Here is a 576,716-nt window from a genome sequence, read left to right as displayed (position 1 = left end):
TTAGTTATTATTTGCTGCTTAGTATTTTTCTTTGTGATAGCTATATATTAAAAATTATGCAGGATCATATAAAGTAAGCCTAGCTAACTCTGATGGACAAAAAGAGTGCCCTTGCAAGCACATCCCAGAATGATCAGTTGCCTCTGGAACTCCTCTTGTTTTAATGATAGTGTTTTTCTCCCTCACAAGAACTCTGTGTGTTGATGGTGTCAACAATAAAGTCTTCATAAAAGAATTACTGCAGCTTCAAAGTGCAACTCCTTGGCCCCTGCCTTGCAGGAAAATTGTTCCCTTCCTTTCTTCATTTTAACACTGACCTTGAGTTTAGATTCTTGGTTACAAAGGTCCACAGAAAAGCACTGCCCCTTCATGCCTGATTGGCAGTGCCTTATTAGTGAGTGAGTGTTCTTGATGCCTGCTGATCTCCATGGGAGTTACTGAAAATGCTCAGCTGCTTAGGAGCTAAACAAGCAGAAGTCAGGCCCCAGATCTCTATCCAGTTCTGTCATGAGATAACATTTCTCTCATTCCAGAGAAATCCCGTCCTGTTTCACAGAGCTAGAGTTATGGCACAACAGCAGAGAAGTGTTTTTCTGGGCACAAGTGGAAGAGAGTACAATTTTACTGTTTCCTGATTTTTGTATATTCACTTGCAGACACCAAGACTCCTCTTCAGGGTGGTCATTTAAATCTCTCTTCATCTTTAAGGAGAGCTGTAAACTTAGTGAGCAAAACTCAAAGATTTCTGCTGAATGGGACTGAGTGGTTTATATCACAGCCCTTGTTGTCCAAACTAACTCTCACACCTAGAGGCAGTACTCCTGTAGAGAAATTAGTCACAAAAGTAAATATTTTTTAGGATTACCAGCTACATAAATAGTCCTCTCAATGGGATGGTTCACCCACTGGAAAAAAAGAAAAAGTAGAAAAAACATGTCACAGAAGATAATAATTAGAGGGAAAACAGTGTTTCTCTATTCATTTAGCTGGTTTGCTAATGAAAGGCTTTATTTAAAGACAGCAGCAAGTCATGAGCATCATTGAAACTTTTTTTTCTGTGTTTGTGTTGTACACATCTACAGCACAGCTTAGATATATAACAGGTGACAGTGTGATTTGGGCCTCCTAACTACTCACAGTCATTTAATGCATATATAAAAGTAAAACTTAAGGAAGAGAAATGTCTGTGTTTTGAAGTAAGGATTTCTGCTGACACTACAGATTTTGAAAGCACAATGTGCTCAATGAAAATACTTGAACCTTGAAATAGAAATACAGACCTCTTAATTAATCTCTCTGTTATTCTATAAAGTGCAAAGAAAATTAATACAGAGAATTTTCCTGTTAATTACAAATGGAATTTGTGTGTGAGTGTGTGACGGGGAGGAGACTGTTGGACCAGGGCAGCACAGTATTACGCTTCCTACATAATTATGTAGGAGGGGTAGCTTTATTAGGCTGCAGAATGACATTATTTATGTGGATGGAATCTTTATTAGAAAACTACCTTTTAACATTGCTCTTGTTCAAGTTGCAGCTCAATATTTCATCTAAATCTGCTCTTTCATGAATGTATACATAGGCTTGAGTTATCTTCCTTAAGGAGAAATTGACCATACAAAAAAGGTGATATGTGCTTTATTTAATCTTTGCTGCTACGGATTTAGTTGTTCTGGGTCATTTTTCAATTGCTCTAAGCATTAAAATTGCTTCCTTTTAAGGTGCTATTGTTAAGGCTGGAAAATACATTTAAGGGCATCTCCTTTGTTTTGTTGGTCAACCTATGAAGGCATTGTTCACTTTCTTTATTTTCATGTTGCCTACTGAGCCTTGAAGCATAAAAGGAAGATTTTCTTACTGGCCTCAAACAACCTCTCATGTCCAAGGTAAAAGTGACAGGTCAGTGAAAGAAGTCTGCTGGCTATCTCAAGTTTTTGGGTCATCATTTAGTGCTAATGGTTTTGCTGACACTGGAAGGGGGTCTCCACCAGTGATATTGCCTGAGCTACACATTGCAAATTCAGACTTTTAGGACAACTACTTACAGAAATGAATCACATCTCCATATCACATGGTTAGACAAACCTTCAAACTGTTCAGAGGTTGTTCTTTAAGCTCCCTGAGCAAGGCCCTTCTGGTATTTGCCTTCACCTCACTGATCTGCCCAATACTCTGTGCCATCTAGAAGTCCTTGGCCACTTCTAGGCTTCATTTTCTGCACTGTTTTAGCCTCCTGAAAGGGGCACTCAAATAGATGTTTTTCAGGAACATCTGGGTGCCCTGTGATACTGTCACAATCTATTCTCTCCCTGAATGATAACTTTCATGACCCCGCTGCAGCCAACCCAGACCTTGGCAGTGTCCGAAAAGATGTGATTAAAATAAAAGATGTGACAATATAGTAATCAATTACCATGACAAAGGCTTCATCGAGTGAAAATATTTTGCCCTGTGCCAAGAGTCTGGATAATGGATGATCCTGAGGTTTGGACCCAAATACGGAGGTCTCTCACCCTACTTGCATTCCTGTAACAAAGATTTCATTCAATACATAACCCCACTTCCAGTCTTTCCCTTTTTGTGAGCAGAATAACCCAGAAAATTCACTGACATCCTGCATTACTCCTTATTTGTCACTAAGGTTTATCCAAGAAGATGGAAGGAGCTTTCCACTAGGGAAATATTACTCAGAGAAGATACACCAAAAAAGTCTTAATCAAGACTTCCAGCTTAGAGCAGCCAGCTGTCACTCAGACTCAAGACAGGTTGGCATCTTCTGAGATGACCTATTTCCATCACTGAAGTCATGATCATTAGATGGAGCAGAGAATCGCTGATGAAGGGACCCATTGGCCAAGTACACAGCCCTAAATAACAGCTCTTACTGGAGTGAGGTTTGTGATCAGCCTCAGCAGACACAGATGTACAACACAGACTGCCTAAACTGTGCATGGGCCAGGCCATCAAAAACTTGCTTTGGGCTGGTGGCCATTCTTTGGCTGGAGAAGGCCCACAGGCACATCTGTAAGCCAGATTTTTCTTCCCTGCAACTATTAGGGTGAAAATATTGGATCCCTGCCTTCCTCTTTTGGGATAATGTATAAACTCTACGGCAACTTCACTGACAAGTATCTACAGTGGTTGCTCATTCTTGAGGCAGGAATGCATCTAAATATAAGTAGGAGAGACTGTCACAGTCTTATTTTCAGTTTTACTCTGTTTATAACTCTGATACAAAATTTCTTTTCATCTAAGACACTAAAGCAAGTTGATCTGTGAATGAAAGTGCTTCTTCAGAAAAGCCTTTCAAAGTATCTTAGGAGTGATGCACAATGTTGAAGAGGAGTACCTAAACCACCTCCCACTTCCAAACTGTCTCTTATCTATTGGACAAGAAGCTGACAGTGGATTTAGATGCTGATGTGAGGATCACGTGTGTGGAAAGGATAAATGTTTTGGATGTGCTATAGAGCCATTGGGGAGACACAGCGCGCTTTGGAGTGACAGGACTTTTTGTGAGGCCTGGTGTGAAGAGTTATGCCACGATGCCCTGTGGGACACAAACTGGTAGATTCAGGCAATCTTCACCAGGGACGCTTTGGGATAATGGTTCATCCAAGCCCTGGAACATTGTTCAAAGGCCCTAAGTTACACTTCCTGAACTTCCAGCAAGGAAATACAAGAGCCCTGAAGAGCTAGGTGTGGTTAGGGCAGACTAGGTAAGGTTAGAACATTTGGCTTTGAAGATACCCTCACAAGTGCCCTAAGGGGTTGACTGGGGCACAGCCAGAGTCCAGGTTCTCAGCTCACTTTAGTGAGCAGTGTCAGAACTCCCAAGTGGCCAGCTAAAGGTCACAGAGCTGTAAGGGCTGTGTAACTGCTTCAACACATCCTGGGCAAGCCAGCCCCTTTTTATCTTCTAGAAATACATGTCTGTCCCTCCTCCCCATCCTCTCAGCAATGCTTTGTTCCAAATTACATTGCACAGTTTTGCATTGCATCTGATTTCTTGTCTTATCAGAATGTCTCACAGTCGCAAATTCTATGATCTGTGTCTATTCCTCAGGATAACAATATAAAACAATCAAGGAGGGAAAAAATGGGTAAATGTAATGTGCCTTGTGAATGAAGTATAGGCGGAATGGGATGTGTGAGTATTGCTTTTCTTCTGCCCCACAGGGGAGAAACTGGATTAATTCATCATTTTGGTTAAGCAGAGGACGAGGGCACCATTAAATAAAGCTTAGAGGAAAGAGAATTAAAATGATAGGATACAATCATTTTAATCACTTGGTCTCAGCTTCATAAAAAGAGGTGAAATTCCTTTTCATGGGTCTTCAGAGTGCCTGGATCTCATGCATGATTCTTCATCCACTTGTCTGTAGTACATAATTAAAAAATGTGATTTTTTTAATATGCCCTATATAACTCAGTGAATGCTGTATTAAGAAAGATCTGCAGTGTTTGAGTCTTTTTCTTCTATCATTTGTTCACTGTTACCCTCCAAGAAAGCAACAATTATTGAAGTAAGCACATAGATGCCAGAGTAAGACAACCTCCTGTGCAACAATACCAGCTGTTCCTGACCTGACAAACAGATCTGCTAGAATCAAGAAACACATTATTAAATAGAAGGGAGTGAGATGTGAAAAGCACACAGAGTTCCAACGGAAAAAAAAAAAAGGGGGGGGGGGAAGTGGGTTGTTTGTAGCAAATGAACAGTAATGGAAGGAGCAGAGACTGATTTCTTCAAACAGGCAATTCCTGTGCCCTGTCAGAAGAGGTGCAGTAGAACTCAGCCATTTCTAGTCCTCTGTCCTTCTCTTGAAACAAAGTGACAGCTACTGCTTTGTGACATTGCTTTACCAGGCACTAAACTGGGACATGGAAATAAAGGGATTAGTTATGCAGATGACATAGTTACACAGAAGCTGGCACGGCGGATGCTCCTTATGTGGGATATAATGTCAGAATGAATATGTGAGCATCAGACCCTGAGTCTGGGTTCTGCTGGCCTTTGTCTTTTGTTATTTGCCATCATGAATCTTCCTTTGGTCCTAAGGAAGTCCCTGAAAAGGAATTCTCGGTCAGAGGGTTGAACTGTACACAGTGACCACAACTGGGAAAAGACAGACAGTCTTGGTGCCCTTCCAGAAAAGGGGTGGGGAGCAGTAGGCTCTCAAAATCATTACCAGCCTCACTTGCCTTCACACAAGTGAAAACTGAGCCAGAAGTTGCTTCATACATAAAGCATACCTGTATGAAGGCATTAAGTATTGCTAGCAAGTAGGTGCTTATGTGAAATCTAGGCATTATTATGTTGTAAACAAAATAACGAGCAAACAAAAAACAAAACCAAAAACAAACAAACAAAAAAAAACCAAAAACAAAATAAAGCCTCTCTGGTATTTGAAAGCACAATGAGAAGAGGGCCTGGTTAATCGTGAAGGACCAAAAATCTGTCTAGGGCTTAGTGAGGCACCCAGCGATCGTTAAGTGACTCCTTTTGCTACTTTGGCAAGAATTAATGTATAAACTCATATAAACATAACATATTAACATATACACATGAACCAGGCAGAGAAAACCACTGGGAGGAGGATTAAAATGCCTTCCACCTGAGTTAAGGTGGGTCAGTGAGGTAAAGGAAGCCTGGGGGCCCCCAAGCAGACTTTGATCAAGCCCTGGACAGTTAGACAAGGTCTTTCTTGTCATTGCACCCCCAAGGACAGAGAGCCAGTACTGAAAACTTGGGTGAGGAGATAGTTGGATATAACATTTGATACGAAAGTCTCAAGGATTTCATCTCAGGGTAGAGTTTTCCTGTGGGTTTTTATCTTTCCTATAATGTGTGTCAAACAAGCAAATGTTTCCATTATTTTAAGGTAAATAAAGGCTTATCTTTCCTTTAACCTTAATCTGATTCATCTCACTGCAAACTCAGGGTGAGGTGAGAAACCAAGGCACTAAGGTCTTGATCCCAAAATCCATCATTGTCAATAGGAGTCTTCTCATTCATGTAGAATGATTTGTAATCAGGCCCTGAGCTGTTGTGTCTCTGTATACAAACACATTTCTGTATCTGTGTGAATATGTGCTAATGTGTGGCTGTGTATAATGCTTTGTGTATGGGTGCATATATGTGTGTATTTACATACACATTCTCACTAACACAAATATATATTTAAGATTTACAGTTCTGGAAAACCTAGTGAATAATGTAAATGATTAAAGCAGATGCCTCACAGAAAATATTGTTCAGACCCCCTCATTTAAATTCAGCCTCTTATTCACACTTGGTAATACATTCTGCCATATGAATTATGGATTCCTGTTTTTATCTCTCACACTACACATGAATGTTTGATAAAGATTGTTTCCAATATTATATTTTATCAAAATGCTCATCTAAAATTCAGTCAGAAATTCTTTCCAGTAATTATGCACTGACTTAGCACTACGAAAATAAAAAAAGGAAAAAAAAAAAAAAGGCAAGCCAAATTATATTATCATTGTTTTTCCTGAATATTTGTCCTAAATAAGACTAAGAGACTGACAGGATTTGCAGCCAAAATCTTTGTTTATACTCCATCCAAATGGAGCCAAGGCAGTTACAGTATGTTTTTCACACTGCTCTGCAAATGCTTCGGTCTCTGTGCTTTGTCTTGGGAGGAAAAAGGCTGCTTTTATGCTAAATTATTCGTAATGACTTTGTGAAGTGGATTAATATCCAGAAGGGGTCTGGATTCTCACTGGAGAAATATCAAATTTACCTCCTTGGGGAATTAGGATAGTCTTATTATAAGGTTCCCAAGAAAGCACAAAAAAAATGTTACTGTCCACAGCAATTCAGTAATTTTTGCATTTATTTTCTTTTCTGTGTGCAAAATTGCAGTTCCTGAAGAAAGGTCAAATTACAGAAAAACAAAATGTACTTTCCCATTTTGGCTAGTAATCTGTGTCATGACTTAATATGCTGCCCAATCTTCCCCTTTGTTTGTGCAGGGTTCTCTTCAATTTTGTCAGGCTGTGCATGTGTCAGTTGTCCAGAAAGGAATTTCTTCAGCTATATCTTTACTCTCAAGGAGGACAGCACAAGAGAAGCGCATCTGAAGCTTGAAAGAGTGGCTGCTAAGGCACCTACAGGGTGTGTGTTTGGGAATGGAGGGTTACTTGAGTTCTTGTCTAGTTTCATGGACTGACCTACCATGAGCTGGCATGCATAGGGATGATCCTGGAGTGCATTTCCCATTTAGTTTCATTTAAACAGAATCCAGTGCTCTCCAAAAGCAAACCAAAGCCCAGTAAATGGGGAAAAGTGGAGGACTTTTTTCTAGGACAAGCCTTGTCTCATCCAAAACATGAACATGAATACAGACATAGAATGCAGCAGATTTGGGATCAGTCCTCAGATAAGGCTGTCAGTTGTCCTTTTCTTTTTGAGAGAATTGAGTTAGGAGAGTGAGGTACCCAGCAGGTGAAGTTACTAGTGTGTATTTTCTGAGGAAGAAGTATAATTATCAAGTGTACAGTCTTGTTGCAAGTTACTCTTGGTTGGGAGAAAACGTCTGGGAAATTGTTCATACTGGCAGCACAGGCATTTTGATTCTCTCTCTCTTTGTGCAGTGCAACAAGTCCAAAACTACTCTGTATCTTCTGAAGAACTAGGGGAGCCCTGTACAAGGAAGGCTGTCTTTCCTCTCTTAAAATTAGCAGTAATAATGTATTAATTTTTATCTTTCTATCTGCTTTTCCTTCCTGCACGTTTATCTGGGGAATAGCTTGCCCTCCTCAGCATATGGCCTGTGAGGAGATAAAAGACAGTCTTCTTTACAGAAAGACCCACTTCCTTTTCTAAGTGCAATTCCCATTCTTTCATTTCTCTTGGCATGCAGATTCTCTGTGTTATGTCTTTCATGATTGTGTTGAAAGCTTAAAATGCAATGATAAGGAAAAGATTGATCCGTAATGGACCAGTGCCGTGTTGACAAATTTCAAACACATTTTATATAATATATCACATAAAGCATGCCAATATTAATCTGTCTTAGATACATATGTTCTCCATATTACCAAAGATTTTGCCATCTCACAATCTTTCTTCACAATCAGTTCATCATGCTACTGCTGTAAGTGCTTTTGCCCTACACAGTTGGTGGGAAAATACCACACAAGGACTGGCTTGTCCAAGTTCCCAAATGTAGACCACCCTCAAAATATTGCCTGATATGGTGGAATGAAGAAATTAGTAACTGAAAATGTTTACAGCCTAATATTACACATTACTTTTTCTGAAGAAGACAGAGAAGAGGACAAGTGCTCTATCTCTTGGCCACTTACTGCTGAGTAGTGGTATTATGTATAGCGGTCAAACAAACAAACAAACAAACAAACATTTGTATCAAGTTGATGGGGATTTTTTGTTTCTGTTTCTTGTTTTTCTTTTGAATTACTCTGTGGAGTCAGTAAATCCATATACATCTGCCACAGTAGAAAGGGAGTAGTCTTTTACACTGTGATGAAGTGTGAAAAATTATTCTAAATCCAAGAGGATCATCTTTTGTTCCTGATAAGGACTGCTTCCTTAAGAAGGGACAACTTCTAGTTGTAGATTTCTCTACTTGGGTATCTCTATCCTATTCACCAATCCTTCCACCACTTCTTTCCAAGGCACAAATCTCAGTGGAAGCCAGCTGCTTAGTCAGACTTTCCCTCTCGTTTCCCTTGAATTTACACCTGAGAAACTCCCTGCTACAAGGCTCCTTTGGGATAAGCAGGGCTGCAAAGACAGCCCAATCACTCTTCCTTCAGTAGCTGCAGCAGTGGGAAGTTCAGAAATGATGTCTAAGACAGGAACATGTGGTTAAGCAGTGCGAGAGTCCTACTGACTCTCTGGATGCCACTGCTCCATGCTGAACTCTTTTCCTGTAGCATTTCATTCAAAGCTCAGTTATGGAAGCCATTAGCACCTTTCTATATAACAATATGATGACAGGATTTCTGCCTGTGGTTACTAGAGGCACGTCCTTCAGGGAGTGCCACAGCTATCATAATGTTAGCAGATCTGTGTGAGTATACACGTATCTATCCATCTATTTAATAAACGCTACACATGAGTTGCTCCAGCTAAGGGATTTATTCTGCCCCATACAGACATCACTATGACATATTTCAAGGCAAAATATTGCATTTTTGCAGGGCCAAGTCCTTTAGAAAAGACATAGTTTGTATTAGTTTTTTATATCCATGGGTGCGAGCCCAGATGCCCTCAGCATCTCTTGGGAAATAATTAAAGTATGAAATACTTACAGAAGTTGGTACTTTCACCTTGCAACCAGGAGAAATCATCACCTCTGCTTCTTAGGCCTGATCTACCCTTGTGTTCTTATGGGAAAGCTTCACATTTAATGACTCCTATGTTTGCTGAAGGCATTATTGGCATTGATCAGATGTATGCCAACAAATGCATATCATGGCAAGGATGACAACATCTTAAAGTCAGTAAATACTTCAGTGACAACATAGTTGTATGTGAGTTTATGTATCTGAGAGGATGATTTGAATATACTCCAAATCAGAGTTCACTGACAGGATAAAAAGGTCAGAACATTCAGTCTCTTGCATCCACTCTTTGTTGCATCACTGTATGTTTTCCTCTATTGTTTTGAAAATGAGTAAAATATTTTTGGTGTCAGACCAGATCCACAGTGGAACTCTTCCATACCATTCCAAATAGCAGTAAAATAGAATTATGGAATATTACACCAAAAAAATCTTGCCCTACACATCAGTAATTTATCTGCTATATTTTTTGCATCAGTAACCATAAGAAATTGTTATTGGTTCCTCTTCTACTGCATATTTGTTCTGTGGTTAAAGATGAGTTACTGCACAGTTTGGGTTAATGAAGGCATTCTCCCCTGAGACAGAAGTACACACTGGCTTTAAGATGGGGATGGGTACTTTATTATGGTCTATGACTGATTTCAATGCTGCTTTATCATCTGCCAGCATGCACACACAAACTAATAAGCTATTCACTGCTTTTTGCCCCTGAGGGCACCTTTCAATAAGGCGAGTCATTGATTTTTACCATCAGACATACAGGCCATAAGCCATTCCCTGTATCATTCTCTCCCCAGTGGTGCATTCTGCAGGGGAAACTGGTCATTTTAGGCACACACATTCACACATGCACACACAGTAGCCAGCCATAATCTAGCTCTGATGCCCAGATATTCACTTTGTTTCCATTAGAAGAGCTATTTATATTAACCTCTTCTGCAATTCTGTCAGCATAATTTTTTTTAAATACTTCTACATAATGCTGAGGCCTCCTACAATAGGTAATAAACATATAATATTTTAATATATATTAAAAATACTTTTTTAAAAATCCTTGACAGCATATTTCTGGAATATAAATCAGTAACTGATCATCATTGCCACTCCTTTAAGTCCAAAGATTCAATTGCAGTAATAGATATAATCATGACCAGTGCCTTTTAGATTACTTGTATTTCTCCCAAGTCTGAGAGGGCTGTTCCTGTGGAATTCTGTAGTGCTGCCTTAAAAATTTTTTTCTGTTTTATAGACCAAAGTTTCCTAAACTTTATGATTTTGCTCACCCTATCTAAAACATGAGGCATAATGTGGATCATTGTGGTTTTAATCACTGCCACTGTCTTCTACTCTTGCTCTGATAATGTCTTTTAGATCCATCAATCAAGCTTTCTACAGCTACCCAGACCAAAGGAATATGGGTACTCAGCTGGCATCCTCAGAGTATTTCAGATTTCACTAGGAGCAGTCTCATGTCCTGAAGCTGAGTGTCTGGCCATCGTGTAGGTATTTCCCACTTCATTTACCCCCCTCTTTAGCAAACTGTCCTTAGGGAAATAACTGGCACTCCAGCCAGAGTCTCCTCCCCAGCTGCCAAGACGTAAGGAAGGGAGCCAGGGCAGCGCCTCATTTGCCCTCTCATCCCTTCTCCAGCCAGAGCAGCCAAGGCAAGGCAGGGCTGCTGCAGTACCTGGAAAACTCCACATGATGCTCCAGACATTGAAAGCATCCCGGCCTAGCCAGGAAAGTGACCTGTAATGGCCTTAAGCTATCTTAACTCCATCTGAAATCCTAGTGACAATTCCCTCCGGGCCACTTAGGCACAGAATACTGAGCTATCCCAGAGACTCCACTTCCAGTGAAATAAAGCAGTTTTTAACAGCTTTAGTAGTACATGGAAAAAAGGCCTTAAAGCTATACATTTTTATCTGCTTTATATATGATATTTCACAGCATCTGTAGCCCATGTGAACTTTAAATAACCAGAAATATCATAGTTTAAAATATTTTAGTCAGTTTTCACAGCAGAATATAATGCAAGATACAGTTTTCTATGAGAAAAAATCAATTATATTTCTGCTGAAAACATAGAAACTAAATGTTGCAATGAGGTAATTCAAAACATCTCATTAACATCTTTCTAGAATTGTCTTAAAACATTTCTTAACACCCTTTCATATTATACCTTTGTGCTAAAAAGCCCAGTACAAAAAATAATTCTGAATGTCAAAATTACTGCAGGAAATAAGCTAGCCCTTATTTTTCAGCTATCTCTAAGCATTAATTAGGTAGCTTGATGAATTACAATTTCATAGTACACACAGTCTTGTTTAAAATTCAAAATGTAGCCTGTATTAAAATCTACAGTATTCAGCTGAGATCTATGCTGCCAGCTCTCCCTCGATAACACCAAATGCATTAAAATAAAGCAACTGCATCCAGTATGGATATACTGTGAATTCTGATGCCCATTCTTCCACAGGGGGAGGGCTTTATGTGTTGAAATTAAGGATTTGAAATGGAAAAATCATTACATAATGAAAACTGGTTTTTCTAACTGAAGAAAAGGTGCTTTAAAGTGTATCAGGTTCATAATCTATTTGGAAATTGAGGCAGAAAATGCCTGTGCAGTTAATTGGCACATGCAGGTGATCTCAAGCATCTAAACAACTGATTGATGCTGTAGGGCTACACAAAGTATCTCTGCTCACTGCCATGTCAGTTTGCAACATATTTTTTATACAGACCTGACCGTGAATGTCTCATCCAGCATTGTATTATCAGACCAAATGGTCATCCTTTATCTCAAGAATTTAATAATTTTGCTGTTTAAGTTATGAAAATTTCAAGTTCTGCTTATCCAAGGTTAGAGAAGGAATACCTGCCTGGATTACAACTAGAAAATGGACATATTTATGATAGTGGTATTGAGAATAGAGAGAGGAAAAATAATCTGAACTATCCCAGTTCATCAAACATCAGCAGAAATCTAGTTCTCCAAATTTAATATCAAAGGATCACTATTACTTCTGACAGTGTCTCTGAGCAAAGCAGACAAGCCTCTGATTGCTAATTAAACCATTGCAAAAAGCCCTTAAATGAAGCACCCCCATGCCTGACTAACAACTCAAATCTCAAAGGCTTTCATAATTGAAAGTGGAAGAGATTAAATTAAGAAAATATTAGAGAGTTAATGAATGACAAAAAATGTTATTTGTTCTGTTTACAATGAAACAAAAATCAAGGAGTTGTCTCCCCTAGCTGTGGGAGGGTGTACATTGAAGTACCTATCAGAACATACATTGTAAAGGAACAATTGCACAGTCTTGCACCCATTGTCCAGCCAAACAAGTGTCCTGGATCCTGCAAGGAGCAGCCTGGCATTATTTTCTTCTTATTTTCTCTGAATTTCTAGAAGAGCTGTTTAAATCTATACCAAGCTGTCCTTTGAGATCTGTCTGCAGGAATCTAGGAAAGGAAGCAGCTGAAATTCATACATTTGGTCCTTCAGTTAGGGTATGTGCTCCAGCTCCCCATCCTGCACACGGGAGACAGGCTGAAAATGTGCAGCAGGCTGAAAATGCCTCCTGTGTCTCTGGCTGAGGTGTTCCATCCTTCCATGCAGGTGTGCCACCTGCAGCTCCTGACTGAGAGCTGCTCCAGAGAGCTCAGTGCTGGGGAAAAGTCCAGGTTCACACATCTCTTCTGAGGGAAATCTTTAATTCAATCCTGCAATATGAGTACCATTCATCAGTAGTACCAATTCTAGTTGAGGTGATAAATGAGTGGCCAATAAACAGATTTTATTCCACAAGCCCTGCTGTTAGAAAAGTACAATGTAAAGACTGGCAGATGCCGGTCTCCTTTCTTCCATAGTCAAAAGGAAACAAAGTGATGCAAATACAATTTACCCAAATACATAAATATATTTTAATAGTCTAACCATTGTCTCATTTTTTTCCTTTGTCTTTCATAAATGGCAATTTTGCCTCCTGTGAGCAAGTATCATCAGATCTTGCTAATGGGAACCATTTGTGTGGATTTAGGAAGGCCTTTGCTGCTATGACAGCACCCTTCACAATGAACATTTGTCAGCACACTGCTGTTATTTCCTAAATATTTCCACCTCTCTGGATGGTTGTGCGTGTGTGTGTTTGGAGTTGTGGGGAATGTGGGAGCTTTGACGAAATGCCATAGCTGAAACATTTGACTGAGCTGTCAGGCTCATGCCTAGGCAGGGAAGTGGTGACTGTTCCAGTCTCAGGTCTCACTTCTCACAGTCCAGACAAAGCAAGAGTTTAAGATCATGGGTCCTGCCCTTGCTGATAACATACTACTCCCTCCCATGCTGGAGCAAACTAAGTGACAGAGAGAAATGAGCCTCCCACTCAGATTTAATCCTCCTGGGCTGCATTTTGTACACAATTCCTTGGCCAGGGGGCTTTGTGAGAAAATGGTAGCCCCCACTAGATAAGCTCCTTTGACTGAAATTGCAATCAGTTTCTGAGGTCTACAGAAAAGGCATTTGGATTGAGCTGGAGAAAGACTAGGCTTCATTCCTTTTCTTTCTTCCTTTCCTCTTCAAACAGCAACTGAGTACTCAGTGCAGTGGGTTTAACTTCAGTGGGGATAAAACTGCTGGAGAAAATGGTCTCACCTGAACCATTTACCATCAGTGAGCTTTCGGATCTCAGAGAAAACCTTTCCCTGCAGGTTGCAAAAGATGAAGGCAAACTCTTTAAGGATTACTCACTTATGAGGTTTCTGATGTCTGAGCCTGGAAAATGTGATCTATGACCAGTGGAAAAGGGGCAGAAGAATTTTATGGAAGTTCCAGGACTGCTTTTGCTGTAGACTATAATTGCCCTCTAATGAGTATCCTAATATCAACTCCTTTTGCAGAGCTGTCTATTCTCTTAAAAAGAAAAAAAATGCAACTTACAGATTAAATACTTGAAATGGGAAGCAGCAGATTTTTTTCTGATAACTGCTTTGCATTTAAAACAAGGGATGTTTAAACATATTTTTAAATGTGCCTCCTCATCCATGAAGTAACAGATTGTGTTCTTCCTTCCACTGCTGGCATGGAATTGTCATAGGCATCAGGTCTCTTGCACTGTCATAGGGATGTTTTAGCAAGAAATAACCACTTATTGCTATGATATATTTGAGTTTTCTATTATCAATTTGGAAATTTCCATGTCACATTATTGCAGAGTCAAAATCCCTATGAGACTTCTGTGGAGGTGTTTTGTAGGGAGACATTAAGCCTCACAGAAATTCAATGTCAGGTTGTCAGATGTAAGGCAGGATTGCTCTCCTAATTTCAGAGAAGAGATACTGATAAGAAGTTGGCCCCAGACCTAGAAAAAAGCTGGTTTCTCCTATCTAGCTGCTGGTACAGAACTCCTTCAGAAAGTATACATCTGAATGATGCGTCAAATTATTTATTTTTTTTTATTCCATTTTTCTTGTGACAAAACTTCATCTGTTTTCCTGAATAATTATTACACAGTTGAACAAGTCTCACCAGTCCTGGTGACACTGATGAGACCGTCAAAATATTACACTGAAATTTCCCCTTTTTCAATTCCATCAAATTATTTCTAGCGATATCTCTCTCAGCTGCTTGAAGAATTCTACATTTGTCTTGCTGAACATCACCCTCCAGGCCCCACAGCCTTTCCCTGGCATTTTGGCTCAGTTGTGAGGCTTGGCCAGTTCAGAAGAGCTCCCAGCCTGGCCTGTGAGCAGGAGGTGCCCCCGCACAGCCCTGGTGACAGCCCTGTCCCTGTGCCCTGGCATGGCATTGTGCTGGCTTTGGCTGGGGTGGCTCATTCTCTTCTAGTAGCTGGCATGGGCTGTGTTTTGGGTATGTGTTTTGGGTATGAAGCAGTGCTGATAATTTAGAGTGTTTTCCTTACTGCTGAGCAGCATTAAACAGAGCCAAGGCCTTTTTCTGCTCCTCACCCACTGGGGAAGAGGCTGGGAGTGCACAAGGAGTGGGGTGGGGACAAGGTCAGGACAGCTGGCCCCAGGTGACCTAAGGGATAGTCCAGACCATATGACATTGTGCTCAGCATATAAAGCTGTGCAAAGAAGGGGGAAGGCTCAGAGTGCTGGCATTTGTCTCCCCAAGTCACTGTTACGTGTGATGGAGCCTGCTCTCCGGGGGATGGCTGAACACCTGCCTGCCCATGGGAAGTGGAGAATAAAGTCCTTGCTCTGCTTTCCCTATTAAACTGTCTTTATTTCAACACACAGATTTCCTCACTTTTGCCCTTCTGATTTCCTCTGTCCCACCAGGGGGAAGTGATTGAACAGCTGCCTGGAGCTGAGTTGCTGGCTAGGGTTAAACCACAACACTGTGTTTGTTGCACTTTCTCTCTTTATAATAATGTTTGCTGTGTGGAAAATGTACCTGCAGGTAATCTCTGGAAGTAGCCCCACTTAATTAAACAATAGAAAATGATAAAGGCAAATCAGTTTAAAGGCACTTCTAACCTTTGCTTCAAACACATGACTTCATCTAAATACTGTAAGCTTTCTGCTTGGAGAAATTGAGTTAAGAGATCAAAAATGCTTGAAAAGTAAATTAATCCAGGCTTTTCTGGGCAGGTGATAGAAGTGTGTGTTCCTGACTGAAAACTCAACATCTGCTTTGAGCAAACCAACTTTTGTGTTTCAGATTTAACAACAGCACATAAAAAAATTGAGCCTGTGAAATGGTGCATTTGGAGAAGGCTGCCTGACACATCCAAGCTGTGGTTTTTAGAGCAGTGGGATACATTTTTGCTAGAAACTTCATGTCAGTGCAGTAGTAAAGCTTAGAACAGCTTGGGTACCTGTGGCACAGAGTGCATACCTACTCTTACTAATGGATCCCAAATATAATATATAAGAGAGAGATCCATGCATCAGCAACAGGACTTTGTGATATAGGGATGCTGAGGTAGGCACTGTCTCAAATTATCTATAGTTTTGTATAATTTTACTGCACCTCCCCTATAGTTCATGAGGAAAACTTTTTATCTCCTCTAGACAATAATTTAAAACTAGTTTTCAAGTGTAACAGTGAGCAGACACCTAGGGGCAAGAACAGATCCCAGGTACGTCCCTTAACTGGGACACTGGAAAGAAATTTGAAGCATTTCCAAGAAACGGAAAAAGTGCATTACCTAACAACTAATTGTTCTGGTTTTTGGGGTTTTTTCCCTGCTTATAATATCTCCAGTAGCTTTGATTTTTTTACGTGGTCCAATCACTGGGCTCTACATTTCTTTTTAAAAATGGGACTTTTCATGGGACAGATTTTCCAAAATTGTGCAGCTCTGTTTAGTAATCAGTCATCCTCAGATGAATATTTTTAATTAGATCATCTGGCTAAATCAACAACTTATGCAAAAGGCAAATTAGGTCATCTTGTGCAACTTACTGGCAAATGTTATATTGTTCACTACAGGATATTTTCCAGCACTTTGTCCTATCCTTCCTAAATTAGGAAATCATAGTATATTCCTTTACTTCTCTTAAGAGATTGTCTTATAGGCTAGGAAATCCTGCTGTTGGGGTTTTTTTCCCCTAATATTCATGAACCCAAACAATATCTTAAGTAATTTGAAAACTTTGAAAATTGTTTTCCTTTTGCAAGATGTGATGCTGTAGAGATGCAGTGCTTCCTTCTGGGACAGTGATTCTTATTGCAATATCACAATATTAAGGTACTTCTTCCAACCCACCTGTACTAACTTTTGTCACTTTTCATGGTGTTAGATCAAATTAATGGAGATTTTGAAATCCAATTCGTAATCCTAGAGCCCTCTATACTGTGGTTCTCCAAAAGCCCTCCCTCAGTCTTGATTTCTTTTTGGTTCTTTTTCCCCTCACAGATTTTGCAGAATATTCTGAGTATTACAAGTTTCCATTTTAGAATGCTAAAAAATTTAATCCTGCTGGAAGTTTTGATTGGTGTTAGTGAGAAAGGACTTAATGCACATAGTGGGTACTTTTGGAAATACCCCCTATCCCTTTCCTGACTGTGGAAAAAGAGTGCTTTTTTTTCTCTGATGCGTGGTACCACTGTTCTCAACAGAATAATCCCTCTGGGCAGGGTTGTCCTTGTCATTTAGTTCAAGAGATTCTCCGACTGGTAACATAAGCACTTTTTATCTTTGAGTGATCTATTGGTATTTTTTTAATTCTCAAAAAGGAATTTGCTTGTGATGTCATACTTCCTTTGTTTGTCAACACAAAGAATAGGAGAGTTCAAAAAAATAGTGATAGTTTTGATCAAAACCAAAAGATCAAGCTTTTTGTGAAAGATGCATTTCAGAGCAGCTTTTTAAAGTTAGTGACTCTAGCTGCCATTAATTCCAGCTGTTTATGTCACAGACATTAAATTTTCAGTGTAAAAAAAAAAAGAAAAGGAGAAAGGAAGTATGCATTTACTATGGACTCTGTCTCCTGAGAAGGCGAAGCCGGGCCCAGAAGGAAGGTATGCTCTTTCTCCTATCCTAATGCCTCAGTCTATTTTTTTACATAATTACTGGGTTGGTTTTACTTTTCCCCGATGCTTTCTTTGTTTTTAGAGTCCTACTTTTTTTATTTTTTCATCTTTGCAAAATCAGTGCCCACATTTTAGTTCATCTCCTGAACTGCAAAACCCAAGTGAGTTTGGAATGACACAAAAAAATAGTTTTTAATCAAGAGAAGGGAATAAATGATAGGTGCATGTAAATCTGTGTAGCTTCATGAAAGGAGATGAGGCTGTTGCGCATTCTCTTTTGAAAAATCTTTATTCTAATTTGAGGCTAGGTAGCAATGTTCACCCTGAATTCATTCTTGAATTAAATCCTATGGATTTATACAAGGAACAGATTTCAGTCTTTGTGTTTTTAGAGTATATTGGTTTACCACTTTAGTCATGAGGAACATTCCTTCCTTTTCCCCTTTACTTTCCTAGCTCTAAATTCTAGGAGAACAATTCACTTGCCATCACAAGGAGTGTTTGACAGAACAAGATATAGTTGTGCCAAACTGTTGATGACACAGCACTGTGCCAGATCATAGACACGGTTTCTACCTGTGGCCACATCTGGTACTTTCTCTTCCTGGTTCTGTCAGGAGATTTGTCAGCTCTGGTTCATCTTCTGTGACTATCATTAGGGTAGGACACACCATTCCTTTCTCCCTCTTGAAAACTTTATGCCAAAAATATTTGGATAAGTTTTTAAATTAGAGATTGGTAAAAAGAAGTTAATTTTCCAATTGTTTGAAATATGATTGATTTAATTTTGAGCTTATCAGAAAACCAGATCAACAATTTTTCAGTCCTCATTTTTTAATTAATAGCTGTACCACAGTTTGGATCAGGTCTTCCTGGAAAAAATGTGACTTACACCAATGAGCACTGTACCAAAACCTGATCGTTTTCCCATTATACAAACCTTTGTGTATAAATGTCAGTCTTTCCAAACAAGTGCCCATGCTAATTCTTCTGAAACTCAGTAACTTCACTCCTACAGGTCTTACTGGTGAGAGCACAAAAAATATATTCAATGCATTCATGAAATATATTTTCTGTATTTTTAAAATTTTTTTTTAATTGGAGGAGTTGAGCTTCTAAAATGTAATAAGAATGGGGTCACAGGTAAGCTGACAAGCATTTGATTTTATCTTCAAATTTATTCTCTTTTTTTGTTTGTTTCTTTCTTTTTGGAGCTGAATGATTGCCTCTACATTTTGGCTTACAGAACCTCTATGGCTTCTTAACCTGTCTATATCCTGAAAAGATTTATCCATTTGTTTCATACTGAACTCAGAAATTAAAGAGTCAATGCATCTCCACGAAATTAAGGAAGTAATTGCACAGAAAGACCAAGTAGAATTTTTTAAATGCAAGTGATTTTTTCTGTATTAATAAGGGTAAGAGGCACTATTATTAAAAAGGAGTAGCTTTCACATAATTTAAAAGGATATGAATATTGTGTAGATCAAAACCTTAAATTAGTCTTTCATGGATGAATAACAGGGTATAAATTGTAGTCCATTTCTTTGTGCATTATCTGTAAAAATGGGGTCTGATGTCTTTGGGTTTCCTGGGAATACAATCATGTATGTGTGTGCCATTTACAGACATTGCTACAAATGTATTGATATAAATGACTACAAAAGGTGCAAGACAATGGGGAATGACATGCTACATGTCACAAACCATTTCAATCTTCTTGTGCTATTCAAGTAATTTTAGTCTGGTTGTGTCCCATGTGACTTTTTCCTCCTGGATTAACTCTGCAGGGACAGATAGTGAATGCAGAATTTGATATGTGGTGTTTGAAGTGTTTCCATAAAATTGAAAATATTAATAGGTTAATAATTTCCATTGATTTATAATCTGATTACTTTTGAAGGTCTTCTGAAATATGTTGGTCCTTGAATAATTAAAATACCACACAAAAGGGTGAATACAATAAGTGCCAATAAACTTAAGTAACCACCTTGCTGCTCCTCTCAAATGGAAGAAGTATGAAAACAATCTTAATTGCATGACTACTTGATAAATGTCTTAGAGAATTTGGACCACTCAAGACTAACCCTGAATACTGCAAAAGCTCCTTTACAGTCTGTGACAGCACTGGACAGCCTTATTCTAGAAATCATGAGAAAGAGTTAATTTACCATAAATCTAAGCTTTCAAAATAATTTAAGTATAATCAGGAGTCCATAATGTAGAAATCATTGAGGATCATTTGTCATTATGTTAAAAGGAGACTAGGCAGAGATCAGAAGCACTGGTTGTCCCAGTGCCCTCCCTTTCACCCCAGCATCAAGCTCTTTTGCACATTAAGCTTCTTACAAGTCTTCTGATTTTTCAGCTGTTGGTCCTGTTATAAATATATCTCTGCTTTAGAACGTCACTGTTTGCTCTGTGCACTGAGCCTACAGGCTCAGGAAAGAGGAAGGAAAAGCTCCAGTTACTGGCTGGAGGTGAAACATTGACTGAAAGCACATTAGTTGTAATTATTAGTGCTCTCATTAGTTTTATATATCAATATAGATTATATATTTTTATGTAGATTTAGGAAATCCCCTGTAAATTGAGTATCTCAAACACCTTCCTTACCGGTTAAAAAAAATTATTCAGTATTGTTACTGTATGAAATAGCTAACAGAATTAAGATCTGAAAATAGTTAAAGATTAAATAGGCCCTTTAATAGTTCAATCATTCCTGCCACTATAAAAATCCATGAAATATCCTTATAGAAGGTAACGAGGGAAGTGGAGCAGTGGTCATGAGCAATCCAGATTAATGTTTCTCTTTGGCTAGGTGTTGAAATCTAAACAATATGAAACTTTAGACTCCTGTTTTTACAAGCATGTTAAGTGTAGACATTTTTGAAAAATTCACTATTAAATGAAGTGCCAGCAGATGGCATTGAAGAATATATGTCATCATTCCAGTTTCTTGTGGAATAAGGCTTCCTGTACCACAGATTTCTTCCTCCAAGCATCTCCTAAACACTGTATGGAATTCACTAAAGCACACATTTTACAGAAGCTGGAGACCTGCTCTTAAGTGTAAGGAAACTTAAAAGGCTCTAAGCTCTGAGCTCTTTATATGCTGAAGTTTTTATTTATCCTCTCCTGTGGAGGCAGGCTGAGAGAATTGGAGCTGTTCAACCCAGAGAACAGAAGGTTCCAGCAGAGCTTCCAACACCTTTGAGTGCCTAAAGGGATCCTACAGGGAACCTGGACAGGTACTTTTGACAAAGTGAGAGCTCAAAGGGTAATGGCTCCTAACTGAAAGAGTATAGATTTAGATTGGGTACTAGGAAGAAAATCTTTACTGTGAGGGTAGTGAGGCATTGTCCAGGTGAAAAGGTTTGTACAGCTCGACTTTGAAAACAATAGTAAGAGCTTTGAATATTCATCTCTCAGTAGGTGGTGAAGGTCTTACCAAACACTGCAGATGAATCAAAGGCTATTTGGTTATGTTTACTGCTGTAATAAAATGAAAATATCTGCTGGGTATTCATATGGTTTAATACTGTTGGGTGATTTCTTCCTCCTTGTCTTGAATCTGACTGGTTTTGAAATGCCAAATCAAACACCCATCCAGAGAATACACAAAGACGTGTCTGTCGCAGGAGCAGCTGCTTGCACATTGCTTTACTTAAAATGCTTTGAGAGGCGTGGTTGCCCAATGGGGAAACAGGCCACAGACTAATTAAGAAATGTCATCTTTCTTCTTCCTTGCCTTAAAATTCTCCATAGAATTTTTTCATTATTAAGCACTTCATAAGATCCCAAGCCTACTGAACTTTGAAAACTTGCAAAAAAGCTTTCTACTATAAGTTTTAATTATAATATTTCCCATTCCAGCTCATGACAAAACAAATATTTGACCTCTGATTGGTCCTCATAATCATCTACCTATCTCAAATAAAGTTGTGGGGTTCATTTTAAATTGGTACAAAGAAGCTCTGATCTTTTTTTCTAGTTTCCCTTATAGTATTTTATAATAAAGTGAAGGAAATCCATGTAGTTATACAACATTCATCGAGCAAAGGTGTGAAGTGTTGGATTTATCGTGGCTTTTCATATTCACGGAAAACCAAGCTGGCATCTTTAATGCATTCACAGATGTCTGACATCTTGTGAAGAGAACCAACATACTGTAGTAGGATTTAGCTGGCAACAGAGTACAGCAAAAAAAGGGAAAATTGTTTGGCTGTAGGATAGACAGTGGCTCTGGATGTACGTCCTAGCCAAACAGTCACAATGCAATGATTGTGTTATCACAAATTAATCTTTCTCCCATTTGTCCCCCATTCCATCTCACACTGACTCCTTGTGTTCAGCACAATAACCCAGTGACTTTTCTGACCAATCCTGCAGTGTCAGCAAGGGTGAATTATTATGTTTTTACTGATTAAGCAAAAGGTTAATTAGAACACCCACTTCTTTTTTTGACCATATGTTGGAAGGGTGAGAAGAATTAAAGAAAAAAAAAACATGAAATCTTGAATAACATTAGCTACATTTTGACTTATGGAAATATTAAGAAACAGGAGAGTTTACTCACTTTGAAGTCCCTCAGTAAGAAGAGGAATAGAGCATAATAATCCATAATATTCATCTTTAATTCATATTAAAAAATGTTTTCTATACAGACATTTGGTTCTGCGGCTTAATTGCTCATCCTTCTAGCCCAAAGCACACTTCTGTACACAGATATCATTTCTGTTGAATCTCAGAAACTCCGTTTGTGTTTCATGTGAGACTGGAGCAGCTCAGCACCCTGGCTGCAGACCAGTGGGACCGAGCCCACAGGAAGCATGGGCCACAGCACTGGGCTGAGCTGAAGGCAGGACTGCACCAGGGCCAAAGGATTCCTCTCCAGTCAGCAAACCAGAACAAATAGAACCCATCACTGCTGACTCTGGGGAAGCAAATGAATTCCTAAGCTGAAACCTCGGACCTGAGAGGAGCCATGCTGAGAAACCATATGAGCCAGAACTAGGTGGGATTTACAGGTGTCTCCCACAACACCATTAGCACCCACAGAAGTTCCTAAGAACAGAACAGGAAAATATTGTCCACACACTTCCACAGCCTTCAGCAATTTGCAGTTCCGTCTTTCCGAAATTAAATGTATTGCTTTCCCATTCAATAGCCCTTTGTAGATTTTTCTGCTATGAGTTTATCAGTTGTTGAACAAATGCAAATTGTAGCTCCTTTAATCCCCTGTTATGACTTCCACAACTATGCTGCAAAGCACAGTAATAGCTTCTCTTCTAAAATTTCTACCTGCTAGTTTCATTTGACACACTGTAGCCCTTGTTTTGGGAAAAAACAATGAATACTGATTCTGTATTTACTGTCTTCATTCCACTCATGTTCTAAACATCTCTATCATACACCCACTCGGCTGTCTTCCTTCCAGTTTGAAGAGCTGTAGTCATTACATATATGAAAACCATTCCACCCCTTAAATGATCTTTCTCTCTTTTTCAGTTCTGCTCTGTGTCTGGTGTTGAGATGAGGAACTGAGAATTTGAAAGGTTAGAAAGAGTGACTAGGTGACTTATTTTACCTGCATGGTAATACATTACATACAAATAATAACTGTAATACAAAATCAGGCATGAGGGTTGCAGTAGGCATTGGTAAACTGGTGTTAGGACTCCTGGAATAAACCCACAGAGTGTTACATCTTGGACTTGTTAATGCGTTTTTTCATGCTGTGCTATTTATGTAATTTTATGCTGTTTAAACTAAGCCTTTTTCTAATATCTCATATATTATTCTAATTACTTTAGTGGGGGTTTTTTTACTATTTCCATGTATATTTTCCACTCATTTTATCCTACAGGCAGAGCTCCGGAGTGCCTCCAGCACTGAGAGCTTTGTCTCCTTTTTTTCCTTTCAAAAGTAGTAAATATCTCATCAGTCCTTAAAGATCCCACCACCCCAGAGCATCTCACTGTTTGTCCCTACTCTTACCACCTTCTCTACAAAGAAACTTGTATGATTCAATTTGCTGGAACAAGGCAGTTGCCAATGACAGATTTTCCTTTAGGAAATACTGTGAAATGATTCTGATCTCACAAAAAAAAATGTACTAGAAGCAACCCTTCTTCCTCATACTCTAAAAGGAGTCAAAAATATAAAGCAAAGGGGTTTTTAACAGTATCTAGGGAATTCAGGAGCAGAAATCTGACTAAGACATCTAAGAGGTTTGTCCTTAACTCCCTTGGATGTTTCTGAAACTCCCATCCTCAAAGCTTGTCCTAGAAGGATTATAAGCACACCCCAGCAGTAGGAATGTGTTGTTCTGCTTAGCAATTGTGCAGAAGAGAACTGTGTTTGAACAATCCCCCTTAAATCACTGCCTGCATCAAAAGATTGGCTCAAGCCTCTTCTTCCTCCTCCCTGCTCCTTCCCAAACTGGCCATCTCACAAGGGAATATTTCTGGATACTTTGAAGGAGGACAGACCTAAAGAAGGTTTTCACCAGCTGCTTCACATGCATAGATGCAACTGGAATTATTTTACATTATGCAACTAAGCATTGTGACTGCACCTTCCCCACCCACAAAAGGAGCTAACCTGGTGACACATAGTCTGCAGTCTCACGTGGCTTTTTGGAGATGGGAAATTCAGACACTGTGTGATTTTAGTCGTTCTCCCAAGGACAGAGAAAAGGAACAATGGGCTTTAGCCTGAGCCTTGCCAATTTAGCTCAGGGCCTTGTCAGATGTTTCTGAAAGTCCCTGTGTGCCTTAAATAGATAATTATATTTTTTCACAGTAGCATGACGTAACAGCATAAAATGTTTAGAAGTGCTCTAAACTGTTGTTCTGGCACACAGCTAGGAGGAGAACAAGAGGAGTCAGACCAGGAAGTTCCTGACTTTGGATGATTACCATAACAACTTAGTTATCCCTCTTCTCTCTCTGACTAATTACTGATTGTGACCTATTGCATATGATGGAATTACTGTGTTATTGACATAGAGCTTAAGAACAGGCCCTTTCTTGGGGTGAACTTGATGTTTGAAAAGGCTTTCCTCCATCTCCCCCTTCTTGATAGGAAAATGAGAGTGTAGGGAATGGAAATGCTGAGCTCTCATGCAGTGGGACTTATGCTGTTTCAAAAAATGCTGTCTTTATACGCTGATAAAAAGACTTCAATAAAGAAAACCATACAAAAGATCTAATAGTTCTTGGCTGTATAGAGGAAAGGAAAGCAGGGGAATGTGAAGGAAAAATAATAATAATGCAATCTTCCATTTTCTGACATAGACAGTTGGCAATACTGTGCTTTTCCAATTAAGATGATAGCATCTGGACTACTGTAATCCTTAAGGTTGTAAACTGTGTCATGTTGCCCAGAGTGGATTCATCAGTCAGCTGGCAATAATTTATATGATTAAAAAGAAAGACATTGCCCATAATTTTACTGTAGGGTTGTTATGTTTTCTTTTGGGTTTGTTTTTTGTATTTTTTTTCCTGTGGAAAATAATTTGTCAAAAGCATTGTACTGGAAGAAAAAAAAAGCCTGCAACAAAATTAGCAAAACATCTTCCTTTGTCTTCTCTTCCCTGTTCAAAAATACCTAATATAAATAACTAAGGTAAGGGTTTAATGATTTTAAGATTAAGTTTTTTACTAGATGAGATTATTTATTATGCTGGACATTATTCCTACAGTGCGCTCAGGCTAGCTGCAGAGTGGGGAATGAAGCATGCAGCTTTAGAAGGAAAGGCCAGGATGGCAGGTGGGGCTGTGGGACTGCTGCCACCAAGACAGGTAGGGCAGGGGATAGCAGAGGGTAAAAATAATCAACAGACCCAGGGGCTGGGAAATCCTCAGCAATGAGAAGGAGTTCAGAAGGTGCAACTTAAACAAAGACAAACTGACACAATTTTCACTGAGTCCCTTTCCTTAGTCCTTTCTCTGGCATCCAACTCAATGTTTGGATTAGTAATGCTGTTATCCTGCAAGTGCATAATAGTGGCTGCAAAGAAATAACTGCTCTTTTATGAGGAGATATTTTGTTGCTTTTTCTTTGAAAAAATTAGAACAAACCTGTCAGTAATTTCAACAGTTCTGTGAGATTATGAAGTTTCTTTTCATTTCCTCCACATCATTTGTATTATGAGTTCAGAACTCAGGTTGTAGTCTGAGCAACTTGCCTGCTGAGTTAGGCTCTTTGAGTTATATTGGGACTGCTTAAATGCAAAGACTTGCTAGAAAGAAATTGAGGGCTCTCCTGGAGCCAAGAAACCTTCCCTCACACAAGTGCCTTGTTTGAGCCTTGTGTAAGGATTCACACCTGTGCTGAAATGGGAATGCTGAACACCTGTGCTGAAATGGGAATGCTCAACACCTGTGCTGAGCAGGTTGAAATGGGAATGCTCAACACCTGTGCTGAGCAGTTAGAAGAGGTTACAAAAGCTGGCAAAAGGGTGAGCCAGCTGCTCATAACTTCAGAATTCAGGTAAGCAGCAGCCTCTGAGAAGTTTTTCCAAGCTCTTTGGTTTGTTTCTTTTTGTTTTGGGTTTTTTGGGTTTTTTTGGTTTTTTTTGTTTTTTTTGTTAGTTAGTTGGCTTATTTGTAACATGGATTCAAGTTCTAAATGTTTTTAATATAATTTCTCACTCTGTTGGCTTGTATTGATTCCAGATTGTTCCTTGCTTTCCTTAGTGAGACCTGGTACTTGGTTTGTGTAGCTCCCTTCTTTCATGACTGGAAGTAGGAGTAATCACAAAGGAGGAAAAAATGATGATTTTCATGACATCCTGGAGGTGTCAGCTGGTGTATTGGCCAGAGCTGCTCTGGCAATTTCTGTCTTGCCCATTCCTACATATCCAAGAAAGGCCACTTTGCACCCAGCATATTTTCTCCAATACATTCAGTACTGATGGCAAGCTGACTGTGTGTTAAGCTTTAAAGATTTCTATATGTAAGGTTATATATGCCTGTAAAGAAAGAGTGATTGAATGCACAAGCTAAGTTATCATCACAACCACTGTTCAAATGCCTGCATTTCTGAGTAGCTTCTCTGTAACAGTAGCATGAGAGGGACCTGGAATTTGCCAGGAATGTGGTGAGGCTGGGAGAAGTGAGGGGTTTTTTCTTTAATTGTGAGAAACACAATCACATCTGAACTTTGGCTTAGTTCACAGAGGTGTCTTGAGATCCTGTGACCTTATGTGAGCCCAAAACAACAAATAGCACATCTTCCTTTCAAGACTACTTCCTTGAAGCTACTAAGGGTTGCAGTATTCACTTAAATGACTGAAAAATGCAGTAAACTCTTAGCTTCATCCTCATAAGCAGCCTAAAAAAGTTAGTTAAAATCATGATTTAATATCCTTTGATGCAACAAACATATTTAATGGAAGGGCACAGTCAGCCTTCTCTCCAGTAAGGCAACACCAGATTCTGTCAATCACCTCCAGCCTTTAGAAGAAGGGTTTTCTGATGGAAGAGGTTGATATTCTCCTCATTGTGTCATAGAGGCACAGTAGACTTGCCATGAACTTTATAGATGTGGATGGTGTTTCACTAGAATAGAGGTGAAGCTTCTTTTTCAGTTTGAAAAAGTCATCACCTCCAAAAGTCATCACCAGGGGACCTGTGCAGCATCCATGAGGTTTTGAGCTGGTTTTGCACGAGTGAACAGCAAGTAGCTCTATGCCCTTGGTTTCATCACAGTTCTTTAAAAGATGTGAGTTGACAGCATCAAAGTGACTTGCATTGATCTTTGCTACTCACCAGCTACTCCAGCTTCATCTCTAATCTCAGTATACTCACTATTTGAGTTAGTTTATTATTAGAAGATGAGCAAAGACCACTACCAAACCCCTCCCTAATGTTCCCCCTCCCTCATCTCCCTGCCACTGAAAGCAATCCATTTACTTTTTTACATGATTTTTAGCTAACAGCACGCGAAGTTTCCTTTTGGTGTAGCTGGGAACGTGTAAATAGTTGGGGATTACCTGAAAATGCTGCTAATGAATTAGTATATGTAATGCTCAAAGAAGCTTAGGCACACAATCACAGAGGTCTGTAAAAAACATCCCTAGGTTGTTGAAGAGCAGGAGCAGTGTGTGCTTACCAAATTACACCATGCAGACTTGCTGGCAGGAGTGTTTACCCTGCCAGCAGTAACTGCAAATTGCAGGCAAGCTTCTCTAGCAGGGCAGGTGTGGGGCACAGTCTGCTGTGGGAAGCATGTCCTGGGCACAAATAGCACTGAGTCACTTTGCTGAAGGACTGCATTGCTCTGGAGAGCTGAGCCAGTCTTACATAGTGGCAGAGCCTTGCAATTGCCCCCTTGACCTTGGAGAAGAGGAACTAATGCTTGAGTAGAGAAAACCCCAGACTCACACCAAATATTGTGAATTGGAAGGAACCCACAAGGCTCATTGACTCTGACTCTTAAGTGAATGGCCTGCACATGGGTCACACTCTCAACCTTGGCACTCTTAGCACCAGGCTCTGACCACTGGGCTAATGCAGAGTTGTCTCTCTGCTGCGTGATGGGGAAAAGGAGGCAAGGAGCTCCTTGTGGTATTTTATTGGTGTGGGAGCATCGAAGTACCTTTTATCCCAGGGAAATAAATGGCTCCAGCTACAATGCCTTGTGTTGTGTGGAGAGTCTGCTGCTTCTGAACATGGAAGAGAAGTAGAAGCTCTAGGAAATGGCTGGATAACCTCTGCTTTGAAGGCAGAGCTAAAACCTGCAGGGGCATATTAGACAGGACTATAAAATCTTATTGCTGAGACATGATTCTTGTTATTAATCAATGATTAAATAACAATTTAGCCATACAAATTCCTCCCACTTTTGAGGCACAAAAGAGCTGTGCTCATTTATTCCAGCCAAGAATTTGATATAATAATTTTGGGAAGACTTCCTGTTTCTTCCATGTTCATGAGAGTTCTGTGTTATGCAAAGAGTCTGTGGCATCAATGTTACCTGGCCCAATTTCTGTGTGTAGTTAATTGACTTAGCTTTTTTCTCTGCACGCAATTCCACGCACAAAAGGATGTTTTAAATCACAGCCAATTGCTGAGAACACTTTCAAGGAATCTTTTATTTAAAAAAAAAAAAAAAGTCCTAAATAATCTGTGTCCTTTTATTCTCCCATTATAAAATTGTAAAGTTTTCAAGCAAGCAAGATGGTATTTCTCTACTGAGCCTTCTAGTCCCAAGCTTTCTGTTTGTTCCAGAAATACCAGACATTCTACACAATTTGTTCTATAAGAATCTAACCCTGTATACTTTACTAAAACTTCTTGGGATACTTTGGTCCAACAAACACAGCCCAGAGATATCTACATAGGGGTAGTTCATAAAAAAATTAAAAGAACACTTAGGGATGACAGGAACTTTGTAGAGTGCATAAATATTGTGTGTATGTGTCTAAATGGTGCTTGGCTCAGCCTTCAATAGAATGTCTAGGATACCTTTCTTAGAATGACAGTGTCATGAAGTCATTTGAGTAGTAATTTGTTTGGAGCAGTACCTATGACTTCTGGCGTGTGCTGGAAATTTTAATTCGGCCTCACATATGTTGAGAATAAACACTTGAAATCACTAGGCTGGTAAAATATATAAGCTACTTTTTATGACCTTGAGTTGAGTGAAGTTGTAGTATCAGCAGAAGTGCGTTTTGAGTTGTGATAAAAATGGTCTCTTTAGAGAAAGTCTCAGTTTGTACAGAGAGGAAATTTGCTGGGAATTCTTTTCGAAATGATGATTGGAAGACAAGAGGGGCCTTCATCAAAGGGGAAAACTTGAAGAGAAAAGAAAAATAAGAAGGGCAAGTGTTTGAGTTTTGAAGGCTAGATACTGGATTGAGGAAAGAGAAAGATAGAGGAAGGATATAAAAACAATGTGCATTGGGGAAAGAAAAATGAGGCAGAAAACAGCATATCAAAAAATGGAGAGTAAGATTAAGAAAAGGAGCAGAGTCAGGAGGAGAAAGAGTATTGAAGCAGTGCTGGAATTAGGCCAGTGCTGGACTGTGGCAGTTCACAATAGGACCCTGACAGCTCTTGTAATGAGGGACAGGCTAATTGAAATTTGTCCCTCTCCAATTCTGTTGGGTAAATGGCAGACTCGGTGGGAGAAGCACACAGAAAAATGCAGAATGAGGAAGAGCTCTCCAGCATGACTAGGAACACACTTGTAATCCCAAATATAAAAGGAAAAGAATATAATTTTTCAAACTGTTGTTTTTTTTTTCTTTGCAGCACACAGTGAATTATCACTGACATGGAACACAAATGGAATTCAGTCAAGTTCCAACTTTAAGCACTGGGTCTGAGGACACTACTTAAATGTAAGTAATTTGGATATTCATATATAAATTATTACATTTTTTCTGCATACAAAAATGAAATGTTATGATTTGGGGGCAAATGAACTGAATTTCTTGTGTTACTAAATAGCTGAAGGTACATTTTAAATAGGAAGCTTAGCGCAGGCTATACCACAGGATCATGGCTGATTCTTCTTTACAGGGTCTCCTGTAATTAACATTATCAATTGTACAAAAGAGGAAGGTATTTATTATGTAAGGTCTGCAGCTAACTATTTATACTGGGAGATGTGATCCTTCTGGTCTATTTTATCCATCCTTAAATCATGGAAGGAAATAGGTGAGGCAAAGGATCCTTGACTTTTTCCAAAGAAGAGTCTTCTTTTGTGTGAATTACCTTAATACTTTTTTAAGAGCCAAGTACAGTTTTAAATAGAAGGCTGGAAGAAATTTTTTAAAAAATCTTTTTTTTATGTAAACCTAGTGTTTTGGGAAAGTAATCACATAGAGTAAAATATATGTGAAGTATTTTTTTATATAAGGTGGGAAATACTTCTCAACACCCCAAATTATGGGAAATATTTCACTTGTACCAATTTAAGGGAGAGGCAACTGCTGAGGCAATGCTGATGCAAAATCCACTGAAGGTCTGCCCGAGTGGTGAGGGGTGTGGTTCAGCCAAGTGTGCAAACACATGTTAAAATTCATTCCCACTCCTAGCTTATGCTTACATGGGCTATTGCTCCACCCTCACACAGTTTATGTCAGCTATAGCATAGTCCCAAAGCTGTAATATCCATAATTTCAGAAGGAATTCAGAGCTGTAGGCTGTGGGAGTAAATGTGTTCTCATCAGCTACTGGGCCCTGCACATGGGGTGCAGCGCTGCTCGTGTCCTCACTCAGCCAAAGGCACAGCCTCAGAGCCTTTCCCAGCACCAAGAAGGGCTTTCTGTAGCTGGATAAGGTGTTTTCATCTTGAATTCTTGTCGAGTCTCTTTTTGTATTTAGTAAAATCCAGCCATTCTGTTAAGGTGTTGAGATAAAGTAGTGATTGGCACCTTAGAAATACTTTAGACAGACAGATAAAAGGATTCCAAATGCATCCTTTGTGAATTTTTAATAAAAGATTTTGCATTGTCCAGTGATGAAAACAAATCATCTGTGGAAAGACAAAACTGTTTTCCATTAGTATCATTCACTGAGGATGTTTGTATATGTTTGGTGTCTGATAATCATCTTAAACTTAATCATTTAACCATTTCCAGTGACAAGATATGTCACTTGACAAGCACTTGTGCTTTGTATCTGCCTCTTTTTCTTTCTGTTTCCTGAGTTTCAAAGTCTGTGCTGTATTTTTCACACAATGATGCAATTGATGAGCAGGTGAAGTTTTCTGACAGTACATTGTTTCTTTAAAAATACAAACATATTGGATTTATTTCAAATTCCAGAGAAACCAGAAAAACTGGTAAAAAATTTTTCCTTAGTTTTTTTCAACCAGGGTTAGACCAAAGAACCCTCTGTATCACAGATCTCTTGGGGGTCCAGTACCAACAGTCACTCCAACTGGACTTGGCCTTGCTTTGATTTTCTTTTTGCTGCACTGACATGCCTCCTCTTTCCAAAATTACAAATTACTGAACTATTCACAGAACCATATCACAGAATAGTTTAGGTTGGATGTGATCTTCAATATCATCCTGTTATCCTAATACTAGGATGAGGAGGAATTTTTTCAAGTGTTCAGCGTATGGTGACAAATAGTATATTTTATAAATTAATTTCAAGTTAATGCTAAATTATAGACTCACATACTACATACACTTTACTACTAAAAGAGTTCATCATGTTTAATGTTATTACAGTGAACACCAAAGGATTTAATAATGATTTGCACTTCTTATAGAGTGGTACCAGTGTAGTAAAAAGAAGGTTAGTCTAATTAAATTCCACAAACCACTTTAGGGCTCTGCCGTATTGTGGAGACTGTTTTTTATGTTAATTAATTCTGAATGAAAGGTTTCTGAAGTGTTTTAATATTGTTCAAAGAGGCACCTGGAAGTATTTCAGTTTTTTTTTTTAAGTCCAGGATACTTTGACCAAGTAAGCATCACCCTTTCCATGATGAGTTCCTGCATGCTGTATAAATTAGTAAATAATAATGCACTGAATTTTCTAGAATTTTATTGAGAGATAGAGCTGAAGTTGGGTGAGGCTATTTCTGTGTTCTGACAAGAGACAACTTGGGGGGCAAAACCTCAGGCCTAGAGGTTCCACATCCAGTTCACTTTCTTGCAGTACATGGAGTTGCTGGACAATGCATTATGGATTTACCTCCCCTTTGGAATTGTTCCAGTCCTAATTCCTAGTGTTCCACAAAAATAAATGCTACACCATATTTGGCTTAGATTCTAGTTTGCGCAAATCTGACTTTTTGGTGATCTAGGGCAGTAGCTCCAGGGGTGAAAGGGCACATTTTTGCATGTTATTTGCTTTCTGGTTCTTTTTAATTGTCATAAAGCAGAGAGGTAGAAGACATCTCTTGGTAGCATTTTGGTGACCTGCCTAGTTCCTTTTCAGCTTCCCTTAACTGTTGTAGAGTAATAGAAATATTTCAGACTGGGATTTGCAACAAAAAAAATAACTGGGAAAAAACAAATGTGAAAATTTGCATTGCCTCTCCTTCTACTGAAATTCTTGGGAATGTTTTTGCTTTTAGCCTTCTAATAGACCTGTTTGGAAATCCTATTCAAGCTGGATGTTTTAAACCCCAATTCCCTTAAGCACATGCTTCACGTGTTAGGCATGTGTTTAAATTCTCTTGATTTAGTGTCATATACTTAAGGGCATTGCGAAATAGAGAAGGGCATGAGCATGTACTTAAATGCTTTGCTGATCAAAGGAGCAAACCTTTTGATTTGATCTACATTTAATGCAAGTTAGATCACCTATCCAGTAGTCAAGAATTTACTGAAAGTCTCTACTAGAGACAGCTTGTGATTAAGCTGTGTTCTTCTGGCTATGGAAATGGGAAGGGCTGCATAATACAGCACATTTCTTAATATATTTTCATGACATTGGTTGTAAATTACATTTTCAAGTGCTATAGTCTCACTGCAAATAAAAGAAGGGATCAAGACAGTAAAAATGAAAAGAGGGGTTTGGTTGTTAAAGGCATATATTCAGTCAAAAACCAGAATGATTCAACATGGTTTATGTTCTTAATATTTTTTCTTCCTATGTAAAGTACAGTATGTAACACATCTCTTTCTCCTTACACTAAAAATTTATATTCAGGATACTCTAATGAAGTACATCTTGAGTCTCCTTTTCATGGCTAATGAGGAGACAACAAGAATTTGACTAATACTAGTACAATTACTGGAGCAGTGAAGCGTGCATCTCTGATTAGATGTGATAATTTGCAAGGCTGGGCTCTTCACATTAAGTTTGCAAACAGTTTAAAAATCACTTCCTCTATTTATCCAGCTAATCTCTGTTTAATGACTCCAGACCTGACAAAAGAAAGAGAAAATGTCTCTTAAAACCCCATACTTCATTTATGAAGCTTGTATGTAGAGGAGAGGCGTAATTGATAGCAAATTTTCTCCAGAACACTTTTAAATGAAGCCATGCAGCTGATTTTTACTATGCAACGGTATTTTTATTATTCTTGTAGTACTCAGTCTCCTTTCCATAGAGCTTTGTTGTCTTTGTCCGGGCTTAGACATGTATTTCTACTGATTTTGGCTCTTCTGATTTGCCCTTTGAATAAATACTCAGTAATCTGTAGAATATGAATGTTTTTGTTGGACTTGCTTTTTTGTTTTTGGTAGAGTGACTGGTGATGGTGCTGTTAGAGAATTCTTTATCAGTCATCACTGTCTTGGACAGGCAGGTTTTAAATGGAATCAGGCACATACCATTCCAGATTTTTGAAATATTCCTTCATCTTGGAGGCCTCTGTTCACCATTTGGACTTGAAGCAAAGCTGGCTAAAACAACAGGAGCTATGGTTAGAATTCTTGATGAATTTAGTTAAGCAAGCAGAAGCAGCTCTGGCTGTCAGTAGGTGGCACTTGTCCTGAGGCAGGAATGAGATGATATTTTAAAAGGACAGCCAGCTGTTTCAGTCAGGCATAAAAATGGATGCCTTCATGCAAAACTCTGTCCCAGAACACTTCACTTACAGAAATAAAATATTCTAGGTGTGACTGCAGAAAAAGAGCTTCCATTAGAAGATTTAAATAAGTTTTCCAAGTCACTTGATGCGCTCATAGCTGGATCAAGTGCCGCTGTATTGTCTCCTCATTCCATAGTGGCATCATTTGATTGCAATTTCTTTTAGGATCCTCTAAAACTGAGTAAAGACAGGCTCAAAACCAATATACTGTCACAGGAACGTAGAAAGGATTCAAGACTGTGACTCCCACAGATACTTTCTGGAGTTTTGCCTAAAATGTGTAAAAGCAGAAGTATGCAAAGAGGATCGAATGCTCAGCCTGTTGTTTTGTACATATTTATTTGCTTATATAGCTTCCAGAGAGCACAGTCAGCTTTGTGTCAAGTGTCTTGTTGAAGATGGGCTCTGGGATTTCCCTGTCTATTTTAGTGAGTGATACCTACTGCCCTTTTGTTTCCACTGAAAAGCAGCAGTTGTTACAAGGATTGTGTGGAACAGACAGAAAATGTGCATCAACTTCTTTCTGGACCTATAGAAGTTATTTGTGTCAGAGAGGGGGGAATCCTTAGAGGAGTTTTGGCAGACTGCATGGAAAGGCATCTTTAAATACTGAAGGCATCTGAATCTTTCTCCTCTTCCAGACAAAAAATAGATAAACACAGAATGTTGTGGGGTTTAGTTCTTGGGGATGGCAGCTTCTAAAACTGGTCTGAATTCTCAGTGGCAGAGCATCCTCCCTGAGAAATAGGATAGGGTGGAGGCAGTGCAAAATGACATCACCTCTTGCTCTTACTAATGTGATGGAAAATAGCTAATGTGACTTCAGAAATGGGAAAAGCAGGTAAAAGGGGTTTTTTTCATTTTTGCTCTGCAGTCTCCCATGGTGGTCCTTATAGGGCCAACTGCCTGATTTCACTCTTTCCCATTACAGAGCAATGCATTTAAGGACCTGGAAGTAGTATTTGAATGTGCTATCTCTTCATAAAAATAATATTTTTTACAAAAAATATTGTTCATTCTGCCTAGAACTGGAACTAAGAAAGCCCTTTTTCAATGAGGAAACATTGAGTAGAAATTGCAATATGATCAGGGCTGCACTAAGTGTTCCTTGCTCTCTATGCTATTTAGAGCTCTTGTTCTTGAACCTGTGCAAGTGCTCCATGTAATTGATATTACATTGTAATAATAAGTTTCTTGCTTTTAATCACAACAGCAGCACTGGGAAACAAAGGACTGCCTTTGCTCTTGCTCAGTGCCCTGGAAAGCAGCTTACCCCCCATGAGTGAAGGTGAGGGACTGAAGTGTTCCATGCAGTTGGGTTGTGCTTGTGATTAGTGAAATGTTCCCTCACTATCACCCAGGCAGTAGTTCCAAGCAGACATCCAGTATTGTCTCTAATCTCCAAAGCTGCCTGTTAAGCTTTCAGGAGAGCTACCAAATTACTTTTTCTTCTTCCCTATTCCTTAAGGCAGGATGCACAGCATTTGAAGGGTAGAGGTAGTCAGTGTCCAGCTGCCTGTTGTCTTTGAGGCGCTCTGTGCTGGGATAGAGCATTTGGGAGCCATTTTTAGGACGTGTTTGCTTGCAAACAGGTTAATGTTAATGCAGTTAAGTGATGAAAAGAGAGAAGCAACAAAATCAGTCCTTAACTTTAAATTCAGACGTTCTTGGTTCCAGCTTATTGTTGGTTCCAGCCTATGAGATTGGCAAATGAACTACTGCTTTTTCTAGAGCTCATACCTTGGAAAGTTCCTAGGGCTATATAATTCCCACTCCTTTTGAAGCAGATAATTAGTGGAGCACCCTGAGTTAATTCTGCCTTTTTTCCATTCTGAATAGGGTAACACCTTCCTTTTTCTTTTCTGTTTACACATTCTCTGACTGTGTTCAAGGCAGGACAGGAAACTTTTTTCTAGTGGTTAGTTCATTTTTATTTGTATTCTCTAGTGTAAATAGTAAAGTACATTTTGCCTGGTAGCCAAGTTGGGTCTAATTTGGTTCCCTGTTAAATAAATGCATGCCTTTCAGTAGGCTTTGTAGTTTCATAGTAGATTTATCACTTGTACTCATTTTAAAAGAAACAAAATCACTTGTAAGTTGGACAAAAAAACCAAACCCAAGTATAGTGGAAATGCTATGTGGCCAGGAGTTGGTGCTAAGAGGGGCTTTTACTTGAAGAGAAGGGCAGCAGTTAGAAACATGCCCTCAGTTGATCTCCAAACCAACTCTTTCTCTGAAATAGATCCCAGTAGTTGCCACATATTAAAAAAAAAAAAAAAGAAAAACACATTACTACTCTTCTGAATATGCCCATAGTAAAGCCTTAAGTTAATTTTGTTGACAGTTCCATAAATTAAAATGTGAATACAGCAAATTTTTCCTTCCATGGTTTTTCCCTGTCGTTATCAATGTAGTGGAGCACTGTTTCAAGCATGCAAGGAGTGTTTGAGCCTTTTATCTGTCTCCCAATATTCCTGATCTTCTGTAGCAATGTCTTTGCTTAATCTCTCTATTTTGTTGCACTCCATAATGAGAAAAATCTGGAACCTAATGAGGCAGCCTAAGTTCCCTTTTATAAATTACATCCAGAATCAGCAGTGCTGGTTTTGCTGGCAGCCTGCCTGACACCATGTTCTACTGCATAGACCTCTCCTTTCCCACTGAGATTACTCATATGGAAGAGTTTGTGTATCCCTGAGTGTGTCCAGGAGCATAAGCAGGTCTGTGCTCAAGGCCTTGGAATGGCAGTGTGGAAATCCAAACTCTGAGATTCAGCTACATGTCCCTGAACATGCAGAGAAATTAATATCAAAAATTGCAACAGCATTAGGTTTTCCTGTTTGTAAAACAGCAAAACTGTTCCCTCCTTTCTTTGCATGGATCAGACTCCTTCAGGAGTAGATGGAGGTCTGGTAATCACAGAAGTGCTAGGGTTTTCCCAGGACATTTGTTCTTCCACTGTGAGGAATGTTGAATAAGATTTACTAATCAACAGGGAAACCACTATGAATTCCTACTTCACTCAGTCCCCCAGGTTGTTTCCCCTTCTCTGCATGTCTGATTTATTTGAATCCTCATTTCCTAAGGAAATAAAATTTATGAGAACATCTTTACCTATCTTGCATTTTCAATCAGACATATTTGTGAATAAAGTTCTTAATCGCATTTAATTCCTAGTAACTAAACAAATATCTCTCCTGGAAAGCAAATATCTTTTTAATATGTCCATTGCAAAGGGTGAAAAATAATAATCACTAAAATCCTTACTGAAGCGAAAAAACCTACACAGAATAGTATGTAATTGATGCTTAGCTGCTTGAAAAAAAGCAGCTTTTGGAGTGTTTTCTGTTCCAGACATTAGAGAGTCCCCTCCTCAATGAAAGCTACTTTCCTGTGTGAATTACCAGTTTTCAAGCACAAAGCAACAGAAAAAGATTTATTTTTTCTATCTAATACCTGCTGGATCTTTAGTTAGGGTGACCTCACACATTCAGTTAAAAGTTAATCAACAAGAAGTCACTTGTCCAGTGGAAACCAGATGTAGTTAGCTCCACTGCTCATGGAACAATTTCTCTGCAGATCCTTGTAATTTCTTCCCCAGATGTGAGCTGTCCCCTCTAATCATTGTGCTGTTTCCAACAACTTGTTCACACACTCCCCACACTTCAGGGCAACTCTTGTACAAAGCAAATCATCCTCAAGTTTGGAATAAATAGGGATTGAGCTATTTCTTAAATTGCTATGTAAAATAGGGCCTTAAATTGTAGCATTGCTTTCCAGTTGTTGTTGCTAGTCTAAGGCTGGTGTGGTGCTGTTTTTTAGAAGATTCTCATGTTACAGACAGAACCTGATGTGCGGGAAGTTCCATCTGAAGATGAGGAAGAACTTCTTTACTTTGGGGGTGGCCAAGCACTGGAACAGGTTGTCCAGAGATGTTGTGGAGTCTCCCTCCCTGGAGATATACCAAAATTGTCTGGACACAATCCTGTGCTGTGTGATTGAGATGGACCTGCTTGAGCAGGCACATTGGTCTCTTGCAACCTTATCCATTTTGGGATATCTTTCAGCACTCCTTGGTTTTGCTACCTGTAGGGGAAACTTGTGCTATTTCAACACAAATGGAACTCTGCCTCCAGGATGTTTTGCAATAGATTTTATTGTGCTTTTGTTTGTTGCCTCAGAGACTTTTATCTGTGTAGATACTTAGCCAATGTAGTTAACTTTTCAGGTTTCTAAGCTCCCTGCTTAATTAAGTTTGGAATTCCAAGAGCTGTGGAAATGCCATTCCACCTATAAATTCCTTGAGAGCTGAAACTTCAGCTCATTTTCACAGAAATTTCTGGTATAGTCTTTAAAATAGATAATACAGTTGTTGCAAGACCATAATGCTTCTATAATTATCAGGCTTTTTCCTTTTCATAAGCTCTTTACATGTGGCTGTAGCTTAAGCAAACAGACGTGAATTCCACTGTGCTACTGCTGCCTTGAGAGGCTACCTGCAACAGAGGCTAGACAGTGTTAAATGAATAAAGCAGGGATTTATTAAAAGGCCTTCAAAGGAGACACCTTGGGCAGTACAAGAGGCCAGCCATGGCTCCACCCAAAATGGATGAGGCGTCCTGAGTTTTCACACTTTTGTAAGTTTTTTCCATTTACATATTGCGGTTAATTGTCCAATTGCAGCTTCAGGTTATGAAGTCCCATCCTCTAGATTGCTCTCCTCAATTCACTGTTGTTCCAATTTTTGGGGCCTGAAGCTGCAATGGTGTCCTTGGTTCCCAGGCTGGAGAAGGATTGTTTTGACTAAGAAAACTGTGAGAAGAACTTGCTAACACTCTATATGAAGTTCAGAGTTACACACTAATGCAGTGCAGAATCTGGAAAATAGGAAAGCTAAAACTTAAGGCATCACTATCAGCAAGCTTTTAGCTAAGGTGGTTCACTACCCTAAAACTAGATTTTGTGCTTAAGGATTGCTTTTGAGCTGCAAAGTTCCAGATCCCAGCTGTTGGAATTTGGATGTTCATCTCTGTTGAAAATGTGCAAAACGTTTGGCATTGTCAGAACAGGAAGCCCAGCTGCCACAAAAACACTGGTTTCCTGTGGCAGCACCTATATGCAACAGCACACCAAGGATTCCTAGAAGGAATCTGCTGCCCTCCTGATGTGTGAGAGTACTTGTTTTTGTATGTATTTTCCATTAACCCTGAAATAAGTGTTCCTTGCCTTAGAAATCTTAAGGTGAAGATTTGGTATTTTGGTCATGAAAGTTAAAACAATTACCTCATTCATAAGGCAGGAATTTTAATTGAGATCACCAAGGTTGAAAAACAAGTGACTTATTCACAAGTAGAATTACATGTTTTTCCTAGCCTTTTCCTCTAAATATTTGATCATAGAAGGCCTTGTTTTAGACCAACTGCAGCAGAAGAAACCATTACTCTTAGATTTTATATTCTGTGAGTCACTGGAAGTTGGTAACACACAGCTATATTTATCTTGTCCTGTCATTTCAGATGTACCTTACCCCACTCTATGGAATCATCTCTTATAGATGCTGGCAGCAGTCCTTGCCATCTCATACCTGATTTTTTTTTTTTAAGCTATACTTGTTTATTTTAGTCAGGTTGCTTCATACCCTGTTCAGAAATGAAATGTTTTCTCTGTGTATGGAATTTGACAGAAATGAAGAAAAATCTCATCCATTTTCCTCAGTTGTCCTTACCTCATATGAAGGAAAACATTCACAGCTGTCTCCCGTGTCCTGCAATGCAATAATTTTTCTCAGAGGTAGACTAATACCTGAAAACCTGCTGACAAGGCCACTTACCTTCTGCACTCGGCACTGTAATGTCTGGACACTGGGAGTACAAGGATGATCACTTTAAGTTTCTATTAAGCCCATTACCCCTTTAAACAAAGTTTACTATTTAGGCTAACAGAAAAGGTACAAGGTTTTTTACTGACACTGAAATGAATAATTTGCAAAACACTCCAGGGAGCCATGCACAAAGATCTTAGTGAAAATCAACAACATTTGTACTCAGTAGAAAATTTTCTCCTTGGAAAATTACTGCAGACACATATTAGGAATTACAGTCAAAGAAATCTTCAACATCAGATGAGTTGATTTCTTTCTTGCTCATCACAGGGCTCATCTTTCTTTCATATGAGTGTGGTGGACAGTGCTGCGCTGTTAAGGCACGTGTCCAGTGTAAAGCTGCCTTGAGCTGGGTTGAATGCCAGTTGCTGCTCTAATAACCATTTTTAAGAAGGCAGCATGAAATTAATATGCTACAATCTGCACAAAAGGAATATAAAGCAAATGTAAACTTAGATCAGATAATTAACATGCCTTTGTGCATAGTGCTTGTAACAAATCCCAAGGAAGGATTCCACGTTACTTTAAAGCAAGGAGGTTAAACATATAAACGTGATGAGGTTCCTCTTTCACTCTTTGAAATGACCTAGATGAAATGGGGATTTTTTTTGTTTAAGGTCAAGAAAATGCAAATGATAGAGGATATAAAACATTTCAACCTCAAAGCAATCATTCTAACTTTACAAATTGAAAAAAAATATGGATCTTTCCCGTGGTTATCTAAACAGAAAGGTTTAGACACTTCTTTTAGAGATGGTAAACAGTACAATGAATTGTAATAGTGCTGGAGCAGAATAAAACCTTCATGAACAGAGAAGAGCAGAAAATGTATTTTTGGAGGGATACCTAGGGGTGTGTTCCTTTTTTTTTTTTAAACTTTCTTGGTTTTTGTTTTGTTTTGGAAAAAGACTTTACTAAATTATACCACTGAGTCAGGTAATTTACCTGAACATCTGAATGTCAATCACTGCATGAATAGCAGCAAACACCTGGAATATGCATGAGAAAAAGTTATTTTCTGAGTAACCTGCCACAGAGAAAACAGTGATCCCAGTGCAGTTCCACAGTCCATGGCTCATGCTGTAGTAGCATCTGCAGTATGTCACTGCAGTCTCACACCACAGCAACAGCAGGTGTGTGTGAAGGAAGAAGGCCTTTACAAGCCAAATTTTGTGAGATGAAGTCAGTAGTGGCTACACCCTATGAAGGCTGGAATTAAACTTTAAGCACTCATTCAATTTTGCTAAATTGTAGTACATAACTGTTATCCTGATGGTAAAAAATTTTATTCTTTCCTGTGTATCTAGGGTTTTATCCTATTACATGCTGACCTTGCTTATATAATTGACAAAAGGGTATTCCATTAAAAGTAAAAGCTTTTTTATTTCATTTTGTCCATATGGTTCAATTTTTAATGTCCATCCTCTTAGTGACCAAACATTTACCAGGTTCACTAACTTTCTGTAGATGACTGCATATTATGGCTCAGTTGCACTGAGGTCAATCCACTGTTTTCCTATTTATTTACTTAAAGAAATAAACTTTCTTGTCCAGACTGGCCACTTTCTAAGATAACACACAGTATAAGCTACAACTTTCAGGCACTGGGACTAATGGTGCGTTCTGCATATAGGTATGCATTTTGGATATATGTCTACATTCTCAAACCAAGCCACATCAGGCTTTTCTCTGACCATTTTATTCTTATTTAGATATAAACTGAGGAGTGCATGATAGTCTATATTGCTAAACTGAATTTAAATCCATTTTTAACTACTGTCTACACTGGAAATGTGTCAAACTCCTAAGCTGCAGCACTAGCGGATGGTTTAGCTAGTTTGATAGTTAAAGAGAGGCAGATCTGGAACTACTGTTTCTGTGCTAGAGGTTTCAAACTAGGGAAAACTAAAATATCTAGTCAAAATTATAAATTGAAGTGCAAAACTGTGAGGGTTTAGGTATGGCAAAAGAGCTACCAATTAAAATTGATTTTTGCAGTGGCAAGACAATGGATTAGATTCTCTAGATGCTTTACACACAAAAAAAGGGGATAGATTGAATCTTCTGAGATATTCAGTGCTGTTCACTACTTCCCAGCTCTATGCTGTTAGGAGGCAGGCAAATCCTTCCAGCAGTGCAGTTAAAGCAGTTTTGAAACTACTTGTAAGTGGGGTGTGCCATCAGCCTCAGCTCTGGGGTATTTCACATTTCCACTCTGTGCTCTCCACTCTGTTGCGGAGACTGAGAAGTATCTGTGGCTATATTATGGGTTCTGTGTTATGCAATCCTGAAAAAAAAGAACATTTATTAACAAAAATTAATTGAAAATCAATGGAGAGGAATAATTTTATTTCTTTTGTTTTTTCTTTTTTTTTTTTTTTTTTTTTTGTGGTATTTTATATTTTAAAGAAACTAAACTAATTTATTTTTAAAATAAACTAAGAACAAACTCAGGCTTTTTGTGACAAGGGGAGCTTCTAGTCACACAGTACCTATCAGAATCATTGCAAGTTTTTTGCAGTGTACTATGGAAAACAGTTGCGCAGTTGTGGGGTGTCCTGGTCACTTCAGTAAAGCAGAGCTGCTTTGAAGGCTTCCAGTATTTTTCATCCATGTTTCGTCTTTGTTTAGTTAGAGAATATCTCTGTGTTGTCTGTGAAAAAGCATGATGGCACTGCAGTAGCTTCATTAAAGCCTTTATAGCCTATAGAAGTTTTGTGCTTGGATTTATTAAAGGAATGGAATATCACAGTGAGACAGAAGTTAAGGTTTCCCCTTTGGAAAATTCATCATGGGTTTTGGTGTGAACTAAATAAGTAAAAAGCATCAGAGATGAAATTTTGAGAAACAACAGGTTTCTGTACTTTGAAATTACCAGTTACAATACATACTACATTTTGCACAGGACCAAATATTTTTTTGGAAAAAATAATTCAACATTTCACATTACTTTTTCTTCCTTCAAGTATTTTGTTTATACTGAAAACTTTCCTTCTGATTCCATTTCCCCATCTGTTCCTGGCAAAGCATTTCATATATGTATAAACTTTCCAATGCTTTGCTTTTTATGGCTTTGCTACTAACACACAAGAGTACTGTCACAAACTTGTATGTGTAAAGTGGAGATAGCATCTCATGGCATATTTATTAACTGGCTTTGAGAGACCTGCTAGATAGGACATATTTTGGTAGAAAGAGGCATTTATATTCATAAATTAGTTTGCTGGTCTGTAGTTATATTTGTGTGGAAGGTACAACCTGCTTATCTGATCAGGTCTTAATTAAATCTTGGGAGCAGTAGATGTCTCATGAATTCATTTCATGAAATGAAAGAAATTTAATATAAATGCAGTACAATACATAAGTAAAAGACTAAACAATTGTACTAGAACTAATGGAACAGATCTTAAATTAGTTGCATGTAGTTTTTGTTTGGGATCCATCAGTTGACAAGGACTGTAGGTAAAGCTTTAGCTTGTGAATACCTGGCCCATGAAGGAAGCTACGAGCTAAAGCTGAAGGTCTTTCAGGCAAATGAATTTTCTTATATGTAAAAATGCCAAAGGGCAGTTTGTGGAAACTCAAACACTCCTCATGCTCACAAAGGTTGCACAGTTGTTTCTGCATCTAACAAAACCTTTCCAAAGTAAGGACCACAGAAGCTGAGGTGCCCTATCTGGTTTATTCAGGACCAGCAACCTTGAAAGGATTTGATACTTAGCTTGGGGAAACTGGCTGTCCTGAGATTTGCCCCAGGAGTGAAGGCAACTGTGGAGCCTAAGCAAGTCACCCCCGAGCCGGGCACAGTCCTGCAAAATTTGTCTCTGCGGTTGTGGCAGAAACTGCGAGCTGTGTCCTGAGGAGGGAGCCCCCACAGCAGCCCCAGCAGGGTGGCCCTGTAGCCGCATCTGGTGGCACATCCAGCTGGAGCCCTGGCTCTGCCCTTCTGCCACTTCCTGCTGTGAAGCACGGCTGAAGAATTGGGTGAAAACATGGGAATAGTTGTCCTGTGACTCCAGGGCTGCACTCCCAGCAGGTCTGTGCAGAATCCATCAGTTTTGAGAATTGTAAGGCTCACAGAAAATGAGTCAGTCAGTGCAGATGCAGGGTCCTGAGAACTTATTTTCTGTGGAAAAAATGTGGGTTTGACAATGTCTTGCTGTCAACTCAAATTTGTCCAAACCTGAGCTCTAGAGCAGGCATAGTTCCTGGGAATGGTAAAGTACTTTTTGACTAGTTTCCCTTACAGCTATAAGCATGATTTTTTAAATTATTTTTTTTCTGCGTAATTTTTGCTGTCCTCCTTTGCTTTTCCACCTCAGAATGCTGTTTTTTTCCCCAGAGCTGAAGTCTCTTTAGAACAGAGTCCCCTTTGACCAAGTATAGAGAGAAATATTTCCAGGAGACAAAAAACAAGTACGAGAATAAAATACCCTCAAGAGCTTCTTAACACACAGAAAATAAAACCCACATTTCTTTATAGAGATTTTTTTTTCTGGAGTTGTGGGTGAGAAGATGGGCAAAGTCATTCATCTACCCTGTTATAGACTTGCCTTCCATGGGACCTCTCTGTTTCAGCCAGCTGAAGGTTTTGCACACATTCCTTTAATGTACACAGCTGGGGTGTGTCTAAATCCTGTGATGCACAGAAGGGGTTTAGTCTAATGCCAGTTGATGGAATCCTTGCCACTGATTCCTAAGAAATCTAGGACAGTCCTAAGGTAGGCACAAATACCAGCTGTAATATTTTTAAGAGTGCCTTAGGTTGGTTATGGAGAGAAAGGGTAACATGACTTGTCACATGGAATGCTTTCCAATTCGTTGAGTTACTGGCCAGCTTCTGAAATTTCTCATGCTTAATCTAACAGGGAGTGTGCCTGAGCAAAGGAAGCTGTAAGCACCAAGAAAGGAGTGAAGGCAAGGTTTAAACACAGACAAGCTGCTTTGCAGTAACTAATGTGTTTTCCCTAATAAAATTACGTAGCTGCCAGCATTTCATATTTTTCTCACACAAGTACTACCCACATGAGGAGATGCAGAGATGCCCCATGTCCCTTCAGATAAACCGTGCACATTTGGTAGCAATTGAACTGGAGAGAGGGAGGGGTTTCTGTTGGCTTTTGCTGACATTGTCTGGTTTATATTAGGTTGGAATTTCTGAGATTGGGAATGTATTACTCTAACAAACAGTGGTTGCTATAGAATATGTAGGATCCTCTGAGCTATCCTACATATACAAAATAGGCCTGAATTCTGACAGCTTCCTGGAACTGGAGTGTTGGGTCACTTGTATTGTTATACTTGTGATTTCATGTCTTGCATTTGTCACATTTACTCTTGCCATTGTAATAATTATGTGTTGTCTTCAGGAATCTGTGTGGGCTGTCACCGGCATGCCATTTTGTATTTTCCATCTTCAGTTCCATCTAGGACAAGATGATGCTTGGGAGCAGCCAGAATAGATTGACAAGAACAAACTGTGCCTGAACAATCTGCAGGCTTGCTTGGGATGAAATAAGTGGTTCTGTGGACTAGTAGAGAAGTGGATGTCTCCTATCCTGACTTTAATAGAAGTCCCCTTGATAGAAGGGGAAAAAAAAATCTACACAGATGTGAAATCAGCATAACTGAATATTTGAAATCTAGTTTGTTCAGAAAATAATATGGAGAACCTCTGTAGTGTTAATCTGCAGTCTCTGTTATTGTCTGCAGTTCAGTTTTCCCCAACCTTTACTTGGATGTCAGATGGCAAAAAAGTCTTGCTGGGGGAAGGCAATGTGGCCACCCTCCTTCCAGTTCTTCATGTGCCATTGAGATTGCCCATAACTGTGTGGTAGTTTCAGCTTCCTGATATCAGACAACAATTGCCATCCTGTTCCCCAAAGATCAGCAGATTTGAGGGATTTGGCTTCAGCATCTTTCAAGTTCCATATCTCAACAGCTTGTACTGCATGCCAAGTGCATTCACAAATAAATTTGATAATATTGTCTTTTGAAGGAATCTGTGTCACTGAGCCAGCACATACTGACTGCACACACAGCAATGATCTGTATTTTCCTAGCTCTGTGATATAATGACAGAAGGGGTGGAGGGGAAAAACAGACATAGAAGTATAAAGAAACCAGAGAGCCTAGACTCAGGGCACTTGCTAATGATACTGTGCAGAAAAACTGAAAATATGTTAGTACAGATAGAGCCTGGGAGTATACAGCATTTGAATTTTGATCAGCTTTTCATACATGCAGCTCTCAAAGTAGCAAGCATATTTATGAGGCTCAGACTAGATTTACTGTCACAGACATTGTTTCATGGTGGTGTGGTTTAACCCTAGCCGGCAACTGAGGACCATGCAGCCACTTGCTCATGCACCAGGGAGGCGGGGAAGAGAATAGGAAAAAAATGTAAAACCTGTGGGTTGAGATAGAAACAATTTAATAATTTAAATAAAATAATCATAATGGAAATGGAGGGAACAAAACCAGAAATAAATAAAAGGAAAGAAAGACAGGCAATGCACAATGAAAGTGCTCATGACTCTCTGAGCAGTGTTCAACCCAACCCTGGGCAATGACTGGCACCTCTCAAACAACTGTCGCAGTTTATACACTGGGCACGATGCTCTGTAGTATGGAATATCCCTTTGGCCAGTTCAGCTCATCTGTCCTGGCTCTACTGCCTCCCAGCTTCTGGAGTACCTCCTCACTGGCAAGGCAGGGGAAACTGGCAAGTCCTTGACTGAGGGTCAGTGCCAAGTAGTGCCAACTAAAAAAAAAAAAAAAAAGGTAAGTTATCAGCATTCTCCTGCTGAATCCAAAACACGACACTGTACCAGCTACTAGGAAGAAATTTAACTCTGTCCCAGCCAAACCCAGGACAGACTAGCACACACCATCCCTTCCCTACTGCTATGCACAATCAGCTTACTCTTATCCTCCAAGCAGGGCTCAGAGGCTCTAAGCCCAGCTTTTCCATGCTCTCTGCACCCAAAGGCAACTGAAACTGTGACTGAAAGGAGTAGGATGTTTGAAGTGGAGGTGGTGGTGCTGTGCTTCCACTAACATCTGGTCATTAATTTCAGCTTTGGGGACTTCCAAAATGTTGGCAAACACAGCTCCAGCTGGCCTGGGGCCTGTGGCTTCTCCATCAGCAGGTAAATAGGCCAGATGGTCTCTAATTTTACCACTGTTTCTAGTATGGATGATGAGCTTTGGTCCCTACAGGGCAATGTGCCTTCTAAATGCTGAATGTTTTTATCCACCTTTTGACCACATAGAAACAATGTAATTATTAGAAGAGTAGTAAAATTTTTAGAGCTGTGGCTACAAAGAAAATCTGAATGTGAAAGGCTGAGAAAAAGCAGCAATGATCACCTAGCTTTCCTCTTTCCATTTCAGAATGGCAAAGTCTAGAAATACATTTTGAACAGCTGCACTTCCATTTGTGTTTGCTATAAAACAAAACTGTTTCACTTGTAGGAAGAAACTGGGGAAAACTGTTTTGTCTTTGCCATTTCTGTTCCTTTCAGCAAACAACAACGGACAAAAAATATCAGACACAGAATCAAATGAAAAAATCCTCCAAATCTCATCAAGTCTTCTCCAGAGCTGTAGAGTTAAGATGCACATTAGAAAGCTGAAGGAATCCAAATTTAAGTGCTTTATCTTCATACTTGCTGGAGGGAGTTTTTGTCATAGCTGCATGCAGCATAAAAACTTGTAACAGGGTGGGAGGATGAGATTTTGGAGAATCTGGAGCTGGAACCTAAGGCAATATTCAGGCAGCGATTATGCAATTGTTGCGTAATATATAGAGAGTTCTTGCATGAATAATCCTGTTAACATCAGAGTTTTGCAATCAAGCAATTGAACAATGCACTGTTTAAAATCATCTGCATTTATGATGGAAAAGTCAACAAAATCGCCAATTTAAGAATAGTGGTCTCATAAATATAGACTTTCTCAGTGGGGGTGGAGTGTACCAATGTCAGAGGAAAGAATAGAGGAAAGCATTTTCTCAGTTTACGTATAGCAGGAAGGATTGGGTTCAAGGGTTTCCCTTGAGAAATGGAAAAGGCATAGACGATTATTATGGATTGTCATTAATTTATTTGTTATGCCGGAGAAGCACTTTGAACAGTAGGATTGACAAAATTGAAAGGAAAAGGGGGGGGGGGGAAATGCAGCGGTCACGTGAACAATGAGCAGTTTTTTATTTGTATCTAGCCAGTGGCAGAGCCAGCACAGGCGGCAGGCTCCGTTCCCCAGCACGGAGGATTCCTTGCGCTAGCGAGCAGGAGCTGCTGCCGCAGGTGCCTCCGCTGCCCGCCCCGCGGCGGGGCCCGGCTCCTCTGCAGGGCTCTCCGGGCACCGCGGGCTGCCGGCAGCAGCAGCCCGTGTACCCAATGTCAGCTCCGCGGCCGCAAGAGCCGCAGCGGCCCTGCAGGCTGTCTGTGCCTTCCCGGCGGGGAACACACACGCTGAGCCTGCGCTCACGCCAAGGGCGGGCCCGGCCGCGCTGCCCTGCAGAGCCGAGTGCCACCTCCCGCAGCCCTGCCAGCGCAGAGCAGCCCCTGCGCTAACACAGGCGGCACAGCGGCTGCCAGCAACGCCGGGGAAAACAAGCCATTCAATAGCTGATAGATGAAGCTTAAGATACATGCCAAAGCAGAAGTAAACCTCTGTTAGACTGCCTTTTTTGTTTGGTTGTTTTGAGTATGTTCTTTTTCTCCAGAAGGTTTAAGGCTATGGAAGATGAGTGGGTCTATAGAGATGTGTCTCTAGGTATCGGGGACAAGGCAGGATGACAGCTGAAATTTACCCAGAGTTCACGTTGCCAGGAAGAATTTGAATGCTTAGGTGCTGATAGCTGAAGAGTGTGTACAGTCATCTGTGCAAAAAAACCTGAGAAAATGTGTAGCTGATGGAGGAAAGTAATCTGCTTTTATCTCATGCCACACCGTTTGAAAAAGCAAATCCAGTGCCCTAAATGCCAATAGCTGCAGAACACTGTAGCCTTTCAAAGCTAGTGTGCTCCTAGGTGGATTTATTCATTAGCTTTGACATGCCAGAAAGTACAACCATTTTCAGACCAAATAGAACAGTGTAAGATAAATAATATTTTTATGGTTGTCCATATGTGACAATCCATATCAGGAGGAAAACTGTGAGGCCATCTTCCCTATTCTGGTTTGTCCTGTACTCTGTATAAAAATAGCCATCTAGTAGACTTCCATGCTTGTTGATTTCTTGGAGATATGTAATACATTTGGGTGTTGTAATAATCTTAAAGTTTTATTTCGATGGGAAAATACATCAGGAGAATGTATTGAAGGCATAGTTCATTTCTCTTTGTTAGCCAGCATGCTATTCTGGTGCTTTCCAGAGTGCAAATAGTGTTCCCAAAGTGTTCTAGGAAATAAATTGCAAAGACCTACTAAAGGTATGCCCCTTTGCTTTAAAAACTGTGTTTTAGAGTATGGCAGTTTGCATTTCATTTTTGGGGAGATAATGAATAATTGGTATGAACAGGAAAATCTCCACTAACATCAGTGCAGCTGCATTCATTTAGATCAGTTGAGGATCTGAGGATCTGATTCACTGTATGACAAAATGTCTCAACTAATATAATTAGCTAAAGCTGCAATCAAAGCCCAGCAGGGATGTGGGTTGTTGCAGCAATGTGAAATAGAAATAAAAAAAAAAAAAGAAGCAAAGCTGAAAGTTTCCAATATACCAATATATATGAACATGTTCGGCTACAACTGCTGTTCCTTTTTTTTGTGTTTATGGGTGTGATAAGTTGGGGTACCAAGCCAGGATGAGAGGAGGCAACTAGCTGAATTGGGAGAGTTTGCCTCATAATTATGAAAACTGCTTTTTCCTTTGCCTTCATTCAAGTATTGAGCAATGTAGATCTGTGGCTGCTGGATGAGCAGCAGAGAGAGAGAGAGCCCTGAGCACCAGGGCTTATATTGTCCATTTTCTTATTTACTCCTTGCAAGGCTCTGTGTTTGGCTCACCAGAGGCATGTGGCTGTCTTCCTCTGTGCTTCAGTGTTCTCATTCCCACACCTGCCTGCTCAGATCTCTGAGGCTGAGCTTGTGCCTCCTGCAGGGAATTAGTGCTCAAGTGGCTGATGGTTTCTGTCCTCTCCAGCAGCACCAAGTACAGTCACTTCAGTAATCACCAGAAATAAACACTTACTGGAATAAACAAAATGTACAAACTATTAAGAAGTGCAAGCTTGACAAGGGCAAAAGTGTCCAACATAGCCTTTGACTCAGTTTAATTAAGTGGATCTCTGCCTCCTATGGTCATTTTTTTCCAGGTTAGTGAAATATCCAGGAGTCTCAGCCTTTTTTTTGGCTTCTGGTCTAAGCAGGAAGACAGGAGAGAAGCATGAAATTCTTTATCACTGCCATTGTAAACAGTTTGGGTATTTGCTGTGGAAATGCATTTCTGTGGGGGGTCAGACTGTAATTCCTTGTACCTTGTCAGCAGAAACACTTCAGTGCCACAGGCTCCCACTAACAGGACATTATATTTTTATACATCCAGTCCTTAAGAGAGAGTACAGTCCTTTTTGTTTTCAGTGGTGTGGTGGGCACAAAGACAAAGCCACTTCTGGTAATATGTGTACATAAAATAAAAACCACCATTCCAAACAATGTGTTGCATCTTTGTGTCAGTGGGCCCTCACCAAAACCTCATAGTATCATATCATGTTAATGCCAAAAGGGACAGGTGAAGAGTGTACATTGCTCAGAACTAGCTCTAATATGTTCACTAGGTTATTAAGAAAGAGAATCTGACACATTGGGAATTACAGGGTTACTGTTAGTTCTGTTTTCACACTGCAGTGCTTTAGAAATGTGTGGCTGTTTTCTATTCATCACTTACTTGCAGCCTGGGTGGAACCGGAGTTTCTGCTTCTTACATGCTCAAAAGAATGTGAATTTGGTCAGATTTTTGTAAAATTAAGCAGTAGTTGTTGCAATTACTGCTGTCTGCTAACATCAGCTGATGGGAAGTTTTTCAGATCAGGTTTTTCGTTTCATAATTGTAGTAGCAACTTAGTGACAGTAAAAAAATCATCAGAATAAACTGCACTGAATTGCAGTTGATAATTTAGTAAAAATTAATTTCTTATGGCTAAGTTGTATAAAGTATGGATTGTTTATAATATTTTTTTTAAAAAATCAAATAGTTTTAGTTCTTTACAGTGTCTCACTCCATAAAAGATGTTTCTATTTTCCTCAAACTGTAGATAGTGACACTTAAATACCTATGTAATGATAGTTTTATTTTTTAAGAGCCTGAACAATGTGCTTGTAGAACAAACTTTTGTACATGTGTGTCAGATTTTCTGGTTTGTTTTAAAGCATTTTGGTAAGCAAATACCTCACTTCCTGTCTGCAAGCTCATCAGAGCACACTCTTGTGCATGTACAGAAAAACAGGACTGCTTGTGTTAGAGACAAATTGAGCATATGCATTTTTCTACCAAATATCTGAAGATTAGACCACTTAAAAATATTTTTTTTTAATTTCCAAATTAAAGGGGAAAAAGGATTGCAAATTATTGAAATACCTTATATGGATTGTTCATCAACTATCTGTTGGTCTGCCTAGGATTTTATCTTTGCAGCTATTAACTTGGATTTGAGAAAAGACTAAATCTTATGTTTGGATGTTGAAACATTTTGAGGTGTTAGCCAACAAAGAGCAGCAAAGAAAAATGCTAATAAAAATAAAAGCTGGCAAACCAAGGGAAAGTTTCCCAATCTAAGTTGTATTGTTGAAGTAACCAAGCTTTCTGCTTCAAAGAAAAGCAAACAGTCTCCAGTTGTATCCCTTTGAGATGCAATCCGCTATTGAGAAATTTTTACATTCCAGACATACTTCTGGGTCTAAGTCTGAAAACATCTGCAAAGAACAGATGTCTTTAGGTGACTATACCTGTATTATAGGTCAGGGAATTTAGAAACTTTTTGAAAGAAAATAGTTGTCTTGAGACACTCATATGGTCTTCAGTGCAAGCATCTGCCTTGGAAGTCCCAGTGGATTTTGAGTTCTCTACCAACACATTAAGAATAGGATTGAGAAGTGCTATAGTATGATTCGCATCACTATTGACTACAGAAAATTGAAGGGATAAAGCCTCACTGAGGTTTGATGACTCCTTTCCTGGTTTACCTTTGCACAGTATTTGCCCCAGAAACAGAGATCACTGAATATTTGAGATTGGCAGGGACTTTCTGAGATCCAGTTTTGGTCCAGCCCCCCAGTTCAAGCAGGGTCACCTAATCACAGTAGGGACTGTGACCAGTCAGGTTTTGAGTTTCTCCAGGGATGAAGACTCTGCAACCTCTCTAGACAACCTGTTCTATACTCAAGTTGTGATTTTGGGTTTTTCATTGAGATGGAAATTCATGTCTCAAGTTGTGCCCATTGCCTCTTCTTGTGTCTGTGAGCACCACTGAGAGCTGACTATCAGTCATTGACTATCAGCTCACATTATGCAAAAATAACAGTTTGCCTCATTGGAAATGTATTTCCCATTGCAACTCCAATAGCTATGAACTGGCTCAAGAAAGACAGGCAACAAGATCAGTTTTCCTGGTGATCAGTTTTCCCTGCTGACATTTGGTGAACCAGACATTGCAGAAAAATATATAAATCTAAAGCAGGAAATCTGTCATTTTAAGACTAACTGTATTTGTGTAGAACCCAAAGTGTTTTCCAGATAAAATGAGGTAATGCAAAACTGTGGTCATGCCCAAAGCCAAGGAGCAGCTGACTAGAGCTGAGAACAGATTTTGCATTAGACCTCCAACCCAAACAAGCCCAGGATCAAGGGCTGGTGTGTTTAGTGTAGTTTCAGCAATCCTAGTGGAAACATTGCAGACGTGAGCCTGCACTTAGGTACTTCAGTTGGTGTTTTTTGCCCTTTCCCTTTGGCCAGGTTAGGATTTTCTTCAAGCAATGTAAATCTGCCTGAGCCTACAAGGTCTCTGCATGAGTTTTAAACAAATTCCACACTTCACCATGAATCTTGAGCTCTTCATACTCTGGTCAGAATTCTGTGATGGAATACTGAAAGCCAGAGACAGAAAACTCATAGTGCTGAATTGATGACTAACACTGAAATCAAGTTAAAGACAAGCTCTTACCTTGAAAAAGAGATTTTTATGGGAAGACATTTCTTCTCAACAAGATTGAGCTTTTGGGTCAGGTCTGTGCTTGCTTTGCGGTGCTGAGCAGGCCCATGTGATGGCAGAATGACAAAAGGGCAAGAGCTTCCCAGCTCTGGAAACCACTTTTACTATTTCATGATGGAGATATTCCCTCATAAAGAGGGTGTATCCGTGTCTTAAACACAGTCAAACTTTCTGCATTTCTGAGGGAAAGATGAGTGAGAGAACTATTGCATTTCAACGACTTTTCTAGGAGTCACTATTTTGGGCTGTCTTCTCTCTTCTTAAAACCCAAGCTGTGTGATCAGAATGCTGTGCAGAAACTTGCGTGCCAGATGAGCTGTGTCTGTAGTGTGCTGGCAGCTGTGTGAAGCCGGCAGTGCTGATCCAGGAGTGTGGAAAGGGCAGTGCAGCACACGCAGGTGAGGCACTGCTTGGAGCCAGCTCACCTGCACGAGCAGCCCGAGGCTGGGCCACAGCAGGGCAGGCAGGTCCCTGCAGGACACAGGACGGGCTTCCTCAGGCAGCTGCCTGCAAAGTCTCTAGGATGTGTGTACTGGAAAGCTCACTTGGAAGAGAGCAGCAGGGTATATTTGTATTAGAAAGTTCAGATTTGATATGATCAAGCTACCAAACAAAAATTGAATTGTGGGTAAATAATAGTGTATAGAACATTGAGAAACAGAGCAAGAAGAAAATAGCCAAATGCCTACGTGAACTCTTAGATTAATTTCCACTAGAATAATAATTTTAAAGGCATCTATTCTCCTTACAATTATAAGTTAATCGCATAATATATTTATGAAAGACATTATGAACATGGAAAATAGCTTTAGTTTTGCAGACTGTCAAACAAAGGCTGATAAACCATGCCACTAAGTTCATGAAGCCTGTCTTACTTAAAATGCTGTTTCATTGACATATGGCTACTCACTGTTACCTTCTCCTAAAAACTCCAATTCTGCATGTATAGTCACCTGTTATTTATTAAGCAGTGCAACTGCTTGCAGATTCTGGTAGGCACGATGAGAGACTGTTTACTGTACTATGTCATTGTGAACAGTAGTTGAAGAACTGCTAGTGCAGCTATTTATCAAACACCATTAAATGTAAAAATTTTGAGACCAGAGGAAAGATAATATTTATGTTTGTTTAGGTTTGTTACCATAGTGCTTAGATTAGTTACCATGGGAATGGAAACAGATTGGTAAATTACCATTACCCACTAGTATGAGTACTATAGGGGTTTTGTTTTTAAAGCCACTAACCTCAGCCTCATTGATTTGCTGATTTGCTCTGAACCTTTTTTCCTTGTTTTACTTCCTCCTCAATGTTGAAAAGGAGAAAGGAAAAATCCCTGGTGGAATCTATTATTTGAAGTTGTATCTGGATGAAAAGACAGAAGGTGACTATAAAATAAAAAGGAAAAAGGCTCACAGTGATTGATCCAGGCAAAAGAAAATAGAAATTTACACCAAGTAACTTTGACCATCTAGGTTGTTCCAGGTGAGGGGTGTGGCTGACATATTCCTTAAGGACAGGACCTTCCTGCTCCTTTGTCATCTCACATGTGCCCACAGACATGTTCAATAGGGTAAGTTCTGTTCTAAGCCAGTTTTCCATATGCAGACTGCCTGTCCTGCACTTAGTGCAGAATTGCAGTGGGATTGTGACAATTCAGGTTTCAGAGAGGGATGACCACAAATGCTACAGATGCACTATAAAATGTAAACATGTCAAGCACAATGAAATTCAGGACATTAACAAAATTAAAAATATGAGGCCTGATAAATGTGCATTGTACTGTCTCGGCGCTTCTTCATTGTTACAAGGTACAAAAGAAAATATTATTTATTATTTATTTTGCTTCCCAGTGGTTCCAAATAAATCAGTTACTTAACTGATTTCAAGCCTACTTAGAGGTGACCAGGGTGAGAGATATTCTTCTAAATTTGTAGCTTTTGAAAGCCTGTGACTGTCTGAAAATCTCAACAAGTTTTATTCGACAGTATGCACCCAAACTACCCAAGTAATTCTGGGAGGGAATGTCTTCTAACAGGCTCAAAGGAGGGAGAAAAAAGAGGTTTTCGTAATTACCTTATAGACTATTTATATAATTACTCATGAAGGTATGGGATATTTCTCTTATGAGTTTTACTACAGTCCAGAGTCATGAATGTCCAGCTGGGAACAGTCATAACCAGATTAAATTGTGTTCAACTGTGTTTGGCAATTGGTTGTGGGGTTTTTCGTTTGTTTTTTTTTTGTTTGTTTGTTTTCTCTGGATGTTTTCTAACTCTTTGGTACAAACTTCAAACCTTTTTGTTAGTGCTCCACATAGGTTTGCAGAGCTGCCAGCTTTGGAGACCTTTATCAACAGCCAGTGGTACTCAAAGTAAAACAATGCCCTCCAGAAAGGCTCCTCCAGCACTGCCAGCACCCCCAGGCCTTGCTTTACAGTAGGAGCTCACTTCTCATGCAGGACTGGCTGCTAATTGCACACATGCTGTGCCTAATCCTGGGGACAGGAAACAAATCTAGTGCTGAGAATCAGGCCCACGTTCTTTACTGCCTCAACCAGAGAGAGAAAAACTCAAACACATGTTGTTATCTAAGCCTAAATTCTCTAATATCACATAAACGTCAAGTTTGAAAATTCATTATTTGAGAGTGAATGATTTTTCTTACTTTTTATTTTTTAAGCATCTAGGTCTAATTTGGGGTTTTTGACTGCATCGGTTTAACCATGTATTGAAATTTTGTTAATAAGCTATCACGGTTTTCCCAAGACACATTCAGTAATAAAACTGTTAATTTTATTCTGCTTAAAATGTGCTTATTGAAGAAAGTTAATTGCTGCTTCACAGTTTTTATCTTTTCAAAGTAGAATTATGGGTCTGCATGATATCAAACAAAACTGAGCAAACATCAGAGCTTGTGTTGCAATGAAAACAATCCTGGGGAGAGCACCATTCCAATCCTTGTGCTTGATTCCAGTGGTCTCCAGCAGTGTTTGGGAGGGTTACCTGGTGACCAGCTGCACAAACACTGTACCTGGCCCTTCCCAGAAAACTTGGCCTTTGCAAAGCCTTCTGTGTAAATAAACATCACAAATAAATACCAGAGCAGGACTATCCCAATTAAACAGCTGTAAAAATAAAAAATAAAAATTAAAAAGGTTTGCCTTACGACCAAGCTGTGAAACCACAAAGAAAGCATCTGCAAGCAGCAGTTAGAACAAATAATACTTTCCATTTAGCTGTACAGGCAGAGTCACTTGCAGGCCAGTCTCTAGGATGCCAGTTTATACATTTAATAGCTACTGGCAAAAAAAGTAAAGTCAAGCTGTCTTTTGGGCCCACTTATAAACAGACTATCTAAAACATCATTGAGAATATTTATCTTTGTGGTACGAAGCCTAATTAATTAGTTTAGAACCATAACAGATTGCAAGGTGAAGCCATGATATATATTCCTGTTTTAATTCCAAGCATTACATCCTACTAGAGGTGGGGTTGTCTTTTTAATTAAGGCAGTGAGTGTACAAATAACATGCTAGAGGTGAATTTTATGTAGCTCCATGTCTTGTTGTTGTCTGACTAGCCTTAGGTCTGGCAGTACACTTTGAGAGATCTTGCCAATGAACTTTAAGGTCTATTGACCTCTGTTTTATAGTCTGCCTCTCTACCCGATACTTCCCCTTCCTTTCAGCAGAAGGAATTTAGTGCTTGTACTTTAACTCTTTAATAGGAAGTTCAGGGCCTTAGCTGAAAGTGTTGGCTTGAGGCAGGCTAATGCTGAGGAGCTGCTGAATTTTGCAGTGGCACATGTGCAGGCACATGTTCTGCTTTCTTTTCTCCTGCCGCAGCCCTGCCTGGAAAATGTCGTGAAAATGCACTGAGCATTTTCAACAATTCCAAACAACTGGAGCCAGCTGCAAGGTTCCTCTGCCCCTCCCTCTGCCATCACCCAGAGCCAGCCCAGTTGACTGGCATCTCAGGAGAAACTTCTGCACAGTGGGAAGAATTAATTAAAACTTTGTCCACTCAACTCTGATTCTTCGGTTTTTTCAGAAGTATAAAGCAGCAAAAAGCCTCCTTCAGTTAGTCATTCTGCTGGAAGTGGGTGTAGACAGTGGGAGGCAGAACCTAAAAGCCAGCACCAAAACTGCCCTATGCTAGGGCATTCATTGGGGTTATGTTCCTCTCTACCCTGTCAGCCCTTACCCTTCCTTTCTGCTGCAGTAAAACCCTTGGTGGTATGAAAGCAAGCTGTTGCCTACAGTTTTAAGTGATCTTATCTCAGTGGTTCTGTGTCAAGTGTATGGCACAGTTCACAGTCATATTATTATTCATATTATTTCTCATTAGTTCTATATTCTACTACCTTTTTTCCAGTGAATGACACATTTCTTAATTCTTCAGGCTGGACAGAGTCATCTACTTAAAATAGAGTGGCTGATTTCTTGAGATCTAAACTTGAAAATCATTCTCACTGGCACCTGGTGTCCTGAGGCCCTTCCTCGCTGCGTCCATGCAATGGCAGCATTTTTCTGCCCCAGGCTTTGCATGAGCTCTATTGCCCATGGAGGTGGTGATCTGAGGATGGCTTTTTTTCACTTACACTGCAGAAGTACAAATTGATTTCAGCCTGCTGGATGTTTTAGCATACCATGTATTTTCTCATTTAGAAACCAGTAAGTGACTGTAAGTTTCCTTTGCTAACTGCAAAGGGGTACTTGAGATGAGGCTGTGAGGTAATTTTGAATTGCTACCATGTTCAAGATTATTTGGGCATTCCTGCAATAAAATCATCATGAGATGAAGGGTTTTGGAGGGGGTCGGACACAGACTCTGCAGAGCTCTCTCTGAGGGCACTGTTCCTCCCAAGAGAAATGGGGTCAATGCATTGAAGGAGGTGCACCTCTCCTTCCATGTACTGAATCTGGAGGGAATTTGTCTGGAAGGCTAACCTTCCACCCAGCAATGGATTTGAGGAACAGCCCAGGTCTCCTGAGCAAGAGCAAGTGAAACAACATAGACTCAGCTTCTGAGCAGCTGCTATCTTGTTGTCTCTAGTGTGTCCCATGTGTGTACACACACCCACACACAAACACACATCTCTGGCACCTAAAATATTTGAAAAAATGTGCCACACCTACCACTGAACTTTGGTGGTTCTTCTTCAACACCTTGGGCCAGCTGGCCCCCACAATGCCTGGACCAGCTCCTGCAGTCCAGAGCAGTGACAGGGCTGTGGGGTTCAGACCCTGGGTCCCTCCCTTGCTTTGCTTAGTCATACATTAGGACACTGCAAAAGATAAACACAGAGGTTTGTCCTGTGCAGGAACAATAAGAAATAAAGGTCACATCAATCTATCTCAACCTCATAAAAACTTTTTTTTTAAGAGGTCAGAATACAAAATGCAAGTGTCTTCAAAACAGTACAAGATTTGTTGTAATTGAATTGCAAAAGAAGGAAACTTGAAAACTCATTCTTTTTGAACTTTCATTTAAAATTGCCTATATTTTGAGGTGTTATCTTCTCTGATCCTTTTGACACATTATTGCATCATTTTCCTGCTTTTAAAGTCTTGTAGAAATATGAGGACAGGCTACAAGGTCATCCCATGAAAACTGGGGATTTGCTTATTCCAGCCTTGCTCACTTCCAGGAACAGATCTCAAAGTCATGGAATATATTTGCTAAATGTCTCTAAAGTAATTCCTCAAGGATCTACCTGGGAATCGTGTTGGTGAATAATTCAACAACAACTGGACTTATCTGGCAGCAACACCCTAAAAACATGGAGATCCTCCTATTAGTGGCATAAACATCGTAAAAATGCAGAGGTCCTCCAGTTAGTTCCATAAATGACCGCTGTTCAGAAGTTTGGATAAAATTCTTTCTTTTCTTAAGAAAACAGTTTCTTAAAAAATATTCAACAGACCATTCCAAAGATTTTCTTTTGAGATTACTAAGGAAATGATTATGATTTGTCCAGAAAAAGACAAATCTGCATGCTTCTGAAGGTTCAGTTTTATGAAGAAAACTGGATATCTTCCCTGCCCAGATGTGGAGCTAGTGTAGAGAATAAGGTATCAAAAAAGGGCTGGATACTCCTTTTAATGCAGGGAAGAAAAATCAGATTAAGAACTGTAACACATATGAGCAACCACTTATTTGGGGCAGCATCACGATCACATCAGCCAAGTGCTATTGGGAACTTTGCATAACAATATAGACTGAGGCTGGCATGGCCAAATACTTGAATGGAGTAGCTTCAAAAGTGCTTTTCTAAAGGCTGGCAACAGAAAATTGGAGATCACCGTGTTTGATTTAGCTTTTCATTGTGACAGTTGGTAGCTTTTTAACAGATTTTAAAATAAACTGCATTCCATCATTTTGCAATATACATTTTATATCTATTCTAGCTCCTGAAGATAACATAAAACGTCTTCTTTAAGGAGCAATTGGGTCTATGAAGAGTCCTGTGAAAAGATAGCATTTTCCACAGAAATTGCCTCATGCTATTCACAATGTATTAAACATGTAAAGTATAAAGACCCATAAAAACAGTCTGAAGAAGAAAGCCACATTACTCCTGATTTAGGCTAGGATTATATATTAAATTCTTGGACCTCTTAGAACTATTCTGAGACACATTTTGGTTAATCTGGTGTGAAGTATAAGATTATCTTAATACAGGAAATAGTATTCCAAGATAGATGCCACTTTATATGTAAGAATGTGCTACACAGGCTTTTGGATTCCCTCAAGATCTCTTTATTAGCAGGTACATAAAAATTGCATATGTAGTGGCATTATAAATATTGTGCACAGCCTTGCTTAACAAAAATAAGTTTTCTTATTTGCTAGTGAAATTTGATGTGCTGTCTAATAAATAAGCAATTGGGAATAACTTGCTGGGTTTTTTCCTTATATAATTATATCTAATTCCTGGTAGTGCAGTGACACATCTCAAGGAAATCAGGTTATGTTGATAGAGCAATAAAAAAATAACAGTAAAAGATTATGACTACACTTGAAGTTTTACTTGTGATAATAGCCAATTGTAGAAGAATAAACATTCCAACTTCTGTTCAATAATTAACTGTGAAGAACAACAAATATATTTTTCTGTAGTATTAAACCTGGACTGCTCAAGAATTTACATTATAAACTAATTGCATGGATCAGACTTTTTATTTTACTCATATATATGGGTAACATGTCATGAAAACTTGTTAGCACTTGGAAACTTTTGTCTCAATCCATTACAAAACCATATCTGCTACTAATCAGAAGCAGGAAGGTATTTCTGTGTGTCCTGAGTGTTGGCTGGTAGAGTAACGTAATTGGCTTATGCACTCTGAGCTGAAAGATACTGTGCTAGAGTATCAGCCTTCAGGAAAAAGTTATTAGATGTTGGTCTGACATTAGCACCGTGGGAATGTCTGGAAAACAGTTTTAAGAAATCTGGGAAGGGAGTATAAACCAAGACTAACTCTAATCCAAGAAAAAAAGTAATGGAAATCTGTCTCTTTTTTTCGTAAGGATTCCAGCCAGTCAGCTATTTCCTAAAGAAATATTTCTTTACACAGAACTTGCTCTTAGACATCATTAGAAGAGCAGGGGGAAATCTCTCATTTCCTGTGCTCAGGCCTATTAATATACTTGGTGTTCATTAAGCACTATCAGTTGTTGCTGAGCACGTGTGCCTTTGTCCTATCAGCTATTCTGTGTGGGAATCCTGTGTGGGTCTGAGCCCAAAAACAGAGCTGTGGTTGCTTTACTCCTCTGAGCAGGTCCATTGCATTCACTGGGATTGCTCTCTTGAGTACAGTTTCCAATGAGTTCATCCTGACATGACTGAGTGCTTTATCTACATTAGCCTAGTAGACCTTACACCTTATGCCTTTCTCCTTCTTTCCCAGCATCAGTAAATACCCAGGCTACAGACCCAGAGTATCAGGCTCTGTTAATAACTTTATGTGGAGTGGGGGTTTTCCCCCTCCTCCTTCTCCTACTGAGCACAATGTCCCTGCCCACTCCCCAAAAGTCCATAAATACAGTATGAAATAAAGACCTTTTCAGAGTTGGAAGCAATTTTAGTCTACAAATCAATCCAAAACCTATGTTTTTGTTACATTCCTGAAATGCTCAGTAAGAGACTCTGATTTGGAAGAGATGCAGAGTGAAATAAAGAACAGCTTTGGCTCAAGCTGCAGGCAGGGAGATTATTACTGATCCCTATGGACATGGACTACTTGCAACAACTCTGAATGATTTCCCAACTCTTTCTCTTGCTACTGTTGTATGAAAAATATACATAAGCAAATGTTCTACCACAGAGTGTTTTGGGATATGTGAGGTTTTTTAATTGAAAATTGATTAAGTTTTAAGGGATAGTCACAAGGTCTGAGGACACAACATATTGATAAGAACAGGGTGAAAAGTTGCTTTTTTTCCCCATCTCCTTTTTTCAGCTTGCCTAATTTATCTATAACGTTGGCTATAATTTATATTTTAAGTGTAGTATAGCCAGGGAAGAAATTAAATAGACGTCAAATTGGAAGGATTTTCCTTCTCAACTGTTTTTATTATGGAAACACCTTGATGGAAATGAAAGGATTACTTTTTTTTCCTCCATTCTAATTATGACCTGAGAAGAGGATTCGTTGTTTTGCACCAAAGCTAATAAAAACAATAGTGCAGACAAATCATCACTGGAAAGGTAGTGAGTGGTGTAATAAAAGAGTAAAAGCAGGGCAACCTTTCATCACCACTGCAGTTCTGCTGCCAGAGCTTGATAGTGTTTTTCATTCCATTCTACTGACAAATCAATGGCTGCAGAGACTAGAAGATATAAAATTAAAATATTTGCTATTTTCCAGAGAAATTAAATACAGTTGCTGAAAAAATGAGAATCACACAGCCTCTGATTGATTTCAGTCCACTGTATAGACAGCTATGGCCTCAGGCCATGCACAGAAGGAAACCTTTTAGGCTCATACATAGAAATATATACATATATGTGTGTGTGTGTGTGTGTACAATGTGGGACAGAAAAATTTGAACCTCCTGTGGAGTGAAAAGATTGGTGGTTATAAATATGAAATTTTAATAGTAAGTGTAACAAAACTATAAATTATTTCAACATATTGGACGTTTTCTAAAGTTAAGACAAGACTGCTCTTTTTCTAAAAAGCAGCCCTTGCTCGCATTGGAAAGAAGACTGGTTAGCAGGGGACAAGTTTTGTAGGCTAGACACAATCTCCACTGAACTCAGTAGGAACTTAATTGGTTTTGCATTGAAAGCTACAGAGCACACCTCACTGATTTTTTCAAATTCATCTGGTTTTAGCATTAACCAGTTTAAGCAGCAAAGTAGGGTTTTTTCCCCAAAAGAATGCAATATAAAAATACAAAGTTTTTAATTGAAAAAGTCTTGAAGCCCATTTAAAAATTATTTTAAGTACAGATCTCACTGGTTTTACTGGCTATGTCAGGAGCAAAAGGGAATGAATGAGGAGCCATGGAAAGCCCTGGCCCTGCAAGAGACTGGGGACACAGGGAACCTCTGCCTGGCTGCTCCCTGTGCAGCCCAGAGACCCCACTGTGCCCAGCCAGGGTGTGCAGGGAAGGTGGGAGCTGCTGCACTGGGGTGTTCCAGCCCCATCAAAGGCATTCCAAAATGTGTGGCAAGGCTCTGCAGGCCTGGCTATCCTCTGGGGTACAAGATCCTGCTGGGTTACTCTTGATTAAGATTATTTTAGCATGTGCTCTAATGGAACTTCAGGTTTTAAAAGAATACTTTGGGCTGTGTAATAGCATGGGAACAGCATAATGCTCTTTATTTGAATTAAAGGATAAAGGAATTGATTTGAGGTAGCAGGAACATGTAGGCTGGAAATAGTAAGTGGAAATATTGGAAATAGCATTTTTTTATTTTCTTTAACTTCCATTATTTTAGATATTTAATCAATTTTGTTGCTCTGGCAATGAGGAAGCTACAGTGACTACTCATATGAAATCTATTTGCTTTTTACTTGCATATTTAAAAAGTGGTTGCTAGCTCTCTCTCAAATTATCAAATGAATTATCTGTTTGGATTTTTTGACTGGCTCCATTCAACACATAAAATGGGAAACAGTTCCTATAAAAGAGGACACTCCATACCCAAAAAAGGAGCTAGTTTATTTTGTTTAAGGTTTTTTTGGCTCTACTGTGATAAGAAAGCAGCATTTCTCAGATGTTTCTCGTTAGTCTTAGTGCCAGCTATATTCCAGATAAATGTGAACTTTCCAGAAAATGACAAAAGCCGTATCATGAATCTGAGGCTTCAGAAATAGATCCCCTATTGGGAATTAAAAAAAAAAAAAACAACCAAAATCTAAAAAGCAGGGCTTGCACTTGCCAAAAAAGGCAAGTACTCAGAAAATTCTTTCAGAATCTATTAAACTTTTAGTATACTTTGTGGTGAAAAAAGTATACTAAAAAGTATTTCCTTGTGTCTTTACTCAAGAAAAGGCAAAACTGACACTGACTTCAAGATGAGAGACATTCCACCTTAATTTCACCTTCACCTTACTCCTGTGCTTAATTGCTGTGATGAACATAGGGCTGAAGTAGCTGAGGTGAGGACTAATAGTCTGTCTCAGGTCTCACTTGGATGCTTTTCAGTACTGAATTCCCATTCTCTGGCCAGTTGTTCCCAGCCAGAAGAGCACTTTGTGCAGCACATGTAGCATCCTGTGGCATCCTGGAAGGACCTGGCTTGGGGCACATTTTATTGGAGAGATCTCAAGGTCACTTGTTTAGGTGAGAAGCTGCTTGTCCAGGCAGAACCAAAAAGAAGAGAATATATTCAAACAAAGAGCCTTATTTCTAAATTATGTTGACTGATTAATAACATGCTGGTGTAAGAATACCAACTACTCACAGTGCCTTGGATGCAGGGTAATTGTTCATGCCCTGGCTCAAGGCAATCAATGTATAGACAAAGTAATATCCAAATGTATATCCATAATTTACCATACATATCCAAAATGTACCAAGAAGCATCACTCCATTGAATTTTTCTACTTTTGATTGTCTTATTTTTCTGCATAAAGATGTTTACTAACTTAACGGAGGTTAGATTGCACTATCTTTTCCCCTCAAAACTGACACAGGCTAACAACCATCTGTTATAAAATTTACTATTCACAAGGGATGCTATAAAAACAATAATTACAACTGAGTAAAAAATAATCTTTAAAAATAGGTTTCATTTTCTATTTTCTTTAGGAGGAGGGAAGAACTTTTTAATTTTATTTCTTTTCAGATATTTCTGGAGGACATCAAATCTTTCCATAAGACAGGTTGGATCTTTATAGTATTAGACTGAATGTGCAGGAAGGGAGTCAGCACTGAAATAAATCTACCTAAATGAGGCCACAAAGTGGTTTTACATCTAAACTCTAAAATCATTATGTGTGCTTTTTTCTCAAGTTGTGATATCTTCACTGCACATAAAATATTTTCCTGTCCATATCAAAACACATCCAGAAACACCCGGATTTCAGTGACACTCAGCTGGGGAATGCCCTGCACAGTTTTGATCTAGATCCTGATGTGGAGTAAATTAGCTGGGCTTCATCAGCTTCAGTAAAGGTTCAGTAAATCAATAGCTATTTAAACCAGCTCAAGATCTGATGTGTATTCCTTTCTCTCTCCTTTTTTCTATAATCTCTCACTTGGAATCAGTAGAAATTACAACATGGATAAACAATACAGAAGCACTTTTAATAAAAACAATTGCATGTTTAGGATTGTGGATATTGGGAGCAAAGTTGAGTGGAACAATGCATACAAATCACTGAAGGATTTCTGGCATCTTCCAAGTCTCAGTCTCAAAGAATTTCAGTATTAGCCCTTGCACTTACCATGAGGAATAAGTACTTACCACAAGCTAAGCTACAGCTAAACTTTGAAGTCTTGATGTCTGACCTCCAAGAGGCTGTGGGAAGGGACAGATAACCAGATGAGGGCAGCAGAAAAAGAATGCATAGATTTGTTTTATTTGGAGTTTAGCTTTGAGTCAAAAACACATGGAATTAGAGGAGATTTGATATGCTGGAAAATGCAGGGATAGGGAGTTGTGTGATATGCGGAGGATTTTGAGAATTAGTAATTATATACCTTGCCACATTTGTTTTTCCTCTCTTAGAAAATAGCATGAGAAGAGTCCGTGTTTGTAGAACTGAAGGTGTTCTTTACTGAAGAAATCAACTGCATCCATCTTTCTGGGGCTTTCCACATACTCTGAATTCTTGGCAGAGACACTCCAGACTTCTTTTCCTTGAAAGATGAATTCCTCATTTATATTCCACATGGGGTGTTTCTACATGTCCCTTGTTTTTTACCTTCTATCCCACCAACTTCGTAAGGGACAGAGATCTCGTTTCTTCACAAAATGAGTGAGTGAATTAAACTGCTTCTGCAGATCTAGTCCCATCATAGTTCAACTTTGCAGAAGTTGAGTCAAGGAAGAGGAAAGAAAAATAAGTTTTCAAACAGCAAAAATGCAAGCAAGCAGGATTTCTGCAAGCTAGAGGAAGGAGAAAGGAAAGATGAATAGGATCAGCCAGTCCATGTGGGGTTTAAGTGATACAAGACTGGGAAGAATATGGAGAGATACTTCAAGATGAGTTTTGAAATCCAGGGACAATAAGTACTCTGTGGATAAACTGGCAATACACTGAAGTACATTTACTCTATTCAGGAGTAAAACTCTGTGTGAAAGTTCTCATGACACCCATCCCCTTAAGAGGGAGAGCTCAGGGCAGCTCAGTGGGCCTTTGGGCTGCAATTGAGTGGGAGCAGCTCGGGTTCCCTGCAGGCCTCTGTGTGTGTGGTTAGTTTGCACATTCCTTGTCTGCTCTGTGCCTTGCCCAACTCATTATTATGAGTTTATCTCTTTCAGGAGCAAGGCCTTCTTACAGAGCACAGACCATGTAAGAAAAAAGCCAAGGCTTATCTGTGATCGAAAGCACACACATTTTTGCTAAGGCCCCTCTCTCCAGGCCCCTCAGACACTATAATTCTGTCAGCAGCCTAAGTCCCTGCCTATTGCAGATTGCACTTTAAATGAGTTTCAACAGTACCTGATGTTCCTTTCATTTAGACTTTTTTGCCTCCCCCATCTGAAGGGATACATTCAAACAAAGAAGGCAAAAGTGCAAAGATTTAACTGAACTTAAACCAGACACCTTCTGCACTCAGATAGCTGTGTCCTTTGTTCAGAAGTCACTTACAGCCCTCCCCCTACACTGAGCTGTATTTTTCATTCTCAGCAAATCACAGGACCAGATGCTCCTTTTGACATGTGGAGACAAGTCACAGATTTGGAGGCTTTCTCAATTTGTGTTAGCTAATGTAACAGTTATTATAGCTACATTCTCAATATTGGAGAAACATGCTTCCCTGACTTGATTTGATTTCTTGTCAAAGTAGCTTACAGAAAACACAAGTAGCTATTACCTGGCTTACTCTCTGTTCTGTTAAGTTTATTTTAAAAGTGGCATGAAATTAATTTTTCCACTTTGGGTTATTTCTTTTTTATTAGTTTTCAGTGTGAAATGGTTGAATCTGACTTCTTTCTCTAAAACTGAGAATCTGGCAGTAGTGAATGTACAGCTGAGATGGAAAGTTGATGCACTGACAGTTCCAGAGGCCAGTGTTTGTGATCAGTACTGTAGTGCAGGTACAGTTTCTGCAGCACATTGTACTCTCAGCCATGGGGGAGGGCCCCACTGTGTGCTGAACAAACAAGAAGTAAGAACAGACAGTGGCGAGGTAACCTTTGGTAGTAAGGGTCTGGTTTCAGCTCCATGTTTGGCCAGTGTGCAGCTCAGCTGTCATAGAGTCAGTGCAGAGCGGATGAAGAGATGCTGTTTGGGTGTTTTCAGTCAAGATATTCTCCTGAACAGGATAGTTCATGAACACCCAAATATCTGGATCTAGATAAAATTTAAATAAAACACCCTGTGAGCATGTTCACTTCTGCTGAATCTCTATGATTGTCGTTGTGGCAGGGAGCTTGTCCTAAAATAATTTTTTTTGTATTTGACTTCAGCATTATACTGATACTTTAAGTAAAGTAAGAAAAGAGAATAATTTTATGTGTGTACCATAGCAGGGGTGGATTGTCAGTCATCTAAAAATCTGTTCACACAGAATGATGCTTAGCACTGGTATTAATAGTGTTCTTTCATTTTTCAGTGCAAAATGTATGCTCATTCATATTGTAATCTTCATTAGAGGTATTTTTGTAATATATATGTATATATTTTATCTATCTGTAATATACTTTATCAGCTGGATGTAGGTAAACACACAAATCTCTGTTATACAGGTTGCTACATAGCACTAGGGGGTGTGAAAATGTGAGCAGGTTCCTCAGATTCTTTCAAATCTGTGTAGAACAAATAGGCTTTCATTTTTAAAGGCCAGGGCCAGATGTGGTAACTGTGTGGCACTTAATTTTTCTTCCTTGGAACGATGAAGGGCTGAGATGACCTTGTAACTTCAAGGAGTCTACAGCAGTGATTTCAAACCTGACACTTAGATCAATCACTAAATCATTCCCCTTAGCTGAACTGACTCATTGCTTATTTGCCCACCATGAAAAAAGCAAAAAGCACAGTCCTTTTAATGTCCCTCTTGTGTTTGAAAGCCACTCCTGTGTAAGGCCTGTCCTAAACAATATGCTATCCAGGCGTAGAGCAGCAACCTTTCTAGTGAAGAAGCTGCAGGTAATTTCATAAATGATTCCAGAAGCAGCAGGTTTAATTAACCTACATCTCTTCCACTCGGTGAGCCAGCCCTGCTTACAGTATCTGCAGGTCTCCCCCACAAACCCAGTGCCCCATTTCCTCCCCCTCTCCCAAAGATGGTTACAATCTGCCCCCCATTTCCTAAATCCCTATCCGTACCCCTCCTCCATCCCTTGTTCCTAAAAGCACTCCCTATTGCAATGTCACACGTTTTCTGCTTGGCTCCCTGCAGTTCTGTGCCACTCCCACCCTCTCCCTGCCCTCCCTCTATTTACATTGTGGCTCTCTGCTCTGCAGACCCGGAGCGCGGATATTTGTGCTGACTGGCGAGCTGTGCTGATCAGGCAGTCCACACAACATGCGGCTGCCCAGCTAGCTGCTGCCAAGTGAATAAAGAAAGCCTCCTTTCTCCGTGTCTTTTCCTCAGAGAAAGGAATAATACAGCCATTTTCTCTCCTCTACCAACGCCCCATTTTCATTAAGCTCCTAGGAGAGGAAGATTTTTGAGACCTGTGTCCTGAAGGCATTGTCAGATGTGGCTGAAATTGGCTGGCATGTTCAAGATCATTAGGGTCAGGGCTGACAGGCTGGTAGCATGATTTCATTATTCTTTTCCTTAGAAACCGGGCTGAAAAGAAGGGGTTTGACAGTATACTTGGTACTGGGTGGTGTAAGCAAATAAGTTATACCAACAAAAGTGCCTTTAATTTGATATTTGTTTTTCTGCAGTTAGACTTTTGCTAGTATTTCTTACATCTCTTTAAGGATCATGTCCTTGATACCAGTAAAAATGGACTCCGGGCCAAATTTTAATTAGCAGATAAAATGCCTCCCCAGCAGTAACAGACCACGCTGTAAGGAACAAATAAGAGCAATGACTTCATTAGAAATTCTCTGACAGTAAACTTAGTTGTGTTAGTTGTTTCCAGTGCAGCCCAGCACACAAAGCACCCAGTGTTCTTTGAAATTTCCTGTTTCCATAACACTGGTCAGGAAATGCTGAGTATATGATATTTAGACTTCTGTACCAAGCACACTTGGTGACATTCCTCTGCTCATCAGGGGTAATGCACGTACCCTCAGCTGGGCGTGGGTGACAGAGGGGCATAGGAAAGAGCAGTGAAGAGCTGGCATTCATTGCAGAGGGGAAAAAAGGAGAATTGTGTGTGGTTAAAACTTTTACCTGCAGAAATGCAGTGCTGTGTGAGAAACTGCATAGACAGACTGAGTGACTTCCTGAGCAACTTTAATCCCTGATCCAGCAACAATTTACTGTTTTCCCTTGGAAGTACTGTTCAACTCATCATACCTCAGTTATCCTTTCATGAAGCATTCACAGTCTTTACCTGCTTCACATGTGTGTTGTGAAGTTTCCTAATTAATATGTGAAGGTTCTTAAGTCAGAAAGTACCATGTAACTGCAATGTATTCCTTTTCTTATTTCCACATAAGCTATTTTGATCAGACTCTTCATCTGCACAGCCATCAAGAGATCTCATAGCAGACAACTGTGGAGGTAATTTTTTCTTTACTGAATTGAGCCCCTAGGAATTAATGATTGACTGCTAATAGGTTTATTCCATTAAATATGGAGAGAAGGGAGGTTTTGCCTGAAGTGAAACAGACAAAGAAGGAAAATATCCAAAGAAAAGTGAGCTCTGTAGAATATAAGTGACCATCTTATGGTATGTGTTGGAAGTAGATCTCAGGAATGGGAGAAGGTTTATAATATTTTATACGGTCTGAAGGTTTGCAGTGAACTTTGGGCTGCACATTGCCTGCTTACACTTCATGATTTAAGAAAGGAACCTCTGTAAGAACAAGCAATGAAATCTATCCTATTGCTAGTAGAGAAGTTTTGCAAAGTAAATGTTTATAAACCTTTCAAATGAAGTTAATGATGCTTATTAAAACGTTAAAAGCAGTCATTCATGACGACTCCCATTTTTAAGAGCAATTTTATTATCACACTCTGCTCTCTGAATTAATGGGCAGCTTAGTTACTTATTTGGTTTACAGTAAATGTTGGCCAGATTATACAATTTAACTCATGAAATATTTGGAGGTTTTTGAAATTATAACAATTTATGAAGTCTGTAGTGTCTAAAATATCTGTGATATTGTGATGTTAGGCCTTGAAATAATTTCTAATGCTGATATCCCTTTCTGTACTCCTAGGATTCCATCTTTTCTTAGAGAATTATATTTGTATAGCTTTTTTCTTCATCTGAAATATATCCACTTCTAGGTTTATCAAACTTGCTATTTTATGGCAAATCACAGAGGAGTACATAACTGAAAGCAGGAACATGCCATTCAAAGCTTCATGAGTATGTGACCAAACACTTTATGCTTACATTTTCTGGTTACTTTGAAAAAACATCCCTAATTTTATTGTCTATGTAGTATAACTGTAATTCCACAGGAAGCACAGCTTTATTGATATCATTAGGCCCCACATATGGACCTAGATTTCAGAATATACTGTGTACAGTATAAGAAGAGATTTTTGAATCAGATATATAAAAAGTGAACAGATAATTTTTGGGAAACAAGTATTTAAAAATGCTGGTCAACACTTCTGGCAGTGTTTCTTTGTCATGAATTTTGGTTTTACTTTGGGTTGGTTTTGAAAGGAAGAAGAGGGTATTTTTCTTTTCAATTTGCACAATGCAGTGTCAGTCCATCTTCCTTAATTTGCACAATGCAGCGTCAGTCCTTCCTGCCTTTCCTCCCCCTTCCACTCTACTATCTAGAAATCTTTTTTGCACAAAACTGTCCACTTCTTACCTGTGCACATTTGTACTCTACTCATTGGGCAAAGAAATTCTGGCACTTTAACTGTCCTTTAATAAGGAACATTGTAACACTTAGAAACATTTTAACATTCAGACTAAACTTTCAGTTATCAAGGGTATATCTCCAGGACAAAAAGTATGAGGAGTTAAAATAATTTTCCTTTAAGCAGAAGTCCAGAAATTTCCATGGGGATTTTTTGCAAGTGGGAATGGGAATAGAAACTGTGTTCTTCCATCTTTAATGAAGTTTCTAGCTTGCTGGTAAAAAAGAGATTCCATACAATTGCTGCATGACAAATTTTCCACCTTTTCTACCTTCCGTGTTCAGTCAGTGAGTGTACTCCCTCTGGTTCAAGGTGGGGACAGGAGGACCACAGAGGAAAAAATTGGTTTCAAAGAGAGAAAAAAATGTGGTTGCAGTACAAAAACATGTCAAGGAATTCTAGGGCAAATGCATCAGCTGAAACTATTTTATTAGTAGCAGATAAGTGGACTTGAAACTAGTAATGTTTTAAATTTTCTATTGTGCTCTTACTGCAGTGCAAAGCAACAACAATCTACAATTTTCTGTTCCACACCATCTACATCTGACTTCTAGTTTACCTTTCTTGTAACTGTCTCTCAGCCACAGACAAGTGGCGTTGTATCACTAAAATAGGAATTGAAGAGTAATTTTGCTTCATGAGTTGCTGCACCATGTCACACAAGTCATTAGTGTAAATATATATCATTATATAGGTATTAAACAATTTGCCATTTCATATTTATTTACACTGTGAATTTCTACAGGACCAGAGAGAACCAGACAAGAAAATGGAAAGACACTCTTGTAATCACTAGTTTGTGAGGGACCAGTGTGTTCATTTTAGACTACCTAAGAAAGCAAACCAAAATAACCTCTGAGTAATCTGGCAAGTTTATGAGAGACTAGGAAAGAGTAAATATGGAATCTTCCTTTCAAAAATAAAAAAATGGAAAAGTGAAGATATGAGTGATATAGACCAATCAATCTCCACAAATATTCCAGAATTACCTACTTATAAGGAGCTATTTTCTTCTTGGAAGACAATAGTATTATTAAAATATAGGTGGATATATCTGTGGGAAATAAATCATATCAAAGCAATACAATTCCCTTCTTTATCAGATTGTGATAAGTGATTCAGAGAAAAATGGTAGATAGGATATATCGTTCATAAGGAATCTGGTGTTGTCTAACATTGCTTTCTCAAGGGGTATTGGAAAAGGGCAGTCCTGATGTGATGACTGTAATGGGAATGCACAGCTTGTTAAAAGATTCTCTCAAATACTAGGAAATTTCAAGTGGATATCTAGAGGGACCAGTTCTACACTCAGCTCTTATATTATTTTCACTGATATCTTGTACAATGAAATATAGAATACAGTTACATGACTTGGGGGTGACACCAAAAGGGTTTGACCATGAGCACTTTGAGAGACAAAACAGTAATTCAAAGACATCTTGATAAATGGTTTGGTGTCAACAAGAGTAAAATCAATAGGTGCAGTCAGAAACAGAGCAGGTACAAAGTTCAAGTTATAAGCAGGGAATGGGATGGTGTTGCAAAAAAAAAAGAACTTTTTTGGGGGTATACTAACAGAAATGTCACATTAGAAATAAGAGGTATCTGTATCGCTGTGGTAAGCATGGCTGAGGCTTCAGCCGGTAAATAATTTTGGACACCACACCCTACAGAAGATGTCTACATATAGAAAAATTATAAGATGTCTATAAGGCATAGCATATGAGCAAGTTTGAATAAACACTGCTTAATTATCCCAGAAAGCAAAATATTTACCAAAAAAATTGAACTTTCAAGTACAAGCCAGATATTTTTAATTTGTGAATATTTACGCTCAGTGGCCTACAATGATATCAAAAATAAATGTGCTTAACTTCTGAATTCTCTGTGTTCAGAAATTGCAGTGGTTTACATGGAGACATTCTAGTAAACTCCTTAACCAGCAATTTTAAGAACAGTTTAACTATGGTAAGGATGTTTAAGTGTTCTTGATTCTTCCTTCGTGCAGAGAGTTTGACTAAGTGCTCTCTTGAGATCCTTTTTGTGTCCTGTGTTTCTGTGATTTTAATTTATATGGAATTCTAAAAAAATCTGGGTCATTATATTAATTTTTACACATCAAACAAAAATGTTAGGTGAATAATTCTATGAGCTAGGATACAAATATTTTTAAAAGCTTGCCATAATCATGTAGTCTAAGAAATACCACCTCAAGACACATTATCTAGTTCAACTAAAATTAAAAAATAATCAAGGAGAATATTGGAAACCTACTCTCACTTCTTAAAGTCCAGGTTCTAAGAATTATATTTCAGTTGGATACTGAGAAATAAGTTATTTCTTTCTCTTAATCAAAATCCCTAGCAGTTGTCAGTTCTCTGAGTTGTGTGCTGTAGGTTCACTAGATGATATCTAATCTAAATAAGATGGTAGGACAATGGTGAATCCAGCTTCACATCTCTCAGGGAAAGAAAATTCTACTTTCTTGTTATACCTTTTGCACTCCAGTGTGAAAGTCTGTTGAGTTCTTGCAGGAGACTGACTTGACCTGGGTTTCCTTTAGTTTAGTTTTTGAGGGTTTCCTTTAGTCAGAAACACTTTTCTTGTTTCTTCTTGTCATCCACATGAGTAAGACTCGGGTCAGCTGCTTTCTACACAAGTACTGACACTGGAGTTGTTCCTGTTTGTACAAAACAATGGTGGTTTTGAATTTATTCTTTAGATTGTGAATGCAGATGGGCAATCACATGCCCAGGCTGCATGTATCTAGTTTGGGAGAGCACCTGGAAACTGCACACAAGAATGAACCTGCCCATTTGCCATCTTTTTAAAGTTACAGACAAGACTGTAGTGTTTGGTTCTTGCACCCAAACTTTCTGCTGGTAGAAATCAGCATGAATTTCACACGAGGAAAGGTAATTTATACTTAATTAGGCCCAGGATCATTAGGAAAATGTTATTTGCCCTTACAGATGTATAAATCACAGGAAGAAAAACTGAATTTGAATCTTTAAAACCACTCAGTGAAACAGTTAAATCTGTATGTAGTCATAGACTTCTGTTTAGGAATGACTGGGATGATTAAAACATGCTAAAAAGCAGCCACTATTGGGCTTTTTCAAGTCTGTATACTTATTAAAACCAGAAAGCATGTGAAACAATGATATAGTCCCTTAACTAACAGTTTATCTAGCATGAAGGAAAATACCATTATATCAGTCTTGATGAAACCTAATTGCAATTTGACTGTGATCACATTAACTGCTTTGTGCTCCTAGAGTTGCACATTAAAGGTGAATTCCTGAGTGCATTAATAAACGTAATATCAGAGTCTTGTTGAGAAGAAATATTTTGTGAGTTGTGTTGATCAAACATAATTTTGATCACTTATACTTGGTATTAGACCTGATTAAATTCTACAGAAGACATCCTTCTCACAACAACCTTTTTTCTGCTCTCACTCACAAAAAAAGAAATCCCTGGATCCCAACTGTGCCTGTAATGAAGGTGAATTGTGTTTAATGACTTAAAGAGTGCCATTTTGTGCTTAACAGTTTACATATTGCAAATTACCCTGTAAATACTCTGTTCCTAGATCAAATTAATTGTATAACAAGTTGTAGTGTGAGGCAGAGAATTTTCTTAGCTCTCAGAGTCTGGAAGCTTAAAATGGTTTTCTTTAAATCCTATGCAAAAGCTCTATCTCAGCCCCCTATGAGTACTTGAACACAGACATGGAATTCATGATGGATGCAAATGTTGTAACTCAATATTTAAAACATAAAGTTGTTATGACCTTTATTGGACTTTGACTTGCTTGTCTCAGTTAGTAAACAAGTGTACTCAAAATTGTTCAACTTCACATTTTATGCACATAGCTCATTAATTTAAGCTGGACAAAATGAGATCAGCTGTAATTACTATGGGCTTATATGGAGGTGGAGAACCTCATAGCTCTCTAGAACTACCTGAAAAGAGGTTGTAGCCAGGTTAGGGTCAGCCTCTTCCCTCAGGTAAGAAGTCGCAAGGAAAGAGGAAATGGCCTTGAGTTGCACCAGGGGAGGTTTGGATTGGATATTAGGGAAAGTTTCTGTATGGAAAGGTTTATCAAACATTGAAACAGGCTGCTTGGCAAACTCACTGAGGCACTGTCCCTGGAAGTATTTTTTAAATACTTAAAAATGTAGATGTGGCACTTAGAGACATGGGTTAGTGGTGGACTTGGCAATGTTGGGTTAATGGTTGGACTCAGTCATCTTAAAGGTCTCTTTCAATCTAAAAGCTTTTATGACTTGATGATTTTTGTCCTTGATAGCAGAGCTTATTTCCTCCTTTCCCCGTTACCCAGAAGACATTTTACTGAAAGCCTTTACTGTCTGTCTGAGATGAACAAAGACTAAAGGCAGAGATGAAAACATAGTTGTGGTTCTTAAATGATCTTTCAGGAAAAGCTCCAGGCCACTGATTTTGGATCAATTTAAAACCACATAAGTCACTGATGACTAAAGCCAGTCTTCATGTTCAGCGATAGGGAGGTGAGCCAGGTTCATAGAGGACATGAAAATATTTCATTTGGAAAATATCCCCAGAAACCTCTGCAATCTCCCGCCTTACCAGCAATTTTTGTGTTCAGCTGGTGCTCTGATTTTCACTGTGCTGCTTATGGGAGAGACCCACTTATCGAGGGCTCTGTCAAACACAAACATCAGACTTGTAACTTAGATTTGTCTATTTAGGGAGCAGAGCTCTCAGTGCTGCCTGGACACTTGTCAGCAGTCTTAGCACCTACTGCTGTGTTTATAGGCTCTGTCCTGTGGCTTCAGGCCCCTGTGCCTTTCTCCAAATGTGTTCTGCTCTCCTCAGAGGATCTGGAGTGGGACCCATTGTTTAAAGGGGTAAGGACAGTGTCAGCCATGCATTGAGGCCTGGGAGTTTATTACTGCTGGCTGATGCAAATGTTCTTTATAAAAGAACTTGGCTGCTTCTTTAAAGGAAAACAAAATCATTCATGCTGCATCCTGGGCTCACTGTGTGTGGCTTCCCAGTTGCATAAAATGGGTCTCCTTTCCTGCTCTGTAGCTGAGCCTCAGCCTCTGCTCCTCACCCTGGGTGATAATGATGCATTGTTTCATTTTTGCCCTTGTCACACAAGCAGGGAAGTGGAGATGCAGGGCTAGGGGAGGCCACAAGGCTATTGGTCTTCTTCAAAACTTGAAAATCCACGTGCTCAAGCTGGTGTTAACTCACCTGAGATGTGGCAGACCGGAAAGCTTTTATTTGCTTATGACCCTTCCTCTGCCCAGTAATAGCAGGTAATGGAAAATCAGATGCATCCTCACTGCCAGTAATAAATTTCTGCTCCTAAACAATCCAGACTATCTCCAGGAGCAAACAAAAAGTTCACCTCTAAACTCTTCTGTGTCTGAACTGCAAGATCTTTGGACTACATCCAGAGCTCTCTGAAACACCAATAGCTGATTTGTTCTTTTTCTCTCCTTCCCAAGACTTTAAGTGTCTTCTATGGACTTTATGAAAGAGAACTTATAATCAAAAGTAAGGGCTGCATTTCTAATCATAAAACTTAACTGTTTTATGGGATCATGCTAAAACACGAAAGGGTTAGATGGCCTTTGGGGTTTTTTGTTTTGGTTGTTGAGATTTGCTTGTTTGAGTTTTTTGGTCTGGTTTTTTTTCTTCTGGGGAAGATGGGAGAGCTGTTTGTTTGTTTTTTTAAAGCAGCAATTGCTACTGCTAATCAAGTTACACACAAAACTAAAGTGGCAATTGGAGAAATTCAACTTTCATTTACACTGATATGAAAATTAGTTTTACTGCACATTAATGATTTAGTAATCCATGTTCTTCCACTCTTTGTCCTATTTACAGTTTTAATATTTTCTATCTTCACTGGTTGCATAGGAATTTATCTTATGTTTTCATTGGTTTGTGTTATTATGTTCTGCAACTGTGGATTGCTGCCTCATTGCACCTTACATTTATGATTTTTAAAATGTATCCATCTCCACCATTATCTTCTATGATTATCCCTGAAAAAGAGAAAGCAAATGGAAATAATCAGTGAGTTTCCCTTTTCTCCATATTTTCATCTTGCTTCTGTGTAACTGTGGTCTTAGCAAGGCTCCTGTCCCATCTTCCTTGGTGTGCTGTGCCCTCTAAGTTTGACTTTTGGATTAGTTGTGCCTCAGAAGGAAATATGAATTTCTCCTATATGGAACCTGCTTTTAAAAATGACAACAACAAAACCAAAACCAACAGTTCCCATACATTTAACATAATAAAAATGGCCTGCTCTTGCAGATGTTAGTTTTAAATTCTGTAGAGTTTCTTGTGGTTATTACAACTTTGTTCAGAGGCAAGATGCATTGTGCCTCTGCCTCTGAAGTGATTCAGTAGCATCTAAAAATCTGCAGTTTCTCAGGTTTCATATTTCAGTGTTGAGAGGAGGAGGGAACATTTCTAAGCTTGCAAGGCAAAAGACTTTCTGAACATACTATTGAACAGCTACTAGAATTTTCTCAGATTAATAGAAATTAATACTTTTTTTAAGCATACATGAAACAAATGCTGAATAGAAAAACTGGTCAGATTCTGTACTAAGAAGATAGCCTTAACTATTCACCCCACTGGCCTTTTCATTCCTCCCCTGGTTTTAAATGCACACGGTGGTTCCTTCTGTCTTGCTCCTTTATGGCTTGTCTGTACAGATAGTGACTCTGTACAGACAACAGTACTGAGCCCTGTCTCAGAGGGCACAAATGAAGATTTTCTTGCACTGCTTGTTTGGTAAGGGCAGAGTGAAGTGATAAAACTTGCTATGAAAACCAAAAACCATGGAATTTTCAGGTTGTGTGTTGGCACAAGACCACAGAAGAAAGGCAGATTTACAAGGAGGGGGTGGGAGTTAAGTGAAATATTATGTAGGTTGGAAGCTTCTGAGGGGACAGAACAAATTGTAGAGAGCAGTTACAAGAACAAAAACTAGGGATGTCTCCAGGTTAAAAGTGAAGAAGTGTAATTGATACCTAGGTCATGAGAAAAGTAAGGCTAGTAGGTGTGGACAACAGCTTAAGGGTCTATATTTATATGAAGGAAAAGCTGTTGATCTTCATAATAACAAAACATTAGTAAATTATAGCACAAAACTGGCATAGGGTGCTTGAACAGCCTTCAAGTGTAAGAACTGCTAAGAGCTTGTGGTTGTGATAGCATTGGGGCTCTGGTAGAGTTTCTGATATGCCCCTATTTGTGATGGCTGTGATTTGCTCTGAAACATCTTTGCTGGCCCCTACCATGCTGCAATTCCACTGAATCCATGATGGAGAAAAACTGTCATTATTCCCAGTCACAAATTACTTCTCAGTCACTGGGAGGTACTGACTGACCAGTGAAACAAGGTTCCTGACCACACCAGCTTTCAGCTAAAACCAATGAACAAAAATATTCTATAAAGAGGTGCAGAGGATAGTGTGTCACCTTCACATTTTGGTTGGAATGCTACTATCAATAGGCAAAGGTGTAAGTTATCATTTAGAAATCTGGTGGCAACAACACATATTTAAATTAAAAAAGGCTTGTAAGTATCCTATTCTGACACGAGAAGGGAATTTTAAAAAGCAGCAGCCCTGCATATACAATATATCTGTGGGAACAGACTTTTGTCTGTGCTGCAGCCATCCATCCCTAGCTGTGTTTCTTGAAGCCTTTCGCATTTATGCAAAAGCACAGCATGCGGGGGAAATCTTTCATTTCCAAGACTTTAGATTTGCACTTGATTAAGCACTGATCAAAATCATGTTGATCGTGACTTAATGATCCCAGGCACTGATTGAGGGCATCATTGGATCTGGAGCTCACAGTGAGACACAAGTGGCAGAGATCTCCCCCAGCAGGAGTCTGGATCCTGGAGAAAACTAAATGGAGGTGTTCTGTGCACTGGGACAGTGTAGACTGCTGTGCCCAAAGCAGGGAGTAAGTCTGAGAACTCATTCTGCTTTCTTGCTACCCCTCCCTGGACTCACTGCCCAAAAGGGGCAGAAATAAGAAAATCATCAGAAATCTCAGAGGAAAGAGTGCACCTATGTGCAGTGCTGTGAAAAAAGGAATTTGTTGCTTACTCCTCCAACCCTTACAGCCCATGCTACCCTGGCAGGAGGCTGACACATGTACCCACTGGGCTGTATGCTTGTAGATTTACTGGCTGTGCTTTACTCTCATCTTGAGAACACCACTCACACTTGCTGAGTAAGCCTGAGTGATTTTGTTTCAGGGCTTAATTAAAGTAAATGTAAGAATTACAAGAGAGAAGGAAAAAGAAGTGTTCACAAAAAAAAAAAAAAAAAAAAAAAAAAAAAAAAAAAAGAAACATTGAAGATGCATTATGTCCCTAGCCTCCTTCCACTAATGGATTTGAATCCTTAATGAAAACAATATCACTCAAGAGAAGATGGATCAGAAGTGTGGAGAGCATGCAGCCCAGCACAAAAGGATCAGCTGGCCCATGCAACACTCTCTTGTTGCCACAGAAAGGCCAGCTGTGGAAAGGGCAATTGTGAGAGCAAAGTAAGGGTAAATAGTGAACATCACTGTCAAATGGTACCAGAGACCTGTCATCAGGGTGAGGGGCAGCATGTAAGGGGCAATGCAGAGTAAAATAGGTTAGGGCTGCGTAGCCAGATGTACTGTGAGTTTATGTGAGGGAACTAGATATCTGGAGGTGAAATGAGCTATTGGTGATTGACTTTTTAAAGTGGTCTGAATCCAAAATGAAGGAATCAACAAAACCCTGTATAGTGTGAAATTTGAAATCCAGACCAAATCCTTTTGATGTGTCATCTCATTTTTCAGCTCCAGTTGTAATAAAGAGCAGCAGATAAAAAGTGGGAAGACCTTTGTTGGCTGCTCACACAGCTATAGAGGATCGGCTGCCAGTTAAATAGTGAGTGCTGAGCTGAGGCTGAAACTAGAAGGATAAGATTATAAAAAGTGCTTCTAATAGGAATGACAACTTTAAAAAGGAGCTTCCTATGCAAACAGAGTGAAGGAAGTGCTGAGGATATACTAGAATAGGTCTGATTTTGTGGGGTGTGCAGGTCCTTTAAGGACTCCTCACCTCATGAGCTGACCTGAATAAATACTGTAAACATAACCAGTTCCTGGGATTCTGTGCCCTTCCTTCGCTTTCCATGACTTTCCATCCAGTTTACTGTTTTTCCCTTACACAGACGATGGTGGCTCAGCTCCCTGGAGAAAGAGCTGATACTAGTTATCATTTTATCATTGAACACAGCTGCTCTGAATTTCAATAGGTAAAGTCTTCTGCATCTGCAAGTAACATATGGCTAGCACAGAGCTGCAGCTTCAAGAGTTTCCTCCTACTCACATCTCTCTCAGGTAACTGTGGAATGGAAACTAGCCACTTCAGCAAAGGCATTTAAAGCATATAAGCTGTGGGAAGATATACCATGTAAACATGCTGTAGTTAATGTCAGGTATCCTAATGTGTGCTTAATATAATCTTTCTGACTTTGCATTTGTGTGCAGTAAGATCCTCTAGCACTCTGCTGTTAACACATTAGGTGCTTCCAGGGTGGCACAATTGATAACACATATATAGATCTGTAGTTAGCAGGAAAGGTCTTCCCTCAAGCAAGAAAGCTCCTCTAAACCTGCAGCTTCCTCAGAAGGGAAGCATCATATCTACAGGGTGCATTTTGGCTGCAGCAACCAGAGGTGTAACAACTTGACAATCATGGAGGCAGCTGAGAGTAATGCACCTGAAAATGTTATTTACATGTTCCTGCCACTCAGACACCCACCCCCAGGGCTGCTGCCCACACACTTGTGCCCCCTGCCCTCCTTGGATGGGGCTGCTCTTTTTCAAGGTTATTGCCATTTCAATCACATCTCTGCCATTGCATAAAAACAGGCATTGAATTTTCTTGCTGTCATGGAACAGGAGACCACAACACCTTATGCAGCTGAAAGCAGTACCTCAGATATTTGAAAACAGCTACCCATTGCCTTTAGCTGCATCATGTATGCAGCTCTGCTTCCAAGAACTGCAGTCACAAGAGACAGAGGGGAAAATGATTGTTGCTGTTTGGGGCAGGGAGAGAGGAGTTATTTCTCTAAACTCTGAGCAGTTGCAGTATATGTTCCTTACCCCATTTATTAGAAATTGCAAATGGGAGACTTGTCTAGGTAAGCAAAATCTGCATTCATGCACCCCATGTAAGGTGCATAAGATAATAGGCTGACACACTGCATTGCCCCAGCATAATGACACATGGTTATAGCTAGTGTGTATCTCTCTCAGCTGTATCTGCTCTGAGGCATAAAGAGGATAAGTGACTTGTACAAGGCCATTCAGCAGATCATTCATAAAGCAAAAAGTGCGGAGGTCTTAAAAACAGATTATCAGTCAGAAGGCAAAATTGTTACTCTGAGAACTCTCATGTTTTTAATTGTTGTGGTTTTTTTCTAATTTGAAATGATAAATAGTGTATTTCAAAGACACTGTTATATCTTCTTTTCCCACCTTACCTCTGAAGATAGTTTATACTATGGAATAACATTAATTTTCATAATGTCAGACTTGAATCATTACTAATTAACTGTCAAATAAAAAAATCAAAATATTCCTAGAATGTGGGGGAAAATGCCAAATTCTTAGCTTTTTTTTTTTTTTTTTTTAGTGGAAAACTACTTGCTGAAGAAACTAACTTTTCAAAAAGAAACTAACTTTTCAAAGACATACATTTATCATGACTGCCTAACAGTATGTCGTGGTATTTCCCTGCAAGCATGGCAAGGAAATATTGATTTGTGGTGTAGGTTCACAGAGTCCTTGCACACTGTAGCAATGTTCATACCTGTTCACAGGTATGAACATCATCTTTTCTGAATCAGAATTAAGTGATGTGGCTTTTCAGTGGCTTTTTTTCTTTTAAACTGAATTGACACCCTCTAATACTCCCCCCTTTTTTTTTTTTTTTTTTTTTTTTTTTGTAGTGTGCTTTGTTGCTTAACAGCTGAGCAGTAGGAGTGGCATGTAGTAGAAATTGTGAAAGGCAAACTGTAATTTTTAGAGGACTGGAAAAGAAACCTACACAGCTGTCAACTGTGAGCCATAGCACATTTAAACCTATGACTGCATCCATAAGTAAGAGGGGGATGAAATAAAAGCAAAAAAGTTTTTGCTGTCCTGAAACAGTTAGAAATACCAATATAACTGTATTGAGTAAAACAATGGGAACTAGCTGTGGCCTCCTGGAAAAAGTTGCACCAACCAATCCAAGATGAAATTCAAATGCAGGAAGGAATGAGAGAGTCTATTGTAGTTCTATTGATATTTGCAGTAATGGCATCACTAATCCAAGAAAGGATTCTTAGAGTGCAGTGAGCACAGAGAGTGAACATCAGGTGAACAACAGGAATGTATTGTTTCCTGTTTCCCCCAAGGTCTTACTCCATGAACCACATGGCATCTGTACAAACTGCAGCATCTGCATTTTGGGTAGGGGGGAGATGGAGCTGATAACAAGGTGTGACTTCCAAAGGGGAGGGGTAGCAGACAGCTGATAAGAGAAGAGTTTACCTCCACCTGTTCCTTTCCCCCTGTGGGGCAAAAAGCACTGCACCCCTTCAGTAAATGTAGAAATCTGCAGTCACTCCACCCTGAACTGCTCACTCCACCAGTACCAGGGCACTCCAGGAGGCATTTTGCTGTCCGAGGAGCTGTGCCTTTGCTGCTTCTTCTGGACATGTGTTTTTGCACTTGCAACATGAAGTAATCAAATGTGCCCTGGCCTGTGTGAGCCTCCTCCTGAAAAATCTACAGGACTAGTGTACTGGTATAATCAGTGATTTCTTTACTACACATCTTTCAAGTCCAGTGGTGGGGCTTTTATTTCACTGTATATGTGGAAATATCTGTGGTTCCCCACATGCTCTTTGACCCGGTTAAGTGCTGCTTCATCCCTCCCCTGTAACCCTGAGTGAGGTTCCTTACATGAACAAGCTGTGTCTTTAAGCAGGATGAATCTTGACTCTTAGCTGACATAAATCACTGTTGTTCACTTTTCTTCAGTGAAGCAACTGATTTGCTGTTGCTGAGTTTCTGCCCTAATGTCTCTTCAGGATGCAAACAGCAGTGAGCTCATCTGTTAGGAGTGGCCAATTTTCAACACAAAAAGCTACTATAGCTCACACACAAATATTATCAGGGTAGAAACGAGAAACCTTAGAGGTGGGGGATTTTGACCCACACTGATTCTTTTTCCTTCTTTCTTTTATAAAGAGACAGAGCAGCTTTGTTTTTTAGTATTGCTGCCATGCAGGAATTCATATATTAATACAGTGTTTTGACATCAGGTGCCTTTGTGTCCACATTTGCAGACACTAGCATGTGATAACATGATACCAGTTAGAAACAGGACAACACAAGTTGCTAACCTGTTCTACTCACCACATTTTCCACTTGAAATAATGACAGCTGGTTAGCAGAAGCAGCTTGCATGAAGAATAATTGAAACAAGAGCCTTAGCTTTCCTTGGATGACAAGCAGAGGAGGCAGTGGCATTGGTTGCCCGGCACTGCAGCATGACATGCCCTTCCTGAAAGGTCTGATCCTGCCTGTGGAGTCTGTGCTGGGGCAGCCTGGGGAACAGACAGGCTTATAATAAATAGAAACAGTTTCCCAGACACCAGCAGTGCCATTTCAGGCTCAGGCAATTAGCCCAGAGAGAGCTCCTGACCTAAGCATGCCTTTTAAATGGAGAGAGGAAGCATTCTGTGTGCACAATGTATGTGTCTCTCCTGTGTGGGTCTGTTCATCGACCAAAACTAAAGAACAGTGTCTTGTGCCCCAAATGGGTACTCTTGTGCTCTCAGCTTCCATGTTCACTTCCTCAGCTACTTTCATGCTACAGAGCCCTCCCTCCCTGCCCTTCCTTGGGGTTGCACTTCTGACTATTGTTTTCTTTGCATCTGTGTTTTTTTCTTGTTTCTCTCAAGCATCCTTGGGGCACAAATACAACTGTAAAAATTCAACATTTGAAAGCTTCTTTAAAATTGCCTTGCCATAGCATCTGTTGTCATGTATGAGCACCCCCTCTATTTGTAGCCTTCTGATTTATTCAAAAGAACTTCGGTTTTCCCCTGCTTAGAAAGGAAGTGTAGAACTTATCTACCAGATTGAATGTCCTCTATATGTTTAAATCTTGTCAGGGCAGCTTTTTCAAGGCTATGTTTGTCCATCCCCTTGTTAAGGCCTATAGCAGGCTAAGAACGCCTGTGTCACCTCAGGATGTGATTAGACACGTTAGCCAAAATGATGCTGATGGCTGCTATCAGAATGGGACTCAGCTAATGGTACATTGCATTCCTTGCCCCTTGGCTGGCTGCTGCAGCGCCAGCACTTGGCTGAATTGGTGGAGGGAGGAAATCTGGCAGAAACGTTGTCAAGTTTTTGTTTGTTCATTTGGTAGAGTGTTTTCTGCCAGTGTAGTGCTCTGAGCAGGTTCACTGTGGGATTAGAGAGCGCAAGGTTTGGCTCAGAGGTATGTGCCAGGGGCGGGGAGCAGGGCGAGGCTCCTTGTTAGTCTGGATTAATCTCACCCTGGCACAGTCCTGCTGCCACACCGCTCCCCCGGGCCCTGGCAGCAGCTGGGATGGTCCTGGGCCGAGGCTGTGCAGCATCAGCCTGTCCTGGCACTGATGAGGCAGGAGCTCCACAGCTCCATCAGCCTGTCCTGGCACTGATGAGGCAGGACTGGGGACAGGAGCCCCATGCTCCATGCCTGCCTGCCCCGGCCGTGCTGCCCCACCACCTGAGACGGGCTCAGAGCACAGACAACAGCCCAGAGTCTGGCCCAGGTCTCGTGTGCTAAGAAAAATTCACTATTGAGGAATCTGTTATGCCAATATGAAAGTGCTTTCTTCCGAATATGCAGGGAGTGAGGGAGTCCCACCCAGCAAGGAATTCCTGTTTCACCCAGGTGATGGAAGGCTGCTATGGAAGTGCAGGCATGTCTGTCTGGTGTAGGGCCACAGAGCTCACTACAACCATTATGCAAATACATCCAACATAAACATGCTGGAAATCCAGTCTCTGACTCCCAATGTGTGGTGCCTTTGAACTCAACAGCTTTGTAATTTCTGGCAAATGGAGGAAAGATGACCGGACAAAAGAAGTCAAGGGTAGAATATGTCCTTGCTTTCCACTAACCCATTCCTCCCTCATCATCTGCCAAAAGTAAACTTTAATTTTCAATAGAAAAATAAATCTACCTTGACTTTTAGACAGAAAATTGTTTTTAAAATTAATTTTAGTTTAAGGAAAACACTGTAGACATGTTTTCAAGCTATGTTAGCAGGAGAAATTAGATCTTTGAGAGTTGAGGCTTAGGATGAGAAACAGGCAAAAAACAGAAAGGGCTTATTCCTGTTGAAGGCCCCCTGCATGCTGTCTTCCAAATATTAGGATGAATACATAGCCAAGTGTAGCAGATTGTTTTCACTAGTGCTCTGCTGGTGGGTTAGCAGTGCTAGCTTTGGAATTAGGCATTTTGTCATGTTTCACTGCTTAGCTGGCTCTTCTTCTACTTGAGAAATCTCATGCAGATAAAAGTTAGAACCAACCCAGGATAAACTTTCCCTTCCCTTATACAGGCTTGGATCCAGAGCTGGTACAAATTGAGATGTCCCATCACATTCTGTGTGGCATGGCACCTAGTTCCACTGAGGCTCTGCTCTTCTCCTCCACAGAGTGGGCTCTGCTCCCCTTGTAACTGGTGTGACAATCATTACCCCTTCAGATGGCTTTGTACTGGGCAAAATTTCTGTGTGCCTGTTAAAGGTAGTAGTGCTTCAGGACTCAGTCCTGCAGGCTGGCTATTACTTTGAATATGGAATATTTCCTTCAGGATAATACTAGAAAAGCTTTTCTTTCCCTTTGCAGTCATGAAGAATTTAGGTATTCAGAAGCATTTTCCTTCTTTGCATATTCATAGTGAAAAAGTTCAGGAAACTGGTTCATGAAAAAAAACACATTTTCTCTTGCTAACTATAAGCCAGATTGCACAGTAAAGTGAACTGAGAAAATCAGCTGCAGAAATGATCATGCTGGCATGAGAGAGGGGTAACACAGGGGCAGCAAGGAGCAGCTAAGGGCAGCAGTTATATAAACCAGCACAACTATCAACACATTACTGAGTAAATAAAATCCCATAGTACAAACAGAGCAGGATGCAAAACTGACCAAAAAAAAGATATCCTAAAAGTAAGGTTCACTCCATTTCATTTTATGCTCTTGGCATAGTTAATGTGGATTAAGGCATCACAAATGAACTCACATCATTTTCTCTCTGGATTGCTGCATCAGCCCCCCACCTCCCCGACTTCCCTCAAAACAAACAATTCTCTGTTTCAGAGAGTTGGTGTGACCACCCCAAGGGAGAGTTCCTGGCATCAGCTGTGGGTTGCCACTTGCTTGCTGGCTCTAACAGCACCACTGTCCTCATCAGAGCATGAGATGTGACTTTGTGTCCATGAGCAGATGTGTTCCTTTGAAAACCATCTGAAACATTTGGCTGGTAGAGAGGCTGATCAAACAGGTACAGATATGGACTAAATACACTGTAAAGGAGACTGTGCTGGCAGTTATCTAGACAGCCAAAGTTGTACTGTGGATAAAAGAGTTCTTTTTTATTCATATTCAGTCCAATAGATTATGCATTTTTATTTCTTTATTCTGAAGATTTAACTGTGATGATACTGTCTCTGCTTCTTTATGCAAAGCTGAATTTCTCTGCTCATATCCAGTACTGCTACTCAAGAAGCTCATCAAGCTTTTTTTTCAGGATAGTATTTTCCTCACTTCAGCCAGATGAACAGCCTTTATTGTTTTACATCTAATTACTTGCTAAAGAGTAACATAGTTCTGAATCAAACACATATGAATCATAAGCAGTTTTTATTTTGTTTTTTTTAAATCTGAAAGACAGAAACCTATGAGAAGACAAATATAGTCTTTCAAGTTCTTTAATCAGCAGAAATTTCAAAGTAAAAACCAAAGTAGTACCATGATGATGTTTCACTGTGATAGGTAAATATACATGTAACTAAATTTAGTTCCAAATTACTTGAAGACAGTCACTGTGCTGCTCTGCAAGTAGAATGTGTTATCTCTTCTTTTTATGTGATGGGAAATTAACCACCTGTGTAAAATAATGTGACCAACATTTTCAGACAGTGGTGTATCGCTTTTCTCTTGAAGGCTTTGTTCCTGTTTTTCTTGCTAAATTTTTCAAGCTTGCATTGAGAACTCAGTTTTGGGGGAGAGGCTCAACCATTCTTGTTCAAGAATATCTTGTAGAATATAACTGCATTGTGCATAACAATACTATGCTGTAATGCTCTGTAACTTTTAGCAATTGAACAGTATTTTCTAATATTTTACAGACATTTCTAGCCCAGCAATTCTACAAAGAAATAAAACTGTTACAAATTCTGTTGTAACAATGGAGGCCTCTTATTACAAGAGTTCCAGGCTCAGTTTTTTTTAACATATAAAAAAACAGATAAGGGACTTAATTTGGTGGTGAGAGTTTTTTTTCTTTGCTTGTTTTAATGCTGCTTCAAGAGGACTCAGTGTTAGAAGTCTTTTGAAATACTATGCATCATAATTGTCTCTGCCTTTTCTGATTCTTATATATTAATCTTACTTTGTGTATCAGCTACAAGATGCCAAACATTGTTTTGTCCCTTTCTTGCCTTCAGAAATCTGCTTTTGATTGCAACACTTTGCACCAGAAGTAACAATTTTATATACCCATCCTACAAATGCTGGGATCTTGCCAACACTGGGAATTTCTACACTCCCCACGTCATTTCCTATTCCATTTAAACCACCTAGTCTCATTTTCAGAGCTGTTCAGGGTAAGTGTAAGAGAAGATTGCCACTTCTATTGCCATAAACTATAGCAAAGAGCTGTGAGAAAGAAGAGTTGGCCTTCAAGATTACCTTGTAGGTTCAGAGGCTTGACCCTGAATCTTCTAACAGTTTCATTAAGACATTTGTATTAGGAATGTTATTTCTGAGTCAAGGTCTGATAAAGATGATTAGAAAAAGTCTAAGTCTGTTCAGACTAAAGGCTTTCCTTATGCACTAAAACAGGTTTTCATTTTTGAAATATATAGTAACATTTACAAATTATAGAATACTACAATGGCAAGATTTCTTCAGGTATGTCATACAGATGGTTGAATGCATGCAGAATAGGAGAGGCTGATTCTTCTGCTTCAGCAAATGAGTTTAGTTATATTCTCTATATTGCCTGTATCATTGAGGCCTGAAAAGCACTGCAGCTGTTCATGTTGGTTTATAGATGAAATTTTTTTTGGAAATTCATATGTGTAAAGGAAATGTGAGATCTGTGTTACAAAACTTTTTTAACCATACTAATTTAATTGAATAATGTGTTGCATCTTACTAGTTTATACATACATGCATGTAATAAAAATATATTTGCTTTAACTTTCCTAAAGAAGAAGAAATACATGTATTTCTGTAATACTGCATAGTATTCTTTTGAAATAACCTTACATTATTAACTGATTTTCTGTTCAAAGTCTTCCCTAAACCACATGCACCCTTCCAAAGAACTCCCTTTAACAAACTATTCTGCAGCATATTTGGGTGAGAGAAAGCAGATGAAGGAGCACTAAGAAATCTTTAGGCAGGCTGTCTAGGAGTTGTCAGCTGAAGGGTTTTACTAGCCTAAAGGAAATCTCTGTTCCTTAACAAACCTTTTCCTGGATAAGCAAAACTTTAGTGATCCTTTCTCATCAGATTTTTTCAGATCTTGAAATTCTTGAATCCTCTGTTCTAGGTCTAGACCAGTGCATGTTTTTTATTAGACACTATTGATTCTGGAAGAGACAAATTATCTCTAGTCCTGACCTTCAGCACTCTGTTATCAGTGCTTTGCCTCTCTTTTGCAAAGAACTTGTAAATTTAATTAAAACAAGTCACACTTGTGTAACATGCTTACCCAGTTAGTTACTAATTTTAAGGCTGCTAATCTTAGTTTATTTTGTGAAGCCATTTCTGAACTTTTCCTTTTAAGAGGAAATATTGATTGATAGTTTTTAATTTTATATAACAAATATAACTACTAGGGCAAGGCTAATGAGCAGCTTGGCTTGTCATGACTATGAAGGGAAAAGCAAAAGTGTTACAGTTGCAACACTGATAACAAGTACAGCAGCATATCAGGAAAGAGGTCAGGTTGGAAAGGACCACAGTGGGTGAGCCTGGTCCCACCTCTCTGCTCAGGCAAGGCTATCCCAGTGCACAGGGCACAGGATTGTGTTCAGACAGCTCTTGAATATCTCCAGTGAGGGAAATTCCACAGCCTCTTCAGATACCCTCTTCCTGTGCATGGTCACTGTACAGTAAAGAATTTCTTCCTCGTGCTCAGGTGGAATTTCCTGTACATCAGTTTCTGCCCATTTCCTCTTCTCTTATTGCTTGTCACCACCGAGCTGGGCTCGGCTCTATCTCTGACACCTCCCTCAGATATTTAGAGCCATCTGGAATAATGGGGAACTACTAATACTAACCTAGCTCACGGTTAGTCTTCCCAACCTCTAAATCTGTGAGTGTCTAGAACTATATTCCTCTTACAGAGCAGTAGCACTAACCAGTATAAGATCAGGAGGCCAGTAGTAATGGGTTAAAATTGGTTTCACCTTAGCAAAGCTGAATTCAGTCACTTGACCTTGCTTTAACTTATTTGTGCTTCAGTACGTCCACTTCCCCTTTAGTAACATGAAGGAAATAATTCCTTTTCCTGTAGTTTTGCCTGACTGCCCTACTTAGACTGTAAAGTCTTTGGAACAACTGCTGTCTGATCTAATGTGCGTGTACGGAGCAGAGCACAATGAAGTCCTGATCTCAGCAGGAGCCCCATCTGCTACTGCTGAGATAAATGATCTTTTCAGTACTGGTTGTTTTTTAATCTCTTTAAATTACCATAAATACATTTTTAAAGCCATATGCTTTCATTCTATACCCCACTCCACCGAAGAAATCTGGGTTTCTGTGGAAATATAATTATGTAACCATATAATTGAAGACTGCATCATACCCTGTACATGCAAGAGGGCTGAGTTGAGGTCAAGTGCCAGACTGATCTGCTACTCTGTGTATTTCAAGTACCTAAACTTACTTTAGAAAGGTTATTTTAAATATACATTTGTGTATGCAGTTCTGTACTTTTCCAAAAAGAGAATATTCCATTGAGTTGAAATTAGTTCAATTAAACTGAAATTGGTTTGCAGAAGAAATTGTGATTCTGAAGAGACCCATTCGTTTCTGGTATTGGGGTCTGGTGTTGGATGCTCCCTGAGGGAATCCAAAGGAAATTTCTCATTTTGTTGGAGGGGTGGAGAGAGAGAACTCCATCATAGCAGTAGCAGAGCCCACAGGTTCAGCTGTGTCAGAGAGTAGAGACGTGATCAGAAGTTCTGGGGGGGAGGAGACATTCTCTATTTCTCACTCTATTTCTCTCTGCTGCATCAGTGTCCATGTGGCACTGCTGATGCTTTGGCAGAGGTATGAGCCTAACATTGTCATGTTTGTTAGGGTTTTGGCTGAGCACACAACATTTCAGGAATATTGCAAATGCTGTAAAGGAAGTGGCGAAGTTCAGAAGTTAATAACTTATCCAAACTGAAAGAGGAATATCTAGGCAAAAACATGCCTCTAATCATAGGTATTTGTCACTGTCAACTTTCAGCATTTTACCTTAAGTAGTGGAAGTTACAACCTTTCAAAAATGCCACACGTTTCTTTAACAACAGAAATTATTATTCAGCCTGGGTGCTGGGACTGCTGCTGTTTCTGTGCAACAGCATCTGGGGAATAAGGGTCTCTACCTCTTGACAGATCTTCCTCTTTCATGCTCTGAAGAACAAGGGTAATTCCTGTGTTACCTGAGCACTCAGATTTGACTTTATATGAAGTGCTGCAGGAGGCACATGTGCAGAAGATTGGGTGGAAAAGGATTTCTTGCAGTACATGTTTGCATAATCCAGAGACTTAGACTACTGCTAATTATTTCAGTATTCCTTTTTTGTTTCTTTCTGAACAGAGAAGCTGTTTATACCTAGAGCTTTTTTACTTTTGTGTAGTTTAAACCATCATCATCACATAGTGGTGTTTTAAGAGTTGTTTGTAATATTTTGTAGTTCTTCTGGGGTTGTTCTGGGGTTTTTGGTGGTCGTGGTGGTTGGTTTGGGGGTTATTTAACTTCAGGAGACATTAGAGATTTACATAAAAATCTTTCCTTTTTCAAGAAATCCAGCTAACAAAGAATGCTTGTAAGCACCAGGTGCAAAAAAAGAAGGTAATTGTCTGTAATTGTGAGATTCTTGCTAACACAATATGTCACTCAGTTGGATATGTACACAGCATCCATTGCTGCCAATGGAGTTACATAAACAAATTGAGGCTACAATAGGGACACTTATGTTTAGCTTCATTTACATGAAATGTATTGATTTTTTCCTTTGGTAAGGGACTGTTTTTTAAACAAAATCAAACATTTACATGTATAAAATACAACATCCATAATTTTTCACAAGTTGTTAAAGTCCAATTAGGTTTCTGCAATCTGTACTTACTTGATAGGAAGATAATTTGCCGTTACCAAAGAAAATACATTTGGGGTATTTCATATGTAAATTAATTTACTTCATAGAAGAATTTAAAAAGCCTTTGGAAGTTGATGCTTTTGCTAACATCAACATTTGCTTATCTTTGAATGGCTTTTCATCATAACAGACTCTTTGGCACTCCCTTTGGCCTTCCACCCAGTCTCAAGGTACCTTGCAAACACAAAGTTGCACAGTTCGATCTCATCCCCACATTACAGATGGAGCTCAGATAAATCTCTGCCTGTGGTCTGATTTAAATTGCATGTTGGCTTCAGCTTCCAGTGATGGTGGCCAGCTGGCTCTTTTTGAAGTAACCAGTGTAAACTTCCCAAGAAGCTTTGCCTTACACTTGCTGAGCTGCTCTCACTTTGCAACACAGGCAGATTCTGCTGGCACATAAAGGGTGCTCCCCTGCTTGTGCTGAGGCTTCACACCTGCTGGGTGCCTGGGCTGCTGACTGTTCAATGCTCACATGGCACTTAACCACCCATGCAAACATAGCCAGTGATGTGATGAGTGGAGGCTCCAGCATCCTTTAGCTGAGGGGATGTCTCATGCCTTGAGCAGTCAGATAGGCCAAATCAAACTATCTGCTCCTCTGTGAAAACTGCTTATTCTGTCATCCTCACTGTTAGCTTCTCTTTGGATGACAAATACCCTGATTTTTTTTTCCAAGCATGCATATTAAGGACAGAAAAATGAGATTTTCATGATTGGGTGAATGAACCCATTAGCTCTGGTCTCATTACTTAGAATAGTGTCTCAGATGTGTTTAAAATTAGCCTACTAAAGCAGGTATGACCTTTAAGGAAGAAAGAATTCACAAGTGCTTTTTATTCTAAAACAGATTCCTCTCCAAATATTTCTTCCAAATTATAAATATTGAACTGTTTTGTTGATTTGTTTTGTCTTGCAAGAGGGAAAGTTACTTTATTTAATGTGATGAAAATCTCTCTCACACTATTTTATAGTAATACCTATGGAAATTAATGTCCACTTATTTTTATGCTCATCTCTAGATAATACACAGAGCAGGAACATGAGCTGGGATTACTGAGCTGACAAACTATATCAAAACACTAAAACTTAAACAAAATATTCTTTTTCTATTCTTGTTTCAGAGACAAGTCAACAAAGCATTTGTCTGAATTAGTACACAATTATAACATCATCTAATTGAAATTCAGTTACGTGCTTTCAAATGGCTTTAATAACATTCCTGCTCACACCTCCTGGTTATTGAGAATTAATGAATCAAGGACAGGACAATAACTTGTATCTCAAAATTATCTATTTATTCCAGAAATCATTTTACTGACCATAAAGTATTAGTATTGGAAAGCAATTCTTTTAAATTTTTGAAGACTAACTAGATCTTGGCCTGTTTGTTTGAACTAGTGACCATCTTGCAATATCCTTCACTAGCAACTGCTTCCTCTCTCTAGTTTCTTTGCTAGTTGTTTAATTCTTTTATTTGCTGTTGTCAGTTCTTTTCAACATATTCTGGAACAAAGAGGAAAGCCTATTCTGATATATGGGACAGTTGCTGGAAGTTACCCAGGGAGGTTTTCCAGATTTGAAGGGGTAGGAGGGGGGAGCAATGAGCTATACCCCATAAGGGATTTCTTGTCCTCCCTGAGAAAAGTCAGAGCAGAAATTGCAACAGGTGATTTCTGGGGTCTGCCAGTCTTTGTTAGTGACTCAAATGAAAGTATTCTCAGCATGAAGTGAAGGTGGAAGTGAGGAACAAAACAATCACAGAAAATCTGCCTGTGGCTGTATTAGCTCAGGCTGAGATCTTGTGTGGCCTGGTGTGCTGCATCAGGACATCAGCAGCTGGACTGGGACCCCAGGGGCTGGTGGCCAGGCTGGAGCACGGAGCTGCTGTCCTGCCCTGCATCTGTGTTAGATCAATGTCATAATGCATCACTCTGTGTGGGGGCAGCTTTCCTGCTGGGGTAGCATGGTGTCCTCTGAGCACCACAAAGGGTACACAAGAGAGACATTGAGGCAAAGGAGGGGAAACCACAGGGAACTTGTGCATTATCTCATAGTAACCTCATAAGGTATCACAGTAAGTGCAATGGGAAATACTAGTCCAGGCTCTGGCTTCTTTTCTGATTGCTAACCACTGGTTTGAATTGTAAAATGCTAGAGGCAGTGGGTACACACTACCAGGGATTGAATACAGGGCTTCATTGAAATTGGGCAGTCAGTTTCAGTTATGTTATTGTTTTAAGAAGGGACTAAAACATCTGGAAATTGACAGAATACTAATTTTTATTGTTCTTGCAAAAGAAGAAAGTACCAAATTATTTAAATCATCATGGTAAAATTGAATTCCAGATTGTAAACTGGCTAAGCAAGTTCAAATCTGAGGCATTTGTTATTTCACCTTTCATGTACAGCTGAAGAAAATGTGATACTTCCACAGATATCCCAGGTAACATCCTTACCATGCTGCACCAGTGAATACCCACCCCACAGCCCCCCTTCTCTTCTTCCAATATATTGAAGTTGTCATCTTTGCAGATGTCCACATTAAGCTTTCCTGATAAACTGGACAGGATACTGGAAAGGAGTAGAGAGAAATGAAGGAAAAAATACAGTTCCCCTCAGAGAGATTGCACAGGTTTCTTGATTAGGCTGATTGCTGTGTCCATGCAGACTTCCACGAATTCAGAATTCAGTGTGAATTGACAGATCATTCATCTGGCTCAGGTTGTATGTTCCAGAGACAGGACAGATGCAATGGGGACAAACTGACATGTGTGAAACTCCACCAGAACACAAAAGAGCGGTAACTGTGGAGGTGGTTGAACAGTAAAGTTGGACAGAGGGGTTGTGAAGTCTCCAGCTGTGGAGATACTCAAAACCTGATAACAGCAACCAGTCCTAGCTGGTGCTGCTGGAGCAGGGGCATTGAACTAGATCATCTCCCAAGGTCCCTGCCAACCCCAAGCATTCTGTGTTCCTGTGTCATGTCAAAGATTTATTTCTGAAACCTGAGTCTTCTTTCATTTTGCACACACATTCACACATCTGTACAACATCAAAACCACTGCTCCAACTCCCACCACTGACCATTTCCTGAGCGCTGCTTACTCCAGCATCAGCAGCAATGTCTCATTTTGCCATTTTTCACTGGCCTCACCAGTCATGCCAAGGCAGACTAAAGATGCAGAAGGGCATTGTTGCACAATGGTCTGTCAAGAGCAGCACTAAGAATTCTGAGCTGAGCTGTTGGTAAGAACTGTCCCCAAGCCTCTGGTGGGGCTGCCCTGTAGAGCTCTCTGGCCCAGTGAATAATGTGGCCCTTCAGGAAGGGATAATTTGGGTGCTTGGGGGGAGGCCATCTGGCATGGGAGCTCTTTCTGCTGAAGGCTCATCCTGTGTTCTGTAAGCAGTGAGGACAGAGAGGGTTCCTGTCTTAAAGGGGATCATTCCAGCACTCTGGCTCGTATCATTTATTGTGCTGGTGTAGTCAATGTATGGCAAATTGTAGCATGTGGCAGACACGACTGTCCAGAGCTGGGAGAGGTGGCCCTGTGGTATTAAACAAAATTTGTCCTTGCACAATATCTGCCATGTCACAGTCACCATTTCTTCATTTGAGGGCAGAAATGCTGTGTCCTTGTTTGTTAAAGCCTCTTCCCAAACAGACAAAGCCTGGCATGCTTTCCCTTCTCCCTCTGGCACAGTGCTCCACCCCATCAGCATTCTCAGTGCACAGCTGCTTAAGGGTTATTTTCTCTGGGAGGTGGTTGTGTGGGGGGATGTTCATGTACACACACACATGCACAGAAGGATGTGTTCTCCTAAAGAAGAAACAACTTTGTCAGCAAATTATCTCATCTTATTTCAGCTATTATAATCCTCTTCAAGCCTCAACAAAGCACCCACACATGTTTGATCAAGTCACTATTAAAGAGAAATATTGTGCTATTCTTGCCAACTGGACCACCTACACCTTGGTATCACTATAATTATTGCCAAATATTATTGTTACAAGAGGGCACAAACTGTATAGATCTTTCTTTAATATGACAGTGGCCAATTTAATGGAACATTACTGATTAGCAGAGCCAGTGCAGAATATGCTAGCATACCTTTTACAAAACTTTATGTTACAGTTGAATGGATTACAGAACACCTCTTGAATGCCTAGTGGCTGGCATTGTGCCAGAGCCTTTAAAAAAATTGAAAATGCAGCTTGCTTTCTCCTTTTTCATAAAGAAATCTGAAAGCAGAAGCATTGACCTTGGCAAGCTTCTTGCATTAAGTTTTCCAGTAGGCAAAAGCACTATAAATCAAACCAGAATAATCCTGTGTATGTTTTTGTTTTCATGCAGGCTGCTAGGATTGCACTTAAGGACTTGATTTTTATTGCTAAAGGAATGTTTTTAAATCATCAGGACCTAGAGCGTGTTGTGAGCTTAGTCCAAATTTCATCATCATCTTTTGCAATTTGCCTAACGCCCTGGCTCCCATGGAAATACAATTTATTTCTCTTGCAAAAGTCATTACCATCTATGAGCACAAAGAAAGAAACCTGCAGAACAGAAAATGAGCAATAAAATCATGACAAAATCTGCTACCTAGATTCTTTCCCCTAAAGCAGAAAAATAAGATAAACAGTGCTTCTCTTTCTCTCTGAGTTATTATTAGTTCAGTATTATTTATCATACAGCTCGGAAATCTTAAAAGGTTACAGTTTATTTTTCATGCATGGCTTTGGGGAGCCTTTTGACTCTGCTGAGAATTGTAACATGACATTGTTTTCAAAATGAAAGCTCTGAACAGATTATTTTCCACATTATCTATATAATAGAGGTGATAGATGGGTCCAAGTCTAGCTGGTGTAAGCAGTTGTAACTCATTTAAATTATGGAAATTTGCACGAGCAAAGAACCTGCCTCAAAGAGAAGTCTGGAGGAAATGTTCTAATTCAAATTCATGTTACCTTTTGGGGGGGTTTTGTTTTGGGGTTTTTGTTTGTTTGTTTTTGTTTTGTTTTATTTTGTGTATATGGACATAACTTGCATTTAGGTTTATGGTAAAGATCACCAAAAACCAAATTAAACTGAACACAAATTTAATTCCATTTCTATGTGTTCTTTTATACTAAACCACTAAAAGTTATGTTCCCTAAGCCTGTTTACAAGCTTTATCTTCCTATGCATTCAGGTCAGCTAAACACACACTTAGATCAGAAACTTACAAAGTCTGTGTCAACACTACTGGGACACCTGGTGTGTTGCAGTAAGCTTTGCTAAATATTGATCATTAGAACACATATTTAAACTTAAAAGCTATAGTGCTTTCCTGACTGTGGGCTTCCCTCCTAAAACTTAGACTAAATATATCTCTCTCCACAAACAAATGAATGTATTTATATGTATTTTCTTAATTTGCAGCATTTAATATTATTACCATGCTGCAAGTATGAGCAAGAAGTATAGGATATTAGTAGGATTTTCTTTGCTCTTACTCCTTTTTCTCCAGTTTTTCAACCCATACTTTTGATGTGTTATTTCTGAGTTCCAGCACCAGTTGGCAAGGGCAAGTCCTCAAACTCACCCACGGCTGTTTCAGTCAAGGTGTCAGATTGGTGGGGCTCAGCAGCTCACAGCTGAGCCATGAGACACAGCTCTGGAGGGAATGATCCTTCTCCATGCATTTTCTCAATGTGCTGCTGGCACTTATAAAGTTAATCATCACAAGTGTAATGAATGGGCCTACTTTACAATGGACATCGTCCACAATTAATGTTTCTATTTCATGCTCTAAGTGAAACTTCCTTTTTCTCAAATTCCCACATGGCAGACAAATGTTTAAACATAATGGGGGCAACCACACAATCCTTAGCCTAATTTTTTTCCTGAAATTATTTTCTTTCCTTGTGAATCTTCTTTAGCTGGCTTCTTTCCTTTGGTTTCCCATCACCACAATAAAAGCTTCTACATCGTTTTGTACTCTGGAACAAGAGTTACAGTGTGAGAAACCACCTGAACCAACATTGGCAGTCATGAAAATAACTGCACTAAGGACTCATCTATTGCTTCATCATCTGCATTTTACATTTTTCTGTGGAATTGTTTCAACAGATGTATATCCCCTAGATCATGCTGTAAGAGTAGCATATATTTTACCTTAGCTGAAACAGTTCCTAAAGTATTTGGCTTAAAACAAAAGTATCCTTATGGGGTTTTGCTGATTTAACTCTTCTGGTTTCAAAAAGTAGTTTTACTTACATCTCTAGAGAAACAAATTTTACTAATTTAAGACCTAGCATCTACTTTAAGAGTCTGTCTAATGAAGGGGAAGGAAAGGAGGGAGAACTATTTGTACCCTGAAGTTGTCATCTATTCAAATGAAATAACATTTGAAACCAAGACCATTGCCTGAACTAGTTATACTTTATACTTTATAGTGTTATAATGTTATAAGATTATGAGGGGAACCTGTTTTGGGCAGATAAGGGTGGAGAGAGAGCAAGTCTTCTGATGACAGCAATTTCAGATGAAGTTTAGATAACTTGGGCCAGTTTAAGGCTGGCAGGCACCCTGTGTAACTTCCAAAGATGGATGGTTGTGTAGCTGGGGGAAGGGATATTCCTCTCTGGTTATATGGCTTCCCACATCTCTTGGGGTGCAGCAGAGGAGAGGGAGCTCTGCCAGTTCATCTCACTGGATACAAATGTGCATTTTCCTCTAAGTGTTCTCGCATGATTAGGAAAATTATCTCCTATATAGAATATCCATGAAGTGCCTTGCCCAAATGCACGCATTCAGCAAAAATTCTCCTGTAGCTTCTGTAAATAATGCTGGTCCACAAAAGCTTTGCTGGCTCACAAATGGCTAAGCACGCCTTGCTCACTGAGCTGGTAGATGCCTTACAACTGCTTAAGCTGGAGATAGATGGCTCTGGCTAGATTGCTGCCTTACATATGCAGATTTGATAAGCATTTTTGCACCTCTTTCACAATGCTAACTAGTGGATACTGTCTGTATGTGTGTGTGTTTCAGTGAATTGGAGCATCAGAACACAGAGTCTTTACTGGTAAGATGCAACTTAAGAGTTTTATTTATTTTAGCACTTCTTGAAGATTGGAACAGCACCATCAAATCTCTGTCTATGAATACCTGCATGTGGTTGTGACCTAGCAGGAAATAGGTGGTTGGTCCAGTGCACAACCTCATGTGGGAGTCTCAGCTCACAGCACTATGACATCCTAATTAAAGGATTCAAGTTAGACTCTTCCTCCCAGCACTCCTGTAGGAACATCATTGATGGTGTTACAGTGGTGGCCATGTAACATTGTGTAGGGGTGCTGTACTCTGTTTAATTTTTTTTTACTGTGTTTATATTCATCCAGGGCAATTAATGAAATGAAAGGTATTGATCATGAAGGTGTGGGTGGCTTGGGGTTCTGGTTGCTTGGGATGAGTTTTTGTAATAAATACACGAATTCTGCAGCAGAGCTCTTACCAGAGGTCATCTTTAATAAACTACACTCGATGCATAATATACTGGCATGTCATGTCTCAGCAGTATACCATTAATATCTTCTGCCTTACTTTGTAGATATTTTGGAATGTGGTGTATGGAAGGTCTTGAAACTAAAGCTGAATGTTTTCTACAGTGTGCTCACTGTCAGTCTTGTTCAAACATTCATTTTAGTCATCTTCCACAAGCCAGGACCCCCAGATTTGCTACATCCCCATGGTGTAATTTCCTCATTCAAAAGACTGCATTGGTAATCATTTAAAGAGACTATAAACAGTATCAATAATTTGACAGGCTGCTAACCAAAAGACATTGTGCAATTTATAATTTTATTGAGGGGCAGGTATAAGTGAAGGTCTTGGAGGATCACCTCAATCCAGCTGAGACAAATTTTAACACTACCGTGGCGCCATTGGATATAAAACTTTAAATGAGTAATATGCTTTATTTACATTTTGAACCCATGCTTACAAATTTTCCTTGCAGAGTTTGTATTTACTGAAATTGTTTAGCTTTTGTTTCAGACCTTCAGTCGTTATGGTCTAGTACAAACAGGTAGTGACTGCACTTCTAAACACTCATTTAGATCAGAATCATCTGATTTCTGTAATCTGCCCAGGTTATAATTTTATGGTAATATCCTAGAAGCTTTCTGGTTTTGTCTTACTTCATCTGAAATTCACTTCCTTAATATTTATAGCCCTTAGTTAAATTAAGAGGTAAATATGTTCTTCTAAGCCTTGTTTAACCACACTGGAAGCATCCCTCTGGAAACACCTCTTTGGAAAGGAAGAAAAGAGCTCCTTATATTGAGTCAGGATTATGAAAATGGAACAAAAACACAGGCAAAATACAGCAGTAGCATCCAGGTCAGAGGGGCAGAGACTGGAGCTATATCTGCATGGCATTGACATGCTTAATATAATGAAATGGTGACGAAGAACAGTTTTGCAAAATTGTTACTGGATGAGCTTCATTTCCAACAGAGGGTTTCTGCATGGGTCTTTTTAAATCTTCAGAGATACCATCTTTAAATCTGTGGAGATAGCTAAAAGGTATTTTAAATTATTTGACTGATTGTCAATTATATTTTTAATAAACATTATAAAAAAGGAAAATATGAAAAAGAGCATCCTCTATAACTACATGCAGACAAACATGAAAATAAGTGAGCTAGGATCTATGCAGAAAACCCCGCACACTTCAACTGGTTCCCTAAAACATATGTGAAGTTCTTAACGTTGTTAATGCTTTAAAATCAAGCTGAGATTCTCATGAAAAAATGCAAGAAAGATTTGGCTACAGACTGCTTCTAAAATTGGCTAAGGCTTCACAGTAATATTCATTTCTTTCTACATCGTGTCTAAAACACTCATTACTTCATGAGCTGATCATGCATGCCAGAGTGCACAAAAGTAGAAATTAATAGTATCTGCTAAGCATCCTGTACTCTGATGTTGCACAACATGGAAGAGGAGGGTGACTTTAAAACTTTCAAAATAAATTAAGAACAGGTCACTTGTTTAATCCTGATTCTCACTGAATTGTAAACAATTCTTTTCTGGCTATCTCACCTTTCACTTCAAGTCACAACAAATTCCATAAAAGTTCTTACTTACACATCTGCTTAAAGCTGAATGGAAGCAGAATTCAATTAACTTTATGGCAAATCTGTTGAAAACCCACAAAACAAGGGAACCAAAAATTCAGTCTGAGGACTGCATCTGATTCTCCATCTTTAACATGCTGCAATGTGTCTAGAGATTACAGCACATATGGTCTGTAAACCACCCACTGTTTCAATATGTCTGAAATACCAGTAGAATGTGTAGCATCACAAGCTAGAAATTAGGTAGAACAATGGATGTTAGTGTAAAACCTACAGAAACACAGAGTTCTAGAGTTCAGACTAAATATGTGTTCCTTTGTTCCAGCATTGCACCCTTTCTTTCTGTCAGGCTGAGCTGGAGATGTTCTCCAGGCAGTGGGTGCTTCATGTGCCAGATGTGCTGCACCACCAGGGCAGAGTCAAGGACAATGTAAAAGGAAAAGTTCAGCAAGGAGGTTCTGAAATGAGTCACACCAGTGGCACCAAATCTTGCTGTTTCTTGCTACTCTTGAAAGCCTCTGCAGTCTTTACCTTGAATATCACTTTAGGCAGTTTTGTAGATGAGCAGTTTTGCAATACTTTCATGAAATATGATATGCTATTATACCAGCTTAAAACAGTCATCAATATTTCAAGTGAACAAATGTAAAGAGCTTCTCAAAACAGGTACTATTTACTGTACCTCAAAGATATGCCCTTCAATGGGAATTACAGGAGCGCAGCGATATAAAAACACTGTCCTGATAATAATACAGATCACAATCACACTGATGTAAATCTGAGGACACCTCCACAATCTTGTTTCCTGCACTGCATATCTGACAAAATATAAGATATTTAATTCCTGGTCAAAGGAAGGTAAAAGAACCAAGCTTTGTGTCTCAGCAGTTCAGTGATACTGCTGAAATTGTCTTTACCAACCTGTCTTTAACTCCTCTTCAATCATTCTTGAATATAAGTGGGAAAGGGATCCTGCTATTGATTGAACTCTTTGTTTTTATCCAACCTGCCTTAAGCTTGAAATAGATCTCTCTTGTCATAGAAATAATAATAAAGCTTTCTCACAGTGGAGAAGGAGGTCCTAGGTACTGTGGGAGTTTTTGTTGCTCAAAAAATAAGTAAAATCTCTTTGGATAAACAATGGCACCAATGCCAGCATCCACACAGTGACAACTAGTGCTGCACAAATTGATGTGCCACCTTAATGCTCCAGGATTGATTGAACATTTCTCTGCTGTTACCTTTTTTTTTTATTGTGCTGTTGTCTTTCCTCAAGAGAACAGTGTTCCTAGCATGACCCCTTTTTCTTTGCACATCAAGTGAAGGAAAATCACCCTTTGCTGTACTTGTGGGGACAGATATTGATCTTGGGCACAGTGATGCAAACTAAAACTATCTCCTTGGGAGCAGAAGGCATTGCCCCGGACATTGGCCTGTGAAGCTGGGGTCAGACTCCAGCCACTGGCCTTCAAGTTTGGTTTTTTTCTCTAATGAGCAGCAGCATTTCTAATATACCCATGCTGCAGAGAGCCCTGAGTGATTTGGCAAAAGTGAAAATTTATTATTGTCTATTATTGATGCTTATAACATAAAACATTGATGTATGTCACAGTCTCAACACGTTTTCTTAACAGTCACATCTATGCCAAATGTATTTCTATTTCTGCAAGAGTTTATGAGCAGTAATACCAACATTTAATTTTCATAAAAGGCTTTTTTTTCAAGAAAATCCCATAAAGCCTCATCACACACCACAGCTATCACTTACTGTGTAACAGATATTTTATGCTCAGTTTATGTCACTCCAATTTTTTTTAGAAAGGGCTGGATACGGACATAGCTAAACTCAGGACAAATCCCTTTTGCTGTGCTGGTAAATATTTGTTTGCCTTTTATAATATACCCAAGGTGAAAAGGTGAATGAAGCTTGAGCTGAGATAAGCATCAAAAAGTTTGTGCATTTAAAAAAAGAAAATAGGAATATATGGGTTTGTGTCCAAGTGAGAGCATTCAGAGAGCTAACAGTGATTCCAGACAGGAGTTGTACAAACACAATGCTCTTTGTGAATATAAATTTAGAGAGGGATAGAAGACTGTACAAAGTGAACAACCATTCACAGTTCAAGCTTTTTTTTCTCTAACACTGTCAGTACAACATTTAACCAGCTTTGCACTTACAAAGTAATTCAGTGCTGATGCTTTGCCTCTCAGAGGATGGAAGATATTTTTGCTGTCATTTGCCTGAGATGGTACTATTTCCTGGTGCTTTAAAGTAAATAATTTATTGTAGCCTGGGGCTTTCACTCTAAGACTTTTCATATATGATACACTACTTACCTTAGCATTCCTGTTTATGTATTTACATTGCTCTCATCTCAGTGGTTCTCAGGCTCCTGTGTACCAACATGTCTTCCACTCCCTGCAGAGGAGTATAAGTCATTAATGCTTCTGTATCCCTGATGATTTTATTAAATGAAGTTTAATTACTTCCATTGCTTTTGTATAACATAATCTAGTGCTCATTTGCTCCATTATTAACAGTCAGAGAAATTAAAATAGGGTGCATTTGCATCAGTACACATTGAGCATGATGTAAGGCCAGGTGTAATTAATTTCTCTCGCTTACAGCTATGGAGATTGTTAATTTAAAAAAAAATAAGGCAATATGGAGGATTTTATTTTTATTTGCATTAGCTTAGTTATCACTCTGGAACTGTAAATCAGCATTCTGGTTAAAAGTCTTCCTATTTTTACTTTTGAGCGCTGTTTACCAGAGTGCTGTCAATGGTGAAAGGTAATAATAGAGCTAATTCTTTTTGCTGTGGGGGAAAGAAGTGGTACTATACATTCAAAGTTAGGTAACTGAACTACAGATCTAGCTCCTCTTATGAAAGGTAACATTTTCAAGGAGAGAAGGAGTGAGCCCCTCAGTTAATGGTTCTTAACTTTCTGGAGAAGACAAGTGGTTCTACACAGGTCTGGTCAGGTTCGGTGCTCCCCCGCCCCGGTGCCATGGCTTTGACCCAATCCATAGCTCCTGTCCTTGGCAGCCCCAAGTCTGTCATGTCACAGCTCTGTATGTGAGGTCTGGGAGCTCCACACATCTCCTGTAATATACCCAAAGATCTGCAATGTGATCATACCTTGCTCCTTGGGAACCACTGCTTCCAATGACACCATTTGCAGAACTGCCTGGTGTAGGGAGTTCCAAGCCCTGTTTTGGTGCTCCCAGGCTGACAGAGAGACAATGACCCATTTTTTTACAGGAAGTGCTGAAAAAATATTTTTTCTAAAAAATTTTAGTTTGCTTAAAAGCTCACTAAAATGGGAGCCATGAAACTGAGGAATACCTAAATCCTCAAGCACTTTTTAAAAATGCATTGCTTATGTAAGAGGATTTGCTAACAGAAATGAGACTGAATCTCTTAAATGAACCATCCACTTTGGAAATATATCATTGCAGTAGCCTTCCCTGACCTTTTGCAAGGGATCCTGTCCATGTGTTTGCTCAAGAATTTTTGGTAGAGAAATGTGGGTGCCTTTGTTGTTTAATTCTTTACTATTTCCATGTGGTAGAATGTTAAGAGATTGCTTTTTCTGTCCCCTATCATTAAGTGACCTGCCTTAACCAGGCCCTCCAAATGAATCATAACACTTGTCAGCACGTACACCAGTGATCGCTAAGGAGCTAAGGCCATCTGTAGCACCACTTGTTGTTCATTTCCCAGTACAAGACTTAGTGTGGTTGTGTCTTTGGCAGTGAATATTGCTCATGAAAAGTCCTCATGAGATGGGGAAGTGAAAGAGAAATACTCTGTCAGCTGTATCCATTTTGTTATTGCCTGCTGGCCATGAAATCAGAGTGGGTGCAGTGCAGAGCAGGGATACAGCAACTGAGGAAGGTGATGCTGTGGGAGCAGGAGGAAAAAGTTGGGCAATTGTTTGAAAAGAGGCTTTAGAAAGTGCTTTGGGAGTCTTCTGTTAGCCCCAGAGAAAATCAAAAGTAAAGACTGAGCGAAGGTAGTCAAGGGAATCCAGGTAATTCACCACTGATGTAAACCATTGCTGCAGACTTAAATCCTAGGGAATTCAGATCCCAGAGCTGAAGATATTGTACACCTGTCTCAAAGAAAAATTCTTCTCAAGTTAACCTAGTTTCCAAACCCAAAGTCACGAGTATCAGGGGAGTAAGAGGTCTTTTCTCTTTCTTGCTGAGGATTTCCACGGAGAAGAAGGGCAAGAGAAAGGATACAGAGATAACCCGCTCTGGACTAGCAAAATACTTCTCAAATTCCTGTGAGGGTCTAGTAAGAAAGGTACAAAGCAGACACTAAGATCTCTACTGAGTAGCTATAAATTTACTGTGTTTGAGTACCATGTTTAAATTCTTAATGCTCAATGTCAATTAACTCTGGAATTACAGTGGAATTCCCAGGTTATGCAGTGGCCAGTTTATGCATTGAATTCAGATATTGGAAGAAGTAATTATCATCCTTTCAACATTCTTCTTGCTGTGCTAGATAAACAGTATTCAGCCTACCTTCTCATTGAGTTTAGAACATTCTGACATAATCCTAAGGTATTTGATGTAAAAAAAGAAAAAAACATTCAGGAAACCTTCCTGAAATATGGTCAAATAAGATTTCTTTTGGTAACAAAAAAAATTCCTTCAAACTGGTTTAGACCAGTGAAATAATAAAACTCTACTGTGAGACTTGAAATGTGAGGACATTGGTAATGGACTGGTTTTGAAGCTATGGATAACTGCACAGAGTGAGAAGCTCCACTTGAGACAAGCAGCAGTCTTGTTGTTTCAGTCAGTTTCAGTTCCGAAACATATTTCAAATTCCACAGGCAGACTTACCCTCAAAAATAACTGTGGAGCCAAAATAAATGGTCTAAGAAATTGTTTCTGAGAAAAGTTGGTAATAAATTTTGTTCATAAAACACCTTTTCTTCCTGTTCCCAAACCTTGCTAAATGCCTTCCTTGGGCCAATAAAGAGTAAGCATAGGCTTAAAATTAGATCCATGTTGGAGTAATGAAACACTAATAGGACAATAGATTTAAATTATTGATGATAAATTTTAATTTGAGGAAATTCAAAAGACTGAAACAGAAATTAATTGGACCTCACTGTTTGTTCAGAGATTTAGTAGTACCCTCATACCATAAAACATAGAGAATGCTCAAAGGAAACCTATTGAAAACTAGTTTTTCTTTCTTTAAATTATTTTTTTAATGTGTCCATAGCCTTAGAACAATAAGGATGTTAAAAAGTCACAAACACATCCAGAAAAGTTATCTTTATAAATTATAATGTTTGGATGTGTCCAGTTAAAAAAACAAAACAACAAAACACAAAATATTTTATTAATTAATAATCATTTTCCAATAATAAAAGCTTCATTTTCAAATTTCAGGATACAGTGTAAACTGGGGGAAAAAATATTTCTGTAACTTCTGCTGTGTAAAAAGCATCCCTGATAGAATATGAGCTACCCTGTCTGCATTTTTTTTCTTACTGAAAATCATCATCAGCTTTCATCATACCAGAACATTTTTTTGTGGGCAATACAATCATGTCTTTCTGTCCAACTTTGATAGGCCACGGAATTTTCAATTTCTTCATTCAAACAAGCAGCACAATTGCAATCTTAACTCTAATTTTATAATTAATTTAATGTTCCTAAAAAGAAGAAAGCCGCAGCTTTGGTTTCTATTTATTAAATCATACCACCATGCAGACAGAGTAGCAGAATAATCTAGATAATCATCTTTTATGCTAAAAATTCCATCCACACTTAAGAAATTAATCTGGTTTTTAAATGGAACATTCCACAACAAAAAAAGTGAGTTTTGAGCTGTACCTAAATGAGATGGACGGGCAGTTACAGTCCTTAAACTCCACAGGATTTCCACCATCAGTGATTGATTAGAGCACAGTTTCTATGTTCTGTATGCAAAGCAATTACATTGTCCCCTGAATATCCTGGGCCTGAAGAGGTAGCTGGGAATGGACCATATTTCTCATGGTGTGGTGACTCTCTCCTGTACTAACAGGACAAAACAGAAGGAGCAAACTGCAGCAGATGCCTCTCCAGGATCTAACTCAGGACCACTGAGGGAGCTGAGCACTTGGCAAATACAAGGAATTTGATCCCATACTCTTCTCTGTCTTACATGTTAGTCACCTGTGTTTTCCCTGCCTCTCTTTAAAGCTTGGAGCTACCAAAAAGAATGCTTTTTCTTGGAGTGCAAGAGCCTGAGCAATATCACTCCCTATTTTAATTATGTAAAATTGTTGCTATTCACACTGATACAGAAATTATAGGGCAATAGTAGATGTATTGTTTACAGCGTGGGAGTAATACTAGGGATTTGCACTATGAAACACATGCAAAAAAAAAACCCCATCTTGTTTCTGAAATAACTTGAGGTCATACTCTTTCATTTTTCTCTCAAAGGAAGGCACATTATAATTTTTGATTATATAGTTGGGCAACAGAGAAGTGAAGTTCAGTGCTTCAAAATGAGACAAGAGGAAGTTGTTGTGGAGACTACTTTTAGTCATGTCTAACTGCAAGTAATTATTAGTTCATTCCTTCTTTCTTGTAAGTCAGGAAGGGGATGCATTAGTTCATGACTTCAGAGTGCTGCAACAGGATCCATCCCTATAGGGGCAGGAATTATCCCCATTAGTGACAAGCAGTGGTCACAGAAGTGCTACAGAAAGGAGGAAGTACATGCACGTCTGCCTGGGCAGTTTTAAAGGAATATGAGATATTGTACAGATAATGTGTGCATGAAGATTTTACTCAGGCCTTGTCTAAAGGGAAAGAGCCTGCACTGTATGAATGCCTATGTTCTTTAGCTGAACATCTTCACCTTGACCTTCCTGCTTTGCAATACCTTCAAAATTCTGGTATTTTCTATGTCTCTCAGAAGAATAAGCAGAATAATAAGTTCATGTACTGCCCTTGCATGGCACAGGCACCTCTTGCAGGAGGCATAGTGTGGGTGCTCAGGGTTCTCTGTCACAACTTGATACAGTCTGAAAGGTCTGGACCCTTTTCTTTCAATAGCCATGAAGGACAATAAAGGAGCTCTTGCTTCTCTGCTTTTTGGCCTCCTGCTACTGACTGCTGTCGAGGCAAGGGCTCTATATACACCATATATGCCATCTATATTACTGTGGTATATATATTTTATATATATGTATATATACATTATTACTGTGGTACATGTGTTTTATAAAATCTAAAAAATTATTAGAACACATGATCAGAGCAGTCAAGACAAAAGCCTTTGACTCAGTATAATCCTTTTTTCATGGTCTGAGAAGGGATTTTCTCTTTCTAGTTACTTTGAAGAAAGATATTATACTTAGCAGTCATATACTTAAAGATTTCTAAAGAAGTGTTGAAAGAAAGGGTTTGGTGGTCTTGGATTCAGTTTGAAAGTGCTACCAGGTCTACATTGCTGATGTGACAAATGAACCCAGATCTGGTCTCTAGTTTGCAGTTATGGTGATGGTATACTGAGTCTAAGAAGAATACATGGGACTTCTCAGAAAAACCTCTATGTATTTTAATTCTACCTTTATTTACCTGGACTGTCTTTTTCAGTCTCTACAACTCAACAAGTTTTGTGCTTGTTCATCTTTTAAAATGCATGAGTATTTTTCAGTGAAGGGAGTATAGAAAACATTGAGTCTCCCATGTTTGACCTCCTGGTACAACATGGTGAGATTATTCTGGGACACAGATTGTTCTCTTTGTAACATTAATGTAGTCATCAGCTCATAGTTCATAGCTCATGGTGTCATTCTTAGACTGAATCATCAGTATTTATACCAAAGAGAGGGGAGCCATTCTTAGATCCTCTTTCTTTGAATTTCCATCAAGAAAGATGCTGCTAAATAGAGCTCCCTACCTAGCAAGTGGCTTTGTGTCTTACCTAGTGTATCAGTGCCAAAACCAGCAATCTCTGATCTGAGTCTGAATATCAGATGCTTCTTGAAAATCAAAATCTAAAGTGTCTTGGGTCTCTGTTTACTCTAGCAGTTTTCACTGGAAAGAAACCCTCCCTCTATGATAATTAAGCATGTCTTCCACAGACAATAAATCAGTTGTGTCTGGAAGGTCGGTGATGGCTTTCAAGGCATTCTGGTATTGTCTTGTAAAATTCCTCCTGGTAATTTTCCTGTTCTGCTCTGCTTGCTTGCCTGTAATGGAATTGATGCGCTCCTTATTTTTCTTTCTTTTTTGAGTAGGTGTTGTGTGTTTGCCACTTGAGAGTTCTCTAGGGTGTATTCCAAAATTGTCAAAGTTTATAGCACACATTTTCAAATTAACATTCTTAAATATGCCCACAAAATCTGCTGCTGCTCCCCAAATGCATCTTTCTACATTAAGCTGCACATTAACATGAGTACCATTTGCATTCACAGAGAATGTACAAATAGATGCTCAGCAAATTCTGAAAAGATGTTCTGTGAAAATTTTGACAATTATTTAAGGCAAATGTTGTCTAACCTAATAGCTTATGTGTGAGGCTAAATCCAGCAGGATCTTAGTGTACTCTCTGGCTTATAATGTAGATGACTCTCAAAGTTGCCTGCTCAGGGAGGATCCTCTAAATTTAAAGTCCTGTTATAACTTCAAATCTGGGTGTGTATTTCAGCACTCCTCTGGCCTTTTCCTTTTAATCCTTTCCCTCCAACTTTTTTTAGATTCCCAAGATCTGTATATATACAGGGACTAAACCACAGTAAGAGCAAGCAGGAAGATTTTTCAAACAACCCTTAAATTAAAGATTAATAACCTTGAAATTTTTAATGCATGCTAATATTCAAATGGCTTTTCAGATCCCACACATTATCCCAAAATCCAATTATTATGGTTTTTTTCCATAGATCCTGGCTGTGCAGGCTCTCCTAAGTTTCTGAACACCAATCCATTTTCTTTCCATGGTGGATATTTTTACCAAAAATATTTGTCACTTCCGATCACTATTGATAACTCCTTTGATGTGAAAAGCAGAACAAATTCCAGTTTGCAAGTCTATACTTGGGATTTTTTCATGGGACTACCTAAGATTGTAGTCTGTCTTAGTCTGTCATCCTAAGACTTCACTGTCAGGCTGTTTGATTGAAAAAAACACATAGAAAGAGGCTTTACGTGTAACAAATGTATAATTTTTGCATCTTTGCTTTTCAACTATTTTTTTTTAATTTCATGTTTGTTGACATTAATTTCTTTAACTAAAAATGCTCTTTAAGACAACAGTGCATAACATCTCACAGTATAATTAAAGTAGTTTTTTAATACTAAGTCTAATTGGGGATAGTATGCAAAGGAAAAAAGTTATCAGTCAATACATTCTTCAGACATTCTCAATATTTTCATCTTCTGATCATTTCAGAGTCCTTGCTGGCAACATCAATTTTCCTCTGGAGTAAAAATGCTGTATTTCAAAGCTTAGGCTGTTGATCACTTGGATAGCAACTTTTTCAAACATTCAAATAAAAAAGTCCTGTCCAGGAAATGCCACCTTCCTGTATCGCTATTTCACACTATAAAAAATAATGACATACACAGAGTCAGAAGGAATATTATACAACAGATCTGGGCTTCTTTCTGAATTCCTCTATTTTTCCCGTATTGCACCTGTATTGTAATAAGTTTATTTGCAAAATCCCGAAGGTTGCCAGGAATATCTGTTAAAGAAACATTTAGACTTACATAGAATTTAGAAACTGTCATAAACTTTATTTTTTTCTCTCCTCTTTCTTTAGTTCTGTCAGCTTCCTTATCTTTTAGCTTCTGGCTCCCTTAGGACAAAAGAGTCAGATGAACACAGTCTATCTTTGTCAGATAGACAAAATCTACACCTTTTTGAATGTCTGGAAGGTGCCACATATTTCAAAGTGTGCCCATGGAGGAGCAATAAAAAGCACATAGCTGAATTTCTGACTGCAATTTGGAACCAGAAATAGGCCTGAATTCCACAATCAAATGTGCTTCTCTAGTGCTGAGTTTAACTGTTTCATTGCAGCCCATCACAGACAGATCGAGCTGTGCAGTTCAAATCCCACACTCCGATCCAGGTCTCAGCATGTGGAAAGTTCAAAGAGTTTGGAGCAGCCACTTCTGCTGTGTTCACACACTGCATGAGCCCAAACCTTGAAGCAGGACTCAATCAAGCAGACCAAACTGACTGAGCTTACCTTGTGATGGCACAAAAGTTATTGCTTCCCCACCTGCTTTTTTTTTTTTTATTTCCTTTTTTTTGCCTTCTTTTTGGTTGTTGGGGTTTTTTGTTTATTTGGTTTTGGGGTTTTTGGTTTCATTTCATCCCCCCCATCCCCCCCCCCCCCCCAACCTCTCTCCCCAGGTTCTCAAAACTTAGTAGGAACCTTCATAAAGGCAGAGTCTGGGTTTTTGGTTTGTCACAAAGCGTTGGAACCAGGCAAATTTCCCAGGGTTTGTGCTTTCATTCCAAACATTTCATGGAGCTTTAAATCACATCCAGGAGCTCTCTCCAGTGTTTTACAGAGAAGAAAAATTACATATCTGGCTACTCATTGAAATTATAACTATTTCATTCACCTATTGAGTACAGTATACTCATCATTTGCAGGCAGCAAACGAAAACCTTAACAGATGGGAATTTATATTGTTTCCATGGTTACAATAATAAATACAATGCTGATCTGCCCAGAGTAGCTCTTGTTTTTCAAAAGAGTCTTTAAATTACTTGCATTTTCCAATGGATTTTAAACTTCTTTTTTTTATTATGATAATCTAGAAGCTATTTTTTATTAATCTAGAAGCTATGTTTTATTATTACAGCATTTATCTTAGTGCTGTTGTTACAAGAAAAGGCATTTTCTAATTTCTTTGAAGAATATAACTAGTGGGTTGAGTAAACATAATGCTGCACTGTGTGCTTATTCTAACCATCACTGTTCTGAAACATAGAGAGATGTTAAAAGCAGCAATGGAGATATGGCAGCAATCTTGAATTTCACCTTTTTTCTTCTTGTTTATTAGAATTGCCAAAGAATCAAACCAAGAACTGGATAAATACCGAGAATAGAACTTATGAAAAAACTGTGGGCTCATTTGGGAAGAAGGAAAAAGGGCAAAAATGTTATTTGTAGGCTTTTTGAGACTGTGCATGCATTTGAGCAGTGTCTCAAATTATAGGCCACATAGTAGGTACTTTAATCCACAAAGAAATATTGTCTGAAGCAGTAAAGTCCTGTTTATGCACAAACCCATTATTTCAAAGTTAATAGGATAAGATTGCTTGATAAATTGTACAGCAACATTGCCCATTTTTCAGTCCATTTTCCATGGCATCACTTAAAACTTTGCAACCTATTTTCCCACTTAGTTGACCTAAAGGTAAACTTCTCTTGCATCTGCCTTTGTTGTGATCAAACACTTTGCAATGGGCATTTTAATGGAAATTATTTATTTCAGCATTTCTCTTTCTAAAGAATTTAAAGACTCACTCTTTCTGCAACTAACAGAATTTCTTTGTATGTATTTCTTCCCCTTGGAATCAAATGGAAATGCTGTTGACATGCAATGCAACAGTCAATTTGAGCAGGAATTTTCCTTCCAGAAGTAAATAAATACTGCATCCTGCTGAAATGAGAAAAGACAGATTTGGAAGGGAGAATCTCAGGAGCTGCACTGAAATATGTCAGAGTGGGAAAGGCACCAATACTCCTGGGATCTGGTGTTTTTAATGACCAGAAGCAGTCAGTGAGGACACTGAGCAAAGCTCATACATCCTAGTCAGTGTCTATTGTATCAAACCAGGTCTGGTTTGTAAATTCTGCTTTCTAATCCTCTGTTTGGCTGTCTGTGAAAATCTATGTGGGCCTCTTTTTATTGAAAAACTAGCTTGATTTGGAGGCTGGGGAAAGGAGGGGTGGAGACTGGGAGCTGATGCTAAACATTGATTTTACTGTAACAGCCTGGCCCGACACATTGCTTAGGAAAGACTGTGTAATTATTCTATTGGGTTGCTTCCCCAGGCTCAAGGTCCAAATTATGTAGGCTGTCTGTGTGGCAGAACAGGATTAAAAATGTATTTAAGGCAAGATGCTGTCTGGGCTGAATGCAGACCCGCTGCAACTTGCCAGAAAAACAGCAAGCCAGTGCAGAGAATTCAAGAGGGAGTCTGTCTGGATTTAAGTGTTGACCAGGCTTTGGGCTCATATATCAGCTAAAGGGCTGCAAAGGAAAGCAGCATGTCTCAGGGATCCTTTTTATTTTGTAAAGATTAGTAACTCCCTGGTGCTTTCTTCAGTGTAAAGATAACCATGCTTAAGAAATTACTTGGCTACATTTGTTTTCCTAGCCTGTCTTCCTCATTGATTTTGAGTAATCTTTTCAAACAAGACATGAAATTCAGAGGGAATATATCTTAAGCAGGCGGGTGCTTGCAGGAATGAAATGCTTGCTGGTGATGTGAGGCAGTAACAAGGCCCAGGAGTGCTCCAGGACAGAGCAGCAAACCCCTGGCATGTGCTGCTCCAGGACTGGCCCCAGCCCTGCCTGGGTTTGGCTGGTGTTGGAGCACTGGGATCCAGAGCTGTTGGTGTCTCACTGGAATAGGCTTGCACCCAGTTTTGTCACCTGCTGTGTATGAAGAATGCCCAAAAATGCAATGGAAAACACTTAGGTAGCAGACTGTGAGCATGTGAATCAACCACAAGTTGCAATTACAAATTACAGAATCAAAAATTGCAGTAAAGGATTTTTGTGTGAAGTAAGGTAAAATTCTTATTTCTTTACACATATGAATGCTGAGTATCAATGATATTAACACCAGGTACTAGTTTTGTTTTGAAGCAGATATCAGAGAAGAATAGGATTCTTGGATGGTCAGGGCTCAAATGCTATAATGGCAAAGACAAATGTAGTTGTTCTCCCAGAAATGTTTTTTTCAAGCCTTTGTGACTTAATAAAGGCCAGAGCAAAGATTCTTATTCATCTTTCCAGTCTATTTCACAGTGCTATGATGGGTGCATTTCTAAATCTTATTCCTTGAAGTGCACCATTCATCCTTGAGAGCCATAAACTTCAGGATAGCTGGCAGAGTTCAACCTGCCTAAGAGTCTGCTCTTGTCGGGCAGGCAGAGGTAGCCAAGTCTGAGGGACTGCTTCTGTGTACTTGCTCTGTTTGGTTTGGTTTTAATGCAAAGATGTAATCAAAAAGAAGCCCCATGAACTTCAGGAATTACTGAAGAAACCAGAAAAGTTGCTTATTAGATGAAAAATCAACCATGTATAACAAGTTTCTTTTAGGTAGTATATAACAAGATATTACTTGTGAATGAATGTGTTCTTGATTAGTAAAATACCCCATAATCACAGGACACTTAGTGGGACACATGGTTTAGCCTTTCTCCTCAAGTCCCTTTTTAAGCACCTGGTACTATTCTCTGAAAGCAAGATATAATCCAAAAAATTACATGGTAACCATTAAAAATCTTTCATAGGAACACTGCTAACTTTTTATATGGATTTCAGAAAGTTGATTATAATTTGGGGGTGGGGAAAGGGAGGAGCAGAGAGTAGATTGAAAATTTTACTAGAAAGCCAGGTATGTCATGCTGTTTACCATGTCCAAAACATGCTGATGTCTTGATCATGGGACAATTTCAAAGGTAACAAGTACTAGTTAGCACTGATCATCTTGGTAAAGGTATTCTGAAATGCAAGTGAAAACAGACATTATGAAGATTTGGTAAATTTCAAAGTCTTTTTATTTGGAATGTAATTTTATGTCCCAGACTACTAGAATTAATAAGGTCAGGGTTTCACACTTGATCTCTAATTACACTGAGGAGCATGTAGTTTGGAAGACGTAATTGTAAGACTTCCACTTCTGCACATTTATATCTTATTTTCATGCTATTGAAAAAGGGAATTGCTTCTTTCTTTCCGTTAATTTCTTATCAGTTTTACTATATATGTCCTATTTAAACTGTTTTTGAATGGTGAATTTGCAGTTTAGAAGAAAAGGAGTCAAGAGAACCAGAAAATTCTGCTAAAACAGGATTTGATGTAGCTCAATAAAAAACAATTTTCAGTAAGTCTCAAGGTTTGTGGGGGACTCAGAGCCCAACCATCACAAGGGCTCCACAGTCAACATTTTGAACTGCTAGAGGCTTCTGTTTAGAGGCTTTGAGGGACAAAAATCAAATCTTATGTTAGTAATCTTTATACTGCCTACATATGGAGGGGAAACCACTGAAAATGCATAAACATTAACCTGGCTTTTCCATATGATGGGCTCATGTCCTTCTTTCCACTGAACATGGTCCAAGCATAAGTTATATGGCTCTTGACTTCATTCTTTCTCCAACTTCTGTAACGTTCCTCTGGCTGACTAAAACACTCCAAAGTCCTAAATCTTCTTGCCCTCAGTAACATGCTGGTGAAGGGAGATGGAGCAGACAGTAGACTTCTGTGCTAGGGAATGTGAAGGATACTGTTCCCTCACTCAGAGATCTTTCCTGAGCTATTCCTGTCTTCAGCATGTAGTGTCACCAGTAAAATATTGCAAGCTGATAACTGATGGGTGGGACAACGGCTGATGAGCCAGTTCCAAGATGCAAATTGCAAGCCTGTCTCCTACAGCAAGAATCATATATGGTAAAACAGTACTTCATTCAGCTTTGACATTAATACTTTCATTTTCAGTACCATCCAAAGTGCGTCCTTATTTGGTACACTTTGGCTAACACAAAGTAGTTGCAATTTTTTCACTAAAGAATAATGCATGCTTTGATGATCTTGAAGAAATCAAAGAAATTCTAAAATTAGAATCCTTCTCTAATGGATATTTTCACCCAGTGGTAGGTTTTCCTTATTTGGCATTGCTTGTTTCTTTTTTATATAGAGTTTAGATCAGGCACACATAGGGACAGCTTAGATGTTCATAAGATGGGACATATTTAGACTCAGAATGTTCAATCTGCATTAAAAAAAATCAACAAAAAAATCAAGAAGCAAAACCCACTGGAACTCAGGAAGTCATGCTTCATTGACAGGTTCTTCTCCTTTCCCTTCTCCTGTGGATGCAGGTGTGTTATTCTTAGGAGAACTCAGGATTGTGTGATTTAACCAGTTATTTGCATTTCATGCTGGGCAGTAGGCTGCAGTTTCAAAGTAGAAGATGTTTGATGCATCAGGCCAATACCCAACACAAGAGTGATTACTCTCCATGCTGCTATTCCATCACAGCTCAGCTCAGTGGGACAAGAAACCCTGAGAGACAGAGGCTGCTGGGCCTCTGGGTAACTCTGCTTTTATCTTTCTTCCAGTCTGCAGACTTGCTTTGCAGAAATATTTTGCTTTACAGAAATATTTTGCTTTACTTAATATTTTCTCCTCAGTAAATGCAAAAGACTTCTCTCAAATGAAAAAATTCAATAGCGATGCAGAGGTGTTATGCACTGTGCACAGAGATGACATGCTACCCACCACAAAGATGGAGGCAACACTTCCTGGGCAGTCTTGTGCATTTTGCACTTCCAAAGGGAGAGCAACTTATTCTCTTGAAAATGGAGGAAGCTTTTTGGTTTTATTTTCTTAATAAAGCAGGACTTCAAGTATAATCCTTTCTATCTTTTTGCAAGCACAATGGGAAGGCCTATGGAAAGAGCCACATCCACTTACCATTCCTTAACATGAAATTTCTTCTGGTTATCTAAATCACCATTATTTGATCTCATTGATGGAATAAAGTGACAAAAATCCAATGCCATGACTTCTAGATGGAATTTTTTTTCTCGGTGACAAAGTAGTCTGCTGTAAGGTTTTACCTTCTCTGCTGCCACCACTGAGGAGTTACTTCCTTGACTAATAGACCAACACAGCAAACTTTGATAAGTTGTCACACAACTGTTCCTTTAAGGTACTACAATATATCTACTATTAGGGGAAAAAAAGTATATAATATCTCAGCATATCAGTGTTTTAATTTTGCTAATCAAATAAATGGCTTCTGGAGCAGCACACAGAAGTAATTCTCATTTAACTTCGATGGGCAGGGTGGGGTGTACTCCCCTAAGCAATCTGAGGTTTATATTTCCATGTGGAAATAGATCTTTTTGTTCAAACCTCTGATGTTTAACCGTACACCTGTCAACTTTCCTTTAAAACACTCCATTTGTACCATTTTGGTTGCAGTCCTGGAAGCGGGTGGTTGTGACTCTCCTTGTTCTGAGCAGAACCCAGAGCAGTCATATCATCATCAGGTAATGACACCCTAGAGTTGACAGGCTTCCAAAATCTTTTTGGTCTCACAACTGATACAAATCTTCATAATTGATTTGGATTGTGGGGCTGGTAATACAGCACTGAGTAGCAATTAATGCTAACATTTTAGTTTCATTTCATTCTGTCAAATACACTTGACATTCTTTTTATGTGTGAGATTGCCAGGTATAAAGCCATGTGTCTCATTATATGCCTATTTGTCACCTCCCTTCAGATCACTGACACAAGTGATGCAGGTAAAACCTCCCTACTCTAAATTATTTTAACTCACTGGTTTTGCAAGAAGAATTTATAAAAGGTGTGCCTATAGTTTCCACTAAATCAGATCAATTGCCACTACTGTCTCAATAGGAGTAAACACATGGGAAAAAAACTATTTCCATTTAAAATAACAACAATTTTTAATGCCTAAATAAAGATATTTTCATTGTTGTAGTGCCACTTGGAAACAGAATCATATTTCATTGTGAATTATATGTGCTTCTGCTGTTTCAAAATTCAAGAGAGTTGTATCTGTGCAAATCAGGCTGGCAGTGGTGCCTGGAATCCCAGCAAGTCAAGCCTCCCGTACCAGCAGCACCAACAGATGTGCCACAGGGCAGTTCACATTTTCCTCTACTGCTTTTAAGCTAGGCTGAGATTCTTTTGGCAACTCATTAAACATATTCACAGAGCATCAGTTTAATAAGAAATTATTGTAGAAATTCTTCATCTTTCAGCTGTTCCATTATTTAGTGAACATATATTGTGTTTGATTAAGATTTGGTCTGGGTGACCCATGATGTACTAAAAGGCTTTTTTTAGGACTGCTGGGAAGATGCTGTAATCATTTGATCACTGTGAAACTACAGGTTGTTTACTTAGTGTGAAACTGCTAATGCTCTAGCAAAAGGTTCCAGTTTGGGGGAAAAAATTACCAGCCTATTCAGGATGTTAATACATGTGTTCTCTTTTCTCTGTTTGCCAGTGCTGGGAATTTTTATGCATATGGTAAAAAATAGAGCTCTTGCTATCTACTCATATTATGCACATTGACTTGGGGATGTATCAGTGTCAAATAGGACATGACAGTTTCAAAGGGCTCTTAAAAGGTAAACCTGTGACATGACAGGTAATGTGAGAATGCCAGATCCAGGAGGGAACATGAAAAGCCTCTAACAAGTGTAGGAATCTCCACCATCCTGATTTCTGTCTCTGCACTATAGGGGGTTGCACACAAGCTGGAAGGCAACTAACAGGACAAATCCCACCCTGTTTAAAGGTTCAGAGGTGCTGGTCCAACAGACCCTGCTGTGGTTTTATTGAGGAGCTCCTCCAGCCTCAGAGGTGACTCAGGTGCTGCATGCAGAGCCTCCCTCCTCCTCTGAATACACTGAGCACCCTGTGCTGAGGGCTCCAAGGGAAGGGGGCAGGAGAGCTGCCTGAGGCTGCTCCTTCCCTCACCCTGCACTTCTTCCTTGGAGTCAGCACCGGAGCTGGGCCAGCAGAGCTCACACTGCTGAGCCTGGGGCTCAGGGGCTGCCTACACAAACCATCTGGACAGGGCTACCTGAGCAATACAATAGCTGTGAAGATTTCTCAGGAAATCTTGGGAAATTTCTATCTAAATTTGCATTTTTATTTCAATTTTTGGAAGCTGAGTAAGTTTCAGTAGGTTTTGTCATTTATTCAACTGTGAAGTGCAGCCAGGATTGAGTGTGCTTTGTGATTCCTCAGTCCCCTCTTCATCCGTCCATTCATGCACTCCTTTGTGAAAAAAAGAAGTGGTAAGCTGAAACCCCACCACAGAGTATTGGAACATTTGAAAATCCAAAATCTGAAATTTAAGAACTAAAAGCCTTTTTCTTTCTGGTTTTTTTTTTTCTTTTTGTTTTTTGTTTTGGTTGGATGGTTGTTTGTTGTTGTTTAAAGCACACTAGCTGTTTGCAATATTAGTTAGCACTATTGCCTTGTGCACTTTGAAAGCCTTCAAACTGCAAAAAAACATTAACATGTATTAAATAATTAATTAAAAGTTAATCTTGACTCATTGGCTAGGCAGTTTTGGTCTTCCAGTAATTGATAATTCAGTTTCCTTAGGATATGTCAATTCCCTAAAATTTTCAGGCCAGCCTGAATTGTGCCATGTTGCTTGTCAGTGTCTTAAAGAAGGAAAATGTTTCTTTCAGTGTTATCAAATAAATGACTGTTAGTGGTGGGATCACTAAAGAGAGACCATAAATTTGAATGGTACTGCTGCAGAGCTTTTTGTACTCTGTATTTGCCAGGGTCATCTGTGCAGTATCTTTGACAAGGTGGTTGATGTCACAGCTTTATTACAACCTCTTGAAGTGTATTGTGCAACATGAATGAGTCATTTGCAAATATACACAGTCTGTGGTGGAAGGGGGGGTGAATAAATACATTATTACATAATTTTTAAGTCTCTCTAAGCTCCTTCTTTTTATGCAAGTTTAGCAATTTTACAAAATCCCATTTGAGTTAAATCATGTTAGAAAGAGCCTAATAACAGCTTTATTTCTTGTTATTAAATCGTATTTCATTTAAAAATGAAAGGCACCACAGAAGCATTATTAAATAACCTTGTGATGCAACTGTTTGGGACTCACTGGGCTCCTTCTGTGTAGTGTGCAATTGGTACCTGCCAGCAGAACTAATCAAATGCAAAAGAGATAAAAGAGGTCACAGCATCAGTATCTGTGCATAGCTCTGTGGGCACATATCTATAGATGATGTGCTAAGCATGTATTCATACCATGGTGTATCAGTGTTACAGCATAACCCTCTTGAAAGCAAGATTCTTTTCCCAAATGATCTCTCATGCTAGCATTTATCAGTTTTATTATTTTAATGATTGGTGCTTTTTCTGTGGTATGCTATTTGGTACATAGGACTTTATGGATTGAACAGTTTTATTAATTTGAGAGGTTTCATCTGCATAATAAAATACCTCAGTATGACAAAGGAAGTATCATAACTGAATTGATTTGTCAGCTATCAGAATGTAATCCAGCAGTGGTTTCATTATTATGTTTATTTCACCTCAATTATCAGCAAACTTAAAATAATGACATAACATCCCTGAATCAATTGACAGGGGAATAAATGCAAATGTGACTGGGTTTCACAAATAACCTCCAGATAACTGGTGCTTCATATTAATTTTTATTCCTTAAGGAATCATATTTTGTTGAGATAAACCTTTGTTGGATAATTGTGAGCTTTGTCTCCCTGGAAAACAGATAAGTTGTGATAAAATTTCAGTATTTGAACACATAACACTGATGTTATGGAGGGCTGCATGCATCCAACATGATGTGGTTTCTCTTTAAGACACTTCCTCATGCCTTTCATTAAGTGGGTGCAGTATGTACCCATATATTGTACAAATACAAAATCTTCTTGTCACTGTGAGTGTCTAAAAAGATGTAGGATGAGTTTTTCAGCACACACAACTGAAGTTTTAAGGCCTGTAGGATTGACATAAAATCAAGATGCTGAATTGTCTCAGGTGTCTTTGAAAGCCCCAAAGTCTGTAGTTTTATTCACATTTTTAACCTGAAACAGCTGCAGCTGTTAAAAAAGTGATTCCATTTTGACCCATTGGGAAGGGACAATTTAAGCAGTCCTGTGCTGAGGTGGACCTGGAACACTCACGTGATTTGTTGCCACAGCCCAGGGTAGTGACTTCTTGAATGGTGAATTTTCAAAAGTTGAAATCAAGTGAACAATGTGAAATGTACTGAATTCTCTGGGATTTTTATTGCCTGGTAGTCTGGTAAAAAAATTATAGGATCATAAGATCATGTCTCAGCAGAGGCCATGATTAAACAAACACAATTATATGTTTTAAAATTGAATAGACATAACTGGACAAGCTTCCTACTGCCACAGTCCCAAGCCAAAGTCCTCGGTGAAGGAAGGTTATTCCTAATGATATAAAGAGTTTGAAATGCTGCACAGGACCAGGGGGAATGGAGATTTGCATTTCTTCCTTTTCCAGGAATGTAACTTTTCTGCCTTTTGTCTTAAACCTCAGAGCAAAGGAGTGTCACAGAAGATAGTAAAAAACCGAATTGTCCTAAATTATGGTACCAGTTTATTGATATCCCACATTTTAATATTTAAAAGCATTAAAAATAACTAAAAGTAAATTAAATATCTCAAGTAAAGTATGAGAAAGAAAGCATCAGATCTATTCCTTGAGGTTGAGAGACTCAATGGAATTATATAGGAGCACATGCTACTGGAACACTGCACTGCAAATGAACAACTTTAAGATTTTATCAAGCCAGAAAAACTGTTAGAAAAGCGGCAGAATTCATGTCAAGTAATTCCTTCTTCTTGAGCTTTGCTTTCATATACTGTGTGTGGTTACACCAAATTATTCATGTGCACTAATTCTAGGTTTCATTTGTGTTTGCCAGATGAATGAGAGACAAGCTCAAACATGGGAAAAAATAATAAACCTGAAATAAATTCAGGGTGAACAAGTATTCCTCCTCTTTACCCTGTTTCATTTCCACTCTGACCCATGATCACTCATAAAAGTTTACAATATATTTGGTATTAAAATAAACAAATATGTGCAAAGCATATATTTCAAAGTAAATCTGTGGCAAGAGAGTTTCCATTAGGCTGTGTTTGAATGAGGAGGTTAGAAGTGTACCTGCGGCAGGCCAACATATCTGAAATCTTACAATTAGTGGAAAAATCCAGAAAATATGAAAGTGCCTGGAATTTTCCTAGTATTCTCACAATATGTTCATAATTACACATTCGCAAATTTTCTAAAGATTGATGATTATTTTCTGGTCCAATACTTCAGTCTTTGCTATAGAAAAGACATCTCTGGTCACTCATGTTTCTATTTTTGTAATACTGTAGTACAGATACCTGATGGCACAAAAGATTAAGATATCCACTGTATCCAAGTGATCATAACAGACTAGGTCATAATCACTTAAGAACATACACTTCCTTTTCATCTTTCTCTCTTTCATGTGTGGTTTGCATGTTTTTCTTTTATGTCATGTAGCAAATAGTTAAGTGGTTTACAGAAACAGGGAAAAGGAATCATTTATTTGTGGTGGTGATGTGGTATCACTGGATTTGCTTCATTTTTAAAATAAGATCAAGCAATATAAATTTCATTAAGGCAAAACTGAGAAAAAAAGAAATTGCATGAGTTTGTCAGCAGCTCAGCTAGAACAGTATCTTATTGCTCCCCTTCAACATAACATTAGTATCCATATCTGTACAGAGAAACGATCTGAAAATATCAAAAGGAAGTTCTGAAATGTAAAGTCCAAGTCAAGGTAAGTTTTCATTATGAAGGATAATAGTAGCACACTGGTGTCTCATTGTTACAGGCCATCAAAAATCCACAAACGTGGAAAGAACAAACTTAATATTGATTCATCCTTTATTCACTCACAGCAGCATCAAGATACAGTTCTGACCTCAGTTATATCTCAATAAAGCCAAATTAACTCAGCAAAATTACACCAATTTTAAGCCACAGTGGGATCAAAATCCCACCTTCAGTGTTTGTAACACTGAGTTCTAAGCAAAATAATTTCAAAGTACTTCATCCTTATCCATGTACTCACCTTTTCACTTGTTTGAACAGTCATCTAACATGATGAATAGCATCTAGCGCCTTTTATTTGTTTGTTCGTTTATTATTTTATGAATTATCATTTATAACTATTTGTTATTTTTTTCCTTTGACATCTAACATCTTATTTGAGTTTTTAAAACCAGTAAGAATTGGTTTATTTTTCTACTTATGGAATACATTACAGATAATGCAAAGAAATAAAAGCAATAGAGAAGGAAATAATGAAAAATATAATTCAGTCTGAGATTACAAAATCAGTTGTGATGCTCTCTGGTACTCAAAAATATCCAGTTTCTGACTTTTGAATGCAAAATCTGCTCTAAAGAAACTAAAGAAAACACTGACCAGCCCTTTGATATGAGCTGCAAATATCAAGAGGGCCGTTTGCTTATAATCATGTCTTTTTTTATTAGCACTTTTCCAGCTCCTATGGAAATCCTGGTTCATGTTAAGGGAGATGTCCAGGCTAAATTATCAGTTACCTACAGAAAAGTAGGACCTGCAAAAAAAAAAGTCTTTTTCAGCTGACTAAAAAAAAAAGCTTTGAGGGGTGATAATTAACCTCCCATGGGAAAATTGTCCCTACAAACTCAAATCTAGTTGTTTTAAATTTGTTTGTCTTGTGTAGAAGTAGAAAGATTTAGTTATCTCGAGTAATAGAGTACACTGCCATCTACCTTCCCTTCAATAAGTCATAACTGTGGGTAATTTTCTTTCTTCTTGACTCTATTGTATTTGCTGTCCCAGTTCCAGCTAATAGTAAATAACCAGGCTATTATACAGTGTGTGTTCGCATCTTTTCTTGGTATCTTGGTAGAATGGGATTCAGATGTTTGCTCTGATTTTTATGCACAGCTTTCAAATCTCAAACTTGACTTGACTTAAATCTCAGACTTGACTCTTCATCAGGAGCTTAGATTATCTACAGTGTTAGACACTGCAGTGTCCCCTATCTCCCTACTGTGTTGGACAGCTTGAAGAGAAATTCTAACATCACTTAGAATATTTTATAATCCATTAGTTACAATAGTCTTTTTAAATGGACCTGTTAACTCAAGTCCTATTTAGGACTTCAGCTAATCTGGGTTTCCAGAGTATTTCAACTAATTTTTTACTTTTACACACACTTCTGCCTTTTGACTGCAGCATGAAATTAACCTTTCCTTTTCATTTGAAAAATGAAAATTAATTACATCAGAAATGTCTTCAAGAAAATAATGTGAATATTTTTTTTCCCCAATAAAATTCTTCTATGTGAAATGGAAGTAAGAGAGGTTTTTGGGTTTAATGCAAAAGAAAAAAAATTCCTTTCTGTTCAGACAAAACCTTGTTGTTTTGACTGGTCCATGAGCTCAGACTGCACATGGAGGTGCTGGCACAGGGGCAGTCAAGGACCAGGCTTCCCTGCAGCCGCTGCCTAGCGGGCAGCAGCCATGCCTAGGGGCTGAGCGGCCATGTGGGGTCTGCAGGTGGAAGCAGGGACGTGTGGGTAAGGCCAGAGGTCAGCTGGAGTCCTCATCACTGGGTGATAAATGCGCTCCTGAGCTGCCTGTATGGGTCTGTGGTCCTTGTCACAATCCCATGGTAAATTTACCACTGGTAGATTATAGTTTTTGGTGTTCTCCACTGTACAGTGAGCAAGTGTCACTATGGCTCTCCTGTGAGGCAGAGGAGATAAGTGTCCATGATTAATGATGTGGACACTATCTAGCAGCAGGAGCCCATCAACCTGTGACAGCTTTCTATTCCATGGGCATTAAACTCCTAAATGCTGTCACAGTCCTGCAATAGATTGTAACAGACAGCTGGGAACAAGGAACAGGAGGAGTTTCATAACCCTTAAGTAAATGAATTTTATTAATAGTTATTTTTGCCTCTATTTTTTATACCCAAAAAAGAATTAGGAAAATGTTAATTTCAGCTGCCTCCTAATCTATTTGGGAAAAACCAATTCCCTTCTGTCTGTTCCTGCAAAAATATGATCATCATTGTGCTGTCTTTTTGCTGCTTTATTTGTTCACTAACATGATCATAAAGGCCAATGCTTCTCTGGGGTCAGGGCATTTATTTACATAATTGCTGCAGGAACATAGAGCTTAGGTCCTATCTAGGTTTGAGAAAAATAGCAGGTAGTTCTTTACCTTCTAAAGTCTCAGAATTGGCAAATATTTTAAAAGACAGACTTTTTTTTTTTCTTTCTACAGATGATCTTTTTTTAAAGTCAAACACTGCTGGCAAAAAAAAATGCAAAGAGTGGAAACCATTCTAAAAAATCTTGACACATTTATGTACTTTGAACAAAATACTTAGAATTTGCTGTGTAGCACTCGCCCCCACAAACACACAGCATGAGGAAGCCGAAGCAGAATAACCAGGTGATGATATTAAGGGGAGACCATCTGAGCACAGTGGAAGATCTGGAGCTGGGAGGGGGCTGGGTTCTGGCACCACTGTGCCCTCTGTGCCCACCTGCTCACAGCAGAGCTGCTGCTACCCCAGGGCTGCTGGGGCACCTGGCTGTGCCTGCCACAGGCAGGGCCAGCATGAGTGCTGTCAGGAGAGAAAAGGTTCCTTAGTCTGAGCTTTTCCTGATGAGGAGGCAATGCTGAGGAAGAGCAGCGATGGCAAGAAAGTAGAGGTTTTGGCATTTGTCAGAAGTGGCTGTTGGTTTGCTTTGCTCTGAGAAGAGAGACTGTGGAGGGAGGTGGGTCTTGGCTCTTTAAGTTCATCTAGAGAGCTGCAGCTGGGTCTTAAAGACACAAATGAGTTTTAGTTAAGTGCAAATCTATGCAGCAAAATCTTTAACCCCTTCCTCCTGGTCTAAAATGCTCTGAAGTAATGGGATGTGCTGCAGCTCCCAGGGGTGCTCCCTGCCCAGGCCATGGCTGTTCCTTCTCCTGGTGCTTCACACGTTTCATTTCCAATCACAGCTCACAGTCAGCAGTGCAGTGTTCCCTGAGAAAGAGTTAATCTCAAAGGAACAACTTCTCCCAGCCAGGCTTAATAGATTCCCAGCTTTCCAAAGAGTGCAGCAATGTGCAGTTAGGCAGCTGAGTTTTCTTTTAAGTCACTGTTTCTTTTTTCCACACGATCTAGGTTTTTTATTTATGTGGTACAGCTGTGGATGAGCACTGATATGGAGCATTATATTCCTTCTCAGGTGTGAAAAAACAGCTGTATGAGTTATGAATGTGTCATCTTCACTTGAGCGTATTGATACATCCCATATGTTATTGACTTGTGAAATGAATACTGATTGTAAAGAAGACACATAATGAATAAAATAATTCAAGAAGATCCTAGCAGTAAAGTCTGCAAATGAAACAGTACAATTTTTTTCCAAAACTCAGGGAACACAGCCCTACTTGCAATTTTGATATTTTAAGTGCAGAGGCCTATATTCAGGGGCTTTCTACTGATCTGCCCCCGAATGTTCATTATAATACATCATAGCAAAGAGAAAGGAGAGAAGGGGAGAGGTCACATTCCTGTAGCTTGTCGTGATGATTTGCACCTTCAGTAAAGAGCCTGAAAGCAGATTCAGAGATGCCAGCACTGGGAAGGCTCCCTGGGCAGGAGCAGGGTGAGACAGGCTGGGAGGCAGCGCAGCAGTGCCATGTGCCACCTGACACATCACTGCCACCAACACAAGTGGCATAGGGCCCCTCTGGGAGTTGCACCTGCCAGAAGCTGCCACAGCCTCTAATCATTTTCTTGATGCACGAAAAGAAGAGTGAAAAAGAAAACTTTCTTTAGTTTTTGCAGCTTCTCTGACGGAAGGAAACTATTAGAGATATATTCTCTGAGGCACTGAATTGTTTTGTACCCTTAGGCGCTAAAAACCCAAAAACCCTGAAATTGTTCAAATACAATAAGAAGAGAAAAGCACCTGCTTTTTGCCACCAGAACAGTCCTGTGTTTGTGCAAGTTAAAACTGAAGCAGCAGCCTTAGATGCTGAGAATTCCAGGAGCTTTGTTTGTATATTCCCCATTATTCAAGAAGTCTTTGTCAAAACCACTTTCTCTTGGAGGTCTGAAGAGGAGGTTGATCTGGAGTCATTCTCTCAGTGCCTCTGGAAGCAGATATTTTTTATTATTGCTGTTGGGACATATTAGCACAATAACAATATCATGAAAAATTTAGAGACTATGAATTTTGAGTGTGCAACACAGTGGCTCCTTAACCCTGCTTGGACTTTCTGGGGATAGAGCCAGCAATAATATTGCAGTAGTTTAGTAAGGAGCATCCAGACTGGACTGCTATTGATAATAAGAGCCCAGAGGTCTGAGAACTATGGCCTGCCCACAACAGCTGCCTTTATCAATAAGTGCTTTTAGGAACTTATTGTGGCTGTAATGTGTTAGTTGCAGCAGCCCCAGCCCCTGGGTGATGGGTTTCTTTTGTTGCAGAGAGCACAGAGAGCTGGGACATGGACTCTCACAGCAAAGGCAGCCAGTGTGAGAGAAGAGATAGAAATTTAGAGGAAGAGACGGTGTGAGGGTGTTAAGCCAGGAATTCCTTTGATTCTGTCAATCAATTTCCAAAACTATGTATTCACATTTCTAAAAATGCAGAAGTGACTTGGGTGATTTTGGGGGAGGGGAGGAAGTCAAGGTGAATTATATTCCTTCTGCCGCAGTGTAATTCCAGAGTCCTTTCACAGTTGTAAATCTCCCTCAGAAAGCTTTGAAAGTCTTTTTGAGTGTTAAAAGCTTGGGTGGTCAAGGTCAGGTGAGTTCCTTCCTCCCTCTTTCCCCAGACAATGAATACTTTTAAGAGGCCTACCCTTCTAGTTAGGTTTCGTTATCGGCACTTTTTATATCCCTCTCCCTACAGGAAACAAAGCAGCACATACAGCCAGCTAGGGGCTCCACTGGAGGACTGCATAATTCTTAACAAGGATTTAAAAGGGAAAAAACCTCCTTTTCTTTCCTTGCCTATCCCCAGAGGACATGATCAATATCTCGTGCAGCCACGCAGGCTGAATCCCCTCGCTCTGAATGTGAGAACGGTGTCTTCTGAGCCAGACTGGAATATCATGTTGCACAGAAAACAAGCACCAACAAACACCTTCCAAAAGAATAAAATGCTCTGATCTTAAAATACTGAAAATCTTTCCTGGGCCATATGCAGGCCCTGCTCCCCTCAATTTTTTGTTCGTGTGTGTCCAGTTTTGAAAACCAGCTTTGATTTGTGGAAGAATAGCACACATACTGTTGTAGATAATAGGACACACTGGGCATTTTGGCAGACAGCAGCTTGAAAACACTGGCTTGCTCCAATGGTGATTTTAAATGTACAGGATGATGTTCTGAAAGGAAGTTACAGCTTTACCATTGGTTCCCTTAAAAATTTCCTATATACCTCTGTAAAAATGCTGCAGATTGTTGTGTTTCTCAAAGTTTAAACTACAGCCTTCAGCACATACATCATGTTAATTTCTCTAATTTTTAACATTCTTGTATCCCTTTTGTTATATTGACAAAATTTCTGTACCTTTGAAAATGGAACTCTGCTTATTAGAACCCTTTCCAGTCAGGTCTTGAGATCCTTGTTCATATTATGAAATAGGGCCAAGGTTTAATCACAATTACCTGCCATGCTGACTATGATTTGTTGTGATCTACACTGACAGGTCAGTTATGGTCATCATTATGTCAAGTTCCAAATACAATAACATTTCATAATGAGAGCAAGTGCATAGAGAGTGAGTTTTAAGCAACAGAGTGCACCATTTGTTGTATGAGTGGGAAGAGTTTTATAATGGCATTGTGTGTACTGGGTATGTAGAAGGAGACAGTAAAAGCTGTGAATATTCAAACCCTTTCAGTACTTTTTAACGAAATCCCCATTTAAGGTGAGGTTTTATTATCACCAGACTGTTTTTTAAGAGGTGCTGTTCTTCCAGTGGGGTTTGAGAAGCAGGAGCATTTGTGGCCACAGTAGGTATCTTCAAAAAGACAAACTCAGAAATTGTCTAGGTTGCTGGACCTCTTAAAAAGACATCACAGCTTTTATAAGAGCTGGAACAGTGCCAGAACTACCTGTCTGCAGGATTTATTCTCAGCTCTTCAGAGAGCCCTACCTTGTAAATCTAAACTGAATTAAGGATTGGATCCTGAATTCCTTTGGTTTTAGCAAGACTTTGGATCTTAATAACTCTATATATCAGGATTTTAGTGGTGGATAATCTAACTTATTGAAGAATCTTGTCAGTTATGGCATCATGCCAGTAACAGATCAAATAGAAGCCTTCAAGTTCTTACATATATCTACAGAAGAGCCTTCTTCCCCCTCTTTTTTTCTCTTCCAGGAAAGAATCCAGAATATTTACAATATAGATAGCATTGGTTTTTTCAGTTCTTCCTTTCACTTTTTTTGAGGCTTGATTTTTTTTCTTTTATTGTACCTCTGAAGTCTTCCCTCTTTTACTAAAATCTCAGTTTCTATACAGGCTGCTATAGTCAAGGCAAACATCTGTTTCTTAAAGAACATTATAAGCCAGGTTTATAATTATGGGAAATGTGGATTTCTGAATGTGTGGTGCTGGCTTGCACGTGCACCTCTGGATCACAGAACTCCTCACTTACAGTAGGAGTTTGAACTGTCAGTGCAATGAAGTTATAGGACTGGAGCCACCATTTCCATGGCTGTCATCCCCTATTGTATGGATGCCCAGCACAGGATAAGTTTGAACAGATCTCTTTCAGCACCTCCTGAAAATGAAGTGCTTCCTATGGAGAAAAAAAAGCCAGCAGTACCCAAATTGACATTTTGGGACCTAAAGTAAACAATTCTATGATTTTCTGGGGCCAGGATGCTCAGACAAAATTATGGCATACATAAATGAGCAGGCATAAACACTCACTACACAATGTTTATGTTTGTGGTTGTGCTTGTCTAAATTTAGATCTTATAACCTGGTTGCACAAACACATCTGGCTGAGCCCAATTCTTGCTGTTCTGAGGGATCCCATTACCTGCATTTATTAAAAATTGTGAATATTTTTGCTCTAAGTTCACTCTGGATTTAAGACTGTTCACAGTAACCATTCTGTGTCCTAAACAATGTTTCAGTGGGACTTGATCCCAGGCTTAAATCCAAGGACAAAATTCAGTGTTAGAATGACTCAGACAAAACCCATTATCCTTCCCAGATCAAGGTCAATAGCACAATATGATCTGTTGGCACAATGACCATTCTGACTTGCCCAAAGCTTAGCCAGCCTCCTGGATTAGCTTGGCTTGGGGCTGGTGGTACATGAGAAATAAATTCTATGGCCAACATCCACCTCACATCCAGCACAGCATCATGATCTGAGAGCAGTGTCTGTCACCCCAGAACACAGGACCCAAGCTCCCACCTCTGACCTGGCTGAGAGCCACCCATGCAGATATTTCTGCTCTGGGTATGCAAAAATTATAGAAGCTTAAATTGTAGAATGGAAAGGGAAATCCAGGCGTTCTCCTGATGGCAGGAGGAAATCCAAATGCCGGTCATGCTATTTGGATGGGAGAAAATAATTATGAGGGGTTACTTCAGCTTTCCCTTTTTTCATGTAGTTGTTTTCTACTTGCTCCTTTGAGCTATTGAGATGTTGAAGGCAAAATCTGAGTAATTTCTTTTTCTGTCATACCCAGCAAGACAGTAGAAAATATATCACAATTTTAGGATAAATAATAAGTACAGCAACTCTTAAAGGCTGGTGTCAGGCTAATGAGTGAACTGCATGTTAAAAGCTTTGCTCTACTGCCAAAGATAAAATGCATCCCCTTTCTGGTATGTCTCATAGACAAGTCAGAGTGCTTCTCCACTTATATGTATTGACAATTGAAAAACAGGCTGGCATTTGCATAGAGGGAAGCAAGTATGGAAATTCTCAGTGTGACACTTAGAATCTGCTGAAACAAAATGCCCAGTTGAAGTAAAAATGTAGATGGCCTAGGTGACCCTAGCCCTAGTTTCGTTAAAACCATGTTTAAACAGGTCATGGAATACTTCTACCATTCCTTTTGCACCCCACATTTCTGTCCTAAGCTTCAAGTGGGAAATGTCACCAGCACCTCCAAGTATATAAAAAAACCTTGCCTGTTTCTACTGCTGGCAGCTTCTTTAGTCTGCACAGATGGGGCACTTCTCTCTGAAAAATCATGCCATAAATTGCACAGACAGTCAGCTGTTGTGATTCTGTCCTTGCTGCCCATTTCCCACTCCCTCTCTGCCAGAAAAGATTCCCCTTTTCTGAAGCAGAGTGAAGAAATTCCTCTATTTCTGCTGAAAATGAGAAACAGTAAATTCTTTAACTCTCTTTTTTTAATGGCTATTTAACAAACTCCTTTAGCCAAAGATGCCAGTAAATGGCAAGTCTGTCTTTGCCACCCAGTCATTCAAATCTTTGGAAAGAGGCTATTTCAGGAAGCCTGTTCTGCTACAGGGGACCCAGGTATTCAGTGTCTTTTGGAGGAATTACACACCCAAAAGATGCTGCTTCATCCCCAGACTTGGCTGTCAGTCAAGCATTTCCTCATGATTGATATGTGCACTTGGAGACCCGTGTTCTGGGACTGTTCATGAGCTTTGGTTCCTTCACTGCAGCTGAAAACCTCCTCCCCAAGGTTTCTCTTTGTTTTTCTGTGTGTTAGGTAGTGTCTAATTGGACACTGGTAACAAGGGGAAAACAAGTAGGTCTTTGCACAGCTGCTCATAACCCACTAAGGTTTGCAGCAGGGCAGGAGTGGATCTGTGGCTCCTGGGAGAGACCACGGGCCAGAGACACTGCCAGAGCCCACAGCGGGGGAGGCAGGAGTTCCCCTCTCTGTGCCCAGCCATGCCTGCTCTGTGTGTGCCCAAAGGAGCTCAGAGGCACCAGGACACGAGTCTGGCCCTTATGGACGCAAGCTTAGGAGTGATGGAATTGTGTGTTTCACTCCAGTCTGGGTCTGGAGGCTTCGCTTTTTACTTTGCTCTCTCATTTGAGTCTGTAGATTTAATACAACTGAAAACTTCAGGATTATCTTTCTCCTAACCATGAATATTATGTAATTGTGACTGCACTTCTGTGACATTTCTATAGCTTGTTACAATTATGTGTATATTTTAATACCTCTTTCTTTGCTAGATTCCCAGGCTGACAAATTATTTGCCTTTTTTAGAGTTGTGTTTAAATTATATATGCACCACTTGTGTGAATAAGTGTCTTCTGCAGTTTTGAAGGAAGGGCCAGAAATAAGTGAGCACTACAGTTTCCTCATCCTTCAAAAGGCCATTGGAAAATAGTATGAAACTTCTTTACAGCTCACACTTGGAAGTTCACAAGGAGGTGGTTTCTTTATCATGTTGAAGAGCTTTAGGAAGGTGTCCTGACCAAATGTTAAGAAACAGAGAGTCTCTGCGTTAGTCAGTTGTGAAAATACTTCTTCCTTTCCATGTCACACGACAGAAGCTTCTACTGCACTCACAATTTTAGATAGTTAAGTTATAGTCATGTTAAAAAAAAAGCACAAGAGCTCCAGGTAGAATATTCAGACAAAATAGTTGCATCTAATAAAGTGATTAAGACTTTGTCATTTTTTGAAGTTGGTTATAATCCAAGATTCACAGTTCATACATTTTTTTTAATTACTTGTCTGTGTGATAGTTGTATTTTCTACTTCTGCTCTTTCTTCTGGATTGATGTCTTGATAAAAGAGATTTGTGAAATTGGTTATGTTTCTTCATCCCAAAACTAGACGTACTCTTCAATTCTTTTTAAAACTGTGACAACAAACATGTTAATATATAAAGGTCTATGAGTCCTGCAAATTCCTATATTAAATTTTAAAGAATAAAATTTTTAAGAATATTTCATCCATGTTTCATATCTGTACTGAAACCAAAAGTCAGATGTGCTTAATATGCTTACAGATCTCATAGTAATTGGCTCTTTTCTCAGACTTGGAGGGTTTAGAGCATATGTTTTTCAGCTTGAGACAGATTTTTTTTAATCTGTTGCTAAGGTGAACTATCATGCAATAGCATTAATGTTATGATTTACTGGAGACCATTAAATCCAATTCATCATCTTATATATTTCCATTGCAAATTGGATGTCTAGCTTCCTTTATAGCTGAGTTTTCAAACATCTTGAAGTGCTGAGAAAGCTAAACTACTCACATGTTGTACCTGCAGGAACTTAGCAAACTTTAAATATATTTTTAATTTCTTTTCATTATTATTTGCCTTGATTGAGGAATGAACTTTAAAAATGAGACTGGAGAATGCCTGCCCTTAGGCCTGCTAATAAATTCTTTATGTCCATTCTTTACCTGGCATGAATAAATTTTCACTGGCTATTTGGTAGTCTATCATTTTCAGTTGTACTCATTCAGGTTTCTCAGTGAGAAAATTCCAGCAAACTAAATTAAATAATCTCTCTCAAACTACAAAGCTGGTGAGAAATGTTTTATCCAGTTTCACTTGCCAGGTTTAAATCTGAGTTCAAACAAGACACAAGATGTGAAATCAATATGTGATATTAGAGACATTTTTAATACACTTTTTTGTGCATTTATTTATAATAAAAGCATTTATTAGCATTGCAAACCCTTTAATACAAAGACTGCCAAGGGAATGGTTTAAGTCTCATCAGCACTTGTCCTTATCTCAAAATATGTAGTCAGAGGCAGCTCAGTACCCCAGAAATTCATAAATGTGCATTCATAAATGAAAGAATGATACCTCTTGGCAGTCTGGGCATTAACATTCGTGGTTTAGAACAAGTCAGAGAACCTCGTCACTGGGGCAAATTCTGCAGTTGAACTTTTCCATATGTTAAGAGCAGGAGTGATGGGAAGGCTTAGATTGTTATGAGTGAAAAGTAAAATGAAAACAAATGGAAAATAACACTGAATTTATGCTCTTTCTTCCACAGAATGATAATACTTCTTTCCATGGTTCTAAGGTTAAAATATTTTTTATTGAAGGGTTGTTTTCTCTTGTGAATCACAAAGAGAAGGTATGAGGCCTGTTAAGGAAAAACTGCAGGTCTGTTAAATTTACATTCATACCAACGTCAGCATTAAGACTTTGGGACTCGTTTCTCATTTGCTACAATGCAAATGTATTCCATATTTTACAAACACTTCAAGGCTGGTTTTTTCTGCCAGAACTGTGAAAAGTGCCCAGAGGGTAAACAAGAATCAACAATTAGCCTGTAGCCAAAGCCTCTAGCCTCCAGTCTGGATTAGGACTGTTGAGAAAATGTCTGTAACAAGTCCTCAAGATCACAGTCTTTCCAATGTATTATTCAAAACTTGAATTACTATCAAATCAATAGGGGGAGAATGGCTGTTTGAGGGTTAGACATGAAAGTGCCCGAGCTTGCACCTCCTTTTCCATATTTGTAGGTAACTTTCTAACTTTTGAAAGAGTTCTAGCAGACTTTCTCATAATCTGTGTTCCACTGTACTTTGGCTGATAGCTTGTGCAAGTGACCAATAAAAACTGAAGTCAGCACAGGTGGTTTCTCTCAGCAGGGTCTGACATTCCCTGTAAGTGCCGTGACTGAATGTAGTATGCTCTCCTAATAAAAAACTGGGGAATTATAAGGTTAATTATTGAGTCTAGGCCCATCAGAAATATATTTTCCATACAAAATATATCCTCCATTGTTCTTGGATACTGCTTTTACCACTTAAGCTCTCCTGGAGCAGTAGAATTGAGTCCTGTTTTTCCATATGTCACTTGCCTGCATCCATCCATGATTCTGTGAAGCCAGGATGAGCATAAATAGCTAACAGCACATGCTATGCTCCCCTCCTTGGAAGAATTGTAAAGAAAATAGGCAGACACTGCCTTGCCCAACAATTTGCTCTTGGTTCTGTACCCAACCCAAACAGCCTTTCTCTGGGATTATTTGATCCTTCAGAAACCACAGAGATTCAAAATCTCTTGTCCCAGAGAAGAGTTGGGTTGGAGAAGAGATCTCTGCTATCTCCACATGCGACCACTGAAGATGGCATTTCAGAACTTGGGGATAGTAATGTTTGGTCAGAGCAAGGTTTAAAACATTTAGAAATCCACAATACAAAGAAAACCAAAAGGTTTGGGGGGGATTGGTTATTTATTTATTTGTTGGTTTTTGCTTCTTTGTTTTGTGTAGAATGTTGGCGGGGGGGCATTTTAGATTTTTATTGAGAAAGTAGAAGAATTAAAACACAAAGTTGGATTAAAACATGCAGGTCTTGTTTCAACAAGTGCCTTAAGAAAATAAAATTATACCCCAGCACAAAAAAGTACATGTGCATTTTGTGGTCAAATTTCCTGAATAATAAAAGCAATAGACCTTGACCAAATAATTGCAGTGACAAGATGTGTAAATTCTCTAGCTCCTGAAAAGTCCTCAATATTTTGGAAGAAAGTAGCAGAGAATAGAGGACAACTCTGAGCCCTTCATATTTCTAAACAAACTCAAGTTTCCTCATACTCATTTCACATTTCCCACAAGAGAGACAGAAGCCCTATCTAGTAAGCATCAAACAACAATTTAGAGATTGAGGTAGCAAATAAGTAAAAGGGGCTACATTCCTGTCATTTTCTGTTGCTATGATCCTTCTCCTCAAGACTGCATGAGATGTGATGCAGAATATACCAGATAGGGCCCTTGTGAGAATAAAGGAATTGAATATTGCAAAGTGGTGCAATGGGAGCCATATATAAATGCTAAGATAAATACAGATTTGATAAATTACCAGCAAAGGCACTGGAGGGAACAATACAAGACGATGCAGTCAGGCTTTTTCATGTCATTCTCACGACCCTGAGAGAAGACATGGCTTTCCAGAACTCTGCACCTGAGGCAAGATGTTTTAGTCATTTTATACATAATTACCCCTTGAGACCTCTCACATTCTAGGATAATAAAACGTAGCTCTGGGTCTTCAAGTGTGGTGATATACGGATGTCCATTTTCAGGATGGGAAAAGATGCAGTAGGTCCGCAATTCTTAGCTCTGATTGCCACAGCCAGTGCGAGCGAATGCACTGAGAAAGCATGGTTTCTGTAAAAAAGCATGGTTTCTGTAAAAAAGCATGGTTTCTATACAAAAGCATGGTTTCTGTACAAAATTCAGCTTAGCTGCACCTCGAGCTCAGCCCTGCGAGGGTTTGCTTGCAAGGCTTCCCACCCGACGGAGGGGCAGACAGGCAGGTGCTGGGATTTGCACTGAAGACAGCTCCTATGGAGCTGAGGATTTCTCCCAGCTATCTGTGCTGAGCAGACATTTACCTCAGCTTTATGTGTACTAGCACCTAAAAGCTAATTTAAAATCAAAGATTTCAGGCATCTAGTGAAAGGAGAATAGTCATCTTCGCTCCTGACATCCCTGTTTCTCAGAGCTGCTAAGCAAAGTGATAATTTGCTACAGAGGAAACTATACTAGATAGAATACATTTTTACAGGAATATCTGTATTAAGGAATACATCTATAAAAGCTATTTTGTCTTGCATCATTTTGCCTGACAGAAATATTACTTACACTAAAATCCTTAATGTGAGATGCCCTATAAAAAGTTGTTTAATTTAATAACATTCATTGTATTAGTTCCCCCTAAAGTAATCACTTTGTTGAGAACACACTCTGTGTTCCTTTATTTGATCTGGGAATAAAATTATCCTGTCTTTACTTTAGTATCTCCTTCTTATTCTTTCTAGAATAAATAAACATGAAGCTGTCACTGCAGAGCAGGCACTGCCTCTCCCTGTCATAAACCTTTTGATTTCTGTGATGAGAGAATTTTTCTGCACCATGATCTGTTTAGAATATGCTTGAAGCACTACATTTTCTTGCTTTCCTGTTTCCTATGTAGATACATGAGTAACACAGAGAGTTCCTGCTGTCCCAGTAGATTATATGTCCTGTCAAGTTTTCTGTCATTCTCATAGAACTAATCAAACTATTTATCACAAAAAATTATTTAATACATCAGTCACTAATTTTATTATAATTTTTATTATGGTAACCAAAGCCACCAGTGGGGAGATGTGAGCCCTTTTATATCAGTGAAATATATGGCAGCCCTCTGCTTCATAAAGTCTTGGTTAAAGGGCTTGATTTGTGCACTGCTCACCTGCTGGGTAAATACTGGAGATCCTGGCCTAGAATGTGGTGGCTTCTTAGCTATGCCAGCCAAAAGACCTCAAGTCAAAAAGCAAAAATCCCCACAAAAAAATCCAAAACCTTATGGAGTAACTGCGTCTTTCCCAGCCAGGTGGGATCATGGTGAATCCCAGCCCAGTGTTATATCCACTCACCTCTATGTCTCTTTAACTTTCAACAAAGCTGTATACAAGGCTTTCGTAGACTGTTTGTGTATTATACACATGTACTAAACATCATCAAAATTCTTGTTAAAGAAAAAATAGAAATTCCTGGCTTTATTTACTAGAAAAGAGTGTATGAAATTGTGAGATGTAAATGTTGTATGCTTTTCATTCTTAAGAAACATGGAATTGCATGGTTTCTGAAAGTCCAAACTGGCAATCTGTTTGAGACACCACCAGCTTTCAGGGGGTTATTTAATCAAAATGTTATTATTTGCAGGTTTCCTTCTACCTTATAAGACACAAAAGTCCTTGTTGCAATGTTTTCTGTTGGTTACTGGATACCTCCAGGGGCTGACGAGGAGATGTAAAACTACAGTGAACCCAGTGACCATTTCAAATCTAGGCCTAGTAAGTATTGTTCATTTGATGTTTAATCTTGTATCTGATCAAAGTAGATATTGTTCATTTAGTCTTTAGTCTGGTATCTGTCTGATAAAAGCATGCGAGGAATGAGTTGACAGCATCATTGCAATTTGTCAGGCAGTTGTAAGAAATCATCTTCCAAACTGATGTATTTATTTGGTAGCACTCGTGAAGAAGCTAGCAGCACACCAGGAACAGAAATCCTGTCAGCATTAGTCAAAGGACTGAAGCACTCAAAGGAAAAGAATAAATACCCTGGGCTTATTCCTGGTATTCTTCATAAAGAACAGCACTTCTTTGTTCAAATAACATCTGAGAGTTGAGTTAAGCAGCAGAAAGGAGGTGGCTTTATGAAGCAAAGAGAAATGCACATCTAGACATCTTCAGAGCAGATGGAAATTCATGTATCACCCATGTACAGCACATGAGGCTGATTTCAAGCCCTGGGAAAAGCAAAATACCAGAGCTTCCAACACCTCTGTGCCTCATCCCCAGCCCCTGAGGAATATGGTGCAACTGCAAGGTTAAAAATAAGTGGGCCCTAAGATTATGTTTCACACTTGTCATAAAGACAAAAATTAATTTTATTTACCTCTGGCTGATTTTCAATATTTTTGAGAGGATCTGCATCATGAAACAGTCAGACCCTCTTCTCATCCCTTGCAAGACTCATGTTTATCTCAGTTTGAATCCTTTTTGCCATAATTCAGAGACCTAATGTCCTTTCCTTTCTTAACACCAGAAAAGGAGGGCTCTCAGCTCAGTGTTTCTTTGGTGCTTTGAGAAGCTTCCAGTTCTCTGCACTGCCAGGAGGGGTAGAGCTCTGCTCTGAGCCTGAGCCCCACGCTCTGTCACCAGAGCCCAGCAAAAGCAGCCCCCACTGCCCCACAGGGCAGCTTTGCCCAGCTGCAAACTTCCCAGGGACTGAAAATGCCCAAAGCGTCCACATTTGGTGTGGCAAAGACTTTAATTTTCTTCCTTTTTTCCTAATTCTCTTTAAGTTAGACAAACTGTAAGGGGATGAATATAAACAAGGAGCGAGTAGTCAGTGTAGTATAAGAGCAAACATTATAGATTATGAGCTGAGGGACAGGGCTCAAAAGGCAGCAATTCAGAAGCCAGTCAGAATCATCAACTAAATTTTTCTTTACTTACTTTAGGGTTTTTAGTGCCCTCTGGAAGGACATCAACAAGATTTAGACAGAAGCATATCACAACTGTAATGAACACTGACAAAAAAATTGAGAAACTGGAACTGGAAATGCATTTGCAATACTTCTCTGGGAATTACCACTATAATTACACCAGTTTAGAAAGTAATACCTTTGTAAGTGCTTTTACCCCATCATGTCTCACACGAGGGATTATAGCATTTTAATGACCTTGGTGGCTAAATTGTACAATATCTATAATAGTATGAGATCTAGGAGAATTTTTGGCCCCATTGAGGCCATAGAAAATCTCCTACTGACTTTGTTGGAGCCAACAAAATCCATCCTAATTTTTCAGGTGGCCAGCTCCAGCCACAAAAGAGGCTTGTATTTTCTCCAGACTCTTAAAATTAGAGCAAACTGATACTTTTCAAATACCTATGCTACAAATGCCCTGAATTATATTTCATGAAAGATGTTATGACATGGAACACACTGTTTCTTCATGAAACACACACCTTTTAATACCAGTTATTGAGAGGGTGATACATACATTGCTATTTCTCCTGTCACCAAATGAAATGAAATTCATAGATCTGCTCTTAGCTAATGGGATACACATTTTATGGCTAAATAAGGCCTTGAAAATGAAAATCTTCTGCCCTTCTCAGGAGGATATAGATCCAAATTAAATGAGCAAGTTACATTAAGGCACCTGTAAACCTTGAAAAGAGTGTATTGGCTTGTTCATTGTTCCTACAGATAATAAACTCACCCATCAAACATCCAGAGAGCAAGCTAAGGAAAGCGAATGTCACCCTGCCTTAGCTCCCTTTATATGTTTTCTGTTTTCTGAAATTGAACATATCTTCTGTAGATAGGACTATAAGAGATTGATAGATGCCTTAAGATCAGTTTGCACATGAAAAGGTAATAATTGATCCCTGGCCACTTCATGAACCAGCATTTAGTGTGTTGTGCAATTTCAGAAATAAATCAGAATAACTACCTGAAGAATAAAAGGAGGCAAAAAAGCTCACTTTCCTTCAGCTTTAGAAAATATATGTTGTGTTAGGGAAGGTGTTAACTGACAACATGTTTTAACTGACATGGCAATAAATATGACCAAGCACCAGCATTTTCTCCAGTGTGCAAACTGCCTTTGCAAGAGCCTGGAGAGATTCCCACTGGTCTCTGCAGGATTTGGCTTGAGCTCCTCTGCAGGAATTAGTTCATGCCAGTGGAAGTAAATAGGCCCTTGGGGATGCTGCTGCTGCCATTGAGGTATTTATTTTTATAATAACTTGCTGGCTGGTACAGAAATAGGAAGTCACAACCACAGCTCTTGCATGCACAACTCCACACCATTCATCCTTATCAGTTAGAGCCCTTTCTGAAGATAGAAATACTCAGGGCCATAAACTTGGGGGCATGGCTACCAACCCTTGCTGCACCCTGATGGCTACTGGCCCCGTCTCTGGGAGCAGCTTCTTTGCCAGGGCTCTGCAGTGCCTGTCGGTGCCTCCCAGCACCAGCAGCCAAAGCCGCCCCCTTGGACCACAGGGTAATGTGCACCGAGGGCAACAGATCACAGGGTTTTCTGACTCATACAGAGCCAGTAAAATGCATTTCTTAGGAAGGAGCCTCCCTTACTATTTACTGTTTCCAGCGTCTGCTCACACCGTGCTTTATTCAACAATTTTTTCTCTAGCTTGGACCCTTCCTGGCTAACAAAGCCCAGCCCTGTCTGGGAAGCTCTTCTTCTATCTTCCAAAATTATCCCAAACAAATTGCTCTGTTCTTACTTTCAAATCAGGTAGGAAACACTACCAGATTTCACTAGCATGCTCTCCCCTTGCCAGACATGAATTCATAACTCAGAGAAAACTGAAAGGATAATAAGACTGAAAGGGCCACTGATAATGACACAGCACTTTCACGTCACGTGTGCTCTTTTATCAGTAGTTACAGACTTTTGAACACAGAGTGGAGCCCTGTAGATTTGGCTGGTTTTCACATTTTAAGAGTTGTTTTCTCACTTATTTCCCGGTTTTTTTACTGGCAGGCCCAACCATATCCAGAACCTAGATAATAGTTGAGTCAGTGTCTCTGCCAGCTTTGTTTAAACTCCCTTTTCTACACTTTAAACAAGGTTGGAGCTCCACTTATTCCCTTTCTGATACATAACTTAAGCAAAACTTGACTTGAGGCCAACAATATCTAAGAAAGGAGACAGAAAGCTTGGGCAGAATAGGAAGTAGGTAATTTTGCTGCTGTTGCAAGTGCTGGAATATAGACGAAGCATTTTCTAATAACTTTCTCCAGCTGCCAGTTACTTGTTCAAAATGAAACACATATACTGCAGGGGGAAGAAGGCTGATGTGTTTTTAGGTTAAAAGAAATGTTGTCCAACATCTGTTTGCCACATGGTAGCCTTAACCAAAAATTTTCCCTCCTCCCAGCCGTTGCTTGCCTTGCTATGCACCCATTAGTTTCCTTCTCCCCTCCAGCAGTGGCTTTGAACCTACTGCATGATTCCAGAATCTGTAGGCTTCACTTTGTTCTCACCCAGCCCAAACTCCCATTGGAGTTCACCTGCTGAAGCAGTCAATAAAAGGGACTGAGAGCCTCAAAACACAGTCCAGAGCACCAGAGTCCTCTGAGTGCTGGCAGGAACCAAACACCTCTTCAGTAGGTGGCTTCCACAGAAAATCCTGAGCCACCTGAACACGCACTCAGCCACACAGCTAAGCCTACGACAGCGTTGGACAGCCGTAACACCTTCATGGTTTGTGAGCAGCGAGCATCAAAGGGCCCTGAATGCCAGGGTCCTAGCTCCCTCTCCTGGCAGAGCACGGCACGGGAAGGGGACGGGGTGCTGCTCCCCGGCACAGGCAGCCCCAGCCCCGGCCGCAGCTCTGCCGGGAACCGTGCCCTTACCGGCCAGGGGCTCCTCCCTGCCAGGAGCCCGGTGGCAATCACACAGCTCCAGCTCTACCAGCAGATTAATACAGGATTAGCTAAGGCAAAATCTATTCTAGTGAAGAACATCTGCGACAGAGCTTTAGCTGCATAAAAAATATGTACTTGAGCACAGATAAAACTTCATTGCTGCGCATTATCTGCAGTCCTTAAGGTTGGGGGTAGTGCAATTTATTCTCTAATACTCTGATACCAGACTGACTCATGCAACTGTGTCATGCTCCTCTCCAGCACCACAGCCTTCTGTTTGCTGTTTCCTGTACACACTGAGCCCACAGAGTGCCTCCCCAGACTGTAATTTTCTCCTTGAGAAGCACACATCTACAGGCTAGATGAGAACCTGTCACTGAGGCAGGTCATTTTAAACACCAGGGATCTCAGCAGCAGTCTCCAATCCTTCAGGAGCATGTGGCATTTCTGTTTGGGAAAGGACAGCTATTGCCTGTCAATCCAGAGTCACCTCAGCAACATCCCTGCTTAGTGAAACACATCGTGGCACCACATCCTGGGTCATGGTGGCAGTGGCAGAGGTGGCAGTATGACACCTGCCTTCATGGCCCAAGGCTGAAGCAAGGTCCTTCTCAGCATCTGCCTCCACATCTTCAGGGAATGAATAATATGCAAAAGACTCACCCCAAGCACACAGGCCACTGAGAGTGACCCAGGCTGAAAGCCATGTGCAGGTACATGAAGTTGGGTCATCTCAGCCATTGACCATTAGCACCCTGAGTTGTGCACACCAAGAGTTTATTTCTGCAATTTTTTTGATTCACTGACTCAGCCACCATAGATGGCTGAAGTCCACTGTATGCCTCCCTAGCAAGTGGGTAGGCTGGGATGCTGGGGGCAGGGCTGGTTAGCATCAGACCTTCTCCACTCCTGCTATTTCTATGGAGAAAGTGGGAATAAGGTTTCCTGCACAAGTAGAACAAAAGGTCTCTCTTAGGGCTCTTTCAGTCTTTGGCAATGAGGTTACAGCTCTTGTTTATGAGGAGCTGGATGCAGCTCACAGATGTGCAAACTGGTTTTTGCTGTTGTTATGTTTTCTTCTAGGTTTCACACTGGTGCAGTTTGACCCAAAACAATGATCAGTGTCTTACTTCAGGAGGCCCCTTCAATCTCCAGCACCAACTATGGGTCCTGCTTAAATGATGAGGCCTTATATTCTTAGAGGTCCATAAAGCAAAGCTAAAGCTGCACAGAAGCCATTCAGTTAAGCCAAAGCTGTGGCTCATAAATTATTTGATTGTAAGTTAACCATTAATTGTAGGAGATTTTCTGCATATTATTCAGAATTAAATTATTGTTTCTTCCTCAGGGATAAAAAATGCGGTAATGAAGAAGAAAGAGGAAGACAAAGGGAAAAGGATACTTCTGGATATTGCAAAAATGTCTAAACTTCACTAGCATGCTCATCATGTTTCATGCTAGGTATCATAGGCAACTTATCTCTTTATTACTATAATGTCAAATTTTCTTCAAGAAACAAAGGTCCCTCACCTGCAGATGCTCACACATTCCCTTAGCCACATTCCCTCAATCCTGCATCCATCATCAGGTTCTGGTTCCATGCTGCTCTGAAAAGTGTTAACTTACTATAAGAAAACTTAAGATTCTTTATGACCTGAAAAGCAGTGGTTTCATTTTTGTGCTTTGCCCTTCCTTAGAATTTTTTCCCTAGCAGTTACTATGTTCCTGTGATAAAACCAAAGCTCACTACTAGTGTACTCTATTCTGGAATATGTCTCACAACCAATCATTACATGATGGTGATTACTTCTTACTTAAACTGCATTACTAATGTTAATGGATTGTATCAAGTTTTGTTTGTTCAGTCTGGTATTTGGACTGAACTATTTGGTATTTTGAGACATCTGAATATACTCATGAACTTTCTCACAACATTTTCTTCTAATGCTATATCTACTTTTCTCAGTTTGTACATGTTTGAAATGGTGGTGCCAATCCTGACCAGCAGAGATCCCAGACTGAGTCCTGCCTTGGAACCTGACAGCCTGCATTTCCTGAGTTAACAGGCCCAGCACAAGGTTGCTCACACCACCCTTCCTCAGGCAAGAAGCCCTTTTCACACTGCTGACTACACATGAGGTTTGTGCCAATACACAGGGCTGATAAGTGTTTTGTAGCCATAAGAACAAGCAAGCAGTCAATTACCTAAACTTTGTAATCGATCACAAATATGGGAAAGTTCTCCATCAGAGTCTTTGAATCAGAGCTGCTTGTCTCTCAGAAAGGGACAGACTGTTTAGAAGTGGTTGGTGCTGATACAGAAATTATGGGGCAAAATAGTTGTAAGGCTGCTTTTATATAGCAGACCAGACAAGTGCTGGATTCTCTACCTGGGACAGAGCAGCCCTGGATGTGTGTAAAGAGTGGGGAATGAGAGGCTGGAGAGAAGCCCGGAGAAAAAGACCTGGGGCTCCTGGTCAATGGCCAGCTGAGTGTGAGTCAGCAGTGCCCTGGCAGCCAGGAGGGCCAGCCCTGTCCTGGAGGCCACCAGGGACAGCATGGCCAGCCAGGCAAGGGGATTGTTCCGCTCTGCTCTGCTCTGGGGTGGTCTCACCTCAAGCTCTGGGGACAGTTTTGGGGACCAAAACATAAAAAAAAGAGATTGAGCTGTTAGAGAGAGTCCAAAGGAGGACATGAGGATGGTGAAGGGCTTGGAGGAAGCCAAATGAGAAAAGGCTCAGGTCCCTTGGTCAGTTCAGCCTGGACAAGAGGAGACTGAGGACAGACCTCACTGCAGGCACAACTTCCTTGTGGAGGGAAGAGAAGGGACAGGCACTGATCTCTGCTCTGTGGTGACAGTGACAGGGCCCAAGGGAATGGCCTGAAGCTGAGTGGGGAGGTTTAGGTTGGATATCAGGAAAGGGTTCTTCACCACAGGGTGGCTGGAGCAGCTCCCCAGGGCAGAGGTCACAGCACCAGCCTGACAGAGCTCAGGCAGTGCTTGGACAAAGCTCTCAGGCACAGGGTGTGACCCTTGGGGGTAATTCTATCCAAGGCCTGGAAATAGACTTGAAGGATCCTCGTGGATCTCTTCCAACCATGATATGATACTATGAATCTTTATCTGGGGAGGGCATTGTGTATGCCCAGAGGTACTTTTCAAAAAATTATTTTGCAGAGCTGTGCATCTGTGAGTGGAGCTGCCATTCTGCCTCCCAAGTCTTCTGTTACAGAAGAGATCCTGAAAGGGACTGTGTTATGTAGAAAACATACACTCACTTCCAGCAGCAGCTGATGTATTGGGAGAGAGCTGCTCACCTTTAGTTTACAGTTTGGCCCCCCAGCTTGCTAGGTAGACAGGCCAGCACACTCATACTGGTGCCAGGAATGTTGCTACTGATTGTGCTCACCCAAGCATGCTGTATCAGCATGCCCAAGACTAGTTACAGCTAATAAGGCTCTATCTGAAAGGAAAAATGAGACCAGAGTGAGATTTATGACAATTCCAAGCACAGAATAAGCAATTTGAACAGATGAGCCTCAAAGAATGGTAAGGTGCTCTTTACATACAAATATTTCAGAGGGAAAAATAAGAAAATAACAGAATGAACTATAACAAACACTTTTTCTAAATAGAGGTTTTCTGCATTTCCCATGACAGTCAGTTGAATGAGGGAAGAAAAAAAAAGGAAGAGCAGAAACTGCTTGCAACACAGAAAAAGCCTTGAGTGCCAAGAACACGCTCCAGATTTTTTTAGAGATGCATGACTCTTATCTCAGTCCTGATTCATCACAGCTTAGTCCCAGAATTATTCAGAATTCAAGGACCTTGCTCCTGCAGGGTTAATGGGTTACATTCAGCATTGAAACCCATGACACAAATAGCTGCTTAATTATTCAATCCAGACAGGATTTAGTGGTAATGGAAATTTTAAAAAACAATGGTAAAATTGCAATGTTTTACATTTTGCAGGGGAAATTATTTTTTCTTTTGACTGTATAATTCGGGACTGTGCAGAGGCAGGAGGAGACCCATACAAAGGAGGGGTTGTGCTGCTTGTGACACAAAAGATTAGCATGCCCATGACTGAAGAGGAGGAAAAGGAAAACACTGCCATAAAAGTGACAGTAGAGGTGAAGAATTGTGGTGAATGTGTAATGCACCACTGAAACAATGCAGAAGAAAATATAGCAAACTAAAAGTCTCATCCTATCCACCCTGCTATTCCAAAACACAGACTAATTTGAAGGGAAGAAGCTGCTGTTCTCATTGGCTCACACCATTTGTTCATAAACACAGGCAAGAAATGCTAAAGTGATACAATTACCATAATTATTATCTTTGTGCAGGAAATGCAGTGGTGGTTTTCCACCCAGAATTTCATTCAGCAGCCCTTGTGGCTGTATCAGTCAGGAGCTAAAGGCACCAAGCACAACTCTGGGAGCAAACACAGGAAACCTGCACCTCAAATGCAGCAGCCACTTGGGATGTCACAGCAAGTCACAGACACAGGAGCACCTAGAGGTGTGGGTCAGTCCTGGTACCTTTGGTACTGCACACATTGTGTGCAGTAACCACAGCTGCAGTGCCAAACCAAGCCTGGCAGACGTGTAGCACTCCAAGAGCAAGCAAACCCCATGGGAATCAGTGGGTCTAAACCAGGGGTCCTGTAAAAGGACACACTTAGCATTTATTTAATTGAGCCCTGTTCTGTTAGCATGCTGTGCAGCAGGGTGGAAATAGGAATCCTAAAGAAATAAAGAGGATCACTTTAAATCCAAATCATCACTAATGCAATGCTGCTGTGTGCAGGGGATATCAAATTAGGGGGCTGATTCCTAGCCCCCATCAGATTCCTGTCTTTCTGCAGCTTCCCAGGGGATCAGCCACAGGCAGGGCTTTCCTGTTAAGCCCTGGTTAAGCAGGTATCTGTTTGAGTCTGGATAGGGCTCAGGGTAAAGCAGGCTACATTTCTTGTTCAGTTGATGACACTGGCAGTCCTGGTCACTGCTCTCTTATCTTCTCATCTGATTTGCTTTGGTAACTGGTCTGATGCAAGTGGGGTGGGAGCGTGTGTGTTGAGCCAAAACATTTTTTAGTTTAAAAAAAATAAAAATCTTTCACATGTAAAGTACCCAAGCCAGAGTAATTTAAAAGGCTGAGTTTGGGTTCAAGTTCTATCTTCCTCCTGTATATACTTGTTTTCATCTCTCTCTTTAAGCATTTGAAAATGTGGAAGTTTTTAAAACAGATTGAAAAAAAATTGGGCTGTATACCTTGCATTTTTCACTACTGCATTTCATACTGTGCAGCAGTCAGATGGAAGTTGTGTTTGGATAAATTTGGAATAAAGGGACTGTGGTGTGTTCTTCATAGAATTAACATAAGGGCTGCATTGTCAAATATATTGGAGGCAAGCTAGAGATTATAATTTTGTGTTTGCCAAGATGAAGAATTTCTGCCTGCATGCTGCTAGAAGTAAGGGATTGTTCTACAAGTGTCAGTGGAGGAAAGGGAGTTATGTTGTTTTATCACAGGGGGAAAAGGATTTCTGTGCAAATGATACTCAAGGAAAAGGATTAGACCATGTATGACATGGAAAAGGGAGGTACATACATCATGGAAGGGGCAGGGCAGTGCGTGTGGTATTTCTCAAGAAATAAGAATATTGTGCTCAGGTACCCCACAGCTGAGACTGGGGGTGCCACATGCCAGCACTGCTGGCCTGTTGGGTGTCCAGGGTTTTCCTTCTGACTGAGGAATCCCAGCCTTCTAGCTCTAAGATAGATGGTTCCTTTCCAAACATAGAATAGAGGAGCAGTGTAAGCCTGCTGTGTAAGATTGTTGTCGTTGTTTCCTTAGGAAAAAAGAATTAAATATCAGGCAGCATAAGAAAAATATGAATGAAAAGGTTTGCTTTCTTCATGGCACTGAGAAGTGCTTCAGTCATTCCCTCTGTGAAAGTAGATATTTACATTTCCACGATGCAGCAGCCATCAAACCCCAACTTTTGGCTGTGATAAGACCTGATAGGTAGTGGAATATGTTTGGGGTGAGGGCTGTGGTACATTGCACTGGTATTTTATTATGAGAACAGAGAAGTAACAAGGAGAAGATAGCAATTATTTCTACCTTTATTATGCCAGTATCTGGTTCAGGACTTTCCAGTTATTTGGGGATTTGTTTGTTTTCCCACAATGATCCTGACATCCAGTTACTCATAACATGTCACTCTCAAGAGCCCTGCAACACTTTGTACCAGGAACTGCATTTCGGAAAAGGTGAAGCCGGGGTCAAACGCATTCCTGCTAATTGTGCCGACTGCAGGAAAGTTATTCTGTGATTGAATTTGCCCTCTGAAGTTAAAGGGGGAAGCTGCTAATTGCTTTTAAGGAGGACCCAGAAAAATGACTGTGGGCTGGCCAAGAACTCCCTTGGCCAGGCAGCGCATGCTCACCAGGCACACACGAGATAAGCACGGCTAATCTTTTGGGGGAGTGTGGTATGTGAGGAGGATGTGCAGCTCAAACTATGCAAGGGCTTAGAGGGAGATGCACAAAAAACCAGTGATAGAAAATGGGTTCGTAAAAAATGTACATCCATGCATTTTGTACTGCTGGCACTCACTGCATAGAAGAAATCTGCTACAACAACCTGATCTCTTCAAAGCTGCCACCAGTGCAGTGGCATGGCCACTGGCTCTTTTCTGCAGTGTTTCTGCAATGTTCTGAATGGCCTCAGGCTTCTACATCTACTCTTACCATCATCTGACCAGGCAGCATATATATTTCGTCTTGATCTAGCTTTTTCTTGTAGTTTTCCTGCTTATCAAATCTGCATTCTCTCTTTCAGTTGAAAAATTCAGGGCAAGGAGAGATAAATAAGGTCTAGTTTGTACAGAACATTACAAAGCAGTCCTGGCTTATTGATGTGCAATACCACAAGGACAACCAGACTCTGGTTCTCTGCTGAAATTTTTGATTGGGTATATCAAAGTAAGTCTCTACTCATCATCCTGTTTTAATTATTTCATTTTTTCCACTTGCCTCAGAAACCCTACCTCCCCAAACCTTTCCTACTCAGAAGGCCAGGTTCTGAGAAGTTCTGCAAGGCTATCTTGTTTTGTGAATATTTCTGTTTCCAGAGTCATCCTGCCCCTTATGGCTGAGAAGTGTAGCTCTGCAAAGGAAGGGTGCCTGCCTGGGGCTTGACAAGGTTTGCAGCTTCCTACATGAGGAAGTGTATGGGGAAGATCTAAGGTGAACTTCGTCAAGCCTGGGCTGAAATTCATGAATGAGGGAACTAGATAGAAATTTGCAACCTCCTGAGACTGCTTAAGTACAGAGCTATTAGTGGCTGCCTTAGGAAACGGAGACAGCTGTAGCCTATCTCACTTTAAAAATTACTCTGTCCTTGCAGAAAGGGGTTGTAAATAAGATTTCAGCTGAGAAAAGTTTCTCTCTGAGTTCTTTGGGAGGGTATAGCAAAGTTTTCAGACTGACTTTTTGCATTGAGCTCCCTTTGCTTGCTGGTGTAACTGCTGGGTGCAGGCTCCCATTTGAAGTTCTTGGCTTTGAGAGGGAACATCTCCTAGAGCTCAGTTAGACTGCTGCAAGCACACATCTTCCAATATGCCTTTGGTCTTTGAGAACATGAAGGAGGGGAGAAAATTGCCCTGACGATTGAAATTTAGCAGGTCTGATTCACTGCTCAGTGAAGTTGATGGGAGATTTTCCTTTGACCTCAAAGAGAAAGAACCAGCAGATTAATTCTATTTTATGCAAAGAAGAAGGTAAAGTAACACCAGCTAAGAATGAAAAGAGTGATACATGTCCAATTTGAAACATGTAACAGGTAAATGTTACCCAAAAGTGACTTAAATAAGGCTGGGTTCTGAAACTATTTCATATAAGGGGTCTGCAAAAATATGCACAAAGCCATTTTTAGCCATTCCCTTCTGCCAGTGTGTGGTATGGGCTCAAACTTCAGCATGCATCTCCCAGGAGGCAGGTGGTGGCTGTGGAGAAAGTTTTATGGTGGAATCAGGAGAAACTCGGAGTTTTCACCTCAAGTTTCTCTAGTTTGGTAGCAGTCAATGGTGACTTGAACCTGTAGCCATAAGGAGGATGAACATAAAGCTGTCAAATGAAAAATGTGATCAGCAGCAGCATGGAAACAGCATCAGTGCTGCCATGCAAGCAGGGTAACAAATTAGCTGGTGCTGCTAGGGAGGAGTGGTTGGCACTGGCCCCAAGGGAGCTGTGGTTTGGGGATGGAAATCACTTAGCTCATGAGTAGGCCCACCATTTACCAGCACTCCTTCCCAGAGTAGAAACAGTGAAGATGAGCAGCAGTATGGCTGCTTTTCTGTCATGTAAATGCCTGATGAGGATGTTTGCTGGCAAGGAAATGGAGCATGGCCCACATAAAGGTTATCTGGTGGCACTGAGTTCTTCCGTGATTTTCCATTGGCTGGTATTTTGCAACTCAAGGTTTCAGCTCAGGCTGACTGTTCAGAAAGACATTTGAAAGCAAGGCAGAGGGAAATCCTTTTCTTGTTAACCCACCTGTATTGCAAAGCTTTCTGTTTTCTCTGTTAAAGATGATGAAATTGCTAACCCAAACAGCTCCCTGCCCTTCATTTAGAGATTAGTGACTTCATCAGCACAAGAAGAACAAACAAGAGTGCTGAACTTAGAGTTGGCAAGTCCAGAGCCTCCCAGTCTGAGATGAGCAAGCAAGGGAACACTCACTAGCAGTGACAGTATTTTTGTCTCTTTAACAAATGAAGGGACTGACAAGCTAGTGATACAGGCTTGGGAAGCAATCAGCCAAGCCCATCCCTGGTGTAAACCTGGTATTCCTCCAATTCAAACAATGGAAAAGGGGCAAACAAGAAACATCCTTGGTAGCAAATGTGATTAGATGAAGCAAACAGTGAAGACTCTCCTGTAGCTGCAGTCCATCATGCAATTAGTTTCCTAACAGCTTCACCATTGAGAGGCCTCTTCCCTGGCGCAGAGCCACAGCAGCCAAATAAATCAGCTTTACATACACGGCTGTCAGACAGAGCTGCAGCCCCAGCCCTCCAAAGCAAAGCTGGAAGGCTCAGCTGAAAGGAAGAGAGGCTTAAATACACAGGGGAAAAGAGTTCAATGAGGAAAGGGGGATGTAGCCAAACAGCACCAGACAAATACCTGGAGGCATCCAAGGGCCCCTGCAGAACAGCAGGGCTGGCAAAAGCAGTTTGTAAGCAAAGGCCCTCGTACCTCTGGCCCTGTCGTTGAGATTAAATGTGATCATTGGGAATAATGGTGAAGTGGAATGCATATTTAATTAGAGAAATCAATGAACCCAAATGATTGGGAGGGGGCAAATCATTAAGATCCAGCTCCTGCTGGCCCTACTCAGCAATATTTCCGACTGCCAGCACTGCAAGTGCATCTGATGGTAGCATGTCACTAGCAAAGAGATTGGACTTGTGTGGCTGCTGTTTTGCAGGTGGAAGTGCTGAGAAGGGAATAGGGAGCAGCATGCTCTGTTCATGTGAAAGCTGCCATCTTCAGAAATGAAAGCAATGGTAGGAAAGAAAGCAATCACTCAGCACTGGGGCAAACCTGAAACTCTTGGGCTCGAGGGTTAGTCATAAATGGGCACAGTCACACCACACAGACGCATTGGGAAGGATTTTTTTTTTTTTTCACAGCAGTGTTCCTTTGGAAAGCTGGCTGAAAATTATTTGACAGAATCCTTTTTGGCTGTAAACATTATTTTGTCAAAAACATTTACCAGTGTATATGTCAATTACAAAGGAAAAATAATCATAGCAGAGATTTTTCTGAAATGTTTTAGGGCTTATTTCAGTATTGTCATCTTAGTGTTTATTTTCTCTCATTTTAGAAAGGATAGAGCAGAAGAGTGAAAGTAAAACTCAGCACCTAACTTCTGACTGAATGCCGATGTGTCCTTACACTGGCCATTTTCACTTCATTTTCTTTTGGTTTTATTATATACTGAAATTTTAAAAAATAATTTCTGGGCAACTGTGTTACTTAGTGCTCATGTAACTCTAGGAGAATGTTTCCTGACTTCATACAAGCAGAATTAAAAAGGGGCCCAGATTATTTTAGAGGCTTAGAGACAAGGAAGCAGAATTGGCATTTTCTGTAATATATGCAAGAGCTGACTGAAAAACTGTCAAGTTTTGCAGTAAGTAACCTCATAAATCTATTTGGTATGTGGCTGGGAGGGGGAAAGAGATGAAAATTGACCAATAAAATGCTTCACAAAAATATTAGGCTGATCTGAATCAAGAAAATAAATTATTTAAAGTCCTTGGAAAGCTTGGCTATGTAACATGCCTTATAGCTCCCTTAGAAAACTGTGGAAAGGAAGGGATTTTCTTGCAACAACATTTTGGGATTAACTGAACTATTTTGCCCAAGGCATGATTTAAGGTACTTTCTTATTAGACACAATTCATGTCAGTTTTTGCATAAGAAACTCCAATCTGCAAGTATTTCTAGTGTAATACCACTGAAGTCAGTGAGTTTACACTAGGGATTAATTTGCTCTCATCCTGTTTCCTTCACTTTATATATTTGCCTTGGAGAACAGAATTGCCCCAACTTAGTTGTTTATCAGATGCAGAAAACTGGCACTCCTTTGGAAAAGCATTAAAAGCCAATTACAGGAGATCTTGCTCAAGGTGATACCTGTCACACTAAAGCTGTGCAGCACTCGTGATCATTTTAATTGATACTTTTAGATGAAGTCATCTGGCCTCCTGCAAACCCGCTGAATTAAAAATAAAAAGTAGCATTTGCATGTTAATAACTAACTTCTCCACTTGAATCCATGCAGGGAACTACCACTAACTCATAATCCAGATCCTAAATTACTTCCAGTAATACAAAGACTTTGTGCCCAGTGTTTGGCTTCTGTGGGAATGGTCTGAGGTTTTCTGAGGACAAGACACACCCTATCTCATGGTAATTTTTGTTTCTTTATCTAAAGCAAATGATTAATTTTTTTAGCAAGTGAAAAAGAAAATATATTGGTCTACTAATAAAACTAAAGACTTAGAAAGATGTTTCAATATTGCTAAAATGCTGTTAAACTACTCAGTCATCAGATCTAAAGATATTTTAGAGTATGTTTAATTTAGTGGAAGATGTACCTAACCTTTAAAATTGAGCCAGTGTTCTGTGTAACACTGATCATTTTCAAATTATAGCTGATAAAGATATAGTTGTGAATTATTTTAAGTACTTGGTTGTATGTTTTTACTTTTAATTATAAATTTACACATTCTGGCATGTTCTAACCACTGGTACTGAAACCAAATCCTCTGGGAGTTGGAATTCTTTAAAACAGTCTTGATGCAGAATCCATTAAGCCTCTAGGTTTGAATTGCACTGGGGTTTTTTTTACATTTTTTCTCAGTATGTATAAACCTAGAAGGTAAAGATATTAATCACAAGAACCAGACTGAGATTTCAAACTTATTTGCAACAGGATAAGTCAAAGTAACTTGAATGAGGCCAAGGAAGTTACTCTGGATTTACACTCCACAGTGTAGCCAATAAAAAATGTGAATAAGTGCCACTTAGGACAATGTTTGATTATTTGTCCGTGTACCTTCAGTCAAGTGAGTATTAAATTTTGACCAGACTACCATTTTCTATGGAAAAATGGAATTTTATATAGTTGCAAAGCATTCCATCTACCTGAAAGCTGTTTTCTTTAGGAAAACTGTCCTGATAGAAATTTTCTGACCTTTTCTATGCCAAACTCACATTTCATACAGATAGGATATTCCTCAGCAGATGTTTGTGAAAGACCAAGCCAGTGAGCACACACATACACATTCCTACCTTGTTACACTTGATGTTCTTAGTGTAGAAAACAGGAAGGATGGGACAGTATCTGAGGTGCTATGAGGGCAGCTGGGGTTTAATTCAGAAAAGCACCTAGATTTTTGTTTCCAGAAATAATAAAACCACACCAAATTTCATTTCAGGCTGAATAAAACCATACTATTTTTATTTTTAAGGAACCCTTCCTGGACATACCTTACCCTCACTGTTGTGAAGTCTGGTTTCTTTTTAAACAGAAAATGAAAATTTTGAACTGCATGATGTAACTATGCTTGCAGTTTGAACTTAATTTTATAGGTCTGAAACCACACTTCACAGAGAATAAGCTGATTGCACGAGAAAAATCTGAGTCTGGGGAAGACTCAGAAGTCTTGGCTGAGCATCAGGTTCACTCTGTGACTGAGGATGTGTCACCTAGGGCACACCTTCACAGGCCTTCCAGAAAAGCAGCATCTTGAAGATCTCAGCCATGGTGTCTCTGAATTCTATAATTACATCTTTGGATAAATAGATGAAGGACCAGCTAAATTAAGGTGTCAGTGCAAATCTAAAGAGCAAAGGCCCTCCTGACACAGTGCTTGCTTCACTGGAAGCAGTGCAGGCAACACCTGTTGTGTTTCCATGTAGGAACCCCCATCCTCTCCATGCAGAGACCCCCATTCCCCAACATAAGATTTCCTACAGAATACTAAACCCCTTGATTTCCCCATGCCATGTGCACCTCCCATTTTCTGGCTGCAAGGACCAGCAGTGCCCAGTCCTGGATCCCTCTCTCCTCTGAGCCCTGCGTTGTGCACTGCTGGGGACGGGCAGAGCTCCTGTCTGTCTGTCTGTCTGTCGGGGAGATGGATGGGCTCGGAACCCACTCTGCCTCCAAACGCTGCCAGCTCTCTGGAAATGGCCAGAGCTGCTGAATTTCAGCCATTGATCCGCTGCCCTCCCCCATCCCTCTCTTTCTCCTCTTCCATTCTGGCTCTGTTGCCTGGCTGGGGCACGCTTTGATGGCAGCTGGGGAAGAGGTGACACAGTGAGGGGTGCAGGCTGCTTTGGGTTTACAGTGCCAGCTTTCTGTGAATGAAACTCATTAAAAAAAAAAAAAAAAGCAACTGTAGCTGCTGTCAGAGCCATTCCATAGTAGCTAAGTGCATCTGCTTTTTCTCACTTCCAAAACGAATCAATATGGCTTTAGATGATTTCCCTGATGCCTGGGTTTCTTGCCTTATGCTGCTGTTAGCCCAGACATGCAATTGCTTGGTCATTCCTGCCTTGTCTTTTCCGTCTCTCTCTCCTCGTTTCTTCTTGCTGCTTTCTCTTAAAAATACATATAAAATACTCAGCAGAGCAGGTTGGTTTTGCTCATATGTCATTTTCTCACACACAGTTTGCCATCCTTTGCAGCCACACACACACTCACCACAGTGCCTTAATACCTGTCTGCCTGGCTCTCTCTCCATCCCTCTCCCCCTCCACACACGCACACGCACACACACACACACACTGCCTGGCTGATTGCTGCCTAAGCAACATCTGCTTATCAGGAGTTTTTCTCCTGATGCAATGGTTACTGGGGAGGTGCTCAGGTTTTGACTCTGTCTGTCAAAGATATTCAAGCTTTAAAAAAAATATTTTTAGTAAATAATCTCTTGGGTTCTGGGTTTTTCTTTTCTCTCCCATACAGCTTCACACACACACACCCCCCCACTTTGGGCAGGCAAATTTGATTGTAAACCTATCATTACCACTAAAAATAAAAGACCTCCACACAGATTAAACCCATGCTTTGGGGCTGCCCCATTTTCCTAGATCCTGCCTAATCTTGGATTTGGATTGTTCAGAACATGAGGTATCCCTGACAATATAAAAAGCCTTCAGAAATGCTTATGCCTCATCTGGGTATATTGACATCCCAGTGATCTGCTCAGAGAAACCTGCAGTCCATCAGTACAGCTGGCTGAGGCAGGAGCCCCCCCAATCCCCTTATCACTCCAGTGGTGCACATAAACACATTAGCTGCTTATTTTAGGCACAGCCCTCAGCTCACAAATCCAAACTGCTGTTGCCAGCATCGTCCCTTTTTTGTATTTATTTATCTTTACTGCGTATTGCTCTGTCACAAATTTTGCATTTGAGGTGCTTTTCTATGCCCAGCCACCCGCTTGAAGCACGCAGGAGATCATTACTGGCTTCTGATTAGCACGGCGCATTTGAGTGGCGTGCTGCAGGCAAAAATTTGAAGTGTATCAAAATGCAAATATGTCCCCATTGACCTCTGGAAAAACGTGCTACATTACAAAGTACTTTCAAAGAAAGCCAGAAAGGAAGAGGAGAAAGAGTATAAACTTGCAAATATTTGTGATTCTGGAAAAAAGTTAATCAGGCATTGTTACTTAGGGGCTTGCATTCTGTGTAGCACAAACAGCTTTCGTTTCTTTAAAAAGAGGGAGGGTGGGACCAGATGATGATACTTCTGCCCACTTTGTGTCTCACTCCACTTCCTTTGCTAAAGAACCACCAAAGTGAAAGGGGTTGATTGTGGTGCATGTTTTTTCAATCTGCCATGACTCAAATATGTAGGCTAATATGTGGCAGTGGCCCAAAAGAAGAGACACAGAAATTATTCATGATCCTTCTTTCAGTGTGAAAGACTCCTTCTATAACCTCAGATTAATAACTCTGCATTTAAGAAGTAAATTCTTTTCACCAAGAAAGGTCAAAAGCAGCGAAATTTTCCTGGAGAAAGTAAAGGTGGTATTAAAGCAAGTGACATCTCTGCAGTGAGGTATGCCAGAGAGCTGTACTGGGGAAAAAGATGCAACATGACCCAAGTTATTTGAGCTGGTTTCTCTTTTACCCTCACTAGTACTAGTGAATCTACCCTTTCACCATGGAAGACTGCAGAAAGACATTTTGTTACACCAGGAAAAAAATAGTCCAGTGCCCCAAAAGGAAAGCTTATCGCCTGCCCTGATCCTCAGTCTCCTCAATGCTTTACTGCAAATCCTTGTTTGCCTGGAGGCATCAACTTCTCTCTTATTCCCTGACACAGAACCAAAAATGTGTCATCCCAAAGCAAGTATAAAGGGTTCTCAGGTAACCCACCCCATCCAAGCAGGAGTTTGTACTAGAGTTCAATTTGCTCAGTGTTGAAATTAGCACTGCTGGTGTAATGAGGGCAGGGGTTAGAGCACCCTCTGCGCCCCTCACTGCCTTCTTCACCTTCTGCTGCTATTTGGTGTTTGGGGATGCAAGGAAAGCCATGCAGAGATGCACAGCTGCTTCTGGCTGCACTCATAGCACTTTTTATTCTTCGAGCCTTCTGAGTGTCTAATGTGACAAACACAACAGAGAAGCAAAGGGAAGGGAAACAGCCTTATCTGTGATGATCACTTGCTTCTAAAGAGCACGTGAAAGAAGCAGCAGGAACTCCCCAGGACTCCCAAAGGTTGTTTGCCACTGCTTGGCTGGTTTCTGTCTGGATATTGCTTCATCATACTTGATCATAAACGAAAGCTATCTAATGCTAATGACCATGGTGCCCACCCTAATCATGCATTTGGAATATTAATAAAAATAATTATGTCATGTGACTGCTTTTTAACCAGCTGCTTTCAGGACTTTAGACCAGAATTATAAAAGATGTGCATTTATAAATTATTAGTCTCGAGCATATAAGCACTGCATACTATGGGGAGCACTTTTGTAGCACTTTAAATTAATTTATTGTTATTCATTCCAGCTGTCTGTGATGTAAACCTTTGGCTATAAATTTGTACCATCATCCAACATACCATTAAACTAAAGTGGTGCCCGTGCTGGAACATATAATAAAACACATGAACAAGATTTCTGTGGGGACACTTTTTTAAAACTCTCTTCTCAGTTAATGACACAAGAAAACTATGAGATAACATAGTCATCCTGTAACTATGTATTCATTAAAACATGTCTGGTGGGGGGGAGACTTTTAGACTTGCTCTTCTATTGAATACTGACTGAATGTTTTCCTTTACCAGATTGTTTCAATTCATATCCTATCTGGAGCAAAAGGCTTTGCCTGAAGCTGTCATGACGTCGCTAGCTGAAACTGCCAGAGGATTTTTGTTGGACCTGAACTTCTCTATGGTGGAAATAGCTCCTGACCACTGAATCACAGCAGTACAAGAGCAGAGCACTTTTACTGTCTTATCTCCTCTGCAGGCAAACATTCTTTCTCCTACAGATCACCATAAGGGTAACAAAACTTTATCAGTGTGACTAACACCATAATGCCTTGATCCACTTAACAGTATAGATATATTTTGTACCAGCCCATTGGAAGATAGAATTTCCTAAAATTTAAAGCAATTTTTGATCATGCTCTACCAAGCAGAGTTAGAATTACCCATGGCTTTGCTCTTGCCTTATAGGTCTCATCTTGCCCATGTGCATGTTAATACTTTTTGTCACTTTTGTGACAGATGACTTCTACTGAGCCTGTTTGGAGGAAGTCTTGTCCATCTCAGTCTTCCACTTACACCAGTAAAAGTTTTGCTGCTATTTGCACTGATTTAGGCTCCTGATATCAAATGCAGCTGTATGAAAAGCAGAGACAAAAATTTGAACTTCAGATTCTCGGCTGAAATAACAGAGCACAACTTCCTTAATTTGTACCATCTGCTCATACAGGCCGTGCTTGTCAGGTCTGAAGCTTTCTGAGTCATTCATCCAGTAGCAGGACTTCTGGAAAATTGACTGAGGGTGGAAAATGGTACTCATGAAGAATAAATTTTGTATTATAACTAATCTCATAAACTGCTACTTTGATGGAATAAAGTTTTATGTTGCTTTATTTCTAAATCTATCTGAAATATCAAGGTTTGGAAGTCTGAGACTTTGATTTGGAACCATCTGTAACCAACAAGCAGGATGTCTGAAGTACTTGGGAATATGTGTACACCAATAACTGCCCTTTACAGGCAAAAATCAATTTGACAAAAGGAAGAGTAGATAGCAAGATGCTACCTTGAGAGAGAATTTTACTTTTATACAATATCTCGTTCCATTGTCCAAAATCATTGAAATGTGCTTCATAGAAGCTTCACAAAGGAGCCTCTAATGCAGCCTGGATCTGAATTCTGCTCCAGATAGCTGGACCACACTGGTGCTCTCACAAGAAGATTGGTTCCTCTTGGATGACATGTACCAACTAAGACAGGCAGACACTCTTTTTGAGTCTGATTTGCATGCCACAGCAAGACACTCATGTGAAGGTCTGCACTAGAGGAAGAGATAGCAGTGGGATGGAGTATCCAGAAGTAACCTGAGCTTTAGTTACGTTTTGGAGAAAGGTGAGAGATCAAATTTACCTACCCATGTCCCTCTGAACTAAACATAAAGCACTACCAATTTGCACTTTTATATCACTTCCAACAAAAAAAGAAAACAGTCACAGAAATCTTCTGCCTGTTTGCTCAATGTCTTTCTGATTGCGCCTAGATGTAGGATCTTCACCAGAGAACTAGCAACCAGGGAGCTGATAATAGTGTAAGCTTCCCTGAAACTGGAGATTAGGACAAGAGATATACACCGGGTCCCTGAGAGGCCAAAGGATGCTGATTCCTGAGCTGGAGGCTGGGCTTTAGCTGTTCTCTCAGCTAAATCTGAAGCAGTGGTTGCAGTAGTCAGGGTGGTTACAGACTCTTCCTTCCTGCAGACATCCTCTATTCATTTTGAGTTTCCTTTAAATATTCCTATAAATATTCCGTGTCCTGCTACTTCCAGCTTTAGCGTTAGTCTTCACCAGCACTTTTCACATTCTGTCTGAGAGTACACACAGACCACCTTCTGGGTGATGTGGAGCCACTTTACTGAGATAAAATGTTATTTACTTCATCACAAATTTTTTTAACTTAGTATAAAAGAAGAAGACTTGGTTGTGTGAGAAAAGCTAAAGAGAGCTTTCTTTTTTATTAATGGATTTATCACTGTCTCTGGCTGTGTTTTAACTTATTTAAGAGGAGCTTCCTGTCTTTTAGCACGTAGCTTATAATTAGTCTGTAATGTAGATGGTCTCAAAAGAAGGGATTGAGTTGGTTTAAGTTACAGTAGCTAACACAATAGTATTCATCTCCCAGCTGCTAATTAATCTGTTCAGCTATCTGTATCTTCCTTTCCTTACTCATTACTTAGAGAGAAGGTCCTTTTTTTTCCTTCTTAGTTGAACTGTAATCTTTCAGGAATTAGCTGTATTGACTTCATTCTACTGAAGTTTGTTCAAGTCCTCTAAAGGTGCCTCATGGAGGAGGAGAAGAGATGTTTCTTTTCAGTTTGCTCATTCCAGCTGATGCTGTAATAGCTGCTGGATGTGGTGTTCCATTTTCCCTTGTTTGGTGGGACCAAGCTCCTTAGTCCATTACAGTACCCATCAGCTCCAGCCAGGCCTGAGGGTCTCTCTGTGCGCTGAGCTGCCCAGAAGCCCCCTAGTCCTACACATGGCATCCTGAGTATGACAGAGATAATGTGTGGATGCCAAGAACTGAAAGCACCAGAAAGGTTCATGGCTGCACCTCTGCAGTTTGGTGAGCTGCCTCAAAACAGCTGCTACACGAGGAGTACACCCCACCTTCCATTCCAGCCACCCTCAGAGCACTGTGTGAAGAGCACAGGAGGGCTGGGAGCCTGTGCCTGCCCCAGCTGAGCTCAGGGGCACAGGACCTTGTGCAGCTGCCAGGCTCCTGCTCGGAGTCCTCGCAGCGATTGCCATCCCTGCCATCCCCCCTGGCAGGCATATGCTCTCCTTTGTGCCATGTCAAAATATGCTTTAAAGCCCATTTCAGCAGCAAGCTCACTTAGTCTCCTTGCCAGGAGATGTTAATTACTGTGGTGCAGTCTTCTGTTTTCCATGGCACAATAACAATTAATTTACACCATTGGAGAAACACTTACACTTTTTTTATTAAAAATCAATAAAACCAAATCAATATAGCGTAAAATATACAATATCAAAATTAAAAGCTCTTGTTTTTATACTTGAGCATCCCTAATAAAATTCCACTGTTGATTCAAGCTTCTTGTCTATTCTAATCTAATGAGAAGCTGTCAAAATTCTTTTTAGTATTTTGGAAATGACTAAAAATGGCTGTCCCGGTACTTGGCAAAAGAATGCAATAATTAACCCCGAGTTGTAAGTCAATATGATGATGCAAATACTGCTGCATTCATCTCTCTGCATTGCATCACCTATGCACCTGGCAGTCCATGGAATCCATTTTGAATCAGGATGGAGGTTAGCTTTTATTTATAGCTGTAATTAGAAAAACACTAGCACTAATGGAGACTGCTCTGTTGCTTGAACGTGTCACACAGAGTAAATTCCACAGCAATTTTTGCATTTTTGCAGGTCAAAGAGTAAAAAAAATTAATTGCTTTATCCCAGGACAACCTGTTTATTCTTCAGCATCTGATGATTTACTGGAATATTGATTTCAAAGCTTTTCAGGAAAAAATCCCTCTGATGTTTTTCTACTACTGCTCCAACTACACAGGGTGCTGCAGAGCCTGGGAAGGCAGCTCGTGCCACTCATCTCACGCTTCCTGGGCTCCCCTGCAGCAAGGGCCAGGCAACACCAACATTCCCAGGTGGCAGGAGTCCCACCACGGAGGGGACAGGAGCTCTGGGATCTGCTCAGCAGTGGCCCAGCCCAGAGCAGCACCAGGTAAGTGCTCCCCTAGCCCACAGGGGGACATACCAGGCACAGCACTGAGCAACACTTTGCCCTTTGCAGCACAAGCTCCTGCTGTGTTTGGCACGTTTCTGAGTGCATCCACAACAGTCACAGCTGATTTTTAGGAGTTAGCCAGAACAGAAAGGAACAAGGTACCTTTAATCCTTGTTGGATGGGCAGATCACCATTTCCTTTCCACAGACAGAACCACCATGGGTTTGAGTTTGATGTGTTTCTTTTAACAGCAAATTGATAGATGGTCCTTTTAAATGTGTGAAATGATCCAGAGAAGACAGCAGGTTTTTCAAAGCCATTAGACAACTTGCATAGCCATGGCAGTGGGCTGGGAGGACAAGTGTCACTGAGATAAAAATGCATTAACTAGACTAATTTAAAAGGGATTGCGAACTCACACAAAACCACCAGAAACTCCTACTTTGTTACAGTGGTACTGGGAATCTAGACATGATAACTAACACCAAAAATAAAGAGACTTAAAATGAAAGTTTTACAGATTGGGATATTTGACTTGAATTGCCTTTAGAAATTCCAAAGTGTGGCAATATGCTACTGAGATACTGAAAAATATTGTAACCTGATGTCTGTACATGGCACATGTGCATGCACTAGTGTTCCCTGCTGCAGCAGGAGCTGTGATGTAACCACCATTTTGTTACCATGATGAATGAGATTAAGGTTTCTCACTACTGCAAGAACATACATTAGTCCATCCTGGGTTTTGTGTGTGGTGTTAAATTTTTTTTAAGTTCTGTTCTCTGTGTGGTAAAACATGCTCCTGAATGACTTTCTCATGGCTGTTCCAATCTAAGACAAGCTCTGCAAAGGTAGGATGATTATTTGCATTATATAAGTCTTTCAGGCTCTTGAAATATGGGTCTTAAACATATTATTAACTTCAGACACATTAGTAAGTCCCACCAAAGTAAAAAGGATGTGCTTGAGGGCATTGATGACTATCAGCTAAGAAAAAAGCTGTGAGATCTTGTTTCCTTCACAGGGATAATTGATTACTTGTGGAATAACTTCTCTGAGAAACTATCACTTGATCTGTATTTGAAATGTATAGGGAGTGTGCTGTATGTTAGTAATCTCCTCCTACTGCAGAATTGATGAGTTTCAATAACACTCTAGTATTTTCCCATAGAAACAGATGTTCTGTTGGACATCCCACAACAGAAAATCAATACTAGGTGAGCCATAAGTAGTCCTTCCATCTGAGAGGGCTCCATGGTGACAGCTGTGCAGGAATGAACCCGCCACTGGGCTGGACTAGCACACTGACATTAGCACTAGAATGTTTTTGGGGCAGGTTTTTCATATTCCCACTCTTTGGAAATCAAGTAAATGAGATGGTTTGTGTGCCCTGCTCTTCCCCCAAGCTGAAGCAGGCTGCCTTTCAGCCACGAGCATGGACCTGGACTGCAGCTCTGCATGGATCAACCAGGCAGAAATGCAGTAGGAGAGGCTCTGCAGGCACACATCATAAGATAGCAACTACCCCAAAGATCTGACTATTTACCTCAGCCTGACAAAGGATGGCTAGGGTAAGAGGCAGGGACAAAGCAGCGATTTTGCTTTTATTCAGAAGTTTATGTAGAATAAGTAAAAATAATGGTTTTTCAAATGTTATAAACACTAAGCACCTTCAGAGATCTTCTGGAATAGAAGATGTCTTTGAGGCTTTAAGTATTTCACTGGTCCTCTCATTCAGGTAACATAGCAGGGCACCATGTGAATGTGTAAAACCATTTCCAGTGATACTCCTTACTTTTTTTAATGGATGTCATGACACAGAGAGAAATATTAGATGCAAGCAAGCCCTATGGTTTTGATTGTGGTTAGTCTGACGGTTCTGGTTTGCCTTAAGTGGAAGCTGATGAACAATGGTTTAAAAGGAGAAAGGAAAACAGCCTCAGCACTGAGGTCAGCCAGCCACTTCCTACACCCAGCTGTTTCAGTTTATTTTTTTAATTAAGTTTGGCTTAAATTAATGATGACAGTTTAAAGAGAACTCTTTCACCTATTTAGCTTACTTTACATCTGAAACCAAGTCCCTTCTGTCCAATTGCATTTTGTTACAAGATTTGCAGTTAGGTTCCTAAGAGTCCCTGGTTTCTCCCCAGTTTATTTTGTCATCTCTCTGCTCAGCCGTTGCCCTCTGCCCTTTTGTGCCCTTTCAAAGGAGGGCTAAAGCTATTGCTGCAGCAGTATGGAAACAAAGTGCCTCCTAATTGATCGTTAATACTGCTGGAGTGTGAGGATGTTGGGAATTGCTAGATCAAGCCCATTTACTCCAGCTTCTGGGTCAGCCCTTCAGATGCCATAAATCAGAATCCCTTCCTGCCTCCTGCACAGCTCAGTGTAGGTTTGTACCACTGAGGAGCTGGGTCAGGAGCTCTGCTCTTCATGAGCACTAGATCTCTGCTTCAGAACAGCGGTAGTTGATTTCCAGAAGCCTGAGAATTAGCTACTCTAGTACTGCTATAATTATCAGCAATTTAGGTGATGGGGGGAGAAACAGAAGGCTTAATTTTTCAGAAAGAATACAGTGTAAAACAAGTTTTCTAATCCTGTGAGATGCCACAGAGTTACATGAGTGGGTGCAGTCCCAATGGGTTTTCTAAACCAGTAGAGGCCCTGCTTTTTCAACAAAATATCCTGTCCTATGGGGGTTTTGGCTTAATTCATGTGGGGGTTACTTAAGCTTGTCACAACTATCAGTTTAAACCTTCTCTCCAGGCTTGGCTACTTTTCTTTCATTATTAGAGCAACTTTTTTTTTGACTGGGAGACCTCGCCCTAGTATTTAAGGTGAGAGCTGATGACTCATAACCCAAATAAGAAATGGAGTGCCACTCCTTATACCTCTCTCCATTTGCTAGGAAAGCAGTAGGAATTGCATCATCACTCATTGCAGAGAGAAGCATGATCACTATGGGGGGCAGCCATCTGCAAATAGTGAAAACCTTGAGGACTTATTGAATTAAAAATAATCCCATGGCCTGAGTGGTACCAGGTTTGGCAATTAATACAAGACTACCCAGGGAACTGCAGCCTTGAGGAGGCTGGCAGAACCAGACAGACTTGTGGTGGTTTGGTCATTCCTTGGTTGGAACCAGATTGTGCCTCATCCACCTCGCCCTTCCCAGTGAAAGTGAGCAGAGGGAGGGCTGCACGTAGTGATGAGATAATGACAGCCAAGAATCCCTGACAGAGATCAGCCTGTGCTGGGAAGAATGACTGAGGATGCTCTTTTGGGTGAGTCTTTCACTTTATTGCAATATAGTTCCTAAGTTACAACTCAGTAATGGTGACAAATGTTTTGTGATGCCTAATTATAAGAATGCTGTACATTTTTGCCATCACATATATTCTTGCTGAAATGACTATATGGCAGGTCTGAGATCAAATGCAGTCTGTAGATATTAGGTGAAATCTATAGAAGTTTCCAGGCCAAATTGATGTAAGATAAATAGCTATGTATTGACATACAAAATTTTCAGAAATTGAGATTAATATCAAAGAAATTTGCTACTTTATATGAATATAAGTCATGGATTTAAAAACAAAAGCAGTTGAGAAAATGTCCCTACCTCTGCTCTACTCCAAAAGTACCTAAACCATCTGGTTTACTTGGGATGTCTTTTTCCTCCTTCATTATTCAAATATTTAACTCAAGTTTTAGACAAAAATAGAAGCATTTGAGGAATGTAATCACATGTTGTTTTCTTCCAAGAAAATCTGCAGAACCTACTTCACTGAACTTTGCACAAATTCACAACCAACTTTGACTGACATTGAACTATGTTTTTTTTAATGTTCCTCTGTGATGAAAGTCTCTTCTCTTGAAAAAATTACCCAGCTGTATTTCTGGTCTTTGTCTCAGGTGTTAACAGCCAGACACTAGCACCTTGTTTTCAATTTTTCCTGTCTTGGAGACACTACCTACATTTAGGCTTTTCTTTTACTGGCGGTAGCTACAACAGTCTGGGCTTTAATCACCAGCAGCTGTAGAAATGAGAATAGGATTGGAAAAGCAAACGTTGTCCCCTTGAAGATCAGTTCAATTCACATCTGCATGTGCACTTTTTTCCTAGTACTACACTCCAATTTAGTAAGGTTTTGTATACCTTGGGAACTCATTCTTGGCGCTCTTCCCACCTTTGAGTTAAAATCATGTGTAAAATACTTATTGTGCAGGGAACGGTGATGTGAACTGGGAAGAATATCTTTTGTCTGGCTCATTTCAAATTAAAATTATACAGAATTTAGCTTATTGTTTTGCAGAGCCATAAACCTCCACAAAACTCCTTCTGAAATTAACCAGACTAGTTGTGCTAGCCAAGCCAAACGGATACAGGAGTCTAACAAAAATCCAGCTTGATGTGATATTTAATATCCAGCTTTTCATGCTGTAGCTCGATGGTACAACACAGAGGGGATTTCCAGGCTCTGCACCATGGAAAAATCTATCACTTCCTGATGTCCATCCCACCCTTCTGGCAGAAGATACTGGAGCAGGGTGGCAGAAGGAACCACCCCAGTTCACAGCACACAGTGTACTCATTCCAACATCTATTGATTTCAATTTATGTTAACATGCTGGGCTGTGAGCTGCAGCAGAAGGCATCTCTGGTTCATGACTCCTGTTGGGTTCAGAAGAGCTGAGGTTATCACCTCAGAAGTAACCTCTTTAGCCACCAAAGCTGAAGCTGATTCAATCATGAATCAGTGCCCTTAATTAATTCTCCTTCATAAAAGCCCAAAGCAATCATACAGATGTCAATGCAAAATGTCCCAGATGAGAGTTTGATTGTTTCCTCGATATAAATAAAAAAAGTAGTTAAAAAGCTAGAAACCAAATGGCTCTTTGGGGGAATGGATTGGGTCATTAATATATCACACACATAAATCAAAAATCTTGTGTTAACAATTTAACCTCACAGCTTCTTAGGACAAAAACAATTGCTAGTCTGAAAGAATGACTTACCTTCTCAGTATTCCTTTAAACCACATTGCATTGGTTGAAATGTAAGAATGCATTTTAAGTAAGAAAAATTGTGTCTACAATAAGTTCAACCACATTCCCGTACTTTTATGCATCAAGGTTTCCCTTCTCTAAAATAAAACAACAATGACTCACCTCACAAGTTGGCCATAAATAGCTCATAAACATCACTGCTACCTACAAACTCTCCCCAGTTTACATCTAAACAAATAAATCTGCCTTTTCTGTAGGTCTATATATAGAGTAATCTTTCTTACTATCTGGGTAGATCTCTCTACTTGACATAGTCTTATTTATTCTCAATTCTGCATATTTGAGACCTGTGAAGAGATATGCAAACTATAAAGGACTGTGAAAATTTTGGTAGAGACCAAATGCTGAAGACTGCTGTGGTTAGGTCAATATTGTTTTACTGTTCAGTGCAGCCATATTAAAAGAGGTTGTAAAGGAGAAGTGCTATTCCAGGAAAAATTTTTCTTATTTTGGTCCTTGGATGTCCTTACATCCCCCATGGCCTCATTAAAATATGTCTGCAACTATTTCAGTGTGCAAGGGCTCAGTGCAGGACAGGCCTGATGGAGGCATGAGCTGGTAGAAGTGATGACAATGAACAGGAAAATGCTCTTACCCCAACCCATCCCAAGGGCCCACACCAGAGAGGGAAGCCAGGAGCACATGTCAGTGGGGTTGCACTGAATTGTGTCTACAGTGCTCTGGGCTTCAGTCCTTTGCAGGAGATTGGCTGTGTCAAAATACATAATTGTGAGCCTCTCCAGTCTGTCCAGTGCCCTCACCACATAAAAGAGACACTTCCATTCAAGGTGCCCAAAGGGCTAAGGTGCACAGCATGGCACAAAAGCAGCCTGCTTCCTCAGGAATGTTGTGGGGCATGAGGAGCTGCAGAGGCACTGGAGAGCACAAACCCCAGTGAGCTACTCTGTGCCCAGCCTCAGGTTAGGGAACAGATGTAATCCAAGTTCTTTTGTCTCTGGTGCGGTGCCTGGAAGTGAAGCTGTCCACTCTGTATAGGCTTGATCTCCATGAATGAGTGCAGTAGCAAATGTGTCTGAGGGTGGGGGCAACTGGAGAAACAGTCTAGGACCAGAACTGAGGCAAGCAGGTGCATGGCCCCGATGCACACACAGCCAGAGAGAGCAGCTTCACTGCTGTGGCTTGATTCCTACAAATATCTACAGGTTCCCTGGCACATAGCAAGCAAGTGATGGTAAAGTAAACTAAGTGCTGTTTGAAATCTGATTTGTAGCTTATTTTCTTTCTCTCTTTCTTTTTGTTTAATAACTGTGCTTCACTATGACACCTGGGAATATTTGTCTTGGTAATGATTAGGGCATAAAACCTCTGGCAGCAGGATTCTGCAAAAGGGGGTGGGGGCAACCCAGTTCTCATGCAGCAGCCTCAAAAGCCTGGGTTTCATATAGCATAGCTGGATGTTTGAGTGAAAGCAAAATAATTCTTCAAGTTCAAACTAGGCCATATTTAATCGTCTTTGGAAGTAACAACAAAAAAATAAGCCAGAGTGCTTTCAAAGAGAAACCTAATAGAAGTAGATGAGCACATGCCAGCCAGTTCTGCTGAACCTGGCCACTGCTGTGCTCCACAAACAGATTTTGTCCTGGGAGAGAGGCCGGGAGCACGGCTGTGCCTGTTAGTTGTGAGCAGAGCCCCTGCTGAGACACAGCCAACAGGTTGCAGCCAGCAGAGCTAGCAGGGAAAAGGTTTCACAGTGCTCAGACTGAGAGGGGGAAATCTCCTGTGAAACAGCCTCAGCCTGGTCCACCTGTAATAAATGAGTGGGTTCATCAGCAGGCCTCTCCCACAGAGACAGGGCACTGGGTGCTGTCAGTGCCACTCTGCTTCTGTGCTGGATTTTCACCATCTATAGTACCCAAACTGAAACATTTTTGGCTGTCAGCCTGGCAAAAGGCTGGGGCCTGCCAGGGGCAGAGTAACCCAGAGTGTGGGGCAGACCCTGCCCAGTGTACAGCTGTGGGGCAGTGATGCTCTGGGGACACCTACCAGAACACACAGGGAGAGCTGGCAGGGATGGCATTAGCAATTGGAAAAGCAATGTTTGGGGTTTTTCCACTATTTAAATACAGGCTGTTCGAATCTGGCAGGTTTTTTACAGAATGTAGTTACATGCACTTAGGTGACAACTGCATTTTAAGCCTCTGCTTTCCTTGCAGTAAAGCCACAACTGAAAACCTGAGGCCAGAGCCAGTAGAGAGGGAGCCACCAGTGCTGAGCAGTTTCTGCCTGAGAAGAGGAGGTGGGGCTGGCAGGGAGCAGCTGTGAAAATCCCTCTGCAGAACCATTGCCGTGTCCCCTTGTGAGAGCTGGGAGACTGGGGAGCAGCCACAGCTTTGGCACAGCTCAGCTGAGCTGCTGAGGTTGGATCCAGGTCTGGGGACAGGGAATGAAGTGAGAAACTTGGGAGCAGGACAGGGTCCCAGCTACCCAAGGGACATCCATGGACTTTAACAGGGTTCCACCACTTTGGGGGTGGGGAGCCCAGGCCATGGGCTGCTTTCCAGGAGATAACAGCCCCTGGCACCAGCTGCTCCCCAGGGCTGTGTGTGTCCTGGTGGGTGGGTTTGGGCACCTTGGCCTCCAAGGGCCACTGCTCACATAAGCACAATCAACAGCAGAGACCTTTCATAAACTATTTACATAAGGGCAGGTGCAGGCTGTGTGAGGCATGGGTGAAATTCTTCCCCATACAAACTTCTTTCTCAAGGGAAGAGTAGGGGGAGCCATTTGCAAAGAGAGGTCTGCTAAGCTCCATCTAAGAGAAAAACAATAATTCGAGCTGGGCAATGCAGACAGGATGCCAATTTTCTTTTTTTTTTTCATGGGTTAAAATGGAGCCAGTTGCAGCAAACAACGCTGTAGATTTATTCAGCTGCAGAACTGGCACACAGCAGGTGCCTTGGAGGGACAGAGGGAAGGAGCAGAGGAAAAATGAAAAAGGCTGATGAGAGTGAGCAGCCTGGGAGAAACCTCTGGAAGGTTTGGGCATGCAGGAGGCAGCACTCATGCTTTATGTCACTGCAGAACATTAAATGAGCACTTAAAAAGATAATTAGCACCTTTTCATTGGACCAGAAATCAAAGGTGTAATTTACCAGAAGTCAGTGAACAATGTAAGAGATCTAATTTAGTCACATTGTGTAGCATAGCCAGGGTGAGAAATCAGAAGCCCATCCTGGCTGTAGAGCTGCACATACAGCAAATGTGCCCCCAACAGGACAGTGCCACCAGCAGCAGAACCACAACTGCTGCAGGTGGTGGGGCCACACAGGGTGTTTGTGCTATTTGAATTCTATTGCAGCATTTTAATTATTTCACAGTAAAAGCAGAGGGTATGCTCTATGCAGAAGAAAATGCTCTTGTCTAGAAGAGGCGGCAATTTGTAGCCAAGGTTGGTGTGACAGTTCAGGTGCTCTCTTCCACAGCCTCTACACAGGCTGACAAGATCAGCCACTCCAAAGTTCAGGAAGATGAGGAGGAAATGGAGGTTTTGTTTTAGCAGCATAGATGAAAGGTGATCTTTCAATATTCAGATTTCAGTTTAGATCTGGGCTGCCCAGACTTGCCTTAAGGCTTTGGAAGGGGTGATTCAGCTTCCTTCTACTTTCGGTATCAAATGAAGTGTTCAAAAGATCAATAAAAGAAAAAAAACACTATTAAATTTTAAGTACCATATAAAGAAACTCAGCTTTAACTCAGTTATTTTTCAAGCCATAGCTACAGGAGAAGGCATATTACCTTTATTGGGATTTCTTAAATAAAAATGTTAACTGTATGTGCTCACAGTTGTAAAATCAAGCTGTTAGCTGACTAACAAAGCTGCAGTACAGCAAATCATATTCAACATTACACCAGTTAATGAGGATTAAACTTCATCCCCTGAACACTACTGCCTTTCCCAGATTTCTGTCTTTTTTTTCTTCCTTTCTTCCTTTTTTTTTCTTCCCTTGGTAAATCTTTGTATGTGTTTCCATGGCAGCATAGAAATCCTGGAAGTCCTAAGCATGGTGGCCAGGAGACTCTAGATTAAAATGGCTAATCATACTGGCCACCTTTTGATAAACACAGGCAGATCCTTGCCTCCATCCTTCCCAGGGGTTCCCAGAGGGATCTGAAGAGGAGCTGAAAGGCAAGGCAGGGCTGTTTGTGTCCACGTGCAGTTCCTCTGTCAGTGATCACAGGGAGGCCAGCAGAAGGTAACAAGCCTGAAAGGGATGTGGCCTCCACTGAACATGTCAAGAGAACAGTGTCTGATGATTTAAATGATAGCCCTGACAGGAAGACCTGACCTCACTTTCTTAGAGATGTAACCTCAAAAGAACCCACATGTGTAACAACCATAATGTAATGGGACTACACAAAATAAAATTTCAAATTCTCAGCTTCTATTTTATCTATGATTTAGCTCCTGTGTAAGTGTAGGTGACTGAGAATAGTCCAGACAAACAGTAATCATTGCAATTCAAGAAAACTGACAAAGCAGTAATCAAAGTAGTAAGCTGGCAATCCCTAGGAAATACAGGTTTCTTAAGGAAAATTCAAGTGTTTGTCTTTACTGCAAACATTCATTCAACTCAAATAATATATTACCTGGATCCTAATTATTATGTCTAATTATAGATTGGCCTAAGCACATTGGCAAGGGAAATATGTTGTAAAATGTATGTTGAAATATTACTGTGCTATTGTTGAGTCAGCTCCTGGGACATGAGGCATTAAATATCAGAATCTGGTTGATTTCAGTGTTTTTATGTTGCTTAACCACACTGTTATGATGTATTCTTGCAAACTTCTCCTTGCTGGTTAAATTTAGTCTCTCTGTTCTCCAGGTGCAATCTGATAACTCCTAGAGAACTGTCTTCCCCATTCTTGCACTTCTCCTCTACCAGACATTTGTTTCCCCAACTAGCCTTATTATTTTATAGATTTTTTTAAATCTACACTATAAACATTGTTAGTTTCAAGTTCCACTATAAAGGTGCCTGTGTTATTTCTTGCTCTGTACTGCAGCCTGGTATTGCAACCCCTACTATTCCTGTGTATGTTTCGTACTCTTTATCAGTCTCCTATATTGTAGATTATCACTGAACAATATCCTACAAACCACTTGAGAGACTTGGACCTTGAAACTGAGTACACATTAAGTAAATTAGGATATTATGCCACAGGGAAAAGATATTTGGACATAAAGTACAGTAAAGAAAGCCATGGAGTGAAAGAATTATTTTTCACTATATTAGTCTCTGTGCTGGTAACAGCAGAAAGTCTGACTGAGGCACTGTGTTTCAGCACCCACATGAAACACACGATGGCCTTCTTTCAAAAAAAATTTAAAAGCAGTGATTAAATGTTAAAATAAATTGTTCTGGGATTTTGTTAATAAAATGGGGCAAAGGCCCCTAAATCATTGCATTTATTAATTTGTGACCACTATTTTTTAGAGGAATGCCCTTAAAACTCTAAAATTATTAATCTCCAAAAGAGTTTAAAGCAATTGCACAAAAAATTACTTAAAATAACAATTTTACAGTCATATGGTGACTTGCAATACAATTCTTGTTTCTTTTTCTGAATTATGATCACATATTACACTTGATGACCAGAATACTCCCAGAAAAGCCTTATACTGTGAAGGGTTGGGTAAGGATGAGCTAGTAGGCCAAAGATGTGATTGACATGACAAGTTCTTTAATATATATGTTTAATATAAACCTTTCTGAGTAATTAACAGGCTGATTTTTTATCAAAAAACATAAGCATACTTGCATATGGGAAAATAATATAAATGGAACAAGCAGATTACAATACTATTGATGGCCCAGTCTTGGGGCATACACAAAATAGAGGTTAAAACTATTATTAGAAATGTAAGAAAACACCTTGATTTTGCTGTTTACACAAACCACACAGATCTGCACAGTATGGCTGCTGGTTTATGTGTAAAGAGAAAGGAAAATTTCGATTAAATTCAGGTTGTTTAGTCTGAATCCTGTGCAAAAGTCTGAGGGAGTGTGTTCTGTCCTTGGAAATTCTGCTTTTATCTCTTTATGAAAACACTGGATCTCTCCATTATAAAGGACCCTGATGGTGTTCTCTCCTGCCTCAGCTTCATACTAAAATGTCTTGAAGTTCAAACACTCTGTGATGGACTTTAATTGATTTCCAGTCAAGACTTCTTAAATCATGTTTCTGAAACATCCACTTATTATTGGCAGGCTCTTTTCCCTATTTTAACTAGTCTGTGGTTCTTCAGTTCTACAGGACAGGAAGCAAAATATATTTACATGCAAGAGTTACCTGAGGCAGAGGAAAGCAGAGGACAAAGCCAGTGTCAGTGGAGCCAGCACACTCTGGCTGTGATGTCTGTGGTGCTGCAGCCCAAGAGGCTGGCAGGTGCCTCTAAATATAGACATGGATATTAAAATGTTAAAAGTACAATGCACAGAAAGCAAAGAGAGGAAAATTACAAGTTTCAAAGAGTGCCTTTCTCTTTTTCCCTTGTACATGCTGCAGCCACAGCAGTCTGGCCACAGGTCTGTTTGATATTTGTAAAGTTCAGCTCGGTCACACACCACAGAAACTGAAGACAAAAAGCCCCACACAAAACCTGTTCCAATGGTCTGCTAGCTGGTACTTAAGGCTGATGAGCATTGCATGTAATGATGGCTTTGGGTCTTCTCCTGGGGACCTGGGTCAGACCTCTCCTTACATTAAAGAAGAATATTGTCCCCAAGTCCATGGACTGTGAATTGAACCCTTGGATGTCAGTGCAGTTAAAATTTTCAAAGGGAAAGGACTCTGGGGGGAAGAGCATTTATTAAACCTCTTCTGTTCTTCATTCTGATAAAGAACAAATCTTCAGTGTAATAAAAAAAACAGTTCAATCTTTTAAAAATACATACCAGCACAATCTTACTTACTTAGAAGTTCAGCATATTAGCTGCTAAATTGAATTCCAGCAGCCCTCCATACGTTTGTCCAAAATTTCCAAAACTTGCCTGCCCAAGCAGCAAGTTAGGCTGCATACTGAGGAAATGTTATTGTGCTGTTGCACTTTTCTAAGCTGCCAGCAAAAGTTTGTAAACTTAGTTTCCGGAGCAAACCTCTGGACAGAGAATGCTGTGTCCTGTTCAAAAAAACCCACACATTACCTTCTCTTTAACAGAGAAAATTTGGAAATGGACATGACTTACAGCAAACTTCTTAATCTGTTTAACTATATTTTTCAGGAGGACTTTAAGGTCACAGCACACCTCCACCCATGCCTGAGAGTCAGGACATGAGCAGTGAGGAAAGCTCCCATGCCAGCTGTCCCAGGCAGCGTGGCTGGGCAGTGCTGCTGCCCTGGGTGGCCCCTCTGTGTCCTGCAGCAATGCTGAGATGCAGGCTGTGAACGTGTCTGTGTGCACGGCTCCTGGGGAGCTGCAGAGTGAGCAGGGATGGGGAAACTTCCACACTGCAGCTGTGCAGGCAGGAGGAGAAAGGGAAATGCTAGGAATGATCATAACGTGGCATAAGAATTAGACTGTGGATGCTGGTGAGAGAGAGCATGTAGTCCTGAGCAACTTTGGTTTGTGTGGGGCAGTTAATTTCTGTGAGGTTCTCCCTTGCAAGCAGGTAAGGCTTTGTGCATTTGGGTACTTTGGAAGTGCTCTACATTAGCTTAAATCCAGCAGTGACTCTGCAAGGAGTATAAAACTGACATTGATTTCCAATTGATCTCATTAATATTTTATCAGAACGTGGCCAAGCATCTCCTCACAGCTTACTTGCTCATGGCACTCCTGCCCGCAGGGAGACAGATTTTTGAAAAGCAGGAACCTGCAGAGCAGAGCCCAAAGCTGCTCTATGGACAGAGATGGCAGCACATACCTGGGCAGTGCTCCAGAACACCTTTAGTAAATCTCAGGGGAGCTCTGCTTCATGGCAAAGGCACTCAGGAGACCTCATTCATGACTGGAGAATACATGGAGGAACACAAACTATCACAATATAAACCAAGATTTTTTTTTCTGCAATAGTGTCTTAAAGGGAGTTGTGAGATCATATTGCCCTCACCTTGCCTAGAGAAAACCTTTTGATCCCAGGAGAGAGACTGATGAAACTGAGGGGCACTGCCTGCAGCAGGTAATGCATGTACTGTAGTCTCATGATTGTAACACACTTGGGAAGTCCTAGAAATGCTGGTCCAAAATAAACAGAAAATAAAGAAAATGAGAACAGGACCATCTCTGTTAAAGAGAAAGTAGAGCCTTTTCCCAAGCAGGAAATGATGTTCTTACATGAGCCCCAGCCAGAATGAAACTGCAGAATGAAAGTCTTATTTTGCAGATTTTACTTTTTTTTTCTTTTCTTTTTTTACACCATTCCAATGACACCAGATCTTTAGAAAGGCAACCTAAAATTTTCAAGATGTTTTTCCTCACTATCATTTCTCAACATTTCAACTAACCTAAAAAATAACAGTACTTCAGTGAAAGCTGGATCATGTGATTTTTTCTTTTCTGATTGAATATTTTTCAGTGAAATAGAGTGAAACCTGATGAAATGCAATAGTAAAATGCACATATTAGAATATTAAGTATATTTCATTTAGGAATCCTAATTTCATTTAATAATCAGTATTGGCAGTTTTATTATATTTTAAAAAGTCAAGTAAACTGTTTCCTAAACTATGTTTCCTAAAAGTATAGACAAATGCTGTGCAAGAACTCCTTAACACTGAAATGAAAGCTGTCAGAGGAGACAAACTATCTTGAAATCACAAAATAACTTTTCTTATCTTATCAGACACCACCACACAGAGACTGTTTGAATTTTATACCACTGTACTGCTGACAGTTTCCACAACTGTAGATCTTATGAGTGACAAGTGCAGTCAGGCCAAAATTACAAAGGTAGCTGGAGACAGACCTTGATGCCTGGTAGCATTTACAGAAATAAATGGTTTTGGTGTCTGACTCCCAGTGAGTTGATTTGTCATTTAAAGCAGGGAAGGAGGAAGGGGCATGTGAGAAGTTAGCAATCATTAATCCTTCTGCGGTGACAGAATGGAGTTGAACCAATCATCATAAAATGTTAAAGGTGAAATACAGGATTTTGCATGGCAGAATGTCCTGGACAACAAGGAGAGAGAGAATGAGATTTCTTTGTTGAGTTGAGAAAGTACCAGGTCCCAGTGAAAGTGAAGTTTTTGCCAGTTTTTCTGCTTTTATTTCAGAGACCTTTCTTATGCAGTCTCCATCTCACAGAGCTACTAACCTTGGTGTGAAGACAATGTAAAGATGCACCTTAAAAGAATTTTATAGTTTCATCCCAGCACCACAGCTATTTATGATATGATCAACTTCTGTATGCACAAATGGTCATGTATAGTGACATGCTAAAAGAAGGTGACCCTACCCAAAGTAATTTAAAATAAATCATGGGTAGAATGGACCTAGAGAACACAGCAGAATAATTCCCTGGTTTCCTAGTTCATATATATGCAGCTCATTCCTGTATTATTTGAGGTTAAATTGAAGTAATTAAGTCAGATCCATACCTATTTGTTTCTATTATGAATTTGCCCCAAATATATGTAAATTCTAAAGCTCAATTTTGTGATAGCAGATGTTTTCAGGAAATGTAACCTTGTAAGTGCAGGTAAAAGACCAGAAGAAGAAAAAATCACTCTGAACAGTGCCAGACCCTTGATTCACTCAACAGCTGAAATGAAAAGTAATGGCAATGAAAACATCTGGGACAATAACTAGAAAAGGAAAAAATTATTCATATTTCCTTTGCTTCATTTGGTCAAGATTGGAATAAACTTGGGAAATGAAAGTGTTGTAGTGCCTGGGGACAGGATATACCAGGACGGCTTTGCACATAGCATGCACATAGCTTAATATGCAGAGAACTAACCAAAAGGGCTATTTATTTAAAATGAAATAGAGAAAATTAACCTATCCATTAATCATTGCAAGCACCGACTGTACAGGCTAAGTACTATGCTAAATGACTGTTTGCCTGCCTAAAAGTGCAACCACCATAATTTTAGCCCTGGTAGGATGCTGGAAGAGTGCATACTTCTTGCTTTCTTCTTGAAAAAGAGCTCTTATAATCTGCATTGGTTGCACTTTCCTACTTGGTAAATAACAGTGGCTCCAAAGGCTTTACAGCAGATGTACTTGAAAGGTATTCAGAGAGAGCTTGAAATTGCAGTTTGCTTTAGAACAGAAAAAAATGCCTTCCTTCCTGCCCTTAAACAAGCAGTAGCTTTTTCTACATTTCTGTTCCTCCATCCTCAAAGGTGGGAGACTGACCCTTGTCGCCACAGACCCTGCTCAGTCACTGTCATGGGGAGTGCTGACTGCTGCTCCCCAAAAGACACAGGATTTGCACAACAGTGCAAAGGAAAAAACCACTGAGCTCTTGATGTTATTGTTCTGCTTATGTATTCTAATGGTTTAAAAAGCAGAACTAGAAGCACATGTTTATTTTTATCTATCTGTTGTGAAAGGCAGAAGCAGCCATAAGGAGTGATAGGAACTGTGATACACTGGATGAAAGGGTGTATCAGAAAGGGGGACTCTAACTTCTCTTTTGGATAAGTAAACTGTGTAACTCTCCAAGTAAAGGCATTTTTGGGGTGTGGGAGGATTGGGAAGTGAAGATTGAGAACTTTTACCTTTCTCAAAATACTCTACAGAACTCATTCTTTCTCCTTTATAAAGAGAGAATCAGAACTGATTACAGCAGAATAATTTTTGAGGGGAAAAAAATCCCTACAAATTTTTAGATTAACTTTCTACGGTAACTTTATTCTTCTACTCCTAAAATCACTACAAGTTTCACAGGGCATTGAAATCCCTCTATATTTTTAATACCCATATTAATCAAATATTTTAAATTAGTGTTTTCTGGTGAAAGAAAGACAGGATTAGCTAAAAATTACCTACTAGGTTTCAACTGCCTCATTCCTCCCTTCAGCTGCTCAAGTCTGCTCTGCATCTTCCTTGGCAAAAGGCTGATTCCCGTTTTCCTCCCAGCCTGCCTGTGACACAGCAAATATTCCGCCAAGAGCAAATAACCGTGCACAGTGGTGGCTGCACAGGGCCAGTGTGGTACAAAAACATTTCTGTTACAGCCCAAGATTTGTCATGCCAGTGCAAACCTTTGTGTGGAGAACTTTATCTGTGCTTAGTGTGAGCGTGTAAAGCAGACATAAGTAAATTAACCAGCACAAGGCAAATGTCAGTGAAGTTAGTTTAAGAAATTTAAGCTGATCCAAAATGAAACATGCTCCCTTTGGACTTACTTGCCTGCTATAGGATATTTGTGTAGCAGATTTGCATCTTAATTTTAAAACCAAACTTAAATGTTACTTCCTATTTGGTTTTTCCTTTTGCCACAGACTTCGGCAGGAGGCAGAGAAACCCCCAGCAGCCGTGGCAGTGCCGTGCCCAGGCAGCTGAAGGGTTTGCCTGTGCCAGGGGGCTTTGCCAGTGCCCTGACACTGAACTGCCTCCTGCTATCTCTTGTACTCTGGGTGTTTTATCTGCCAGCAAACGGGGAACCTGGTCACTCTCAGTGTGGTCCACAATGACAATAACAAAAGATATAAATCAGATGAGATTCATTTGAGTTGCAGGGAAAGAGTTATGTTTTGCTATAAAAGGTTATTCATGTTGGGGCATTCTTGAAGATTACTCTGCCATAAGGGGGTTTATTTATGGATTTATACCAGGAGGCTAGAAATAAAGACTGGAACTGTGGCTTTGCTCCAAGGCCTCAGTATGGGTACTTGACTGCAATAGAGTAGAAGGGAAACAGAACACCTTTGGAAACTCATAAGACAAGTATGTGGAAGAAGAAATTTTCTATAAGCTTAAACCTGTTAAAAAAGTCAGATGCCTCTTTCTCTCTGCTCAATCATCTTTAGCTGCTCTGAGCAACAAATTTGGGAACTGCAATTACATTTAAAACTCCTCCCTCTAGCCAACCCACCCACCCAAGCCTTACATCCTCATTTGCTTCTCACAAACTCCTATTCTGACCAGTACTAGGGGACATGCCTGCATGTCAGCTGCCCATGCACAGCATCTGACACCACACAACATCAGACATGCTCCATGGAGCTGTCAACTTACCCTGTGGGTACACAGGAGGTTCTTTTCTGCACAAGGCAGCACGTTCCAGCACCCATGTTTGCTCACTATATCCTGGATGTTTCTGCTAGAATAAAGTTCCTCTTCATTCCAGGCAGTGGTATGAAAGGCCTCATGGTTAATAAAATCCTTCACAACCTGTGGCATGGCCACCACTGTTACAAGGTGCCTGAGGGACTGACCTGTCATAATTTCAGTTAAAAAGGAAAAAAAATATACCCTTCATGTAATGATATTGTAAAAGATCCCCCTTTGATGTACATGGCTGATGAATTAAGGGTTCTTCTTCTCAGAGTTGTGCAGTTTAATGAATGTTTTCCTATGTAGCAACAGCAGCAGTTGGGTTAAGTGCTGTTAGCTGCCTTTACAGGCTCAGAAGTAAGAAAATGGAATAAAACTTGATGCACTAGACCACAGACTTTCTCCTCTCCCAGCATGCTAACTATTGAATTATTAAAGACATGATGGGATTTATTGTTCACATTCCATTATGAAATGCAATGTGCTGAAATAGGGCTGACCTTGAGGTCCCTTTGCCAGTTCCAGATCCGGTTTCTTCTGGTTGTCCTCTGCCAGATAAGTTATTAACGTTGTCAGTGGCGCCTCAGAAGGCAGGTCTGGTCCTTTCTTTCAGAAAAGGTGTGTGTTTATGACAGGACTCTTCTGACTCTGTAGAAAAGCAGTAGGTGAGAGGGGCTCACAGCCTGCAGAAGCCTTGGCCAGGCACAGGGAACTCTGGGCAATGGGAACAGGAGCACTCTCTGTGCTGGCTGGAATTTCCTTTCACAGGAGTTGCAGCTGGCACTCTGGGCCGCCCAAAGATGACTGCAATGTAGTCCTTTTTCCAGACTAAATAATCATGCTAATGTAAGCAGCTCTCTCAGAGGCTTGAATATTTTTAACAAGATTCTCTTGATTTAAATCAAACAGATCTCTTACCTCTGGCTCTTCCAGAAGTACGAGAAGGCTTGTGGGACCTTCAGGAAAGCAGTAAGAGGAGAAGCTGCCATTTCTCTCTCTCCCCTGTCTTCATTCACAAATGTCTTTACCATTTTCTCTGGGTTTGGATGAACCTTTCTGCAAGTTCATCAGTTAACAAAAAATCCTCACCTGCTATGTGAAGGAGACAATCCCATGGAATTGGGATAGTCTCCTTTCAAGTTTTGGATCAAGTCTCATGCATTTTTAAGAGGCCAGTTCTTTACCATCAAGCTTCACAAGCTGTATTTAACATTTTTTCACAGTCTATCAAGATTTCCTTGCAAAAAAATTAGCAAGCACAGGAGCCTCTTGAGTAAATTCAGCTCTACTAATAAACTATGCAATAAACTATGTTAGTGGATATTAGTTTTGTATCCAAATTACTTAATTTCAGGATCTTCCTCAAGCTGATGAAGACTCAGAGATGCCTCTTCTAAGCTCTTTCTTGTAGGAGCATCTGTGGATACAGCTCACCTGTTTCAGCAGAGGGATCTTTCTGACTGAACCTGTGCACTATGTGAAGAGAGACACAGAGCAGCTACATATTCCACATTCTTCGGGTGAGCTGTGAAGCCCTGGCCACTGTGGGCATTAATTAAGCAAACCACCTCTCATTAGCAGAGGATTTTAGAAGTTTGCAAAGTCTGGCAACTGCTGGAGTGCTCAGCATCCTAAGGGGTATTGATATGAACTACTAGGTTGGGTATAAAAGATGTATGTGACCATCTCGGTAGCTGATGTCCAAAGTATTGCACAGAAATAGTCACAGGACTATAGCTTTTATTCTCAAATGTTAAAAGTATAAAATTGGTTCTTACCATCTCAAATTCTTCAAACATTGTCAAGCACTGATTTTTTTTTCACACCTCTACTGATAATGTGGTTATGTGTCTGCTGCACTGCAGTAAAAAGTAAAGCAATTATCATATAGTGTTTATCCTTCTGTTTTGGAGTGCTATGAAACTCAATTGAAGGGTAATCTAAATGCATGAAAGACTACTGACATACAAAATCTTGTTATTACTTTCAGGACAGAAGAAGGACAAAAGGCAAAGTAGCACATAATTTGCTAAACACTCTGGCTTCTATGAAATCTCAAAATCTTATTTTTATATCTAGTATTTCTGATAAGCCATTCCTTAAATCCATTCTGTTTAGCAGTTTTGCTTTCATCCCTGTATCTTTGCTTCTGTAGTTTCCAAAAGAGGCCAGTCTGCACTAACTATGGAAATTTCATCTTATCCCTTATCATCAGAACCAAAAAAAAAATTATAGAGAGCCCTTTGGATTCTCTACCCCCAACAGATGTTAAACAGCATTTCCATGTATTTTGAGTGATGCTAGTACTGATACTTGGTTTCACAAGATGAATGCTCACCCAAACACAAGATTCAATTAACATTCTTTTATGACTGCATCCATATTATTCTTAACGAGCAGACTCCTTGGTGAGACTGAATATTTACCTCATGGCATTAAATCCACAGTTTTCTACCACAGTCATTAATGGTCATATAGCAAATGATCATCCCAACACCCTGGCTACATTCCAGTTCAAGTAATTATATTCTGCCTCTCTTAATTTCCTTTAGAGAGTAATTGGACCTGATAACAGTCTTCACTTGTTATCCTTAACTGCTCTGCAGCCTGACCACATCTCAAAGCTTCAAGGACTTAATCATAGCTCCCAGTAGGTGAAATACTGATAGATGATCGCTCTGCTCACCCCATCTTTTTATCACTTACAAATCCATTAATTATTGTAACACCTTCTAACAAATTCAGCTCTGCAGGTACTGTAGACTAGACGATTTGTATATTGCTGGCTGCCTGAAGACATAAGTCAGGAGCTTAAATGATCTCAGAAACTTATGAACTCATTGATTTTAGGAAGCTGATGATATAAAACTGCTGTACCTTTTATGTGCCTCTGACTTTGCCCACATTAGAGAGCCATTAGGCACAGTGAGAGCAGAGCAGCAGGACAGTGCAGCTGGCTGTGAGGGCTCACAGTCACGTTTAGAGTGCATGTGATTTGGCATTTCACTTCAGACTGCATTTAGTTTGATTTACTGGACTGGACGTCCATGTGGTTTAAGTGTAGGCCATGGATCTCTTTTCTCTCTAAAGGGATTGAAGCACTATTAGCATGAACCTCGAGTAGAACTTCTGGCTTAGTTTCCTTCACAAGGATATGATTCATATGCACCAAAACAGCAAATGAAACCAGCACAGGATAAATGGGAATGATGGAGAGATTTGCTGCAGAGCTGCTCTGCTCTCCTAAATGCCAGCATGGCTGGGAATCCACTGGAACTGATTGTCATCCATTCAAGCACTGCTAAAGGACAACAAACAGACTTTGACAGGGGACATTCCTCTGACCAACCATGAGACCAGACAATAATAAGGAAACGTGTAACTGACTCATAATGTTCAAAAGGAAGTTTTTGGAGAGGAGAGAGGAAGAGACAAGTATACTTCAGTAGCCTGGTGGGGGGTGGTCTTCAGGAAAAAACTCTTGAGCCCTAAGGAAACTGTTCCAGATGGTGAAGAATCTGAGAGACAAAACATGTAGGGTTCATCTGACATGTGCTGGTTTATTTTTGAGTGATTCCAAAGAGATCAAGCAAAGAAGCAGTGCCTTTGCCCATTTATACTGCAAAGCTAGTTAGAACATGGGAGAAATCTCAGTATGGTATGAACTGCCACAGCTGTGACAGCGGATGGGGGCTCCAGAGTCACTCTGTGCGGTGACACAGCATCCCAAAATACTGGATCATGGTTATATGAAGAATCTTTAACATTGGGAGAAAGCAATGAGAAAAGGCTTTGCATTTCTGATGTAGTTAAATTTCAGATCCAGATCTATTTTAAAGTTATTTAAGCTTAAAATATTTCTGAAAATGTTTAATTTTAGCAAACTTCTACCAGAAAGGAAATGAAAAGCAAAGAGAGAGTGTTGCCACTTTTTTTTTCTCTTTGTGGGGAAAAAATCCAGAAAGATCATCTATAGCTTCTTTTCCTACTCACAAAATGAAATATGTCTGTGCAGAGAGATTGATCCAGTCTGGTTTTTTTAGTTGAAATGTACCCAGCAGCTCTCTGCAAGCCCCATATATCCCAGCAATTTATTACATGATGTGAAAGTCAGACTCTCAGAAAATAAATACCTTAGAGCCAGCAGTAGCCAGAAGCTGAGGTGTCCAAAAATGAGTACTAATCTGGAAGGAAAAGGGTGACTAGCTGGAGACTTAAGAGCTGTGTTGCAGAGACGTGTGTGGTTCCTGGAGAAGCTCATGCTCAAATTCTTGTGAAACACACCATTTAGCACTTGCTGCTCTCCAGTCACATTCTTTCACTTCACTGTTTATATTTACTCACCTTTTTCTGCCTTTTGATCTTTGCCATAGCTTTATAATATTTTCAGTTTGCTTCACCAACATTAAGAGCAAACAGTGTGCAACCAAGTTAGACATTGCTGGGGAAATGACAAGGAACATGGCGTCCGAGTCAAGCCTTATCCTGAGGAGCCAGGCAAGATTTTAATTTTTTCAATTGCCTTCTCTATATCCCTGTGGTGCCCCCCACTGAAGATCACCAGAGTGAGGTGAGGCCTTTCTCTGTTACCATGTTACCAGATAGGAAACATGTCCCCTGCCTGGGGATGTGGGACTGGAAGAGGACACCCAAGTCACCCAAAGTGACTCCCACAATGGTGGGGGGATATTTAATGACAGGAGGCTCCTAAGCATGATGACTCTACATCCTCCACTATGGAAATGCTTCCTAATGCTCCCCAGGATAAATAAGAGCTACAGTTAAAAAAACCCAAACCAAACAAAAAAAAAGGCCAAGGACTTATGATTTATCACAGACAGACAAGAAAGGCATCAGAGTACTGTGAATACCCTGTGCCACTGCAGTAACAGAGAACTTACTGAATGAAACTTCCCAGCCATTACAGACAGCAACTGTTTTCTGTTCCATGTTGCAGAAAAAAAGCGAAGGAAAATCCAGCTTTAAATGGAACAGAAATTTCTTAGTAACACTGAGGATGTGAGTAGGACACATTGACTAGATAACTTAAGGAATGTAATGTCAGCCACATCTTGGAGCAAGCAACTTCTCCTCTGATCCAAAAGCATCTGCTACCAGAGAAGAGCAAGGGCAAGCTGTCCCATGTGGTATGAAACAACCTGTCCCTTGCCTCAAGAAAGGGAAGGGGAAATAGGGTACCTATATAATGCAGTGGTGCTCCATCTGCCTGTCTTCTGTCCTGCAGTGCAAAGTCTGTTGCCATTACTCCATCAAAATTAGAAAAAAAAAGTCTATGTGCCAGCAGCATTAAAAATATGCTTCTCTCACAAATTAAAGGTTGCAGATAACCAAAGAAGTGGCTGCAGTACTTAATCAGAGTCTTTAGTTCTGTCAAAGACACCTATGATGAAGCCACTGTAGTTGCCCATTATCCTCTAAGAGCTGTTGAATCCTGTCTGTATTTACAGGCCTTTAGTGACAAAACTGTGCCCTGCGGATGGGGACCAGCTGCTCATTCAGGGCACGTAACTCTCTACAAGCTGCTGGGGGTTGTGACAGGTCCTCTCTGTCACCCTTCTGAGCAGGGGCCAAGCTGTTGCCAAGTTGCCACATCTCTCCCAAAAAGACAGGGATGAACAGACAAGGGTAAACACGCTGTTTTGTAAGTCCCATGGTGATTATTTTAATGACCATGAGCCCTTCTGGAAACCTTGCGGGGGGTAGAGAACATCACAGATGTGACAGGAGCCCAGCAGCTGACTAAAAGCAGTCCTGGGGGACCCACTTACTCATGGACAGATGCATGTGCTAACAACAGACATCCCATCACGCTTACTGCCATCACCAGTTGTAGTTAGGAGGACCCAAGGTAAACCCCAGCAGTATTCAGCTGTGATTCCCAGTCAATGGGAATTGTCCTGATTAAACTAAGAGTGCAGCTCATCAAGTATTTGAAACTCCACTTCAAAGTAAATATTGACACGGTTTAAAGGGATTAACTAAGATGAGTGGATTCTTGTTAAAAACTTTTTGCGAGTAAAAAGAGCCTTTTACAAAGTCCTGACAATATTTTGAGATGTCATTTCCCGTGATAAAATGGAAAAAGGGGAAAACTTGCTTTAAAAGTATATGAAAATCTCATGTTCCTAAACACTTACCTTTAAATGACCAACTCTTAAAATAATGGCTCTCATAAAACTACACATCAAGTAGCTCTGTGTGTGACTTATTAAAGGACGGTGGATGATGCCACACTGGCAGCAAAGAGCTAAATAGATTAAATTTCCCAGACCCATATTCTTTACTATATGTAAGGAACATCAAGTGGTCAGTCCTGAATTTTGTCTACTTTTATTTCTCTGAAGTGCAGAACATTTTGCTTCTCTTCTTCAGTCACCCTGTGTATACAATGAGAATAATACCTGTAACATCAGTTACAGAAGAGATTTATAGGGATGGATGGAATAAGGAGGAAGGAAGCAAGGAACAGGACTTTGCCAGCCGTGCCTGCTCTCCAGCAGGAAGATTGAGCGGTCACCCACCTCCTGCTCTGTGGTGGAAAACCCCCATGGCAGCTCTGTGCCTGAGCCCGTGCTTATCTCCCGATGGAGCTGGAGCCTGCAGTTTCCCCAGGGCCGCTATCAGCGTCTCCCAGGCAATGTGAGCCACAGCAGGGGAGAAGGAGCAGCAGCCCGGCCCAGCCAGCTCCCCACGCACCCACAATAATCCACAGCATGGGCTGGGCAAGGAGCCTGGGCTGTGAAAGAGAGCAAGCAGAGATAGTAGATAGACACCAATATGACAAAAGTGTTTGAAATCAAAACAAACCTCAAAAAGAGCTTCCGGTTTTCTTTCAGCAAAAATCATAGAATTAAATCTTTGACTTAGTAAATTCTTTCTTTTAGAAAAGCAAATTTAAAAATGCCACAGTGATGAACAATGTAATAAAAAAAGTCATCATATTATTCTTGAATGAGGTTTAATAAAAATCAAATAAAAGCAATTATCTGAATTTTCAAGAGGATCACTTCTTCCTTCCCTGAGGTACAAAAGAGAATGAATTCAAGAAATCATTAGAATCAGAAACTGGCGCTGCACAACAGAGCCAGTGTTTGCTGTACAAAGACAAACAGAAATCTCCTCCCAGGCTGACAGGCTCCTTGCTAAAGCTGTTGGAGTGGAAATTCCACCTATAGGTGAAGAAGGGTAATTAGAGGCACAAGAATTTCTTTGTAGTAGGGCTGGCTTTTCTACTCCAGCACAGACTTCGGCTTTTCAAGTATTCATATTCTTCTTTACTCATACAGAAAGAAATTGGACACATCACAATGTTGAGAGCTGCCCACGGATTCCTCTAAGCAGGTATGTGTGAATGAACACCCACTAGCACACCCCACAGAGCACTTGCCTGCTCTCTCTTACTCCTGTGTAAATCTGCACTGCCCAGCTTACCCTTTCCTTCTGCCTCTCTGCCATCTCACCTGATGGAGAGCATACAGCATACACTTCTCAGGTGGAAAGGAACATCCAAATCTTTTGTGAGAATGTGGTGATTTCAATGACATTTTCAAAGGCAGAGAGCAGAAATGCATTATTTCAATACTCTAATTTATTCTGATAAGAGGATAAAATTTCATGCTGACTCATTTCAATTTCTTTGGATTCCAATGTTATGGTATACTAAGTATTGCAATATTGATATTACTGTTGAATATTTTGATGACAAGCATGATTTTTTAAATATGCATGAGAAATCTTCAATGTGCCAACTGTTTTCTATTCACACTTTGAATGAAAACAAATCCTGAAGTAGAAATCTTACCATCAAACTAAGATGTACAGAACTAGATTAGACATATATCACTTGGCAGCCAGACTCAAAGGAGCTTCACTGACTTCAGAGGAGCAGCTTGATCTTGCAGCATTGTTCCAGGACAGCAGAAGTCTGTCCTCTGTGTTACCAAGTACCCCTTGTGAATCGTTAAAGACCATTTAAAAGGGGCAGATCTTTCCCTGCTTGACTGATATTCATAAATGCTCTGACTTCTGCCAAAGGAAGACAGCTAAAGTTGGATGCTACATTTTCACTGGGAATGTCCCATGGTTTTGCTGTACTCTTAGATCATTTAGGACTTGACTCAGTCTTGCAGAAATGGGTGCTTACATATCTCATAAACTATTATCACTTTTCCTATGAGCCTGCATCTTGCTCCGAAGTCAAACTCTTCATTGCTGATTTTTGGCAGCCAAACAATTAAAGAAGTGGACACCCATTTAAAATGTACCAAGAAAAACATAACAACAGGAATATAAAATTTAAGGAGAGACAGGGAGCAGAGTCCCTGATTCTAATCTTGCAACAAATTGTATGTAAATGGGCCTCAGAGAAGGCACTGGGCTGTGTAAGTTTCCCTGCTGAGCGTTTTGTACAACTTGGGTCTTAACTTCATGTCACAAAAGCAGAATAAAAATGAAATGGAGGGAAGTTTGGACTCTGCTCCCATCAATGCCCGGTGGGATTCATTGTTCATCTTCCTTGAAAAGAAAGCAACAGCCTTCTTGCTACATATGTTTTAAAATACTTGAAATTTAAGTACTGTTGGCCCAGACTGCCAGGTTTTTTCACATACATTTTCCCCAGAGAAATTCCTACCTTCTTCAGTAGTCTCAACACCAAAAAAGACTGAGAAGCACAGGGTTTTCAAATTAAAACATGAAAAATAATCTCACTACAGATGTCTAAATATTTCATGTATTACATGAATTCAGCTCTGGCGAGATGTGTCATCCACATTGCTATAAAACAGCAAAAAGATTGTTCATATATTTTAAAAGATCAGTCACTTCTCTCTACACTTTCCTCCAGTTCAATTTAAAACAAGAGAGGATGGATGTTTCATATCAGGCTAAGGGATTGTTTTTATCACTTTTTTACTTTTTCCCATCTCCATCATTTGTGACAGAGATGGATGGTTGCTCTGCTTGTCTCTTCCCTGCTCTGTAGGGCCAGACAAAGTCTCCCTCTAGTCCCCAAGGACTGATTTTAAAATATCACAAAAAGAAACAACACTGAAAAGAGGATGGGCTGCATTAGCAAGGATTGCCCATAACTGGGATTTCTCTCACCTGTGGAAATGATGAAGCAGTACAGGCAGCATGAGAATTCATGCTGCTTTCTTCTCACTAAGACTTCCTTTAGTAATGTGCCTTGTGATATCAGGACTTTGATGAGGGTACCTTGTATTCCACTGATCTTATCTTCAAGTCCTACTAAGCCATTGTAGAATATAAGGTTGGAGGAGTCACTGGTAACCTCCACTCTTCCCATCCCATGAAATTATGGAGCGTGAATTGAAATAACTTTGGTTCTTTGTTTCCATCCACAACTTTGATTCAGTATTTAAACAAAACCCTAGCAGCAGCCATACAAAGTATGCTATAGGTGCTTCCAAGTTTTGGGACTATTTCAGCTGTTTAAAGGTGTAGTAAGAAGTGGTCTTAAAGCTTGGGACTTTACAGCTTGGGACTATTTTGATAGGGTACAACTGCTGCATGCCAGTTGCCAAAAGAAAATAAAAAATACAGAAAAGTCACATTCACAAAAAGAATTTCATCAAAAGTCAGGAAGCCATTAATTTAGGTCAAACTTGCTGCATGAGCCACTGTTTCAAACAAAACACTCACAGAAAATGTAGAATCACTAACAGGAAATCAAATGGCTGCTGTTTCAGTGTGTATACTGGAAAAATGTCTATGTATAGAGATTAAATGAAATAAAACCCCCCAGCTAAAGAAATGATTACTTAAATGATTACTTTTCTGTTTTCAAATTTTCAAGGGGAAGGGAAAATGGAACAAGTGTAATTTTGCTTTGAACAATAGTGCTATTATTCTTCTTTAAAAGAACAAGCACAGCAAACAAACTACTGCTAGTACACTTCCCTTTCCCCCCATATATTGTGATACAACAACTAGAAAATAACTGCCCAGCCTTGGCTCACACCAGGGATGAATTTGTGGGGCTGTGCCTGCCCTGCAAGGGGAAAGCTCCACAGCTGTCTGCAGGAGGTTAGCAAGGATGACATACTTAGGTGGTTTAAGTTGCACTGAAATGACGATGACTCAACACAGCCATTTAAAATATGCAAACACTGTTGCCGACTTGTTGGAACAAGGCACTTGACAATGCAGTTTCCCTTTCAGAAACAGGTTCAGGTGCAGGATCTGGTCAAGCATCTACCACTGATTTTTGACTAAATCCTGATGCCTGGATTCATGAGAGTATCTTCTGTTGCTGGGCGCTTGGGTTGCAAATATCCGTAAGGGGCAGCTTCACTGTGGACTATTTGAAACAGACATGGTTTGTATATTCCAAGAGTCCCTGCTAATAACCTGCTGTGTCAGCATTTCTCAGGTGAGGATCTCAGAGCAACCAGTTCATTTCACAACCACCACCTGTGAGGCTCATTGATATGCATATATTTGTATTTACTAGATCTACTTGTATTTAACAATGTTTATTCATATTTTTCAGGCAGGCCAAAAGAATCACACAGATGTCTAATTTCCAAATAAACTGTTTGCTAACTGCAGATATTTTCATGTCCAAACTATCAATTTGAGACACTGTGAACATGATTTTGAGACAAGTGGGGTGCAAGTTTTCTTGCTAAGAAATGTGAATTTCAGTTGCACCATCAAACTGCTTTTGCTAATCTGATTAACCAAAACTGTTTTCATAAATTAGGCACTGACCAGAGAGGTGCTTCACAAAGAAAATGGGCTTGCACTGGAGCAGTAAAGAGTGAGTAGGACTAGCACTAAAACATTGCCTCCTTGTATTGGTTTTCTAAGTGATTGTACTCATTTCACTTTTTGAATCATTTCACCTTTTGATGATACAGTTTTCCCACCTGTGAAATGGAGATGCTGGTACTGACCTTGCTGGTAAAAAGGTCTTTGAAACGTATTGGAAAAGCAACACTGACATTTAGACAATACCAAGAGAAGAGCTCTGTGTGCGCACCAGGCCTGGCATCACCAGTGCTGCAGCTCACAGCTGGAGTATGAGATATCCAAAGGACATATATGGATAATATTAGCAGATATCATAAATGCCTTAAATTCACTAGGTCTTAAAAAAATCCCTCGAGCCCAGGCAAATTAATTTTTCTCCTTGTGAAATGTAAATCTTCCCCACACAGAAGCATGAGGTTTTTCCTGTCTATGCAAATATATTTGGGCAGCACTAGGTCCAGGGGACTTTACTGGATGGCAGGCTTACTGAGCTGGGGAAGTCCTTTGCTGGAAGCGAGTGTTTATCATACAAGTTACCACCAGACATAAACATCCGAAAGACCTTTGGTCCTGCATTCACACAAGTTAAAGCTCTAACCTAACCTGGCAATGCTGCTCTACAACAAAGACAAGCTAAATAAATTCCCTACAGACACACAGAAAATGGGTTCCAGCTGTAACCCACCTTGTCTGCTTTCCACTCATGCCCTCAAACCCCATATTCCATGGCTTTAGACATCCATCATTGATTATCTGAAGAACAGATAAATTTACTGAAAAATTAAAGCAAATTAATACAGCAGATCACTGTTTTAGCAATGCTTCTCTTTTTTTCAGAAAGACTGCATTTGTGGGAAATACTCAGCTCCTGAAAGATTCTCACTTAATTATAAAACATTACTGCAAATTGAAAATTTTAAAATGACACCTTACTATCTTTAATCCCCATCAAGCACAAGTATAGGAATTTTTATTAACATAGAGGAAAAAACCCTCAAAGATACAACTGTTTTTAGAAACAAAGCTGAAATTACTCAGTACCCAACAGCTTTTCTTATTGAATTGAACCCCAACAATTAAAGCTGTGTTTCAAATATTTTTGTTAGATTTGACCCACTGTTATCACATAGCTACATTTTTTCTTTAAAAGTGAAAGAGTACATTTTAGCTTTAAAAGTGAAAGAGTATCAGTGAAAGAGTGATATGAAATGTAGTTCTGGTAATTTTTTTTTCTTCGGTTAAATGCAGAAACATTTATTAGTCCACTTCTCAGAAATAGGACTGGAGCATTTGCAGGGAGAAGGGGTTGTTTGAATTAGGTTGCTTTTTGTGTTTTTTGTTTGGTGTTTTTTTGGGGGTTTTTTTTAAAGCAGAAAACAATTGGCAGACTGGATGTTCAAAAATAAGCTTTTAAAAAAGTAACAGCATTCCTGACAACTCCTCCAGCCCAGGAAGTATTAAAGAGAGAGCTCATTATTGCCCCAGCTGTGGCTGAGGAGCCAATTTGAAACAGCTGTACTAAAAGCCCTCCTGAAATTAGCAGCTGGGTACACCCCAGGGAATCTTGGAGGAAGGTCTGGAGTGCAGCTTTACAAGCGTCTCAAGGCTGTAGGCTGTGGTTTGGGATCTTCTGTTACCCCCGGGGCCTGTCCTCAGTCCTCCAGGTGAGGAGTGCAGCTTGCATTGTGCTGGGCACAGCAATGGGAGGAGAGATGGACAGAGAGCTTTCTCAAATCCACACATCACTACTTATTTAACTCTAACCCAAATGGGGTTAGAGTTAAATAAGTAGTGATGTGTGGATTTGAGTCTGATAAATCTTCTCATAGTTTTGTTGTAAATCTTGAGGAAGGTCTCTTTTGTGCCTTGGCTTAAGCTCTTAAGTTTTAGTGGCTTAAAACCCTTGTGCTGACTGTTCAGGTGTCCATGAGCGAAGGTGGGCAGCTGTGAAACTGCTGCTGTGCTGTGGAACCAACATGCACACCCACAATCAAATGGGGGGTGATGGTATACAGGTTATTTCTGCATTAAGTGCAATCAGGTTGATGCTTTATAAGTGCTTGAAGTCTCAAGAATGCAGACAATTTTCAATGGCCAAAAAACCCAGTACTTGACTTAAGTGATTAAGATCTCAGCCGCTGTGATTTGAAAGGGAAGGCTTTTTAGCGTGAAGTGCTTAGTGGTGCTCTGACTTCATAGTACCTTATGTTACCTTGCTGTGCTTCTTGAACAGCCCCTTGTGGTCCTGGCATAAGGATAATGGGATTAATCTAGGGAGCTGCTCAGGTTGGCTGCAGAGGTGATTGAAACCAGCTGAACAGCTGGAACGTGCATGTCCCGCTTTGCTGGTTTCGGAGGAGATGTACCCTTTGTGTTTCCACAGCTGCATTTCCTTCATGTGCCTGGAGTCATTAAAGTGTAGTTAGCTCTCCCAGAGCCTACAGCTCCTCGGGGCCCGGCAGCAAAGGCTCAGCCGGGGCTGCAGCATGGGCTGGTGGGGACAGACAGGCAGCTCCTGCCTGTTGCACCAGGAAAGTGCTTGCAGGAGGGCCTGGGTGCTCCCCAGAGGAAACCTGCAAGTGTGTATCTGAAAATTTGAGGGCAAGGAGAATGCCTGGAGTCTTAAGGAAAGGCATAAAAGGGGGAAAACCCCAAACCAAAATTCATACACTTGAATTTCCACTGTATGATTGTAGCTCTAACAACGCACACCGTGCTGGGAGATCGATCCAAAATCAAGCAGTACCAAGATATTTCCACTGACATGTTGAGTGGAGTGTGAGAAGGCCTGTGGGAGAGGGGAAAAACCTGGTAATATTAGGAAGTGATCACAATAACAGCAAAAAGAGCACAAATTCACTTCTGCCTTTCACTGGTTAAATGAAAAGGATGAGATGTTGGGTGGATAAAGTGGGGATGTACTTGATCTTTAGGTTTAACCTCCATGTGTTTTGGGGTTTTTCCTAGGTTTTATTTTTCAAGTCTTTTATGAGACTCTGAAAAAAAAGTGTGCCTGGGCATGACAGCTGTGTTTGATAATACAGTGTCCTCTATCTACTTATTTATATATAAATATCTGCATTTTATTTAAGAGTTATATTCTCCTGAACTTCCTCCTCCCTTTTCCCACTAGGTTACATGACTGACACTTTTGCCATGACAAATCCATGAGTGTCTTAAAAATTTACCATGAAAACCCTGGAGCTTTAATTATTGTGCATTTACATAATTAGTGCAAATACATGCAATTACCATGTGTACCTACACAATTACCAGCTACAATGATGTACTAACAATCCTTATTAAACTTTAGTGGGGGAGGGATGCATTGCTTGTATGCACAAGCAACATCTGCACTACAGTCTTTCCTTTTCTTGCACTTATTTGAAATAGCCCCAAGTGTTCGAGGAGGGGGGGTTAATATGCTGAGAGCAGTGGCATACAGAAAGTAGGTCAATAAGCTGTCCAAATTAGAGTTCTAGTGAGATGAAAATACAAGACATACTTGCAGCAATGTTTTCAGGATGCTACAGCTTCTGCAGTTAGTCAAGTACTCACAATTCTTGATTACCTATAGGTGAGTTGTAGCTATATCCTCTATCACATCTGTAGTTCACCTGAACAGAATTTCCAAATTTGTCCTGCATTTGCACTCTTCCTCCAGTTACAAGTGTCAGCATGACTGGAGTCCTCATGACATGCCCCTTGGCTGTTATGTCAAGCTGAATGTCTACTACTGGGGAAAAAAAGTGTTTCCTAATTACTTAATTATATTATTTATCTTAATTAATCTTTGAATTATGATGAGGGGAATTTCAGCTCATGAATGCTTTTTCTTGCAAAACACATGCTTCCTTTATTATAGAAAGTATTTAACATAAATATCCCAAGCATTAGAAAGCCTGCTAATTCTCTGGGCTCTTGTGTTCTCTAGGAATTTCAGTGGCCTTCTACTTTTCTTGGCTCACATACAATAAAATACAGCAAATGATGCATTAGGGACCACACCTCTTCCTGTTGTGTTCAGTTTTGCACTTATTCTCCTATTCAGCTGTAAGGAATTTGTTGCCTGTGGTACTTCAGCGAGAGAGCCTTATTACGAAATTCTGCACTGCTCCTTCTGCCCTCAGTAGTCCACCAGAATAGAAAAAAAACTAATCTGCAGGTTTTTTTGTTTTGTTTCCTTCACTTCATGGACCACAGATGAAGCCTTTGTGGCCTTTTGTGCCACTTGCATATACATATGCCTCTGCAGAGTACAGCTGACAGAAGAGAGTGGGGTTTGTTTTGGTTTGGTTTTTCATCTCTTCTTAGACAGTAGAAAACCATACTCTTTGTTAGGGCAGTGAATAATGGAGAGGCTAATTGTTGCTGCTAAATGCAATAAAGTAACACTTTGGGCTCTCAAGCATGTTTTATGACCAATATGGCAGTTAGTGAATAAAATCCCATGCTGCAGAACATTTTTGTATGTAAATAACCTATGGTTATTTATTCATATTTTATGACTTTATTTTTTCTTCTTTGGAAATTGTATTAACTATCCCTTGTGATACTAAATACAGTTGGTTAGGGAAAAAATAGATTATGTTGCTTGCTAAGTTGGAGGACCCATTGAGAATCCAGTCCTAAGTGTGTTTAAGGCTACATTTTATTTAGCATGACTGGCTGTGTTACAAAGCGTTATAATGCCCTGGCAAGCTCTGGCTGATAGGAAGCAGTTCTCACTGTCTTGAGAGTAACATCTTATTTTACACTTGTTTGCCCTCCTTTCACATTGTCAGCCTAGCCAGTTTAGACTAAAATCTCTCACAGATGCTCAGAAGAGCTGAACCCAAGTTCTCTGCTTGGTGGTTTTTGTAGTCTCTGTCTCCCCTGACTGCAAGACACAAAAACTGAAAGCAAGGGGAAAAACAGAAGTCCAACTTTGACTGCAACAGTCATGTTTTACACATGGTTTAATTTGTTTTTCTTTAAATCTCATTAACATTCTCCATTAAAATGTAGTGAGGCTGAAAGAAGACCTGCTTCCTGACAAAATCTGGCAGTAGGTAGTCAGATGATAGAAAGATGGAGTAGTGTTTCCTCTGTCGTTTATGAAATGGGAATCCATACCATGGACATCTCAGTTGACACAGCAAGTGAAGGTAGCTACAGTATATCTGGGGTTATGTAAGGTTATCTGATTGCTTTAGAAGGAGCAGATTAAAAATAAGGTCCTGATGCTTGTGGTCATTTAAAATCTTTGGGTTTGGTTTTTTTTTTGTTATGATGTTCCACATTTCATGCTGGCCATCCTCCAGTTTGCTAATTATATTCTGCTTGAATACAGTCCCCTGAGTTTCAGCTTGGATAAGGTTTTGTTTCCTTTTTCACTTTTCCTCCTGAAACTGTAATAGTGTAGTTTGAAAAGCATTTAATAACAACAGAAGTGATTACAGACCCTGCTCACCAATGGGATGGCTAGAAATTATGTGCTTCGAGGACAAGGTTTGGATGAGTCAAGTGACTTCAGCCCAGGACAAATTTGGGTTTGAGAGTTCTCAAAGTGGAGATGTGCTTGGTTCTTGAATTTGGGCTTCAGCTTGACTCTAACGGGGCAGAGTCTTTCTCTTCTTAAGAAGGTTACCTTGCATGCTCAGGGGTACCTAATGTTTATATCCCCATAAAAGCATCATTTTGGCACTATATAAACAGCAGGTTTACGATGCTCCATTTCCTCAGCTCACATATGTTAAGCTCCTTTTCAGTATGTTATACATGGCATACCTTCTCTTCCTATCCTTTCCTTCCCTTGTTTTTGTATTTAAGCTGTAATTTTGCCTCTTGAAGGCATACATCTTGGTGTTCAATGTTATCTTCCCATGTAGTTTTTAATGGCTTTATTCTCTTTGTCAAACTGATCAAACCCCCTGTATAATCCAGCATGGTGTACAGGTGAGAGCTGAGCACAATGCTATAAACTGTAGCTCTGATCCTCCTCAGAGAATACCCCTGCATACCTGAGGCGTGGGTGCAAAGTTGCTCAGCAGTCAGAGTTACTTGGGGCTTGTGTTTGTAAGACTGGAGGCTTGCTGAGTGTCTATGTTGCCTTACTGTGGCAACCCATAAAGCTCCTAGTGAGTTTTGAGCTTGGAGTCCAGAGAACAGTTTGCAGAAGACTGGTGTGAGTAGCAGTCTGGTTTAGAAAGAATGATTGTAAAAAGGATGTGTCAATGTAAAATCTCATAAAAGACAAAATGTGTATCCTTAGTGACCAAAAAATGTCTCATTGATGCTCCTTGTCTGGCCCGCCATGGGAAAGCTACTTTGGAGGAATCCAGTCCCTCAAATGAGTCAGAAATGACTCTGTGACTTAGGAAGCATAAGTTGAGAATGACCTAGGCATGAAATTTAAGACAATATGCAGATATTTTCAGGCCTCAAAAGGAAAAGTGAAAAGAAAAAAGTCCAAACCACCAGCAACTTTCCTCTTCATGTCTTGTAATCGTTTTCAATTTGTTTTTCTCAGTCAAGTTGTTTAGTTTTTTCTCTAGGACTCCAGTTGCATAACTGCAAATTTCCTTAATGTCTTTGCATAGTAATTTCATCTCTAATTTATGAATCCAAATAAACCCTGTTTTCCTTCCCGTACTATTAACAAAAAGACAAAAATGGGCATAATATCAGTTTCTCATGTGTGTGGAGTAATGTGTATAGCCTGACTGCAGCCTCACTGAAAGTTAATCTCACTTTCACATAGGTGTAATTTTACTCCATCCAGTAGTATTCCTGGCATCCTTTGCTGTTGCTATATCAGAAAAAGACTTGCTAAACTTCAACCCAACTATTGATCAGAGTAAGAATTTGCTCAAGCTAAACCCATGGGTTATGACAGAGGAGCAGATCAGAGACTTGTGCTGATGGATTAATAGTTCCATGGGTTCAGAAGACTTCTAAATGTGTGTACCTGGGGAGCATGAGCTGGTGTGGTGCCAGGGATGTGAGCGTAGCAAACAGCCACCACAAAAGCAATGCTGATGTCAGCCTGTTTTGAGATCAGCACTGATCCCAGGCAGTTTTGGTGTATATTGTACACCTGCAGTCCTTGTGGGGCTGGCTTGTGTGAGCTGTTAACCTCGGGAGCCCAGTTACCAGTGGCTGTAGCACTCAATAGCTCAGTGTGGACTTGGGATCTAAGCATGCACTCTCCACTTTTGGCCTCTGTGGTCTGTGCTAAACCCTATGCTCCAAAAAGAGCTGCATTGATAGCAGTTACCTGACAAAATTTGTATACACAAGTAACCTGGGTAAGTCTAGACACAATGTCTACATGCCACCTCAATCAATTCCATTTTCATTATGGTACAGGATGAATTATGACAGCAGCAAAACCTAATTTGAACTGCAGCTGAAGAGGGCTAGGGGGAGGTGATATTCTGGTTTACCATACAATCCTCTGGAGAAAAGAGTTCAGATCTGTCTTAGGTTATATAACAGAAATGAGGTTAGCAGATTTGGTCTAATCCCTTGTGGACAGGCCCACCACAGAGCACGGAATAATGTGGATAACTGTCTGTCTGCATGCTTGCTGATGGCTTTGCTACTGCAGCAGCAGAATGCTGTTTAGCCAGGATCCCAGATCGGGCACTGAGGCTTGTGCAGCCTCTGTTTCAAAAGCTGTTCCAAGGTCTCTTGGTCTCAGAATTGCCGAGAACATGAAGAGCAGCCTGGTCTCTTAGAACAAACAAAAAGGGCCCAATCCTTTGTCATTTTGTGAATACTGTTTTTGCTTTGCTCTGACATTGCAACTGAGTTGGATAATTAGCCTGATTGGCCTAATTGAGGACTTTGTTTAGAGGGGTGTTCTTGGGGCAACACTGAATACCCTAAGCGACCCTGCCACACATGTAACCTCCTAATTTTTTTTTTCAGTCCAACTGACCAGTCCACCCTTTATGCCACAGCAGGCAATTGGCAGTGAATTGGAGCAGCTATAAAAGTTCTTTGTAGTGGATTAGCCTGGTCCCTGGCTGAAAAAAAGCACATCAACATGCATTAGTGGCACTTTTCTCAATTCATGAATGCTATCAGCACAGGTCAGAGAAAACTACGGTTGTCCTAATCCTCACGGAATTAATTTAATTTACAAACAAACTGACAAAAATACAGTAGATAAACTGACTGCTGCAACCACTTTTGGCAAAACTTCATGGGCGACCATCACATCCTATGGAGGGAACAGGAAATGTCTCCTGCCACAGTAGAAGTGAAGAGCCCTGTGTGGGCAGGTGTAGCAGTTGGGATCTGGCTGTGACACCACTTAACGTGTGCTGTCACTGCAAGGGCGGCTGAGCTCCAATGACTGCAAGTGGCAAAGGCTGCTAGGGTTGCACCTCCTCTGTGAACAGGTAGCACTTCCAACCCCTTTGGTGCCTCTGAACAGTGTGGCAAAGCCCAGTTTAGCAGAGGCAGGTTCAGAGGGCACAAAGGCACCTGCTAAATCACTACAATGATTTCCTGCAAGACCTTTATTTTCCTGGCCGCATACTGTATTGATCAGGCCACTTGGTTACTGAAAGAAGGCAGGGTGATGCAGCTGGTCAATTGTGCATGATGTGCTCATGTGGAACATAGTCTGCAGGAAAACTACAAAAAGCTTGAACAAGTAAATGTGTGTTTACCAATTTGTTTTCAGCCTGGATGGTATCAGTGGCATGTGCTTAAATATAATGGACAGGCCCTGTAATCTTGTAACGGTGCTGCTGCACAAAGATTTAATTTTCTAATATTCTATTTCTGTATGATGGTTTCAAGCAATAAAGCACCAAAACCTACTACTTTGACTTTGCCCATGCCCAAGACAGAAGTTTTGACACCTTAAAAAGATATTAAATTTGATGCCTTAAAAAGGTATTAATTGCAAATGAATTCTTAAGGTATGATGCCCTGATGTGCATGATGATCAGGAGATTACCGTATTGCTACAGTGCCCTTTTTGGTTACCTAAAAGGCTGGGCTTTTTCTGTGCCTGTTTTGATGAGACATGTAATGCTGCGCAGGAATGAAATGGGCTGCACTGACTGCTTAAGCCTGGGGACAACAGGTTACAGTCACGGGGCCGGTGTGGCTCGGGGAGGAGGGCAGCGCACCGTGACAGGGGCAGCGAGGGTCACTGCGGGAGCAGAAGCCGAAGTGTCTGGCAGCGCTCAGGTTCTGGCCCCCGAGGTGCCGGACTTTGGCGAAAACCCGGGGCTCGTACGTGCGGGCAGGGCAGAGGGCCCTTAGGCCGCGCTCAGCCCCGCAGCGCCGCGGGGAGCTCGGCCCGGCCCGCCCCGGCGGCCGCCGGTTCTTCCGGGCAGCTGAAGGCAGCGATTAGGGCGGCGGAGGCCGCGCGGGGCACGGCGAGGGAGGGAGGGAGGGAGGGAAGGAGCCGTGAGACGGACAATCTGCTCCGCTCCCAGTCCGGGCGGGCAATGCCGGAGGGACCCGGCGGCGGCCGGGGGCTGCAGGGCGGGGGGCCCAGCACAGGCACCCCGTCCCTTCCATCCCCCGGGCCGGCGGCGGGGCCCCCGGCAGAGCCCCGTGCGCCTTTAAGGGGCGGCGGGCGGGCGGGCTGGCAGCGGCATTGTTCCCTGACGTCACCGCAGCCTGTGCGGCGGCGGCGGCGGCGGCTGCTCTCAAACTTGTCTTTGTTATTCGGCGCTCCCCGGCTGACACCGCGGCCGCTCGCAAAACGCGGAGCCGGAGCGCGCCGGAGCGGCGGGACGCGCCGCCCGCCACCGGCTGCCCGTCCCCGCCGGGGCTCTGCCCGCCCGGGGCTCCCCCCGCGGCGCTGCCGGGCCGGGCGGCCGCCGCTCTGGCTCCGCGCTGGGGGCGGGCGCAGCGTCCGCAGGGACCCCCGCGCCCCGAGGCGCTCGGGGGGCGGCCGGAGGCACAGGGAGAAGGGCAGGAAGAGGGGTCTTTTTTCTGGGCAAGCCACGAAGGCGTAAATGAGCCAGGCGGGGGCCGCGCCGGGGGCACTGCCCTGGGGGTTGGCGTAGCCCCGACCAGATTGGCGCGGCCAGCGGCGGGGACCGGGGCAGCCCCGCGGGGGGAGCGGCGCGGACAGCGGCAGGAGCGCTCCGTTCCGCCTGCACGCAGCTGAAAAAAAAATGAAAAAATTAGACAATCTTCCCCCTTCCCCGAGCGATCCGACATCCCTTTACAGTCCCGATCGTTCTCCTCCTCCAACAACAAGACGAATGTGACCAGCGAGAAGCTACACAGTGCTGTTTAAATTGCTTATCTTAATTGCATAATCTAACAAGCCCCGTTGGAGCAGGGATGAATATATTAGGCTTATTAACAACTCATCATAAAATATTGATTGTCCTGGAAGTGTTTTATCAAGGGGAAGAGAAGTCGAGGGAGATGTTTTTTAGCAGATTGGGGCTCGTCAGACAAGGACGGTTTCTTCTTATTTTCTCCCTGGAAATCGGGCTGGATTTCCTAAGGAGCGCAGGGGAAGAAAAACAGCACAAAACACGCCCTATTGTTAGCGCCGGGGGCCGCGCTCCGGGCGGCGGGGGGGCCCCGGCCCCTGACCGCCCCCCCCGCGGCGGGGCCGCCTCCCGGGCCCGCCCCGCCGGGCACCGCCGCCCGCCCGGCTTCCCCGGCTGAGCGGGGACCCCCGGGAGAACCCCGCTCCTACCTGGGTGGCGGGAGCTCCGGGCTCTGAAAATAACAGCGGCCCCGAGGGTGGGGGTGGTGGCGATAAATGGAAGGGGGTGGGGGGCTAAAGTGCAATAACGGAGCAGCAGGATGTCTCGGCGTTCCCGTGTAATCCCCCTGCCCGCCCGGTAGTTCCTTCCATGCCCGTAAAAATTCTCTCGTGAAGACGACAGAGACGGAGACACCTCATGTTTGAGAGTGTGTTGGGTCCAGGGTGGTTTTCCCCTATTTAATAATACAAAAACACCGAAGGGAGTATACATATTCTCCAGCTTTCAGTTTCCAGAGTGGAAGGGTTTCCGAGTGCTTGGTATTCAGGACGACTAAAACGAGAGTCCCCGCCTTAAAAGACACTGTAAGACAATATTTGTATTTTAACTCGTATCTAAGATTTTTAACTTGGTGTGATTTGGGGTGTGTGTGTGTGTGTGTGTGTGTGTTGCGGGGGGAGAGGGGAAGGGAGAGGGCGAAGGGAAGAACATCCCTGTAGGAGGCAGCTCCCTTTCAGATAGGAATCTGGGACAGATTTTGCCAGCAGCCACAAAGCATGGCCCTTTGGTAATAGAATAGCCAATGTAATTTGACACTTCAACTTGCTGTGCTCTCTGCTAGTTGATTCACTTACTCACCCACTAACATTGAGCTCCTTTTCACTGTCTGTGGGCAAGGGGAAAAAAAGGGGGGGGAAGGAAGAAAAAAGAAAGCAGGGGGAGAAGGAAGAAAGGAGGGGAATAAACAAAATTATATATTTAAAAATACCCGAGTAGAGCTGCAAATCAGTTGGGAAAGAGGATTTTGCCTGCCTTCTTCCTTATTATTTTGCTGCTGCAAGGCTGCTTTGCAATCCGTAGGTAAGTTTCGCGTCTATTTGCGCTCCCTGCTCGCACCTCCCCGTTCGCGGCCGGGCAGGGGTTGCGTCTCGGCGGAGCAGAAACAATGGAGCGGCCACGCTGGGGAAAAAGGTGTACAGGGAGGAAAAAAAAAAAGAAAACAACAACATATTTATTCTGCAAGGGGAGAAAATGTGTGGAGACTTCTTAAAGGGGCAGACTGTCCCCGCCGAGGGCGCGGGGCGAGCGAGCAGCGGCGGAGCCGGGCCCGGCGGCGGGGAAGCGGCTCTCCCGGGCAATGCCCTTCCCGGGCCGGCCGCGGGGTCGCGGGGGGACCCGGCCCGGGGCGAACTTGGAGCAGCCGCGGCGGGAGGCGGGCGGGCGCCGGAGCCGCCGCAAGCACAAAGGGGGCTGCGGGGACCGGGGCGGCGGCTGCCCCCGGCCGGGGCGAGCGCCGTCGGGGCGGGCAGGAGCCCCGCAGCGGGGCCGGGGCTGCGGCTCGGGGCGTGCGTGCCCGGCCGCCCGTGCGTGCGTGCCCGGCCGCCCGTGCGGGGCTCGGGAGAGGCGGGGGGGAGCTTGCGCCCGTTCTCAGGGCTCCGGGAAGCTTGCCTGGGTGTAAATTCCTTGCGTCTGGGTTTTGAGAGCCAGTTGGGACCTGGGCCTCTCTCGCCAGGCAGGAGGAAGGAGCAGCCCCCCTCCCTCCCCCCGTGCATCTGTCCAGGAAGCCGCCGGGCGGAGGGGAGGGGGCGCGGGGGCACCGGGCCGGGGGTGCCCTGCCCGGCCCGACCCGGCCGGAGCTCGCCCGCCTTTGTGCGAGGGGAGCGGGGGAAGCGCTTCCAGGGGCGGCCGGCGGAGCTGCTCGCGGGGAGAGGGAGAATGGCAGCCAGTTAAAAGACACTTCAGGAATGTAAACATAAAAATAGGAGCCATCCAGCCACGCTCTTGTCCCCCCCCAACCCCCCCGCGGGGCTCGGGATAGCATTCTGGGCTGGCGCGGTAGCGGGGAAGGAGCACGGCAGCCTGAGACAGGGGGAGGAAGTTGTTACTATAATCGGGGTTTTAGACTGTAAACTTTGTTTTGCACGTGCAAAGTTTAATTTCGGTGCCGCCTCGGAGGCTGCGATGAGAGACGCGGGGCGGCGCCTCGGGGGTGCCCCTTGGAGCGCAGCCCCCGCCGCCGTCCCTGCTGAAGGTGGAACCTGCCCGGCCGTGGCAGCGGGACCCCGCATCGCCGCTTTTGTCTGGGGTTGCCGGGGTCCCGCTCGCCAGCCCGGCAGCTGCACGACTCGGTGCAAATTGCGGCTGTATCGTCAGTTTATCGAGAGCCAAGCAAACTCAAGGCATAGCTCTGCTCTGTCGTCCGATTGTGCGCCGTGTGTATTTTTGTGCTTCAGTTAATAATCTGCAAACGGCTTAATGGCTCTGTAGTGCCAGAGGAATTGGTTTTCTCCATTTACTTCAGCAGGCCTGAGTGAAGCTGGTGTTCTGACTGCTTTTTTCAATGCATTGACACGAGAGAAGAGGATTTAACTTGGCAGCCTGAACAAATGCTCTATCAAAGGTTTCCTAAGAGACAGTAGGAGTGCTGGGGTGATGAATGACCTGGGGTAGTTTTAGGGTGCTACCTATGCAAGCTTTCTTTTAAATATGAAATGGCCATTTAGGGCTCTGAATAAAACTGCGCGCATCAGAAAGGCAACAGGCTTATAAAATTTAAAAGGGCAAAAGCCCATTAATGCTGTGGCAAAGCTTTGGCTCCCAGCTCTGGTTGAGTAGTTCCAACTGCCGTGAAGTGCCAAAGCTTTTAAGGAATCTTTAGCAACAGCTTCTCTCTGGCTGTGAAACGGACCTTGGCCTTGCACACTGGAAGTTTAATGCAGCCTCTCCTCCCCACACAAGGGAAAGAAGGTGAGGGCAGCAGGTGGGAGGGCAATGTAGGGGTGAAGCAAAATCTGGAGGGGAATTAAAAAAAAAAGGCTGTATGCTGGAATGTATGGCTAAAACGATTTACTGGTGGGAACGTGTTCAGGTTACGATATGGGGCTGTAACATGGTACAGTGGATAACTCAAAAATATTACTAGCACCAGCAGAAAAGTTTCACAAAGGAATGTAGCAAAGCTAAACACCTTTGGGAAACAAATCCCTCTGACGAACATGGTTGGTCGTGGATTCAGAGCTCCACTTCCTTCTCTTGACTGGGGAAAATGTACTATGGCATCAATCTTCTCTTGGCGGGGCCTGGTGCAGGTTTGTGAATGCCAGAAGACTTGCTCTGACCTTTCTCTGTTCCAAGCTGAGGATGTTGAAACACCAGCCATCAAACAAAAGAGACATTGAAAGCAAGATCTGCAGTGGAGCACGTGTGACTTCGAGGCTAGCTGAGTGCATTTGGTGGCCGGTTTCCTCAGAGTTTGGGTGGGGAAGAGGAGAAGGAAAAGGTCGCTTATTTTTACAGTGAGGCTATGGAAAAGCTGACTTGAAATCCCCTAAATGTCCCATACTGAAGTATTTTTTTTTATCTTTTTAAGTGTTGTTTCAAAGTGCCTTGATTTTTGCTCTTCTTACATATGTATCTATAATTGCTACATTACCAGAGGAAGATTATTTTTCCCCGTAGTTGCAAGGAGGACGAGGAATTTTGCATAATCCACTGTTTTAAAAAAAGAAAGAAGCTTTAAAAAGTCTTTAGGATTATATTTTAAAACAATGAAGAATTTCCTGGGATTGAATTGACAGATTGTGAGTTTTATCTACACAAGATAACACTACCTTGAAACGTGGCTGATTTCAAGATTATTCTGTAAATTGTAATTTAAATTTACTTTGGGCTTTCTGAATTTAAGAAGAACACCTTTGGGACCAGTTGATATAGGTATCTAACCTGCCAGTTACATTCATGTCAACGTGGACAGATGCTTTTATTGTTTTCATTATTTACAGTTCACAATACCTTAAATAAACGTTGATCATGATTAGAAACAATAATTGAGTCTGTGGCAAAGGATCAATGAAAACTTTGTTTCAGGAAAGAAGTCAGTTGCTGTGTATATGTACAGAGAATGTTTTGTACTCTCTGGGATGAAATAAATCTGCAATCTTAGTATGGCGTACAATTCTGTTTTTAGATTATTTTAAGAAACCCACAAAAGATAATGGATCAGTTTTTGCAACATCTGAATGATTTCTCCTGTACAAGGAGTGGAAAGGCAAGGCTCTCTGTAGCATAGTTCCATTCATAACTTTTCTTGGGAGTTGCTTGCCCTTTGCCCCAGATCTCTTCCACTTTTATGGGCTCCAAAGGTTTTCTGTTGGGGGGGAAAAAAAGGCAAAAGCAGAACCAAACCAGCGCCCCAAACCCTCATGGATGGCAGTTATATCACTGATACTATAGTTGGAGACAATGTTGGCAGGTTTTTAGCAACTTACTGTTTCTACTAGCAGCTTGGGGTTTCTCTTCTGAAAAGGAAGAAAAAGAGATCTGGGAAAGGAGAAAGAGTTGGAATTCCTTTTGCCTTCCCCAATGTTGTTGATAGGTTTCAGAACAACAGGGATCCAGCCTTTTTGCAGTCCCACAGAAGATAATGTGACTATGAGAAATGGAGGTAGTGGCTGGCCAGGAACTCGTGGTGCCTGCTGTGCTGCTCTAACAACGTGGGTGATCAAATGCTGCAGGAGGCGTGAGCTTGGCTTGTTATGGCTTTACCTGGGAAGCCTGTTTCTCATAAATAAGTAGGACTGCAGTTAATGCTTGTGGTAGCAAATTTGACCACTATGCAATTGGCTAATTTGTTCACTCCTAGTTAGGCCAATTTTTGTGAAATTCTATCCTGTATTACAGCAAAGCAGCGAGAATATTGCTGAAGAGTTTATGTTGGTTCGTGTTTGTTCCTGTCAAGTGTCTGTTGTAGGACAAGCAGCACAAGCCCTCTTGATACATTTAGGTGTGTTTTATGGGAAAACACAGTAAGCAAAACACCAATATAGAACCACCACGGATAGACCTCCTGCTCAGATATTGTATGTTTTCCTTACACTCAATTCACATCTTCACTCCAAGTGTATGTAAGCCTGCTGATGACAAGTTGAGGCTGTCAGTGGTATTAGAAATAATTTCAGCTTTAAAATGGTGTCTTCGGCTTAAAAGGTTGTTTTGCCGTATTGATTTCATCCTCCCTCCTTCTTAGTATAAAGCAGAAAATTCTTATGTAGCAATTTTCAGTTTTTCACTTCCATTGGGTTTCATGTGATCATTAATATTCAGCTTGGCTAAAGTTAGAATATTTTAAAGAGAATATAAGCTGCTAGGGAAATGTCCAGGTAATGAGTTGTAATGGATCTCCACAGCTAGACTGTTGGAGGCAGTAGTGTATTATGAGAGTAGGAGATGGCCTTACACTTGTTACATGTTATTTTTGGTTCTAATAATTTAAGATACACTGAAGTCTACATTGCCTGCAAAGATGAAGTTTCCTGGCTTCAGTACAGTGCTCTGCCCTTCCCTTATGGAGCAGGGCAGATTTTTATGAGTATTAGGTATCCAGTAAAAAAAACAAAGTTGTTCTTAGACAGACAAAATCACTTTCAACCTAATTTCTCCTGTGTCAATAGAAATTAAGTTACTCCACAGGGAATGACTCATTCTTTAAAAGAACTTGCCCTTCTGAAGGCTCACATAGGTGATCACTCATTCTGGAGCACCTGTAGTTTCATTCAGTTGTTTATACATTTTAGTTCTGTAGCAGAGGACAGGGAAGTAATTTTTACTCCTGTAGTGAATGGTGTAACATCCAAGAAATCTTGTGGTTTGTAGCGGGATAGAATATAAAAATGTAAAGATAGTGTAGAAAGTAATCTTACCCCTAAGGAGTTGCAGCTGGGCCAATTAGCAAAGATTAGGAGCAGGCCTGACTTTAACAGGCCACAGCTGTAACCAGTGAGAAGAATATGCTATAAAAGAGTGGGGTGGCTGGGTGAGAGGGGACCTGGAGTCAGTGCCTGCTTTGTGAAGAAGAAAGAGTCAGTGCTCTGAGGAGCTGACCACGAGAAACACCAAGACGGTATGGAACTTTTGTGATAGGGAGACAACAGTATGGAACCCTGCAGTAAGATGATGATAGTGGTTGATGCATTTTAAAATAAGTTTTAGTATTTAGTGAAGTATCTGAGCTTGTGAAGGGATTTCTGTTCTTTGCGTGGAGAATTCTATAGATCAAGCTGGTTTGTATTTTGTTTAGTGTACTAATATTGGGGTAGTGACATACAAACTATCACAGTAACATTCCATTAACATAAATGTGGGAAGCATAGCCCTGGTTAGTAATCCAGGGTTTGTTTTGACTCTGCAGACCAGCTTTGACTTGATTCCCAAAGTGAAGCTGGAAAGCTCCTGGCTCCATACCAGGCAGCAGGAGGGAGGGAAAGAAATTGCTCAAAACCCCATTTATATGCACAGTGCTACAAACCTGTGCAAATTTCATAAAAGTGTGAGTTTGTATTACCTCTACTGCTCATTGCTAGTCTATATGAGAGGTTTCTTATTAATTTTATGTTTGCTTGTTTGTCCTGGCTTATGTCAGTGGATGGTGAAGACCTGATTTATAACTCATGTCCTCATGCTAAGACACCCTCCTTCAGACCTGTGAAACCTACCCAGGCGATGGTCCAGCTGCTTGGTCCAAAGCCAATTGTGTTACCCTCTTCCTGTAGGGCTGTATGCCAGTTTTTGGTAGTCAGTATTGGCTGTGGGCACAGAGGGACTGTGGTTGCTGTAAGCCTTTTGTATTTCCAGGGAAAAGCAGCACTGCTGTGGGCCTGACTAGAAAGGGGAACAACTCTAACATGTAGATAATACATATGTGTTGTCAGCGATAGCACAAGAATGAAAGCCACAAAAGTGAAGCATCTAATAATGTCACGCAAAACTAGTATGGAGATGGTTGTCTTTATTTGGGTGTTCTTCAAATCTTATTTATTCTCGTGTTGTCAACTCTTTGCCTGGTAACTGGTCAGTTCTTCTGATGATTTAGTTCAGTAGTCAGCTTGGTCCAGATAACATTAACTAGAGAATACAAATGTGGGGAAACTGCCTCATTTGTATGACAGCTGTTTGTGTTGTGAAATACTATTTGTCATCTTTGCTGATTAGGTAAAAACATATTTGAGGAGTAAGAGAGAAAGCAATACCTTTACAACAAGTTTGTGTTGTCTTTTGGATTCATGTAGTAGTTTTTCATTCCTTTGAGACTTGAGGGCTCCGATGACTGACTGGCTGGCACAGTGAACAGTATCTGTCTTAGAGATTTCTAGATAGTCTCATAACTAATCAGAAAGCATTATTTATTGGGACTGCAGTGACATAGATATATGACAGAATAGTAGGGGCTTCAATTGGCCATTTAGTAGCAAAAACAGTTCCCTTGATGTGTATCTGTTTGTTTCTTGGCTGCATTCCTGATTCCCTCTGAGAACAGTGCAGTCTTTTGGTCTGCTCTGAAATACACACCTCTGTATCTCCATCAGTGAATTCTGCAGTGCAGGTTTCTCTTCTTGTATTTTTGAACACCCATTCTGGAAACAGATGAACTGATTTAATACTGGTTTATTGTGTAAATAAGGGCACTGTGGGGTGAGGGAAAAGTGCAGGACAGTGCTGAGGCTGGCACTGTGGGGCAGGTGGTGCTTCAAAAGGTTTGAGATGGGGCTTCCCTGGAAATTGTCTGGTCTCATACTGACAAAGAGGGAGTCTGCCTCACCAAAGGCAGAAATCATAGTAAGCTTGTAAGGTGTTTTTATGACTTTGATTTTGTGTGAAACTCAGACCCTTCCCCTGTGCTCTTCTCTGGGACATGACTGTTGTCCAGCAGCCTGCTAGATGGGCATTCTCCAGCTCAAAGGTTGCCATCTGCTCTTGGTTATTTTGGAGCTGTGAGAGTGTGATGTGTGAGGGGAAAAAATCCACCACAAGAGAGTTGAATGACAGGGAAGAGAGGCTTGAGCCCTGAGTTGCAAGACCTCCCCCACTCCAACTACAGCCACTTCCTTGAGGAAATGAGAGAAACTAATCAACTGCTGTCCTGCTGTGTCTGTGCCCAGTTGGAACAGCACTTCTGTTTGTGCAGCCTGAAGGTGGGATGCCTCCAGAGATAGCGTGAAAATAAGGAACATCTTACGTATGATTGCTTTCACATAAGCCTTAGTTTTACTCAGTGTTGCACATCTCTAAGATCTTGGCTGTTGTAAATGACAAAAAGAAGCCTTATAAACATGAAAATTTTCTTAGAGAATGCATTTTCTTAAAATACATTGCAAGATTCAAGTTCCTGCAGCTAAACTATTTTGACAATAAGCACTGTTACACTTTAGTTTTAAAACTATTTTATCTTTTTAGTTGAATGGAAGAGCCTTGATTATCTCCCCTGTCCTGCCAAGCTGTGCCAACCCTACCTCCTGCTAAAAAAAAGGGGGTAAGAAAATGCTTTAGAAAGCACTTTTAGAGACTGAGTTGACATTGAATTCTTGGAAAAGCAGTTTGTTTATGCATCTACCCATAGATGAGAGAGAGAAGTGGTTATTATCCTGCAGGTTTGCAGGGGAAAAGAAGAATGATATGGTTGTCAGGCAGTCTACCCCGTCTCTTAGTGTCCTTCTTGTAAATTCTGTTTGTTTAATGCTTATAACTCTTTTCCAAGCAGTGAGATCACAGAAGTTAACTTCTTTACAGCTGTTATACAGCTTATGCTTAGGTCTCCCTTAAAGCAACCCAAGTCTTTCCCCAAGCCTTTTCAAGTAAAGCTTCTCTTCTCCACCTAGCACAGGTTGATTCACTTTACATTTAATTAAACTTCTTTTTTTTTAAACTGGAGTTATTGTTCTAAGGGATGTCAGGCCAGTGAACTGTCATCTTGTACATGCTTTTGTGATCGTACTTTCTGTACACTCAGTTCACTGTCCTTTAGGTGCTTTACAAAACCACAAAACCTTACCTTTCTGTTTCACAGAAAACAAGGATGCTGAGTTGCAGTGGGCATTTATGTGCAGATGTGGATGGTAGTTCTGTTACTGAAAAGGTGACTTCAATGTGTGCTGTGCTGTCAAAGCTGTTTCTCTACAAACTAGTGTTCAAATTGATCCCTTTCACGAATCACTTTTTGATTCTGAGGTATCCACTCTGATATGTCTCACCTGGTGAGACTTAGAGCAGCTGTCAGTCCTGCTTTTAGATGCTTGTTACAGGAACTGTACTTGAGTCTTTGCTTGTTCTCTCAAGTGTGAAATTTCTCCAGAAATGTACATCACTGTTTTAAAAAGCAGTCCAGCTGGAATTAGATACCATTAGAGATGGGCGCCTAGTAGCTTTCCAAATGAATGCGTAGCTTTGGCTTTTGGCACTGTAATACTCTGACATCTCTCACATTAAAATCATAACAGTATTATGTAAGGAGAAGTTATTTTGGGTCACTAGCAGAGCCCTCTCAGGCTTCGTTAAATCAGCCTTGCAAGTTAAAACACTTGGGCTCCCATCTTCTTCCTGCAGCTTTTTGGCAATATGAGCGTGTGGGAGCTGTGTCCTTTCTCAGTCATTGGCCCTCTGCTTTGCTCAGGTGCGTGGCTGGCTCTGAACCTGCCTCTGCCACAGCAATTGGTGTGGCTGTGGGAAGCCCTTGCAGAGGAAGGGCACGCTCAGTACTGCTCAGCTCTGGCTTTCATCCCCCCAGTCCCAGATGCTCGGAGGTGCCACTGGAAGGAAGGAGAAACTGGGGGGGCTCTGTGGTCCTGCTGCTCCAAGCTCTGTGGCAGCAGGCAGACAGGAGTTGTGCGGGAAGCTGGATCTCCAGGAGGGCTTCAAACTGCACTAAACAAAGTCCCACCTCTGCAGCGGGCACTTGCTTGTTTATGTGTAACTCAGGAGTCAGTTTCATTTGGCCTTGCGTTATTTGTTAGCAGAAGACAAGTAAAACACCAGCTGTTGGTGACCAGCAAGAGACGGGGTACAGAAAGAATCCCGGGGAACCTTTGCAATGTTTGTCAATAACAAATACTTAGACCTGGTGTTTAGCAAAGGTACAGTTTAGATATGAAAGATGCCATACTTGGACTTGTGTGAGCATTATAAATGCTTGCTTTGGAGACCAGTCCTTGCATTCTGAGTGATCCTTGTGTATGCCCAAGGGATGGCCATTTGGAGATGGCTTATACTTCAGAAGCGATCAGCAACAAGACAGGAGATAAATATTTTAAAACATCCACATGCAATTGCTGTGTCCTCAAAGTCTGTGCGGCAGGGAGAGCAGAGCTGCTGGATTCCAGTTCCAGTGGCTGGAGCTGTGCAGGTCGGGAGAGTGGAAAGGCCCCCTGGGGCACAGAGCAGATGGTGCTTGGTGCTGCTCAGGCCTGGGTGAGGCCAGTGGCTCTTTGTGGCAAAGGGCAGTGCTGTGCATGGTTAGCACTTCAGAGCTTTTTTGAGTAAAAAGGGCTCTGAAAATATTTGCAATCATTTTTATTCTACCTGTGTTCGTGGCAGATTGCTCTTTTGTAAAGGAACCAGTTGAGAAGCATCTGAGAGGTGTAGGATCTGCAGGGGAGAGAAGGACAAGGCAGAGGTGGCAGCAGTGGCTGCTGCTGGAGGGTTCAGAGTGGAGCTCTGAGGAACCGGCTGGGGGGAAACAAATGAGTGCCTTAAATTCAGGGTCGTGCTGCTTTCTCTTATCCTTAAGTAAGGTTGTTTTATCCCCAAATAAATACAAAAAAATGCTGAAAATTTAGGATTCATCTGTTGATGTTTCTTTTGTTAAGTAATTGGTACTTGGAACATCTATTTTTAAGACTTTGGTATGTTTCCTCTTAAGCTACTCTAGAGCACAGCTTCTCCCTCAGAGTGGTGGTTGGCATGCTGCATTAAAGGCAGCGTTTTGTAACCTTTGGATACCTGCCTTTAGCTCTCTGATAGGCTGTGATGGGTCCTTGTAAGCCCCATGCCTGGGGTGGTTCACCCAGGACAGCTCCGGCTGGGTGTCTGTGTGCCCAGAGCTGGGAGCACCGGGCACATGCAGGTAAACACATTAACGAGCTGAGAGGAGGATAAAGTCGGTGACAGGCAGGCTGCTATTGTGTGGTGCCCGGGCTGTGCCATGGTGACTAAGACGCTGTGATGGTTTCCTTATTGGCCACCATCTGTCTGCTCCTGGCTGGAGCCGCCTGGCTGGCGCTCTGCCTTGGGGAGAGGGAGAGGGCCCGGGACCGGCGCTGCCTCGGCGCAGCACCCGGGCTGGGCTGGGCAGGGAGGGGAGCATGGACACCCAGCAGGTTCCTGGTCATAGCTGGGTGATACGCTTGTGTAATCACTTTGGGGAAAAACCCCCAGACTTCTGAGGCAGCGTTTTCAGTGTATTCTTAAAGGTTTTCCATCCTAAATGCTTGTATAAATCATTCAATGCATAAACTTTTTTGCAACACTTTTTGTGAAAGAAAATCTGGTACCAGTGCCTAGTTTTGGAATAATAGTGTTTTGAAAATTTAAAGGAAACTTCATGTGTTTCTAGCAATTATATGGTGACACGCAATTTGAAATTCAGATTTAAAAATTTCAATTTGGTCATCCAAGAAGAAACAGCATGTCTTATTCCTTTTTCTGAAATTGCAGCTATGGCCCTCAGTATCTTTTTCTCAATAAAGGAAAATGTAAATCAAAAATACTTGTAATGTTGCCAACATCTTGTCCTAGCAATATCCCAGCATGTTAAATAATAAAATAAAGAAATAGTACGTATCTCCTGATGTATGAAAAATAAAAAATATTTTAAGATATGTGTTTTGCTCTAGTTATGTTCATCTTCAGTGTTCATGAATTTATACCTTATTTTGCTGAAGAAACTGGCAGCCAGCATTATCTGAGAAACTGTTAATACAAGAAAAAATATTTGTGAGTCAAGCTCCCATTTTACCAGTTGCACCCAATTTAGGAATATTTTGTAGTAAATGAAAGGTGAATACATATACACCAACCTCTTTGCTTTCCTTCATTGTTTAATAAGGCTAAACCCCCAAAGGAACACTGAAGAGGCAGGGGTTCTTTGGCAGTTGATCTATTTGTGTTTTTAACATAGGATATTTTTAGCCTGAGATGCAAAAATATGTACTTTTGTATTGAAAGAGACTGTTGTTTCCTTTTATTTTAAACCCTGGATGAGAAACAAGATGTCAGACCTATTATAATGCAGCCCAGTAATTAACATATGTTGGTCTGCCTCTGCCAAGGATTTCTTATGAGTAATGCAAGTTGCACAAGTAGAGGAGTCAGGTGGTTTGTCAGTGAAGAATCATACACATGCTTGAGTGATCAGATCCTAGAGACACCATCTGAAGATAGAATGTGTATCTGTGTTTGAATCTAAGAAAATTATAGCTTAAATGGCCTCTCAGCTGCCTTAAGTTTAAAAATACAGGTGAAGTCAGTTTTTTCATGGTGGAATTTTTTTCCTAATGAGGCATATATAACCAACTCTGATCTATTTTCCTAATAAATGTTATGGGAAACAAATGGTATATTGTGGACTTAAATAACTAAAAGATTCATGAGCTCTGAAATGTGCTACAATTAGTGTTCTTTATACACATAGATTTTATTCCTTAACCTGAAAGGAGACTGTTGCACACCCACTCATGGTCTAATGTGGGCTCACAATTAATGAGTGCATCTTCTGCACAACTCTGTCAATGTGACCCCATCATCTTGGCTGAAGAGACTGGAGCATGGGGATGTAATAGAATCACTCAGTATCTCCATTGCAAGTATTAACAACTTACAAACACCAGAGCTTCTTTGGTAGTTTATCACCATGATGTAAAACCATCACTTTTTTCTACTTCAGAGTTGTGTTTAATTTGTAGTTTATATTTTGACACTATCTGTTCAGCTATAAGTCAAGCTTGACTGTGACACTGATGGCCTTCAGGCTACCTTTGGTTGTAAATTCACAATTGTTTTTGCCTTGAGTGCCATTTTCAAGCTATGCAGTGTGGTTAGTCTTGAATAAAACAACTTTCAATACAGGAAGTGGATTTTGGTGCTTAGACTAATGATCAGACTAATTTCAGATTGCCAGCCTTAAAATATTCAGCCATTAGTATCCAGGCATATAAAATAATTTTTAGTAATAATAAGCTTGAATTCTTTTGCAAAGTCTGCCTTTGGTTTAGGGTCCATATTTTCAGGTTTCATCTTGGCTCACAAGCACTAGAAACTCAATTAAATGGACAGAGATGCTGTTATAATTGGTTCACTTAAGGAGTTGGAGCTTTAGAGTACACATGGCAGTACTATTAGGCTTAGCTCCAGGACTTTGTTTCTCACGTTCTGCTGCATTTCCATGCCATGTTAGGTCGTGGTAGGTCCAATTCACCCATGGAGGGTGTTTGCCACCCTTTCTCAAAACAGGGTAGTGCTATTGGTACTCACACTTAGTAACACTGCTTGCATGTTTTTCAAATCATGGAGCAACTTGTGGCTTCAAAAAAGGTTAAGTAAGGACTGCAGTGGGTCAGAACTCCTGATTTGCAAATTTTCATGTCTAGAAAATGCTGAGATCTCTAAAAGTGAAATTTTTGGATGTAAAATTTTTTCCCCTTCCACTGTCATTATTCTAAACTGGGCAGATTCAGCAGCTTTTGAGAAGATGCTGGAAAACCTGACTAGTTTAAGGGGGAGATAGCTAGCTGAGGAAAATAAGTGGTGAGAAAGATGTAGCTGCATTTACTGTCATAGCAACATTTTGGCCATGGAAAGTGAAATTGCTGAACTTGTGTTAATATTTATTGTGTATTCAAATACCCGTCGGAAGGCTTTGTGATCTATGGGTACTATTTTTATCTTCATTTACAAATCAGCAGGTGTTCACAGGCCTGTTGGACATCCATCCTTTTGAGGCATTTATGAGTAAACGTTTCTGGCTATCATAATTTTGGTTGGTCAAGTTCACATTAATTGCTGCACTCTGTGCAGTTGTTCTAACATTTAAATACTGCCTGTGAGTAGGTTTGATTAAAATTACGTCTCTAGGTGCACACTAAATACCTTTGATACCTCACCTACAAACAACTGTAGAATTGTTGGTGAGAATGACAGCTGCAGGCAATAAACGAGGACAGTAATAGAAGTCTCAGTGCTGGAGAGAGCATCATAAATCATGAGGTGAGAGCAGCGTGTGTGCTGACAAATCGGTGAGCAGCTGCAAACAGCATTTTCCAGGTAAGAATTATTGCACTTGCTCCTGATAACTGCTCAGAAACCACCTCTTCCTTGTATGTGGGCAACTTTGCCCCTGCACAGGTACTCACAGCAGTGTAAGTTGAGCTCTAGTATTTTGCCTGGGAATGGTGTTTTGTGTGGTGTAAGGTACAAATTGTACATTGGACCTTGGTTTTCATCCAAGGTGTATTCAAGTGTGAGCTTTACCTTTCAGGGAGGAAAATCCCCATGCTTATTGCAGCAGATGAGTTATTTGATTTAGCTTCCTCAGAGACTTTGGAGAAGTGTTTTTGACAGGTGGAGAGAAGGAGATGTATTTGGCTGGTTTTAACAAGCTTGCTTTGTTAGTCCTTGCTGGGTGGAGTTTGAAGGAGGTACATATGCCTCTTCAAAAAATAAATGGAAAAAAATTACTGGAATGGTTCTGGTTAAGTAAGGGAGATGGTAATCCAGTCACATAGAAAGCAGTCTTGCTCTTCTACTATAAGGGAGATGAAAACTATTTTAATGAAATAATGATGGGAAACAGATGGCAAAGAGCTAGCAACTGAAATATTTTTGAACACTAGAAAATAAGTGTCAAACACATGTCTTATAATGTAATTATTGCTAAAAGCATAACATGTTAGAATATGTTTTAAAATGTTCAAATCTTTTTTATGCATAATTCAAACTTAATTTTTTGGGTTCTGGTTAATAGACTTTAATCTTGATAAATTAATGGCTTAGAAGGTTTGATGACCAGAAGTTACTGCCACTTTGCTTGGACAAGTGAATGTGACACCAGTGCCCTACTCCAGAAAGGAGCTGCAGCTGGCAGACATTCATTCACAGCTTTAATATGCAGTCCTGCAGGAGCACCCTTTGGAGTTCCTGTGCCATCAGTTTGTTGTCCACGATGGGAGAAGTTGCTAACACACACAGAGGCGTGTTGGGACTGCAGTGTGGGCAGGGCAGCCCCGCTGGGGGTGCTGGGTGTCTGGCTCTGGTGTTGGGGAGCACAGCTCTGGAATGCAGCACACATCCTGGTGAACACCAGGAGCCCCAACAAGCACTGCCCCAGTGCTGCTGCAGGTGTGACCTGTCCTGTCCCCTCTGTGACAGGGGAACTTGAGTATCTGCAAGGATTTCTCAACAGTTGTGCTGTGCTTATGGTTAGAATGTAGTTGTCTTTCTGTTGTACTTGAAACTGTTTACATAAATCATACAAATAAAGTGTTTATTAGAAATGGTCCTTTGAATAGAGTCATATAAATATGAGATAGTTGTGTCCCAGTTTACAACCCACCCCTCTCCCCCACTGGGCAGGAGGATTTGATCACTGGATTGAGAGAAGACTTTTGTGGTTTTGGAATGTTTTCGTTGTGGCTGGTTTTGTTGTTTCTTTGTTTGTTTTCTTGTCAAGTTTCATTTTCAGCTGACTTAGCAACGATTGATACCACTGTCCGTGACTGCCTGCTTTCTGCATCAATGAAAGGAACATTAGGAACACCTCAGATAAGCAGATGGGGGGCCAAGACCTCCCTTTCAGCTCAACAGGCTTCAGGCTGTGGCATTTTTCTTTCTCAGTGTCCAGGCACTTTGCAGTTTGCCCAAAAAATGAAAATTATTTTCATACCCTTCAGAACAGTGCAACAGCATGGTTTTCTAGAAACTCTTTTTTTTCTCTTATAAAATATTCTTCTGACATTGACAAGTATACAAGAGAAGCTATTTTTCTGCGTTTTTATATTAATGTAACATAGCCAATGTGCACCTTCATGTGTGTTTTTTTTTCCTCTAAGTCCCATTGAACTGAATACCTCTTACCAGCCTCACCTGATTTAATACTGAGCTAGCTCAAGGGTACCATTCATTGGCTGGTGGCATGGTGACTTTTGGAAGATAAGCTGGAGAATGTGCAAGCTTTGGTGCTAGCAACACAGGGCTCTGACTGTGGTGTCCCTGGCATGGCTGCAATCCTCCCCTTTCCTCCATCCTCTGTGCTAGCAGGAAGGACAGAGGGAAAGGTGTGCTGGGTCCCATCTGTGCCTCTCAAAGGAATAGATAAATTATGTCCTGGAGGTGGTGCTGACTGTGTGCCACTGACAGAGGCTGATGGAATCAGGAAAGGTAGGGTGGAATGGAAGCAAGGGCCCATCACTGCACCATGCTGGATGGCTTGTGGATGGGTCAGAATCTTTTATGACTTTCTGCATTCACTTCTCCTGGACAGGAGTAAATGATACCATTGATACTGAGGGGAACTGTACCATGATGCCCAGTGTGAACATGCTGCTCTGTGAGAAAGGTGGACAGTCCCTCTTTCCATCCTGTGGTTTTGTGCTGTCAGGACTACTTAAGCCTCTTGGTTCCCTGCTGCATGTTATTCCCATCCTTATGCTGTGTTAGCATAAATATTTGTGCAGGTGACAATGAACCAGACTGCTGAACTGATGAGGATGGAAACAAAAAACCTTTTGTGTTTCTTACATGTTTTTTCCCTAGTCTGTTTCCTTCTGTGCCTGCACCAATCACCCATGAGCAGCACATGGGCAGCAGCAGAGGATTCAGAAGCAGAGCTGTGTGGCAGACGTGGAGGCAGGAAAGATTGCTTTAACAAGCTCTCCTGCCTAGGAAAATAAGACAGATCCACAGCCTCACAATTAGCAGAAAATAATAAACCCAGCTTGTAAATAGATTGGATCAAGTGATTAAAACCACAATATTTTGATTTGCATAAACTTGTTTTCCTATTAGTACAAGAGCATCTGTTGCTGGGGGCAGGTAGATTCTCACTAAATGGAAACCTGAATTGCACGTAACCTTCCCTGCATTGGGCACCGCTTGTCCTCTGTTAGAACAGCCTCTGGAACTGCTCAGGAGTCCTGAAAGCAAGACCCAAACAAAGAGAGCTTGGTTCTGCAGGGCCATGCCCATGCAAGATTATCCTTCGTCCACTGGATGATCGTGGGAGGCTGGAGGCCTCTGCCATCTCCAGCCACCTGTCCTGGAGAAGTGAAGAGATGCTGGAAGAGCTGCATCTCCGGCTGGGCCATGGTTGAGGGCACTGGGGAAGCGTGACAGGGCCAGGGCTGCCCATCACACAGAGCAGTCTCCCTCAAGCCTTGTTCCTCCCCATGCTGCCTGGCGCTGTCCTGGGGATGGGATGGGTAGTTTGGGATTGCTGGAGACCCTGAGCCTTTTAAAACGCCCTTGTATGTTCTGTGACACAGGGTGTGACCTGGCGCTGAAACCAGCTGTGCTACATCATGCTGGTTAGTTCTTCCAATTTGGATTAAGTACCCCCAGCTCTGAGGCTTCTGTTTTGCAGAAGGTGACTCTGCTTTCCACAGACTAAAAGCCCCTGTGCAGATCTTAGGAGACACTTTTTGTTTTCCTTTGAGCAACCTGTGTTTCAGCTGAAATGGATTATTTCCTTTTCTGTCATACCAGGTCGTGGGAACTTAGCACTGTACAGTCAGGGAGGAGGTATCATGAGCTCGAAGCCCATCCTCCCCTGTGGTTGGTGTGGCCACAGGATCCTTCTGTCACACTTACCCCTGGCAGAAAAGGCAGCTGTGTACTGTCACAAATTGTGCAGTAAGATCGAAAGCTAAAACCTGGAAGGGAGAGCCAAGTTGCAGCTTGCAGCCCCCAAGTGTTCCTGCTGGCATCTGCTGTTCCCACCCTCGGTGGAGGGAGCCGGTGGCTGTGGGTGACTCCCGTGGGTGCCCGGGCGGGGCGGGCGGTCCGGCGCAGGCGGCTCTTTCCGGGAGCCGTGGCCTCCCCGCGGCCAGCTGGCAGCAGCCCCTGGCTCTGTGCCTCCCCGGCTCCGTTTCTGCAGCTTTGGAGCCTCGTTCGGGGGCTGAAGTGCCGCAGCAGAAGCTGTGCTAAAAGGGTGCCTTGTGCATGGTGTGCAGTCCTGCTGCGGTGGGAGCCCTGATTGGTGGCTGGAGCTCCTGGGCACCATGATAACAAAAATAACCCTTATTATTAAACAGAGCGTGTTGCCTAAATGCTAGTTGTGATTTTAAATTATTTTTGTTATGTTTCCTAAAGCCCATGGCACACTGTGTTTCGTTGATCTGTATTTTCAGAGGTGTTCTGTTACTGCGGGGGCTGGAGCTCAGGGATCGGACCACGAGTGGCCCTGTCCCCTTGGGAGTGAGCAATAAGTCACTCCGGCTGCCTTGGGGTGTAGATGTCTTACATCTGTGGGGTGCCCATGCTCCCATGGAATTAAATGTTCTCGCTGTTTACTGTGCATGGGTTTGTTACTAAAGGATGCTATCGCTCTTCATGCCTTACACAAATGAAGTGACAGAGCCTCTGTTGAACAGAAATGCATAAACCAGTCATCTTCAGGTATTGGAGAAAATTTCCCTGAATAAAGAAGCGAGCCAGAACCTTAAACTGGCCACTATTTGTGTGCATTTCACTGTGGGCTCTCTAAGACATCTCAGTGAAGTAGACCTGTGACCTTGGTCTAGACTTTGTCCTGATGTTGTGAACAGATTTTGAGTAGATTGCTGTTGGGGTGCCATATAGCATAAAGATTTTGATAAAGAAATTCATGTTCAAATTGGAAGAGAGCTGATAGCATCATACACAGATGTTTTGTGCATCAGCCTTTATTGTAAATTAACTTTTAATAGCTCCGGATAATTAATTTTTTCTTAATTTAGGAAAAAAATAACATGACTTATGGTTGAAAACAGAAATTTGCAATCCCTTCATGTCTCATGGTAATTTTTCTTTCCAAATTTTGTTTTTATTAAAAATAGAATTTTTCTTGGAAAAATGCTGTTTTTTCTTAAGGCAACTGATAAAGTAAAATGCCTGAAAGAGATCCCTATTCCAGTGCATGCTCTTTCTGAAAATTTGATACCTTCAAATAGCATGAAGTAAGACTTCCAGACATCTCCAAATTCATTGAAGTTTTTCAAGTTTATAGACTATTTCTAGAAATGAAGGGCACAGATTTTTTTGCAGGTGTTTTGGGTTTTTTTTGTGATTGGTTCTTTTAATTATATTCCAAGCAAATTACCATAGTGAAATCTTTGTGTGTCAGGATATCAAGAATAACAGTGTAAGCCTCTTCCATTAATATTCATTGTGATATTTCATAACTGTATCTGTTGAGCAGCACTGATTGAATTTAGAGAAATTGTATTGTTTAAAATCCTTTTCATTAATATATTAAACTCTGATAGCATATTATTGAAATCAGTTTGTACACAGAGATTTGATTTTGCATCTCTAGCCTTACCCAAGTTAAGAGACTGGTTGCATCCTCCGTTAATGTCATGTTAGGGAAATTGGCACTCCAGTTTGATGGGGTTGCTGTGTTCTGGTAGCTGTAAGAACTGTACAGGTTTCAGAAATTACTGATGATAGTTAAGTGCATTACAAATTAATAAAAAGTTATAAAAGATATTATTTATACTGAAGTGCAAAATAAATACAGGATTTTCTTCTGAAGAGAAAATGGTTTGGGGGTTTTTGACTGTTAATGAATCACTCTGCCAGGCTTAATGGTTTTAAAGAAAAAAATGCATGCACTTAAAGCATTTAATTTTTTTTCTGTCCTACTTCACTATCAAAGACTACACAAACAGAGGAAACAGGCCGATGAACTGGTCTTTGGGAGGAAATAGTTAAAAGTTGTTAAGCCTAAGTGCTATCAAACACCTAAACAAACCTCTGAAAGTAACATTGGTACTAACAACTCACTGGTTTTAAATGTTTCTTGTGACTGATCCCAAAGAAATAAGAGGTGAGTATGCTGTTTAAACTGATTGAGCCTTGTTGCAATAGTGGAAATTAAGCTGCATGCAGCAACTTTTTTATTTTTTTCCCCTAACTGTGTGCTAGGAGTTTATGAGGAAGGTGAAGAGCAGGCAGAGCCCTGCTTCCTGGGAACCAAGAAGGAAGTGCTGCTGCTCATACTCATACAACTTCTTTTGTATCTTTCCAAATTTGAATCATTGTGAATAAAACCTGGATTAAACTAGTAAAAGTTTTAGGGTCTTGTTTTGATTTTTGTGGTTTTTTTTTGTTGTTGTTTTTTTTTTTTTTGTTTGGTTGGTTTTTATTTTTTTTTTTTGTTTGTTTTTTTTGTTTTTTTGTGTTTTTTTTTTTTTTTTTTGTTTTTTTTTTTTTTTGTTTTGTTTTTCATCCTGAAGCTTTTTAAATGGCCCTGCCTTTAGAGGTCACTGACTTATCTGTGTGCACACCACTGAGGCCACATGAGGTGCCTCATTGCTAACTCCCATGTGAGTAACTCCAGTGTAAGTTTTTGCAGGAAGAGAACAAAATGGGTTTACAGCATCCCTTTAATACCCACTCAAATTAATCTGCATGAGGTTTCAGAATACGTACAGTTGAATATTCAAGTTTCAGTCTAGCTGTTTGACAGTGTTTTTGCAGAATGCTAACCACTTAAAAGCAGCTTGGGGTTTTAGGTTTTGGATTTCCCAGTTGTTCCTCCTCTGTTAGCAAGCCGGGCAATGCAGGATAGGGATAATGCATGACAGTGAGAAAGCAGCTCGCTTCTTGACCCCTGCCACTCAAGAGCCAGGTGATGTACTAAGCACAGGCGAGGGAAATCAAAGTCACAATCTTGTAAATATTTATATACATTGTTAAGGTTAGACATAAAAATGGTTTTTTAAACTTTGTCACACTCCTTGCACATAAAGTTAAGAATGTATGTAAATACTTGTAGTCTGGAACCTATTTCAGGTTAAAATACTTAATGTTAAAATAGTTAATGTCCTTTCAAAAATACTTTTAAAAATTTTTTTTATTAAATACTGCAAGGTCTTATGCTGCAGTATTAAAGATGAAACCCAGCCACATGGGTAACTCCTTCTGGCAGCAGCAGGCAAGGGAACAGCTCACCGACCTGTGAGCTGCTTTTGTCTACATGTTCAGGCTCTCCCCGCCAAGAGTTAAGTGTTCAGTTAGAGGGTAGGAGGCTTGTCTTTGGGTCACTGAACTCCAGGCTGTGGTTGTCTGATTTCAGCTAATTTTTCCCCTCCAAACTTCTAAAGTAACTTGGAAAAGATTGCTTCGAGTGTCTGGGTGTCCCCCGTAATAAAACAGGGTGCACTGGTTTTGCATTAATTGATTTGTGGTGATGAGGAAAAAGTCAGCACATGAGGTTAATTATGCAGTCTTCCATCTCTTGCTTGGACTTCCCTAGTTAGTGTGCAGAAGCTACTTTTACAGTGCTACTGTAAGATAAATAATTTGCAAGGTTCCTGGTAGTACAGAAGTGCAGCTACCTGGAACTGGGAAGGACTGCATTTTCATAGGCTCTCAAAATCTTAGCATGCATCAGTCTTTGTCTTGAGAGCTGTGTTTTTTTACTTATTTTATTAGCTCCTGGTGTGAAGGAAGTGATGTTATCCTAGCAACCTCCTTGTCTTCATTTGGCCTTCAGCGTTTTTGTGTGTGTGCGTGTGTGTGTGTATGTATTTTCTTAGTAGTGAGTGACTGAAAACATGTGCAAGCCAGCCATGTGCTGATGTTGCACTGACTCCAACTCTCACCCACCCGCCCACTTTCCTTCCTTCCTTCCTTGGAGAGCTGGCAAACAAATTACAGCCTCAACGTGTGTGCTGCTCAGGCAACGGCCCGCTGGGGAAATGCAGGGGGAGAACATTTGGATGCCAGATCAGTGTCTCATTAGGCATTTCTTAGTGTATTTTACAAGTCTGCAGACAAACAGTAGTTAAGGCTCAGATGGAGAGAAATTTATATGCTCCCTGCAGAAAAGGGGGGAGGCTGGGGAGTCTGCTGGGGATTGCAGGGCAGTTGCTGCTGCACCCAGGCAAGTCCCACATGGCCATGCAAAGATTCAATAATGTGCCCTAAAAGCTGATGGGTGGGAGGGGATTGGTGGCCCTCCTGATGACTTTGAAACATCAGATTGATTCATTGCGTTCTGCTTTGAGATAAGGTTTACAGATCCTGCACAAAATGTTGGGGTTCATGTGTGGTACAAGTGTGAAACTGGGCTGAATCCAGCCCAGACCTGCTCAATGAAAGGTAATTTGCAAAGTCATGTGGCCGAATCAGATGACTTCAGATGTGTTTTTAAGTGAGGGTTAAAGGAAACATTAAGCTTATGTTTCCTTGTTGCCGTCATTGCTGTTTTACCGTATTAGAGTCTTAATGGTAATGTTTTCCTTTCTTTTTCACAAACAAGATGACCTTGGCAGTTAATGACCTGCTTACAGTCTTTGGCATGGCTCTGCTGGGGAGGGAGCATTCATCATATTTATTCAGTAATTTCACATTACAGAAGATGCTCGACACTGGCTGTGAGGAGGCAGTGAGTGCAGCAGTATAAAGGGACGCAGCATCGAGGAGGAGGAGGAGGGTGGCCCCTTTTCAGGAGAGGGATTCCCCCCTCAGTATGGATGCAGAAAGATCCAGGCCGCAGGAAAGCAAATGCAGGAGCTGGGGGTGTGGGCTGCTGTGGGGTGGCCCTGCCTGTGGACAGCAACAGCCCAGCTGCCTGGTGCTGTGGAGGCAGGGAAGAGCAGCTGCTCCCTCCCTGCACACTTGGGTGCGTTTGCTGGACAGCTGGGAGCTGAATGGCTTTGCTTCAGCAGAGCAAAACTGGTCCCTCAGCACCTGCATAATTGGGCTGTGCAGACCCCAGCACAGCAGTGGGGCCTGATGGTGGGGAGGGCACATGAGCCATCAGCCCTGCTGCTGCCTCATCTGCCTTTCAGCTGAGAAATGTTTAAATGGAGCTGTATGCCATCAATATATATTTAAAAAGCCATAAATAAATGGTAGCAGGCCTTCCTGACCCACATTGCACTTACTGGCTGGAGAAATGCTGGGTGTGTTTGGTCTCCACATATTTGGTGCTGTGCTCTGGCCCTGTGTATTGCAGCCACACTGCTGTAGTTGGAAACTCAATGAATAAAAATAAAGCTCAAAACTCGTGGGTCTAAGTTTTGTGGAGTTGTTTTGTTTGTTTTTGTGAGGAGAGAGGGATAAAAAGTTGTCTTTTTTTTTGCTTGTTTTGTTTTTAAATCTAGATGAACCATACAAAGAAGTGTTACCTATGAACTGCTGCACTGGCAAGAGTAAGCTGGTGCTTTGGAAACAATTTCTGACTTGGGAGCAAGTAATTTGCTTTTTAAGTTGCTCTGTTTTTTCCTTGGCTTTGCCTCTGAGAGAGGCCTGGGTGGTGAAGAGCTCTGGTTATGGGTGCAGCAGCCACTGAGGGGACAGTGGGGAGGCTGCCATCATGTGAGCAGTAATTTTATTTATGTTGTTATCCTTTCAAACTGTTACAGTAAATCTATATTTCTTGTCATTTTGTAAATGATTATATAGGATTAGGCCTTTTACCAGCATTTAAAAATTCTGCAGTCATTTTAAAGGCTCTCTCCCTTCCTGGCTCAGCCAAGCGATTCCTATTCTTGCTGGTATTCCTCGCTATTTAAATAATGCTGGGCCTGATTAGGAGGAAATGGTCTCTGGAAGGCAACCGACATTTTCAAAAGCGCTGTTCCACAAAGGAGACTTTGAACTGTGCTAAGGCTTTAAAAGTTAAATAATATTTTGAATGTTAGAGTTCTAATGTTTTCCTATTGTCATGGGAGACTTGGATCGAGTCCCAGGATTGTGGTTAACTTTGCCTCCAAGCTTAGGCCTTATTTATTACCACTGAGGAGATGAACTTAAGCTACTTCACCTCTTTTTTTTTTTTTCTCTTTTTTTTTTTTTTCTGTATTAACTCTTAAAATTGAGACATCTTTTAAATTTTATTTATGTTTATTTCCAAAAAGGCTCTAAGTTTGATTATTTTTTTAATGGAGGCCTGAGGAGGATGAGTGGTGTCTTGGGCATGCCAAGGACTGTGGCAGAGCTGCTGGTGCCCTGAGCACCCCATGTCTGGAGGGGGTGGGACATGGGGCACAGCTCTGTGGAGGGGCTCTGAGGCTCCCTGCAGCTGCTCTGGAGTGAGGGCAGTTAAAAGAGGAGGCAATTAAAAGAGGAAGATCCTGAGGGGAGAGAGCCATGAGGGGCGCGGCAGCAGGGGCTGGGCGCAGTCTGGCTGAGGCCGGGCACGGTGCCCATAGGGAGCAGGCCCCATGGCCGTGCCCGTGGGGAGCGGGCCCCATGGCTGTGCTGAGGGGCAGGGGGGCTTGAGCCCCTGGCTGCAAGAGGCCCTGCACTCCCATCTTGCAGGGAAAGGTGGAAAGGCCCCTTCCCACCCAAACCATCCCGTTCTGGTGTGGAGCTCGGCGCGCGCGGCCCAGGGGCCTCCGATGGGATGCAGCTCAGGTTTGTGGCTTTCACAAATGAGTTTATTTTCACACAGCAACCTACTGGAGCCACAGTTTAAGGTGTGGTTGTGATGGAACAAGGTTGTTTTAGGAAATAAAGTTAATACTTTAAGGACATTTATGCATTTACTAAGCCCTCAGAAAGCTGCATGAACTGTGATAATAAAATTTGCTGTGCGGGTCAAATCGTGGCCTTCATTGTTAGGCATGGTTTTTTCCTGTCGTCATTCTCCCCTGGGGATTTATTTGGCATGAGGTATAATTTATTTGGCATCACGTAATCTGTGCACAGTAGTCATGAACCCTTGCTTTGAGGATGTGGGGTTCAGGGCTGCTGTTGGTCGGTGCAGTCTCCCAGGGCCCATCTTCCATTGCTGTGTACTTCCTGCCCGTTCCCAGGAGCCTAATTATTAATATAATAATATGTAATAATGGCTTATCAGAACAGATTACGTTAGTGTGACTTGCTTTTGCCATAAGTCAGTGTACGTTAAAGTAAGTTGAAAGCTGGGTATGTTTTCTGCCGAGTAAATGTTCCTTTCCAGCTTCCAAAAGGAAAGAAATCCCTTTCTATTTAGCAACATTGAGTGTCTGCTAAAAGCAAAAGAATGGTGGTTTTGTAGTTGCATTTTTTGGCCCAGGTGAAAAATGTAATAAGTGAAGCACAAGGCAGAGAAGAGGGAAGAACCTAACCAGATACTAGAAGATACTAGAGATTTTATGAATATTAAGCGTTTTCCACTTAAGCAGTCTTTTTAATAATCTGAAACTTTAATAGTAGTATGACTGCCTGCATCTGCACCAGCTGTATAAGAGAGATAAAAGTCTCAGTTTAACATGATTTTTATCAGCTTACTCATGCTGATGTTCAACCTACAGAAGTTTCACTTTGCATGGTGAAAAGCAGCTTTCTAACAACAGGAGTGGTTGTATGCAGGAATAAACAGTGTAAGTTTGGTTCTTTATCTAGGAAATCATGGGTAACTGATGGTAGTTTAAATACTTCAGGGTTTTTGTTCCCTTCCCCCCTCCAAGGTATTCAACCTTAGTGCCTAGAGTTGTACTTCATGATTCAAGAATAAACCTGTAAATGCATGCTGAATATTTTCTGGTAGCTAATTATAAGAACTGTTTGTTCCCAAGTTAATGAACTCCGTATTAGTTTCCTGCATTCAGTTTGTTACATGTGTTATAAAATAATTGCAATGTTTTGGAGTTTTCTTAATGTGTGTGTTTAAATGTAAGTTGTCCCAGTAAAGTAAAAAGACTTGGTTGGGACTGTTCTCTAAACTGTCTGTGGATATTTAAACCTATGCTCGTTGCACTCAGGAAGATACTTTAGAAGTTCTGCATTCTCAAACTGATTCTGTCTTCCTGAATGGTTTGCTTCTTTTTTTTGATACCTCAAAAGGTAATTCTAAGAAAGTGTCTGCTGCACTTGATGCCAGATACAAGTATTGGTGTAAGTTTTATACATATGTAAGTGAGTAATTAGGTAGAACTTAAAAAAAACCAAAACAACCAACCCCCCCCCCCCCAAAAAAAAAAAAAAAAAAGGCAAACCAAAAGCTAAACAATAAAACAACCAATGCACACTAAATCTGCTGCTTTGGACTTGTCTGTTCGATTTCCTGCTCAGAAGGGCTGGCCTAAACTGCCCCTTCCTCCGACATTTCAGCTTCTGTCTGGGAGCTGCTGAGCTGTTTGTACTGAAGTGAACGAGGGCCCATTTCATTTGCCCTTGGCTTTGCAGGCTCTGATCAGTAAGGTGTTAATCACAGCCCAACTGTCCCTCTGGCAGGTGCCAGGTGGGCAGTGTGGAGCATGGCTCTGCACCTGAATTTGTCAATCTGAGCTCAGTTAAGACTGGGATCCATTTTAGGTGATCCCATCATTAATATATGTAATGCCTGTGTCCAGATATGTTTGCTCTTTGCCTGGGCAGCAGAGCCTGGGGGAAGGATGCAGGCTGACTTTGTTCCTCTCAGATGAATATGTTGCATATCCCTTAAAGAGTGGACCGCAAGAAAACAAGAAAGAAAAATAGAACAAGCATTTTGTACCACTTATTTGTGTAAGGTCTAGGTTGTGTTGCACATCTGGAAGCAGCTTGCTACTCTCTGTGCATTTGCTAGTGATTAGCTTTTTTTTTCCTCTAGTGCTTCTAATTTGAGATCCTGCTATGGAGTTAGGGAGGAGTTTCTATAGAAGCAGATATAGTACTTTCTTTTGTAGCAGGTTTTTTAAAGCACTAGTATTGATTTGTTTGAAGGTCTATCTCCTCTAATAACTCAAATTCATTTCTTACAAAACTCACCATCACTGAATTGTCAAGTTAAAAAAGGTAAATGTGAAAGGATCTCATTCTACTTCGGCAGCAGTTCTTGTTTGTTCCATCTGATGTATTTCTCTTGTCACTGTGCTGCAGACCTTGTCTATCCAAGGAAGTGAGTAAGCCACTGTTAATACAAATGCTTAAAAATATTTTGTTCGTGACCTTTGGAAAAGTTGAACTTAGGAGATCAAAAATAGAGAAGGAAAACTGTATTTCTGTCTTGCTAACTCCCCCCTTCCCCAAAGATACAGAACCTTGAAACTGTGACAGCATTTATGTGTTCTCTTTCAAACTTAACAAGTGACAGGAAACATTCTCTGCTAGGTTGTAGCCAGGCTTGTAAAAAAACCAAACAAAAAGACCCAGTAACTTTGGGAACTGCTGGAAACAAATGCTGTACAGAGATCCTTTCGTAACTGATTCTGGAAATTTCAAGTTATGTATATATTAAAAATATTTGGTCATGATTGAAAAAAGCCTTTATAAGCTTGATTTCTTGTATTGCATCTTTTTATTACCTGTGATTGTTATTTAAGTGAAGAGACCTTTCTAGGATGAAAAGGACAGACTAAAGTGGACTATTTGCTGCAAATAAAATGTGTTCTCTTTATGGCACCTGTGGAAACAATTTCAGTCTGTATGGAAATACCTTGAAAGTTCTCTCTGCCTGCCTGCCACAGCCCCGGGGAAATTTTTTTGAATGGGATTTAGAAGACTTTGAGAGAACTGCCTTTTTTGGGAGCTGATGACATCATGTGTCTGTTTGTAGCTTTCTTGGGCAAATCAGTGAATATTAGTGCTGCACTGTTTATTGCCCTGTAATGTGTAAGCCCTTTTAGCTATGGACCAATAACTCACGGGTTACACAGTGGTGTCTGAGTGATTTGGAGCTCTCCTGGAGGGAGAATGGAGTGGCATGAAGCTGTGGTAACCATCTTTCGCCCCAGCATTTTGTGCATCAGCTGTGTAGCATTTTTAGTTATTGCTAAAATTTGTGGTAGGAAGCTGCCTGAAATGAAATGTGAGGAACTCTGTATAATAATAAAATCAATTGGACTGTTTCCCCAGTAATTCTGGAGACTGATGCATCATTAATGTTGGTAATACAGTAGCTGTCAGATCACAAACTTCTCAATAAATGTGCAGCTGGCAGGCTTTGATGGAAATTGGAGGCAAGCAGAGAATGAGATTTAGGGCTTTGATATATGGGGTGTCAGCCATGTGATGAAGTTTTTATCAATTTCTGTCACTTCTGTCTCTTATGTTCACTACATATGTGGTCTTCCTTGCAGTTTCTGGTGGTGACTGAAATGATAGCTGCACCTTTTTAATGTTTAGTAATAGAAATAGAGGTTAAAAGAAGAGGCAAGTTTGCTTTTAAATATGTTGTTTTGTATATGGTGGCATCACATTAGAAATGTAAGGCAGTGATTGCCTGATATACACTTGGTGATTTATTAGTCATTATAATAACTTCAGATGGAAGCTGGAAGCAGAACTAATCATCAAGGAACTTGTCTGAATGCAATAGGAAGGCAGTTGTTCAGTATCTTGATTAACTACCTGTACCAGGGAGGTATCAGGGGAACTGGATGAGTGGCTTTTCCAGTCCTTCTGACTCTTTTTTGTCATGTTTTTGTTTTAAACTGCTTAGTAAATCAGAAACTCTCTACATCTTCAGAATAACTAATTTGAAAGACTTCCTAGAACAGTTACTTGAAAAAATCAAATGGGGATGTTGGAAATTGCCATCAGCCCTGATTTAGATCAGAATTACATAAACAGCTGGAAAGTGACACAAATATCTGCAACATAAAGGAAAAATAAACCAACGAGTTTGCTAAGAGTAAATACTGATAAGCACATTTGCATCTGAACACTTTGCACTTATGAGCTGTGAGGAACAAGTTTTCATTATGGGCTACTCTGATTTATATGTTCACAAAGTTGGGATGTGAGTTTTTCTCTACACTCCTAAAACAAAATGAGATTCTAGGAGCACAAAACAAATCCTTGCTCATCATAAGAATAAGTTTCTGACTGCATCACATTAGCAATAGCTTTGGGTGGCTCTGGGCCAAAGTTGGCTGAGAGAGCTGAAGCAGGTTGCAAGCAGTGTAGGACCAGGGTGTGCACTTTGAGCTGCTCTTGCAGGGGAGGCCATCGCTCCTTGTACAGAGTTGTTGTTAACTTGTGATCTCAGCAAACTTTGGGGGAAACTGCTTTTCTTGTTTGGATTTTTGACATGAAAAATGTGAGTGTGCAGATGCTTTATACATAAAACTTGAAAGCATAATGATTTGTCCCTTGTTCTGCCTCCACAGATTCTTACAGGGAGGATGTAATTGGCATTTCTATGTGAAATCCCATGGAAATTATTAGTAATGTAACTCTGCATAAAATATATTACAGGAGTTTAGTTAAAGGAAATGCCCTTTAAAAATTTGATAGGCTGATTCTCTATGGGCAGATATCAGAGGAATTTTTTTCAGCATAACCCAATGCTTTTTCAGTAGTTTGCATTTTGCTAATGCCTTATCCACACTCCTATATTTGCTGCCATTTTAGCTACAATTCTGTGAGTTATGGTCAACTAACAAAAGTTTGAGCAAAATATTTTGGCCCATTTTGCCCCCTTGGGATTTTTTGTGTCGGTACAAAACCGTTTTTCATATTGAATACCTGCAGAGAAGTGTCAAGTGCTAAAGAATTGGAGCAAAATATTTTAGTTCTTGTTTCTTCTGTATTTTGAAATGAGTAATATGCAGAGTAAATAATTCTGAGAAAGTATTTCAAGGGAAAATTGTAATTCCCATTGTAAGTAGTTTACTCAATGTGTCTATAATTCCTCCTAAGGTCTGCAACTTACATGTTGTCTGTTCCCACTTTCTTTGGAGCCTTAGAACTGGAAGCTGTTCACAAGGCAAGCTGCAATGCTTGCAAGTACATGCTTGTGGCTGATGTGCTGCTACTCTTTTAAACACTATGGCTGGTTCACATGTAGGTGCCTCTCCTTGTTCTCCTCATTGATAACAACCTATTTCCTTAGGTCCTGATAACTGTATGCATGTATAGAGATGTCTGTGTGTATGGGATTTCTATATATGTGTATTCGATATACTATGTATTGTTCTATATATTAGGTACTTGATTTTCTTAAAATGATGCTGGCAGAGGCTTTTTGCTATGGCATGATTTTTTTTTTCCATGTGTGAATTTTCAGGAATTAAAGTTGACGGGGCTTTTTGGTGTTGAATGCCAAGCTTGCCTTTTGTGGGTTAGACAATGTTGTTTGTATATGGATAGACAGTATTCATTTTAGCAAAAAGACTCTGCATCTGGCTTGTAGTCTCATAGGCAGATGAAATCATGAGGAATAGCTGGTAATGTCAAGTGGAATACATGATAAAATTATTAAATTATGTAGCATTGTCTAATCTGCTCACACAGCTTTGCCTGTTACAAGTGACAAACTAATATGCCATCAGACTTGACAGCCCTCTTAGTTTATTGCAGACACTCGACACAAACTGTCGTTCATGTGCTCTAGAAGTGATGTGTTTCAGATAACAGGAAATACATTCCTCTGGCACCTTATAAAACCCTACACTTGGCTGAGTGTTAGGTGAAAGAAAGCACTGGGTCCAGTTCATAATAACAAATTCAGCTTAGAGTGAGTACATGTGCAAGTCCACTTGTTTTCCTTTTGTAGGAGTTTGTGAAACCATTCTTTTAAAGTTAGTGATTTTGTTAGCAGATAAACAGAAAGACGTTGCACGCAGTCTGCTGCAGAGGTGTGGAGCCAGAGTATGTGAAGTTATACCTCAGCATGGCATGAAAATTTCAGTGGAGTTAAAATCTGTCAGTCAAATTTCTGGCCTGAACAATACTTTTAAGTGGATGTTTTCATGGAGTTCAGGGCATGCCAGAGCAGCAAACAGGAGCTCAGTTTTCAGCCCCCTGTTGTAATGGTTATAGGTTTCAGTTTCTCACTGCATGATATGGAGGAAAATGTGCAGATGACTCCAAGCTAGTGGGGGTGTGTTGATCTTCAGGAGGGCTCTGCAGAGTGGCCTGAACAGACTGGAAAGATGGGCTGAATACAATGATGTGAGGTTTAACAAGACCAGGTGCTGGGTCTTGCACTTTGACTACAGCCCCCTGCAGTGCTACAGGCTGGGGCAGAGCAGCTGGACCATGGCCAGGAAGAAAGCACCTGGGGTTCTGATTAATGGCTGGCTGACTGTGAGCCAGCAGGGTCCCTGCTTGACCACTGGCCAATGCCATCCTGGCCTGGATCAGCAAAGTGTGGCCAGCAGGACCAGGGATCATCCTCCTGTACTTTGCACCAGTGAGGTCACACCTCGAGTGCTGTGTCCAGTTCGGGGCCCCTCAATTGGGAAGGATTCTGAGCTGCTGGAATGTGTCCAGAGAAGGGCAGAAAGGCTGCTGAGGGGTCTAGAACACAAGCACTGTGAGGAGCAGCTGAGGGAGCTGGGGTTGTTTAGCCTGAGAGCGAGGAGATTGAGGGGAGACCTTATCAATCTCTACACCCACCTGAAAGGAGGTTGCATCCAGCTGGGAATTGGTCTCTTCTCCCAGGCTGGAAAAGAGGACACAGTTTTAAGCTGCACCAGGGGAGGTTTAGGTTGGACATGAGGAAGAATTTCTTCACAGAAAGGGTGGTTAGACATTAGAATGGGCTGTCTAGGGAGGTGGTGGAGTTACCATCCCTGGTGGTGTTCAAGAAAAGACTGGATGTTGTAGGCACACAGTTTGTGGTGTTTGGTGTGGGGCTGGGCCAAGCCTCATCCCCAGTTGGCTGCAGCTGTGAGCAGCAGGTGAGCAGCACTGACAGCAATGAGCCATGGAGTGCCCAGGGGCACTGAGCAACCACCAAAGGGAACAGAGGGCACACAGGTGCAGTGCATCAGCAGGAGGGGATAAAAGGCTGGGCTAAATAACGAGAGGAGCAGATGCTTGCAGTCTTCTGGAGTGGAATGATGTTACTCTGTGGGCAGGTACCTGAAGCCTTCTAATGAGGTGTGGTGTTACTCTGAGCAAATACTTAAAGCTTTCTGAAATTGGGTGGTGATACTCTCTGTATTGTGGCTGTCTTGACTGTGGCATATGTTGTGACGGGATGTGGCACTCAGTGCCACAGTCTGGTTCACAAGGTGGTATTCAGTCACAGGTTGGATTTGATGATCTCAGAGGTCTTTTCCAATCTGACTCTGTGATTCTTTGAGCTAAGCATCATCCCTTTGAGGCAGGTCTAATGAGGGGTGATGTCGAACATATATCTCTACTGCCTTGACCTGTGTTCATTTGTCTGGATTCTTCCATCCTTATTAACATACATCTGGCTTCCGTTCTGGAAATACTGAATGTGGTGCCAAGCCTTGTGGTGTTTTTGGACTGATTACCATGTGCCAGATCAGCTGGCTTGCACCAGTCACATTTTGGAAAGAACCTTCTCTTGAGAGGCAAAGGGGTGTGTGACCGTGCTCACCCACTGCTACACTGAGGTAGTATCAATCAGTTGAGAACATCTTCACATCATATAATGTGCCCAAGTCTAATGGCTCTGACTAGAGTGAATTTGAAGCTGCTTTTAAAGTAGGTGCTGTTGGTGGAAGATAAGAGTATATAATGGGAGTATGAAATTCTGCTTCTCCTTGGGTTCAGTGCATTTGCTATCACTGAGACAGCCCCAACAAACAGACCCATCGTGTCAAAAAAACCAAACTTGCTCCAGTAGGACATGTATTTCATCCTCTTTTCATCTGACTGTGCTGTTCTGTAGACTGCAATTGATTCAAAACCAGGTTTAAGAATAAAGAGCATCTCTGTTCTATTTTACTTGTAGTGGTCAAGTGCAGCGCCTAAGAAAAGTGGCTAGAGTGAACAGTTTTGAATTTATATATATTTCTTACCCTTTCTTAAGGTCAAAGGACAACTTGATGTAGAACTGTGGAAGGGGATTGTCTTCTCTAATTCTCTTTTGGGAAGAAGACTTCTCTCCCTTGAATCGACTGAGCTGCTTTATTTTCATGTTTGCTTCCTGGTGCACTTTCACAAGATCTGATATTTGAAATTTCTCCATAGTATTCTACTCATAACAAAGTTTTGCCAAAAGTGCTGATCCAGATTAGCAAGAACATGACACATCCGTGAAGTATCAGACATGATAAAAATTAGTTTTAACACATAGGATCAGAGACTTTAAGATTCTGAACTAATTAGAGACTGAATTAGCCTTGAATTACAACTGGTTTTCATATCTTTTTGAGATGGAAAGACAAAGTAATAACAAGCAAAGAGATAGAGCTTTTAAAAGATCATATTTCTCCTAGAAAGAGAATGGTTAGAATAAAATGAAGTTGCCTTTGTCTTGTTTCTCTTTGAAAATATGTCATGTAATTTTTGGTCTTGAAACATAGCTTTAGTTTTCCCTATGTGTTACAGGAATGAAAAATACTGTTAAATTATCATTGTTGATGAGCAGAAGATAACACTTATTGGTCTAAATTGTTTCACTGAGCTTGCTGACACTGCACAACAATGCTGTTGTCCTCAAGCTGCTGTGTGCCACTGTACACTATATTTACAAAAAAAAAAGTGTGTAGATACTGTATTTTTAGATGTCTTGAGGCATGCATTCAAGGTGTTTCAGTTACAGGCTTCAGAATTGGGCAAAAGTTTATTAGTTATACCTTTAATAAGATTGCTGTGATAGGAAATGAGTAAAGCTTATCCTAAAACTGCTTAGAATAATTTAGTTGTTTTATTGGATTTGTTTCTTCTGGAAGAAACTTCTCACAGATTGCAGTCTTTGTGCTGGGCAGGAAGAGTAAATTGAGTATTGTCTTAGAGCCATTTGCTTTGAGGTAAATCCTCAAAATCACATCATCAGGGGGAGTGTGTTCTCTTCCAAAGTATTTATGTGTTAAATCAGTAGGGGCAATTGGTGACTATGGATGGTAACCTCTAAAAAGAGAGGACAGAGTGTTTCATACTCTAAAAACTAAGTATGTAGAAAGAGCCAGAGTGTATTGATGTCTGTTTTGTGTGACTGTTAATTCAGCCAGTTTTGAGTTAAATTTTAAATCTGTTTGAGCTCAAGTTCAGTCAAGCACGTGTTAAGTTTGTCTTTACTCAGGGAAGTGCTTACATTGACGATATGCTTAAATATCATCACTGCTGAATTAAACTCTGAAAACCCTCAGGTGCTCTGCTGGCTTGCTTTTATTGTAGCCTCTGTGCCTCCTGGCAGGAGGTGGGTATAGGAATATCTTTGATGCCATAAGAATTTTAGGAGTAGAGCAGGAATTTGAAAATACATTGTGCTGTTTCATTTTGGGTTTGAGGAAACCAGTGAACTTGGTCTGTGGCTCTACATTCTTCATGTAGTGACATAACTGCTGGTGAAACTATCAGAGCACTGGACAATTTAATATTGAAGTTTTGAGAAGGCCTATAAAAATCTGTCCTTTCTTTCTAAAGGTATAGTTTTTCTTGCTATAGTTTTTCCCAAATATTTGCCCAGCTGTATTTTTGGAAGATCCAAAGGTGTACATTGCAATTGGAAGTTCTTTCTGAATTTGGTACATTTTTAAAAGGATCCAGTGCATTTTACACTGCAATTGCTTTGTTTTCCTCCGATCTGTGCAAGTTCTATATGTGACTAATAATTTATTATTCATATTTTTAACTTGACACAGTTTTACCTTGAAGCTTAAGAGAAAAGAAGCTAGAACATTAATTTTGTTAACTTAGCCAAATATAAGATTAAGGTAGAGATAGCTAAGTGCAAACAGCTGCTCTCTATTTCAAGGGGTACTTGGTGTGTGTTTTTGTATTGATATTAAAGTTAAAAAATATGTTGATGAATATCTTGACTAAGATTAATTTATATAACTTGTAACTTGGAAGAGGGCTTGAGATTTATGTCAAATAAATATTGACGGTTTGTAACTGAATTTGTTGTGCAGATAAATGGCATGTGACTATTATTGTCAAGCTTGTTTTAACCTTCAGAGTTACGGGGTTTTTTGAGAGAAACATACTGCAAAAGCTCTCTGGCAAAAAGTCAAGAATTGAAATCTGGTAGTCTATTTACAAATGGTACTTGCAGTGAAAAAGATGGACAGTATAGGGTGGGAGGTTTTTATTTGAGTTGGGGTTTTTTGTTTTTTATTTAATATACATAATTATTTAGCTGTTGTTCCACCCAGCAAAGCTTATCAGAACGAAATGAATGCTTTATTCTTCAGCTGTCCCTTAATTTGGGCGTATACCATTGTAACAAAACACTTTCTTGGGTTCTTTATCTAGAGTCCTCCTCATACACAGTCATTCTGTTTGAATAAGCTGACTTTGCTTTGGGACTCACAACCTGCTCACTGGCGCTTGGAATGCTGTACCATGAAATTCATAGATGTTTCTGTGAGAGCTTAAAAATCTTCTGAAAAGTATGCTTTAATATTTTACAATGCTCACATAAATTTAGGCCAGGGACACAGGCCTGCATTAAACAGAGTGCAGGGATCACACTCAGGCCTGTATTAAACAGAGTGCAGGGACAAACAAGGGAGTTTATTCTGAAGCACCCTCTTTGTCCTGCAAGATCTGCTGCTCCTGTTTCCTGCCCTCCTTTGCCCTGATGCAGTTGGAGCATTTTGAGGATCTGCTTTCAGGAAAATCTAAAAAGCAGTGGAGGTTACCTGTGCCATGGGTTAGTGCATCAAAATGCATGATTTACATCCAGGGGGCTCTTGCACTGTGTCTGGGAGGGTACACAAGGGGGCAGGGGTTCTGTGCTGTGTTGTGCCGGTAGCAGCACGAGCAAAGCTGTGAGCGGGACAAGGCGGCCTCTTGCAAGTTGCCATGCTTTAGTCTCTGCTCCTCTTCTGTGTCTCTCTTTCAAAAGGTTGAAATCTCTTCAAGAAAAGTGTAGTTGCTTGATAGGTTATGGAATACTGTGAATCAAGGCCTTTATAAAATGAACATGTAAACTGTTTTCATTCAGTGGTAACTCACCTTTTTCAGAAAGTGTTTTTAGCTTTGACCATTAGATTAACATTTAAGTGTCTGTGTAGTCAACTATGTCACCAGAGTTTCCTTATGTGGAAGAGAAAGCTCATTTGCACCACGAGGTACTAAACTGCTTTTAATAAAAACATTTCTCAAGAACCTGAAGGTTTTTGTCATTTGAATGCAAAATGCTTTAGACTAACAGTGAGGAGATACTAGGATTGGGGAAGCATGATAAAGGTTCCAAGTACTTATTTATTATTAGGTTTAGATTTTCAAAATTAGAAATTTTAAAATCAGCGTTTCAAGTTGCTAGTCCAGTTACCTTTTGACTTTGCTCATTTTTTTGGGTGTGTCCTGTGGAGAAGCTGAGCTTTGTCTTTTTAGCATTCTTGAAGTTAAGATGCTGATAGTGTTATGAGCTTGGCTTTTCTATGTGAGGATCTTAGATTAAAAGGAGTAAACAACTGATCTACATGTCAATTTTTTAATGTTTTCTTTTAGTGGAAGGGAAGGACTAGGAGTTGCAAGAAATAATCAATTTCCTTTATTCTAACTGACCTAATGTTTGCAGAACCTGGTTAGGAACTCTTGATTACTATAATTACATACAATAACAAAACTGAAGTCCTTTGGAGAAACCCAGGGCAATTTCCAGTGGTGTTTGTGGATGGATTAATTATTTTAATACCTTTGGAGTAATGCCTCATTGCTCCTTTTTTTTTTCCCCTCCTTCAGCATTACAGTAAACAGCAAACTTTCTTTGCAAAGGACTTAATTGGTAGTAATTTGTTGGCTAGATAGAAGCTGTCAGGAAATGGACAACACAGCTCTGTTGGATACACGTTCTATGTGGTTTTGATTTATTTAGGCATTCTGGGCTTTCTCCCAGGGTGTTGCTGAAGTTTCAACTTCTGAAAATTGGATCAAGGACCATCTTGTGTCCGACTTCAGAATAATATTAGTAATAAAAAGGGTGGAGCAAGACCACTGTTCCTAGGGGATTGAAAACAGTTTTAGCGATGTGATCCTTCAGAGAGCTCCTGTGCTTCCTCTCTGCACAGCTGGAGTTGCAGGGAGGAGAGGTAGTGTATGGGGCCTCAAAACTGATGTTAATGAACAGCTGTTAGCATCTGGGGGGCTGGGAGTTGGCATGAATTAAAAATGCTGTTGACTTTCTATTACTAGGTTATTACTTACAGGCATTTCTCCTGCAAGTTCCTCTTTTTCTTGTTTCTCCATTCCAGAACAAAAACTTAGAATGCTGATAACTAATTTACTGAAAACTGTGATTTTTACAGGCTGACGTTGGTGTTGTTAGAATAACTGAAAAGACCTCTTTCCTCCCCCCCCGCGCCGCCTTTTTATTTCAACCATTGCAGCCAACATACTGGAATATGCATACACCCAGGATCACTGTATTCATAAAATGATGACACCTGTTACCTCTTATTAAATCAATATATTTCAGTGCTTTTCACCACTGTTTGGGTTTTTGTTGTCCTATAGTCTTTGAACCTTGGCTTTTGTGCTTGAAGTCCTCAAGAAATGTCCAAAACCAAAGCTAAAATACAAAAAAATAACAGCTGTGTGATAATAAAAATGCACTGATGGCAATAGGAGGGAGGATGCCAGCTTGAAGCAGTGTGTCTTGTCAGCAATTTGAATACTCTCCTAAATAAGGTCATTTTAAGGTACAAGTAACATGTTCTGCTAGAACTGCAGGCTGAGGACCTGTGGGAGATTTAAAAGAAAAGTTAAAGCCTAGGTATCAGCAAAATTTGTCTTGTGTGTGTTAACATAGAAACAAAATTGTTGACTTTATTAACCGTAGTATTAGTGTATCGCCATAAAGCAGATTGGCAATGTCATGTCAGTCTTTGGAAGAAGAAGCTGTCTGAGTTTAGTAGTCTCCAGTTTAACCTCCCATCCATTTTAGTCATCTGCAAGTGTACTTGTTTGAACCCCCCCAAGCAAAACTATATCCACATTTGCCAGAATGTTCTTGTGCCATTCAGGCAAGTCCCTACAAGTCCCTGCAACTCTGTATTTTTAAAGAGTTTTGGTAGTAGTACAGGTAATTGCACAGTAAACTCAAAAAGAAACTTGAATGTGTGAACCCCTTTGTACCTTCAAAAAAAAAAAAAAAAAAAAAAGAAGCTGGTGTTACCCAAATTTGGCACAACTCCAGTTTAACCTGTGTGGAGCAGCTCCTTTCTTTCCTTCCCATGAGGTTAAACTTGTATCATCAGGGGAATGTGTTGGCATTGGCGATCAGAAAGCCTGTGTCTAGAGGACAGCCAGTTTAAATGTGGGTACCGGGATTGAAACTGCTTTGTTTGCATTCTTTTTCCATCATGCTGATCTAGAAGTTATTTGGTGATCTGGGAAGATAAAAGCTGATGGGGGAATGGGCTCTGTGCAGATGAGGGTCATGAAAACGCTGAGGACGTGCGAGGATGGCATTGACAAAAGGACCAAAGTGTAGACAAGTGCTGTTGTGAGACAGCAGCAGTTGCACTTGTGGAAGCAGACACAGTCTTCCCAGCACCGGTGAGTGGTGAATAAAGCTGAAGAGCTGGAGATTGGGGCTGCCTTCTGAGAAATGATTGGCAGGGCTGGAAGATAACTCATTACAGAATCAGCAGAAGACTGGGAAACATTCATTTATGCCAATTCAAATTGCTCTGTCTCTGGAGACTTGGCAGTGTGATTCACTACTATGAAATATTCAGGTTTTAATCATCATTGCCTAGTGCAAAAACTGTAACTTGGTCACTTCTAAAATGTTGAGCTTTTATTTTGCATAAACAAGTGTGAATTTATATAGCAAATGCATGTAAATAGGTACAAAGTATAGCCATATATTAAGCTTCTAAAAACATGAATGTATCTATAATGTATATACATTCAAATTTACTTGTCTGCAATCTTAAAAGGGCTGTGGAAGAAATTAGTTATCTACTGGGAACAATTTGTGTATGTTTTGGTGAATGAACAGTAGGGCACAGAACTGAGCATTGGGTGCTGGCAGATTAGCAGAGGCTCAGCACAGAGCATTTAACATCTGGTCATATTTTTTTCACAGTAACTTAAATACATGTCTGAGTTGTTCTTAAAGATTTACTTCAAGTACAAAAATCCAGGTTTTGCTGGTGGGTCAGACTCTGCTGAGTCTAAAGGTGAATTTCTGGGAAAGCTGGTATTTTTGTTTCAGATTTGCCCAGCTGTTCCTCAGTGCCAGGCTTATTGCTGCAAAGCAGTCCCTAGCTACAAGACTGTAGCTCCTTTTCTTCAGCTGTTTTCTAGGAATCCCAAACCCAACTACTTTGCCTTCTGATTCTGGCAGCTCTTGCAGCTTGAAGTCATCATGCTTCCTGTTATTATCCAAGCAAGCTGTCCCCTGATAAACCCAGACAAGTCATTCTGTTCTACCAGATCATTGCATTGTCCGATTTCTGCCCTAGTGTCCAAGTGTGTGGCACTCCTGGAAACAATGTGTTCCCAACTCCTCCCCTCCACCTATTCCCCAAGGCCTGCCTGCCAAGAGAGTAACTTACTCTCTTTGAATGTAGCTTTGGTCATTTTCTTACAGCTATGCCAAGGATTACTGAGTAATTGCAGTGGGATTTGGAGCGACCGTATAATGGAAGGGAAAACAGATTTGTGTACATTCTGCTTTTTAAAGACAGACGAGCAAGGGCTCACAGGTTTGTTTGTTAAAACACAGCTCAAATACTGGGCCTTAACAGCTGCCAAAGGCCCTCTGGTTTGCTTGATGATATTTAGGCTTCTGTTTTAATATGCTATCAATGGAAATAGAAGTGCATGAAACATGGGCTTTAACTGAACTGAAGGGGCATGTGAAAACCTAGCTGAAATCCCTTTTGTGAGGGTTTTTTTGTTTGTTTTGTTTTCCTAAGGATCCAAAGCTGCTGGGGTTTTGTTAAAGCTCTTATTAAAGTTTTGACACTAAGTTTTCCCCATGCATACTGTCATAGCTATGTAATTCATATCTCTTAATAATTCCTTCTGAAATATATGAATAATAGGAAAAAGCAAAATTTCTGATGTTCTTAATGGAGAAATTGTGCGTGTGAAAATGGCCTGTGTTTTGCTCTAAAATGTATTGCTTTCATTCCCTGGTCCCCTGTGCTCATTTTAATAAGTGTTTCCTGCACTGCCGAAGTGCAATGTAATAAATATACAATATTAGACCCTAGTTGTATGTATGTATTTTTCTTCTCAGAATTTCATTGAAAAGGTGAGCTTTTGTGCTTTGGCATTTGGAAGTAAGCATGGAGTGTATTTGGAACCCCAGGTAAAATTAATTTTTCAGAATTGCAGTGGCTGAGGTGTCTGTGTTGGACCATAAGGCTTTAGAGCCCTGTGTGCTGCAGCAGGAAGGATTCTGAGTTTTCTTACAAGGCTTTAGCTTGCTGATTAGTATTGATTGCTGAAGGAATTGGCTACTTGAACTAGATGCTGAATCAAATAATCCCCTCAGTTGTTGCTTTGCAAATCCATTGTCGTGGAACAAGTTGCTGAGAAGCTTTGCATATGTACCACAGTGTGATGGGAAATTCTCTCACAGTCCAAGTGGTAAAAATTGCACCTATTCTCTACTTCTTAACATTGTATTGACAAGTGATATTTGTGCATAAATTTTAGAATGATAGTTTGTAGTTATATCTAACAGAATAACAAGAAAAGGCCAGAAGTAGCTTTTCAATTCATCCAAGTGATCCACAGTGAAATTGAGCCTTGTAAATCAGTTAGGTAGTGTTGAAAAATTCCCCATCTCTTTCTATCTAAACATTCTCTTCTGACTCAGCTCTTGACACAGAGCATAAACAGAGGACCTGTAGCTAATGAAGCTTTTAAATGTTGTGTTCTGAACTGATGTTTGTTGGTAACAAACCCATCAGCTGTCCCTGTCCCACCTGCTCAAGGCGTTTGCAGTAGTGTGGGATGCTGCATGACCAGTACATGGGGCCACTGGCTGGGGAAGCAGGGAGCAGGTGGTACCATTGAAAATAGCCAGGGATTTGGTGTGCAAGTTTCAGGGCAGTGCAGTGGTTCTGGTCCGTTACCCGAAATTGTTGGAATATAAACTGCAGCTGATATTTCTAAGACACCACTGCTGACATGTGAAAGAGATCGAACAAATGTGAGCTGCAGGATCAGCCACGTACACCTTGGTTTTGCTAACTGGCTTGGACAAAGCCCAGGGAAGTCAAGTGGTTCCTACTGTGGTGCTCTTTGCAGACTTGGAAGCCTCTGGCTGAGAGACAGTTGGTTGCCTGTTGGTTGTTTTGGCTGCTCTGTCAGTTACCTCTTTCCCCAATCCTGAATATCCTCTCTAGTCTACTGCATTTTTGTATTGTTCACAGAAGACATTCAGCTGAAGCCTTCTTACAGGAATTCTAGTTCCACATTTCCCATTAGCTATAATTGCAATTATTATGAAAATTCTTGCTTTACTTGAAAACTTCAGATAACCAGCTAACTTCTTGCTCAACTTACTTCTATTCTGTTTGAAAGTATTTCAGATTATTTAATGAGAGGAGGAAATAATTCACATGAGAAGTATGAGCTATGGAAAAGCCTCTGATCTTGGAGCATGAGTAATATATAGTATTAAGTCATGAATTGTATCATATTGTATCAGGCATTCATATACTGCAGCTATAGTTTTGTTTTAGGAGCATCAGAATTGTCAGTAATAAGAGTTTCATTCAGGAGATTATCCATGTAAAGAGTCCCTTGGAGACAGTTGTTTTGCCCCTCTGCTTTGGTTGCTGATTAAATTCCTGAGGTTGAATTTCTTGTAATGAGAAATTAGCTCTTGGATGAATTTCCAGAGGAAAAGTATTGACTAAGGGCTATCTGAGTTTCAGGACAAGGAAATGTGCTAGAGGTGGAAAATACAGCCTGCTATATATGCACAGCCAGATCATGGTTCACTGATTTATTTTTTTTCCTCCTCTGGCAGACTAATACTAGATCTTGTCCATTGACCACTGATAGCAGAAGTCTGTGACAAAGGAGAGAAACATCAGAACTTGGGAACAGAATAAGGGAATTAATTTATTAAGAGGTAAAGAAAGTAGGAGAAGTAGTTTAAATGTAAGTTATTGTTACAAAATGATAGGATGTATTAATGTAATAAATACCTGAAAATGTGTGTAGTGTACATTATAATAATAATGATGTTCTTAGCATGGTCTTGAACAGGAAACATGGAAAAAGTTTCAACTAGCAGAGAAATGTCTTCCATATTTGAGATCTCTAAACTTTTGGGTTCATTATCTGAACCCTTGGGGTCATTAGCAAATCTCTTGAAAATTATTCACATTACTTTCCTGGCAAGGGTGGCAAGTTAGTACCCTCCACTAATGCTCTGTTACCTTCCTCATGCCCACCATGTGCTGGTTCAGGGAGGAGTGGATGACCAAGCACCTGAAGCAGAACTGGTTGTCTTGATGATTTTGCAAGCCTGGAGCTAATGCATTTGTTTTAAGGAGCTTTTCTGTCCTGCATGTGCAATGCATGGAAAGCATGGTGCCACTGCACAGGTCTTTACTAGCAGTGATATGGTTGCCAAATGATCTCTGCATATTGATAGTGAATTTTCTCTGTTATGTGTGTAACTTTCCCTGGGGTGGTGTGAAACTAGATCACCAAAATGATTCATGAAATGGAAACCTGTTTGAAGGCTCATATTAGTGGTAGTTTGACAGTTGTTTGGCTTTGTTATTTTAAATGGCTTTTATCATGGAATCAGTTTATTAAAACAAAGAGGGGCAGGTGGTGAGTATGCACAGAGACTGCTGTACCGAACCCAAGTGTCCAACAGAAAGGCCCTGCCTCTGAAACTATTGCAACTCAAGTAGTTCAGCCTGGAGTGTGAATCTGTGATGGTTCAGTTAAACATGCAGTTCTGTACTAAAGGTGCATCTCTCTCTGCTGATAACATATTCCTTACAAATAGTAAGGAGATTTTGAAAGGCTTTAACTACTGGTTCAGAGTTGCTCTTCATTAGACTTAGCTGCAGTTGTCATGAGACTTCTGTTTGGGGATTTGAGTTTGTTTTGTAGCCTTTGCTTATGCTGTCATATACAAGTCTCACATTTGTTAGGAAGGGGAAATGCTAGGGAATTAATTCTGTGCTTCCACCACTTCTCTTAGCTAGAGATCCAGATTGTGGCTTCAAAATAAAAATTCCAGATACTTCATTGGAAGACTAATGTGCTTTACAGGCCAGACAAAATTAAATAGCACTGGTAGCTGCTTGAGATGAACATTCTCAGTGGGGTGTAGGGAGGAGATAGGAACTTGAGTGACCTAAAAAATTATTTATTTAAAAAAAATAGAAAAGATTTGGCAAGAAGCATGCATTACAAGCAGTGAATACTTTTGCATGCACACAAACATCCACCTAAACCAGACCTTTTCCTTGCCTCACCTCAGAGGCCGTGGCAGTGGGCAGGGGCAGCAGCCCTGGCAAAGCTGGGTGCTCAGGCTGTGCTCCCTCAACTGCAGCAGCAGCTTCAGGCAGGCAGCTGTGGAGCTGCCCAGGCACCTCCTGCCAGTGATGTCCATTGTCCTTATCTTGGCAGGTAGCACAGTGCTCATGGCCTGAAGGATACGTGGGCATCTCTCTGAGTTTGGTACTGGTTCCTGGACCAGTGTGAAGGCTGCTTGTGGTTGTGTGCTGCATTAATAATACTAATGGGCTATTACTCTTACAGTTTTCTGTATAGATAAGGATTAATATTATATTGAAATCTATTGTGAATTACTTAGTTTGTTGATATATGATGAAATCAATTCAGTGGTGTAATAGCTTTCATAGTATTGCTTTAAATACTGTACTGCCTTTCCTGGGACACAGTGTAATGGGATGTGTGTCTTAATTGACTGGTTTTTTTTAACATGTTGTAGATTTGCACTAATGATGGTTGGAAGTGAATATTTTTGTATTTTATAACATAGTTGCCTGTAAACAATCAGGCTAGAAAATGTTTTCCAGTGACTGCAGCTTTTCCTGGCTGCTTTTGTATCAACATTTGGCATTATCTAGTTGCTCGACTCAGTGCATTCTTGAATCGTTTTCAGGAAAAAATACTAACCTCTGTAGGACTTAGATTTTGGTAACAGACAATGATTTTTTTTTTGTACTTTTTCCTAATCTCTAACATCCTTTTTTTTTTTCTCTATGGACAGAAATGGTTTTTTGAAGGGACTGAAGCCATTGTTGGGAGTGGAACACTTGGATTATGACAAGTTTGTCCTGCTAGTAGTTTCTAAGTGGGATCTGGGTGTGGGCTCGCATTTCTTGAGCAGTCCTCAGCATTGTGTTTAGCTTTTGGATGTGTCTGCACTTTGCTTCAGAGCTATTATTAAAGCTCATTTAAGCAGACACAAGGTAGTTTAAAACAAATTAATTTGGGTTGCAGTAGCAGGCCTGCTGCAGGGCTAAGGTTTCACTGTCTAAATATCCAGCCAGAGCTGGGGATTGTGTATTTTGCATTGATGTTTTTATGGCTATGGCTCACCTACAGTTGCTGCTGTAGAGGTACGTCAGGTGGGTCCTTGCATGCTGCAGTCATACCTGACTTGTTGGCTGTGGATTATGTTCTCTCTTTGTTACATTGTAAAGTAGTGAATTTCAATAAATTGCCAGGGATGAAAGGTAAGAGAGCAGCTCTTGTAAGACAGGTTTTCATTCCATGCATAAAATGGACAAAAAATGGGATGTTGATGAAGATGATCTCTTCACTGATAGTCAGCCTATTGCAGCCAGGCAAGGTGCCTCCAACTGGCATCTATCTCCAGATTCCCCATGTAGACATGAGTCATTCAGACCTGCTGAAAGCATTAGGTCTAGTTATAACTTGCCCCAGTAAAGGTTCATATTAGCTTCAAGAGACTATCCGAGTCTCTGCCATTTTTCTGAGCTCAGGCTGTCAGTGTGACAAGTTGGGATTTTCTGTACATCATCAGTCTTAGTGGCTCACGAGCTGGTGAGCAGCTTGGGGTGAAATCTTCATTGCGCTCAAGTTTCTGGATGCTTTGCTATTCACCTCAATGCTCCTTGTTTTCCCCATACACCCTTGAATTAACGTGTATTTCAAATAGGGATCAAATTTGTAAACACAGTCGGGCTGGCTGTAACTGCTGCCAGGTGTTGGAGGTGATTGATGACGTTGTTACTGGCCCTTACAGCAGAAGTGGATGGGCTTTGGTGCCTCAAATTGCTGCTCCCTGGTATTGCTACCTGTTTACTGCAAAAGACAGAAGCCTCCTTTCAACCATTCTGCTTCATGTTTTAGCCTCTCTCCTGCTGCCAAGAATATTTTTACTCTGCATCAAGAGAAAATGAATTCATGCCTTCAGGATTTGTACTCTTTGCTCTGTGCTATATGATAGCAACCCAGTGAGATGTGCAAGTGGAAACTGCATAAATGATTGATAAAAGCTGAGAGCTGTTTAAATTCTTTTCCTGTTTAATGACTATCAATAATTTAATGCATTTACTGTATGTTTTTAAGAAATAACACCCATATTACAGGCTTGGGTTTAACAGGCTAAATGATTGAAACTTCAAAAAATACCTATTTCCAGCATGAAGTGTAGCTTCTTTTTAATTAAGAATAAAATGGGAAAACACAAAATCAGGCTTGTAAGACAGAGGTAGTTGCTGCAAAATAATGTTTCTGCATGCCCCCTTCTTACCCCCCTTATCTTTGGGGCTGTTGCTAAGTCAGCACCAGCCCACTGACAGCAGCACACAGGTTACCACCTGGCAGCAGGGAGCGGCAGTGGGAGCCCCAGCAGGATGCTGCTTTCCAGATGTGCCCAAGCACCTGTCTCTTCTGTCCCTTACGTCCTGGCTCCTGGGCCCCACTCCACCAGTTAGTTTAGCTGGTTTGTCAGCATCCTGTCACCCAGGGGAAGGTTGAGGGGCAAGGCTTTTAGACAAAGATATTGCTTAAAAGGGAGAAATAAATGCTTGGCAAAATTATTCCCACACTGTTTCTTGGGAAGAGACTAAATTTTTCAAGTGACTAGTATCTCTCGTTATGCTTCAGTGCATTGAATTTGGTCCTCGAGACTTTGCATACAAAATGTGAGGTATAAATCTTACTTGTGCTTGGTAGGTACCTTTTCAGGTGATTAAGAGAAAATAAAATATTTTTTTTCCTTCTTGGTGGGGTCATTGCAGTTAGACTGGAAGGTAAATGTCATACAGAGGTTGGTATGCTTTAATAGGCATGTTACCTAAATGCATCCATGTGAATAGTGCTTCAGAAAGCACAGATTTTTTGCATGGACAAATGTCATTTTGGGAAGAGCTTTTCAGGATCCAAGGAAAGCAGGTGGGAAAATACAGATAGCTGTAACATTAAAGCCATAGGGAACCATTGTGTGAACACCTCTATTCAAAGATGTAGAAATGAAGTTAGGCATTTGAATTAAAGTTTGTTCAAATTAATAAAAATTTCACTGCTTGTTTAAGAAATATATTTCATGTAAGTAAAGTCTAATCTTTTACTTAGACATCTGGTGGTGTGGATCCCATGAGCTCACTAAGGCAGATGAAAAGACAATTTATTTAGGAGACCTGTGTTTTCATTGTCTCTTACCATGTTTTTGTGCTTTGTCTGTGCTTCTGCAACAATGTTTTGGTTACTTTTTCTTGGCTTTTTGTAATAGATGCAATGATAATAGATTGAGAAGAGCTTTGAGTAGAGCTTCCTGTCTTTGTGCAGATACAGTTCTGGGAAAATAGTATTTATGTTTGAAGAAGCTTCTTTTTTTCACAAATGTCTCCAGTACAGGTGTTTGTGGTGGAAGGCTTACCCTGGTGTATGTGTGAGACATGTGCACACACACGTATGCATGAATAATAGGGATATGCTTTTAATTCATACTAAAATAAATGAGAACTTGCTCATTTCCAGCTTGTTCTCATGTTGCTGTAGGTAAACATTATATTGTCTTTTCATGAAATGAAACATGTGAGTTCTATTTAATCTGATTCAGTGCCAGCTGTAGATAGTAGAAAATAGCTTGGAGAAAGAAGCTGATTGAGAAGCAGGAGAGGTTCCTGGCTTCATAACCCAAGGCTGAGAGGTTTTGTTCAGTTTCATCATGCTATTTTAGAGTAGGTATTTTAATGTTTTTTTCTTAGCTTGCATGTTTGTTTTTTTCAGTAAGAAATGGAGACTGCTACTTCCCTCAATAGATGTTAAGGAAATAGTTGTTGTATTACCTCTCCTGGATCAAAAGGTTGAAAATCAACAGAAAAAGAAAGAAAATAACTTTTTGCTGTGATACAAACTTGACGATATTAGTATGCTCTGAGTGTACTTAAAATTCACCTGAAGAATAGCTGTTAAATGTAGATTGGAGAACCTTGAGAACACTTCTTGATTTTCTCTGTAAATTTTAAGAGGTGTTGGTGATGCCCACTTAGATTTAAACCTTGAGTTGCCTCATGTTATGTACAAGGTTTGGGGAGGGTTCTGTTGCATACAGCAGTTCTCTGATCTAATTCCTCAGTGTAATGCAATTAGTAGCCATCATGGAGCTAGAAAATGCAATAAACCAGAAAATCATCCAGGTTGGTTGTGTACCATGGGAGCTTCTGTTGACACAGGAATTGCTCTAAGGGCTGATGGGGGCTCCTTGTAGGGGTCAGACAGGATAAGGTCAACAAGCTCTTCACCAGTCATGTTGTGCAGATTGGAAGTGAGGGGCATTACTTTCCCAAAATTTTATTTTCTGAATGTATAAATTGTCTGGATCACTTAAGATCTAGAACCTGCAAATGTCCTATAGGATTTTTGCGTTTTCCATAGGAAGTGGGCTACATTTGGGTAATGCCTGGAAAAAACACCACCTTTGTTGTGCAGCACTAAGAATAAATCTGGTATCATCATTTAGAAAAGATTAGTCAAAATTGCCTTGTGGTCTCCCTGCTCCAGCTCAGGTACTGTCCAGAATGGGCACGCATCATGTGAGATTTAATGAGAACCCAGACCTAGCTGGAATCATTGAGGATTATTTTTATTAAGCTTGATGTAGGAAAGCAGCTCTGCTCAATTCATTGCAGGAGTTGACTCACACACCATCTTGAGGGTGTTTGACTCAACATATGCCTAGTCATTTATCTAATGTTGATGTCAACGATTTGTTGGGTTTTGATACAGTGTTTCCCAGTTTTCTGTTTGTTTCCTTCCTGCAGTGGCTGTATATCCAAAACATTTTGACATTTTTTTCATACGAATTATCTCTGGCCCTGCCAGAAATTTAGTCAAGTCTTTTGGTTTTGTAAATCATTTTATGAGGTTTCTCCACTTAGGATTTGACTTTCGGCTAATGCATTATTTCACTTTACATTTTTTTCTTGCCTGAGGATTTGAGAACAGACCAATCTCACTTTCTTAGGAGCAAGTCAAACCTATGTCTTTAAATGGTACTTGAGACAGATTTCTTTCTGCCTGAGAATGTTGTTTAAAAACTTTGGTTTTTTGCACTAAGACTGCCTTTTTGCCACCTCTTGTTTTTAGGTTCAATTTGAAAATATGCTTTCTTCAAATCTTCTATGTGTACTCTAAATTATTCCTCTTACTGGTAATAGAATGCAAGTGCAAAATTTTTAAGCACTTTAAGTAAAACCAGTACTTGAATTCTTAACAGACTTTACTGGAGATCTGTGGGGGGGGGGGAGGTTCATTGCAAAAATACTGTCAAAAGCATTCTTTTGATTTGATAATGAAAAAGAAAAGCAAATGATTCATTTGATTTAGGGATACAAAAATAATGTATGTTTGAGGGGGTGATACAATTTCTTTTTTTTTCTTGCATTTTGCAACCTGATCTGTGCTGAGCTGCTCAGTAAGTATTGATTTGCACATAGCCTCGGGATGTACACGTGTCAGGAGCAATTCACTAAGGGTCATTTCTTCTCCCATCCCCACAGTTAGGGCTGTAGCACTGTTTCCTTTTAAAAAAAAAAAAAAAAAAAAAAAAAAAACAAAAAACCAAGCAACAACAAAAAAACTGATTTAACTGATTTGAGTTCTCCAGGTTTCGGCTTAAGTTGCTTTGCATCAATTAGTACAAGTTGGTGAAAGCTGACAGAAAGCAGAAATGCAACTGATGAGGGGTAAGACATTGAGAAAGTGAAATTAAACACTGTGGGAAGGTTTGCCTTTAGGCAGAGGGTTGAGGAGGCAGGTTTTTGAGTAGCTACATTTTTGTGTCAGGATCCATTCTTTCACATTGTCAAATTATTGCTGCGCCTATTTATGGGTGCCCATAACAAGGCAGAAGAGGTTTTGAGTCACTGAGCTTGTTCTTTCTCTCCTTAGTGCACATTTTCTGTGTGTTGTCTTCTGTGATCTTTATTTAGTTTTTCATTGTTTATTTACACTGCCACTTCATGAATTCTTTAAATCATTGCCTATGTAGAGGGGAATCTGGACAGAATTACTCTTGCAGCTTTAAGTCTTGCTGACAGGAGGAGAGAAAAAGAGAGCTTTTGTCCCCTAGAGAAATGCAGGAACTGTGGCCATTTAGAATTGGACAGACGTGGTGGCTTTGAGGGAGATACTGTGATAGAAGTGCTGCCTTTTATGTTGTATCCTATCTGTTGGGGCTCCTTAATTCAAATGTTTTCCATGAGACTAGGATCCGTATGCTGTTAGCAGATGGGTTAATTGTTTTTTTTTTTTTTGAGGGGTGGCAGAAACGTGTGTGGAAATGTAAGGTAGCATAGACTTTTTTCCTTATTTTGAGAACTTGTTCAGATTTTCCATAGGAGAGAAAAGGGTAGAGTTTTTCTGTAGTAATATAAGCCAACAAAGTGTGATGGAGAACAGACTGGATATGTTTCCCTTTGCTCATTCCCTGTGGAAAACCTTGATTGCCATTTCCTCAAAGATGTTAATGTCTTGCATTCATGCTTTAAAATAATTTTCCACTTGATTTTCCTGCCTTTCATCAGAGGCAGGTACTGGAGGTAGGGAGGGGCCCATTAAATCTCTGTGTCTCTAAGCTTCTTTAAAGTCATGTTAGGAGTAGGGCAGAGAGAGGGAGATGGTCTGAGGTGAGGAACTGTGGTTTTATGGGAGTGAAGCTCAATTTCGAAGTGGTACCTTTAGTCAAAAGGGTTTTTAGATCCTTTCCCCTTCATTCTGTTTTAGAAAAACCCCACACAAATGCTTACTCTTGCTGTTATTGAAAGATTTGATATAGTTGGAATAGATTGTCTTAAGAAAAAGAGAAGTTGTCTTAAAAAGAAACAGAACTTATGATTAATTGCAAATACCTCATAATTGTAGGTATGATCCTCTCAGAGCAGAGTACATAAGCACTTGAATGTTGGTATATACCTGTATGTTCAGTATGCATGTTGGAATTTGCCTTTTGCCAACTATTTTGATAGTAAATGTGGCTCATTTGAATTTTTAGAGAAGTGGGTGTGAGCTTGGCTGAAGCTTGTTTACTTAATAGAATAAGTGCTCCAGAACATTTTTGAATTGGACTTTAACCCATTCTAGTATGAGGCTTTTTCCCATTCTGACAGGAATCGCTCTGCTTTTCTTAGTCGTGGTTGACATTCATAGTCCCTGTTTTGCTAAGGTGACAATGGGGAAAATAGAGGACACCCTAAACTGGTATTTTGTAAGTGCAGAAGTAGTGGCACAGTAGCTCTGTCAAGCAAGAGTTGTAATCAGTAGCCTCTTTGAAAATCATGGAAGCTAATGCTTATTTCCTTTTTTCTACTTTTTTTCTTCTCCCCTCAGGAAATACTGTTGTGCTGAGGAAGAAAACAGCTCTCTCCTCCCCCCCTTTTTTTTTTCCCACCCTCCCCTCCTTTCTTCTTGCCTGATTCAGAAGCTCCAGGAATGTGCTAATTGGCGGCGGCCTCTTCAGAAAGGTAAGGGGTAATTGTTATCTGCTTTTCAAGGTGTCTTGCCTGCTCTGCTCCTTCTGGAAGGACAGGTGATGGCAGAAGAAGTTTGTCTTCATGGAGTTTAGCCAAGCTTCTGGTTCATGTGGGTTGCCCTTCTAGCGCTGGAATGCAAACAGGAGCTTTGTGCACTTCTTGCTCTACTACTAAGTGTAGGATACTGTCCCTTGAGAAAATCTAGAAGATGAGATATATTTTAAATACTTGTAGAGGAAAAAAAGTAAAACTGTTGTATTGCAGACTGATTAACTAAATCTTTGCCTGAATATCAGCTTGGATGGAAAGACAGAGTGTTAGGTCTGGAGAAGGCAAGTTGAAGAATCTTGAAGTGCTTCTTTTGTTATTATCACACATGTACTTCTGATTGGGCAAATACGGATTGGTTTAGTTGTTGTTCTGGTTAGTTTTTTAAACGTGATGTCTTCTCTGCTGTCTGTCATGGTTTTGTGGCTGGTTGTATCCCTGACAGATAAGACAGGAGCTATCTGGAAGCCCAACTCTAGTTCTGAATGGTGAAATGCATGGCCAGTCTTTAACTATCTGGACTTCTTTCAGTTTTGGACTGAAGTGCAAAATGTGGTGTGTGAGAGGAATTTAATTTTGTAGCTATGTGGTGATCGGAAAATCCATGTCCATCTTTTCACTGCAAGGCATTCAGTTTGTGTTGGGGATATATCAAGTCCAAAAAATTAATGCTGATTCATAGAGCATCGTGAGCTGCAGGAGTAGACTCAAGTTTGTTGCTAGACAAATTGCATATGTATTTTAATATTAAAGATTTGTATATGCTTAGGAGCTGTAGTGCTTTGAGATGTCATTTCCTCTTCCATCTTTGTGATAGATGTTAATGCTCTTTGTAGTGGAGGAAATATCTTCTGTCTAGACCTCAGCCACTCTGGTTGGAATTGACATCTTAACTTAATCCAGCACTGAGAAGGGATTTATGCTAACTTGCTAGGCTCTGAATTGGAGAGGCCAGTGCATGATGGAAGTTTTCCTGCTGGATTGCTTGATGGTGCTAACATTTGTGAAGGGTTTTGAAAGACAGTGCGATGCAATAGTGTCTTAAATTGCCCCAGCAAGATTTGTCAGAGTTCATTTGTCAGACCCTCACGCTGACTAAGTACACTAATGTATCAAGGATAAGCTCCAGACAGGTAATGTGCCTTGGGATGTTCTTTTTCTTATTCTCCATCTCATTCTTGCTGCTGCAGAGGCAAGCTAAGTCTTTATTGAACAGCCACTACCAGCTGTCTGGCTACTTTCTGCAATAAAGCTAATGATCTAATGGGCAAGTGTTTCTTGGGGACCTTCAGCTGAAGCAGAGACAAGGAGAAACATACAGACCAGCTAAAGGGTTCTCAAGGGGTTTGCAATTTCCCCAGGGCTCCTTCTATGTAATTACCTGTCTCTCTCTTTGTCTCCTATCTTTTAATGCAGCAGGAGTGTCAGACTCAAGGCCGCTAATCTTCGTTACTATGGAAAAGCTGGTTACACTCCTCTTCGTGCACTTCAGAAATGGCAATCGTTGGTCCCCAGCTGGTTCTCTGAATCTAACTTAGAAATGGATGATAGCTTTCCTCCTTGGTGCCAGACTAAAGAATGCAGCTGCCTGTTGCAGGCAGGCATTGCCTTTACCACTGATGCTGTGGCATGCTGAGAGGAACCTGCAGGAGCTGCCTTGTGGCTTCTGAACGTGTTTTCTCCCAAACAAGCAAAGGCTCTAAAATTCCTTTGAAACACAAAATTTTGGGGCACACTGAGATGTGGGAGGCTTGGCTGAGCTGCACATGTGGAGGAAGGATTCTATAAGGATTCATAGCTCCAGCTGAGTTTTTGTACTGTTTCTGAATGCCTTCAAACTCCCTGGGCTGGGGGCTGAGGGAAGCTTTAGATCTCTTTTGCAGGATTGTGAGCATCGCTTCTTGTTATCGTCTCCCTCCCAGCATATGCCACTGCTCAGTTCAGTAGGATCAGCTGAGGGGCTGTGCACAGCTATTTCTCTCTGGCTGGATACATCTGTTTGTCCCTCTTGCACAGCACTGGAAATTTGGAGGGGAATCCCTGCCTGCTGCTCCCCTCCTCCTTTTCCTGTATATGCTTCCTGAGTTGCAACATGTCAGACAGATCATTGCTCTGAAGCTGTGGCTTGGGAAGGGCTCCAGCACAAAGGCCTTGTCGCTGCGTGCTCCTTTTCATCCTAGTGAGGAGAGGGAAACAGTCCTGTGTTGGACAGGGTCCCTTTCCAGCTGCTGCAGGCTTGCACGCCCAGGAAGTGTGTGGTGCTGAGCCCCTTTATGGTACCTTTGTAAAACATGTTTAACTGTCTGCAAATGTACGGTATTTAAGCAGCGGAGTCTGTATTATCAAATGCAGTCATGCAGACTGTAGTCCTCGGGTGAAAAGCTCTGGGGGGAGAGGCTGGATGTGACAGTGAAATTTGAGAACCAAAGCAAGGGGAAATTCTTGCCCATGTGTTGGACTAGAGCAGGTTCAGTAGAGGTGGAGGATGGGGAACAAATTTCCTCAGTTTGGAAATGTTGAAGGAGGCAGTCAGAAAGGAGAGGGAGAGGCAGGGCAGGGAAAAGGCAACAAAAGATCAGGCTGTCCAGTGGGCCACAGTTTGCTGTGTTTTGTTTTTTGCCTTTAATGCCGTGCTTTTCTCTGCCTGTTCTTCTTAAATAAATTTGGGCAAAGATAATTTTCAAGTTTTTTGTTTGTTAAAAGAGCAATCCTACCTCCATTCAATTATTTTCAGAAGTTGTTTTGTATCACTGCATCTAGAATGACTATTTCACACTGATTTTTTTTTTTTGAGAACTTTTATTTCCCTCATCATTTCCCAATTTTCCATTTTCATTTGTATCAAGGATGACGGGTTCTTCCAGAGATCTCAATTTGCAAAGCCTTAACCATGTCCCACTGTAAATCAGGACTTTGCCACTGCTTAAAGTCTTTAAGTACTTCATTAACTTAACAATAAGCCTGCCCTCTCTTGCTTTTTATGACAACCTTTGATTTTTTTTGGAGTTTCATTTCATGAATGTCACAGGTATTAATTCTTTACTCTGATATGGAGAAGACTTAAATCTTAAACTTTAGTGAAGAAGGAAAAATAACTTCAATCATGAGTTGATATTTCAAAATCACGTTTTCCAGGGGTTTTTGTCTTTTCTCCTCTGTCTGGCATACACATGGTTTTATGTGGTGCTGCCTAGGGTATTGTGAGGGCTGGGTACTACTTGCAGCCCAGGCTGTGGTAGCAGAAATTGTTCATCCTGCTCATCCCTTTTTGGCTTAGCCCACGGGAAGACTCCTGTTCAGTTAGCCCAGTCATTACAGTAGAGAGCTGCACTAATATCTTGCCAGCTGCAGGACAGAACATATTTCGTCTTGGAAGCTTTGCCATGAATAAATTTTCCTAGAAAATTCTGTGCGGATTTGAACTGCCAGGCAAACTTATACTGCGAAGTGCTTTGTAAAATGTGTCCTAAAACATCTTTATCTGGTGCTGATGGCCTTAAAAGCCAGATGAAGTGCATCAGTGACTCATGGTCAGTTACTGCCCTGCTGTGTGATGTAAACCAGAGCTTGCTTTGGTGCCTTCTTGCATTCAGCCTTTCAGGCTGGATGGTGAATTTCAAGCTTGTGCTTGTAGTCTGCCGTTCATACCTAACCAAGCTCTTCTCTTGAAAGAGATCTCTTAAATTGCTTGTAACATAAATAGAAAGTTTCCAGTCACTTCCTTACTATTCTAGTTACTATTCTTGATTAAACAGATTAGATCTGAATGTTAGAATGACCCAGGAAGTTTTATTTCCCCTTCTCCTCACCTTCTTTCCTTCCATTCCTCTATCAAAATACAGATTTGTTGCAGTTTGAAGCCTTATGATTTTTCAGTCTTCTGGTGGGCATTGTTGTGCAAGAGTGGAAGCTTAACATTTTAAAGAAGGAAAAGGGAAGGTGTGTGGCTTTGGGTTTTCTTTATTTTTTAAAGTTTCCCAAATACATTTGGGTATTTCTAACAGTTATAATAAAATCAGTTGATTAGGCAAGTAAGTTAGGTATATGAAGCAAAGCACTGTTTTCCAGCAAAATGAGCAGCTAGGATGTATTTCAGTCTTCAGATGCTTGGCTAAATAATGGTGGCATACGTTTTTTGCTGCTAGAAGTTGAGATTTTGGCGGTCATATGCAACTGTGAAATCTGTAGGCATATACTGTAGCAGAAGCTGTCTTTATGCATATACAGCACATGGTATTTGGCTTGGGAGAAAGTTCTTCGCTCTCTAAGAAAGTCAGGTTTTTGATGGAACTGACTGCTTCATAGTTTGTGCTTCATAGTTAAAATTTTTATTCTGGAAGGACAAATAAGTTGTATGTACTAAAGATATTGTTGTTTTGCCCCTGTTCCCAGCAACACAATCTATTTCCCTGTCTCTTTCTTTTTTCCAAGTGTTTCTTTCCAAGCTTGTGATCATAATTACAGTGAGAAGTAGATGACATACATCTGTATATTCCAGCAGGAAAACTGAGCCTTGGAAGAATTTTGGACTGTGGGACATTTCCGTACTCTGTCTTAAAAGTGTTTTGGTATTCCCAAAGGGCTCTGGAAATGTCAATCTGATAAGACACTGGGTGTGGGGAGGATAGAGAGTAAAAGGAAAAGGATGGAAGAAGTATGTGAGTGGTGGTTCACCAGTGTCACATTAATAGAATCCTCGAATCAAGTGCTCATTCATTTTAACTAGAGGCTAATTAATCAGAGTGAGTAGATAAAATGATAAGCTGCTTTTAATGAAGTGAAGCAGCTTTATTAGCAGTAAGCAAAACGCAAAATATTTGGTCTCTGGCACATGTGGTTTTCATGGGGGCTGTGGTTTGCCACCAGCTCTGGATTGTGCTAGCCTTTTTCTTGCGGCACTCTGCTGGCTGTGCTGTCTGTGTGTTTCAGCATGTGGCCAATTCAGAATTCAGGAAATAGAGTCTAATCAGAAGCAGGTGTAACATTTTAAAACCAGAAGGAATGTTCCTCACAGATCTTTTTCTGTGCCAGATTAGCATTTGCCAATTTTCAAACTTCGGATGCTGTTATTTTTCTTTGGAGATAGCAGGCTTTATGCTTCCAAGCAGACAAACAAAAAGCTGTGTGGATTTACCAGAGTGCCGCTGTTTGAAAGGCAGCAATATGATCCTGCTTGCTAACTGCTAACATAGCCTGAAACCAATGAGTAATTATCCACCCATTTGCAACTTAAGAACAGAAATGTACCAGGCTGGTGCTGCTTGTGTGTATGGTTAAGTAGAGGGTCAAAGCCAGCGTGCCACTGTTAAACTGGAGCAGGCTTGCACGCTCCTGTTTCAGAGGGCTTTCTGCAGTGCATCTGTGCCATTGTGCTGTTCCCCGGTGTCTCTCTGGAAAAGCTGTAGAAGCCATTCGATGGACTATGATGTGCATGGCAGCGCAAGGCTATAATAGGAAATACATAAATGAGTCATAGATTAAGATAATGACGTAATTTACATTGGACTGAATTACATTAAGTGCCCACATTTAGGCTCGAAATGAACTTCACTTAAGGCTATGTATATCTTTGTTGAAATAAGCTAAAATTAACAAATTATTCATTAAAGTCACCTCGAAGTAAACTTAGAAACTACCAGTTGGTTAAGGTTCCGGTAGTTATGTGAACTGGAGAAGCTGAGCTGGTAGGTGAATGTGATTTGCGAATAGGATGCTGGCAAGGAAATTGTCTTCTCCCCACCAGCCTTTCCTTAAAAGACTGCCTCTCAGCGCCATTCAAGTGTAAATCCTTGTGCAACAAAGGGGAGGCTGGCAGCTCCACCGGTTCAGCAGTATAAGCGATCTCTCATGCTTCAGTTGAAAGGTTGAATCCCTGAAACGAGAATGCTGCTATAGAAGGAAGCTCTCAAAAGGCAGCTGAGAATGGCGGGGTGGGGGGGAGCACAGGGTTGGAAAGCTGTTGAGATCCTTGAAAGTGCAGTGACAGTTTTTGTCTTTACTGTAAAATGACCTGGAGGCAGCTGGACAAAAGAAAAGGCTGCTGTTCAGGTGAAGTTGCCATCACCACTCTAGGAGGTGGATTTTACTTGTTCTCTCCCTTAGGAACACAGCATGCTGCTCTATTTGCCAGCACTGTATGTGGTGCCAATATTTTGTCTACAGTGCGCATTGAGTCCCTCTTAGTTTTCCTGTTTGGATTATTCTTTCTAACGACTTTGTGTTGCAAGTCTCGAAGCTTTGGAATTGTGACTTCTTGCTTTGCAAAACAGAGTATGAAATCATGGACATTGGGTTTTACACTGAAAGGATGAGGTTAATCTTGCACCTTCTGAAACCCTTGTAAATATTTGACTGGCTACTCGGCAACACAGCTGAACGGCCTGAGTTAATGCTTAATGTGAGAGTGGTCCTGAAGTGCATGGCTTTGGTGATGGGCCAAGGGTCACAGAGTGAGCACTATTTCCCCATGAAGACATCTGTGCTCCCTGTTCCTTATCTTCCAGGATTCCTCCCTTTCCCCCTCCACTGCCCCAGATCTGCAGGCAGGAGGAGGTGAGATAGCTGAGTCCACTCCAGGCAGAGTCAGCTGGGTGTGTTCAGGTGGCAGTAAAATTGATTTGGGCTGTCCTGCTGACTTTCTCTGCCCTGGTGCTTTTGCTGGTCCAGCAGCAGTGTGGTAATCCTTGATGTCCAAGTGAGGGTGAGTCTATCAGGCTCTTCACAACTACATCTGGGTTTGGAAGAAAGTTTTTGTGCACATATAAATGGCACCAGTGGGCAGTTGGTAGTAACTGGTCACTGGGAAGAAGCAGCCTAGAGACCTGTGACAAATCTGATCCTGAGTATGTTAGAATTTAAATTGCAGGTTCTGATACCTGCCATGCCTTGATAATGTAAAAATACCCTCTTCTTGTGTTCTGAATGAAATGCTTTGTAATGTTGGAAAGTTAGTACCCAGACTATATGGGAAAATGTTTTCAGCTTTATGACCTGGATGAGTGCAAATACCCTTCTTGTTTTACAGGAACTAACCAGTGAAAGACAGCCTTTGCTTTTCTGATGTAAAGATTGATCATTCATAATGTTGTGCCATATCAGTCCTTCCAAGTGGCAAGAACCTTAAATGTCAGTGCAAATGGAAGAAGATTCTTCAATATCATAACAGAGCCATAGCACTGTTTAAAAATAAATGCATTTTTAAACTGATTGTTTAGGTGTGATGACTGTTGCTTGAGGATACCAGCTATCAGAGACCATCCCAGAGACATGTATAATGTATTCCAGTAACTGTATGAAGAAGTAGCACTGCCCTACCTACTGCACCATGAGATGGGAATAAGCAAAACTTTGAGTATTGAAAACGAACTTGTTATATGCTGTTCAAAAAAACTGTAGCACTTTCTACAGCTGTGTTTTTTTAATTATTACTGCTATAAAAAGAAATTTGTTAATTTCTGGCAATAGTTTATTGTTTTGATATTTGGGAGGGGTTGTTGTTTTGTTTGGTGTTTTTTTCTTTGTTTTGGGTTTTTTGTTGGTATTGTTGTTGTCTGGGTTTTAATATGCTGAGTAGTTTTTATGCCCACTTAGCATTTGGTAGTCTCTATTTTCTAGTCTGCATTTCTGTGGTGGAAACTTTGATTCCTGCAGATCAGTTTGGGAAATACCCTATCTGACAAAAATGTCTCAGGAGAAAATGAGCATCTAAGAAAGAAGGCAGTAGTGTTGGAAAAAGTCTGTTCATGGTGGTAAGGAATTTTGACCTCAGACCAGGGACTCACTTGGGAAATGTTCAATATATTTGACTCCAATGATTAGGAGCAAGCCACACAGAAGAAGCTAGAAAAGATAAGGTTTGGGAAAACCTTTTGCTATGTGGCTTGTGATCAGAACACCTCAATCATAGTTCCTACACCTTCTTTTAAGATCTACTAGTGGGCAGACACCTGTGTGGGCCCTGAGCATGGCCTCAGCTGGCAGGTGTTAGTTTAGGTGTTTTTATAGCAGAATACAGTGCTGAAAAAGAATATCATTCTTTACAACCCATTATCAGATGGGGAATTGAGATCTAGGCAGTGGTTCTTCTGAAGGACCGCAGCTTATCATGAGCTCAGCCTAGATTCAAGTGAAGTCCAGCATTAGCTTCCTGGAAGTGTTCAGCAGGTGCCTCTATAAAGTAAGAGTCTGTTGGGCCACTACAAATGCCAACCCTGCATTTCTAACTGAACACATGGATGCACAGAAAAGCAAAGTTATTTTCCTTCAGTTCCCTGGCAAGGGAACTACATAGCTTGGAATAGAATGGAGATTTCCTGATGTCCATTTCCCTCTTATAATTATAAAACAGCGCTGCTTTCTTTTTCATTGTAAACATGAATCGAGCCAAATGGCATGCACAATTAGCTTTTTTTTTCTGCAAAGCTGGGGGGGAAGGAGAGAAGGAGGAGGAGACTGGGGATATAAAGGGGGAGGGGAGAGTCATTCAGGGACACTGTACCTGCTGGGGCACAATGTAATAACCACTGGGGCAGCCTGGCTGCAGATGCATTGTTATCTGCAGTCCCCAATCTGGGAGAGCTGCAAAAGGTTTAATGCAAATCTGAGACCTCTGCCATTGTGTGAGACAGATTAGGGCTCATTTGCATTCCTTCTCCTATAATAATTACCTAGCAAGGAGTGCCTGTTACCATTAGCGTCATTCTGTTTGCCTGTGATAACGCCATCAGCAATCTCTTCTCCACGGATTGTGGACACTGTGAGGGACGGCAGTGGGCCAAAAAAATGATAATAAACGAAATCTGTTGGGAAAGTAGTAGAAAAATGTGAATGCTGAAAAATTAAAATGCAGATAATTTTAGTAATAGCCACTAAATACAGCTGGAGAAATACTGTGAGCTGAAGAGTAAAAGTCAATATTAATCCATAATATTGATGAGTGGTATGGTTTCAAATATAAGTTGAGAAAAGCTAGCACAGGATTTTAACTGAGCTTTATCAATGGTGCTTTCAATAGTTTTGTTCAGTTTTCAGCATTGACTTAGATGGTTCTAAAATCAGTGCAGCTAGAGATCAGTGTTACTGAGAGACAAATGTTAACTGTCTAAAACTGATGTGATGCATCAGAAAGTCAGGTAAAATTCTGCAAACTTAGTGCAGCTTTGGGTCCTGGAACTGAAGCAAAGAAGGATTCCTGACTTAGAAATTAGGGCAGATATTTGGGGTTCTTTTACTATGGGGTTTGTTTGTTTGTTTTTGAGATGGGAGGAGTGAACTAGCAGAAAAGGAATGCAACTAAACCTGGGAGAGTGAAGGTGCTAAAATCAGCTTGTTCTTTCTACACGTTTATTGCATATAGAAGGAACATGAAATACTTTTGAGCAACATTTGCTGTTCTTGCCACTCACTCTCCTTCCCTTGGTTTTTACCCTTTGCCACTCTGATGAAGAAGCTGCTGGAGTGAACCCACCAGAGGCAGAGAGCCCTGAAATTCCCTGTTCAGCTTTGGCTTCTGCCTTGAATCCTCAGCTGTGCATGCACACAGCAGGAGCAGAGAGCAGCTGCTGGGAGTGGAGCCCAGCACCCATCTCAGGGCCTGGTTCCGTGTCACCACAGAAGATCTTTGGATGCTCCTAGTGCAGGGTGTAGGGGGAACTCTGGAAGAAGGTAACATGCCAGATATTCTACATGCCAATCAACATCAGGGAGCGAGCGGGGCTGCCTCTGGTTTGCTACCGATTTCCCTGTTTTGGTGTGAGCTTTCACCTGCCAGTGTTTTCAGTGAAGTAATTCCATCTTTCACAGTGGAGGGGTGGTGAAGCAGGAAGACAAATCAAAGCAGCTCTGACTTTAATCTGCCAAACAGCCACCTTACATATATTTACATAGATGTAGGCTGATTTCTGATCTGCAGCACACTATCAAAATGATGAGTCTCATAGTTGGGTTGTTTTGCGTGCCTTTATTTTTTCAAGTGATATTCTGAGGGCGTGCTGCCGCATTCACCTTGTCATCAGTGTGGAAGCAGTAGAATGCCCAGGATACTGCCTGAAGAGTTGGCTGTGGTTCTGAGGGGAGACAGGAGTGGGGAGTTGCAAGGAGCTTTTCTGTAGATGACCTGTTGGGCAGGGAGTGAGCTGCCAGGGGGAAACCTCAGTTCCTGTGACTGGCATCATTTCTGGCTGTTAGGGATTTGGGTGGATACTCTATTCACATAGCTCTGAATTCAGAGTTTAGAGATCCTTGTGTGTGAACATCCTTAGTTTTCCAAAATTTCCCTCTTGCCATCAGTTGAATTTTCTTAAACTGTGGTAGCAAGGAAAGTGTTTTGACAACACTTAATATCAAGGTACATGGATAGGGCTAAGTGCTGCCTTCCATGATAGCACTAGATATTTAGCATTAACCACAAGTTATATTGATGTGTAAAGGATTAGAGGGAATGGCAGAGGACTGGAAATGTTCCTATTTCTTAAGTCTATTTTTTTTTCCTCTTCATGTATTTACTGCTATAATAATGTTAAAAATCACAAACTTGACAGTTACACAAACGTAAAAGGAAACTTTAAAAGAGAAGTTTAAAAAATAGTTTTAAAGCACATGTTTCTTAAACCAAATGAGTGTTTTTAATTCTAAATAAAAACTAAAGGCTACGACTGTATTTTATAGAAGAGCAGCAGCATAAATCTTTTGTTCCTCTTCAGACCTTTTTCTAGGAAGAAGTAGTAAAATTTGGTGCATAGCTTGTTTTATATATATATAAAATGTACAAGTTGTGCCATCATTATATTGGAATAAAACTGCAGTTGATATAATTGGAAAGGTCTAGTGTATGTAGTGTGTGGGGAAGGACAAGGAAGTTTTGAAGTGTATGGAGAATAATGATTATGTACATCTAAATGTAAGCTAAAACAGCAACATATGTTACTTTGTGAGTAATTGGAGATAATAAAAAAATCTGACTACTTAGATACTGCAGTATGATATGTGAAGCTGTATGTTTACATGTATATACAAACATAGTTTGAAACTTAAAAAATAATACAAAGATAACATAGCTTCTTACAAGGCTTGTATCATTTCTGCAAATTATTCTTCTATGGGCCTTCTTTAATAATTATATTAGTCCAGTCACCATATGTAATTTTAGATTTTTATTTTGATTCTGTTGCAGTGCGTTCCAAGTAATTTGTGTACTTAGCAATATATAGCTTTTCTTCTTTAACCCACCATGTGCATGGGTGTGTTACTCATCTAAAGGCCTCTGTGATCTGGAAGAGATGCATCAGAAATGAGTTTTTGAATCATTTTCCTTGTCTGAGAAGTTGAACTTGGTCTTTAAAGCCTGTTGTTAAAGACCTGTAAAGGCTTGTGAACAGCTGAGGTTTTGTTGGAGGAAGTGTCACCGTAAGTGCAGAGGTGTGAAAGCTCTGTCCCAGCGCAGTGGCACTGGGACTGCTGTTGTTCATCCTGCCTAAAGGGAGGCAGTGGCCTGTCACACCCAGGAGCAAGGAGGTGTTCGTTTGCTCAGGCTCAGGCACACAACCTAAGCTACACAAGCTGGTCTGAGTTGTTTTTCAGTACTGCTGCACTTGAAGGTAAATTTAAGCTGATTGTGTTGTTTTGTTGAAATGCATCTCTGTCCCTCAACAGAAATTCAAATACCTGTTTGGAGAAAGGCTAAAGTTGTAGGCAGATAACCCACTCTGGGAAACAGACATCCCAGCTTGGCATTTGAGAGCAATGCATTTCCAGAAGAGTCACTGAAAAGAGAAAAAAAGTAGGGGGGCTTGTTTGTGCAGTTCACTGCATTAGCAAGCGAAAGACCCACATGGTCAGTATGTTAAACTGACCATCGCACATAAATGAGTCAAAGGAACAGCTGGTTATTCTCTGGTATCTTTAGGCTGTCTGAGAACGATCATCAGGCAATCCTTTCTGTTGTAACAGAGTCCAGATATGGACTGCTTTACGGAAAATGAAAGGGAAGTTACTTTTCTAGCTCAGCAGTAGCACGGGCACACAGCTCCCTGCTCCACTTTCATGTCTCACCATGCCTCCTTCCTCTCTCTCCCTCTCCAGCCGGTTTAATAGCAATGAGGTTACTAGCTGAAGAACTGGCTTTGCTGACTTTTACCTAACGAAAAGGTTTCACAAGCTTTACACTATATGGCATACATATACTTTTCTTAAATACTTGAAGGAAACATGCCCACAGAGAGCATAGATATCCATGAAAACATACTTAAACATATGTTTTATGAAGTAATGTGGATAACTAAACTTTTATATAAGCATAACCATACACCCACACAACTTACAAGACTAGACTTATTTTCAGCTGCCTTATTATCAAAATTATAATTTATATAACATAAATTATGTGAGCCAAAGGAGTTTATGAAGCAGAATTCTGGAATTGGTTTAACTCTCTTGATTCTGCAGAATGTTTCCATCTTAGTAACTGCAATAATTTTTTTTTTAAATTTGGGGGAGTGGAAGGGGAACAGGAGAGCTGGAATTAAAATGTTTTATGAAAAGGGCTGAATATTTGAAGCTTTGCAGAAATCTATGTTTTAACATTTATTGGAAGGCTAATTGCAAATTATTTATTTTCGACCTACTACAGTACAATGTGAGTAGCGGTAGTCTACACACCAAGTCATGAAGAGAAAACAATGAATTTGCACACTGCTGTCCAGTGACACCCAAACTACTGCCCAGTGATAAAATCTGGGTACCCAAAGCAAAGCAGCAGTGTCCTAGGCACAGGGCTCAGCCCAAGGTAATCAGCTTTCCTGAGTTAAAAGAAGTTTAACTGTTTTCTGGGTGGAGCACCATGCAGATTTGTCCAAAGACTGCAAACATTAATCTCTTCATGTGGTTTTGTAAACTTAGGTTTATTTCTTAATTTGTGTACAACTCTGTTGGGTAAAAACATGGTGTTGCTGCAGAGAGCTAATGCACGTGGGTGTGTGTGCATGTTCTTGGCTCAGCCTCCTTGAGGAGGACTGACACACAGGAGCTGGGACTTGTGGGGTGCTTTTCTCAAACAGATCCTCATCCTCTTTGGACTAACTACAACAGAAGATTTTTCAAATTTTTTTTTTATTATTTCTCTTCCCTGCTAACATGACGAAGAAATTTGTTTTCAGTCCTTGTTACTGGAGTGTGACTTTGGTCACAGGTCATGATCTTAAATTTGGATGGGTTACAACTGCAACTAAATAAAGTATGCCATCTTCCCTTGTTCAGTGCGAAGTTAGCTGGGCATTTGAGTAGAAAGGAGTTCACCATTATAGAAGCAGGCAGTCTGAGGAGAATGAGGAAGCTGAGCCCAAGCCTGCAAGCACAGCTTGTGTACATATTTGTTGAAAGCTAATTGGCAACGCAGTTGCCTTTCAGAGTTGTTCTTTCACCTATCAGTAGAGCACAACTCTGGTACTTAATGTACTGTAGATTACGTAAACGCTACCCTGAAATATTTGTACAGGCAATTAACTCTTGTTTTTATACTACTCTTGAGTTACAAATGGAAGCCTGCTGTAGAGCTTGGAATATTTATGCTATGAGATATATTCCATAATTAGATTAAATAACACTTTCAGCAAACTGGCTAGCATTAAGATGAGAAAAAAGGATATTGGCTATCCTGTAAGGAGCTGATGGACTTTTAAAATTCAGTATCCAAGAAATTCAGATGCTGTGTTTGTATCACATTGTTTAGGAGCAGCAGTATTTACAAGGGTTTTGTATTGAGCAGATGTATGCTTTTTGTTATTATATTTGAAGACTGTAAATGGTTGTATCACTAACACTGGTCTGCATTTTTTGTGGCAAAACGTTATTATTAATGGAGTGACTTGAAGCATGTGTACTAGTGTGGTGTCACAGTTACCAGAACATCATCATCTTCTAATGTGTCTGGGTGGTTCTAAGAATACTTATGTAGATGCAAATTTATTTTTCTTCCTCTTGCTCTTTTCAAACTTATCTTACAAACATTTTGTCCCTGATGAAATTAAGTCACAGCTCTGCAATTTGAGCTGGATAATACATCTATTAAAATGAAACCAATTGGTAACAACGGTCTCAATGCCAGACCTCCGTCCTCTAGAGTTTATTCACAAGCACTTGACCTAATATGACCCTGAATATGAATAAAATGTTAAGGGATTTTATTGCAGTTCATAGTGTGACTTGCTGCTAGGATAATAAAACAACATTTAGAACCTCAATGGCTGCAGCATTCTCGTGCTCAACGTGTGCTTGTGCTAAAAGAAGTGTAGGTAATGTGTTCCCCAATGAAGTCAAGGGATTGCTTAAGTGAATTCTTTAGTATTTTATATGGAATCAAATAGGCTAAAAGGGTGGAAAATAAAACTGATGGAATCAAAATCCTTCATACATTTTTTGTACTAAGACATCACAATAAGATCAGGTTCTAGTTGATTTTAAAAACCAGCTTCTTTAGAAAGGAGAAAGTGTAATTTATTGTATATTAGTGCAAAAGTGTTATTACCAATAGTGACACACACACATTGGCTGTGTATTGAGGCTGGGTTTTTTGTGGATGAGAACAGCTAAACTTGACTGGCACTTCCATTATGAAGTCAGAAGCCCACTTACAGGTTTTGGATTTGTTATCTAAATGGTCCAAATCACCTGCTTCTGTGATCAGCTATTCATCTGTTTTCTCCTGCATTTCTTTTTCCTCTTCAAAACAACCTCTCCCAGTTAGAGCATTATTTATGCAGGAAATTTTAAGCAATTTAACTGAGACTTTTCTCAGTCATTTGTGAATTATTATAATAGGTTTTACTTGCCCAGTTTAATAGCAAAACATTCTTGCTTAAGAGTTCCTCCAGCTTTTTCCATCTCTCTCACATGTATGGAGATGAGCTGTTTGCAGGGAAGAGCTAAGTGTATGAAATGATTCTTGAAATGTCTGATGTCATCCAGAACCGCTCTTTCCTATGTGACAGAAGATGTGAATGGTCAATATGGCTGAAACCAGAAGGCTGCTGCAATTATTGAGGATTTTCAGTAGCGTCTACAAGTTTCTCTTGGATTCCTTTAAAGTCCCCTGTGGCTATAGGAAATTAAAGATATTTGAAGCATTACCTACTTGCCAGATGAAAAGAGATGGGAACTGTTGTAATGCCTCTATCCAGTTGCTGTCATCTTTCGGGGACTGTAGTTGTTCATTAAAGAAATCGTAGCAAAAATGAGAAATAAATCACCTTAAGAAACAATTTTGGTTTGATGTTTCTCTGCTTTAGAAATTTAAAACTAGTACTTAGTGTGAAAATGAAGAGACAGAGGGATTTCTGTTTAATTGTCAGGACAAGATTTGTAGGTAGAGGGGTTTTAATTAGGTCAGACAGTGCAGTTGGAAAAATAATTATTTGTGGATGTGAACATTTCTTCAGAGTTACATTTAATGTTTTGATGGAGCAATTAAGTGTCATTCATTTCAGGCTGACAATCTAACCTGCCTCAGATTTCTTAATCCAAGGTCAGGAGTCATTGGTTCTTAATGAGTGTTGCAATGTGTGAAAAGACCAGGTAGTTTGTAATCTGAACTTCATGACTAACTAGAAATGGGGTGTAACTTTGAAAGAAGTCGAAACCTCTTGAAAAAAACTATTTTTTATTAAACAAATGCAGTTGGACTGTAGTGGGAAATATGGCATGTTTTTATGTGTGTCTTAATTTGATGTATTATTTAATCATGGCTGCTTCTGAAGCTGATGGCTACTGCTGCAGCTCTGGTTATTCCTTTCTATAATATGCCTGTCCTTTACTGGAGAGTTGACACTGCCTACCCTGGTTTCAGGGTTTTTCCTAGTCTCTACTAGTCTGTGTTAGAGACTTGGTGAGCTACATTATTTGGACTCATAAGATAAATTATATAAATTGATGTGAATCTGCTGGAACTGTGGTAGTTTACAGTGAATCTGATCTGTGTTTTGATTTGTACTTTCCTTCAGTAGATTATACTGACTCAGAGTCTAGAGGCAGCTTTTGCTGGTTTTCATAATGACTGTCGGTAGGATTGAGTAAAATTTGGTGTGGTATTAATTCATGCACCAAGGCAAATTACGGCAGCAAACAATCTTGCAAATTTCTCACTGCCTGGCTTGCTCTGTTACCGGTGTCAGTGATTCTCATTCTCTCATTTCCTGTGCTTGTCACAAGCCATTGGAGCAGGCAGTGAAACCTGAGGAATACTGGCTGGGGAGGGAAAAAAAAGGGCAAATAATTCTCGGTGATGGGTTTGGACCCACACTTCTAACAACGTGGTTGCAATAGTCTAAAGAGTGTCCATAGCAAGACCTGCGTGTTTTATGCCCATGTATTGCGCTATCACTGTGCTAAGGGACTTTATTGTAATAATTAGCAGACTTTAGGTCAGAGGCGATCTGTTAATTATTCTTCTAGCTCTTCACAGTCTATAACTTCCACTAAGCCATAGGAGTTGGCTGAATTAATGTTTTTGGACCTGTGCATGCATGGTTGTTGTGCTGGCTTTCTTACTAATAATTTTGTTATACATACCTAGAAGTGAATTGTTAAAAGTTGTACCTGAAAATAAAAGTTTTTATTCATTTTTTCTATGAGTATAAAATATCTAAGGCTTGGAAGTCTGTGTGTCTGACTTCAGGTATGGTGGATTTCAAAATCAGGTATGCTGTTGGGCTCTGTCACCCTTCCCTTTTCTCCACCCCCACATCCAGAGAAAGAAGTAACCTAGTATCTGAAGAATGCAAGTTATGCAGATGTTTAAAAGGCCAAATAAAACAAATAGATGGGCTGCAGCTGCTAGAGCAGCATAAAGCACAGAACACTCACTGCTGTGATGAGAATGCTGCATTTCAGCAGGCTTCTAGCTTTTGCTGTTTGAGGAAAACAGCATGTTATATTAATTTAACCAGTTTTTAATCTTATTTTGATTGTAAATTGTGATTGCTGTCATAATTGTTGAGATTTCAAACCTCCATACTGTCATAATTGTTGAGATTTCATGTTAATGAGGGAACAGAAAAATAAGTGGTAATGTCCTTTCATAGAAGGGAAAAAGGGAGTCCCGCAGTATTACAAGATTTGTTGTTAATCTTTTAGTGCGAAATGACAGACTTTCTTGAAAGTAGATTGGTCCCCCTGTACAATGTCCAAATATGTCTTCCAATATTCTGAGATTACAGTCCGGGAGACCTGACACTCTTCTGTACATTAAAAGTCAACTTTCCATCAGAAATTTTCATGTTGAGGGAGCTGAGGTGCCCTAACCATTATACTCTTCCCACCTGAATGTCATCTGCAGATGTAAAAAAAGGGTCAAAACGTGATAGTAGACTTGTATGGGACCAAGACACTGAGTAAATCATTGACATGCAGATCAACAAAACTGTTCAGCAATTGATTGCTATTTTAGGGCATTCCTAAGCAACACAATGGCATGCCATAGAGAGATGCCCAAGCAAATACTACCCTCCTCTGGTACGTTCACATAGCACAACCTTTTGCTGAAATATTTGTGTTTTTCTGGGAATAGCATGGGCATGTCAGAGCAGTGTAACCATACACCTGAGGTCTACAGAAGGAGATCTTGGCTCTTGCCAGCATTTGGTATTACTACTTCAGCTCTTACAGCATGGATAAGCACACTTCCTTAAGGGGTACCATGTATGGCTTACTCTTTGTTCATATGTTTTAAGAATGGTATGTTAAACAGCAAGTAAAATGTGGTGTCTTTGTGCTCAGCCTTTCTAATCTGGTCCTACTGAACTGTTGGTTTTGACGGTGAAGTCACAAAGGTTCTAGTCTAGAGGTCCTGCTCAGGGTTTTCCATTTCCTTTATGCTGCAAAATCCAGTCTGACAATAGTTTGACTTCTGAAATAAAGACAAGGTCATGATTTCAAGCATTTGAGGTAATATTTTGGGTTTGTTATATGCCCGTGTGGCTAGTGCCTCATCCAAAAGAATTCCAGCCACTTGGCATTTGGTCCTAGGACCAATCTAGATTGCTAGGTATTATCTTGTTGGTAGGGAACCAAGAGGACACTGAATTACTTGGAGCTCAGAGCTGGATGTGCCTAGACCTTTTCCAATGGTGAACTACTCTAAAAAAAACATAAAAGATTTTAATTTCTGAAAGCAAGAATTTTATTAAAATAAGTACTGGAATAGTTGCTTTTTTAAATAGAAAAAATACAAAGCATGCTGAATTAAAAAAGTGAAAATAAGAGTTTATGAGCAACTTGCTCTTTTCTGCTCTGTTTCTGAGGTGGGTCTTAACCTGAGAGCAGATTTTATCCAACTCAGTGGATTTCTGAGTTGCCTAAAACTGTTTGTAGTCTTTTCTGTCCCTGAGAAACTCCTTCCATTTTCTCTGAGGCTCAGTTTTGTTTGCACTCTGTTCCTCATTACAATCTGTTCTTAAACTGAGGGCACCAAGCTGCTTGCTATAGCTTCTACCTGCTCCACACACAGTATTTAAACCTTCCTAAGTATGTTTAAAAGTTCTCCATGGGAATGAATTAGGGGTCCACTAATCCAGTCACTTCTGAAAGAAATATAATGTGTAACACAGAAATTAAATACTATATTGCATGTCTGTAGCTTCTATTGTTCCTGAATATTGTGACCAAAAATTCTTATGATACATTTTGTGTGTTTATAAATACGTTTATATATTATATGCTTTTACCAATGAATGTGTATTCAGAGAACAGAAATTCCTCCATTGTTATGAAGAAATGTACCACAGCATGATTGTTTCAACAGGCCACTGATACCTGCTTGCAAATACATAATTCCTCTCACTAGAGTATAATTAATGTTTAAGAAGAAATTAGCAATGGGATGTAACAGAACACTTCTGCCCACTTAAAATGGTGTTGAGTCATACCATTAAGGCTTTTAACTTGCTTATTTGCATTGCAAACTTGTTATGAAGTCTATCATTTTCTCTCGTGGAAGTGTCTCTTGGGGAAATTGAAGTCTCTCCTTCACTTGATGACATTTGCACAATATGTTCCTGATGTTTGAGGAGTGGTGGGCACGATCTTTGAGCTCCACTAGCGTGGTAATAGGAGGAAAAGAATTATGGTGAAGACATTTGTGCCATGGGATATCTACTCTTCCGGTTGTATTTTGTGCTTCTTCTCTAGGAATAAGTACAAATTGACCCAGAATGGAGGGCAGCTAAGCAGATTGAAAGCAAAGCAAACCATTATGGTGGGCTTGGTCACTTTGTTCCTGAAATGTGTTCCAAACCTCCTAATTAATGGTAGTGGAGACAAACCTTGTCTGATAAAGCCCTTCAATCTAATGAAACTGGATGGGGTTTGTATGTTTTGGTCTTTTAAAAATATTTTATTGAGTAACTGATAATTGTCATTTAATTGCTGTACAGTACCTTATTATGTACTAAAGTTTCTACCAATTTGGGTTAGGATTTGCAGCAATTTAGTAATACAGCCTGTGGAAGAGTAAAATGGATATGTGATTCTTGTGTGATGTTGTGAGGGTTTTTGTACCTGTAATCACATGTGTCTGGACTTGTACTTGGTTGTTCTGTGAGTCAGGTAGATGCCATTCAGATGCACACTGTATCTGTTCATCAGGTGCAGCACTGTGATGTGTGTGCTGTCCTGCTCCCAAATGCTGCAATGTGTGTGTGGTCTTACTTGGTGTCTGCTGTTTGATGTCACTGCAGATACTGAACATGGAGTTCTGGTGCATATGTGCCACTTCCCCCAGAGAGCTGAGCACTTTCTGTAGGAAGAACAGGCTGTAGCTCCAAGTGCTTTAAAATGATGAGACCCTCTTGTAGTTCTTTCATTACCATTTGTATTACAGCAGGGACTAATCTTCAGTGGCGGGTGACCCCCATCTTGGTCATTCAAAGCAACAGGCAGTCTGTGCCCCAAAACTTCATCATTTGAGTCTGCAGTTATGAGTCCCTGTTTTTCCTTCCACAAGAGACATAGTTTGTCACAAATCATGTTGAAAAGTGAAGAGTTAAAGACAGAAAACAGCTCTCAATTCCTGCTTCAGTGCTTCGTCTATTGTGTGGTGCACCTGCTGAACTGACCAAGGTGCTTGACTCAGAGTGGACTTATTTTGGTGCAAGATACTTAACTATTAGTTGTGGGTTAAAATGTCAGCCAGCTTTTTTGTTTCTCATTATGGCTTTCTCTTTTCCATATTCATGTTAGACTTTCCATATTTAGTGTTTGAGATTTTATGGAAATACAGATAGTCAAGTGCTACACTTGTGAGGAGGTGAAATGAGGACAAAACACAGGGGACAAATCAGAATCTTTAATCTTTGCTGCTGCATGTAATTTAGAAAATGTATGAGTCTGGTTTCATTCATTTACAGAACTACTTCTCACTCCCCATCTCTGCTGTTTTTCTTTCATTTAAACTGTTTCAAAGCTAATTTTCTTTAATAAGGAAGACTCAGCTTAGAAAGGTGCTTTAGTCCTCACACCTTGTTGTCTTAGTTCTTGAGTGTCTGCTCCCTAAAGTTGTGGGGGAGTTTAAGTAGTGGTGTTAGAGTTACACAAATCAATATCATCGCAGAGCTTTCTCTGTCATAATGATCAGTTGGCAGCACAAATCTCATTGATTTTTCACAGCCTTGTGGAAAAAAACGTACCCCAGAGTTGAGTACAGCTGGGAGAGACTGCAGAGACACAAATTTTGTGCTTGGTGGGAGTAGCTGTGGTTGTTCCCACCTTCCTTTCTGGGTTCTGTAAACCTTTTCCTTAAGCCTGGCCTAGGAGAAGCCTGGGGATTTGGTGTGGTAGCCTGTGAGAGATGGTGACCTCCTGAGAGGACAGAGAAAGAGCAGCACTCGCATCCCCGAGTGATGGAGGGAATAATTTTGCTGGGGTCAGTGGTGCCCCATCAGCCAGGGCTGTCTGCTCTCCTGCTCACAGCCTCATCCCACCACTCACTTTCTCTACACACACTCAGAATAATTGGTGCATGACATTGCCTTCTCTTTTTTTCCTTTTTCCTAATTTTTTTTCTTTTAATTTTTAAATCTCCTTTCTTCCCAGCTACAGATTTTTATAACTCTTTTCAGGGGCAGAAGGGTGGAAATGAACTAAAGATTTTTCAAAAAGACAAAAATGGTGACATGGTGCTGAAAAAGTAAGAATTCTTTCCATAGTGGTGTGTAAATTGTACTTCATGTTCAAGCTGTCTGCTTTATTTTTATAAACTGAGTCTTGCAGAGTATTGTCCTAGTACTGACCCCTTTTCATCTGCTATTATGCAAGGTATATTTAAATAGCAGGGCTGTAAATCTCGTTCTGGAAAACTTCCCACCTCGCCTGCCATTCCCCTTGCTACTACTATTCCTGTTCAGCCAATGCGGAGAGCGGCAGCAGCAGTCGTGGGGCAGCCCTGTGCCTTCTGGCAGCAGCCTGGGCTGCTTTTGGCCATTGCTTTGTCTACTATCAATTATCCATGTACTTCAGACTTTTATCTGCTCGTGGGATTTTTATGCACTAGATTTTCTGAGCTTGACTGTATCTTCGAAGCCTGGTGTACCCTTACTGGAAAGGTACAGGCAATCTGTCTCTTGCAACAACGCATGTAATATTGTCTGTTGTACAAGGAGAAGCTGTAATTGTGGTAGCATAGGGGGATTAACAGTAAACTGTTGAAATTGTTCTCAAATAATTGTTGAAATACCACAGAATTTTTTAAATCATTGGATTGCCTGTTAGAATGCCACTTTTTATTATTCCAAATACTGGATTTTGAAATAATTGTTTTTCTACTGAGATTAAATGCGAAGAATTAGAAGAACAAGAGGGAAAATATTTTTCTGATTTTGTTCATCAGAAAGTTCAAATGCAAGAACATAAAAGCATAGTGAAGTTTACAGAAAATGTGATTTTTTTTTTCTGATTTTTGGTAATCTTTTTCTCCTGCCCTTGCTGTCCACATGATGTTCCAATGAGTAGGAGCTCTAGTGTACCCAGAGAAATCAGAATCTTGTACGACTTAACATGAAGATGTTGTAGGATACTTTTTTTCAGTCCCTCTTTTCAGTCTGTGTACTTAAGACTGTGTGGTAATCTGTAAGACATGTAAAAAGCAAGTTTCTGGGCAGTTTGGTTAGGTTGTTATTTGGGTAAAGAAAGCATCAAAGAAGATAAAAGCTGGGATGTCAGCCATTTCAGCTGAGGAAATGGGCAGAACATGACAGAGTTTAAGAACTCCAGGTCAAGAAATACTAGGTACAAAAAGGCTTTGGCTGTTCTAAGTGTATTGGTCTACAAGAGAGAGTTGAGAGGTTAACATAACTGTAGAATAATATATTAATGCTGGGAAAAGTGCTGTCTGCTTTACTGTCAGTCTTGTGTTTGTGACTAAAGATAGGGTACTACTGTGCAAGGAAATATATAAACACATTAGCTGATGTTCTAATAAAGGTCTGCACTTTGAGGAGAGCTGTAGGATGATAAAGGAGCAAATTTATGTAATTGTAATGCTTATTTATATTTTTGGTAGTGCAAGTATCTCAGGTCAGGTTAAAGGAAAGAGTTGTGGGATGATCGTGATCTAGCATATTCAGTGAAGCTCTGCAAGATAACTGAAGCCACCAACTAAGGGGAAGATGGCTCTCCTGCCCCTGTGTTTGCACTGCATCCTCTTGAGTAGGTCAGCCCTCCAGTTGTGCAAATATGTAGCTGCCCACCATTAAGTCTTCCTGATTTAGCTGAATCAGCTCACTAAACTGCCCAAAGACATCCACCCTTCCGAGTCTTTGCTGAGCTGAAGTGAATAGGTTTCTGTAGTCTGTCAAATGGCAGCAGCTGGCTGGCACAAGGCTGGCAGCAGAAGAGTGTGGCCAGGAGTGGAACCAGCTTTTAGGACAGCAGTGAGCCATTCGATTGTCTCATTAGCAAAAACCTCACTCTTTCAGCTTCATTTTACATGCAGTGTTAAGAACAGGAGCTGCTCAGTATGTGTTCTCCGTATTTCCCCATATGTGTGTTATGGTCTTCAGAGGCATGGTTGGCCATAGCACAAAGTGAAGACTTCATGAGAGTGAAACACAGATGAGGACATGGAGGAACTTACTTTGCACAGTACTCTTCCTTTTGCATATCACCTTCCCCACAGCCTGCATGAGGCAGGAGTCCTTTAAAAGCTGCCAGATTTGTTCCACAGGCAAGCAAGTTATTGTAAGCTGCTAGTGGAGTTTGGGTAATTTGCCAGACTTTGCATGTCTGGCTCAGTACTTGCATTTTTTTGTTCCCACAGAAGAGTAGGGGTGAGTGCTGATCCCTGGGTGATGCCTTGTATTAACTGGGGCAGCAGCATGTCCAAGTAGCTGAGGATGGCAGCGTGAGCCCCAGGGGAGTCGTGCACAGGGTTATTGGCACACACAGTCAAGGCAGCGTCCACTCAGGGATGTTAGATGTCTGCTGAGTGTCTGAAGAGTTCTGGCTTGATTCTTTTGCACCTGCAGACTGGAAACTGGTTTTGCCATCTGCCTGGGGCATGGTGAGACCTCCAGGAGCAGGATTACCCAGTCCGAGCATTTTGGAAGGCTCTTTCAGTTTCGCCCTGGCGCAGTTCAAGGGAGAAGCCAAGTCACGCACAGTCCGATGTAACACCTCCTCACCCTGTGAAGGAAACCTCCCTGCCTGTTCACAGCTGCCACAGAGCTCCCCAGCAATGTGCTGGGGCTGTCTGTAAGAAAAGATAGATGCAGGGATCTGGGGGGGGTGGTATTCCTGCCTTGTGTGGCTTTGTGTTGGCAGCTTGGAAGGAGCACTGAGTGGCCGCATGCTGAGGCCAGCGGGCAGAATGAAAAGCCGCCCCATGCAGGGACCTTTTCTGTCCATCTGCTGCAGGTCTGTGCTCTTCACTGCTGTATTTGGGGATGAGCCCCCATCGCTGGAAGAGTTTATGTGCCGCCAGGTCCTAGACCAGCAGCTACCCTTCCCTTTCTCTGGCACAGGAGTGGAGCTAGCCAGTGGTAAAAGACTACCGGTGTGTGCCCTTCATGTGCATGCACGTCAGGATATATTTAGAAGTGAACTCGATTTAGAAATGAAGGGCTCAGAGTACAGTGTCTGGTTTGGCAAGGAGAATGTGAAAATGTGGTATAGATGTCTTAGATTCTTGTAGGCTGGAACTAATTGCTGTACAAAACCCTCGCAGGGACTCAGTGCCTTTAAAGAAAGAGCAAACATGTTAATCCTTGTTATTCTCGCATCTCTTTGGTTGCTTTCTCCTGCTAAATGTAAAGGATTTGAAATATACCACGAGGTACGGCTTTTGGAGACCTAAAAAATGTAAGCATTTGTGATGACTCTCTTTCGTAATTCAAGCATGCATTTCAAAGGATTATAAAAATCTCAGTCGATAATGCATTTCAGCAATTTTGCCTTGTCAAAACCCCTTCCAGTTCCTTGGTAACTATTAATTGTTGGATTTCAGATGGCAGGGATGTTTGAGCACCATATGTGATTGCATGTGTTAAGCTCTATTGCTGCTGGGGTGGGAGGATGTCAACCACTTCTGAAAAGAAATTCATACTTGGGAATGACTTTGCCACTTGAAAAGTTAAGAGAGGAGATTATGAATGTTCAGAATCAAATTTCTGGTCCCATTAAGTTGCTGTAGGAATTTTGCCACTGGCTTCAGTCCATCAGTGATTTCACTAGCAAATGTAACATCCAAAAGAAGATCCAGGCAGTGCCTCTGAGGAGTTGACAGGAGAGGTGCAAAAGATTGCTTAGTAAATGAGAAGAAGCAGGTATTCCAGTTGTGTATGTATTTCACTTTGCTATAGCAAAGAGAAGAACACTTTATCTAAATTCAGTCTGTGATTTCTTTCTTTCACAGTTTTCAGATTTTACATGCCTTTTGGGGAACCCTATAGTTTTAACATCGTAATGGTAATAAAATGAAAATATTAAGAAATATGCTATGACATGAAATGCTGTTGCAAAAATTCTTGAATTTTAAATTGTTCTTTCCAGTCTATTATAATCTGGCAACATTGTTGTACAATTTGTAATTGTACAATGGTATTAAATAGAAATTACTTCCATTGAGGAATATTATAATAAAATGTTAATGAATTTTATTTCTTCTGATCACCTGTGTGTATATTCAGATATCACACATAATTCTAAAATAGAATTCTAATATCATAACTAAGCGTGTATTTTTTTGCTGACAGATTTGGATTTTTTTTAAGTGGCCATTAATACAACATTTGTGATAAAGAGGAACAGCAAAAATGTAGCAATTTGTAATAAAATTTGTATTATTCTGTTTCAGGTCATTAACACCATGATTAATACTGTGATTTGAAATTCAGGTCTGAATTTGTGTTTAGTTTATAGATTAACTATATTACATTAAGTAAAATATATTTACTTTATATATTTACTTTTTTCCAAATTGCTTCCAGTTAGAAACACACATTTTAGTCAGTACCTCTGGCATTTTTGATGTTAATAATCCTAGGTTTGCCACTGTGGTTTATATTCCAGCAGCTAACAGCTATAGTAGTATAGGAACAGGCTGCTTTTGCCTGGAGTATTTACCATCAAAATAAGTTGGGAAGAAGAATATCCAAGAATATCCTTTATTGTGGATAAATGCTGCAGGTGCAGAAGTGGACTATAATTTGTGTAATAATATATGGCAGAGCTAGAGCCTGACATCCCCATTTCCTGCATCCAGACCGTTCATTGACTTAGCTTTAAAATTTAGAAAAACATCATTGAACCCTGAACATTTCAGTTGCATTGATCCTCATACCAAAACTGTTCTTCCTCTGCTTCAGCCCAGCACTTGTACACAGCTCTGCAATCCACAAATCAGCATGAGCCACTTGAGAAAAAATGTATATATCTTACTTAGCACATATATCAGTACCTTTAGAATGCAGTGCATGGCTGTAGTGTATAAAGTTGTGTCAGTTATTGTTTTATGTCCCTAGATTAGTTTCAAAAATGCACTGGATTTTTGTACAAGAAATTGTGTGGAGAAAATCTAATTTGAAATCTATAAGCAATCTGCTTTTACTTGATGAGAATTGAATCATTATTTCTTCAGGCATAAATTTACCAAGAATGTTACTATATCCTCTAGTTGATACCTAAGGTATTATGTTACTCAAGTTTTAAAGTAAGACTATAATCTGTCCTTAGTTGGGCTAGACAGTCAGCTCCATGTATTGCATTTTGTAAATACGTATTGTCTGAAGTGTTTGTGGCATGTCTTTTCTGTAAATATTGATGAAAACCCATACTTACTATGTCAGTGTTTTGTCTTTCTGATCACATTCACTCAGTGATCAGAAATAAATGGTAGATGCCAATCATTTCAGTTAATATTGCATATTTAAATTTGCATCTAAGTGCTTTGTGTGTCAAGTGGAGGCAAAGAAGTTGGTTTTTATGAATAGCATGCTGCTTTTTTCCATTTTTTAATCAAGTTCAGAATTAGTGCTTTTCAGCACTCTCAGTATTCACATATAAAAGGGTGTCAGTTGATTTTAGTCCCTATCAGTGTGAAACTGTTTCCAGGAACTGTATTAACTATGGAGCAGTTAATTGCTGCTTTAAATAGTGTTCTCTCCATAGTCCACTAGGATGCATTCATGCTTACACTCAGCTTTATGCACTGTTTGGCAGATCCTCCTCAGAGAGTTACGCTGAGTTGCACCTTTTCTGGCGCATCAAGTTAGAGTTGTGTAATGCGTGCTGTTCTTCATGGGATTCTCTCTTCATAATAAATAATTTTTCCACTCCTCAAATAACACCATCCCCTCACCTTGGTTATTCACTTAGGAAGAAGTCTGCCAAGGTAACTGATTTGTTTTGTCTCTGTTATGTGTTGAAGTGCATAATTTAGTGTATCATAATGAAAATTTTGATTGGGACAGAAGGTTATGCCTTCAAAAGTAGTACAGGATTGCATGTTGTGAGTCAGTACTGGTCAGGGCAAACAGCAGGGTTACTGTTTGACCATAGTCTGGTTTGGTCCTCTGTCCTTGCAGCAAGTGCAAACGGTGATAACCATGTTTTGGGAACAGTATGCATGTGCTGGGTCCAGGATGCACTCTCCTGGTCACTTGCTGGGAACAGGCTGTATATGCCTTCCCTGGGATGGGAATTGCTTTCAGCAATGGCAAGAGAAGCACCTCAGGAAATAGCCAATTCTCTCTTTTGTCCAGTTTATGAAAAAAGCAGATGACCATGTAGCTCTGTAGCTGAAATAAATTCTCCTTTTTACCTCCTCTCCTATTGGAGAATGCTACAAACTTTGGTCAAAAAATGAATATTTAGAAGTCATTCCTCACCTGTTACCAAAAGTGAATATATGACTATGCTGGCTTTTCCTCTTTTGCTTTTGAGATATGTAGCTACAAAAATCCAAGGTGCCATAATAGTCTTAAATGCCTGTTCCTGCCTGTGGAAGTAATTTGCCTATCCTGCGGTCACCTGCAGGGAGTGGAGGGTTTGGGAGTGGTAATGTCTCTAATTAATACTCTAATAGGAAATTTATGGAGAGCTGAACAGCACTTGCCTACCAGATTAATGTTGGTGCTGTTACCCTTGCTCATTCTTGCTTTAACAGCTGCTTGTACTGTATGTACCCCTGGAACCAGGACAAAGTTGGCAACAGCTATGCATGGAAATTGGTGAAAATTCATGAAAATTGCACAGGCTAAAGGTGCATTTCTCAAGTTATTTGATTTCCCAATTAAACATAATTGGGTTATGAGGAAAACAAAAAGCTGCTCCTTGTAGGGCTGTTCTGCATCACCTCTTGAACGCTGCAGTTCACCCTGGAGGTCTCAGTAGCTGGCAGGGATGCGGTTTTGTCGGGCTCTGCTCTCAGCAGGGCACGTGCACCTGGAGGGATCAGGTGGTACCTGAGGCTGTTCTTCCTCTGCTTCCAAGTGCTGGCCAGGCAGATCTCTAAATGCTGACAGCTGTTCTTTGAAAGTGAAAGATTTTGGTGTTAGCAGGGGTCTAAGCAGAGGGGATGCTGCTGCAGTCTGCATTATACTGAGCTTCAGGCAGGAGGGTGAGGGCAGAGGGAAGGCACTGAAGTTAATTTCCAACTTGCTGCTGAGGGTCTTGCAAGGCTGCATAACCACACTGAACTTTTGTGCTGTGTAGTGCCCCTGACAGATTTTTTATGGCCACCAGGTCTCTGGTCTCCCACTGGGTCATTTAGTCCCTGTCTGAGCACTCCCAGAAGCTAAGGGAGTTTGTAAAGGACTGAGGACCTGTCCTTTGCAGCCAGCAGGATCAGCAGAGCCTGTGTGCACAGCCTGTGCCAAGGCTGCCACCCTTGCTGCCCATCTCAGACAAGTGTGAGGGACAGCAGGTAAGGGTTGACAGACTTTGCTTGGTCTTTGCTGGTGGCTCTGGGTGCTGGTCTTTACAGAGTGACAGCTATAAAATTAGATAATCAGTTAATCACTGGTAAATTAGGCTTGTGTCTTTGTGGAGAACAAATACAGTATTTATGTAAAAGTTGTTAGGAGTTTTTTTAATTAGCAGAATTAGATGCAAAATGAATGATGATTAGGCAGCTGATGAATTCAGTAGTACAATTATGCCTAAAGCTATGCCCCAGTACTTAATGATGGATGCTCTGAGCAATCAAAGAGGCCTATTTATATAATTTATTTATTAAAAAAGTTAGATATTAAGCAAGATGTCTGTGTATATTACAAGTAAATGAATTTCAGCATCTGAAAAAACCTTTCTAAAATTTGCTAATATAAGTATTTTTAAAGTTCTTTCTGTAATTATTTATTATAAATTAACTGTTACTGTAGTTGCTAGTAATTTTTGGGTTTATATGAAAGGCTGTTCTTTAATCAATAGCTAGTGAAATCCTAAGCATTCCCTGGAAATGAGAACCACACAGGAATTGTACAGATGAATGTATTTTTCTTTGTCCTTTTGGGTAGTCTGAGACCGAGGAGTGGAGGAAATAACAGAGTCCTGGGTGTCTGCTCTGTGAAGCTTTAAGAAAATGCAAGTCATGATGAGCAGCTGCCTCGTATGCAGCCAGTTGGGAAGGCTAAAGTGATTAGTCTGTAAACACTAGGAGATGGCAAGTGTTGGTGTCAAAGGGACTGTGACAGTCATCAGATTGTGGTTTATCTCAGGCTGTCATTTGAATGATGGCTCTCCCCCACAGAAGCAGTTTTATGGCTTTGCAGAGGTATAATCTGAGCCCAGCCTGATGGATCCAGAGCTGCTCAAAGCAGCCTCCCAGTTCTCTGTTTTGTACCACCAACCCTGGGCTTTTCACGGGCAAGACTGTTATTTTCTTTTCACCAACCAGGAATTACAAACATAAAATTTACTAGGCCTGACAGAGTGGAAATTGGCACTTGCCCGTTTGCAGAAGGGTATTAGACAGCAGCAGAGAGTTCCCTGAGGACAGAGCAAGGGGGCTACTCACAGGAGCAGCAAGCAGGTGCTTCCTCTCCTGTGTCTGCCAGGGGCACTAGCAAGGTTGCATTTTGCACTTTGTGCTCAGAGATGGTCACAGGAAAAGGCATCTCTGTAAATAGATGGACTTCTAACCTGCTGCAGAGCTGGGCAAGAGCATGAGGTGATCCTTTCTGCTCTAGCTGGGTGATGCCCTCGGGAGGGGTGGACGATGGGCAGTGAGCATGGCAGTGCTTGGTGGGTACAGTCACCTCTGTGCTGGGCTTGTGGCAGATGTTCTTCAGTGAGGCAGCTGAGGATACACAGCTGTGCATGCAGGAACTGGAGCTCATTTCTGATACAGGTCCAGTAGCTGCACTACCTACAGAAGTTGTATATAAAACCCAGTCTTTGTTTGTTTCTTCAGTGACATAGACAGGAAAGAAGCTCCGATTTGCACTACTTGTGGACTTCTTGGCTATTTTAAGTTTTAGGGTTATTTAGCACCCGGTCATAGGAACTTCTGCTAAAATATAGTCCATGTCAATGGGAAGAAAAAAGGATTTACTTGCTCACATAGAGCAGAGAACCTCCTGCAGTCTCGCATGTCCCAGTAAAGGCTGGTGTTTTTCAAAGAAGGTATCCTCTATTCTGGGTGATGAGCAAGCCCTTCTTCCTAAAGATTTTCTGGAAGACCCTGAGGCACCATCACCTGGACAATGAATTTCTATTTCAATAAGGGTCAGAGGGCGCAGTCAGAAGCTCTGAAAGCCAGCCACAGTGGAGCTCCTCCATACAACCCCCACAGCTGCAGATGTGTTGGGAGGGGGTCAGAAGAGCTGTTTCACAGATGCTGCCTGCTGGGAGATACATAATAGGAGGATAAACAGTAAATGGAGATAAGTAAGAGAAGGTGAAAAGACAGCTATTATCCCCTTTACAGTAGAGAAAAGTTTTAAACCAAGCAAAGGCAAAATTAAGAAGAATATGGAGGCTAGGGGCATATATATATATATGTTACCTTAAAACATTATTCCTGCTTTGGGAGGTTCTGTAGGAAAGAAGAAAAGGATTACAAGGAAAAACAAGCAACAATCCAGAAGAAGAAATTCTAGGAAACTTGCCCTGAACTTTGGAGCAAAGGTTGGAGACTGGAATCTGGTTACTCAGCAGAGGGCTGATAGAGGAAGAAAGGAATTTGTGGAGATAGCAATGAGATATGTGGAGTATCATGAATCTTTTTTTTAATGTTTAAATTCCATGTATTGCATTTAATTATGTCTCTTCTGCTTTTCTTTTTTTCTCATGAGAGTTAAAAGTTTGTTGTATTTAAATCTGTTAAGAAAATGTGCAGCACCTTTCACATTTGATCCTTTCTATATTACTTACATTTAGAATAGTAATTTTTACTACTGTCCCATGAATTGTGTAAGAGCATCTTCCCCATCCTGCTAATTCTCTTGGGAGTAAACCATCCCCAGCACATCCTGATGTGGCAATTCAAAATGCTGATATTCCTGGTAGGAACTGTTTCTTTAATGGGGGCCTGTAATGGTACCTCTGTACTTGCACAACGGAAAAGCGTAGTTTAAGACACAGGCTTTGATTTAAAAGCTGTTGGCAGCTGCCTTGCAGTAGGTGTATTTCTCTGCTTTCCTAGCTGAAGATTTGTATGAAGTGTGGCAATTAAGAAAGCAAGTTTCCTGCTCTGGATGCAGTGGACAATGCTAGTTGATCTGCAAGCTGGAAAGATGGTGACATTGGTTACTGGTTCGCAAGGATAAGAGACTATTGATTTCTGGCAAATAGATTATGGTAGGGCAAACATTCATAAAAGCCATGCAGAGAGCATAATAATGTTCAGCAGTGGAAATAAGAAATGCAATTGATTTAGCATGCTGCCATAAAGCAGCACTCCTCCTCTCCCTACCCCAGTTACAGGCTCTTCCCTGCTGCTGTGCCTCTGCCTGGGCACCCACCAGGGAGCCGAGGGCGCCGCTGGCTCTAATTGCCTGGAATTTGGCAGCTGGAGGGGATGCCACTCGCCTTGGCCTGCCTCAGCATTTAGAAATTGCAGCTTCACTGTCCAGACCTGGCTCAGTGTGGTAAACCCATCTGGCTAAGGAGAGCCAAGTTCTTGCCCATTCCCGAGTGCCCCCTGCCATCCCACCGTCCCACACCCGCTCAGCCCCAGCCCCACGCACATGTTCTGTGCCCTCCATTGCACACATGCATCTTCTGCTGGGGCTGGTGCTTCCTTCTGTCTAGCTGTTGTGCACCTGGGAAATGTGAAATCAGGATTATTGGTTTTAGTTATTATTGTCCTGCATGAAAATTAAACCACTGGTAGCAGCTGTTTGGTGTATCATGGTTTTCTTAAAATTCAGTTCCATGACAGCTTTGAAAGGCAGAGGTGTGGCAGCATTGTGCCAGTGGGATGCTGTTTCAGGTTGCTGTTTGTATACCGGACTTTCTCTTCCACTTCCAGAATGTTAGGATCAATGTTGCCTAGTTTTGTAGATTTTGAATGCATTTTTCAATATTTTATTTTAAATATTTAAGTGCTAGGCCCAGTAGCAGGAAAGTGATGGGGTTTTTTTCAGCCTGTCAATAAAAACTCTGAAATGAATGGATCTGGGTGTGATTTTGTGAGCTCAGAGGGTCAAAGCTTGAAATGCTTGCACAGGAGAATCAGAAGCAATAGGTTTTTCCCATTTGTGCTTTAAAGTAAAGCATCTCGCAGTATTCCACTACCTTTTAGGAGTGCAGGCTTTTTTTGAGTATAAGCAATGATGCCAACATATTCTTCCCCTTTTCATAGGCTAGCCAGCCTTTCTGGGTCTACTCTGTAGTAGTCCCCCAACCTGCTTCATCTCATGTGGCATTTTTGTCAGTTCTGGTTTGTCAGCCTGGCCTGCAGATTAGAGGTGGGGAACATTATGGGATAAATATCCCCTTCTTCTGTCACAGCCATACTGAAACTTGAGGACATCTGACTACATCATGGCAGTGCACTGTTGAGGTACAACTGTTTAGTAATGCCTCTTAAGGAGTCTTTGGCTCAGCCTTGGTTTTTATGCAAACTGCCTGTGGTGGTGTTGCTCTAGGCTGGCTGTGTCACTGCTTTTCAACCTCAGGTACAGTTATTACTTCCTCTTCTCTCATAACTGGAAATTATTCAGCTTTTCAACTAAATTGCCTTTATTTTTACTTACAGTACTAAAAGAAATTATTAGGTTTAGAATTCAGGTTTGGGTTTTGTTTTTTTTTTTTGTTTTTTAATAATATGGTCCAAAAATGGCTGAAGTGTGTGTGCGCTAGCTGAAATACTGAATAGCTTCCAATACACCCTGCTAAAATCTGTGCAGTGTTCCTGTTTGCAGGTAATTAATGTTGTGGTATTATTTCTTATGTTCAGTAAATTATTGCTGAAGTTTTAATCTGTTGAAATACAAAACTGTAGAGAATTTAATGCTGACCTTTGTATATGAAATTAAGTATAATTATTAGATTTGTAGAAGGCCTTTTGAATTAGCTAACATGTACTAACTCATACTTTCACTTGCCATGGACTGCTGAATTGATGTTATTTCCAGTAAGCTTGCTGAAAGTGGGAAGAGAGCATTTACCAGAGGTTTCTATCTTGCCATTAACACATATTTTTATTTTATTTTAAAGTGTTGTGTAAGATCACACAATATGTATGCACTTATGTGCATAGATGCACAAAGAATATTGGTTAAGAAAGATTTCACAGCTAATTCATGGTAAGTAAAGAACCTAATGGCAGGTCAGAGTGTACTTTTGGAGGTGGCTATAGGCACGAGATGATTGCAAGGCTGAGCCATGGAGCAAGACGGCAAAAGCATTTTGTACAGTCAGCTGAAAATACTGTTCTTTCTCTTTCCTGCAACATCCAGCAGCTTCAAAGATGGCAGATTACTTTTTGATTTTCTTATATAAAATCTAGCAAGTGAGTTTTCCCATAGTTAGTAAAAATTTCTTACATGTACAACACATCAAATGAGGATACAGATTGTCTTTGCATAAGGATTGTGTTGTGTTAGGTTTTGTTTACTTCTTCTAACCCATAATTCAGGTTATTTTAATAAAAAAATTTTACACAAATTTGCTATACTAGATCAGTTTGCCCTCAGCTTGCTTGTTTTGCCAACAGTGTCCAGCAAGTGATTCTAAACCAACAACTAGTGTATTTCTAAGTGCTGTGTCCCTGAAAGCTAAAGCCTTCTTCCTTCTCTTATGAAAAAATTGCAGATTCCCTTGGTTTGCACCTCATGCATGTTCTGGTTTTTCACCTAAATTGTCTCAGTGGCTGCCATGGCTGCTGTCTTGAAGCAGCATTGCTGAGCTCTTGGATTAGAAGGCAGAAGGAAGCATTTGCTCCGTTCCAGGATGCCATGCTGAGCTGCACCATGTCCCAGGGCAGTCCCTCTGTCCCACAATGTAGTTCAGGAGCTCCTTAGTCTGGACATCTGACACTTTTGGAAGGCCTGCCTTTGCCTTGCCACTTTGCACATGCAGAGTTAGTCGCAGGTTGCTGTCTGCAGAGACCTTGGACTGCATGAAGAGCTGCCTGCAGGGATGAGAAGAGTGGTGTGAGTCGTGGGCAAGGTAAAGCAGGGGCAGATGGGCACTGACACTGCTCAGGCTGGGCTCAGCAGACACCTGAGCAGTTCTGATGTCCTGTGGAAATGGATGCTGAGAGGACTTTGCACGTGGCTGGAGATGCTCACTGTTTTGAGCTGAACTGAGTAAGAGAACAGCAGCAATGTTCAGACTCAGGAAGAGCAAATTACTTGGCTTCTGAGTTCTTCCCAGTTTGCTGGATGAGCTGGTTGTTCATATTGCTTCCTCTCTATTCTGCTATTTTCTCTAAGGGTTTGCTGTAGTGGCTATTGCTGTATGAAGCAGGTCGAGCTACACTGGGGCCTCCTACAGAAGTTGTGCTGCTATCCCTGTCCCCATTTCAGATAGGACAGATTAAAAAAAACCAAAAAAAGCATATGCTAAGTCTTCTCAGAAGAAATAAATTTCCCAGTGTGCCCAGGTTTCTTCTGCCACATGGCCTCCTCATGTATAATGTGGGTTGCAGATAGTTCCAGGTTGTCAAATGAGCAAGGAGATGTTAGTGGCAGAAGGGAGGTGGCAGTTGTAGGACCTAGCCCATCTTGTCCTTTGTTCATTTGCTTCAGCAAGCAATTTCATAATTATTACCACTTCTTAATCAATTCCACTTGGTGAGGATTTAGGTACCAAGTGCTTGGTGTTGGTTGGTCAAATCTGGAAACAAAGATTTTAAAATAGGGCTCTCTTGAACATTTGATGTGTGGGAAGACAGTGCTTCGGATTTTCTGTGTCTTTGCAGATACAGCTGAGCTGGTTTGGTGTGAACAATTTGAGCTTTAGAAATAAAATGTACCATGATACAGACACAGCTGTCTTGGTGCTCTCCGAGCTCGAGCCAGCAGGCAGTGTTGCTGTACACCACAGCATCCTGTTCTCAGGCCTGAGCAATGGCTGTACTGCAGTTACCTGCTGGCCAGCACAGCACACCCTGGGAAGAGGGAGCAGAGAATGGAATTTCTTTGTGGACAGGGAGGTGGTACAGCTGTTAGAGGCTTTGGGAAGTTTGCTTGCCTTGTCAGTTACTTATAATCAGTAATCAACATATTGGAATATCCTGTTTCCTGCTCATCACGGGCTCTGTTTTTCCCAATATCCCTTTTCCCAACATATGTACATAGAGTTACAGCTTTTTCCAGTTTCTAAAAGCAAATAAAAATAATTGATTAGATAGTTTTCTTCTAAATAAAAATATAAAGCTTGCAACAGCTTTACAAAAACCCATTTCTTGGTATATTTCTGGGCATTTGTATTTTTGTAAGTGGCCTTAAAAATACTATGGATTGTCTCTCTTTATTCATTGAATTACAAGCCTTTTGAAATACCTTTTTGTGTTCATGGCTTCGCACAGTGCATAACACAATGGACTTGCAGTCTTGGCTGGACCTGTGGTTTTTACTGCAACATTTTTTTAATATTTTTTATTCCCACTGCAAGCTTTAGTTAAGTCATTCTGCCCCGAAATCCAGCATCCCCTTTAGACTGCATATTGTCCTCAGGGTACACAATAAGGCTAGCATAGAAAAAGCTTTTAGAAGCATGTGCCTTCTCTCTATGTCCTCTGTGGTGAAAGTGCAGTCTCCCCAACCTGGGTCGATACTGCATGTGAGCTGCATTCTCTTGTGTATAAATACACTGTGTTAAAAAAGGAAAAGCTGAGTGCAGCCTGCTTTCTAGTGTGTCCATGCTCTTCTCGGAACTGATGGGGCAATTCCTTTCTCCTGAGCTCACTGCTCCTGGGTGAGCCCGGGGACAATGTGTCTCCTCCTGCCCTTCTCTGCCAGTTGGACAAATCCAGCCTTGGCACAACAAGTTGGGAGGATCTGCTCCACCAGGAAGGAGATTCTGGTGAGATTTGTCATGTTGCTGTGTATCTTTGCTGACTTGCCATCTACTTAGATTTGTAAGCTGGCTATCTCCTTTCTTCTCCAAGAAAACCCATTTGTGGAGATGACACTGGTATTCATATGCTTAGGCGAGGTCTGGTTTATTTTGCTTTTTGGTTTTTTTTTTGTTTTTTTTTTTTTTTTTAACAAATATGCATGTTTTAGAGAAATAATTCTGAAATTTTGGGGAGAGGAGCTGGACAGGAAAAGTGAAACTGGCATGGTGCACAAGTTTAACAAATATTATCAATGAAACTTTAAACAAATGTGAGGAAATTAATCTCTATGTATATATTTTTTAATGCAGTTCAGCAGCCAAAACAGGATGAAGCACCATTTGCTTGTTTTATTTTTTACTGACAAAAACCCCAAAATAAACTCAATTTGCTAAGAAAACATGTCTCAAACACTTACATTGTTTATGATTTGTCTGTTTAATGGCATAAAAATTAAAATATTGTTTCCCAAAACAAACCTAGGAGTGTGAGTGTAGACAGTCTCTCAGTGAGCACAGTAGTCCAGCAGAAATCAGAAAACTTGCAATCCATTCCCATGTCTCAGAAGAGCTCCTTATTCTTCAGGCTTCTGGTTAGTTTGCAGAGCATCTCCCTTGAGTTTTGCTCTTAGGGCTTGTGTTTGGGCATATTGGGAAATCAAACTTGGCTTACAGCCATTTCACTTAAGTCCTTTTGTTTAGATGAGAAACACATCCAACAAAGGAATCAAGTCTTGTTCTGAATATTCTGGAGTGCATTTGAAGGTAGCATCCATTTCAGCATTATAGTTTCATAGGATCCAGTGCCCCTGTTCACCTGCAGCTCTCTGATGTTTGTTGGGCCAAGAGACAGAACAAATCTTGCTTTTGTAGGTTTTACTTTGTTTTACTAGATTCTACTTTATAGTGTCAGAACACACAACATTTATTTATGGGAAAGGCACAAAAATAGTTGAGACAGGTCAAAAAGTGCCAGGAGAAGCTGTTATGTTTCGTTCTTGTTAACAGAGATTTTGATTAATTTTTTTCTCTCGGTTGATTATTTTTGCTCCAGAGTTACTCTTGCCTGTGTTGGATTTCCCTGAAGTGTTTTCAGTAGAGAAAGGCAGCAAGCTGCCTCTGAGTGTCAAAATCCCAACTCTAGTCAGAAGCTGTCAGGAGTATCTATACCTGTACCTGAAGGCAGCTAAATAATTTTTTTGAAATTTTAGACTTTGCCGCTAGATTTAAAAAGTAAAAATCTGGAAACAGTATTGATGTGAACTACCCCATTAGTTTTGTGGGTCTAAGATTGTGGTTGGGTGACCTGAGGAGACAGCTGGATTAAAAAAAGGTGACGGAGCAGAGTTGTTGCCACAAGCCTGTTAAACTTTCAGCAGAATTTGTGAAGAATCTGTGGCTTGAAAAATACCAAAACACGTTTGACTGATACAAGGAAGAACTGAGAAATTGTTTAGGGAATTAGATCATTCTGGCTTCCTTCTGAAGTCTGGGATGAACTGTATTTCTGTTTTCCATCATGGATTGTAGGAAGTTTCCATCTTGGGATTTTAGTAGTTCATTTCTTCTGTCTGTGTTTTGTCATTAGCATTTGGAGTGAATGATATACCTCTAGGTAGTTTCTATTTAATGTGCTTAGTACTATTTTCATTATTACTATTTTACCAGTAATTTAGTATTATGTGACTTAGTTAATGATTGCAATGTGCTTCTTCATCACTATCACAAATAGTTTGTGTCTCTGAAGGAATGGGAATGAAATGTCATAGCAACAGATGTGTAGTTCTGAAAATGTAACATATTTTTAAGAAGGAAAACGTAAAGAAAAGCAGAGATCCTGGTTCTGCTAAAATTGGGCTGTGCCTTCACCAAGGTCAGGAGGCCCAGTATGAATGGGTAGCCCAGGGCTGTGTACCAGTGTTTTAAGGCAGTTAATTTATAACAAGAAGCTGTAAAGCACCAACCTGTGCTGGGGTCTCAGGACTACAATCCGCACATGGTGTTGCCTAAGATTGTTTGTTTATGTGCAGAGATCTCCATGATAGCAGTGTCTCCTGGCAGCCATTGGAACCTGCTGTTATTAAAAACCCTACATTTCTCATTAGAACAACTCTATTGTACATATTGTTTAAATATAGATTACTAATGAAATGCCTTTTTATTGCTTTCCCAGTGAATACTTTCAGCATAAAGTTAATTTGTAGTGTTATGTAAATTCTCTTTAACTTCAATCAAGTTTTTAATTATGTTTTTACCACAGTAATTCCCATTTGATTTGTCATCTCCTGTTAGGTATTTAACATTGCACAGGGTGGTTTTTTCTTACTTTCCTTTTTATTTTCCCCTCCTGTTTTAGTCTTTGATGTCACCTGGAATAGCGCCTCACTCTAAAGCTGTGTAAGTTTGATTTCCTTTCACACAGGTATGATTTAATGAAGAATTACTACAGAAAACCAATATTGGAAATACTTTATTGTTTTGGTACTGATTAGCAAAAATAAGATTAGATGGAGGTACCACTGAGAAGACATCCAGCTGTTTCATTTGCTCCCTTCCCTTTACCTTTCTTTGCTTTACCTTTCTTCCAGTTGCTGGGTTCAGTGAACCTTTGATGCTGGCAGCCCTTGGATTCCATTTAAAATGTCAGTTGCTACTTAACACCTGATGACCACTCAGTCTGGGGCTGCCTTGCATAGATACCAATTGTTCTCACAAATGTTTGCTTGCCCACTGAGCAGATAAATGGACCCTCTTTTGGCAAACTGGCAGCACATTAATCACGTCTGAGATAGGGCTTGTCAGGCAGCATCTCAGGTCTAGATAGTTATTTTCAGTTGTAGATATGTTTTTTTTACTATTTTTTTCTGATGAAATTAAGTGGAAATAGTTGAAGGTAATCTGTCTTCAGAGGTCATGGCAGAAAAACTTCAAGAAAGAGGTATGATATTTCATGTATTTATATAGAAATTTTCTCATATACATGTGAAAAGATGTGGATTAGTTTTGTACAACAGTAGGGGGTCTTTTAATTAAAATATGCAGCCCTTTTTTTTCTGAAATCAGGGCTTCCTTCAACTCAGTAGTGATTTTTGCTCAAAAATTGTTCATGCTGAAGAAAAAACTGTGTAAAGGACTTATGATACATTCTGAATTTTGGTACACTTGAAGTAGCTCAGTTGGATACTCAAAATTAGCAGCAGAATGTGAAATATTTGCTGTGGGAACATAGTATTAAATATAAATTAATTGCTATCTTAAATTACTTTAAGGACATTTGCATACTTGCAGGTTTATTTCTAGAAGATTGGGATTACAAAGACCTTAACAATATGCTAACTGTTCTGCTTGAAAAACGAGTGCCTGTAATGCCTAACCACAGCCTTTATTTAAAAGTACACTTCTGAGTTATTTGCAGAATACTCTTCATTGTGTGCTTGTACACTTCACATCCTCAGTGTGTTCTGGTATTCCAGCATTGACTGATAATACCATCAATTCACAGATCTCCTACAGAAATGGAAGATGGAGAAATAATCTACTCTCCCTCTTGAAAAATCACATTTCATATGTCACTATTACAATGTATTTGATTGAGATGGGAATTGTGTTACTTTCTCATGGGAGTTGTTTGAATTTCCACTGTTTAAAAATCAATTCAGCTTGATGAGTGGTGGATTCAAGCAGTGGAACCCATTAGGATGATTTCATATCACCAGTTACACCCTATTTAATCTTTCTGTTGGGAGATAATTAAGTTGAACTCATTAATTTGCACAGATGTTGAATGTTTCCATCAAACTTGGCTTTCCCCACCCTCACCTGTCCTTCCTGCCCAGGTGCCAGCAGTGCCAGCAGTGGGCAATGCCCCATGGCACTGAGTGGGGCTATGCACAGGTAACTGTGCTCTCCTGGCATGGGATATAAACTTTTCCTGCAGCTGGGGCTGAGTAGCAATCTTGGGCTCTGAGTTTTGTATTAGGCTAGCAGGCATCAAGATTGCTTTACTTTTTTCTCCAACTGCCTGAGACAGGATGGCTCAATCTTTAATGGTATATTTATATATGCAGGTCCCTTTTAAGCCACATCTATATATGCAGCCCCTTTAAGCTACAAGGTAATTTGGTTTGTATTGTTGGGGTTTTTTTTAAACACAAATGTATAAATCTTCAGCCTGCTGCATTTCTATGGGCTCTGAATGCATTTGGTGCTTTGTCAATATGCTGGCAAAGAAATACTTGTTTTTGGGAAGTGATTTTCTGCATTGCTTTTGACATCTAGGTTTAATTTCCTTTGGAGCAATGGTATTTTCTTAAGAGAATTTAGAGCTGGTAAAAAGCCCTCATATACAAGAGCTAATCATCTCTATTTTCTTTCATGTCTACCAAAGCTGATTGGAGTAATGCCTCCCTGCACCCAAAATGATACTGGTTGGGAGCAGATGCTTTCTGTTGGCCATGCAGACATTTCAGGAGAAGGCACAGCAGTGCCTGGTTTGCTCTTTGGTGCCTGATTGCCCTGTCTGATCACTGGTGCCTGTGGTGGGAGCTCTTCTGTTTATTGTGCACTGCAGAGTCCATCTGGCAGGTGACAGACCCAGAAAAGCCCTGTATTCCACTAGAAATGTTTTATGCTAGGAAGGTAGATTGATTTCTGGTTTAGCATCTTGCTCGTTGGCTACTAAAAAAGCTGTGTGTATTTTACTATATTAAGCTGGTTTCTAATACTCTGGTGCCACAATCCAATTGCAAATAAGCTTCTGGGTTTTGTCTTGATCTGTGTAAAATTTCTCTCCAGTTTAGAGTCTGAAATAGAAGTCTAGAGCCAAGTACCTGTGATGGCATCTAGAATTTACCAAACATGTATGCCCCCAAAACATCCTGAAATTATTTGACCTGGATTTTTCTGGCATGGAGTAATGTCTTTTGTAGGGACACATAACCACTTAGAGAAGAAAGGTGTTTTGACTGACATTTTTAGCTCTTGATATCTTATTTCATAGGTAGTATGAAGAAGAAACTGAAGTTGTAGTAGTGCTGCATTCAACATTATTCTGGGATTACAATGCAATTAAAGTTGAAATTAATGTAAGATTTTAAAATTAAGAGACTTGACAGCACCATGGGCATACATGTGTTGGACTGATAATTTACTTGGGATATTTCTAACTCGTGTTCTTGTGCTTGAAATTGTTCTAAGACATTTCAGATGTACAAGTGCACAGAATGCACACAGTACTTCACCGCAAAGTAGTTTATCTGATAAAATATGTTCCGAAGGAGATGACAGGTAAACAGAAAGTCCTCTTTTTATATTTTAACAATATTTCATTGGTTGTTAATGTATAGAAGATGTGAATTCTTTTATTTCCTACTACTTTTCCTTTGAAAAGGACCTCCATAAAGATGAATAAAAACCAAAAAATTGCCACCATTTCTTTAATGCACCCTAAATAAGAGATACTTATGTAAGTTTTTGCCATGTGCTCCAAGCTTTTTTTTTTCCACTCGTTTCCAAAGGAGTGATATTTTAATCAGTTGTGTGGCTATTTTTCCTATTTGCTGAAAGAAGTGGTTCAGTCTTGGTGGAGCTGGAAGGGCCTAAATTTTTAAGCTGTTGTGTAAAGTGGAGAGAGGAGGCCGAGCAGAAGGGAATGCCATTAGCAGGCAGTGACAGTGGCAGCAGAGCTGTTCAGACAGCTGCACGTGTCACCTCATGTACTCGGGTCCCAGTCATGCTGCTATTTCTGTCTCGTTAGCACAAATCACAGCATCTACTTCTGCCAGTCCCTCTTGCACCTTGGCTTATCTAGGGGCACTTCCTAATGTGAGTGAGTTTAAAAGGGATGATGAAAACTCACAGTCTGGTAACAAGCTGTTCATTTCCCTGCAGAGCACGAGGCAGTGCCACCAGGCCTGTGTCTGGCCAGGAATTGGGCACCTGGCCCCTCTGTAGGCATTTGGGAATGGTACCCCAGTGCTCCTCTAGACTCAGAGACAGCATTTCCTACCAGACAATATCACCAGCTAAGGTGCTTGTACAGAGCAAGTCAAGCTAATTCAAGGAAGGTATCTAGAGGAAAATCCTCTGCCTGCTGCTTGTTGCTGCTTCAGTGGCCACATATTCTAGATACTGTCTTCTCAGATAAGCACCAAACTCCTGCAGATGGAAGCATTGCTTACAGTGGAGCTTATGGTGAAGTCATATATTCGGTATTCTAACTCAAAGCAACTATAAACCAGTATTATCAATTAAGATATGAATTTAAAAAAAGTTAAAAACGGACTACTGGTGGTTGATATGGTATTTCTTTTTGTTACATTTTGGTGGTATTTTTGTAATATTTGCCCATGCCAAGACTCTTGTTTCTTGTACTTTTTTTATTCTCACTGACCTAGATTGGATTTTTCATTGTTTGCTGAAAAGTTCCTGTTTTCAGTACAGTAGGTGTGTGTTGTATTTCAGACAATCATTATGTAAAAGCATTAATACAATTTAGCTGTTGTTAACTTGCATTTTTAGAAGGCTTATAATCTTCTTAGCTGTCAATGTTGCGTTCTTTGTATGACACATTAATTTCAAGAATTCCTAAATTCTCACCATTGTTGCTGAGGCCACAATTCATGTTAGATGCTCAGAAATATATCAACAGGGTTTTTTTTGCTATTTACGAATGCAGTATATGTCTCAGTTTATGAGTTTGCAACATGTTTACTGTTTGAAGAATATGTCCATATTTACTTGCTTCAATAATAACACTTAATATCAACTTGCAAGTTTAACAAAGTATGAGGCTCATAAACAGGCATAAGCCAAACATAGTATATTGATTTAATACTTCTCCTCATATGGATTTTCTCAAAATCTTTCACCATGTTCAAAATGAGGGAAATTAGAGTTAAGTTTGTCTGTCTTTAACTGTCTGTCTTGTGTTCTGCAGGGACATATGTCCGGGCTTTTTGTGGTTTAATTGTTTTAGCAATAAGGATGAGAAACAGTTAGTTTTTGTTTTTTTTTTTTTTTACTTTTTGAGTGAGACAAGATAGAGCATGCCAGTGAGTGCTAGGAGAAGCCTTCCCAGGACAGCAGTCGATGTGCTATTGCAGGTCTCTGAGCTTCAGCTGTCTGTAACACTGTGTGTGAGCAGTTGGCATAAGAGTGGCTCCTCTAAGTGCTGCCATACTTTCAGGCTACCTGGTTAACTGGTGCTGGAGACAGCTATCAGGCTGTAAATGCAAACAGTCCTGTGCTGGTCACAGGTGGATGAGAGGGCGTGGAGCAGCAGTGTGGGAAGAAGCCTCTGAAAAGGAGGCACAGGAGTTCAGTTGTAGTGCATCTTGTACACGGTTGTGTAAGTGTATGTGTGTCCTGGCTAGTGAGTCACTGGCAGCTTCAGCAGAAAGGGCAGTGGCCAGACTATTGCTCTGCTTATTGCACTACTTGTTTAATGGGACTAAACAGGAATCCAGTTGCTGTCCTCCTACTCCTTCATCTGCAAATAACTGGCAACGGTATCCATGCCTCATCCACGGGAAGGGTAAGGGAAGGGAAAAGCCTCCTCCAAGCCTCCTGTGTAAGGGATGGAATAGACTAAACCCTCTTGGTTTAAATAATCTGTGGAAGAGCCCTTTCTTTGGGAATGGTTGTTTTCACATTTTTGTCTTGGAAACTGCTGAAGCATCCCACAGGGTTTGGGTTTCTGTCTTGGTGCTTGCTGTGCACGCAGGCAGTGAGAGCAGGCTTAGCACTAATCAGCTGTGACTCATTGTGCCTTTACCCCGCAACATCTAATACTGAATAGATTTGAAACCTTTGATACATCTTCCTTTGTTGGTTTGTTTCCACAGTTCACTTACATTAATTTCCAGGGCCTTAGGGATCTTTGTTTTTGCGTTGCTGATGCTGGCCATGAGCAAACAGGCAGCTGGTTCTGCCTCTGCCTGCCAGGCTTCGGGAGCCAATTCCTTCTGCACAAGCGCGCAGCTCGCTCAGCCCTCTCCCCGCTCCCGTCTGGATTATGGTTTCATTAAGGTCTCATACATATGTGATATTTTAACTCAAATGGGATATAATAAATTTCATCTGAATAAGCAGTGCCTTTTATGTGTCATAAATTTTGCCTTTTCCTGTCCGCACTAATACGTTTCCCCCCTTAACATTCCAGTTTTATACTGATAAACTCCTCGACATTTAAGTAGTGCTGTGGCAGGCTGGAGGTGCAGAAGTGGGTCACGCAGAGCTATCGGGAGAGCCGTGACTTTTACAACTGCCTGAATAGGAAGCTCCCGGCTACTCACATTTCTGCCAGCTTGACTGCCACTGCTGAAAGGAGACAAATCAAGTGAGCTTTCGTTCTAAAAGCTCTTTGCACACATGATTCACCCTTTTCAGGGCTCTGGTGTGAGGTGGGTAAATGTTGTTGCTTCAGGTGGAGAAACTGAGGCAGGAGGCTTGTGTGTGCCATTCTGAACAGCTGGGGTTGGGTGCTGACTGGCAGGCTGTGCTTGGGCTCACATCACAGCCACGCCCTTGCCTAATAAGGCCCTTTTCTGCCATGCTGCCAGGTCTGGCATCTTAGTAGAATGAAACTTTCAGTGTTGTTACAAGGGTGGTTGGTTTGGCTTTTTAGCTGTTCTTCCTTTTCCCCCTCTTCCCTTCTCAGTTTCTCGTCCAAAATATTTCCACTTTTCTGCTTGAAAAAACAAACAAGCAAAGGAAAACCAAACAAATGATTGATGAATTTCATTTACAGTCCTACAATCAGAAGTCAGAATTCTTTTTGCTATTAAAAGCAAAAACTTTTATGTTGTTAAAAAGAGCAAAAGTACTGTATTTTCTGACTTCATCTTAGTAGACTTCTAATGGCCTGTAGTATACATATATTTGAATCTGTAACAAACTTTTCAAATGTCTTTATGTGCTGTATAATCCAGGAATGATCCAAGTGCACTGTGGCTCAGAGATCCCTGCAGTACTGAATAATTATTAGTGGGAGTGGATAGATCAGTTTAGGAGATTGCTGTTATAATTTCTGGGGGCCCTAAAATGTGTGGAAATATTTTATGTTTATGTACTTTGACTCTAGATTTTTTGGAGTGTCTTCTGATCTGTCTGTTGAGTGTCTTAGTGGTTTGTGCAAACTCAGCTTTATTTCTTTAAAAAGAATACATTCCCTCTGAAATAATGTTACTTAAAAAGCACATATGATTATTGCACGACTTTGTTGCTTAATTTTGCGTGCTAAAGGAAAGCTATAAAGGTCATTTGGTGAGCAATTTTATCTGGGATTTTCTCCTAGTAGTTAAAACCACATGACGTTAATAACTATTTACATAATCCCTAAAAACTGGTAGGCAAATTGTGCATGTGGAAACATGAAAGGTAATGTAAACAGGCGAGGTGCTTTATCCCGAGATGTGTGTTTCGACTGTAAAGCTGTGTAACTGAAGACTGAAAAAAGGTACAATTCTGATCCATTTCTTTTGTCTTAAGGACGTGGTGAATTGTGAGTTCTATTCTAGGAAATGGATTTTTGATTTTCTGAGTGAATCTATAAAAACCCCTTGAAATCACTGTCTTTTGGCAGTTAGCCAGGTAGTTTGGTAAACAAGTTGGATTGATTATCTGAAAGTTACTTTATATTTATGTTAATGTTGGATTTCAGATACATAGTGTCACCTTCATGTCTTCTGAGTTCAGCTGTGTGAGATATATTCAATCCTGTATCTACTTCCAAAGCCAAATAATTTGGTTTTTAAATATAAGCAAAGAAATCTTACTTTACAGTAATGAATCCTGTTGGCATCCACAAACAGAAAATAAATCTCAGTGCCTTCCATGAAACCTAAGCTTCCTTCAGCACAGGTCCTGAAAATAAGCAACCAACAAGCAAGTATCATGCTTTTTTTGTTGTGTTTTGTACAGGTGCCTGAGATGAACAGGTATTGAACTGTTTGGTCAGTGCTGAAAAGGGAAATGTGCTGTTCTAGCTTGTACTTTACCAGAGGAAAGCCTGGTTGGAGCAGCTGCCTCCTCAGCTTAGTTCTTGAGGTAAATCCTCTCCTTTCACCTCCTACCCAAGTTGAAGGTGTTTGGAGAGGATTCCTTTAAGGGTGATGAAAAATCACCTTTCTGGGTTTTGTTCAAGGAGAGAATTTTAAAACAGAACATTAGCAAAGGATGGAAAAATTCTCAGCAGCATAAAGACAGAGTGGGGGGAACGTTATTCAAGTTAGCCACTGTGTTGATGTTTCTGTCTGTGCATCTGGCTAAAACTATCAATCTGTGTCTTAAAATGGCTTTGTGAATGTTTCCTGCTAATGAGAAGCAACTTCAGGGCAGGGTTGTAAGCTGTATACCTCCTAATTTGATGGGTGATGTACATTGAAAAGGGACTGAGCAATAGCAGTGGATCTGAAAATAATGTGTCAATTCCCCAACCTCGCTCTTGGCCTTGTGTTGGTAACTGTATTTAAAACCTTGCTTTTTGGAGTCAGATGATTGTTTAAACCAAGCTGATAGGATCATTTTCCAGTCCCAAAATTCCTAGCAATGCTAAATCCATAAGAGATGGAAACTGTAAATCGAGTGCTGCAAAAGAGTTTAAGGAACAACTAATGTTATTTCATGATTGTCATGGAAGTTTGGATGGTTGGTTGGTTATTATTGATCATGATTGGCTTTAAACACAGAAATAGCCATTTACACTTGTCCAATTTTAATTTTGATACCTTAAAAATAATAAAAAAGGGCTATTGAAACTTTCTCCATCTACCAGGGCATTTGTGGCCTCATAACAAGAAAAAAGATACCATGCTGCTTTCTCATTTTATTATTTCCTGTATGTACATCATGTCATTTGTATATAGCTGCCCTCTTTTTTTTTACACATTTCATTTATAAGTCACTTTCTCTCTTCTGGCAGTAGCTACCATTTTATTTTCTGGATGCTGCAGAAACTAAGTTATAATTGTACTTATTTTGGGTTGATAAAACTATGGATAGTTGCTCTTCTACTTGAGAAACTGTAGCCAAGTTTTTAGTTTATTTTTAATTAGAATACCTTATGGATTGGTTTACTAACAAACAAACCCCAAAAGGATGACAAATAACCTTTCAGCCCCCAAACTCCAGGAAAAAAAAAAAATCAAATCTACCTGCCAAAGGTATTTACTGTGTCTGGTTTTTACAGTGGCCTGAGAACAAAGCACACTTCAGCGCTGTAAGTTTTTGTCCTGTATCTCCCAATAACACCCTGTGGCTTTTGACAAATGGTTTGATCTCTGCTGGCCAAGTTGGCCACTGGTGAGCACAAGGCTGAATCCTCCCAGGCCTGTGAAGTGCATCAGGTTATTCCACACATTAACTGACTCCTGTAGGTAATATGTATTTTTATCCATTTGCAAAATGGAGATGGTGATACTTTCTGCCTGTGTCTCAGTGGGATCTGGGAGGATTAGTTCTGTCTCTACAGCAGTGTGTAAGTGGTAAGGATGATTACAAAGAACAAGATGTGCAATTACACTGGAGGGGCAGCAAGCTGTGAGTGTCTCGTTACACTTCCATAGCAGAGCAGCTGGCTGATGAGCTGCCCTGACCTCCGCAGTCAAACCAGATTTCAGCACAGTTGGCTCATTTGTGGGCTACTCTGATTCCTCACGTCAGGACCTCTGTTTTCTAAAGGTGCCATCAGACAGGGAAATACAGATGACAACTACCCACTGGAGCTGTGCATTTGTGTTTGGCTTGCCAGAGCAATTCCAGGCTGTGGATGTGAGCACCTGTAGGTGACCATCTTTGACAGAAGGCTGTTCTTTCAGTAATGTGAGTCTTGATGCTCTGGCAACCTGCTTCTCCCATGCCAGTCTTCACTGCTTTGCTGGCATCACCTTCTGCACATGGGACATGCTTCCTTACAGGATTTTCCTTTCCCTGCTTGCTTGGCTCAAATTCCACATAACTCCTCGATACTTCTGCAGTGTCAGCAAGAAGTTGGTCAATAATAATATTAATATTTATTTTCTTTATGTCCTTTTAGGTACACCCTGTTTATCTGATTTTGCCTAGAATGTGAGCTCTTGGGTAGACACCTTCCTGGGAATTTTCTCATGTGGGCTGCTGCTGTGCTGTCAGTGTTGTACAGGGTTAACCCCTGTTGGTACTGTGACAGCTCTATCTTGGGACACTTGGGAATTCATTTTTTGAGTTTCCCTAAGCTCATTCAGTGAATTAAATAAAAGGTATATCTGAAAGGCAAGTTCTTTCATTTGAGGTCTGTGTGCTTTAAAACCCTTTGAGCGGTTAAGTTATAGTGACTGCCGAAAGTAATGAGAATGAGTGATAAGAAAAAGGATTTACTTGTATTTTCATTAGGATCTGTTAAGACTAATGTAATCAAATGGGATCAAAATGCTGTCACCTTCTGAGGGTCATTGTCAGTAATTGTAACAATTAAGTGATTATTCTAGTGTCTTGCCTAAGGGAAAATTAAAGTGACTGAAATAAAAAAACAGGAGGTGTGATGCAATGCATTTAGGTGTGGAACACTCACTTATTTGAACTGGATGCCAAATAGTTTTAATGCACATCAAACAGCTGCATTTGGTTTTCACTTTGATACATTGACAAGAAACTATGGTGCAAGTAAAGGGCTAATATTTTAGATAGCATTTATCAGAGCAAGAGAAAATAATAACATTTTCTATTGAACATACAAAAAATTAGGAACCTTCAGTTTTGGATTTGGGTGCTGATTTTTGAGTTTGCCAGTTTGTAGCTCTTAAAAAGCTTGACTTTCAAACAAGGTGCTGCAGACTTTCTGAAAGACAGACATGGATGGCATTTGAGGTATATAATCAGTACAGGCAGCATACTCTTTGGTGTAAATGGCCTCGTGGGATGTTTGTGGAATCCACCCTGCACATGCAAGCAGAGTGAAATGAATGGGAATCTAAACAGGTTAGTATCATGGCACAGTCAAAAGCAGTGGAATGAAGCATTCATTAAAATTACCTGCTTCAATAAAGGATCTCGGGTATGTTTTGTCCTTATTGTTGCTCTGTTTTGCCAGTGTCTCTCATAAGCAAAGCTATCAGTTAGTGCTGGCAGGATAAACCCCTAAGGCTATTAGAACAACATGCTTTTTATCTCAGCTGTGTCCTGTTTGATGGGAGCTACAGTCTGTGGCTAAAGTATTCTGCAACATTTTGACTTGATTCATGTTCCTCAAGTTTTGTGCTTAGCATCAGGTGCCTAAATATTCCTCAGACTGAACTGGGAATATACCCCATAGTTATGGAAAAATAGCATATTGGAAATTAAGGTGATAGATATTTATTTCCACTAATAAAGAGTAGACTTTTATTTCATCCATTTCAAATCTGCGAATTATGATGTATGTCTGTTAAGGGAGGGTTAAACTATTTGTCCTGCTTTTTTTGTGTGTGTGTGTACTTTAAATTGTCTTTTTCTTTGTTTTAAGCAATCTCCCATGTTTCAAGGAGTACTTTTTAGAGTGCAGATGTGCAAACATATCATTTCCCTTTCAGAACTATAGGAGATGTTTTGGAATACTCATTCCTACAGAACTTAAACACCTAAGTATTTTAAATGTGTAACTGACCCAATAAAATCAATGCAAGTTCTTAAATTAATGAACTACTTGGGAATTAGTGATAGAAGCCTGTGATCTCTGTGGCTTTCTTGCTTTAAGTATACAATTATGAAAAAGGACTTGAGCATGATGGACACAGGAGGAAGAAACTATTCTGTAAAACTTTGAAAATATGGTAAGGTAAATGGTTCATGATCCAGTGCTTCTCTAGAGGAGGCACAGGTTGTGTGGGACTCTACAGTGTGTGGTGGGATTGTCTCTCATTCTGCAGAGTCCTTTCTGAGCCATCAGGAGCGTTGTGCTGGTGTCTGTGCAGAGCAGCCGGGCAGATGAAAGGTCGCACCTCGCTATTTTGGGATCAGCAGAGGCAGAGCTGACACACAAATAAGCTGAAAGGCACAGGGGAATTGTGTGGTGTGACCAGAGTACAACCATTGCTGGCTAAAGCCAATGGGAGTCTTTTCTGCAACCTTAATGGCTGTTAAATCAGACTCTGTTTTAGCTCAGACCTTTTCATTCCTTGATCTGCAGCCATTTGAGAATGTGCTGTTATATGTGTAATCTTTAAATAATGCTTCAGTCTGAAGACTCTCACTTGCCCACGAGTAGTTTTGGAAGCTCTGTGCTGCCACATCATTTCTCTGCTAGATTTTTTCCAACTGTTGCTTGTGTGGTTTTAGATTTACCTGATAATTTGGATACACAGATTAGGGATATTTATTGTTCTTTATATGTTGAAAGGAAAAATTATATTTGAACTCTGACAATCCCAAATCATGATCAAGATACAGTCTATAACATTTTGTGCTCTGATTCTCGTAAGGGTTTCTTGGAACATGCAGTGATGGTGCTCCTGAGTTTGTCAAGCAAGTTTCTCTGTACATAAAATGGAAACTATTTTTAATGTTTTCCTAAAAACATTATGGTATGATTAAAATACATGTTGCTCAGGACAGGACTAGTCTTTGTTTCTGTAAAGAATAGTGCCAGACGTCTCTGGTGTATCAGAGAAGGAGCGAGCAGTAGCTGCAGCCATTTTCATTAGGGTCCTTCCTTGTGTGCTGGCTTCACTGCTGCCTTCTGGCAACACGAGTTCTGGGCTGGCAGATCTGCAAGATCTTTCAGATCTCTCAGGAACCTAATCTAAAACATGTAAGTCGGTGTCTGATCCTTCCCATTTGCAAAGGGGTGTTCCTGAGTTCTGACTTTTTTTTTTTTTAAATTTAAATGTACTTTGTTTCATAGGAGAGAATCAGGGTAGTTCCCAGTCCAGTTTTGAGACACAGGAAAGAGCATTTGCATCTTTATCTTGATTGTGCTAAGCATGTGACCCCTGGAAAAATGGGCTGATTATGGAAAAGTCTTCTGTTTGTTCCTGATTTCATTTGGCCCTTGCTGTTCTTCTATTGATAGCTCAGGATACAGCTGTCTCAGCCTCACTACATGGAGACTGCTACAGGTGTCACAGAAACTGGTTAGTTATTATAAAACACTTTGTAAATAATAACCTGTAGTAAAAAAATAATTATACTATTGTTGAAGTACAATTAATTATTCCAGTAAAACTACAAAGAATTAATTCACAAATTAAGAACTTGAAACTGGGGTTTTCTGTCTCTAAGAATCAAAAGACATTTTTGTGGTCTCAGTTCATTTTCAGTTTATGAAATAACTTATTTTCATGGTGCAAAATTACCTAGTATGCAAACTCTAGACTGAGTACTTGAAAACAAACAGGGCTTTGTAGTAACTTGTTATTTTCCCTGAAGAATATGTGTGCCCTTTCTTGCACTCAGCATTGTACTGCTTCATGTGGTTTTGTCTTTGGTATTACAACCCACTGTGCTCCAGCTCCACACTTGATTAAATGGCATTATGAACTCTCTAATTATAATACCTTCACTTTATTACGCTCGAAAGGATTGGCTCTGGTGGATGGTGGTGCAGACAATGTGCAACGTGAATGCACTAGCTGGAGTTTCCTGATTTGGGTTGTTATATGCATTGTGAGCTTGCCTTGTGGTTGCCATCATGGAGGTAAATATGATTGTGGGACTATACATAACAAAGAGGTGATGTCTTTCATAAGTGCTCTACTATCCAACTAATAGTTTATGCTTTTATTACAGTAGCAAATATTGAATATCTCTCGCATCAATGCAATCTTCAAAACAGAAAGAGGTTTTCGTGGGGTGCTTTTGGGTTTTTGAGGTTTTATTGAATGGATGTAAAGCAAGTGTTAAGGCACAACTTTTCAAGGAAGGTTTTTCTAGGAAAGAAAAAGAGATAATGAGGTGTTGTTTGTGGTTTTTGTAGCTAATATGAAGTCTGAAACTATAATGACAAGGAAGTTTGGTATGATGTTGGAAGCCTGGTTTTCTTTCTCTACAACCTAATTAACCTCGTGAACAGTTCCAGAGTTGCTGCATGTCATTTGTATTTGTGGATTTGTGACTATATATAGTCTTTCTTCTACAAGAAATTGCTGAGGTCCTCAATGACATTTCATTGATGCTAATGTTAAAGTCTATAAAGTTGTTTATATGGTCTTATCTTCAGACAAGAACCATGTCATTTTAATAGTAAAATAGAAATAAGGGGAGTTAATGTCATTATTGACTAAAACTCAGTATGAAAAGTCCAGAGGATTTGATGGAAGAAGAGAGAGAACAGGAATCTGCAGGAGTAGTCTGGATGTAAGGGTTTAGTTTGCATCTTAACAGTGACAGAGGAAAAATAAGAGAAATAAAGTCCTCATTGTTGTGAAGACCTTACTGAAAAGGAATTAGAGTAATACTATAGATGCAATAGGATGTAGGGAAAAAAGAAAGAAAGCATTAGTGGAAATATGGGCATATTCTCAGAGGAGTCAGTGGACCAAAGAGAAAGCAACCACCAATCAAGGGTGCAGGAGAAGCTTGGCCTTGTCCCCACTTGGTGGTGAGGGTCGTCTTCCCCTTCACTTCAGACTCAGCCCTTGCCTCCCTTGAACTCTGTCTGTGAGCAGCCCCATGCCAGGTTGTATAATCCCCCCTAACACTGCTTTTAGCTTGTGGCCATGCAGCTCAGCTCTGCCAACCCCATTGCCCTCCCTCCTTCCCAGAGGTGGCAGTCAACTGAAATGGGATGTGCATCCCAGGTGTGCTGAGGCTGAAGCAGAGTTCTGGAACAGCCAGTGGGAGGTCACTACCTGCATCCACATATAATGGCATGAAGGAAATGCTTTGGATTATCCTGAAATTGACACAGCATCACTGAGGCACTGTAAAAGAGGCATCAGTAACTATTTCTGAGTGTTGCAGGTTTTGTTTTACTTATGAATGTTGGGGAGTGGAGGGGTTTGCAAACAAAGCCTGGTACCCTTTAAAAAAAAAAATTAAACCCCCTCCCCCCATAAACAGAATCACAAAACAAAATTACAAAACCCAAGCCATTGAATTTATTTAGGGCCTTTTTAGCATGGTCCTGGGGACGTTATCTCTAAGGATATTTTGTGTTCTGCAAATCAGAACCGTAGGCTGCTGCTTTGTGTGTTTGCAGCAGTGATTTTGCAGAAGGCTGACAGAGTCTCTGGGCTGAGCCCAAGTGCTGTGGGCTGGCAGATGCGGCGGGCAGCGTCTGCGCGGTTGGGAATAAAGAGCCCTTGTGCCTGCTGAAAATGCAGGGGATTATAAACGTGAAACTGCTGAGACTGTCCCTTGCATTTGAGTTCAAAGAAATTCAATTTGTTTTAAAAATAGGTTCAATACGTAGGTTTCCTGCTTTAACGCAGCTTCATGTATTTAGGATCTTGTAGAAGATGCGGAGGGGGGAGTTTTGGAGTGAAGCAAATCACTGGCAGATTTAGCATCATGTACGTGTTTGCCAAGTTATTCTTAGCATGAGTGGAGCCCAGTCAAAAGACTTCTGGTTTGTGTGCTATTCTGTTGTATTTTAAACTGATGTTGTGTATAATTGGCATTCATTAAGGGGAAAATGTAGTGCTGTTTGCTTACATCATGCAAAGTAAAATTAGCGACCAAATTAATAAGAACTCATTTTTCAGGCATGGACTAGGAGCTGGTTGCATGGCAGTACTGTATGGGGAAGAATCAGCCAGCTCAGTTTTTATATTGTGCTTGTTAATACTTTCCTCCTCCTTCTATCCTTTATGTTGACATTAATGTTAATTACTTATTTGCAGCAACCAAAAAGTATTGATGAAAGCCCATGAACCCAATGTGCTTTTGTAAAATTAGTTTCCTGCTTAAGCAGATATTTCTGTAGTAATTGACACAAACCAGCCTCAGACAGAGAGGCAAAGGCAAGCTGGTGTATGATTGATTCACCATATTCTGTGGTTATTTCATGTTTATTGTAAAGAGAAGACTATAAGTATAGGGCCAGATGCTCCACCTGGGTCCTTATCTGAAGATGTGGCCTGAATAATTTATTAAGGTGCTTTCCTTTACATTCTCTTCAGCTAGAAATCTTGCCATAAAAAACTCCAGAATTTTAAAACCTTTCTCTTGTTTTGCTTTGCCTTTGTTAAAACAGTGGGACACTATAGTCAATCCCAGCAATCCCAATACTGGTGCAGATTAAGAAGCTGTATGTGCAAATGCTACTGTGTGTATACTGCAATATGGGAAAATTAACTGCCCTTTTGTAACTGAATTCTCTCAATGCCTAGTAATTGTAGGTGTTAAAAGAAACTAGTTTAATGTTTTAAGGACATATTAAAGGGGTTGATTGGTTTGGGTTTTTTTTCCTTAAAAATTAATAAATAACTTATTTTGTTGGCCCACATTACCAGGAGATAAGGAAATTGCATTGTATAAGATGTGATCCCCAATAACATTTTCTCTTTGAAGGGATGAGTAGTTCCTTGGTGCCAACCTTGTGGCTTTAATGTGATCTCCCGAATAGCATAAAGCTTGTTAATTTAAATACTGACTTTCAAACAAGCAATATTCTCTTCTGTCTTGCAGGACAGCTAATTGTGCTGATTTCCCCTTGTTTTGTTCTCTGATTTTCCTTTTCAAGTAGAAAACTGTAAATATTATAAAAGGTCAGGTGGTTTCTGTCCAAGTAATGGATTGCTTCAGGCTTTAAAAATGATGCCTGTTTATGGTCCTGCCATCTGCAGGAGCAGCAGCCTATCATAAAGTTACTGTATTGATCTGTCACTAGTACTGTCTTGTCTGCCAAATGAAAAATGGCTTAAACTCATAACCTAGGCCAGCAGTTTTCTTATTGTAAGCCAGACAAAAAATGCTATTGATCTTCTTTGCTGAAGTGTTCTTTTCACAGCTTGCCAGCATCAACATACTGTTGTCCTTAGTCAGGGCTAATTAGCTAATAATTTAATGCAACTGAGACAGCAATCTCAGTTTGGTTTAGTAGCAAGGGAATATGCTGTAACTTCACCAGTATGGCACCTTTTTAAAGCATGGTCATGACTGCAGTGCTTGTCTCAACTTTTACACTCTCACTTCAAGTTTGATTTGTTCCACACTAAAGAATAACAGTCCACTTAGGTTGAAGTGTGCTGTCACTTCAGGATTTATAGGAATCAAAGCCCAGATGCAGTGTTGGTGTCTGTGTTCTTGTACGGTGCTCTTGGTTATGCACTTGCACTTCAGCTTTATGATCACTTCTTGAGTGAAACTAAATAGTTCATTGAATTAATCATGGGATCCCTGTGGTTTGGGAACTACAGACCAGATGGATTCAGTCACCTCTGAGAAACAGCCAAATATACCTTTTTTGATTGACTCATTTGGTTTGTTGGGGTTTTTTGGTGAAACATCAACCAAATGAAAAATGCACTGCTAAATTGTTTTAAATCAGAGTTTGTAAGATGGATCTTTCTTCTAAGAAATAAGTTTCCTTAATCCTCTTACTGCTGTGGGGGCCAGGAAGTTGCAAGGAAACTCAGATTGGAAGCATGGGTAAGATCTCATCTGCTCACACATGCTGATTACTCTTTTTAGTTCAAGTATTCAATTATGTGTATGGATGGAGTTTGCTTGCTTCCATTCCTTAGCTGTGTATAGGCAGCAATTGGTATAACTTCAGCTGGAGGATGGCTCAGTGTCTATCTGCCCATGTTTAATTTTGTGGGTGGTTCTCCTGGCTTGTCACATACTCTTGTAGTGGTGAAAGGTACAGCCTGTACAACGTTCCTTTTAGAATAAACAGTAATAAAACCTTCTGAAATATAATTATATGCATTTTTCCAAAAAAAGAAACAGGCATCATCTCCCGGTTTTTATCTGTTAGAAAATTTGTAAAAGTTCTTGACCCAAAGCAGCTTCTTCTGTAGTTTTTGCCCAGACAGTGTAGGCCATGTCTTAGTTTATATTTCAGAATCATGCATGATTCAAGTTGTATTTTTGTTTTCTGTTCCATATTGCTGAGCACAGTGTGAGGCAATGCACAGGAGGCGGAAGAAAACAGATGATCCCTGAGGGAAGTTATTCTTTACATTTCATGCATTAGTTTCTCTGGAGTGTGGGTACATATGTTAATTTTGTACATGAAAAAGGAGTTTAATCTATAAGGACACTTAAAATTTGCTTGAAGTAAGGCAACTTTTAATCTCTGAAAGCATCCCCAAAGTGCAATTAACTATTCTGATGTCCTGATGACTCAACAGATGCTTCTGAAAACTAGAACACATCTGTCAGATTATAGAACTGATAGATTGCTATATGTGATTTAAAATGACTGCCCATAAATGGTTGTATTGGGATAAATATCAAATAGATGGCAGGGGTGTCCAGCTTTGCAGTAGTCCTTTAAAAAACATTTGACAATGCACTGTTCATTGTCACTCTCTGAAGCTAGCTACAGTCACATGAAATGCCTGACTCTTCCTTCCTATCTTTAAAACTTGTTTGGGATTTTCTGCATATTGCCAGCTCCTTTCTAATGCATGCAGGCTATTGAGTGATATTTTTAATAAAACAGTAGAACTAAAGATTTTTTATAAGCCTTTCTGAAGATTACCAGTAGCCAATTCAACTGATTCTAGACTGTATTCCATCTGTCTAGCAAAGAAAGAAAATACATTAGCAGTCTACACATGAATAGCTTATTAGTTCATTTGCTGTGTGCTCTACAGTGATTCAAGACTGATCTAAAATATTCATCCACAATTACTGGTGCAGCACAGTTCAAAGTGCTTCAAATCTGTGGGTTTGACTGTGAAATTTAAGGAAAATAGCTGCAAATTGATTCTATATGTAATTAATGAAACATTTCATTCTTATGTAAATATTAAATGCTTGGCTATTTTTTCCTCTTATTTTTCTCTTTCCTCTTGCTGAGCTCCCCGTCCCTGACCTCCATTATGTATTTGTTTGTTTTATAGGAGGGTGGGTGGGCTGGTATGGGGGCATATTCTCTTGAGAGGAAGAATTAATAGCTGGGTCCTGTGACTCATTCACTGAACAAACAGCTGTTCTCCCTCTAATTCACCCTTGCTCGGATGTCCATCCCACCCCCGGAGAGGAGCTGCCAGAAGGCCCTGTTTGCCTCAGTTGTTGAAGCTCAGTCCCCTTTCTTGTACAAAATGCTTTTCCTTGGCCGGCACCCTGTGCCAGTGCGAAGCAGAGGTGCAGAGTGAGCACCCCCCCTCTGCTGCAGGGACACACAGAATGGCCCCGCTGGCTGGGCAGGGTTTCCCAGGGCTCCCCTCTTACAGAGTAGTGGCTTTGGCACAGCAGAGCCTGTTTGGACTGGGCTGGATGACAGTGGTTTCAGTACGGGTTAAAAGCTTTTGGTGTGTTGCAGAGAAAGGGCTTTCAAGGACAGCACGGAAACGAGTGGATATTTGTGCAGATAAAAGGAGTGAAGTCAGTGAGGCAGGACTGGGGTTTTGTTTGGGGTCTCTCCCTCCCTCTTTCAATGTCACAGAAAATTAATTCTAGTTTTACAAATGCTATCAGTGGAAGATTTTAAGAACAGCCTGCAGTAAAACTTGGGAGATCTTGAGGCAAACTGCATCTTGCTTTGAAATTACTGTCTTTCCAGCTCAGATGTCCATGCAGAGCATGAGTTGTGTAATGCTGCCTCTCTGATGTTGTGGATGACCTCGAGTTTTAACATGGGCAGCCTGGCAGGGCTTGGCATCAGGGAAGGCTCCTGCAGCCCTCCAGGGGACCAGAAAACCAGGATCCAGGGCTACCAGTTTGAGAGTACTTGTGTAATAGCTTGTGTGATAGACAGCAAGGGGCACTATCTGTTGAAACCAAATGACCTGAAGAGAAGATGCGGGGAAACTGCTTCTAGCTATTAAATCCCAAGATACAACTCTTCCTCTGAGACATCTGTGCAATTATTCCTTTTGGAGCTTTTATTGCTATGACATTAATTTGCATTAAAGGCTTGGATGTCTAAAATTGTGTTTGCCTGCATCTTATTTGGGTCATAGTGCTGCAGCTTTCCTGCCCTTTACTTCCCTGCCATGACAGCACCACTCAAGCAGGCAATTGCATCCTGTGCAGACATGGGGTTGGATATACACTGTGTTCAGTGTTACAGAAGAAGGTGGTTAGGGTATTCAGTGAGCTGATGTGAAGGCACTCAAGAAAATCGACTTGGCAGAGGATAGATTTAAACTTCTGTGAAATGCCTACCTTTGCATTTAGAGAAATGGAATTTCACCCATAAGTCTTGGCACACCTGCTAGGGGCAGTGGCTAAACCAAACAAAACAGATGTTCATAAATGAGTTGCCTGGCAGCAATATAGGATGTTAAATAACTTTTTTTCTCCTTCCACATACATGAGCTTTTTTCCCTTAATATGGGTCTTCGCATTGCTTGAACTGCTTTCTGTTCAAATTGCTGTTCACTGGTGAGTTCCTTTATGATTTAACTAAAATCAGGGAAATAGCCTTCTCATCTCCACTCCCATGAGTGGAAGGTAAGGGCAGGAAAGGAAATGTGTATGTTGATCAATTTTAAGAGGTTATTAGGCAGAGATGGTAAAAAAACCTGCTCCTGATTTTACATTGTTGATCTTTTAACTTTCACATTGGAGAACGTGGGAGAATGAAATGGTTTATATATGTTTTCTTTAGATATTTTTAGTAAGAGGTCTCAGATAGTGTTCTTTGGTTAAAAATGCACTTAATTTTTAACCTCCTCTGTTTTAAGAAGGTTAAACTGGAGGGGTTTTCACTTTGATCTGTTAAGGTCAGAGCTGTCTTATCACTGTTGTTTGAGGTAAGTGGGCAAAGGAAAATTTGGGGGATTTCAGCTGAGTTCTATAAAAGGATTTCCGTAAATGGGGGATCCATCTCAAAAATGCAGAAGTTGGGGTGTAACTTCTACAGGAAAACACCTGTTTAAGAAGTAATTTTTAGCTAAGAAAAAAATGAAGATTTTTTGCTTGTAAAACCTAGGCACAAAGCTCTAGAAGTGGTCTAAGGCTACAAAGAGGTTTCTGTTTGTTAGTTTTTAAAGTTTTCTAAAAACCAGCTTTCCTCAATTTGGTCTCTGTTTTTGCACATATGTGTTGCTGTGTACACAACTCTCTTCCATATTGCATAGGGAAGAACATTTTGAGACCAAAACAGACCAAAACTTGTTTATTAACAGAAGATTAGTAAAAGAAGATGTAGTGAAACAAAGTGAAAAAAATAAACCATTATATTTTTATTGGTGGTGTAAGTTTCCTTCACTCCAGTATTTTTTTGCTTCCTGCAGCTTTTGGGTTCCGCCCCTCCCCAGCAAAAAGAATGCATACATGTTGTGTGTAATTCTAAGCCCTTTGCTCTGCTACTGTCCTTAAGTAGTAATGCTGTAAAGATTTAGAAATTATTCTACTGCCAAATATAAGACATTTGTTACTCTCAGAGATGATGGCTTAATTTTTAGTATTCCTTGGTGGTTTATATCTTGACATTTCTTATGACCTACAGTTAAAATGACTTTAGCGAAGTCTCAACTTATATCCAGATTTCTGAGTGTGGCTGAGTGTCTCCAGGGAGAGCCTTGAACTGCTCACTAAATCAATTTGTTCTTTTCTCAAAACAGATTAAGTATGTTATACCACTTTATATTAAAAAATAAATAACCCCAGATGACATAACTGCTACATGTAAAATTAAAAAATGTGCTCTGCACATTTTGAAGGGTAGTAATTTTGATGCCAATGCTGTGCTGATAGTAATACACCAGAGAGAGCAAAGAATGGTTAAAAACAAGCATGTCTAATCCTGTCTCACTGCTCTGCTAGTCTCGTTTGAGAATTAAGTTGATGGCACTCTACTTGGGTGGGTACTAACTGCTAGATGTGGCAATAATCTTCTTTAACAGAGCCTGAGACACTTTGCTTCCACAGCCTTGTCTCCCTGGAGTTAGATTTTTTTTTTTTTAATTTGTCTTACTCATGCCTACTGCTTTCTTTTAAGGTCAGTCTTCTCCCTATTCCTTTAGCAAGATAGGCTGCAGAACTTGCTTGTGACTCACCTGCAGCCTTAGCTGATGCTGCAAGTATAATTTGAGCAGACTTCTCATGTTTACTGTTTGTTTTGTATCCAACACACAGGAGGAGCAGAGGGAAATCGGTAGCTGCTGGTGCCCTGCAAATCTGCGGAGGCTGTACAGGCAGCTGTATGCAGGGAGAGTCAGATGCACTGGCTATGCCAGAAGCAGCTTTTGTTCCTTCAAGCCACTTCCATGGTTGTGCTTGAGTGGATTATTGTTTAAGGCTCCGTAAGTACAATAGGACTTAAGGAAAAGGGAAGGGGGAATTTTTTTCTAAAACAGAACAAAGCACACTAAAAAAGTTTCTACGGAAATAGATGGCAAATGGTCTCTAATAATGGGATTTTACAAGAGATGTCCAATCTCCAGAACAATGGTTCCGTTTAAGCCAAGATTAATAGTGCTTGTTATCCTGTGCCTGTGAGTTGGCAGCTCAGTGCTCTGCCACAAACAGATGCAGTCTAATGTGCTGCTGCCCGCTGTGGCCAGGGAGGAGCTGTGACTGCCACGGCCACTTGTGAAATGACAGTGAATTGCAAACCTTGGTTGGTTTGGGCCCTCCAGCCCCAGGCTGACTGACTGTAGCTGGTTGGGTGCTGTTGACCTGGAGCAAGCCCTGGAGAAGGAGCTGCCTGGACTGCCTTGCAGAGGGCAGCCACACCAAATTTTCTTATTTCAGCTTGGGCCAAAGCCACCTCCATCAGATTGACTTCACAAAGATGTGCTGAAATGCCTGTCCTGCTAGTCCTATTTCCCTGTTCCTGCTTAAACCCCTGATCTATTCTACTGACTCATGTGCAGCCCCTTAAATCTGGGGTATGAGGCTGGGAGGGGAGGTAGGGTGCAGCACAGCCCAAGGGACTTCAGGGTACCAGGGCTGTGACTAGAGAGCAGAGACAGATTTACAGCAATCTTGGCCTACTCAGGCCCTGTTTATAGGTGCACTGGACCCATCTTAGATGCAGCCTTAAGAACAGAGCAGGATTGGAAAAGTGGTTCTTTCAGTAATTAGATTTTTGGAGAACAACTTGGGGGAAGAAAAGGATTTTGTTGTTATTGGTGTTCTAAACTGGAGATCATGATAGTGCAAACAGCTGCTGTTAAGCCTAAAATGCATAGTTTATGACAACAACCTGGACCTTTCGTTTCCGTCTCAAAATAAGGAAATTGCAAATTCTTGGCTTTCTGCGACTGAGAAAATGTATATTTCAGTTATGTTTTATTTTTTTGAAATAATGTGAAATACAATTTTGAGAAGGCTTTCTTTCTGTTTATGCAGAGAAAAAACTAAAGGTAGTTGTTTGGTTTTTTAAACTGGGCAAACTAATTGAGAAAATTATGACTAAATAAACAAAACTTTTGCTTCTATACACTGGTGAGAAAGAAGATGAGAAAAAATACAAGCAAAATTTACATACTTATTTCTGTGATTCTTTCATACTTTGCTTTGCTGTGCCCTTGTAGCATTCTGCCTAACAGGGTGAGCTTGAGAAATCTCCCAGGAGGACTGGTTGCAGTAATGATGTGATACAGGAGCCACCAGTTTGACTGAGTGTCTGAGTGGCTGCACTGCTCAATGCAGCAGCCCCCTGTGAGAACCTGCTTCTTCTATTTTGGGAACAAAAGGTGTCAGGAGGAAATGGGGTAGCACAGGAGTGCTGGCCCAGGCTTCTCCTGGGGCTCTGCAGGGCATGAGGAGCCCTGCTGGGGTGAAGGCAGGAGGCTGGCTCCAGGGCTCCCCAGGCAGGGAGGGGATGCGTTGGGTGGGGCCAGGTGAGGCACACGGCAGGTTCCAGTGCAGCCTGGCCTCTTCTGTGACTTTCTGCTACTTGTGTTTGGAAGGAGTGTGCATCCTGTCTGTTCGTCAGATAAATGGCTGTATTTTACAGCCATGTGGCTGCTGCATTTTGGTGTGATGTATTTGAGTGGTTTTTGGTTCTTGTTTTAATAAGGATTACTGAGGACCAAGTGTAAGTGTAGGCAAAGTTGAAAGTTGTCTGAAGCTGCAGTCCTGCTTCCCTCCACACTGATCTTCCAGCTTTCCCTTCCTCCCTTGTTCTGTCTCTGCCGAGGAAGGAACACACCAACCTGCACGGATGTTAGTCTGTCTCTCATCCTTCCTCTTCATAACCTTCACCTATTTTGCATTACTTAGTTTAGCAACAGTTTTTGCTTTTCTCTTATTGAACTAGCAGACTGTTTCTTGGTCAGTGTGGATGGCATCTGATGCTTTTCAGACATACACTCACTGTTGATTTTGAGTTACTTTAGAATTTCAAGAAAGCCCAAGTTTCTAAAATGTCCTGATAGAGAGCTATGATACCTAATAAGGACTGCATATAATGGTTAAACTCTCTGTAAAGTTTGTTAATGTTTTCACATAGCAGAAGTACTCTTGCTGACCAGTAAGCTTATTTTGGAAGAGCAGCACTTCGTGTTCTTCACTTATGACCCAGTTACAGCTGTGGATAAATGAGAAGTTGGGACTGCTGACATGCTGTGGTTTTATAGGAATTTTGAGTTTGAACATGTTCTACAGTTCAAGGTGAATAATGCTGGAACTTGAAAATAATTTGTGAAAGTAGGAAAATACTCTAAAATGCACCTGCCTTATGCATTTCTATAGGAAGGTTGTGCAACATTCTTTAACTGTCCATCCTAGTAGTATTTTTGTTTTTCAATATTTTTTGTTTGGGTGTTTTCTATTTGCTATCTCTTCATTTTTGTCTGGGTATGTGGAGTCCATATGATATTTTGTGTATGGAAACTGAAGGGTTTACTCTTGGCTACTTTTAGAGATTGATTTAGTTACAGTTATTTAAGTCCAGCAAAGGTAAGTGCTGAGGTATAGACAGTGAGATACCCTGGGCTTGCTCTCGCTTTCTGCAAGATCTGGTGGCCACCAGCTGGGACCAGGATATGATGAGAAAGCAGGGAAAGTCCATTGCAGTGATACAGCTGAGATTAGGAGATTTAAAGATGAATTCCTTGATACTTCCCTATTGGACTTCCTCCAGTTCACTCTTACAGTATTTTTATATGCTTTAATTTTAAGACTTGTAATGCACATGTTGCTCTGGGTGTTTCCCTTCAATATATATAGACCACTTCCATTAGTTTTAACAAAATTGCTGGGAAACAGAGCACCATCTTATAAGAAAAGATGTTGAAACTATGTAGTATATTGGGCCTAAATTGATGGATTTAGTAGCTGGGGCTGCAGGGATGGGGACATTGTCTGGGCTGCCCTTCAGGAGGGTCCCTGAGGGATCATGCCTACCCCAGAGTGCAGTGAGGGTCACCCAAAGCAAGGACATCCCTGGAGAAGACAGGGGAGATGGAACGAAGGGGCAAGGAGTAGCCCAAGGAGAAGTGAGAAGGAGGAGGAGCAGGCAGAGAAGGTGCTGCAGACACACTCCACGGCTGTCTGTGCTAGAGGCAGGCGCAGGGCTGAGGGTCAGGCATGGCACAAACCAGGGGATTTGGGCGAGGAAAGGTCTTCGGGTGATGCTCACCCTTGGGAAGCAGGAACAGAGTTCCCCTCAGTGGTTGCTGAACGTAGTCTCCTTTTTTGCCTCCTCAATTTCTGAAACAGTAACTAACAGTTTGTTGTTAACTGTAAATTAAGGAAAATTATGTGGAATTCCCGTAGTTGAGATTCTTTTGACCATGACGTACAGACAACAGATTTGAGGGATTCTTTTATCGCTTTTGCTGTTGTTTAAATCTTTGGGGTTTGTTTTTACAGCTTTGGTTTTGAACTTTGGAAGCCTAGAGATAAATATATCCCTTAAAAAAAACAAAGACTTGAAAGCTGAAATTTTTATGTGGTGATGAGACTTTGGAGAGCTGGCTTTAGGAAAAACTCCTAGTGCTGCAGGGGACAGGATAAAATTGCTGGCGTTGGCAGCCCTGCTGTGCAGGCTCTCCTTCCTGCCCCCGGCTCCTGCAGCTTTCCCGGCCTGTCTGTGGCTCCTTCAGAGTTGATTTTTGCGGTGTGATCTGCCCGGAGCAGGAGTTCTGCCCGTGGTGCACTTGTCATGCACCACATACACATTACTGTAGGAGTAGCCTAACGCTGAGTGTCCAGCTTTGCGATACAGCGGTTCGTAGCCAAAAAATCTTTTATGGCCAAAAAAGCCGTGCGTTTTTGTGCTCCCCCTGCTGGATGCGGAGGAGCAGGAAGCGCTCCCGGCTGGAGCGCTGCTGGTTCCCCTCGTGGCCCGGCTGCCTGGCCGGGCGCGGGCGGCTGCTTGCGGGTGGGGCTCGGTGCTTCCCGAGCCCGCTCCTGCAGCGGCGGAACCGGCCGTGCCCCAGCTGTGGATGTGGGAAAGGCTGGAATTGTGCAGCACCGAGTTATTGTGCCACAGTAGGGCTTAGCACACACCTGGACAGGGTGGCCGAGGCAAGCCAGGTGTAAGGGCTTTCCAGCTGGCACTTCTTCTCTACCATCTAGTCTCATTCTCAGGTGTAGCCCGCTAAACCCTGGACCTTGCCAGTTAGACTGTTTTGGGATCTTTCTAGAAACAGGATGAGAGAAGGGGCCAGGCTTTAAGAAGCTAATTTTATTTTTAGAAGCTGATTGCTGTTCCCAGCAGGACCCTGTGAAGTGTGTTGGCAGAGCTGGGGCTGGCATGGGGGCACAGAACAGGCTGGAGTGGAGGGGGGGACATTGTACAACCCCTGAGCAGGCTGTGCAGGGAAGCCAGGGAGCAGATGCTGGTGGGGACAGTGCCAGTGTCCTTAGAACCAGCTTGGACCTGGTTTATGAAAGGGGTGGGTGGTCAGTACTGTGAATTCACAGAAATGTTAATGGCTAGCCCTTTCATTTTAAGAGGTGCTTTATAAAACAAAGTAGGAATTGTGGTGCTGGTTTTACAGATGGGCAGAATAAAGCAGAAAGGAGGGGAGCAAAGCTTTGGGTTTGTGTTGTGCAGCAGTGCAGCTCAAGCTGCCTTAAACAGCCTCTGTTTCTACCCTCTGCCATGATGGCTGATCACTCCTGTCTTGGCCCTGCTCCCTGTGTTGTGTTGGCAGAGCTGTTTGAGACAACATGCTGAAGGAAATTAGTTGCCCCATTCCAGCTAACCATGCAGCTGCACAAATGCAGTGTTGAAAGTAAGAGTCCAGGAGAGAGGAGTGAGAGGCAAAATTCAAGTGTCCAGGTAAATGCTGTAGCCTGATCTGACAAAAGTCCAATCCAGTTACACCTGGAATAGTACCCAGATCTTAGGGGAGGCAGAAAAAAAAGCTTTTCCTTTGGAGAAACAAACTAAAATAACTAATTGCAACTTCATTAAAGGGCGGTCTGCATTGGCTGAGAAAGTCATGTTAACAAATACTAAATTTGAATCAATTAAAGTGTTGTTCCTACCTTGCATCAGCAGAAGAAAAGCACTGGAGAAAACTTCTGGAAGAGCATAAACATGTTCTGGGCAAAAACATTCACAGTTCAGTGAGGCCTTAAAGCCAAACATTCACCCATGGTGCTTGACAATAATTTCTCTAAAACTGCCCTTTGTGAGACAAGAAAACCAGCAGTGTCCCTGTAGGAAGCAGACAGTCCCTTGGTGGCACTGGGTGTGTTGGGGTGGGATGACTGTTTCTAAGAAGGTTTTCAGTCATGTTTTTATTCTTGGTGAATTACCAGTGAAAAGGATAAATATGACTGCAGAACAAACATTGAATGCAACTAACAAGTGATTTGTAATAACTTGAGACTTTTCTTAAAGTCACCTGTGACTTTTGCATAATTTGAGTTTTTATGAAAGTGTCTGCTCTCACAGCTGGTGGTTGGGGAGGAACCTGGAGTGGTTGCAAATTGTGTGGGGTTTGCTGTGTTGTTTTTTGCTTGGTTTTTTTGTTGTTGTTTTCCAATAGTATGTGCTTTTTCATGTTTAATGGGATTTTTTTTTGCACAGAAGTTATTTGGAAGTCAGTCAAAAGAGAGGCAAAATGTAGTCACTGTGTTCCTTTTCTCAATATTTGCTGAGTTTTGGAGCTTGGTAGTATAATGCTGTAAGGACACCTTGTCTGCCTGCTGAAACAGCATGTAACAAAATACAGACTACCCGTAAACATTCCCCCGTCTCCCTTTGCAATCTTTCTTTATAATTAAAAAAACATTTCCTAGAAGTTGCAGTGCTGTGCCAGTGTAATCCATAAACTTGTTTTGTTTTGCTGCAGAGAGGATGGTGGTTCTGAGGTATTTTGGTGTATTTTTTTAAGTAGTGTTTGGGGGGTTGGTTTATCTTTTTTAATGGCACTTAGCTCACAGTAGTCAGTGAGTGCCCTTTATAAAGAGAATAAAAGAGACTTCAGCATGACCTTTAACTGAAAAAAAATTACCATTTGGCTCTGGAAATTTTGATATAAACCTCAACAGAATTCTCATTATCTTTTCCTTATTTCATTGTTACAGGCATGAAAAGCTGTAATACTTAAACTGCTGAGTGAGTCTCAGAAGCTTGGGGGTGGCAAGGACCCCAACCCAGCCTCAGGTCTGGTCCTCCTGGCTTGGTTGTTGGACTCCTAAATGCTCTTAATTCATTTCAGGTCTTTTCACTGAGCTGATGCAAATGCTGCTGTGTTCTGCAGGAGAATGGAAGCATGATGTGTCTGTATTTTTATTGCAGGAAAATGGATCTTGTTATGTGAGGGTGTTGAGGAAACAGTCCCCAGCTACTGAGAGGAAGAAAGGCCGGTGGGAAATACTCAGGTAGGAAAGCTGTGTATGTCATCCAGCAGTAAAAACACTTGTGGGCCTTCATTCCTTTTCCAGACACTGTGTCGTGTTTGATGCTTGAATGGCTGATCTGGTCACTATCATAGTTTATTTGTTGTTTTAAGAAGCAGCCCTGTTTGGTCAATTGATTGCAACAACAAAACACTGCAAGCAAAGCCCTCAGCATAAACATTCCTCAGGCTATCTGTGGTACAGTATTGATCCTGATACGGAATACGAACAAATTACTCTGTGTGTGCACCATTCCAGCTATAAAACAGAGCAATAATATGTTCTACTTGCTGCCAATAAATGTGCATTTATAATAAACTAAGCAGAAATCCCTGAGTAGAAGTGAGCAGTAGTTTCAATAATATGTTCAATATCTTATGTCTAGCTGCTGTACAGAATTTTTTAAAAAGCACAGAGTGGGCACTTCAGGGTATCTGTTTCCTTCTTCACTTAAGAAAAATAATCTTTGCAGACTTATTCTGTTGCTGCTTTTCCTTTGCTTGTGGGGGTTTTTTAAAGATATTTTTAAATAGTTTATAAAGCCATAGGTAAGCTCATCTCTGCATTATTTTCAGTGTAGTTCAGTGCTTCTCTAGAATTTGGCCTGCATCATCATTTTCTTGTGGACCAGCTGCCTCTCCTTACACTGCTGTGTGAGTCTTCTCCATTTTTGATCCTTGTCATATCCCAGTGGGATTTCCATATGTTGGGAAATAGCACTAAAGTCACTTCCGTGCATCTGTAGTTGTTTTGAATGCACCTGAAATTAGGGGGGAAGTCAGTGCCCTGTGACCATCACCACTGGGGGTACATAACTGAACCCACTTCCAAACAGAAAAAATGTTACTGATCATCAGAACATAGTTTTGTTGGTTTTTTTTAAATCTGCTTTACCATGCTCATATAATCCACCATCCATATTTTCAGTGCTGCACTTTGATGAGTTTCAGACAGTTGACCTCAAGGCATTTCTTGATGAACATTTCTATCTGCTCTCAGCCTTGAAAAACTCAACCTTCTCAAGAGCTGTATGGGAGAAAAATGTGTAAGACTAATATTTATAGGCTGAAAAAGAAGGGAGAGGAAAGACTAAAGTGTAAAACTTGCTTCCAGCAGAGATGCCATCCCTCTTTTACCTCTGATAATTAGAAGCATTTCTGACATGGTTACAAAGCGAGTTAGCGGTGAGTGCCTGCCATTTGCTGTGCATTTCGACTGCAGGACTGTTTGCCTTCCCCATGCTTTCTTCTATGTTGTTTTCAGACAACCACAAAATTCTGATACTCACCTATTACATTATGATTCATCAATACTCCTACATTTCAGTTATTTCCAAGTATGTACATGTGATTGTTTGTAAAAATGCAAGGTTGTGATTCAGGTTCAGATTTTGAGTATTTTTTAAATCATGTTTAGCAAAGCTTATTTGCATAAATCCTTTCGTTAGTAGTGCTAGCTGAAATAATCCTGAAAGACAAGAAGGGGGAGAGGTTTTAAGTGCCATAATTTTTGCCAGGAAAAGATCATGGCTGTGTTAATAAATACAGCAGTACTGATTTTAACTCTAATAGAAGATTTAGAGAACAAGTAGTTACAAGTAATTTTTACTTAAAAGATTACAAGTAGTTTTTAGAGGTGACTTAAATGGTATACTGTATTTAATGGTCCCTGAATATGGTCTAATGGTATAAGATGCTCATCTTGGATAATACCAGTAATATGTGCAGGCAAAGAAGTGCAGCAAATAAATGACAAAACACAACACCAAACCCCACCACATTAAGAAACACTCTGTTTTTAAAACTGTAGTTTCGAAAATTTCCTGGAGATTTCCCTAGACTTGGGCCCTTGTTTTCAAAAATAAAATAAAGATCACTTCTCTTTACCGTAAGGAAACTTGGGAGAGAAGTTCCCTGCTGTGCCTTTGGATCATGTGACCTCGCTGCTGTAGAGCTGGAATGTTTGCCATGGTATTTCCGGAGGCTTCATAAACACACAGAAAAAACACTGGGGGTTAGGAGGATTTTCAAAAAATTGCTCTATTTCCCCCCACCTCCCCCAACCCTTTTTTTTTTTTCTGACAGCCTAAATTCTTTGCGCTTGAAATGCGGGGTTCTTTTAGGAATTCGGGAATTTATTTGTTTAGTCCTGTGAATTTTAAGAACTAAGTTAAAATATTTGATAATTTTTTAATTGCTGAACTTGTCTAGAATGATTTCTTACCAGATGTAATACCTGGCAACCTACATATTAAGCCTGGCTCTTATTTAGATGGTCTTAATGGTTTACTTTTGGCATGTGTCACTGTGAGTGGCATTCAGTAATCTGACTTGATAGCTGTCATCTTGCAAGGCAGAGTAATGCAAACAAAAGATGAGCGCTCAGACAAGGTTACAGTGAAGAGCCATTTCCTAAGTCCTGCTGTGGTGGCATAGAATCCCCAAGTCAAATCAGAAAAGCACAGAATTAGTTCTGGCTCCTGGGATGTGAGGGACAAGATTATGCAAACCTCTTCCATCTAACTGTAGGAATAGTACATGCTCCTTCTCAGGCTTGGCAAACACCAGCTTAAACTGGGATTATGAGGACCTTTGTGTGTCTGTAATGCCATGGATATGTGATGTCTTAGTGGCAAGGTGGGCTGAAGGGGCTCTCCAGTCCCTCTTGCAGCCTGGACTGGCAGAGCTGCAGCATCTCCTCCTCCCTTCCCCTTCTTGCCAAGCTGCCTGTTGAACAAGAGCAGAGAATGTATCTCTTTTAAAAATAACCTGGCAAAAATGGGGAGGGAGAGGGAGGATGAATGGACTATTTTTAACTTCACCAAGTCCCTCTGTGCAGCACCATGTAGCTGTCCCAGGAGGGGTGGGGTGAAGGCAGTGCAACAGGAGCTGGTAACAAGTGGCCAGAGATAGGAACTGCTTGTTCCAGATTGCCTTTGTGAAAAATCCCCCAGCAATGAGCCTGTGTATTCCATGAGGCTGCTCAGACTGTGGTCAGTGGGAGGTGTATAACCCTATCAAGAGAGGCTTGTTGCTGAATCAGACTATTGCATCAGAAGTTACAGAAAGGCAGCATAGTTTGTCTTTTGAGCTTCCCTTTAAAGTATGAAGCAGTAGAGTTGTTTTTTTTCCCAACTTCAGGCCCCAAACTGGCACTCTGAGGAGGGGCAGAGGTGGATCTGGAATTGAGCAAGGGCTTGAATTCTACACTTTGAAAGGGCTTCTTCACTCCTTTGTCCTGTCCCCTACTGAACTTTCTGAATTCTCTAAGTGTGACTAATTCTTGAATTATATTCTTAGTGTTGAAATGTCTAAAATCATTTACATTAATAAAGTACATCTTACATTTTGTTTCCCAAAGTTTTGTGATGTCTGATTGCTACAGATTGTCACACTGTCTGACTTCTGCTCTACTGGTCTCTAGCTAGAGCAGTTGAATGAGAAGGGAATAGGATGAAGCTAAGAAGTTGTTCAGAAACTCTTGTACTGTGATTTGTAGGGAAAAACATAGTTTAAAATATTGGCTTAAATATAAATGCTCTTGTATATATAAGTCATCTTTTTTAAAAGTAAGCCATGACTCCAAAGGCAAGCTGTGTTTTAATTTGAGTTTATCTGCTTGTATGTGTGTTGTTTTTTGTTTTTCCCAGGTGGACACATAAAAATATGTATAGCTGAGTGACATGTTGGTAACTTCTTCCTTAAGTTGTCTTCAGTATTGTACTTTTTAATAAAATGCTGTAGCACCCCAAGTTTCAGGTGAAAAGTTCCAAAGTTCTGTCTTGTTCCTTAGGTTATTTCACTGGTTTGTCACTTTGCCTGTATGAGACAGTGCAAAGATTTTTTGTAATTTTGTAATGATACTATGTATATCCAAATAATATTTTTCATGCCCTTTGGCTTTGCCCCTTCCCATCAAAGGATTCCCAAGCCTTCCTAAGGAAACTTTTGTTAGGGAGGCCAGTGGGTGTCATGGTTGAAACTTGTTCTCAAAAGCTCTGTGTTCCTAATGGCCTTTGACAGCGTTTGGGAAAGATGTCACTTCAACACAGTGGAAAGCAACCAAAGTAAATTATATTTTTAATGAAGGATTTTCTATCTGGATGAATTGATACTGGCAGGACAGTATTGGTTAAAAATAGAAGAACCTTCTGCAGACACATTGCATTCTCTCCTGGTTTTACTTTGTCTAAACAAAAAGCAATGTACACATAGTGAGTGTAGACAGATTTGAGTCTGAGGTACTTCCTTTGCAGATGGCTTCTGATTCTTTTCCTATTTTATTTTTTTAATAAGTATTGCTTTAAAGGGAGACCAAATCAGCATTTAAGGATTCTGTTTATCATGTCACTGTGTGGGAGATTGCTGTATTCTGTACTACACCTACTTTATGGTGGTATGAACCAGATTCTTATGGCCTTATAAAGGATGCTAACTTGCATTCCTCTCTGCAAAGAAGTACTTCCAAAAGAAATAACAAGCAGATTGAGTATTTATTTTTGTTCAATACAAAAGTATTCAGAGCTAACTGGCAAATGTTTTACTTCTCTACCCTCCCTTTTCCCTTAATCATGTTTATCTCCTTGCCATTTTCTTCTATTAGAAGTATGTTCTTTTAGGGTATTTTAGTTCAGCTGATTTATAAGCCAAGATTTTATCTTTTCACTGGAAGTATGTGTAAGTAAAGGGACTGAATGGTTATTTGACTTTTATATGCTGTACATATGTATACTGTATATTTTAGATATGTTAGATGTGTGTGTAAATTGAGATCCTGTTTCAGAACAGTTGTCACTGTCTGAACAATGGATGATGATTATATATGTATTTTTAAATTACTGAAAAATCTAAATAAGGCTAAATTAACCTGCAGTAATCATACTGTTGTATTATTGCTAAGTGTTTCATACCGAATAGTATTTAAATACATTTCTCTATTTCACCTTCTTGAAGTTAGTAAGTTCAAGGTATGACTGGTTTTTGACACATTTCATTAGGCCTTGATATTTCTGACAGCATAGCTTTCTTTTTCAGGCCTTCAAGTGGGAAAACAGAGAGAAAATTATTTCCTTCTCGAGACAAAAGAACCGTGCAAGTGTAATTTCAGCTCTTAGTTTTTCTTTTGTCTGTGTCTCTTAGCCTGGTGTGATTAATTTGGTTTGATTTGGTCATGTTTTTAGAAGCTTATGAAAGGATAGGGAAAAGGGAATAAAAACACTCCTTTGAAGCACATATCCATGATTCAAATGCTGCCTTGGATCATAAAGATATATCTGCCTGAGATCTGTGTTACTAGAGTGTGAGAAATTCTGTGTGAAATTCCAGCAGGTGTTTAGCCCAAACTGATGATCAGGCAAGGGTCAGGGACAAGTATATAAACTGCTTGTAGTCAGCTGAGGATGTGTAGTCTTCACCCCAGATCAAACTAAGCCTTTTCAAAGAAAATATTTTAAGCTAGCAAATCATGGAAAACCTCCATATACACAATGTAATCTAAAAATCTCAGAAGTCAAAATAAACATAGTAAATCTGCAGAATCTGAATGTGTGGAGGAGTGTGTCTGCCACACCTTGTGGGGTCCTTTCTCTCTCTTGCTTATACCTGTCCCATACATCAGAAAGCTCAAACTGAAAGCTAAAAATACTCCTTTACAGTAGAGTGGGAGGGAAAACAAAACAGGCATGAACACCACCTTCCAAAGATCCTGAGTGTTTGCTACAGAACAGTCTGTTGACACAGAATGCAACAAAATAATTGTGTTGAATTAGGTGTTTTCTTTGTTGCCTTTGATTGGGGCACTTCAATGGAATTTCTGCTTGCCCATGTGCTCTCTAATGGGTGGGCAGAAGCTCACTCGTATAGGTTGGTTTCTGCTATAGTTCAGCAACGACCATTTTATTACTGCCCTTTTAAATGTAAACATTCCCAATCTCTTCAGACTTTCTTCTTAAAATAAGCCTTTTATCCCCCCCCTACCCGATGATTTTCATTGCTACCCTTTGATTTTTGTCTCATTTTGCTCTGAATTTTTAAGTTTCTCAGACTACTACTGCCAACTACTAGACTGTCACTACTCCTTTAATAAAATCCATGGCACCAGGGGGGCATTGGTTTCTTGGGTCCCAGTTTGTTAACAGATTTCCTTCTCTGAGCACATTCCTCTTTTGGACTGTTCAAATGTCGGCCAAAAATAGTGAATTCTTTGTTTGTTGGTAGGAGCACCTGTGCAGAGCCCATTTAACATCTACAGTATGGTAATGGTTTTTGGTCATTATTGCTCTGGACTTGATAGAATACAGAAGTGGAGTGCTCTTTATCAGTTTGTAGAGTCTTGCACTGCTTTGCTCTGCCTTTCCCTCACTTTTCCCTTTGGCCTTTTTGGTGCCTTGTGCCTAAACACCTCCCTGGTGACTTATTGCTCAGAAGTTCTCACTTGGAGATCCCTGTTCCCTCCATCTGCTCACAGCACTCAGAGTGTTTTGGGAATTGATGCAGAGGGGAATGATGGTCCTTGCAGCAGAGGGTATGCTCCAAGAGAGATGTACTTCCAGCATGTCTTGTGGGCAGATAGGAGCTTGATGTGCTTCAGCTGCCCATGTTCTGTGTGGAGCCAAAGCAGAAGCCCCATATCCATCGTGTGCATTGTGTTGGGCTCAAGCTAATAAGCTCGGTCTCTTGGCAGGATGTGTTAGATCAGGCTTACTGCTGTGCTAATTGTGCTTACACAGCTTCCAGTTTGGAGCTGGCTCATTTACAGCTGGCTTGGATGGTGGCCAAGAAGGCTCGCCTCTGCCTGCAGTATGCCATGTAGACATACACACATCCAGCACTTGAACATGTCTGTCAATAGCAGGAAATTATATTTGGAGGGAGGGGAAAATCTTTGGCCTGGCTGCAAGTGTAAACAACGACAATATTAACGAATGAGGAAGTAGGTAACAGTTTAATAAGGAGAAAGTTTGGTTATTTTAGCCTAATTTAGACTCTCTGCCACAAGTTGTTTTCAGCCTGCTTGGCCCTGTGCTGTTCCTCATTTACCACTGGTTTTGTGGGGGTTTTGGTTTGGGGTTTTTTTCCAATATAGCTTGGGAACGCTTCCCGGATTTAAGAAACCTCATTGTATAAGTGAGCAGCCTGGTATTTTAACTGAGAAACAGAAATGAATCTAAACACAATGTTAAAAAATGGGCAAATATTCAGAGGATGGAAGCTTTCTTTTATGATTAGCCCATCCACTGTTTTTCATCTTCCCTTACTTTATATGTTAGCAAGTTGTTGTGTACACTGGCTCCAGTGCAGTGTCAAGGATTGGCCCATCTTAGTGTTGAAGTGCTGTAGTTACCTAAAAGTACAGGATACTCACTAGTAACAGGAATTATTCAGGAAGAAGAAACCCAGAGCTGTAAAAAGTTCAAGTTTGTTTATTTAGGTTTGAAAAGCTAGAGCTCAGAATGACTTGAAAGCCACATCCTCCACTGGCAAAGATCAGTTTCATCAGTTACCAGCAGCTGTGTCGTTTACTTCATCAAAAATAAGTCCCCTCAATTATCATGAAATCTTCTGTCTGTGGAGGAGGGTGGTGGTGGATGGGAGCGTGGGAGTATATGTGTGTGTGTGTGTGTATAGAGAGAGAAAACTGGGCTAAGTATCTTAATTTATTGTTAAATAATAAAATTATTCATGAGCCACATTGCTATGAGCTCTCTTAATATTTGAGCCCATTTTTTGCTCAAATTATTTTTTTAGTTGCAAACATCCACGCATCACTGCATTAACTTGCTTGACAGTTTCGAGGCTACTTCTCCTTTTAAACTAGCCTTGAAGAGACAGTAACAACCTTCTAGTTCTACAATCACTGTTATTAAAGCAACCAGGTGAATGTATCTCTGCAAAGGCAGAGTTGAATAATGATTTAGCTTCCAGAATTAATTTGAAATTTCATCAGCACTAAGTAATATTTTAGTGGCAGTATAATCCTGACCATTACATATTAAGTCTGCAGACTGCACTGCCAGAGGAAGAACCCTGCAGTATTTAAGTGACACTGTAACACCACGGTATTATATTCAGGTCATTAGGGGGCATTTTACAGGATTGAAGTGATCTGGCAGAATGTCAAGGGTGAATCGTGTATTCTCTGTTTCTTTTCCTCTCCAAATATGTAGATTAGGGGTTTAAAAAAATAAATGATGCTTTGGTCACCAGTGTTCCTCCCCTGTCTCAGCCCAGTGTACCACCTGTGCATCACTTGCACGGTCAACAAACCCTGGGGGAAGGGAAGGGGAATAATAGATACAGATGGCTCAAATGCTGAGAGAGCACTGTACTGAAGGTTGGGCGATTTTCTGTATGAATCACAGCAACTGATAGATAAGCATGAATTCAAGTATTTGCCTTTTGTGTCAGGTGTCAGCAGGTGTCCAGAATGATGGGAAGTTCTGAGCTCCAAGATGGGTGTTTCCAGAGCAGATCCCTAACACTACAAGGCAGGGGCACTCTTGTGGTTGAATATAGTAAGGGAGATGAATGCCTCTCTCACCTTTGTGCGTTAGAAATTCCTTCTAAATTCATGTGTGTGGCCCGTCATAATGATTTTGATACCTCTTTTCAAATGTAGTCATCATTCAGACAGCTCTGGTTGAATTTAGGGGGAGTATTAGGCTGTGAAAAGCATGTGTTCTCAGCAGCTCATTGCTGCCTCTGGCAGAAGTTGCTGCCATTCAGATCTGCTATCTAGATAGTTCACATGATTATTCTGTGCACCATTGGAGACAAACTGGGCTGGATTAGTTTAAACATGTAAATAGTAGCTTTGGATCATTCTTTCTGCAAGAAACAGATAATCATGACACAAGTAGCCTAGCTGTCTAACAGCAAATTTCACCACATCAGTCTTCCCTCATCTTTCCTTCACTTTGTTTAAACTACAGCTTTTGGGGTGGTGGGAACATTTGTTAAAAATACAAACAGTGATTAGAAAGGATCACTGACAATGAGTGAAGCTGAAATGATGTTTATCTTCCAATGGTGGAAATGGCAAGGTAACATGCTGGTTGGTCAGGGGTTCACAGCCTTTCCAGACAACAGAGTGGCCATCATAGGAATGGGGTGCATGGCTGTGATCTTTCTGTGCTCCAGGTAGTTGAGGGGGGAACCCCAACAACGGTTTGTCTGTTGGAAGAGTTTAGTTTTCTCTAATCTAGAAGTCTGTTATAGGATAATACCTGTTTTATTCTTGCTGCACTCCATGTGATGGGAAATTCTTAGAAAAGTCTCATGGGCAGGAGGTGTGCCTGGCTGCTGCAGAGCAGTACTGAAAAGGAGTGGTGAGGATACTGGACAGCTGGACATTATTTTTACAGGTCTTTCCTGTAAAAGATATGTAAGATCTTATAGGATCTTAAAGTCTTACTAGGGAGTGGTGGCAGGACTGGTATTTGTGGAGAAGTACTGGCTGTGCCAGTGGCAGCGTTGCCTTAGCTGGCTGTAGGGGGCTGCGAGGGCAGATCAGCAGGTTAAACACGGCTGTGGCCGACAGCTCCGTGAGCACTCCTGAAGGTGAGCTCCTGTTCCTCCTGCTGCCTGACTGTGGGGTAAAGGCAGTGAGCTACAGGCAGTAGCTGGGCTCCTGCACCCTGCCTACATAAGTGCCTTCTGCTCTGAATACCCACTTAGAGAGATGACTGGATCAACCCACAATAGCATGTTTTCTGTTCCTACTGCTTTCATATATGTCAAAATATTTCAAATATTATTCACTGTATTTTAAATTACTTCAGTACCTTCTGCTTCTTTTTTTTCCCATAAGAAAAGACTAAAATTTTATTTTCATGTATATAGACTGCTTTCACAGAGGGTAAAATTTCAGTTTAGATTTTGAGGACTGTTCTCCCTTGATTTTGCTTTGGTTGTCACCTGCTTTTGTTTTAAAATATGTATCAGGAAGCCAGTTTTGTCCAACCATTTCTAGTGGGTATTTTTTCAAGTTAAAGGCAATGGGCTTTCCTGAAAAATGTCCATAGAAAAAGAACTCCCCAAAGTGTGTCTCTAGTGATCTGTGCAGTTAGCAGTTACTCCTGTGAGCTGTCATTTTACAGTAAAAATAGAAAATGTAAAATATTGATTACATATGCAAGTACAAGAAATGTACATCTGTATACTAGCTCTCCAGGAGCTTGTAGATAAAAATAGGTTTCAGTCACATTTTTCCTTTTAATGTGCCACAACAAGTAAGTTTTGGTCTTGAGGAAGTATGTGTGATGCCATAAGGCTATACACTTGTGAAGAGAATTTTATTCCAGCTATTTAGTTAAATAAATTAACATGGACATTTTCTGGGTTTTCTTTTCCTAAGTGAGAGACATGTACTACTTATCATGGTGCAGCACTGAGCAATACCATAAAGTTCAGATCAGGAGAGATCTTTGTTATGCATATTGTATGCCAGGTATTGCAGTTTATGCATGCTAGAAATACATAGCGGCCTGGTGCCCATGTTACTGTTCCACTTGTACTGCTTTTTCAATGTATTTGCTGATGCTGCAACACTTTTTGCACTAAGTTTTAGACAGTTCAACATCTGCTTTTCTCAATTGAATAATCCTGCTGCTCTCACTGGTGGTACACAGCTCAAGCCTGTTTTCCTTCCATCTCACGAAGGCAAACATCTGGAGGATAGGCTTCACTGTCCTTGGCCATTCAATCTGTTGTGACTTCTTTTGATTGCTATCAGTTTGAAGCATTGTCAGATACTGTTTTGATCCAGAAACTCTCCAAACAAGCCTGATCCTCTAGCTTCTTGTAAAGATTGGCCATGAAACTAGGAAGATTGTAGGACAAGCCACATTATCTTATGAGGTGATGTGTATGTGATAAGTTCTGAGTAATTACACAATAAAGTAATCAGCCAGCAACTTGTTAAGTTCCTCGGTAGGGAAGCTCAATAATAGGTCTGGCAAAAATAGAATTTTCCTTTTAATAGCCATTGTCAAAGTATTTTTGATATAATATAATAATAAACTTGTCAAAGTTTATTTGAAGTTGAACTGATATCAGGTTTGCCTTCCAGTTCTTCGTAGAATGAATCGTAATAATGAATTGAAGGTGTTTTAGAAATAGAGTTTGTGGTGGAGTTTCATTTAAATTATTGTTCCCTTCATCCAGTGTGGTGTAGGACTGTAGATATTAATCTCAAATTATGTCTTATTAAACATTTTGAGTAATAACCACCTGGTTCTTTGATATTTTGGGTTTATACATGAAACCAGGGGATCAACTATATTTGCTCTTTTTGTTGCCAAAATGCAGCTTGACTTCTGAAAAGTTTAATGGAGTGGATTCAGTTTTGATAGTGGTGTAAGAATGTACCCATAGTAACATCCAGCAATTTGGGAAGGTTTTGCCTTTGTTTTCTGTAGCTGGTAAATTGACTATATTGTATGTAAATACATCCAAACCCAATTTACTACTTGTAACATGAATATACTATACAAGCTACTAGAATATTTGTAGCTGTAATGCTCTCTGATGGAGAAGCAGTACTTAGGGTATGTCTGCTTTCTTCCTTTTGTAAGCTTGCAATTGATTCTTTTTTGGACAATGTGCATTCACACATACTCACACAAAGTGCATTATCTGCCTGAAGCTTCAGGCTAAATGTGTGAGCCCAGGTGTCATATTTCTAATGCCCTTTGCATGAAATGTGAGGTAATTGTCCAAGTGTAGAAGCTGTAGGTGTGTTTACGAAACGTGAACTACGGGCACAGTCTGCAATTTCAAGTGTCTTATGAAAATGTGTGTGGTAAGGCTACGCTGTCTTCGAAACAAACTTCTTATGTTCTTGAACTTCAGACTTCTCAGTCCTGAAAAGTGAAGTGAATGACAGAATACCTTAAATAGCTCCATGTGTGTTTATATTTATTAGGTCTAAAACCACTTAGACCAAGGTAACTTATTGCAAAGCAGAAACATCTGCTGAGTTAATTTTCATGAAGTAGATGGTTTTCTTAAGTTTTTGTGTTGTGAGGCCTCCCAGGCAAGAGTGGAAGAAAGATACAGGTATAGTGATCTGTTAAATAAATGAAACAAGTGGATTGTGGGTAAATAAATGAGTGACAAAGAGATGATGTAAGGAGAGCAAAAAGCATTCTTACACACAGAAGAGTGGATAGTGCCTGCCTCTCCATCATGATCCCAAACGCGAGAAAAATCAAAGGTTTTTCTTACTGGAGAGACTGAAAGAAGGTCAAGTTCAAAAATAGCTTTGGGTCAAAAAGGAGGGAGGAGAAAGAGACAGTGTAGTCACTGACATGAGTAACTTCAGATCACATTTGAGTGTCTGGGATGTCACTGAGGGAGCTGCTGCTGAGGAAGAGGCCTGCCGTAGCTAATATTTTCTGTATAGAGCTGACACATGGTATCACTACCAGAAATGGGCTGCTTTGGGTGCAGGTTGTCATTGTACCCTGTTTATTGGTCTCTATTGATCCTCCATTTCCATGGGTGTGATGCTGGGACTTCTGAGGCCACATGCCTTGGTTTTCTTGTGGCAATATTCCAAGCCATTCTATAAATCCTTCCTCATGAATTATGGAGGAAAAAACCTGCCCTGTTCCTTAAATGGTTAAGACTGCTAGGAATACAGTGAAGGCTTTTGTGTAATTTAACCCTTCTTGTCCTCAGCTGTTTACTCACACAGTTAGAAATTGACATAAATGGTGGACGTGTGTTCTAATCCTTATCATCACTGTAACATCTGGAAGTCATAACTTTTGAGGCATTTGTAGCAGCAGAAATAGTTAAATGTTGCTAAAACTTCTTTCCTATATGCATTAAAAATTCATATGGTAGTGGATTTAATCTGAGACTTGTGTACAAGTACTTTACTAAATACTCTGGGTTTAGAAACAATGTAGGATCTAATATGCCAAGGAGAAAGAATGTATTAATTATATTCAAAAACTTGCAAACAGATTGAGTCCCTGATAATCTTAGCAGCTGATACCTGTAGTTAGATTTTGAGGAAGTGTCTTCTACTAGCATCTCAATATTTTAACTGTAGTTTAAAAAAAAAAAATTTAAAAAGTAAGGCATAATACTATTCAATGAGATAAGAGTCTGAAAACCCCTGCTCAATAAACTGATATGTTCTTCAGGAAATTGATGCTATATCAAAAGCTGCTTCTTCAGGTAGCAATCATTAGCTTAGCTTCCCAAAATGAATGTGAAATACCAACATTTAGAGAAGGCTGTGCCTGTTTATAATAGTACTGGTTTTGTATACAGCATTCTTGGCTTATCTTGAGAGGGGTTCTGACACACAACAAAACCAATGCAAACTGTTTTAGCCACCAGTACTTCTTCTGACCTTAAGTATTTCTTGGCTAATGTGCGTGAGATCAATTACAAGAAATTTAGATATTTTCTTTTCTCTTGTTTGGGTTTTCTTTCCCCTCTTTGTTTTAATGACCAAATATATGGGATACAAAGAGATCCTCCGTATAAAATATAAGTAATATATTTAAAATTAAGCATATTCTCACATACAGGAATTAAACTATAAATGTATGTCTTTTGAATTAGTCTTTCTAAACAAGGCATGGAAAGCTACATCTGTTGCGGTGGCAGTGGTGATTGCTTCCTTTTTTCTTTCAGAATAGCTGAATGTTTTCTTCAAATAATCTCTTTTATATATATAAATATATATTATATAATCATCTGGAAATCTGCCACTGCTGTGAAAATGAAGCAGTGTCCACTGGACCAAGTAGTACCTTGCATTGAAGTCCCTTAGCAGAAGGAGCAGTGAGACATGCATGCCTGGCCCCTGTGTGATTTGTGTGTAATAGATTATCTCTCTTGAAAAGGAGCATTCACAGCTCTCTTGGAAGTCACTGTTCTGAAGGGTGTTCTTCATTCACAGGGAGTGAGGCATGTTGCTGTCCCACTCAGTGGGACCCCAGAGGTCAGCCTGAGCCCTGGAGATCCACTGGGAAACATGAAAGCTTTGGCGTGACCTTCAGATTTTTAGATGTGTGTAGATGTGGTTTGGTCAGTCAGTGTATTTGTCTTTTTCAGCCTTATTGAGATGAGCTTTAGTGTGCTGAGTAGCACAGATGGGCATTACTTGCTTGCACTGAGCTGCTGTTTAGGTGACCAAATACATAAGCAAGCTGATTTTTGCACTGAGCAGTTTTTTTTAAAAATAGGCACAATTCCCACTAGTTCCACTTTCAAATCTGTCTAAAAATGAATGATTGTTAGTGTTTTCACACTGATGATATCTTGGAGTCATGAATTATTTATCTTCACGACTACATGTGTGTGAGAAAGGATTTGGTTACCCCTGTTTTACAGGAGACAGACAGGGCATAAATTGACTTGTAGGCTGTGCCTGTGCTAATGTAGAGTGCTCCATGGAATGACTCTGTTGGGAAGCTGCAAGGAAGGGTGTTGCTCATTGTACTGTGCTTTATTTTTAGAGGATTCAAGAGCAAACCGCTGCAGGCATCAGACTGGAAGGAATATTGCCTTTTCTCATTCTTTCTTAATTCTGTGAAAGTCCTTATCAAAAACTGGTAGTGTTTTCAAGTCTCATAACGGCTTAAGAGTCTTGTGTCTCCTGAAGGAAGCCCAAAGCAGCTCAATCGTTTCTTTTGAGGGCAAGGTGCAGTGCGTTGTTTGTGCCGCCAGCCTTGGCAATGCTTTCCCCTCCCCAACTTCTTTGTCCCCCTTCTTCCCTTCCCCCGCCTCCCCAATTATTTTTCCAGAGACCTTGGCTTGCTGCTTCTGGGGCAGCAGCAGCAGCTGCTAGTGCTGTCCTGTAATTCTTCCCTCTCAGTCACAGGGGACTGGAAGGAGAAAGACGGTCTGTCTCAGCAGCAGTCCACCAGCTGCTGCTACAATCTATAATGCGTAAATTTGCAAAATATAGCTTTTAATTTTGCTTTGCAGTCAGAATGAAAAACTAGAGTGCACCACCACTGCCATCATTGATTGATTAATAGAAATAAATGCTCCCTGCTCCCTGGTTCAGACTTGGACAAAAAGAACTTGCAAGTGGCTAAAAATGTAAGAAACCTGACAGACTTTCCCACCAACAGAGTAATTAAGAACACATTGTTGTGTGTGTGTGCTTGAGAATGTGCTCTGGCTAGGAAAAAGCTGTTGAGTAATGCAAAAATATTAACTAAATCAGAGTATAAAATCAGGCTTAGGGTCATGATACTCTCTGAAGTACATGGATAAGCAGGGCTTCTTTGTTACAGCGCTAATGACTGAGAGAGTCCCACAGATTCTAGCCTAAGAGGTTTTGAAATTGTGCATCGAGACATTTTTGATTTTGAGATTTCTCTTAAAGGAGAAAAGGGGAATTAAAGAAGAATGGGCAGTGTTCTTTCTTTGCCAGCAATGTAGTAGCCATAGTAAGTGCTTGTTTTGTGTCCAGTCATACACCTTGGGTAAGGAAATGGCCCATAGAAAAGGTAAGCAGCCCCCAAATTGCCATTAGAAATGGATTTGTAACCTCTTCAGTGTGCATTTATGAATGATGAATCTTTTAGTTGGAGCACTCAAGAAGAACCAGCCATAACATGGCCAAAATTTGTCAAGGAACTTGTTTGAACTGAATAGTTTAACTCAGTGGGCTGTTCAGAAGACTTGAACTATAAAACACCATATATAAAAGAATTCATGTTGTTGTGGCACAGATGATTGACCAAAGAAAAATTGTTGTGTGTATAGCTGGGAGAAGTAATTTTATCGCAAGTCAGTTTTGCAGTTGATTTGTCAGAATTTGGGAGAGAGCAGATCTAAACCTTACCTTTGTGGACAGCCTGACTGTCAATAAATTCCAGTGTAGCCTAGTACCTATCCCCAGAATTACCAGTCCTGATTTCTGTACATCTTACATCATACTAACGTCAGCAGTTTTAAGTAAAAGCATAAGCAGCCCCTGATCTCACAAGACACACTACTTTGAGTAGCTGTGTTGTACAGACATGTTGGCAGAAGTAAACTAAATCCAGATATGTCTTTGGAACTCCAAAGAAAACCAATTAAAACAGTTGAAGGAATAAACAAAGCATACTTTGTGCATGTGTGTGCACATATTATCTTTAATTGGTTGGAGTTTTTTAGCATGTGGAAAATCAGTGTATACCATGCCTCCCATCTCCTGGGAAAAGAGAGTAAGAAGAAATTATGTAGCTGACCCATTACTCAGGCACTTGGGAATTAAGAGAATGGAAGAGCAGTTTGTTTCTCTGAAGTCCTTCCTGCTTATATACATATATTTTAAATAAACATGGTATGCTCAAATATTTATATGAAAGCAGTGTTCAGTGGTATCAATTGGGCAAAGAAGTAAAGTTTAGTGAAGTGCACACACTTTGTGTCAGTTGCCGTGTTTTGGGTGGCTACCTGCTCGCTTTCAGGGAGAAGAGGATAAAAATTAACTCCGAGAGGCTTTTCACAGGTGAAAACCAGCTGAACTCTTGGAAATACTGCTTTAGCCAGACTTGACCATGTTGCACATTATTAGTCTTGTCAAAGTGTCAGAAATTGCCTATTGAAAATTGTTTGTGTTTAACCTTTAAAGAAAGACTGCTGGAGTGTGTTTTAAAACTGAAATGGTATCAAGCTGGATTGAAGCTTGCTGAGTTCTGACTCGGTGTCAACAAAGGCCTCTGGAACTCACAGTAAAGTTTCCAAGAAAGCAAGGTCCCCTTTCCAATATATATTTTCATTTGTCCTCCTATTGTGGTAAAGGCATCTGTCTTCTGCCAGTGTTTTCTGAGCTATGCACTGAAGTCTTTTGAAGATGATTGAATTTGTTTTTTACTGACTTTTTCTTCCCTTCAAAATTAATACCTTTATTTTAACATTCAAGGTCCCAAGCACAGCTTCTGTCATACAGAGATTGTTACCTTGGCGGTAAGAAAAGGACCCTTACTCAATACTGATATTTGCAGCACAGGCTGTTTTCCATCCATTCTGCAGGGTCTAATTCTTAATGCAAAGAATAGCATTAAAGTGTCAGTGAGAGCAAACCTTTCCTCACTTCTGCCCCTGTGGGGATTTGAGCAGTCTCTGCAGCCTCCTGCATAGACACTCTATGCAGGGGATGCCACTTCTGGGGCAAAGCTAACCTGGGAATAGTTAAGAGTGGAGTTCTGAGGGTGTACACTGAAATTTTTCTGTAGCTGCATTCTCAGTGGGTACCTACTATCTAACTCTCTTCATGGAAGTGGGAAGGTGGCTGTTACTGTTGTGTCTTGTCCATGAGCTTTGGTTGTGGGTGGGAAGCCCATAGTCTGATCTGTAGACCCATTCTGGTTTTTAGGATAAAGCATTTTGAGATAAGAATAGTCAGAAATAGATGTTAAAAGATCAGAAAACAGACCTAAAAGCACACTGCAGTCTCCCTGACAAAAATATGGTATCTAGACAATGGGCAACTTAATTTCTAAATTCCTCAGCCACAAAATTCCTTGGTAGTCTTAAAAATCCACGTTCCCCAAAACCATCTCAAGGTAGTGAAAAAGCAAGAGGGAGAACAAAATCTAAGTTCTAAGCTTGCCTAACACGTCACTTGGGATAATAACAGTTCTCTGTGTCCTTAGTAAACACAATGCCAGATCAGGAGCCAGAGGATAATCTTTTGCTTTAAATTGTTTTCCTATACTACCTGAAGCTGCACAGTGTAAAATCAGGAGTGGAGAAAGGCTATCCCAAGTCTGTCTCTTTGGTGCTGGTACAAACATGATTTCATTATACAAACATTTGCTCCATTAATTGTCATTATTCCTAATCCTCCATTTTGCTTAATGGCAAAACATTTCACTGCAGGGGAAAAAAAATTAGATTAAAGTAAAGACTTTCAGACAATAAAGACTACTAATTGAAACCTGCAAGGGATACCCCCATCATGGAAATACAAAATTACAAAAGTTATTGTGATGTAACTGGAGAAGTGATACTTGAAAATCCTCATAACACTGTGCATTAAGTTTTTGTATGTTTTATATCAGGATTGGTTGATTTTTTTTCTTCCTCTGTAAATGTAAGAATGTAGTAAATGGATGCACGGAGTGCTACATGTGTGTTTGTGCAACATGCATTTTGTCTGCTGATGGAAAGTAGAGGTTTTGACTGTGCATTTGTGTCCATGTGGACCTCTAAAATGAGATATATTGCAGGTGGGGATGCTAGAATGTTTTGATTTTGTTTCTCCCTGCTTCTTCCATGTGAGGTTTTTTAGCACCTGTCTTCCCCTGCTGTAGTATTGCATTGAGAACTTGGGATAAAATACTTTTCCTGTGCAAAGCTCACAGGTGTGTTTGTTTTTCTCCTTTGCAGTCTGTGGTATACAGCCATGTAGAGGTCTTATTTCTCTTCTCTAGAGGTTGCTAATACTTTACCAAAAGGAAGAGTGAGGCACAGGAAGCTCCTGCAGGAAGGGGAGAGCAGTGAGCTGCTCCTGGAGCTCCTTCCCCATATGACAAACCTCCAGCTTGCAGGCACACAGACGGGGTTGCTTTGAATGCAGAAAAATACAAATGCTGATACTTATGTGAGTAACATCATGTGCCTTCACTGAGGGTACAGTGGTAGGACAGCACTTATAAATGGGTTTTGAGATTGCACAGCATTTGTTAAGGAAAGGAATAAAAAGATTACTTCCTTTGAAAGGAAGAAAGTAATATTATAATAAGGCATTCCTCAAATATTTCTTAAAAATTTGTGTTGTTTTGAAGTTTAAACCTACATAGTTCTGGAATGTTGGGTTACTTTTTGGCTTCCTGATTGGGCACATTTTTGGTTGTGTGTGTGTCATGAAGGAACTTCAGTAAAATGTAGATTCATGGGTTTAAAATTACTTTTCCTGAGGTGATCTGTTCTCTGTGTGTTTTGTGCTCTGCATCTCCCTCCATTCCCCCGCCCTCAGGTCCATTAGGTGTAAGTTGGATTAGCTCAGTGACTCTTATCAGGCCTCTTTTTTTTCCTGTTACCCCCTGATAAATTTATGTGACCTAAAGAGTGAACTCCAGGCGCAACCTTATTCCTGCTGGGGACAGGAGCTGCATTTGCTGAAGCCCTGTGTTGGTGAATAGTACCCCACTGTGCTCTGTATGGGAAAGTGTGTGGGTGGCAATTTACATGGTAAACAAAGGCAGGCAGGGAAGGTGGATAGTTAAGCTTATGTTTTTAATGCTTCTCCTTAAAAAAATTTGTTGAAAGCTAGCAGCAACAAATATCACAAAAAGAAGATTGGTGTAGATTTTTCCATTTTTAAGAATCAAAATCTTTAAATAAAAGTATTTTTGACATACTTTTGTAGATAAATTTATTGATAGGACTTGTACTGATTTTTGTGGTAAAGGCAAATAAAAACTGTACCTGTGACTATTAAATTTAAGGATAAATGGAAACCTTTTATTTAATCAGCAAAATGGTTCATACTCATCTGAAGGATCACACACATCCCCTTCCTGCCACGCTAAATAGGTTGTTTGCTTGTTTGTCATAAAAGGTGTAGAAAGGCAATGTGCGTTAGACAGCAAAAGGCTAGAGAGTGTGTCAGGAAGCATTGACATTCTTATTTGTGGCGTGTATCTACTATGTGACCTTGGACAAGTCTCTTCACCTATGCCATATCCTGTTATTAGATTATAAATCTCTGCTGGGAGGATGCTTGTCGCAGTTTGCTTTTGTATCTGGCAGAGGGTCTTTTAGATATCATTGTAAAACAAATAATAGAAACAAGGATAAAAGGGTTTTTTCTGGAACACTAGCCATCGATGGAAATAGGGATTTCTTTTTAAGCTTGCTCTGGTGCCCACTTATCTACAAAAAAGTTTATTCACTGTGTCACCTTCCAAGCAGTAAAAACCTTATAACATGAAATTTGCTATTCATTCAACTAAATAAATGTGAGTGACTGTGCTGTCCTTGAGAAGTTTTCCAAATGCATTCTAAACTGCAAAAAACCTAACACATGAATATTTGCAGTATTTTAATTAACGTAGAGGCTTCCTGTGGCATTGTTGTATAAGCTGCATTTTAGTTGTGGTCGCAGTCTGTTTGCTGTGGCTCAGAGCGGCTGATCAGCGCAATCGCTGTTAACCCCCGGACGTGCTGAGGAGCTCAGCTCAGGCTGCTCAGGGAGAGGAGCTGCCTTATTCCATGTGATGGACCCTGTTCCAGTCTGCCTGTCACTTTGCTGCGATGCCCTTCCTGCTGGGAAGGAGGCTGGCACGGGAGGCTCTCCCTTCCAGCTCACTGAGGGGCAGCCAGGCCCTCACAGCCACTGCTGGGCAGGAGAGCTCCTGGTGTGCCCCTGGTGTCTGGGGGCTCTGCACGGAGCTCCTTCCCTGCGCTGTGCTGGATGAGTGGCCTGGTTCAGCTGTGGGAATTCAGCTCTGGCTTTTTGCAGGGTCTAATAGCTAAGACATCATGGATTTGCATGTCACTGGGAGGAAAACCCTACCTGCTTCCAGTTGCAATAGTAGAGGATCAAATATATATTTTTTAAAGTTCTTGAGTGGTTTTGTTTTGTTGTTTTTGAGGTTATTTCTTCTATGCCATTCAGGACACAGCAAGTCTGTTTTTCAAGAATTTTGCTGCTGACGCACTACCAAATTTTTTAAAAAAAGAGAAATTAGAATTTACAGGTGACAGTCACTTAATTCTAGAACTTGACTCTTTAATTACAAAATAACACTTTGATTTGAAGTAACATAAGAAAGATTGCTTTTTAATTGTTTTATGTTGTCAGGATAAATATGTAAGTCTAATCTGTGCTCCTGCATACAGCCTAGAGTCTCCTCTCCAATAATATTTCTGTCAAGCTGTTTAATTTGTTGTAGCTTTTAAAAGATGTCAGGTGATGTAGTAATTTAAAAAGTAAAAAATGAAGGTGGTACAAAGAGAACATACCTGACCTGAATACAATATAATGTACATGTGGTTCAACTTACTCTGGATAATATTACTGTGCTGTTCCTGTTTGATTCTTGGGCATGACTTTGCTAATGGCACAGAGGGTATTGACTGAGGTCTTTGCTGATAATTACATACTAAATAGAATTAAATATGGAGGTGGTGCTAGCAAGGTGCTAATTGGCTTACAGGCAGTTTTGAGATTTTTCACTTTGCCAGCACTAGATTAGAGCATGTGATGCAATAGTTCTTGGACAGAGAGGACTGCTGGTGGAGTTGCTGAAGCCAACAAAGCAGGATGTCCTGTGGTGTCACATTGGGGACGGGTGCTTTGTGCTTAAGGCACAGACAAAATACTTCTTGGATAGCTGTGAGACTTTAGGGAAGCCATTTAGTCCCACTGTCTAAAAGAGAGTGATACTTTGCCACTTGTCATTCTGGAATTTAAGCTTGGGGGGTGGTATATATTTATAAATAAAAGGTTTGTCATTAGCTTACAACATCACTCGAATACAGGCAGGTTTAAAATCTGTTTGTCATCATGGAACCAAAACCATGGTGGGTTTTCTGCATTAGTGTGGATATGCCATATTGCAGCTACACTGACTTTCAGCTATCATCAGCTGTTTGGAAGGGCCCCAAATGTTGCTTAGACAACACACCTTATTCTTCCAAAAGCCGAGGCTTTCGTGGAAGCAGTAAGTGTGATTTTCAAAAGCAGGCTGGTGTGGGAGTGCTGGGGGCTGTGGGAGACAAAAGGAGCAGCCAGGGCTGTAATGAGCACCTTGGTAGCAGTTGGGTGCAGCTGTGCCAGGCGGTGCCGTGGCTGTGGCTGAGCGTGACTCACGCCGGGGATCTGTGAGCAGTGCCCGAGCTGCTCTCACCTCCTGCTCCTTTCTCAGAACCCTGCTCCGCTCCTGTGGGCTTGGCAGAGCTGCTCACCAAGCAGCTGCTGACCTGCTGTGAGTGATAGCTTGCCATAGGAAGGTAAACCAGAAGCAGGGCTGCTGGCAGCGAGGGCTTTGTGGCATTGGTCTGTCTGTGATACCTCTTATGTTAAGCCTTGAATGATGATGCAGTGATGGTTTTCAGTGGGAACATATTTCAGCAAAGGCTGAAACAATTACAGTCTGACATGAAGTTTTTGTGGGCAGTTAAGGAAAAAAGTAATTCTGTGAGTCACTGGCAGCAAAAACCTCTGTGTTGTTTTTGGTTGGTTGGGGGTTTCTTTTGTTTTTCTTTTTTAAGGCAGCTTGTTTTTGCTGAAATTTCATCTCTGTAAAATAGAGTTCTTGAATTATTGCTGGTTTTTTAGGAGGTCAGCAAAAGTTTGGGTTATCCCCTGATTTCACAAATACAAAGGGTCTGTAGTTGAGGCCAAGTATGAGACCATGCATCCACTGAAATTAGTCATGATACAGTGATATTTTTTGGCTTTGGTAGATATTGTATCAATGTGGCTCTAAACCTATTTGTTGCCTCGCTTAGACCTTTGAGTTTATCCTGTAACTGCTCTAAAGACCTGATTTTTATCAAAGTTTTATTATATAAATCTTTTTCAGTCTTGGAAAGATAATGCATCCTTGTGTAAACATTGCTTCTTGCTGGAATCGATGCAGAACAAGGCTCAGTTCCTCGCAGGGCAGTGTCATTGTTGTGAGGTTATCAGAAAGATAAAGGTACAAATCAGCTGTTGGCTCCAGTAACTTCTATGAGGGAAATATGGAAAAATACGTCTTTTTTGTAAATGAGATAGCACAGTGTGTGAAATTCTGACCTTTGCTGTAAGAGGTGCAAGTGCAACAAGATTTTGTGTCTCCAAGAAGACAAGATTTAGATGTTCCCACTTGGGCTGTAAAAGGAGGTGAACTTTTGCAGAGAGCATTAATAATGCTTGCCATGGGTTACTGTTGTGTATCCTACTTCAAAAAAACAAACCTTTATCCAAGACTTTGATCCTTTTTAGGTGGTTAAGGAAGGCACAAGAGGCATTTTACTGCATTGTCATATGCCTCTGAACTGATGTTTGGGTTTTCTTGGAAGAGGAAGGAGTAATACCCCAGCAAAGGCAATTCTTGAAATATTTATAGCCATTTTGAAATTAGGACAAATTGAAACTTTCCCAGGATTTCTGGACCAAAGAGATGCTAGTAAGGGTGTTAACTTCTGGCCTAAAACTTCTGGAAGTTTGGAGGTTTGCACAATGCTAGTGGCAAGTAGTGCTGCCTGAAAAAAGATGCATGATTCAGGTTTTGAAAAAGGAGAACTTGCTGTGATAGATAAAGCATAATATATTTAAAAGCATTTTGAGAGGAAATATGATTTTGGTTTCTTCTACCCTGACTTACTCCTCCTCCCCATTTATATTTTTCAATAAATCTGCAGCACTGGAGTTATGAAAGTGATTTAGGAAGACAAGACTGTGTGACAAGCTACCTAGGCAATGGCAGACATATTAAGCATTCTAAACAGTATTCTACTCTCTTATTTGAAGAAGCATTTCTCTTAACATTTAACCCCATTAGAACTTCAATATTGTAAATGATGATAAGATGTTTAAAATACATTTTGGTTTTTCTCATTTGTGTTGTCATCCTGTGCTTACAGTGGAACATGCTGTAAGTTTAAGACTTTGGAAATTCTTCATTTTGGAATTGAGAAATGTATGAGAAATATGATTTTCCAGGCGGTCTGAATTTCTATCTCAAATTAACTGTAAAATCCATGTCTTCCAAATTTTCTGTTAAAAATAGCTTACAAAAAATTGCTTTGAAATGGCTCTCTCTTACATGATGCAGAATGCTGTCATCTTCCAGTGTCTTTCATCAGCTTTGAGTGCATCACCATTCTCATTCTGTTAACAAAAATATTCATGTACTACTTGCATTGCAGCTTGAGCTGTGAGGAGATGTAGTGGCTGGGCAGTCCTGACCAAGACCCAGCTTGTTTTAATGACTGACTCAAGAGCAAGTCCCAGTGCTAATAATTATCGGACATTTCATGTTTAACCAGCATTTTGTGAAAAAATTTTTATTTCATCATGAAAGCCAGTGTAACTCATTAACCCTGGGTCTGCATCCATCAAGGAGCTGCATGCAAGCAGGAGCCCCTGTGTGGCATTTTCATGAAGGCTTGGTGCCTCTGATGAGTTTCTCAAAAGTATCTCCACAAGGGTAGAGCTAAAGCCATTGAGTTTAGGGTCCCGTAGGACTTTTTGAAGCATTCTGGAAACCTCAGCATTGTTTGACAGGATGTTGCTGTGGAAGGGCTGTCCATACAGGGGGGCTGCAGATCCCAGCAGGCAGGAGGAAAACAGGAACTCCCACCCCTTACCATGCTTTGCTTCTGAGGGGTTTCATAGACTGGCAAGCTTGTTTGCTTGGCAGAGCTTGTAACTGATGAGCAATTTTTGATATAAATTTTGCTAGTGACTTACCAAAAGAAATGTTCTTACTGTTACGTCGGGTTTTACAGTCACTTTTTGTTTGTTTATATTTAAACTCAAACCGTTGTGAAGTTGTATGTTTCTGCAAATTAGGTTGTTATTCTGAGCAGTTTGCATTTGAAAACAGGCAATCCCCCAAAACATTACAGTACAGGGAGAACAGGTGTATCTTCCCTTTTGTTCTGTCAGCATTTGTTCTTGTTTTAAGGGAGAAAATAAACTGCAATTTTGGAAAATACTGTTGTATATTACTCTGTGATAAAATGTGTGCAGGTTCTGGTCCCTTGTGCATTACCTACAGTTGCAAAAATGGAAACATGCTCATATTTTTATAATAACAGTAAAAACAGTATTCTCTGGTTTTATTTAAAAAAATGCATTTAGGTAATAATGCCTATGACAGTAGGGATTAAAAGAGCTGGTAAAAGTTTTGAGATTTTTGAGCTATAAAAATATTTACTTTTATGTCACGTTTAAGACCAGAGCTTAGCGAAGAACATGAACATGTGTTTAACTTAAATATGATGTTATTTTGTGGAGTACTTAGTGTGAATCTAATTATATATGGTAGTCCTGACTTGGAGCTGTAATGTAGATCATGTAACCAAAAAAGAACTAGTCATGACATGGACATTAATCCATTTTCAGAACTCCAGATTTTAGAGACTTCTAAGTCAGAGAATCTTGGCAAAACTCTCTCTCATGACAAGAGTTAGAGGTAGGTATTTTTGTGATTGATTGGCCTGTTCTGACCAGGATGTGTTATGTTCAGTTTTGGCTCAGTCAGACTCTCCTGTGTGGTTTTAGGGGAATAAGTGGAACTTTCTGTGACTTATTGTTTGTCCTACCAACAAGAGGTTAAACTGTTTTTCTTCTGCCAGCTGACAATCTTGAAAATAAAGCTGAGGCCTGTAAAGACTTCAGCAGCAGATGGCCTTGGATCTTTTACATATAAATCAGAACATTATTCATGTGTGGTCTTCCAGCATTGTGTAATATAAGGAAGACTGTGTGTATGCTTTTTGGTATTTCAAAAAATGTTAGTTGCACTTGAAATGTTCAGAAACAGAACTGGTTCCCCTGATTCCACCTCTCAGGTTGTTGGTTCTGATACTGTTTTGTCACAGCAGAAGAGCTACTTGTGTTAGTGCCAGTCCCACAGGCTAGTGCTGCACACCTTTTCTCTCCTAACCATTGGTATATTTTTAATTAAAAGGTTTCTTGATGTTTCCCTAAAAATGAAAACAAAACCACTGGGATATCTGGGCTGGAAAAGCTACATTTTGTGGCACTGTTTTGTGTGCTTCTTAATCACATTGGGCAACATCCCAGGGGTGCCACTTTGCTATTGCAACCAGCCACTGACTTCATCTTAAGTAGGATTTTAATGAAGATCCTGGTGAGGATGTAATAAAACATCCAATAAGGCTACGAAGTTTTACATCACTTTCAGTTCTTGTAAGGTAGGCAGTCCTTTTCCCAAATGCCAGTTTGGACAGCTAAGAATCACAACTCCTAAGGATGTTTCTTTCCATTTGTCCCTACCATTTTTTCTTAGGCTTAAGCTGAAACTCGTTTTTGTTCCTCTGCTATTCCAAACCCCCTTCTCACTCTGAGAATAGTTGCAGATGCTATCCATTAAGGTCAACTTCATTCACTTAGCCTTGGAAATGAAAAACTCCTACCCTTCCTCCCTCCACCAGGGATTACCTTCTGTAAATGTGCTTCAAAAATTACTTGTGGTGAAGAACATTGTGTGGGATGGAGGAGGGATGGGAGAAAAGGCACTGGGGAGTGTAGCAGGGGAAATGACTCTGATCCAGTGCCTGGTTACAGATACATTTCTCTAGATACTCCACAAAGCTTTAGGTCTTTACAAGATTCCTCCCAACTGCCTTTGTTCTTTGTGTAGCTCACTTTCAAACCTGGCATGTGGAATTGTTTTATTCAAACTTTACTAAATGACAGGATGTACCTTAGAATTAGAAATATGATGGGCTGTCAGCTGCTTGCCCAAATTCCATCAGATCTCTATAGTTCTTAATAAATGAACTGACAGCTTATTAACCAGGCGGTGCAACAGGAGCTTCATTCTGTTGTAAAATTTTAAATAATGTTTTTCTAACAGGCATGCAGTTTCTCACCACCTCTTTTCTTTGGGAATGAGAAATAAATAAGGATAAGTCAATCTCCCCCTACCACCCTGGTTTCTGGCAATATTAATAAAGATTTTGAGCTAACTGTTAAAAGTAGATATCCTGCAGAAATACTGTCAGGCACTGAGAAATTAAGTTAATTTGGTGTCTCAGTGTTAAGTGAAAACTTGGAGCATTTTAGAAGTCTAATGCTTTTTTGTTTAGTTTTGTGATTCCTGGTAAACAAACATTTTATCTAGCAGCCAAAGAAAAAGATCTTAGAATTTAGTTAGGTAAGCTACTGGCTTTTCATTTAAGTCTTAGCCAGATAGAGGTCTTAGACTTCTTCATTGTTACATGATTCACTTGGTAAAATCAGTCTGAGGATAAGTCAGTAATGAGTGAATGCTGTTGCTGACTGCATGTTGTTGCATAGTTATGCAAGATCATGGCTTTCTTCCTCAAGTTGTGCAATACTGTTAACGTTGTGGAAATACTACCAAGAATGACTCCTTTATTTAGCTTTTCACTTGGAAGACCAGATACAAGTCAAGAGAATTAGAGACTGCAGTGCTTTATCAGGTCTGTAAGCAGCTCCTGTACAGTAATTAAATAACACAGTGCAAGAAATGGTGCTTACAGCTGAAAAGTCCCCACGTGATTTTCTGAGAATCAGATTGGAACAAACTGAGCTGGACTGAAAAGTGTATTAACTGCAACATTTCACTGAAGGTACTAATCTGTGTGACAGTCTGGGCACATCAAGGGGGAAATGAATCTCCTAAATACTGTTATTATTCTCTGTGAGAAGCCATGGAATACTTCACGAGTGAGATTTGAGCTCTGTTATGCCTGGTGGCCGCCAAACAAGGTTTCTGTCAGCAGGAGATAAGGACGTGCAGCCTGGCCAGGCTCAGGGCAGTGCTGAGGGGGGTGCTGGCACAGGGCTGTGCCAGGGCTGGGCACTCCCTGCCCTCGGGTACAGCCAGGCCAGGGAGGTTCCTGGCAGCCTCCCTGTGCCCTGTGGTGAGTGAAGCTGCCATGTGCTCCCCATCCTGGCCGTCTGCAGAGGCCAGGCTGAGCTTTAGTACCCATATCCATCCACTGCAGTCTGAGTGGCTGTCATCTCAGACTCCACTGAATCTTACACTGAGCTTTCTTTGAGTGCTGTTAATATGTATGCCAAAATCTTCCCTGGCTAGTACACTTGTGGCAAATTTTCTACCTTGCTGCTTTTAAAGTAAGAACATCCTTTTCCTGGGTACTGCCTTTATCACAGGCTGGCTACTGCTGAGAGCTCAGGTAACTTGCTTTGCTCTTTGATGCATGAGAAGCTGTCAGCTCCCTTCCAGCCATAGCTGGCTCTAGCTGAGAAAGAAGCCATGCAAGAGCTGAAGTGCTCTAAGAGTATGTAAGAATGACAAAACCCAGAGGTTTTGTCTGGCTTTATTCTCTGGAGGTGGGTGCTGTAGTGTTGCTGTTCGTTCCAAAAAGCGAGAGATGGAAAATGCATTGTGTACTTCCATCAAGTAATTTTGTAAATCAGGTTTTTCTTACCTTAGTATTTTAGCCTTACAGTTAGATTTATATCAGAAGGAAGATGTTTTTAGGCACTTGCAATTTTTAAATGCCAAAGACTCATGCACACGCTCAGATGTTGTGTCCATGAGTTTCCTCTTCGGTGAATGAGATGGCTGTGCTGCCATTTATCATTCCATCATCCTGTCCTGGAGAGCCCCTGGTTGTCCATAGTGGCCATGCTGCCAACCAACTACCAAATGCACTTTGATAGATGGAGCTTGAGTTGGCTCAGAGAGAACCAGAAAGCTGCAAAATTGGATGTGATGCCTTCCTTGAAATTTGCTTCTGTTTTTCCTTTGTAGAGGACTGTTCACTATGTGTCAGTTTCCTTGTGGGTGCCATGCTGGAAAGTAATTACAACTGAGCTTGGGCAAATAGTATTGAACTAGATTAGTGATTTTTTTTTAATTTAGCTTTATGTTTTTACTTCCTTTTTTAAGGCAGCTATCTCCTTGTACAGTTGTTGGTAAAGCTGGGTGCTAAGCAGATTACTTTTGGGTTGGGAGTCACAACTGGTGGGAATCTCTGGATGCTGAGGTGGAGGGGTTTTTGCTGTGGAGGAGTACAAGTTAAGAATTTGAGACAGAGGAAAAACAAGACTGGTTTACCAGAATCAACTGATCTGGAGTGTTTCAGATTTCCTCTGCACAAAAATGTTATTTTCAAGAGAAATTTTGAGACTGTTTTGCCTTTAGAAAGTAAGTGGGGTTTTTAGCCTAAGCAAAGCTCTCTCCCCGTACTCTCTTTAGAAATTTATCATTAAGATATGAATTACTTCAGCATGTGGAATAATAAATAGTTTTTGAGCCTCACCTTGTGCTAACTCTGTGTCTCACTAAACATGGTAGTATGCTTTGCTGTTTCATCCTTAGGAAGTATTCTGCTTAAGTGCTGCTCGCTTCAAGTAATGAATTCAGTGCATAGGAATTTCTTCAAGAATCTGTGTAATGTTCTAATGAAATGCAAAATCCTTATTAAACAAGCCCACTTTCTAAAACTGCTATGTTATATTTTTAATATAATAGTAGAAATAGTATTTTTTAAAGCAATTTCTCCAATCAGATCTTTGGGCTGCATCCAGCATCCTGGTCCTTTCATATGGTTCATGCATTTCTCAGAAAAAGTAGAGAAATTCAATGGGGTGGTTTTTACTCCTCTGTGTGTGATTTTACTCCTCTGTTAGTGATTCCATTTATTATATATGGACGCTCACAGATACCAAAATTTATATTTATGATGTGGATTCAGGATGGAAGGTGGTTGGAGTAGGCAAATGGGGAGCACAAGAGAGAACACACAGTAGTCATTGTGTGTGGTGGGAAAAAATATTACAAATTTAAATATTTCATTAGCATACCTTTGAAAATGGAAATTAAAAGCTAATATACCTTTACCTTTTTAACCAGAGGGCAGTTGTTTTCTGTGTGTAATAAGAATGTCTTAATTGTGTTTAATATGAATTTGCTGGCCTAGAAATTTTGTAGAAATTGTTCCTACAATAAAAAATTTTTTGTCCCTCTCTCCCTCATCATCGTGTTGAGAGAGGTATGTCCTGCTCATGAAGTATAACTGTAGGCTGGTGGTTTTAATCAACACATACCTTCCTGATGGATTCTGCCAATGCTAAAAGATAAATGGTGCAACAGTTAGAGAAACATGCAGCCTTCCTTTGAATTAGTCTTTTGTAACATAAGTAAATTATCTGGAAGGTACTCAACCACAGCACTTTGATAATACAGGTGTTTAAATGGTAATAGCTGTTGGAATTGGAATGGGAGTGAAACAATAAAGTCATTAGGGTGTTACAACATGAAATTAAGCTATCACTATTACTGAGCAATATTATTATCCTAAAGTCTGAAACTCACAGAGCAAATGAAAACAATGTAATACCCCTCTAACAGTAGTTTACATTAGGATTTAGTTTAGGCATGATGTTTGCTCATGTTATAGTATCTTTATTAGACAGAAGTCGTGAGCTGGTGCACAGTATTGTAACCCAAAAGGAATAGTATAGAGCTGCTGACCACCTACCAAAGTAAATCCTGCTCTCTACAAAAAAATTATCTTTTGCTCAAAATTCTCGTAGTGGTGACTCACATATTACAGTTAGCAAGAATGTAGAGTATTAATAACTTTATGTCTAATATTTAAATTACTCAATTATCTAATGTAGACTTAGATCCTGTTGACTTCTGTATGTATCTGTATAATTTTGATGAAAATTTTTGTTTGCTTGAAAATCTCAGCTTTCAATTTGGTCAGTAATTGTTCCTGAGATGAGGAAGAATGTGTGAGTGAGAATGACATCTGTATTTATGCATACGATGGGGAGGAAAAAAGTGCTAATGCATTTTACTGGAACATGTTATATTCTGAGTAGATGTTCAGTAGGACAGACTTCTGTATGCAGCAGCTCACTCTAACAAAACCAAGCCCAGTCAGTGAAGGGCTGAGCAGCTTGCTTACAGATAGTTGAAACTTTGGAAATTAAAACATTTTTCCTTGTCTGAATTTAAAAGCTTCCTGGAAATTTTTTCAAACTACATAACTTTGTAAACTTTGAATCATCAAATTGCTGCTGCTGCTTCTGTTCTTATTGTTGTAGCTATTTATTAGTGCATTAGTGAAAAGAACAAATTTATTTCCCTTGTTCAAACTGGTTTTGCTGAAACAATTCTTTCAATTGTTTATAACATTACTAGCACCTTCCCTATGACCTGACCGCAGTTTGCTAGATAGTATGCATACCTAGATGATACAAGGAAGAAAAAAAATTAAAATATGAAGGAAATGTTTTGTTTTTCAAGAACCTGCAGTATTTCAGTACAAATTACTATCTTGGGAAAGATCCTAAACTGATATATATAAATCACATTGTCATAGAAGTAGATTAAATGATGGCAATAAACATTAGCTAACACATTACTTCCTTTTGTTTCAAAAAATAAGATTTTTCCAGTTTTAGTTTTTTCTACACCAGGAATTCCTAGTGTATCTTTGAGGTGATTACTGCCACCTTTCCTTCTAAGCAGCCACCCATCTTCCATGTTTTGCTGTGTGCTGGCCTCTGCTCTAAGGACCTTCGCCTTGTGCTTATTCAGATTGTATTTCTGTCTCTTGGTCCCCCAGAGCCAGCCTGTGACTGGGGTGTTTCCCTCCCTGCTCCCTCAGTCCATGCACCCATGCTGGCCCTTTTACAGCTGCAGGTTCACTGCAGAGTAAAAAGAGTCTGAAATACGTCATAGAGCAGCCACTCTACTGTGCCCCGTCTTCCAGTGATTCTCCTTGCTGTGCAAGTCATAAGCTGATGAGCCCAGAAGATGTTACTGGCATTTGTTCCCCTTCCCTCATGTGCTGCCAGCACAGCACAGGGAGCTCTGGCTGCCACAGAAGCCTGACCTGCCAACTTTGGCTCAGCAGCTGTGCTGCTCACCACGGGGTCCCTGGCTGCCAGAGGGAGGGTGCTCTGCACACAAGGATGATGTGTGCATTCATTCAGGCAGCTGGCACCTCAGCTCAGTCCAGTGGGGAATAGTCCTGGCTGGAGGCTGGTGTCACCCCTGTGCTGTGAGGCTGGATGGGCACAGGGATGGGCACAGGCTGCGTTACAGGGATGGGCACAGGCTGCATTCAGGCTGCATTACAGGGATGGGCACAGGCTGCGTTACAGGGATGGGCACGGGCTGCATTACAGGGATATGTACATGCTGCATTCAAGCTGCATTACAGGGATGGGCACAGGCTGCATTACGGGGATGGGCACGGGCTGCATTACATCATGTGCATTACATGCTACAGGCATTACAGTACATGCTGCATTCAGGCTGCATTACAGGGATGTGTACATGCAGCATTACGGGGATGGGCACGGGCTGCATTCAGAGCCGCCCTGTCCTCTCCCCCACCTTGCGTGCAAAGACTGAGATGGCTGAACCGTGCAGAATAATCCCTTGATGCTTGTGGGATTATTCACATTTACAGTCAGGCCCCTGCAGCACCTCCTGTGCTGGTGTGTGCCAAGAGCCTTGAGACACCCGTGTGGTACAAACACTGACAAGTGATACTGAAGTACAGGGCAGATTCATTGCTGAATCTTGTTGAAATTGCCTTTGTTTCTGAGGCAGTAGTGCTTACTGCTGCTTTCTTGTCTGTTTGGGTTAACCAGGACATTTGGATCTAGGAAATCCAGCAAAATTGTTCTCTTTCTGAGCCCTCTGCTCTTGCACACTCTGCTCTTTTGGTTTGTGTTGGGGTCTTTTACAGCTCTGCCCTACTCACACTGTTTCTGCAGTACTTTGTCTACAGAAGAGAGATGAGGAGAGGAAAATATTTCATCTTGTAGCAAAAAGTTTGACCTGAATGTTGTTGTGGTATTTTATTCTTTAAAAACTTCAACGTAACTTCATTTGCCAGTACAGGTACTCTGCAAAATCTGCAATACAATTCTTCATGCAGACTTTGTGCCTGTTAAAAAGCAGGTTGTGGTTTTGTATCTTGTAGGTAATACAGAGATTTCTGTAAGAACTGATGTTAATTCTTACAATATTGTTAGGAAACTTGGTGCTACTGGATTTAAACAAAACCACCCTTTGGTTGGGCTGGTACTACAAAATGGGTAGTTAGTTTCATCTGGGGAATCATAACCTTGAATCTTGACTTAGCTGACAGGAGCCAAAGAGCTATGTCTCAAGGTCTGGAGTGACAATGAATCTACATTCAAGTACCCTCGACTTGTCTTGATTTATATTGCTGTCTTCCTTGCATAAATGATGGCTGGTTTTTGGTATGCTGGCAGTAAGTGAGATTAGTGCAATAGCTGGTGTTCAGAATTCAGGGTTGGTTGTTTGAATTCAGAGGAAAGCATGAGTGCATGTACAATGTGTTTGTAGTTGTGCCTTAAAATCTGGTCTCTCCATGGAGCCTGGTCAGGCTTGGTGACTGTGTGCTTTTGATTGAGACAAAAACGAGTTAGAAATAATGATGGGGGTGTGAACGGGGGGAGATAAGGGGTGGAGGGGAGGAATGAGAAAGGGCATGCCAGCTAGTGCAGCTGCAGGTTTTGAGCTTTGTAGGAACTGAAGCAAGGCTGTAAGCTGTCAGCACAAGTGAAGGGCCAGAAAAGATCTGACAGACATAAACATGACTGCTTTCTTCAGCTGTAGAAGTGCAAAGGAACAAACACAGATCTTGACATACATCATCCTCCTCCTTAGATAGTGTTACAAAATGTATGGGTAGTCACCAAGTTTTATATAACCCATCAAAGCCCAGCACACTTGAATGACAGAGAAATATTATTTAGCTCCCCCTTATCTAAGGGGAAACCTTATGCTTGAGAGAAAATTAGAAATTTTACTGTGGCCATCTATATGGAGAATACTGTTTTGTTTTCAGAAATTTTAAGCAATGTGGTGGCACAGATATTTGAAATTCTGGGGTGGTTGGCATGTTGCAGTGAGTGTCTGTGATTTCACAGACTGCTGTCACAGGCTGAAATTACCAAGAACACCCAGGGTTTCTTGACTTTGATTGCGCAAGCCTTTCATGTATGAACAGAATGTCCTGTGTATTAAAACAGGCCATTTCCTTACTCCTGGAAATCTTAACTTCAGCAATGAGAAAAAAAATCTCCAAAAGCTACTATCTTGTAGGCAGAGAAATGTAGATCCTGTATCTTTACTCCATCTTGATAAAAGGATTTTTTTTCACTTTGCCATTTAAAAAAATAGTGACATAAATGTGATTCTTTAAAGAAAAGAGGTAAGTTCAAAGCTCACTCACCTCCTTAGAGTAAAATAAAGAGGAGATAACCTGATTAGATGAATGACATGTCAGTTGAAAACATAATGTTTCCTGTTTGTAGAATTTTAAAACATTGGACTTCATTTGAGTATGGAAAACTGGCTTTCCCTTCAGGAAGTGTTAGCTCCCTGCTGCTCTGCAAAAACAGTGGAAAAGAGAAATCTTTTCAAGTCAATGTTTCCACTGTAAATAGAAAAAGAAGTAGTTTCCATTTTTTTCTTGGTTGTTATTGCTGGGGATCTTAAGAATCCCTGTTTTCTTTTCCTGAGTGAAGCCTGCAAGGTAACCAGATAAAAAGTTAGAAAAGGCTTGGGGGGAGAGCAAGAGAAACGGAAGGAGAGCGGGGAGAGAAAATGTCTGGACTTCATTAATTGAAGGAGTAAATAAGTTTCTGTGGTATGTTTTTTGGAAATGTTCATATTTGTAAGAATATCTTTAAAACACCCTCTTCAGTAATGATACATGGAGCACGGTGAGCCCCAGAGGGTGATGAGCAGCCCTTCCCTGTGATCAGGAGCCCTTTCTGCTTCCTCTCTCCTACCACACACTTAATTACACCTGGTTTTGACATAACTGAAGTAGGTAGAAAAATGTGGGGCATAGATGTGAAAAGTGAATGCTCTCTCTATTTAAGGAGCCATTTCTTTGGTAACTGTGTTCCTTGTTTCTGTTTTGCTGTAGCCTGCGTGGCCAGGACCTGGCAGATGAGAGGAGGCAGAGAAAGTTGTTGCATTAGTAATTCTGCCTGTCAGTGTTCATGAAAACTTGTTCTGAAAACAAGCACTTAGCCACACATCTTGTGCTTTCAAAGTGCCCCTTTGGTTAAGGAAGCAATGGAGGAGAGAGGGAAGGTTTTCAGTGTCGTATTAGCATGGCAGTAGTGTCCGAATTGCCACTCTGCTAGGAAAAAGTGCAAGCAAAACATCTATTTCTGAATTATTCTTGGTGGAGAAGGTCTTAAAGAGTAAAGAAGTGCAGTCACACTGTTGATTAATTTGCCCAGAGTGTAATTATTGTGAAATAGCAACGTAACTTTCTTTCTTTCTTTCTTTCCTTCCCTCTTTTAGTTGCACATGGTGGTTTTACTGGTACTACAGAAACCCTGATTATATTACCCTGGCATTCTCGGGGACTGTTAAGCAGGAGTCTTCTCTCTTTTGCTCTAAAACTCATCTAAATGGAAAACACATTGTCTTCATTATATGCCAGTGTTGAATGAACAGAGTTGCCATAGCAACAGCCATCTGAGGCCTTGCTGATTTCAGGCCAGTGAATGGGGTAGACAAACAAAGTACCTTCAAAACCAGAAGGGAACAATTGCTATTCATTCAAGCCAGGTTTAAGATCAGCAAATGTCTTTAGCAAAAGAAATGCAGATAAGGAAGTATCAGACATGGCCAGAGAAGAATAACAGAAAATTATCATAATCTTAAACTTTGCTGCCTGGTGGTATAGCATGAAAGATGATTCTTCAGGAAGAATAATTAGAGCTGAAGAGCCAAACCACAGTCTGTCCTCAGCCTGGGGTAGCAGTGTCAGTCTCAGGAGTTGATGTGTGCCGTGTTTGCAGCAGCAGCAGTGGTGGGAGCCTGCAGGATGGGGCAGCTGGGCCGGGGCTGGTATGGCAGGGTGCCCGTGGGCAGCTCACGCCCAGGGGCACTCGGAGCCTTGTGTGTCCAAGGTTGATACTGAAGAGCTACATGACTTTGGTCATGAGCCTCCACTGATTACTCAGCAGCACCTGAAAGTAGTCAGGAGCCCCAATATGTTTGTTTCACCATTTTGTTGCTCCTGAAAGACTGTCATAGACAGCTTTATGTATGACATGGTTGACATGTTCAACATAAAGCCTGGTTAGACTTAATATATATTCACATAAAATGCCAAAAAACTGACTGTGAAACGTTTGCCTTGAATAGAGATGAGGGGTGTGTGTGTCTGGTATGTGTAATTGTATTTTCTTTCTCCTTAGTCCTACACAAAAATTTAAGTCATAATTTTCTGACTGAAGTGCCATTGCTAATCTCAATGTTGTCTAATGTGTAGAGACATAAAGAAGCAAAGGTAAGAAAAGGAGCACACACAGGTTGCATTTCGTGTGGGCAGTTGGGCTTAGAAGGTGTCTGCTGAGAGGGGTGGTGTGACAAAGCTCTCTCCTGGCCCCCACATTGGATTTGACAACAGCCACCACAAATCCAATCCATGGGCTGTGTCACAAAACAGCCCACGAAGCAATGGGAGGAAAAGCGCAGGAGCAGGTTCAGGACTGGGATTGCTTGTGGGAGGCTGTGTTGTGCTTTACTTCAGTGAGCACCCTGGGTTGGAGGCTCAAGTCATCAGCTGGATACTAGAATCTCTCTCTGGCAGGTCCTGGAGACTGGAAAAATTCTGTGTGCTTGGTTTGATGTGGTAGGTAGCTTAAAAAAACCAAAAATTAAGAATTTAATTCCAACATAAGACCCACAACATGCTGCTGTCTCAGCACATTAGTGGTGTGATAATGTAAACTGTGTGCTGCACCAGCTGGGGAGTTGGTGCCCTTGTGAGAGAGAAAGCAAACCCCTCTCTAATAATAGGAAAATTTTTATCGTGGGAAGCTGGTTGTGAAGATGGAGTCTGTCAAACTTCACCTGTTTTCATTACTATGTTTTATATACCCTGTGTATGTGAAGGAAGGGTTATAATAATTAGTGATCAGTTGCAAATGTCAAGGAAACTCTTTACCAGTGGTGTAATGGTGGCAATATGTATCACAGATAATACAGTGTATTTTCAGGCTCTTTACACAGGCATGTTCCTATGTTAATCATCCTCACAAAACTAGAATGGCGTGACAAGGTGAATTTCTCATCAATAAAGTTCTGTAAGTACAATCAAATTAGGGGTTATTTTTTATTTTCAAAATGAAAAGTAAAAGGCTGTTTCATGTAGAACTTACATAAATTTGGACTGAGGTAATATTTCAAGTATAGTATTGAAATACTCAAAGATGAAATGCAGGCCACCTCACCTTGAATAAAAACTTACTTTCTGTATGGTTATGAATAGACAGGGTAGACAAGATTTGGGTAGACAAGATTTAAATACTGGCAACAAAAGTATTACTCAAGAGGAAGAAGAAAATTAAAGATTGACATATGGAGTTTAGAAGACAACTAAATGGCAGGGGGAGAGTGGGAAGAACATGAAGTAGAGAATAGTATGGAGGCCAATCATACATCTTTTAGTCTCTTTCCATAGTATGAGAACAAAGATAGATTTGTGGAAACTGTAAGGCAAAAGGCAAACACAAATCATGAACATAAAGAATGCTGTCTTTGCAAGGCCAAAGTGGTAGACAGACTCAGAAAACAGCAGTTAATTTTGTTGATGTGTGTATATGTATGCCTGTGCCCTTTATATATACTCACCAATTTAAGCTTTCACACTAGTTCTATTAGATTTGTCTTCTTATTCGTAAAATGTGACATAATGAAGTTGTGCTTAAAGTAAATAGCAAAAACTTTCGTAGATAGCAAAAAATCACTTTTATCATGGAGGCTATTGCCAGGCTGTCAGCTATGGCCTTCAATAGGTGTGGCTCCGATTGCTCTGAAGATAGAATGCTGTAAGACCTTCCTTTCTGAATTTGTTTGTCAAAGTTTTCAAGAGACACTCATAAATGAAGGGGTTTGTTTTCTTGTTGGTGTTATTGTTTTTATTCTGTGAAAGCACAATGTGTTCTAAGGCTTTGCATCCCCTTTTATCTAATGTCACAGAGAGCAATCCACAGCTATCTGTGCAGCCTAACAAACAGACCAGGATTTGCTCTCTCTTTACAATGCTCTCAATTAGCAGTCTGCTGAGCACTGGGCCTTGGGAGATGTCTGGAGGACTGTCATGTATTTCCACTTACATTTTCTGAGAACTTTAAATGGATTGTATGTGTTTATCAAAAACCATAGCTGTGAAACAGACATCTGTACATTTATCTTAGACTGTGATTAATAACATGTTTCTCTTGTGTTTTTGTGGAATTAAAAGTGATTCTAAAAGAGCTGATTTTTTGTGTTACTAGCAGATTCTAGAGGCAAGGTATGTAATACAAGCTGGTGCATACACGATTGTGGTTCAGGCTGTTTTGATTACTAGATTGAGGTTGTAGCTTTCAGATATTTCAGCACAACTGAGGGGTTTGTCTTGGGCCTCTCGCTGCACATTTTATAAAAATATTACTCTTATCACAAAGCCATACTAAGATCCTGCACACCTCATCCCTTTCACCATCATTTGCACATCCTGGAAGCACTTGCACATTTAGTCATGGAAGATAGGTGAGACCCATGGATGGCTGTCCTGTGTTCTAGACCACACCATTGCTTGTGATGAGAACTTGCAAACTGCAACGTTGGAGGCACCTCAGCGCTGCTGCTTACATGGCACAGTTAGTACCTGCTTTTTCCAAAGCTTTTCTCTCATTCTTCTGTACAACTGGTTAACAGGGTTGAGCATGTGGTTCCTGTGTCTTCAGCAATTCATGCTTCCTACTTGCATTTTCTGCTGTTAGTACATCAGTGAGATTAAGCATCATGTAATACAAAGGCAGAGTGCAAAGCAATAGTGCTGTAGGTTGAGCAGCTGGATAAGATGATGGATGTGTGCCTGGGAAGCAGTCGTTAGACAGATACTTCATTTTCCTGTGAGGCATCTTAGATGTGGAGCTTGTTATTCAGTAGCTTCACTGAAAAATTACTTCACTAGATATATTAGTTATGGGCAGCTTTAGAGTGCTCTTCTTTTTTCAGTTTTTAACAGGGTATTAGTTAACAGATTTTAGAATGCTTAATACTGTAGGTAAAGATTAGCAAGAATAGCAAAACAAATAGTTAACTTGGAGCAGTTTAAATGGTAGAAGTCTTTCCTTTTGTTAAATATGACCTGGAAAATGAATTAAATGATTCTTTTTAGCAAAACATGCAGAGTATATTTCAAGAGGCACATCAGGGGAAATGATCCAAACCATGGCAGTAAGATCACTTCTATTTCCTTACTGCAGTGGCATCATCTTGTTCAGCTGCTTTGCTGTCTCAGTAGATTTCAGTAGTTTCCATATTGCATTCCAGTGCACTCAACCCTGCAGGAAGAGTATCCAGAGAGAAGCCCTTTCTGAGGAAGGGGGGCCCTGCTAAAGCACCATCTTCAAACTTTAGTTGAAATAGGAGAAAATTGCTCCTAACTCTTTAAAACAGGCTGCTGTGTACAGTTCCCAGGAACTGTGTAATAGGAAGGCATAATCAGAATTATTGAACCTAACCCTTAGCAGATACAGGATTTATTTTCCTATAGCAATTAGTAGAGAACTTGAGGATAAATTTTCTGTGTAGAGCATAAAATTTGTGACCAGATTGTATCTGATAGTCTTGAAATACTGGATTGTTTTGGTCCCAAAGGGGCAGTATGAATAACCAATGCATAGGAGTAACAGAAAAGTATTTTCTCAGGATTGTATTGTAGCCAGAAGAAGAAGCTAAAAGTATAATATATCCATTCTACCGTGGTGAATGAGAATAACTTGGAGGCCATTATTTGTTAAGAGGCTACTAGACAGGTGGATTGTGGGAGAGAAGGTGAAGGTAAAAGGATGGAAATTCCTTTCTTGTGGAAAGGAAGCCTTCCAATAAGGAAAAAGAATATTGTGTGGTGGCCTAGGTGTAAATAGCCATATGGTGTTGCTCCACTGTTGAATTGGTGGTTAATTGCACAAGCAATGATTGAAATTATCCATTTCCTTGGAATGGCCCATTTCATTCTGGAGACTGTTTTACACTGTCACAATCAAGTTGTTGCCCATTGCTGCTATTTCTGAGTCTTTGGAATGTAAATAGTATTTGGAGATAAATACTTTATAAAATTATTTTATTTACTGAGATCTCTTCTAACTTATTGTATTAAGTCATATCTTCACCCCTTCCAATGCATTTTTGCAGGTTAGTGCCTTGCCAAGCCCAGGTATAATCTGTGAAGGACAGTTACTTTGCATCAATTGTGTTACTGCCTTCAAGTCTGATGAAAGAAAAAAGTTGGAGTAGGAGTTGTTTTATTTCTATCTTAAGAAACTATAGTTTACTGGGAGGTGTGTCAGTGCAGAGTGAGAATTACATAAACTGCAATTTTATTGTGACTTTGTACAGAGACTAACAACAAGTTCCCATGTCCTTGTTGTTTTTTTTTTTTGTCTTTCAAACAGCTTTGTGAATAAGAATTTTTGCTTTGTTTCCTTGCTTGAAATATTCGTGGTAAATACTGTTTGTATTTGTGATTTGGGGAAAGCATCCAAAAAATATGCTCCAAGTAAGATACCAGTGAGAAACAGTGGGAGTTGCAGGGTAGAAAAGAGCACTCCTGTGTTTCCCAAAGTGATGTTGAAAGGTGTTGTTGTGTACAAGGACAAGGAGAAAGATCTGATTTGAGAAAATATCTGATTCACAGCACATAATGTGGGAATTGTTGGGCAATCAGACTTAGCTCCTCCTCCTTGGACAAACTTCATGCTCCTGTTAATGTTCCCAAAGGTCCATATGCATATACACACTTTAAATTGCATGGAGCCCAGATTATCTCTCCTGTCAGGGAGGAGAGCAGAGTTACTATCTGTACAGAATTTTTCAAAGCTGATGCTTCAAGCTATCTTCTCTGCACATCTCACATATTCCTGCTTCATTGTTTACTCTAGCACAACACTTACTGTGAGAATCAAAACAAAGTAATTATCATCAGATTTCAGTGGATCTAAGTAGAAGGGAAAAATACATGTATGTGTAGAGGAAAGAAAAACATTTTGAACTCAGTCTATAAAGCCCCTTAGCTTTTTGAGACACTGTTAGAACTACAATTGTACATAGAGGAATTAAAAATAAACAGAGCAGAGTAAAAACTAACTCGAGTTTCTTAGCAGTATCAATTGAAAGAGTTTAGTGAAGGTAGCTCTGCTATCACTTTTTATTTGCAAATGCCATGTTCTGCAAGAGAAAAGAATACAGATTGCTGTTTGTGTGTGATATCAGTAAAGCCTAGTGCATCCTTCCAGTCACTACAAATCTCAGCACTTAAAGCCCAGATGGGTTTCCAAGTGTGCTGCATGAAACCCACTTGCACTGTGTGAAATAGCCCTGGCTGTAGCCATGTCTGCTACCTGTCAAGCTGGAGGATGTGAAATCCTTGGAACAGTCAGGATACTGATATTTAGCAGTGCTGTTGCATAAGCCTCAGATGTGCATAGGTTCTGTGTAGCTCCAGCTGATGCTGAAGAAAATGGAAACCAGTCTAATAGCTAAATTTAAATCAAATTATAAATCATTTTATTCAATTCAATTTCCATTTAAAAATAATTTGGTTCAGGGATAGGCATGTGACTGCAAGCCCTGAAGACTGAAATGCTCTTTATCTAGACACACAACTGCCTTGACCCTTATCTAGAGGGACTCTCTAATCTGCTAATTCAGTTTTTATGCCCATTCAGTTCTTGACCTCTCTGACTCAACTTCCAGTCAGTAACACTCGTGATGGTTGTTGCTGTGAGGGAGACACCTGCCCATTAACAATGGGACTGAGCTGAACAACCTTTCTCTTCTTGTCTAGGCCTCTAAACAGGCAGATGGTAACAACATTTGGTCACCACTGATGGGGCTTGCATTTGAACTCTTGACCTAAAGGTGAAGGGCACTGTATCCTATTAGGAATATGAGCCATCAAATTTAGTTTTAGTTTTGATACTTAACCTGGGATGTGTGTGAAGTCAAACATCTCACAGATACGTGAAGGAAAAGAAGATGTTTCTCCTCCATCTGTTCTTTCCTTCATTGTTCTGTGTTATAGTGAACTCTGTCAGCTCTTCATGTTAGCAGCCTCTTCTTTGAAGATTCTCATGTTAATAAAAATTAACAAAACCACATTCCAAGCTCTTGTCTCAGGAACAATTCATGGCTTTTTCTGTTTGTAAAATGCAATTTTTCCCCTTCTCTCTCTTTCTCTGGTGTGTGCCCTTCATACTTGTTGCTGTCATTTTTTTCTTACAGAATTAGCAAACAGTTTTCCTGAGAGACTCTTTTCTGATTAAAGAGTGATCCCTGTGATTCTCTTGTTGTGTACTGTTTGACTTGCACACCTAAAGTATATAACTTTTTCTTTGGTGGTGTTATACCTATTTATCTCTTCAAATTTTGTGTGTGTGTGTAATTATCCATATTCAGTACTGTGACACTACTTTTATTAATCTGTGGCCTCTAGTACATACTTTTCTCTGACCCTTTTCTCTTTATTTGTAAAACCCTGTATTTTTTGAAGGCAAAAAGTTTGTTTTACACTTCTTTGTTGAAAACATCAGTCAAACATGTGGGGGGGGAAGTGGAAAGTAGTGGTGCTTCTGATTCACGACTTCTAAAGCAGGACTATATTTCTATTTAGATGTAACAAATATGGATATGCAAGTTATTTATCCCTACAAAGAACTGCCATCATAAGCTGACAAAAAGAGGTCTGTAATAAGTTAGAAGTTACCCTGGGGCTTAGACTGCAAGCACTGCTGCCAGGCACACTGCAGGATTCCCAGTTGCTTTGAGCTGCTGATGGATCAGCAGTTCTAGAGTATGAAACACCAGGATGCAGAGTTTCTCAGACTGCCTGTTTGATCATGTATACTTCATTTTATCTGCTCCAGTGGTGTCTGGATCTCTTCATTTAGGTATCATTTCCAGTTTAGTAATTTTAATATTCTAAAGGTGAACAAAAGAATAAAGCAGGTTGTAAGATGAGAGGCAAGAATTTCAAAGCATGTAATGAGAGGGCAGATACTGTTAGATGAGTTAGTGTTTGATGTGTGTTCACTAAGGCTGTGTCTGAGGTGAGCAGAGCCTTCAGCAGTGGGGCCAGGCTGGGCCTTGCAGCATTTCCCAGGCAGCCCCTCCGTGCCAGCCCTGCCCCTTGGGGCTGCACAAACCCACACAGTCTGCTCCTGCTGTCCCAGGCTGGACCTGGCAGTAGGGAGGTATGTTGCAGTGATTATGCTCCTGACTGATCAGACCACCTAGCAAGATGAAGTGCTTCCTGACAAATGTCTCACCAGGGGACAGTCCTGGCTTTTAGCATTAAAAAGTTCTCCTACTAACTTCATTTTCTGTGCTGGTAGTGGGGCAAGCTACTTGTGGGGCTTTGGATGCTCCACCATGAGGATGGAGACTGGTAAACCTTTGAAAGATTGTCTCACAAACAAGGAGGTCTTGGAAGATGCTTTCATAGGAAGAAGAGAATTGAACCTTAAAATATTCTAAGTATAGAGATATCTTGAGATGCAGGACTCAGATATGTTATTTTGGGGTCCAATGAAAACAAAACATTTGAGATCTGAAATTACTAGCTGTATTTGTGATAGAGAAGCCTATAGCAGAAGTGGTGAGAAGGAAATTTTTGATGACTTTGGACACTGAGCATGCTGTCTGAACTGTTACATCTGTACTGAGCAAAGACTCAGCATTCTTACTTCCTTGATAATTATTGCAGTTGAATGATTACAAGAGTTACCAAAACTTGGTCTTAGTGGGCAGAAATGACTTTTCATGAGGAATTTATTGCAAGAATGAGACCAAGTTGCTGAATTCTGTGGTGAACAGACCCAGGTTTGTAGCTCATCTTAGAAAATGACTAAGGAAAAACAGAAGGTTTAAAGTGCCATTAGTGGATATATACTTTTTTTCAGAAATAAATTTTGAGCTTTCAGAGTAACTAGCACTGCTGAACTGTGGAGTCCTTTTTGTTTAATAACACAGCTTGACCAGGTGTCAGTAATGAGGTAAAGCTGTGTGCTGGGTGATGATGCTTTGGGATGATCACTGCTTTGGGAGCAGCCTTTGTGTGCTGCCCCTCCCTTGGTGGGAGCCATCAGAGGAGCAAAGGTGTGCAAGGACAGCCAGCAGCAAATGAGAAATGCAAGCCTTGTGTTAGCAAAGGTGAGCCAAGGTGGCGGCCTGTGCTGTTCTGGGGATTCATTACATGCCTGCATGTCCTGAGAAGGCTGCTAAGGAAGATATGTGCAAGAGATTTGCAGTCCTGTTTACTTTCAAAGTTGTAAATCAGTAGCACTCTCTTCTTTTAAGGCTGTACCAGGACAAACAAGAATGTGCTAATGGTCTTACCTAAAGTGTGGTGGTTTTAGGGTCTATTTAAAAATTTGCTCTAAAATAAATTTGTTGATAAAGGCAAAGAGCCTAAGTAATCTCAGAGTTTTGTAATTTTTATTGTTTCTTAATCATTAAAGGTGATTATCCATCATGTGGAACTCTAGGCTTGTTTTCTTTCAGGATATTTGTCTTAGGGAGCTTTTGTAATTTAGCTTCATTGCATGGCTGAGAGAGATGTATTTAATTTGAAGAAAACACTTGTATTGCAATATACTTCATCTAGATGCTTTAATGTTACCTGTGTGATTGGGCTAATTGAGTAGATCATAATTTTTATGGATCTATTCCCATAACACCCTGGGAAAGTGTATTATTCCACTGCTGTTAAACAACTGCATAGATGAACCTATGACTTTGCCAGACTTCCATGGGAGGAGTGATGGGGAAGTGAATGCACCTTCCCAGGTCCCTTGTCTAGGACTCCAAATAATGGGAAATATTCTCCCTTTTTATTATGTATGAAACATATGTGCAGCTACACGTTAGTGTAGATAATGAGACTTATATAAATTACTGATTATTTTACATAAATTATCCATGTTCTACAAAAGTCAAGCCTCGAGAAAGGTCTCTTCATATTTATTTTTAAAGATTTTTGGAAGAGAGTGTGCTTACATTTTACAAATGGGCAACTAGAATATACATATTTACAATTTGCAATTAGATGTAGGTCTTATTAATTATGTAAGAAACACTTGCTATATTTTTGTAATGAGAAACCAAGTATCATGTAACAATTAAGAATTCTAATATCAGATACTATTAATTCTTTAATTCTGCCCAAATTAAAATTAATGCATTTTGTAGTATTGGTACACAATTTCAGAAATATCTAGGAAATAAGTTTTATTTTCAAAAATGAGGTTGGGATTAAAGAGTCTTCATCATCCTCGAAGTCAGTGAAGAGTCAGGTTTCTTAAGGAATTATCTAGCCTTGCTCTATAATCACTGTAACCAGAAATAGGTATCTCCAGGGTGAAATTTGTGCCACCCATTTTTGACATCTGTCTTAGTGAAGGACAAAGTGTCCTTGGAAAGTACTGCTCTGTTGACTGTTGATGGAACCTGGATGGTTAGCTAAGGCTAAAACCTCTCTTTGAAATGGATAATATTGAGAATCCAGGCCAAAGTTATTGGTCCTTTTGCTAAAGTAGGAGAAAAATCACTAACCAGAAGTTTTGGTTTGTTTCTTTGTTTTCTGTGCAGAAATCACCAAGAAAGCTAAAAGGATGAGTCAACCATATAACCATATTCTATTTAAATTAAATAAAATTAATTTTCTTAATATTTTTTCAGAGCTTTACTTGCTCTTAAAAGTTTTTTTTATGCCACCATATAGAACTCAAAGGCTATTACTTCCTGTCATGAGCTAAATGTCGAAGAGAACTTGAGCTGTGTTTGGGGTTTGTTTTTTTGGTTTTTCTTTTTTTTTTGGTTTTTTTTTTTTTTTTTTTTTTTTGGTTTGTTTTGGTTTGTTTTTTTTTGTTGGTTTTTTTTGTTTTTTTGTTGTTTTTTTAAATTTTGGATTTCATCATACATTCACAAAAAACAGCATTGTTCTGGATTCTGTAAAACCAGTGCAGGGATCTGTCCATACCATATGCATTTTAACAATGCATGTTAGATACCTGCTCTGAAATAGAAGCCAGAGCTGGTTGGAGATCTGTGTGTTGTGTAACCCAGTCCCTACAGAACTAAATTAATTATACAGCTCAGCAAGTCCAAGCTTTACTGACCGAGGGAGATGTCTTGTGCCTCTTTCTAAAGGGGGAGTAAATGCTTTTGAGTTTTGGATTTTTTTTAATTGTTGTGGTACTTGTGTGCAGGTTTGCAAGTAAAATTGCTTTTCTGCTGATTAGGAATCCTAAAAATTCCTTTTGTATTAGACAGAATATGTATTGTTTTTTCTAGAAGTGCTTGAGATTAATTTTTCAGCTCCATTTCTTAGGAAATCAAGAACCATATTGCTCAAAGCAAGAGAACTATTTATTGTTATCCGACGCGACAAAGCACACCAAGATTTTACACAGATTTCAGGTTTGTTTTTACAAAGACACTGGCACATGTGCATTTCCTTTCACTGATGTTTAAAAAAGTTCAAGTAACCATCTCCAGCCCACAAAATTATATATGTAGTGTACAAATTGCAGTAGCATAAAACAGCATGCTCTTTTGCTGTATTTAAATTTTTGGTAGTACTGTATCATTAATTCCTTTTTTTCCCACTGGAACTTCAGTTACTCTTTGTGCATTTTGTTTATATTTTGAGGTCCCTATGATGTTTTCTAAACAACAGTTGTAGAATTTTAAGAAGTTAAAAGCTCTTAGTAGTTTTACTGTCATAATTTGTCTGTAAAAATATGGATTCTTTTTTTTCCCCAAATGACTTCAAGGAGAAACTTGTTCAGCCCATGAGACAGAATTGTGGAGGTGCTGCAAACTCAGTCACGGATTTGCTGATCTCTTGATGTTCATTTGGATATTTAGGGCTTCCTTTCATTGATGCAATATGCCTGATAATAAAGATTGTGCAGTTAAAACACTGCACAGAAGTTGACTACCCTGTTCATGGCATGTCTCGATTTTCTGCAGATATACCAATAGCTAAAGTAGCCTTGCTTTTGTTTTAGGAAGTGAATATGGCTGCAATGTAGACATGAAGTGTATGTGCTGAAAAACATAGATCCTTTGCATTGTCTGTCTCTAATTGTAAGTGATAGAACTGCTGTTTATCATGGGTTTTAAAGTGCTTTTTAATCATGGGTTTTATGAGGAGAAACTCCAATTCTTGGACATTTAGAAGAGAAACTCCTACCTCTGATTTTTAAATATCAGACAAAGAGCATACTTTTACATCTCAGTGATAGCTAATGGAAGGAGAAAAACTAGAACTTCTCAAGATCTGGTGTTTAAAAACCAATGTTGATTGAGGAAGATCAGTAAATGCTGGAATACTTTTGGAGGGGTGCCCTTAGAAGAGGAATTCTTCATGACTAATAGCATCTTTGTAAAAATTAGGTCTTGTATTTCTATTGATCAGAGTAAGATGAATAGTTCCAGGGATAATTAAACCAGGGACGGAGACACAGCTTTATGGTATCATGCCCAGTTCATTTTTCACCCAAAATCATTATATTAAAAATAAATATTTACATTTGTGTTCAGTACTTCTGTTGGGAAACATAGATCTGTAGCAACAGAGTTATTTTGAGACCAGTGCAAACAGCAATTGCATTTCCCTGCAGATTTTGGGCAGAAACCAGTAGTAAATTACCTGGCTATAAGTACTTCATGCAAAGGGTCAGTAATGAAGAGTCATAAAAACCTGCAGCCAATATCTTCACCTGCGATTTATACTACTGGATACATCAGTGTGCAGGTTTTTAAGCTGAAACATCTTTAAAACACTGATTTGAGAAGGCAGAGAGCACATCTTTTGACAATGAGTCATGTTAAATATGAAATTAGGATTCTTGTACTTGTCCAATATTTCTGATTTTTTGCCCTGGTCTTAGAAACTATGTACTTGGTTTTAGAGAAGATACTTTACCCCACTTGAATTGCTGCAACTGTTTTAAGGAGGAAAGGTTCTAACACAATTGCTGCTAGAATAACGATGAGCTGGTTTATAAGCTTCTTTAAGTGCAGACAATGTTTTCTGGTTAATATTTTGAATATTTGATGCAAAAAATGTAAATTACTAAAATACTCTGCATCAGGTCTTCCATTTAGCATTATCCTTTCACACTGTGGAGTAAACTAATGAATTACAGCATGATTACATAGCACATAATTAACTTTGTAATTAATATGCAACTGCCACTTAAACTAAAGTACTGCTTATAAAGATGTACGGCAACAGTAAATCACAGGTCAGAAGTAGCACTTTGGAATTTTCAAAAGAATGAGAGTAAATGCAGAATCACTTACAGCAGCAAAGTAAGTTAATTAAAAAGCAGATTAATTGTGAATGTCCTGTTTAATTTTAAATACCTTTGCTATTTCTTTTCCCTGAAGAAAGAACAAATTTAAAGCCTAACTCATTCATTGTTTTCTTAGATGACATATTTAAAAATGAGCGTTAAACTGTCCTGGTTGAGATTAGAATTTGGTTAATATTCCTTTCTCGTCTTGGTGCATGAAAGGGTAGCATGAAACCAGCAACCTTTTACTTGAATGAATTCCAGCTTTCTGCCATGGTCTTCTTTTTTGGCTTGATTTTCTACATCAAGGCAGTGAAACAAAGTTAGTCAAACCAAGTCCATCCTTTGTTTTGCTGATTTTTTTTTTTTAATAGAGAATGAGGGTTTGTTCTGTGCTGTTGTAACCAGTGAAGAATGACAAAAGGTCTGAGTTCATTTACTTCAGACACTGGTTTTTTGCCACTGTCCCCATTTGCTGGTACCCTCAGCAGTGGTGCTAATGCTGGATGCCATGGTGCAGACAGATCGCATGCTTCACAGGCATGCAGGACGGCACAGCAGTAAAATTGCATCTCTTGCTGCAGATTTCCAAAGTATTAGCTGTCCTTTCCTATAGCCTCTTCTTTTCCATCCATCTCCATGTGAAATACTATTGATAATGGCAGGGAATTGAAATCCCTGATGTAGGTGTGGCCATACTGCCTTGGTTCAGACGGTGCTTGGCCAATGGAAAGCTCTATTGAAAATGGTACCAAACAGAGTATGCTGAAGTTTTAGGGTTTTTTTTCAAATAGAAATAGCACATTTTGGAGAGCTCTGTAGCCAGAGGCCGTGGGAATCTAAGTGTTACAGCTCTTTAGCACCTTTCTGACCTTCTGAAGGTGATGCAGTATGGGAACTAGACCCTGTAGGTGTATGGGATGCTGTTCATGTTGTCAGTACTTCAGTATGGGCTCCTTGATCTATAGGTTGTACTTGATCTCCTCTTATATCCTGCTTACTGTCTGGTTAAAAGAAATTAACAGGACAGATGTCACAATCAGTAGAAAATGGCTACCCTAAGCATATAATGCATCTTTTAAAAGAATTAGTGGGTTTTGTTAATGTTTCTTTTGTGAACCAAACTAATTTTTCATGTTGAGCAATACATGACAAACATCTCTAACTTTTGAGCTGAACCCCTTTGATTTCTGTGTTCAGTATTCATGGTGCTCACTATATTGTTGGTTGCTTCATCCACATGATGCTATTTTTTTTCTCTTCAAATGGCTATCTGAAACTTCTGACCTGGAACAAAGAGTGATAGATGCTTCACGGTTGCTCTTCATTCTAGATAAATAATCATTCAGGCATAATTACGTGCATCTCTCAGAATTCATGAATATCTGCTGCCTGCTTGAATAGCTGGGAGGGAATATACATTGCCCTTACAAATCCTTCAGAATAGGCTGCTGCTTGTATTGTATTTAGGAGGGGGAAAAAACAGGAAACAAACAACACCACACACCAAACAAAAGGGGAAAAAACCTAAAAGCCAACCAGAAAACCACCCAAACAAAAAATCAGAAACCACAAATTCTTCATTTTCTGTTTGCTGGCTGTGTTTTTCTTCATTGATTGCCATACTCAACAGGCTGATTGCCATGAAAATTGACATGTAAGAATAATCCTAAAATCTAAGAGTAATCCTGACTTACTCTTCAAAAATAAAAAAAAATACTGGAAGTAGGGTGTGCACCATAAGTAGAATCTAACCTAATGGAACTTGGAAGGAGGCATGTCATTTGGGTTTCATGTGTCACTTAGTGGGTCATAATGTGATAAACAGGTCAGTTTTATAATCATCAGATTTTTGCCTTAGTGGCTCAAAAGGGAAATGAAGCTTCAGGGGAGGTATGTTTTTTCTGAAAATGATGTGTGGTTAATTCTTGGAGGTTCAGTTCTCGGCATTATGAACAGATGCTTCTGAACTAATCTCAAATGTCACATTTCATGCATAAACCCTGGGGGATTAGCAATATCAGGGTTCCCTGAGAGTATTCTTGGAGGTTTAACTTAATACTCTCTCTCAGGGAAGTGTCCCACCTACTAACTTGATGAATGCTTCCAGGCCTTCCCGAAGGCCTTCTCTCTAATGCCAATCCAAATAAGGCCAGGGCAGAGGGCACACAAGCAAGATTCTGCAAAGCAGCGGGGCTTTGAGGCAGCCAGTAAAAGTCATGTGGTGTAGAAAAGTCTGAGATCTCATCAGAAGAGATACCATGATTTGATTTTACATTAAAATGGAAAGTCATCAACATCTGGTAGAGGAAAAATCACAGCTCCATAATTATGATTGAGTTAGTCGTAATAGTTGGGAGAAACGCAGACAATTTAAAATATGAAAAAGTTAATCTCCTGTCTAGCAAATGCCCACTTTTCTATTTTAAATATTTCAGTGACTGTTCAGAAAAGCTTTTATTTTAAAGTAGTGATAAGTAAAAAACTCACTGTTGTCTGGAAATAGAGGTGCTTGTGATGGATGCTTTGATAAACTCTCTAGCTGTAGAGGAATTGACAGCTATGTTTTTAGCATATTAGCCAGCTTTTTTTACCTTGTAATATATATTCGATATGTTAGGTTTAGATTAAAAAAAAGCCCTAAACCCAGAGAAATTCTTCCTTAAGCCTCTGTTAGAATGAGTTCCTGTCTAAACAGAAGATAAGAGAGGGGGTTTAGCTGCAGTTCTCCTCCATCTACGTGGATGTTTTTGTGATGAGGTTATAATATATGTTAACATTATGCTGACACGGACAGCTCTAGCCAATAGGTTAAAATTGTTAGGTAGTTTGTCTTTTTGACAGATCTCGTCTCCATGTCTAGCAATTTATATGACCTTCCAACTCTGATATTTTCCTTGCCAGTGTGTGTCCTAACCAGCTCCCTTCTACCCATTGGCCCTGCCTCATTCTCAGAGACTGACAAGGCAGCCTGTGCTTCACTGAACCTGTGAGGAGGCTGCTGGGTCACCCTCGGGGTTAAATGCTGCTTTATTCCGTTGAGTGTTAAATTGCTTGTTCAATTCTTGGACATGTTTTCTTAAATGGATGTTTTAAACTAATTTAGAAATTCAATTTCTCGCAGGTAGAGCCATGGCAATACGATGCATCAAACAAAATGTATCACATGTATGATGTATCACATTTCTGTGTTTTCCCCTCACAATTTAGTACATGGGATGATTTGTAAAAACCTAGGCTGAAGCTAGGCATGCTCTGCATCATAGATGAATTAAGCTGCAGAATAAAATCCTTGTTTCTGGGACAAGCTTGCTGAGTATCAGTTGTATGAGCTTTTCTCCTAGTTTCTGTAACACTCAGGATTTGTTGTTTGATCTTGCAACCAAGCGTTTACCTGAGTTTGTAATATGAATTCTTTCTTCCCCAGCATTTCATCCCTTTCTGTGTGCACATGTATGCTTATGTCTGTATTTGCATGTGTTAGCTCAATCAATAGCAGATCTGTTGGCTTTCACAAGGAAGGAGGCTTATTGAAAAATTCTGTGCTGGTGAGGTGCTTTTCACAGGCTAGTCAGAAAGCTCTTGAGAACTTTGCTGCTAACACCCATCAGAGGTTTTCTTCCCATAGCTGCACAACAGCACTGCAGTTGCTATGCAGCTCATTAGTGAGTCTTGACTCTGTGACAGGTGTGATGTATTAAAAGCACTTGTATTACATAACCATGTTTAAAAAAACTTGAATTGCAGGTAATATAAACCAATCTTTTCTAGAGATCTGAACAAGTCCTGAAGGAGGAGCTAAGGCAAGGGGGGAGCGGAGATGGCAGCTCTGATAGCCTGAAGAGGTGGCAGCAATAGACTAACTTAGGTCCTCAGCAGTACTTGAGAGACTTGAATAAATTAGAGTCATCCCAGGAAACAGGTACCTAAATGGGTTTCAAACCATTTCAGAGAATGAATCTGTATTCCTAACGTCAGCTGGAAGTAGAATAGGACAATCTATTAACATTGAGCTTCTTGTGACAGGCAGGGAAGGAAGGATGGACTTAGTTGTTAGGACACTGTCTGGGGCTTAAGTGAAAGATTCAAAATTGCCTGTGTTGACACCTTGGACAAATCACCTAGAGAGCATGCAACTAAGCTCCTCCAATGTACCTCTGCTGTAGAAGAGACCAGAGTAACAAAACTCTAGTAGAGAGCAAGTTTGGCTCCCTAAAGTAAGGTCAACATTTGAGCAAAAAACCTTTCCACTTAGCATTTTTGAAAAGTGTATGATTTTGTTGCTCAGCCGTAGAAGTCACAGTGTTGCATTATAATGTCGTACACATCCCTCTACATGTTTTCAGGCTTATTGACAGCAGTTAAAAAAGAAATTTATGTGGAAACTGGATCCATTCTCATGGGAAGAAGCTTGAAAATAGGCAGTTTGTCCAATGGATTTATAACACTTGCTGGGGGTGGTAGTATGTCATTCTGTGGAACCAAGATCCACTGACTTTTGACTGTTATCATGGGATATTTTCAGGGACTGAATTGACCTTACAGTCAATTACTGATCTTACAGTACCCTAACGGGTTTCCATTTATTTGTTTCTTTCTTTTATTAACAAGTATATGATTGAATTCATATAAGTGCTTAATAAACACTGATATTTCATTGAAAATCTTAGAAAGATCATTGTAATGCTTTAATGATTGCAGAGGAAAGTGATTAATGTTGCTTAACTTACACTCTACAGACTTTGATGCAGAGTTGTTTAGTTTTGGGGTTTTTTTGATTGGTTGCTAATACAAATTACTTTCAATACATGTATTTTTGTGTCTTTCTGGGCAGACATAGGTCTCCAGTTCTTCAAGTTAGGGTTCTGTTTAGTATCGCTTTCTTCTTCTTTGGCTTACAGCTTCCTTTCTGAACACAATCTTGTGCAGTCAAGAAAGGTTCAAGCTCTGATCTTGTCCTGTTGTTCAGATGGTCATAATGCCTAGTATTATAGTAATACCTCTGTATTCAAGCTGGTAAGAAAAAGTTGTCACATAATTCTTATTTTTCTAAAGAGAAGTGATTGTTGAAAAGGACTGGGAAGTCATACTTTGTCCTGTGGTTTTTCATAAAAATATTTTTCATGTATTCTATTATAGCAATCCTGTTTGTCTGTACCTCTCCAGTATTTGTGCCAACCTGTATAAAGGTTGGTGAATTTTGTTCTGTTAAACTTTTATTTTAAAATCATTATTTTCTGCATCTGACTTAAGGACTTGTTTAATTGTTGCTGCTTTGCTGTTTGCCAAAAGCCTAGAAGTCTGCTGTTGGAGAAAGACAGTGTTTATGCCAGTGTTTTCTTGCTTCTTATGCTTTGTACAGTTGAAACAGTGAAATTAGAAGCTGAGAAGTGTATAGACAAAAGAAAGAGCTCTGCATTGTTTAGTTGTTTACTATCTGCCATTTTGAATACCACCATCACCTTAGGAGGAAAAGCTACAAGTGCCTAGGTCTTAACCACCTGGTAGACAGCATAGAAAGATAAGAGAGTAGAAATTTCCTTATTCAGGACTGGTGAGTATCTAAATGTATTACAAGGGACAGTGGAGTCAGGCTCAATATCTTACCTATGGGAAAGGTAGGAAAGTGTGGGTCAAAGAAGTCCTTAATCTGAAGTAGTTCAAGTTTGTGACATGGCTTTTTGATTAGGAAGGAAGAACTGCTGTTTACTGAATAACTCCTTCTTCATGAATTGGGGTATGTCAAGTGAAACAAAATCAGAAAAAATAAGTCTCACATCTGATACTGTTTGAATTGCTTCCCTTGTCTCAAATGGGACAGGAGCAAATGGACTGCTCCTGGAACATGACTTGTTTCATGCCAACCTGTCCTTTCTTTTTATATCCCTGCCTGGATCAGTCATGCAATAAGCAGGAACCTTTTTAATCCTGTAATATAATATATTGGGCAGCTAGGCTTTTTAAGCAATGAACCATCTTTCAAAATATATCCCTCCAAATTTCAGATCTAATGCACTTCAGTTATTCTGGAAAAGAAAAAGTGCCAAGATGTAACCACTCAAGGATCACAAAAATCAAGAACGAAAGACAAGGAGCTGTAGGTACAGCTGTAGCTGTACTCTCTGCAAGGTTTGATATTGTCACAATAACATCTCTCTCCTTGAGTTCATCAGAACCTTTTTAGAGGGGATACTTGTTTCCTTTTCAGGGTAGCCAAGTGTTGTTTCCAAGAGTCATTACACTGACTCCTGCCTGCTGAAGTCTTTGCAGTGTGGCTGCTCTGCCAGCTTTGTATGCGTGTCACCAGCACATCACATTTTGATCACAATGAAAGCCACTCCAGAGTATATCTAATCAGGCAGGGCTTCAGAAAAACTTGAAGGCTCTAAAGCTGACCTCTGGAGTCTATAGTGTTGCTGTTGGGAGCAAAGAAGAAAAGTGTGCAGCTTTTTGAGGTCTGTTCCACTGTGCTATAATAACCATTTAAACAAAAAAAAATATATAAGAAAGGAAGGATATGGGTAGAAGAAAATACCGTCTGGACTTTAACTGCTTTTATCCATCTGTCACCTGGATGTACAGTCAAAGTTTATGAAGTTAATTCTGTATTTGGAAATCTGGCTGAATGCTGGAAATTTTGTCTTGAAATTGCAGGAAGGGTAACACCAGATGTTTTATTCTTAACTTCGAGTAATGCATTTATTAATGATTTTGCACTGTCACTTCACTGTTCATATTAAACTAGCTTGTGCCAGCCCTAGCCTGAACTGTGATTCATGTTAGGCACTGTGTGTGTTTGGTGGAGATGGCATCCACCCAGAACAGCACTGGGTGTAATTGGAAAGCCAGAGAAGCTGAAGAAGTGAAGCCTTTGGGGTTGAGAGGAGCTCAGGTCTCTGTTCACAGGGCTGGCTTTGTCCTGCAGTTATGGGAAAGAGCCTCTGGGCATATACTTTGTAGTAATGATGGTGGTATGAAAAATGCAAGGCAGTCTAAGTGTCTTAGTTTATGGACCACACTATAAATAATTCATTATCAATAGTGTTCCCGTTTGCATTGTAATAAAAATGGGAAGTCTGCCTGCTTCAGTTTGTGCGACAGTTGTCACTCATAAGTTGTCAGGCTCGCTCCTGGTCTGTTCCAGCTGAAACAGCAGTGGGGATGGTGGGAACTGTGCTCTCCTCTTCTTAACACATTGCTTCCTAGTCTTTGCAGGTAGCTTTTGTTCTGGCCAAGGTAACTTTTCTTCTGGCCAAGTTTAGCATTTTTATAGTTGCTGCTTTCAAATACTTGAGAGGATTTTCAAAAACCTGCTGGAGATCTGTGTTGTGCTCTGCCAAATGCCATTTCAGCTTTGGTTGTGCTATCACCTGAGGGTGAGAGACCTAGTGGAGGTACAGCTAACAGAGATCTGTGCTCTCAGAAGAAATTCTACTGAAATCTGTTCCTGATTATCCCAAGAGGTTTGATAGGGAACTGAGCACATGACAGATCTTTACCCATGGAATTCATAAACCTTTGAAAACTAAATTGTTAAGATTCTTGATAAAAGGAAACTTACCTCATGGTAAGCGTAAAGTTCTCTTTATTTGCCTCTAAAGGAGGTGTGGGACACTGGTAATTATTAGAGGCCAGTTTGTAGATAAAAGGTTCCTTTCCATTGATCAGGTGGTGAGAAAACGAAATGGGGCAGAGGATCATGGATATTTCAGTTAAAATCTTTCTTGAAGGCAGTAGGCTTTGTTGTGTAAAGCTCCTGCAGTATTTTGTAATCTAGGTGTCTGGAAGAATTTCTACCTTACTGGAATTCTGGGCACTTGGAAAGCACAAATAGCAATGACTACACTACAGATAGGCAAGTAGCAGGGATGTGTGCAGATTTGACTTTTATTGGAATTGAAAGCATTGCAGTTGGAACTAGTTTTAAAATATGTTGTGTTCAAAATCAATTCTAGGGTGTCCAAAGTATTTCTGGGCTTTGTGATAAAGTTTCAGTAGCAATGCATCTGTCCCTTTGGGTGTGTTTCAGGTCCTTGAATACTAGCTGTTGAGACTAACATAAACAGCAGTCACATTTCAACTCTTCCAGGATATTGTGTTCACACAATGTTTGATTATCTATGTACAGAAGAGTTTTACACGAGGGATACACACTTATTTGATTTGCTTGTCCAATCCTGACTCAATTTACCCAGACTCTCAGTACAGTTTCTTAAAATTTAGGATTTGGTGGCGACTTGAAACACTGAATGTTTATCCAATTGTATTGACAATTCAGTAAAACCAAATACTTTGGTTTTTAATGTATATTCTGCAGGTCCAGAAGTATTCATATAGATGGCTATCCAGCCAGTTGCCTTAAAATGAAGATGATAAAAAAGATTATAGACATTACTAAACCTGTAGTTTTGTTTTGTCTAGATGTCCAATATTTCTAGTTTAAGTTACTTAAATGAAAGTAACCCTCTAGCAGTAAATTGTCATAACTCAAAGCAAGTGGAGAGTTTGTGAGAAGCCCCATTTGGATAGCACCTAAAAGCAGTGCAGGCAATGTAATTTGGATGCCAGCAACTGCTCTGTTTCTCCAGTTATAGAAGTTAACAGCCATCCAACATCTACTTTACTTTTTCAGGTATATTTAGTTTTTACAGGTTTTGCTGGTCCTCCTGAAATTCATATTGCTTCTATTCTGGGGAGCTTGGTAAATATTTAAATTTCATCAGAACAGGCCAGAATAATGGCTGATGTCAAAATTGTTGGAGCATGTGTCTCAAAGCAGATATTCAGCTGCTCTGTTCTCCAGAGACTTTGCTGACTGAGCTAATGTTTTTTCTCCGTTCCTTCCCTCTCCCTGAGTGGCCTTCTGCAAAGCAGTGATGCTCTCCCTAGTGGCTTATGAGAAATCATTGGTTTTAGGAAGACTTTCTTATCTCATAAAATGAAAGAAAATATTAATAGATCTTAGTTTATAGACAATAAGAAATTACCATCTACTTTGACTATTTGTCTTCTTTATGTTGCTAAGCATAGTGGGGGGAAAAAAAAAGTACTCCAAATCTATCCTCATTGCTTTACTAGGTGCAGTATAGTTTGGGGATAGGGGATTGTTATATTCTTTGTGTTGCCACTCAGGAATGAGGAATAGAAGTTGTGATGGTGCAGTATCATGAGAAGAAATCAGCAATTTCCTTCAAATGCTACAGTTCAACTTCCAAAACATGCCTGGTTTCATCTGATAAGTAAGAGGGCCTTCAGTGTCAGAATGCAAATCCTTCTCACTTCTAATTCACAGTGGGCTTGAGATAGTTCTTGCTAGGAGCATTTCTTTGGGTTGACCCAGGAGATTTTGACCTCTCTTTGTTATATAGCAGGCTATCTGCTGCAAGAGAGTTGTTATCAGAGCATAGCAAACACAGAGTAACATCTTCAATTTTTGACAGGTAATTGTTAAAAATATTTGCTGCTAGTGCCATCTCTCCTCTGTCCTTTTCTCCTCCTTCTGAGACTGTCTTTCACAGTTTGGCTAGGTCATTACTGTTTCCTCTAGACCTTTAGAAAATGCTTATATTAGGTTGTCTTCTGTAGCTCATCTCTCAGATTTTAAGCAAATAACTTAGGTGCTCATGTCTGGTACTCATGTAACTGGTTTCCTTTAGTAGCTAATAAATGTCTAGCAAAAGTAGGAAAAAGTTTCCAATTCAAAGATGTTCTTTGTTGCAGCTCTCTAGGCTCAGCCCCCAGAAGGTGTAAAGCCAGGTGATGTTAGCTATGCCTCATGCCTGTTTGCAGGATTTGGTCGGCAGACACAATGAATTCTCAGCAAATACTTTGCATCTTACCACAGAACCTCTGAAAGAAGCAGCTTTCATTAGGTAAATAAGCAAGCCTTGCATGCCAGAATGCAAGCCTTTTTCTGTTCTGTGCTCACTTGACTTCTGCAATCCTCCCACTGAGCCCAGAAGGTGGGAAGAGGTGCTTGATTCTGCTTCAGTTTGGAGACTGGCAATTTATCAGGGAGGGATTTTTTACATCATTGTTGTGTGAGTGATCAGGGACACTGGTTATGAAATCATTTGAGCACAACCTAGCAAGCTTTTAGGGATGGCTCATTTGCTTGTAGCTGTCCCAATGAGGATTAGTATTTCTTACCTGCAAGCTACAGTACATAGAGTAAACCTCTGGATCAGTGGGTTCTGCTGTGAACTGTCAATGTTCGTTCTAGCAGATCTGTCTATATTGGAGTGTGCAAAGCCTCTGAGAGCACTATAGCAGGGCTCCGAGCCCTGGCTCCCCAGTAGCACACTTCTACACACTTTTGCCTTTAATTTTGTGTTATTATCTCTTGCTGTTTTAAACTGCAGTGTCCTTTTACCTCCTTGCTCTCCCTAAAGATAACAAGCTGACAGAGCTGATGACACTAGGAGCTGGATGGAATGCAGGGAAACCAACCTTATAATACAAGCTTGCAGCAGGGCAATTACCTGTGATCTGCAGATGCTGCTCTGGGTCTGAGGAAACCACTCATTTCAGCCAGCAGGCTGGAGGTGAGGGCTGCCGGTGCAAAAGGCAGTTCATGTGCTTAATGGTTAGTGCTGGCTGGTGACCAGCTTGCCCAGGCTCAAGGGAGCTCTCTCCTTAGCTCTCTCTTACACAGTGTGTGAGGTATTTTATATTTCTATGCCTATACTTTAAGTATAGGTCATATCCCAGTGCTGTGTGTGTGCTTCCAGCTAGCCCGACCACCTTTGCTTTTGTAATCAGGGTGCAGATGTGCTCCATGATTGAACAACTTGTGCACACCGCCGCTCCTCCTCCCAGAGGAGTCGGGCAGGCTTGCTTATGCAAGCTGTCATGCTGTCTTTTTTTCAAAAGCATGTGTGGGTTTGCTTTTGTGTGTATCCGGCTGGCTGTTGGTGCCTGCATATAATGGGCTCTGTGTATAAAAACGTTCCCAAGCACACGGCTGCGGAAACAGCTTCCTTAAACCCGACAAAATTGCCAGCCCTTGCAGCTCAAGCCACCATAAATTACAAAAACCTGCTCCCACCTCCCTGAAGCTGTGCCTGCCGGGTGCTGTGTGCGCATACACACTCGCTTTCCTGCTCTCGCAGTCAAAGATGATAGAAAGTCTTCTGGGGATTACTGCACATTTGTAGAGCAACAATGGAAAGCAGCACAGCACAAATATCTATTCTCACCCAGCATAACAAACGCTGCTTTGTCTCACATCTGGCCCTTTTTAATAGCTCAAAGCCAACAGCAGTAGGTATTTAACAGCTTATGGTAAATAAAGCTTTATTAAAACAACTTCCTTTTTAAGTGTTTAATGATGAAAACAGCTTTTCACCTGACATTTTATACTTTTTGTACCATATCTAGTAGAAGAAATAAATTAGTTCTCATGGATAGATATTAAACTTTTTCCAGCAGATGATCCTTGAAAGCATCTTTGAAAATTCTCGTACTGAAAAGCGGGCTGGGAGCCCTTTGAATGCTGAGTGAGCCATGTGTCTGGGTGCAGACGTGCGGAGCTGCATTGTGCCCGCGCTATGCGGGCTGCCGGGGCTGCGCCTCGGGGCTGGGCTGTGCCGCGGGCGGGCACGGCTGGGGCGGAGGATCCCTGCAATTACACGCAATTAGCAGCGTTAAACCTGGCTGTACACACGGAGGTGCGGTCTGATAGTACAAGAAACAACTTCTTACAATATGTTTAATGGCAAGGGAAATGTCAAGTGGAACTAGATGCTTTTTGTCTCCGGACCGACAAATTTTACCACCAGGACAGGGCGCTAAGAGAAATAATGATTCTTTGATCCATCCCGGGAGCTGCGGCGCTGGTTCCGACCCGGCTCCTCGGGGGTCCGTGCATCAGGCGACGGAACGCGGCTGTCCCGCCTCGTGTCCTCCGCAGGACTACTGCCCCGGGCTGTCCCGGTCCCCCCCGGGCTGTCCCTGTCCCCCCCGGGCTGTCCCGGTCCCCCCCGGTCCCCGCGGCGGGCGGTGGCGCGGCCCGGCGGCGCCCCCTGGCGGATCGCGGCGGTTCCTGCCCTCGCCCGGCCCCGGCCCCGCTCCGCCGCAGCCGCTCCCGCCCTCGCTCCCGCCTGGCTTGTTGCTTCATCAAAGTCACTTGGTAGATACAGATTGCCTGCCCTCTCGTAGGACCCTCAGCATGCCGGAGACTTGAAGGAAATTATTAGTTTTTAGATGATTGAATAAACAGCATTAACCAACTTGTGTGCTGTGGCGGCAGGGGGCAGGGATGGTTAGAGCTGCTGTGCTGAATCCCTGCTTAAGGAACTGATCTTCATTCTCCCTTCTCACCTACTGTTAAAATTTCTTGACCGATAAAGCTATTTCCCGTGTCTTTTAATTTATGGCCTTCCTGCCTTGAGTGGTCCGAAGTGCCTCCCGATTAGATCTTGTGTGGTGCAGCCCCCGCAGGGTTGCTGGTCCCCTGTGGAAATGGAGACCTGGCGTGAGGCTGTGCTGCTGGCCTCGAGAGCTGCTCACAGCGGCATCCCCTGCTGCCGGGGAAGGGCTGCCTTTCCTCCCCTGCCCCCAGAATGGTTTTGTGGTGGGAAGATTATTTCTTATAGACCTGGTTTCTGGAGGAATGGGGCCCTGTTGCAGGGCAGGGGGTGGGTGGCAGTGCTTGGGGCTGGGCAGCAGCTGATGTTCCAGTGAGCACCACTCCAGCTCCATCTCTGCCCGGCAGTGAGGGTGGGCAGCCCGGGGGAGCAAGAGCACATGGCACCATGTGAAGTCTCTCTAGACTCAGGGACAAGGCTGGGCCTGTTCCAGTGATGGCTCAGGTCTCCCTTGGCCGCAGAGCAGCAGATTTCCCTGGTCCATTGGTCCCACGGGGACAGAGTTCTCACTGTGGATGGCAGATCTGGCCATGAGGAGAGCTCAGCCCAGAGCAGAATCCACGCTAACTAACTAAATCCACACTAACTTTCCAAACGCTGAAGGATTTTAGGATGTTTGAAGTAGTGATGAAATGTTTGGCTTAATTTTTTTCTCCTTCTCTAGGAGGCTGTTCAGGCTGCCTTAGGAACTGGTGGGGACCATGTTTTACTGAATTGTTTTCTTAATTATGTTGCTTGGAAGTTCCATTTCTGATATAATAATTGCAGTCTTCTAACCTGAGCTGTCACCCAACACAGAGTATAGTAGAATCTCGTGAAATTCTCTTTCACGGAGCCAGTGAAAAATTTCATTTGCTTTTCAATGTGGAAGAGGGTTTTGTAGTAATGGTTTAAAAGATTCAGTATGTTTAGGGTTAAAAAAAAAAAGGCTAACAGGTCGATACATCTGTTCCTTTAAAAAAATGCATTCTCCATTTTTGAGACATCATAAATATGTAGATGAGGCCTCTTTAATTACTGCCTAGGGCTATAAACTCTCAATGCTAGAGGGAGGAAAAAATGAAGAAGCATTCACCTTTTTTTTTTTTTTTTTTTTTTTAAGAGAGAGAGAGACTGGGTCTTTGCCTCAGAAAAGAAAGAAGAATGGGGCTTTTTATTGTTGAATTACCAGAAGGTGCTGGGAACACTACTTCTTTTTTTGTTTATCCTTTTGGATGGGGTTAGCATGTAAAGCAGTAGTGTACAACCTTTCTGGCTAATGTGTGCGCCAAACAGAAGGGATTTGTTACAAAGCACCAGGAGAATTTCCCTTCTCTGTCCTCCTCTGCCAGTACCCTTAATCCTGATCAGCAACATCCCCTGCTGTCTCTTGAGCTGCTCGCAGGCCCGGATCTCAGCGTGCTGTCCAATGCAGGGCCACCGCAGGCCAGCCAGGGACCCCGCAAAGTCCTTTTCACTTGTGACCTGATAAGTGCACAGCACTTAACCGAATAGAAGTCTGTTCTTATTCAGCCCTGACGGCCTTTCTGTATCTTAAGTACTGTTATTTTCGACTAAGGTGATCTTGCTGCTGCTTTTAAAATAGGATGAGATCGACAGAAAGGGTATTTTTTTAAATTTCAGGACGTGGATGTGGGGAACGAGGCCAGAGTACAGCAATACCCATGTTGTAGGTATAGTTACTGGAAATTTAATTCTGCTGTTATTTTTCTTCCAGCCAAAATGGTCTGGTGTCAAAATGCTTATTCTGCTGTGGTGAAATTTCTGATCTCTATGATAATTTTCACTTCCCATGTTTAATCTTTTAATTCTTGCTGAGGCCCATGAAAGAGTAATTTCCAGATAATAATGGTTTCCCACTAATAAGCTCTGCGTTTTTTATAGCAGAAATTACTTAGAGCCAGTATGCTCACTGAAAAAAATTACTCTATTTGATGCTCTTATGATGTGTCTGAGAGCAAGATAAAGAAGAGTCTTGCAGCGGTGAGGCAGGGCACTTCAAATACCAAGTGTTGTGTCATTGTGTGTGATGGGGCTCCATGTGTATAATTCTGGCTGCTTGGTTCATGCAGCAAATGTTTGCTGTGCAGGGGAGTCGTGGGCTGAGGGTCTTCTCTTGACCAGGAGAGAATAAATGAGATTGGGCTGTGAAAGTAGCACTCTGTCAGCTGGAAGGGCTGGTGGGTGATCGTCCATCCCCGCTGTGAGGGAGAAGAGGCAGAGGGAGCCTGGCAGGGCAAAGACTCGGCCATAGAGCTAATGTCATGAGAACAAGTGGAATTGAGCATGGAGGTGCAAATTCTTCTACCCACTAGGGGAAGGGTGAAAGTTAGAGAGAGCTTTTCTATTGAAGCCATTGGTTTTTTTAAACCAGAACTGTTTGGAGACTGAAATTGATCAGATTGTTACAGAATTTGTGTGCCCTGTCTCTGTAGGAGAGTAGGGGATTGCACTCCCAGTCCTGCCTCCAAGGGCCTCGTTGGGCTTTGAGAAGAAGCCCCATTGCTATGTGGGAGAAATGGCAATTTGGACAAGTACTATAGAAAGTGGTGGTTCAGGTAGCTGATGGCATGATAGCAAACTCTGTTGGTTAACTGTCTGTATGGTTAACTGTAAGGCAGTGAACTGGAGTGGCATTACATGTGTACACATGAAATTGTGTAATTCAAAAATGTCATGACTTTCTTGAAAAAAGAAAGGTGTCTCAGTTTGCATGTCTTCAAATTTTTCAACAAACGTCTGTGTGCTATATGTATTTGTTTTCAGTGTGCCCTTCTCCATCTGTGCTGATGTTCAATTAAAATGCAGATAATGTGTCCTTGCTTGTAAGATGGATCACTGGTGAAGTACTGTCATGTCTAGGCTAGCTTATCTCTTGATAAATACCTCTGCTGTCCACTGAGAGATTAAACTTGATGACTGCTGAGGTCTGGGGGTCCTACAGGCAGATAAGACTGTGTAACTGGCTTTTAATAAAGTACATCAATTTACATTTGCTAGAGGACCATTGGATGGCACTTGCTATTGAGAAGGCAGTGGCATAATCAGAAGATAATACTTGCATACTTGGCTCTTCTGTTTCATAAGTATTATAATTTATTGACAGGAATGCTTTATTGAGCCCTCTTGTGTCTAGAGCTTGGAGGTGGGGAGCTTGAGCTGCTGTTCTAAGACCTCATTTAGTTGTCTAGCAGGAAAGATTTCTTCCCTTGAGTCTAATCCAGCAGGAGCCATGAAAGAACATTATCAGCTAGGTACAGAAATCTCCAGCAGTTTGGGTGTGTGGGATGCCTGCAGATCTGTGGTCTGGGGTCTGTCTCATTGTGAGAGCTCTGTAATCAAGGTTCCCACCACGGGGAGCCCTCTTCCCCTCAAGGGGGTTGAGTATGGACAGTGCTGGAATTGTTTAACTGAAGAGATGTTGAGTTGTGCACCAGAAGTGGTGAACAGTCAGCTTCTCTAACCAGACAAGTATCTGAAAAATTTGCTCTCTCTTATGTGTGTGGAGGGAGTGGAAAAAGTTTTGTCATGAACAGTGCTCCAAATTAACAAACCACTCAGTGCCACTGAAGAGGTTCATGAGGGAGAGGTTTCTATACAAGACTGGGACCTTGCTTGTGCTACCATAAAGTTTGGTGTAAATAGTTTGGTGGTGGCATTTGGGTATATACTTCTGTGCCCGCTCATTGCTCATGAACTCCAAACACTACTCTGAGCCTTAATTTTTATTTTCTCGGTTTGCTTTAATGTTACAGGAAGGTTTAATTTGCCTTAAATTGCACTGATTGTTAAGAGATGGACCTAAAGACCACAGGCCATGTTTTTCCAGAACTAACAAGTAGTTTGTTCACCTATAGATACATGAATGAACACAGTTTTTCTAGAAGGCAGGAACTGTGCAGCCCTTTGCTCTGAAGATTAGGCCTATTCCATAGATTTATTCTAGGTTGTGCATCTGGACATTTGTCTTTCCTAAAGTCTGGGCTGTGTTGTGGATCCCAGTCCTTCCTGCCCTGTGATCTTGGCCATTTCAAGGGCTCATGAAATAAGATTTGCTGGTCGGAAGAGAGTCCAAAATGTACCTGTTGCTTTTATTTTCCATGCAGAAATCCAGATTCTTCAGGACACACATTTTGTGCTATTTTTGGCCATGTAATACTCTGCTGTGTCTGATTGATTTAATATTTATGGGAGGTATTTTCTCTTAGAGGAAGATTAGGAAGAATCCCCATGCCCTTGTCCTTGCAAAAGCCAGGCTTTCATTGTTATTTGGATTATTATTATTTTATCTCACAATGTGCTCAGGGGTTTCTTGCAAGCATCTCTGTTCAATTGTTCAGGTGGCAGAAGCGTATGGACCATGTTCAGTGATCTTTATTGTCCTTTTTGTCTTGCAGATTGAGGGATTTTAATGGCTTTCAGGTAGAAGAAAGTGGAGACAATCAAAATGAATTCTATGGACAGGCACATACAGCAGACCAATGACCGGCTGCAGTGCATAAAACAGGTGAGTGAAGGTGGAGGCCACTGCTGCTGAATGAGGGCTGGGTGTGGTGTGCCAGCTGTTGCACATTGCAGTGTCCTGTTGCTGAAGGAGTGCCCTTCAGAGAGAAGGAATGAAGCACACTAATCTCATTGAAGAGAGTATCTGCTGTGAGAGCTGGTGTATTAACGTCAAAAGCCAAACTTTCCTGTACACCTTTCTAAGAACTCTTTAGCCTGGAGACTCAACAAATCTGTCTCAGCTGGAAGCAGAGTGGTGCTCGTCCTGCCAGCTCAGCCCTGGAGGGTCACAGCGGGCAGCTGTCATTCTAGTGCTCTGAGCACAGTAATCCACAATTCCAATGGGCCAGTTTTGATTTTAATCCAGTGGCTGACCTGAGACCTGCACCGCCTGGAGACTCAGAACTTGGATGGTTGGCATGCCTCCAAGTGCTCAGAGTGCTGCTTAATCAGTTTGCACAGAGATTGCAAAAACTTCTGATTGCGAGGTGAAATTTTCAGAAGCATCTGTTTGTGAAGATGAAGGGCTCTTCACATGCCTCTGCCTTTCAGTGAATTATGGCTCATTTACAGATTTCCCCACTGTAACTGTGCCTGCAAATGCTTTTATAACTGAGCAATGGCAGGGAGGCAGAGACTGTCTTTCCCTGCTTTACTCTTCTCAGTGAACTTTGCTCTCTAGGGTTGCAGGCAGTGTGAATGTATGTTCTTATCCATATGCAACAATCCTAACAGAGTTTTCATAGCAATGGTCCTTTTAGAGGAGGTGAGCAAGAAAATGTTTTTTCACGTTGATGTTTCCTGTATTTATCACAAAATAATGCATGCATGCAGCAAACAGGTGCATAAATGCAAGTTGCACACAGATATTTTCAAGATCCCATCTGGATCCAGGAGATGAGCTCCAAAGTTCATCTCTTCAGACTGGTTGAAATTTTCTGAATTACACTGGAAAAACAGAAACCTGTTATTCCATGAAATAATGTTCCTAAATATTTTTCACTGTTGTCTGGGCAGTTTTGTTTGTCAGATTGGGTCACAGCAGAGTCCTGCTGCTTTAGTTTTTTATTTGTGTTAGCTAAGTTAAAAACCTGCCTGCCTACTTGTGCCCTAGGACATATGCATATTGCTTCTTGAGGCAGCACAGCATTTCTCTGTTCATAGATTTGTGTTGTAGACACAAGCACCCTAAATCAAAGGAACTGATAAAAGATAAGCGTGGGGGTGGTACTGGATGAATAGCTCTGGATTTTTAAATTTATTTCTTTAAGGACAACTTCCTCAAGAGAAGCAGCCAAGGGCAAGTGCTGATCTCTCTGTGGTGAGCAGCAACAGGACACAGGAAAATGCAGTGACACTGTGTCAGGGGAAGTTCAGCCTGGGCATTAGGAAAAGGCTCTTCACTGAGAGGATGGACACTCACTGGAACAGGCTACCTATGGAAGGGGTCACAGCACCAAGCCTGTCAGAGTTCAAGGAACATCCAGATGATGCCCTTAGTCACATGATTTAATTTTAGGTAGTCCTCTAAGGAGCAGGAAGTTGGCCTTATTATTACTTTTGATTTACTCCATTCCAATTTGATATATTCTTTGATTCTATAAGAATATGTCCATCTTCTTATTTCATCAAGCTCCATCATTATATTATTTCAGCTTTTCCTAGATATTAATGGAAGTTTACATTTTCTAGAATGTGTTGTAATGCAGGAATATGTGGGGTTTTGCAGGTGATACTTTGGGTGATACAGAAAAAGATTATAGCTCACACCTAAACCAGATGATTTTTCTCTCCGTATTTCCTTTATAAGAGAGGGTTTCAGAATGAATCAAACAAAGCTAGTTCATAGGTCAAGGAGCAGAAAACAGGAATCTTTTCCTGCAGAATTGCTGGTGGTAATCCATCCTCGCTCTGTGGTGTCTCTCTTTCATCACTCTGCAGTGAAAGTTAATGCATCTAATGGCCCTTCAGAGGCCTGAGGAAAATATGAATTTGAGGATTTCATCCCAGTTTCTTATGAACAACTATCTGGTTCAGAAAAAACATGCTCTTGACTGGTACAAATTGGTGTCCTTTTTGGCCATCCTAGCCCATAGGATGAAGAATGAAGGTTAAATTGCAGAACAATTTAACCTTCTAGCTGTAAGAACAGACCTTTACATCAAGTGGAGACAAATGGAGGATGCTGCTCAGCTCCTTTTTCTAGAGCTGTCAGTTTCTGTGCATAATTTATATTATTTTAATTAGATAAGAGAATATCAAATTACACTTCTTAAAGTTTTAAAGACATAATTTTGCCTATGTAATGGGTACTCTGTCAGTTAAACCACTAACTTCATTTATACATAGTGCTGTTTTGCATATGCAGCTTGGATATTTCTTCAGTGATGAAGGCCAGGGGAAGGGAGGAAGGTCAGGCTGCCCAGAATTTGTGAAGCACTCTCTGTTTTCTTTGATCCTGGAAGAAAGCTTGGGGTAGACCAGGAGCATGCTTGTGTCAGAGGTCAAAGGATGCCTGTAAAGGAGCTGTCCTGCTTGGGAATGCTTGTGAATTCATGGTTCCCCCATTCTGTTTATGCTCAAAAAAAAAAAAAAAAAAAGAGAAGGAGAAAGCTCTTGTTTTCAACTCATGACAATCTGTAGTTAATTAAGACAGTGGCTGAACACTGAAAGTATGTCTCAGAAAGCTTTTTTTTTTTTTGTGCAAGTGGCACTACTGGTAGTTTTGTTGGAGAGGCATGACTGTTTTTTTTTTAAAAAAGAATTTGTTTTGTTGATGAAAGTAGCATCAAAACTGCTGTTTGCTTTTTCATAGCTCCAGAATTTTGTGCTGTTATCTTTGCTGTAGTGGAGAAAGGCAGTTAGTTTCTGTCTCTTTTTGGAAGACACTCAGCTCTCTGTCGCAGGGTCATAAATTTCCAGCTTGAGGACATTTACCTTGTTCTTTGAGAGAGGCCATTAGCTGGCTAATACTAGAAAGAGTCATTTCCAGTTCACCCATTGAGAGCTGGACGGCACACTGCCCTGTGCATGTTGAGTTTGGGAGCAAAGCCCTTCCTTGCATGGCAATAAAAATTATCTTCACCTATTCTGGGGATTAACTGCAGGGGCAGACAAAAATGTGTCTGCCTTTTCTTCTGGTCTCTCCCTTTTCCCAGACTGTGAACAAACAGTGCTGCTGTTCCCCTGAGCACACATGTGCTTTTGGGGTGGTTGACACAGCCGTGGTGTGGAGGGTGCGCTGCAGCAGGGGGAGGAGGAAAGCCACTCTTCCTTGGCGCCCAGCATCTGCAAGTTTTATAACCCTGCTGGCAGCCAGTGGCTCCTGCAGCCAGACTGAGAGCTGTCTGCAGCCCTCCTTGCCCCTCACTCCAGCCCCTGAGAAATGCTATAAATGGTAATCCATGTGCCTCTTTAACTAGATCAGGTTTCAGCACAGGGTCAGGACAGGCTTCTTTCTTCCCAGCTCTGTGACTTGTGAGACACCCACAATATCCTTGCTGACTTCTGTTCCAGGATCAAGGTTGTGTTTTACCTTCATCTTTTTTAGTGCTTTAAAGCTACAAACCCAAAACTTGTATATGATCAGCTAGTTAGGAAATGAAGTGTGTGTTAAGAAGTGTTTCAGAAAAGATGAAAGGGCAAACTGAAGAGGTGGCTGTGTATTTATGCTTAAAAAAAACCCAGACTTCTGTGCAAGGCTGGAACAGCTTGTGTGGTCTCTTTGTGGCTGATTCCCTTAGTATTTGTAAGTGTGTATGCTTTAAAATCAAACATAGCTTTTTTGATGTACAGTGGAAAAAGCCAAAGTAACAGGCTTTCCTTAAGACATGCAATTAGTTTGCCATGACACAGGAGACTCTTCAGGGTACACTGGAGGAAGCTGGATCCTCAGGCTTTTTTCTTTAAGTCTTTGTCCATGCAAACAAAACCACAGAATTACTTTTGTGCAGAGCAAAGGTCTGATGGCCCCTGAGAATTCCCTGCCGTATTTGAGGCTGCAGTAATAATCTGTTTATCTGCTCATGGCTCAGGTGGCTCTGGCACAATGTCCATGAAGCTGTGGGGCAGCAGGAGCTGGTTCAGGCAGGCATGGAGCTGAATTTGAGAGCTGCCTTGCTGCCCAGGCACAGCCCTCTGAAGGAGCCAGCTTGGCTCCTGCTGTATAGAAAATCCCAGTAAAGAATTGACTGGGTTTCTCAAAGCATTCTTCAGAGCAGTCCAGATGTGTGGCTTTAACGAGATGCTGCCCATTGCATTTGTTAGGTGATAGAAGCAAATACCAGGCAAAATCAGTGGGTTGGGTAACATCTCTCTACTCTTACTCTAATGGGTCTACTTGAAAAACTTGGAGCTATAATGAATCTAGAGACTTCTACCCCTTGTGTCTCTGTTTGCTGTCAGTCAGTTTTGTAAGGTTTCTGTATGTTTCTTCTGAAATTCTTGCAAAGAAGTAGATGAAAAAACCCCTTTCTATATTGAAATTATGAGGAAGTCTCCCCTTTCAGAAAGGGTGTGTGATATCTTCCCACTGTGCTGGGTACAGCTGTTAGGCTCTGTTCTAAAGCTGTGCTGAAATGTTAGTAACAGGTTAAGGAGAAGTGTGAAAAGGCTCTCTGGTGTCAACAGTATTAGATCATGGTGGGAACAGGGAAGGCTGGTTCTGCTGCTTGTGTCATGGTACATCAGGGCACACTGAGCTGTATCATCAAATGGTGCAGGAGCACCACGTAATTGCAGACACACGTCACACAGCTGATTTCCAGAAAGCCATTAGCATTTCTCCCCTCTTTCCTTCCAGAAGGCTTGTGAATTGCTGCCTAGCAATGCTTTTTAGTGCCTACCCAGCCATTCAGAGAGATATGCTAAAAGTTGTAATTGCTGTGTGTTTGTGTTGATATTTTCTTGCTCAGATTGGAAACAAGCAAGCCCATTTCTTTCATCACTCAGCAGCTAGGTTTTTGGTAGCTTGCAATTCAGAGGAAAATAGAATTGTTTGTATATTTACATAACTGTTTTTAAGCGCTGAAGTGTTTGAACTAATTCTTCTGCTCTTCAATGTTGTTGTTGCAAACTCATGTAAATGCTAAGCAGTCCTAAACATGTCATTTTTAGTATATTTTGGACTGGTTACCAAGGACTGGTATGAAATTACAGCTGAAAAGATTTTAATAAAAGGAAAAATGCTTCCCATTTTTTTTCATTTGCATGTGCTTACAAAACTGCCCACAGTAGTTTCATGTAAATTTCATTCTTGAAGAACTTTGAAAATTAGAAGTATTCTTATGAAGAGTGCATTTATTTAGAATATACTGTTTTTTTGTATTCTATATAAGTGTTACAGACGTTTTAGCAGCTAAATGTGAAATAACAAGGCTAAAGGGGAAAAAGACCTTTTCCTTAAAAAGATATTTGATGGGGCTCAAGTTTTACAGTTTATTGGTTGAATGGTCCATCAGTGTTATGTTAGTAGCTACATTTTTTGTATCTATTTTTCTGAGGCCTATAGCCACGCTTTTGTGCTCAGTCTGTTGGAATATTCCTCTGCTAGACTAAAGTACATTTAGGAAAAACTGACAGCAGACCAGCTTTCCTGGCTCCTCTAGTCCATTTAGAGACTTGTCAGTCAACATTCCTGCTCATTAGATCCTGCATCCTGGTAGGGAAGCTGCAAGGGAAGGAGCAAAGAGGCAATTTGCTGGAAGCACTTCTGGTGGGGAGGGGAAAGAGAGCACCTTCTTGTTTGCAGTGTTTGGCTGGTTTGTTTTTCTGACAGGGTTCAGTGGGTGGAACATAACCCATCGTGTTGTGAGGTGGATTGGTAAAATTGTGGCAGATTCACTTTGCCCATTCCCAGTTCTGCTGCTTTACTGCAGCACCTGTCCTTGAGAGCTGGGGTGGTATTACTCTTAATATTAGTTGTGTTAGTATCCTTAGGATTTCCATTTCAACATGGAAAGTGCACATTTTAAACTCAGGCAGAAAACCTCCAGCACCCATAGAATTTACTATAATTTAATTCTTTCCGGTGCAACAAATTATCTGGCCTGTGGTTTAAAATTCTTTGGACAAATAAGGATGAATATTTGAAAATTCTGTAAGTGGAGTCCATGTCACCTTGGTGTCAGATGAGCATAGGAAGTCCTTTTTGTCAGCAGCTGGGTCAAGCTCTGCAGTCAAAGTGTGACACAGCTGGTGATATCTCTGACTTCTGTCCTGCCATTTCTGGATCTTCCTTCCAACATACACACTTGCTGTTTGAGTTGCTGCTATTGTGTGCAAATCCATAGAGGTATGCCTTAGTTTGCAGGTAAGTTTTTTACCATTTATAAAGCAGGTGTTTTCAAGTGAGTTATAGTGGCCAAAGTGCTGTTAATACCAAGAGCCTTCAGCTGTGCAGACCTCTGCCATCATCTCCTGAAGGAAAAGTCTTTTCTCTGGTGGTGTTCACTCCTTCTTGCCTCTGTGCAGTAACACATTGTACGTGGGCAGGTCACACAGCAGGTGCTGTGGGCAGTTTTGTAATTGAAAAACTGTCTGGGGAAGCATTTTTCCTTTTGATTTGCAAATATCTCAGTAATGCCTTGCTGGCTGGTAGGACCTGTGAGAATATGTCATGAGAATTTTACATCTTCCACATGGTAGCAGTTTGTGTAGTCATCATTTTAAGTAGTCACCTTGAGATTTTATCTCTGCATAGATTAAGAGATTAAAATAATAAAGATTAAATCAGTTGATTAAAAGTGCTATAAAAAGCTCTGTAAGTAAGTAAATTACTCAAATGAGTAAAAAAAATGAATTGCCAAGTATGTCCTACAAATGTGCTGCTGTTCAACAGGATATACTGAAGACAAGCAGATATTTTTCAAAATCAGTGAATTTATTCTTATGAAATTTAGAAAATTAATAAATGTATCTATATTAATTAATTTTTAAAATTTGATTCAGTACATATATCAGAGGAGTTGGTGCTTTCTTTCCCCCCCTTGCCATCAACTCACTTCATACTTTTAGGTGGTGTTACTTGTTTTTAAAGAAGGCACTATTGACAATAATTTTCCAGTAAAGGGATGATGTAATACTTCTTTAATGTCCTTGAAACACCTTGGTAAGGTAAGAACTGCATGAAAGGAAACCACTGACCCAAACTTTTCATGAGGTGATATGTACCTAAAATTATTAGATGGTTTACAACTCAGAAGTATTTATGTAGACATCCCACTTTGCCGAGTCCTTCACCTAATCTTCTACTAAAACACATTATGAAAGTAAATGTTTTTACCTTGCAGCAGGTAAGCAAGTCTAGAACAAATAAGCCTATTTTTATCAATAAAAGCCATTACAAATTTATGTAAATATTATTGTAATAATGAAACATTATTCTAATAGTGCAGTGGTATTGTAACAGAAAAAGTATGGCCACTGCTTGGCGAAAATTAGCTCTTTGATACTTTGAGATATTTATTTAGGACTGAAACTACTGACTGAAAATCACAAGGAAGTTTGAGAAGAAAGCTCTTGTATCATTGCAATGCCTGCTGGAGTGAAGTGGAATGCTGCTAAGGCTGCAGAAGCCTGAGGGTTGTTGCTGTAGTCACACAGAGAGACATCTCATGCTGGCACGGTGTAATAGGGAGATACTAATGGAAAATGGGTTGTTTCATTTGCCAAGAAGAGCAAGTGAACTGGTTAGGCAAACTGATTTCATAATTCTGTTGAGCTGTAATTACAAATCTAAAAAGAGACTGGAGCCTTGCATGACTGAGCATGGCCTTGGAGAAAGAGCAAACCTTTGTCTTGTGACTTTTATCCTATAAAATCAGTTTGTGAGCGCTTCAGGAAAATACTTCTGACCCCTCTGATGATGTGGAGTTTTTGTAAACCATACTATTTCCACTGCTCTCAGCTGACATAGTAGTGCAGGTGCTGGGGGTAAGGAAGGTGCAGAGCCTGCACCAGCAATCAGGAGATGAACATGAAGACATACTGCCATTAGTCTGCCCCATTTCCATCTTCAGTCACATCTGATCACAGCCTTTAGGCCCCCAAGAAACAGTTTCCTGCTGAGCAGGGGAGGGTGGGTGGAACAGTAGGTTGTGACTAAAGGAGTTTAATTTGCTGCATGTTCCCTTACTTAACATAAAGTTTTATCAAAGTATATCATAAATACAGTGCAGTTACATAGATTGAAAGGAAGACAGTGTTGCAGTTCTGATCAGCAGCTAAGGAATGATTCTTGTTTCAATTCTTCTGGCTTCTGTGTATAGTTCTTGAGGCTCAGATGTTAAATCCATTCCTTACCCTTGTGTAAAACTAATTGACAAGCCAAGGTTGCAATATCCTTCCTTTGCTCCAGCACATGCATATAGGTGTGCAGTCATCCTCACAAAACTCATGGTACAGGAGATCCAGGCAGCAGAACAGGGCTGCTCAATTACCAGGCATTCACCTTTTCTGCAATCAGTACTGAATTATACACACACTTTATACTAAGTGTATCAGAGAAGCATCAATTAAAATCTGCATTAATATAGATTTGGTTTCCTTACAGTTCACAACTGAACAGCTTGGGGTTTTTTCAGTTCAGTGATGCTCATATTTTTTATTTCTTCGTTTTCTCATTTGTTTAGCATGTGGTCTTGCAGAGTCATTTCTTGATGTTAAAACATCTGATAGAGGTGCTGGTCATTGCTCACTATGTGTTTAGTTTTGAAAAAGAAGCTGCAAAGGACAAAGGGGGCAAAGGTGACTCTGTTCTGTTTTTCATAAGTAGGAATGGCTAACATGGTCTTAATCTCTCTCTTAGTATATCTAGTGCCTCTCAAAATGTGAGCCTAATAAAATATTTATAAAGCCTCCAATGGAATCAGCCATGTAAGTGCAAGATAATTCTATTAATTAGGGATCTCTCAATCTCACAAACACAAAATTGGGAGGGGGGATTATCTGAATGCAAAGTGCACAGCTTGAGCCTTTTAATTTTTTGCTAAATAAAACAGTCTTTGGTATTGAAAAGGACTGTAGAGAATTGAACTATCTATACTCATATCCAGATAAACAAAAATCACACTCCCAAAAGACAGTGAAGAGCTCAATGCTCCCCTCTATCCTCATGAAAAAGACCATTTGTTTTGAATATTGATTGCAGATGAGTTTTTAATATATTGAGTATGGCTGCTTATGGATAGGGCAAGGTATGCATAATCACTATTGACAGTAAAAAAAACAAAGATGGAGAAACCACCTCTTTCAGGTCATGTCTTGGGTAGTGTTGTCCTGTGTCTGTACCTGAGCTTTCTGGCAGCCAGTGGTGGATGGGGATCTGAAGCAGAGGCCTTTGCATAGGAGGGGAGACAGGCTCATGGTTGGGCTCATTCACAGAGCTTGCTCAGGGTGAGTAATAAAGGCTCAATCACTGTATTAAAGCAAATGGCTCTCACTGATTTGCAGGTCTCATGGCACTGAGTGAGCCATCAAATTGCGGTCTGGCAGCAGTTACCTGTGCACTGAGTAACAGAGAGACCAGCTCTGTGGCCCTGTGGTTGTGCTCTGTCGAGGGTGTCTGACCAGGAATCCTATTTACAGTCCTAAGAGAGGTGATTGGTTTTCCTTTGGGAGCTGAGTGCCCTTTGCCCCACGAGCAGGAGCACAGTGGTTCTGCTCCCAGGGGTTTCAGTTGAAGGGCATGTAACCTCTGCCAGTTCTCTCTGCCCTTTCTCTTCCAGGTGCTGCTCTTCCCTACTCCCCTATTTACCCCTCTTCAGCACATTAGTGCACTTTCATTACACATGACTGCAGACATGTCTGGATGGAGCATTAAAATGGACAAAAAATAGTCTGAATTGCCTGGCAGAATCTGCCAAAGCACCTGGCCACCAAATCCCAGCTCAAGGGTCAGAGTGAGATACTCCGGAGATACACCATACTCTTTTGTAACACCAGAGTTAGAAAAGTACTGTAGACATGGAATCAGCTCCATCACCACACATTATCAATCAGTTTAGCTCCAAAGGAATTATAGGTCCTGCACTTATAGTTTTGAGTATACCTACTTTTATATATCAATTTTGATAGATGCTTTTCCGGTTTTGTTATTAAATTCATAGAATTACAACCATATGAGATTTTTAATTTCCACTGTTGTCAAGAAAGGCTTGAAAACCTGCATGCTTGCAGCTGAAAATAGCAAGCAGTTCATGTGAACCTCAGAGTTGTACACAGGCATTTCAAATGTATACAAAATTTATGTCATACAGAGTATCTGGCCTCATCATCTGGAAGAGATGGGCTTTATGCTGGGTTTTATATACCTTGGAATTCTTGACCTGTTGGAAAGTTTTGAGAGCATAGAGATGAACATGTTGTCTAAACTTGACTGAAGTCTCAGCATTACCTCAAGAGTAAATATGCACAGTATCAGAACACTAAAAATCTGTTTCCTTTTGGCACCTTTCTTTGCATGCATTATGTTTATGTAAAATAATGAGGAATATTAATAACAAAATATTTATCTGGCTTGAAATTATTAAAAGTACAGTTATTTTTTTTTTTAAGGAGGGTTTTGTGAGGCAGGAGGAGTGTTTATGATGTGAACTTAACTGTGTCATCCTCTTACATTGATGATACAGCTCCACCTTTGGGAGAAGTTTCGCCATGCGTTTAATCCAAAGCTGCTGCTGAGAGCAGAGTCTTGGTACCTTCCCAGCCCTACCTTTTGTTTGCTGCCCCTTTCTTTGAGTCAGCTCTAATGATTGTGTGGCCACATAAGGGATCTCACTGTGAGTGGTGACTGAAAGTCTGCATTTGGGAGGTTAGATCACAGTCAGAACAGCAAGTGTGGTCTGAGGCACTGAGAATGCTGGAAGTGCATGTTTGGGCAAGGAAGCTCACAGCAACAACCTGCCATAAGACTAAGCATCACCAACAAATGTGTCCTAGGATTTAGGTCAGCTTCAGACTAGTGTTGGTATGGAAAAATGCTGTGCTGTAACACGTGCTCATTCCCATGGGCTCCTGAAGGGCTTCCCCTGGAGGTTTAATATTATCTCACACTGCTGCTGCCTCCCCTGCTGGGGCTAAGGTTCAAGGACCTGCCTGCCATCCTGGAGGGCCAGGGCAGCTCAGATTGTTAGTGCAGAATGGGGCTAATTCACTGTGCAGGCAGGCCTGTGTCCTCCTGTGCTGGGCAGGGGAGAAGGCAGAGGGAGGCAGGAGCTTTCCAGGGCTGGCAGCCCCCAGTGCTGTTCCCACTGCCAGCCCCCAGTGCTTGTGGAACAGCTGCCCAGAGTTTCTGTCCTGCAGGAGAACAGCTGCCTCCTGGATTCACTCTCCCCAGCTGATGGACCAGAATGTTTGCCAAGCGTGCAGTCTTGCCACATGGTGTGCAGGAAAGGGTTAATTTCAGAGCAAAGAAAAGGCTACCTACATCTCTCTGTGCTCTCTTTTTCTGTGCACTGAAAAGCTCCCTGTGTTGCCAGTGTTTTGTGCCGCTGATGTAAAATTCCCAGACTCGTTGATTAGTGAAGCTAGACAGTAGACAGGGTCCAAGTGGCTAACCATGTGAGAAATTCAGTGACTGTAGGCTACTGTTAATTAACCTAGAATCTACAACATGGCATAATGTCTGTGTGATAAGTTATATTATCTTCAGCAGTTCAATTAAATCAAGGAGTGAGACACAGAGCAGACGTAACTCGGCAAAACAAACAGACAACTTGATTCGGCCTTCATAATTTGCTGCGACATCACATAAATAAATGCAATAACTTGTTTAGCATAGTTAAACAGTTTGCTGCTCAAAAACTTACTGCATGACATCTCATTTTGAATAGGTTAAATTGTGGCAAATTAGGTCTCTGCCTTCAGTCTGATGTGTTCTACAGAAAAGAGGGAAAAAACTCTCCACTAGAGATGTCATTTGTAAATTGAAATTCAACATTTTTTTTTCTATAGCAGCAAAGAGGAACATATGGATTTCATGTTTAAATGATTCATTTTCCATACCATTGCCATCACATTAGCATTTCTTGATGTGAGATAATATTAAATCTCTGTAATTGTTCTTAATTTTGACTGATATTCTTGCATTGCTTACTTGACTGTTCTAAGGTACACAAGTGTAGAGAAGGGTTGTAGTCTTCTATATTTAGAGAAGATAAGGGCATCATCATTGCCATGTTTCAATGTGGGTAATTGGTTTCAGTCTCCAAAATCATATTGAATCTTGGGTTGCAGGAAATGCTTTCACCCACTTTTCACCCACCCACCCAGAGAGTACTCAGTTGTGCTTTAGTATCCTTCTAAAGCTTTAGTATCCTTCTATATAAGGTCTTTATTATATATACCTTTTTAACTCATAAGGGCCTGAATTCACATGTGAAATGAAGCTTATATTTTTGTGCCCATTGCAGAGTTTTTATTGTATATCAAGACTTTCTGATCACTGTTTGATTGGAAGGGAGTAACAATTTCAATGGGTGGCTGTATTCTGAAACGTTGGGACCAAAAATTGCCACATGTCAGCTGTTGTATGTAAATCTAAACACTGGCATTGTTGCCCTCACCCCAGGAGATGACAGAGCTGTAAACCATGGAGTGGGCACACAGACAGTTGCAGTGGAATCTGGTGAACTTGGATCCTACTGTACCTGCATCCTCTGCCTGTATGTGCACACAAATTTACAAAGGTGATCTGTTCTTTAGGTGAATAGAGCGTTTAAGCCAGAGGTGATCACGAGCAGCAGTAGATGTTCCCATCTTCCCTGGAATCCAGCTCTAATGTCAGCAATCCTCAGAAAAGGGCTTTGCTGGTACAGTTCTCTTCTTTGGAGATAGTAAAATGGATAGCAAAGTCTTCTGCTGTTCTCTCTATCCCCCTACACCAGACTGTTAATTGAGTAGCTACAAAGAGCAAGAGATCCCTTGCAAGATCAAATATGACTCTGAGACTCAGACTCTCTCTTCAGAGCATCACCTGGTGATCCCCACAATAATGATATGCTCACATGCATCAAGTATTCCTGTGATTTCTGTTCTATTCAGGCTAAGAGAATATTAGATTTGGGGTATTATAAATGATTAGACTGAAAATCTTATAAGTTTTTTCAATTACAGAAATTGTCATGTTTCACTAATAGTTTTCTGAAAAGCAAATAATACTGAAAGCAATCTGGTAAATAACTGTTTCATTCAGTTCATTGGCTTTGTTCATTTTTTGCTTCAGATTTTATTCATACAAACCCTCTCCACTTGCTGAAAACATCATTGCTTGCAAGCATGGTGCTGTTAGGTGTCCCTTCACTAGCAGCTTTGAAGATACCCCAAGATGTGTTTTATCCAGATCTGGTTCATTGTCACGTTTGTCTAAACCAGCTCCTAATGAGGTGGATTTTTTTCCCCTTGTTTACAAGAAGCACAGTTTCAGACAAGACTCTTCAGATATATGCCTTGCTTCTTCAGAATGCTGCCAATAATTTCAGTTGAAGAGGATAGAGCCATGCATGTAAAATGCTTCACAACAAAGCTGATGGATGAATCTGGCATAAGCTTTGGTTTGTACTTCTGTTCTTGGATTGAGAACTGAGAATATCTCTTTATTTCCTGCTCGATGGGTATGGCAGATGTAAAACTCTTCTCAGGCAGGCTTTTTGTTGTGAGGATGTGAATGACATTGGAGCTTTTTGCTCCACATACAGTGTTTAAGTTGTCAATAAATAAAAATCACAGCAGGCATTTGGAATGTTTTCTTATGTAACTGAGGGAAGGAATTGCACCTGCCTTCATGCTTTGGTTCGTACTGGGTGTTCTGTTTGTTTTCTACAAAAGTAGCCTTAGCCTTTAAATGTGAAAAACTGGAGGAGAACCTCAATTTAAAATTATTTAGAAAGTCAGAAATCTGTGAGAAATATGTCCCAGACAGAATTCTGTGCCACATTGCAAGAAATGTCCTCAGGACCAGCTTTATCTCATCCCATAAACTATTCAAATCCACTGCACAGAGGCAGGACCCACTGGTATTCTGACTTTTTCCTGTGTTTTGTTTGGAGATTTTAGTCTATGATGGAACTAACAGAATTGGTGATCTTGCCCAGTGAGTTTCTAACCAAGTTTCAGTGGGGCAGTTGCATTTAGGAAGTCAGGATTTCAGTATCCCCTCTGTATTTATGTGGGTTGTGATAGTGTCCTCAGGGATGAGTTCTGATGCAGTGAAGTAACTTGCTGGAGGGTTGCAGAACAAACAGTTAAAACCAAGTCATTGAGGTCACAACTACCTTGGCACAGGCAAGTAAAAGTAGCCTTTTCTGCCATAGCAAAGTGCAAGTTTAGTACATGTTGAAACTTTAGGAAAAAAATACTGCTTTTCAGTGGTGTTATGATAAGTACAAATTACCCTTATGTGGTGCTACACTGAAAATACAGCATGTGGATAAGGGCGTGCCCTGCTTTCTATCTGTTAGCCTGTATCTAAAATTGTTCTCATTCAGGTACAGTGTGTTTCTCAATGGTGAAATTTCATTGTAAGCTTTAGCAGAAGATGTGTGTGTCTGGCAAGCAGCAACACTGGTGGGAATAAATATCATGTAGCTCTTACTTGGGTTTTTGATTAGTGGCTCTCAATTCATTTCCTTTCCCACAAGGAGAGAAGAGTTACTAAAAACTATTTCACATACAAAATTGCATAGGTTTCAGTGAATTGTTCTTTATGTTGTTTCTGTGGTTTTGGTTGGGGTTATTTTTTTCCCTTCTGAGAGATCTGTGACCTAAGTCCTATCAGTACAGTAGGCATTCAGCACTTTGTTCACCAGCTCATGTGCCTCTCTTGCCTTCTGGAAATAGTGTATTTGATATTAGCAGAGCTTACACATGCTGTTGTAGAGAGGTTTGAAGCAACTTCTGTTTCCCCTGCAGATCAAAGTGGCCTGTGGAAGGAGCTGTATTCACTCAGAGATTTGGTGTCAGGCAGTCACTTCTCTGGTGGTTTAAGTGAAGAGTTCAAAAAGGAATCCTTTCCCCTTTTACTTGGAAGATTCATAACCCAAACTACTGGCTCTGTTCATGGGATTTTTTTTTACACGAAGCCTTACAATATGGCTTCTTACATGTACTCACTTGGATTCTTGCCTTTCATCTGTATACACATTCATTTGACTCCTCCACCAATAATTATATGATCAGCCAGAGATGTAATTCTGAAACACAGCCTAGGTAAAGCTCTCACTGGTTGTTAGTGTGAGCTGTACCCCTGTTGGTAGAGCAGAGGTAGAAACCCACTTTGCACAATGCCTGTCTGCTTTTTCAAATTCTGCTATTGTTTTAACAATCCATGCCCTGCATGTCAGTCATCCCTTGTTAGAACAAGGCCTCTGACCAAGAGCGTTCATTAAATAAGAATTATCTAATGGAACGTGGTCCAAAAGCTCACAGACTGGGAACTCCTGAAAACCTGCCATAGCAGGAATTTTTTTTTCCCTTCATTTGTCATGATGTTAATATATGCAGCTACTCAGGCATGAGGGCATGAAGGGAGAAAAAATAGGTTGTGAACATTATAGTTGATCCAGATGCTTAGAAATTAGCAGTCATGTTTTCCCAAATTATGCAACTGATTTAAAAGTAATTATATATTTTAAAAATTATGCCCCTGAGATTTGTGCCTCCCAGATATAACACTCATATCATTTTCATGTTTTTCTCAGCAATTCCAAGAATTATAAAACCACTACTTAAAAAATCCCAACAATTCCTAAATGCTCTTTATTCTTGTTGTTTCTGGAGTTTTCACTGACACATCTGCCGTCACCAGAACTGGAGAATTTAGTAACAATATCACTGTTGTAAATTGAATTCCTTCTTTTCTGTGCCATCCCTCTCCTTCAGCTAAAATTTTGGAATACTTTGGTAATGTAGACAGTGAGGGATGACAGTGTGAACAATAGTATAGGTAAGTTTACTAAGTGCCTCTAAAATCAGGACTTCCTATTGTTCAGTAAAAAGGCAGAAATTAATGTGGTAGTCAAGAATAAAAAATCCATTGCTGATGCAAATTTCAAAACAAAATCAGATTTATTTTTTTTCCCCTTTCAAAATCCTGCCACCCTCTTCAGGAGAGGTAGGATTCCCCTCTGAAATGTCTGCCTGACTTCTGTGCATGTGGAAGCATTTTCAGTTAAGAAATAACCCTCAGTTTTTCATGATCCTGAAGCTGATCACCCTAATTGCTCCTAATGATGTCACAAGCAGTGATGCCAAGGTTCCTGGAAGGGATTGGTACAGTGAGTGTGCTTCTCCCTGGCACTGGCATTTCTGAGTCTGTCACATTTGCCTCATTGGCCAGCAGCAAAGATTGAAATCTTGATTATTGGAAGGTGCTGTGCTGCCATGTCCCAACAGTGGGGCATAAACACACCTCAAAGGCGTTGAACCCGAGACTAAAAGTTCCCTTAATTTGGGCTCAGTCAATTTGGGTTTCCAAGTGGAATCCACTATGATTTGCAGGTGGGAGAAGTGGTGCTGTGGAGAGAGAGTTTGGGGAGCTCTGGTGTTTCAGCTACAGCTTGTCTCTAACTCAAGTCATGTCAGAGAATGGTGTAAGCATTAATAAGAATGAAGCAGGATTTTCTGCATTCACTGTGCAGTTGAAAGTCTTGCTTTTGAATTATGTGCTGTTCCTAGTTGCCAGACTTTGCAATAAAGTGATGTAGAAAGGAATATGTCAGCCCTCATGTATGTTATTTACCATGTTGCTTTGCCTTCCCTTTCCAGCACTTACAGAACCCAGCAAACTTCCATAATGCAGCAACAGAGCTCCTGGACTGGTGTGGAGACCCCAGAGCCTTCCAGAGACCGTTTGAGCAGAGCCTGATGGGCTGTTTGACGGTATGTCCACCCTACTGTGGCTCCAGTTCTGTTTTATACTCTGTTCACTCTCTCGTGACCAAGGGAACTTGATTTTCAGAATCTGCGTTTTAAGGGAATTTTTGTCATTTTACCTTTAATACATAAAGCCAGACCCTAAGACCTGTTTATTTGACTCCATTGGTTAACAGGAAGCAAAATGCAATCAGAAGAAGTTGGATCATAAGAGGGCTAAACATTTTTAGTTAGATGACTTACAAATGCACAGGCTGGATTATTTGTTACACACATACAGTATTATCTCATGATGTGAAATTGCTAATGTTCTTACAGAGTGATGAACTTTCCAGGTATTTATTTTCCTTTGGCATTTTTGGTAGGGCTGAAGAACCACTTGCCTTTTATTCTATGTATGCTGTGCTTCCAGCTAAACAGTGTTTCTGACATGCCTGTTTAGCTTACTTTGTTACATGAATTGACTGCAGGTCTCATTCTGACATACTAATTCCAACAATTCCATTGATTTCAGTGCTTTTCTTTTCATTCACTTTTCATTAAGAACACTGTAGTTCCTAAAGCAACTTCATTATAATGCATTAAAATATATTTTTTTCTATACATTTTGGTTTTGAAACTTTTGTTTTCTAGCACCAGCAGTCCAGAACTTTTATGCAGAGTTAAGACTTTAATTAAATTCTGACTGAGCAGAAGGATTAAAAGTCTCACTGCAATTTGCCAAGCAAGATGATCTAAATAAATAGTCACAAAAGAAACAGAAATTCTGAAATTATTAATGAAGGGACTATCATTTTATTTGTTGTGGGGCAGAAGTGCGTGGATTACTTTCATGCATTGTGTAGCTGGTATACATGAAACAGACATTAAGACTGAAATTTAGTTGCTTGAAATCCAAATGTTAAGGAATGGCTCCATCTTAGTGTGCTCCAGTGTATAGCATCCCTCAGATTTGTATGTCAGAAAGTTAGAATAAATCCAGTTATAATAGGAGATGCATATAATCTTCCAGTCAGAGAAAAAATAAAATAAAGGAAGTTAAAAATGGTAAAGTCCAAAGACAGACTATTTAACAATCCTGTTTGAAGTAAAAGTTATCAGTAGCATCAATTATGAGAAAATGCACATAATGTCCAATTGACCATAACTATATTTTATTTAGGCTTTTTAAAAACTTTGCTAGCATTTTTCAGGGTAGCTTTTGGGAAAGCAGATATTCACCTCAGGTATAACTGGGCAATCTGTGCACAGTATTTCTCTGCAGCCCTTGCTGGAACATTGTGAGTCTGACCTGCGACTTCCTTGCTGTTTAAATCTTTTCTTTCTACATGAGCTGATCTTCAGCCCTTCCCAAGTGAAGGGTCAAAATAAGGTCTGACTGCCAGTGATTCATTCTCCTCACAGTGTACAGAAAGTGGGCAGGAAATGTTCCATGAAAACTGGTGAGGTAAAACACAATACGTGTTTTTCAGTGTGTTGAAATAAAAATACTGTTTTTCTTCTGTCAAGGATGAAATAAAATAACCAGTATTACCATCTCAGTACTGTTAATATTTGAACCACATGTATTACTTTGCTTCATACTTCTCCCTGAAATCTGAACAGGATGGCATGCCCCTTTCCCAAGCTTGTTGTGGGAGAGAATTATCTGCAGTGTAGGACTGACTGTCAGCAGCATCTTTATCATGTGCTGTAATTTCATTACATTCCTGACAAGGAAATAACGCAGGAACTTAACCAGGTGGCTTGTTCTGTGTTTGATAAATACACAGGGTTTGCAGAATGCCTATAAACTGCAATGAAGATGTTTCTTGTTCTTAATTTTAAAATCCCTCTAAGAAAGATATTCTTTAATTTCTTGTTGTGTACATCCCTCTCCCTCTTCCTTCTTCCCATTAAACAGACTTAACAGCATGGTTGTATCCCAAGAGGTTTGTACTTCCTGTATCATCTTCATACATTAGCAGTACAGTGGGCAAGGTCTCTCTTTTAAATTTTTTTTCTCCTTATATGTATATTTTTTCTATTTAGGCTTACTCATACATAATTTCTTTCTAATTAATATGTTCTGTTTCATAATTTAGCAAACATGGATTTTTCATTTCCTTACAGTAAAAGGGGTTTGTCTACTTTTAACAAACATGATGGAACTTTAGTCTGTTTTCAGAGAAATTATTCAGAAAGTTGCAAATAAGTCAAAGGTAGCGGAAATAATGGAATATCATGAGTAGATTTAACACTAGATTGCATAGCTTCATATTCTGTGCTATCAGGAGCCTATTTTTGTTAATGCTGATAAGGTTTACCAGTTCTTACTTCTTTGTGAGGATTATGCTAAAAGAAAAATGAAAAATGAGTATGAAAGTATTCAATCACTGAAACAGGATTACTGTTTTATTTTGCTAGCTTTTAAAATGACCTTCAATGGTCAAATCCCTGCAAATTTCCATATTTTTAGATATACTTTTTTAAAGAAAGGGATCTCTACCATCATTGCAACATTTGAGCTGTGTGGTTCTTTAAGGCATTTAATTTGGAAAGTCTACAAATATTAAAAATGCTTGCTTGCTCATAAAGCTTCCCCTCTGTAGTATTGAGAATGATTTTTGTTATTTTTATGGCATTCTGTTCCATTAACTCTCTGACCAGGGAAAAAGTGGTGTATGCTAAGCTGTTCTGGAACCATCAAGGGATATGAAATGATCATGTCCTACGAGTGGTAACACGACATATACTAATCTGAATTGAAACTTCTGAGGATGTCATGAATGCAGAAAGGCAGGCTCTCTCAGGAATGTGCAAACAGTCATTCACACACTGCAGAGCTGAAATGCATCAGATGTAATGAGAGAGCAGCAAAGCAGATCTGTTGTGGTATGAATAGCCAGCTGAACAGGTTATCACAGATCAGCAAAACATAGGTGTAATAGGTATAACAGATCCTTTGCATCATGTAAGTCCTATGTACAGTCTTTTGTAAAAATTAACCAATTAGATTTAATCTGATTAATAAAGGACAAATATGCTCACAGTCTTGAAATAAGGCTTTAATTTAAGAAGTGGTTCTTAGAAGTAGTTCTGTTTACCTGACATGCTGTTTTTGTGTTGGGACTGTCAGTAATGTCTGGTAACTGGATAACCACCTGGATGTTTGTATCCCTGCTGCCTGTCTTAGAACACATGCAGAAGAATGATCTTAGAAATACTCTGCCTTGTCAGTAGCAGAGGAGCTTCTGGCTTCATTTATGGAATTACTGGTTTTGATAATAATATGTAGAAAATATATATAGAATAATATACAGAATAGCCTGTTGCAGAGGGTTTTCTTAAATTGTAATACCAGCACTTAGAGAAATCTTGGTGACTTGAAAATTTCATGAGTTTGCTAGACAGCAATTGTTGAGCAACAACATGTATAATACGTGTCTAGTGTTTGTCTTGCCTTGGTGATTTTTTTTTTTTTGTAAAATCTGTGCACAGTATGCAAACTGGCTATTTGTAGTAGATAGTTTTTCCACATCAGCAGTACTTTGTAATTCTGAAGTTACATTTGCTACTGTGGGCTCCAGTGACATTGTGTGCAACATAAAAGGAATGGTTTTCTTATTTATAGAACAAACTCAGTATTTGATACAACAGGTAAATTTTGCCAGAGAGGTACCTAATAAGGTATGTAAACTTCATTTCGGTAGTCAAATACTTCATATAACAGATACTTTAAATGATTACTCATTTAGAGTTTAAATAATTTCCTTTTGTGATGAAAAAATCAGGCTAATGCTGCCAAGGCCTATGAACAAAACTGGGGTATTTTTGTGCAGTGCAAACAGTCAAATAGAAAAGGATACATAGGTAAACCAATTACTTGTGCCATAAATAGAAAATATTTTTTCATTAACTAAGCCCCAAAATCTGTGCCTCTTCTGACCAAAATGTCATGCAAGTGCATCATGTTGCTATGTTCAAACAGTTCTGACAGACACTAATTCTAGAGCTTAACTTTTTGTGCTTACCCATTACAGAAAATCACTGAAGTGAGTGGGTAATAAAAATTTATAAAGAATGCTCATTTCAACAGATAAATAATAAGTCAGGGGTAAAGGGGTAAGCTTTGGATCTGTTTTATTCCTTGCAAGCTACAGGCTGTGGAAAGGTTCCCTTAAACAGCTTTTACAGAGCTCATGCAAACAAATTATGATCTTTCTCAGAGACAATAAAATTTTTTCTAACTTGCCAAGAAAAGCTGGGTGCTCTTTTTCAACAGTAGTTATTTTCAAATCAAATAGACAGTCTGTAGGCCAGAAACTGAATTATAATTGAAATCATTGATTCTATAAATTATTGAAATGGCAATGGATATGGTTATCTTTTGTATATAATACTACTTCTACAAACCAGGCAAAGCTGTGTTTTATTAGGATTGAAAAAATTTCTTACTCTAGTACTAGAATATATTATGGCCAGGCTGATAGTCTTGATAAATTTAAGCATTTAATTCTCTAAAAATGTACTGTATATGGAATTACCTTACAGTCTTCTGAAATAAACAGCTTCAGTTACTACACAGCAGTTTAAAAAAATTACCCTATTTTGGCCAAATCAGATATCTGTCCAAGCAGAGAAATCCAAGTACTTTAATCACTCACAGGTTAACTTTTCTCCTAACCGTTTCCCAATCCATGTGGATACTAAAAGTCATGTTTAACAGTAAGGTTGAGCAAAAAGTTACACCACAATTGAATTATATCTCTGTGTATGGGATACAAAAGCAAAATATTGCTCCAAAGTTTTTCAGGAAAGAATGCTTCAAAGTAGACTGCAGTACAAATAACTTCCAGTCAGCATTTGGCCCAAGCTGTTTTGTTCATTTCTGCCCCTTCTCAGGGGCAGTGTAGTTTCATCCCATGGTCTGCTCTTGCCAAGCAGTTTAACATGTAAATGATCTTATTGAAGCTTTGGGTGATATTTGTGTTGGTGCTGCAGCAAAAATGGAAATGAGAAGACAGCCGAGAGCAAAATGGACAGATTTACAGACTTGTCTTCAGCAAAGGACCGTAAAGGCACTGCCTTGTTCTCTTGCTGTGCTTCAGCTTTACAAGGCACCAAGTTTATTGTTCTTTAGGGCTCTTCAGTGTGTGCAATCAAGAAATAAAAGAGTGAGAGAGGCAAAGCTGTGTGCAGTTACTCTGTGGCTGTACCTGGGTGCTTCATCTGAGAAATTAAAATCCATCACTACAATGATTTTGGACAGTAGGAGGAATTTAGGTAAGCAGGATGTGCTTACCTGAGCTGGCTCCTGGTAAATCACTGAATGTAAGAGCTTCTGTGGGGAAGCTTTTGTCTCTCACCACTGTGGTTGGGATTTGAGTTTCTCTTTACATCCAAGAGATGCGAAGACTTCCTACCTCAGGTTGTCCACAAAAAGCTATGCCAAAATAGTAATTGAAATAGTAATCAAAAATGCCTTCCCTCCAAATCTTAATGTTCTAGATTTTCCTCTCCAAATACTGGGTCCGCCTCCGTCATCAGACGTGGGAAACTTACCTGTGTTTGTGAAAGAATATTTCTCTTTAAATTGCAACAAGCAAGTAAACAAAACACAAAGCTGTAGTCCTAGCTGTACTTCATCTAAAGGTTATGGATTTCTTTTAAATTTTGTGTTCTGCTTATAGTTCTTACTACATCTCTCTACTGCAGATAAGCGTTGCTGAAATTACAAGCATCAGTGATAAACTGATGGAAGTATCTGCTAAAAGTTCATGTTCTGATGATACCAATACAATAATACAGTAATCTTTTGAATTGTGTTTCTCTTCAGAAAATCCTGGCATTGAGACTGTTGACATTATTTTAGATCATTTTAAGGAGAAAAAAGGCCTAACTGCTCTCAGTTTCATAACACAGAAATCTATTTTAGCTTGTCTGATATGGTATGAAGAGCATGATTGGTTAAAAAAAAAAGACATACATGTTAAAAAAAAACCAAAAAAACAAAAACCACCCAAAAAATCCAAAACAAAAACAACAACAACAAAACAAAACAAACAAACAAAAAAAAAAAAAAAAAAAAAAAAGAAGAAAACAAAACTGAGAACGGAATATTTCAATAACAGGATGCCTCAGACTGCAAATGCAGCTAATGCTTGCCTGGATTCAAGGCAGAAAAGTACATAATCAAAAATCAACCTGTGCCATTCCAAAAATCAGATTTCTAATCAGATCAGGGTTTGAATGTGATTAATTAGGTCGAAGAGTTGGTTCAGCATATCTATACCCAGAAAATGGGAGGTTGCAGCTGCCCATGAGAGCCCTAGAAATGTTACATTTACTCTTTTTATCCAAGACTTCCAGAGCAAAAAGTTCACGTGGAAGAAATCCTGTTCCCATCATGCTCTCCAGGCATCTGTTGAACACAGAGCTGTGTGTTTGCAGAGCAGCACAGCACTCCAGGGCTGTGTACGTGCTGTACTGCCAGGGTACAGCCAGCAGGCACAGAACACTCTGCTACCCAGCAGCTCTGAGTGCTACCAAATAACTCAGTGTTACTGCTTGTCCTTTCACTTTGTGCTTTCCTGAAGCCCTTTTAACCTAAACTCTGGTAGGCTTGTCATGGGTTATCTAAAACTCATGGAGATCTCCTGCTCTCCAAAGTGAAGTGTTTCTGGAATTCCCTTGTCACTCTGTCTGTATGAGCAGTGTGTGTTTGATGCAAATCACTGTTCAGAGTGTGCCAGGACTCAGGTGGCAGCAGTACTGCAGTGACCCAGTGATCAGCTGCTTTAATTACAGCACAATCCCTGCCTCTTTTCCTCTGGGACAATCTCCAGCGGAGACGGTCGAGAATAATGACCTTCTCTTCGATGTTTGGGGTGGTTAGAGACATGCAGAGAGGAAGAGGATGTACAGGAGGAGATACCCTTACTCTGCATGAGTTATGTCACCATTGCAGGAAGCATCACAAAGTACATGGCAGGCATACTGGCTTGTCTTACTTTGCAAATATGGCCTTTATCCACCTTATCGAGTGGGAAATAATGTTTAAGAAACTTCTTAATTTGAATACAAGGACTCTGTAAAGTCTCTTATATTTGCAGAACCTACTTAATGTCTGTTTTCAAGCATCAAAGGCAAGAAACTATTTAATGTTATATATAACTTCCCTGACTTGCTTTGATTGTCTCTATTGTTGAGGCAGCCCTTCTGCAACTGGAGTGCAAGAGTCTCATCAGATCAGGACTTCAGATCACAGATTTCTTCCTCCTTTTCCTACCCTTTATTTATTTTTTTTTTTTCTGTTTGAGGCAGATCACTATTCATGTTGCAGAATTCCTCAATTTGCTTCCTGTTTATCTGATCTTTGTGTGTTACTGAGGGGGAAAAATTACCATCTACATTGCAGAATTCTAATTACAAAATTTCTGCTGTAGTCTTCAAACTGCATTCAGATAATTTCAAGTATGCACAAGTGGCTGAACACGGAGCCGTCTGAACTAGCAATCAGCTGGCATTTTTAGTTTTGAGCAACCAGCAAATTGAATTGGTAAAATTCATTCTGATGCCAGCAGGGGGGAGTGCTCTTGACTGCTGCTAGTTAAGAGTTTCATTGAAAGTGCAACATAATGGGAAGGGAGTTTAGAAATAAGCAGTCGTGTAGCTCTCTTGATTAACAGGGCTGTTAGGTTGAGAGCCACATTGTTCCAGTACTTCGTGGGGTGATGACAAGCAGGGCAGGGACTGAAGCTCCGTGGTGAAGCTCCTTAGCCTTGCAAAAGGAGAAAGGAGGCGGGGGGAGGAGGGAGAAATACTGAAGGTAAATTCAGCAAAGAAAAGATGCTGGTAGCCATATTTGTCTGCTTTTCATGTAATTAAAACCTCACTCTCATCATTTTCTCCTCACTGTCAATGACCCTGAGAGTTCAGACATCTGGATCTCTGCAGAGCTGAGTCACAGACAGTGAATGCAATGTCGCCTTTTTGAAAGCTGTTTATCTGAATTATTCAGATTAAAGATTTCAGAGGTTTGAAGTGATCAGATTTTCTTACTGGCATTTGATGTTATAATAATGTTTGTTTGCAGATAGGGTATATATTCCCTTAAAGACAGCTTAAAATAGCTGTTAGTGCCCTATCAAAATTTAAAATTTAGGTGTTGCAAGTGTGTTTAGGAAATAGGCTAGCTTTTATAAAGTCTAGCTGTCTGGAACGTTATTGTAAAATAACATAAAGAAATATTAGGTGTTGAATCTTGAGCTGGCCAAGCACCTCTCTCACCCATGATAAAGGATGGTGATCTCAGTTTATGGTTCTGGTACTGGAAATTATGTCTGTTGTTTTTTTCTTTAATACACTGCTTTTCAATGGAATGCTATGTTATGTATGGGTAGATCAAGTAAGATAAGTTCTTACAGCATTGCAGAATGAAGTCATGGTTGAACACATGGTACCAGCTACACACTGCCCGAGTTTTTGCTGATACACTGGATTTGAATTTGTAGCTAGAGAAAGAGTATGTTTGCAAATGGTATCATGATCCCTTAGCCATGTCATTTAATGGATTATTGAAATTGTTGCCTTGATCCCATCTGATCTGCACAGGTACCTGAATAAGGCTGAAATCACAGAAGGTTTCAAATGTGCTAGAATTCCTGGGACAGAGTTCAGGCTGAGCGGAATGGCTCCAGTAGGCAGCAGGTGTCTGGAATCACTGAGGTTTGGCTTGGGACAGACCTAAGGGACCTTGCTCTCTACTCTTTTTCCCCAAGCCAGGATGTGATACAGATACAGTCTGGTCTACTATAAATCCCCTTACCCTCCAAAAGCCAGAGAATGATAGGTAGGTCTTTCCAGTGCCAGTTGATTTTTAATACCTCAAACATTTTCCCAGTGAGTCACATATACACTGAGAAGATGAATATCTGTTCCTAATTTTCTACTTAGGCATTTAATTTTTCTTTCTTTCTGATCTGTAGTATTTCATGTGTGACTTCGGTCTCATTTTTGCAACGTTTTTCCTGGTTATAATGGTAATTTTAAACTCTTACCCTCTCCTGTTAGGTGTTTGCAGACTCTTTTGCCTGTAAAACCACCTAGAGGTTTTGCAGTTTACTCTGTCGTTGTTCAGGTCAGGACTAAGTATATAGAAATTACGTGTAAAAGCACAAGTTATAATTTGACAAAAGACTAGTAATTAATAATATGAGTGAAATTTATACTTCTGTCATCTGGGCTATATTCCCTTGTTACAATAGTGTTACATAAGATAATGTCAAAAGACATATTAAAGATATGGTAACTTGTGATGTACTCATGATGATGTTCTGTATTGCTCACCTAGTACTTCTTTAATACCTGTTTTTGTTGTCTCTCTGGATATATGTACTTCCTGTGAGTCACCTTTTACAATCTTAAAACCAGATTTGGTACATCTCCAAGCTGTCTGTCTTGAATGAATTTCTGAAGATAATCATTAGCAGTTACACTGTTTGTCCAGGTAAATTCCTTTGAGGCACTCAAAGGTAAATTTCACCAGGATCTGCTTACCTGAATATATTAAACTTACCAAATGTCTTGTAGCTATTTCTTTGTGTTCTGTGGATCGTGCTCCTATAATGCATTTGTCATCTTGTTTCTGAGAATTCTCAGTGTCTGTTTAAAAGCCAGGGGTCCCTTGCATACAGAGGAAAGTTTGACAAGTACCAAGTGAGCCATGTCTGACTTGAATTGTAGACAACCTGAAATAGGGTCTTGGGAGGGGGATGTATGATCTGTTCCGTTGACCTTAATTTTGAAATAAAAGTCTTTGACCTGTCACAGTTAAAAGAAAAATTTGAAATAAAGTCAATGCAAATATTTTTAAGCCTTGTTAGAAAATTCAGACAGGATGCTGCTGGCACCATGTGTTCAACCATGAGTTCATTCTGCAATGCTGTAAGCACTTACCATAGTTGACCTAACCATTCCTTGTAAAGGAAATAGATGTGTACTGCCCTATTCATGGTGAGCAAGCTGAGGCAGAAGGGACCAGAGAAAGCCTTCTCGAACACAAGTCCACCAGTTTGTTTAATAGACCCTCTTCCTGCATTTAATGGAGTGCATACAAGAAAACTGTAGATGGAAAATGATTCTTGGCAAAACAGAAATTTTATTAGAAATATCTGCTTTCTATTAAGTTTCTTTTGAGAGAAAGAAGGGACTTTTTGTGCAGTTTGTCAGTGGAAGCACTTTCTTTCAAAGTTACATTATTGTTTTTTAAATTTTTTTTTTGCTAATCCAAATTTCCAATTTGTTTTCCCTCACACTTGGTAAGAAGAAGCAAGTAACAGTTTGAGGGGCTGACCTCTGCACACGGTCAAGTTCAGATTCTGCCTTCTCATGCTCAGTCCTCGTGTGGTGTTTGCTGGGGCGCTGCCTCAGCCACCAGGAGGTGGGAGCTCCCCGGCCAGGCTGTGCCCATCGGGGTGTGCTCAGCCTTGGGCTGCCCGCTCTGGAAATCTCTGCTTTCCACCCCTCTGAGCTTCATGGCACTGCTCCTCTGGCAGGGGAAATGAAGAAAAGGAAACTGATGTGATGTGGGAGAATAGAAAGCTGGCCGTCAGCCTGTGGTCAGGACTGCATTGACCAAGGCTTTGCAGTGTGTTCAGTGAAGACAGGGCAAGCAGAACTTGGCTTTTGTGGGTTTTACAGTTCTCTCTGTTTCCTGAGTTACTTCGTAGAATTTTTCCATAATTAGCAATATGTCAGTTGAGAGTAATGATTTGGCCTCTTGCTAGGACAGCCTCAGGATTTGTAGCTTCATGCATTAAAACAAATTAAGAATATTTAAGCAGCCAGTGCATTTTCTGAGTTGCTGTGTGCTCACTGATGGCCAGGTGTATCTGCCTTTCTTCAGCTTCAAAATAAATGGTTTAATGATTATGTGCTGTTTCAAAACAGAAAATGGGAGGGACCTTTCTCTATTGTTTTACAGACCTGATTAGCACTCTGAAATGTGTTCCTCTGTGATGGGAGATTACATGATGGCTAAAGGAGTTTAAATAATGTTTGTACATTAATGAGACATTGTTCTCAGGAGCCTTTTGCAAGGTGTGGTTTTGGGTTTATCAGAAGAGCTTTTTTTCTGTTTTCTTCTCATCATCTCACACCCCCCATATCTACTTTTGGGTGGCTGAAGTACAGTGATACTGGAAGTAGAAAAGGGAAACAGATTTCCAAGTATGTAAGTGTTTTCCAGATCACATGGCAGCCCACCAGTCTTCACTCCTATCGCTATTTTTGCATGAAATATGACATATCATATTCTCCTCTTGTTTTTCTGTTTTTAATGGTTTTCTGGGTGAGTTTTTATTAATTTTTTTAAATTATTATTATTAAGTTTATTTTTTTTCTTAATTTTGCAAGTTTGGACCTAGAGTCTTAGCCAGGATGCTAACAACTGGACTTCTAAAAGTAAAGGATTAAAGTCTGATCTACCAAATTGGAAATGTTTTTTGTTTATCAAAAAAATTGCATTATTTCTTTTACTTTATTCCTTTTCAGTTTTCTATCTAAAAGCTGTAGTTGTAAAGAAATGTGATAAAACAGTAGATGTGTATTACTGTACTGATCATCCTCAACTTCCATTTATTTTCCCTGACGTTCTCTTCTCAGTTTTGAGATTGGAAGGGTTAAATTTAGGGAGAGAACACTCCCACAGATTAAGTCTTATGAACATCTAATTTTTAAATTAACAGGAGCACAGAACAAAAAATCTACCTGGGAACTTCATTCATGTTAATTCTTTTTTAAGAAATAAATTTGGTTCTTAATTGTTAATTTGGAAAAGTGGATATATTGGAAAAAGTATAAGATAATGTTTAACTAACACATACATTAGTTCTTCACACTCTTCCATACTGTTGCTTTTTGCAGTCCTGGACACACATAATTGCAGTGTCATCCATTAAGAAAGAAGCTTTCAGATGAAGAAAGGGTGGGAGAAGGATATTTTCTTGTACTGTAAGCTGTTAAAGATAGGGACTTTCTTTTGCCTCAGGAAATGGTGCTCTGCCCTTGTGCAGTTCCTTCATTGTTTTAATGCAAAGAAGTAATGGCACTGTTAAGAATAATCTGTTTTATCTGTGCCTCTGAGTCTGAAGTCATCATGTGCCACTGGAAGGCAATAGAAAAGCTGTGCTGTGTATAACTTTAGCATCATTTGGCAGAATGACTGTAGGATTGTGTTTGTGCTGTGCAGATTTTAAGAGGATACGTTCTTGGCTGATAGCTGGGTTGCTGGCTTGGAGAAACAGTTGACTGCTTTTTGTCCTTGACTACAGTCTTCAATTTGCCTGGTTTTGCTAGTTCTTCTAGATCAGTCAACAACAACAGCAGTCTTACCCTAATTTAATGTTTGGCAAATGCTTCTTGCACAGGCCTGTTCATTCTAAAACAGTGGTAAATGTGCTCCCCAATACAGTATTGTTGAAATGCAGCAACTGTGACACTGAGCACAGTGTAGGACAACCCTGCCCAGCAGTGTGGAGCAGGCATTTTAACCTGAAGGACCTGGGCACTGCCCTTGGGAACAGGGCCAGGAACTGTACAACAGAGGGAGAGGCTGAGGGTTTCTCATCCTCACATCTCAAATGCATTAAGGTGTATTCTATACATTCTTGACATACATTGCTCTTCTATTATTTCTTCTGGCTTTTGTCTCTCCAATTTTCATGGAACTACCAGGCCTTTCTTCTGACAGGTGGTCAAATAATTGGATTACCAGAATACTCCTGTGTTCAGTTCATTGTGCTTGTGTTGGAAACTACTGGGGATCACTGCCTCATACCATGTTTGTACTGTGCTCTTGCAGCAGATTCAGGTGTCAAACATTAGTGCTGTTAAGCAGGTTAATGTCACTTTGTCAAGAGCTCAAGTAACCCCTAATGAAGCTTTCTCTCTTTCCCTCTGCAGGTGGTAAGTCGAGTGGCAGCTCAGCAAGGATTTGACTTGGATCTTGGATACAGGCTACTGGCAGTATGTGCAGCCAACAGGGACAAATTCACTCCAAAATCAGCTGGTAGGAAAAGCTTTTTTGATGTATTGTTGATTCTCAGATGATGATATTCTGTAAAAAATGCTACCTGTGACTGTCTTGCGTTCTGTAAAAAAACAAACCAGAAGCAAACACGTATTTGGTGCTTATAGCTCTGTTGCTTTTAGCATTTCAATGGCATGCTCTTCTGAGGATACGTGACTTTGGAAATTTATATTTTCCCCAGCTAGAGCTGTTTGTTGCCCTATTTGATCTCATGGATGAAATGCTGCTTGCAGAAGCACAGATGTTTAGTAATTTCATGGTGGGAATGAACATACTCAGACTCCTCTGTCTTGGTAAACCATTGATTTTCTGTCATGTGTCAACCTCTAAATCTTTCACATCTGTTCTGCACTCCCTGGTATATCTATTGCAAAACTTATACTCCTTGACTTCATGTGCCTGTGAAAATAAGTACCATGGTTCCTTGTACATCTAGTCCTTAGAATTACAATTTTGAGCCAAGAGTAGGTAGTAATTCTAGTGCTGTAGTAACAAGTAGCCATTTTTCCAGTATTTTACAGCAATAATCTGTTACAGGTCTCTGATCAAGTAGCAATATTTGATCATGATGTATTGCCATTGCTCCTTCTAGAGATGTAGAAAATGCACTTAAGGGTCTTTCTGCTTCTCACATGTTCGATTTAACTGGAGCATTTAATTCTAGTTCTCCTTTTCTTAGCTGATGAATGTCAACATAATGTTCACTGGCTTGGAAAACAGGAAGATAATTGTTTCATTCCAGACTGAGCGTGGATAACTTTTCTGCTTAGTACTAAACTGGTATGCAGTCCTCATTTTGGAACATCAGGAAAGGTTGCCTTCTTCCAAAACAACTACTTTTGGCCAGCTGATTGGGTGTTAATATTTCTTTTCATGTTCCTTTTCAGTTTTTATCAGCCCAAACACGGCTACCTTTTGTCCTAAGTGTTCTAAGCAGTTCCTCATGCAGAAGTGGCTTTCACATCAAAGCATGTTCACTGGACTTACTGTTTTATTTTTTTGAATGTGAAGGAACCATTAATCTTACTAAATGTTGAATAAGCTGTCTGATTTTCATCCAGGAAAACTGTGTGGAGGATAAAACATTCTGTTGACCAAGCACAATGTCGCTTTTTTCTGACTTCCTATTAAGTTTATCCATTAGTTAGCTATCACATCTCTTCTTGGTTGTTTGGTTTTGTTTGGTTTTTTTTAAAGCTTATCAAGGAAGAATTTCCAGCTATGACAGCATTAAATTTTCTTTAAAAATTTAATTTTTCCCCCCTCTTACTAATTCTTCCTGATGTGTCTCTCCATCAGTGTGTTAGAGGAGGTGAGGTGGAGAGTCAGATGTTGCAGTTCTTTTCCTTTAGGGCTCACTGAGGGAGTAGACTTGAGAACTGCTGGTCAGTCATCATGGTCTAGAAAAACCCAATGTCAGTGTTTGATTTCTACCAGTAATTACTTCTTTTGAGGAACATATGTGAGGTTTCTTTTTAACTTAGTGCTCTATACAGAGTTCACTCTTTCCCTTTTTAATTGATAGAATACAGGGAAAGCTGGTAAATCACATGCTCTTCACTTGATGTATTCTAAAACCCTTCTCAGTCCTTTACTTCCTATTTCTCAGTTGTATATAGAAATAATTTATTTTCAATAACCTTAAATATTTGGTTTCACAACTACTTTGGTTTTACTGTGTGTACAGTTGTTTCGCCAGGTCTTCCTGGGGTTTCATCATGCCCATCTACACTATGCATTTTGTGCTCTTACTATCTGTGTTAAATACTCATATTTTGGGGCATACCATAACATATTTTGTGAAATTTCCCATATAGCCCCTGCTCTAAGGAAGTCACATTCACAAAGGGGGTCTGAGAGCTACATCCTTGAATAGGCAGCTTTGAAAGATTGACAGACTGGGATTACAAATGTGAGGTCATTTCAGACTTGTTTTAAAGGGTTATTTTCCACATCAGAGTGCGTTAATATTTGCTGATTTCTCGTACAGCAGAGGCTCTGCTCCTTCATTCAGTTTTGGTTAAAATGTTGAGCTTGTCCTTTGCTTTGCTTGTAGAGAGTGTGTTTCATTGAAAGCTGCTTTTTGTGACTTGCTTAAGTTGTTGTCAGGGATGCTTGCAGGTTGTTTTGAGAAACTCCTTCTGTTTTCTTTTGTATCTAATGAAAGACACCTTCAGCACTTCTTCCAGTCACATTCCTGCAGAAATCCCTGATGTAGATATCAAATGGCATTAATTTTAATGAATAAGAATTTATTTTTCCCTTCCTCCAGGCTTAAGGGGAATTTACAATGGTTTGCATTCATTCCTCCAAGTATGAATTTAATGCTGCCAATGGGATCGCTCTGGAAACATTTTTAATCCATGTTGTTTAGTGTCTGACATTCTTAAATACTTGGAGAAAAAGAAAGACTTTCTAATTAAAACATATTTGAGTAGGTGAACATTGGGGAAAATAATTGCACCAAATCCTTTCAAGGGCCATCCACTGTTGGTACCTCCTTACAGCTGGGGACAAGGCTTGTTGAGGGATGTCCTGCAGGCTGGGAGCCTGGAGGAGCCTGGCAGTGGTGGCTGGCAGCCTTGGCAGCTCTGCTGTGTGGAGCAGGTGGAGCCCTGCAGCCCAGTGTCCCTCAGGTCTGCTGGATGGCACAGATGCCTGACCCAGTGTAACCAGTATCCTGCTCCTGTTCCCCAGAATTCCCACCCTAAGCTCATTCAGGGAGCTCTCTGGCAGAAGAGCTGTTGCTGGCATGGCTTCTTTCCTGTTTGACTGCTCCCTGAGCTGTGTCTCTGCGGGGCCCCAGGAGAGTCAGGGTCCCCATGGCAGCACCTGGGGATCTCACTTATCCCTGATGGAAGTGGGCTGGAGCCTGAGGCTGGAGGGCAGAGCATCCAGCTGCCAAATTGGCTCAACTCTGTGGGAAAACCACCCCTTGGTTCTTGGAAATGTCCTCATGCTGTTTCATCCCAGCTGGTTTGAGCTGTTCTGGTGGTGCCTCCCTGCTAAGCTGGAAGGAAGGTGCAGATGGCACAGCAGAGTCCAGGTAGGCATGGGAGGAGGCAGGGAGGGCAGGAGGCTGCAGCTGGGTGGGGCACAGCCTCAGCTGGGGAAGGGCAGGGCACCTGACCAAGAGCTGTCAAGTCCTTGGCTTCTCCCGTCCAGGATTGTTTGGTGTTGCCAAGACAGTGTTTGATGTGCTTTTTGGTGTTGTTTTACTTGGTCATTGAGATAGTTAGCAATTAGCTAATACAAATGGTTTTGGAGAATGCCTAGGGGGGTGGTTCATGCAGCATGAAAAGTATTAATAAGTTGCCCTGTGTGTTTTTAAATAGAAATGACGATTTAATGACTGTGCCTTTTGTCTCTGCTTTCTGGTGTTTGTACCTGAAATAATAGCTGCTGCCTTTTATTCTTCCAGCCTGTGCTGCTGCAGCAGGGCAGCAGCCTCAGCAGGAGGTCAAACACAGCATTTCCCACCCTGAAGACAAATGACAAAGCCTTTAGAAATATATGTGTCTCTTTTGGTGACAGCTGCTCCCCAGACCTTCCACTGCAAATTCCTTTGCCTTGTTGTGACACCTATGGGGAATGGCCCAGCAGGTTGGCTGCCTGCTCATTTGCTTCCAGACTGCAGAAACCTGAGTTGCTCTTAGTATGTGAGTGCATAGGTGTTTATGTATTATGGCTTTTCTTCCTTAAACCTGAATCCTTTCTCTCTGAACAGTGTTTGCTTGGACATTTTTGCTTGGACATTTTCTCAGCATATCTGATGCTTTTGTCCTTCCTGTAGAAGATTTTAAGTCATTTGGTAGCTTTCTTTTAACTGTTCAAATAAGGTGGAGTTCAGCAGTTAAAGTGTTTATTAAAAAAAAATTCGGGGGGCTGGAAGAGAAAGAGAGAGAACAATTTTCTGTTCTGAGTTGTTTTTTTTTTAAGGTACTTTATCGAGCTACTGAACTTCATGGCTCTTGTAGCTACTTTTCTAGTTTTGCTTTTGTCAGGAGGCCAAGCTGAGGCCAGACAAGGGGACGACAGGATGAGATCATACAGGGAGCATTGTCAGAAAAGGACAGTGTTCACTATCTCTGTAAAGAGAGAGAGGAAGGAAGAAGCCTGAGGGCAGAACTGTGCAGAAAAGGTACTTTAGCAGGCACTGAGCAGCTACAGCAAAAAAATGCTGTGATAGCTTGGACAGGCAGCCAAATGTTGGCTGTTTGATAGCAGATAAAGCAACCTTTTTTGATATCACTTTGCTTTCAGTCCCTTAGGCTGTGCTTGGTGTGCTTCTGATTTCACTTCTCAAGAGCAGTATTTACTTAATAGTCTTGATTTATATGAAGTATGCACTAAAACGTCATCGTATTTGTGGACTCTATATTATGGGGGTTTTTATGTCTTTAGCTTGAGTCATTGTACTGAAGCTGTGATATAAGAGGGCTGTTCTTGTGAGTAGAATGCCAAAGCTGTAATTAAATTGGGCCCTGGGTTAACAGGGGTATTTGCAGTGAGAGTGCTGGCAAATGGAGGTGTTAAAACATTACTGGACAAGATACTGAGACTGAAGGTACGTCCTGATCAGGATACATTTTCAAAGCAATAGTAGAGATTGGGCAAAGAGTATTTTGGTGTATTATCAAATCAAACTCCCAGAAATTATGTAAAAGGAGAGAAGAAATGATGCCATAATGTGAATGAATAAAAAGGTAGAAAGTAAGGATAACCTCTAGATCAGGGGGGACCATAGGGCTAGATTAACTCTTTTACTAAGTTTCCAGTAATAATGTTCACATTATCTGTGGAGGCAAGGCAAGGTGGCTAAAAGGATTACAAGTATAGAATAGAAATTACTCCAGCCAAGGCTGATGGCATCCCTCCAGCTTGAAGGGACCAAATGATTGACAGGCCTGTGTTAGGAAAGAAACAGTATATAAATTGTCAGTCTCATGCCTCACACCAAAGATTTCCAGCAAGTCAAGTCAAAATGGTCTTATACGACTGGAGAAGAAATGCAGATGCTGTATCTGCACTTAGGAAAGTGGCTGATAAGAATAAGTAAGCAGCTTTATGAGAGCAGCATAAAAGCTTGGGTTGTTTGTGAAGTGAAAGCTGAGCAGAGTTACAAAATGTATGTAAGTACTAACAAATGAACAACTCAGAACAAGAAGAGCTATTACACTACAGTATGGTATTGACACAAAAACATAATGCTGTAAATTGAATAAAACACTGAAATAGGTGGGGAATTCAGAATTATTAGGGTAGTTCCATTTAAAAAATATTTTCAGCTAGAATGACAGTGGAGAGGGATGGAGCAGAGTAAAGGAAAATGGAAAAGTGAAAGAGCCTTTTTAAAGATAAAATTCAGTGTATGAAATTGTGTAATGTGGTTCTTGATGTAGCTGGGAAGCTGGTTAAGAGCCTTTTATCTGTGTTGTCCTAAATTTCTACTACATTTCCATGCAGATACTTACTCCATTGGTAGTTAAAGTTGGTGTCCTAAAACCATCCACTTGACAATTCTCATTAAAATAAAGGTATTATTTGCTTTCAGCTGATACCTTCTGAAACAGCTTTTGGTATTGAAAACTGACTACATTTCAGGTGATCTCTAAGTTCACTTCCCTGCTCTTAGCACAGATTCTCACTGTGTGCTCTTGCCTGCTTTGTTCTCAGTTTTGTAGTTCTTTATTTTTGAAGCAAGGATAATAATATGCCTTCCATCTCACTTTTATTTATCTCATTTAATAAATTCAGTCTCATGCAGTACAGAATCTACCTCTTCCTCTGTAGGTAGTTATGCAGTGCAGCAGAGCCATGGCTTCAGCTGGGACACTTTGTTGTCATACAGATAAAATAATTCTGTTCTGGCACATATATTGGCAGGATACACCTTTGTTGCAACTAAGTCTTTCTTTCCTAATGATTTATAGTATGGATACTACAAATAAATGAGTAATTAAATCTTAATTCATTTAGATTGTGGGGTTAGTCGTATTAGTTTCACTTAATGAAGTTGATGGGTCATTCACTCAGTAAAGTTGAAGGGCAACTTCCCTTGGCCAAAAGGAAGCAGTCAGTAGAGCTGCTTGGTGGCAAGCAGCATGAATTCAGGTGTGTAGTCTCTGGCAGCCAGTTTAGGTTGGCTGCAGAAAAGGCACACTGGACTTCACCCATTTGTCCCACCCATGAGTTCACTCAGAGCAAAGCTCTGTCAGACCTGCAGTTTGGCAATTATATCTTGTACCTTGAGCCTCTGTCAGGTTGGCTTGACACATGGCAGACATGTCAGTAGTCAGCTCTCCAACATGTTGAGGTTAAGAGCCTGCAGAATGAGAAGCTTTTCCCCAATGGGCCTTATTTGTTTGGGTTGTTCCCTTCCTGAAAGGTGTGCTCCTCATGCATTTGATCTGCCTTCTGCTCATGGGAAACATGATCATACTTGTGTCAGATTTTCATTATCCTCCTAGTAGCCAGGCAACTCCTCTTCATTTTCACTGGGAGCTTGAGGACCTCATAACATATCAATGTAGATAGGTATTGTTTTGGTGAAAATTCAGTTCATTTTTGGCATTCACTGTTCTGCTGTACACTTGAACACCTCTGTTTATAAAAGATGTTGCATGGCTGAGCTGCTGCTTCTTTATTCTGACTAGCCAAAATACCAGGTGGTGTATCTGGCCTGTTCTTTTTGACATTTCACTGGTCCTTGTTACCATGGTACCAGTTCTGACTTTGAGAGATGTCACAGTAAAACTGTTGCCAGGTTGGAACATTTTTGCTCTAATGCCTTTATTATAGCACTTAAAGAAATTGTGGACACTCAGCTACAGCAACAAGCTTGCTCTGCTGTTTTCTTAGTCTGTGCCTTGGATTTCTTGAGGCTGGTACTTCCCTGAATGCTCTCTTTGCAGCAGATTTGGTGTGTGGTGCATTAACTTATGCAATTCCTGGGAAGAATCTTTCCCTAAAGTGTGCAACACACTTCCACTTGGACTGGAACTGGCATTCCCCAGAGAAGACTTCTGTTGATCTCCATCAGTGTTTTCTGTCTTCTGCTTCAGGGATTCCATATGTGCTGAGAACAGCTGAAGATTTGGTAGTAGCGACAGCTTAGGTCTTGGTCTGGGTGTGAATTTTGATTTTTCATTTTATGTTGTTTTGAGTAACTTCCCTCTGAAGTTGAGGTAAGTCACAAATGGCACGTTAGAGGGGAGGCAGCTGTGAAAGCCTACACATATATTCATGGGAGAGAAGAAAGCAAACTCTTAGAAAGGCATTTGCCCTTTACAAGTTACCTTTTCTCAGCTTCCAGCAAGCAGTCCCAAGCTTGTTCCCTTTTGAGCTGCAGTGCCTCCAAACGTCCCTCAGTGCCAGTGCTCTCTCGTTAGCCTGTGTGTCTTGGAGGCATCCAGAGGAGTTTGTGAGGAGTCCAGCTATGAGAACAGTTGCACAGCAACATCCATGGGGCTTCCACTGGGAGCTTTTGTGCTGCTGGAGGGCTGAACCACGAAAGCATGAACTGTGTGAATAGATCAGATCATCAAGCTCCAAGAACAGCAAGTTCACTTCCTAAATGCAATTCAGATTCCACTGCTCACATTTTCAGATCCAGCCCTAATTCCTCCAGGCTCATATGCAGCATGGAGTCAGCCTGTTAAAAAAAGTTCTTGCTCTGAGTGCTCTAGACATGATACTCTGAAAAACACAATGATTAGTAGGTAAGATGTTATATGTAGTATTTCTCTTTAAAAAGAGATTTCCATAGATAAAGTTTTGAAAAAATGTTTCTATTTCATCTTTTCTGATGCTCCTATTTAAGCACACCTGTTAAAGTGTGCTGATAGCACAGTATTTGGAAAAGTTTTATGTGATACAATACATTTATTTAAATACCTGTGAAGAATAAACAAAAAACCGTAAAGATTCATCATCAGAGATAGTTATAATTTCTATCAGTCTTTGTGCAATTTCGTGTGAGGGGATTCAAGAAGAAAGACCACAGAATAAAGGAAAATTGATTTGAAGAGAATTCTTAAGTAATATCTTCCCAAAAAAAATGCATATTGTTCCTTATAACATGAGCTGTTTTTCTGAGAAGTTCAGTAGAAGTCAGTATGTTCATGTTTGATGAGGCTTTTGGATTGTTTCCTTTTTATGGATTGGTTTTGCCTCTACCTGCTTTTTCCAGTAAAACATGTAAAGAAAACCATCAGATTTGCTTTCATCTGCAGGTTTTCTGGATGCCAAGGTAAATAACTCCCTTTTTATTTTTTTGTGTTCTGGTGAAAATGCAACAGTACACATCATTGTGAGACACTTCTGTGAATATCCCCATAAATCCAGACTTTATTCCTGACACTTCCATGTAAGGTAAATCATGCTTTGTAGCAGATATCAGTAACACTTGACTTGAGGAATACATGGAAGAAATAAGATGTTCCTCATGAAGTTTAGTAGCTTAGCAATAATAAACTCCAAAAGGTGTGAATCTAACTTGAAAAATAAGTTGGTTTGAATCTCATTTTTGACCCAAACCAGGCTTTTAGGAAAGTCTGGGTGTCAAGCCCAACAAACTAATACATGACAGTGAGTGTGTCTCTACTAAAAGACTTTGTATAGCTGCAGTTGGTTTTGGGGCTGAAGCTCATATATAAGATTTCCTTGTGTGATGGAAGGATAAAGTGATTGAGCATTGAGATGCCTGGATATTGTAGAGTCCTAAGGAAATCTCTTTGACTCTTACCTGTCTAGTAGGTATCTCAGTCATGTATCTGCTTTGCTGCTGTATGTATTTCTTATGTGCACTGTTACAAAGAACCAGTGTTCCTTCTTGTTTTTTATCAACTCAGTATCTACTCAACTTCTGAGATTCACTCTCAGCAAAACTTAAAGCAGTAGCATTTCATGCAGAATGTTGGCTCCTATGAAATATGTGATCAAACTAATGAGTAATTCAATCTCCTTCCCTATATTCCTTATTTCTTTGAGAAATGCCTGCACTTAAGGTGTGCTGGGGCTACTAATTTCAGTGGATAGAAAAAGTTACAATTTTTTAAATCCTACCTGCCTTGTGCTGTTGTTTCCCAAAGCCCTGCTTAGGGCTCTGTAGATTCTAACCTGCAGACACAGACATCGATCCTTAGTTTCAGGTTCACAGAATGGTTTGAAATGTGCATCTTCTAAAGCAAATTCTCAAGGGAGGCATAAATTTAAACATTTTTAAAGGCAAGTATGACTGACTTGGCTCTGAACTCAATAATAGGAAGCTGAACAGGAGTTGCTCCTGAGGAAATAAATTGAACAGTGAACATCTGTGTACAAAGCAGGGCATTTGTTTCATGTGTGATAGTTTCCCTTATGACTGCCTAGTCAGACCCAAAAGGCATTAATCTTGCTCACTCTGGAAGATACTGTCTTTCCATCACTGAAAAAACAAAATGAAATTATTTAGTGTATTTACTACAGAAGCAATTTCAATTAAGGCAAAGAACCAGAGAGACCTCTAAGTTTCCAGTGTGAAAAATGAAGCACTGCTGGTCTAAAATAAGATTGTGAGAGGTTAATTGCCAGAAATTTATAACAGTTGCTGTCTCCCAGTAGGAATGTTGTAGTGGACCTAGTGGTCCTTGAAAAGCTACATACCATTGCAGGCAGTAAAGGGATTTTGCTTTGGATGTTTTCTAGTACAACCAAATGTGTTTGAAATAATAAGCAGTAGCTACAGTAACTGTCCTGACCAAAGCAAAAGCAGCGAGGTACTGGAATTGTGTCAGTATTGTGCTGTCTTGAGCAAAAGCAAAGATTTGGGTAGGTCTTTGTTAGACCCAAAATTGTGCAAGCCTCCTTTCTCTGTTCTGTTACAAAATCTAGCATGTCTTACAGGGCAGTAAATTGATTTTAAATTCTGATTTAAAATTTTATGCAGTTTAGCTAATTAGACATTCAGCACCTAAGATGAGCTGGAGAAGAGCTAGACTGACATTTTGGCCTAACAACTGTCAAAATGGAAGAAAAAAAAAATGTTCCAAAAGAGAGAGATACTTTTCATTTCTTTCAATGTGTGGAAAAATAATAGGTAAAGACAGAGGCTTTGATTGGAGGAAATTCAGTGTTCATTTGATTTTTTGTGGCCAATCATTGCTCCCAGCTTGCAGTGATCAAGGAGCGGAAGCTCCTCGGCCAGGGCGGTGACAGCACAGTGTGACAGCTGTCACTCAAGGAGCTCCTGTCTCTGAGCCACTGGGTCACATCAAGGGCATTGTGTGAAGCTGTGTGCTTGGTGTGGGGTCTTGCAGGTGCAGTTTGTGTTAATTGGGGTGGGGCTGGGCTGAGCCTCATCCCCCATGGGCACAGCTGTGAGCAGCAGGTGAATCCCATTGGAGCTGATGAGCCATGGAGTGCCCAGGGGCACTGAGCAACCACCAAAGGGAGCAGAGGGCACACAGGTGCAGTGCATCAGCAGGAGGGGATAAAAGGCTGGGCTGAAGAACAAGAGGGGCAGATGCTTGCAGTCTTCTGAAGTGGAATGGTGTTACTCTGTATGGGCCGATGCCTGAAGCCCTCTGATGAGGTATGGTGTTACTCTGTATGGGTTGGAGCTTTCTGATATTTTATGGTGATACTCCGTGTATTGTGACCATCTGGACTGTGGCATATGCTGCAGCAGGGTCTGGGCACTGATCTGCCTTCTAGAGAATCTTGATAGATGGGTGCAAGGAAACGTTGTCCTGTTCTGTGTAAGCAGGATCAGCCCTGTGCAGAATCATTCACTGCCTGTAAAGGGACAGAAAGGTGGAATGAGAAACAAGAGTAATGTTTGAGAGCAAAGTTCTCAAGCCAGTGACACAAAGCTGGTGGATCATCACACCCCTGCTGGGGGCTCATTGGGATCCTTTGGTGATTGATTACCAGTGATATTTTGAGATATCGCTGACACACACCAAAATTCAAACATTTTGTGACTTTACTGCCAATTTGAGAACCCAAGCCCTGTGTCAGGGCAGAGAAGTCAGCTGAGCAGAGCTCAGGAGCCAGTCTTCCTGTGGAATCCTTGCTGGGAGCTATGCTTCAAACAGACCTCAATCCTTTGGAAGGACTGCAGAGTGGTTTTCGCTGTCCCTTTGGAGCAGCTATGTGTGCAGAGGCATGTCAGCAATTTTTCCTTCTCTTTGATTGCAATATGTGTTGTAGCAAACACTGAAGGTAATGTTAGAAAAGCAGAGAGGGGAAATCCTAACTTCCATGTCTGGCTTGGCACAGTCCCTTTAGTTCAGTCAGCACTACAGACTGCCAGGCTTCTGCAGTTGAAGGTATCTGCTGTGTTCCTCTTATTTTCTTGTTCTGGTAGAATTCACATCTTCGTACTTCAGTGACAAATCTATGCTTTCACTCAGATTGAGTGCAAGAGCCAGAATTTCCAACCCTGGGATGGATTATATTTTCAATTCTAGGGAGTAGGGCAAATGTATTTGCCCCACATGTAAGTAAATCTTAGGTTTAGTCAATCATATAATCCTAAACTCTGTAGAAGGGTGGTGACCTCTAAGGATTGTCTTCAAAAAGCTAACACTGATACGTGGCTGACAAGTCTCAGAGTGATACAAATCACTCTGGAGGGGAGTTTTGTAGAGAAAAGAAGATGACAAAACTAAACTAAGGATGTGGAAAGACTATGAGCATATATGTGTGTCTATTGTGAAGTAAATACATTTGGACTGTGGTTTGAAAACATACTGGAAACTTGGAATAGTCAGTTATGAATTAGATGCATTGCCCCATGAAAAGAAACTTTATTCTGAAGGTGCCATTTAGTCTACAAGGGTGAAAAAAAGTCTGTATTGGATTGTTGTTCTGTTGCTGTGTTTATTTGCAATAAGTGATGTTTTTATCTGACTCTTGTCTCTCTGTCCAAAATTCTACTTATCATGAGGTCAATAAAGCTAAAAAGGTTGCAGAGAGATTGAAAAATTAAAACCATGCATGAGAAAGCTCATGTGTGCAGAAATAGCTGTCTTACATAGCAATTTTGGAGTTACTTTTTAAGGTTCTATGCTGAGAAAATTATTTGTTAGTGATGAAATACTAAGCCTCTTCCCTGGAGAAAAAGCCTCGATTGCTGTGTACAGTATGGTGAGATACTGTAGATCCAGTGTTTTCAGTGTGCCCAGACCAAACATCATCTGTCCCACACAATAAACAGTGCCCATTCTTTTGGCAGCTGTTTGTATGTTATTAAAGCAGTAGAACAGTAGAGATGACAGAGCTGAAATAGTTTTATTCCTTTTACTGATGCAGCAAAAAGAAACAGAGCAAAGATGAACGAGGTCACACTATGGGAGCAGAAGAAATGGACAGCAAATGCCTGTTCTGCCTGTAGAGTTGGCAGATTTCAGACAAATGAGTTACTGTGGGTGAGGCTGCACCTTAGGATAAAAATATAAATTTTAGAATTAAAAAATCTATTTTTGTCCAGGGAAACCTAATGTGCTAATTCAAAATTGAAATTAATGGGGATGGATAATGAAGTTTTGTGATATCTGCAGGTTCTCCTTATGGCATGTGCAAGTCAATAAGCAAATAATACCCTCAAACCCAAAATTACTAGCTAGATAGGGTTTTTCTACTTTTCCTTCAATCCCAATATGTCACCCTCTCTCAACACACTAAATGACTTGGAAGAAATTGATAGTAGGTTTTAAAAGAACTGACACTTGTCACTTAGAGCATATTGCTTTAATAATCCAACTGGGACATTCTTATTCTGTGCTCGTGTCTCCAGATACACTCATCAAGTAGATACATAGTTGATTTCTTTATATTGCCAGCTTTCTCTTCAGTTTTAATTTGAGGCTGGACCTTTTTAAACTTTCTTCCAATGCTCTTTTGACAGCAGAAATTTAGGTATGTGACAACAGATTTGGAGTAAATGCTGGATGAGCCATCTTGCTGCATGCACACATTTGTGGGTAGGGTTTCTGAAAAATCCTGAAATCAGTGGGATTTCAGATAGGTGTTTTTTAGAGACCCATTGGTATTTTAGCTGTGTAATTATCAGCACAAGCTCTGTAGACCAGGACTGTGATGGATGGCAGTGCCTTCAGCACAAATGCTCTTCGGGGTTCCTTGTTTGAGTAACTCTTCCTGCAGTGTGTTTCATACTGAACTCAGTTCTTGGTTTTCCTCTTCCCCTTGCACTGCTATATCTTTCTAAAGCCACCTTTAACTGTAGAATGCCTACAGTTAATAATGGCTGTCATGTATTCCAGGTTTAAAAGGCCATAAATGTGAAAAAATGGGCCAAAATAGCTGAGTTAAAAGGCTCATTAAAGATGCTATCTGTGTGCTGAATCCAATTCGTGGGCATGTTAAAAGACATCAGATTTTCCTCTAGAGGTGTTTAGCAGAAATGCCTTGCAGAAGCTGAATCTTTGATCTTGCTGTTTTGCTCTGGTGTGCTCTGGATGTCCCTCACTGACTTTTTACGTCAGGGACTTGAACCTTTATTTTGATGACTGGATCTGTGGTGTTCATGTTCTTCATTCTCCATGCAGTTTTGGTATTTGGCATTTTTTGTTTGCTTTGGTTTGGTTTTGTTTATTTGTCTTGATTTCTTAAATTAATTTCATTCTTGACTGTTTTGCGATTGTTTTTACATGACCTTAAAATATCCCAGATTTTGGGACCGAAAGGCCATCATTCAAATGAACAAATAAGACCTTTACTGCAGGCTCTTACACATTGCAAGAACTAACAGCATTGCAAAAGGATTCCTATGTAAGTTTAATTTCTCTGTGAAATAGCTGCTTTCTTGTCATTTTTATTTGTAGTGTGTGAAACACTACTTTTAACTCTTTATAGGAATGGAAAAAATTTTATCTTGTAAAAAAAGAAAAAAATAAGAAGGACTGCCCCACCACATGTTCTTCAGCCATGAAACTCTCATTATTCTGGAAAGCACTTAGGTCTGTGCTTATTTTTTGAGACATGCTCAGCTTCTTTCTGCATGTCATGACTGAAGATGAGTTGTTCAAGTACATTCCTGAACCAGAACCTTAGCACTAATCCTTCAGTCACTGCAAAGAATAAATGAGGGGCAAAGACAAAGGGCCAAATTAAAATCAACGAGATTCTATTCAGATGGGCTCTGCTTCAGCAAGCACATATCTAATTATAAGCACAGAAGTAGGCTCACTGACGTCAGAGTTAATTAAACTGCTTAAATTTAGGCACATGCTTAAATTCTTTGCTGAATCAGTATTTTTGAGCCAATGAATAATAGGACAGTGTTGCTGGTCCAAAGCATGATTTTTGTGGGTGGGAAGGAGTTTAAACTCCCCCTTTCTTCCATCAGTTCTTCTGAGGTCTGCCTGCTGGCATTTTGAGTCCCAGCAGTGAAGGAATGTGTCAACATGCTAAAGTTGGTTAGAGTGTTTGCTAACAGTACCCAAACCCAACAGCTGGATCTCTAGTACTTTTAAGGAAGGTATCTTTCCTCCATGTGGTGTGTTCTGCAGTATGGCAGGACTATGCCCAGCACAGTAATCATGCCAGCTTTGTGTTTTTCTGATGTCGCTTCTATGACATTAATCCCTTTGTCCAGTATCTGAAAGGGAAATTACTAATTCATTTTCATAACAAAAAAATGAAGAAAAGGTCTAGATACAAGTGTTGAATGAAAAGTGTCTGACATATAGGAGCAGTTTCAATTCCCTTGATTTCACAGATTATTTTAGTTTATGATGGCATAAATAAATAAGCTATTATTTGTTGCTCTTGGATCATTAAGGGCCTAATAAGAATTTCCCCTGTAGGAGTATGAAGGACAACATGATACTTCTCACAGAGAAGCACACATGGGAATTTCAGCCACCTTGTGTATAAGAGCTGGGGCTGGTTGTGAGCTTTTAGCTATAGTCCCTGCCTAAGTAACACAGTAGAGTTGCCCTGATGTAGTAGCAAGGGATTAATCAAGGAAGTGCACTCCGAAAGATCAGATTTCTTGTACTTGGTAAAACTCACACCATGGGGACTTAGAGTCTGCAAGAGAAGCTAATTGAGTCATCAACAGGAATAAGTTCAAGAGAGAAAAGCGAGTAAGGGAGCCAAGTAAATCTAGAGTTGTGTTTTAGATGATATTCAACATTTTGTTAATGTATACATTGCCTACTGATCCCTTTTACCTGGTGCATGAGTCTAAAGCTTGATTTCATCTTCATTTATATTCCAGAAAATGACATGTATTAATTTATGTATTCATATGTTTGTGGTTTAAAAAGAACAATTAAAAATCACTTTTCTTCCTAGTGACACCTGCATCAATTTTGCCAATAGTGACTGAAAGCTATTGCATTTGGAAAAGTGTTCCATTAACTGTGCAGGCAGCTCTGATGGAGAATGGGTGACTTTGAAGTCAATATTTGGCTGTATGGTGCAGTTCACTCCATACCAGTTGGCAGCTGTGTTCACAGCCCAGAGCAGTGGGCCCACAGGTGTCTCGAGTCAAGTCAGAGCTTCAGTTTGACTTGGTTCCCCTTGCTAGGTTAGGTAAAGTCAGGAGAGAGGGAGCAGCTGTGGATGAGAGAACTGGGCTATTGTCAGTGACGAAGCATCAGCTTTCCTCTGCTGGGTCTCCCACATTATCCTTTTCTGTGGGCCAGCAGCTCATCATCCTGCCACAGGCCAAGAGTATCGACTCTAAAGAGCTGGAGCAGCTGCTGACAGTGTGTGAGTGGAGTTACAGGAGGGAAGCAGCCCATCAGGCAAGCAGCTTTCTCACTGATGTAGTATAAATTGTCTTTCTCGCTGGACATCATCTCTGCCAGCAAAAGAAGGAAAGATCAAGCCTGAATGGTGGATTTTTTGGACTATCTTTTTATGTACGTTATTCTGTGATTGCATTCAATGTCTCTCAAAGATGATGATTTAATTAATTTAAACTAAAAATTTCTTCACTGAATTTCTTAGGTTTTTTCTTCATATCTCCATATTTTGCATAGAAGCATGATATAAGTGTCAAACTATGTCTATTCTTCATGATAACAAGGATCCAAGTGGGGACACAGTCGTTTTGTACATGGAAGTTGTCGAAATGCATAACAGGTTACAGTAGAATGTGTAATAAAATCACCTAAGTGGGCAGATTTAATTATGATTGGATCACGTTACTGAAGGTCTTGAGTCACAGCTGGGGCTGCAGTAAAGACTTGTTTTCTCTCTTCTTCACAGCCTTCTATCTGGATTTCCATTCTCAGTTTCCCTAGGTGCTTCAGAGGGTGGTAGCAGGAGGCTGTTACAGCTGACCCTGCAGTCTCTTGAAACACAAGGGCTTTGAAGTCTTTGTTTGCAAGTGTCTCAAATATTAGTATTTGAGATTGTTTAAAATGCCAGGCTTCATTCTTTTCCTTCTATCTTTCTGCTTCTGGGTGGCAGTTAGCAGACAGTTCAATCTTGTCTCTCATACTTGCATTGCAGAGAGCAGGAAGCATCTTATGGACTCTAAGAAAGACTCCTGTCATAGGGGGAAACAACTGTGCAAAGTACACATGTGTGCAGGGTGTGAGCAGTTTGAGGTCTTGCCACTATGGGTAACAGATTCAAAAGGGAAATCACACATTCTTATTGCAGGAGCTGGAGTGGGGTATCTCGAGAAAGCATTGCTGTCTGACCTTTAAAGCTGTTACCTCCAGGGCAGAGTGAAGCAGGATATGTGCCTCACTATTGACTGTGACATTTCTGTCCTAAAAATAGAACACTACAATCCCTTTCTAGTTCAGACCAGCACCCTCTGTGGATATGTGATATTCACACAGGTCTTGATTTTTACAGGGTTTTAGTAGCTGGATATCCAGATGAAATAAATGCTCAAGGCCTCAAATTGGGAAAACAAGGTTGAAAAAGAAGAAGGAAAGTACCTCACTGTGTTTTTGTTTGCTGCAGAATAGAACATAATTCCTGTGGAAACCTACAGCTTAATCTGAGTCTGCTGAGATCAGAGATGACTAATCCACCTTGAGGATCCTTCAGCAATGGGAAGTGGCTGCACAAATCTGTGTAAACCAGGGGATCTTTTCTATCTCCCTGATTTACATAGTTATGAGTTATTATAGTCTTAACTATAAGCATAGGGGTGTATTCTGCGCTATAATAAATGATTTCTCTTTTATACTCAAGGTAAACTGTTGATTCTGTTTTTTTGAGCATGTTTTGTCTATATGCAGAAATCAAGCATTTTAGGAATATATTCAGTTTCTTGCTAGTTTTGATGACTGTAAAAGGCAGTAAATGTGAATTTACACTGCACTGGTTGAAAACTGGTAAGGAAAATAAAATATTGCATAATGCAGTTATTTATTCTCCAGCCAACACTGTCACTCATCCAAGGCCACGCAGAACAAATGCACCAATCCTGTTTAGCTGAATTCATGTTGGCCTTCATGTAGTTGAATTTCTCATTTAATATCAGTATAAAATGATAACATATGGGAGTTACTGATCACGAGAATACTAAGAATTAATTTTTATAATAGAAGAAGCCTTTTCAGTGGGACATTGAGCTTGGGCAAGCTGACATGTTTAGGTGGAGTTCAAGTTCCCTCTTTCTAAATCTGTTCAGCTACTTACATCTTAATCAAATCACAGACTAAATCATTTTAGGTCTGGAAAAGTCTTTGATGTTTTCAAGAGGACCACATTGGCTTTGGATGTTGGGGAGACCCCCCTCAGTGCCCTGAGAAGGAACTGACACATCATTTCAACTGTAGCCCAAAGAGCTGTGTCAGATCCCCTTCAAACTGCTGAGGCAACACCACAGTGGAATATTGCACTTTACAGTTCCTTGGGGGAGATGCAAATGGTGTAGGGGAATAGTCATTTCTGTAGTTTGGGCAGGTGAACACAAGTGCCCTGTTCATCCAGCAGTCACCTGCACAGAGCAGACTTACAACTGAAGATCCTTCAGCTGAACTGTGGGACCAGACTTGTGTGCTTGTTTGTCATCTTGGAGAACTGTTCATGGGGAGAGGGGACAAGAAATCACTGTGTTACAAAGATAGGCTCATCCTTTCCAACCCACCTACTGCTTCTACCCTGCTCAACTTGTAGTGTTACAAGGAGGTCATTGTAAGTCTGTAACTTCTGAGAAGAGGAAAACGCATTCTTCACATCAATAAGCAGTTTCCCACAACAAATAGCAATGGGAACTTTTGGGTTCTTCATTGGAAAGAATGATACTAATTGTTTTGCCAAAATAAAGTGGCTAATAAGAGCTCCTTGCCCACATCCCCCTTTTTTCAGGTCAGTGTGGCACATTCCAATTTGTGTCTGCCTGGAAGCACGAGAGGAATCCCACATGGAGGGGGAGGGTGGTTTTATCATGCTCAAGCATGCAACCCAGTAAACCTTTCACTTTCTTCATACACCCCAGTTTCAGGGTAGCTGGGAGGATTCTGGATTTCCCCCCACATGCTAAAGGAATGCAGCATTCTTTGTTTTTCCGTCACAAATGAACTGAAACTTGTAATCTCTGTACTGAGCAGAAGTGATTAAAATAGCGTGGAACAGATGGTTTAAAAGCTGCCAAAGACTGAGTCTTTTGCTATTTTGTTTCTTGAAACAACTACATTAATTCCTGAGTCAGCTTTGAGGGGTACCATCATAACTCCTCTGAGATGAGAGAGCGCACTTGTTTCTCTGTCTTTGACTGCTAATTAATAGCTACTAATTAATTAATTTTTTAAATAAAAAATACATACAAAAAGCTGAGGTAACATATTTTGATGCAGGATGGAAATGGGAGTTTTTCATGGAGCTTTTAATAATACTTTTTTTTCTTGGAAATTTTGCTACTTGTGTTGGGGCTCATTCTGTGTTCCGGTTCTACTGGAATGAAGACACTGCAGTACTTTGAAGTGGTATTTGGTTTTGGTTCTCAGGGCATGTGAATTTGGTGATTTGAATACATTGATTTGTACACAGAAATTTCCAGACAATCTTGTGATCCAGAAACCCCTGATAAAGCTGTCAGTGTCAGGTGTGCATTCCCTGCTGTTCCAGGTGAGCAGATACTTCCCACTGAAGGCTAAACACCAGGGGGCTTGCAAACAGCAGAGTTGTACCCTCCCAATGCATGTTGTGAAACAGCATCTTGCTCTTTGGAGCTGCCTTTTTATTCTCATAAAGCCATAGTCTGTAGCTTAATTCTAAGAAAGCCTTTTTTACTGTCAAGCCAAAGCATGTCAGCGATGAGTGAATGTGTGATGGCACAACACACCACACTGGCCTCTTCCAAGTCTTTCACTTCTGCCATGGAGCTACTCCAGCAGTTTTATGGGCTGTAAATTATGACAAGGTCTTTTGATGTTCCTTGACACCATTGGTTTACTAATGCTACTTAGAGTGATTCTTCTGTAGCAGTTCTTTGCTGTCAGGTCTGGCATCCGCTTGGGGAAGATTTTTAAAGACTGATTTTTGTCAGTTTAGAGAAATACCTGCTGGTCATATAATTTTTGTGAAACCTTGTGATTTTCCTCTTGATTTATGAACTCTGCATGAGCTGAACTATTACCATTTTGTTGACTTGATCCTAATTAAATTTAAGGTTTTCAATCAGTAATCTTCCTAGCAAAGTAACAATTATTTTTACATATTTGATAGTGCAAAATCCCAGCCTATGTACAATACAACAGTAAGTGACTTCTAGAAAGGAGGGGTAGGAAAACCAGGCTGAATTTGTGTTTTTATGTAAAAATGATTTTAATTTTGTTAAGGTTTGCAATTTGAAATTGAAATTTCAGAGATGTAGTAACTCTCTGATTTCTATAGATGATGCTGTGTTTAAGGAAAGCAGATTTGAAAAATAGAAGTCTTGCTGAATGTCTGCTGAATCTGAATTTCATGGCCACCTCCACTCACAGTGATAGGAACTGATCTGTTTGTCCCCTTCATTTTTTCCCAGTGTATCATGTCCTCAAACAGAAAAACCTTAGATGGATGTTCTTTTCTATCTGGGCTCTTCTGTGAAGACCCTAATCTGGCTTCTGGAAGATGTAGCTAGAAATCAGGAGGCAGCCAGTTGCTCGGGTCTGGTGCCATCACCAGCACTGCCATTGCAGGTTGGACACTTGGGCTCTGGGGAGTGTCCCCTGGCTCTGCTCAGGGGAGGCTTCTGCTGTTCTCTGTGCTGCAGGTGTCGTTGCTAAACCTGGGCTGCTGCACTACACCTGAGACCACTACAACTGAGTAATGTTCTAAATTTTAAATATTTACTCTGTTTTGCTTCGTTCCTCTAAGAGTTTAAAGGCTTGGTACTCAATTGGTGGGGTTTTTCCTCTTCTTTTCCTTCAAGGAGTGCAGTATCTCTTATTGGTCAAACCTTGCTTAATGGACTTTATATCTCCTCAGTTACCAGTTATTTTCTAAGGCACAAGAAGGCAAGTGAGAGGAGAGAAAGCATTTTGAAGGTTCTCTATTGAAACTTCTGGTGTTGTTTATTTTTTAAACTCTCCTAAATACTCATACTAGGAAGTGACATAATTGCATAGACTTTTCGTTTCCTCAGGGCTCTGTGTGGTCTTCATCCACCTTCTCAGATGTTGTCTCCAGATGTTTAAAATCACTTCCTCCCAATTAAATATCTGCTCCAAAGTGACAAAGTGTAAGACCACATATGTCTTAAAGGCCAGTGTATACAGCAACAGTCTTTGTTAGTAGATATGATGGAAACATTCCCTTTGCTTGAGCTTTTAATGCACAGACAGTGAGAAATTGCTCTGCTTATTGACCTCCATGGGGGAGACTGGTGCTGGTTTTAAGTACACATTTAAAAATGCCCTGCATCTTCCGTGTAAGTATTTTGGATGTCTCTTGTTCAAGGTTGTCACTTGCTCTACCATCTAAGGTTATTTGCTGTCCACTTAGGCTCTTTTTAGATCAAAAGTAGTGATGTGAGCTGATATGGTGACTTCACTATTTAATTAGAGGGAATATTTAAAAACTCCACTATTTCCATATTATAAAAACCTCTATTTTATTTTATTTATATTTTACTTTTATCTTATTTTTAAAATTTGGTGCAGTATGTCTGTTGTACCAAATGAGGATTAATGTAGCCAGTGTCAGTCTTTGATCAATGCCTAGTAGTCTTTTCCTGGACTGGTGGCAGGGTAGAAGTATGCAAGAGAAAAGAGACTGAATGAATGGTAATAACAGTACTGTAACTGTGTGAGGAATGGAGAAAATAATAGATTTTTTTTTAAATTTGGTTTTCAGAGGTAGAATATTGATTATTGATGACATTATGTAAAGGTAACAAAAGATTAAAAGAGATTAATTTCTGAAGATGTCAGAGAAAAATAATGGGTTTGTGCCATAGGGGAGAAACCAATAAAAAGGAAGCAGTGGCAAAAAAAAAAAACCTTTGCTGATAGAAATTCATCAGTTTATGACTAACTTACCACTTATATGAAAAATGACTTAAAATACCTACAAGAGTTTGTGTATGTGTGTTTTTGAGCCACTATGCTGTTAGATATTATCTTTCTATAGGTTGTTACTCCTTTTGTTACATCTGAGTCTGCAGGCATGTATGGGATGTTTCAGGGATGCAGCCTCCTGACTAAGCATTAAATCACAAATATAAAGTGAAATAACAAATGTAACATTTGTGAAAGCAGAATCCCTAATCAAGAATCTCTGAGTTCAAGATGGCAAATTTGGCCATGTAGGCATGAGAGCTGAGCTGTGACCAGTGTGCTCGCTGTGTTGTGCTGCTGAACAGCTCCTGATGGTAACAAGATAACCCAGGCCTTATCACAACCCAAACCGTAGCAAAAGGCCACTTAGCCAAGTGAACAGTTTGAAACGCAGTTAAGTCACATTCTTGATTGTAATGATATGTCCTTTTAAAAGAAAGAAGTATATCACTCAAAGTCTTCTTAAATATATAACATTACCTTCTTAAACTAATTATTGAAAAACTTAGCTCTTGCATTACTGTGTTTATTAGTGAGCTAAACATTTGTTACACCAATTACCAGCTGTAGTCAATGTACTCTGTCGTAAGGAGGTGACATCATGTGCTGCAGTCACCAAAGAAGAAAGTGCAGAATTTTCAAAGGGTGTAATCTGTGGTTTTCCTGGTGCCCTGATGCAGCACTGGTTGTAGTGTAGTTCTGGTGTAGATGTTACTCACTGGTGCTCTCATAGGTCCCATATGAGGTCACTGCCATTTGTGCTAAGAAACTCTGCACACATTTTGAAGGTCCTTGCTATGAATAACTTTTACTGAGATAGCCAGGAAAGAGAGTAAAGGAAGGCAAGGGTTGGAACAGAAAAGTTGGGAACTGAGTTAACCCTGTCAGAGAACTGGGAACTGCTGTCTTGAGTCTCCCCCCTGCCTCTGTCTCACCATTGTTTTTCTGCTGGTGCCTTTTATGACAAAGAAGATAAAGAATTTACAGAGTTTATGCTCATGACTTTTCCTCCTGGATTTGAGATTGTGCTTTTAAAAGTGAGAAACCTCCTGTGGAAATGGACAGTTTTAACTCAGTTACATGAGCTTTTACACTAATTACAATTTGCCACTGTGATGTCTTGTCTGAGAGCAGTCAGGAACCCAGTTTAACTGAGGATCTCAGTTTAAGCATGATGTTTTTATGGGGCTGTGCAGGGCAGTGCAGTCAGTGCCAGAAGGGAGCCAGCCTTGCCATGGGGCGCTGAGTGCTCTGTGTCAGTGCTGGCTCAGTGCCCCCAGAGCAGTGACCTCCTCACCCTCTGCCTGTGGGATGTGCTCACAGTCAGTGGCTGCTCCCTGCAGTGAGGATACAGGTGAGCCCTGGATTTGCTGTTAAGCACTGCTGTAATCGATTACATTAATGTGCTGAATTCCTCCCAACAGGGCTCAAGTGGCATCACAGTGACTTCTTCCCTTGTTCACCTCTCTGTTTACTTTCTTTGTGAATAAAACCAATTGTACTTGGGGTTGGGTACTGCTTTTATTTCATAAGATGCTGGGCAAAAATGCCTTCTCTTCTATGTCCATCTTTCATTTAAAAATGCAGAAAGCAAAGTGTGCCAGGTTGCTTGGGAGAATTTGGTCTCATTTAGGGGAAGCCCCAGTGTGGCTACCTCCCCAAAGCACACCTCAGTCTTAGAAGCTGTTCCTTCTCCTTGTTGCTGCCTCCCAGAAGGTAACAGGGGTGGCTGCTCCCTCTGTCTTGGTTGCTCCTCCCAAGAGTACCACTTACTACTCTGGTAGTTAAAAGAATGTATGGATTTTCCTTCAGATTTACAGTCCATGTTTGAGCTTGCTAGCTTGCATTGCAGCTGATTGACACAGTCATCTTCAGTAGTGTTCTGCACCCTACAGAACTGTTGTTTTCCCAGATTTTTTTTCTCTTACCTTTGCATTCCTCTGTCTGCTGGATGAGTGCCCTGTAAGAGCATTGTTGCTTAAATACCAGCTCTTTAATCTGATGTAATTATTTAGATAATGTTTTCATGTTTTTGATGAAATAAGATCTCTCAGTCAATACTTTGTCTGAAAGCAATATAAATATTTTATCAGAATCATGTAAATTGTGTTACACATTTTGGTAGGTTTAAGGTTGTTACTTGCCTTCCTGTGGCATTCTGTAGGGGTTTCGACCTTTTTTTTATGCCCATGAATTATTCTTGCTATTGTATAAGGCAGTGTCAAAGTCTTAAGAATTCAGTGTACTTTTAAAGCTAAAAGTTAATAAAAAGTACTGATCATTTCTGTTATGATGATGTTCTAATTCTCCTTGTGTCTCTGGGCAGTAGTGTAATTCCAGTGACTAGTCATAAGAAAATTACTTACATAGGACCCATACATGTTCAGTTTAGTTCATCTCTCCTGCAGCACTGCTGATACTTAAAACAAAATGTTGATTTGATCAGTGGTTTGGTTTTCTTCATTTCTCATCATAAATTGACAGAATTTGCATGTTTATTCCCAGAGTACAGAAACTGCTTGCATGGGTCTTCTGCTTTTGCTTTTACATAAATTGAAATTTAAAGATACATGTGGTTGTTTTCCTGATTGCTCTGCTTTATTTTGGAAAAAGTATTCAGTAATGTAACCTAAGCTGCAACAGAAAAAAAAAATAAGCCAAGAATGTGTGTATGTGTGTATATATATATATATATTTTTTTTTTTTTTTTTTTTTTTTTATCTGGAGGCCAATGGAGAGAGCACAGGTGAATAGGCATGCACTGGGTGAGAAGTGTTATCATATATGACATTCCCTGTAAGCCAGTAAAAAAACTGAAGCAAGAATAACCATCTATACCCATCTACACTAGTTCCTACAATCTTTTCTGTAGAGGTATTGCTAACAAAAATTAAGTGAAAGCTTTTTGTTTTCATAGAAACCCCAAGCAAAAGTCTGTTTTCCTCATGTGGAAAAACAAATCTGTGATGTAGACTTGAAATAGTTTGCTTTAGTGTGGCAGGGTTTGCAGTCAGTGGGATGTATCTGGAATGGGAGTAGGAGCACAGAAGTGACATATTGAGGGTTATTGAGAAACCAGGGTTATCTCTCTCCCATCTGCCCTTTTGCACCAGCGTAAAAAAAGTGACAAACTGATTTTATCTTTGCCTCTGTCTTTCTCCCCCTTAGTCCCAGGAGCATGACAAGATTTCCAAGAGAGTTAGAAGGCATGTAAGTCTTCTCAGCTTGGTGAAATAGTCATTTCCCTCTACTAAATGAGGAAGCTGTTGAGGAGTGGTATTGAAAGTTGCTCATTAACTTCTTTGCTTGGGCTTTGTAAAGCTGACTTCCATTTCCCCCTCTGTGACTTTGATACAGGAGTTTATGGCAGACCCCCGTGATTCTGATTGAAGTGAGGAGACTCAGGTCACTAAACTTGGCTCCTTCAGTAGAGATAAGAGCTACCATTAAATCCCAGAAAGAAACAGCAGATGAGAGTGCAAATAGCTCTGGAATATAAACCCTAATTTTGTCAGGGCTATAAATATTAAAATCATAGGTCTTCACTCAGAAGAATGTCTTCAGAGAGGTAAAAGTGATTCAAAGCAAGAGAGAGGAAATTTGGAGAGGATATCCGATACATGAGAAAATAGAAATGGTTTTGATGAGATCTGAGGCACTGTAGAAGTTTCATCTTTCCTTCTGGAAAGTCCCTGCCTCATAAAGGTTTGTCATTTCTAATACCTCATCACAGAAATCATCTTTATGCAAAAGCAGAATCATTTTTTCTATTACTGTTGATTTCTGTAATTATGTCTAATAATGCCTTGCCTGAAGTAAAAAGAAGTGTAAGTTTTGTAACTTTATTTCTCTGAACATTGGTAAAAAGAGTTTGCTTTCACTCTACTTTTCTTTGTAGGTATGAAAGTATATGACATCTCCTTTAAGAAAAAAATTTAACATGAGTTTAAATTCTAAACCACATACAGCATTTTTCCATCAGCAAGTCCTCCAAGACCCAGATAAGTGGCCTACAGAGTAACACCAAAGTGTGTTAAGCCTCACTTAAATAACCTGCCAGCACTTCTGAACTGAAAATGTTGATTATAAAGGTGCACTAGTCAGTAAATAGTTTGAAGAGTTGACATTGACTGTTTGGCCAAAAGTTAAAAGCTGTGGTAATGACCTGTGGTTTCTCAGTTCGTGGATGTGCTGCACTGAAAATCTGTTAAGATGCTTGTAGCAGCAAGAGATTTAGCACTTTGAGAAAATCAGACCCAATTATGCTTTCTGAAGTTGAAGTACACAAAATTTCATTTTCTCATCTTCTCCAGATTGTACTCTCTCATTTAAGCTGGTCTCACTGCACCTGAACTTTCACTTCAGGTTTTGAAGTTTGAGGAGATACTTGAGTGTGTGTTCTTGAAGTACTTTAAGTAATTAAAAGAAATTAAGTGATTAAAATACAGTTGTCTGGTTAAGCTTCCAAAGAATATGTTCAACTGTAATGTTTACTTAACAGAAGATTTAAACATGAAACAAAAAGTAAAACCACATTTATGGCCTAAGGAAACACGCAAAATTTTCCTGATTTTACTTTGAAGGATTCATTAAAAATAGCTTGCCATCAAACTTCCCATTTTAAAGCTTCTGCATTATTTAATCCTTAACACTCAGTCTTTTGACTGTGGACAGTCAGCCCACCAAGGTGACAGTGGACAGAGAGACTCAACTGATGCAAATTGATTAAAAAGAGGATAGTTCCTGTTCACAGGGGAAGGATTCTAGACTTGATCAAAGGATCTATTGGGACAAGATTCTGTTCTGGTGCCTGTAAATCATAAAATCACAACTTCTGTGAAACTTTCCATGTGGTGTTGCATGAGAGAAGTAAGAAATGGCGTTAAATATTGTTGGATATATTTCCAGATTATGTATATTTTTGTTGCTATACTATTGCTTTATATTCTATCAGAATGTAAATTATTTAACAGATGGATGCAGTTATTAGAAGATCTTGAAGTGTGAATATTCCAAGGTGTAGACTTACTCTTAGACTCAAAGTAGGATAGATCTATGCTACAAGTCCTCTAGTAAAGTAGGATATGTTTATATGCCAGAAGTCCTCTTTTAGTGGTATCACAGAAACCCTCAATTTTAAATTTGGTTTCAGTGAGAGCCCAGTAAGGGCAGTATAAGGCACAGCCTCCTGTCAGTATGAGCTGTGTCTGTGCTTGGTAGGAGCTGACAGCAGGGCTGTCTGCTGTGGTTGTGCTGCTGAAGATTTCTCAGGCCTAGAAGTCTTTCAGCATCCTTTAAAGAAATACATAGACTGATTTAAAGCGAAATATACAGAAGATGGTAAAAAGAAAAACAAAAACATGAGTGTAACTATTTGGTAGTAATGTGCAAGGTATACATTGGTGATGTCAAAGTGAGTGATACTTTTGTGTAGTAATTGTTTTGGTAACTTCATGTTCTACTGTACTCAGCTTATTTAACTCACAAGCTATAATGCTTTAAAATGAAGCACAGTTTAAGAAGGGATTCACTTACTGGAATCCCTCTGTATCTGTATGTAGGCATATGGTTATTTATCTTGAGGGCTCTTGCATTTTGTTCCTGTTATATTTTCATTATTTTATTTGAGAAGATGCAATTATGCTATCTTTATAATAAGGAAAGTTCTTGTTAAATCTAAGTATTAGGCAGTGAAGGGTTAAAAGTCTATGGTCCTAATAATGTAGGGAAATGCTGACACAAGTTGTTCAGTCCTTTTCATGACAGAACACCCATCTTTAATTTGCTTCTCTCTTTACCCATATAACATTGTAGATCTGTCCTTGAAAACAGCTCCTGCAGCATGAGCGTAGCCAGTGGAGTCAATTTAGCAAAGGTTGCTGTCTGTGTCCTAGCAGAGCAGGCAGACAGCCTGGAGCTATGACTTATAATCAACTGAACAGGTATATGAATAATTACTAAAGATAGAAACCTCTGTTAATTGCTGGGTTTAATCCTGTTCTCATAAATTGTTACAGAATCACCCCCTCTAGCATTAACCATCACCCTCCTCCTAGCATTAACATGTCAAAATGAGTATTTTTCTCAGATCATAAGTAACCTAGTAGATTTGGGAACTTTTTTAGTTTTAAAATTCTTGCCAGTGTTTAAGCACACCAATACTCTCTGAGAGTCCTTTATGTCCACTTGGAAGCCTTCAGGCCTTGAAGTATTTGGAGTTGACTGAGAGCTGAGTTTGCTAGTTTCTGAAAGCAAAAACTGATGCTAAGCTGTTGTTTCTCTTAAAATGATTTTTTACTAAGAGATTTTTTTAACTCTGAGCAAAGCCACTTTCTTTTCAGACCATTCCATTTTTTCTTCAATCATTATGTTTGATTATCAAAGTGGAGAAAACTATAAAGAATGCCTCTCTCCCTCTAGTTCTATCCTGCTGCTAATACAGTAATTCTCAGTAAGTGGGAAAAATTAAGGGATGCTCTTAGAAATTGATTACAGTATGAGGGAAGAGTGACAGTGACTGCATTTGGTCTTCACCATGAGCATTTTGCCTTATTAGGCTACTTAGCAAGCTAAACTGTACTTCATCTCAGAGTCCTCTAAAAATAGCTCTGTATGGCTTTCTGGCACATTGATATAAAAAGTGTATGATGATGGTACATGGGGTTGTTTAAATACAAAGCTAGAAGCATGAGCTGGTCTCCAAATGATAAATGTCTTTGTATTCCAGAATGGAAGCTTTCCAAGACAGTGATGCATAGCCACCAATTTGTAACTTTTCTTTTAATTTGTAACTTTGGACGCTTATCTATTTGATTATTATATAACCCCTCATATGTTTGATATGGCAGCATGAAATATCTGAATGCACTTTCAGTGGTTTTCTACACTCCACAATTGATTTGAAGAAAGTGACATTTGGTGTTGTTTTCATAGAGTTTTTAAAAATAAATAAAAATTAAAAAAGCACTGCATCTCAACTTTCTCATTTTAATGCTCTCACAGTTCATTCACAGCACAGAGAAAAAGTTCTGTCATGAACTTTCCTGTGTATAGAATGTAAATTGTGAGGGTAATGAAGGACTTATCTTCTCTTTGCATCTTTTCTTACTGATATTATGTCCCATTCAGGATGTTTGTATCACATTCCTTCTCGCAACTGATACCTTCCATATATTAGTGGATTGGTTTTAAAAAGTAATAATAAAAAGGATACAAATAAAGAGCCTAGATTTCCTCTCAAACCCATTTTTGGAGTAGAGGCATCTGAGTGATATGGGACCAAGAGGAGTCTCCGTGTGGAGGGGAAGACAGCTCCAAGGACCCAGAAAAGCTAAATGTTCAGGTACCCTAGCAGGGCTTCCACTTTCCAGGCTTCAGTTTCATTTACTCTTTTGCATCCCATTACTTCTACATTGCCTCACAAGCTGCTGTTCTAATAGTTTTCTATCTTCTTTCAGTGAGACCTGATTAAGTTGCTGTCTTCAGAGCTGCCTTCTTATTCCCCTGAACAATTAATCAGGGAGAGAGAAAGCTTAGCTCTAATTAACCCACAGCTTGCCAGAGGTGGGGCTTCTGCTAAATGCTCAGTAAAACCAAATATTTTTAGGGAGAATATGGGAGAATATATTCCTAACCATCTTGAAAAGCAGCAGAAAAAATGTCTTATTAATTAATAAGTGTATACTAAAACTTTGTTAGAGAGATAGTAGTCCTCATTACATTTGAAAGTCTTGCTTTGTTATAACAAAGTTTTTAATACTTTGCAGAACATAGGAATGCTGAAAGGTTTGTTGGAAATCTAAGGAACAGTTCATCAGATGTTCCCCCAAAGTGGCAGAAGGCTAAAAATGTCTAAATTCTATGAGCACATTCAAGCAGTTTGCAAGATGTGGTATAGAAATATTTTATCAAAACTTAGTGAAAAATCAGGATGTTTTAGAAATCCACTCGATCATGCTGAAAAAGTGCATGTTGAATGGAAAGGGCATCAGTTAATTTTGATTTCCTTTTGATTTCCTAGAGATGTCATGAGCTCCAGCCCAGGTATCAAGAGGCACTGAAAGCCATTTGTGCCATGCTCCAGTTTACCAAGGAATTCCACTAGAAGCATCCAAAAGTTAGAAAAACAATAAAGCTCCCATGTCATGAAAAGCAGATTTTAAAACATACATTGGTATTTGTAGCAAAATAGACACATTAAAATGAGGGCAGAGCATCACAGGTGGGGTATGTTGTATCTGTCTTTAAAATTGCCTGATGAACAAGTTGGGTTGTGAGGGGGCAGCTGCAGTGGCTCTGCTGTGTGTGAAATAGAGCTGGGGACAGCTCTGGGCTGATGCCATCACTACAGTGACACCTTAGGTCTGTAAAGGCTCTCTTCTGACTGCCACACTGCATTACAGATGTGATTTTTCCTTCATGTGCTTTGCTCTTGATTTCTGCATGCTTTGGTTGCTTTTGCTTTGCAGTTTTCCATAGAAGTATAGCTGTGAAGAGAACCAAAGGTGCAAACATAATGAATGGCTTCTCTGTGTATTTCTGAGGGTTTTTTTTTTCCATTGTAGTTTTATAGAGCACCTTATTTTCTGCACATGGTAAAGACATGAAAACAAAGAATGAAGGAAATAGAGATTAGAAAATTGCAACATTATTAGATGGATTTAAGGTAGATCTCCCTTTCCAAATACTTTGGCAATTGACAGAGGTGTTCATTGGAGTGCCTAAAAGTCTATCCTGAGTCTTTGCAGAGGCTTGAAGGAATATTGTTTTGTAATGGGGTAACAAGAACATGAGCATGTCCAGGGTCTTGAAAGTTAATAGGGCATAAGGGCTTTCAGAAGATTTTGAGTGTTTTGGTCCAGTTGCTGTGTGCATCCAAACAGCAATCTGTTTCCAGGTTCAGATCAGAGTTAACTAAATGTTAATTGAAACATTTAGTTCCCGAGGGCTACAGGCAAACAGTGGTCATGGGCACCAGGGAAAAAAAGCAGATGCTGTGTTACTACCTTTTGTAACTTCCCTACCTTCGTTTTATAAATCCCAATGAAGAAGGTGGCCAAAGGGTATGTACCTTACTCACAGAGTTCTTTGCAGTGTAGTAATCTCTTATTTAACAGGACAGGACTCAATCATGTGAAAGGGTCTTTTCTTACTGTGCTTTTAAATACTACGTTTTTCTTCCACACCTCTTTTTGGAAGGAGTTTATTTGATTATGTAAAAATGGGTTATGCATGAAAGACACTTGATGCAGAGTCAAAGGATTTTAATTTTTGTTTTTTCAAGTACATGGTTGTTTTTTTACTGGGATGCAGCCCTTAGGTTTATTACAGCTTCAGCTGATTGAACCTACTGTGAAACATCAGGAAAAATCGACAAGGCCACTGATCCATGTATTCTGTGTATTTCAACTATGTAATTGTAAGCCTTTGAAAGAGTTTTTTGAATCCCTTAAATCAATAGTAAAATATATACATATCCAGGGAACTAATTCTTGGGCAAATAACCTGCTCTAGACAAATATTGTAAGGAACTACCCTGCTGTGTTCAGCAGTGCAGCAAAACTCAGATGAATAAAGATTGGCCCCTGAGATAAACCTTTAAATCTTTGGTCATAGAAAATTTGCATTGCTAAAGGATTATATTATGACTCAGTGGGCAATAACTGCTATTACAGCTACTTGAAGAGATTTTCCTTACCCATTTACGCTTTCTTTCCCTGCTCTTTTCTCAGCATACCTCTCACAATGCTGTTCAGTAGAACATGATGCTGTCTCTCCTGTAGTCTTCTTGATACTGAAGTATCCAAATGGGTGATTTTCTCACCACCCTTCTGCAGCCTCTCCTTCTTTTGCTGTTGGTGGTCTGCATTTTTATTACAGGTGTTGATCTATTTGATTAAGTTTTTGCAATATTACCAAAGAGAGGCAAGGCAGGAGAGAAGTGAGAATTACGCCCAAAGGCTACCTCACTTGAAGCAGTTGAAGATAAGCATCATGCTGCTTGTGTTGAGCAATCAAAGGCACCTGAACATATGAACGTGTTCACATCATTACCTTGTTCACCATAAAAAATTGGTGTTCCATGGGCATGTCTGTTGCATCATTGCAACTTAAGGACAGGCTTCTGACTTGTTAAAAACTCACTCTTCAGAGAGGTGTCTTGGCATGGAGAGCATAGAGCAGTACCATAAGAACATGGTTTGCTTCTGTGCCACACAGTGACTGACAGGATTGAGATTTGGGGAGTTTGTTGGTGATATTGTTGTGCATTGACAGCATATGCTGAACAGACAAAGGTTGCCTCTACTTTGATATAAACAGGACTTCTCTGAAAATCTTCCAACTCTTCCCCTTAATCAGCTAGAGGTGGTCCAGGTAAGGGTCTCTGCTTTTCCCCCCTGTAGAACTCAAATCCCTGTCTCCCCTCCCTTGTGGGGCTGAGCTGGGACAAGAGCCAGCAGCAGGCACACCCCCAGACACTGAGATCCCAGAGCCAAAGCACAGCCAAGAGCCTGCTCTCCCACCCCTGCATATAAAAAGGTGCTTCCCAGTACAGACCTGCTTCTCCCAGTAGTATGTGTCTTCAGTGAGTTGTGTTAATAGTTATCATTGCCTGAGATAACCTTCCTTGTGATGTAATTTGACATACTGCTGTCAGAGGGGCTTAAACATAGTAATCTTTAAAAATGATTGGGAATTTGCCCTAGAGAAAAAACTGTTATGATTAATTTCTACAAATGATAAACCACTCCTCCTTCAAAATACTGCATGCTATGAAGTGTGATTTAATCCATTTGACTACAGATCTGATGCTTCTGACAACTGTGACTCAAATGTCATCACAGAAAGTGATATTTCAAGTGGCAGGGTGGGATTAGAAACCTGCTAAAGATTTGTCAAAGGAGAAGTAAGTACATAATTTTTAGATAAGTGATTTGTCTACTCTAAACCACTTCCTCTGAAAGACAGGCAGCTTTAAAAGAGAAACTTACACTGTTGCACTAGAAAGAGCAATTTAATTGCAGAGAGATACTACTTATGATGGTAGGTAGAGAAAAAAAAACATAGGATACTGGGGAATGTGTTTTCTCTACAGAAAAAATAAAATTGCTTTTCACTCTCAGAAATTAACTTAATCGTGGTTTCTATGAGGAAGGAGCCAGTCTCAGTATCTGGGACCTTGCAACCACCTGCTATGTTCTTGTTGTTTTATGTGGTTTTTTTTCAAAATACAACAAAACACCATCATAGCTTAGGAATTGTGTGAAAACTCTGTAAATGCAGTAAAACCTGAAACAAGTATGGAAATGTTCATTCAATCAAGAATTCATGTAGCTTTAGAGCAATTATCAATTTCATTCACATCCACCAAGTCTGAACTCTTTGACAGTCTCCTAAAACTTGTGCTTTCTATACCTATTCTGCCAGTCTAGCTCTATAATTTACACCTCCTTAACAATCTGTCTACTCTGAAAGGCAATGAAAAAATTGTATAAGGTTCTGTACTTTTCTTCCATGTGACTGAATCTGGAATCTGACCAACTGCAGTGAAAACTACGTTTTGTGTAATAGTTGGTTCCAGCTGCCCCGTGGGTCCACCTGCATCTGTAAGGACCCAGCTGAAGGCTTGCCCAGGCTGTACAGGCTCTGGACACTAACCCAGCACTGAGTCCTGCACCACCTGTAGCAGCTGTGTTGGTGTGAAGTGTTCCTTCAGCCACACTTGAGCAGCTCTGAGATTGCACAAAGTGTGGAGGGTTTGGTTTGCAGTTCTGCTTGGTCTGATGGCTGTGGAGAGAAAGCAATAACCCTGTCTGACAGGCTGACCTTGAGATCCTGCATCAGGAGTGGAAGTTAAGTGAGAGCACACATTACTCTTAGCTGTTTGCAGTGGATTCCCTGGGGGGAAAAAAAAAAGAACATGAAATCTGACAATGCTTTTCTGTGGAATCATTTTTCAGAGAAGAGCTGCTCTTTGATATCTGTGATAGTTTGCTGCTCCGATCTGTCATGTTGCCAACTCTCTGCTAAGGTGTTTGGGAAGCACAGTTAAGTGACTGTAAGCATGGCAAGGGAAGCTGGGGCCATTTTTTCACTGAAAGGAATTTTGCTGGAGTGACAGTATTTTTTTCAAGTGCTCTTGTTTCTATTTTGTTTGTTTCTCGCTGGAACCTGCCGGCTGCTTCACTGCGAGGGGGCCGGGTGCGCCTTTAAGAGGTGGAGGTGCCTTTGTGCAGGTTGTGCGGGGAAGGAAGTGGCTCTGCACCGCGGAGGGTGGCAGGAAAAGGCTGGTGCTCGGCTGGCCACAACTTAAACTGCCAGTTTTCCCTTTGAGAGGCAGCAAAGAATTGTCACATTAGCTTCCTGGGGGTTGATTGTTTGTTGCCTTTTTTTTTTCCCTTCGGCGCTGTCAGTTGAAACGCTGACCACCGCAGGCACAGCTGGACGTGTTTAAAACTCTTCCATGGGCAGCCCCGAGCAGGCGGTGCCGTGGGAGCGGGTGTTGCCTGGGGAGCGCTGTGCGGCCGGCCCAGCCGAAGACCTGAACTCGCAAACGCAGCCCAACGCACCTGTCCGGGCCGGGCTGTCCCACAGGTGACAGCGGCTCCGGTGTCAGCCCCAGCCCGCCCGCCTGCCTCAGTTTCCCCTGGCGGCGGAGGGACGGCGCCGGGCGGGAGCGCTGGGGCGCCCTGGGGCCCGCAGCCGGCGCCGCCGCTCCAGCGACCTCCCCCGCCGGAGCCTCGTGCCCGGCCCGCCGGTACCTCCTGCCCGGCCCGGCCCGGCCCGCCGGTACCTCGTGCCCGGCGCGGGGCGGCGGCCGGTCCGGAAGGAAAGTCCGGCCGCGGGACCGCCCGCTCGGGCGCTGCTCCGCCGCCGAGGCTGCCCTGGACGCTAATTAGCATGACTAGTTTGATGGATTTAGTCAACAGCATTCAGCAAACAGGGTAGGGGGAAGCGAGGGTACGAGATTTCCCAAATCTCAAGACTTTTCAGCCTCGGTGCCCTTAATGGTTTGTTACGCGGGCTCGAACAAGTGTTGCTTCCAATTAATTGATCGAGGGGATTTATTTTAGTATTTTGACTGGGTGCCAGAGACAGAGGCTTTGTCCTAGCGTTTTAAGCACCACCCCTCCTTGCAAGTTTGAAATGTGAGCTGCCTGGGTGGTTTTTTTTTTCCTCCTCTCTTTCTCTCTCTTCCTTCTGGCAAAGTGGCTGTGGCTGTGTGTGTGCGTGCGTGCGTGTGCGCGTGTGTGCACGAGAATGAGAGAAGGACATACCTCTCTGTGTAATGGGAAAGCGAGACATGGATCACTAGAGACAGAAAAGAGAACCATCAATATCAGTAACATGCAGCTGAGGTGAGATTTTTCTGAGTGTTTGATTTTCTTAAAGCCCTTTCGGAAGATTTACAGCAGCCTTCTGCCATGCTGTATGCCGAAGACGTACTCCTAAGCAATGTCATAGGGATGCTTACATGTCTACCGCCGTTTTAGGTCTGTTCGCGTACGTGTGAAGTTTTAAAGCTTAACCTGATTCTCTTTATTGTCTCTAGAGGGTTGTAGCTTGAGCACAAATAGCCTGTTGGCAAGTACGGCATGAGCCCATTAGCAAGACTCCATCTGTGATTGGTTTTGCCTGGAAACCGGGAGACAAGCAATGAATAATTGATGCGTGTTGTGCAGTAGCTGGACAGGCAAAGAGGAGAGAGAGAGAGGGAGAAACAGAGCAGGGTGCCCTCAGAGGGGGAGAGCGAACAAGCTTGAAAATAGCTACTGGCTGCCTTGTGCTGAGATGAAGGCAACCCCGGCTGTCTTTGTTCTGCACTGGCTGCTTTCTGCCTAGAAGTGTTTGCAGACATATGTGGCCTCTCTGCAGCAGCAGAGGCAGGCGCGCAGAGGAGGGGCGGCAGAGGAAGCCGGGCGGTGAATGGGATGTAACTCGGGGGTAAGTTGGTTCCGGGGGGGCGGCGGCCGTGCGTGCGGGAGCGGGGCCGTGTGCCGGAGCGTGTTGGCCCCGGGAGAGCCTGTGCCCGTGTGTGTCTGTGTGTCTGTCTGTCTGTGTGTGTGCGTGCGGGTGCATTGTGGGAGCGGCGGCGCGGGGCTGGCAGCGATGGCAGCGGGCTGTGCCCTGCCCTGCCCCGCACCCTGCGGCTCGGCCCGCGCCCTGCCGCCTGCAGCTGCGCCCGCACCGCCCAAAGGCAGCGCCGGTTTGCGGCGGCCTTTCCCGCAACTTTGGCCTGCCTGGCACTGCCAGAACGTGACAAGCTGTTCTGCAAACAGCAGTGACAATACTGCTGCCACCATTTCATTTTTGCCGTCTTTATAAAGACCTTGCCGTGCAGAACTCACATCTGTGGCGAGTGCTTTCACAGAAGATCTCAAAGTAGTATGAGTATCAATGACAGTCTCGGGCATTCCAGTTGACAAGTTTTTTGCCCCTTATGCTGAGTAGTAACAAGTGTCTTGTTTATTCGTTTCCTGTGTAAAAAACTGAAAAGGTTACTTAATTAGCATATTGTTTAAGGAGTTATCATGAAGTTTCAAACTAGTGATGCCGAACTGGAATTTGGGACATTAGTTTTATTGTTCAGTTTAGTTAGTCGGCTTAATGCAAATAGTGTTTTAAAACTTAATAAAATAGCATATATCAATGTATGCCAAAAGCAAAATGCAAAGGATCTATACAGCTTCAGTGTTTGCAATTCAGATGTTGACAGCACGGTCTGTTGGGGGAAGAGAGGTTGCTATTGTAAATAGCAGCTCTTTGAATGGGTAAAATCGCTGTGTAAGGTAAAATAGACTTTGCATAAAGTAGCATCAGTGATTCTGGAGCCACTAAAGCCACTGTCAAAACAAGTTGTGACTTCAGTCATACAAACTGCTTGTCCTGAGTTCAGGTGAGCCCATTTTAAGACCCAGTTAAAAATCCCTTACTATCTGTCATCTTTTGATGAAATAAATGCTCTCTGTAGACATCTCATGGGGTGAACTGGTGAAATTGAACCCACATTTATGACAACTTACCTTGGCTCATAATACTATAAAAGACAGTGTTCACTCTGCAAATATGTAGATTTTAGAATTAAAAGTTACTGTGGAGACAGTTTCTTTCAAGAAGCCATGTCTCAGGTTAAGCTAACCAGGTCATTAGGCTGGGGTGACCTAGGAGAAGCAATTAGCGTGACTGAAACATTACTTGGAAATGGAAGTACATAAAACTAAGATCCAGCTAAAATTGCTCTATGTTGCCTAATATTTCCTGTGGTTTTTGTTCAAGTTAGAAGTTTATTACAGATATATTGGTAATAAAGTAATTATCAGCATCTAATCATGCATAAAAGTGGAAGTGCCTCTAAGTTGAGCAGAAGCATGTCTCTCCATGCTGTCACCAATCTGCTTAGCAGAATTTTGTTCCTCTTTTTGCTTAGCATTTAAACTGATATGGCAGCTAAAGTGCAATAGAACATGGGAAAAAAGTTTGGGTTTATGTAAATTTATTTCAGTCGAACTCAGTCAGTAATGCTCCAGTTTAAGTGAACAGAAGAGTGTTATCAAATGCTTGGTATCAAGTTTATAGTCAAAGTTTGATTTAAACAACTACTTAACATTGTTAAGTTAACATCACCCTTACCCCATTCTGAAGGAGCCATCAGAAAATCCCTGGGGAAATACGTCTGCAAGTGCAGTGAAATTTCACTAGTAAAGAATTCATCTGAATGAGTGAGGTACAGTTTCATGTTAGCAATTGAAAATACTGATTGTGAGATTTGAAATGTAGTCATAAGCCTTTAATCTTGTGTAGATCACAGTAGAATGGGTACAAATGTCACAGCTGTGCGTGTCAGTGTCTCTGTGATCCTGGCTGACATGTTGCTGTGTTTATATTTCAGTGAAACACAGGCACTCTCTTGGTATTACTTGTGTTGAAAGCAGCATTTAGTCCTGGGACCCTTATGCTGGATGAATGCTCCAGGAACATCCAGGAAAGCTTGTGCACATGAAGTGGACAGGGGACAGCTTTTGATTACAAGGCAAAGAAGCAGAGCATGCAAACCAACAACGAGAGGAAAACAGAGGGCACTTAGGCTCAGTGAATAAACAATTTGTTGTTGTAGTAACAGGTGCTGTATTAATTACAGTGAGATAGTTTAGAGAGAATAGTTTGGCAAAACAGGCTTGCTGTTGCCATAAGAGTTAGTACAGCAATTAGTTCAAGAGAGTCTCTGAATCCAATGCCCCAAGCCCCTGCAATTACAAGATGTGTAACTAAGACAAGAGAATAGTGTTTTTCTATGTCACGAGGTAAGCTGAGGACACAGAAGTTCCCACGTTATCCTCAGTTGTCACTGGAACTGTGACAATGCAAGGCTGCTTTCTCATGACTGTTACATCAGCAAAAGGGATATTGCTGATCAACAGTGACCAAAAATCATTAGAGTGAAGCCATCAGGAAACTGTCACTCTATGGGATGGCACAACCGTTACTTTTTTTTTCTCATAACAAAAGAATACACTGTAGATTATATTTAAAAATATCAAAAAAGCTAACCAGGGAAGGAGCTAACCAGCAGAAAATAAGTAACCCCAACACTTCATCTTGTGATACATTGTTAAAATTGTTTCAGAGATCTCAGTGAAGGTGCTCTCTGGTTTGGTTCCTCTCAGTTGAAGAACAGAGAGGGCCACAGGGAAATACCTTCCTCTGAGGCTGCTCTGCCTAGGGGAACTTCTGTTTTCTCTAGGGTGGAACAGCAGAAGAAGCTGTGCCTAACAGACTGCCCTGAAACTGCTTGCAAGCAGCTGGACAGCAAGGTTTTTGCTCAAGGAAAAACAAAAAAAAAGTGGGGAAAAGTTGCTTCCTCCCAGTGCTGCTCAGCTACCGCTGCATTGTTGTTCAGTGCAAGTGGAGCTGGGTGATCTAATTGAAGTCTCAGAAGCCTTGCTGGGCATGTGGAGAGCTGTGCAGGCTGAGCAGATGGTTCACTACTTCTGGTACCCTGCAAGACACAGCAGACATATCCAGAGGGCTTAAAAAAAAATCACGTAACAAATGACCCCACTGTGTGTCCCCTGAATTTCTTAAGAGTTTGTTTTCCTTGTACTGCCTTTCCAGAGGAAACCAGAAAGTTCTGTGAAATAAACCAGTAGACATGACATCTGTTTCACTGTACTGGCTGTTTCTTTGAAGTAAGCAAAACTAAAAATAAATTAATTAAAAATAACTAGAAGTTAACACACTTAAAAGAATATATTAAGTTAATACCATTTGGCTCATCTAACAGCAGGATAGAAACCAAAATTCCACAGGGTATACCTTATTCTAAAATGCTGAAGGAAAACAATGTTTTGGTATATAAAACAGTTGTTTTGGAAGTAACTAAAAACAATTTAAAGTTACTGAGCAAAGCCTTTTAAACCAGCATGTAAAATGTTGAGCTAGCCTTCAAATGAAATGGCTGCTTCACTAATTGTGAGATGTGCAGTAAAGCAAAGCAGTAATAGCTTTCAAGGCATGGGGAAGAGTGTGTATCCATTCATCATCAGGGAGAAAGCAGCCAGCCAGTCTGGCTTTCACTGACAATCCGGGAAGGAAACAAGAGAAACCCAGAAAGATCACAGACAGGTTTTTTTATTTCTATTTTTAATTGGAAGTTACTTGACAAGTTTTCTCCTTAAAATCAAGAAAAAGTATAGTTATAAAGAAAAATTAGTGGCATTGGGACAGTAATTACTTCAGTAGTGTGGAAGGCTGCCACTCAGCCCACCTCTAATAAATACTATACATTTCTTCAGTTCTTGACCTGGATCATTCTTCATATTCTCTGGAAAGTTTCCATGTTACTAATCCTGAGTCTTAGGTTGTTTGGGATCATTCTATTGACAGTAATCCAGTGCAACCAATGACAGTTTTACCTATTTCATAAAGAAAAAAAAAAGTTAATTTTGTTCTCAGTTGTCTTTATTACTACCAATAAAAGGTTCTGACAGCCAGCTAAGCTCCTGATTCTTGTTGTTTATTGTAACTAAAGTACAGCTCTCAACATTTTGATGGGTAACCCTTAATGTTTGTTTATAAACTTCTAATCCTCAAACTGAATTTTGTCGTTAATAGTTTGTGGTTTTTATGCCTCCTCAGTGTCCCTTGCATCTTTTAAATTAAGTTTCAGGCAGTAGGCAAGCTGGACTCTGTTGAGATCCTGGAAGCAGACAAAATCCCACTATTGTTGGTGAATATAAGCTTGTTAGAATGCTGTTTGGATATAGTGTTACAGTACCTGGAGAGGTTCATTCTTTCACAATCTTATTAAAACTGTCTGTACTGGATTTTCGAAATTATTCTGACCTAACGTAGTTACAAATAAAGTGACTAGAGCTTCAGTAGAAGCAGAACTAGGGCAGATGGGAAGAACTGGTATTCTCACAAAAGCACTCCTTTACTTATTCTTGACTACCTTTTTGTGGTCAGCCTTAGAAGGTAACAGAGAGAACTAAGAGGAGTTTGTCACAGGACTCCCTTCAGTTCTCAGTTAGCTGTGCTAACCAGTTTTACTGACCTGCTGTTTTCTTTTGTGATTTAGTATATTTAACATTTACTAACAACCTTATTTCTGCGTTAATATGTAGTAGGAAAGGAAAAAAATACTGGGGAGGGGTTGTTGTGCCACTTACTTATCCGTATAGCAGGCCAGACTTGAAAGAAGGGTGTTAACAGTACTTTTACTGTCTTACCTACTGGCACTATCCAACTGTTTTAGAAAGTTAAGGTTTTCAAGCATCAGCCTAACAGCATGGCTTTCAGAGGAGCCTGTCATGATTTACTTATTCATACAGATTGCAGTGGCTTATGTAGTCTTGATCCTGCTTGATCTGCCAGCAGTATTTGCTTCTATTGATCACAGGCTGTTATTTGACTGCCTTGAGCAGCTTGTAGGTCTCTCTGGTTCTGTTAGCGGGGTCTGCTACGGGTACTTCTCAGCCTTCTCATTCTGCTGTTGTCAGTGGTTTTAACTCCAGATTTCCTGCTCAGACAGATACTCTGCAGAATGGTGTCACACTGCTTGTGGTTTTCAGGAAGTTTGGGAGCACCTTAATGAACTATGGTGCTGAACTGGGGTTCTGTCCTGATTTGGCTGTTAGCTCAGGTTTGTAATGTGTGTTTGGCAATGTGCCTGGCTGTCATGTGAGGTTGTAAGTGTGTAAAAACTCCTCCTATGCTAGGTGTAATAAAATACCACATTTTGGGAAATAACCAGCAGTTCTTCGTGTTCCTGTAACCTTTGCATTCCTACTGTTTTTCCAGCGACAGGGCAATTGAGAGGTTAGTCTAGAAGAAACTTAGAAACCAGTTGTCTTGCACATAGACGAATACTATTAAATTGTCCTGTTTCAGCCCACTTTACAAATGGTTATATATGTTTTCTATCTATTCCTTGGGGTGGAAATACTGTAGTTCCTTAATGGCCTTATTTACCTGGAAGGTCCTTGAAGTCATTTGTGTCTGTCAAGATGTACACTTCATTAGAGCAAAGTTGCAGTAGAATCAGGTTAGAAACAAATGTTCATGTGAGTTTATATATGGTCTTAGTCCATTAGTAATAGAAGATTTAATTTTTTTATTTTTTTTTACTTAATGACTTTACAACTTGTAAATATGCTTTTAAGGTCTTTGCAAAATGGAAGTGTAGGTAGTCCTTGTGTATTTTGTGTTTCTGGTTTTAATACAAGACTGACCTTCTTTAGAACATGCAGTTAAGTGTCTGTCTGTTACTGTTTGTGACACCTTGTATCATTTTGCTAGAAACACAGCCCCACAGATGGTATTTGAGCAGACAGAACAGTTATTTGCAGGCTGGCTTTTTGAAGAAGTACTTGAGATGGAAAATCATGAGGACCAAGTAATTTTTACTTGCAAGCAACACATTTATAATATGTGATGACCCACTCTTTTTATCATGTTTCTGTCTGTGTAGACACATCTAGTAAAACTAGGATGTTGGCTTGCCTGACATGCAGCAACCCTCCTCTTTGTCTCTACATCTGCATAAAATATCAGGGAGATGAATTCTCTCACAGAGAGAGTTTGGGGCTTTGGAGAGTTGATCATTAGTGTGCAATACCCCATAATCTTGGATTTTGTATTTTGTGATAAGCAGAACAGAGGATACAGTTTATAATATTTGCTAAGTTAAGTGTAGGTTAGAGGAGATCAAAAAATGGAAGTTTTAAAGTCCCATCTTAAGTGCTGACTTTAAATGACTCGCTTGAAGCACTCATGAATCATGTTGCAAAGGCAAAAATGTCCTTCTTGTTAAATGACTGTAATCTAAAATGTTACAGAGAGCTAAATGATTTATTGATGTCTATTTCTGAGGCGTTTACCTGCACCTGTAGCCAGCCCATTCCATTTATTTTGGCTTGCTGACAAATTAGCGGGCTATTTGTATGTCAGATTTGGTCAGTAGTCAGCTCCCACCCCCTTACATTTTGAACTGCTTCTAATTTAATTGTTTGTGGTATTGGCAATTTATTATCCAGATAGATGTCATTCAGGGGAGCTCTTTTGCATAGAGAAGAGAAAAAGCAGAAGATCTGTTTGTGTATATTCTCATAGTGCCTTGTAGAAAGGCAGTATGCAGAAGAGAGCAGTTTCCAAGCCTCTTCCATGCACACAGGCAATGATCTATGCATTGCCTTTCTTTCCGCTAGTTTGGAATGTCAAATATTAGGTTTCATATTTAGTGGCTGAAATAAGATTAAGTCTGTGATTATGGCCATTGTTGCTGTATCTAGACACCCCTCAAGAGTGAGCAATCCAAATTACATATTGGAGCTTTAACTGCATGTGTAAGTTGCATAAATACTCTCAGGGGGAGTTGAAGCAAGTGTTGCCACCTGCAGTGGTTACGTTGCAGTGCTTGAGTAAGTTTTGTGGGATATTGAAGGCAAAATTACTGTTTCTTGCTAAATTGTTTTAACTGCTGGCTTAGATCTTCATGGCAGCAAGAATCTGAGCGCTGCTTTTCCAAGTCAGAGTGCTCCAGTGTTGCACAGAGGCGATTGCAGGTTGCCTGACCTGGGCTGCCAGGATGCCTCCAGCCCTGCTGCTCCTCTGTGGCTTGGCCGCTGCTCCAGCTGCAGCTGCTCACTGGGTTTGCCAGATGAAGAGGACAAATCTATTGTGTGGATATGTTTTCTTCAGCTTAATTAATCTGATCTTGCACTCTGAGTTTTAAGTAAGATAGAAAATTTGGGCTTTGATACAGCCAAAAACACTTTCATGTCACAGGAGCATGGTCTGTGCTGGCCATCCTGGCCAGCTCATTCTGCTGGGCTTCCCTGGGACTGCAGGTGGGGGCAGGACTCAGCCATTGTTTTCTCCTCTCAAACAGCTCCATAGTTAACATTGCTGGCACTGTGCAGCTTGAAATGCTTTATGGTCTTACAGCCTACTTAACCTTTGATGTTTTCTGTCAGCATCTATTATGACCTGGTGGCCTATGGTTAGTAAAATGTGCCCTTGCAGGCTGCCAGATACTGTAATGGAATTAAGCCTTTAAAATTATCAGACCTGTCAAAGGGGCTTATAATCCTGTGAGAGCTTTAAGTGGTTTCTTACCTTTGCTTCAACACACATTTGACCTGGTTGAAGTGGCTTTACTTGCTTGTTTTGTTTTTACTTCCTGTTAATATTTTTAAAACTGGGGGAGGGCAAGGGGAGAAAAAAAATTCATTTCCTTGGCATCTTTATGAGGAGTTTCTTCAGTTCTGTCCCAGATAACCTTTTTTACCTTTTTTTTTTTTCCCACTCTCTTGCTCTTGTAGATTAAAGCCTGGAGATATTTCTGTGGGAACTTGTTCCTTTGAGTAAGGGCATAAGGATGCTTCATTATTGCTTTAGTCAGCCAATGTGCACTGAGGGCTGGCACAAGGCAGGAGGGAATGTCAGGCTTGCTTTGAGGGAGGTTGGACTAATCCAAGTGCTCACAGAAGGTGCTGAACCGACACCTCTGGAAATGAGTGTCCTCTGCAGAGTGACTGTAGGAAGGGCAGTAACACTGCAGTTACTCAGAGTTACCACCGTTGTGCTTTAATCTGAGCAGAGGAGAGTACGAGATTTTGAGATGGTTTACCTTTTGCTAGTTAGTTTTCAGTTACCTGTGAAATGCTGAAAGTAATTTTGTAGCATTTTAGTGGTGTCCCTGTGATCATTAACACCACAAGTTAATTAGCAGAGAGATACTGCACGTATCATATCCAACAGAAATTGAAATATACCATAGAGAGGCAGTTTGACAGTGTCACATGCAGCCTGTGGCCAGGTCTGGCAGGCCACCTTATCTGAGCCTGATCCTCACTTCATAGTAGTTTCCTTTCTTTGTGAAGTGGTTGTGTGTGAGCCATTTATTTAAGTTACTGAGCATTTTAAACACTGTTTTGTTTTTGAGGAGTGATACAACTTTGGCTTCTGAAGTAGTGCCATGCAGACTCAGTTTCTTACCACCAGCAGGGTGTGATGCAAGGTGAGGAAAGAGAATAAAGCTAATAAAATGCTATTCCAAAATAAAGCAAATAAAATGCTATCTTATTTGTGGCTTATCAGATAAGTTATAGAGGGAAACACTGAGCAGCCATTTCTTTTGCAAGGAAAAGCCCTTATATTACAGCAGTTTTGGAGGGTTTTTTTACATTTTCACTCTTCCCATATAGCATAATCAAGCAAGGTAAAAAAATGTGGCTCCTGCTGCTAAATTACATGCAGGCGTTAGCCCCATAAATAAAATTAATTTTAAAAAATACATTAGGTTTTCTGAGGTGACTCTAATTGGGATATATGCTGGAATAAATTGGCCTCCTGGGTAAGGAGGAAAAATACCCATCCCCCCAAAAGTAACTCCTGTTACAGTTTTTAGAGCAATTGCATCAATACTAAATCCTGAGTTGAAATGCTCTGAAATCCTGACCTTCCTATAGGTGTATTTCTCTTTTTTCTTTGGTTTTGGTGTACAAATCTCAAGAACCTCCCAGGACACCCACTACTAATCAGAAGAAATGGAGATGTAGGAATGAAAGCTGTCATCAGGCAGCCCTGGTGAGTGTCATGAGATGGGCTGTCTCTTCTGATCCAGGAGTCTGAGTATATTGATGGCTAATATTTTTACTTCATGACAGTCTGGTGAATGATCTCATCAGTTGTTGCTAGCAGATGCAAAAAAAGATGCACCTGTGGTAGCAAGACAGGAATTTTTTCTGTGCTTCTCTTGGGACATGAGTGTGAGGCATGAATGACTTTTCTTTCTGAATGTAATTGTCCACAACATTTTGGAAAGATACAGAGTAGATTACAATTGTTTCTTAGTGGAGGGAGGGGAGAAAGACCTGTCTCAGACAGCAAATGCCTCTTCATGAAAATTTGGGATTCTTTCTGCCTCCTGGGAAATTGATGTTTTAGGGGTTGTCTAGCTGTTCTAAGAGCATGTACCTGAACTGTTGCTATTTCTGCTGTCATGGCAAAGGTGTGATAATGGTGGGGAAAAAAAATGAGGAGCAATGAATGTCTTCTTTCAGTACTTACTGTGGTTTATTTAGCTGGATTGCAAAGACATCATGCCTATTTTTAAATAAAATTTTAGTAAACAACAGTTTGTGCAGTCAGACAAGCAGCTTTCCACCGTGGCCAGATTCACCAGTCCTTATTGTCTGCTGTGTTCGTCTCAGTGTCAAGCGAAGCAAAGCTGATGCACTGAAAAATGGGAGCTCTGACAATGTTTAGTTTATTTAAATCTCAGTGTTGATTCCCAGTTGCAATGGTTTCTGTTACTGGTTTCTTCACTTGGGGGATCCTACTTCTCAATTGGATGTCTCCTGTTGTCAGAGCACATGAGCCTGTGAACACTCAGACTTTGGCCAAGTCATCCACAATAATGGGTGACAGACACTTCACTTGAAATAGGCATCTGTCTTTCCAGCCATTTCATCAGTTTCAAGGATGTACAAATTGCTCAAAGCATCAGGGAGACTAAAATGAGGGAATTTATTTGAATGAAGTAGAGGCTGATAAAACAATACTGTATGAGAATTCAACATTTCTTGTTTCAGTGGAGTCCTAAGTAGTAGCCTGAGTATTCCCAGTGCAGCTCAGTTCTGCCTTCTTTCTGCTCTCTGTTTACATAATGGCACTTTCCCCTAACATTTTGCTCCTGTGCCTGTGTTTGTGCAGTACTTTGACTGTCAAAATGTCTGAGTGCAGTATGGAAGCTAATGTCTTAGTGTGAAAGTAATATTTATTATTCATTGTCTCTGCCCTGAAATGTCTCTGTATTTGTTGATCTTCACAAAGCATGTCAAACAGCTGATAATTTTTCAAAAATTTCACCCTAAGTAGTGCTTGTTACCTTTAAAGTAAAGGGTGATTGTGGCTCTCAATTTTCTATCAATGGAACCACTGTGAACAACCCTTCTAATTAATGCTATTTCAAGCTATTGTACAGTTTTGCACTTAGTATTTGGCAATTTTTTTGAAGTCTTCTTCAGAGGGCTTTAGATTGTTAACAGACTGAGGCATTTTAAAGAAATGTTACCAGTTGTCACCATCTAAAACTGGAGTCTACAGCTGAGTTTTCCCATATGTAATTTCATTGTTTTTGTAATCTGTTTTGAGATCAATTTTGGGTGAATCAAAGGATCCAAGGGGGAAAAAATATCTAAGTGTCTCCAGAAGCTTCTCTTGCAGATTTCATTGATGATCAAGATATTCGTGGTCTGTCCTTAACTCTCCTTTTTCTTCATAATTACAGTAGAGATTGAAGATTGTGTTTCATACTGCATGAGTACTAACATCTACACACAAGTAGTGACTCAAGCAGTGAAATAATCCATAATCAAATTTGCTCCAGTAATGGAAATTTCTCTCTCAAAAGCAGGAAGATAGCTCCATCTGTGTAGGAAATAGAATAGACCTGTGTTCTGATTTAACACACCTCCAAATAAGTAGGGAAAAGAGGGAAAATGCAGGGGAAGAGACGGCTACCATGTTAACAATTCTCTAATAGTTACAGAATTACTGAAGTCATAAGTTCAAGTTAAACTTTGCTAGAAATTAGCCGTCAGACTGGTAACTTCTGCCTACCTTACCCTACTCCTTCATGTTTTTCTACAGAACTGCATATGCTTCCCTTTTTATAGACTGAGCTCTGAGAACTTATCTGCTCTCCACTGAATTTCCATTTTATATGATGTGAAAGACATGTACCTTTTGGGAGATAGTTTATTACCTGATTTCAGTGATTTCTCTGAAACCTGGAAGAAAGACATTAGGTACAAATGATAGGGAGTTTGTGGAGTGAGGATGAAATCACCTGGAGCAAGATCTGCACATAAAACTTGTGTGTGTATGAAAATGCCATTAAGGACTGTGGTTATTTACAACACTCAATACAGGCAAAAATGCTAGAATAGGTATCATTCTACAATAAAAAAGCTGTTTTGCTGATGCTGCTTGTTTCACTCAAGGAATCAGTATTAGCTATAAACTACCCAAATCACTTTTCTTTGCTGATACAACCCATATTTACAACAGGCACACATATTAAACTTTTTGAGGGGTGTTGTGCTGGTAGAATATCTATTGAAATGGTCCCAAGGAATGGAAGAGGCAAGAATCATGCTTCTGGAAGTAACTATCTCTTACTGCCTGTTTGGATTTTCTGAGGTTTTCACTGGGTGCTATTTTCTGGCCATGCTCTGTTGCTGTGTAGTACTGTGCATGCAGACTGGGATTGTGTGTTTTGTTGGTCAGTGTAGTTGCCACGAAAATGCTAATTTACAAGGTTTGTTAAGGTGTGTGTTCTAACAAATGTATTTCCAAAGAATCTCTCCTGGATGCACATCAGTATATCTCTCTGAAATAGTCCCCTTGCCCACAGCATCATTTTCTTTGTCATGGATCATCCATTAATAATGGCAAACCTGCCTCAGAGCCTAAAAATTCTGTAGGGAGAAAGAAAGGCTGGTAAAAAGATTGGTAATCATTTGAACTACACCAAAATGTTATTCACTCACTCAAGAGATCTTCTCAGCATTACGGAAATACGTAAATATGGCTTTACTCCTTGAGAGGGGTTTTTAGGATCAGTCTGGTGCAGCTCTGTATGTAATTCATAGGTTTCAGTCCAGGAGGACTTGATCCCATCCTAAGTTTCATCTTGAGTTTCAGGTTCAAAGGACCATCAAAGAAAGTATGAACTCAATTTAAGTGGGTTTGTCATTATTGATAGCAACATCTTCCATATTCACTGAATTTGCAGTTGCCCAAAACTGTTGCCCAAAATGCATCCCAACCCCTCTTACTCTTTCAGCAAGCTCAGCTATGTTGCCTTTGTTAATTTCCTGAAGAAGCAGTTTAGCCTGGTTTCAGTATAAAAATATTCAATTCTAGCTCTGAGTGAAAAGTGTTTTTCATGTATTCCCAAGGCTGTTTTGTTGGGTGTTTTTTTGTCCTTCTGTGCAGTGACGTACCCTTTGGGAAAAAATTGAGACTTGCCAGAGCAGGGCATATTTGCAACTTGAGCAACTCCTGTCTAAGCCACATCTGTAAGCTTTTTGTAAATTAATTAAAATGATTGTGTGGTCCAAAAATGTGGTCCTTTTTTCCAGCCAAATGGTCTTTAACTGTGTTTGAAAGATCTGTTCAAAGGTATTATTGCTGCTGGTCTTCTTTTTCTATGTTGATTTGCTTCTGTAGAAATGTGTTTGTATTTTGGTTTCAAAATCTTTTAGGTTTTGACAAATAGATCAATATTTGGATCAAATGACAATAACATGAGACATCTCTCCATATTCTGGCACTTTAGGTGTGATAATTATTTCTTTCTAGCATTTGATAATCACTTGTGTGGAATTTCATGTTTAGCCTCTCTAAAAATTTTGTTAATCTAGCAGGAGTTGACTGTTGATGTTACAGTTCAGTGAAACAAGGTGTTAACCAGAGTGGGGCTGAAATTGGTTCCTGTGTGGAGCCCGTTTGCAGAGCAGTGTCCTTTCCCTACCTGAGGAAGCCTGTGCTGAACTCAGGAGTGTAACCTGTCAGTTCTCACCTGTTCTGTGCACTGTGTGCATGCAGGGAGGAGGCCACAGTGCAGATTACTTTGATTGTATTGCTGTAGGTAGTTTTTCCACTTGAAAATGAATTTTGTTTTCATCTGCATGCTCCTTTATTGAACTAAGAATTTAGAGTAAAAACAATTCAGTAATTTGATTTGGTTTCAGTAATTGTAGAATTCATCTCTTAATCACAAACTGAATTCTTTAATTTCTATTAATGACTATTAAAAGTTTCTATTTTCATTGGAACAGGGAATGTGGGAGTATTTAATTTCAGGCAAAACTTTAACAGCTGCAATCCTACAGAAAGCTCAGCTTGGATGAAATGCACTCAGGACTGGGACATGCTGTTGCAAGCAGCCAGCATGGTGATCCTGATCCCTGCACACTGCTTCACTGACATGACTCTCCCTGCAGTCTTTCCCCCAGAGATACTGTGTTTTCTCTCTGCAGAAAGGCTGTGTCTGTCAGCAAGAAAGATGGTGTGTGCTCCTTTTGGGCTGCATAACTAAAGCTGCTGCTAGTAATCCAGTTTCAGAATAAAGGCAGCTGAATAAAGAGTCATAACACCCAAAACCTAAGCAGGATAGCTGAAGTCCATGAGCACAGGAATAACAAAATGCTAATATACCAACAGTGACAGGCAACACACCTGAATCTGATGTTACTCAGGCTGAGGAAGAACTCCTTAAGTTAAAGAAGATATGAGGTACAAGTGAGGGGAAAATAAAGTGTCTAGTAGCAATAGTGAAGTTCAGATGTGCTTTAGAAGCTTATTCTTGCCAAGAGTGTTTGTGACTTACTTTGAAAAGTTCAGCTAACAAAACCTATGAAGAGTTGATGTACAAGGAGGTAGCAGCATTTTGTCTCAATTTTGAGAGCAGGTTTTCAAGGTTTCTCTCCTGCTCAGGGAAGGGAGTGGCCAATGTTCTGCTCTCTGCTTGTGCAAAGGCAGATGGGCGAATGTACCTGCCTGCCTTTCCTGGGTGACAGCTGCACCCATTAGTCTGCATTTGCTATCTCTGTCTCTGCTGCCATATGTTCCTTTTCTTTAAATAAACAGGTATATAATAGTTGGGACAGATGTGAGTAGCAAAAGGGCATAAGAGAAGAATGATTTGAAACAAGACTGAAATGATTGATCTTGACACCAGTATTCTTAACCAGTTTATGGTAGAACTGGATTAGTATGTGCTTTATGGTTGCTTTCACTGTTCCTGTCAATGGAAGGATATCTTTAATCAACTTACAATTTTAGTTTCTCTCTGTCTTCTTATGACTCATTAGTATTTGTAATTTCATCCTTTTTGAGCTTAGCAACTTGCCTGTTGCTTACTAATATGCTTGAGGAGTGTTGCAGATTGGTTTTGTAGACAGTCTAGTCAATGTCGACAGCAGAGAGGCTCATGCAACTGTTTTTGTTTTGTTTAATTTAATTTCGTCAGTACAGACTCATTGAGGTAAATACTTTTTTGAAATGCCTTAGAAAACAATAGTATTAAAAGCACCAAATATAAACATGAAGGAATTAGCATTAAATTACAGAGAAATGGCAGCTGCAAATGTAATAATGTAGACAGTTTATAGCAAGATATATTGTTGAGTTTCACATACTTCATTCAAAAAGATACTAGGAGTGTGTCAGCGCATGCAGTGGAGAGATGTAGTTTCCTCTGTCAGGGAGGAGTTTTTTGTTTTCAGTTTTATCCTAAATAGTGAAGTCTAGAAGGTTATTGTTTTATTAGAGAAGAGCATCTTTGAAAACAATGCCTACTATTATGTCTGATCATCTTCTTTTCCTTGTCAGCAATCTACCACATCTAGTTCTGAACAAACGCAGCTCTTAAACATGAATGGGATTCTCATTATTTGCTACCTGCACCTGATTTCTTTCTTCCCCAACCTCTGGTTAATGAACATTAGTTCACAGTAGTTTCCTATTCTCATCATGTGTTTTACAACAGGCAGTCTAAAGATTAAAGAGGATAAATGAGGAACCTTACAAAAGCCTCTTTAGAGTTGCTTATCAGAGTTCGATTCCCTCATTGATAGCATAAGCTAAGGATTTATGAATCAAATACGGTTCTGAACTGCATTCTCCAATACTGTTTTTAATCTGATTTGTTGCTGCTGCTTGTGTATTTACACTTCTTCTTAAGGTATCAGGAGGAAATAGTGTATCATAAATAAGACATCAGAACGCAATTTAGCCTAAGCAAACCTTAGCAACCTTACCATTTGTTGCTAGGAAGACAGAAAATAATTCTACTGGGCCAGTTCAACATGGTTTTGAAAGAGCAACCCTATGTGAGTTTATATAGGGAGGATATAGAGAAATGCCAGGTGACTGGAGAAGACTCTATAGCAAATTTACTGCAGGATTCTGTCCTTTATGAGTCACTTGGTTTTCCAGGGTAAAGGACTGGAATAAGCTCTGCACTGCTATCTCCTCCTCGATGAGCTGCTGTGGTTGAGTGGCTCTCTGGAATTCTAATGCTCACCATGGGCAGTGTGTGCATGTGGGACTGACAGCCTGACACAGGTCTGTACCTTCCACTCTCCCCAGCAACCAAAGGCTTGTTGTTTGTGATGGAGAGGGCAAGATCAACATCCATAGCCCTAGAAAAGTAAACAGAATTTTTAACAGATAAAATCCCATCCTTGCAGCAATTGATGTCGGTTTTGCCATTCTTCTGGGCACACTGAAGATTTCACCAGGGGAGATCATTTTCTTGTACTTGTTTCTCCCATTGCCTAGAATATAGAAACTTGAATACATTCTCTGCAATTCGTGTGCGTTTTAGACATGATAGCTACCAACTCCTGATATGCATTCTATAATCCAGCCTTTAGGTTTCAAATGTTGCCTTAGATGCAAATGTAAGATAAGCATATTACCAATGTGACCTGCACATACTTCTCTTTTGGCCATATGATCTCTATGCATCATCGTGTTTCCTTCTTTGCATTCTATTAATTTTTTATGAGCTTCATTAGAACTGTAAAGCACAAGCTGTTTTCATGTAGAGGGTTTTTATGGTGACTAAACATTGGAGAAAAGAAAACAAATAATTGTCCCACTATACATATTGCCTAGAATGAACAGATTGATTTAAAATGCACTGCTCCAGTGCTTTATATAGGCATCAGTATGATTCAGTTCTTATTTTCTGGCCTTCAGTTTGCTAATCCTGATTTTTCAGTTTGTCACTTTTTTTTTTTTAGCTAAGTCTGTTTAATTTTTAGCTAATACATGAAGTTTATGTTTGTTGCTTTCATTGGAGAGGTAAACATTGAATGGAATCATTAGGTAAGAATAATTGCTAGGTCTTTTTTGAAGTTAGTAACCTACATTTCAAAAAAATACTTTTTTCTTGCACTTTTGATTATAGATGTCACATGTGACAAATGTGTGAAACTTGCTATACTTCTAAGAACAAGAGCTAATGTTTAATGTCCATTTATGTAATTTATATTTTCCAATGTCAGTGAGCATGTGTGCATATAAATGCTTAATTTTACTTTGAGCTTCAGTCTGTTCTTGGCTTCATAAATATTTGTAATAGATATTTCAATGCACTTGACTGTGTGAAGAAAAAAAACTGGCAGTAGTAAAAAATCATGTAGTCTTTTGTGAATACCAGTAACATAATTTTGAAACCTTTCTATCAAGTGTAACTTCTCCATGACTCTTGGTGTTTAGCAATAATGCAGTTATTTATTGTTTACTCACTCAGGTGTCTTTGTGTTTCTTCAGTTGTGTTTGCTGATCTCTGAATCTTATAATTGCTTGCTTAGCTTTTTAAGACAGAGAAACAAAAACCATTTCATTAAACGATGAGCCTTTGACTTTAGTAGCAGTAATTAAAGTACTATTGTTGTTTACTTCTTATGTCCCATGTTTCTATTCATTATCATAAATTGATGATTTTGAGTAATTTTTACAGTGCTGTGCCCTTATCCTGAAAGGTTGTACATATTTAAAATCCACTCATATTTTAACCTTGTACAAATGGTCAATATTCATCAAAACAAAATGTAGTGTGGCATCCACTTGTCCATTCCCTTTTTTTCCCCCCATATTGTCTTTTTTTAACCCAGAAATATGCCATCTGCAACTCTTTCATGTTACTATTAAATTCTTTCCAGAGACTGGATGAATGCATTAAACATCTTTCATTTTCAGTGTGATTTTGGTCCCCCATGGCCTGTTCATTGTTTGCTGTATTCAGGGCTGGTTCTGGTTGTGTTCCTGTTAAGCAGCTCCAAAGGGGGACTGTGCAGTTTGCTGCAGATCCCATGACCACCAAGCTTCTGAGAGTCTATTGCTTGGGGTTTGTCCAAAAGGGCAGTTGAGTTACATGAACAAGCTTCACTTCAGGCCTGGCTTCACTGGCACCTTCCAAGGTCTGTGCTGCTTTGCCTCTGCTGTGGTCAGTTCAGTGTTTTCAGTGAGCTCATCTGAAACCCTTTGAACTGGGGCTCTGCACACCTCAGGTGTTTCACTGTTGAAGAAAGCAATGGGCTAAACTCAGCACCATGAAGGAGTTGTTGTTTCTGTTGTTGTTGTGCAGAGTTCAATTAACCTACACCCTCTTGAATTGTAAGGCACATGGTAAATAAAACTCATGGAGCTCTGGTCTGGTGCTGTAACTGCTGAAATTAACAGGTATTAATTGTTTCACCTCTCCTTGAACAAGCTTTTCAAATTTCTTGTTCATAAGACTCAAAATTCACGTCAGCAATAAAAGCAGGGATTTTGCTGACATTCTAGTGCAAGCCAGCCGTCTGCCCCTGCAGTCTGTTTTTATAAATATGGTAGTGGGGCTTCACACTCAAGGAGGTCAGTTTGAGAAAGCAGCTGAAGGAGGCAGTATTGTCTGCCTGCTGCTTGCCCTGGGCTGGAGAGATGGACTGGTCATGTTGCCTCTGTGGATTTTTTTTCTTGTTTTGATTCATCATGCTCTACTGTAGTCATTTGCACAAAGGATGCTTTTAAAGGAGTAATGAGTGCTTTCCTGTTTGGCAGTTGGCTAAACTGAACTTTGTGTCCTAGTTCTTTACGATTCACTCACACAAGACCTAAAATATTCAAGACTGGTAGGGGGGCAAAAAGCTCTGTCTGGCTCATGCTGTTTTGAGGAAAAGGGAGTCTTGGGGTGGAGAGGGGGGAGCCCTGCAAAGACCTACAAATTATGCAGTGTTCTTTCTGTCCATGAGTAGTTTCTCTTGTGAGTGAGTGAAGCTGTATTTTTGGACTCACCAATAAAGCAACTTTTGCTATAACTAGCTTTTCTCCAAAGCACACTTTCTGTGTTTATTTGTTTTGTTATTATTTTAAAAATATAATGATTGATTGTAGGTAATCTGAGGACTTGAGTCAAACATCCAGTGTCCAGTTAGCCTTGTCTGTGATAGTACCACAGACCATCTTCCTGGGCAGCAAGGCTCTATTGAGCCTCTCTAGTAGTGTGTCTCTGTTTTAGGAGAATTTTGTTCTCTGGCATCTCATCTTTCTGCTGAGAACTGTCTCATGCTTGGAGAGGAAGTCAGAAGCAGAATCAAATTCAGATTTCAGCCTGTTATTGTTTACCTTTTGGTGCACCTTGCAAATAATGCCATGAAATTACAGTTTTATCCTTCATTAAGTGCATAAATATAATACACATGCCCACCTCCTCTGAGTATAGGGGCCTCTGTGACCTCAGGACATATCTTTCAGTTTGGAATATGATAACTTCAGCTTCTGAAGCCAGTGGAAATCTAGTTTAAGGTACCTTGATTGGCTTCAGTTCTGTTTCATCTTACAACTTATTCCAGGTATGAGTTGCTACCTTTGTGGTTTTGCCTACCTGCCTTTCATGTGAGAATAATCCAATTTTGTTGCAGGTTTTGAGAGAATTCATCTTTTTTTACTTTAAAAACACACGTGCAGTAAAATCTAATGAGATGACAACATGTATTGACCATCATAAAAAACTTCTGATGTATTCTGTTTTTAACTCCAGGGTGTTGCAATGGCTATTAAAATAAGTGCTTTATATAACCCTTTCTGATAGTTTCTCAGGATATCTGCATTGCAAAGTCCAGTCTTCAGAGCTGTAAAAATCAAAAGATGTCTCATGAAAAACTATAGTATCTAGTTAAAAGTGAAAATTGCAGTTCAACAAGTTGAGGTAACTTGAGAAAAAAAAATACTAAAATGAACAGACCCCTCTTGCACTTGGTTTATGGATTGTCTCTTTGGTTTAAGTGTCTCTTTGGCAGGATCACCAGCAATAGTAATCTTTGAAGAAAATCTTTGTCATATGCTCTAACCAAACTTATTTCAGCAGTTATAAAGATAATTTTACCACTCAGTCTTTGTGGAATTAAAGTGCTTGTCAGAGCATTTTTTAATTAGTCCTACATGGATCAGTACATTGGAGCTGAATTTTAGGTATATTTCTAATAAAGGCAGGATTGTTAGGGCTCATCCTACTAATCATGAGACTGGCTTTGGGACTTATTCTTTTGTTGGGTTTTAACAATTCAGGCTGAAATTTGATGAAGTAGGCATCTAAAACTGAAGGGGGGAAAAAAGAGGGAAAGGAAAAAAATGAGGAAGGAAAGAAGGAATGTGTTTGTGTGTATTTAAAACTATATATGTACTTCAGAGAGCAGGCTAGGACTTCGTTTATGAAGAAGAAAAACTATTGATCTTTTCCTTCTAGAGCAGTGTTTCCCAGTTGGCAAGATGGTGGCCTTTGAGTAGCAAAGTCATCAGGATTCTTTTGTCTTTAAAAAAAAATCTCCCCAGTGTTGGCTAAGCTGATATGCAGCTGAATAACTGTGGTTTGTAAGTACTCACAAGGGACCTCCTTGGCTTTAGAAGAGAAAATCTCAGAAGTTCTCCTCGTGTCTGGCCATGTTTGAAGTGCTCCCAGCTCTGGCTGCTGAGCAGCGTGCTCAGGCGCCAGCTCGCCGTCCCAGCTGAGCAGGCAGAGCCCAGGCAGCGCAGGGAGGCCAGAGCCCTGCAGCAGTGCCAGTCACAGGGACACAGAAATCAGCCGTGTTAGCAGGGTCTGTCACAGAGCTGTGGATGTCAGCTGCATGCTGTATCTACCAGAAAAATCACAGCATTTCCTCTACTGCATCCCTTGTCCTGTGCTTCCTGTCAGGATGTTTGTGTGTTCTGCTATCAGAAGTAGGTGATATTTCCCACCTGAAAAAATATGGAAGCTGAGAGATTGCTGAAGTGGATCATTTTGAATATGTTACTGTTGAACTGATCTAATTTGAATTGACTGCAACTTATTTTAGTGTAGCTGTTCAAAATGGAATACTAATTTACAGATAGTGGAGTAATACACAGCTTAAATGTTCAGTTACATGATTTTTTGTTATTATTCTTCATAGTTCACTTTTCGAGCAAGCTGTAAAACCTGAAATCATATTGTGAGCAATAGAGATGTTGGAATTCATGTGAATAACATGAAATAGTATCTCAATTTTTCCTCTAAAGGTTAAATATTTGTGGTGCCATTTATTCCATCATGTCCCTGTCAGCTCCTTGAGCTACCTGGTTAGAGGTGTGCACACCTCACATCCCTGCCTGAGGCTCTGGCTCCTGTGGTTACACAGGCAGTCAGGGTCAGCTCAGGTACACCTCTGTTCTGGCTTGACTTGCAGTTACTGAAGTCTCAATTAAATCTAAATGGGGTCCATCTGCTTTCTGAACTACAGTGACTGCTTAGAGATAGAGGGAGTGAGGCTCGTATCTTCACTTTTGGTCAAATATCCAAGATGCTTGAGCATTTTTATACATAAATTTTCTCAAGTTCAGTCATCACCAGTTAGACTTGAATTTGTTTGGAACTGAAAATTTGGGTTAGTAATAAATCATCAAAAATCCCCAACATAATCACTCTTTGTATGAAGAAATCACTGTAGATAACTTCTGTGCATGTAAAAATACCATAGGCTAATTAAAATAAAATCTTAGGAGTTGGGCAGATAGTGTTCTGAGTTGCTGCTTGCACTGCTGACTTGACTCACAGCTTCCTTCAGCCTGCAGGGGTTAGCAGGTCTGGGAATTGAGCATCCTCCAGTGCCTGTTGGGAGCTCATTTTTTTCTGGTCCTTGGTAGATAAGTTGTTCTTACAGTGGGACATGGCAGGTGTGCAAGGGAATAATGGGAGAGCTCATGAAACATGAGACTGTTTCACTTCCCACTGCTCACACAAACTTTTTTTTTCCCTCAGGTTTCCTTCCCTTTTCTCCTGTTCTTTCCTGAGCTGATCTGCAGGTCTGGTCTGTCTTGTGCACTGTTTCCAAACACAAGCAGTGACCTCCTGCTTCTTGTGTCCATTCCTGTCAGGGGTTTAAGTGCATGGAAGCCACACTCTCTCATACTGTGTCCATCCTTTCTTCTGTTTACTCTTTTGTTTCTTGCACATTGTTTTTTGTTAAGGCTTTGGTTTAGCTACTCATTTTTACCATGTTCTGAGCAAGGTAACAAGCAGCTAATCTTTTTCTTGTAGCCATTGTCAGTAGTTTCTTATGCCTTCTGAGTGTACTTTACGAATAATAACTAAAATATTTCTTAATATGGAGTTTTAAACTGAACAAGGTAAACACAAAACTGAGAAGTCCCTATGGTGCAAGTCATGAGCCAACACATGATAACAGTATTTTTAACAGTTTTGATAATAATTTAGAATGCTAAATGATTTCACCAGATATAGGTACTGTCTCTCTTAATATTTCATTGGGCTGTTTCTTTGTATGATCCTCATTCTTTCCACCATTACTTTAGTACCAGGCACAAAAGAACTTGAGGTTAAAGTATTTGCTGTTATTGGTTATTATTATTTGGTTAGCACTCATATCTAAATCAGAGTGCCTGTTGTGCTAAGCACTCTGCAAACATCTTTGAAGAGACAGTCTCTTCTCCAAAGAGTGGAGCAGATTAATACTTTAGTTTTTTCACCTTACTACTTAATGCTGCCTTTTTTGCACTTTGGTTACATTTATCTAAGGGATGTCTATGCCACTCGTTCCTTTCTGTAGTAATGGAAGTGATAATGAGGTAGCCAGTTTTTATCTGGATTAAATGCAACTTCCCAAAGCATTAAAAAAACCAAAAAATCCAGTATATCATCAGATTGAATAAAGAAGATGTTGAAAGACTTGTGTTGAGTGAGACCCTGCTGGGAGCTTGTCTAAAAAAGGAATGTTTCCTGCTTTGTAAAGGTTGAGTTAGAATCTGAAGTTAATTATAACTTTCCCGCATGTATGTTGGGATTGAGATTGCTGTGTTCTCAGTTCTACAAGTGTGCTAGATTATTATTTAAATTTCTGAGCTGATGTTGCCTGTCCAAACACTGGAAGGGTCTTCTCTGACCCCTGTAAGGTGCATCTGATGAAGAAAGCATATTGGAAATACTTTTTCCGTTGCCTTGGACAGAGGAAAATACACTGTGAACTCAAGAGACCATTGGTTTCATCCACTGCAGTTTCTCATCTTTACTAAAAGAGGTCTCTAGTAAAGACCTTATGACTTCCAGTCATAGAATGTCTGGAACACAGCAGTATCAGTTCCAAGACATAACAACTGTCTTTGTTAATTGGTCTTTTGTTGCTGCTCATTAGTGCAGTGCCTGTACATCTCTCTACTCTTTCTCCCTCACCTTAGCCCACAGGGGTCCAGTTGTGGATTTTGCTGGTTGTTTTATAATAAGTGTCTATCTGCAGAAACTTGTTAGTCAAGAATCTGACAGATAGTTGTCATTTGTTTCATCAGGATACCTATTGAAATGTTTGCTGTAAATCATGTAACATTCTTCCAGTCTTCTCTTATGAAGACTTTATGCCTTTTTAAATGCATCCCTTTTATCTTACCAAGCTGTTCATTTTGGCTTACTCATTTTGTGTTCTGTTATCCTTTTTGATTCTTAGATTTTTCCAGGATGAAATACATTTTTGCTTTACAAGGCTTTCTTAAATGTACCTTCTCTACTAGTTTATTCCAGTCGGTAATAGCAGGGGCTTAAGTCTCTACTCTCCATGAAAGCTTTGAGATAGTACCTTTTATAAATACTGCAGTGAACTAGACTATTTCACTTTAAAGCTTTGATTGCTTGATGGTAGGTTTCAGCTTTGAACCCTCTCCTCTCTGTTTAATGATCTGCTTGGGTTGATGGACTGGTGCTGGAGTTGTCTGTGGTCACTGCTCTGGGTGTCACACTGGCTGCAGAGTGGAATGCTTTCCCAGAACATGCATGTGCATGGAAGGCCACTTAAAAAGGAAGATTTTTAGGCTTTGCCACTTTGTTGTTATTTATTCTCCAATGTTCAGTGGTGTGTTTGTTGGGCAAGAATTTGCAGTGAGCTTTGACAATGTCTGTTTTATTTTCTGTTACATGAATCTGTGCTTTTTTTCAGCTGCCTTGCAGAAACTCCTCCTGTCAGATTAGCATGGTCTAGTGGTCTGCATCCAGGCTAGGAAAAGAGCCTTTAATCCCTCATCTGATGTTGAGTGCATTGATCCTCTCCTCTTCAGGATGCTGTGAATGACTGTGAATGTATGTCCATTATCCTCCTCCAGAGAAGTTCCTCTCTCCATTCAAGGCACCCTGATGTATAGATGTGAAAATCTTGTTTCTGTGTTGATGTTCAAACTCATTCTCTCCTTCCTGGTCTTTTTGTAAACATTTGCCCTGAGAGGTTCCTCAGGAAGTGGAGATAGTCTTGGCAGCAGAAATCTTCACATAGCCTACCAGTCAGTACATCAGTGCCCCTCACCAGTAACTTGTCTTCCTGGCATTCTAACCTGAGTATTATCCCCAAAGGATTAGTTCACTGCCTTAGATTCCCCCTTTGTGAAGCTGGGATGATGTTCTCTTCACAGGATTAGGTGAGGATTAGCTAGTGTTTATCAGCAACTTGCAGATAAAAGAAGTGCTTTGTTTACATGTATATCTTTTAGAATGTGTGGTCTTGATCACTTGGTAGTGCTCAACTCTGCATTAAAGAAACATCTGATGTAGAATACTGTTATACAATAATTGATACAGATAATTATTAACATGTGCACGGATATTTAGAAGTGAATACCGCTTCTTGAAAACTGAAGCATTTAACAATTTGAAAATATTCTGTCCTGTTCTCCTTTTTTTAAATAATAATAATAATAATAATAATTGTTGTTGTTGTTATTATTGCTATTATTATTATTATTGCTACCTTTAAAATATTTTGTATTAGTGTTGACACATAAGATTTTTGTGAACATTGTGGAAATATCAACAATATTTCTGGCCTAAGTAAGTACTTCTAAAGGTAGAAGGAAACCTTTTGAAAGGTCTTTCAAAAGTTACTTTCCTATAAAGACAGACAATGTCTGCTGTTACCTTTCAACACCAAATATCCCTAGTTTGTGAATTATAGTAGCTGGAAGCTGAAATTCAGAGTTTTTCTTCTGCTTCTTTTATGATTTCTGGAAAAAAATGAGTTTGCAGCAACTGGAATCAGCTAACAGTCTTGTTGAAAATACATCTTGTTCTTCCCTAGCCATATTGGCTCTGTGGGACTTTCTTGGTAACATGAACAGATATGACTCAGAGAGAGAACAACTATGTTGTGTAGGAAGTTTAAAAAAGGACATTTTTACCATTTGTTTTGGCCAACACCACAGTCAAGCTGCAATGCCTGCCTTTTTGATTTTGTTTCTTTTGCTTCTTGACAGCCAGTGGAACTGGAGCTGGTATCCTGAATTGATCTTAACTATCCATGAGAAATCTAAGAGAGAACAAACAAGATGTTCTCAACACTGTGATATTTTTAAGTGTTGTAATTCCTAGTTTTCATAGCATCAAACTGCAGATTGCTAATATGGATTGTTTTATATTGCAATAGGCCAGATTAGATGAGTATTGCATTAAAATATTATTTGAATTGGGCCCAATTTAGATAATTTGGCTTTTGGAGGCCTCAAAGTGAAATACAGGATGAAAGGTATGCAGCAAGAGGGGGAATGTGGGGGTACATGATAAAATTCCACCTTCTTGAAGCCCATCTAATTACCTTCTCTATTCTCATTAAGTTGACAGCACCCTCAGGTCTGGTCCTTGTTCCCTGGGCTTCTGTTACTCTTGAGGGTTCTCCTTATCTCTTCCACCACCCTTATGTTTTCAAAATTACCACAATCTATTCCCTTTGGAGAAAATTTCTTATTACTTGACTACAAATTTGTTCTTTCATTCAACCAGCTCCTTTCAGAAAACATTCCTGTGATAATTTCCATGAGAATTTTTTGTCCATGACATCTTGGTTTTGAAATTTTATTGCACTTTTTTCAAGTTCCTTATGGAAGGAGCCAGTCCTTATGTGTTTGTGAAAAGCCATTTATATAGGCCCCAGGCATTAAGTAGCCAGGCACAGTCTGTATGCAATAATATATCTGTAACCTTTCAGAAACCTTATCTTTAACATACTATCTTATCTTTTCCTCTAATTTCTCTTGGGTTTTATCCTCTATTGTAGCCACTTCCCCACATTTCTTAGTTTACATGAGTAAAATTAAAAATATCATCTGCTAGACTAACATGGAAGTATTTCCTAATGTATTAAGGAGAAATTACATTTTATATCATACACTTGAAATAGTGTATTGAAGGAGAAAAGATTGTATTGGTAGAGGTTGTGTAAATGTAATGTAAGAGACTGAGCTTCAGACCACTAAAATTACTTGGAATATTTTCAACCAACTTCAGTAGGAGTAAGAGCTAATCCAAAATTATTTTGACCAAGTAGGTAGAATTTTATTCACCGTGTGCTTGGACAGCATCTTACTGTGTGCTGTACAGTAATATTTGATGTTCTGATGTCCATTCTGATTGTGATTGTTCTTTCCAGATGTTCTGGGAACATGAAATTGATGTGGTTGCTGTTTAGATAGGATGTTTGCTCAGTGCTTTTTTTACAAACTGCTGCTTTTCTACAGGCAGTGGAACAGAATCTCTGTCCCTGGGAAATGCTCTGCAGAATTAACAGTGCTTGAAGTCTTGGGAAATACTCAGTGTCCCTTGCCGCCCTCTCTCTTCCTGTATCTTCTCCTCAGTACGTGCTCTCCTCAGTTTTAGCTTCCAAAGATGAAAATCTTCCGCCGATAATGTCTTGTGGGTATTACAGCCTTGCCTAAAACTGCAGGCTCTGTTGGTCATGTCAGGTTGTATTCCAGTCATTTTCCCAGAAAATGCCCCGAGGAGCTCCATACAGCTCATTGGAAATGGTTTCCTATTCGTGTTTGTTACTACTGCCCTGGGATTGTTTAAGCATCCAAAAATTTGTTTGTTTTATTTTTAAAATCATCCTTTTGCACTGCTCTGACAGATTTGCTGTAAAAAATCGATGCTAAAATCTGGTTCCGTGTGTGATTAGGGTGTGTTGCTACCTCTGCCGCCCCAGCCCGCTCCGATCCCCAGAGGCAGAGGCAGAGCCGGCTGGAGCTGCAGCTCGGCCGGCGTCGGGAGCCTCTCCAGTGTGGGATCCATGCTAGGCTGGATCAGGAGCCTCTCCAGTGTGGGATCCATGCTAGGCTGGATCAGGAGCCTCTCCAGTGTGGGATCCATGCTAGGCTGGATCAGGAGCCACTCCAGTGTGGGATCCGTGCTGTGCTGGATCAGGAGCCACTCCAGTGTGGGATCCATGCTAGGCTGGATCAGGAGCCACTCCAGTGTGGGATCAGTGCTGTGCTGGATCAGGAGCGGCTCCAGCGTGTGCCATCCATGCTGGGCTGGATCAGGAGCCTCTCCAGCATGTGCCATCCGTGCTGGGCTGGATCAGGAGCCTCTCCAGCGTGTGCCATCCATGCTGTGCTGGATCAGGAGCGGCTCCAGCGTGTGCCATCCATGCTGGGCTGGATCAGGAGCCTCTCCAGCGTGTGCCATCCGTGCTGTGCTGGATCAGGAGCGGCTCCAGCGTGTGCCATCCATGCTGTGCTGGATCAGGAGCGGCTCCAGCGTGTGCCATCCATGCTGTGCTGGATCAGGAGCGGCTCCAGCGTGTGCCATCCATGCTGTGCTGGATCAGGAGCCTCTCCAGCGTGTGCCATCCATGCTGTGCTGGATCAGGAGCGGCTCCAGCGTGTGCCATCCATGCTGTGCTGGATCAGGAGCGGCTCCAGCGTGTGCCATCCATGCTGTGCTGGATCAGGAGCGGCTCCAGCGTGTGCCATCCGTGCTGAGCTGTCTGGCGGCCGTTCGCACCCGCCCACTGCTCTCGCCGCCGCGCTCGGGCCCATGCGCTTTTTCAGGGGCTGAGAGGAGATGTCAATGAGAGGGGCGGGCAGGTTTGCCGAGCTGCCGGAGCAATTGATTCTTGTCTGCCTCTCCGAGCAGTCTGTCTGCGCAGCAGCACACGAGACGATTTTGCACGCTTTTTTTTTTCCCCCCGCTAATGCCCTAGTCAGCAGCTTGCAAAGGAAGAATAGTATTTAAAAAAAGAAATAATAGCAGTCCTCTGTGAGCCGCAGTGAGTGCATAGACCAGAGCTAAATTTGGAAAGCTAAAGCTTATTCCATGCAATATTATTAGAATTATTTGGGTTTCCAAAGGCACGCTCACATACATGTGTGTGTTGCTGGCCAGCTTTTCCACGTGACTCGGCTAGATCCAAATACAGTTATTTATAGATGGCAGGAGCAGTGATGACATTATCTTACAGCACTCCAGCCCTGAAATTATGGCACTTGTGTGCAGGGAGAGGTGGCCAGGTGTCCTCTGTGAGAATTTAGGCAGGCTGCTCTTCTGCAAATGTCCAGAAGAAAAGGTGGTCACAAACAACCCTTTCCCTCTCCCCCAGTTCTTTTTAATTTTTAGACAGAGAAACGAAAGTTATTGAAAAATCAGTCTGGGCTGTGATTTCTACTGGCTTCTTCCCTAGATGCTTGTAAAAAGCAATTAGCCACATTCATTTTTACACCTCTCCCCTCTTACACAGATAACCTCTCTCTACCTATGTAAAATGATAAACATGCCCCTGAAGACAAGGAAACAGCAATTTCTAATCTGTCTAAAACTAATGTTCGTCGTTAGGCTTTTAAATAAAAGTCTCTTGCTGCAGCCCTCCGTGCTTGTAGCTCGGCTAATTGAGCTGAGGCTGCTCCGTGGCACTGGAGCCCCGGCGTGGGGCAGCAGCTGCCGCCTCCCGCCTCTGCTGAGCGCCCGAGCCTGGGGCTTCATGTGGCTGGGGAAAAACCAAATACATGTCTGGGGGGAAATATTTTTGAGGAGAGAGACGAGGAAAAAGATTTAAAAAAAAAAAAAAAGCTGTCGAGTTCACAGGGTGGTCACACAAAGAAATGCTTCAGCGCAGCTGGGAGTGTGCAGGCTGCAGCAGAGCATGGGCACAGACAGCAGAAGATGGGGCTGCCTCAGGGCAGTACTGTTGCTGAACACTTTGTATTGTGAAACAACTAAAATAATCTGAAGATTGGGGTAGGGTTGTTTAGATGTTTCTTATTTTACGCCAGCTCGGGTTTTCTCTGTGGCCCTAATTGTAACAGAGCATTGATGATTTGCTACTTTTGCTTTATTGGTAATAAATTAAATAAACATAGTGTATGTGGAGTCTTTAGGGGTATCAGAATGCCTTAGCAAGAGCATCCATGGCTCACAAAGTCTGCTCCTGTAATATTACTGTGTTTCAGGTGGGAAATGTTCATTGGCCCAGAAGACACAGCTAGAGGAAATGGAACTTTAAGGATACAGAAGCCCTCCTCTAGCTCAGATTAGTTACCAAGTTCCCAGTGCAGCTTGGGAACAATTATTTGGTATTTGACTTTGGTATATTAATTGAATGTTAATTAATTAGGCAGTTCTCAAGAAAAGGTGATTAGTACCAGAGGAGCAGAGCAGGTTGCTAGTAAAGGAAGATGACAAGGTTTGTGGGGTTGGTAGGACTCAGAGGGGAAAAAAGAGAAGTAATGACTCTGTTAGAAAACTACCTCATCAACTGGGCAGTGAGATGGGAAGCAATGCCTTGAAACTGCAGTGCATGCCCACGTCTGTCTGCCAGGTATTGTTTGAGCAGAAATCAGTTAAGCTAAAAACTGCTCTAGGCTGAGTTTCTGTTTCATGCTGTCCGTAACTATTTTCATGTTCAGCACTTAGAGAGTGGAAGGATAGGGTCAGGGTACTTCTAACTTAGTTCTGTTCAACTACAAAGTTTGGATAGTATGAAAAATGGTCCTGTAACTCCCAACTTCGAAAGCAAGCGGTTTTGTTCCTTCAGCACTTACAGAGAAGTTGGCAAAGTTTGTATTATACTGGTCATACAAAAATAAAAAAAAACCTGAGGACACCTGATAAAACATTCTTTTCCTGTATAAATATAAAATAATGTAAAGTTAAAACAAAAAGCAAGACGGCAGAACCAAAAACCCTTAAGTTCCTAAAATAGCTTTTGGTCCTTCTGAGTTCTGGCTGTGCAGTGTTAACTTTGGAAACACATTTCTGCTATAAATTTTGGTTGTGTGGTTTTTGTAATTTTTTTCCTCTCCTTGAAAGCCTCTCCAGATGTTTTACAGTTGTTGTTTGAAAATGTTCCATGGCAGGCACAGAGACTGCGGGCACAGAGCAGTAACCCCTTGATGTGGTGGTTGTGGTTTTTCCTTGCAAAGAGAGGAAGGTGTGTGATCCCCTCTGTTCTGGGACTCTGTTCTGTCACAAATGGTGTGACCTTCAGCACATCACCTGCTCTCAGTTTCTTTCATCTTTAAAACTTAGCCAGCAAACCATGTGGCTGGATGGCCACTTCAGCAGTCTCTACAGGAGCTCCCCACACTGTAGCTGTCTTTTTGGGATAATTGTGAATACAAGCCAGATTTAAATACTTTCCCAATGCAGACTGATTGAATTTCCTCTGTTCACAAACACAGATTTTATTTGATTCTAGAAGACTTCAAAAAGTGATCTGTGCCATGCCCCCTTAGCTGAAGAATCCATTCTCCCTAGATCTGTATCTGACCCTTCCTCTACATCTCCATTTATGGAAATTCCTCACCTTACCCCTTAGGTTATTTTAAAGCATTATAATGCTCCTAATATCTAACGTATGTCTTTTTTATCTCTGTCTTATTGGTGTTTCTTCTGTGGATACAGTTAATGCTTTGTTACTCAGTAAATCATAACGCTGCTATCAGTCTTCCCTCTTGTAAAAAAAAAGCTCCAACCAAACCCACTAAAAGCCCTGATTCGTTTCTTGCAGGGTTTATTGACAGGGTTTTTTCTAATCATTCTGGTTACTTTTCTCCCCCTTCTGTGGCTATACATTGTGGTGGGGTAGAGAGAACTGTGCATTTCCCAAGCTTGAGTCCCACTCATGCAGCCAGGGAGGCTGGCTGGTTGTGCTTTGGAAGCACAGCACAGCTACTGCCTTCATTGGCCTCTGAGCAATCTGGTAATGCTCATTTCTATTAGTGACTGTTGGTTTAATAGTTTGGTAAGCCTTAAGTTTCCTGCCATGTTGTGTTGTGTTCAGCTAGACCTAATTTCCCTTGTTTATTTATGAGAATGTCATGTTAAGCAGCACTAAAGCCTGACTGAAATCAAACCAATCTACACTCAAGGTTTGTTGTCTGTTACATAAAGAAAGTACAGAGGTAAAGCATGATTTGTTTCTGAAAAGTCAATTTTGGTTGTTACTCATTTTTTACTTTCCTCTTGGTCCTTTTGAATAATTTGGGTTAGGTTTCCATGACAAGAAGCTGAACCTCCAGTTCTGCAGTTATTCCTTTCTTTCGTTTAAGGATAGGCACCAGATTTTCCCCCTTCCAGACTTCCATCATTGTGGTGGTTGTGCATGGCTCCCTTGTGTTCCAGCTCCTGTTAAATTCATCTGTTGGGTTTTTTCTTAGCACTTTCAGATGTCAGTAGTGGTATTAGCTCAGGAGTTGTTTACAGTAGTAATTGGAGGGCTGAGGATGGATTAAATGAAACTGAGCCTCTCACCTGTAGGTCACTGCTTTATCTGTAGACAAAGATGGGTTCAAGTGTGTCAGTCTTGTTTTTCAGATGTCTGGATTATGTATGAATTCTGTTGATGACTAGCACTGGCATTACAAAACAAAAGCATACAGCAGTAATGAAAGATGCTGTTGTTTGAAGTCTAAGCAGTGAAACCAACAATTGGATGAGTAAGAAAACAAGCAGTCTAATGCTATTGGAGTGCATTTCCTTGAAAAGCCTTATCCAAGATTTGCTTGCTGGTAGCCTTTCACCAGTGTTGTCTTATCTTTATATAATGGGCTGTATTTTCAGATGTAGCAGCTTGGGCAGAGCTAAGCCTCAATGAGATGCTTGCGTATTTTATCTGGATCTGTACAGAGTGTTTTGTGCTTGCCAAATTGAGCCATTGTTGCTATGTTTTGTGATGTATTACTTCAAAGTTAATGTAGTGAATCTGGTAAGATCCTCTGCCAAGTTTTGGCAAGTGTAGAAGGAAATTAGGGAATCCCAGTTCCACTGAAGGCATGGGGTGAGGATAGCAGAATTGAAATCTGTGTCTCCAGCATGTACTATTCCAGTTGGCAAGAGCCTTTGGGGAAGCCTACATATAGATGTGTCTTGAGAGGTATTTGTGGAGAATTGAAGATATGCCAAGGCAAGCTGGACCCATATTCAAGACCAGACTTTGTACATGGTGTCAGTCTCATGCAGCAGTCCTGAAAGCACATGCTGAATAACTCTCAGGTTTGCAGTAAGGATTTTATTGAATAAAACCTCTGTTAATTAATGTGATACTACATTCAGTTTAATTAGGTGTTCCCTTCATTAGCTATTTTCCTACAAACCTGCATGATTTTTTGTATTTTAATTGTAATACATAATTTCATTATAGATCCTACTGGGGCAAAGCTGTATATTTCTGCAGGACACAGCTGTAGCTATAGTAATGAAGGAGGCATTCTTGATAAAAGGCATTACTTAGATATTAGGGTTGGAAATGTCTATCATGCCCTGTTCCACAGCGTAGAATTGTGGCTGTCAGCTTGGTGTTCCTGTTGTCATTAGCAGGGCAGTTCATGCCTCCTGAATGAGGATCTGCGCAGGCTGCCCCCTTGCTCTGCTGGGGAATTCAGTTCCATGCAGTTTGCTGGGATGAGGACTTGTTAAATCTGTGTGCCTTTGGAGGGGGTTCTCCTCCCTACAGGGGGCAGGTTTGTGTTGGCACTTTTTAGATAAAATCAGTCCATTTAATCCAATTTACTTGGACTTCTAAGCTAACATCACTGATTTTGCCTGATGAAGAAGAGCAGCCACAATCCTCAGGTGCTCCATAAAAGCAGCCAGCTGGGTGCAAGCCTCCCTGGATGAGGTGGCAGCAAACACCTGGGATAAGCGCTGGCTCTGTGCTGTGAGCTGCTGTGTGCAAAGTGGGCATCTGCTGGCAGCTGGTGAAACAGGCCTGGGAGGAGGGATGGATTCCCTGGGAACTGCTCTGAGTCCATGCTGAACAGCCAGACTGCTGAGAAATTCGTACTTCTGCTTTGTAATTGGCTTTGTGTGTACTCCTTTTGTGCTGTCAGCATTGAGGCAGAAAGGAGCAGAAGCTGGTGTAATGACAGGCAGGGCTCCTCTGTCACAGGGTTAGGCCACGGAGCAGTACCCTGAGAGAACTGCAGAGGAGGGACAAACACAAATCTCTGCTAATGGACTGTCACATCCTGGGGTTGTGGCCTTGCTTTGCTGCCCTGACCGACAGGTGAGCCAGCCACTGCCAGGCTCTGTCAGCTATGCAGGGAGGAGAGCTGCAGGAAAATCAATCCTTGAAATAGTTTGACGTGAGAGGTTTCTCTCTCTCTCCATTTCCTAGCTCTTTAAAAGCAAAATAGCTTTTAAAACACATGGGAAACATCTGATTTTCGGTTTCACAAAATTTCAAAGATTCCATCCTTTTAATGCCATTGACCTTATTTTTCTAATGCTGTCAGCACATTCAGCTTTAGGTAGTTAACATTTTCAGTGTATTTTTCCAAACATGATATAGTCTCCATTTTTCTATGTAGAAAGAATAACTCCTCTAAATAACCAAGACAATAGTTATTTCCACTCCTCTCATTCTCTTCTCATTGCTGCTTCCCTTTCCTCCCCACCAAATTACCTCACTGGATGCTTTATGAAAACTGTATTTAGATTGCAGTCTGTAGAGGAGAGAGCAGAAAGCACTCAGTAGCTCTGTGTTCTACTTATCTGGAATTCTCCATGTAAAAAAATACAGACTTGTTTCTAAAAGCAATATAAAATTAATGGATATGATTGGTGAAAAATGATGTATTTTCTTACTTATGCTGTAAATATCTTTTCAGCCAAATGCATTTCCTTCTGAGACATGAAACCAATCTAGTGAGATGGTGCTGAACAGATAGTTCTCCAAATCAAACTCCTCCTTTTTTCCTAATATTTTCATTGCAGCGAATAAGAAATACGGATCTGCCAGTCTGCCTATTGAACTATCTACTGCAGCTTAACTGCAGCAAGGAAGCAGTAATCCTATTGTGCTCTTCCAGCAGTCTCCTGGGAAGCAGAAGGCATTGAAATTACTGAGCTGTTGTCCTATCCCCTCCTCACCTGTCTTTGTGGCTGTAAATATAGTGTCTGCCTGTAAATAACAGTTTGCTGCACCTTTAAGCACGTTCCCTAACAAGAGGCAGCGATTTACTGAGGTGATAAGCTGTAACTAATACTAGGGTATCATAATGGGTAAATAGATTAGCACTGTGCTTCTCTGTATTTTGCTTTCTAGGGAGCTGCAGCTCCTGCACTCGAGGTGCTTACTGTGGCACTTTGCAGTGCCAGAGATTGCAGCTCCCAGGGCCGGGCTGGGTGCAGCTGGGGAAATGCAGCAGTGCCTCTCTGGGGCAGCATTGGCTGCACACCCTGGTTGCTTTACTTTTTCTGGTCCCTGGCCCAAAAAGGGCTGTCATGGGCTGTACCAATCTTCTGTGCTATGGCTATAAAATCATGTTTGACCTGCATCACCAGCACCCATCATGTAATGTTTACAGGTATGCCAGCATCATTTGTTGTCAAGAAGTATTAAGTGAGGCAAGCAGCCTTGGCATGATCTGTGGCTTACCCATCTCAAGCTCCTTGATTTTCCTAATGGAAGGGCCCCAGCACTTACAAAGCAGCTGTGCTGCTGGGTGATGGGCAGTCATGGCTGTGAGGGATGGAAAGGTGCCACAGAGCAAGCAGTGGGGGCCTTGCTCTCTGTACTGCCTGGCAGGTTTCAGGCACAAAAGGGCCCTTACAGGAAAGGAGCAGTACCGGGGATGTGGCCGGTCCTAATAATTGTGTCGCAAATCTTGTGATATTTGGCATGTTCTTAAAGACTTGGCTCCTAGAGGCAGGGGATTAAATAACAATTGCTTCCTTTCTCTTTCAAGCAAGGCTTAGCTCTGTGGTTGCAGAGAAATGCTTAAAATGTGACTTGGGCTGACTGGGAAAAAAAAATAAAAATTGCCTTCCAGCCTTCTTTCCCCTCCTTGTCCCCAGGATCCCAATGTGGATACATTGCCATGTCTTAGGATTTTTTTCAATGAAAGAATTTAAGACTATTGGACACATCCAGAAGGACATAAAGTGTTGCCAACTTTGGGTGCGTGGGAGTATTTATGAGTTTTTTAAGGAGAGGTCAGTCACATTCTGTGCTGAGACCCACTCTGCGATGTCTGGTCCTCTTCAAAGAATAGAAAAACAGAAATGTGACCGGGTAGCCACAAGCTGAATATATCTGAACTGATTTTTTTCTCTTGCTTCCTTAGGGAAACCCCTTGGGCTAGTTGTAATTGAAATTTCTCTTGTTTTTATATCTGTATTACTGCTTTTCACAAATGTGAAAGCTGAGGCTGCTCTGTCTGTGCTGGTTTCTTAACGCAGTCGTCATTAGCAAATCGGTATTGATTTATTCCTATGGAAATAGATCAGTGCTGAAAGTGAAATGCAATCCCATTAAGAATGATACAGGTTTTGCAGATGGAGAAAAGTAGGTCAAATATTACACCAATCATCCCAGAGAGTGTCCCTTTAAGCCAAATAAATGTGTGAATACACTTAAACTGTCAGTACGTTATTTGATTGCCATTATTCTGTATCTTCTTGCATGAGCTAGCAGAGCCCTCTATGACTGAACAGGAGTTGAAGGAAAATGTCAATTTTGGTGTATTAACCAGGTTGTATTTTACACCTGGGCTGTGTACAGGGCTTCTTGGGGGCTGTGTGCACATGTAAGGATTCTTCCTTTCCTCTCATTGCAACAGTTGAGTTCAACTTAAGCAGGAAAGGCACATCATTGTATGCAAGGGACATTGTAGCAATGCAGCAGAGGAACACGATTTAAATCTGATCATTAAACTGCCGCAGCAAGGGGCTGCGAGAGACGGTGTGGATGGTCCATCTGCAAAATCTGTGCTCCTGTTGTACAAGGAGGAGGGGCCGAGGGGGAGAAAAAGCAGCTGCTTGGCTGTGCTGTGAGAGGGTGAGACTGACTGTTGGCACCATCTGTAGCTGTCCTTTGTGCTTGCTGCTTTATCTGTTCATTATAGTATGATACTGAAATTCTCGTGCTTTGAGTGTAAATGAGTTGAGATACGCCTAATACTGTCAGCATAAAAAGCAGTAACTAAGTACACTAAAGATGAATAGTGTAATCTGTAAATTCATTTTGAGTTTGTTTTATCTTGCTTGAATAGCCCAGGAAGTGATGTTCTCCAGAAGCCAGCTGTACCAGATGTGTGTTGGCAGGGTATATATTCATCTTACCGAGCAGAGAGCTCACTGGAGGTGGATGGGGCGGGAGAGATGGGAGGCTGCCCTGTGTGTTCCAGCAGAAGAGAGCAGAGGGAGGATAGAGCAGGTCAGAGGGGAATTGGTAACTCCTAAGGTGGCTACAAACAGCTTTGTTTTCATTCCATGCACAAGTACCAACACAGGGAAGAGTGTGATTATTATACATGGTACATGAGTTGAAATGTCCTGAGGGAGGAAAGGTTGAACTATAATGAGTGCTGATAGGGATGAGTACATTTCCTAGGTTTTTACCTGCAGTCTCTTAGTTTCTAAAAACATGAGTCCTCTCCAGATAACTTGTAGAATAAAACCATCCAGCTTATCTTGAGGACCTCTTTTTACTTTGATAGTTTACATTTTCCCTTTATAAATCTGCGTACTGGATATTGGTAATAATAACAACTCATTAAGATGTTTTCTTACCTTCACCTCACAAAAGCAATGCTCTCATTGGCACATTCTTTTTCCGGGAGTTACTCTGCTTTTTTTTCCAAGCAGGTTTGGCTTTTGTTTGCAGATTCATGCCCTCGGATCCTTTGGGTTGTTGCTTTTTATCTTACTTGTCAAGTGCACATAGGTGTGCAGAAGGAGCAACTCCCTTCTCCCATCATAGCCTCGTCCAAGATGGATGATTCTGTAGTAATTACACTCGGCTGTGGAAGTGCTCAGCATCCACTATTACTCATCCACTATTACTCCGTGATGGCTGCGTTAAGTGTTCGGCAGAACACTTTGTTCGGGTTTCCCGAGCTCAAGTGGCTGTGGGCAAGGGAAGAAACCCTGTGAAGCAGGAATTTGTATTTCCAGGCTGCTGGAAAGGGGGAGGGGGGCCTTTGTCACTGGCACATTAGTAATAATATGCCAGGGATAAAAGGTGAGTATAATTTGATCAAATGCTTGTTGACAGATTCCTTGGCTAATAGAGAAGCAGCTTAGACTGACACTCGTTGCTGGAACATTTCACAGAGCTGGAGGGAATGCTTTTTGTAGGCTCCGTGTGAGGCTGACAGTTTCCCAGTGACCATATTTAGTTACATAAAGAAACGATGGCCCCCTTTTGTCACAGCAGAGCTCTAAAATGCCTCCCTAAACACCTCTCTTGACCTTCTGCTTGATAAATGCAATAAAATTGCTACCTCTTCTTTGTCCAAATGCAATAAAATTACTACCCCTTCTTTGTGCTAATGTGTGATTAATTCACAGCAGTGGCCCAGGCGATAAGTATTTTTCTTGTGTGGCCATTTAACTTGAGAAAATCCAACTGTTTCTTTTACCATACTTGTGTGCGTTTTTGGTAAAGCAGGTTCTTTTTTCTGCCCCACAAATATGACTTTACAGTTAGTCTCTTTGGAATTTGTTCTGTGTTAACAGTGCATGTGAGTAGCTGCTGGGAAAAGAAGATGGTGTACCCTGAAATGGTAGTTAGCTACTGCTTATGATTGTTATTTGGTGAAAAGAAAACCATTAGAATATTAAGACATGAAAACAGGAGCCTCAATTTCAGAGGATTCTGCACTTGTCTCTTTTAAATGAGCAAGCCTGAAATTACATCTAGAGTTTGTTACTACCCTAAACTGCTATGGCAGCTTGGGTTTTCAGTTATCTTCTGGTTCTCACCCACCCATATAATCTGTTGATTTGTGTTCAGTCTGCAACACCTCAGGAAGGCACTTAGTTAAAAATTAAACGTGAAGCGTTTTTTTGTTCTGAGGATTTTGTAAAGCATCCTTTAAAGAAGAAAAAAGCCCAAGCACTTCCACTTGAAAAGTTGATTTCTTTCCACTGCAGGATTTTTCAATTAGTCTGCACTTTGTTCCAGTTAAACTCCTCACTGTGTTCTCATACCTGGCTGACTTTTTACCAGAGCCACTTCTGATGTTGGAATTCAATAGGCAGCTTTAAGGCTCCGGTGGATGTTGCTGGGGACTTTGGTGGGGTGTCTTGGCTGGAGCCGTCTCATCAGAGCAGTGCAGTCAATTTCTGGGGCTCTGCTTACTGCAGAGTAGGTGGTTTCTATAGCAGGGCCTGGTCTTTTCTGAATGTGGGTGCATAAGGGAGAGGCCACATTTTCAGGAATAATGACCCCTTTCATGTCTTGAGTTGCAAGCTCTTCTTCCCTCTAAGAAATCTCTGCATCTTCATAGTTCATAAGCGTGATTTTCCTGTAAGCACAGAATTACCCTCATTGACTACAAGATTAGGCACATAATGGAAATACACATTTAGAGGTTATGCTGGGTCAGATATAGATTTAAGTGCCTAACTTTGTATCCATACATCATTCTCCTGTTTATCTATTCAAGACTGGTAGCTCATAGCAGTTTTGGAAATTAATTTGTGCGCATGGGTTTCTCTCCAATTAATCTTAAGATAAAAACAGCTGAATAGAAAAGAGGTCTTTTTTTCTTTGCTGCCCTCTGCAAATGATGTCTTCTCTGTGTTTTTGTTATGTTTCTGTTAGTGTGAAATGAATTATTGTGCATCTTGCTTTACTCGTAACAGCTATCCCATGTCCTTTTGCTTCATCCATTCTTCGCCTCTGTGCTCCTGGGCTATGCAAAATGTTTGTAACTTGGGTAAAAATGTTCTAATGGTAGTGTAGGGCAATTACAGACTGAGTTTGATAGGATAAAAGTTCTCTTGTGCCTCCTGGGCTATGCAGAATGTTTGTAACTTGGGTAAAAATGTTCTTATGATAGTGTATGGCAATTAGAGACTCAGTTTGATAGGATAAAACTCTGAGTGGTGGTTCATGGACCAGCTTTGCATTCATGGTGTTTGTCTAGGTCGTGACTCCTGTTCCAGTGGCTTGCACCTGCAGGGGGCTGTGCTGGTTCCTCAGATATGTGCTCACTGCCATTTGTTCTGTTTGCACAGCCCTGCTTTCATCGTGGTGTGAGGAGCTGGGACGACTCTTGCTGCTTCGCCACCAGAAAAGCCGGCAGAACGACCCTCCCGGGAAGCTCCCCATGCAACCCCCCATGAACTCTATGAGCTCCATGAAACCCACCCTCTCTCACAGGTGAGTGTGGGCCCAGCCCACAGCACTGCAGGCTGGACAGCGTGTTGTGTGACAGATCTGCTCCTTGAATTGCTTGGTACCACTGCTGGGGGCAGTGACGCTGTTTCATGCACTGCTCAGCACTAGGGACAGCAGGGTATCTGTAATTACAGCAAGCACTAAAGAAACTCAAATTTTCCCTTTGCTATTGCCCCATGCGTAGTGAAGTGACACCTCTATCTTCAAATCTGTGCTCAGATCAAGTGGGTGTGCTTTCAAGCTTCAAGTCATGCCCTAGAGATAAACTTGTACCTCGTGTCTCTCATCAGACATCTGCCCGATGTTTATTTAAATGCAATTGGCTTTTCTTGATGTTGAAAATATTTCACTGATGTTCTGTGTTTTAACCATTATTGGACATGTATTACATGCAAAGCAATTGTACAGTGAGTGTAGCCATAGATCAGAGGATGTCCTGTACAGTCTTGTATCAGGTGAGGATCTGACAGCACTTGTGTTAATATAGAGAAAACATGGATGTTAAAGGACACTAAAAGAAGATGATGTGAAGCCTTTGATTACCAAATTATGTAGAGGATCACTCTTTGTAATTCTTGTCTGCGCAACCTAAGTCAAAGCAAAAGCTGGAAATCAAGTGTAGACAGGATTGAGCATCCATTCAGTACTTTATGTTTCTGGGAGGTTTTTTTGAAGGATTTCTTTACCTCAGCATCACATTAAAAAAAAAATCACAAATAGTATAAATTTGTTTTATGTAGGATTATTTTGTTAGTGAAGGACTATGAGAGTGCAATGAGTCTAAATTCCTTGTACCTAAGTTCTGTGATGGCCTAACTAACTTGAACTTTTGTGTTAGAGTGAAGCTTAGGGACATCTTTGTACCAGTGCATTTGCATATGCAAATCTGTTTGCAAACAGTTTTGGGGGTTTGGGTTGGATAGTTTTTCATTGTTTTTGTTGCATTTATGGGAAAACCATGCAATAAGTATGTCTTTTACTTCAGCCCTTGAGAATAAATGAAGTCCTTTTTTTGAAGTATAATTAATATATCACTGGCTTTTCAGAGTACCTAGATTTTCTCTTTTTTAGTTGCTTATGAAATGACTGATTTTAAACACATTTAACAAAAAAACTCCAAAAAACCAAAGAAAACTTAATATTTTAAAATAATTTTACACTTGGGAGCAGCTTTTCAGAAGACAAAGTGAAATTAGTGGCTAGTCTGACGAGAGTGTGGTGCAGTATATGTGCTCTCTTAGGTGTAGTTTTGTAGTTTTTAGATGCCTGATTCTCATTTGACCTTTTAGCCTCTTTTCCTCTAGAGTCTATAAAGTAAGACTATCTCACAGGGGCTGTGTGCTACATTACTAGATAATAGATAAGATAGGCACAACTCACTTCTTTCGTGGCAATTTTCCACAGAAACTGTCACATGTCAAAAAAGAAATACTTTCTTCTACTAAACCTAAATACCAGCATTTCCAGCAGCACCGAGTCATCCAATATCCTGCCTGTAGCAGAGCAGCCTGGTCAGTGTTAGGCAGTCCCTGCAGATTTCTCTCGAGTATTGCCCTTGAATTGCCCTACTGGGGAAGACACCGGGAGCAATTTCTAAATTACTCCTCTTTACCTATGAGATGCCCCTCTAGAAGCAAAATTTCTGTGGCATCACTTCTTATATACAATAACTGCAGCAGCCACTTTGGGGTTTGGAATGTTTGCATCACTGCTTTGGTGTGTGCTGCTGTCTGTAATTTTACTGTAACTACTCGAAATATCTCAGGTGGTACATTAGAATGAGACATCCAGTGGCTCTCCAACTTCTTTTTCCACCTGGAACTGTTTATTTTCATGCATGTTTTGTAATCAGTCTATAAGACAGAAGTGAAGTATGGTGTGAAGAAGAATTGAGTTTTCTATTTGTTTTAATTAAACAAAAGATGAAAAGCCATTAAGTACAGTATTAACTACAATCAGTGATGAACCTGTTGATGAAGCCCCATTTGTATTTGCATTAGAATACAATTGGGTCAAAAGCTTAGTATTAAAGTTCACAGTATCTTATCTCTAATCCACAAGACTTTTCTGTTAATTCAAACAAAAAAAAAAGTTTGCTTTGTATTTCCTGAAACAATTAATGTAGCCAGCTATTTCAAGTTTTGTAAAAGAGCTAGATATTAAATTAGAACAACCAAGACCATATGCAAGAACCTTACTTAACAAAGGCAATGTAGATATATGTGAGCTGCTGATTATCATTAGACACACAATTAAATCCCTCCCCGTCATCAGACGATCTTGAGTAATCCACACAGAGCTTTTTCTGCTGTTCCTTTTACTAGCAACAAAATTACCCAGAACTCTAGTCAGGGGACTAGAATCCTGATGTAGCAGGCACTACAGAAACACAGCTGCTTAGTTTCAAAGTTGAAACAGGGCTCAGCTATTTAAAATAAATTGTGACTCAATAATGTATCACAAGAATCTAAATCTAAGGATTCATATTTAATAAACTGTGGGCACTTAAACTAGAAGTAATTTAGGCCTGGCCTGTTTTTAAGGACAGTCTTTGAGTTTTAAAAGTTAATTGAGCTATGAAAGAAAACTGAAGTAGACTGATCAAGGAGGGCTTTCCCAGTGCTACTGTTGGTTAAATGTACTTACAGAGAGCAGAATGAAAGCCATGTGAGGATGTGCACACATGCAACAAATGCAGAGTAGAGACTGTCTTGTTAATTTCTTTCTAAATTTAGTTTTTCATTAACAGAATGATCAAGTGTTGCATACAGAAAAAAGTCAGCTAAATACCTACTGTCTAATGTAGGCCAGTTGGCTGGATTGCAAACTCCTGTGCTTTGTGAACAGAATGAGCACTGGGCTGTCAAAAAGAACCTCCCAATCTTAGGGGTTTTTTAAGCCTTTGCAGTCTAATAGCTCAAACTTGAGTGTGAGATTTTATTTTCACCTTAGACCTTTTTATTGATTAATGTGAGTAAACTTTACTCCTGTATTGAAGGACCAATGTAGGACCTATCCACCTCCTTAATCCTGTATAACTTCTAATTAAAGTCCTACTTAATGGATTTAGGGGGACTTAAGGAGAGCTGTTAGTCTTCAGGCTAGCCCTTCTGCACGGGCGTGAAATTTCCTGCTTTCTAACTTGCAGGGTAATTATTTGTGTAGTTTTCCAATCTGACAAACTGTCTGTAATAACAGATACTACTCAAGGTGGCTGATTTTTGAATAAATATAAGGTCTTTGGCAAATGCTGTTATATAAGTATAAATTATTGTCATTATACACCTTCCAATGCTTTGATGAAGTTCCTACTTAACACCATTACATTAAGTGGTAGACCTCTGTGTGTGTATCAAATTGAATCTTGGTTGAAATGGGTACAGTTCCAATCAGTCCCAGCAGGAATTGCACCCTGGTTCATTTTCACGTCAGTCTGACTCAGGCAAGCTCTGGGGGGCTTCTCATTTCTTGCACAGCTTGTAATAAAGCTTATTTGTCAACAAAACCACCTAGAAATAGACAGCTGTTAGTTGCAGTTTAGTGTGTTGCCATGAGCATCTGTAGGGTTCTTACTGTCTTCACTCTGGCTCCAAATTTTGGTCTTATGCATTAATTGCCAGCTGTCTCACAGTTAGTGACCAAAGGCTGGTAATGCCTCTATAGGGCAGTCATGCTTGATGAAATATATGAAGATAATGTTGTTTTTATCACAAAGTACTTAGTGCCAAACGTTTAGAGAAAATTGAACGGTAGATGAAATGAAGCATTAATTCAATCATACAGTAGATGTGTTATTTATTACCATTAATGTTTTATGTTCAGGCAGTCATAAATACCTTTTAGTAGCTAGACTTGCTTTAAAAGAGTGATTGTTTTTAATGCTTGTTTTGTCCTTTTTTTCTTCCAATTTAAACCTGACTAAGAGCTGAACTTTCCAACTTTCATAGGAGCTCTTGGAAAAGAATGGTAATTCTGTCTAAGTTTTTATTGAGTGGTAAGGACTGACTCTTGCATTGTTATCAGGAGTGAACTGGTTATAACATACTAGTACCAACAGTGTCAGAAGTTCTGTAAAGGCAGCTACCTTTTCAATTTTGCATCATAGGCTGTTTTGACCAACAGTGATAGTCACTTCAAAAAAGTCTGGGTGAGGTCAGGTGCAGCACGTGCACATTTGTATGAAAACAGGCACATTGTGCATGTTTTATACATCAGTTTGAAGTAGGGGTTGCTCCATTATGTCACGTGGCTCTGGCCTGCAGGGACAAACTTTGCAAAAGAATTCATAACTCTTGAGGTAAAAGATAAAATTGTTTCAAAGCCTTTTCATCTTTCTGGTTGTGGAGTTGTGAAATAAATATAATTAGGGACTGAACAGATGGTAAATCCTCATATAAAAGAATATACCCAGTAAAGAAACATATATTACTTCTGATTCTGCAAAAGTAGCTTTGCTGGTTTTTCCAGTTTCCTTTCTGTCAAGAAATGTTAATATTTACCATCAGGAGAGAATAGGGAAGAATTCAGAATCAAGAAATGTTTCTGTCACTCCTTAAAGAAAAAAACCCAGAAAATTTCTTCAGAATAATCTGCTTATGCGCTAAGCATTGCAAAGATGAAACTAGTTAGGAATTGCTCCAAAGTATTGTCCCAAGAGTTGCCCATCTCATCCTCTAAGTAAAACTACTGATACTCATTTTATCACATACACTTAATGGGGAGGAGGTGGAAGAAAACCTTGAGCCTGTTGAAGCTAAAAGAAAATTATGAGTGCCTTCTCCTTGAAAACGGATAAGTGTAACCATTAGCTGTTGATAATTAAATATTGAATATTTTCATATTTTCATGCGAGAAATCTGCATTTCATTTTAGATAAGTTTGTGGTCAGTTCTTGTGGTAACAGGAAACAGCAATGGGTAACTTGATTTCAAATATGTCTTCTTTGCATGCTTGGTAAAAGGTATAGGATAAGGATCATGTTTTCTTTTGTATACACCACCTTGTACAGATGTGAAAACAGGTCTTCTCTATTGATTGATGAGTCAAAGTGAGTGCTGTTGTAATAAAACTAATAGTAGCAGGACTACTATAATTTTGTGGGATTTTTTTCTGATAGGTACATATAAATGGCTGTATACTCTGTATTTTTCCTGTAGATGTTGTAGTCTTACGGTGTTAGTTTGTGATTTTTTTTTTTAATTATAAAATGCCAGATGATATTTTTAAAAGTAAACACTAGGCAAATATTATTTAAGGTCTGTCTGCTGACTGAGGCAAAATCTGATCTTCTCAGGCTTTGTGCTGTCTATGTTAATTTTTAAAAAACAGCAACAGCTTTGAATAGACAGATATCATTCTCATGTTTGGGCCATATTGAACAACAAATTCCTGAAAATGTCTGCTCATTTGTGATTTCTGTTTAGTGATTATCACAGGGGTATCATGGCTCTTTGCATGAGGTCTGCTCTCAAAAGCAGGTGATATGTGCTGAGTGTACATGATTTTCCCTTTCAAGCATATTGGAAAGGTACCTTCTGTCACTTGTTCTCAGTGAAACCAACTGATTTCTGGTGGCAGTAGGGTTAAAAATCATTTAACTGAGGCAGCACCCCTGGTTTTTAACCATTTTGACTGTCAGCACGATAAGCATGTGGTGACACTGAAAGCTATACTTTGCCTAGCCCTTTGTTGCAAAATTAATTGAAATCACTGGAAGTGTTTTAACTGGATTGAATGCCTTTGGATAGGGCACATCAGAATCAAGCCAGTGCCCTTCAATCTGCACAGCATCAGCCTCACCTGAGAGGTGTAGCAGTGCTTTGAGGCACAGAAGGGCCGGGGCGGGAGCTCACAGGGGAGCTCAGTGTGCGTTCTGTTCTCTGGGTACCCGCGCTGCGAGCATCGCGCTCCAGCCTGCCTGCCAGGAGGTGACATGGCTCCTAAGCAGGGAGGGAGCTCACAGTCTGGCACGTAACAATTACTGACATAAATTACGGCAAATACCTTGTCTTTTTTAACGATTTGGGGGTATTTTTTGGATAATTTGGCAGCAGGATCACAGATGTATATTTTGTCTAAGACTTGATATGTTTCTTGATGCCTTTTCTTTACATGTATCTGTTATTCATTCACTTAAATGAAAATGTCACCCTCCACAGGATTTCTCTGTAAATAGATTACAAAAGGAGTGAATTCCCGGTGCTCAGTTTTGTCAATTGTTGTATTCCTGCTACTCCCGTGCACTTAGATTCTCAAATCTCTCAGAATCGCAGTGAGAAGAAAAGGAAATAGTCATTACTATTTGCAGTGGTGGAGGGCTTTTCTAATGCTTTCCCTAAAAAAGAAAAAGGGGTTAGCAACTCGAGCTAAGACACTCTCGGCTGGTTTTCACTAGATATGACAACAAAGCCTGCTCGGCAGACAGAGCGCATCAGCAACCTGGGCAGATGGGTCGGTGACATTAATTAGACACTGGCAGTGCCTTTAGCAGGGATCGGTGGTCTCTTGCCATGAAAGGGCTGTGCCGGGGCTGGGGAGCAGCGCACCAGCCGGGCACCGTCTTCAATGTCCTCGTCTCCACCGAGCTGGGAATGCGGGGAAGGTACCACAGCCTGTTCGTGCTCTCAGCTCCACTTAACGCGTCAGGGGAGATGCGATGTGACTGTTTGTTTGCCCGTGTCCCTGTGTCACCAACAGCATTCCCAAACTACCCTGACAGGCGGGCAGAGCGCGGAGACGGCTCGGGGAGACGCTGCTCAGACCTGTCCCTGCGCTGTCCCTCCCCGGCCAGGTCACTTGCCCGGGCTGCCCCTGCCCTGCCCTGCCCTGCCCTGCCCTACCGGCCCGGCCGCTCCGTCCCCGCCCGCCGCGCTCCGGGCGCCCCCCCCGGCCCGGTGCCGGTCCTGGCCCGGCCGCTGCCCTCAGGGCTGGGCAGGGCTGTCCCTGCTCCCCGGGCAGCCCCGAGCCCCCAGCCCGGCTCGCTCCCCGTGAGTTGCGGCGGTGCCGTGCTGCCCCCTCCTCCCTCTCTCCCTCCCTTCCCGCCGTGCCTCTCGAAGAAAGCGGGTTTTTTTCTGTTGTCGGGGAGCGTAAATCAGCTTCATCTAAAATCTCGGAAGTGCAAGTCCATCACATCTTCCTCCGAGCCGCCTGCTACACCTTGCGTGAGTCAGACTGCAGAGCTCCCGGTGCCCTTCTCGCTGTGCGGGGCTGCTCGTGTTCCCCCTGTCTCAGAGGCAAAAGCACAAGTGGAATCTGCTCACGCTCTCAGCGGTTCCTTCCCCGGTTGTTGTAGCAGTCGCTGACCTCCAGGCACTATGAATAAACAGCAAAGCTGGGAACAAAAGGAGTCTTCTGGCTGCCATTATCTCACATTAACATAGCAGACGCGCTGCGGTGTGAACAATGCGAGTCTCATTCGCCGATAATCAGCGAGTACCCAGGCATTTGGATTACCAAGGCAACAGGCAATGGTAGAATACTGGGTGGGTGTGTTTTTTATTGTAAAGGAGCAGTCGGATATGGAAACCCAGGTATATTGATAAAGCAGAGCAGAAGGAATGCCTGGTGGCAGGGGGGGACTGAGGGCTCGGGGTTGCATTCCGACACACGTGAGATAAATAAGACATGGATGAAGCAGGTCTGTGCTGTGAGATGCAATAAAGATTAAACTGCATTTGTCAAGCTGAAAACGATCATAAGATAATTTCAGCATTTTGTAAAAGGTAACAGGTGGCATGTTAATAGCAGGGCTGTTACCGGTGGATTTTGTAACTGTAATCTGGGCTGTAGTAATGCATTGCATGGTCTACTTGTGTGACAATAGAGCTGGGTGTGATGGTTTAATCTTTTTTCCTTTTATCAGATGGATGCTGTAGTCCCCATGTCAGACAATGTAACCCCCTCTGCTTCTTAGAGGCAGGAGTGGGTCTCAGCAGTATTTTTGTTTCTTACCTGCATAGCTGTGATCGTTTATTCCACATGGACATAAATAAGTGGCATTATCTCTGTATCTTTGCGTGTGCACACACGTGTGCGTGGACATATATGAAATCTGTAGTGAAGCAGGACTGTGTGTGCATGCAGGGGAAATGTGGGGTTTTGCAGGTTCAAAAACTTAAGAATTAATCTAATTATTTGGCCTAATGCATTTTTCTAATTTCAGCAAGAGTTAAAATCAGATGCAGTAACTCCTGCTGAGCAGCATGAGACTTGCAGGCATGGCTCTAAGTGATGACACTGAGTGTGGAGTAAGGAAGCACAGCAGCGAGCGTGTCACAGCCCGATCTGTAGCAACCCAGTGTGAAATGGAAGGCAGCATTCCCGCCTTGTGCAGTCATAAGTCATGCAGGCCTCACAGGCCTTGTCACAAATGTAAAGAAAAAGTTGAGGGCTTTCAGTTTCCAGAGGTACTTTGTATCACCTACTGAACTGCAGCTCGGTTTTGCTGTCTCTGTCTCCATGCAAACGCCCGTATTGTGCATATGCGTGTGGCTGCATGAATGGTTATTATCAATGTGTGTGTGAATATTTGAAAGAGCAGAGGCAGGGGGTGATAGCCACCTGCTAGCAGCAGGTGCCATCCAAACCACTGAGCTGATAAATGGCTTGTTGCCTTCACCTTTTGACTGCTTTGCCTGCATCTGCTCACCTAGAAGAGGTTCAGAGTGCTTCAGTGTTTGCATACAGTTTGCCAGAAAACAGCCTCCTTCTTTTTACAGTGAATTATGAAATTTCTAACCGCTTTCAGTCTTCCTTTTCATCCAGTACTGAAACAACACTTGAGGTAATTCTTTCTTGGTAGTCAAGGACTAGGTCTGGATCTGCTGTTCATTTGGAGTTGGGAGAATCAAAGCTTTGCAAAGAGTTAGAGAACATACTCATCTAGTTGGAAAGAGTGGAGGGAATCAACAGACTTGAGAAATCATGATGGGATATTTTTTGGAACTGTGTATTTTCTTTGTAAAATCTGGATGTTTGTAGTCACATCATTAAGAAGTAGAGGGAAATAAAGTCTTGTAGAGTACTTCCAAACTGGCTTTTTTCATTTTAAAATTACATAAAAACACCCAGTGTTTTGGATGGGATTGTGTTTTAGGTGTTTGCTTAGTGAAATGCAGGATGGTGCCCTGATTTATGCCAGTACAATGTAAACATCTTCAGATAATAATGCAAAATAGAGGAATGTATTTCAGGAACATGTGAATCACATAGATAGCATCAATCAAAAGCTAGTTCTTGCTAGCCATCTGAAGTCAGTTATTAGTATACAGACTGACTACACCACCCTCTTGCTTTCCTCATCTTGAATGTAAAATGTTTAGGGTACCTGCGCACAACATCAGCTTTTAGTTTGTTCTGTACAACACGTGTGATGTACAGAGGTACTTAGTCTTTGGTTCCTTTACAATGTGTCATGATATATCCTTGCTGACTGTGAGTGGTCTTGATGTTCTTCCACATTGGTGTCTCCTGGCTCTGCCATGTTCCTCTGTGTGAACAGACAACAGATTGCATAGAGTGATTTACAGAACCTATGGAAAACAAGCACAAAAGGCCAGGGGATAACTTGGTTAAATTTTGCAGTTTGTGGTTTTGAATAGTAATGTATTTGTAGTAACTGTCACCTGGACTATAAACTCATCTTAGGTGTTCAAGTTGAAACACATTGGCCAAGCACTGTAGGTGCATGAAGATGGTGCATGTATCTCAGGTGAGGAGATGCTGGCTTTGTTTCTTTGGAAAAGAATCTCAATGAAAAACAACAAGTCAGTTTCCTTCTAAATGTCTAGTGGTTTTCACAAAGAAAATAACAGCAGATCTCCAAAATGTTTTTGATTGGCAGTAAGTGAAAATAAATTCTGGGTTTCACTTGTCACAGCTGGGTTTTCTTGAATTAATACTCAAGGCTGGGGATATTTTTGGTGGAACTTTGACCAAAAGGAAAAAAAAAATACATTTGCTCTGTAATTTCTGAATAGGTTGTCAGGGATTTATAACTTATTAAGTCATACTGAAGTTTGCATGTTGCAGTGCAAATACTGAATTTGAACTGCCTTTTCGGTATGAAATACTAAAATACTCCAGAAAGGACTTAGGCTACTTTTTTTTCCCAATCTTTTTTCCTGATTTCTAGTGTTAGATTCATGGTGGTGCCCTAATCAAGAAGGCTTACAAACTGACTCCATGTTAATAAATAAAGCTACTCGAGTGGTGTTCTCTCAAGAAATCCAAATAAAACAAAAACTAAACCTGAATGAAAGAAGCTGAACTGCCTAACTTGTGAGACAACCCAGATATGAAACTCATGTCTTGGTGCTGCAATTACCTGGGGCTTTCTTGACTGTTCTGATTGTGGGATTTGTGATATTTTTCCACTGCAGATGCATCAGGTTGTAGGGTGGAAAGAGGGGAGCAAGGAGCTTGTTTGGAAATTGTTATGGTTTTGTTTGTATTAAAGTAGTGTCACCTAGAGGCTCCAACCAAGAATACAGGCAGGGGGTGCTGAGCACCCTGAGCACACACCTGCCCAGAGGCAGAGCAAGGTGCAGACACAGAGAGGTGCCATCAGGCAGGGACAGATAAGCAGCCCCAGTTTTGGGTTGTATTTTGCCTGTTCTGCTTTTTGGCCATGTGTTACTGCAAAGACGTGTTTGGCCCCTCTTGTTCTCTGAGACCTGACACCTTGTCATGAGATGCTCTCCTCTCAAGGTGTCCATGAGTGACAAAAAATGATGTGGGAGAAATGACAATCAGTGTTCCAGTAGCAATTACCTGCTCATCTTGATGTCAACTGAGAAAGGATAGAGTTGGTAGATTTAAAGGTGTGAGTGAATTCTGTGTGTGTCAGCTACCCTTTGGGTGGCATGACTGCACTTCAGAGATGTTAGGGACCCCTGCAAAACTGCAAAGCTGGCTTGAGGATAAGCAACAGAAAGTAGCCATTGGAGGCCCAGTTGTGGGAAACTTGATTGTGGTTGGACTGAAAAGGCTTTTTTGGAAAGTCAGCACCTGGTGCAGTAGTTGGCAGATTTACAGTGTTTGAAACAGGTAGATGCTTTATGAAGGTAGTGTTTTAGACCTGGCCCTCTCAACAAGTGATGTGGAAAATCACCAGGAATGTGTAATTCCAGTTTTCACTCTCCTCCACAATATGTAAAGTGCCAATGCTCTAGGGATGCATGCTTCACTAAACCATCTGAATCTTTGCTTCCTCAAGGAATGAAGACATGTAAACAGAGCATCACATACATATACAATTGCTCTAGTGACAACATAAACATATTTAAAACACAGCAAATAATGCCACAAATCATGTATAAATTACAGCAATTCACTTGTATTAATTTATTCTACAAAGGTCACTTGTTATTAAGCAACTTTTATTAGAATTATCTATCAGTCTCTGTCTGACATGAAGTCTATAACTTTTCCTTGAGACTGGATGTCTGCCTAGTACTGGGATTAAGAGAAGCTTTTTAGACCTAACTACCAGTGTACTTCTTCAACATGAGTGCTATATTACTGGTGGGTTCAGTACATCTGCCAGTAGCTAAGAAATCCTTCCTCATTGCTTGATAGCAGTTTTGCTAGCTCAGAGTAGTGAAACATTACTTTGAGAAATAATTTCCCTCCCTCCCTTCCTCTTTGCTCTGTGCCTTCCTCTGCTGTTTGGCCTTTAATGCTGACCAATAGTATGTATAGGTTCATTAGCACTATTGTAAATTTAGTCAATACTCTTTTAGTGGGCTCCAGCTGAGTCCAAACTGACTCACTGCCCTCCAGGGTGCAGTGAGAGACTTAATTACCCTTGTACAGTTCAACAGGAACAATGTCATGGGCAGCATTTCGCTTTGGCTGAAGAGGTTCAAGCTTCTTTCTTTATTGGCTGCCATTTTCAAGTTTAAAGAAAGGGATTTCAGGATAATTCACAGCTCTGTGTAATAACAGGGGAAAAGCACTGCTCTTTGCAAATGAGAATTGGATTGGTCACGTTTCATTACAGTACTTACATGGATTTTCCTTTGATGGTGGGAATATTCCTTTGGGTAGTTTTAAGGACAGAAATGGAAGTTGAAAGAGCAGAGGTGGAGGGACAAGTAATCCTCTAGTTGAGTGGCATGAGTTTCAGCATCTCTTACTGCTTGAAGCCAAGGAAGTCTGCATGTGATGGAGAAAGGGTAGGTATTGTATCCAGTATGGCAAAAGTTGTACTCTGACATGCGTGTAATTGGTGATGGACCAGAGTAAATGCTGGGGATTGCAAGCCATGAGATTGCCTTGGATTTCTTGTGGGGTGACTGAGGTGAAACTTGAGGGATGAGGTTTAGGGCAGTGAGTGGATATCAGGCTATTTAAGTTCATGTTCTGCGAGGCACATCTATCACTAGTTCAGTGTTGTAAAATTTTTGTGATTAATAGTGTTTGAGATGTAACACTAGGTCCTGTGTTGGATTATGTGGTAGTCACGTGGTTCAATGTGCACAATGAATATTTCTCAACAAATCTATATCTGGTCTCTTTTCCTGGCGTTTTTTGTGTGGTGCTGGAGGCTTTATTATTTGTCAACAATAATGTTTCTTGTTGTGTGATTTCTTGAGGTGTCACCCATTTTAACTGTAATACTGTAAAAACAGAGTGATTTACTCAGTATTTATAATTAGGATTAAGTGACTATATAGTGTTTGAGAACCCAGTGTGGCCTTCCACTGAACAAATGATCTACCACTGAAAACTATGGAGGAATGATACATGAAATCCTTTCTGCATACTCTAAAGGAGAGGAATGGCTAAGAGGAACATGCTTAGGAGGCAAAGAAAGTGAAGTAATAATTATAACTGCTTAAAAGCAGACTGAAGCATTGCTTGCTCTAAGTTGGAGTGTGTTTACAAACTGTACAGCATATTTGCATTAGAAGAATCTTTAGTGACTCTGTGGTTTGATTCCTGCCTGTCATTACCCTTCTTATTTACTCATACACTTGCAAAATATTTGCCTTGCTCCTCAGGTTTTATTACCTGTCCACAGCACATCAGTGGGGAATAGAGAGGAATGTCTGCAGTGAGCCCTTTCACTGCTTATGTCATGGAGAGAGCTTCTTTGTAGTCACTGAAGTGCATGAACACTCATATGTGCCATAAATATCCAAACAAATCACAGAGCAGACATCATCAGAAACAGTCAGAGAAGGAAGTAAAGTAGGAGGCATCATTCAGAGCAGGATAAAAGAGGAAATCTTAATAGCAGTCACAAATTGTGGGTTAGTCATCATTTGTCTCCATGCTGATGGAGGGACTTGCATTGCGTCACTTGCAAATATTAGTCACTGAAGCCATTGTTTGAGCCTCTGAGTGAGAGGGGCAAGATTCTGAGAGAAAATATTTTAAAGAAACATGGGCTAGCAGGACTTAGTGGCTGCCAGGTGTTCAGTATGCCCTTATTCACACACAGGTTTATATGGATGCTGTCAGTGTGAACATGACATGTCACACATCTTACAGAGAATTATGGTTTACCATTAGTTTTCTCTAATAATTTGTTAAGGGAAATTATTCTTTTATCTAATTTAAATTTTTGTGTCATTTTATTCCTTGATTGAATATGGATACTTTGAAGCAAATAGGTCAGTTCAAATTCACAGTTATGTTCTAATACATTGCTGGTGTGCTGGCAGAGCATTGTGGAATTTGTTTGAAATTTCCTAGCTGTTTGTGAAATGTATTCACTGCTTCATTTACACAGTTGCTGCTGCTGTTATTGCATTATTTGTCACTCAGGACAGAAGCAGTTTTTATCACACACATGCACACTTTGTGCAGAGCAATTCCTTTCTTAAATGATTCACACCTGGCGTTATGAACAGGCTAAAGAATGAGCACAGGGGTAGTCCTTGATTCTGGCTCACAGCACAAAAGGAAGGAGTGGTCCAAGCCTGGAGCACCGTCTGGGGTCACGGGAGAGTGAGCAGGCTTTGAAGCACGTTGATAGAGTGCATGTAGAGCCTGTAGAGATTCTTTAGGCAAGTTAGCCCTCAATAGAATTTTTGGTGATAGCTGGTAGTCAAGACAAAAATGCAGTTCTTGATACAAAACACAAATCAATGGTGTTTGAAAATGAAAGAGCAATGTGTGTCTGTTAAATAGTATTTTTTAATATATATATATATATATATATATCTTTAGATGAGGAAGGATCACCTGAGTGTATGTGTATATATTTGCAAATTGAAATCTAATTTACACGTTAATAGTACAAGAATGAGTAAATTTCAAGTGGAATGTGTTTTATGGTCATAGGATTGATAGTTACTTTCACTGGATTTAAGATATTTCATTAATTACGCTAAGTGCGTGCCTATCCTGGGCTCATTCTGAAACCACCAGCGCTTTTGTATGGAAAGAACTGTAAGAAATGTTTGCTTGTATCTGTGGACAAAGCTAATGGAAAAACCCAATCCTCTCATCCACATATTTATCTGAAAGATGTGTTGTATATCTGCAGTTGATTTTCTAGAATGCTGATTAGCTAATACCGTTTTTGGCATGCAGCTTATCCATCGTGTGGGAGAACACTATCTGAATTTCAATTTACTTTTCCAAATGATGTTGAACTGATATTGCTTTAAAGGCTTTTCTGGCCATTTGGGGACCCACTGCAGACAGTGGAGCTGCAGTCTGGTCTCAAAATCTAATTGAATTGATATAAGGCAGCTGAAGCAGTGACTGTTGAAGAGTTTGAGATGAATTGCAAAAAAAAATGCATGCTTCTGAGTAACTTGGTGTCCTTGTTTGAAACTCTGCCCCTGAATTTACTTTCACTGCTAACAGACCTTTTTGTGGTAAAAGCCCTGTGCTTCAGTATAGCTAAGGAATTCATTCATTCTATGTGGTTTGATACAATCACATTGCTTTTAAAGAAACTTCATGCCTCTGAGAATACTAAGCTAATAGTGGAGGAAGTGTGGAGAGTTAAGGTAATGTCAGACGTTCATTCCTTTGTCGCCACCTGCAACTTGGCACAGTTTAAACTTCCAAAATCTCACCCTTCTGAATGTTTGTTTTTGCAGTGATGGGTCTTTCCCTTATGATTCTGTTCCCTGGCAACAAAATAGCAACCAGCCTCCAGGCTCTTTGTCAGTGGTCACCACAGTATGGGGTGTGACTAACACCTCTCAAAGCCAGGTAAGCTTCATTTTTATGCCTCCTTCCCTCCAAATATGCATTTCTGCTAATGTTTGTAAAATGGAAGGTATTTTGGAAAATCCTCTTGGGATCAATAGCAGGCTCTGTCTCCTTTGTTGTATATGATGCATTGTTTTCCCAATCATGTCCTCTTTGGTGGCATTGAACAAGAGGTGTCTGAGAGCTTGAGTCAGTAACTCCTTTGGCTGCACGCAGATGTCAGGCTTGGATTTACCTCATATTTTACACTGCATGGTTTTAACACTAAAAAAATGGGATTGGGATATTCCCAAACCTCTTGGGAATTCAGATTGTATGTTTTCTAGTAAAAAATTTAGCTTGATTCACCAAATGATAGCTGTTGATTTTACCTGGGGTTGTGTTGTACTTGTGGGCTGGTGAAAGTCAATACAAGTCTACCCCACACTGAGTTGCTCACTACCAATTTTAGGCTGTGTTCTTTCCAGTCTCTCCTGTTAGTGTTAACTTTGTAAAAATGTTTCAACTTGCATTGGAGCACAAGCATGGGCTCTTGGCTCCCAGGTGAGAGCCATACTTCCTGGATTTTCATTTGGTTCTCTCCACTCTTAACTCTCTTTTTCTTCTGTGTTGTATGTTGAATTGCACTATACAAAAAGAAGCAGCTTTTATGAAGAAGTTACCAATTACTTGTGATAGTGGACTCCCAGGGATGTGGTATAAATTAAGCATGCAGACAGTCTGACCTTTGCTCACACCATAGGTGAAAAGCTCAAAAAACACATTACCATCTTTAATGAGTGCAAATGGTACATAAATCTAACCTGTCTTTTCTACTTCTTTCCAACCATGTGATGTTTGATCCCAAATAAAATTTTCTGAGGATTTTTTTAAATTTTAATTTTGCTAAGAAAATTGAAAATGAAATTATAATGGAATGAGCCATTTGAAAAAGAAATTATTCAGAGGCCAAGTCATATAGATATTCACACAACAGTAAGGTAAGCACTGGTTATGGTGAAATCTTCATTCAGTGAAACAAGAAGAGGAGACAGTTACAGGATCTAAGACATGTTTTATTTTTGTTGATTTCTTAAACAACTTAAAAGAAAAGGTATCCTATCTGGGAGAGAAATACCTGAGTAAACATGTTGGTCTATATTTGCCAGAAAATGAAAATAGAGGTTTTTTTACACTTTAAAAGGCAAAAGGAAAGATAGAAAAATACTCTGAGTTTTGTCTGTCATTGGAGTACTGTAATGTTACTTGAACTCTTCATGGTACTTCAGAGGAAGGTGCAATAGAAGGAAAAGATCTCTTGCATGAAGAAAGAAAATGCAGTGACTCGGAAGGTCACTGCAAAGGAGTGGTGTGAGACTCTGGAACGTGAAGCTTGGTTATATCTATTCAGAGCAGATTGAAATGAATGTCAGGATTTCGTGTAAGTCTTTGTGCTCTTCGAGGGAAAGGAGTGAGCTGGGTTCACCAATTTCTGCTCTCAAATGCCTGAAGCTGTTGAGTTAGTCTTCTGCAAAAACCTGAGTTTCTTCCCAAGCAGGAGACTTTCCAGGAAATCTTATGCAGGTGATCCATGGACAGCCACACTTACATCTCCATGGAAATCATAGCAATTTGGGGAAAAAAATCCTTTAAACAAGGAAAACAAGTCCTTTTATACAGAGAACAGAGGACTCTTTTATAAGAAGCAATAAAAACAATCAATAGTCTTTTGTACATTACTTAGGGAGTCAAGAAAAGGTTAAACTACTGAAATATGTTCTTTCACAGTTTTTCTATCTGTAGTACCATTTGCATTGTGCCAGTGGGACTGACTACTTCCAAGTTACTACAAGCCAACCAACTAAACAAACAAAAAATCTCTCACCCCTTCACACCCCCATCCCAAATAAAAAGCTATCCTTTCTTTTACTCAGATGAATGGTCACAGCATGGTTGTAGCAGATCTTTCTCATAAATATTTTTAATAAACATATTAATTTGAGTTCCATCTAGTTGAAAATCACTTGTTTGTTTGGAAATGACAGAAGTAGAAATCACCAGGAATGTGCACCTAGATGTCAATGAGGTCTCTGCTCATTAGAGTTCAGAATACAGGTGGTTATGTTTTAATTAACAACTGCAGCAAATCAACTTAATTTGCTTGAAGTAGTTCAAGGTACAGCCCCTTACTCTCGTGTTCCTTCTTGCAGGTGCTGGGAAATCCAATGGCAAATGCTAACAACCCTATGAACCCAGCAGGAAATCCCATGGCTTCTGGGATGACAACCAGCAACCCTGGAATCAATTCCCCTCAGTTTGCTGGACAGCAGCAGCAATTTTCAGCCAAGGCAGGCTCCACTCAGCCATACATACAGCAGGGCATGTATGGCAGACCCAATTATCCTGGAAGTGGAGGGTTTGGTGGCAGGTAAGACATACTTCTCTGAGGTGGAAAATGGATGTAAATACTTGATAAAGCTTGTTTTAGTGACCTGGAAGAAGTGTCATGGGCTTATTTTAATTATATAAAGTCTCAGTAGCTATTTTTTGCTGGTTAACTGAAGCACACACTGCTTTTATAGCTTTGGAAATCAGCTACCCAAACTGAAATTCATCACAGTAAATGGAAATGGCTTAGGTCAATCAATTAGCTCTAATAAACCCCCAAAATAAAGTTTTAATTAAGAGAGATTGTTAAACAGACCACAGGCTTAGGAATGATTAACATTTAATAAGGCCAGGATGTGAAAGGTATTGATGGTATAATTTCTACGTGCATATGGAGGAGTAAGCTTGGGCAAAGTAGTTTGCTATGCAACAGAATATTTCTGCCCAAAGACTTACTCCACAGCAGGAATTTGAAAAGAATCAGTAATGAAGATGTTTGTTAAAAATATGGTTGTGTTGTGTATTTATTTTGGGGAAGTAAATGCTGCATTACTCATATAATCCAAAAGTAATAGCCTGGCTTTAGTTATATGATGATTTTCTGTGTCTATACTTTGTAAACAGGGATGGTGAGGGCACTTAACTGAAAGCACTATTTATGGTGCAAAGGCTGCAGAAGAGACTGCTGCTGCTAGCATAGGCAGTCTAGTGTGAAGAATATAAGCTTGGGAGAGAGAGAGAGAGTTTATCTCTTCCTTCATCTCTGCCGCTGATCTACTGAGTGACCTTGAACAAGCCAAAAAGTTTCTTCAGCGTTGTATTAGCATCTCTAAAATGGACACAGTATATTGGCCCATATTTACAAAGATATTTGAAGTGGGAAAGGCGTGTTTTGGCTTAGGTTGGTTTATCTCAGGATCAATAGAAGAGATGGGCAGGAACTGCAGAACACAGTGTGGGATCCAGTGGAGTCGATTGCATTGGGTCTCTCTTGGCCTTTCTGCTAAGGTTCAGGGAGAAATGCTTTTATGTTACCTTGAACACTTGCCATAATTCACCACTGAGGCAGATTAATGTGCTGTCTTGGAGGAAGTTTGCTGTTCCTGCTCCTGTGCATTTGCCCCTACACTACTGAGGAACAGAGCATTTCCTTTCAGCAGTTCAGCTCTACTTTGCAGGAAGCTACAGAGCTGCAAAGAAGTTCACTGCCCCCAAAATGAATGCTGGCAATGCCTTGCAATCCCAGTGGCAGCCCTGTGACTGTTGCACCTGGGAGGCAGGTGTGACCTGTAGATGCAATCCATGTCTCCTGTACACACCTAATTGCCTGGCCTGCTGGCTTTCATTAGTCATTGATACGTGCTTTTGGAATAGCTCCAGGTGAGGATCACACCAACATTCAGAACAAAATCCACCGGGCACATCTTAATTCTCTCCTCCTTTCTCTTCTTCCCTGTTAGTTACCCTGGAGGCCCAAATACCCCTGCAGGAATGGGGATCCCCCCCCACACGAGGCCACCAGCTGATTTCACCCAGCCAGCTGCAGCGGCTGCCGCTGCTGCAGTTGCAGCTGCAGCTGCTACAGCAACAGCTACAGCTACAGCCACTGTGGCAGCCCTTCAGGAAACACAGAATAAGGACATGAACCAGTATGGACCGGTAAGAGAGTTACCCTTATGTCTCCATACCTGCCTGAGCTGGGCCATTGCAGGGAATTGGCTTCCTTCTCACTCTTGTGTTTGTTAGGGTGCCTACTGTATTTTTTTTCTTTGTTCTGGTGCATGAGCATGGTTAGAAGTGCTTATGAGAAACTGCTGGAATGTGTGTATGTAGGTATGAGTCAGTCCCCATGTTTTTCCCAATAAAATTTGCTTAACTGTATTTTGAAGTTTAGGGCTTACCTCTTGAAAATAATGAAAGATTTCTCAGTTACAGCTGCATCTGACATGAAACATTATTGCTGTCTTTGCCAGCCCCCTAAATTTGAGTACCTAGTGAAATGTTCTAGAATCTTGCAATAGTTTTGTAGTTCTTGGACAGTTGTTTATTTTGCTAACTGCAGTTGGTTATTTGGCTTATTTCCCTTCAAACAGGGAAACAACAATAGAAGAGAGATTTGGTTTGTAATAATGTTGTCTATATGGGCAGCTATGAGAGAGATGCATTTCCAGTGATCCGTAACTTCTAGCCTGTTATGACATCATGGAATAATTGTTTTCTTAAAATAAACAGGGGCTTGATCAATTCAGGTTTTTCCTTCTTACCTTTTTTACTTCTCTGAATTCTGAAGTGTAAGAGTCCATATGCCAGGTGATGAAAAGCACAGGGTCTTAGGAACTGTGGTGTTGTGCTCTATTTGCACAGCCAATCTGTTACCTTACAGTTCTAGACCAGCCAGTTGAAACAATTAATTCGTCACCTTAGGCTTACATCTGTCTTCAACTCTTATGCATTTTATAATTTTTATTATAAATAACTTCACCGCCCATCAAATGTTGGAGACCATTGAAGGAAAATGCGACATAAATCCTCCCCTTCTTCCCTTCCCCAAAAGCATGTTCAGCTCCCTCTTCCCATTTTATAAATGCATGTCGCATTTTATTCTTTTTTTTTTTTTCTTCTTCTTCCGTTGAAGGTTTGTTCCTCTTTCCAGATGGGTCCAACTCAGGCTTACAACAACCAGTTTATGAACCAGCCTGGTCCTCGTGGTCCTGCTTCCATGCCAGGCAACATGAACCCAGCAAGCATGGGAGCAGGGATGACACCTTCCAGCATGAGCGGGCCACCCATGGGCATGAACCAGCCCCGGCCTCCTGGAATGAGCCCCTTCAGCACCCATGGGCAGAGGATGCCTCAGCAGGCCTACCCAGGCCCACGCCCCCAGTCTTTGCCTATACAGGGCATAAAGAGACCATACCCAGGAGAGGTAACAAAAGAAATGATCTTTTGTGAACACTGTTCAAGTGGCAGCATACTGGGTAAGGTGTGGTGCACATCCCTCTAAGATAGGTGCATCTTTGTTCCAGCCTCGGTAGGAGTGCAGCCATTAAAATATTAGCAGAAGCAGCTCTTCCTTTTTAGCTTCTGAAGTGTTCAGGTTAACCCTTGCTGTGTTAGTCCATATGATGGTTACTAAGTCCAAGAAAGGCCCCAAACCAGAATATCATTCTAAGATTCTCATGCTGACTTCATAGATCTTAATCAGGGTTCCATCACATAAGTGGAGTCTTTTAATGTGGCAACTTAGAAGAGACACTGAGGGTGAAATAGTTCATTTTAGCCCAATCTGATCTGCATTTTCTTGGATGGTTTTATTTTTTTAATCAAATACAAGACAGACATTGTACTGTAACACCAGTAGTAATAGCAGTAATTTTTTAGAGAAGAGTTGCTTTCCAAACTTTTTCAGTGTTGATTTTCATAGTCACTAAGATGAATATAAATAATGTTGACCTCAAATCCCTCTCTGTCAGCATTTATCTAATACCAGCTTCTGTGGAGTGTGATAAGGTCCCATGCTGCTACAGGAGATCTGCATGGCTTTAAAGGCAAAATTACATTGCCATTGACTTGTATTATGACAGGGCAAAACACTTAGGCTCAGATTTTTAGAGAAATTTAGAAAACTGAAGATGTAGACAAATGAGCTTTTGGAATTGAAAAGCACTAATGTGTTTTATTCTTCAAGTTAGCATGAATTGGGCAGTAGAGGCTTTTTAGGATTCCAGCAGCTCCCAGCATCTACCCACACCTAAATGTTTTTACAAATCTAGCCATCATTTAGTAGCTTCAGAGATCATTTCCTGGTGAAATTCTGTATTCAGCTGAGACTTCAGCAGCAAGTGTAGAGCTCTGAATATTATGATACTGCCCTGGCAATAATTATGGTACTAAGAGTTTATAGAAAATGCACAGCAAAGAGGACCGTGGCATGCAGAAAATACAGAAAACATTTCTGCCTGCTGTACAGAGCTACATTTCTTTCCTGCTCTGCAAACTGTTTTTTCTAAATAAAAAACTAATCAGAAATAAAAAAGGGATGTGCTTTTGCTGGAGTTGCATCTCTTAAGAGAACTTGTTTACAAGTAAGTGAAGAAAACACAAAATGTAGCTTGTTCACTTGATTTTTCAGATTTCATATTTTAAGGATGGCTTTAAATCTGTTTTTTGCTGCTTCAGAATCAGGTTTTTAATTGTCAGTGAATATGTTCATGTTTCCAACAAGTCGGTTCTGAACAGTCCCATAAATGTTGCTTGATTGATGGGCTGGAATTTTGCAGATGATGTTTGCCTATTTTTTATTGTAGGGTTCATTTATGGAAATATCTTATCATTAAGACATTTATTTTTCAAATTGACATTCTACTACCATTGGAGTTCCAATTTTCATTACTTCAGTTCCAAAACCACAGGGCAGTCTTAGCTAGCACTAGCAAAGTGCTTAAGACTAGTAAGAACTTCTCTTTAGCTGTTAAAGTATTGCAGAACACTCTGGCAAGAGGCCAGCAGAGCAGTTGGGCTGAAAAGGCAGGCGTGGACAGCACATCTTCTGTGCTCTTGTCCCTTCCAGGGTTTTGTTTTAGTTATTTATTTATTTAACTTTTTGTGCTTCCATTCTACATCTGAAAAAGGAGCCCCAGGCTTGGGTGTGGTAGCACTTAAAAAACACAGAATTTTTGTGAACTTTGCATCTGGTTGTAATTCTGGTTTCTTCAAGCAGTGCCCTTTGACAGTGTTACAAGGCTGAGTGTGTGTGTCTTCCCCCCCCTTTGGTTTACAAGATTTTTATGCTTTTAAGAAGTATTTATCTGAAGGGGTTTTGTTTGTTTTGATTGTGCTTCTGAATGCATGCTAATAATCCATACAAGAAAGCTGCTTGTATAAAACATGGCTTTGTGTTCTTGCATCCCTGAAACAGCCGAATTATGGAAACCAGCAGTATGGACCAAACAGCCAGTTTCCAAACCAGCCTGGTCAGTACCCCACGCCCAACCCTCCGAGACCCCTCACATCTCCCAACTATCCTGGACAGAGGATGCCAAGCCAGCAAAACACAGGGCAGTACCCTCCTCCAACAGTCAACATGGGGCAGTATTACAAGGTAGGAATCCTGAGATTATTACTTTGTTCTGTTCTGGTGGCCACTTATTAATGAAGTCACATTAATGATTTCATAGATACTGCTTTTATGTAGTTCAGGGGAAGATAGAAAAAAAAAAACACCCAAATTTTTACTAGTGTTTTGGGTATCACAGAATCAGTCAATCTGCCAAGTTGCATTGCAACTTCAGAGCAGTTCATAAACAAAATTGAATGTTGCTGCAGCTCATTAGAGGCTTTTACAAGAAAATGTTGGGTTTGCTTTAAAAATAGCTTGTAAAAAGAAGTACCTAATGGAATTCAGGTGTAATGTTTTCACCTATTTGTGGTCCCCTGCAAGAATGCAAGCATGGAAATCTGTAATAAACAAGTTCCACATTGCAGCATTCCAGTTTTGGACCTACAGTGGTCACTGTTGGATTAAGCCAGGCCAAACTTAAAAGGTGTTCCAGCTGTGGGTTTCACCTTTGAACTGAAGTTTCTATGACTTTTTCCAACCTCTTCCTCCTTTTTTTTTTCCTCTCTTTGTTCCCTCTGTGCTCTTGTTTTGGGCAAGAACTAGAGTTGTTAAAATGTTGCCTAAAACCTGTTTATAGATACATCTTGAGCACTTTGTATTCTCCAAACTGAGGTTGCACTGAGGGCCTGCTGAGCTTTGCCACCTTTGAAATGCCCACAAATGATCTATTGCACACAGGTACTCCAGTGAGTATAAAAATGGGGAGGACCATTGATCTTCTGACCTGCTTAAAGCATTAGCTGTTGAAGTATCTGGACTGCATTCTGAATTTGAATGTAGGCTGAAAGAATCTAACTTGCACATTGTTGTTAAATTGGAATTTAACAACATTGGAATTGGAATTGTTTGGTGTGATTCACACAGAAAACTCCATTAAAAAAAGAGAGAAAGCAAAACCCTTTTCTGTAGAGCATCTGTTCTGTGTGTAGCTGTGCTGTCCACTGTGGTACCCAAAGGAATGCCTGTTGGATCATGGCAGCTTTTGCAGGTCACTGTCAGGGAAAACATGAGGAATAGACTGATCTTCTGTATAATCATTCCAGTGCAGTCATTTATGCTAAAGTAGCTGCAGAAGATCTCTGTCAAATTTTTAAGTGACAGATTTGAAATATATTTTGTGTACATTTATTTTAGATGGGGTTTAAGTTTTTTGTTTGCCGGATACTCCTGACAGGGAATTTGTTTCTTTACAATGAATCCCCTGTATTGTATTCCAATATTGACTTCTCTGGAAGCAGTTAGGAAAAAGCAGATCTTGTTAAAAAGGCAGATTATCCTGGTTAGGGGGAAAATTCCACAATCAAAACCTGAACCTTTGAATTGTAGTGATTGTGCAGACAGTAACTGTGTGCGTCAAATATAAAAACCAAAGATGGCTGGAAACCTGAATGTTTAAGTCTCAAATATCTTAGGTTAGCAGAGCAGCATTTAGATACAGAGTCAGATTTGAAGTCACAGTTCTTGGACTGTCTGTGAAGATTTTGGTTTTCTGCCACTCTCCTGTGTTTCTGCTTATGGTACACGAGCCATGCAGCTGCAATTCTATTTAATGTCAGCTTCCTTCACATCAGGGTTATTGGTTTATTCTGCTGACTGTAACCACCTCCTTAATTATTATAAACTAAAGCAAAGGTGTTTTAATACATAGCTACTATTCATACTTAACTGTCCTTTTTCTATCAGTTTGTCTTAGCTAGCAGTAAACTAGGAACAGAATCAAATTGTAGGTGCACAGAACAAAAAACATCCCCTGACCCCCAGAGCTTTAACTGTGAGTAGAGGAGTTGAACAAGGATGGAAGGAAGGACAGATGGAAGTAAAAAGGACACAGACTGGCGAATTGTGTGTCTTTAGATTTACTTTTTTTTTGTGTAGGCTTCTGTGCACCAGGGCTATTTTGTAAGGAAGGCAAAGGGGTACAAAGGGCTGGGTGGGCTGTGGCTCAGTGGAAAAACTGAAGCAAATGGCTGGTTGGTTTTGGAAAGAGAGCATTCAGAGGATCACAGTAAACCTTTTAGCAGCCTTGCTTGTATCTGATCATTGCCTGAGTTAAGCTGGCTGGTCTGCTGGTTTCAGTTCCTGCTTTGCTCTCCTCGTGTGCCTCTTCCCTGAAGGCCTCCTGGGACATCCTGTGGTTTCATCTCCAGAAACAGAGGGGCCTCCCTCCCTTGTCTGTTGTCTTTGATATTTGATAACAGTGGTGTTCACAGGGCTTATTGTTCTTATTTCAAGGCTGCAATAACAATGTGATGTTATTTATTTTCTAGCCATCAAGGCCTGTACCTGTGGCAAATTACCCTCATTCACCTGTTCCAGGAAACCCCACGCCACCCATGACACCAGGGAGCAATATTCCTCCATACCTGTCACCCAACCAGGATGTCAAACCACCATTCCCACCTGACATTAAACCAAATATCAATGCTTTACCACCACCTCCAAGTGAGTAGCAAACAGAATGCCCCTACAGTAATTTATTGTTCCTCTGTTCTCTGCCACATGCATTTCAGAGTCTGGAAAGTAGCTCTGCTTGGTGCTCTGGGAGAGGCTGGAGTTGCTAACTGGTAACAGGTGGCATGCACAGTGTAGGGTCACTTGGGCCAGTGGACAGAATAGAGAAACCCTGCTATGCTCTTCTAAAATAGAATATCAGAAAAGTTCTTCCAGGTTAAACTTGTAAGGATGTTACTCCAGAATTATTCCTTTAATATGCTTCCTGAGGAGAAAACACTTGATTTCATGTTTTGCTGTGTGTGCTTTGTAGGCTTGTTTATTGTATGAACTTTCATTTGGGCTGTTTTGTTCAAGGGCAAAGCCATTCATTGAGCAACACTGCAGAGTAGGATAAAACGTGAATATTTATAGCAGCATCTCTATTGTGATCCATACAGGCTTCTTAGGAATATTCAGTACTGTGCCAGAAATTGATATATGTTCCTTTCAAAGCCACTCAACGTCACCGCTACACTTGGCTGGGAACAGGGCAGGAATAACAAGATCTCTCTGACTGGATACTAGCATGAGATGTTTGAGGTTTTGAAGTGACTGATGAACAATGGGAGCTATCATTTACTAGGGAGCTGGGAGAACCTTATGTTTTCTATAAAATAACTGCTGCTGCATTAGCACTTTGCAGCTCTGGAGTTCAGGATAGCTGAGAAATCAAGTAGAAGAAGATGGGCTGCAGTATTATTTGGGCAAGAACACAGGATTTAAAGCCATTTGGACTTCATAGATCAGCTGTAAGTTACCTCAAAATCTCCTCTTATGGGCTCAGATAGTAATTGAATACCAGTGTCTGGTCATCACATAGTTTCAGCTGATGAAACTGTTGAAACTAATTGGGTAATGTTGATCCCTGTTCAAAGCAGGGAAAACAAACATTATCACAGTTTGACATTATTAAGAGATTTGTTTCAGTCTTCTGCCAACAGAGTGAGCTTGGACACAAAGCCTATCCTGTAATAAAAACCAGGAATTCTTGCCATGCCTGGTTTCTGTTGGTGGCTGGAATGCTATGGCCCTAATGTGAAGTAGGTGACAATAGGAGAGGCTCAGTTTGAGCCTTGTCACTTGTATCAGTTAGACGACAGAGTTACTTCTGATTGTATTTTTGTGTGTGTGTGTGTGTGAGCCTGCTAAGTTAGAGCCAGTACAGATCACTGTGCCTTTGTCCCTGTTCTGTATAAATACACACGTTATTGTTGCACTGCAGATGCTAAAGGGAAAGTTCACGCCTTCTCTCCCTCTCCGATCCCAGCCAACCACACGGACGAGCTGCGCCTGACGTTCCCCGTGCGGGACGGGGTTGTCCTGGAGCCCTTCCGGCTGGAGCACAACCTGGCAGTCAGCAACCACGTCTTTCACCTGCGCCCCACCGTGCACCAGACTCTGATGTGGAGGTGAGCTCAGCCCTGCCGAGGGGGCTCAGGCATCCCTGAGGGAGCAGTGCCAGCCCACAGGCACTGCGCTTAGGTGTGCCAGGAATTTCACTTCAAAATTGTAGCCTGGGTAGGAAGAATGTCCTTTCAGCTCGCAGGCACTCGCGTCTGTCATTTTCCAGAGACAACACGTGCTAAAATGCTTCACAACATGTATTGCACGTCCTTGCTGATAGCTCCTAGCAGTGTCTGAAAAACCACTGCAACCATTGCATCCTTCCTGCTCTGGCTGGAACAGGAGTGGTGTTTTCCCTGACCCACACCACTGCAAACTTCCATCTGGGAATCTGAAGTGGCCCAGGTGCTTTGTGATCTCTGTAGTGTTAGCTCTGCAGGGCTCTTAGAGTTTATGCCTAAATTAAATAGTGCAGAGTTATCTGATAAAGAAGAATAACCCACTAAGACTAAGGACCTGATTTAGAGGCTTGGTAAAATCATTTGGAAAGACAAGTGCTTAAATCCTCCAAACTTGAGAAGCTAACTTCCTAAATTCCCCTGTTCTCTGACTCCACAAGTAAGCACAGCTCAGAAATGTGACAGCATAGGTTTCCTTATACAAAGGCTTCTGGTTTTCCCTTGCAGTGAAGTCTTATTTCCAGCACAGAACACATATTTTTCCTTGGTGGAACTTTCCTGTATTTAATGTAGATCTGTGTAAGTGATTCTTGGGTATGTTTTGATTGCACCATGTTCATGGAAGGGCCTTAGATCAAATGACAATCAGAGCCTTAACTTTTTAAAAATTTATATATTTTCAAATACTACAGAATAATTTTGTCTCCTTGTTTGGTTTTTCTCAGAAAGTGTCTCTGTGTTTCTCCTTGCTGAGCCAGGATAAACCCTGCATTGTCTGAGCCTTTCTGTGTGCCTTGTGGAGGCTGGTTAGTTGCTTGGAGTCTTGCGTGGAGGTTGCTTACAGGTGTAACTTCAGGTTTTGGTTTTTTTTCCTATGAGGATCTTCATCCCATCCACTGGAATCCACTGGAGATTTGTGTTTTCCTGGTGTGGGGAGTGTGAGGTGGGCAGAGAGATGCACTCCCTTCCCTGGCCCAGGACAGACTCTGGTTCTAAAGCTGAGGCTTGATGCAGGATGCAGGAGTCCTTGATACCACAGTGCCCCTGTGCCCTGAGGGAGCCTGGGGGCTGGGAAGGAGGGAGATTGCAGGCAGACCACATCCAATAATTAACACCTAACTTTGAGGTCAGTTATTGCTTACTTGCATTTCATTATCATGGAGTACTCGCAGCACTGGGAGTTTTGGCAGTTATTTGCCAGTTCTTATTAGTAAGTAATCACTACTGGGGATTGTGCTGGCTCATTCAGTAGATTTATAGTGCTGCACTGAGGCATGAGGCTGTTTCTTAATATCTGTTCTTTCTTTCTTCCCTCACCAAACACATAGCCTTTATTTAAACTTATTTTAATGAAGACTCATAGGTAAACTGTGCTCAGGTCTGCTGTTTTGAAAAGCCTGTTAATAGTGGGGAGAACGGATAGTCCTGTAATGAAGTCATTTCACATTAAGCTCAGGGCTGGATGGATGCCAGAAAAATGAATTAGTCACATGTGTGGATGGATTTTGGTTTTTATAGAGAATGGTGGAACCGAGCCAATTCTCAATATTTTTCTGCTAGTTAAAATATTCGGCAAAACCTCTCACGTGCACACACATAATGAATAGCAATGCAAGTGTGTTTCTCCCCATGGGAACGTCTCATGGTTACGAGAAACAGAAAGGTTGAAGGCAGGGAAAATGTCTCCTTGAAGCTGGTTCAGCCTTCACACTGCTGTGCTGTTAATCATGTCTCATGGTGGAGATGCTGTGTGCTGAGGGCACAGGGCTGTCCTGAGCTCTGTCACCCTGTGCCACTCAGCAGGCCTGCTCACCTTCCTGCTTGCCTCATATATCAGAGGTACCCAAGCTTGCTCCCCTCCAGGATCACTGTGCTGTGCTCTCCTGAGGTGAGAAACTGAGTGGAACTTGCACACTGAGCTTTCAGAAAATGGTTAATAAAAGAATGAAAAAAAAGCCTGAAAAAACTTCATGCAGATGGCTTATGTTGAAAGCTCAGGTAATTTGTATTCTATAACTTGCTTTTTAAAAAACCCACATGTTTGTGTCCACTGCTAAATCTTGATGTTTTGGAATCCAGAAAAGATGGTGTTGAGTCAGATTGAAATCTTTGTAAGGAAAATGGCAGTTAGGATGTTAATCTCCTGAATGAGCTGCTCCTCTTGGATCTTACAAAGATATCTTCTTTCAGGCAACATACATTGTTCAGGAATGTACATTTAAAGTTAGCACAATAAACTTTGACCTGTCTTTTGCTGTCAAGAACAGCAGAATTCTGACATTTCAGTTCAGTTTTCTATGTTCTTTTAAATTTCTTCTTGAAATTACTCATTCCTAACACAAGGTTAACATACATTTATGAAACTAAAGTCATAGTCTCTACCCACTTAATTTTTAATTAACTTCATCTCAGCCTTTTCATTTTTTGAAGGTGTTATATAACTAATTTCTGAGGAGCTAAATAGTGAGTGGAAGTTATCATAGGGAAGGTGGGAGGAATTCATACCCTGAAAGAAGGTCCAAATTGGATAGATTTAGTCCACAGCCATGTTAATTTAGAATCACAGAAAACTGATTTTGGTAGGGAGTAAGATATAGGAGCCATTTTATCTTAGTTAATTTACTTGTTCTAAGGCAGGATTAGCTGTATTTGTATTTTGTCTGGCATGCATTCATTCAAATGCTTCTTTGAGTGCTCTGAGGTAGTGAAGAATCCAGACTTCCAGCACAACCATTGCAGCATATTGGTTTCTCATTCTTAATTCCTAAGACAGGAAGGACCTACCTGATGTTGACCTTCTTTCTGCAGGATCACTCCATGGTCTGGGTTTGCAAAGAGGTTTGAGATGTTTCCTTGAAAAGTCCTTTAAAATTGTTAAATAGGAACAACTTTGGGTCATGCTTGCATCATTAATTCATCGTGACTTGCTTTTGTTCGGGGTTTTTATGAAGGAAGTGTGTTATATTCTCAATGGCAATAATTCAAGAAAAATAATCTGATTGATCAAGAAAAATGTTCCTAGGATAAAAACCTCCGCCCTGTGCAGTGTGAAAGCAAAGTTAAAGGAAGATTTATTGGTTGTTGTGCAGGTCTGACTTGGAATTGCAGTTTAAGTGCTATCACCATGAAGACAGACAAATGAACACAAACTGGCCAGCTTCAGTCCAGGTCAGCGTTAATGCAACTCCACTTACCATCGAGCGTGGTGACAACAAGACATCTCATAAACCTCTGCACCTAAAGCACGTCTGCCAGCCAGGGAGAAACACCATTCAGATTACAGTCACAGCGTGCTGTTGTGTAAGTACACCCCGCTCAGGGCTGCAGCTGCTCATGCTGACTCTGCTATTTACAGCAGTTTGCAAATGTTGCCTTAGCTGAAAGAGCCTTACTCTCATTTTTTTTCCATGCCTTTTTCTGGTAAGGTTTTTACTTAATGATGTTGACACAGTCAGAGTGCTAATATGGAAATTTTTGCTGCTTAATTGTTGCAGAATGTAGTGGCGTCCTTCCAATGTCTCTGACAAGGTTCATGGTCTAGGGGAGGGAGTTTTATCTCCTGCCTTCTCATGTGTGCCTGTGTAACAAGGGACCTGAAGTCTGTTGATGTAGAAGTAGATGATTGCAATGAAGCCTGTTGATGGTACTAATTTCATTTACATAGTTTATTAAACTATACAGTCTTTGGTTTGTCATGAAAGCATCAACATTGGTGCTGGCGATGAATTTTCCGTACCTTTTCAGATGAAAAACTCATATTCAAAGATGCAATCTAGACCATTCAGCTTTCCCCTTTCTCCTTTTCCATGGGTTAGTTACTCTTGGGGATGAGTACTGTATTTTTAATGCAGACTGTTCTGCAAATCCAGTCAGAGCTTCTGACTGTTCTCTTGTCACTGACAATAAAGCAAGCTGCTAGCTCTCACAAGGTCATGGTGTGAGGCACTTTGACAAGAAGCCATCCACCCATTTTTCTTTACTTCACGTGGATGTTTCCCTGCATAATGTCATTTATCTGGTGGCAAAGAGCAGGGGGCATCATCCTGTGAATCCACAACGAGCTCTGTGTTGGGTAAGAAGATTCAGATGATTCCAGGCACATCAGTTGCAAATTGTTTTCACAACTTCCAGCGTAGTCTGAGGGCAGGCAGGTAGGCTAGGCTGTGTCAGACAGTCCAGGGTTTTAAAAATAAACCCCGAAGTCAGAGATTAATATGTCAGCTGAACGTATACTGAATATTAAGGAGGGAGAAAATGCAGAAAATCCTTGCTTTTTTAAAGCCCTTCTTTACATTAAGCGTGGAGGAACTGCACAGTGTTCAGAATATCCATAAGGGAGCGTGTGTGCCCAGCAGAGCAGAACCAGCTTTTATGTTTAAGCCTCAGGCTCTCACAGAAACCAAGTGTCCAAGGGAAGAGTGCAGCTCAGTTTGGGAGTGCATTAAACACTCCCAAACGTTTAACCTGTGTGCTGGGTTCCCTTCCTAACAAAAGGTGTTTCCTTGCAGTCGCACTTGTTCGTGTTGCAGTTGGTGCACCGGCCATCGGTCCGCTCCGTACTCCAAGGTCTACTAAAGAAACGCCTCCTCCCAGCAGAGCATTGTATCACCAAGAGTGAGTTTGCCTTCTGTGGGGGTGATGATTTCCCAGAATGTCTATGTTCAGTTGTGATAAGCTATCTCTGCACCAGATTTACTTGTTTGCTGATAACTTTAAGCTGTACTTAAGGAATTTGCAGAACATGATGTGGATAGATGAGTGGCTATTTGGGTGGGGGTAACAAAGTTTCAAGGACACAAGCTTAGTTCCTAAAGAGGTCTGTCCTATTCCAGAAGAATCTCTCTGGCTTTCCCCCTATATTTGTCTTTGACTCACCAATAAAGAAAGATTAATTCTTTATTTATCTAGGGCTGCTTTCAGTACTTGTATGGCACTTAATTTGATTAACAATATAGCTGATATGCATGTATGATGGTTTTTCTGTTCAGGAGAATGTTCTGAATTACTCAGAAGACACCTCTGTGGGCCTATTGTTCATTCAGTTGTTCCTTAGATGTTGAAGTAATTTCTTAAATGTTGAAGAAATTTCAGATTTCTGTGTTAGAACTTAGAATACACTTGTGCTTTTTCACCTTCTTCCTAAACAGTCAAGAGGAACTTCAGCAGTGTAGCAGCTTCCTCTGGCAATGCAACACTAAATGGGGAGGATGGGGTGGAGCAGACTGCTATCAAAGTGTCTCTCAAGTGTCCGATCACATTCCGGCGGATCCAGCTCCCGGCCAGGGGTCACGACTGCAAGCACGTACAGGTGAGTGGGGGCAGTGCCTGGCAGGGTCCCTCAGCCACGTGGTGGTGCAGTTCCTTCAGTGTGGGAGCACCTAAACATGGCATTTGTGTCTGTAAGCCTCAGTAGGTAACTGTATGATGCTTAATGTAAAGGAGGAAAGTAAGCTGTTTGTTTTAGTTCTCAGTGCTAGGAGGCTTTTTTCATGTCAGTTTTACTTTTGTCTAACTGCTTCATTTAATACAGTATTTTCTTTTTGTTTTGTCTGGTTTGTTTTTTTCCTTTTTTGTTTTTTTCTGATACCTAGTGCTTTGATCTGGAATCTTACTTGCAACTGAACTGTGAAAGAGGAACTTGGCGGTGTCCAGTATGCAAGTAAGTGCATCCATACTACATAAAATGCAGTTGTACACACTTTGACCAAATTCAGATCATATTTAAGATCTTAAAGGAGAGAAGAAGGAAGTTCTAGGAAATAAGGTTATATATCACATTTACTTAAATAGCATAAAGTCCAATGAGAATTCCTGCAATATTTTACCACCCTGGATTATTAGAAATTTAGAAAACATATAACAATATATTTTCTCACCAGATTTCATTGATCATTCACAGATCATCAATGGGTTGTGTAGGGTTCAAAAGAGGATCAGGTATTTACATTGATAAGATAGATATCTACAATCCAGAATAAGGCTGATTTTTTTTAAAAAGTAAAAAATTTCCAAGGAGCAAAAGCTGGAGTTGTTGCTTAGACAAAAAGAGGGATGGATACCTTGGTATAATTTCAAGCTAATATTTTGACCAATGAGTTAGTGTACTGCAGAAAAAATGGAAGAAAAACTTGAAAGTGGTTACAGATTGTCCATCCTTGTTTAACTGGGCAGAACACCCAGCAGAATGTCTGCAGGCCAGTTCAGTGTCTGTCACCTCCTGTGCTCCCTGCACAGGTTGGGAGTGGGCTCCAGCCTCAGCTGAGGAGCCAGGGCTCTTCAGCTCCAGCAGCTGTGGCTGTAACAGCTGGCCCTGGCCCTGCACAATCTCCAGTTGGGTCCTTGCCCTGCCAGCCAGTGTTAGGTACAAACAGCAGTGGGGATTGCCCACTCTGGCTGCTCTGAGGACATGGCAGGCTGGAGACGAGCTCGTTTCCATTACTGTCCACGGCTGATCTGTGCCCTAACACACAAGTGCTTTCTCCAAACTGCCCAAATCTCATCTGTCTGCTACATTTGGCTAAAAATATCATGAGACTTGGTTATCTTGCCTTCTTAATTCATGTATCCATGCATCTAGGCTAAATTTTTATCCTGTGTCTCTGAGCATGAGCACCTGCATTCAGATCTGTCTACATAGCTAAGTCATTTCCAGTTTTGTTTTGTTCTGTCCCCATCTGTGCTACCCATTAAGTAGAGTAGCTGTAACACTTAGTTGCTTTGCAGTAGTACTGTGGACCTCAAAAAAGAGAAAGATCTAATTAAAAAATAGTGCTAATTGATGGTCACAGGAGAGATCTGCTATGTTTGGAAATACTTCAAATTTGCATTGTATTTCACTAACAAAAATTACTTAAAGAATGTGAACAGCTTGTGGACACACACAAGTAGATGTATCCTTATCTATTTGGTGTAAATATCCTGGTAATGTAGATGTAGAACTAAAACTGTTTTCCCAAATCATTCTTTCCCTTGCAATATTCTAACATGAAGTTTGGTTTTGTTTTTTTTTTTACTTTTTAGTAAAACGGCTCTCTTGGAGGGCTTGGAGGTTGACCAGTATATGTGGGGTATTCTGAACGCCATACAAAAGTAAGTGATCTCCCTGCTGATATCCAAGACTAAGCAACTAGGAGTTATGGTAATGAGTACTGAGATAGTCACACCAAAATAGATCTTGGTGATTGAACTTGAATATTCCATTGCATGGTGTCTTGGGGGAGCAGGTGACAGAGTGAATCAGTTTCCATCTTCTTTGTAGATGTTGTTTGGGTTATTTCTTAATGGCAGCCTCACCAGTGAAGCAGAGGGAAGAGCCAAAATGGAGGATTAAATGCTTTCTTGTATTTACAAGCAGTCCCTCTGATTCAGAGGTGACAAACCACATTGATATGTTTGGATTTCATTGTGTGGATAAACACAGAAATGTGTTCTCATGGTTGCCTTTTTTTAAATTTGCTTTCAGCACACTCTTGAGGAGTAAGAGATCTTAATGTTGTATTACACCAGAGCTTTTCAGAACATTGGTTACCATGCAGATTCTTATGGAAACTTCAGCAGAATTGATTTAAAAATATTCAACTAAATGCTAAATTTTCACATTGTTTTACAGCTCCGAGTTTGAAGAAGTTACCATTGATCCAACTTGCAGTTGGAGGCCGGTCCCTATAAAGTCAGATATTCACATCAAAGATGACCCAGATGGCATTCCCTCAAAAAGGTTTAAGACAATGAGTCCAAGCCAGATGATCATGCCAAATGTAATGGAGATGATTGCAGCTTTGGGTCCTGGTCCGTCACCTTACCCATCCCTACCCCCTCCTCCAGGAGGCAACAACTCCACTGAATACGGTAACCAAGGTCAGTGCTATGGCTTTGTGCACCCAGCTGCTCTCTCTGGCCCTCAGTGGTTCAGTCAGCCTTGTGATTCAGGTGTGTCAGTGCATCCTCTCAGAGTGATACATGAGGACAGTAAATGATATGGCTGCAATTCTGAAATTCTGAGTAGGTCTTTTCAGTTAAGGTTCATCTGTTCAATGGAGTGTATATTTTAGTAGGTATTATATTTTAGTTATATATTATAGTATTAATTATTTTATTTAATATTTTAAGTATTTGTGCTTGTCATATTCATAGTCATGCAGCCCTCCCTGAATCAAGAAACATTGTATATTACCTTCTATATTCATGGCCTGCCATAATAGACATATTTCTGCAATTTTTTTCTGTGCATTTTCCTTCTGTTCCACTCTCAAGTGAAAACATCTGGTACTACATAAGCATAAAGCCTGACCCATTAACCCTGCTACGTGGGCCACTAGGTTAACTTGTGGCCAGGTGAATGACATTCCATAGACCACCAGAAAAGGGACAACTTGTAAAGAGCTTTTAGCTGCTTTGCAAACACCTTTGCATTAGAAAATTACTTTTGAGCTCCTCGGCCCACGTGCTACCAGATTGAGGAACAGGGAACTGAATGCAGGCAATGGAGATAGGTTTTCAAATTACTGGTATGTTGTGAATAACTCAATTATAGTGACAATTCTGAAAACATGAAACCAGAGACTGTTTATTTTGCAAGTAACATTATATGAGTCAGTTCAGCTCTGGGAAAAGACCAACTGTTCACACTATCAGAATCCCCAAATTGATTACAAGGTGATACATGTGCTTTTTGCAGGCGTTGAAGAAAAATATAGATTGCGTGCAAAATACGGTTAATTTGCTCCAGTGACTGCAAAACTGATGACAGATGATAAAACTTACAAGGTTTTCAAACAGATGAATGATTACTATAACAAAGCCAAGAGCACTGAATCACATATTTTCCCCCCATTTAGTAGGAGTGAAGTGCAGTCAGAGCCTGAGAACAGAGCTGTCTATTCCTCACCATATTTCCAGCCCATACTCAGGAGCAGACAGGATAGCCACGTCACATGTGGGGTTTAGGCTTGCTGTGAGCATTGCTGCCTAGACTGTTAGTTTGCTGCCTTCTCCTATGGGTCCTGTAGCAGAGACAGTGACTGCTCCTTGGAGCCCTGAGTGCCCTCTGGCAGGTGAACCCACCTGTTTGCCCTGCAGTAGGGATGTCAGCACAGTGTGCCAGATTATCCCAAATGTCTGACAGGTCTCTCCCTCAGCACGTGGCTCTGCCCTTGCTGCAGAGAGGGGCTTGCTGCTGCGTGGCTGTAACCCCTGGGCACAGTGCCTTGTATCTTTATTCTCCATCAATACGTGCACTGAAACTTAGTGATTGCAATTACATAATGTCCTCTGATTAACAGTTCTTCAGAGCAATGTAGTAGTAGTAGTATCAGTACTGTGGTTTATGTTTGTTTATTTGGGTTTGACAGGAAGCATACTGAGGTTTAATTTGCAAACATAACAAATATTCAGTGCTACAAGACCACATTCCAGCTGCCTTTTAATTAATTATTCCTGATGCAAGGCAAGACCAGCTATGTTCTGTGAGACTCATCCAGTTTGCAGATTAACAAAATGAGAATTAGTAAGGCTCTGCAGTATTTACATGATAGATCAAAGTCCTGACGTCTTTGAGAAGTACTCTTACATGGCTAATGACTACTATTCCTCCAAGATTAAACTTCTGCTTGTGAAGCTGTGCTAAAGAGCAAATGATGCAACTACTTCAGTTTGTCAAACTCCCTTCTTGAGTTGAATATTTAAAACTGTGGTACTTCTACTGACAAACTGCAGGCTCTCTGTGCAAGCTCCAAAGCTGTTCTGTTATTTCAGAGCTCAGTATCATCCACTTCAGTTGCTTGTTCATACAATAGGTGAATGGTTTTAGTTCACTTTTTCATAGCAAATAAGCCGCTAGGGTTGATATCTGAGTTAGAAGTGTTAAGAGAGGAATCTTGACAAAAAATATGAAGAGTAAAATCCCTGTATCGGGATACCTGCTTGCTTTAGAATTCGGGAGATCCCTGGGCTGAGGTGGGCTGGATCCCTATGGACAGTGGTCATACAGTACTTGTCCTGCAGAGCAGCAGGGGACTCCAGGCCTGTTTCAAGATGTGTGTGTAAATCCAGTCAGTCAAGTGAATTTTCTAAGTTTTGTGGGAGCCCCAATTAGATAAGAACACCTATGCCTTTTATGAAGGGATAGAGTAGAGACTGTGCTATGAACTGGTATTGTGGCATCTTCCAGATTCACTTCTGTCAATTATTTTCATCAGAAGCTGAAGCAATGCTACAGTCTTACTGAGTGTTTAGAAGCACAGCCATAAATAACACAGGTGTCCTATAAATAATCCTGGACTTGGGCAGTCAGTCTCAGTTACACTGAGATGCTTCCAGATACAAATATCCCATAGAATTTAATATCCTGTTTACTTCTCAGCATGGTTAAGTTTATGTGGTGACTTGGCAATAGTTTTTCAAAATGTCAGCAGTTTTCAATTAGTTCCAACTCATAAATGAATTATTGCAGCAGCCAGTGTTTGGAAGCCAAGTGCCCTGTCCCCACTTGCTCACCACTAGGGGCACAGCTTTGTCAAGCTCAGTGTCACAGCTCCCTGTGCTGTGCAGGGAGGGCACACATCACACAGCTCCTGCAAGATACTCAGAGATCAACCTTGGAAACAAATCACATCTGTTTCTCTTTCAGGCAACAGTTACCAAGGTCATGGCAATTTTGACTTCCCGCATGGGAATCCTGGTGGCACATCTATGAATGACTTCATGCATGGGCCACAGCTGTCACATCCCCCAGATATGCCGAGCAGCATGGCAGCTCTGGACAAACCTCTCAGTCACCCCATGCAGGAATCTGTAAGTAATGGTGCTGGGCACACAGGTTCTCCTTGGTGGGGGTAAGGAGCTCTCATCCAGCCGATGGACTCACCTTAGGAACTGCTTTTACTTTCTGTAGGTTCCTCACTTGGGGAGTTCGTGAAATAGAGTAGTCTTGAGAAATGCCAGAAATGCCAATTTTTAGTTTCTGGCCATTTTGAGTTTTTGGAGAAGCATTTCTGCACTTTTTAACTTGTCATTTAAGCTTGTTTATCTGAAAGAAAGAACCTGGCTCAGTGTGCTTGTATTAATCATTGTGCTTTGCTCTGACACATGAAAAAAAATGTACTTCATTCTCTAGGCCAGCAGGACTGTGAATATCCATCTCCAAGAGACAGCTTGTTAAAGCAAGATATTGGATGACTTCAGAGCAGGGACAATATCTTCCCTGGCTTTTTCTCTGAGGGCAAAATTTGCATCAAAGCATTTTGTGAGGGAATTCTACTCAAACAGCATGAAAGGCACTTTTAAACTTTTGGTAATAGGACAAGCTTGCAGATTTCAAGGAGAGACACTGCCACTGGTCTGAAAATATCAATGTTGGAGACTGAAAAGTAGAGGTTCCTCAGGTCTCAGATGGTGAGGCAGAACTGTGTATTGGAAAAGCAGCTTGCTCAGAGCACTGAGTTTTCCGTACTTTCTATATTTCTCCAGAAATTTATATATCTCCAGAAAATGCAGTACTGCAGCAACTAGGTGATAGAAAAGCTACCAGCAGCATTTAGCTCTTAGGCATGGTTAGTCATCTATTTTAACTCTGTGTGTGGGGTGTGTATACATCCTTTTATGTTCATTTAAGTTGCAGAGCAGGGGGTTTAAAGTGCACTGTTACTGCACAGGAAGGATGTTTAACTTGACAAGTCATATGTGCCGTGTCTTTAGTGAATCCTAGAAAGTACAATTTCAGAATGTAATGAGGAAATGTGGTAGCAGATGCTCAGCAAAAGCCTACTCAGTCAATGTCTCCTCTAGCTGGCAGTGGGTTTTCCAAGGAGGATGGTGAGAAATAGAAGAGAGTGGAGAAAGAGTTCTTTGTATAGTCTGGAGAGAGTCCAGGTACCAAGATGTCTGCAGAGGAAGAGTCCAGAAACTGTAATGACTTTACCACTTTACAGGCTGATACATGAGGACAAACATGCTGTAGTTTTACATTGGCAAATTCTGCATACACAGCACAGAATGGTCAGAATTCTCTGCACAAGAATCAACCACACAGTATCAGAATACAGTAGTGAGAGGAAATGGGTGAACCAGCCTGAACCACTCACAGCTGCTTTCCCTCAAATCAAAGTCACAAGGAACTATTCTTTGCTTCCCATTATCTGGCACCTGCCTCCTGACTTCATCAGGCATACCTTTGCTGTAGTTGTTGCCCTGGTGAAATTTTTGAAGTGGTAGGATATGAAGTAGTTGAATATAAAAGTGAAGAATTTGTAGCTTTCTGAAAACGGTACTGTTTACATATAGCAGAGGTGAAAGTTCCTCAAGGCTATGCATGTTCCAGAGCTGTGGGGGTGTATCTAGGCAAATGTTAATGAACTTCCAGTTCTGTGGGCCAATCTGTAGCAAATTTAATACTTGCTTATGATAGCTGACAATTAAAGTAAACCTTTGCCTCACTTCTCCCTCATCTATCATGCTACTCAAGCAATATCATTTGGGAATAGCAAGCAGTGCTAAAGCAGATTCCTACATTATGTCAGTGGCTGGTTTTCTGTAATGAGAATCAGTTTTCAGGTCTTTTAGCAGAGGAAAATTAGATTAACCTTGTCAATGTGGCTGTGCAGTTTTCAGTACACATTTGAGGACTCTTAGTGCTCCTGCACCACCTTTTCAGTGTTATAAAATCTCTGCTTTTCTCTTTCTTTCTTATCCTCTGTTCTTTTCTCTCAAAATGAACTATTTGTCTGTAGCAGACACTCAAGAAAAGACATCTTTTAAAATGACTGCTTTTAGAGAAATTACATGCCTTTAACACATGCCTAAATTGTGTAGTTGCATGTCTTTAAAGAAACACTTCGTACAAAAACAACTATAAACAAATGGTGTGATTGAACCGAGGTTTTAAGGTATCGCCTGTGCTGTTCTCTGGCTTTGTCTTTCCTTTTACACAGCAGTTTTTTGTAGTTTGCACGTACTGTTCACTTTGGCCATTTATAAGGTGAGTTGGGATTGGATGTTCTGTCCTTTTAGACCTGAGGTCTCTCTTACTGGAGCTGAATGCTGCCGAGGAAGTTCCTAGCAGTCCTAGTTTGAAGATTTATGTGGTGGCCCTTACACAGTTGGTAGGCAGAGAAAGTTGATCCCTCCAGACATACTGTGTAGGTCACTCCAGGAAATGCAGATATTTGCCCAGTGTATTTAGGGCTGGATAACCAGGGATGGATCAGTCAGAATTTCCTTCCCTTAACACTGCTGTTCCACTCCTATAGAAGAAGAAAAAAACCAGGATCTGAAACATGACCAGAATACCTCTTCCCCAGCACAGAGTGTTGTGAGAGCTGTGGAACAGATACCACATTGCAGCAGTGCAAGATTGCTGCAGAACAGCTGCCACAATCATGGCAGCTCCTGTTTGTTTTCAGAAATTGTAACCACATTTTAGACAACAGGGAATTCAGTTAGCTCTAGTTTAGTGTTTCTTGCAAACAGTGTAAGGAGGGACTGAGCAATGGATGATGACACCATAGGTTCATACACTCATGGAGGTGATATGAGCTGGTGCTACTGTAAAAAGTCATTGCCCTTGTTTCTATTTTCACTTTTCCTCCCTCTCAGCAAAAGTGTTACCGCAGCTATGAAGTGATCTGGACCCAGGTACTGATGTGACTGGAAACTAATTCAGGGGCAGGGTGGGGAAATTCAGTGCATGTCTACAAGGTTTCACCTTGCAGACATGGCAAACAGGTGGATGGGAAAAGTGGCCAAGAACATCGGCAGGGTAGGCAGGATGGTGTCTTAACAGTTTTGGTAGCTAACACAGCAGAAGAGTTGGTAAAACTGTGCCCCTGGTCATGGAGAGAGATATAAACCATTGACTTAACCTGGTGATATTTTCCCCACTAATAATTTTCTTCAGAGACAGAAAGAATATTGCTGTGCAGTGGCAGGCCCTGTTGCTCCACAGCTGTACATCTCAGCACTCCTAGAGGTCACTGTTGGGCTGTAGAGCTGTGCTGCTCTGTGCTGTTAAGCTGAAGATGTAGTTGTCTGCTCAAAGCTTCTGCTGCTAAAAACAGCTCTGGAATTATCTTATTGTGCAAGCAAAGGCAACTTTGTTAGACTCTGCATTCATAGTGAGGGTCAGTGCTTTCAGAATAAAATGATGGGAGTTGCAGGTGCAAGCTAAACATACCCAAAGTGTGCTGTTTACAATGTGTTTGCACCATAGCAAAATTATAATCAGTTAGCCGAATGCAAATAGAAAATGTTCCCATCCTGAGCATTTTGCTTTCTCTGAGGGGCTGGTGGAGTAGTGGCCTAAGTCGGATGGATTTGGAATCTGCAATGGCTCTTCAAAGACTATGATTGCCCTCAGTCTTACGATAAACAATTAGTCCCTATACACCCATTGTCTAAGGACCCAAGTGACTGTGTTATCAGCTAAATATATATTTAAATCCTTGCATGTATAAACACAATGTAGTATTTCTGACCTGCTTATTTGTACAACTCTCATATGGGACAGAAAGCCAAATACCATTGAAGTAGAATCATTTCCACGAACCTTTATAATACCAAAGTATTGAAAAGTACCTCTATGCAGCTGAGTGTGACTGTCCCAATGGATCAGTATTCAAGTTCCAGTTTTCCTAAGAGTGGTGAAAAGTATTTTTTTAAATATTTGTTTCTCTAATTTTTTATGGGAATATTTAATTAAGTTTTCTAATAACCTCCCTTTTGCTTTCTGAAGCTGAAGGCTGAAGTTGAGATAACTTTGCAGTTTATGTGATAGGAAAGGGTCAATACTGACATAGCATTTTGCTGGTTTCTGTTTGCTTGGCTGGATGAATTTCATGCTGTTGTTGTATGTATTTGTTCCTTTATTTCAGCTTCACTTTGTCCAATACGTAGCATTCCTCAAAAAATGTTTACATTTTTTGTTTCTCCATATGCCCAATTAACATGAGATAGCTAATTCTGAAGCATTCAGACACTTCTTTCTCATGGCACCAAGGTCAAGCCCCAGAGATTCCACTAGCATTAAATGTGACATGCAGCAGAGGGAAGAATTGGACTTGTGCATTTTTATTGCTTCTCTGTCATGTGAGAAAGACTTTCCCTCATTCAGTAATAGGGTTAGGAAGACACATGTGGATTGGTAGCTTATTCCCCACAGAAAACATAAAAAAACACTAAGCCCTTGCTAGACAATTCATCCCCAGCACGAATACAGAGTGGGATTGTTGGCTTAGTTGAAGCTAAGGCCGTGTACTTTGCAGTCAGCAGGTATGCAGCCACCCACAGCAGCTCGGCACATGGTGGGGAATGTGCTTCCTGAGTGCCTTGGTTCTGTCAGCCATCAGAACCCAGCAATGGCAGCAAGGTTAACAGGGGTTAACAGGGCATTCTGAGAAGAAAAGGAGGGAAGCAGTGGGGAAGAGCTGGTGTTTGTAACGAGCTGAGACAGGAATAGGCTGCAGTGCCAGGAAGCTACCGAACAGGGGAGCTGAGCAGAAATTATGCATTTTCTCAGGTAATGAGTTTCCTGGCATAGGGATCATTCAACAAATTCTCTGTTCATTCATAACATTTTTTAGGGCAAAAGCATCTGCCTTGCTAATGCTGATTAAGCCCATAAGCCCCCTTCCCTTCTCTTTGTGGTGCATTGTTTTGCATCTTCATATACAGTTTTCCACATTACAAGGAAGCAAACCAACAACTCAAGTTCAATGTGGTTTTTCCCCTTGCAGAAAACCTTCAAAAAGCTGAAACATTTCCTCCAGCATTGGGATATGGAGTTTCCTTTTCCAGTGGCGCTTTTTTCTTTTTGTTGTTGTTGTTGTTTGTTGATTGGTTTTGCTGGGGTTTTTTGTTGTGTGTGTCATTTTTTAATTTATTTCATTTTATAACATGCAGTTACAGAGTCAGGCACCGCGAGCACTGTACCTTGTGGCCTCACTTTCTTTTCCTGCTTTTTTCCTCCTCCGCAGATCCCTCATCCCGGCAGCACTGATCAGTCCCATACTTCCATGCAGCAAGGTTTGCACGTCCCTCACCCCAGCAGCCAGTCAGGGCAGCCATTACATCACAGCGGGCCTCCTACCCAGCAGTCCCGGCAGCCACCCCCGGCCGCTTCTAGCAACCATCCACACAGTGACCTGACCTTTAACCCCTCCTCAGCCTTAGAGGGTCAGGCTGGTGGACAGGGAGCACCCGACATGCCGGAGCCCTCGCTGGATGTAAGTCTGTGTCATACTCTCATCTGCCTGCCATAGCGTGTGCTTCCATCGCGCGGGAGGGCCGGGAGGGCAGGGGCCGGGGCCGCTTCCACAGCACATGCCATCCCTCATGCTTGGTACATGGGCACCGGTGCTGCAGCCAAGGTGACAGGGCACTCCTGACCTGCTGGGAGAACGGATGGCTCTGTTGGAGCAGCTGTGTGGTGTGTGAGCCATAAGCCTCTTCCTAGCACCGAGGCAGGCGCTTCTTTAGGCAGCAGCTCGGGCACCAGGCCGGGAGCCATCTCCTCCTTTCCCACCTCGGTGCTGGTTGGGCTGTGCTCTCCTGGACCCTGAAGCTGTTGCAGTGCCTGGACAGGAGGAGGGCCACAGCTGTGTGAGGTTCTGACCGTGGCATTGCTGTGCCATGTGAGCTCTGTGCTGAGCCCTGCAGCATGTCCTGGCCAGCAGGAGTGAGGTCTGTGTTGGCCCACCCTGTGACACAGTCCCTGCTCCCTGCAGCCAGAAACCATCTGTGCCCTTCCAAACCCACTCTTGTGGGTGGCTCAGCAGCATAAGTTCCTCTTCCCAGTACACCACACAAGGACATAAACAACATGGACATTTTCTGCCTCCTTAGCCACCGTGGGAGGCAGCTCACAACTAACTGAGGTCTAGTTTTAAGGCCAAAAGTAGTCTTCCATCTCTTAACATCGATTCAGTGGAGTTGGAAGTGACTTACTTGAGGTATATCTCTCTGGTTAGCCATCTACCTCCCAAAATAGAAATCCTCAGCACTAGGATTGGATTTTTGTTTGAGTCATGCATTCCTGTATGTGTATCTTCTGTCTGTTCCAAAGTCTGCTGCTGCACAGTTAATTTCCTTAGAGATGTGTTTGCTTCTGTGCCTTGGATTTATATCTGTATTTGCTGTTGCTGTATACTTGCATCTCCCCTGTCACACAGGAGCACTGGGCTGGCAGGTAGCCTCACAGGGGAGGGAAGGGGTTAGGGGACAGATAGAGGCTTTAGGGTGCTGCAGGAACAGTGATCAGTGAGGCAAATTCTGCTATTTCACACAATATGGTTGTGTGCACATCCTTTGGGAACAATAGTTCATGTGGCAATTCAAGTTCTGAACCCTTAAGGATCCTGTCTGAGCAATACTGAAAGGTGAAATAAAAATGTCTCTTTTTTTTCTTCTAATATTTAAGAAACATAACAGTATTTTGTTATGGGTCAGGCACCCATTCCTTGGTGAGAAGCAAAGTACAAAAATCTGTACACTTACACAGTACTGTGGTTATCACTGATGAAGGATTGCTGGTTTCTTAACAGGAGGCAAGTGCTGTACAGTGTGGGAAATAAACTTACTGGAAATACCTGTGATCCTGATCAGATGGATTATTTTAATGGGTCTCTTGTGGCTGAATAAAGTCCCATGCAGCAAAGCAAACAGGGCACTGTACTGTGGGCAACTTGACCCACTCCCTCCTGGCACAGTCACAGTCATTCTGCAGGAATTCAGTGAGATGCAGTCTGAGGTTTAACCTGGGTTAAAGAATCCACCTCCTATGGATGCAGGCACAGACAGGGGAGATCTGCATGGGTACTTCAGACAGAAGAGGCTCAAGGCTGAAATCACTGGTTAGACCTCTCCATTTGCACCTCAGGAGCACAGGGTACATGTCTCCAAACTCTACCCTAAATCTGGCACATTCCTGTAGCTTCTGTCCCCATCACCCCCTCACAGGCCCTGGCACTCCTCTCTCTTCTGTCCCTTCTCCAGCACTCTCAGTTCCCAGCGAGTCCTTCCTGAGGTCTCGGGGTTTCCCACCAGTGGGGCAGGAGGCCAGCTCTGCTGCCTGACCCCTCTGGCTGAGGGAAGCTGAGCTCACCTTTGCAACTCAGAAGACTTCAACTTCACATACTGAGCTTATTGCTTAAAATTTCCACTCTTCTTAAACTTTTTAAAAAATCCTCAGCATACAAGAATGAGTCTCATAGATGATTCAAATTTTTAAGAACAAGTTGTAAAATTGTAGGACAGATTTAATAACTTTTTTATTTCTCCACACTTGGTGGGGCTGCTGTTTACTTTTGGACTTTTTTTTTCTTTTTGAATTTTTTTACAATATACTCATAAAAAATTCTAATAGGAGGTGAAGTACATTTAAAAGTCTCACATCTCAATACAATGACAATAGCATTTTTGCCGTGACTAAAATGAGGTGGTAGCTTAAGAAGAAGATTCCTTCTGGGAGATTTTGTTTATGTAAACTTGACATTGCATTTTTTGTAAATGCTTAGAAAGCAGTAAACTTTTTTTGGCATTTAGTGTTTAGCTTATTGAAAAATTTGTTTATCCATATAATATTAGAAGATGAAGTTTCATTTGCACAAGAGTAATAGAAGCATGTAAATACAGTATTTATTTGCTAAATTGAAGTCGTCAAGCTTTTGGTTTTATAATATTTGAAAACACTGAACAACTTAAAATTAATTTCATGTACCTACTATTCAGTTTGTTAAAACAGTCCATATATTTCTGTATTTAAAACAATGCAGAACATAAAAGGGCTTTATTACAAACTGTTCCCTGCAATTTTTTATATATGACACTTTTATATTTGCCTAGGAAAGGGCAAGATGCATTACAGAGCAGAAAACATTGCCTGATGCACAACCCAGGAGTTACAATGTGCTGTCAGATCAAAAAGAATGTGTTGTGATGGTTTATTTCCATTTTCATGGAAATACAAATTGAAGTCCCATAGCTATTCATTTTGATACTTTAAAGCACTGTGCAGATTAGGTCATCTTCTGTTGTATGGAGTGTTACACCTGTGACCCTTTAAAACGTCTGGAATTGCATGTAATGCTGTAGTCAAGTAAGTACTTCCAACCACTGTAAATTCCTGCCACAGAAAGGAGAAGGACTCGCCCAGCTGCCGTGCCACTCCTCTCTCCATTCTCCTCCTTAATTGTTTTTTTTTCCACTTTCCCTGACCCGCTGGTTGCTTTAACCCTGGGTGAGTTCCTTGCTCCAGGTCACTGCCCCAGAGCTTCGATCAGTGCACTGAGGAGTTACTGGGGTGAGCAAAGGACAGGGCTGCCTCCTTCTGTGGAGTTGCAGGCTTTGAGTGGCCATCAAACTGATGTGTGAGGGCCAGACCAGCCTTTGCCCATCTGCCTTGAAGCTCAAATGTGGATTACTCCAAGTGCTTGTTTCAAACGTTTACGCAGTGTGTTATAGGAAACATCCATAATGAGCATTTGTCCAGAAGGTTTTGTCGGAATCATGAGCCAGGCAATATGATGGGGAGGTGGATTGAGAAACCCTAACTGAGATGATAATGTAATTCACAGGTGAAAACTGAGTCACAGAGAAATTCACAAGAAATTGGATACTACATCATCTGAGGGTGTTAGGCTTGTGACACTGCCTTCTGTTTTATTTGGCTGTATTGTTATGAAAATCAGATTCCAGGAATGTGTGGTGTTTAATCCCTTTCTTTTCTCAGTTGTGTTTCTGTTATCTGTAATTTTTATTTTATCTTTGTATTTTATAGCTGCTTCCAGAACTCACAAATCCAGATGAGCTGCTTTCATACCTGGATCCTCCTGATTTGCCAAGCAATAGCAATGATGACCTTCTGTCTCTCTTTGAGAACAACTGAAACCATGTGTATTCTCCCATCCTTTTCACTTGTTCACACGTGTGTGGCTGCACAGCGAGGAATCTTAACACTCCTTTTCCACAAGAGAAGAAAAAAACCTCACAACTCGATCCAATGGTGCACTCCCCGCTTTCTTCATCTCAGAACTGCTTTTGTTAGCTTCAAAGACTGCGAAAGTGACGGGAGAAAATAATACAAAAGTTAAATAAACGCAGTAATCTCCGAGTCTGCCATGCTACATGTGACAAAGAAGCATAGACAGTTGTGCAGCTATTGGAAACTCCATTTGGTGTTCATCCTCTAGAGAGAGAGTTCTGTGATAAACATAGTGTGAAGTATCTTGGCAAAACCGGATCTTGGCAAGGGAAGAAAAATCAACAGAATGGAACTGTCTTTAATTGACCCGTCTCAGAGTGTCTTTACAATGCTTGTTCTTCCATTTTTTTGAAACTGTATCTCCCTCTACCCCACCTCTCCTCTGCCCCCCTCCAGCCATGGGTTTGCGTTGGAATAATTGTCCTGGCCACACACAAAATGAAAAAAAAACCACCTACAAAGCTCAAAAAAGCACAAATCCTACAGTCAAGTGGCTGAGTTAGGGAAGACACACAGGCCTGTCAGAGGGAGCCAGCAGTGTAGCTAATGCCACTTCAGTAACGGCCTGAGCTCTGCAGGCCACGGCCGTGGGTGTCAGGATTCTGCACGTGCAGGGATCTTTACCATCTCTTTGCAGAGGATTCCTCTGGCCCAGCACACAGATTGGAAGCACCCAGGAAAAATTTTTTTAAAGTTTGCAATGTTTAGGGATTTTTGTGATTTGGTTTCAGATCAGTACCGTTTCTGACTGCATTAACATGCAGCTGTAGAGATTGCTGTCATAGATCTTTTTGCCATGTATGCCATACATAATGGAAAAGAGAGGGAGGGGGGATGCAAACCAAACTGTTCCTGATTATTACCTACAGCCTTCGGTGCCCCAAGAGTTTGTGTCACTGTCTGTACTGCACAATGCATAGTAAGACAAGCTGGGTTGAAGGCAGCGAGGAAATCATTGCAGGATGGAGGGAGAGTAACATCATTTTCTGCATAATTATTTTTAATAATCAGCTTGAGAAGGGGCATTGACATTGGACAGACGTCTTACAGCTTCATTTTAGTTTTGCTTTGCATTCTGTTTTCGTGACTGTTACAGATACTTCCGCCTTTTCCTTTTCTCCTCCTTCAGTTTCTTTTTGTAAACTTTGGCTGCTGGGATGAGCTCTTTCTTCTGAAGGACCGAGTGTGGGGAGAATAAGTACCTGTCAGTAGATGGCTACTGCCCTCAAGAGACCCTGCTGCCACAATTACTGTCTTGCCCCTGTGATCTTTGCTTCTCGTGTGGTTGATGCTCCTGCATGAGCTTCCTATTGCTTCTGTGCCCATTTCTGTGCTCTTTGTCTCTCTCTCTCTCTTATAAATGATGTACAGTAGCTGTGTAAGAAGTGCATGTGTGCCAACTTTGCCCTCGTGGTGCAACATTTCAGCTTTTCCCCACTGTACAGTTACTGGTTTTGTTTCTTTTGATACTAAAGCATATTTGACCCTACTCCTTTTCCTCTTCCCAAATCCAATCAAACACCCTTCATTTGCTCGCCACAATGCATTTTAAACTGAAGTGCCAGGCAAAATTTTGTTTGTTCCTGTCAGTTTGACTAGCTAGCTTCCTAGCCCTCTGTGTTTAGTTTGCAATGCTGTAAATGGCATGCTCTGTGCTTACGACTCCGGATTTGCTTTCCTCACCAAAGTCATACTTGTAAATTCTCTGCATTTTTGTTTTCTTTTGCTCTTTTTGTTAACGTTTCCCACTACTGCTGTACATGCGTTGTGGTATATATATGCTAGTCAGCAGCACCTTGCTGTAGATATTAAAGGAAATGGCGGTTTAGTTCTTTTATTTTCCAGTAGGAGTATTGAATCTGTCAAACGTATTATGTAGAAATGGTCCCACACTTATATTTTTCCTCTTTCAAGTTTTTTTAAGAAAGGCGCTGTTCATTATGCAAAATCAATTATTTTAAGAATTGCTATTGTAAATATCTTTGTGAATATTTTAGTATCGTCTTTGATAATATTCAACATTTTCATGATCTGGTTATACTTTTGCTGGTGTTTTTAAATACCTTGTCTGAAGAAAAATATGGGTCCTTTTTTAAAAAAGAAAATTGAGGGTTCTTTAACAGAATAAGGGAGTTGGGTTTTGGGTTTTTTTCCCCCTATTTTCTTTTGGTAAATTAGCCCAAATTTCATATCCATTTATGTGATAAATGAATTGATACATCAGGCAGTACCTGGATAATCAGGGCCCAGCTCTGTCATGGAAACATAATTGTGTTTGCCTAGGGAAAAAGTAACCCCAACTGATCAACCAGTGTTCATTGACTGTGGGTGATCGTGAGCTGGTAATGGCAGTTTGTTCATTTGCCAAAATGAGCAGAACACGTAGGACCAGCTGTCTGACCAGGTAAAGACGCACTAAGGCAAGCAGCAAATCTGTATGGTACCGTATTTATATCGCTGTACTGGTGCTCCAGTCTCTGAAACTGGGGCAAAGACACTTAGGGATGTTGGTGGGTGGGGGAGGGAAACAGTATAGTATATTTTATTCTGCTTAGAAATGTCTTTTTTCTTATGTAGGCTTGACAACCTGTAGAGGATCTGTGCAGAATATTAAAGATACCTTGGTGTAATACATGGTAATATGGTTGTGGTGTGGTGCTGCTATCACACAATTCCTAGGAAAGACCATTGTTCAGTTACTGATACAGATGTGTTGTGTAGCCATTTTCCTGTAGTAGTTTCCCCCTGGTTTTTTGCTGCATTTTTTATATAGGTCTGGAAGTCATGTGCAGAGGTGGCTAATGATAAACTGACTTTATGCCATTAGAGTTAGTTTTTTTCTATTTGGGGGGTAAGTTCCTTAAGCCATAGGTTTGGGAATAAAGAAGATTTCTCACTATTAGTTGGAACTGGTTGCTCTGATTTTTTTAATTGATTCTATTTCATGTTTCGTTCTCCACTGATTCCTGAGCAGCTAAGTTAGTCACCTAAAAAGAATTTTCTCTTAAACACAATATTAGTATTTTAAGCCAGGTATGTTAAGGATTGATCTTTTGCTAACTGCTAGTATTTAAAATGTATCATTTAAAAGTACCTGTTGGAAAGCATAAAGGGAAAAAAAAGCCCCATAGATATTAGCAATATGTTTGGAGCAGTGTTGGCATCTGCTTTTTACAGTAATAGATAATTAAAGCGGACAGTTGACATCTTTAAACTTACAGAAATGTTTGGTTTCTAAGCAGAACTTAAAAAAGAAAGTACAATTTTTACCCATCACCCAAACGTTGAACATTTGAGACAGTTTAAAATTTATCTGTCACCTAAAATCAGGTACTGTATAGTGAAGTCAGTATGAAAAAGCTTCTGAAAATTTAGTTATTTTTTTATCTGTTCACTGCCATACTAAAGTTTAGAGAAAAAAACCTAGCAAATAGGGTAATCACAGTCATTTCTTTTAAAGCTTAATTATTATATAAGATTCCAGTAGTATTTTTCTTCTTTTTTTTTTTTTTGTTTGTTTACCTTTTAATCGTTTCCCTATGGAAGTTCATCTGGGAAAGAACCCACAGAGATCTACAGTTCTGCTGCCAAGACATTATTATAGGACTGACAGTACACGCCAGTGTCTGCAGCGGAGACTCAAGGGACAGCTGTACATATGTAAATGACAAATAGAGACATGTTAACAGAAATGCATTCATTTTCCTTGGAATGTGCATTGTTTTTATTTCGCAGGAAAAAAAAGCTTGAAGCTCCATCTTATGTGGAAAATGAATCCTGTTTGTTAGCGTTTGTGGAGTCTCAGCATTTGTTCCACTTTCACTTCTGTAATATACTCTGATCCTTTGTTTTGTTTTGTTTTATCTACATGTAATATTTAGCTTACGTGTACTAGTCTATCACCTGTGTATTTTTAGGGTGCTACAGAAATAATGAAGAAAAATACGGGGATTAAAAAAAAAGAAAAAAAAAATTGTAACCAAATTCATACTTTGTACAATTTTTGATATCACGATCAGAGGAGAATTAAAAAAAAAAAAAGTACAATCTGAGGTAACATGCAAAAATGGCCATTGTCTTTGTTTGTACATTGTATGTACAGTACAATGCAATCATTTCATACTTTAAACTGGTCAGAAAAAATAATTGTGATTTTTAGTCTTGCAAAACTGTATGTAGTTAGATGATGTGACAACCTAATATTTATCTAATAAATATGTATTCAGATGAAACCTGTATATTAGGTGTTCATGTGGTTATTTTGTATTTAAAGATCAAATTATTTGACTATTGCTAGACATTTATATACTCTGTTGTAACACTGAAGTATTCTCATTTGCTCATGTTAATTTTTTTTTCCTAAATAAATTTGCAAAATTAAGGTCTGACTAATTGGCAGCTGCTTTGTAAATTTTGAGTTTCATTTTGAAACCATGAACTTCCCCTTTGCTCTCCCTGGTTTGAGTTAATGTGGAAGTCAGTTGCATGAGGTGTAACTTTTATCAGAGCAGGACTTGGTGCAGGAAGGGAAAGGTGGGAACCACCCTGGAGACCGAAGATAAAAGAAAAGATTATGAATGCAAATATGGGATCACACAGAAAAAAGTCCCTGCCAAGCAAGGCATTGGTAACTTGTTCTTCAGTATGCAGGGCACTGCCTCTCTCCCAGACAAGTAATAATTACTTTGAAATTAAATCTTTATGTGATATGAATAAGAGGAAAGGATGTCTTCTCTCTGGAATTGGCACATGTGGAGATATTAAACAACCAGCACCTTTGTTTTAACTTCTTCCAAATTTGATAGTTTTCTTTCAATTGGAACCTGTTACTAAAGTGAAATGAGACCATTTTTTTTCTTACTGCATCTCCATCCTAAAGTTGAAGCATTTGGTTTGTAAATGCAACCTTTGAGTTACAAATCTGCTCAATTTACTTACCTGTCCAGCTGTAAGCAGCCTGAATGGTGACACAAGGAGTACTCACAGGATAGCAGAAACACACACAGGTCCTGTCCTGGTGGAGTTCTGCACTGAATGGAGCCACAGCCATCACTCACTGCATCTGAGAACTTGGGTTAACAGATTACTGAGTATCTCTGGATTTGCAGATGGCATTTCTGAAGGCGTTTAGGTACATCCCACCTTTGAAATACATTCAAATACCTGGGAACAAACAACCATTTCACAATATGAGTATCTATCTATGCAAGCACTTACAGCAATTATTCCCCACCTCCACAAGGGCACTAGTCTTTGTTGATTGGGATACACACAAGTATGTGTATATGTGTATATATGTATGTATGTATGTGTAAATCTAGACTAGAGATTTATTTTCTCAAAATTGGGAAAAATAATTTGTTTCTGACTCTGAATTTCTGCCTTCCTGGGTGGCACTACCCATTCCAGTGGAGTTTTTTAGGATAACATAATGGAACGAAGTTACTGTGTACACTGTAGTGAATCAAAAAGTATTTATCCATTTCAGCCCATAATTAATAACTGTTTTGGTTTTGGTATTCTGTTTTCCTGGAAGCTCCCCAGAAGTGTCAACAAGACATACTGCAAACTGACTTTGGTACTGTACAGCTGGAGGAAAGCTCGTGATGTCCCTAAGCACTGTACATTTTTCAAGCTTACTTTGAGGTCTGCAGAGGCTGCAACAATCCTGAAAGTGGAATTTCTCCCAGCTGTCACCTGAGGACCCCAGGCTAGGTAAGATGTGTGTATACAGTTGATGCTGGTGTCTCCTGTCCCATGTCCTGGCAGTGTGTTCTGTATGTCATGCACTCTGCTTCCAGAGAGCCACCTACACGAGTATCTGTCTGTGACTTCTCTGTTAATCCACGTGCTGATCAATTGTTCAACAACTTCAGAACAAGCTTATTTCCCTGCATTTCTTCTCTGCTCTTCCTCATCAGTATGGATCTCTGATTCATGTTATTTTGTTTATGCACATTGTATTCTGTGGCCATGCACTTGATCTTGCTTTTTACAGGAGTAACACATTGGAAACAGTTAGGAACATGGAAGGGGGACAGACCCCTTGTCTCTTTTCTGCTTGGACATTGGGGATGGGAGTCCTGTGCATAGAGCTGTTTGCTTTCATTTAAAGTAACCTAGTCAGCATATAAAGCAGCTGTACAACTCTCACCTGATATTCTATATATAATTCTTTAATTTGTTATCCTCTGTTTCCCTTTAAAATTAAAGCATGTGGTTTTTACATTTGTGTACCTAATCTTATATTTGTATGTGTAATTATCCAGAATTCACTTCTATCTGCTTAAATTTCACATCTGTACAAATCTTCCTGCATTATGAACTTCCAGTCATGAACCTTTCTTTTTTACACTTCTAATTATTACCAATGTGTCATCTTATTACAGTTTTCCATTTTGTGTCACCAAAATCCTATTGACTCTTATGTAGGATGTTGCTCTGAATGTCTGTCATTGCATCAATGCACTACTCATATTTGTTCTGTCTAAAAGGAACACAAGATTTTTCTTGTTTCATGCAGACCACTGAAAGCTTCTGCTGAGATATCTTGTTTCCATCAGTCTGCAGAATTTTCCAGGGGAATACAAAAGTAGCCTCCAAGGAACCTGATGAATGATGCAATTTTGTTTGTAAAGCAAGCAGCCAGCAATTGGGTCACAGCTCGTGCAGGCATTAGCACACAGTGTGGCACAGCTGGGCTGCCAGGCTGGTTTGCCACATAGCTCATCTGCATTTCCAGGTACTCCCTGCCTAGACCATAATTGGTTTCCTACAATTTAAGTACAGCCTTCTGTTAAAACCCTTCCCTTTCATGGACTAGATGGGATAAGGCTCTTTCCCCTGTCTGTTGAACATGTCTGCTTGGTTTGTCCAGTATCTTTCCAAATACTGAACTCACATACTTTGTGATAGATCCAGTCACACACAGCAAAGTTAATGCTAGTGTATACCACTCCTAAATACACTGACTTCTCTGCACTTTTTTTGGGTCTATTAGACATCCCAAGAGGTATATTTAGGATTATCAATTATGATTTTCCCCTAGGTCAGAGTTATTTTTAATTGAATTTTACAGTTTAGACTTTCCAGTTTGTCCATAGCTGTTTCATGATGCTGGTTGTTTTAGATTCTGCTAAAAATATTCTGGTACATTTAATTTCTCACCTTGGTCTCATATGAAGACATTGGTTATTGTGAACACAGAGACAGGTTGCTAATTTTAAGAAATCTTAACTAGTTAAACACTAGAAAAAGAGAAATATATTTTTTTTATATTTTGGTTTGCAAAAATAATTGAAATTCCCTATATTTATTTAATTAATGCTGGATTTGAAGTCTGAGTATGTTTTTAATGCATATTTAAATGTATTCAATTTTTTTATATTTCAAAAATATAATCAGTGCTCCCTTTCCTTACTTCTGTGTTTCTCAGAATGTACATTTTTAAGACATGGAAAATCAGTGAATTTTATCCCTTAACACATCTGGTGAGCTTCCTAGTTAGTGACTGGCTGTAACAGCCAGTTCATAAAGTCATTGAGAATACATTTCTTCACAATCACTCCCAGCAGTTTTCCAAGTTACGAATGATGGTCCCTCTGGGAAGAAGCATGGCTTCCATACGGCCACTATCCAACTGATGGCAAAATGTGCACAAGTGTCACTGAGTCAGAGAAGAGGATTTCTTACCCTTAGCTTCAGAATAATTCACCAAACACTTCATTATCCAGAGATGATGTTCTTGGACTGTAAATGTGACACATGCTAATTTGCATATGACAACTTGAGAGCTCAGCTGGTGGCACATTGTGTATTCAGGTGATGGCCACATGCAGTTGTGTCATGCAAGGACGTCATCAGGTTCCATGCTAACTCAGGTAGAGCTGCTGTTATGCTGAAAGGAAGCAAAGCTTTCAGTAGGGAAATGGTAAAAAAGCAGAGAGGAATCTCAGATCCTCTGTGGTGAGGTTGCTCCAGCAGAGTGGTTTGTTACAGAATAACTGGTAGAATTTTAGAATTAGTTTAGAGCAGATAGGATAACTTATCTTGTACAAGGTACAGAGACAGCTGTTACCTCAAAGATATGCTATACAAAATGCATATTATATCTGTATTATGTATATAAATATAGGTATAGATCTGTATTGTGTATATCTATATATATTAGATATATATATTTATAGATTTGGAAACAAGACAAATGCAAAGAAAATTCAAGTCTTTACCAGGCAGCTGATTAAAGCTCCAGTGCTATCTTACTCATACAGCATGAAGTATCATGACTAACCAATTCTTAAAGTATTTCTGATACTATTCCCTAATTACTTGTTCCTCAAAGCAGAAGTGGCAAATTAACTTAACTGATGCCTGTAAATTTCAAGTTGTGTTACAGTTCTGTGGTTTTAGAGGTAGAAGGGCTCTTCAATACTGCTTTGTAAGTATGCAGTGTCTCTCCCACCCACAGGCAGAACCACCTGTTGATGTCCTGAAGATTTGTGAGGCCACTGGGAGTACTAACTGCATTTTCCCTAGAATCTAAAACCAGGCATTTTAAATGTCCTCAGGCTGATGTGATCTATCTGTTGGCAGCTGTTGCAGTGTATGGACAGTGTTCTGGGCACTGCACAGAGGCACTGTGACACACCAGCAGCAGGCTGCCATGCATTATGCAGGGAGATTGAGTAATGAATTCTGGGCAAGCAATGTCACTCAGAAGTTCTGAAATGAAAATGCTAATCACAGCTGTAAAGAGCATGAGTGGATTGAGGTTTTTCTTGTATGACTATTTGTAGGTAATTAGAATGAAGTCATGTGGGGAAACTGCTCCTTTAAGTACAATGTGTGCTGGAGAGAATGTTCATGTAGTGAGCTGAGGTACTAAAAGTTCCTAAGAGGAAACCTGGATCGGGGGAAATATTTATTAGCATTTTTTCTTTTTATCTTTAAATGTACCTATGTGGCCACTCTATGCCCTTTGAGCTCTTGTATAGTTTAATTTCACACTGCAATCACTGAGTGTAATGGAGGTGTTTCACCATCTCCCCCACTCCAGTCCCCATTCATAAATAAATGCATATCACAGACAGAGATCACAGAGTTGCTTTCCAGCTCTTCACTCATCTTCTAGCTTAGCCAAAACCTTGAAGAAAAAATTAGGCTGAGTCTTTTGAAGTGCAACACATCCAGGCTCTGCAGGTGGAGAGTGGAAATGCCCACTGCAAATTCCTGCTCTCCTCACTTAAAATCAAGCTGAGTACCTGTATGACCTCTCCTTATTCTAACAGCCCTGATTAGCGGAGTCCTTGAGATAACCATGTCCCCTATGTGCATTCATTCTTGTCAATGTCAGAACCAGTATTGTGGGAACTCCCTGTGTCACAGTACCAAGTGATGTTCCTGTGCGATGCACTTAATGCTGGATTGCTGCAGCCTCTATTTGAGATTTTATTGGCATGGTCCAAGTACACAGCCCCATGAAGAGCATATCAAAATGGGCCACAGACCATGCTGAGTTCCATGTAGTTGGATTCTTGCAGTAGGTAGATTGCAAAATGCAATCTTACCACATCTGCCACCAGCATCAATCCAAGATTAACAATTAACCCACATTCCTGTGCCACAAATGAGCAGGCATGCAGCTGGACAACTAGAATCAGAAATGCATATCACCTTTTTATCTGTGCACTGTCTGTCTGCTGGGGTAACACCATTTCAAGACCCTTGAAATCAAAATTCCTAAATTTTAGGTCAGCTTTCAAGCATTTAGTCCTTCTGTTTCTTTGGAAGAGCCACTTGATCGCTCTTACTGTTTCCCGGCTGTCTTGGCACAGTGGTGGTAATATTTAACCAGTTACTGAACAGCATTTATGAAGACTTTCAAGTTGTAAGTAATCTATCAGCATGAAATTCTGTTATTGTGTCATTCAAGGTTCTTTTTCCTGTGCAGAAATTTCTCTGCTACAACATAAGAAGGGTCCTTTGGTAAGTGGTTTTTAAAATTTAGAAACTAATTTCAAAAGGGCCCTCCTTGTTTATCCATCTCTAAATTCTGTGTAGTTTTGGGGGAAGGGAGAGAGGCTGATGAAACCTGTAAGGGCGGGTACCCATATCCACGAGAGCTCTGCTGAAGCAGCTCTGTTGCCTATCTAGTTAATGTGGGGTGCACTCATTTTCCAGCTAAATGCACTTATCTCCCTGCCACATGTTGCAGAGTTTCAGTGATGAACAAGTCTACAAATGGATGTGCTCAAAGCTCCCCTAAAACCGTATCAGTTTGCTGAGCTAGCTCTAAGCCTCATTTGGCAGTGATATAGTGGCCTTTGACAGTTTTTGGAGACCTTTTTCTGTCCTTCTTGGAAAGTGACCTCTGTAATTCACAAGTTCTTAGTCAAACTGTCTGAATGAGCTGTAATTCATCTGACTCTGCAGGAGTAGACCATAACCAGTGATTTAGTAGCTCTATTGCATAAACCTAGAGATAATAATTCTGTCCATATTCTCAAATACAAAAATCACTGCTGTTTTGTCTTCTCACCGAAGCCTGCAAATGAGGAGAACTCTATTGTTTGCTCTACCAAAGATGTCTGTGAACTCTCCTGAGCAAAATAGGTCAAAGCTGTTTCACTGTGTTTCCTAAATGTAAAACAATATGGTATTGTCTTTTGTTCATCTTTTGTCTTGTTTATTAAATAATAAATCCCTCAGGGCCAGAACTGTCCATTGTTCTAGGTATAAAAAGAACAATTTTGATTTGGGCTTCTAGTGGCTACTTCAATTAAAAAATTATTATAAAGGAGTGTGAGGTTTTTTACTAGAAAATTGGTTGATGATTAGATTAATAGAAGTCAAAATTTACCAAAAATGGACTTGAAGCTGAGATGATATGACAAGCTAGGTAGAAGTGCTGATTTAGCTCCTTTTTAAAAAATCAAAAACAACCAAAAAACCTTTAGGTTATTGGTAAAGAAATAGAAAATACCAGCATGGCATATGCACAAAGCAAGTCATTGTTCATCCTTATCTTGAATACTGTACAAAGCTCCTCTTATCCCAAAAATCTGCAAAACTGGAACAGCTCAGAGAAGGATAATAAAGATGATCCAAAGACATGGAAGAGCTTTGTTATAAATAACCATTGAGTTAGCTGTGACTCTTCAGTCTTGAAATGAGAGAAGAGCTGTAGGTCTGTATGACAAAGATAGATAACAAACAATTTGTCTCGTCCAGCACAAGAAGTAAGGCACATTGATGAAGGCAATTGGAGAAATGTTCAAACAGATTCCTGATGCTCTGGGCAGCAGGCCTGTGGAAGGGCAGCTTCCAGTTCATCACCAAGGAAGCTGCTGATTTAAAACCAGTCCAGTGTGTGGATAAGTACATGGGAGGAATAACAGAATTTAAAAAAGATGGCTACATAGCAAAGCCAGCTCAGGAAGTTCTCTGGAGTGAAAGCAGTATCAGGTTGAAAGTATACTGGCCTATAATACACCCCTCTCCCCCATTTTCACTCCTCCTTAGGTATTTTTGTGGCCCCTCAGGACAAGATGGACATAGGATTTTTACATAGGATTATATGGTTCTGTAGTTACAGAGTTTGGTACCTGCTACAGTCATCCCTACAGCATCAGCAGTTAAGGGTCTGTCTGGACCATGTGCCTGAAAAATGGTGCTCTTCCAGGATTTCTCAGCTGTTTGTAATTGCACATGATAGTTCTGCCCTGATCTTTGTGGTCATGGCAGTGCCTTGATTGACAGCTTTCTGTTCATTCAGTGAATGTTACCAATGAAGGCTCTTTTAGCTGCTTGACACAAAGAACTTAGGCGGGATTGAAAGTTTACTATTCCTCACATACAGGCTCTCTTTGTATGATTCTGTTATACTGTGTTACATTGCTGCATTACTGTAAGCTTCATTAAAATAACTCTAATTTATAATACAAGAAATGTTGTCATCTTATTGCAGGGTTCCATACTGTTGTCTCGTTATCACAAAAGTTTTAAACCTTCTTGGGGTTTTCTTGTGGTCATCTCCTCAGAGCACTGACTCTTTCCTCTTCACAAAGCAGGCACTGACTCCAGCTCCCCTTTCAGCCAGCCAACCCCACTCTTTTATAGCATCTTCCTCTCATGGGTTACAGCTGTGGCCTGTTAAAGTCAGGCTGCTCCTAATCTTTGCTAATTGACCCAGCTGCTACTCCTTAGGGGTAAGAGTACTTTCTACACTATCTTTATTTTCTTGTACTCTATTCTCCTACAAAGAAATATGAAAAGTATTAGAATCATGTTTGATTTTCTCTTTTTTTTTTTTAAGACATCTTATGGCATTAAGAATTTGAAGAACCTTTGGAAGTCCTTTTACCTGAAATCAGGATGGAAACTGGAGAATTCAAAGTAATATCTAAAAAGTAATACCAATATGTACTGAGTACTTTCATCTAAGTAGCTAAATTAAGAAAAGGTAAAATTATATGTGTTGTTATTTTCATATAAAACACGAACTATATTACACCGGGACTGTTATTACTATATTCCCCGGGGCAGGTTTGCGGCCCGAGCGCAGGCGGGCTCCGAGCGATGCTGAGGGCACGGCCGGGGCTGCGCCGGGGGTGACTCAGGGACACCCGCGTTTCGAGACGCGTCAGTGCCGAAACTCTGGGGTGCTGCCCGTGACTCCCGTGTCCCCGCCGATCCCAATTATCCCGCTGATCCCCATTATCCCGCACCTGTGACAGCTGCGCCGCCTTCCCCGCCAAGGTGCTCTCCGGAGCCATTGTGTGGAATTATGAAATTTTAGAAACTTCCCCTTCTCTGTTGGGGTAAGGGAGCTGTGAGGAAATGTGCAAAAAACCCTAAAAAACTCCACACGCAAACGGACAAACGAGATCCTCACAAACATCCCCAAACAAACGCGGGGCAATGGTGGGCGGGGAGGGGGCAGCACTTAGGGCTGCAGGGGCCAGCACGAGGGGTGCCCGGCGCTGGCCACCGGCTCCCCGCCTTCAGCCCGCTCCGGCCGGCCCGTGGAGCCCTTGTACCGCACCTCCAGCTTCATCCTGTGTTTCCAGCCCGCTGGGCACCGCCCGGGCCCCGCGTTCAGCCCGCTGGGCAGCCCCAAGGTGCCTCAGCCCGCGCCGCCCCAGCCGCCATCTCGCCCTGCGCTGCTGCTGCCGCCGCCACCAGCGGGCGCTGCGGCGCTGCGGCGGAGCCCATAAAGGCCGCGGGGCAGCGGCGGCGTGTCCTTGTGTCTGTGCCCGTGTCTGTGACTCGCAGCGTCCGCTCTGCGCTCTGTCCGCCCGCGGGATGCTGGCGCTGAGCGCCGCCCGCCGCCTGCTTCGCCCGCCCGGGGACCTGCTGCCGCCGCCGGGGCTCGCCTGCATGTGGGCGGCCGGTACCCGCGGCTGCAGCGGGGCCGGCGCCGGCTCGGCGAACCCGGTGGTGTACTTGGACGTGGGCGCCGACAACCAACCGCTGGGACGCGTCGTGCTGGAGGTAGGGGCGCGGGGGCTGCGAGAAGCCGGCCCGGCGCGGGGCCCAGGGGACGGTGCTGCGGAGCCGAGGGCGGCCTGGCCCCGGGCATGGCGGCTGGGCAGCGGGCAAGGTCAGGGCGGGCGGGCAGCTCCGGCTCCAGGGCCCGCGACGGGGGCACACACAGCCCGGTGCGGGCGGGAGAGCGGCCCGGGGGATGGCGGGGCTCGCCCGCCTGCTGGAGCCGCTGCCTGGCTGTCCCGGGGCGGGAGGGCGGTGGTACGGTCCCTCCAGGAGGGGCGGGATGGGCTCAGACCGGGGCTCTCGCTGAGCCGCGGCCCGCCTGTGCCTGTGGCCGGTCCCTAAGGCCATCCCACGGGACAGCCGGGGCGGAGGGCACGGCCCTGGTGTGGCTGCGAGCCTCGAAGGAAGTTGCATAGTGTGTAAGCAGAAATACTGAACAAGACTGAACTCGCTGCTGTCGTGTACCGACCGCTGGTTTGAGAGGGGCGAGCGCTGTCCCAGCGGCACTGGGGTCCCTGGCCTTCCCGCCGGGGGCTGCTGCTCCTGGGGCAGCGGGCCCGGGGAGCCCTTCAGCCGCGCCCCCGGGTTCATCCTGTGTTTTGCTGGGCGCTCGCTGTGTGGTTCCTGCCATCCTGAGGGTGTCAGTTCCCTGAAGCTGCCTCCTCCTCGAGCCTCCGGCTCCGCGTGCAGCGAAGGGCACCGCGGGGCTGACAGCCAGCTCAAGAGCCGGGTACCAGCTGGCTCCATCCTGAAAAATCCCGTCTCTGAAATGCTCGGCCATGTAAGGAAGGCCTGAAGAGGAAAACTTCTGTAATATGTGTACTTAAAGGAAAAAAAGCGCCGTGGGCGCCGTGTGCCACCTTCTGTACATACGACCCTCGGGCCGGGATGTGCCTCAGATAGATGCGGTGTGTATGGGAAAGAGCGAGGGCTGTGCTCCAGAACCACGGGCTGGAGAGCGAATGAAGCTCTTGGGAATGCTGCCTGCTGAGGGAAGTCAGTGTGGCCTTCTGCCTCCAGCACCCACCTTGGGTCTGTATTTGTAGAATTTTTTTAAAACATAATTCATCAGAGTTCTCTCTAAAAGAGGTTCCTTTGAGACTAGAGCCCAGTATATTTTTATTTATTGATAGTGTTAGCATATTAATAAATTGGACTGTTGCAGCTGTTGTGCTCTCAGGAGGTAGCATTTCAGGGAGTCATAGGTAAAAATATTACTCTTCAAGTTCCTTATTCATTAATGAAAAGTCTGGGTGGTATTATTAAAAAAATAGCATTAATGTTCCTGTATTTCTTGTGGTAGCATTTAATTTCTATGCTAAAGTTTTTCAGTGTCCCCAGTTTAGAGAAAGTCTGAATGCACTGCAGCATCACCTTGAATCTGGCTGAGCTGTGGTGGTCTTCTGCTGCAAATTGTAGCCATCTGAGAAGAGTGGCCTAGGGAAAGAATATTAAATTCTTACCACAGCCATGCTGTTTCTAGGTGTCTCCTGCTGGTCACAGTCAGGATGTCCGGCTAGGTAAAACTGGTCTGGCTGGTATGGCCAGTTTTAGGTCCCTTTTTAAGATTAGTAAAAAGATGTGCAGCAATCAAAATCAGAAGTTTTCGTTGGTTGCAGATGTATATGTAACATCATAAGTTGTTTTTGATGTACAGTTTCTGCTGTTTTGTTTACTTTGCCTTTTCTGTCATTTTCAACAGCTGGTTCTGTGCAGGGGATGGGGGATGACTTTGATCTCTCTACTTGTATCCAAACTCTGATCCTTGGGGTCTCTTGTGAAGAGTCTTCTTAGGTACTGCTCAATTATGTATTGATCAGTGAAATCATTAGACCCTGCTCAAGTGGCTCTTCAATAGCTGGCTAAAGGTTTCATTGAGGGGATATTTTTCATTGCTGGCCAAATGCTTGGAAAGTTTTGAGATATTCATGGAATTTTGGATGGCTTGTGATTTCAGACAACTCAACACTTTGGGAGGAGAGTTCAGTTGTAGCAGTCTCCCATGTAAATGTTTTTTATGTACATTTGAAAAGGCTGACTTATGAATTTGTCTGTTTATTTTTCTTTAACAGCTGAAAGCTGACGTGGTCCCAAAGACAGCAGGTGAGGCAGCATCTTCAGATTTTCATACTTAAATACTTAAGTTATAGATTGTGATTTTCAGGAATGAGAAGGTCCTGTTACCCTTTACAACTATTTTTCCATGTTCCATCCCCAGTTGTTATATGGAGAAATATGACAGGAAGTGTTAGTGAGGAGATGGAATTTGTTATTTTTCCAGGTAGTTTCATTTTGCAATTTGCACCAAGACAGTACAGTTCATATACTGGGTTAATGGTGCTGAGTAAATATGTTTAAACCACAGTAGCTGACATGAAAATCAAACCCCAGAGCAAATGGGGAAGGGCAAATCAAAGGGGTACTCTTTCTTAGAGTTTCCAAAGAGTATATGGGGTTTTATTTTTCTGGTCACTAGCTGATTAGTGAATTAATCTTAGAAAGTTCTTGTGCTTTATCATTTGTTTCCTTCCTCATCTGATTATCAAGTGGTTCTCAAAAAAAACTTTTACTTTTTAGTACCTAGTAGACAAATATCCTTAAAAAAAGACATAACCCTCACAACTGCTATAAAAAGCAAAAGCATAAACGTCAGAAAATGAAACCTGGGACTACAGGCAAAGGGGGGGAGTTGGGGAATTGGAGTCACAGCAAAATAAAAGGGAGATGAGATGGAAAAGACTTATGTTGGTACCCTGTCCTGAGGCTAAATAAGGTGGTTTTTTTCTTGACTTTATCCCAGGGTTTTTAAAGTATGGAAATAACTGATAGATTGATAACACTTTAAAGATGCAATCAGGTTTTTGAAGTGTATAATCTTGGGCCATGGTTAATCCAGTTGTGTTTGTATTGTCACATATGATGCTGAATATAATACTTCATGCTTTGTTTCCACAGAAAACTTCAGAGCTCTTTGTACTGGTGAGAAGGGATTTGGGTATAAAGGATCCACTTTTCACAGAGTGATTCCTTCATTTATGTGCCAGGTAATGTTTGGGGTTTTAAACAGTTTTTTATTAAATTTAATTTTATATTGTTTACATATTTCTAGAAACAGACTAGTAGTAACATTTGAAATGGCTCTGCTCTAACCTTTGGCTAACAAAACAACAAAGAGGTGACAGCATGACTTGCATTTCTGATAATTTTGCAATGGCTGTTGCTTAGCTCATCTTTTGTACAAATAAATGTAAGTTATTGTAGATGGTCAGAAGAAGCCTGTCTGAAGGCTTTCTGCTGTAGTAGAGCAGTGTACCTTAGTGTGGGGCAGAGCTGACAACATGGCATTGCTTGGGAGAAGCACTTGTGGACAGAATGACAATCACCTTACTGTTCTCTGTGAGCTGACAAACAACGTGTCCATTCCTTATTCCCAGCAGAATAATCTGTTCACAATAGACAATTTGGTATTTTTAGTGGTTTAGTATTTTTTTAATGTCTCTGTAATAGGGAGGGGACAAGGAAACCAAAAGGGTTGCTTGGGGTTGATTTTTGGGGTGATGCATCTGAGATGGATTTTGTTTTGGTTTAAAGAACAGATCTTTTGAAATTCTGGACAACAGCCCATGCATATTCTGAACAACAGCCCATGCATCTTTTTTCTTAAACAGCAGCAACTAAAATGACAACCAAGCTTCTTGAAAGCTTCTTTTTGTACTGAGCTTGGCAGATGAGGAGGATGGAGCTGCTGTAGTGCACGGGATTTCTGGTGGTCCTCTTTTACCTTAAAAAAGGGCACATTTCAACAACATTGCATTATTGAATGGCTTTGTAAAAAATCTGAGAAAATTTTAAGAGAATTTGAATGTTATAAGTAAGCATGCTTTATTTATTAACTGATGAATGTGATAGTCTCCCATCCTCAACTGTTTTTTTAAGCAAAAACCACACATCTGTTGGAACAAGAGGCCCGAGTTGTATGACCTGTTTTTAAGATGAAGAAAAGGGACAGGTGTGCTGTAAAGGACCTATTTTCCTTGCCTTTCATATGCAAACTAAGGTTTTGTGATACTGACCGAAGGATAGAGTTTAGAAGTCTTTCTGGGATCAGAAATACATTAAAAAATACAAACACAAACCCTACTTTGAATTCTGTCACAAGTCTGTGAAGTTCCCTGTAAGTCTGTTCGGCTTGCCTGCCCTGCCTTGGCCCCCCAGCTGGACTGGAAATCAGGATGCTAGATGGTTGATTATGGTACGGTGAGAGAATGAATTGATGTTTAGGAATTACTCAGAGGTCATTGCTGCAGTGGAAATACTGTCATGGGTTTCAGCAATTGTCAAGTGAGAGAAAACAGTAGTGACTTCTGCACTTGCTGAGATGGATTGTTGGTGTGATTCAGGCGGTTGGTATGGCCTAATTGAGGGCTGTCATATCCGGGACTCTGCAATTCCACGGCCCCACAGGGCGTGCAGCACATAGCTCTGGGACTGTGACACCACCTGTAGGAGGTTACTCAGGGTGGCAAGGGGAAGCTGAGGGTCACATGCAGTACCTGTTGGGTATGAGTTCTCTCTGGCACAGGTGGTGTCACCCCTGCAGAGATGGCATGTGGCTGGAGCAGTAGTTGGGAGCCACCTTCGCGAGTCACGGTGGCTGCGTTTTTTGTTCAAACCGGTTTTTTGTGTTTAACCTGAGACAGGTGGTCACATCTCTTCTGGCAAGCAGCATGGGGTCAGCTAACATAAGCTTAACAGCTCTGGTGTAACAAACAACACAGCCTAGAAATAGCCAAGGGTCATGGAAATCCTGACCAGTGTTTGTACCTGTTGGAAGAAAGGAGGGGAAAAAGGAGTTGGGAGGTCTTGCCTGTGGTAATGAACTTAGGTGATTTGGTTTTGAGGCCTTTGAGGTGTTTCTTAAAATTACTGCTGTTTGTTCCATCACTTCTGGGAGAAAGGAGAGAGATGGTTGTAGGAGTTATAGAGAATATCAGCAATATCTGGAGCAGAAATCTACTTTTAGTCTGACTGTACCTTCATCTGGTTCTAAATTGAGTGGCCATGCTCATCCTTAACCTGAAGAAAATTTGTTAATGTTGTCACTTTTAAATTAGAGCGAGTGTGTGTATTTGCAGTAGCATCACTTTTGATATGAAATAGTCCATGTGTGTTAGTAGAGTTAATACCTTTTTCTGTTTCAGGGTGGTGACTTTACAAATCATAATGGAACCGGTGGAAAATCCATTTATGGCAGTAGATTTCCAGATGAAAATTTCATACTTAAGCATGTAGGACCTGGTAAATAAACGTTTTCTTTTTACCTTCTGAAGACTATAACCAATTATAAAGCATTGTTTATGAAGATGTGGTTGTAAAAAAATAAAGGTTTTTAGGTTTGTGGGTCACTTGGTAATTACAGAAGTATCAAAGAAATTTAATAATGTGTTGTCCCTGGCATATGCTTATTTGTGTGGACTGCTCTACAAATATATGCCAGCCAATAAGGGGATTTAAAATTGTTCAGAGGTGAAATTACTGCTTTCATAAGTCATAGACTTCAATTTCTACTTGAAAATTACTGCAGAAGTAAAACAAAGCAATCGGGAATTTCTTATTTAGTAGGTAACGCAGGTATGGCCTTTTAAGCTCAAATTAACACCAGAAAAAGCAAAGGACAGGCCATACAGAAGAATATCTGATTGCATTCTATAGTCTCTCTTACTTGCATTGTTACTTCCTTGTCCCAGGAGGCTGCAGCTGTTGAACCACAGGAGAGGTTCGCTGGTGTTAATTGCCTGCAGGGCGTGTACAGCTAATTACTTTACTAACACTGTTGCTCTGGAAGCAAGGGGGGCTGGGCAGGAGGGAATAATCCAAGGCAGGAAGTTGGCATTGGAAATTATATGGAGATACTGTGAGACTATCACATTTAGTCTAAATGTGCAGAGGAAAAGTGTCTTTTGCACTGCATACTTGTTACACCAGTCTAACAAACTGCTGCTGCTGCTGTTCCAGGTGTTCTTTCAATGGCCAATGCAGGACCCAACACAAATGGATCCCAGTTCTTCATCTGCACTGCAAAAACTGACTGGTAGGTTCTCAGCCCTGCAGATTAACCTCATTAGTTGATGCCTGAATCTGAAGGGTTTGGGATCTTCTTAGGGGTATTTTTATGTTGCTTGTGGGTTGATAGTTTTTTGTTTGTTTGATTGGTTGGTTCTTTGTTTTGTTGTTACTTCGGGATTACTTCATTCCAATGAAAAATAAATTGTTTTGTTACTTGAGGGAGGAAGAGCTGTGACAGCAACAAGGCTGCTACCCCTCAGAATGTTTCTAAGGTTCAGAGCTAAAGTCATGTTAGAAAGCTTCATGTCACTTGAAGGACAGTTGAGCTTTTGCCATAGAGTTGGTCAGCAGGTGAGAGCTATGAAGATCTGCTAACACCATCTTTATGTTTGAAGTAAAACTGCCTTTGTGTATTTGTTTTACAGGCTAGATGGAAAGCACGTTGTTTTTGGGCATGTAAAGGAAGGAATGGATGTAGTGAAAAAAATTGAGAGCTTTGGTTCCAAGAGTGGAAAACCCTCCAAAAAGATTGTCATTACTGACTGTGGCCAGCTGTCCTAACCTTTGCCCTACTCTTCATGACAACTTGGATGCTGTGAAAAATGAGTCATAAAAACACCCAAACATTTCTTATCTCACAAGTAGCACCTATGGAACCATGTTTTTTATTTAACTTGGTCCAACTTTTATACTTATATTGAATAATATTGATTAAAACCATAAAATAGTAACTGAAGCATGTTGTAAGTGCACCACCATGGTAGTCACACTGGTTTGGTGGAGTCCCCTTGTGTTTTGCAAGAAGTGCTGAAGTCACCCAGGGTGTACCTGACTGCAGTGTTGATACTGTCCTTAGTATTTGGATGTTTCAGCTGTTACAGTGGGTGGTGGAGTTGATAGCAGGGGTTCTGCAGTTAGGGGTTAGGTATAAATTGAGAAATGTGGTGTTTCCTTTGGTGCTAATAAATTCTTATTCTGTTGTTTGTCTCATCATTTTGAGGCAATACTACTGACCAGTGCTCTCAAGGCTGTCTGCAACAGCACTGGCATTTTCTTTGTGTCTCAGTTAAATTCTATCCAACAGGTTTAATGAGCGACTGTCAGTTTCTTAAAAATTAATTCTGGTTTAGGGTTTCTTACAGCCTCAGACTACTTTTTAAAAATAAACTCTACCTTACCTGCTTCAGTGGAGCAATTTGACTTTTGAGTTAAGTAAATTGCTTTAGGTTGAGTTAGGCTACTACTGAAGCTCTACCTGGCAATAGGACCTCAACTCAAACCAGCCAAAGATCTCAGGACTTTTATTATTAGGGAACTGTGAACTTAAAGTGTGCTTCTGCTCTGGGATCCGGTTCTGTGAGGAATACAGCTCAGTTCTAAATATATGGCCTATTTTTGTACTTTGAGAATATAATCAGTATAGTGAGCTTCTTGAGTGAGAAATAGGTTTGACTGCCTTTCTGTAGTGTTGGTCCTGTGAAGTCAGCCCAACTTTGGTATTACTTGGATTATGATTCTTATGTATCATCATCATCATCAGTCAAAATTGGTCACCACAGAATGACAAGGCCTAATCAGTGCAGCAAAATGGTTATTGTTGGGGTTTATGCACAAGAAGGAAAGAATTCAGCGGATCAGCTCAAGACATTTCATTTGTATAAAGCAGGATGTATGTACTATGGCATGCTTGTGCGGCAACAAATGCTGGAATCTCACACCATTGCCTTTGGAATCACTAAGGCTGTAAAGTATCAATGTGGGAAAAAGCACATGTGTTTTGTGCAATCTCATTAGAGAAAAACTGTGATGGCTTTCTTCAAATGTGAATTTATTTTCATTGCAGGATGATAATATGTGGGTTTAAAACTTTTGTACTGGATGTTTTTTGCACTGGGGGTTCCACTTGTGTATGCAAGGTAGTATTTAGAATGTAATTTTGCAAAAAATGGAATTGAAAAGCTTTTCATTCTTACCACTGTAGCTGCTTGATCAATGTAGTATTTTTTAAATATTAAATTGTGTTGGTTTGGCTTATTTCACTTGGATACAAAACAATTTTTTGTGCATTCTCTTAATTTGTATATGAAAATTATTAAATACACTTCTGCCACCAAAAAAAGTCTGCTCCTTTCTTGAAAGCAGGAATATGAGAAGCTGAAACCTCTTGGGCTTACCTGGGCTATTCAATGCTGTTGACTTTGTCATGGGTATGTGTAAGGGGATCAAATATAAGAAAATAAAGATAGTGTAGAAAGTAATCCAACTCCCTAAGGAGTTGCACCTGGGCCAATTAACAAAGATTAGGAGCAGGCCTGACTTTAACAGGCCACAGCTGAAAGCAATAAGAAGATGCCATAAAAGAGTGGGGTGGCTGGGTGAAAGGGGAGCTGGAGTCAGTGGCTGCTTTGTGAAGAACAAAGAGTCCGTGCTCTGAGGAGCTGCCCACGGGGAACACCAAGAAGGTATGGAACTTTTGTGATACAGAGATAACAGTATGGAGCCCTGTAATAAGATGACAACAGGTCTGATCTGCCAGTATTGAGAAGCCATGGTGTCATTCAGGGGCAGCCAGCAAGAGAGGGGGGTGCATTGCTTTGCCTCTCACTACTGGGCTAAAATATCTGTCCTTCCTGGTCACAGCACTCGGTGGGTGTCCTGCTCCGTCCCTGTCCAGCCTGGGAACAGCACTCGGTGTCCCACTCCATCCCTGTGTGTCCCTGTCCTGCCGGGTCACAGCGCTCTGTGTCCCGCTCCATCCCTGTGTGTCCCTGTCCTGCCGGGTCACAGCGCTCTGTGTCCCGCTCCATCCCTGTGTGTCCCTGTCCTGCCGGGTCACAGCGCTCTGTGTCCCGCTCCATCCCTGTGTGTCCCTGTCCTGCCGGGTCACAGCGCTCTGTGTCCCGCTCTATCCTGCCCGCCCGGGGGCAGCGCTCGGTGTGCGGGCCCCGCTGCCCGCCAGGTGGCGCCCCGCGCCCGCGGCAGGCCCGGCCCGGCCCGCCGTGAGGGGCCGTGTGGGTGCCCGCGGGGCCGGGGCCGTGTGGGTGCCCGCGGGCTCCCTGCGCCGCCCGGGTGCGCTGAGCTGCTCTCCCGCCCTCCTGAAGCCCCAACTCTGCCCTTGTGCGTCTTGCCCCCACTGTCCCTGAGCGGCTGCTTCAGCTCCTTGGGATGAAGCAAATAGTAAAGCAGTGCCTTTCCCAGCCGCGGCTGTACATCGCCGTGAGCTTACTGAGGTGGGATGGAAAATGTTGATGCTGAGTGTATGGTCCAGAACAGTTTTTTGGGGAACTAGTGTTTAGAAATCCTTTGTAACTCTAATAGGTCACAGAGGACAGAGGTACTCACTATGGAGAAGTGACTCTGAGAAAAGCAGGGGGATGGCAGGTGTGCTACTGCCATTTTTCACCTGGATGTTCAGAGCAAACATCTGTACACTGTCAGAGAGGTTGGCACCTCCAGCCCCCCTGTGGAATGAGGCTGGGGCACTCCAGGAAAAGAGCCTGCAGAGAGCTTCACGTGGCTACCACTGATGTGCTTCCAGATGCAACACAAGTATGAAAGCACACCCTTAGGTAAAGTGCAAGTAAATATACACAGAAAAAATTAGTTTATATTTCAAAGTTGTTTCAACAAACTCACAAATGTTTTTGTTTAGTCTCGTGTTTTAATTATTTGTTCCAGACTTTCTGCTTACATAAATTGCTTTCTTTGGTGCTAGACTGAGGCTATATCTCTTTGTTTATAAAGTTTAAATGCTTTGAAGTCAAGACATTTGAGGTACAAAGTGTTGTTCTCTTTTGTAATGCTGTATACTCTGCTGGTAGTAATATATCAACAATCAGAACCTCAAAGAAGTGAATTACTGAGGGTACAAATCATTTTACATGACATTTCAAGGCCAATCTGCATGTCCTGCTGCTAGCTGAGAAACTGTAGTTGGACAAGCACATTCTACCCAATTTAGAAGTAACCAGGCTAAAAAGGAGTTGACCTTCAAGTGAAAAAGTTTCAAATCTTGATCTGCAGATTTCTTATTTGCATCTGACTGTTAAAAACACTGCATGGACGAGCTGGTCACAGGTGAATTTTTGCCCTGGATCTTCACAGCCCAGAACATCAATTTGTTGCACTATTGAACTGAAAACTGAAGCTTGGTAACAATTGTCCTGAGCCTTGACATTACTCCTCCAGTACCAGCTCTGATTTTTCCAGTACAGCTCTGGCTATGCCTTTTCCTTGCTCTCCTGCCTCCATGTGGTCCCTACATCTGTCATGGGGCACTGTGGCCACCCCCAGCCTGCACTCTGCTGTGGGTGAGCTGCCAGACCCATGGGGGAGAAAAGAGCCCAGTTCTTCATTTCCACTCTCATGGGAGGGGACTGAGCACGCTTTGCTTGTTGTACCAAAACTGGTTTCCCAGCAGTAGCCAGCTGGGTGAGGGCACATGGATATCAGCAGTGATTTTTACCTCTCCTCAAATACTCCAAGAGGAGGAGCTCCAGCACAGGTCACTCAGGGTGCCCTGGCACGGTGGAGAGGAAGGCTTGGGGGAGCTGTAGCACAGAAAGGCTGCTCCTGCAGAGGCAGGTGGCTCCCTGTTTTGGGAGGTGAACAGGAGCAAAGAGGTGCTTTTTATTTTACTTTTGTCAGAGCTGAGGCCAAGGGTGTCAGGAACTGGTGAGGAAGGAAGGTAACTGTGAGGCAGGAGAGGGATCTGGTTCTGTTACAGTGGATCTGAATGCAGACAAGCTTGTTTGTCTGTAGATGCCATGTCTGTGTGAGGAAGGTTTGAGGGACCTTGCTGCAGAGGGTTGTCAGTACCTGCTGCTTGCTCTGTTGGTGGTGACGATGCAGCATAGCTGGAAATAAAACTGCTGGTGGTTTTGGCTTGAGTTCTGTGCAATCATATCAGAGGATGATGCTGACTCAAAGTGTCTGTTATTTATTAGCTGGTTAAGTGAAAAACCCCTAAAATTCAATAATTGTTGGGATTCACAGAGTTTGAGAAGAGTGGAGGATAACTTAGTCAGAGGCACACCTCATCATCTCTCAGGAATTCAGCAAAGTGGTCAGGCCCTGAAGGTCCTGGGAAAGAGCAGTATAAATGAGCAGGTGACTGAACTTCAGGCTCTAGAACTGCTGCTCCAGGCTACCTCTCCCCCCTGAGGGAGCAGCTCATCATCTGGATTGGTAGCACTCCATGCACTTTGCTTGGTGTTAGCCTGCATTCACTATGCAGATATATATATATATATTTTGGGGGGGGGGACTAAAACTCAGGCTGTGTGTAAATGTCAGTTCCCTTCCAGCAGCCCTTGCTGTGAGTGCTTTGGTGTGTGTGTGCTTCAGCAGAGCACCTGCTTAACCACAGGGCTCTGGGAGGGCCTCTCCAGGTGTCCTCCCCCATCCTCACAAAGGACAGGCACTGCACCTGTGAGTGAGCAGCTGCAGGGTGAGGGGACAGGCACAGTGACCTCCCTGCGGGGCTGCTCCTTGGGGCAGCTCCATGCAGAGGCAGGGCATTGCTGGGACCCATGCTGGCACATGCTGGAGAGAAACCCTCCTTCACCTGGTGGGAGGGAGCCATGGCTTCATAGCACCCTTCATTTCTTATTTATTAAAAAGCCACATTTCTTTTCACAACCACATCCTGGCTTTGCAGGTCTGAGGTATTGTGCAAGTATTGTGTCACTCCATCCTTCCCTGACAGATCACTATTTTTAATCACCCTAGAGAAACACTGGTGTGGATTTTTGTTCCTTTTTACCAGCCAGGACAAAAAAAACACTTAACTAGGGAAAATAACTGACTGTGTCTTTAAGATGGGATCAAGGGGAAGTTAAAAATGTGCAGATACAGAGGTTTTGGGAGTGGGGGGGGGGGAAATTTTGTCACCGTTCTCATTTTCACTCACCTCCTACTTAAAATTCATCCAGGAAGGTAGGCAGAAGAACACAACAGCTGCTAAAATTACTAGGTGGGAATCATTTTTAGCAGGCACAAGAGTCTTGCGGTTTTCCTGCTCACGCTCTCCCCCTCCACTCCTACCTCATCCCCAGCTGGTTGCACTTTCCTCCCGAGAGGCTTTCGTGTCGCTGGTGTCCCTGGCAGAGCGGCCAGCCCCAGCAATCTGTCAGTGCTGAGCGGCAGCTGCCCCGCCGGGACCGGCCCGGGGAGGAGCCCTGGCCGCGGCTCCAGCCCTGGGGGGACTCGCTCGCTGCTCCGACCCCGCCACTGGCACGGCTGACACGAGGCCCTTGGAGATGCAGAGGAGTGCGAGGAGGAGGCAGCAGCTGCTAATGGTTAGGTTTTGCCAGAGCAATAAATTTTGCATTAGTACTAAACAGTGCATGCTCCAAATTATGCAGTATCTTAGGGTTTTTCTTCCCTGACAAAAGTCAGTGTTTGGTTAGAGTTTTATTTTTTTGGAAGCAGCGTTGCTATTAACTTGATGGTTGCCAAGGCCAAACAAAGTGCGAAGTGTCCTTTGAGAAAGCTGCGTGATTCTGTGCATTCAGAGCTGGGGGATGCCAGCACGCAGTCTCAGCCTTGCAGCCTCTCACGTGCTTTGCTGGTGTTGCCAGGCTCCTATAAACGCTTTTCTGCAGTTTTTAAAGAACATTTCTTTGCCTAAACTGCAGAAGCTGAAGGTTTGCATTCTTTGGTCCGATTCTTGTTTGGTAGGGGGCCGCACACGCACAGCTCATGGGAGGAGCGCGCAGCGCCCCGAGAGGGTTGGCTGGGCAGGGTGGAAGGGTCACAGCCCCACCAGCACGGAGCTACGCCCGAACCCTGGCCGCAGCCCGGGCCCCCGCCCCAGCTGACCATGGGTTACAGAGCTGCTAACCCACTAACCCTGCGCCCCCTGACTCACTGCTGGCCCTGAGCACTGGGAAACAATGCCGAGCGCTGCCCGGGTGGGTGTCGGCAGCCTTGGTTACCGGGGATGACAAGAGAGGGCTTTGGGATTACTCTCGGGTCTGTGTAGGCGCCTCGCATCGAGAGCTGGGGCAAATTTTGCAGGGCACAGTGTGCGTACTCCAGGTCAAGCAGTTCCTGGCTGGAAGCCGCCTGCAAAAACACCCCTTGGCTTGGATGGCTCCCTGCTCGCCACCGCCCTCTCCCCTCTGTGTACGGCCGGTGATGTCAAGCAAGGGAGCTGCAAGTGACAGAGCTCTGCCGTGACTCCTGCTGTGAGGCCACACAGATCAGTCCCTGAGACACCTCCTGCCTCCACCCGGCAGCGGAAACCCGGATAAAGCTGCCAGTCAGTGCCCTGCTGGAGCTCCTGGCAGTGACTGTGGCTCCCTGGGGTCACTGCGCTGCAGGCAGAGCTTTGTTGGGCGCTGTGAGCACAAGGTGTGCTCAGATGTGCCCTCTGAAAGCTTCAGTGTCCTCCACCCCCGCCAGAGCAGCAGTGCCAGCCCGCGTTCTGGGCTAGGGCTGGATGCAGAGCTGCAGGCTGTGGGCCCTGCAGGTGCTGCTCCCCAGGGCCACTGTGACATGCTGGCTGTGGCCCCTGCTGCCTGTCCTTCCCCAGCTGGGGCTGGCCCTGGGGCCAGGCAGCGCCGTGTGCTCAGAGGGATGATACGGTGGCAATGCTGTCACAGGGAATGGTGAACACATGCGCTGCTTCTTGTGCTTTCCTTACTTGGGCCTTGGGATGCCTGCAGATGCACGCCCTCTGACATCCAGCTGGACTTGCCCTGTACTGAAGTAACTCCCCCAGTCTGCACCAAGAGCACACAATTCCTTTGGCTGCCTGTAAATCACCAGCCTGAAATCACATCTTAATACCATCTTTCCAGTCAGCCCAGCAACTAAATGCAGCAGTGAAATGCAAACTGAGCTCCCAGCATGCACAATGTTTGCTGACCATCACCAGTTTGTGCCCCTCATGCCGTAGCTGTGCCCCCAGTGGGGCCCAGGGTGTCTGTTGTCATGGCTGCAGCTCTTGGACTCTTGTCATTGACACACCTTTGGGGGGGCAAAAGTGGATGCAGCTGCCCTGGCTCTGAGCTGTGCTCCCACATCCCTTTGCATTGCAGGCATGCTCTCCTCTGTGTCAAGGTGGCTTGTCTGTCTGAAAGCATCAATCCCAAATCATTGAAGCTAAAAAAGGTGCAAGGATTTAATATGTGGAGGAAAAACCATCCACTCAGAGAGTTAAATGCTTTCCTTTGCAGGGTGAGCAGGATCACACAGAGCTTGAAAACCTGAAGCATGAGACACCAAATGGGAGATCACCAGGGGATTGGCTGTCTCTGGGGTGGCTGCTGTTACAAACTACTTGTTGGGACTTAACTACGTCATGTTGGGTCAAGGCAGAGCAGTTCATTTTTCTAGTGCTTTTATTCATCTTGTTTCTTTGGCTGTTGTTTTGAAATTAATTGTAAAAGTGGTTTAATGCCCCTGGATTTTTAAAAATAGTATTCATGTGCACAGATGAAGTAGTGCACAAAAAAAAAGGAAAGCTAGATATTTCTTTTAGTTGTAAGAATGGCTTCATTTCTGGGTGAACTGGAGGATTGTATGATGGTTGGTTACAAAAGGCATAGAAACTGGTGTGGGACAGTGGGCAAGACAATCCCATCTTGCTCTTCTTCACCTTTTCAGCACCATTCCCTTCATGACAAAATGAAAGGGAATGTTTTTTTCTCTTCACAATAATATGAAATAATTTTCCAGAAACCATCCTGGCCAGATTGCCTTAAGCAGAGTTATAAAACTGCATCTGGTTCAGCCCACAATTCTCAAGAGAGGACGGCCAGACTGTACCCTGACAGCTGGCTGACATGCCCTTCCTGTGGGGTCCTGCTGAATGCAAACCCAGAGCCGTGGCCAGCCCCTGTTTGCACATCCCCCCTTCTTGGCCATGCTCACAAATGGGGCTGGTGCAGTTTGCAGCCAATGCTTCTCTCTGCTGTGATGCTCTGACTCCTGGCTAAGGTGGAGGAGGCACAGGGAGGGAGGCAGGGGCTGGTTACCTCTGCAGGTGGACAGCACAGCAGCATTTCCCACATGCTGATATTTTTACTCCTATTTAATTACTTGCCTCAGTTAATTAAGTTTGTAATCTCCTTCCAAAGCTGTTTCAGAGGGTGTCTGAGGAGCGGGGTGGAGGGGGCACCTCCACCCACCACAGCACAGAAGTAAATGTCCTTTGCTGCCAGTGTCACACCTGAGCTGTGTCAGCAGCACCCTGCATTGCAAGGGCACAATAATATTTTCCTTCCACCTTCTGTTTCTTTGCTTTCTGAACTCAAAACACAAGTGAAAGAGAAAGGGTGTCAGACTGAAGAGGAACAAAGCTGCAGTAACCTACGCCAGAGTGCCAGGTGGGTCAGTGAAACAAACTTGGAAATGAAGGGTTCAGTATGGATGCAGTACATTAGAATATAGAAGAAAATATTATATATCCATAGGAGAAGAGTTGATGCATTATTTAAGGAAAAAACCATTGAGACAAGCCAAACTAAATGTACTTCAGGAGCCATGAAAATTAAAAAATTAGAGCAGTGATGCATTAGGCTGGAGATCAGCTGTGTACCTGAACCTGCAGCTGCAGAGGAGACACAAGCAGGGCACACAGCTACCTGCAACACTGCAGGGCCGTAAAGCTTCTCATCCCCACGTCCCCATTCCTCCTGCCCGTGCTGACTCACAGGTGTCTTCACACTGCCTGAGCCATCCTGCTTTTCTGCAGTGAGGGGCTCTGCACATCTGAGTTCTGATCCTTTCCCTTTCTTCTGCCCGCTGGAGCTGGGAGGAAGGCATGGCAGTGAGAATCTTCCAGCATGGCTGGGGGTCACTCTGGGAGCTGGGCTGGTGGTTCCCATCCAGCTGACATCTGCACCGGTGAGTGTGTCAGCATTGCCTCCCAAGCCTTTAAATTTAACTTAAACTTGTAGCGTGAGGGTTCCGCCTTGCTTTCAGTGGGATTTTGCAGCCATTGTTATCCCACCTAAGAGAACTCAATTCCTTCTTTCTCCCCTTTTGGGACATGGCCCATTCCACCTTTCCAGAAGCTGCTTCCTCAGGAATGAAGCTGACAGCTTTTCAATGGCTACTTACAGCCTGCAGATAACATAGGTTTGTACCCTGTTGTTCTTTGAGAGCAGGGCCCCTCCAAGAGCAGGCTGAACTCTGTATCAAGAAGTCAAAGGGTTAAAATAATATTACCCAAGTGTGTCATTGCTGACTAAGATCCTGGGCTTAACAAAACCCCAAATTGTTCCTGTTCCACTGATGTAATTCATTATCCTGAATTTTACCCTTTTTTATTATTTTAGTACTCCCGTGTCAAAGTCACAGCTTCAACATGTATTCTTTAATTGTTCTCTCAAAAGCTGGCAGAAGTGTGAGTTGGATGATAAGCCAGTCCTGATCTTGTCTGTATTTGACATCATTCACCTGGTGAGCCAGTTTCCTGCTGATCAGAGTGCTGAGGTGGATTCTGTCCCCTCTCCAGGTGTCTCTTGTTCATTCCCTCCTGTCTAGTCATGCAAGTGGGATGTGCTGGGAAATGGCAGTGGTCCCAAAGGGGGAAAACCACCAGGAGAAATGACTTGAAACATCACTGTGAGTGTGGTGAGGCACTGGACCAGGCTGTCCTGAGAAGCTGTGGATGTGCCATCCTTGGAGATGTTCAAGGCAAAGCTGGATGGGGTCCTGAGCAATCGGGTCTAGCAGAAGGTGTCCCTGCCCTTGGCCAGGGGTTTGGAACTAGATGGTCTTTAAGGTCCCTTCTAACCCAAACCATTCTGATTCTGTGATTCTCTGACTTGTGGCCATGTAGTGTGATCCTTAAGCTGATACAGACCTGCAATAGTCAGTGACATTTTTATCCAATTCCAATCCAGTGTAACTTATTAGGACAAGACTCTCTCCTCCTGGTGAAGCATTTAATTTATAAGCAGTTATTTCTTAGCTTTTTTTTCAATAGTCTTACAGCTGGAGCACCCCAGTTTTAGGGTCCCAGTGCTGAAGTGGTTTCATTGATACCAACAGACCATTGACATAAATGAGGACATAAATGTATTATGTACTCTCTGGCAAAGAGCAATGGAAAACTGGAAAAACAAAACCACAGACTATAGAGCAGAATTAATAAAAACAAAAAAAATAACTAGGTCCTTTATTTTAGGAAACTCTCCAACAACCTCTAGTATGCATTAGTGAGATATCAACTTTCTGCCTTGCAGAAAGAACTATAAAATATTATATCCTAGCCCTGCACACTTTAAAGTTCCTCATCCTTTATTACAGCCACTGGTTTATTAAAACTGGAAATGGACCTAGACTAAACCACTGCCCAACTATGTCTGAATGGCTGCATCCAAACCCCGCACCTTTTGAAAACTGGTCTGTAATGTTTAAAACAAACCCAAGCCCAATACAACAGCAAACAGCTTCTCATTTCTCCTCCCTTAGATTCCTCCCTGAACAAGAATCCCTGCACCTGGACATACAAAGCTCTTGGGTTCATGGGGTAACTCCTTACCCACTTCTCTTGAAGGCAAAATGCCCAGTGTGGTTAGCAGTGTCTCAGGATTAAATTCAATGCCACCTGAAACTCTTCCCAAGCATATATGATCAATATTGAGTTTGAAAGTGTATATGTATTTATTTTAGGTCTACTGATGTGATTTGTTCAGTTTGTAAGACTAACTGGCAGTAAAAGGTATTCATTTCCTATCACTTTTTTGCATATTGCTATTCTCCTGTCCTTGTAGTTTATGGTCTCTATTAAGGAATGTTGTCCTCTAGATCATTTTTATTGGCTTTGCTTTTTAAAAATCAGTATTCATGCTTAATATAGCAGTTTTTCTGGTAACAAAATTCATAGATTAAAAAAAAACAAAGCAGGCCCTCTTTCCCTTGGACAGATTTGAAATGCAATTACTTTTATAAGCTATAAATAAAGGCCTAGTAGTTGATGTTTAGTGGGAAACTCTCCCAGTGTATTTCAGTCTCCTCTGATAAGAAAACTGCTGACTTGGCATTGTGGGGAGCTGTTCCTTGTGCTTTGTGTTCCTGCTGTAGCTGCCAGGGGTTAGCCAAGCTCCAGAGTGCAACGTGGCCAACCCAGGAGCTGCCTGTGCTGCTGGGCTGCCCTCTGAGGGTAGCACCACCCTGGTGGCTGCTGGTTCTGCCCACGAGCTGCTGGCCAGGCAAGCTTGGCCCGTTGTGCCCTGGATCCTGCTCCTGGTGGCATCTCCACCAAGACCTGGGAGGGGGCTGTGACAGCCCTTACTGCCCCTGGGCACAGCTCACACCCTCACCACGAGGGCATCCAGGACTGCACGTAATGATGGCTGGCTTTTATGCTGACAGCCCCTGTGGAGGGTTTGCTCAGAGGAGGTAATGCAGCCCCACAGTGTTAGATATTGTCACCTTGTCCCGTGGTAGGACACTGGGATAAGTGTCAGGCTGCCAGAACACAGCCCCTGGGTGAGCAGGGACTGGGCAGCTCTTCCTGCAGGCACCCTGCTGCTGGCTTCGTCTCCAGGCTGGTGCAGGGGTGTTTTGAGGAGAGATAGGAATCCTTAGTGACAAATTAATGGGGAGACAGAGGATTCTCTAGGGATAAATGAATGGGATTGAAATCTCCACTGGTGAATGAGTGGCTTCAACTAAAAGCAGCCACTGACAGATAGGACTGAATTACTGCATGAGTTTTATAAAGCAAGGTGAAGGGTTTGAAGTGATTGAAATGGCACCTATAAGCCTTGATTTGCAATAACAATGTTTTCTCTTCACCTCATTTTGTGAGACCCTTTTGTACCAAAGACCCAAGAGCATTCATGGACCCAAAGTTTTCCTGAAGAGTTTGTAATTTGGCAAAGGTGCCTCTAAATGACCTGGCAGAAGTATTGGCTTTTGAGCAAAATGTGCTGTGTTATTGGGGTTTCCTGCCAGCCTGGGCTGGTATTTCTTTTTTTTTTTTTTTTTTTTTTTTCTTTCTCCATAGTCTGCTCCAACAGAGGAGCAGCCCAGGATAGTTCAGTGGGGAAGTTAACTGATCCTTGTCAGATAAAAAAGAGCTGTAAAAGGACCCTGGTTCTGGTGGGTGAGGGCCCAGTAAAAGATATGATGATCCAACTCAGAGTCTTTTTCAGTAACTAAAAAGAAATAATAAAGAAACTAGTATTTAAAATGGAATTAATTTTCACTTTGGATTGTGGTCAGATTGGAATCAAGTCTAATTCCTTCAAGCTATGCTTTCCCTCAAACACCATTAGTCTTCAGAAGCTTTCCCAGGGGAAGCCAGTTCATTTGTCTCCGAGCACATCGTGTTGCTGGACTATCTCAGTGGAGAGGGAAGGCTGGGCTGTGACTGCAGTCTCTCCTAATGAGCTCATACTTGTCCCACATCCAGGGCTAGATGGGCTTGTCTGCCCCTCACACCCACCCAAGTGTAGCTGTGTCCCAGGGCAGTGACCTCCACCCTGGGCCCCTCGAGGGTACAGACGGGCTGATGCTCCCTGCCCCGCTGGGCTTGTGCAGTCACAGGCCTCTCACAAGGATTAAACATCTTAACCAATTCCAATCAGTTCTTCTCATCAATACCAACAGAAAACCACTGCTGGTAAAACATATGGACAGAATGATGATAAACAGGTAATGCTGATGGCAGGAAAATCCGGGACAATAATGAGAGTGACTTGATGTTTTTTACACAGCCAGCTGCAAAGCTGTACTTCTGCAAGCAAGGAGGCAGCACTAAACTTTGCTATGGCAAAGAGCAGTGGAAAACTGGAAAAATAAAACTGAACTCTATGTTTAGAGTGGAGCATAGCATCCTAAAATCTGCCCATCTGAAGGAGTTAAGGGCTGCTGTGGAGTCAAAACCCAGCACAAGCTTCCATTATGGGCCACTGGAATTCCTGGGACTAGGAAGCAGAAAGAGGGGAAGTTTAAACAGGAGAGACAAACAAAGGTATGCTCATTGTGGTTCAGGGACTGCTTTCAAAAGCTGTTGAAAAATTAGGCAATTGACAGAAAAGAGCAACAGAAATTATTTGGAGTGAAAGAAAATTACTTAAAGAGACTCTTTAGGTTAAGGGAAAATAAAATTGGAGGGAGGGAAATATCTGAGTGACATTATATAGGTGGAATGTGGGAAAAAATTACCAGGTACTTAATTTACTGTATGAAAGCACTCACCTGGAATCTGAGGTATGCAAATTAATCTAGGAAATGAGAATAGGTTTCTCTCTTTGAAGATGTGCTGGAAGAGTTATTATGCTATATAATATTAGAGTCACTGGCTGAAATATAATGACTTGCAGCATATGAGCTGGCACAATAGATGCTTTAACACTCCATTGTGGCCTCTGACTGCATTTAAACCCCCCTTCCCTGATGTGAATCTTGGCTTCCCAGCACTCCTTATCATTTCTTTCTACTCTTGTTCTCAGTCTGTTCTTGGAGGAGGTTCTCCCTCTCTCTCTTTGTCTCTCTCTTTTTCTCCACTTGTGTTTTTATTATACCACTGCAGACCAAAACTGGCAGTTTGAAAGGTCCTGAAGGGAGTTAGTCTCCCAGTTTCATCTGAATTCAAAGGGAAATGGGTGCCAAACACAGACCTTGTGAAAGCCTTTACCCAGAGCCCTGAAATTTGGTATAGCTTTGAAAACCTCGTAAAAAGCAAGCTTGCTGATAGTGGGCTGTCTTGAGTTTATTCCTTCATCTTAAGCATTTTTTCTGCTGGGGTTCTATAAATATACACACTGATGACTAGAAATAAGAAAGCACACGTCTGGCTGTCACACACCAATTTTCTGCAAGGAAAATCACTACAGTTTTTAACTGGCTCTTTATCTCAAAGCAGCAAGTATCCAGACAGTTGTCTCCAACTGTTGTTATTAAATTCAGCAGGAAATCCATCCTGTCCAAAAGAATTATTAGTTTTCATTGCTCCTGGAAATGTCCAGAAATGTTAATTTGTGTGTGTTTGTGTTGCCCAAGTAGCCGACCAGTGAGCAGGGCTCTGGTTTGATCTTGTCCTTGAGCTCAGGGAGCTGGGTGGCAGCTGTAAAACTGAAGTCAACATCTAAGCCAGAGGGTTATTTTATGAAGGCAAAACACCCCAAAACACCCCAATTCCTCCAGCTAAAAATATGTTTCACATCAGAGAGTGGTATTTGAAATTAGTAGTTTAACATGTCAAAGAGGTGTCCAGATGCCATTAGCAGCATTTTTTGCCATTAAGAAGTTGGTATTTGTCAGCTATTTCTGCCCAGAGATGTATGTGATGCCACAGTTTCCCTTTTTAGATGCAAGAGGAAATAACTGTGGTCGCAATCTGGTCTTTGTCAAAGCTGTAGGTACTCAACCACAGAGCACTCCTTATTCATACCATTAGCCCCATTGGGAGTGGAAATCTCTACCAAAGGAAGAGCCAAGCAAAAGCAGAATGGGAGAGGATTTTGCCTTGGCCAGGTGCCTAGAGTGGAATCCCCCTCTTGCCAGTGTCACCTCAGTGCCAGCAAAGAGGGAGCACCCTGGGGCCCTGATCCCTCCCTGTGTGGGGTCCTGGGCTGCAGAGAGCCGGCAGTCCCTGCAGGGCTGCTGGGAAGTGCTGCTGTGCTTCCAGCCAGGTGACCAGATACAAGGCAGCCATCTGAGGTAAATCCTGCTGCTTTGCCAGTCTGCAGCATACAGGTTTCCCTCTCCTCCTTTCTACAGCACAGGAGAGCTTGAAGATACACCCTGATTTCCCTCCTGGCCCCTTTCCTTGGCCAGCAGCCACTGGTGGGATGGAGAAACCGGCATGCTCAGCCTTGGCTGGACCTCACGCTGCAGTGTTACCCCTCAGGTTCTGTCAGCCCTACCAAAATGATGGATGCTATCCTGCCATAAGCCAGGCAGCCTGTCAGTGTATTTGCAGTACTCAACCACCAGCCCCTGTTTGTTTTTCAGAAAAAAGAGCTCTAATCTCTAACGTCTTGAGAAAAATCCAGATTTATCTTTAAAATTTTGGTTCAGCTTGAAAATCATTGTTTTTCTGGCAAACTAAATACATGAACATTTTTAAGGGGCTCCTGCATGAGGTCTTCATTTAGCTCTCAATAACACCACAGCCCTGTATAGCCATCTGGCAAAAGTCTTCTGGAGAAATATGACAGACAGCCCAGAGACAGCCTTCAGAAATAACCATGCAGCACTGACATAGTTCAGATGTTTGATTTTACCAAAGATCCTTCTGGACATATATAAAATAGGCCTCAGTGAACACACCCCCCTCAGGGGCTCACTGCCAGCACAGCAGCGAATAACAGCTGCAGTCAGTGTGCAGGATGACCCATGGTACCAGGGGGGATGGAAAGGCTGGAAATGCAGCTGGCCAGGAGCCCTGCAGCCCCCCAGCACCAGCACAAGCTGCTGACACTGTCCTGGGGACTTGTGAGAATCATGCTGGGTTGTTATGCTGCAGTTGGCCCCCCACTTGCTTTCTAATCCCTACATAAATGTATGACAAACCCCAAAGATTGGATTTTATCTGTTGTGCTTTACTGTCACCCTTCCTTATGGCTGGGATGCCTGTGTCCAAGGAGGCAAGGAGCATTTCTCTAAATGATGACAAAAAACCTGGTCTGGGATTCTGCAGAGGGTAAGGGCATCTTCCCACGCACTGCCCAAAAGCTCCTGTGGGCACCAAGCTGCCTGCAGGCTGTGCTTGTCTCTATATTATCCTGTCAGGTTAGTGGGGCTAGGACTGAACCAAAGCAAATAGTTATTCATTGAGCCTTCAGATAAAGATTTGACAGAAAATAGATATAGAAAAGCAGAGGTATAGAAAATAAAACACAGAACACCAAGATTTGAATATCAGCAGTTGATTTCTTCTCCTATTTTCAGGGTCTATTTCTGCACTCCAGGGACATTCACACACATTTAGGATTCCGAATTTCTTCATGTTTTGACCTTCTCTTTTCCCTTCTCTCTGCCTCCAAGCAGGCATCTTGGCACCAGGAATTTTGCACACAACCAGCCAGTCAGTGTGGCCAGCACTTAGGTCACCTGTGGCTAGTTGGGAATCCCCATGTTTCTAGTCAGCATTTTTACCTTCTCTGAGTAGTTTTCTCTTCATTCATAAAGTTTTCCATGGATTTTTTAGGTTTCATTTATAGAATATTACTTGCAAATTCACGAACTTTGGTACATTTGGAGATTCTCATGGAGAAATAAGAAAAAGGAGTGTGTTGTCCAGCTGTCTCTGGGGCAGCATGCCCTTCCCACCTTCTCTAGCCCTGGGAACTTCACACCACGTGCACTCTTCATCAAAGCTCCAAAAATCAGGCCTTGGCAATTAGTAACAAAACTAAAATACAGCCACGCCAAAAAACATTACCAGAACCACACATACAGACTAAAACCACTTTTCCAGTGATGACTTCAAGATGGATAAAATACAGGTCACGGGGTTCCAAGCAAGGAAGAATTTGAGGAGTCAACCCTTAACATTTCCTATCTTTCAAGTGCTGTGTTTTACTGTGTAATTGTTTACTGCTGTCAACTCTTGATTATCTGGTGTAGTGAAGGATTGGGATGACCAAGACAAAGTAAAAACAAAGATAACACAAAGCATATGGCAATTAAATGGCAGGAAAAAACCCAAGAGCAGTGTGGAAGTCTGGGTAGCACTGACCTGGGCAAGGGTTGATGTGGAGAACCATGTGATGGAAAAAGGGTGCGGCTGATGCAAGCCCTTTTGTAACTCACTTTGGGTTCTCTGTGTTCCCAGAATGATTAATGCCCAGCTTTGTTAACCTGCCTGTGAGTGGCTGAGGACTGTTTTATTTATTTTTCCTTCGTGGCCACATCACTCCAATAAAGTGTTTTACCCTCTGTGTGTTGCTGGTGAATGTTTAAAGCAAGGTCAGCACAGGGGAATGGCGAGCAGGTCACACTGTCAGCCACCCCCAGGTCCCTGCCAGCCCTGCCAGGAGGAGTTTGCCATCCTGGCCAGTGGTGATGCCCTCCCAGCCCTGCTCCTGGGTGGGCAGTGCAGGCTGTATCTCCACAGCAGACCTGCTGCAAATGGAGTTCAGTACAGGTGTATGCAGGGAAGCGATTCAGGAATCATTCCCAGATGTTGTAAAATGTCTCCAGCTCCCAGCCAAGCTGCTGGGGGTTTTCAAAACAGCTTACCACTGGCTGGAAAATGTTTATAGGGGGAACCAAAAGGGCAGAACATTCATTTATGTTTGATTGCTCAGTGTAAGACTGAATGCCTTCCTTGCGCTTGGGCTATTTGGGCAGGTAGGCTGTAAGGAAGATGTGCAAAGCTTTATCAGGCAGCTCATTCAGGAGAGCTTATGACTTTGACAGAACTACTTTCTGAGCAGCTTTTTTCCAAAGTAACCATCCTCGCTCTCTCCCTCTGGCACTGTGAGCCTGGAACAAGCGTATCACAATTCTGGCATGTGTGGGACATGCTACCACAGTACAGCAATATTATATGGCAAGCACAACATATGTTTTGGAAGAGAGTTCAGTTTATTTTAGCTGCTCCAAATTTACTTGACCTGTTTAATCCAGCTTTCACGCTACATCATTTCAATGACTGGGACTGCTTTTAGGTCGTGCCCCACAGAACATATGCAGCCAGCTGGCCTCTCATCTGTATGCTTAATTGTCCAAAATTATTTCCATGTGATTAATATAAACCCCCAACATCCATGATAGGCCAGGCCACTCCATCATCCAAGTTATGTTTGGCAGGTGTAGGGTCTGTCCCACTGAGAAAGGAATAGTGTGAACACAGCACGCTGGGGAGCCCAGACTGCTTCCTAGCTGGGTGTTATCTGCTTGTTCCCTCTCTAGGCTGGGTGTGAGTTAATACTGACTCAGGCACCTACAGGACACCAGTGAGGGGCAAAGCTCGTGGCACGGACAGCCCCGTCCTGCTCTGGACGCTGAGCTATGGTGTTGCTTAGTTCTTTGCTGCTCTGCAAATGGAAACAGCAGCTCAGGTGGTTCTGGTGTGGGAGCTGCTGCCATCCCGTGATACTCAGACACACCTCTTCTTTTGTGTGTCCCTGAACCCACAGCAGAGCACTGCAGCTGCAAGAGGTGCTGTGGTCCTGAGGCTGAGGTGAAGGTGCAGGGCCAGGTGAGTCCCAGGACTGCTGCAGGTGGTCTCTGGCACATGCTGTGCTGGGGGATGGGACAGCAGAGAGTGCCCTGCTGATGGAACACACCAGAAGCACCAGAGGTGTTGTCAAGGGATGAACAGCCACAGTGGCTACACCCTCACCCTGCTCCCCAATGCACCTGTAGATGTGTTCTCTGTCTTGCAGGGACTTTAGTGTAGTACCCTGCCATGCCCCATACAAAATGAGGTAATTGCTGTGGCATCATTTCTTTACAAGAGAGCTCTTCCCCCTTTCTACCCTCTGTTTTTTCCTGTCAACAGCAACAACCCTCACCCCTGCCTGGCAGCCACTCCCTCACCAGCCAACTGAATCATCCTGGAGACAGGAGGCTTTTTTGGGCGCTAACACTTTACAAGGCAAAGGCTTAGAGAATACACCCATATGCCCTGCCTGGAAACTGGCTCCCACCTCTGCGGAAAAAGCCAGACAGTCTCAATTAGGCATTCGTGGAAAGTGGGGACAAGCTGGGGCTGGAGCCAGAAGCTGTAAAATTTTCCACGTTTGCCAGCACCGATCCTGCAGACCCGTCTGCTCATTCCATCTCGGCCTCCTTCTCGCTAGGCAACAAAATGTGCTGAAAGGAGAAATCAGGAGGATCGTTTTCATACCCAGCATTCTCTGGTTGGGATGGTTTTTGCTGTGCTGCAAAACCACTGCACTGTGTAACTTGTCTTCCCTAAAGCTGAGGGGAGCAGAGTGCTCCCCCCCAAGGAGCTGTGCAGTGGCTCTACCAAAACAAGCAAAGAGGCTCCAACCAGGCCATTCCTGGGACAGAAAAATCAGATTCATCCCTGATGGGAAATCCTCCTGGAGCTCTTGCAGTGAGGTTTGACAGAAGGAGCTTTGGGGAGAAGAAAAGCCAGGATTATTTGGCTGTAACCCAGCTGCAATTGGCCACACCTGGGACTGGTAGAGCAAGCACGAACTCAGCTCACAGCCCTTAGAAAGCAGTGCTGTCTGCCTCATTTTTTCGGAGAGACTTTTTTGGTTCTCTCTAAGCCAGTGACTGGGACTGTGTGAGAAAGACCAAAAATCACAATTGTGACTGGAATACAGAGGCCTTGATTTGGCTCCCATAAGGGCAGGGAGGTGGCTGTGGTCACTTACCTGCATCCCTCAGCAGAACTAAAGGGTTTCTTAAGAGTATGACTGGCAGTGGAGAGCACCAGGGTGTTTGTCTGTGCTGCAGGTGGTGTGGGGCAAGGGCTGGAACGTGTGTGGCAACACAATTAAGGATGTTTGGAGGGGACAGCATGTTAATGTAATTCCAAATTTGTTTTTGAAAAACCAGGGATGGTGCAAAGCCTGTAATACAACTTTGGACTTTAAACGAGCAACAACTGTAAAATACAGGCAGCGGGGGGGAGTTGGGAGAGGCAAGTGAAAGTGGGGAGGTACAAGGCATAGAGGGACTTGAAATTTACAGTTCCAGTTGTTTTGGGCCAAATCACTTACCACCTATATCCATAGATGAAGGAGCCTCTGATTAAGTTCACCAATTTTATAATCTAAACATACATGTCTCACTCCAGTCACTGAACAGACTTTACCCAGATGAGTTTTTTAGGAAAATAGTTTGGGGGGTTTTTTGTTTGTTTGTTTGCTTGTTCTGGGTAACAGAACGCAGAGTTAGAGTGAATTCATAGCAGATTTCTTTTTCCTTTTTCTTTTTCTTTCTTAGATGTCCCCAAAGGGGATTGGTTACATGCTGGAGACTAGACAGTATCTGGGCTAAGAAAAACTGTCTTTTTTAACTCTTAAGAAAACCAGAATATGTGCAGGGTGCAAGTGAGGCTTATATGCCCATCACTACCTGCTGTATTGTCTATCTTTACAAAAAGAACCCAGATGACAAATTTCTCCTACTTATCATATTTAGAAGGCTGTTTGAAATCAGCCATATTTACTGGTAAGGTGTTGAAGGGAAGAATATGTTTGTGAAGTGCATTAAATTTTATTAAAAAAAAGAAAATCTAAGATTTACTTCACACCTACAGTCCTTGAGAGAGCAAATCACACACATCTCAGGCTGAATTTCCCCTTTGCTGGGACTGTAAAGCCTTATTTGACACCCTATTGTTTCTTCTTTTGTGCTGAATTCTTGCAAAGAGGTGCACAGAGTTCAGTGCAGGAAGGAAATCAAGGGAGAAAAGGGTCACTTTCTTCTCTTGGCTACATTTATTTTACAAAAGCCTCCTGATGTATCTTCTTTGGTCTGAGTATTTCTGTCTACCTTAGACTGACATTTCCTCCATGCATAGAGAGATGGGCAGAGGTAGCTGTGGCAGAAAAGATAAAGCTTTTCTCAATCCAGACATGCACATCTCATGCATTTCCTGCAGCTCCCTTGGAGTAAAAGGCTTAGAATCAGTGGATGGGGAGCCATGGGGGCAGGCTGAGCAGCGTCCCTGTCAGTTCAGGGTGTCCTTGGCCGTGGCGCTGTGCTGGCCAGGAGGGCTGAGCACGGCACGGCGCGGCTGGAACCGCTGTGGGAGCCCAGCACAGCCTGGCTGCCTCCCGTGTGACACTGCGCCTGGCTCAGCCAGAGCCCCTGGCCTCATTGTTATGAGCTCCATTTACTGGACCTTTTGGATGTTAAGAGGTGATTAAACACCTCTTAGAAATTTTCCTTGGCGCAGTAAATTCTTTTGTGACCCCAGAAAACCATATGGTAATGCCAAGCAAGGGCTAGACCCTGTCCTTGCCACTTGGAGAGCAGCAGGGGTGGTGTGGCCCAGCACATAGGAGTGCAGTGTATAGATACATTTAAAATAGCTTTAAACACAGCTAATTAGGAATAGCTTTTTAAAAAAATACTGTATGCAAAGAATTTTAAAAAATTAAACCCAAAAAAAAAATTTTGCTATAGTAGTGCAATGTTCTATTGGAGACTACAAATTATGGTAGTTTTCAATTAGTTTCCTGCCAATTAGCCCAACTAAGTGTGAGCATAGGTGAGTTGTAAGGTCTTTGAGAGCATGAATGCTGGAGAATTGAAGGGTATTTCCCTGGGCACGTCTGTTTGAGGCTTCCCCAGCAGCGGACAGGTGCCTGCTGGGTGCCACATATTTCCTTACATATGGGGCTGAAGTATGTTTACATTCACATATTGCAGCTCCCAGTGTCCCACAAAAAAATAATCCATGGGCCAGACAACAATCAGACTAGCACCTACTCAGATATCCTGAGTATATCCTCTTTCTACAGCAGTTTAGTGAGGGAAAAGATATGAACCACAGCCTTCTGCTGGCGTCATCTCTTGCTGCTGGAGGCTTCTGTGCTTTGGGACTTCCTGAGCAGGGTCACAGCTTCGTGGTTAACAACCCTTGCAGAATTTTTTGGTTTTTTTTAAATGTGGTTTAGTAGTTGGTTTTGATCTCATTTATTCTTTTGACAGCTAGAATATCCTATGACTATGCATTTCAGTCTGCTGTGTGAAATTTTTGTTTTAATTATATTACCTCAGATGTTTGTATTCAAAATTCCTCTTTTCTAGGAGAGTTGTAGAAGCAATTAATATTTCTTCCCTTATTTGTGTCATTTATTATATTGTGGGATACTAACACATCTGCCTTTAATGATCTCTTTTCCAGAAGATGGAGGCCCAGAGCACAGTCGCCTTTCACAAGGAAATAATTTCTTTCATTTCATCATTCCTGAATTTTTTGATTTCTGTTTTGTCCTTCTAAAGTGATAAGGATTATATAATGATGTTTTCTCTTTCTTTTCTTGTTCTTACTTCCAAATCCTCTGTCTCTTTTTTTAAACTATTATGACCTTGAGGTTGAACAATCCGAAATAACACAGCACACTTATTCCTGACTATTAGAAGCTAATTTAAAATCTGTTATTCAGTATGCACCATTTGGGGTGTCTTTCACTGAGCATCAGGGACTCAGCTGCTCCTTGTGTCTGGTTTTGCTTTTGCTACTCTGAATCAGTGTATTACTGTTCACCTCCCAACTTAATAAATCTAGTTTCATTCCTTCAAGTCCTGCAACACGTTGGTGTGAGTGGTTGTCTTTATTTAACTCAGACACTTTTGCTTCAGTTTAATTAAAGAAATGCAAAAATTTACAGCCAAGTATCCAAAGAAGTAAGCACACCTTAGTAACTGGGCAAGGTATTAGTTGTTGTGTGTAATTGCTTTGTGTTCACAAATTGTATAAGGCATTCAGAGGCATCAGCAGGGCATGTTGGAATCAATTTTAATTGATTGATTTTAAGGTGTTCCATTCAAGATTCTGTGCAGTGGAGTTTACTTGTGCATATCTCAGTGAAATTTCTACAGCTGCGGAAGCGTTAACTGTGTTGATCTTTCAGTTCCTGTGAACATTAAAAGGAGAGTTGTCTCTCCTAGATGTGAACGGAGCTATCCCTCGCCTCCCAGCAGCCTGTGAAGATTCCTGTTGGTGGCACTGATGTGGCCGTGT

General features: G+C 40.9%; 2 protein-coding genes across 9 annotated transcripts; both read left to right on the top strand.

Annotated features, from left to right (window-relative positions):
- The first annotated feature begins 200,797 nt into the window (after window positions 1-200,797).
- On the top strand, window positions 200,798-537,801 carry ZMIZ1 (zinc finger MIZ-type containing 1). Of its 8 annotated transcripts, none has more exons than XM_058028807.1 (23): window positions 200,798-200,904; window positions 250,624-250,757; window positions 317,524-317,606; window positions 382,429-382,538; window positions 399,296-399,409; window positions 412,349-412,454; window positions 486,753-486,897; window positions 501,978-502,092; window positions 504,282-504,499; window positions 505,920-506,118; window positions 507,113-507,385; window positions 509,378-509,560; window positions 511,846-512,020; window positions 513,339-513,480; window positions 516,684-516,894; window positions 518,103-518,208; window positions 518,742-518,902; window positions 519,186-519,253; window positions 520,615-520,683; window positions 521,204-521,451; window positions 524,222-524,385; window positions 529,560-529,808; window positions 533,360-537,801. In XM_058028807.1, the coding sequence occupies exons 4-23, from the start codon at window positions 382,479-382,481 to the stop codon at window positions 533,465-533,467; spliced, it is 3,114 nt and encodes a 1,037-aa protein (XP_057884790.1). In that variant the 5' UTR covers window positions 200,798-200,904; window positions 250,624-250,757; window positions 317,524-317,606; window positions 382,429-382,478; the 3' UTR covers window positions 533,468-537,801. The 8 variants fall into 8 exon arrangements, with proteins under 8 accessions (XP_057884790.1, XP_057884783.1, XP_057884784.1 ...); XM_058028800.1 differs by having other exon boundaries at window positions 513,294-513,480; XM_058028801.1 differs by having other exon boundaries at window positions 507,095-507,385.
- Window positions 537,802-546,793: 8,992 nt separating this feature from the next.
- PPIF (peptidylprolyl isomerase F) lies at window positions 546,794-555,239 on the top strand. Its single transcript, XM_058029530.1, has 6 exons — window positions 546,794-547,054; window positions 549,127-549,157; window positions 550,010-550,098; window positions 552,256-552,352; window positions 553,070-553,145; window positions 553,546-555,239. The coding sequence occupies exons 1-6, from the start codon at window positions 546,866-546,868 to the stop codon at window positions 553,679-553,681; spliced, it is 618 nt and encodes a 205-aa protein (XP_057885513.1). The 5' UTR covers window positions 546,794-546,865; the 3' UTR covers window positions 553,682-555,239.
- The last annotated feature ends 21,477 nt before the right edge of the window (window positions 555,240-576,716 follow it).

The sequence above is a fragment of the Melospiza georgiana genome, chromosome 8 (genome assembly GCF_028018845.1).
Source record: "Melospiza georgiana isolate bMelGeo1 chromosome 8, bMelGeo1.pri, whole genome shotgun sequence".
NCBI lineage: Eukaryota > Metazoa > Chordata > Aves > Passeriformes > Passerellidae > Melospiza > Melospiza georgiana.
This window is presented reverse-complemented; position numbering and strand designations above follow the sequence as displayed.

Bases quoted from the DNA above. Each gene is read 5' to 3' on its own strand.
- ZMIZ1 (XM_058028799.1), top strand. From the start codon at position 382,479: ATGAATTCTATGGACAGGCACATACAGCAGACCAATGACCGGCTGCAG. The intron at 512,021-513,293 runs GTGAGTAGCAAA...GTTGCACTGCAG, and splicing joins TGCTTTACCACCACCTCCAA to ATGCTAAAGGGAAAGTTCAC. The intron at 516,895-518,102 runs GTAAGTACACCC...GTTTCCTTGCAG, and splicing joins CAGTCACAGCGTGCTGTTGT to TCGCACTTGTTCGTGTTGCA.
- PPIF (XM_058029530.1), top strand. From the start codon at position 546,866: ATGCTGGCGCTGAGCGCCGCCCGCCGCCTGCTTCGCCCGCCCGGGGAC. The intron at 547,055-549,126 runs GTAGGGGCGCGG...TTTCTTTAACAG, and splicing joins TGGGACGCGTCGTGCTGGAG to CTGAAAGCTGACGTGGTCCC. The intron at 553,146-553,545 runs GTAGGTTCTCAG...TTTGTTTTACAG, and splicing joins TGCACTGCAAAAACTGACTG to GCTAGATGGAAAGCACGTTG.